General features: G+C 40.3%; 5 protein-coding genes across 11 annotated transcripts; 3 read left to right on the top strand and 2 right to left on the bottom strand.

The window, feature by feature from the left end:
• Positions 1 to 65,919: 65,919 nt before the first annotated feature.
• PSMD14 (proteasome 26S subunit, non-ATPase 14) lies at positions 65,920 to 125,113 on the top strand. Of its 2 annotated transcripts, none has more exons than XM_060777806.2 (12): positions 65,920 to 66,112; positions 71,505 to 71,596; positions 74,732 to 74,784; positions 90,803 to 90,874; positions 94,317 to 94,436; positions 98,200 to 98,270; positions 99,206 to 99,356; positions 113,941 to 114,048; positions 117,989 to 118,063; positions 121,108 to 121,233; positions 122,173 to 122,235; positions 124,762 to 125,113. In XM_060777806.2, the coding sequence occupies exons 3-12, from the start codon at positions 74,737 to 74,739 to the stop codon at positions 124,858 to 124,860; spliced, it is 933 nt and encodes a 310-aa protein (XP_060633789.1). In that variant the 5' UTR covers positions 65,920 to 66,112; positions 71,505 to 71,596; positions 74,732 to 74,736; the 3' UTR covers positions 124,861 to 125,113. The 2 variants fall into 2 exon arrangements, with proteins under 2 accessions (XP_060633789.1, XP_060633781.1); XM_060777798.2 differs by having other exon boundaries at positions 65,923 to 66,157.
• Positions 125,114 to 142,777: 17,664 nt separating this feature from the next.
• Positions 142,778 to 164,386, top strand: TBR1 (T-box brain transcription factor 1). Its single transcript, XM_060777819.2, is given in 9 exon segments — positions 142,778 to 143,760; positions 146,402 to 146,437; positions 146,439 to 146,554; positions 148,932 to 149,041; positions 149,043 to 149,054; positions 149,362 to 149,520; positions 152,835 to 152,896; positions 162,282 to 163,007; positions 163,092 to 164,386. Coding segments are annotated over 9 exon segments (2,475 nt in total). The 3' UTR covers positions 163,363 to 164,386.
• A 71,532-nt stretch (positions 164,387 to 235,918) lies between these two features.
• Positions 235,919 to 435,552, top strand: SLC4A10 (solute carrier family 4 member 10). 6 transcript variants are annotated; one of them, XM_060777851.2, is made up of 28 exons: positions 235,920 to 236,242; positions 276,286 to 276,372; positions 317,455 to 317,536; positions 327,276 to 327,422; positions 347,605 to 347,743; positions 349,469 to 349,629; positions 363,719 to 363,907; positions 369,007 to 369,095; positions 371,450 to 371,545; positions 378,596 to 378,753; positions 380,018 to 380,105; positions 380,580 to 380,726; positions 383,765 to 383,865; positions 386,665 to 386,839; positions 387,062 to 387,195; positions 388,616 to 388,861; positions 401,431 to 401,536; positions 408,259 to 408,420; positions 409,323 to 409,436; positions 410,166 to 410,327; positions 415,563 to 415,814; positions 417,840 to 417,908; positions 419,401 to 419,574; positions 420,231 to 420,353; positions 424,440 to 424,507; positions 424,946 to 425,059; positions 426,842 to 426,879; positions 431,920 to 435,552. In XM_060777851.2, exons 1-27 carry the CDS (start codon positions 236,195 to 236,197, stop codon positions 426,852 to 426,854), a joined length of 3,444 nt encoding a protein of 1,147 aa, XP_060633834.2. In that variant the 5' UTR covers positions 235,920 to 236,194; the 3' UTR covers positions 426,855 to 426,879; positions 431,920 to 435,552. The 6 variants fall into 6 exon arrangements, with proteins under 6 accessions (XP_060633860.2, XP_060633852.2, XP_060633834.2 ...); XM_060777832.2 differs by lacking the exon at positions 426,842 to 426,879; XM_060777840.2 differs by lacking the exon at positions 426,842 to 426,879 and having other exon boundaries at positions 235,921 to 236,242; positions 369,010 to 369,095.
• Positions 435,553 to 436,640: 1,088 nt separating this feature from the next.
• On the bottom strand, positions 436,641 to 508,368 carry DPP4 (dipeptidyl peptidase 4). Its single transcript, XM_067472079.1, has 26 exons — positions 508,025 to 508,368; positions 499,700 to 499,787; positions 490,480 to 490,569; positions 489,555 to 489,646; positions 489,353 to 489,427; positions 487,916 to 487,968; positions 487,746 to 487,818; positions 486,042 to 486,162; positions 485,144 to 485,304; positions 483,466 to 483,563; positions 479,849 to 479,984; positions 479,666 to 479,710; positions 475,153 to 475,257; positions 475,006 to 475,073; positions 473,096 to 473,149; positions 470,034 to 470,155; positions 468,588 to 468,632; positions 466,823 to 466,921; positions 462,107 to 462,176; positions 459,121 to 459,315; positions 458,647 to 458,701; positions 456,011 to 456,110; positions 452,932 to 452,996; positions 441,702 to 441,774; positions 441,135 to 441,208; positions 436,641 to 439,612 (listed from the first exon to the last, which is right to left on the bottom strand). Exons 1-26 carry the CDS (start codon positions 508,028 to 508,030, stop codon positions 439,514 to 439,516), a joined length of 2,262 nt encoding a protein of 753 aa, XP_067328180.1. The 5' UTR covers positions 508,031 to 508,368; the 3' UTR covers positions 436,641 to 439,513.
• Positions 508,369 to 540,670: 32,302 nt separating this feature from the next.
• On the bottom strand, positions 540,671 to 564,320 carry GCG (glucagon). The gene is made up of 7 exons (XM_060777891.2): positions 564,203 to 564,320; positions 556,767 to 556,867; positions 556,212 to 556,373; positions 551,218 to 551,271; positions 547,165 to 547,302; positions 543,650 to 543,793; positions 540,671 to 541,183 (listed from the first exon to the last, which is right to left on the bottom strand). Exons 2-7 carry the CDS (start codon positions 556,856 to 556,858, stop codon positions 541,159 to 541,161), a joined length of 615 nt encoding a protein of 204 aa, XP_060633874.2. The 5' UTR covers positions 556,859 to 556,867; positions 564,203 to 564,320; the 3' UTR covers positions 540,671 to 541,158.
• Positions 564,321 to 570,658: the final 6,338 nt, after the last annotated feature.

Raw genomic sequence — 570,658 nt, 5'->3', positions numbered from 1 at the left:
AGATACACCTCAATGTGGGGGTAGAAAAGTGTGTGTTGCTGCTTCACTTCAAGAAGCAAAAGTTGAACCAGATCTGGTTATAGCATTGTGCAGAAATCTTAACTGCTGCTACACACCTGAGGAGTGAAGGTGGCATTTATGTGGCAGGTCCCATTTGTGCATTTCTGGAAACCAAAGCTTTGTCAGGAGAGGCATGAACACAGTCTAGGTTCTGTGCTAGATCCCTCGCTTTCTTGGTAGGTTACTTTTAACACAGTTGAACAAACTGCTTCTGAGGATTCCTTGCATTAAAAAGCCCATGGGGCAACTATAAAGTGACTTGAAGGCACAGAGGCACACATGTCCATGTAAAACAGGATGCAATGGTTACCACCTCTGATGCAGGGAAGGGTGCTAGGGCACCACAACGCTCCTTGGCAACTTCCAGGCCTATCTATCTATCTATCTATCTATCTATCTATCTATCTATCTATCTATGTTATATTTCTGAGAAGGAGATGAACAATCTACTGGCAGAGAAGTCTTTATATAAGTCTCCTCGGTGGAAGCACAGGCAGAAGGAAGGCCTGACATTCCCACTTTGCTCTAGAAAAGAGGTACTCCTCTCACCTCTATACTGTCCAATTGGAGCCCCTGTGGTGCAATGGGTTAAACCCTTGTGCCGGCAGGACTGGTGAGTGATAGGTCAGTGGTTCAAATCCAAGGAGAGTGGGTTGAGCTCCCTCTGTCAACTCCAGCTCCCCATGTGGGAGCTTCCCACAGAATGGTATCACATCAAACATCCAGGCATCCTCTGGGTAATGTCCTTGCAGACAGCCAATAGACACCTCCAAGGTCATGTGGCCAGAATGACTGCATGGAGCGCTGTTATCTACCTGCTGGAGCAGTACCTATTGATCTACTCACATTTGCATGTTTTCAGATTGCTTGGTTGGCAGAAGCTGGGGCTAACAGCGGAAGCTCATGCCGCTCCCCAGATTCGAGCCTGTGACCTTTGGTCACAAGCTCAACAGCTCAGCGGTTTAACCCACAGCACCAAGTTCCCTTTGCATGCCTGTCTCAAGAAGGGGTGCTGTCTTGGTGATCCTGCATGCCACTATCTCCTCCCCCCTTCAATACTTAGCAGTGTAATCTCTTCAGGGAAGATTAATTTCCTCTTTAATGGTATTCTTATTGCCCTGGCAAGGCCATGTGGCCTGTCTCCATTTTTCTGGGTTTCTCTTCCTTTGTTCTCCGAGAGTGAGGAGGCATCTTGCCATTCTCCAGGCAAGATGTAGTAGATATGACTATTTTGTTATTTTTCCTTTTCCTTAGAAAATAGCTCAGTGAAACTAGTTAGCTCCAAGAACCTTTTTTTGTCCAGAATGGATTTCTTTTTTACTTTAATAAACATTATTTTTAGAACCTATGAAGTTGTGGCTCTGCAATCCTGTTCTATCCTACTGAGTGGAAACGAATTCTTGCTCTCCACAGGTAAGCTTCTGCTGGTTATGATCTGTGGTTATGGTTTTTGTGGAATCACCCCCGAGTGAAGGTTATTTTTGAGCATAACAGCTCTTGATTCCCAACAGTAAGTCTTTGAGGCACCACCTCTTTGGAGCAGAGCAGGCTGAAAACAGTACAAAACTACAGCTCTTCTGATTCCTTAAGATTGAATCCTAGAGTTGGAAGAGACCTCATGGGCCATCCAGTCCAACCCCCTGCCAAGAAGCAGGAAAATTGCATTCAAAGCACCCTGACAGATGGCCTTCCAGCCTCTGTTTAAAAGCTTCCAAAGAATGAGCCTCCACCACACTCTGGGGCAGAGAGTTCCACTACTGAACGGCTCTCACAGTTAGGAATTTCTTCCTAATGTTCAGATGGAACATTTCTTGTAGTTTGAAGCCATTGTTCCTCGTCCTAGTCTCCAGGGCAGCAGAAAACAAGCTTGCTCCCTCCTCCCTATGACTTCCTCTCACATATTTATACTATGATAGTTGAGCCATTAGGGCATTAATTGGAGAATGTGGATACACCCTCAACTGAATGGTGGATAGGAATTATTTTTAAAAGTAGGGGAAGAGAGCAGAACTTGGAGATATTGTGTGTGTGTGTGAGAGAGAGAGAGAGAGAGAGAAAGAAGGCCGGGATGACACTTTTCCTGCCTCAGGTATAACGGGGTGCGTTCCTTCTAGTGTAGATGTGCCCTTTCTGCGTGGAGGCAGGCAAGCAGGCAGCTGCGCGCGAGGGAGGGAATTCCTTTTTTTCCCTCCGCGCGCGCGCCATTCCTCGCGCGCACCTCCACCTTTTCCCTCCTCCCTCTCTCTCGCCTCTTCCCTCACCAGCTGCTTGTCGCTCCCGTAATTAGCCTGTCGCCGCTCGTTAGAGGAGCGAGGGAAAGGCTCTTGTGACAAGATTCCGCTAGTTCGTGGCGGGGGGGGGGGGGGGAGGATTGGGGGGTGCGATGTTCGGAAGGGAATTTAAGCCCATTAATTGGAGGTCTCAGCTCTGTCCTTTTCTGGAGGTTCCCTCGGCGGTCTGTTTATTGCCACGCGCAGCTAGAGCAGCCTTCCCTCCGCTTCTTCTTCTTTTCTCCCCCTAGCCCGCCAAGGAGATCTAGATGAGATTCAATCAGGCACTTGGCATTTGCTAAGGGCGGAGGGGAGTCTCTCCTGATGAAGTATGCCCCACCTGGCCCCAAAGGAAACACAAAGCCGGGGCTCGAGATTAGAGCTCCAGGACATTGTAAGCATTGTTGAGGAGAAGGAGGACGAAGAAGAAGAGGTGAGGAAGGAAAAAAGAAAGAAGGGGAGGAAGAAAGGGGAGTGGGAAGAGGTAGAAGGAGAAGAAGACGAAGGAAAGGAAGAAGAAAAGGAGAGGAGGAAGAAAGGGAAGAGGAAGGAGAAGGCGGAGCAGAGGAGAAGGAAAAGAGGAAGAAGATGAAAGGGAGGAAGAAGAAGGAGAAGAGGAAGGAAAAGTGAGAAGAAGAAGAGAAGGGGAGTGGGAAGAGGAGGAGGAAGGAGAAGAAAATAAGGAGAACAGGAAGAGGGGGAGAAGAAGAGAGGAAGGAGAAGAAGAGGAGAAGGGAGAACGGATGAAAAAGTAGAGAAGGAAGGGGAGCAGGGAGAAGAGGAAAAAATAGAGGAGAGGGAGAAGGGGAGGAAGAAAGAGGCGTGGGAAGAGGCTGAGGAAGGAGGAAGAGAGGGAGGAGGAGGAAAAAGAAGAGAAAGGGAGCAAGGAGAAGGAAAGAAATAGAAGAGAGGGGAAAGGGGAAGAAGAAAGAGGAGTGGGAAGAGGCGGAGGAAAGAGGAGGAGGAGGAGGAAGAGAGAAAGGAGGAGGAAAAAGGAGGATGAAAAAGAAGAGAAGGAAAGGAAGCAGGGAGAAGAGGAGGAAGGAAATAGAGGGAGAAGGGGAGGAAGAAAGAGGAGTGGGAAGAGGAGGAAGGAAAGGAAGAAAGAGAGGAAGGATAACCAGAAGTGGAGATAAAGAGGAGAGGAAGAGGAGAAGAGGACGAAGGAAAGGAAGAAGAGGGGAGGAGGAAGAAGGAGAAGAAGAGCAGGAGGAGGAGGGAGGAGAAAGAAGAAAAAGTGCGGGAGTGGGGAGGGTGCGTCTACACTGTAGACTCGAAGCAGATAGTACCACTTGACCCGTTGTCCAGGCCCTTGAGCCTCCTCTGTTCAAATACCAAAGCCCCCCCCCCCCCCTATGATGCCATAACCCAGAGCCTCAACCGTTCAAGCGGTGTCAAGCTGCCCTTCATTCCCCAGTGTAGACGCACCCCCCCCCCCCCCCAAGAGAGAGCTATGGCCTTTTGCCTTGGGTTCTCCGCCTTGCTCGGCACACTTTTGGGGAAGCACGTGCACTGGCTTTCTTCTGCGACTCGTTCCAGGTTCCCTGGGCGGCGAGAAGAGAGGAGACTCGGCTCCAAATGGCAAATGGCCTTGCATTTATTACAGGGGGGAGAGACAAACCCCGAAAAGGGGGAGAGGAGGAGGAAGAAGAAGAGAAAGGGAAGGAGAGAGAAGGGGGGGGGGGAAGCAGCAGGCTGATTACGAGGTGTCAAAACTGCCAGGAGCAAGAAGGTGATAGCAATCAGGGGTGAGAAGAGTGCGGCATTCGTGCGGGGCAGCTAATTATCCGTCTCATTTGAGGCAGCCGCCGCCGCCGCGCTCGTCCGCCTGGCGAACGGTGACAGATTGGCGCGGAGGAGAAGGGAGGTGTGGAGGAGACAATGGGCCCCGCGGATGGAGAGCGAGAGAGAGAGAGAGAGAGAGAGAGAGAGCAAGGCTGCTGCTGCTGCATGCTAATCAGGCCCGCGCGCGCCTCCTTCGCCAAACTCCAAGGGCTTCTTGCTTGCTGCACGCGGGGCTTTTGCAGGCTTGGACGCGCGCGCGCACTACCTCCCTTCCATCCTTCCTTCCTTCCTTCCTTCCCTCTCTCCCTCGCCTTGAGCCACGCTATCCCAGCCCTAATTAAAGCGGAGGGGCTTTCTGGGGCTTGGGTGCGCTTCCACACTCCAATTAGGACGGCTTTCAACCGGCTGCCGCTCCCTCTCTAGCCTAGGCCCTGCTGGCTTTCTCTTTCCCTGGGCATCAAAGCAACCCCAAACTCCTGCGCCTTGAAAAGGAGGCCGAGAGCATCAGGTTGCGGTCCCAGCCAAGGAAGAAGAAGAAGACAAGCCAAACCTTGCCTTTGGCTCCAAACTGGACTCGCTTCCGCCCAAATAAGCGTTTCTTCAACCAGCCAGAATTGCTTCGATGGCAACTCAGGTGGAAGATGCCACTCTCCCTTGCATTGCTTTCTCACCCATAAATTACCATAAATTATTCCCATCCCGCTTTCTTTCCAGCTAGCTGCCGCTCCTCAAAAAGGCTTAAGTCAATGTCCCGGTTTGAAAAGTGATCAAGCTGTAATGAAACAGCCTAAACGAGGAACCAGATCCCCTCTAATCTTGGAAGCAAAGCACTGCCAGCTCTTGTTAGTACTGGGTTGGGAAATAGCCAACGGTATCAGGTGCTATAATGTGTATTTCAGATGACGGCACTGACAGAAGCATCACAGGGCCCTTCCAGACTACATCCCAGGATGTGATTCCAGGTTTTCTGCTTTAAACTGGATTGTATGAGTCCACACTGCCAGATAATCCGGGATAAACAGAAAACCAGGGACCAGATCGGGGATAAAGTCTAGAAGGGCCCTGTGATGCTTCTGTCAGTGCTTTCATCTGAAATATACATAGCACCTGATACCCGTTGACTATTTCCCAGTCAAGTACTAACAAGAGCCGGCCCTGCTTAGCTTCCAAGATCAGAGGGGGATCTAGGTCCTTTTAGACTATTTCATTTATACCCCGCTACCATCTCCCCAAAGGGGACTCGGAGCGGGTTACATGTGGCCAAGCCCAACAGATACATTACAGCAACATAAAATGTAAACAACAAAATAACATCACAATCAAGTAAATAAACCAATCAAGTAAAATAAACAGTACAAAATAACATAATGGAAAATAAAACACGTTTCATTACATCTTGATCCCTTATAATCTGTTCAATCAGGTAATGTCGATTATGTGCTTTGATAATCTGGATTATATGATCATGTAGAAGGGGCCTGAATACTATTCCTTACTTCGGAAATTCATGTTGTCGCCATATATCCATAGGCGAGTGGAAGCACATACACACAAAATCATAACTTATACCCTCAAAATATTCACGTTTCTGCTTACATCGTTTCAAAACCCCAGTAATCGTTTAAGGGAGACCAGTTAATATGCGATTTCTAAAAATTTCCATGATAGGGTTGACAGCTTGTATTACTTTTGGGGATGGTGTTGTAGGAGTCAACATGTAGCAGAGCAGGGTCTCTGTCCCACGTGACTCTCTGGAAGTTGAAGTATGACACGTTTCTGCCCGATTTTTCCCTGAGGAAAGAGCTTGTTGCAAAGCCTTTTGCCCATCAAGAGAGACCTCTCCCCTCCATAGCAGCTGACTCATTTTCAGAAGCAGGGCTTCTTTGTGGACCTACAGGCTTTGCTCATCACTGAACATCACTGTTGGTCTTTGGGGAGAAGCTGACTGCCACCATCACCCATTTGTAAGGAATGCCTTCTGGCTAATGAGAAAAGTGTCTTTGGGTGCATCTACAACTGTAGAATGGATACAGTTTGACACCACTTTCACCGCCATGGCTCAATGCTATGGAATCAAAGAGCTGTCAAGTTGTATTTCTTCTACAGTGCAGATGCATCCTTTGCCTGCCAATGAATCACCCAGCCTAATCTAGCTGAGTATGAAATTTGACCTTAAAGGTCAGAAGGTGCAATATGTTCTTCTGGACCCCAAGACTGTTGGAAATAGCAAACTTCTCAAGCCTGCACTAGTTGTTTCTTATGTATGTAATTGCTTACTGCATTGTATGTTTGGTTTTCAATTTTACCTAACTTCTTTGTTGTGGGAGAGGCTGCAAACCATGTGATCAGAACTAGACATGTTCAGGACTCAAGACTCCACTTTAGACTTCAGTCTAATAGATAGAACCCATTAGACTCTTAGAGAACTCATCTGTATGCTTTTAGAAACAGCTTAGAATGCAGTGAGATGTATGCTTAAGGACTCCATTGGACTATGGACTATATAAGGAAGATGCCCTGTGTTACCTACACAGAGACACTACTTAAAATCCTATTGTAACTGGATTCATAAGCAAAGTGCCTATATGCTGTATACATGGAGTTTTGTGAGTAAACCAACTCTATCACTTTTTAAAAAGACTTTTTATTTTGTCTCTTGAGAGCATGATTTAAAGGCAAATATATTTTAAGGGAGAGTAGATGTTTGGGGCAACTTCAAAAAACACTTCTGAAACTCTGCTGAATATATGTGATTTTGTGCATTGCCATGTCTTTGTCCCTACCAGTTCAAAGACATACTTAGGTACATCAGTTTAAAAGCTGAGAGATCTAGTTGACTTTCATGAATGCTGGTGAACATCCTTTTTCAAAAGGTTGTGACTTCTAACAAGGTCATGCCTTTCCAGTGACCAGTGAGTTTCCAAAAAGGTTATGAATCCAAATTATGGAGATTCACATTTTCCAAAAAAGACTCCAAACAGTACCCTACAATTGTTAGGGACACCTTATAAAACACACCCATCATTTAAATATGCACATGATCCCAGGGTCAAGTTTCTGTCCTCCTGGTGAATGGCAAAAATGCCCTCAAACAAAGCAATACCAAATGAAGCCAGAAATCTATTCCTGGGTTTAAAAATAATATGGAGATTTTAAAAATCTGAACAGTACAATTAGCTCAGCAACCTACAGCTTTTCCTGAAAGTCTTTAGAAATACAATTCCTCCTCCCTTTTCCCCCTTTTCCTGTCACCAGAAAAGAGCAGTTTAGGGATTTTTGATGGAGTCCAGGGCCCAACAGGGTCACTTGTGGGCCAGGACCACATTTAGTTCACATTAATATATAATAGAATAAAATCTCTGTCCTTGAATAAGTAAAAAAGTAAGTACCTGTAACCAAGAGCAAGGCTATTATTATTATTATTATTATTGTGTTTATTTATATTCCACTTTTTCTTTCCATATGGAGACTCAAAGCAGCTAACATTAAAAGCATTACAATACAATTTATACACATATTAAAACAGTATTAAACGTCATCAGTGTTAAAAAAATAGATTAAATCCATACCTGATGTGATCTTAAAGACCTTCCCCTTTAAAACCCTGCCTGGATAAAAAGTCATCACAAAGGTTGCTGAAAATAAAGGAAACTTACTTGGGTGACGAATAATATCCCAAAGTAGCCTGATGAAGGTAAAACATGCTCAGTGACCTTGGAATGCAGATTAAGTAGGAATGAAATGGTTTTGCAGGAAGGTATGGGAGACTGAGGCCCCTTCCACACAGCTGTATAAAATCCCACACTATCTGCTTTGAACTGAATTATATGGCAGTTCAAAGCAGATATTGTGGATTATCTGCTTTGATGTTCTGAGTTATATGGAGATTCCATCTGAACATGAGGAAGAACTTCCTAACTGTGAGAGCCGTTCAGCAGTGGAACTCTGCCCCGGAGTGTGGTGGAGGCTCCTTCTTTGGAAGCTTTTAAACAGAGGCTGGATGGCCATCTGTCAGGGGTGCTTTGAATACAATATTCCTGCTTCTTGGCAGGGGGTTGGACTGGATGGCCCATGAGGTCTCTTCCAACTCTATGATTCTATGGCTGTGTGGAAAGGCCCTGAAACCCCTTCTACACAGCCATATAATCCAGACGATCAAAGCAGATGATCCACATTCTCTGCTTTGAACTCGATTACTGGCATCCAGTTCAAAGCAAATAATCTGGGGGCTCGGGTGGACTTGAAAAAGAACTATCACAGGTGTCATGAAAGGGCATCAGTTTGGTAGAGAGTTGATTAATTACTGGTTCTATTTTTCCTAGCAGAGAAATAGAGGGCTTGTGTTTGTGTTTTAAAGGTCCAAATAACTTGAGAGTTCTTGGACCTTGCGACTTGATGCATTTCATCAGGGTCTTTCTATGTCTGAGGTCCCTTCTACACTGCATCTAAAATCCAGATACTCTGCTTTGAACTGGATTCTATGGCAGTGTAGACGCATCTAATCCAGTTCAAAGCAGATAATCCGGATGTTCTATGGCAGTGTGGAAAGGGCCTCAGAATCAAGCCCTATTGACTTGAGTGCCCCTTCTTCGCAGACAGAGAAGCAATCCTAGTTCCCTGTAAGTTCCCAATGCACCTCCCTTTAGAAAAGTGGTTCGAGATCCAGCTCTGCCCCCCCCCCCCCTTGGGATGGCTGCTTTGGGAATAGTGGCGTGCTCAGTCAATGCACTTCCTCCCCAACAGCCACCCCCCCCCCCCGCCTCCTTCCCGGCGCACTCCTTCTCTGTGGGAGGAGGAGGAGGCAGGGGAATGAGCGCCGGCTTGTTTACTCTCCAATCCTTCTCAGCTTCCCTTCCATCCTGCCCCTAAAGATTTTGATTACTATACACTTCTCTTTAACATTAAAAATATTATTTGTTGCAGATTTTACACACGCGGCGCGGTTGTTGTTATTTTTTTCCCTGCGCGACATATTGGTGCGGGCTGGAGAAGGAAGAAAGGAAGGAAGGAAAGGAGAGAGGGAGGGAGGAAGGAAGGAGGCACAGAGGCGTGTTCCTTGGAGCTCCCTCGGGGGAAGGCGGAAAGGGAACGGGGGGGGGGGGTTGGCGAGACCCGGACCACCCGTGGGCACAGGGCAAGCCGTGGCCCAGGACACATCCTTCCCCACTAAGACCCGGGTCCCTTCATTGCCGTGGAGGGTTTCCTTCCTCCCCAGAGCCATTTCCTTTTGTCGCCCCTGGCCCTGCCTTTGCTTCCACCACTTGATGCTTCTACTTCCGGAAAGCTGGCTTCCCACAGCCAGAGGACAGGGAATAGGGTCCCTCCTTCATTCCTCCCTGCCATGGATGAATTCTGGCGTGGAGTATTTGCAGGAGAAGTGTTTTTTAATGAGACTCCACAAGCTTTGAATGATCATCTGAGACCCCTTCCAGACAGCTGAATAAAGCCCCATATTATCTGCTTTGAACTGGGCTATATGGCAGTGTGGACTCAGATCAACCAGTTCAAAGCAGATATTGTGGGATTTTCTGCCTTGATATTATGGGATATAGGGCTGTGTGAAAGGGCCCTGGAATATATGGCAGTGTGGACTCAGATCACCCAGCTGGAAGTAGATATTCTGGGTTATATGCCTGTGTGGAAGAAGCCTGAAAAGACATCCAAAAAGAGCTCCAATCTCTCTTAAGCAGCAGAGCTTATTTCAAATGCTAGAACCACTGGGTTGAGAAGATGGCTATTAAAAAAGACCCTCTGTTAACCAGCATCCATGACTGATAGGTGCCAGATAAATGTAGTTTCTGGTTGCTTGAGAGTTACTGTTAAAAATAGGCCTAACACCTATCCTAAACCACCCATGCATTGACTTGATATTAATGTTGAAATGCAGTCAGCGAAGGCAAATAGACAAACACAATAACCGAGGGCCCTTCCACGTAGCCCTATAACCCAGAATATCAAGGCAGATAACCCGCAATATCTGCTTTGAACTGGGACCCTTCCGCACCGCTGTATAAAAACCCACATGATCTGCTTTGAACTGGAGTGTATGGCAGTGTGGATACATATGACTGTGTGGAAGGGCCCTGGGTGATCTGAATCCACACTCAGATAATGTGGGATTTCCTGCCATGATATTCTGGGATATAGGGCTGTGTGGAAGGGACCTGGGTGATCTGAGTCCACACTGCCATATAAGCCAGTTCAAAGCAGAAAATGTGGCTCATCTGCTTTGATAAACTGGAATATATGGCACGCAGTGTAGAAGGGGCCTTAAGGGAAATTCCAGAAACAAAGGGCAACACAGAGAAGGGACGCGCCTGTTTGGGGATCGGGGAGAGCGAGTTGTCCTTTCTGGGGATGATGGTCGGTGTAGCTCGGGAGGGGCAAGCCTGGGCGGTCTTCTCGGCCACTTTCTGGAGCGGATCGATCTCGGCGCAGCCATTGACTTTGTGTCGCCTCGGGAGGGAAAGGTGACTCGCTCCTCGCGCCCTGGTGAAGCTCCCTGAACAGATGGCCGGGCCTTGGTTGCCGCCGCCTCCTCCTCTTTTTGCTCACTCTTTCCCCCTTTTCGCTTCTTTCTCAAACGGTTTGATGGGTAATTCAGCCGAGGACGATGCTTCTCCTGGAGATGGAGAAACCTTTGGAGCGGTTTACATTGACTGGAGCAGAGGAATGTGCGCTTCAATACTAAGGGCCCTTCCACATAGCCCTATAATCCAGAACATCAAGGCAGAACATCCCACATTTAGGATTATAGGGGTGTGTAGAAGGGCCCTGGGTTATCTGAGTCCACACTCAGATAATGTGGGATTTTCCGCCTTGATATTCCGAGACATAGGGTTGTTTGGAAGGGCCCTTTGAAGGCAAACTGGTGCTGCTGGATGGAGAATGTCTCCGGGTATTTTGTTCCTACCGAGCTGGCCGGGCAGGGAAGGTTCCCAAGGGCTCTTTGCTTTCTGTGCCGGGAACTGGACAAAACCCCGTTCTCGAATGAGCCATCCAATCGGGTGAATCCGAAAGCATGGCCAAAGGGCAGAAAGGCACTACGAGGGAGCAGAGTCTGCAGTTTCCCGCCTGACAGGACTTTCAGTGCTCTGGGTCCTGGGAGTGGTCGCTTGACGAGGCGCCAGAGCAGGCTTTGGCAAAGAACGCTCAAGACCACGTCAAATTGCAACTCCGCAGGACTCTTTTTCCTGATTCTCTAGCGTTGGGCCATGGCAGCTGAAGGGAGGGCAAACTGCATTCACTCTACAGTGTAGATGCACCCTTGGAAGGCATGTAGCGGGGGGGGGGGGGGGGGGGGGGGCTTGGGGGCTTCAGCCCCCCCCCCCCCCCCCGAAATTCTGCTATGTTTATTCATATCATGATCTGATCACCATACTCAATATATCCCATATGCATGGGGGTTTTGGGGTAATGATACAAAAGGTTTGCTAGGGTAGACCCTCTTTCACTCAGACTCAGCCCCCCCCCCCCCCCCCCCCGAAACAAAATCCTGGCTAATAAGTGTAAAGCATATTTACTGAGGAAAGAATACAATTCAATTTGACTTTGCTCGGAAATTATTATTATTATCACACACACGACAAGATTAGTACACAGTAAAGAAGATCGCTATGCTGGCTTTTGTATTGGATCACATGTAGACACCTCCCAAGTATCTAGGACTGTATGATGTGTCAGCGAATAATGCATGCAGATCCGAGTACGGTGGCCTTTTGCAGCTGACAGGTGGTAATTTTGTCAGTGCCAAATGTTTTTAAGTGCAGGCCAAGGTCTTTATGCACTACATCCGGTGTGCCTATCATCACTGGGAGTCCTTCCACACAGTCTTACATCCCAGAATATCAAGGCAGAAAATCCCACATTATCTGAGTATGGACTCAGATTCTCTGAATGTTTCAATGGACTCAGATAACCCAGTGATATTGTGGGATTTTCTGCCTTGATATTCTGGAATATAGGACTGTGTGGAAGGGCCTTTGGGACCACCTTGACTGGCTTGAGCCATTATTACTATTAATATACTATATTATACTATATATTGTATAAGTATATATAATATATTATATAATTAAATAATATTATATAACCGCCCTGAGTCACCTGCGAGCTGAGAGGGGCGGCATATAAATAAATAAATAAATAAATAAAATTATATAAGTAATTATATTATATATTATATAATTAAGTAATATACTATTATATAATATAATTTGTATAATCTATAATTATAATATCTATTATATAATATAATTAAATAACAGAATTATTATAGAATATTATTATAATATATTATAATTATTAGTATTATTATATATTATTATGTTATATTAATGATAATGTAAAAAACAAACAAGCTGAGAGGGGCGGCATATAAATAAATAAATAAATAAATAAATAAAATTATAAAAGTAATTATATTATATATTATATAATTAAGTAATATACTATTATATAATATAATTTGTATAATCTATAATTATAATATCTATTATATAATATAATTAAATAACAGAATTATTATAGAATATTATTATAATATATTATAATTATTAGTATTATTATATATTATTATGTTATATTAATGATAATGTAAAAAACAAACAAGCTGAGAGGGGCGGCATATAAATAAATAAATAAATAAATAAATAAAATTATAAAAGTAATTATATTATATATTATATAATTAAGTAATATACTATTATATAATATAATTTGTATAATCTATAATTATAATATCTATTATATAATATAATTAAATAACAGAATTATTATAGAATATTATTATAATATATTATAATTATTAGTATTATTATATATTATTATGTTATATTAATGATAATGTAAAAAACAAACCAAGAAAACAACTCAAGCAGAAAGACATCCCTGGTCCCTTCTGCACTGCCATAGAATCCAGATTATCAAAGCAGATAACCCAAATGATCTGCTTTGAACTGGATTATGTGAGTCCACACTGCCATATAATCCAGTTCAAAGCAGACATTCTGGATGTTATATGGCAGTGTAGAAGGGGCCCTAGTCTAAAGCGTGGGTTGATGATAGCCATCCTATTCCATAGGCAACTCGAGTGAATGGCTCTTCATTTTTCCCACTTGGATGGACCGGCCTTGAGAGTGGGGGGAGGCTTGGGCTGGGTCGTGCAAGCATCTTCTCACCAAGCGCCCTCTGTTTCTGAGCCCAGGAGAGGGCTTTGAGAAACACGGGGGTGGGGGGTGGGGGGAGAGAGATCACGGCTTTGCAGGAAGGGGAGCCCAGTCAGCCTGGTCTGTGACCTTCCCGGCGTTGGTGCTTGTTGCTCCTTTGCTCAGGTATGTCTCTTTTCGCGTGGGCAACGACGCCCTCTTTGCTCTCTTAGCAACGTCGCGAAAGTGGACCGCTTGATCGTAATTCAATTTTCTGCCTTTAAAGAGATCCCTTCTTCTCCCTCCCCGGTGATCCTGCCTTTCAAAGCACAGAGAGCATCTTGGTTGGGAGAGGAGAGGAAGCTCCCTGATCTTACACCCAGTTCTGGAAAGCCCCAAAAAGAGCTGGATCTACACTGCCCTATCTCCCAGGAGTTGATCCCAGATTATCTGCTTTGGGCTGGATAATATGAGTCTACACTGCCAGGGATAAGCAGATAATCTGGGATCAACTCCCGGGAGATAGGGCATAGTTCGTGGCAGCTACAAAGTTTCTGAAATATAACAACTAGTTTCTGAGTAATTATCGCACAGTTAAGCAGGACTAACGCTTTCAAACCAGGAACAGATTTTTCTCTCTCCAAATTTTGTTACATAAGGTTGTGTTTAAAAACAAATATAGGAAGAAAACAAAGGAGACAAATATTTTAACTAATTGTAAGTAGATGGACCCAGTTTTGGGGTGACACCTCTTCTCTGGATGATTTTGCTTGGCATTTCTGCTCACATCTTCATTTTTTCTTGCTGGTGGGAAGACTTAATTTTTAATATTTTCAGTAAGTGGAGAGCCAATATGGTGTACTGGTTTCAGCACTGGACTATGACTCTGGACTGTGCTCAACCTTGGAAACCTACTGTGACTTTGGACAAGTCACACTCCCTCAGCCTCAGAAAAAGTTAAGGTCAAACCTCTTTTGAACATATTTGAGTATTCCTCACCTAAGAAGAGCCTAACACAATTCTTGGTGTTATCACAAATTGATAGGTCGATAAACACATAGGGGATTATACTGCAAATTGGGACCTCTTCATACATTTTATTTTAAATATTTTATATGTCACCCTATTTTGCCCCAGTCACCTATCCTCAGATGGATACACTCAAATGACTGTGGGATGGGGCACCTGGTCAGGGAGATTGAATCCTATAGACCACTGTGACCTCATCTTCCCGTTCTCTAGATCTTGGTTGGTGCTGCATGGAATAGCCTGGTAGACATTGCTGGGTGAGATCAACTCCCCAGCTCATCCAACCAGGTCTCCATTACGCAAGCTAGGCCTGCACACACATCCAGAATAAAATCCTGGATCATGTTTTTCTCTTTACAGACCTTGCATTCAACAGCACCACCCCTAACCTGGAGGGACTGCCATCTTGGGTGCACAAGTTTACCATGTCAGGAGACTGTTTTAGAGCTTCAAGCACTCTCTCTCTTTCCCAAGGCCGAATTAATTTAGGTCTCCCTTTCATGTATCTCCCCCTCCACTGAATTACTACTATAGCCCCACCCCAAATCAGGGGAACTCCACCCTCCCACTTTTTGTGAATGAATGGGTTGCCAGAGGACTGCAGACCAACAAACATTATCCCTCTGTTAAAAACATTCTTGAAAACTACATACCTGTCTTCTGACCTATGAAGACCCTCAGGAGAAACTAACACAGGCTTTTTGGAAATTTTTGTTTGTTCGTTTTTTATTATTAGGAGCATTTCTATCCCATCCTTCTCACTTTCGAAGAGGGACTTAGGATGGCTACCAACCAGGCATGTAGGGGGGGGGGGCTTCAGCCCCCCCCCCCCCAAATTCTCATGGTGGTTTGCGAAAGGGCCTTACTGGTGCATTATTTAAACTGTTACGTTTATTCATATCATGATCTGATCACCATACTCAAAATATCCAATATGCATGGGGGTATTGGGGTAACAATACAAAAGGTTTGTTAGGGCAGACCCTCTTTCATTCAGACTCAGCCCCCCCCCAAACTAACTCAGCCCCCCTGAATCAAAATCCTGGCTACGGGCCTGCTACCAACAGACACCATTGGGTGCCAAACAATAAAACAAGCATAATATACAATTAACCTACCTTAAAAACAATTATAGATACATTAAAACAGTTCGCCGTTTCCAGTTGTCTTCCAAATCAATCCACTGCTGTCAGATAAAAAGTCCATTAAAACCATTTATTCTGCGAACGCTTGATCCTATAACCAGGGTTTGAGCTTCTTCTGGAAGGTCATGAAGGAGGGGGCAGATCTTATCTCATTAGGGTGGGAGTTCCACAGTCAAAGGGCCACCACCAAGAAGGCCCTGACTCTCGTTCCCCCCAAGCATGACTGCAATGGCAGTGGGACCAAGAGCAGGGCCTCTCCAGACAATCTTAAGGTGGTTTGCTGAGTTTGGCTGCGTTTCACTGCTGAGTGGGGATTGGGACCATGATCTCCAGAATTGTAGTACAATCAATCAAAATTTTATTTGTATCCCACCCCCTCTCCCCATGGGGACTCATGAAATAATAAACAAAGCAAATGGGCAATATATACAATCAATCATACAATAAATGATCATAAAGTCAGTAAAGCACAATTACATAAACCCCATTAAAACAACAAAACAAGGTTAAAAACAATACTCAAACCATTGTACCACACTGGCTAGATAGAAGGAAAACTGTTAGAATGGCTTATACAAGTTTCTGTTTGCATGTATCTTGTTGACATTTCAGTAGGAGCCAGCATGAGTTGGTCAAGAACAAATGCTATCAATCTAACCTTATATCTTTTTTTAAAATGCTAGTTTAATAGATAGTGGGAATGTTGTGGATTCCATTTTTTCTGAATTTCAGCAAATTGTGACAAATCCCTCTTTGATATTTTGATTAGCAAAGTGACGAAATATGGACTAGAGTGAAACACCATCAGATGGATCCATAATTGGTTGGAATACCATGTTAGAAAAATTGTCATTGGTGATCATGCTTCAAATTGGAAGGAGGACTCAAGTGGAGTGATGTAGGGTCCTGTCCTGGAACCAATATTTTTTAAATCAATAATTAGATGATGGGCTGGAGGAAATCCTTTTCAGATTTGCAGGTGATGTAAAACTGAAAGAGATATCACACATAAGAACAGGATTCCAATACTCCCTCTTCTTTATGACATCCTTCCACATATCTATACATAGTTTGCTGACTAATTTTCTGCAAAACACAGCCTTCTGTTTCAGAACTGGAAGTCCCAGGGATTTTTGGAGAGTGGGATTGTCTCTCTGGTTCTCCAAAACTCACTATTCCCCATTTCCATTCCATTGGCCTATTACTTAGTCCAACTAGAGATGACCCATTGAATCAAGAATTGAAAGGTGAGCTGACACAAGCAGGCAGGACTCCAATCTCTACTTGGCCATGAAAACCCCTGGATGACCCTGAACAAATCACACACTTTCAGATCTAGAAAACTCTGGAATAAGTGTGTCTTAGGATCTCCAAAAGTAAAAAAAGAAAACCCACTTGAAGGCACACAATTGATTGAATGAATGGAAACAACCTCAGGATTCAGGCCATAGTTGCCAAGTGAAAAACGGAAGATAAACCAATTCTCAGTATGGTACACTCTGTGCTTTATAAGGAGAAGACATGAATCAACCTTCCTCATCTTTTCATATAATCTCCAAGGTCTAAGGAGTTTCAGGAATCTTTTACTTTCAAGATTATAATGACAGATGAGGAACTCTCTGCGCATGTACCTAAAAGAATATTCTACAGTATAAGCCAGGATTTAGACTGCAATAACTATACATTGGATTAAGATTGATTGAACTCAATGCGTTTTAGTTTTTTGGAGGCTGTACACAGGAGAGTGCACTGTTACTTGCAAATCATGCAGACACAATCCAATAACCTTAAATGGAATAGATTTGTACAATGGGAAGAAGTGAGAATGGGATGAGTTAAGACAAACACAAGGGGTGGCCATTTACAGGCTTTCCTTCATGTTTGGAGATTTGATTGTGCATGGGTTTCATATACAATGCTTTCTCTAGGAATCTCTAAGTCCTCTAGTGTGATTCTGTGGTCAGCTTCTAGAGTACCTACAGATTTCTAGAAAGAACACCTTTCTTGGTATTCTTAGGTCTTCCAATGCATTTCTATAGGTCTGCTCCCAGCAGAAGTAGACCATAGAGTCCTGCTGGAAGACCTATACATTATTAGACAAATATTCTCTCTGGCAAAATAAATAAATGAATAAAATAGCAATGTCTTTATTTGTTGTTTTTCAACTTCACTGGGACCTAATCCCTGCAAATGTGGAGGCTGACTATTTAATCCTGGTAGAAACAACACAACAGGAAAGGCAGGAGAGCAATCTTCCCCTACACTTACCTTATTTCACTTGCTCTTTTCTCAATTCTGACTGAGAATGCATCTCCAAGTAGAATTAATATGACTTGAAGCCACTAACTGTCATGAATCAATGTTGTAAAAACATATGAACTGTAGTTTTACAAAACCATTAGCCTTCTCTGCCAAAGAGTGCTGGTACCTTACCAAACTACCACCCCAAGGATTCCACAGGATTAATCCTTGGAAGTTAAAATGATTCTAAACTGCATTAATTTAACAGTGTAAATAGACCCCAGGAATCCCCCATGAAAAGTGGACCAGAATGCCAAGCTGGGGAGACTCAGCCCCAAGCCAGATTGGCTTGGCTGCCTGGGTTTCTATGGGACAGCTCCCTCCCCATTTGTTGCATTGTTTGTATTAATGCTTGCACTAAATCTTGTTCTGTTTGTTTTGTCTCTTGGGAGCCAATAAAGCTGTGAAGTTTTTCTTTACACCAAATGCAGCTCTACAGGCGATCAATCAATGGGTAGTTTTTGGATAATCTGTGAGAGTGAGAAATCTAATAATGCAAGCAACTAAAAAAAAGGGAGGGGGCAGTCTATTTTCTTTTAGCTTAGCTGAGCCAGGACTGGAAACATATATTTAAAGAGTGTGTTGCACACTTTATATGTGACTGCTCCTATTTACAGATGGAGATATTTGGAAATATGTTGAAAAATATGGAAATATAAATGATCAGGACCTATTTGTGTGCATGTGTGTGTTTGTAAGAGGAAGAGAGAGATAATAATTTTTGCCTTGATTTGAAGGCAAGAAAACAACAACAACAACCTGAAACACCAGTGAGCCAACTATCTATAAGGTCAGAGTATCACATTCAGGTAGAGATTTGGTCTTCAGGGGCCCAGTTCTCTATTATAAACGAATATAATCCAGTTCAATGCAGATAATCTGGATTTTATATGGCAGTGTAGCCTGAGAACAAATGTTTGTGAGAAAGCAGCATGGACCTTTAAAAAAAGGAAAATATCTCCATTATTCTCAGGGGGACTTATAACACAAACCTGTCTTCAGTCAAATTCATGATTCTTCCAATGAGACTTCCAAAGAATGAATACACACACACACATACATAGTAGATAGAAAGATTGATTGTGTGTGTGTGTGTGTAGGCCGCAACTTTAGTTCCAGATTCTGGAGCAATATGGGTTTTAAGTTTAATTCTATTGTAATGTTTACAGTCTTTAGGTTTTAAATTGAATACTATATTGTTTTTACAGTGCTTCAGTCTAGTCAAGAGAGAGAGAAAAAAGTGTGTGTATGTATATATGTATATATATGCCATGCCAGGAGGTATTGTGTGGTGTTTTATGCATTTTAAATGGGTTTTAATGGTTTAATAATTCATTTTTAGATCGTTTAAGGTTTAATTCTCTTTTAACGTTATAGCCTGTAGGGTATAAATTGTACATTATTTTACTACTGTTTCTCTTTAAGAGAAAAAAGCAGTATATAAAAATGTCATAATAATAATAATCATTTTTAGGTTTAATTCTATGTTAATGTTTACAGTCTGTAGGTTTTAAACTGCATATTGTATTGCTTTCTTTGTTGTTCACAGCTTTGAGTCTCTTTAAGATTAAAAAGCAGTATATAAATAATGATATCAACAATAATAATAGATTGGATTCCTATTTTATTTAGGATTGAAAAATGGAGCTATGAAAATCAATGGGGCTTCCAAAGATGTAAATGGGTCTACTTCCTTTTTTCGTTATTGTTTTTTGTTATGGTTTATTTTGTTTATCTGTGTTATATTACTCAGTTTATTTGTTATGTATATCAGACAATGAATGGTTGTCATTTTTGTTGTAAGCTATGGGACGGGATACAAATAAAGTTTTTATTATTGTTGTTGTTGTGGTTGTTGTTGTTATTATATACCTAGGACTAAGGGTGCATCTACACTGCAAAATTAATGCAGTCTGACACCACTTTAATTGCCATGGTTTAATGCTTTGGAATAATCAGGGTTGAAGTTTCACAAGGTTTTTTGTTTTTTTCTGCCAAAAAGTCTGGACCTTTACCGAATTACAGCTCCCATGATTCCATAAAATTGAGCCATGGCAGTTAAAGTGATGTCAAACTGCATTAATTCTACAGTATATTATACAGCATCAGCACTTTTAATTCTGTACCCTTTACTCTGGCCCGGCCCAGTTTTATTGTGTTTTGGTGTATTGTTGATTGCTTGTTGTTTTGCTGTTTAATATTGCTTTAATTGTTTTTAATTTGCTTTAGGTTGTATTGTTATGTTGTGTTTGAGGCCTTGGCCTTTGTAAGCTGCATCGAGTCCTTCGGGAGATGCTAGTGGGGTACAAATAAAGTTAATAATATATGTGCACTCTGACTGAGGGCCGCAGTAATGCAACAGGTTAAACCATTGAACTATTGAATCTACTGACATAAAGGTTGGTAGTTCGAAGCCACAAGTCAGGGTGAGCTCCTGCTGTTAGACCTAGCTTCTGGCAACCTAGCAGCTAAAACATGCAAATGTGAATATATCAATAGGTACCGCTTTAGTGGGAAGGTAATAAAGGCGCCCATGCAGCCATGCTGGCAGCATGACCAGTAGGTATCTACAGACAACAGGCTCCTTGGCTTGGAAATTGAACAAGACCACCTCCCCATGGCCAGAGTTGAGCACTGCCTCCAGAAAGCCGGAGATGAAAGAGGAAGCCTATACCTTTGTTTTGTGTATTTGTATGTCATTGTTATTCCATTATATTAAAGGCATTGAATGTTTGCCTATCTGTGTATGTTGTAATCCTCTCTGTTTACAGGTAAAAGCAATTAAGGGTGGAGGCATGCAAGGGATAGGTTACAGCTGGGTGTTACTTGGAGCTGATCTTTGGGAGAAAAGTATTCTGTCATGATGCCAGGGCTCTGCTGGTATTCAGGCAGAGGTGAATCAAACAAACACCCAGTTTGTATCGAACAGTTTAATTTAACCAGCACTTACTTTCTGGCTGTTTTAATAGTCCAAAATATAAAACATAAAGATAGCACTCGGCCACAGAATGTAAAACAAACACTGATAACAAATGCTACACTGCAGTCAAAGGGTCCAGTCCAGTGGTCAAATGCTGAGAGTTCAATGAGCAAACTCCAGGGATCAAGAGTATATATCGTAGTCAAAACCCGGTCCAAAGATTCAAGGTTCCAAGAGTTCAGGGGACAGGTCAGGATACCGAAAAATCCAACAGACCTGGGGGGGGGGGGAACCCAGCAGCATCCACCACCAAAATACAACAGTTACTTTTCTCCCAAACATCAATCCCAAGGTTAGCTCCTTAAATCCAGTAACACCCAGCTGCAACCTATCCCCTGCATGCCTCCACCCTTAATTGCTTTTACCTGTAAACTGTTACTTACAAACTACTCAGCCCTTTAGAACTAAGACTTACATTGACCCTTCCATCATCAACTGCTAGGTCTGCCACCACGAACCACCATCAGCCAGGAAATTGGAAACTGCAATACTGTCCCTGCTGTACAAGAGGTCCAGGAACTGCTGAGGGAAATCCTTACAGTCTCCAGACAGTGTGGGGGAGCCAGGTACTTTATAGCCCTTATTTTTTTGTGGCCCTGTGTGAGGGCCAGTTTATTTATTATATACTGACAACTACTGTACACATTATATAATAAATGTTAAAAAAATGTTCAACAATAAATGTGAATTCTTCTTTATGGAAAAAAATACAACATCCCCTGAAAATAAATCCTAACACATTTTTGGGAGCAAAAAGTTAATATAAGACACTGTCTTATTTTTGGGGAAACAGGGTATGGATAGGGTTGGACTTTTAAAAGAGTCCAACCCACCGGTCAATCCGCCCTTCTTTTTGCAATTGCTTTGCAGTCAGAAACCCAAACTGCTTGGCTCCAAACTGTTAAAATTACACTATGTTTTTTAAATTATTATTAACGTAATCACACAAACAAACTTAAGTCTCAGACCCCCGCCCCTCTCCAGAGATGACAAACTGAAAATCCCCACCAATTACTTAATCAATGAAGCGTCTAACACTTCCCCACCGCCTTGTTAATAAATTTAATTTGAGGGAGACTTCTTCATAAAGGAGGGGAGGGGAAACTCATCCCTATCTCTAAACAGCTCAATCCTCCTTCATTTCTCCCAGATGCCTATGGACTCCTCGGAATTAGGTGTTAAATAGACAAAAATGACCTAAACCGCCTTTAAAAGCACAGCATGACCATGTAATCCTTTCCTCCTTTCCTCCCCCCTCCTGCCTGATTTTTTTTTTAAATGATGAAACTTCTTTCCAAGTAGCTATCACCCAGATTTAGTGTGAAAAGTAGTGTAATTGTAATTCACGCCATCAGGGTCTATGGCTGATAGACTATCAGCTGTTCAGTAGTGAGGGGAGGCAGGCCGCCTTCTTCTCTCTCTCTCTCCCTTTCTCCTTTTCTCTCTCTCTCTCTTTTCTTCCCTCCAAAGAGGAAAAGCTGCCAAATGCTCCACGATACCTCCAGCAAGCTAATCGGATGCCAAAACAGCAGCTGCACACATATGCAAATTGGCAATTAATAATATAACATTCTGGAAGGGGCGGGGGAGAGAAAGAGAGGCACAGAGAGAGGAGACACACAGAGAGAAATTATTATTATTTCCTTAAAAGAGGAGGAAGAAGAGAGGTTTCACCTGAATATATCATTGCCAGTGGGGATGGAGTGATGAAAAAGGTGGTGGGGAATTAATGGGCCCCTGGAGTTTTTCCAGCTTTTTGGATGCATCTACACTGCAGAATGAATGCAATCTGATGTCACTTTAACTCTCGTGGCTCAATGTTTCAGATTCATGGGAGATGTTGTTTTACAAAACCTTTTCTGCCAAAGAGAGTTGGTGCATCACCAAACTACTTCTCCTATGATTCCTTAGCATTAAGCCACAGCAGCTAAAGTGTGGTCAAACTGCATCAGTTATACAGTATGGATGCAGTCTTAGGCTCTTTCTACACCAGTGTTTCTGAACCTGGGGGTCGGGAGCTCCTGGGGGATCGTGAGGGGTCGCCAAAGATAATCTGAAAACACATATTTCTGATGGTCTTAGAAATCCCTTTGACAGAGAAGGCTGAAGGTCTCTCCGTCTGTCCTTCTCTTCCTTTTTGGAAACAGATGGGGAAACCTCGCACCAAAACTCATCCTCTTGCAGTGATTGGCTGGCCCTCAGCTGGCCTCTCAGCCAAGGGGAGGGTTGTTTCTGAGACTCCAAGCGGGGAGGGGAGAGTAGGCGTGCTCAGAGCATGGCAGCATTGGTGGGGTTCAAGGGGTTCTTTGATTGAAGGTGAACTATAAATCCTACACCTACAACTCTAAAATGTCAAGGTCTATTTTCCCCAAGTTCCACCAGTGTTCACATTTGGCCATATTGAGTATTCGTGCCAAGTTGGGTCCAGACCCATCATTGTTTGAGTTCACAGTGCTCTCTGGATATAGGTTAACTACAACTCCAAAACTCAAGGTCAATCCCTGCCAAACCCTTCCAGTATTTTCTGTTAGTCATGGAAGTTCTGTGCTCCAAGTTTGACAAATTCCATCATTGTTGGAGTTCTGAATGCTTTTTGATTGTAGGTTAACTATAAATCCCAGCAACTACAACTCCCAAATGACAAAATCAGTCCCCCAACCCCACCAGCATTCATATTTGGATGTATCAAGTATTTGTGCCAAATTTGGTCCAGTGAATGAAAATACATCCTGCATATCAGATTTTTTACATTAGAATTCATAACAGTAGGAGAATTACAGTTATAAAGTACCAACGAAAATAATTTTATGGTTGTGGGTCTCCACAACATGAGGAACTGTATTAAGGAGTCATGGCATTAGAAAGGTTGAGAAATACTGTTCCAAGAATATAATCTGGAATTTAAATGGCTGTATAGAAGGGGCATAAGTCTTGAGAAATAAGTCCGCAGGAGGAGTTATAGAATTTCTTTTGACAAGGAAAGGTCCCTGCATTTATATATGTATATATTTCATTTAATATAATAATAATAATAATAATAATAATAATTATTATTATTATTATTATTATTATTTTATCCCCTGCCACCATCGCCCAAAAGGGACTCAGGGCGACTTACAAAAACATGTAGTAGTGCTGCAGAACATACGAAGTATAGTAAGTCCCCCAGGCAGGAAGAAGCCAGTTTTTGAAGCTGCTTATGAAAATGTTTAGAGTGGGTGGGCTTCCTGTCATTATCTTAGTTGGATTCTACCATTCTATTTTTTTTGTTATGATATTGGTCGGTAAGTTGAGTGAAGAACAGTTGCAATAAAAATGAACACTAAATACATCATATCTGGAAGGCATTTGTATTTCCAGACCGTGCTGCCTCCCCACCTTCCCTATGCAACTAAGGAAAACAGCATAAAAATGTAGTCCATGTACCACAAACCAAGATATGTACTGAAAAATCACATTTGAGTCTAGGCTCAAAAATCTGCAGCTCGGGTTGTTAACTTGCACAAGAATACAAAATTAAATTGACATCTCTAGCAAGAAGAGCCATTTTTGCTTTACTGATCTTATGTACCTTACTACTTCATATTTGTTTGACTGTTAATATGAATGCTGTAAAATTTATTGCCAACTGTGTGGTAAACACTACACAGAATGTATTGTCGAAGGCTTTCATGGCCGGAATCACTGGGTTATTATAAGTTTTTTGGGCTATATGGCCATGTTCTAGAAATATTCTCTCCTGACATTTCGCCTGCATCTATGGCAGGTATCCTCAGAGGTAGTGAGGCAGGCATCTCACAACCTCTGAGGATGCCTGCCACAGATGCAGGTGAAATGTCAGGAGAGAATGCTTCTAGAATATGGCCATATAGCCTGTTAAACCTACAACAACCCACTAAACAGAACCTCAAAACATTGTATGTAGAACTATAAACGAGAGTTTCCATTTCCTCAGATTTAAAGTATAATCGTACATTAAAGTTTATATTTTGAGAGTATATATATTATTTAAAACTCAGAGGAACTGGTTGAAGAATGGAGGCATGATTTTAAGAGATTTAAGCCATGCCTCTCTGTACTGTAATTTAAAGATTGGGTAGAGAAATTGTGTCAACAATATTGTTCAGGAATGTGCCTGCTACTTCTACAATATTCTGTTTTTTGCAGAAATTTCATCAAGTAAGTGTATGGAAGAGAGCAATTGCTACATCCTAATTTATTAAGTTGGCATCCGTTTGCTGCCTACTAACTCTCTTGAAAGTAAAATATGTTTTATGAACATGAATTTGAAATTGCACATCATGTGGATTAATCATGTTCTTTACCTTTGTTTAGATTGCCTTTGTTGCCCCAAGAATGGGAGTGGGCAGATTGGCTTATCTTTTCCAAATACTAAATTCATTTTTAGTGTTTTGACCATGCACATTTTTGCAATACTACTAGAGAACTACAGCGCAGGGCTAGGCAAATAGTACTTGACAATCTCCTAACCATTATATGTTGGGCTGGTTTTACACTCATTATATAATACAGCTTGAACTGAATTATGTGGTCAGTGTAGAAACAGCCTTGTCATTCTTGCATGGATATTGAAATGCAGACAAAAATGCACGGTCAGCTTTAATGACAGTAGCATCCTTCTTCCACTGCTAGGCAATTGGTCTGTATTTGTCTTGGTGGCATGTCTCCTCCTAGACTGCTCCTCTAGAGATGTGGAAGTGAAATCTGGTGCTAGTAAATGGCAAGTTGGAATCTCAGTAGAAGTGGAAATTGTGAGAAAGAATAGTGAGACATATAATAGGAGATACATCATCCCTCAGCTATCACAAAGTAGGGGCAGCGTCTCATCAAGATCCAAGAAAGCAAGGGTTAAAGTTAACGTTTTCTGAGTATTCTTTAACAACAGCTACTGGCCTGATGAATATCATCTGTGAAGACAGAAACCCAGGCCATTAGCTTTAGACACAGTAGAATCTCATGTTACACATGCACCACCATTAAGTCAGTCCCCTGAACCACTGAGCTGCTGAACTTGCTGACTGAAAGGTTGGTGGTTTGAATCTAGGGAGCAGAGTGAGCTCCCACTGCTAGGCCCAGCTTCTGCCAACTTAGGTAATTTTATACACAAAAAAATAATTTCTGCCAACCTGAAGGTAATTTTATACACAAAAAATAATTTTGTGCACAAAGCATAGTTTGTGCACATTGAATCATCAGAAAGCAAAGGTGACAAACTGCATTAATTCTATAATGTAGATGCACTATCTGATTATTATGGAATCTAAGTATCTTTCATTGTGAGAACATCTTGCCTGAATCCTGGACAAGTCTAAGTCAGATTCCCACAATATCCTGGATATTGACAGGAAATATTGCCCATCCCTTTTCTAACAAAACCTCAAAGCATTCTTAAGTTAACTATTTTTAACACACACACCTGGGTTGTGGGAACTCTGTATACTATTTAAAGATTGAATTCCACCCAGAATTTCATAACGGCTTTCCTGTTCATTCCAATTCATTTGTGAGTGAGTGAATGGAATATGGAACAACATAAGGCACATTCATCTCAATTTTCACTCATTTTGAATAAAAAATAGAGCGAAAGAAAAGAGTATGAGTTGTAGTCCTTTTGAAATTTTCATTTGTTCTCAGTCACCTTCTGAAATGAAATTGGATCTGATGTTTATGAACATTTCTGGCAGTTGCTCTCTCTCTCTCTTTTCATGGAATGCCTTGGACATTACATATACTCAGGATAATCTATGGAGGAAAAATGACAGCCAGCAAAGTTGGACACAGAGTTAATAGAAATTAATAGAAAAAAGATATTGTTGAAGGCTTTCATAGCTGGAATCACTGGGTTGCTGTAGGTTTTTCAAGCTGTATGGCCATGTTCTAGTAGCATTCCCTCCTGACATTTTGCCTGCATCTGTGGCAAGCATCCTTACAACCTCTGAGGATGCTTGCCACAGATGCAGGTGAAATGTCAGGAGAGAATGCTTCTAGAACATGGCCATACAGCCCGAAAAACCTACAACAACAACAACAAAAACAGGTATCAGAAATAAAAAATAATGATACATTATTTAAGATATAATGAATAGTGATAGAAGTGATTGAATTAATGGCTAAAAAACAAGCAAGGGTGTCAAATTAAAATGAAAAGGATCATAGAGTGGAAAGAACTGTACATTCTGGACATCCGAGCTTTTAATATTGTGACACCTAATAGCTTCCACGTAGAAGTAGGGAGTGAGTATTCTTTGTTCTAGTTTAGATGCCTAAGGAATATTTGCCAAAGTCAATCAGAAGCAATGCTAGCTCAGAATTTTACCATTTTTCTCCTTTAGTTTTTGAAGACTGCTTTCCCACCTATCTGATGATATATTAAGTCTTAGAATCTAGAAGCATTGCCAATAGCAGTAGCACAGGGCCATTCACCTTTTTCTCAAACCAATTTTTCAATTTTGTGAAACATCACTGGCTAGTGATCACATTCCACACATGCATTACTGTGCAACTGAGTTATGAATCCACAGATGTTGACACCTGTTTCACTACAATGATGCCAAAATTACAGGGAAGGAATTGCCTGATGCTCTTTTTGCCCATTTAGATGTGTAAGAACTTCATTTGGATTCTTAGAAGTGATAGACGTTTCCTTTAAATCACTTGGGTTCCACTCCCCCTCCCCATATATTCCTTTCTTCCTTTTTCTTTACTCACTGGAGACCTACAGTGAGGAAGAAAGAAGCTAACACTACTCTGATTTCTGCAAATAGTTTCTGGCACCATAACTATGGCACTAATATTTCTAGTTAATCCATGCAGAATTCATATAAATAAAGAAGACAGCCCTTCTTCTGGGGATATGTCTACATTGCACTGTTGAACTAAAGCAGTTTGACACCACAATAACTACATTTGTGCAATTCCTACGGTATCGTTTTTATTCATGTATGTCCTACCTTTTTCTCAATAATGAGGTTCAAGTCAGGTAACAACTTATTTTAAAAATATAGATTAGATCCATACAGAAACATCAATAAAAGTAAACATACAAATTAAAAAATCAACTGACAAAAGTTAAAATATTAAACATTTAAAACATTAAATTTTATTTTAAAAACACATACAAATCTTGAAAACAACACCGCATTGCATTAAAAGCCCCCTTCAATCAATTTCTAAAAGCCTTGCACCATAAAAAAAACTTTAATGTGCTGATGGAAGTGTTATTGAGCCACACTGACCCCTTAAAGATGTATAGTTTACCAAGGGCTCAGAAATAAATATATATATCCTTTTTCAAAAGACTGTCTGGACTTGAGCAAGTTCAAAGCATAAGAAGATTGAGACTGAACCAGCAGCAGCTGTAAGCTCCTAAACTCTATCGTATCTAACCCTATTATATCTACTTCATGATTTTGTGTAACTTGTATCTTTCAACAGTGTATCTATTTCATACACACACACACATACAGACACACAGTCCTTCTTAGAAATGTATCAAAATGTAATTTAGAAACAGCCACCCTTCTTTGACCCTGTTCAGATAATCTCCTGGGAATGGAAAAAGTTGGGCAAATCCCTCTGGCTATTTCCCAAGCCAGATAGTCATCAGATTCATTGTGTGTATGCAAGGATAGGTGAATTTCTTTGCCTGTCAGATAAGATTTCTCTGCATGTTTATGCTGGTACATTTGGAAGCAAATGTAGCATCTTTTTTGGCTGAATCATAATAAACTTCTGTTGCTGGTGTTCAACCTGGTGAATTGGTTTCTCTGTCCTGGCCTATCTGGTTTAGCATATACTCACCAGGAATGGACTCTCTAGCCATGGTCCTAGCTAAATCACTACAAAAGAGAGCAAGGACCACCAGAATGATTCCTTATTGGGAAGGAATCCCAAAGCCTAAGAACAGTCACTGAAAAATCCAACTCCCTTGTCCCTTCCCAATGAGCTTTGCAGAGTGGGGAAAAGAGAAGGGGCTCTGTAGAGGATCTTAGTGCCTACAGGCTGAGAGAGTGCGGTATACAAATAAAGTAAATAAATATACAAATAAAGTAAATAAATAGTCTGGAAATAATTTGTATGGATATTTATAACCAGCATTTTGAATTATGTCTGGAAATAGACTGACAGATTTTGCTATAAGCAAACTGTGTGTTCCTTGTAGACCAGAGTTTCTCAAACTTTTTCAGCCATGGAGCCCTTTTTGAAGCAAAAGTTTCAAGTGGAGAACTAATAAATATTTATATATTATATTATATATAATGTATATATATCAGGCATGGGCAAACTTTCTGACCAACATAAACTTAACAGTATTTTAGTGGAAGATCCCAAGGGAAACCCAATCCAACCCCCTTTTGCCATGTAGGAAAAACACAATCAAAGCACCTCCAAGAGATGGCCACCCAGCCTTTGAAATAACAACAACAGGGCCATCCAGTTCAACTCCCTTCTGCCATTCAAGAAAAGCACAAAGCATCCCTTGAGCAGTGGGAGGCAAATAGGGTTTTAGAAGCAAGGAAAAGGGGCTTTTGGCGGCAAGGGAGGCAAAGAAAAACACTGATGAGAGTTGTAATCCAACTATATCTGGAAAGTCACACATTTTTTAAACCTGCTGAAGACCCAAGTTTGTGAATCAATTAAGCCAACTTCAGTATCAACGAAGGAGGGAAATGAAATGTGGAAATCCAAAGGGAGACAAACACAATAACCAGAAAACCATAACAGAAAAAGTTTCATCAGCAAACTAGCTATAAGAAGATCAGCTCAAAATGGAAACATAACATTCTATGACGACAATTTCAGTCTGTGTAATTGCTACCAGAAAGGACAAAAATACATTCAATTTAACTATAGCTTTACATAATTAGAAAGCTCTTTCTAGCCCAGCTTTATCAACTGCATGCGGTCTTTTTAAAGAGTCTGTTTAAATTTTTGCATCTTCAGAAGCGACATAATATACTAAACAGGAAAAAGGAAATAAAGATAGAAAGTGAAATATAAAGATTAGGGAAAGCAAACTGAAATTTCTTTTTCTACAATATTTTAAACATTTTAACAGAAAGAAAAGCCACAATGCTTATATGTATATAAACAAACCTGGACAACAGTTACATACCAAACAAGCCAACATACATCTCTATTCTAATTACATATAACTCTAAAACTACCAACATATACAAAAGCTTCCCTTTTGTCGGTTTCTCTATAATTTAGCATTTTTATTCTACTTTATATCCAACAGGTTGTTTTCTTCTGCGTGTTTTAATATTAACAAATGAATATCCCAATATGGTATATCTTTAAACCTTTACAAAAAGTCTTTCCCTTTCTAGTGTCCAGTGACTTATCCTTCAACAGCATTGTAACTTGTCAATTTCTATTAGTTTCTACATCTTCACAAACTGAAATGTCAAGGTAAGTGAAATATCATCAAGCTTAAAAATTACTTTTAAGAATGATAGTAGTGACACCCAGGACTGGCCAAAGGTAGATCAGTTTGGAGCTTTTCAGTCGTAATTTTTTCCCATATTAGTTGGGGTTTTTTTTAAAAGTAACCACTGTTATGTACTTCTAACATCTAAAATGTAACTAAGTCCATTGCTTGTTGCATTGCTTATAATTTCTAATTTCATCTGATTGCTTTTTTTAAAATCTTAAGAAAATGGCATATTACTACTCCTACTAATAATAATAAGTAATATTAAAACTTTATTTTTAACCCACATTCAATGCCGTGCACTATAACAAAGATAGCATAAAACATAAACAGGCAAGCGGTTAAAAACAAACCATTAAAATAAACCAGATAAATTAACTTAGGCTAAAACATGTGGTCAGTCGACCTATAAATGACACAACAGGCTGATAAAATCTGTATAGAAAAATATAGATACAAATATACCGATAAAACATGGTTCGCCAATAAGTTAAAGTAATATTGTCAGTATCACCATTGCCAGTCAAGATAAAAGTATAAGAAGGTCATCATCTTCCTCACCAAAACCCAATGTACAAAAGAATATTTTTAATTGCTTTTTGGAGGAGAGGAGTGATGGGGCTGTGTCATGTATCATGTCCTGCAGTTAATAGTGGTTGGTGGTGGCAGACCTAACAGTTGGTGACGGAAGGGTTAATGTAAGTCTTAGTTATAAAGGGCTGAGTAATTTGTAAGTAACAGTTTACAGATAAAAGCAATTAATGGTGGAGGCATGCAAGGGATAGGTTGCAGCTGGGTGTTAGTGGATTTAAGAAGCTAACCTTGGGACTGATATTTGGGAGAAAAGTATTTGTTTTATCTTGGTGGTAGATGCTGTTGGTTTTCCCCAGGTTTCTGGATTTTTGGTCTCCTGAACCCTTTGAACCCTAGAACCTTGAATCTTTGGACCGGCTTTTGACTATCGTATACACTCTTGATCCCTGGACTTTGCTCACTAAACTCTTGGGATTTGACCACTGGACTGGACCCTTTGGGTATGGTATGGTGTAGTGTTTGTTATCAGTTTTTGTTTTACATTCTGTGGCTGATTGCCTTATGCTTTATGTTTTATATTTTAGACTATTAAAACAACCATAAAGTAAGTGCTGGTTTAATTAAACTGTTTGATACAAACTGGGTGTTAGTTTGATTCACCTCTTCCTGAATACTGGCAGAGCCCTGGCATCGTAACAGGCTGTTCTGACTTCCAAAAGTAGGGAGTTCCAAAGGGAGGAAGCAATCACGGAGAAGACCCATGATCTAATGCTTGAAAAATCCTGCCAAAACGCCATTCAATCATTCTTTAAAAGTAACTTTTAAACAATTCCAAGAAAATATTATTTGTTACATCAGATAAAATGCATATGCTTCCATTTGTTTCTTTTGAAATATGCCTTTGTTTATCTCCTCATTTCAAAAATGGAGGTAAAACTACATTGTCACTTGTTATTTCAGAGCCTGGACAGGATGGTGCTCTGAGCCCCACTGCTCAGTTGTAGGTGTCTTGAAGTGTCATGGTCTTTATTGTTTTGGCCCCAGTTAGCTTGGGAAAAATGCCCTATCATGAAGAAGCAAAGACCTAGTTTCCACTCTGATTCTAATACAGCTATTGTTTGTGTCTGAACAGAAAATAAAAAGCATGAAAAACTATTCCTTGAAAATAATTTCCTAAATTTTATTACAATTATTTCATTCAAGATTATGCCATCTTCATTCTATTGTACCTTACCCAACTGCAGCAGCTGAACATACTGAACAATTCACCTGAGCGTATCTCCATTCTTTTTCCTACAAAATGCCCAGACTCCCAAAGGTGAAGTACTTAAAGATCAGCTGATATCCTGGTCACCTAATTTGTTTTCCTTTGCTTCTTTTCCATGACCACCTCTAAGTCTTTGCCCCACTAAGAAGACCCATCTTTTCTTTAGATTTCTGCACACACACACACACACACCCAAATGTTCTACACTTGATGTACTCAGATGCACAATGTGCTAGCCTAATTTCCTCCCTTTTTCTTTATGGTGGACAATGACTTCAGCCAACCAGACTAATTTGGCAAACTAAGTTGACTTTTCTCCCCAGCTGCCTCTAGATTGTGGGATGACTTGCTGAAAGAGATTCAATGTGCTGTTTGGGTTCAAAGCAACATTAAAAGCTAATCATTTCCATCAAATCTATCCATATGATTCATTATCACTTCCAGACTATGAAGTTTTAATATTTATGGGTATTACATGTTCTCTTAAATGGATGCTACATGTTTTTAACTGGCTTATGAGGTGTTTATTTCATTAACATGTTGTATTTTAACCTGTTATTGTTCCCTGCCTCAATCCATGGGAAGAGGTGGGCAAGAAAATAATAATAATAATAATAATAATAATAATAATAATTATCCATATTATCAGGACACTTCTTTCACACCCAGTCTCCAAGTTTTCATGACATCTAGCAATTCAATGAAACAGGGGAGTTTACAAGCTGACAGTTTTTGTTTACCTTCAAATTTGTCATCTATTTTATTCTTGCAATTTTTGGCAAGTCAGGCAAATCACAGATTTTTCACTGAATATGTGCTTTAGTTTAACACCTCATTAATATCTCTGCAATCATAACAAGTGTGCTAAAGTGGCATCCATACAGAACATTTGTCTTTGGTATTACAGTACAGAAAATTGTATTTTCTCCCACTTTGTTTCACTGTACATCATATTGTTTGAAGTCATTCCACTACTCTCTTATGCAGAGCTGGGTAATGTCCACAGTAAAGTTATCATTGCAGGTAAAAAGTACGCAATTAAATCACACTGAGAACAAAATCTTTGCAAATGTTGTAGATGTCAGCCCATTATAAAATATTAATTATTCACTCTTCCTGGGCATGTGGAAATCGGTCACATGGATAAGTTCTACCTGTGTGTTTTTGCTGGGAGATCAACTGCCTGCTTTTTCAAGGCAAGGATACCCTTACTTACAACTTCAAGAGCATATTAACACTGGGGGAATGCATATTCAAGCCACTAGCATCAAAACAGTTCCCCAAGAGATCGAGTAATCTTTGTCTGTGCATTGTTTGTTTATATAATTACATATAACAAGTATATTATTTCTGTGTGATATATTTAACTCATGCATTGTAGCTCATTACTTCTTTGATTTTGAATGATGTTTCTTGCAAGTGGATTAATCTAACATCTTCTGATAATTTCATGACTGAAGCAGTATAGTCTTATTAATAAACAAAGAAAACTATTTATTCGGGGAGTTTTTCACAGACATTTGATTAATATCATATTATGTGCAGCTCTCCATTTTGGGGATCAAATTATTTATACTTAATTTATTCACAATGGTATGAGCTCAGTGTGAATCTCCTCTAAGATTGGAACAGCTTTCTGCAGATATATTTTGTAGGTTTGTTGTCACTAATTAACCTGTGAAGCTTCTCCAATATAACATTTCCAAAGGAGAGACATTTGTAGAAAAATCTCAGGCATTACTGCTTGAGGACTCACCCGTACATTGTGGAATACTGAATGTTCACTGCCACCATCTTTAATACCAGCCTTCTTTTTCAGGGATTTATGCCAAGCAATTGTTATGCTCCTTGAGTTTCAAAAGTGGGGTATCATGTACAACAAGGGCACTGTGTTGTTTTTCTGGAAATCATTGGGAACTTAGTTGAGTATTGAACTGAATAATAGCCAAAAAAGTTAAGATCTAACTCAGAAACTTGGGAAAGTTACTTTATACAACTTTCAAATTTTCCCAGTTAATATGGTGTTCCCAATATGTAGTTTCCCCAAGCTTTGGTCAAACTTATTTTTATTTATTTATTTAAAGTTCTTCATGCCCAACCTAATCTTGATTCAATATTGTAAGTAATGTTCCCTTTGATTGCCTTAGAAGATTAATTAATGGCATCTTAATAGGAAACCATTCTAACTAGGCCTTGTTGAATCATAACAGATGATTGTTTCCCATTTGGAAGAGAGAGAGACAGAGAGAGAAATAACAGTTATTACATAAGCAGTATCACGCAGCCTGAAAAAAGCAAGGAATTTCTGAACCCATCATTGACCTTTCACTTCCAACCTTCCCAGCCGCCATATTAGTGTGCTCCCACCAAAATACCAGCTTGTGTTTACAGTCTGATTTCTCCTGATGGTGAATGGGCGCGTACTCACGAGCACTCGCTCTATGTGCACTCAATGAGATCATGATCTGGAGAGCTGAAAACGTAAACACAAGCTGGTATTATGGCGTAACTAGTGGTTTGTGGAGCTTTGTTTGAATATTTAAAAATGGGCATACTGGGCAGAACAAAAGGAAGCAAAAGCTGTGCTGCTACGCAGAGGAAACTTGGAAAGCTCTTGATACTCCTTCACAATTTAAGTCTGGATCTGGGGGAGGGGGAGAAGAGATGACTTGGAGGAGCCCCTCCTCCCGCACTTCTGCTGTTGATTGTGTCGACAGCACCATTTTCTTCTCAAATCCATAGCTATAATTAAGAACTTGTATTTAGTTTTAATATTCTCAAAACTATTGTTTGCATCAGAAGTGTACAACTTTCAAGTATGAACTCAAGAGCTCCAAGCCTGGTCAGTCTCAATCTAAAGGTGACATTGGCATGGCAGCTGCATCAAGTGACTATGTATGCTTTCTTAATCTCATCTCTGGTGCAATAAATTAGAGAGTGTATGCTGGTACCCTAGTTTAAAGTTGTGAAGTAATGGTTTTCATGGACCAAGGATCTGGACTTGGACTTTTTGGCATCAGAGGATGATCCTTGAGAATGAGGGCTTCCTGTACCTAGACCATATCAAGAAGCAGCCAGAAAAAGGGATTTCCATGGATGAAAACTAGGAAGAAAAGGCACTTTCTGCTCCTGGAGAGTGCTTTAATGTCTGACATTTAAGGTAAATCTAAGTGAGTGTCAAGTAGGAGTTAAATTATTGGAGCACAACTAGGAGAATTCAAGTACAAATCCTCATGAAATTCACAGGGTGATCATGATATCACAAATTTAACTGGATAAGAAATGAAATAATGTAAGTTACCTTGAGCACTTTGGAAGAAAAGCAGGATGTAATTGACTGTAAAATATAGTTAATTAACTTATTGTGGTTATGTTGTAACTGTTTTCTTTTCATCTTTTGAAGTCTTGAAGTGGTCACCTCATAAACTGAATGTGGCCCTTTAAGAAAGCAGGATTTAAAAAACCCAACTCCCCGTAAGATTACTTCATTTCTAGACTCAAGTCCAGCATTTGGACTCTCAAGCTTACTTGCTCTTTGGCTTATGTCTTGCCTTGAGCTTTTGTCCAGTTGCCATAGTCACATTGATATAACTGTGCACCTAATGTTTTACTATAATCTCTAAGGCTTTGCAATTGGCATGGAAAATACAATACTCTTCAGATATTATTGGGGTGTAATTCCTCAAATCCTTAGCTAGCATAGCCAATGATGACCTAAAACAGAAGTTGTAGTTTCACAGAATCTAGAACAGTGGCTTCCAAACATTAATCCTCCAGATATTGTGAACTTCAACTCCAACTCCTAGAATCCCTGACTGTTGGCCAAGTTGACTGGGGCTTCTAGGAGCTGAAGTTCAAAACACCCAAGGGACCTCAAATCCCTAGCCAGTATAGCCAATGATGAAGGAAAACAGAAGTTGTAGTTCCACATACTCTAGAACAGTGGCTTCAATTCTCCAAATATTGTGGACTTTGATTCCAACTCCTAGAATTCCTGATTGTTGGCCAAGTTGACTGAGGGTTCTAGGTGCTGAAGTTCAAAACACTTGAGGGATCAAACTTTGGGAACCACTCACCTAAAATGACAACCTTGTAGTTGGCATTACCACCACATTACCTCTTCATCATCACTGAGCTATAGCTCCTTAGTGGTCTTTGTCACCAGTTGCAAAGTGACCAATATAAAACTCCAGAGAAAAGCCAAGAAAAGAATTCAATGCTTTTAATCAGGAAGAGTAAGCGGATTGACTTTTCTTTTCAAACTCTAGAGTACAGTACATAGAGCTCTTTACAGGTGAATATTTCTTATTAGGCAGTTAATTAAGAGTTAACTAACATTAGCTTCTTAAATGACACTTTCTACAGCATTCCATGACAATTAATGAGGTGGGAGGGAAATGTGATTGGATGCAAAGTAAGATAATCCTACATAAGTTCTGTTAAAAGCAATGGAGCAAATGAGTTATTGCTAGCAAGATCAATTGATATGAGTGAAAACCAAATGTAACCAATATACAATACAATCTTATGAAAATCTACTTGGAAATTCAACTAGGTTCAATTAGATTTAGTCCCATGTAAGTACTTATAGGATGAGATCATCAGTTGGAATCCAATTATATCAGCTAAAAGTGGAGCTGAAGAAAATTGAAACATAAAGAACAGTCACATTGGACCAAAGCAAATGCCTATGACACTCTTCTGTTCACACAGTGCTGATCTGCTTTGTGTAAATGCCTGTACTGTTATTTACTAAGAGTATATCTTAAGAACTTCTCGGCCTCCCAGGCTTCCAAAGCAATGCAAAATAAAAAATAAAACCAATCTTTAAGAACAGAAAAATTGTAAATGTTCAAAGGCCAATTTCAAAAGCAACATTCTTGAAAAATAAAAAATAAAAGTCCATTTTAAAACAAGTTTAAAAAACTAAAATTTTGTGTTCCGTGTTGGGAGAATGACAGGGAAATCATTACAATAGTAATAACTTTATTCTTATATTCCACCACCATCTCCCCAAAGGGACTTGGGGCGGCTTATCAACAGCACAAGGTGCCTAACAACAAAAATAAAATGAGACACACTATAAAATACAAAAAAAACCACACATATGCATATAAAAACATCAACTCAAACTCAATAGAACTGAGGTCGTCCCAGTGGCGGTAAGCTGCTGTAAACATGACCAAGTTGTAAACAATAAGAATGGAATAAATACAAGCTGCAACAATGGAGAGAGGGCATAGGATAAAGTGCAAGGATGCAGGAGTACTGAGCAGAACAACTAGGGACTAAGCATTCTCAAAAGCTTGTTTGAAGTCCCCACAAATCTTTGGTTCTGGACCAAGGTAGTTAAACAGCTTTGAAATTCATTTATTAGAGTGAACATCTAACTAGAAAAAAAAAAAGAAGACTGGCAAAAGGAAAATATTTTCCTAGCTGATATGTTAAAATTGGGTAACTGAACTAAGAGAATAATTGTGTTCAGTTTCCACTAGATTGATCAGTTTTTTTGAACTCTCTAATTTATTTCGGCTCCGGTATTTAGTTTTATAATGAATCACTGATTCAATCACTCTCTAGATTGTGTTCATAGCAGTTCCAACACAATACAGAATTCTTGTTAATAACAAGAAAAATAACAACAATAACAATTATTTTATGTTGCAATTGAACTGCTGTAAAAAAAAAGATTTAAATACAATTATTTAAACCAAGGGGGGGAAAGACACTCTTGTGCATGTGTTATTTTCAATATGTACAGCTTCCAGAATGGCATTACTTTTATGCCTACAAAGAAGACAGAATGAGTTTCAGTCCCCATATATTCTCTTTACATTGACTTGCATAGGAGAAACAGAAAAGACAATTTGAGCTCATTTCAGGGGGCTTTGTTTGGTTGCTTGGTTTCTCCCAGCAGCAAGTATAATACTGTTATAGAAATCTGTAGCCCCATATAGTGCAGCCCCATATAGTAATGGTACAGAATTTCCAGACTGGTTTGCTTGCTTTGAGAGGTGTATCCATGCAATGGGATAAAGCTTATTAGTAGCGATGCCACATCCGTGGACTCTGAAGCTGGAGAAAGTGATGGAGGAGATGACTGCGTTGAAAATGAAGACAAAAGCTGCTTGGCAGTACACTGAATACAAAGTCTGTGACCTGCTCTCCCATTGGGCTGGTTTTCCCAGTTTTTTGTAACCATTGACAAAAGACAAGTGTGTAGACGGTATGTACTCTTTCCTGTTTTCTTTGTGCATTCCCCCTCCCACCACACACTTTTCACAGCACAATGTGTTGGTGTTTTGTTTTTTTCCCCTACATTATTTATGACACGTTCAATTGCTTCTTACAGGCTGCACAAGTGTAGCTGCCATGATAAGGTAGAGAACATCTTGCTTCTTTGTAATACATTATTCTATGTACAAACCCTTACAAAGACAGCTTGTGAGCATTTCACAAATTATAATAATGGAACCACCTACATGTATAGCAGTGCTGACAGATTTGGATCATCTTATTTTCACCTGCAGCAAGTTCACACTCAGCTGAAATCTAAATTATACAATGAACAGCTCTGCTCGAGGAATATGCATGCCTTGATCTTCCACTAAAATTCTGAGAATACAGGCATGCTGCTCTGCACAAATGTTGAACCTCAACAGCTTAATGAAAATGCTTCTAATGAAGATGTATTTCAAAGAGCACACAAACTGCTTGGAAAGGAGTCAGGTTAGCATGTAATAAAGAGGAGTGATGACACATTGCAGACTCAACTAGTCTGCAGGCGGAATCTTTTTGCATCACATGGATTGGATATTGCTTGCAATGAATATACAGCAATCAGAAGAACCTCAAGCAATTCTGGGCCCACAACTGGTAGATTCAGGGTGGCATTCCAATCCATAACTCTCAGGAACCAAAAATGTAACCCTACTCATAAATAGAAGAAAGAGGATCATTATTGTGTGTGTGCGCGTGTGTAGTTTGTTTCCAAAATGTACCAAATCCAGGAATTGAAAAGACACGCATTTGTGTGTGTGTGTGTGTTTATTTATTTCAAACATGTACCAAATCCAGGAATTGAAAAAAAATGCATTATTTTCCTATTAAATGCAATTTTCCAATTTGAAAAATTTTGATAGATTTTTGACAGTTTTGATCTGTACATAATATTCCACTCCTAGCCAACAATGTGCTGCCATCTATAGCACATTTTTCATTTTTTAATATGGTACCTTTTGGAAACAAACTCCACATATATTATATATTATATATTAGCCTTGGACCTTGATCAGTTAGACCGAAAGTAATTTGTAATATTCGGTGGCCCGTTTTGTGTAATCTCCCAAAAACAGGGCAGTGAGAAGAGAATTGAAAAGCTGGGCAAAATGGATCAAGGGAGCTGGATTTATAGGCTACTAGAGAGGATGGAGTTAAGTCTGTATTATACTTGAGGCAGGGGTCTCCCACTGGGCTCCTGGAGAAGATCCTGCAGCATCTTTTCTCCCTCACAGGCAGTGAAGTGTCCCATATCTTTTGGGAAAGTTCTCTAGGCTCCTCCTCCAGTGAGAGGCCTGCTGGGAACTCATTATCCCAGCAACACTTGCATGGGGTGAGAATTGCAAAGTCTCCGAGTTCCTCTTGGAGCATGATGGGAGTTGAAAATTTTCTCTCTCACCTTTTCTCAGCCAATTAAAAGCCTGGTTGTGTCCATGCTGTGATTGGCTAAGAATGGACACAACCAGCAACTACAATTCCCAGAATCCTCTCTTGCGGCTTGCCTTTTTAAAAAAGTTATGGTAAAAACTTAAAATAATTCTTAAAAATTAGTAGATTGGTGAATTGTTTTGAAATTTGGCAGGCCTGCAATTGTAAATGGGGTCTAAAATTGAGGTAGGTTTCATGTAGATAGGCCTTAAAATGATTGAGGGTTGAGCTTTTAAAATTTTCCATTGTAGCCAATGGGCCAAATCTTTGCTGAATGAAAATGGCAATACTCCTCCCAATTCAAGTAACTTCCCGGTAAACAAAATGAGGAGTCAGCCAACAATGGGCCCTGAAATGTCATGCCTTTTGGTCAAATTACACAAGCCTATTACATATATAAACCTGAAGGTAAATATTTATCTAGTTTGCCATTGTGTTTCCCATTGCTGTTCTAGAAACAAAACATAGTTCATATGAACAGGTACAGAAGTGGGTTTTTCCAAGAGATTCATGGTCAAAACCCATGGTTTTAATGCAACCATTCCTGCCCTTGTGTTGATACCAAGTTAATCAAATGGATGTTTATTATTTTTGTGGCTTGGTGTTTATATGTGTTTTAATTGCTTATATATTTAAATTGTTTATATTTTAATGAGATGTGTTTTATTGTTTACCTGCGTGGCATTGAATTTTTTCCAGATTTGTAAGCCGCCTTGAGTCTCCTTCAGGGTTGAGAAAGGCGAGGTAGAAATGTAGTAAATAAATAAATAATAAATAAACGTGGGATCTTATTCAGCTGTGTGGGAGAGGCCTGGGATGCATTCTTAATCAGCTACTTTCAGGGAAAGTGTGATCCCACGTATTTATTTGATGGATTTATAACCTACCTCTTTCCTGGGATAGGATCCAGGGAGGCTTCCAGATGTTTAAAACAGAATTAAAACATAATTACAATTAACAGAAGAATAATGTAATGTTTAGGAAAACAGGATCCTTCTTTTTAATACCTCATGTTATTTGTCCAGTGTTTTATACCTTGATCTGTAACACCTTTCCAAGGTCTTTCTTGCCATCACCATCTTGCCATCAATTCTTCTCTTGGTAATACTACATATCATACTTGGGGACCTTAGACATACGCTTCTGTGTTCTTCCCCAAGAGAGGATCCCTTCTCACTACAAATGCATAATCCAAGAAGAACAAAACCACACCATTGTTATTTTCCCAGCACAACAAAAGAAGTGATAAGCTCTATTTTCTTTTATTTGCAGAAGTAATACTGCCTAGGTCACTGAGATATGAGCAGTCTTGTCTAATTTGGAAGAAATAGTGGAAATATTCACAGCCAGTCTACTCCTGAGCAGAATAAAAAAGTGTGAAGAAAATATGCAAAATATTCATGAGAAGGAAATAATAGGGCAGAGTTGAAATAAGTGATAAATTCAAATGAAAAGGTCTAAACATTATTTTACATGATGTCTAGGTAAAAAGTCTAGGCAAATATGCTACATGCAAGCAGTATTCAAGGTTTCGCAGACAACAAAAGGAATTTGCAGCTGAAAGATTGAAACACCTTTCTTCTTCCCTTTACATTCCACCCACCAGCTTCTCTCTAATAAGACTTGGGTACCTTGAAGCCCCTTTTGCACACAATACCATCACCAAACAAGGTGGCCCCTAGAGCGAGCTGCAGCACATGGCATGCCGTTTGGGCGCCATAGCTCCATGCATATCTCCAATGAATCACGCCATCATCGCGCCATCCTAAGTCATGGTGTTGGGCCCATGTTGAGCTCATGGGAAGCCACTTTAACTTTGCAGAAGGTGTTTGGCTAGTGGCTTTTTGTACAGGTAGTTAGATGCTGAAAATACACCGAAGCAACATAGTGTTTGCATATGTTTTTGTAAAACATGGTTGCAGTAAGAGAACATAGAAGACTTACCTATGAATCCAAAAGCATGACATTTATTTTGGGAAGTGTGTGCAGTCATGTAATGAACTTTGTAGCCACTGTCCCATCCATTGCTCCAGAACTTCAGCAAATGCCAGGCCTCTGATATAGATTTGCAGAAATCTGTTTGATATTCCTCATTTTAAAGATCTCAGGCAAACTGTATTTTATTAACAATACGTCCAAAGCATGATGATACATATTTTCAAGCCTTATCTATATTGACCTATTAATCTGGGCCCAGTATGGAGCGTTATGCCCACTGAGCCGAATCCTCTGCAACATGACTGTGGTGTCCAGGTGGTTTAGCTGGGTCAAGTCTGCATAGGACCCACTGCACCACCTCCTTGTCAACCATGTTCCCACCACCATTCCTCATCAACCATAAAGCTGGACTATAAGATAGGAAAATTTGAGACTGAGGGGAAAAAATAGAGAACAGGATAGTCCATTTGAGAAGATGATTAGGAAATGTTTAACAGAGGAGAAGAAGGTGGCAGGAGATCTGTATGAACAAATCTTAATGGTAAAAGAAGAAATAATAGAGAAAATTTTCCAAAAATGGAGAATTAACATGAAAATTGAGCAGGAAATAAGTAATATAGCAAAAGAAAAGTACAATGTTCTAAACTGGCTCTCCTTATCCATGGATTCTGTATCCAAGGATTCAACCACACATGCCTTGAAAAATCCAAAAAGCAAACCTTGATTTTGCCCTTTTTAAGGAGAGGCATCATTTTACTACATCCTCATCAATCACAGAGCTTCCCTGAAGTGCCTGGCCATCTTGGTTGTATCTGCTGAGCTTATAATGGGACTTCCTTGTGATTAGCAGGTGGGTTAAAGTGAATGCCTTCATTTTCCTGATTGTGTGGGTGCCCCATTCTGACCTCAGAATGGACAGGTGCTGACAGACCTCTCGCCAGTAAGGAGCAGTGGTGATAACACAGGGATGACCCATTCCCTTTCATGTGCTATCAGTGCAGAGAAAGGGGATGGTGGCAATGTGCTTGTAGACAATGGAGCAGCTCAAACTAGACTCCATCCAGCTGTCTAGACATAAAAAAATTCTCAAAATTTCCTGACTTTACTTAGATCAGAATAAAGTTGGGTTAAGGGATAAAAATCCAGGATACTTACCAGAAGTCCCTGTGCCTTGTAATGACTGCTATTGCTGGGTTTGGGGTATGGCCTCAGCTGAAAATGTGGCAAGTGTCTTGACAAAGAGATGATAATTATAATCTAATCAACTTTGTGAATACAGGCAGTCCCCAAGTTACAAACAAGATAGGTTCTGTATGTTTGTTCTTAAGATGAATTTACATGCAAGTCAGTACATTTTTAAGTGTATATCCAGCCAAAAATATGTATTTTTAGCTATGAATAGCATAGGGAAGGGAAAGCACCCTTGTTGTGTTTGTTTTGTTTTGTTGCCTCAGGAGATTTCACCTCCTTGTGATAATTGGATTTTGAAAAAAAAATGCTTGTTGTGGAAATAAGGATTGGAAAGAACGTTTCAGTTGGGACACCTTTTTCCCATGATAACTCTTTCAGGAGTAAATTTCTGTTCCAAGGGGTAGCTTTCTCTCACTTCCTGTTGTCTCACTCTTGTTCTTAACTATGAGTCATTAGTAAGTTGGATGTTTATAACTCAAGGACTGCCTGTTTTTGGAACATTACCACACACTTTCAGATATCCCACATTGTTCCTGTGATGCGGAATAGCAGCAATTTACCAGGTGATTTTGAACATCTGCTAGCGTGGTGCAACTGTAGTCTCTTGCCTGTGCAGAACTGCATTTCTGGGTGAGTAGTGTAATTTCAAACTCCTGCTGTGCCACTTCCCTTTCTTATAATGATTATTTTTACTTTGTGCAGGCAAATTGTTGACGTGCCGGATGAAAAAATACTTTCATTTATATTTACAGTGAGGGGAGCATGAAGGATGTTGCCATAGAACTGTCCAGCCTCACCACACAAGTTAAGTCCCAAGATCCTGGCATGATCAACAACTATTTCACTCAGGTTGGTGTCATGCAGCATGTCCTAGATCTTATATAGAGTTTACATTCTATGACACCATTGTACTGATATACAGTCTATATCGATTCCGTAAACTTTTTGAGGAAGATCCTTGAAGGTATTCCTCAAAATGAGGAAATAATTTCCTCAAATTGTTCACCAGCTTGTTCGGCAAGAAGTTTGCCATGCAAATAGCTTTTTTGAGAAGTAATTCTTCTTGTTTATCTATTGTACCAAAATGAATGACATTAAATCACTAGCTAGTTGGGTTTTTGGGGGGGGGGGGGGGAAGAGAGATTTTCACCTTAAACCTTACTGCTGCATGAAACTCATGCAATTAATGGTATTTTATTAAAATGACACAGATGGTGTACTTAATGTTCATTTGCATACTGTTACTTATTGCTACCATTGCTGCAAAAATCTTTGTTCTGCTGTTACTGGAAATAAAGTGAATCTGACTTCTTAGAATAGCCCTTAATTTTTTCAGCTTTGAAAGTAACCATTTTAACATTTTTCAGAGGGATAGATATATAGGCTGGTTGCAGGAAGAACAACTGAATTTGGTGGCATTGTAGGCACATTTATTGTTATGTGAGACAATGCTTAAGCCAGTGTGTAAGTACTAGAGACACAGCATGTTGCTGTTGTTGGTTATTGTTTTAGAAATGTCTTGTGCGCAAGCTGTGCCCATACCTTGGGAAGACTGACTTGGCCACGGTAGTCCACGCTCTAGTTACATCCTGTATAGACTACTGCAATTCAAGATCATCTGCGAAGGCCCTATTATCGATCCCTCCTTCCTCGCAAGCGCATCTGGCGAGGACGAGCGATAGGGCCTTCTCAGTGGTGGCCCCTCTGCTGTGGAACTCCCTCCCTAAAGATATTAGATCGCGCCCCTCCCTCCTGGCCTTCCGAAAAAGAGTAAAAACTTGGCTTTTTGAACAAGCGTTTGGAAGTGTAGTGGAATAGGTAATTATGAAATAGGAAGAAGGAACATGGAATGGCTGGACGATGCTGCTGGATAATGATTTTAACATAGGTGATTATATGTTTTTAAATGGTTTACATATGCTTTTTTAATGTTGAGTTGAATGTTTTTAACTGCATTTTAATGAATGTATGGCACTAAAATTGCTATTTCTGTGAGCCGCTTTGAGTCACCGCAAAGCTGAGAAAGGCGGGCTACAAATGCCATAAATAAATAAATTAAATAAATAAATATCCCAATCTACCACCTTCCTCAGAGTCCAAGTCCCATCACTCTTTGCTGTGTTTGCTAATTGCAGTGCAACACAACTAGATGAACCAGTTTTACAACAGGAAACATTTTTGTAATTAGAAATCCTTTGTCATGTACTGGAGGTGCTTTCACGCTGACACTATAACCCTTCTAGAAATTGGTTTGGAGGGAATCAGTTTCACTGTGTGGGTGATCAGATTGCCATGCCTCAAACTGGCTTGAGGCCAGGAAGGTGATTACGTTTATCATAGAACCTGGCCTCAAACCACTTTGCCTGTCTGAAATCAGGTCGACCCCCCTCTCTTCTATCCTTGAGGAAGAAACTTAAATCTTGGTTATGGGACCAGGCATTTGAGCAGCAGATGCAGCAATAATAATTGGAAATGACTTATGTGATTGACAATGGGCAGACCTCTGATTATGACTCTGAATTTGAGTTTGTTTTATTTTAAACGTATGTTTTAATTTTGCTGTTTTTAACTAATGTCTAGTCTGATTTTATTATTACTGTTGTTGGTATCTAATGAGTGCCGGTTGTGAGCCACCCTGAGTCCCTCCTTGGGGGTGAGAAGGAGAGGATATAAATGTCAGAAATAATGATGATGATGATGATGATGATGATGATGATGATGATGATGATGTTTCACATCTGCAAACACTGCCAACCACTACTTCACCACAACGTCAAATGATGGTTTGCTTCAATGAAGGAGATGTCCTGAATGCAACGGTCATGTTAGCTCACAGAATGCCACTGCTTTTCTTTAGCATTATTCATACACTTGAGCATGTGAGTCACTGAAGATCAAGTAATCAACTTACAGCAAATCAAGTAATGTACAAATCGAGATATATTAATCACATGACGGCAGATCTACTGGTGACACGTAAACTGGCTCTGAAGAGTAATTTAGCCTTACATAATTGCTGAATAATATGTAGAAAACTAGAGCATTTACAAAGTGCAATAAGAATTAATAGCACAAAAATGTATTCTGTAATACTGAGCAGATTAAAGTATTTAAGAACCCAAATAAATTCTATCTATATGTTATTAGATTACTTGTAAAGAGTGTTTGTAGAGAATAATTTGGAGGTGGCAATTAACTTGAAATTTGAATAGTCTCTTGGGAAAAAAAATGTGTGCCTTGGCAACAACAGTACAATAGCTATCAATCAAAATATATTTACTTAATTGACAAACTGTTTGCAACCCACTTTTTAGTCCAATAATATTTGTTATTTTCAAAAACAATCTTTATTTGTATATAAACCATATAAAGGTAAATGTTTTCCCCTGACATTAATTTCAGTTGTGTCCAACTCTGGGGGTTGGTACTCATCTCCATTTCTAACCCAAAGACCTGGCATTTTCTGTAGACACCTCCAAGGTCATGTGGCCAGCATGAATGCATGGAGCGCCGTTACCTTACCTCTGGAGTGGTACCTACTGATCTACTCACATTTGCATGTTTTTAAACTGCTAGATTGGCAAAAGTTGGGGCTGACAGTGGGAGCTCACGTTGCTCCCCAGATTCAAACCTGCACTCATTCGGTCAACAAGTTCAGCAGCCACTGCACCATAGGGGGGCTCCTTAGATAACACTACAAAAAACATAAACTAACAGTATACTACAAACTCCCTGAATATCACAAATAACTACTGTAATTGTCCTCACCTTCTCCCACATTCATACAAAAGACCTTCAAAATTGACCTCCCACCTTCCAATCCAAAGGCATGATAATTAAATTTCAAAAAAGCTTCTCTATACAATTTAACTAAAATTGTATTTTCTGATCTGAAGTCCAAAAAATACTTCAACCATCAAATCCTGCACGCGCAATTATGCCCAGATAAAGCATCTTCAAAAATGTTGATGTTAGCAGAATTTTTTAAAAAAACTAATTAAGAACTGATTTTTTTAAAAAAATAATCAACACATCAACAACAGGAAAAACGAACAAAAGAAAGCAACAGAAATCAGCATTCCAAAACTTGTATGTTTTGAAAAATAAAGCAATCTTTTTTCTGATCTCAAGCCTGGAAAGGGTTGTTTTAGGGAATGTCATATAAGGGTGCTTCCAAACAGGACTCAAACCTATGCCGAAGCAGGTTTAAGTTAATGGTGGTCCAGTAAGTTTTTGATTAATTTTAAGGCTTTTGGGGGGTAGGGGAGGTGGTGGGTGCCCTCTCAGTTATTTGGGCTCATGGAGCCTAAAAATCTGAGAGGACTGTGGGAACCGACCCCAGGCACTACCTGGGAGTCAATCCCTACAGGCCCCATACCTCATTAGACCCGTGCCTTTCAGGAATACCCGGGTCTAATGGGGTATTTAAGTAATTCAGGACAAAGCAGGGTTAACCTCTTTTGTCCCAGATTTATTCCTTTTTACTAAAGGCATGGTTCGGTCACCTCCAGTAAAAGCCTGACAGGTCCCACATTTTGGAGCCTGTCTGGAAGTGCCCCAAAAGGCTGGTCTTAGATTTCCAACACTGTCATCTCAAGTGGTCAGGGAAAGGGATGCTTTGACTGGAAGAGCACCCCCTCTTTAACATTATGGTTTCAAGCTCTCTGATCTGAAAGTGGTTACCATGATTTGGGATTTCTGGTGTAGCCTTGAGGTGAGACTAGATCTAACAAAGCATCATGAATCCCTTTGTGGTATAAGAATTATAGGCAGTAAATGGCTTGAGAATAAGACAAATTCTTTACCTTTGTTCTTAAATTGAAATTGTATGCAAGTCAGAACAGGTACATTTTAAGTGTAACTCAAGTCATTTTGATTTAGTTTTGGAGAGCATAGTGAAGGGTTAAGACCCCTGTAACGTTTCTTTTATTTTCTGTGCCCCTGTTCAGAAGATTTCACCTCACTTTCTGTCCCTGTGACAGTTGGATTTTGAATTTTTTGAGTTGTCATGGAAACAAGGATTGGTGATAAAACTTCAGTGGAGACACCTTTTCCCCCATGATAACTCTTACAGGAGTGAATTTTGCTTCCCAGAAGTATATTTTTCTCACTTCCTGTTGTCTCACCCTCATTTTTAATTAGGAATCATAGAATCATAAAGTTGGAAGAAACCATATAGTCCATCTAATCCAACCCACTGCTGTGCAGGAAAAACACAATCAAAACACCAAATTTGTAATAAGTAGGATATTTGCAACTCATGGACTGCCTGTATTAAGTGCAGAGAGATGGTAAAAATGTGTAACAGTAGTAGTAGTTGTAATAATAATAATAATAATAATAATAATAATAATAATAATAATAACTTTATTTTTATACCCTGCCTCCATCTCCCTGAAGGGATTCAGGGCAGTTTACATAGGGGCAAGTCCAGGATTACAATAAACAGACATAGTAAAAACAATCAATAACACCAAATAATAAAAGCATTCAAATCAATTAACATCATAAAAACAATACCCTGGCTGGCCAATTTGAAACTGGGTTCGGGCTCAGAGTAAGTGCAATGATTCCTTGGAAGAGCCGAGGGAAAGTGCAATTGTTAGAGGGCTGGGTTGCCAGGATAATGCCCTTGGCCATTAAAACGTCATAAGTACAGGAAGGGGGGCAACTAAAGTGCCAGAGCTTAGATAAGGTAGGGATACTTCTCAAGTAAATCATCTAGTCAAAGGCATAACAGAACAACCAAGTTTTTAATTCCTTGTGGAAAATGGAGTGAGTGGGGGCCTATCTGATCTCCCTAGAGAGGGAGTTCCAGAGCCGAGGGGCCACCACAGAGAAGATTCTCTCCCTTGTCCCCACTAATTACGCTTGAGATGGCGGTGGAAGCGAGAGGAGAGCCTCTCCTAGAGGACCTTAGAGTATGTGCTGGTTCATAGAGGAAGATGTGATTCCGAAGACAGGCAGGTCCCGAACTGTTTAGGGCTTTGTAGGTGATCACTTGCACTTTGTATCGGGACCAGAAACTTATTGGCAGCCAATGGAGCTGTTTGAACAGGGGGTTGACTGCTCCCTGTAACTAGCTCCCGTTAGTAATCTGTCTGCAGATCTTTGGACCAGCTAGTAGGCTAGAGAAATCCTCTTGGTTTTGATTTTGGTTTCTTTGGGAGGTAGTCACTACCATGCAGAACTAATGTAGTATTGCGGTTTGAGTGTTGGGCTGGGACTCTGGAATACCAGGGTTTGGATCCCTGCTCAGCAAGAAAACTCACCTTGGAGAACCACACACTCCCAGTGAAAGGGTGAACAGAACTTAGAAGTGTTTAAGTGCTGAAATGCAAATCTAAAGAGAGGCTTGTCCCTCTCCTCTGGCCTGCAGAAGACCAAAAGCTAAGAGGAGATAATGTATCTGGGAGACACAAGATGCTCTATTGCCAAGTACGCCTAGGGAGTACTCAGGGTGGGTTAACACCCAAAATGCTTATCTGTAACAATAATGTGTGTGTTTAAGTAGTTTGTAGAAGGTTAGCAGTTAGAGACACTGAAGTGGCAAAATATGAGAAAAACATGTTTTTGAATGGTTAAGAGAGGTGTGTGCCTATGACACAACGAAAAGACATGTATATAAGGTGACTGAAAGATCCAAATGGGAGAGACAGCTTTTTTGAAGACACTGGTCTGTCTTGGCTGTTTCTCCCTGTGTGGCCACACTTGAAATAAAGATTTTTGCTTCACCTACAGAGACTGCTTGCTTTCTGTCACCAGCCTTGGGGTGCCTAACTAAAAGGGGTTCCCTTCACCAGGAAGGGAGGGGACCTCCGCACATTAACATTGAGAAATGGTAAATCTGTATGCATCCAGTTTTTATAAGGTCTGGATGCATACTCTATATCAGGCATGTGGAAAAAAATTGAATGGGGGCTGGGGCACACCTGGGTGGGCAGGGTGGGCTGGGGGAGAAGACTGACAGTTGCCGTGGTTGGTATTCCTGGTTTGTGGCAAATTAATTCCAGGTTGCCCAGAACGTTGTCTGAACAGCCCCCTTTTTATTGAGAAAGTTTTCGCAATAAAGGGGCTGTCTAGATCCGCCCTTGGAGAGCATAAGAAAAGATATCTGAACAATACCTTGGCTTCCCAAGTGAAGTATTTGTAAGCCACGGTTGCTCATTGTTTCTATGTTATTTCCAATGCCATATGCAAGCATTGCTTTAATTTGATTGTCATTCAAAATGCAATTACCTTTGTCTAATTAGTCTGTATGCCATCTAACAATTCAGACTTGCATCACTTAGATTTATTTTGTAGCTGCAACACTGTTTGTATTTCAGACACATGGTTTGGAAACGCACACCAGAAGCTTTCTTCCCTGTTCCAAATTGTTCTTAGAACCTTTGAGCACATCTTCCTATTCATTCTCAGTTATATATTAGTAGCTAACAAACAATAAACGAAAGAACCATTGCATATGACAGTGTGAAGGATTTCAACTATTCCACTTCCCATTCTATTCTCTCGTTTTATGCAACTTCGCCTCCAGCCTGGCAAGATTCTAAAGGCTTGATTTGATTTCCTCTTGATTCACTTCTCACACCATATAAAATGTGATATACATGAATACAGTCCTCGTTTTCATTTTCTATAACCAATAGTACAGCTGAAGGGGAAAGAAAGTCAAATGTAAATGCGGCTGTTGTTGTAGGCCCATGTTTTTTCCTTAATCGGACTCAGTTGAGCACCTCCCAGCTTACCTTTAGCCATTGCTCTTTCCAATCATTGTTTAAAATTAAAATAAAAGCACTTCTAGACGTGCATATAACACACCCCCCCCCCCCCCAACCACTGAATGATTTGTATGGAGTTAAGGTGAAGGATTTATTTCTGAGACAGATGGCAGGGCTCTACAATGAAATGTCTCTTTTTTGAGAATTATGCATCACCCACAGATGCTTAATTCCTAATGCAGTCTGAAAAATCATCTGAAACTTTAAAATATTTTATGGCTCTCACATCCTGTTTTAGAGATTTTCAAAGACACAACCACATTAGTGTGCCTCAGCATTAAAGATAGGCAGTCAATATTCTTTGATTTAAAAAGATATGTGTGGCATAATGTAAAATAAACCACATGTAATTCACATCTGATCAGCTCACACACTGCCTTGCCAGAGAAAGAAAATATGCCACGCAGGTAAACAGTAAAGAACAAGTAGTTTACACTTCATAGTTTGGAACAACATATGTAAAATGTGATCATTTTCATCAACTTACATAAAGTCCTTTTATGAGAGGTTTAAAATTGTCTTTCTTTGTCCATGTGGACAAAATCCTTCAGCAGCTCATGAAGCAAGAGCACACTCCAAACTCTGTCTCTCTCTGCTTCTCCCTTCTTCTCTCTCTGTGCACCTGTATAACTCAAGCCTGAACAAAAATGTAACAGTATCCAAAAGTCCTAGGCTCAGCCTGCTCCCCAGGCATCGCCAGACCAATCAGTTTCATGCATCTTATTTTCCAGTTGGCACACACACACTCACTGATTCCTTGCATGATCCAACAATACATACATTGATACTGTAGAGTTTTGAAACTAACTGAGAAAAATAAATGTCTAGCATAAGTTTTATTTGACTCCAGCTGACTAAGTGGACTGGCTCCCACATGTGCTTATACTGGAAATATAGATGGTCTCAAAGAGCTTATATATCTTCAGTGAGTAAGAAATATTAATTTCAGGTTGTCTGTCTCTTATCCCAAATGTTTGATAGGAAAATTGTCTTAGATTTCACATTTATTTATTTATTTATTTATTTTGCATTTTGGAATATTTGCACATGCAATATCTTGGAGGCGAGACCCAAACTCTAAAAATAAAATCAATGTATTGTTCACATAGTCTTACATAGCCTGAAAGTAATTGTATATACATTATTTTAACATTAATTGTGTGCATTACTTTTCTTTCTATTAATGGGATAAATTGCAGTCATTTTGTGGCACATATATTATTAAAGCTACACAACAATTGTATACTAAAAGGGCCACATATATTTTAGACAGCTTCCAGTTGTCATTTATGACAAGGGTCTCTCTTTCTGGAGACTTATCTTGCTGTGATCCAGTCGGTCATGGCAAAGAGATGACTTGCTTGATTAGACCATTGCCAAATGAGGCTCTAGAAAGATTGTCCCGCATAATAAATGATGATTTGGAAGTGTTTAACAACATATGGTCTCTTTTGCTTGACATATATGATTAAGAATATATATATTTTCCATCAAAATATAAAATACCATCTGTCATAAGTAACAACTTGGATATGCAATTAATTCACTGTACTTCCTAATGTAAATATTTCTCTTGTTTCCTCTCTTTTCTTGTTCTGAATATGTATTTATTTTATGATATTCCAATATATTCATCATTTATAAGAAGACTATGCTGTCACTTTTTCATCCTTAAGAGTAGCAGTGGAAGTCTGTTTCTACTTTGTGTCTTCACAATTCTGTGTAGTTCAGCTGACATCTATGGGAAATCCAGCATTTCACTTGAATATGTTTTTTACAGCATACACTCAGAAAAGGAAATTGCATGTCCCTTCAGATGCTGTTGGTGCACAAATTCCAATGGTGCTAAGCAGCATAGCCATTAGTGAATTCTAGTTCAACCATATCTACAAAACTGCATGATTTGTCACTATGTATGTTGTAATGGTGCTGTGTTGGATCTTACAAACCAGGGACTTGTGCTCATGAAAAAGGCTTTCTTACCTCATCTATTTTGGGTGTAGCTCCTCCACCTTCAAACAGTTGTTTCAGGAGATCAGTTGGCCATACTGAATAGCCAGTGACCAGGGTGGTTGGTGGATTGTTTGGAAGTAGCAATGAAGATCTGCATAGTTAAAGCAATGGTATTCCCCATAGTAGCCTATGGATGTGAGAGCTGGACCACAAGAAAGGCTGGGTGAAGGAAGATAGACGCTTTTGAACTGTGGTGCTGGAGGGAAGTTCTGAGAGTGCCTTGGACCGCAACAAGATCCAACTTGTCCATACTCCAAGAAATAAAGCCCTACTGCTCACTGGAGGGAAGGATCTTAGAGGCAAAGATGAAGTAATTTGGCCACATAATGAGAAGACAGGAAAGCTTGGAGAAGACAATGATGCTGTGGAAAATGGAAGGAAAAAGGAAGAGGGGCTACCAAGGGCAAGGTGGTTGGATGGTATCCTTGAAGTGACTGGCTTGACTTTGAAGGAACCGGGAGGTGGCCATGACCAACAAGGAGCTCTGGCATGGGCTGGTCCATGAGGTCACGAAGAGCCGGAAGCGACTGAACGAATAAACAACAAACCTGTGATTGTGAAAACAGATGTGTCCAGGACTCTGACAGGTTACATTGCATGCTGAATGATGGTGCCTGGCTCTGAAAAACAATTAATTGGCTTAATTCCACCTTCCCAGGAGGTAGCGTTTCGGGCAGCAACTCTCATCTCCCATACTAATAACCACGCAGGCTGGGAAAGTTAGGAGATAATGTGTAACACCATCAGAAAATACAAGGTTTCAGAAAGTTCCTTTGCGGGACTCTCTTTCAATCTGGTCTAACATGTATCAGAATTATATTCTTCTGTTCCTTTTCGCAAATAACTTTGCAGAGTTGAGACAGCTGGCTGTGGCCCTCCAGGTGATCTTTGACCTAAAACTTTCTAACCTGCATGATCAATGGTGAGGGATTATTGGGACTGCACACCAAAATATCTGGAGTACCACATCTATTCACCCTTGTATTATACCATAGAATTGCCCATTGTGTTGACTACACTAGCAATAAACAACCTCTGTCACTCTCCAGATATCTGGACTACAATTCTCACAGTTAAGCTTGGGATTTAAAGAGTCTTAAGCCTTAACTTTCTGGACAGCCCCAGTTTACCAAGCCCTGAATAAATCCCATTCAGCGTGGCTTTCAGTGTCATAGTTAAATATATCTTTGAAATATACTGTATATATGAGATACAGTGAAGGCAGTTAATATGTGTTAAAATTGTGCAACAACCTGCAGGGTAAGGACAGTGCATTTTAATGGTTATTTCTGCAGGAGTGAAGTATTCACTTGAAAGTCAAATGTACTTTGGGCACACACATATCTGCTGTTATCTCTTTTGTTTGTTAGTAGTGCAAATCAGTATATGAAATTCTTTTCTCCGAAATGAAGGTTGAAAAAAGCTGAATGCATATCTATCTATATATCTCTATCTATCTACCTACCTACCTATCTATCTATATCTTGGATTATCCTCTGACTTTCTCCCCCCCCCCTTTTTTTTTTTTTTTGTTCATTTTCTGGAACTGGTTTATGTGTATTTTCCTGTTGACAGTTGGCACCATTCTTGCCAAAAATAAAATAAAATAAAATAAAGAAAATCTGTATTAAGAATTATGGTGGAAATAAGAGAAGAAAACATGACACATAAAAATATGTTGCCTACATCAGAAGCTCTTTAAAAGACTCCAAGGAGATTACTTCACCATGGTCTAATAGTGTGTTAAGCATGGTATAATTGTTCTTGTAGAAAGCTAGAACACGCTGGCGTAGCCCTTCTTCCCATTGCACAATCCCCCAATAGCCCTCTCTAAATACAGATTGGGCTATCTGTTTAAATGACTTTTGGTAGACCACTCCTTCCAATTGTGCATTGTCTTACGCAGGCCATGCTGCTTTCTTCTTTTTACTGGCAGAGGTGCACAATTTTGAGATTTGAGTTGTTATCGCAAGAGTCTGACATTTTGTGTTTTCATTGTGCATCATTTCACAGTTCCAGGTTGTCAAGTAAGCATAAATCCATATCTCCCATTGTAATACACATGGATAAAATAATAAATTTGGATATTGCAATTCACAGTCTTATATACATTGGTTTATCCTGCCAGGACATGGTGCAATTATGATCAGTGCTAAGTCTTGTTTGTATGAAGGTTCCTATTAGTGACAGTATTTGTTAATTTGAAGTGCACCACATTGCAATTAGAGGTGTGTGTCCTCATTCATAAGGCTATCCAAGTAAAATCAATGTTGTTAGCACATGTATGAACAAGTTCCTCTGGGGGGAAAGGGCAGGGTATAAATAAAGTATTATTATTATTATTATTATTATTATTATTATTATTATTAGAACCACAAAGCAGAAATGTTTCAAAAAATATCCTGACAGTATATCCACCATAAAAAGAATGCTTATGCAATAAGGAGAATTTGCAATAGTGCCAGGAACAAGTTGTGAAATTGCAGTTACCTTGAACCAAATAAATAAATAGGAAGCATATGAGGAGAAAGGAGGACGTAATGGCTAAGTAGCCAGAGATCCTCTCTGTCCGCTCTCTAGAAGTTAAATGGCCATGGTTTGGGGACAGGGAAGCAGAAGAGAGAAAACTGGTGCTCACAAAACCATGTGGGTTCTCGCAATCTCACTGTAGCATTGCTAGTGACTTATCACAACACTTCCAATATTGAAACAAAGAGCTTTAAGGAGACTATTCATGGGTTTCTCCAGTACATTAAAAGGTATGGCCAAGCAACAGGGGAAAATTAGAATGCCATTGCTGTGAAAAGATGTCATATGATAAGCAGCATTTCTCAGCCACCAATACATACCGCAGGTAATCATGTCCCAAGACAACAGTGTCTCATGTGGAGATCAGAGCATGCTCAATTTGTTCCAATATGGTAGCATGGCAGCAGGTATGTTAAGAAGAGGCCAATATATGATTCTATGGGACCATTATTTCAGCTATAAGAGGAAAAGATACAAACTATTGAAAAACACCCTCAAGTCTTGATATAACCCTATTTCTAAAAATAGTAGCTAAAAGAGACATCCTTTCCCTCTTTGTCATGCTTGAATATAAGAAAAACCAGATGGATGGCATGAATAAACAGAACAATGCAGAGCTGGAGACCACCCTCTGCCGGAAAGTAGTGGAGATTTCCAAGCCATGATGGTGTGGTTATGTCCTCATTCTAAAACCAGAATAGAATACAGATCGTCCCCAAGTTACAAACATTCAACTTACAAATAACTCATAGTTAAGAACGGGGGTGAAGCAACAGGAAGTTAAAGGAATCTACCCCTTGGAATGAAAATTATCTCCTGAAAGAGTTTTCATGGGGAAAAGGCGCCTCTACTGAAGCTTTATCACTAATCCTTGTTTCTACAACAAGCCAATTTTTTCAAATCCAATTAGAACAGGGACGGAAAGTGAGGTGAAATCTTCTGAATAGGAGGGGCAAAGACAACCAAAACAAACACCTCAGGGGTGTTAACCCCTTCTCTGTGATATTGTGTGTGTGTGTGTGACTGGAGTTACACTTCAAAATATACCTGTTCTGACTTTCAAGCAAATTCAGCTTAAGAACAAACCTACAGAACTCATCTTGTTTGTAACTTGAGGACTGCCTGTATATGGACAGCTAGTTTCAATTGCATGTGACACCTGGCACAAAATAATGAACATGTCACAAGCAACTTTAGGTAATAATAAAAGTGTACCTGAACAAGACCTCATAGATGGAATAACAAGAAAAATGTTGAAAACATGACAATGAGAACAAAGGTGTGAAATTCACTTTTAAAGCAAAACTCAACTGGGTTCAATTAATCAACAAGGGACTGTAAAACTCAACTTCATATACTGTGCTGGTTTCCACTGGCACTCAAAATAAGTTAAGGATTAACCTTAAGAAACCAAAACAAGAGATGCCAAAGGTGTTCATGTACACAGGCTATTGAAAAATGAACATTGAGAGATACAGAAAGGAGCTTGATTTCCTCACACAGAACAAGTTATCCAAAAAAGTCACTATGTAAGATGACTCATCCCTGCCATTACCTCCACCTAAACATCCTAAAGGTACCAGGTTCTATCTAATCTTGGAAGTTGCTGCTGCTGGTGATGTTATATCAGGATTGATACCTAAAGAGAGTCACAATTCAAAAACAATAGGATTGAAAATACACGGAACGTAAAGCAGGGTCAGCCCTTGTTAGTAGTATCTAGCTTGGAGACAACCAACAAATACCAGGTGGTGTGGATTTTGCCAGTTCTTTCATGAGAGAGAACTGGCAAAACCACTCTGAATATTCATTGCATAAAAAATCAACTGAAATGAATTCTGCTGTGATAAGCTGGTAGACAATTTGAGGGCACATACACACATATTACTAGCATGAGACAAACACACAATCAAGGTCCCTATATTGCTACATAACCCCCTCTCAGACAATCTATGGGCACTTCACACAGCTAAAGGTTAATACCCTAAGAATGTAAAAAATGATGTCCTGGGTCAGATCAAAGTTCCCTTTGTTCCAGAACTCTGTATCCAATAGAAACTAGCTGGATGACTCACAAGCAGGGCACCGTAGTCATAGAGCCATCTGTGATAATCCTGGCCTGTTTGACATGGCTACCGCCAAAGCTTCATTTTGGGAGACTGCCAGGAAAGCTAGTATGTCTTATTTGATATATGTATGGGTTGCCTGTTGCCTAGACAACTAAACCTATTTCTCTGTCCTTTCCATTCTGCTTAGATAATGACCAACTATTTCCTTTAACTACCAATAAATCTTCTATGGAACTTGTTGGACTAGAATAAGGAGGTGTCAATCACAATTTAGGGAGGATTCTCTGTGTAAATGCAAATCAGTTTGATGAAAGTGTTGTTAGTCAGTTCTGGTACATAATACCACCTACTATTTGTTCACATCTTGCTGATTCAGGTAGTATAACTGATATTTAAAAATAGTTCCTTCAAGATTCTTACCTTTTGTTCTTCCCACAACCTAATGCATATAAACTGTGGAATTGCTCCAGGTTTGTTTGTGGAATAGCATATCCTTCAACATTTCGTTTCACATTTCTGGCCAAGGAACATCACAATGTGGTCACGATGGTGAAAAGTATTCACAAAGAAGAATACACAAGTAGCAGAAGCTATAAGAGTTTGCTTTTACCTGAATCTCCTAGAAAAGGCAAGTGTTTGCCCTCCTTTTTCCCCATTCTACTTAATTAATTGAGTGCAGGGCTCTACCTGCTAAAATTAGACCACTGAAGGAGAGTAAAAGATAAAGGGTCTTCTCGTACTCAACACTTGACCATTTCATGAAATATGCTAAAAAAAAGGACTTCTGGTGTAGCCAAATTAAGGTGACTGGACCCATAGAACAATTTCCCAAGATGGTCTCCTTCGTAATAGTCCTGATGCTGGAGTGCCAACTTGATATTAAGACACAGCAGGTTAGCAGTACTGTCTAAAATCTTTGGCTGCACCTTTTGGTTGGGGTGGGACTTGTCTTTGATTCAGTTGCTCATGTCCCCGATATCACTTAAGAGAAGCTGCTGGTGGAAATTCAGAAGCAGTTCTTGCTGTCAAGTTAAAGTACTGCGTAGGTGTGAACTGAGCGTTAAAATGTCAGGAAGATACTGGCATTTAACACAGTTAAATAGAAAAGTAAAACAAAATAAAACATTATTATCAAAACCGAGGAGTCTGTGGCCCTTCAAATGTTACTGCAGCCCATTCTCACCAGATCTAGATTGAAATGGAAATGATGGGACTTGGAATCTGACAGCACCTGGAGTAGGGGCCTAGGACACTTCACACAGCAGCAGGTGATCTAATATCCTAGGAAATCGAGGGGGCTGCATTAGACAATTGGGGAGGGGAGGTGCGGGCACACTTCCCCACTGTCCCTGCTCTAACAAAAAACACATTCTGGCAATGTTTTGAGCTCTTCCTAGGCCAATGGAGACATATTAGGAAGTGGGACAAATTCATTTGACATTAGGAAGTGGGACAAATTCATTTCCCATATCAAAAATGGCCTCTTCTGGTCCTAAATTAGCTCAGCAGGAGAGGGAGGATGTAGTGAATTCCCTGCCTGTTAGGCTAGAAAAAGCCTAGAAAAGTAGGCCCAGGAAGTTTGGTAGCCATTTTGGAAAGGGTGCCTGGGGCATCCATTTTAAATCTCATTTCCTGAAGGGGGTGTGCTTAGGAACTTGGAGGGAAATGAGAAGAGTTAGTGATTGGCTGGGAGAGAGTGGGCGGAGCTTAACTTCGAAAAGAAAAAAAATCACTTTAAGGGGGCGTTTTAAAGCCCTGTCACTGGAGATTGAATCTGGGTGTCAAAGGAGAAGGAGTTTAGAGTGGAAAAGAGATTAGTGAGAGAGGCCTAAAGTGGTCAGTTAGTTAGCAGAGATAGCTAGTGAGAAGATTACAGCTATTAGGGAAGATAGTTGGGGAGTGGAGAAACAGATCCCAAAGGAAAAGGACTGTCTGTGTGGAGTTTGGGATTACTTTCAGAGAAGAAATCCTGTCAGTAATTTCTGGAGGAGGAAGAAAGGAGTGTTATTTGTAACTAAATTTGAATTGCTTAAAGAAACCACACACTTTTATGACAATCTTTCAAACCAACTAAGCTTAATGCCTATTTTGTTCCGGTTCTCTTAAATAAACATAATTGTTTTACTGTTCACAACATCTGCCTCACGTGTGCCTCTATGGGTAAAGATCTAAAGCAGATAACTGTGGTAATCTGAAGACTAATGGTGGCAGCATATATCTTAATGAAATAATCTCTTCAGTGTTACTTCAGTACACAGGCCTTAGTGCAAATCCAGCACATTCTAGCTAAAGATACCTCAAGGAAGCCAAAGGCTTTACACTGCTTTTAAGTTTGGTGGGTGCCAGAGTTCTTTCAAAAGGTTTTCCGGCCAGAAGAAAGTTCCAGCTCCGTTACAGCTTTTGCTTTTTGCTTTTTATTTAGAGAAGCCTCAATCCATTAAAACTGGTGTTCAGCGTTTTGGGGATTTATACACCCTAATTAAGCCTTCAACCCATTATAGAGGACAATGTGAAGATAATATTCCTTGTGTCCCTAAAGGGCCTCTAGGGGTAAATATTTGGGGGGCAGGGGAGAAATGCAATACTATCCCTAATCTTTCCACATTGTTTTTTCAATGTGGTACCAAATTTTCTTTTTAAAAGAAATGATACTTTGGAGCACACCTACTTCGTTAGCTAAGGCATGCCTGTCTCACGCTGAATAATTGTTCCATCTATTAACTCCTATAGTCATTTAAATGCCATTTGAGAACCAGGATGGATACAGACAGTCATGGTGATACCCACATAGAGTCTTTCCTGGGTCTAAACTCAGTTCTCCCCTCCCCTAATTTCCATTCACTCGTCAGGTGGTTCAGCATTGTTACACTGGGAAATGAATCACCTCTCCTCCCATGAAGATGACACACAACCAACACAGTCCTACCAATGCTTACTCCAAAAAAAACAATTCAGTGATATAGTGTCACTTACTCCCACAGGGATTCTAGACTGATAGTGGCTTACTTCTATTGAAGACTAACCCAAAACAGTTTGATGCCTGCAGCAGAGCATCAAATGATCCACATTCTCATCCATCTGGGTCAAATTGCATAGTATCCAAAGGCAGACAAGTTGTTCTGGTACGTGGGACATAAAACCCCATAGCCACCTCTCCCACTCCCTGGCAGTTAAGAGAGCGAAAGGGGCAGGGAGATAGCTAACAGTGCTTCTCTTTTATGACATGCAAAATCTGATGGCCCTTTTAACAGAACATGAATATCAGAGGTAATTAATTCTATCTGTTTAGATGGAATCATGCAGGCTCTGTTAACATGACAAGTAAATCCTTCACTTCAGGTAGCTTTCATGACATGATTCAGTGAATTCTAAATTCAGCTCCGCAACACAACGAAAAGCATAACCTTGTTATTGTTTATATGGATGCTTGCAGTATTTATATGGATCCTTACAGTGAAATGAAATGGAGATGAGCTGAGAAGGCCTAATTATCCAAGGGCTTCCCCCTCACTTTTGAGTTCACTTTGGCCTCTGATTAAATCTGTGAACATGAAAACAAATTAGAGATGGAAGCTAGTTAAGGTGTTGATAACTTGGGAAAATGGATCACATAAACAAGTCTTATATTTTGGGCTAGGCACCAAAGCTGTAGGAGGAAAGATGCCTATTGATTACATAAAATGCACAAGGCAGTACTGTACTGTGAAATAAACATTGTGGAAATAGATGTGGAAGGAACAAGACGCAGACTTTTAAATAAGAAAACCATCAAGAAAAAAGTACATTTCTAAAGTCACATTTAATTCTGTTTTTCTTCATGATGAAAAGGTGCCTGCTAATGACCCAAAGCACATTTGATTGTGATACACTTGGATTTAAAAAGTCACCATATATACACACTAGATTAAACCAAAATTACAGCTGATGAAATGCCATCTTAAAATCTGCATCTTTGATTTATAAATTGCTCTGTATGTGGGTGTAAGGGGAGAGTTTGTCCACCTCACCAAAAAAAAAAAAACCCACATCTTTTGCCTTTCTCCATCTGGCTATGCTTTTAGACCTGGAAGACCCTTTCATTATCTTAGGGCGCTTCCAACAGCCCATTATCCCAGGAGCATTTGCGAATGTTACTGGGCCCCTATCCACACACACCCTAGAAAGTACTTTCTGGGAGAACACCCGGACACTCTAATACCCTCTCCAAAAGCAGTGTAAAAAAACAAAATAACTTACCCAGCCTCCTTTTGAAAGCTGCTGGAGCTCTCCTGGCACATCATTTGTATGCACCAGGAGAGCTCCGGCAACCCTCTAATGGAGGCCAGGTAAGTTCTTTTGTTTTTTTTACACTGCTTTTGGGATCTTTTGGGGAGGAGGTTGATATTCTCACAGTTTTCCGGGCTAATTTAGCTTGGAAAACTGTGGGAATACTGTCTGGATTGCAGTCCAGACACCGGAAGCACTGGGTTTATCCTGCACATTCCAAGGTGTAGAATAAACCCACTAACAAATTAATTTGCTACAAACCAGAGTTTTCCTGGTTTGTAGTAAATTAATGTGGGTTTGTCCGAGATGTCATCTTTTTATTGTAGTAACTCCCACATTAAAGGGGCTGTCTGGATGCACCCTTAGATCCATTTCATTGTCTTACTACTTCAGTAGTGAAAGTATAAAAGTATCTAAGTTAATGATGTCAGATAGGGACTTCTCTGTCACACTGACAACTCCAAAATGCCTTTATCCAAGAGGTATGCCTGACACTAATTTTACTAACATTTTAGTGCCAGCCAACCAGTCTGTTTAATTGGGCATTTCTAAATGGTTAGTGAGTATGAATAGGACGCATTATTCTGTAGTGAATTTATGTCTACTTCGAGGGCTTGTTCAAGAGATCATTAACCCTTGGGGATTGCTGGTCAGCTCCATGTTGATTATGCTGTGGTGGACACCAGGGTTCCACCTTATCCCCCATGCTGTTCAATATCGACATGAAACCACTGGGAGAGGTCCTAAGGTGTATTGAGTGGGAAGCCATCAGTAATAATTTTTGTAAAAAATAATCTTTATTAGGGGGTTGTGAAGGGGGGGGGGGATACATTGTTCATGAAATTTACTTAGCATATAATAAAATCAAAGAAAGAACAAGAGTGCACACATAAAACAACAAAAAAGAAAAGAAAAACATTAAATTTACCAAAAAAAAAAGAAGAAAAAAAGAAAGATATGTGTTGAGATGGAAGATTATATTGTATCATCTTCCCATTAACCCCTGGTGTCTATCTATCTTTCTCCTTTTGTGATGAGACTTCTTTCTCGTAGCCTTGTGATTAAGGTAACATCAGGAATCTTGATGTCACTCAGCAGTTTTTCTGCTTGCTTTTGCTTTGTGTATGTGCTGGACCAGAAATAGGCTGGATTTAGACTTGAAACTGAATCCTGATTAAACAGAGGTCCTGTGGAATGATGGTTCTTATGTCTGGAAATTGGATAAACAGCCTGTCCTGGATGGGGTCACATTCCTCCTGAAGGAGAAATAACATAGCTTTGGAGTGCTCTTAGATCCATCCATGTCACTGGAGGTCCAAGTGGACTCCATGGCTCAAAATACTAGGTGTAGTTTGACTGGTGCACTAGCCATGGCCTTTTCTGAAAAGATAACCTAGCCACAGTAGGCCATGCACTGGTAACATCTCAATCAGACTAGTATTATGTTCTCTACATGGGACTGTATTTGAAGAAGACTCGAAAGCTGCAACTAATTCAAAATGCAATGTCTCGACTGTTGCAGGATATCCACACACACATAGAACCACACACACTACCTTTATTGGCATACAACAGCAAAATCATTGCACAGGTATATACAACAAGAGGAAGTCACAGACAAAAGGGATATCATATAGTCAGGATGTAATGCCAGTTTTCAAAAGAACTGTGCTGCCTTCCAAGAGGTTTCCAGTCTCGACTCAAGATGCTAATGATGACATGTAAAGACCTAAAGGGCTCGAGACATCAATATCTGAGGGAGTGTTATCGAGCAATTTAGGCCAGTTAGCGGATAGTGAGATCCAGAATGCAAAAACGGAGTCTGTGCCTGGCGAGGCTTAAAGCTTAAAACTAAAACTCAAATTTCTCAATCAAAGAAGTCTCACCAGTTGAAGCAGAAGCTATAGAGGCCATTTCTTTGATCCAGCCAAAAAGGATGACAGCAGCGGTAAGCTGCTCAAAGAAGCTGACATACTTGTACAAATAAAACATGCATTTTTATACAGTAAATCCTTTGTTTTCCCTGCACCTGCCCTGGAAAGGCCATCTTCATGCTAATTGATGGAGCCAGTGCTGACGTCATGGCTAGCTGGGAGGATTCCCCCTGTGGGGCGGGACTGTGGCACCCAGCAGCCAATCAGAAGACCTTCCCTGCTTCCATTGCAGATTTGTAGCCCTCTAGTGGCTGGCAGGGCAAGATGGTCATGGGGAACAAAGGAAAATATGAATTTGTAAGTGGGCAATAGTGTCTCAACCTCGACACTAACGAAGGGGGGCCATCAGGTCCCTGGGAGTTATTGTCTTTCAAAGTGTCCAGTGAGTGACCCATCAAGTGGGCCTGGCACCCATGTCACCTGTGTCCATTGTTGATCGAGTCAGAATATTGTCCAGAATGATAGGATTAAGTGATCCATTCCTGAAAAAGGGGAAATGGCATTGAGGGAGAGCCATGGCAGAGCTTCCCAACTTCAGGGTAGATGCCATATGATATTGAGTCCTTTTTGTCCTGGTAGCCACACAAAAGAAGGTTGGCCCAATTCAGGGTATGGTTATCCTTTTGTGTAGCTAGTTCATGCTGACAGAAGATGATGGGTGCATGAGTCCTTTGTTTAAGTGAAGACCAGGAAGACGCAAGAGGAATCCATGTCATTTATTGCCAGTGAAAGGTCACAAGGGTCTTCGTGGTGACTCCATGGCTCCAAAAAGTATTTTGCTATTGTTTATTCATTCAGTCACTTCCAACTCTTCATGACCTCATGGAACAGCCCACACCAGAGCTCCCTGTTGGCCATTGCCACCCCCAGCTCCATCAAGGTCAAGCCAGTCACTTCAAGGATACCATCCATCCATCTTTCCTTTGGTCGGCCCCTCTTCCTTTTTCCTTCCATTTTCCCCAGCATCATTATCTTCTCCAAGCTTTCCTGTCTGCTCATTATGTGGCCAAAGTACTTCCTCTTTGCCTCTAATATCCTTTATTTTCAGGAAATAAAACCTGGCTTTATTTCCTGGAGCACTCCCTAGTTCGTCTGGGGTTCCACCTGTCGCCATTGCTGATCAGCCACAGTTGTGGCAGGAAAGACTATGATAATTTCAGTACTATGATAATTTCAATGCTGTCACTAACAATATGAAAATGATACTGAGACTAAACAGGTATAATAACTATTTTTAACTAGTTGATTCCAATGTTGCCATGATAATGCTGTTAATGTATTTATTAATATGCAGTGTAATCCACTGCAAAATCATTCTTGCTATGAAATACATGTTATACTCACACACTTATTTGGGAATCAGTTCTATTTAAGTTCCTGAAATTTACTTTTAAATTAACCTTTACACAGGCTTCTAGGTGAAGTACTTTAAATCTGGAAAGAGATACAGGTTTAGCAGCCCTTATCCAGGATTCTGAAAACCAAAATATTTCAAAATGGTCCCTGAGACAGTGACACCTTTGCTTTTTGATGGCTCAATGTACCTATACTTTGTTTCATGCACACAATTATTTAAAATGTTGTTTATAGAATCACCTTCAGGTTATGTATATAAGCTGTATATGAAACATAAAAGAATTTTGTGTTCAGACATTAGTCATGTCTTCAAGATAACTCATAGGCAAGTATTCCAAAAAACACCAAAAAATTCACCGGCTCTATTACATGTGCAGTTCCTCATTCACTCAATGGAAACAGCAGCTTAGTACACAAGTCTGTTTGTATTCTTGGAACTGCTCCATTCATTGACATGAATAGGAAATCCCTTGTTTGGCAGGTGAGCTTTGTGTGTAGCCTCCTGCAAAGGACTGCTATATCAAGATCATTATCACCATGAAGCACTGGAATCTTGTAATAGTATTGTGGGAATTACAAATTGTCTCTTCGGTGCAAGGAATTATTGGCTCAGTTCCCAGTCAATCCAATCCATACAGAGCGGACACCAAACACGGCATTTTGTTCTGAACAAAATGCCGTGTTTGGTGTCCGCTCTGTATGGATTGGATTGACTGGGAACTGAGCCAATAATTCCTTGCACCGAAGAGACAATTTGTGGGTCTGTAGATAGTTTGTATGTTGTGTGTCCTCATCAGCTTCCCTATGCAGTCAGTAGTTTCCTTGATGCATGGCAAAAACACTTTTCCTCTGGGTGGATGCACCCTCTGTTTAGAGTCCCCTCAAGAACTAGAAACTCTCAAAACTTTGGAAAGTGGGACCTGCCCACCCTTTCCGCGGCAGCCAATCAGATTCCCGATTCAATCGCTGGTCTTAAGCAGTAGAAGCCAGAGGACAAACGCCCCGCCCCTTTGGAACGAATCGCATCAGAGAGGTGTAGTGGGCGTGGCTACGGAGCTCAGCGTTCGCCGCTCAGCCTTGATGTTGCGGCTCCACTAAAGGAGACAGAGTGGGCGGGAAGTTCCGTCGCTATGGCTACGAGCTCGGGTCGCTATTAGTTGCTCCTGAGAGAGCGGAAGTGGGGTGAGGCCGCCGCGAACGTCGCGCCTTGACCCCGGAAGCGTATGTGAGAGGCCTGGGATGTTGCCCCAGGTTTGAATAACACGAGCTGATTCATCGCGGCCCGGCTGAGCGGAAGGCGGCACCGAGGGACGGAGAGAAAGAGTCGAGGCAGGATTCCGGGCTCCGAGAAAGGGTAGGCCTCGACTCCTGGAGAGGGAGAAGCGGAGGCAGAGACAAGGTAAAGGCTAGCCGTGTTTACTGGAGAGTAAACCCAGCCGAACCCACAATAGAGTTATTATATGTTGGAAGCGGCTGGAAAGAAGCAGCAGCAGCAATAAACTGCATTGGATACGGGGGCCACTTCCACAGAGCTGAATAAAATCCCACATTATCTTTGAACTGGAATATATGGCAGTGTGGACACAGATAACCCACTTCAAAGCAGATATTGTGGGATTTTCTGTGTGGAAGAGCCCTGGGTTAGGGAGTTGAGGGGAAGGTATCCTTGTGTTTTCTTCCATTCCTTGCTACTGTCAGAGGATCCCAGATTAGAATGGTTCCTGGTGTTCTGAGGCCATTCAAATCCAGCATAGGGTGAACATCACAAATTAGTCTTTCTGAGGCTTGCTCCCATTTTCTAGCAACCAGGCCTGTAGCCAGGAGAAATTTAAAAAACCTAGTTTACTCATTAATTGGTTAACCAGTTAAAATTCATGAGAAAAACCAGTTTTCTATCTGAAACATTTGGGGGGGGGGGTTGAATCCTAACCCCCCTCTAGCTACAGGCCCGCTAGTAACTGTAACAAGATTGTTGCCATCCATGTTTTTAACACAACTTCTTTATTCGTTATTCATGTTTATATCCTGTCATTTCTTCATTGAGTTCAAGGGAAAATACATGTATTTACTTCTTCCTATTTTATCTTCCTGTGAGATAGGCTAGACCAACCACTTCATCACACTAGAGAGAAAATCCACTTTAAATCTACTTTCTGTCTCCTGCAGAATTCTGGGGTTTGTAGTTTAGTGAGGCTGTTAAAGGCTTCTCCCTAAACTACAACCCCCAGAATTCTGCAGGAGGCAGAAACTGGATTGTTTTGTGTGACAAGACCCCTGCTTCTTGACAGGGGGTTGGCCCATGAGGTCTCTTCCAACTCTATAATTTTATGATTCTAAAAGGGAGACTGGGTCAGGGTTGCCCAGTTTCTTGAGTCAGTGGGAAATAAACCTAGTCTCCCTAGTCTCAGTCCACTACTTTAATCACTGCTCCATACTGGTTCTATGAGGACCCTTCCGCACAGCCATATATTCCAGAATATCAAGGCAGAAAATCCCACAATATCTGCTTTGAACTGAGTTATCTGAGTCTACACTACCATATATTCCAGTTCAAAACAGATACTGTGAGATTTTATTCAGCTGTGTGGAAGGAGCCTAAGTTTACCTCATAGTGTACTATGTGCACTTGTACTAGTTGTTTCCCTAGAATGATTCTTGTAGCAAGCCATTTAAGAAATACGTTGATTTGCAGACTTGGAAATCAGACTTCATTCTAGATCTCTTAGATGCTGAATTCTTCCTTACTTCATTGACAGTGATGAGGCTCACTGTTCATGAGAGATTTGGAAATACAATTTCCCTGGAATCATAAAATAATTGAGTTGAACGAGACCACATAGACCATCTAGTCAAACCCTGTGCCATGCAGGAAAAACAAAAACTATCCCTGACAGATGTTCATCCAGCCTCTGTTTAACGTTTCCGAGGAAGGAGCATCCACCACACTCTGAGGAATAGAGTTCCACTGCAGAACAGCTCATACGGTCAGGAAGTTCTTCCTAATGTTCAAGTGGAATCTTCTTTTCTGTAATTGGAGCCAATTTCTCATAGTTCTAATTTCAAGGTCAGCAGAAAAAAAGTCTGCTTCTTCTTCTTTATGACACCCTTTGCCATATTTATACATGGCTATCATGTATCCTCTCAACCTTCTCTTCTGCAGGCTAAACCTACCCAGTTTTTTAAGACATTCCTTGTAGGGCATGGTCTCCAGACTTTTAATCCTTTTAATCGTCCTCCTCTGGACATCTTCCTGCTTGTCAATATCTCTTTTAAACTGTGATGCCCAGAATGGGACACACTATTCCAGGTGAGGTCTAACCAAAGCAGAATATAAAGGCACCATGACTTCCCATGATCTAGACACTAGACTCCTTTTGATGCAGCCCAAAATCCCATTGTCTTTTTAAGCTGCTGCATCACACTGTTGCTCATGAAGACTCCAAGATCTTTATCACATGGACTATTGTTGAGCCAGGCATCACCCATTTTGTATCTTTGCATTTCATTTTTTTATGCCTAAGTATAGTATTTTACATTTATCCTTGCTGAAATTCATGTTGTTAGTTTTAGCCCAGCTCTCTAATCTGTTAAGGTAATTTTGAATTTTGTTCGTGTCCTCTGGAGTATTAGTTATCCCTCCTAATTTGGTGCCATCTGCAAACTTGTTGATCATGCCCTCTAAACCTTCATCCAAGTCATTAATAAAGATGTTGAACAGTACTGGACCCAGGACTGAACCCTGCAGCAGTCCACTAGTGACTTTTTTTCCAGGAAGAAGAGGAACCATTGTTGAGCACCCTTTGGATTCAATTGCTTAACCAATTACAGATCCACTTTATAGTAGTATTTCCTAGCCCACATTTTTCTAGTTTGCTTGCAAGAAGGTCATGGGAAACTTTGTTGAAGGCCTTACTGAAATCAAGATAGTTTACATCCACAGCATTCCCTGCATCTACCAAACACGTAACCCTATCGAAAAAAGAGATAAGATTAGTCTGGCATAAGTTGTTTTTGAGTCCCAGCTTGCAGCCTTAAGTCAAGAGTTATGGAAATTCTGGGGATACAGTACCCTTGGTGGGCTACCTGAGCATTATCTCATAATCTTTATCTCCACTGCCCTAAAACTGTCTGTCATTGTACTTGTTTCATCCATTAAACCAGTGCTACTCAATGTGCTTTTCCGTGAGCCACTGGCTGCCAATTGGTGGAGAGCTACCATGAAAGAAAGAAAACGTTGTACTCGATGGGCTCCAAGAAGATATCTGTCTTGCTTGGCCTCTCCATGAGATAGCTTAAAGAGTACTTCAGTAGGGAAAGTGTTCCCACTCTTCTGTAATTTATTCCATAAAAGAAACGGTTGCTATTTTGCCCAAGATCTAGTTCATGTTAATTTGGACCTTTAAAATTCAAACAAAAAACAAGCCTGATAGTTGTTTTTAAATTGGCAGAGTTCAAGTAGTCCAAATTATACAAAAATACTTCATGGGATTTTAAAAACACATTTAATTTTTATGTAATACTCCTCCATTTTTAGTGAATTCTCATAGATGTATATGTATGGATGCATATGTCTTTTTTGCCAATTCTCTTGTTGCTGCTGTTGCTGTTTTCATCACCAGATACACAATTTGTTGTCTTCCAGAGGTTTTGAATTGCAGTTCAGATCAGCCCCAGCTACTGTGGTCAAATCATGATGACCACAGCAAGTATCAATCTTTGCTTTAAAACTGCATTTTGCCTATTGGTTATTAGAATCATTGATGTCCCTTGGGGTGAGAAAAGCGGTATACAAATACTGTAAATAAATACATGTTCTTTGTTTGCTTATGGTCTGATTTTCTCCAAAGTTTAGGGTGAGAGAAAAGGCACACATTTCCCACTCCCAAATGCATAATAAAAATTCCAAAAGGACTTTGTATTTGTATTTGCAGTCTAATTACAACATCTTTTTGCTTAACTTTTACTCAAAATAAATAACAGGCATGCTAAAAGGGTTAAGAGAGAACAGAAAATGGGAACATTTGAAACATAAAAGAAGTGTACAAAGTTTAAAAATAGCTTATTTGTATGGTAGGTATTTGTATAGTGTGTTTAAGTGTTCCTAAACATATATTTACTGTAATGGCTCCATGTTTATCAGGAACTAAGCCTCTCATATGATCTGAAACTGGTAAAAACCAGAGAGTGAGAATTCCATGTGAGCTTGGTGCTGAAGTTACAGTAATCATTATGTGGAAGTTTGCAGTTTGTTAAAATCTATTAATAGAAGATGTTAACAAAATCAATAACAGTATGTTTATCTTGCTTTAGTTACATCTCATATCAACTTAAAATTCTGAATGTTTTTGCATGGGAAATGGCATTAAAATGACACTTCATTATGCATAAATATTTGCACATGAAAATGTTGTGATAATGGAAGATGTTATTGCATTGGTCGAGAGATTCTGGTGTACTTGTTCATTATCTATTTTGGTGGCTTAGATTTTGTAGTGTTTAATTATTGTAAATAGGTAATAAAGGCTATATACTCTGTTGTTTCTTGGGACACTACACATTTAAAAATGGTTGACATTCCAGCTATTACAATAAGGTTCTCATGGCTCTTAGTTTCAACACTTCATTAGTCATGTGCTCATATCAATGCATATGTGTCTCTGCTCTTCCAGGCTTGTATGTAAAGCTAGTCCCCTACTTTGGCTCTCTATCTTTTCTGACCATTGTTAAGACACCATCAAATCCACACGTTTTGCATTTCTTTTTCAAAGTCCATGTTACTCCCCTACATTTTGGTATATATCTTTTTCTAAAGAAGCTTTACTCCAAGCATCTCATGAAGTCAGTGAAAGCTTGTATTAGAAATTCCTTTTTTCCCTTTTGGTTTCAATGGTTCTGCAGGGTTAATTTATCCTTTTATAGGAGATGAACATTGGCAGCTATTGATATTTTTTACTATTGTCTAATCCTGTTTAAGTGGAAAACTCTGTCTTAATTCACCACGTTGAATCAGATTGGATGTTTATCAGCTGTAATATGGCAATCTGAGATGGGAATAAGTTAATTTGAATCTTTAGCATATCTCTGGAGACCTCCAAGGTATAATAATTGCTTTTATTGTTATTAGCACTCACATGTTTACACACTCCTTATTTTTCTTCACATGCATGCAGAACACAAAAAAGCCGGCCACCCCTAATTCCATGAAACTGATATTAATATTAAAAATTATAATAGTGCAATTTATTAAACTAAAAGTCCAATAAACCTTCAATCCTTAAATCTCATTTGATCTAATGTTATAACAAGAATAGAATCACAAAGACGTTAATAGTTTCCCTACTTGTGCAGCTGATTGTTCTTTTTATCTAACCCAGAGAGGATCCTTAATCAGGTGACAAATTGGATCTAGGGTTATTTTGGACTCATGAATGGAACTTGTAAACTATGATGTAAGTCCCATTGTTTCTGTGAGTCTACTCCAATACTAACTACATTTGGATCCATCCCATTATAGCTTTTGTTTTAAAGGCGAGTATTATTTCCTTTTGCTGATATGAAGGTTTTGGGGGCAATCACTTCTATGTTGCATAAATGTTATTGCTTTCATACTATAGCCATTTGTCTGTTACATTCAGAAATCCTTTGTATCTGCAAGACTTGGGGTAGAAGTACCTAAAGCAATGGGAATGTACCTAAAGGAAAGGGGATGCTTTTGTATACTAATAGTTGGTCTTCCTTCTATTCAGATAGGAATTGGGTTCACCTTCATCAACGCTACAAATCGAGCAGAGATCAAAACAAAGTTGGTGTTAAGAACTGAACATTAAATAAATATAAGGTAAAGTAATACAGTTAAAAACTAATATTTTAGAGTCTAAGCCATAGATATTACAACATTATTGCATCGATTGTCTAGGAATATAATTCTTTGCCCCAGGATATTGAGAGAACGAGTAGTGCATTTAACATCACTGGTTCTTCTGTCAAAGTGGGATTGTTGATTAAGCATTAAGGATAGAATCTAGCTGATGCACTATGCCATTATTCTGGCATTGGTGGCAGTAGTGGCAGGAAGAAAATGGCTGTGGAAATAGCAGATGTTCCTGAAGTCAGACAATGGAGAAATAGGTTGCTTGGAGCAGGAATGTTTCATTAGACTTCCTTGTCACTGCTGTGCCACTCTGGAAAAGGTGCAGAAGTTAGAGTAGTGTACAAAAGGGTGCAGGATTAATGCTAGTGATTGGTCTATTAGTGAAGTGATGGTTGGAACTCCAATACCTCATAGAGAGTTTTTGCTCCTGCAACGTATTTTCCCTTCCACATTCAATCTCTTGTGTGTTACAAATGGTTCCCAACCCCCAGGAGACATTTTTTTAGGTAATAGGAGGTATAGTACACAGAGGAAAATAATCCCATCCTCTTCCATTAATTATAGCTATTTCATCAGTGGGAGGGATTAATTGAACATCCATTGTAAGAGGTGTTGACTAATATGCTTGACACAAAATACAATCTAGAAAAGATTTTAGGTTTGTTCAAAATATTGCTTGGACCACGTAGGTGTGTGTATGTATATCTATGTTTTATTTACTTTTTGTCATATTCAAAGAATGATCCCTTACATGACTATTTAAAAATGTGTTGTTCAATAATCATATTGCAAGTGGAACTGGCAAAGGAAAAAGAAATAAAACTTCCTGTGATGTGTGAGCCTATATATATTAACATGATTTATTTTTAAATTAGCAACAAACCAAAATTAGAAATCAAAAATATGTCTTTTGTGATTGGTATATAATGATAATAACAATAATAATATTTTTGTGTTTCAAATGATAATATACTAGGGGACTCCTGGCGGATTCAAACATACAACGGCAAAAACATTCAATGCCTACGTAAAAAAAACTGACATAAAATCCCACAAAAAGTCACATATGAAAATAACATTAAATCCTAACATCAAATTAAAGTCTAACATCAGTAAATTAAACTTAACATCAATAAATTAAACTATTTGTAGTCAGACAAAATTATATAATAACATAAACCCTAAACAAAACATATAAAATACACAAAAACAAAAATTAGACATAGAATTGAAGTTTAAAATTCATCATTAAAATTCTCTGGGTAGGTGTGCCAGGAGAGATAGGTCTTTATCTGTGTCTTGAATTCCGATAGCTGTCAAAGCTCTACCGGCTGGTCATTCCACAGTTGTGGGCGACCAGTGAAAAGGTGCTGTGGGTTGAGCAGGCTGGAGCAGACACCCCCAAAGGACCTCAGTGTTTGGGGTTGATTGTATGGAAGAAGACAATCCTGTACACAACTCTGCATTTTGCAGCACTGATTTCACCCCGGATCTAAACTCAGCTTTTCAGGTTGCAACTTTGGTGTGCTGGTGCTTTGTGTGCAGATGAGTGAGATGAAAGGGTATTCCAAAAAGTACTGTATTCCAGTGCACAAAATACTTAAATCTCCAAGCATTTTAGATATCCACCTGTAGGAGATAACACACACATACATATATATATATATATATATACATACCCTAAATAGTCATGTATAAGTCTAGAAGGTTTAGTAAAAAATCAGCCCAGAAATTCTGCCTCAACTTACCCATGGGTTAATGTGAATGCTATATTCTAACTTGTACCAAAAAAAATCTACTTCTCTGAATAAAGTGGTGAAAGACAAGAACCTAGTCTGTCCCAGAAGAGCCTAAAAGAAGTACCAGCCCTCTCTGTTCTACCGCAACTTTGATTCTGATCTTTTTGAATGCCAGAACAGTGCTTGCTGGCCTTCTGAGTTGGCATTGGTGCTTTCCCCTTTCTGTAGAATGACACTATCCATGGGTCCTATAAAAATCCATAATCTTGGCCCCCAAACCTGCCCTCACATTATACATGAAGTCTGCTTTATACGTGAGCCTATATGATACACACACACACTGCCAACAGTTTCTCTTGGCAGTCCACTTTACTCTCCCGTCTCAACCAAAGATGTGCCAAGACACCTCCCCATCCTCACCTGTGACAATACTCGGTGCCTGACCAATGAACCTGAGTACATGAGCATTGATGGCACTCAGTAGTGGGAGAGTTGATCTTCCTGTATCCAGCTTTGCCTCAGAATAGTTAATCAATGTTCTCACCACTTTAAGGTCTAGTATTTGAGGTGATGAGAATTTCCGAACTAGTAGTTACATGCTGCATAGGAATACGTTGTGGCTGCAACAGTCTAACAAAGGGTGGAATGCTTGTGGCACCGGCTCATTCTGTAGCACTCCATATTTAACAAGACTGGAAATGTGTGGAACAAGTGTACAGCCCCTGGTACGTTAACTAAAGCCATTTCATGTTTACTTTACAGCATTCTTTTGGTGTAATGAGTTCATTAAAAAAAGCTTTTGATGCTAATTCAGAAAATATTCATACAGCATCTTTCATATGCAGTTTTGATGCAAACTGACAAGCTGTAAGTTAATTAGCACAGAACCTACTAATGAGGATGCTAAAAATCTTCACTTTTGAGTTTTCATATTGATGTCCTCTGGATATACTGAAGGAAACTCTGATATACTGGTAGGGAGGTGTTGGGTTGTTTTTCTATTAGCTTGGTATGCCGATGCTTTTTCAGGTAAGGTGTCAGAAGAGGAACAAAATATTTGGGGGGGGGGGGGGGTTTACAATTTTTTAAAAAATGAATATTGCAAGAAAAACTTGTCTTTTCCCCCTTTCAAAACTGAGGCTAACCCAATCCCAGTTCACTTAAAATGCGGTTGCTAATTAGTATGGAAGACAGCTTCTTGGATTAATATGTGGTGTTAATTAATAGGAAGTCTGATGTTGTGTTGTAATTACTACCAATATTTTTGACATAATGAGTGACTGAAGGTGAATTATATGGAGCACAATTTACCAAACACATTAGAACCTAGGTATGCCATCTCTTTTTTGTTTCTTTCCTTTAGAAATTATGGATAGACTTCTGCGACTTGGAGGAGGCATGCCTGGTCTGGGACAGGTTAGTATCTAGCTTTTGGTGCATTTTTAAAAGATTTAAATAAATTTGCAAGTCTTCTCTCCCTCCCTACATATATTTCTAGTTAAAAGTTACTCTCAGTTCCACTCTCAGTGTATTGAACTTGTGACCATGCTTGGCCCTCTGGTGCATAGGAGTCATCTGCTTCCAATGGAAATTTTAGTGATTGGGCAGAATATTCAATAGGTTAGAAAATTTACATTTTGCTGCCTTACCATTTTATTCAAACTTACCTAGTGTTACCGTAAAGATTTAATACTTTTTGGGGGGTAATGAGATGTTTCATAAGCAAACCATACTTCATCATGTACATTAATATAAATTATCAAACCTGCTTTCATGTTGTTTCACTGTCCAAACAGAATTTGAGAATATGCAATGTACGATGAAGCAAGATATTTTTATTTGGAATTTAGGATCGTAGTTTGCTCAGAGCAGATGATTTGTCAAACTTTATTCAAGCATGCAGTGGAAAGCACAAATCATTTGCAAGTTAAATCTCCCTGGACTGATCAGCAGTGATGGTCTACATCTTATTCATATAAGCACCACATCTATGTGAGTGCATCTCATAACACATTTCGCTTGGTCACCACAATGAATGTGCAAGAATATGAAAGAATTCTCAAAATTCTTGATAAAATATCCCAGTGGCTGCTCAGTTTTCTTTTTCTGTCTATTCCAGTGGTTCTCGGCCTGTAGGTCCCCAAATGTTTTGGCCTTCAACTCCCAGAAAGCCTAACAGCCCGTAAACTGGTTGGGATTTCTGGAAGTTGTAGACCAAAACACCTGGGGACCCACAGTTGAGAACCACTGGTCTAGTCCCTTCCACCTAGTGAAAAGTCTCTTCTTTCCACTTGCACAAAATACCACACCTTGTTCCACTGTCTAGTCAAATAAGGCCTTCCTCTCCTTCATCAGTGGTCTATAACTCTGTATAAACAATATTTTGGGGTTCTGAGATTTAACTAATCCCTGACTGTCTCTGCCATTTAATTTATTTCTAAAGATTCCCATGCTGGCTTATCCAGGTGCTTTTTACATTAATGCTGTAACATTAATGTAAAAGAAGAAACAAATTCCAAAGAAATATAAAGCCAAAGTCCATTTTGGCCCTAAAAGGAAAGCAACATCAGCATCAATCATACCTCTCTTCCGAAGGTGCTTCAGCATCAGGGGACTGTCACAAAAAAGCACACAATAGTGCCGCAAAGAATGCACTTTCATGAATGTACAGCTTATTTCTCTCATTGATGTATGTCAACAAAAAGCTTCTGAAATTGTTTATGTACAAGTTGGGGAATATGGAAGAGAAGCCTTTTTCTAGTCCTGATTGGATACCCAAGCCAGGTACTTAATTATTCTTTGACTTGGATGTCACCCAGGTTTTATGTTGCCGCCACATATTTTAACTACTGTCATGCTAATGTTAAGTGTAAAGTTCTTTGGGAGCCCACTGTTATTTTTCTTCCTCAACCAGAATTTTTGTATAAAGCTTTTATGTACTGTATGCTTTTTTGTCTTAGATGCCAGAATGAATAACATAAGAGTAGAGTGACTTTTCCCATGACAGTACCTATAACTTTGGCTTAGCATTATAGCTACATTTGCCCTTAGCATTTCTTTCTCAATCCTTTTCCATTCATAGTTTTAAATGAGCTTGAAAAACAAGCTACTTGGTGAGAAAATTAGGGCCTTTTTTAGAGTTACAGTGTTCCATCTCTGTCACAAGAGTCATCAGAGGGCATGACCCATGTTTGATTTTGTGGGTGTTTATGCTTTTATCTTTTAAAGTTTTGATTGTGTGTGTGTTTGGGGGGGGGGGGGCAGGGTCTGTTCTGGTAATGCAGTTCCTGATGAAGATGGCAACCGATCTGCCAAATCACCAGGATTTGAGTATGGACAGTAAAATTAGCACAAACTTTCACTGAATTTTAATGCTTGACGGGTTCATGTAAGATTTGAGAGTGGGCTGTCTTATTTTTGGGATCTGTCTAATTTTTTCCCAGGTAGGCAAGGGAAAGGAAAGGTGTTGTAAATGTGTTTTAATTAGGAAATGGAACACTGATGAGATAGAGGTTTTAATACCAATGGAAGCTATACATTTGAGCCACTCAAGGTTTCTGATAATCAGAATTTACAGTCGATAGTTGCCAATTTCCTATACATAAACTTTTGATTTAAGGATTTGGAGAAAATGTCTTCTTCTTTCCCAGATTCACTATATCAGACATCTTTCTGGGATCATGGGTACAGCACTGGGTGCAATCCATAGTACTTGGTTAGCCATTAGCCCTATGTAGGCAATAAGGATACTAAACATATAAGGGCCCCGCTTTACCGGCCTTCATTTATCTTTCAAATTTCAACATGTGACACACAGTATTATAAAGTAGGGACCACCTATGTACATGGAGATGTTCCATGTTTATTTGAACGCTGGCAGAAGAAGCACACTCTTATGTAGCATGTTTCTATTTTGAAAATATGTGTAACATTATAGAAAGCATCCAGTATATGCAAACTTACAGGGCTAGGTATAAATTGATCCGTACTGTAGCAGTGATATCCCAGACAAATTGGGAGATAAGTGTTTTGGTTTCATTACAGAGAAATTGAAGACTTTTCTTAGACAACGAAGTATACAACCTTGAGGCAGGGACTGAATTTTTGGGTAGAATCTAGCAGTGCAATGTGGCTTTTGTTTGAGCAGATGTCTCAATTAATAGAAAAGTGGTTTTCATTTTCTCCCAAATGTATTTATTTAGTATATTTATATACCGTCTTTCTCATTCCTGCCTACATACATATAATAAATAAAATCACAATAACTAAACACTGACACATAACTATAGATGAAAATTATTAAAACCATTACACATAGGCATAAACAATATGTAAACACTAAGACAAAGCATTAAAAACATCCAAATATAAATGTTAAAATCACATGATCCAAATTTCCATCTACCTTCTCCCAATATGTTCTAGACAATTAAGGTGTACTCCAGAACAGGGTGGAAAATTGCCACATGGCTTGGGTGTGCAAAGGAAAGTGCAGATCAGAAGTAAATCCTCCACTTAATGGAAGTTTCTACTAGATAAGAAGTCACTCTGAGCCGAATAGCACTTCCACACTGCAAATCCTATTAAAACTGTTATAGTAACTTGTGAAAATCTGCTTCTTCCAATTCTATTACATATGCCTACACCTGGATCCAACTTAGACAGTTTTAGAAAGTAATTTTACCAGTGGGACACTTTATAGGTATGGAATTTTATCCAAACTGATGTTGTTCAAATATCTTTTGTTATTATTTAAACTATGTCACGAACTGCTGTTTTTATTTTCCTGAATTTAGGATCCAGCTATCTATCATGAAGTCTTGTTTGGGGGGAAAAAAATCTTGATCCTTCATAAACAGAAAGTATGCAGTTATGATCTAGCACCTCTAGTTGCTTATAGGTTGAACAAATGTTCAATTTTATAGTTGGGGAAATGCTGTGCATGCTTTGTAGTTTGGTGTTACTTTTATTAAGAAAACACACATCACTTAAACATTCAGACCTCAAAACCTTTACACTATATAAAGAAACAGTCATGAGCAGATACAATGTAAAATGCATGTGAATCTGTTCTGACTGTTAGATGGGCTTTGAGGCAGCTCAGACATCTCATTGAGAGATAAAAAACAAAGCAGTGCAATGCACTTTCATATGGCTTATTCAGGCAGTCCTAACCATAGGTCGGAGCAGTAGGTTTTTATGGTTTCACATCTCACAAATGCCTTTATTTCAAGCATGCATTTGAGAACGTATTTATTCATTTTATTTTTAAGAATGTGTAGTGATAGCAGTAGTTGTAACCAACCTAAAGTTAGGCTGTGACACATGAAGTGACTTCAAGCTCCCCTCCAACTTGTTAAAGACTTGAGGGACTGTAGATTAATAAGAATGACTTGGAGGACTAGAAGCTCATAAGAGTCAAGCTCTGTCTGACTTACTCTCTTTTCTTTCCTTTGTGCCTGAAAGAAAGGTTAATTTTTCTGGGGCAAAACATAGCTTGCCATTACATCTAAAACTGCCAACCATGATTTCTTCACATGACAAAATCTTTAGTGGTGGGATAACTGCCACCTGACTGTGACCATTGTCTGATGTCTTGGATGAAAACTAATGCCACTCAGATTGTATATGAACAATCTAAGAGAGGGTAAAACTGAATAAATGAAAGGTTAAAACACATATCTTTCAAACGGCTTGTTATGATGCACTCTCACACAATTGTCACTGTTATTGTCTGCCTTCAAGTTGTTTCCGACTTTGCCAACTCTAAGATGGCCTTAAAGGACTTTTCTTAGGGAGATTAGTTCAGAGGGAGTTTTTGAGGCAGAGAAAGTGTGGCCTGCTCATTGTTTACATGTCTGGGCAGGGATTTGAAGCCTGGTCTCCGATAGTGTAAGTCCAACACTCAAGCCACTACACAACGCTGTTTCTCACACAGCATAAACATTCTTCACTTACAAAGCAGTTCGGAGACATAGCTATATAATTCCAGTGGGTTGACTAAGGATTTGGGAATTACAAATATAATTCATTAATTCAAGTTAAATGTTCTTGTTCCATTTCCTTTTCTGAATTTTGAAATGTCATTTCTGGAGCACAATAGCATTGACAGCTGGTGACATGATGATGTGTGTGGGTGGGTAAATAACCCAGAGTAACACTGTATACAGCCCTCAAAAAGAGTAACTGAAACGCCAGCTAAGCCTGTCCTTGAATACAGAACACAGTCTCCTGCCATATTTGCTTATTACAACTTTGGCGAGATCCTTTCAACCAATGTCTGGAGGAAATAGTTGTTAAGGTAGACCACTTTTTTTAAAAAAGGAAGCGGTGAAGGGGAGGGGTGACCTGTCTCTTAGCCGTGTTAGCACTTCAGCTGGAAATAAAGAGGCAAGAATTGCAAATAGCTATTTTGTTTGAATAATAGGCTTGCCAATTAGCCATCAAGTGCTTCCATCTGTGAAATTGTTGATCAGATGGGTTAGCTGGGAAACTTCCAGATTAGGGCATTGTATGTGGCACTTGAAAACTGTCACTCTGAAAGAGGTTTCAAGTACAGCACTGCCTGATTCTGGAGAAGGTCTTTCCTTTATTTATTTTTATTTTTAGAATTCATTGATAAAACCTGAAGCACTTAAAAGACCTGCTGCTGATCGAAAAATCATGCCGAACGTGCTGATCTAATTTATGTAGAGGTTAAACTTGACAGTCTAGTTTTCTTTGGGTGTCTTACAATTACAGATTGAAAAACGGAATGCTAATATTTTCATGCATTTGTGGGTCAAGGCAAGATTCAGTAGGCCTTCTTTTCTCATCAGGAACTTCCTTCCTGACATGGTGGATGACGGGTTTATATTTAGTAAAGCACTTTGGGTTTTTAAAGGAATTTTAGGTATTTTTTTAAAACTATAAGCTGTTCCAGAGATTGCTAATGTAATGGAGAAAAATAAATACCGGTACCTTAATAAATACCCAAAATGTTCCACTATTCTTATCCATGCAGATATGACTATGCTAATTCTGATTTAATTCAGTACGACATCTCCCTGATTTAGTGGAATTTTTTTGAGTAAGTGTGCATGAGTGGGCTTCTGGGGATAAATGGAGAGAGAGAAAAGCATTACTGAGAGTTTTGTGGAAGTATGTTTGCCCCAATAGGCCTTTATAAAAGCCAAAAGATACAGAAGGCAAAGCTTTCAGCAGCCGCTGTTGACAAACTGGGAGCTCTGCTTTCCTACCTGGCTTTTGGTATTGATCATCAGCAAATTTGGGGGCTGGGAAGGCATTGGCCTTTCTGGAACTAATGGGTGACCACATCTCTTCAGAAAATAACTTCATATTCCATCAGTGGATCAAGTCCTTGGGAGATCTGTCTTTCTGCCAAGGTAGGCAAGTTAGGTCTTCCCAGGTGTTTTTGAATGTCACCTCCATAACCTTTCACTACTGGTGGTACTGGCTATGGCTAATTGGAGTTGTGGGCCAGAAAAACATCTAGAGAACCACAATAAACCCCTCCTGCTTTAGAGTACTCCTATGTTGGAGTAGGAAGATGTGTTTCCCATGCTTTATTACTTCTACCCCTAAATTTTACAGAAGATAGCAAATTAGCAAATTATTACAGGAGGTGAGGGGAAAAGAATATCACAATGCCTTCTCATTTTAAATCTGACATTTTAAATCTTTCCCTGTAGTAGTAACTAGAATAGCACCCCCTATATGGTGCAGTGGCATCTATCACAATTCATCTAGCACCCCATCAGATACACAAACATAGTTTGTCAGAAAAGGAACGGCCCCTTTTCACTTTCAGAACTTTAATTGTCCTTTTTCTTGGACATCTTCTCCCTGTGTGACTTATGCACCTTGACTTGGAAGGACACTGTTGTCAACCACAGTCAAGCAAAAGAGCATAAGGGGGTAAAAGGCCCTTGTTGAACTGTACCATTCCATTCATTTTTTCCAATATGAACAGTCCCACAGAATGCCTATGAGAAACCCCATCATACTCTAGTTTCTGTCAATGTAAGTTAGATAGTTCAGCATTATGAGCTTTCCATATGGTTTCTTGCATGTACTTGCCACACTCCATTCTCACCTTAGAATTATAGAGTTAGAAGAGACCTCATGGGCCAACCTCCTGCCAAGAAGCAGGGAAATCGCATTCAAAGCACCCCTTCCATCCAACCTCTGCTTAAAAGCCTCAAAGGAAGGAGCCTCCACCACACTGGAGTTTCACTGCTGAACACTCACTGCCCTGGAGTTTCACTGCTGAACAGCTCTCACAGGGAGGGAGTTCTTCCTTGTGTTCAGGTGGAATCTCCTTTCCTGTAGTTTGAAGCCATTGTTTCCTAGTCTCCAAGGCAGCAGAAAACAAGCCTGCTCCCTATGACTGCCTCTCACATATTTATACATGGCCGTCATCATGTCTCCTCTCAGCCGTCTCTTCTGAAGGCCAAACATGCCCAGCTCTTTGAACCACTCCTCATTCGGTTTGTTCTCTAGACTCTTGACCCTTTGAGTCGCTCTCCTCTGGACACCCATCCAGCTTGTCAACATCTCCCTTCAATTGCGGTGCCCAAGATTGGACGCAGTATTCCAGGTGTGGTCTGACCAAGGCAGAATAAAGGGGTAGCATGTCTTCCCTGGATCTAGACACTATACTCCTGTTTATGCAGGCCAAAATCCTATTGGCTTTTTAGCTGCTGCATCACATTATTGGCTCATGTTTAACTTGTTGCCCACAAGGACTCCCAAGATCTTTTTCACATGTACTTCTGTTGAGCCATGCGTTCCTCATTCTGTACCTTTGCATTTCATTTTTTTCTGCCTAAGTGGAGTATCTTCCATTTGTCCCTGGTGAACTTCATTTTGTTAGTTTGAGCCCATCTCTCTAATCTGTTTAGGTCATTTTGAATTCTGCTCCTGTCTTCTGGAGTATTGGCTTATCCCTCCCAATTTGGTGTCATCTTCAAACTTGATCATGTCTTCTAACCCTTCATCTAAGTCATTAATAAAAATAGTTTCCAGTTGGTTTCTTGCATGTACTTGCCACTCTCTTTTCTCACCTTGTGTCTATCTTTACTTGATTGGGCTGAATTGATTTACTATTTATCCCTTCATAGGCTACTTTACTCCTCCATTCTGTCCAGACCATTTTGAGGTTACATTTAACAAGAGGTAAAGGGGAACTGAGTTAAGTGCTTGGAAAGAAGCACTACAGACTTCCAGTTTACATATGAGTCATACAGCCTGACCTGTTTATTTCATTAATAGTGTAAGTAGAAACAGCAGTGGCAGTAAAAAGGGACTTGAATTGTCATTTTATAGACCTATCCTAGAGAATTGGCAGGGTAGTGGTTACATTGAATGCTAAAAATGATGGGGATTCACCTTACCTATATTTTGGCTTAGCCAACATTTATTTAAACTTTAAATCCTCCTTCAGACAGATGAAGGACCGAATATGTCTCTCCCATTTGGATGGAGATATAATAGAATGTGGTTTGAGTTCCCACCTCTCATCCCTCAAGCATTGTACTGTGCAGAGAAGATGCCCTTTGTCTGATCCCAGTGTTTTATCTGCATTAAATGTCATTGAAGATCCCAGTAACGCTGGCATTGCTCTCTGAAGTGAAAATCATTTTTAAAAATTCCATAGTATAAAACTGATCTAAATGATTAAGGATATGAGTATCATTTTGTTTTGGGGAAAAAAGCAATTAAATCCGACATATGTGGCCTCGGAAACAGTTTTTTGTAGGGTTTTTTTTTTGTGCCAAAAACATTCAGTCAGTTTTTAGTGATGTCATGCTAATTAGGGAATCCCATCCTCCTTTAGCCTGTTTAAACCTTTTATTTGTATACTTTTGTTTTCTTTTGCACTTTTTCTCATCAAAGTGAGTGGTCTTCCATCAGTTTTCATAGCTTACTAGCTGTCCCTTGCCATGCGTTGCTGTAGCCCAGTCTGTGTATATGTGTTTTTTGTGTGAATATATTTGTGTATATATGTGTGTTTGTGTGTGTGTGTGTGTGTGTGTGTATAGGGTTTTTTGCTTTTTAAGTCTCTTCTGTGCTTTTATGAGTGATGGTCCCTTGTTGGCCTAATAGGTGTGTTGTGTCCAAATTTGGTGTCAATTTGTCCAGTGGTTTTTGAGTTATGTTAATCCCACAAATAAACATGACATTTTTATTTATATAGATTGCTTTATATAGGCTTTTAGAGGTGCTGAAATCTGATGTTTCAAAGCAGAAGACATACATAACCATCATTCTGAGGCATATTCTTTGCTCAAATGTTCTTAAAGCAGTACAACTGTGTTTGTTGCTAGTATAACTGCTTATGAAAAATCTTCTCTAATATATTAGAAAATGATATTCTACAGTACCTTGATCTAGAGAAGCAAGATATTTGATTTTCTGCTTTTCAGTTGTGCTTACTGACCAGGTGTTTATGGTCAATGGACTTCTTAGCACATCCCCTTTGAAATGTTTTGGAAAGTAAATGTCATTCTTAGGCATATCTGCCACCAACCTCTCTAGATAGCATGAGACACTTCTCTGGGGGCAAGGGAAGGCTTTTAACTGTTTTCTTCAAGTCAAACAGTGGAACTACTTTGCATTTTTAGTGTTCAGTTCAGTGTAGAGTAAATGGTTCATATTTGAAAACCCTTGAAGCATTATCCCTTTAGATTTCTTTGATAGATAAAATGTCTGAGTGCCCTGTATCAGCACGAAGTTGTCATCTTTTTGGTATATTTTTAATGTTTCCTATTGGGAAAGGAAAAAAATTGAAATTTCTAAACAGATAAAGATTATTTTTTGGAAATACATTAGCTTATTTTTCCCTGAAACTTATGAGAAGGTATTTGTTGAAAAGTGTATCTGAAACTATTCTACCCATTTGTGCCATATGTAGGAAATGGTTCCAAGAGTAACAGTACATTCTATTATTTGAAATGGCTTGACTGAACAAAATCATTTTCAAAACTCCTTTTTATGCTAATCTTTTAGCCTACCTTTCTGCCCCTTGAGCTAGATGAGCTGTACATGCTTATAGAGTTAGAAGAGACTTCAGCCCCTTCTACATGGCCATATAAAATCCAGATTACCTGCTTCGAACAGGATTATATGGCAGTGTAGACTCACATAATCCAGTTCAAAATGGAGCCCCCGGTGGTGCAATGGGTGGAACCCTTGTGCCGGCAGAACTGCTGACTGAAAGGTCGGCAGTTCAAATCCGGGGAGCAGGGTGAAAGCTCCTGTCTAACAGCTCCAGCTTCCCATGTGGGGACTTGAGAGAAGCCTCCCACACGATGGTAAATCATCCAGGCGTCCCCTGGGCAATGTCCTTGCAGACAGCTAATTCTCTCACACCAGAAGCAACTTGCAGTTTCTCAAGATGTTCCTTCAAAGTGGATCATCTGGATCATCTGCTTTGATAATCTGAATTATATCACAGTGTAGAAGGGTCTTCCAAGGGCCATCCAGTCCAGCCACATTCTGCCATGCAGGAATACGCAGAACACTCTTTATAGATGGCATTCAACCTCTATTTAAACATCTCCAGATAAGAAAAGTCCACCATATTCCCAAGCAGCATATTCTACTGTTGCACAGCTCTGACCATCAAGACATTCTGCCTAAGTATTAGGAAGGATCTCTTTTCCTGTGATTTTAATCTGTTTCTTGAGTCCTAGCCTTTAGAGCAGAAAACAAGCTTGCCCAATATGACATCCTTTCAAAAATTAAAAGTCACTCCTCAACCTTCTCTTCTCCAAGCTAAACACACACAACTCCTTAAGCTGCTCTTCTTAAGGCTTGACTTCCAAACCTTTGATCCTTCCTGAATTGTGGTGTGTAGAACTGTACACAGTATTATTCCAGGTGAGTTCTGACCAAAACAGAGCTAGCTGAGTCACTTCTCTCCCCACTCCCAATTTAAAAGTTGCCCCTCAGCCTTCTTTTCTCCAACCTAAACATAGATAGCTCCTTAAGCTGCTCTTTGTAAGGCTTGACTTCCATACCTTTGATCATTTTGGTTGCCCTTCTCTGGACACATTCCAGCTTGTCCATATCCTTCCCGAATTGCAGTGTGCACACCTGGACATGGTACTATTCCAGGTGAGATCTGACCAAAACAGAGCTAGGTGAATCACTTCTCTCCCCACTCCCAATGTATTCTTGGAGCAGTTCTGTAACCTAGATTAAGCTGAACGATTATAATAATTCTAAACGGAAAGGAAATTTGACTCTTTTTCCCCCTTGTCCCCACACTAGTGTTAAGATTCATTCTTAGTTTTAAACACAACCAAAATTCCCCCTGCCTTGCTGTTGCTAATAGACAGAGGTGGCCCTAGATAATTTTCAATGGTAAGCAAACAGTATTTTGGCACCTCTACCAACCAATCACTGATATATATTTTCTGTTCGTCGTGGGAGTTCTGTGTGCCATATTTGGTTCAATTCCATCATTGGTAGAGTTCTGAATGCTCTTTGATTGTAGGTGAACTATACATCCCAGTAACTACAACTCGCATATGTCAAGGTCTATTTTCCCCCAAGAGCGCCTCAAGAGCGCCCCTGGGCAAAATCAACTATACTGCAAATGCTTACTTTGCGTAATGGGTTGAGCCGCCCCTGCTAATAGATATAGTTACCCACAGATTAAGACATTTGTACTGTTCTGCTTTATATCAGCTACTTATGGGATCTGACCCAAATCTGCAGTTGGATGTTAATCACCATTTATCTTTGTTTGGGAAAGCTGCTTGTTGCCTTCTTTTCCCATACAAGTAGACAAACCACAATGTCTCTTGAAATATATTATTCGTCCTTAGTTGTAAATCTGCATATGAGAAGTGTGTGTTAACCCTTAGGTGCTCTTACAGTGATTTGTAGTACACAATAACATAATGTATACATAACACAATGGTTCTTTAAAGAGGCGGGTGGTTTTTCCCTACCCTCTGAAATAACACGCGCTCTCAATTGTCTATAGGTGTAACAGCTGAAAATCTGCACTCCAAGAGTTAAGTCAGCATGAAAGAATTCATTTCCACTTTAATGACCTAGCCTTGCTGGGTTAGGACGATGGGGAACATGCTTCTGACTTGCACTCCTATTGCCAATTAACACCTCCTATAACAGGTTGTCTCAGCTAGTCATTGAAGCAGAGGCAGTAGAAATAGTTTACATGCATCTTGTTTTTCACACTACTTGTTTAATACTCACAGAATTAAGTATTAAAAGGTTCCTTTTTTTACTTTGATGGTTAAGAATAAACATGACAGTGTTGGATAGTTGTACATTTGCTTGTGCCTGTTTTGTTGTGTTTATATTTTAAAGGGTTTGATTGTAAAAATAAAGGTTAGAGATGGTAGCAGATCTAATCCTTGGTCCTTGGATGCAAGAGTTTTAAGGGCAGAGATTTCCTTCATAATGACAGTAGCATCCAAAATAGCCTCAGATTTTTAATGGTTTTCAGAACTTTAAAAAAAAAAACTTTTAAAGGCCTAAGATGGTGCTGGAGATAATATCCAGACATAGCTGACAAATGTTTCTTTATAGTTTAGGTGTTTTTATTTGTTAGAGGGTTTTTTTTTTCAGTTGCTTACGATTATATCACGTTATCAAGAAATCTATGGTCCACATGAAGGGCAGTGTTGTAAAATGACACATTGATTCATGGTTAATCAGCAGGTATTCTAATAACATAATAAAACTGGCTAAATAATTGATACCAGTTCACACTAAAGGAAAGGTGGAGTAATATACCTAAAAGTGTTAACAAATTTGCTAAAAGGCCTGAGTAGGTAACACTTTGAGGTGTTAGTTTTATGCTGTTATAATGGCAAATGCCTTTTTTAACACTTAGTCAACAAGGGCTGCCCAAGGAAAAGTCACAGCTTTTATAGCTGAATCATATTTGAATGCTCCTAAAGAAAAGCAGCATCTCGTTTTAACCTCATTTGATTGATTGGCCACTCGATTGCCTGATCTCTTTTCTTTTAGAGCCCTTGAAACATTTTTGCATCACTAAATGAAGATAAAAGAAATGCGTTTTGATTATGCATGCCTACCTTAAATCCAACATTGACTAGAAAGTGATGGCTTAAAAGAAATGATTGATGTGGCTTATGGCTGATACGATTGCCCTGAAGGCAGGTCAGTTCACTGACTAACACTTGGTAGACAGTTTAGTCAGAAAGAAGCATCTGTTTCGTCTCTTAAAAATATAATCAGGATTGATTTCTACAGCCTAACCCCCCCCCCCCTTTTTTGTGTGTGTGTGTGTGTGCATTAGGTAGAAAATAACTTCTTACTGTGTTTGTTTGCTTCTTCCTGGCTTTTTATGGCTGATTTTACTTTTAAGGGAAGGATCAAATGTATATGGGTTTGGTTCACTTCCATTCCATGGTGGTGATATTAGCACATTGAGTCTCAGGGGAATATGATACATCTGGTATATCAGGGAGAGGTATATTTATTTTTTGTCACCTTGTAGGTTACTGGTTAAAATAGAAAATGATTGGCAGATGAGGTTTGATATATAACCTTACAACTCAGCATTCAGCCTCTCTGCGCCTTCATTAACTTTGCTGAGGGGTAAATGCAAGTGAGGGAGGGAGGCTCACAAGACCTTCTAACAGTTTTGGATTAGAGATACATATATAATTTGCAGACATGGAGGGGAGAATGCAAAGTAATTGACCAAAATATCCATTTCCATTTGCCAAATGTGTTCCTTGGGCATTGTTCTTGAGGGCATTTTGAAGAATCGGCTTCAGTGTATGTGATTTTGTCTAGGTTTGTAATATGTGAATTTTCTTTGTTTACTTTGTCATTCACTTTTCTGCTTCAGACTTCAAGTGCTTAGGTATCAGTGGAGTTACATCTTTGCTGTAGTTCTGAAACTACTTTCTCTTTTGTAGTTTTCATGGATGTTGTTAAGATTACTTGCACAGATCTGTTCTAATTATATTCACATGTGTAATAGAACATATTTCCAAAATTAATATGGAAATATATTCTTCTGGTTGTATAGCATTTGGGAGTGTTCTCACTAAGCACAACAGAGAGAATTGATTATTTAGTTGGTTCATTGCTAATTTGAATATTGGAAAGTAGAGCTTAGAATAAACTAGTTAAATACACTCTGTGGTATAAAGTACCTCAGGGAAGTTTTGTTTAGCATTTTTAATAATCTAGAAGAGGGAATAGTGTGTGCTTGCATATTAACAATTTGCTGCTAAATTAAGAGATACTGTGAACACCAGTGAGGGCAAAGCGATAATGTGTAAAGACCTAGAAGGTAGGAAGTGTCATTCTTCCTTAAGTGTGTGTGTGTGCGTGTGTGCGCGTGTGTATTGAATACCTCAGAGGCATTTTTCAGGAGGTTCAGCAATGATGCACTCGTCTGGGGTGGCAGGTCCTGACTGATCTTGGAAGCTAAACAGAGTCAGCCCTGGTTTGTACTTGGGTGGGAGACCATCAACAAATACCAGGTGCTGTAGGTTATATTTCAGAGGAAGGAACTGGCAAGCCATCTCTGAGTACTCCTTACCCTGTGAAATTCATAGCGGTCACCATAAGTCAACAAGCAACAAACAGAGTCCTGACCATGTACAAGTATTGAAGTCGGTTCTAGCAGTAGCATAAAGCATAAATTGGAAGAATCATTCAAAATAGTTAGTAAAACTGTGGGGCTTTCTAAGGAGCTTGGAGAAATAACTCTTGCTGTTTTCCCTTAATGGAGGGAGTTTTCTAATGGACACGAAAAGTCCCCTGTCTTAAGAGCTTTCTCTATTGACTAAAATGTCACAATTTTCTTTTCTCATTGCTCTTACCCTCTTAATGTTGTACTAAAAATAGGTTCCATCCTCATCGAGGATGTTGTGCCAAATCTTTTTCTACTGTAGGCCATGTCTTCTTATTCCCTTCATTTGTTTCCCTTACATTTCTGGAAAGGATCGTAATGGCACTGGCCACTATACATTGCCTGACGAATGCCAGTTTCCCCACAGCTCCTTGAGACCTACATATGGTGGCAATGATTTCATAGTGTCTGACAAGAAGCGTCTCTTCATAGAAATATTCAAAGCCATGGATGTTAATTGAACATTAATACTCAGAACTTCAATAGAGGAGTGTCTGCTGAACTAAAATGTTTATGATCCTATGGGTTATCATTCTTATTAAGGAACACTCTGAATAACCATTATTAGAATATTTTAAAATTTCTGTTTACAAACATTGAGGTTCAAGGGATTCCTAATGTATATATTATGCTTTACTGCTTCATAGTTGTGAAATCTACTTTAAATGTATATGAGAGAAGCAGGATGCAGCTACTTTAAAAAAATGCTTTGTCGTTAAATGATCAGAATATCGTGGCTCTTCTCTTTGGAATTAAATTAGATTTGCATAGCATTTTTAGGGAAAGATTTTGCTACCACTGTTGCCAACGGCAGGAAGTGCCTTGCTTCCCAGGAAGGGCATAATTTTTACTCTCATATGTTATAGTTGGCATTTGTACTTGAGCGATACACAGTCTTGGCCTCTGTCGTCATTCACACCTGGGACAATTGTGCTAATTTTTTATTAGCTACTCATGAAGCAAAGAGCAGAGTATTTTGTTCACAGCTTCCCTGCCTAGGGATTGGAGGTCCATTTTTCTCTCGCTGCACCAGTGGGTCTGCAAAGTGCTTCTGTAGCCTTTCTCTTCAAGTCTTCTTTAGCTGAAAACTGATGCAGCAAAGGGAAATTGTGTTTGTGCCGGTGCCAGTTAATCATGCTAACCCAGCAGCACTTATATTCACACCACTGTAAGAAACATGTAGTTAATTTGTAGGTAGCACGTGTGTGTTTGTGCACACTGAACACACTGTTTTGTGTGTATATATGTGTTTTGTTTTGTTACTACTCTTGATTGGATGCTGAAATACCCAAGCATTGGAAAACTAGTTTATGTAGAGAAGTACTTGCACTTGTAATGATGGAAATCGTTGTGACTTCATTTATATGGTGTGATAAAACATTGGCAACATTTATTGGTTTTGTAATCCCTATAGCAGTCCAATAAAGAAGGTGAGATGCTCAGGCCGGGGGGGGGGGGGGTCTCACTGAGGGCGTCACAGTGAGTTTAAGATGGGCAAAGTTTGAATAGGGACATATGAGTTGTATACATCTGTATGTACAGCATACAAACACCATGCATCTTTTACATAAGTACAGTAGTTTCTTGCCACTCAGGTGCTACCTCTGATCATTTGGGAACTACTTAGAGAAGAGTATGATATAAGAAATATGAGATGAGAGATCCTGAGTCACTATTCAATTAAAAATGCTGTATTTTCATCCTAAAATAAAGTATATTTAGTGTTTAAAATAACATGCGAAAATAGGAGACATAGTGTTTTGTTACCTCTTTTCCCAGGGACCTCCTACTGATGCTCCTGCAGTGGACACTGCTGAACAGGTTTACATCTCTTCTCTTGCGCTTTTGAAGGTAAGTGTATTTTATTTGAATGACACTGCAGAGAGCATTGCTGATAACAATAATGGGGGACCTTCAGATGTTTTAGACTACATGTCCAGCAATTCTTTGTGGCTGGATATTGTGAGAGTTGTCCACATCTGCCTGAGGCAAAGCATAAAACTCTGCATTGGGCATATAGGATTAGGAGGGAAGGTTCTTCAGTTCTTGGTATCAGAGGATGAAACACCTCTGTCATCTTCATATTAATTATGCTGTTCTTTTTTCCATTCTCATCCTGCTTTTCCATTCTTTCCCTCTATTTTAATTTGTCTCCATATTTAAGAGGTCTTGGAGAGGTAGCAGTGAATAGTGGTATCAAGTAACATTTACTCCCGCCTCTGCAGGTGGGAGCCCTGACAATTCGGTCGCGCGCTGTGAAGCATTTGCTCGGTTCTTCGCAGACAAAGTCGCCTTGATCCGTTCTGGGCTGGACGCCGCGTTAGATGCAGACTCTGTGGATGTAACGAGAGCACCTGCTTGTCCTATTTTGTTGGATTCTTTTCAGTTTGTGAAACCCGAGGATGTGGACAAGATACTTGGAGGAATGAGGCCCACCACGTCCATCCTAGACCCCTGCCCATCCTGGCTTCTGAGAGAGGCCAGAGGGGGATTGGCCGAGTGGGTAACAGTGGTGGTGAATGCCTCCCTTCGGGAAGGCAAGATTCCAGCGAGCCTAAAACAGGCTATTATAAAGCCGCTGTTGAAGAAGCCATCACTGGACCCCACTAAATTGGACAACTTTCGGCCTGTTTCCAATCTCCCCTTTTTGGGCAAAGTCATGGAAAGCGTGGTGGCCTCACAACTCCAGGTATTCTTGAGAGACACGGATTATCTGGATCCGGCACAGTCTGGTTTCAGACCGGGGCATGGTACCGAGACTGTCTTGGTCGCCTTAGTGGATGATCTGCGCCGGGAGCTAGACAGGGGGAGTGTGTCCCTGTTGGTGCTCCTGGACCTCTCAGCGGCCTTCGATACCGTCGACCACGGTATCCTTCTGCTGCGCCTTGCGGAAATGGGTCTTGGAGGCATTGCTTTGCGGTGGCTCCGGTCATTTCTGGAGGGTCGCACCCAGAAGGTGTCATTGGGGGACTCCTGTTCCGCACCACAACCTTTGACTTGTGGGGTGCCACAGGGTTCCATACTGTCCCCCATGCTGTTTAACATCTACATGAAGCCGCTGGGTGAGATCATCCGGAGTTTCGGGGTGCGGTGTCATCTGTACGCAGATGATGTCCAACTCTGTCACTCCTTCCCACCTGCTACTAAGGAGGCTGTCGAGGTCCTGAACCGGTGCCTGGCCGCTGTAACGGTCTGGATGAGGGCGAACAAACTGAAACTAAATCCAGACAAGACAGAGGTACTCCTGGTCAGTCGCAAGGCTGAACGGGATATAGGGTTACAGCCTGTGCTGGATGGGGTCGCACTCCCCTTGAAGGCGCAGGTTCGCAGCCTGGGTGTGACCCTGGACTCATCGTTGAGCCTGGATCCCCAGGTTTCAGCGGTGACCAGGGGAGCATTTGCACAGCTTAGGCTCGTGCGCCAGCTGCGCCCGTATCTCGGGAAGTCTGACTTGGCCACGGTGGTACACGCTCTTGTCACATCCCGCCTGGATTACTGCAACGCTCTCTACGTGGGGCTGCCCTTGAAGACGGCCCGGAAGCTTCAGCTGGTCCAGCGTGCGGCAGCCATGTTACTAACTGGAGCGGGTAGCAGGGAGCACACAACGCCCTTGTTGTCCCAGCTCCACTGGCTGCCGATTTGCTACCGGACCCAATTCAAGGTGCTGGTCTTGGCCTACAAAGCCCTAAACGGTTCCGGCCCAAAATACCTTTCTGACCGCATCTTGGCCTACGAGCCGACGAGGACCTTGAGATCGTCTGGGGAGGCCCTTCTCTCGATCCCGCCTGCATCACAGGCACGGCTGGCGGGGACGAGGGAGAGGGCCTTCTCGGTGGTGGCCCCCCGGCTGTGGAACACTCTCCCGGCACACATCAGACAGGCGCCCTCCCTCATGTCCTTTCGAAAAAGCCTTAAGACCTGGCTGTTCGAGAGGGCATTTAATTAAGTGCTAAGCAACAACATTACGATAATGAGAACTGGAATGGTATAAGGAAAATGAGACTGGCTATGATTCTACTAAGAGATGAAGCGGATTTTTATGTAGTTTGTATTTGTTGTATAGTCATATGTTGTTGATACTGGCCTCTGTAACTGTCTTTTTATGTGTACTGTACACCGCCATGAGTCGCCCGTAAGGGCTGAGAATGGCGGTCAATAAGTGCATCTAATAAATAATAAATAAATAAATTTACACTGAATTATTTTCAGGTTGAGTTTTCTCAAGCAAATTTTTCTTCCTGCTACCTTCCCAGTGTGAAAGTAGAAGTGACCTATCTGGACGCTGTGATAGCTGTACTTCCTTTTTCACTTTTCTTTTTCAGCAACCCTATCCTGTTTTCCTAATTTTTTTCTGTCTCAGTTCCTCCTACTATTCAGTTTTGCTTCCCCCACTCACCAAACCACCATTTACAAACATTGTGAGTGTCCAAGTTTGCTAATACCTCTCTTAGGTTGTACAGTATTGAGTACATAAGTACTGGAAGACATGAATCATTATTGGAAGGACTGTTACACTACTGTTTTTAACACATCACGCATATCTCTTCTTTTTAATGGTATCACTAAGATTCTGGCTACCCAAATTTCAACAACTGTTTACCATCCCATTTCCTTAAGCAGTCAGGCTTTTGAATTACTTTGAGTCTGGGTGGCAGGAATGGAGAATCTTTATGGGCGGGAGAGGTAGAGTCTTGTGATTTCTTATTAACCTGAGGGAAATCTGGAAACTTGTGTTTTCCCTGTAGTGTGTATTTCTGTCTGCATGATGAACAGGCCTTCTTTGTCCTTGGAGGGGCAGCTCCAGGTTCCTGTCATATTTTGCATCTCTTCATGTCTTGCTTCATGTCCCAATTGGAATTATTTTCTATGTGTGAAGCACACCCCTTTTTGATATTGCTGATTAACTGTTATGAATCCAGGTAGCACACGGGAAAGGTGCATCTCCAGACACCGGTTAAGGGTACATGTTCTTCATTCACTGTACTTTTTCTTTATTTTGCCTTGAATTGCTGAGTGGAGATAACATTAGAGATTCCTCCAGCATTAGAAAAGGGACAGGGGCTGGACTTGAGAGGCTCGCAGACCTCTTTGGGCTAAATTGGGCCTGTAGGCCAGAGGTTTACCGTATCTTGTGTAAGAAACTATAATGTATTTAGCAAATGTGCAGGGAAGCCAGATCTGTTTGTCTTCAAAAAATGCAACTATGCATAACACATTACAATTCTAAATGTGTGAAGGTGTAATAGAAAAAAGTAAATTCCAGGGTATTTCATTAAAATCTAATATTTCCCAGATGCTGAAGCATGGTCGAGCTGGTGTCCCTATGGAAGTTATGGGGCTGATGCTTGGAGAATTTGTTGACGACTATACTGTCAGAGTGATTGATGTGTTTGCTATGCCACAGTCAGGAACGGTGAGTACTCTTTAGTGAGTAAATGTGTGGTGTCATACCAGATAAGTGTGTGTCAATGTTGTTGTTCCCCCACATACATAATAGTTGTGAAATAGATGCTGATGGCTGGAATGCAAATATCCAGGTCCAAAAAAATGTGATGTTCCATGTAATATTTTCTAATTACGTGTTTGGAACTTAACTATACAGCTTGTAAGCCTGTTGTAAATATTAGTGACCATAAGATCAAACTTATACTATATTTTATCAATAATTAGACTTCTAAACATCTATTCAGAATTTGTTGAGTAAACCTTGTTGTAGACATTCCTATTAGAAAATTATTTTTAATTTAAATAATTATTTATGTTGTGTGACTTCAAGTCTGTTTCAGCATATGACACCTTATTATTAGTTTTTCTTGGCAAGATTTCTTCAGAGGAGATTTTCATTGCCTTCCTCAAAGCCTGAGAGAGTGTAACTTATCCATGGCCTCTGAGTGTGTTCATGTAGCTGAACAGGTTTTGAATCCTGTTATTTTGAAGTTGTAATCAAACATTCAGACCACACCACCACATTGGACAGAATTGCTGCTTGAGTGCATCAGTTCTGTTGAGACAGGATTTGGGACTCTGAATTAGAAGTCTTCTGAAGACTTGTACATTACAAGATGTATACCAAATCCATGTTATTCTGCATCCATCATCAGAATGGTTGTACATCACCTCTTGCATCAGAGACAATATTCCATCTCAATTGCTGGGGAACATGAGACAGAGAGCGCATTTACACTTGTGCCTGCTGGCAGGTTTCCCATTTTAAAAACTGGTTGGCCGCTGTGTGAATAAAATACTAGATTAGGCAGACCTTCAGCATAATCTGGCACAACTGTGCCTACATTTCTATGCTACACTTTAGGATAATGGTGCCATGGCTTTGAAGAATAAAAAGCTGGATGTAGTTATTATTTTTATATTTGTGCTTGTTTGCTTGATTTGAAAATATAAATGGGAAGGCAGTAAAATCATGTGAGTACAGCCGTAAGATGATAAAAAAGGTATAAAAAAACCCTAAGATTAGTCTGAGGAAATGAAAATGTCTTCTCCTGACATTGAAATGATCTCAGTGTTGCTGCCAGGTGAACTTCTTTATGAAGAGGAGCCCTAACATAAACAAAATATTTTTCTCTTCAGTTACTCTTGTGACAGCAAGACTCAAAAACAGCCTAGAGTAAGATTTGGGCATTTTCAAACATGACAGCAGGGAAATTTTAGATATGTCCGAAAGCTTTTATGTTCTTTACAGCCAGTCTGGATTTTAGCTGCATTTTGCGCAAACTGAAGTTTTTTGAGAAGTCTTCAAAGACAATCTCAGGCGCAGTACACTGCAGTAATTGAGAGCTTATGAAGCCATAGAAAATTGTTCCTGACCTCTGTTTTTTAGAGGTGTGCAATTTGGCCAAAAGGCATGCCATTTTGGGGTTCATTGTCGGCTAACCCCTCATTCTGCTTACCAGGAAGTTAAATCGGGAGGGGTGTTGCCATTTTCATTTGGCAAAAATTAGGCCAATGGGAAACTTTAAAGGTTCACTCCTCGATCATTTTAAAGTCTGCCTGCATGAAACCTATCTTAGTTTTAGACCCCATTTACAACTACATACCTGCTAAGTTTCAAAAGAATTTACCAATCTACTGATTTTTTAGAATTACTTTATGTTTTTACCATAACATTTTTTTAAAAAATAGGACAAACTGCAAGAGAGGGTTCTGAGAATTGTAGTTGCCAGTTGTGTCCATTCTTAGCCAATCAGAGCATTGACACAACTGGCTTTTTATTGACTGAAACAGAGAGAGAAAAACTTCAATTCCCATCATGCTCAGAGACTTTATCAGTGCCCGCTCCATGCAAGTGCTGCTGGGAAAGCGATTTCCCAGCAGGACCCTCTCTAGAGGAGGAGCCTAGGAAACTCTTCAAAAAGAAATGGATAGATGCTGCTGCTGCCAGGGGAGGGAAAAAAATCAATAATTCCATCTTTTCCAGGAGTCCCATGGCAGGCTCTGCCTCAGGTATATTGCAGACTTAACTCTCTCATCTCCAGTAACTGATAAAATCTAGCTCTCTTAATCCGTTTTGCTGGGCTTTACGGCTCCCTCCTCCCCATTCTGTTTTCGGAAATTATATGAAACGGACCACTGAATATTGCAAATAATTTTCATTCAAACAGATTTGGGCCCAGGCCTACTATTTCTTTAGAAGAAGCTGTTGTTAAATAAATTTAAGAGATAACAGAAATTGTTTTCTGTGATTGTCTCCAGTGACAAAGATGTATCTGTCAGAACTCCCAAACTGAAAATTGATCCTTTAAATGAGGGGTGTGAGAGAGAGAGAGGGGTAGAGAGAGAAATGTAATTCCAGCATTCCTCCCCATTGGGTATGTTTCCTTCAAAATGGATAGAAATGTTTCCTCTTTCAGAGAAGTCCTTTCTGTATACAATTCATCATTTTCCTTTTCTTCTTAGATCTTATTAGCACAACAAAGCAGTGCTAAAAAATGTAGTCAGTTACATTACCAGTTTCTTTGTTGGCGTGAAAGCATAATCAAATTAAATTTGTCTAGTGAATCATGACCCAAAAATGTAAATCTCTATACTTTTAAGAGGATCTGATAACTTTCACTGTTAAGTACAAGCCAAAAATAAGTCAGAGAAGTTTCCTTTGTATTTGCCCTGAGGTGAAAAATGACCTAGGCAGTTTGAAGAGCTCCATAAGAGAGTATCTCAAGGTTGCAGGATGATGGAGGTGCATTGTTTCTTCGTCACTATCAGTGTTACAGAATAGGCTTGTTAATGAATTCTCACTTATATCCTGTCAGATGTCATGTATTCATTGCTGTTCCAAAACAGTAGGGTAAACTTTACTTCATCCACTTAGCAAATGCCAGCACTTATTTCAGGAAGGAGAAGTCTTTGACTGGTATTATTATCAGAACCATCATTTGATAGTGTAGGATGTGGAGGAGAAAAAATGTGAGTCTATGTTGGTCTCTTCTGTGTTGTGAGATACACTAGAACAGGCATGGGCAAACTTGGGCCCTCCTCCAGGTGTTTTGGACTTCAGCTACCACAATTCCTAGCAGCCTACTGGGCTGTTAGGAATTGTGGGAGTTGAAATCCAAAACATCTGGAGGGCCCTAGAACCTCAAGGTCTTGAGTAGTCTTGTTAATTTATATCATAATCAGACTTAGATGTAAATTCATTGAACTATTTTTCTTGCTAACATTTGCATTGCTGATTATAGAAGATGTCTAATCACCACATATACATTTGAAACTGAGATGGGAGTATACCAAAGGCATGAAAACTCAACAGAACAATGTATTGACTTCCAATTGTGGATGGGCGACATGCCCCAAGCTTCTGACACCAGAATACATGCACTAAGAGATATTTCTGCTGTTTGCTTTATTTAAAATATTCACATTTATGACATTTTATAAACCTGTATAATTAACTTATGTCATAAATGAAATCAGATTGGCTAGTCAGTATGACACAGAAACTGTTGGCCTAGACCCAGACTAAGTTCGCCATATTATGGCTGTACTGAAATCAGGCTGAAGTTTAGTTATGATGAATGAGTTCATAGGGACTAATATGTTTGTATTCATATCATTATGTCTGTTTTTTTTTTAAAAAAAGTGATTGTGAAAAGTTTGTTAATTAACTATATGTTCTAGGTAATCTATGTCTATAACTGTTATTGTCAATCTATCTCCAAATGTAGGGGGTCAGTGTAGAAGCAGTCGATCCTGTTTTTCAAGCTAAAATGTTGGATATGCTAAAGCAAACTGGAAGGTAAGGAACTTTTTGCCTTTTTAAAAAGCTAGTAGTGTACATGCAAACCCTAGTTTCCTGTTCGATTGTCTTCTGGTATCAAAGCTAAAGTGATTTTTTTCTGTCTTGTGCAACTAAGGCAACTTGATGCATAAGTCCAACAATGGGGTTTTATTTAACCCATTAACCCAATAGAGTGCTTCCGACTGAGTACTTTCAGGTTCTAATTGTTTTTGAGGAAGTGGGACTCCTTCATTCCATGACAATTTATGTACATATGTACTAATATAGAACAAAAGAGACTATTTCCATGCTAGCTCCCCAGCCATAATGCCCCTTTACACCACACTAAAGGTTTCCTGATGAACAGTCATGGAAATATTTAAGCAAATTTTGTGGCTGTGCTTGGGTTCTCTCAACAGTTGTCATCTGCTTGCTCAGATTTTTGTACCACAGCAAAAACTACAAAATTAATGTTAGCAAAAGATTCAACAGCTGAGCAGAACAGTGCAAATTGCTTTTTGACCAAGTTCCTAGCCCCACTGCTGCGGTTTAATTGATATTTAATCTTTTCCCGTCGCTTCTTCCTGTCGTCCATGTCTGAAATGGACATTCTGCCGTGAAAAACCAACTTTGGGCGCCAGTGAGTTAGAACAGTTATTTACTGAAGTGCTGAAAGGGTAAAAACTGAATCGGAAGGTGTGGTAACAGGGTGAAAAGCTGAGAACCTGACCTACTGATGTTAATATTCATCCCTTAATGATAGCACTCCTTCAGCACATTTTCATGTTTTGACCATAATTTGGTGAGCATTAATTCATGGCTTCGGTTGGGGCTTTTCCCCCCTCTCACCTACATGTTTTCTTGCAATACTGAAAATGGTCTTGCTCCATTGTCACTGTTCGTATTTTATGTTGCAAGTGGTCTTGAATCTCTGGATGACTTCTTTGTTTTAGACCTGAGATGGTTGTTGGCTGGTATCACAGTCATCCTGGCTTTGGCTGTTGGTTGTCTGGTGTGGATATCAACACACAACAGAGTTTTGAAGCCCTGTCAGAAAGAGCTGTAGCTGTAGTAGTGGATCCCATCCAGAGCGTAAAAGGAAAGGTATGTTGTTCATTTCTATTAAAATTGTGTGTGCCCAACATATCTGTTTCAGTGAGTTTTGAATTAATCTCCTGTGTAACCCTTTTGGCTTATCCTGTATGGGAAATTTTAGAAATTGTACTGCCATGTCAACATTTCTCTAGGTGAAAATTGTGGGGAATGCATGTTTCTTGCTTCTGTCTCTCAAGAAAGGATTTGAAGGATACATAGTGTGGCTACATAACTGCTTTCTCTGTTCTGTCCTCTTGATCTTGGAGAATTATTTATTGTTTGTTTTTCTTTTTTACAAAAAAATTAAATACTGTTCCTACAATTTATATTAGAAGCAAGGTCCATTTAAGTGTTGTGCAACTTGTCTCTAAATCAGCATTTAATGATCCAATTTCTATGTCCAGTGACCAAAGCTTCCTATTCTTTGGATACACTTTAGGGTGGTGACTCTTACTAAACTTGAAACGATAATGTTAGCACTTTATTTTAAGTATGTCTATAATGTGTCCCATTTGCAAAGATCCTAAAGCAGTTCACAATAACACCGTTGAGGGAAAACCCCATTTTAGGCTAGATTTAGTCCTTTCTTGAATAGGACTCACATTCTTACTTTATTGAAATAGAATATGACACTTTATATATATTCCAAGTGTTTCCGAATAAAAAACTTCCCCGAAAGACTTTGCAACCATTCACGTTTTAGGGTAAAGTTTGCAGATGAATGATTATGTGAAATCATTATGAAAAGAGATTAACTTGCAAAGCATATTGGGTTATAGTTTGTCCTTTGTTGAAATCTCTTTTGTTCTTGTTTGGTTCTTTTTTTTATTTCTTCCTAGCCCCATATGCCATTTTCCTATTTCCTGCCTCATGACAGCAGGGTGCAGCTCTATTATCACCTTCACAGAGCTGTCTGCAAATGTGAGAGGCAATTCGATTTTGCTCAGCCACAGGGAGAGTGGATTAGAAAAACTACAGAACATACAGAAATTGGCTAGGTGGTTACTGGTTTAAAATACTGCTGAGGTGTTTTGTTTGAGCATGCTCTTCTATTGTATTATAGAATTGTCATTAAATTAATAATATGTATGGCATTTTATAAATATTTGTAGTATTTAAGTTTCTTTCTGTGTCAGTGGTTCCATGATGCTTAAACGAATAACCGACTACAGTTGCTGTGGTTCTCAAACAGTGAAATGGTAGCTTGTATGAGTATAATAATAGTAACATACATTCAGATTTATTATTAATTTTCATTTTAAAGGCCAAGAATATTTCCACATATACTGTCAATTTAACAACAACAAAAATGCATGAAAAGGAAGAAACCTCAACAAGTCTTGGTGTAAAATGCTGCTTTGACCTGTCTAGATCTGCTATAATACCTGCTTTCAGAGATAGTGGGAACCATTGTCTTCGGATGCAAAGTTTATCTGATGTTTGTTTCCATACTTGTTTGCAGAATTTCCCCTCTGATACAAAGCACGATAACTATTGCATGATTTCAGAATTTTTAGGGCTTCATCTCGGTGTTGCTATTGTTTCAGCCCGTTCAATCTATTGCTTTCGGCAGTACACAACATTAATCATGTGGAAAGAGCTACTTGGTCTTGTTCACCACAGGTTTAATTGGCACCTTTTGGAATGAGTGGAAGAATGGGAAGTTTCTTACTATTAATACATGCTGAGGAGCCCCTGGGCATTGTGAATCCCTACATTCTTATGGAGTTGAAGCTAGATATGATCCAACCACTGTGTAGTCTCTAAACCGCATGTGCAGCTGTTTCCTATGGTTTCCTATGGTCATGGATCTGTCTAATAAAGTCCTGTCTCTTAGTTATACCTGCAAACCACCTACCTGGCATTTATAATAGGATGTGGGTAGATGAGGAGTTTGGACTTGTTGATAACAGATTATGTTTTCCTACTTTTCTAGAATTCAGATTTTTTTTTCTAAAATTGTTAAGTTAAAAGCAAGAACTTCAATGCAACAATAGGTATTTTCCTATGATAATATTAGTACTTTCCTCCCAAGGTGTGATTTATTTACTGCTCTGAATTTTGCCTTTTGAAAGGCATACAATACTTAGGAATCTGTTGCAGTGGTCATTTGGACAAGTACATAGGATTGTATGGTACATATATTACTGAGCAGAACATGGTGAGCATATATGGGGACTGCACTCTGCTGGAATAGTGTGAGATGCTGATAGGAGAAATCTAATGCTCTGGGGCCTAATTTGCAGGACACAGTTCCAACGAACAAACGGGTGTAGGTGGAAAGGTAGCAGATCAGTTAGCAGATGGGTGATCTTGCTTCAAACTCCCTCTGGCAGGAATGTGGCACCAGATGTTTTAGGTAACAGCTCCCTTACCATTGCTCATGTTGGCTAAAGTTGATGGCCATTGCAGGCCAAAACAACTGACTAGCCAAATATTACTCCATCTTGTCCTAGGAATTCCCTTGATACATCAGAGAAGTGTCTCAAATATGCAATCTTCCCAAATGCTAAAGTGCTGCATTAAAGAAAAAAAAAAGATTGGTACAGCAGTCCCCAAGTTACGAACAAGATGGGTTCTGTAGGTTTGTTCTTAAGTTGAATTTATATGTAAGCCAAAACAGGGACTTTTTAAAAGTATAACTCCAACCAAATATGTATATATTTGGATAGCATAGGTAAGTATTAACACCCATGTATTGTTTGCTTTGCTATCTGTGTCCCTGGTCAGAAGATTTCCCCTCACTTTCTGTCCCTGTGATAATTAGATTTTGAAAAATTTGGATTGCTGTGAAACCAAGGATTGGAGAGAAAACTTCAGTCGAGACACATTTTTTCATAATAACTTTTTCAGGAGTGAATTTCTCTTCCAAGGGGTAGATTTCTCATTTCCTGTTGTTTCACCCCTGTTCTTAGCTACGAATCAATCATAAATTGAATGTTTGTAACTCAGGGACTACCTGTAGTCTGTTTTTTTGGCACACATATACGCACTTACTTTTTTTAAGTAGGTGAACCAGATCAGTTACATGAGAAAACATACATCCTGATTGTCATTTTCCATGAACAACTTGAACTAGATCAAAATGGGTATGGACATGAACTTGACTACTTTATCGAGTACAGTGGACTAGAAAATAACTTTACTACTGAAACCAGCTTAATGGGGTAGAATCCAGTACAAATCCTCTTTGCCTATCACCATTTCTCCTCTTGAGTCTGGGGCCCTCAGATGTTTTGGATTGTAACTTCCATGAACCTCAGCCAATATGGCAGGTAATCAGGAATGATGGGAGGTTGAAGTTGAAACATATGAAGAGGGTCACAATAGGCAAGGTTGCTCTGTAGTGATGGATATCATTGTTCCACACTGTTGTGAGTCTGCCTTCCAAGCAATGGCGAACAGAAATAATTTACTAGAAGTAAGCAATCTGCCAGATAATAACTGTACCTGCCAGAGCTGTAACATGGTGACAAAGTGATGCAATGGGTGTAAAGCCCCATACAGGGGTGCTTGTCACAGGATTGGTCGCCCCATTAACCTCAGTTTGCCTGATCATTTTCTGTATATTCGGCAGCCGGGGGCTCTGACTTTTGCTCTTACTTTCGAACTGAACTTCAGTTCTTGGTTTGCACAAAAGTCCCTTATGTGGAGGGAGAGAATTTGATAAATGGAGGAGAGATTATGCTTTGTGTTTGCTACCTGTAATTACAACATGGTCTCTACAAGTTTACTGTGCTTTTTTTATTCTTTGGATGATACTGACTGGAAACCATGAAATAACCCACCTGCTAGAAGCAATTTATAGTGCAATCCTATGTATCTCTGGATATGTAGAAATGTATTGAATTGAGTTCTCTGGAATGTATTCCTACTCAAACATTTATAGAATTGCAATCTGTGTTGCTTCAAGCTACTGTCACGCAGGAAGAGCTGCAGATGCTTTTGTCTCAATGCTGGCTTCATGCTACAGTTTCCCACTTTGACTTGGTTTTTTGTTTTAACTTAAAACTTTCTTTTTATTCAGAAGTGCCCCCAAGACAGCTTGAGATGTAAAATAAGTTAAGGGCCTCATGTCCATTAAAGGTAAAGGTTTTCCCCTGACATTAAGTTCAGCCGTATCCGACTCCGGGGTAGTAGTGCTCAATTTTTAAGCTAAAGAACCAGTGTTGTCCATAGACAACTCCAAGGTCATGTGGCCGGCATGACTGCATGGAGCGCCATTGCCTTCCCACTGGAGCGGTACCTACTGATCTACTCACATTTGCATGTTTTGGAACTTTTAGATTGGCAGAAGCTGGGGCTAACAGTGAGAGCTCACCCTGCTCCCTGGATTCAAACTGGCGACCTTTCGGTCAGCAAGTTCAGCAGCTCAGGTATTTAACGCACTGCGGCACCGGGGGCTCCATTCAAACAGAATTACAATTCCAACAAAACCTTAAACATTATTAAGATAGCTTGTATCTCCGTGCCCAAACACAGACCACAGGTATGAATGCTTTCGTTTTAAATTTTCTTTAATGTAGTCTCTGATGGAGACTGATTTTTAAAAAAATGGGTAGATAGCACATATATAAAGAGGAAAGATACACAGTCCCTCTAAGTTTGTGCTTAACCCAGGACATGGCAGTTAGTATCTTAAAGATACCCTTTCCTTCTCCATATCTACGCTTTCTGAAATCATACTTACAACATTATCAAGTTCCAGTCACAAGCAGTCTTACTGGCTGTTACCTAAACATCGGAGTCACTTGCTATAATCTACTACATGGGTATCTTTCAGAAATGTCTGAGCATTTTATGTGTGGTTTCTGGTCATGAGAATATCCTTTGTATTGCCCAGCAAAATATTACTTATATCAGAGCTTCTCATAGGGCCGTAATTACTTATATGGAGAGGCAATAGAAACATTGGATAAGATGTGTGTGGGGGTGAGTGAGTGTGCCAAAATGTGAAACCAGAGCTGCAGTCTGCTACATATTATCCTTCCTGAAAGCACCATGAGCAATTGCTTTCACTCTCTATCACCTAACATTGGCCTCTTCAACCTGTGGCCCTCCAGATGTTTTGGACTTCAGCTCCCAGAATTCCTGATCATTGAACAAGCCATTTGAAGAGGCCTGATCCTATATAGTGTTGAAGGCCCAGTCTTCTCCTCAAGTATCTTCCCTTCCATCATCCTTACCATTCTTCTCAACAGTTTCTCTTCTGCCTCCTATTGTATACTTCTTCCCTTTTGTCCTCAGATCCCAAGAACTGGATATCTTTTCAATTTTCATCCACTTTGAGTATTGGGAGAATGTAGATATAAATGACTAAATCATTATCAAAAATTATCTGTTCCTTAGCTCACATTGCTTTCTTTAAATTTGATATGTTCTTTCTTTCCTTCATAATCTGGATTGCTTGTGGTAGGAATGGAGAGTTAAAAGAATAGAAGAATACTTGGCCTATAGGCTTTTTCAAAAATGCAGTGCCTTTTATGGTTAGATAGAAATCCAATCACTTTTCTATATGTAAATTGCTTCACAGTTTTAGAAGTGTATATGCAAAGTGTTAGACTATATACATCGAATGCTGTACTTTCTTAAGTATCTTGTTCTTAAGCAGCCTTTCTTTGAACTGGCTTATTTGGGTAAGCAGAGAGAGCTTAATGAAACAGTTAAGATACATGTTAACCAGATCAAGTTAATTTTCTGCATTATTGCAGGCTGTGTGACTGACACTTTTAGATCTTTGATAATGCAGGAAGATGACTTTGGCACAGATCTCTGCCTGCTTTGAAATGCAACTTCAGTTCTGTCAAGTTGACAACTTGGAGCTGAAACCTAACTCATAGCTTTCTCTTTTTGATAGCTGCAGAACTTCAACTAGATTGATTCAAACCACATTCATACCACTACAAACTCACTCCTGCAAAATAGATTACCAAATACTTCAGTCCTGTAGTATTAGAACATTAGGTGCTTTGTCATTTAAACCAGTTTTATGGGTTGCATGTGGACTATTTATATTAGATGCATGCATGATAGAGATAGTATCTGATTTGATTATGCAGCCACTTCTTTCTGAACATCTTTTCTCTTTACGAAACAAATCCTAATCACATAAATAAGGGACCCTAAAGCTATCTTTTAGAAATATTGTTTCCAAAGTACTTCTCTTATCATCACATTTATTATGAATTACAGTGGGCAATTTTTTCTACTTTTAATTTTGCTGTCTATAACTCCATCTTCAACCATGTAGATTATGCCCATATGCAGCTGAAATTTTATACTTTAATTCATGCATCTGATGACATGAGCTTAATGTTCATAAAAATCTGTCAGGTACCACAGCCCTCCGTTTTGCTGCTATTTATCATCCTACCAAAAAAACCTTTACACAGTGTGATACTAGTTCACATTATATGGAAGGACAAAAATAATATAGATGCTGCAAAAAGACTTGTGTTATAAACTTGATAAGCAGCACTGAAGTAATAAATTGTGGCAAGTTCTTGGTGGGATGGGCATACCAAGCCACCTTGTCTCTCTCCTGAGGAATCTGTACAAGGACCAAGTAGCAACAGTAAGAACTGACCACGGAACAACAGACTGGTTCAAGATTGGGAAAGGCGTATGGCAAGGCTGCATACTCTCACCCAACCTTTTTAACTTGTATGCAGAACACATCATGCGATGTGCGGGGCTTGATGAATGCAAAGCTGGGGTGAAAATTGCTGGAAGAAACATTAACAACCTCAGATATGCAGATGACACCACTCTGATGGCCGAAAGCGAGGAGGGGCTGAGGAACCTTCTAATCAAGGTGAAAGAAGAAAGCACAAAAGCTGGGTTGCAGCTAAACATAAAAAAAAACAAGATTATGGCAACAAGAATGATTGACAACTGGGAAATAGAGGGAGAAAACGTGGAGGCCGTGACAGAGTTTGTATTTCTAGGCGCAAAGATTACTGCAGATGCAGACTGCGGCCAGGAAATCAGAAGACGCTTACTTCTTGGGAGGAGAGCAATGTCCAGTCTCGATAAAATAATAAAGAGTAGAGACATCAGACTGGCAACAAAGATCCGCCTAGTCAAAGCCATGGTATTCCCTATAGTAACCTACGGATGTGAGAGCTGGACCTTAGGGAAGGCTGAGCAAAGGAAGATCGATGCTTTTGAGCTGTGGTGCTGGAGGAAAGTGCTGAGAGTGCCTTGGACTGCGAGAAGATCCAACCAGTCCATCCTCCAGGAAATAAAGCCCGACTGCTCACTGGAGGGAAAGATACTAGAGACAAAGTTGAAGTACTTTGGCCAAATCATGAGGAGACAGCAAAGCCTAGAGAAGACAATGATGCTGGGGAAAGTGGAAGGCAAAAGGAAGAGGGGCCGACCAAGGACAAGATGGATGGATGGCATCCTTGAAGTGACTGGACTGACCTTGAAGGAGCTGGGGGTGGTGACGGCCGACAGGGAGCTCTGGCGTGGACTGATCCATGAGGTCACGAAGAGTCGGAGACGACTGAACGAATGAACAACAACAACATCGCATAATGTTTCAAAGTTCCATATAGAAATAAATCTGTTAAGAAATAATTTTTTATTGTTGCCTTATATTTTATTGATATTTCATATGTTATATATGTGCTTAACTGCAGTTGATTTTATTCTGTTTTTGATATGTTGGAAGCCACTTTGGATCCCTTTTTTGGGAGAAAAGTGGGATATAAATAAAGATTTATTTTTATTATTTCATCGAAATTGCTAGTTTCACAAATGTGTGTGATAAGTGACTGATGGAGTCATGATATGCAAATAAAATATTTGCATGTTATGCAAAACTAAACATTAAGTAGGTCCAGATGTAATTGACAGCCATCATTGTGTCTTATTGTGGAGAAGTACATGTTCAGGTACACATGATTTGATGGTTCTCATTTGGATCCTTCTATATAAGCAAGAATGTCTGAGCAAACTATAGATCTCTTTGCTGGGTCTTGTGCATTGACACCTGTTTCTCCCACAGACGCTAGAATTAGAAATGATACTTGTGAATAATAAGCCTTGAAACCCAGCTTATGAGTGAACCAGGGCAGTAGCTCAATTCATCCAACTGAATCATGAATAAGTGACACAAAATCTTCTCACCTCCTTCCTTATTGTATACGTTCTCAATTTTCTGTGTACTGTAGGGCATAATTTACTGGGATGACTGAATCATCACATTTAGGAAAGCGAGAGTCAGAAAGCATAGCAGTTGGGTTTCTCCTCCTTTTGCAAAGACACTTACTTAATTGGTCTACTATTTTGGATATCATAGTGAGCTATGGTTAGAAAGCTGGGATGTCGGATTACGGTTGGTGCTAAAATGGGTAACGGAGAGAAAAACGGTATGAGTAGAGAAGAGAAAAGGGGATGAAGAACTGCATGATCATCTAAATTGAGACAGTGTGTATTTCCCAAATTGGCTGTGAAATTCAACTTGTGCTTTGCTTCCAGCTTTCATACAATATTGCTGTCTTGGTTAGCATTGATATGTATATACTACTTGCACATTTGTGGATTTTATTCCGTTTTGAACTAGAAGTTATAAAAGGGATGCTTGATTCAGCATATGGAATCCTTACGTGTCGTTCACTATTTCCTTTAATAATATTCGATTATGCTATTTAGAAACAGCAGTAGTGTTTGGTTATTAAACTGCAAAGGTTATTCCAGTTTATTTTCCTCCTCTAAACCAAGAAGTTCCAAGTACACTTTTTGTTTAAAAGTATTAATTTTTCAAAGCCTTTTACCATAGTGGATGTAGAATAATCCATCTATCTTCATTAAGGCATATAGCCTTGAAACTTGTGGTTTTTCCTACTTGTAGGGTTACAGATGCATGCCTTCGCTTGTCAAGATAAATGTATTATTCTGTAGCTGTCTTCCCTCCTAGGGTGGTTATTCAGGTTGCATCGTGGACCTGACCAAAGCAAGCAAATCCTCCAAGGATGAAAAAAATAAATGTACATACTCCGAGGAATCTCTTTTCCAGAGCTAAAATTGACATTTTTATAAATAATTTCCATGTAGCAGACCTCAAGCTCACAATCACAGCAATTCAGTGATATGCATTTGGCATGAGTCAGTTTCGTTTCTTAGTGCTTTTCATTGGAAATGGCATAAAAAGTACAGTTTGTCTGAATTTTTTATGCTGTGGGCTTACAAGGGACCAAAAATGTTCTTCAGTGGTGGTTGTCAGAGTGTGCATGGCAGCATAAATAACGAAGTGGTCATAAACCTCAGCTGCACTTCGAGGGTCATGTGTTCCACTTAATTTTTAAAGAATCTAGAAGCCAACTAAGCAGTTGATAACAGGTCAGTTGCAGGTGATAAAAGAGACTTTAGATGGGACATTACTTCTCCTTCTACACCTGGCATAGCTGTATTATATCCTTTGCATAGCATTTCTTGTGCCTGGGTTTGTTTTTTTCATAAACATATGGCATGAACAATAGCTGGATGCTTGAATTCCAAATCAACATGATGCATTTCTTAAAGATAGGTTCCATATGTCAAAAGCACTTTGTTTTTATTGGGGGGGGGGGGGAGTTGCTGTGAAAGTATTGATGATAGATCCATCCTCACTTCTGAGTAACAGAGCTGAATTAACTGATTTCAGCATCATCTTTTATATACTAGAATGTGCTTTCCCCTGTGTTACATCATGTGTAGATGCTGAGAAAGTAGAAGTCCTGAATGATATCGACCTATATAAAAGGCATAGCCTTCCTATATTAAATACAATATGGTATTGTATTTAAACACACACATTAGTAGAGAATAAGACTGATTGAGGATAATAGTTGAAAATATGGGATCTGATTGTTTTTCATTTAATATGTTTTCTAAAGAAAACACCACATCATATATATAATATGTATATATGTATGTATATCTGTGTGTATATCTGTGTGTGTATATATGTATGTGTGTGTGTGTGTATATATATATATATATATATGGATTCAGTTTTTATTTTCCATTGACAGCTTCCGAATATTGGACATCTATTTCCAAGCACTGCAATTATTAAAGCATCTATTATTGTGAATTCCTTGCATCCCATAAACTAATTATATATGCAAGGTCACAATAAATATACATTTTCAGAAAAGGATATGGTTATATAACTGTGTCTTCTGCTTGACTGTTGTATCACAGTTTGTTGATCTGGAGTATAATGTGTACAATTCACAAATTTGTCTGATAACAGAAAGCGGTGTGTGATTGTGTTTATTTTACTAACCAGTATATTCACAGCAATCACTTCCAAATATCTCTGCAGTAAAGATGTGTTAATTACAAAACAGACAAGGTCTTCTATTATATTAAAGCTACTAACAAGAAGACAGCAGGAATCACACATGTAAATAGCATCATCAACCCCTATTTTAGTCCTCTGTTTTGATCTGTGAGTTGCGCATAGACCAAAGGTGCTATTAAAGACTCACTGTATGAAATCGGCAGCATTATATGAACAAAATTTATTCAACAAGAAAACAGACCTTTAACATGAATTTAACAAGCCGGAGAAATTATAAACTATCATATGCTGCAGATTCATGCAGTGATAATAAACAAAAAAAGAAAAGTAAGAGGTTTCCTTAAGCTAGCCAAACCGCTAATGGTTTTGTTATAAACTGTCTGGTGCTGAAGTGACCTCTCCAGAGTCTCAAGGCGCTTGCACTAGGCAGAATTAAACCGTCCAGTTGGTGAAAAGCATGGTATAGTGTGGTATAGTGTGTCATTTAAAAAGCCACCTTAATCGGTATACTTTAAACAATCCACACACAACCACCCTGTTGTGTTACACCTCTTCGCTGGGAGAGGAAAGGCAGCAAGAAGCCTTTGGGCTGTTTTTTTACTTCATTTGCAAATCAACATAATCAGAGCAAGTGGAGAGGTCTAAAAGCACTCAACTATTTGTGGAAATGGGTATAACATTTTTTTCTCTTGAGTTGATTCTTTTGAGAGCAGTCCTCTGCAAAGTTTCTCCCACTAAATCAAAGGTTTTCTGCATTTCTTTCTCCGCATCACACAGGGCTTCAAAGTATCCAAATCTGAGAAGGACTTAAACTCGTACATATAACCAAGAGCTCACCAGGGCTTTCTCCTCAAATCTTATCATAGCATAATTAACACCTCCTTCATCCATTGCTCATTAGTACACTGGACATTAATGAGCCTATTTATTTTGATACGCTTCTCTAAAGAAGGAACTCGTTTGTTCTTGCTGAGCACAAAAAAAGCAATTATAAGATTGCACAGAAATCAAAATGTAGAGTGTGTTGCTGCATTTATGCTTTTTATTGCATCCCAGATCTAATTTTAGGCTGCAGGTTGTTGAGCATGTTAGTTTTTCTTAAGACAGTTGCTATAGTGATCACAGTGAATTCCTTTAATCTTGGTGTAGTTAAAATATTCTTTTCCTTATTTGATGTAACAATGCTAAGAAGAAGCAAAATGTCATTGGAGTCATATTTTTGTCCATTGGTTTATGTAAAAAGTTAGGATTTCTTAAATTATAACAGAGTGCAGTTATGGGTTTCATAAGTCTTGGGAACCTGTTGCAGTCCAGAAGCATCAAAGCCAGGATAGTTTTCTCCTCCAGAGATCTATCTGAGTAGTGGTTGAAAACACAGTGAAATAAGCAAGTCCACTAGTACTGATGTTCAAAGGGGTGAAACTTATTCCTTTATTCCAGACAAGTCCAAATAGGCCAGTTATTTGAAACTTGGATACAGCAATACTGTGTGTATTTGTGAATTTTCAACAGCAACCCACTAGATGACTGAAGGCGTTGTATCATAAAGATCACCAAAACATGACCTTGTAAAAAATGGGCCATGACAGTCATAGAAAAGTTGCAAACCCTGACGCTTGGCCATGGTTGATTTAGGCTGTTTTCGCATGATAGGAAGCTACTGTGAAAAGCGCATACAGCGCTTAACTTTGAGTAGAAGCAATTTTGTAATAAAACGCAGTTTCAGTCTTGGATGGGTTCCATCTTTCCTAATGGAGCCGTCCGCTAGAATCCTTTCTACGAGTGTTAAGTGTTAGTGTTCTAAATCATGAAGCACCTTGTGAATCTGATAGACCGCGAGGCAATTGTCTTTCTCTCTCAAAGTCAGTTCTTTATTTGTGGCATTTCCTATCGAGCAAACCTCTAGAGGACCACAGTGTTGAATGTTTTGCTTTGTTTTTGCTAACTTTTTATTTATGCCCCCCTCCTTGCTGTTGTTGGGCATTTGCAGGTGTTCATAAACGAGAACATCTGGTCCAAATACTGCTTCAAGAGTTTCAGAAGTAAATAGGAACCAGTGTTATATAGAAATACTAGATTTAAATTGATAAAAGTAAACACTGGGATACTATGCTTCCTTGGCTACTCTTTTCACATTGTTGCCCATGATGTACCAAGAAAAATCCAACAGCATACTATACTGTGGTTATGCTTAAGTGGGGAAGAGAAAATTGAGAGGCAACAGAAGAGTCATGCTTAAGTAGTTAAGGAGACATCATATGGAAGATGGAGTGAGCTTGTTTGGTGCTCCAAAGAATGGGATTTGAACCAATGGAATTACAAAAAAAGGAATTCTGACTAAGCATTAGGAACTTCTTGGTGACCGTGGGACAGACTACCATGGAAGGTGAAAGATTCTCTTTTGTTGGAGACTTTAAAGAGTGGTTAGATGGTCCACTTCTGTCAGGGATGCCTTAGCTGAACTAGCAGAAAGGTTGACCAGGAGCCCCTAGTTCAGTAGTTACCAAACTTTGGTCCTCCATATATTTGAACTTGAGCTCTCAGAATTCCTTCTTGTTGGTCAAGTTGGCTAGGACTTATAGGAGCTTACATCCAAAATACCTTGAGGACCAAAGTTTGGGAGCCATTGGACTAGATAGCCCTTGGGGTCTTGTTTTATGATTTTGGAGAATTATTTGCAGAGCAGTTCACCCAGACGTGAAAATGAATTCAGGGGTAAAAAATGAAATCCCAGTTTTTTATAGCAAGGAGATGCATGGCTGGTATGTGTGCAATTCCGGCTGAGAATGATATGGGCATAAATAGCATCTCTCCCGATGCATCTGATCTGTTGAATCAGAACATGTATATGGTGACTATCATGCCTTGAGAAAATCCATGTGTTATTTGTAGTTGCGTTCAGTTTACTTATGATTGTGTCCTGAATAGAAAGAATAATTTGGTTAGCGTACTCTGCTATCATGTGAAGAATATTTGAGCCTATAAAGTTTACCAGCAATTGAATATCATTGAAGAATAGAGACAAAATTATTCTGTATTTGAGAAGCTGAATTGAGGTCAAGCATTCTTTTTGCTTTGCTGGCCTCTGGATTTCTTCTGAGTCTCACATAGTTTAATCCTTGAAAGCCTAGTTGGAGTTTCTAACTCTGTCTCATTGATCTTCTTTACTTTTTCATTGTGCTTCATTTGCCTCTTGGGAGTTTGGTTTTCCTTTTCAGAGTGTACAAAATACTTTACTTGTTTTTATAAACTTACCAACCTGATGGTCACTGTTGTCAATATTTTACCATAGCTTGTATGGGGAACTGAGAGATAGTGGCTTACCTGAGAACTTGTAGTGCAGAAATATGGAGTACCCATTCTCTCTTTAAAAGAAAAGGAAAAGGGAAAGAGATATATTATAAGAAAACTAATCTAAAGAGATATGTTATAATAAAACTCATCTGAAAGATTTAAAGACTAACCTAAGAAATGTGTATAGCAGTATAATCTTTACCACTGATGTACATTTTGCAATATGTGTTTTCTAACCATAATCCCTTAGATAAAATAGACACAAAGATTTTATGTCCACAGATTGACTTCTTTAGGTATTAACAAGAATGGGTGACAAACTTCTCTAAGTTTGGACTGTATTGTCACTGCAGTAAGTGACCTTGATTTTCTGTTGTTGTTGCTCCGTTTCCTTTTTGCTCCGTTCTGCTCAAAGCCATGGCACTGACAAGGTCGTCATAATCCATCCGACAGTTTATAGCCTCTTCCCTACTTGCGGGGAGTAAAAAGCATCTGACTAGAAGGGAATACATGGGGCAAGTTCCTTGCTGACTATAATTTTGTTGTCATTTCATGTATTCCAGTGGTATAATTGATGTGACAGGACTGGGCTTTAAACATAGTCCCTTAGCTTGTGCTCACTTTCAGTTTTAGCCTCCCTGTCATTCAATTTGACTAGGTAAGATATAGGTGACAAACATATTTTTAAAGTTACATAGCATGTGTGTGTGTGTATATGTAAACTTAGCCATGAGGAGTGAAGAAAAGAGTGTATAAAACTTAATTTATTTTTGCTCACTTCTTTGAAAATGTAGTAACTGGTGTTGCCATACAATATGAATTTCAGTTGTTGTGCTGATGACAGAGACAGCAGGCGGTTTTTCTTTATTAATATTATAATTAAATAATTTCCTGGAAAAAGGCCAAAACCAGATGTGAGTTGATCGTGACTTCTCCACTGTTACTTGGTGTAATCACTTGCATTTTCTATGAAGAATTGACTTTGGCATCTTGTTTTTACAGGTTGTTATCGATGCCTTCAGATTGATCAATGCTAATATGATGGTCTTGGGACATGAACCAAGACAAACAACTTCAAATCTGGGTCACTTAAACAAGCCATCTATTCAGGTAAATTCAGTGCTTGGTAGTGTATTCATTTTGAGATACATTGCTTTTTTGCATCCATTCTCTTGCGTGCAGACACACTTTTTTTCTTTTTTCTTTTCTTTTTTTTTTTTTTTTTGGCTATATGATAATAGTGTCCCTTATTGAAATGAAGGGATTCTGACTCAAGAATGCCATAGACTCATGCTGTAAGACCTAGAATTGCCCAGAGAGGACACAGTTTGTGGGGCTTGGATAAATGAAATCACATACACCGGCCCATTGATATTGGGGGGGGGGGGGGGGGGTTGTCATAAAATAGTGGTAAAAAAAAACAATGGAACATTTAAAAACCTGATAAAATATTGAATCTTCCTGAGGAAATCAAGTAAATGCTTCCAGAATTGTTAGAGGTTTCATGTGATATGCAGATGTTGATAATGAACATATTTATCTTTTATCATTGTTGTGCCTCTGTTGCAATATGTCATTATTATCACATGCCGATCTTCTTCCCATAAATGATTTCAGATCATGTTGATTGACAGAAAGTCATATACACCAGTGTATTTGGCTTTAAAAAAATTTCTGGGCTTTCTCACTTTTGGTGTCAGTTTTTGTTATGATTACGATATCATAGAGGTAATTCCTGCACATGTCTATGGAAAGTAGACATTAAATTAAGTACACCCTCTTCTTAATTTTTTGCATTTGCTTTCTTAGTTCCCCTATCTTTAGCACTGCAACCTTAACATGAGAAACTGGGTAGCCTCTAATATTTCCTTGTCTCCTGAGGATTTTCAATATATTAGGTTGCAGGTTGTGTTCCAACGCATGTTCGTTTGATTATGGATAGGAAGTAAACTGTGACTGGAATTGAAGGGAAAACCCATGATGCCTCATAATCTTCTGTCGTTTACAATTCTCAGACCAATTGAACCCATAAATTAAACCCAAACGTACATGTTACTTATTGTATTGGCAGTACATACTTTAATGGCACCTTGCCTAGTCCTTAGACACATTCACAAAAAAGGGAAGGAAAGTGTAGAATATGATTTCTGTTCCTTCCAAAATAAATACTTTGCCAGAGCTTTCAGGAATGGATTGGAGCCATAAGGCTGGAGTCCCAGTTATGACTTGAAATTTGACAGGATTTCGGAAGGAAGAACTGTCCATCTTGTTAAACGTTGAAACTATTCTTCTTGTTCCAAAGTAAAGATTATATAAAATCACAGGCACTGTAATATCATAGAGCAGTGGCTCCCAACCTGTGGTCCATGGGCTGCAAGAATGAAAATATGGTCTGTGACTTCACCGTTACTACATTATTGCCTCGAAACCACCTGGCAATGAGAGCGACTGGTCTCACAAAACCCTGTTATAGTGTCGAGGCAACGGGGATGTCAGGAGGGGAGAGGCCGACTACTCAAGAAATATTACAACTATTACATCAGCTCTAGATTATTAAATATGGTTTTCTGTGAGCGAGCAGATGGTGACTACTGGGTGGCATATATTCTGTATAAAAAGCTAGAGCTGATGTGGTCTAGCCAGTGCAGAATCAGCACCCCAAACAACCAAACCGAATCTAAAGTTGACCAAAAACTGATTCATGGTCCTTTTGGTACTAATGTTGGAGAGTTGTCACTTGTCAGAGTGGTCTCTGGTCAAAAAAATATTGGGAACCACTGTCATAGAGGAATTATGAGCTAGCCCTGTACAGTACTCTCTTTCATTAGCCCTTCTATAGATGGATGTCTGATTTCATCCTGTCTGCAGTCTGTACTCAACAGGTTTCTGTTAATCCAAGATTTGAACCCAGGTTTGAATTGCTTAACAATTCCCAACAAAAAATAAGTCAGGTTAATCTTAACTGTAGTTAGTATTGGTACTGACCTATTTGTTCACCGTAGTGAAGTCAGAAGTGGGAGAACAATCCTGTAATAGCAGTGGAATTACCCATACATTGGAGATGGCTGTCTCTGGTCAGGATTCAATTGTTTTTAGTCCTTTTACATACATAAGCAGCACCTGTATCACTTTAATGTATGGAAAAGGAAAGGGGAATACAAATCAACCAACTGCTTTTCTCCACCTGTTAAGATCTGATACCAAACCTCATTCAGTGTCTGGTTCTGTAGGTGAAAAGCTTGCAGACAAAGCTGCTGTGTTGACATCTTCACTCGAATCTAACATCACTTTTTATATTCCAGTTCTCCATTATTAGATTTAGGGGTAAACAGCATCTTGCTTCTTAAATGAGCATTCCCTTATGGATGATTAATGTTTTGCCATGCACTAATGATAATACTGTCCAAAATATTATTTTCTTTTTTAAAAGTTTAGAAGGCCCAGATAGTTACCCCCAAGAAGCCAAATGATTTCTCTGAAGATTAATTACAGGGGTGCTAATAGCAATGTATGCTGAAAACATGGCATTTCTATTTGAAAACAGCATCATATCTCTTGAGTTATAATCACAATCTCTACCTGGAAATTTCCTATAGGCATAGCTTAAACTCTCAGTCTTAAAAATATGTGATGCTACCCTAGCTGATTGTTCACAGATTTCATTAACAACAGCTTTAAAAAGTATCTTGCAGCAAAAGAATTTTGATTTAATAGGGTTGAAGCAGATTACTCTTGAATTAGTACAAGCTGCAAAAAATAATGAGTTTGGAACAACCTACTAATGTTTTTGATTGGGTGCAGGCAAGCCTGTGCTTGTATGTTTCTAGAGGATATATTAGTGGATCGTATAATGACTTCCCATGGAAACCCCGTAGTGTCAGTCTGCTTCATTATTGTCTTTTCCCCAAAAAAGTTAAGCAGCACTTTTCTCTCAGACTAGACATTAACAGCAAAGTACAAGCAAAGCCAGCTTCCAAGCTGATGTGTATTCCAAACACATTTCCTTAACATTACCATGAATTAAAGTACTGTTTGTGATTCCCTAGAAACAAATATTTTGGTCCATTGGCAGCAAAGTGCCAGAGCCTACAGCTGAGTGCATTGAGTGTCGAATAAGAGGTGCTTGGCACTAAGCCCTGCCAGGGCCTACATCCGAGCGCCCAAAATCAGCTCACCAAATTGTTATCATTCCCACCTACCTTTCATTTCACCAATTTTTCCGAACAGGAGGGGGGTGTACAATTTTGTGCCATCTGAATGAACGGTACAAAACGGAAACATGAAAGAAAACAATGTGACAAATACAGGGCCCATGACTAGCACATAGCAAATAAATACTCTACCATCCAAAACCTAACAACCCCCAGAGGAGATCACATGTGTATTGACATGCATGGTGTTTCATTGTTTCCTAGCTAAAAGCAGTTGTACACACATACTTAATTTTAATTTATTCTTAAGATTTCTCAGAGTCAGTCATATCTAAGTGCCTCTCGTAAACATGATTGCATTATGTTTGGTTGGTGAAAACTTTTTATCGGGGGGGGGGGGGTTGCATGCTTGTACCAAAATTGAAATTCTCTGCTGTTTTAAAGCAAAATTACTTTTTACAAAAATGAATGCTATACTACACAATTTTACAAAATTTTACTTTTAGTGTATTGTACCTTTATCCCACTGTCTGCTGCTACTGTATTGATGTTGCACTCTCAAAAAGCACATTTGAAGTCGCAGCAGTACAAGCAAGATACGGAACCTAAGGACATTGGTGCAGTATTTCTTAAGCTTTAGATATAGAATACCATATGCTATAAAATATAGAATATGCAACAGAATATGCTATCTTTATTAACAGATTTCTAAAGCAACTTTCAAAATTTACATTTCCTTACAAGACAATGTTCAAATCTCACCGTCTTTAAAAAAAAAATTCAAAGTAACGCACACTCCAGACCCGGTATTTCTAGACTTCAATCTGTTTCTTCCATGTCCTTGACAGAACTGATCAGGTGGATTATTTTATTTATTCCTTTTATATGTTTTTCCCTAGGCTTTAATTCATGGACTGAATAGACATTACTATTCTATTACTATCAACTACAGGAAGAATGAACTAGAACAGAAGGCAAGTTTTGTTTTTGTTTTTACTTAGGGCTTTCTCATTAACTCTCGGGTATTGGGTTTTTTTATTCACAGCATAAAAAATAGATCAGACTGATTGTTGGCATGCTGAAATATTTTGATCTGAATTCTAATTTCTCACATTTTTCATTGTCATCCCCTCATATCATATATTCTGTGCATTACCACAGCAAATGAACCTTTATTTGAACTCGGGGAGGGGGGGGGGGATCCTACATTTTTTCCAGAAGGCATCTGCAAACATAAGTAACAAATGCTAAAAACAAGTTGGTGAAAACCAGTCTGTCTTATTTGAACAGTTTAGGAACATCTTTGTTTAAATTATGATAAAGACATGCCTATTCTATTTTTGAAGCCACATATTTCTGAAAGCAGTTCTGTTACAATAAACTTGATAATTTTCTTGTCTTTATTTTTAAAAGCCTGCAGTTCACGTCCTTATATAATTTTGTTTGTGTCAGAAGCAACTTGAGAAACTGCAAGTCGCTTCTGGTGGGAGAGAATTGACTGTCTGCAGGGATGTTGCCCAGGGGAAGCCCGGATGTTTTATCATCCTGCGGGAGGCTTCTCTCTTGTCCCAGTATGAACTGAGAGAAGGGAGCTTCCCCCATCTCGTGGATTCGAACCCCGACCTTCGAGTCAGCAGTTCAGCCGGCACAAGGGTTTAATCCATTGCGCCACCGGAGCTCCAATTTATATAGTTCAAACATGCATACAAAGTTACTGTTGTTAAAAAAATCATTGAAGGAACCCTTCAACTACAGCTAAGCATATAGACCCAAGGTAATGCTATATGGATAGATAGTATGCTTGAAGTGACTGGTGTGACTCTGAAGGAGCTGGGCTTGGTGACGGCCAACAGGGAGCTATGGCATGGGCTGGTCCATGAGGTCATGAAGAGTTGGAGGCGACTGAACAAATAAACAACAACAACAATACTATAGCAAATATTTAAGAGTTCACCTTCTTAAAACAGGTAGGGTTTGCAAGTCACTGGATGAGTTATACAGGAAAACTATGTTGTAACATCAGGGCCACCACTTGAAACCACAGTGTGCCAACAACTCTTAAGGGTGGAAGTCATAGACCGATGCAGCCCATCAAGTGTCATAGATTTCAGGACAAACCTTAATGCTGTCTAGGTGCAAACAGATTACGTATGCAATTGCCACAACATAAATTGGCCATATTGAAGCTTTCCAGTGACCATTAAGTAGCCAAAGAGTGACATTCTGCATCTGGAATACATTGTGGGAAGATATGGGAAAAGACAGTCTCTTCTTCCTGACAGGTGCCAGAGGATTTTTTTTCCTAAAGCCTTTGAGACCTATTGTATTCATCCAAATCCAAACATGTGCATGATTTTAATCATCCTTAAAATGTTTTAACTGGTTTCAGGCTGTATCTTTTAGTTTGTCAAAATGTTAATAAGTTTGTTTACATTATTTTTGTTGTTTTGGACTGTTCAAGCTGATTTCTGTCTTTGTTACCCTGAGATATAGGACAGGATATAAATATTATTAAAACATCAACAACAAAGAACCCCCAAGGACAACTGCATTGTAAATGACACTGCTGTAATTTGTCCTCAGATACAAACAATAGCATCTAGAGCAGTGGTTCCCAACCTGTGAGTCCCTAGGTTTGGCCTATAACTCCCAGAAACACCAGCCAATTTACCAGCTATTAGGATTTCTGGGAGTTGGAAGGCCAAAACACCTGGGGACCCACAGGTTGAGAACCACTGATGTAGAGCAACAATTTTTTGAGCCGCAGACCTTTTTCAGTATCAGCAGAGCAGCCCTTGAAGAAAGAATGTGAAAGAACATTCAAGCAAAATGTTGAATAAAATTAATTTTATTCTGGAATATAAATAAAGTTATTTATTTATTTATTGTAAATTATTTCCTTCACATAAACAGAATATAAAAACAATTTAATAATAAACAATGTGACACTTATTCTTGTTTTTTTCTAGTAAAAATGCAAAATACATAGATATAGACCTTTATTTTGATGGTTTTTTTGGTTTCTACAACCATGAGACCACATTAATTTTTCTTTTTAAAAAAGTACTTGATCAGATCTTTAGAGATTTATTTGACACAATGGACTTAAGTTCCACCATTAATTTATACAGCAAACCATTTTTGTCTCATCAGACAATTTCCAATGATTGGATCATTAGATTTTGGAGTAGTGAAACAGAAAAGTTATCTGTAGTAGCTCCATATAATTTGGAGTTAATGAACAGTTTATACCAGTGGTTCTGTGGCCTCACCATTACTACACTGTTGCAACAAGAGTGACTGGTCTCGCAAAACCCTCTTATAATGCGGAGGCAACTGAGATGTCGGGAGCGGAGAGGCTGACTACCCACAAAAGGTAGACTGCTGCTTCTCCTCTCTCCCTCCCTTCCCCTGAGCAGAGCCATTCCATGTGGCGCCTGGAAGCGGGGCTGCCTTGGTGTCTTCATTTTTAGGCCTGTTCCTGGGGTTATTTGGGGTGCTGATTCAGTAAATTGAATTGGATAGACCACATCAGCTCTTGATTGTTAAATATGGTTTTCTGAGGGCAAGCAGATGGTAACTACTGGATGGCGTATGTTCTGTATCAGAAACTAGAGCTGATGCAGTCTATCCAATGCAGTTTTCTGAATCAACACCCCAAACAACCAAAACAAATCTAAAGTTGACCAAAAACTTATTCGTAAAAGTTTTGGTCCTAATATTGGAGTGTGGTGCCTCATCAAAGTGGTCCGTAATTATGTGGTCGCTGATCAAAAAAATGTTGGGAACCACCGATTTATACCAACTAATATTTTCCTGTCATCACAAATCTCAATAGATACAAAATATATCTGATTTCTCATCTGTCCTACTAATCTTGTACAATTCAACTCCTATTATATAAAGGAGTTATATGGGCCACAAGTCGTAACTATGTGCTTACAACTACATCAAACTTTTCCCCAATCACCAGTCTACATTTGGTTGGGTCAGCTCTTTTGATTTTATTTCTTTGCAGATGTTACTCAATTTACATAAGAAAAGTTGGATGGAAGGATTAACCCTTCAAGATTACAGCGAACACTGCAAGCTCAATGAAACTGTGGTGAAGGAAATGCTAGAATTAGCAAAGAATTATAACAAGGTACTACATGAACTATTTGCTGGAGCATTTTGTATAAGTGTTGCCCACACAATCAGAATGTGCCCAAAATTTATATTATCCTCTTCCAGTCTTGATTGAGATGTCCAGCCCGTATAATATAGTGGGATCGCTTTCCATCTTTTGGCACACAAAAGAGAATGGAAGGTTACCCAACATACTGATTAAAATGAAATATTTTGATATTCATTTGTTCAAGAAGGGGCTAGCCGTCCTAGTACTGAAAAAATAAATCAGCCATGTGAACATTTCCATTACGGAGAATGCAGTGGAGAAGCATTGAGCCAGTAAAACAATAGAAAGGGGTTCCAAGTCTAGAACAGAGAAAGGGCTTCTTACTCATCTCCCAAGAAACCTTCCTTTCTTCCTCCCACAGTTTCTTCCTCTGTCAAAATATAAGCCTTTCAACGCCTATAGATTATGGCTCGCATCCAGTTGTAGTTCCAAGTAATCATTTCACGGTTCTTCAAACCAAGAAATCAGAAAACAAAGAAAGATAGAATATTTCAAACAGAATGAGAAATGAAAAAATACAAATCTTTGTGATTAATGATACAAGGTAATACAGGAAAATTTCTGGCTTGAAAACTTTGAGGCATCTAGTGTCATTATTCAAACCTGAAATAGCTCAGATCAGAGAGGAACAGGAGGTAATAGTCCCAACTGAAGTAGTAGGCTCATTGAATGAATGGGTATTTGGTAACTCAGCAGCTAGGTAAGTAATTCCCTTGATACGTACAGCTTTGTGTAATTGCTGAATCACTGAAGTTAGCTTGCTTGCTAATTGTATATGTAGTCCTTGAAACAACGCTATAGTTTTTTCTCTCAGTTTTACAAAATTACACCTTCTTTAAAAGAAATACATAGGCTGCTGAATTAATAAGATCTCAGATGCTAAGATTTTCTGCATTTTTTTCACAGGCTGTTGAGGAAGAAGATAAGATGACACCTGAACAGCTGGCAATAAAAAATGTTGGCAAGCAGGTGAGGTGTAATGAATTATAGTGACGTGAAGTAACATGCTTTGTGTGTCTTGTTTAGTCACATGCTGGTGGTTTTTCTTTCTCCTTACCCCTCCTTATAAATAGTGCATTTATTTCCAATGAAACAAATTATTTCAAGCCTTCAGTGTCAGCAGTGGACATAAAATTGTCATTATGCATCTGCCGCTGTTTTTGTTCGCTACATGCTCAGTATATCTGATATCCCAGCTTTAAATAATGTAGGTTTTACTTTGTATTCCTGCACGCAAGTGGAGACTCCAACAGAACAAGATATTGATACCTAATTTTGCCATCCACAATATTGAAGCTTTATTAGCATTTGGAAGTATGTGCAGACCACAATCCAGTAAATTGGGATCGTTTCTATAACAGTCATGATCTTGGCCCGGAGCCAGAGAATTGTGGAACTAGTTCCAGGTGCCCAGCAGAGCGTAGGATATTTGTTATTTAAATAGCAGGCCTCTGTGCCAAAAAGCATGCTTGATGGGACACTCAGCCTGCTTCCGTTTACTTAAAAGTAAGGTTATGAGGTTGGAATCCAAAGAATTTCCCAACAACCCTTACATCTATGATGAAAGCACTGAAGCTCGTCTTTCACTATAACACCAATTACCACATTTCTTCTTGCTCTGGTCCCTGTGTTTCCATGTACTAGGTCACCTTGGAAGTAGCAACTTGTATATTGTCGTGGAAGGGATAAGAGATTGAGCTATAAATCAGGAAATTTGCTATCCAAAATACTAAATTCCACGATTCTCTCCAGTCCCAAACATAGACATGAGTTTCATTGAACATGGCACTGCTTCTTGTGGGTCCTTTTACCTCGTCGGGGTCACACAAAAAATGGCAACAGCAGAATGCCACCTATTTACAAATCTGTGAGCAACAATGTCTAATAAATACAGTGGAATCTGCAGAAAATGCTTCAGCTGTACTTAATAAAAAGGAAAGTCTGTTGAGCAACCCTTGGAAATGCTGATTTGTTTTCAGTAAACATTTGATTTTTATACCTATTGTATATACCTGGGGTCAGATAAAATATTTTCAGTGGGAAAGAGGTTGAAAGTAAAGTTAAAGAAGCCCTGGAATATGGTGTGCATCTAGAAGTGCCTGTTAACTGAGTATACCACATCAGCTCTAGATTATTAAATATGGTTTTCTGTGGGCAAGCAGATTGCAAGTAGTGGATGGCATATGTTCTGTATCAGAAACTAGACTTATGTGGTATATCCAATGTAATTTTCTGAATCAGCACTCCAAATAACCAAACCAGATCTAAAGTTGACCAAAAACTGATTCATAACCCTTTTGGTACTAACGTTGGAGAGTGGTCCCTGGTCACTGGTGAACCACTAGCTTAGAGGGATAGGTTCAGAGCTGAGGAGTACTCTTGTTCTGGCTGTGTAATTTTCCTAAACATTCAGTTTCCTTTCTTGACAAGTTTGCATCAGAAAATAAAATTTAGCTTGTCAGTAAGCTTCCTTCCTTGGTCAGTACAGTATACTGATTAAGTGACCCAGAGGTGGAGTGAGATCAATGCTAGTTCATTATCCCTATATATCTTTTATTTGCAAACTGGAACTTTTCTAAAAAGAGCATTTTTACATTGCTTCAGGGTTTTTTTCTATTTCAGTATGTTTTCCTAACTGTGTTTTATAGCTTGTTTTCATTATTTAATTGGAAAGCACTTTTGTTTTGAGTGAGGATATCGTAAAATAACATGGGATGAAGTCCCAGTTCCATTGGAAGCAAATGGCAACGCTCCCATTGATTTCAATAGAGCCCAGATTTCATTAATGAAATTAATGAGAAAAAGGCAGTGCAATAGTATTATTGAATTAGATATTAATTTTAAAGGCACTGCATGCCCAAATAATTAAAACTATTGGTTTTATATAGGGCAGTGTGTGTTGATACATCACTTTGAACACTTTGTATAATGTTGATAGGATGTTGTTGAATTTCTGTGCAGTTCTGAGCTCAAACACAATCTTGAAGTAAGTCCCACTGAGTGTACAAGGCTTACGCCCAAAGATAAGGGAGTATATGATTATTATGGTTGCAATCTGATAAGGAGGACCAAGGGTGAAAAGCCCTTCACACCAATCAACTCAGCAATTGGGAAAAGGGGGCTCAGTTCCATAGTTCTGTAGTAACTCAGCTGATTGGCAGGTAAACATGGATGAAGCTACAGGAAAAGTTAAACAATGTTTGCAGCTCTTCCTCACCAACCAACTGAGCTGAATAGAAGTGTAGGAGAAAGGAGAAGATAAATCCTCTCTTTACCTCCCTTGTGATTTAATACCTCCGCAAAAGTCAAAACCACAAATGTGGAGGAGTGGCAGTATAAAGGAGCTTCCTATGTTTTCAAATACTTGCATGAGAGAGCCTGGGCATGTAGTTACTCATGAATAGCATACATGCTGCCATCAAATGGAAACTGAATTGTTTGCAAATGTGATGTTCTCTTAATGTCTATTAATAACCTTTTCCACTTATATTTTAGGACCCCAAACGCCATTTAGAAGAACACGTGGATGTCCTGATGACTTCTAACATTGTCCAGTGTTTAGCAGCCATGTTGGATACTGTTGTGTTTAAATAATGACTTACTCATAAGTGCTGTTTTTTGCCTGTAATCATCTGTTGTTTAAAGCTCTGAAAGTAAGATATATTTGGATGTCAGAGACATCTGGCATCATTTACAGTCTAAGAGCACCACTCTTGACACCTTTTTCTCTCTGCTGTGCAATTAGATTGGAGGGTTTTTATGTCATGGTCTTTATTCCTGAGCAATTCACGGACTGAATTATAAAATGTGTTGTGTTTTCATTTTAATATTTCAAAGATAATTGGTATCTGTTGTTGTTACGTATTTCTTTTAACTCTGGTAACCTGTGTAGCGTATGTTGGTGTTCATGGATTGGGAAAGGACTGTTGACAATGCTGTACAAACCTTAATTGTATATATGTATTAGAGTTGGATAGGTTCATTCAGAAAAGCCTGAAAGTCAGAAGAAAACATACAAATTTGGACTTCCAATGCAGTTTTGAACCATGCAGGAAAGGTGAGGGGAAAATCCGAATTGGAACCACTTACATTTTTTTTCAGAAATATTATATAATGTTCAGATGTTCTCCCAAGGTTATTTTAATTTTCACAACCATTAAGCAACTTTGGTAAAGCCCCAAAACTTCTAAAATCTCATGCTTTCCACCAGCGATGCAAGGAAGGATGATGAGGTGGGCGTAGCTAATCACAGCCATCTTTAACTGTAGTTTGTGAAGGCCAGGCCCCCAATGGTAGAGATTGCAAAAGGCCCTGCTATTAAATTACATTTCCCACACTGCCCAGCTGGTCATTAGCCAAAATGGCTGAAGGACCCAAAAATAGCTGTCTGTAGCAGTCTTCATCTAATTATAAAATAAACTGATTGAATCTGCAAAGGTGTCTAAAGAAGGCAGCAAAGCAATAAACAACTTTTGCAAAGCCAAGAAAACATAAACTGCTTAAAAACCAATCATTTTACTTTTGCATGATTGCCATGAACAAGGCACTGGGGTAGCCAGCCACAGCCAGCTAACCCTTTACAGGCAGTAAGTAATGATAAAATAAAATGATTGATTGCATCTGCAAAAAGGAATAAACGGATAGATGTGTCTTGAGGGTCCCCTCCAACTTAGTAGAGGAAGCAAATGGATGTCAGGAGAGTTTGGATGGTGCCTTTCTGCCCAGAAGAAGGGGGTCAGTCTAGATGTCCCACCAATTTAACACAGTTTGTGCCACACAAACAAAGTTTCTGGAGTAGAACAACTACTTTCAAAGTAAAGACCACCCAGTGAAATAGGAAATAACACTTTCAAATCAAGAACAGATTTTATTTATTATTAAAAAAATTATAAAAACTTTGAAAATTCGCCAAAAATCCATTGATAGGTCAAAGGTTATGAAATTTGGTGAGCTAACAGTGATCCATGTGTTCAACCATTATCACAAGTTACATCAGTATTGGTCTAAAAATGAGGGAAGGAGAATCCCCTGAAGTTTCCCCAGTGCCGGTACTGTTTTTTTCCTACTGTGCATGCGTGTCCACATTAACGAATTGATTCGGAAGTTTCGGATATTTTGATGTTTTTTTTAAGTGTCTTTAGAATCGAACCACCAGTGCCCCCTACACCCAAAACGAGTTATTTTAATTGGTTGTCATAGAATACATCAATACCTTTAATAATCTTATATTCCATCCTCAATTCATTACATCAACCAAAGTATATATATATCTTATATACTTTTTTCCCCCACCTCTGTACCCCCCCCCCTTTCCGAGCCACTTCAATTTGCATTCTCTTTCCAAAATACCATTTCTTCTTGTGGAAGTAATTTCCCGTCTACTTCTTTTAAGCCATTCTCAATAAATTTTCCCCAAACTTTATCAAAATCATTTTCCTTCCATACCCCTTTCCTGACTCTTAACCTACATGTCAATTTATCATTTATTGCTATTTTCCATAATTCTTTATACCATTCTTCAATTGATATGTTTATTTTACCTTTCCAATTCTTCGCTATCAGTAATCTTGCTGCAGTTAACATGTTATCTATTGCATCTTTCTCTGTTTTTTTTTCAATTTCTTAACATTATATAGTGACAACAGTGCAATACTTGAACTTTTCCCTATCTTCATATCCATTATAGCTTCTATCTCTCCAAATACCTTCCCCCAAAATTCATTTACATATTTACATTGCCACCACATATGTACCCACCTCCTGGCAACCTCTCCAACAATTTTTTGTGGAATTCCTATTAATATTTGCAATCTTTACTGGTGTTAAGTACCATTTCCAAACCAATTTGTAATAATTTTCTTTAACACGTATCGATAAGTTCTTTAAATATCTTTAATCCCATAATTGTACCCAATCCGCTTCTTTTATTCAAATCCTTAGGTCTTCCTCCCATATCTCTCTTAACGTTTTGTCCTTTATTTATTTTTCCCCCTTAATATCAATTATTATCTTATACAATAATAAATAAGGAGGATTTGGAATGGTTGGAGGAAGATTCAGAAGAAGTAGAGGACAAAATTTGGAATATATATATTTTTAAGGATATAAAAAGGAAAGAAATTAAGAGAATAAAAAAACCCAATGTTGAGAAATGTGATAGGAATTTGGAATAGATACAAAGAAATATTATTATCAGAAAGTTCAACACTAACACCAATAATAATGGATAAAAATTTCCCCACATTTTTAAAAATATATTAGATAAAAAATTAAGAGAGAAGAATATAGATAGAATTGGAGATTGGATAAAAGCAAACATGAGGAAGGAAACTATATTGAGAGAATTTAGAGATATTAAACTCTCATGGTTCCATTGTATAAGATAATAATTGATATTAAGGGGGCAAAACGAGTTTTGAACCAATGTTTTTATCAACCAAGCCTAATATGTATACATACATACATATGTTTAAAAAAACTGAAGAAACATAAGGAAGTGATTTTGGCAAAGACTTCCTCTGTTAAAAGTGTTCATCACTCAGTTTCTCCCTCCCTCTCTTTCTCATATGTATGTATATGTCTTCACCAGGGCTAAATCAAAGTCCCTTTTTAAATACCAGGGATCAGCCTAGTATGTCAGAACCCTCCCAAAAGTGTGTAATCACTTCTTAACATTGAATATGAGGTTTCCTTGCTTTTAGGATGACAGTTTTTGCAGGTCAAAGGAATTGCGACTTCTGGGCAGGTTTGAGCCTGTCCCTTCCGCCTATAACCACTGGACAGTGTTGCTCGCATAATGACCATTTATACATTTCTGTAAGAAGAAATGGACACAAGATAGAGCTGGAGATTTACTGCATAAAGCAGCTTGGGTAACATCTTCCACCATGTACCGGCTCAAAACCTCGATAGTTGAAAGTGATGGCAGTTTGTCATTAGTTTGATGTGGTATCAAAACATCAGAGCAATAGTTTTAGGCAAAGGACAGGAGATTGCTATTGCGAGCAAACCAGTGCTCGTTTATGGAATGAATGCTGGAGCAGGGAGTAGATACTGCAAGGAATCATACCGAATTATTAGAACCTCAGTCAACATCTGATCTTCATAAAATGATGCAGTAGATTCTCGCTTATCCAACATAAGGCCAGCAGAACATTGGATAAACGAAAATGTTGGATAATAAGGAGGGATTAAGGAAATGCCTTTTTAACATCAAATTACATTATGATTTTACAAATTAAGCACCAAAACATCATGTTTTACAACAAATCGACAGAAAAAGCAGTTATACACGGTAACGAATTTAGCACCAAAGCATCACAATGTATTGAAACAGCTGTCAATCCAGGCAGGAGGCAGACTACGTTGGATAATACAGAACGTTTGGATGATCAAAGGTTGGATAAGTGAGACTCTACTATAATTTAACCATGAAGCTGGGTCAAGTTCCAGATTGAGTGCATTTACATTGCAGAGAGGGTTTCTATATATTCCACAGCTACATGGGATTCAGTGTCGCTGGAACTTCATTTTTTGTTTGCCTTTCCGTAAGAAAAACCAAAACACCCTTCCTTGTGCTTAGGGCTGAGAAAAGTCTTCAAAGTATTTTGGAAATACCTGTCACAATCTAAAAATGCACAGAAGAGAATTAAAGTATGGCCCAATAACCCATCGTAAAATACAGAAATCCTTTGTCAACATATTCTGGAAATAAATGTTTCAAATGTATACAGAGAAATCCAGTTTCAAACATACCATGAAGAGATACTCTTCTTATTTACCATAAATCTTCATGTTTTTTAAAGCCTGGATTTATTTTTTAAACAACTTAATATAATAAAGGGGGCCCCCGGTGGCAGCAGGTTAAACTTGCTGACTGAAAGGTTGACAATTCAAATCCAGGGAGCAGGATGAGCTCCCGCTGTTAGACCCAGCTTCTGCCAGCATAGCAGTTCAAAAAGCATGCAAATGTGAGTAGATCAATAGGTATTGCTTCTGCGGGAAGGTAACGGCACTCCGTGCAGTCATGCTGGCCACGTGATTTTGGAGGTGTCTATGGACAACTCCGGCTCTTCGGCTTAGAAATGGAGATGAGCATCACCCCCCAGAATTGGACTCAACTAGATTTAATGTCAATGGAAACCTTTACCTAATGTAATAAAGCAACTCCATCCTGCCTTCTAATGCTACCATGAACTATTATTAAAGAACCATCAAAGCATGTTTGAGCTTCATGTTCATACTATGCTGCAAAGGCAGATACTTCCCCATTTGCCTAGCATATCTGGGTCTATTTAATACTTGGATTAGATGCCATCTGGGGGTCATCTTTTGTTCAGAAAGAAAACAGCCAGGATATAAAAGCTTAATTGTTAAATCCAACTAGAATAGGCTCATTGAATCAAGGGTCTTAACTTAAGTTTATTTAACAAATTGCCATTGGAGTCACTGGACCTATTCCAGTTGGAGTTAACAGTTTCATTTAAGATGAAATGAAATTGAAAACATTTTCAGCATATACATTGAAGTGGCTTTCAACCAAAAGGTGACAGGCCACATTTTTGCTTCAAGGTTGGTCTGACTTCCTTCTTTGAATCTAGCACATTCGTGCAAAATTCAGTAGCCTGCACATGATCTAGTCCAGGAATGAACAAAGAGTGACTCTTGGCTGCAGCTCCCATCAACTCCAGCTAACATAGCTGATGGTGGGACCTGTGGTCCAAACTATGGATTTTGTACACTCCAATCTGGCCCAAGTAACTGCTCAAAACTGGTTCTGTAATTTGGTCTGCTGAAAGTTATAGCCCCACACAACTGGAGGAATCTAGAGTGCATTCATGAACTCTGACATTCAGAAGGAAATGTGATGCTCTTCATGTATTTTGGAGATAATCTTCTCTGAAAGACTGCTATATGGAAGAGGGAGCTGACATATTTTCTGCGATTTTAGAACCAATAGAACCAGGGTGAGCTCATTACAAAGTTAAACCACTGAGCTAATGATTCATTACAAAGTCATTAGACTTTGTAATGAATCAGACTTAGGAAAAAATTGGGGGAAAAACTTGGTAATAGCTGTTTCATGGTGAAACCCAGGCTATAAGGTCACTTATTAAGAAAGCTGTGGCTGCATTTTGCAATACAGAACTTGTTTCGAGCAGGTAGTTGGATCAGATTAAAAGGTAAAGGCAAAGGTTTCCCCTTGACATTAAGTCTATTCGTGTCCGACTCTGGAGAGTGGTGCTCATCTCCATTTCTAAACTGAAGAGCCAGTGTTGTGACACCTCCAAGATCATGTGACCAGCATGACTGTATGGAGTGCCATTACCTTCCCGCTAAAGCAGTACCTATTGATCTACTCACATTTGCATGTTTTGGAATTGCTAGGTTGGCAGAAGCTGGGGCTAACAGCAGGAGCTCACCCTGCTCCCTAGATTTGACCTTTTGGTCAGCAAGTTCAACAGCTCAGTGGTTTAACCCGCTGCCCTGGATCAGATTGGAATGTGCAGAATCCATGGATTGGAGCACATCACCTATGCTAGCGGATGAGAGTGGCAGTCAAGAGTCACTCTGTTCATTCCTGGATCAGATGATGTGCAGGATACTTCCTATCTCTGATCCGTGAATATATTAGGTATACTGCTGCTCTAAAAATTATGTCATGGTAAGTATTGCCAAGTTGTCTTTTACAGTAGCTCATAAGAGCAGAACAGATTACAGCTATTACTGCAGAAAATTAATCAAAACACTCCTCCTTTATGACTGTTCTGTGCTCATTAAATCATGAAAGATTACAACTGTGATGGGGGTTGTCATCAGGAAGAGAAAATTGGAATTGAAGACATAGGTCGGAGATTCTAGCCTTGAATATGAGGATCCAAACACTCGTGTGCCTCATTGTCCCAGAATATTGTTGACATAATACATGTTTATATTCAAAAGGACAGTGAGTGATCTATCCTTAACATACTTCCCATCTTTCTTAAATTGCTATTTAACACAGACAGCAAGCAACATGCGAATCAGATGTGAAGCAAATCCAGATGCCAACTGTATTCCATACTGTATCCCATATCTACTCTAGCAACACTAACGCTGAACTATGCCTTTAAGTTGTTTCAGATTTGTGGTGTCAGTTACTTTTGCAATATTTGTTCAAAGGAATGTTACCACTACCTTCCTCAAAGCTGAGAGAGAGTGACTAGCCTAGGGTTAGCCTAGAGTCATCCAATGAGTTTCCATGGCTGTGAGAAGATTTAAACTGGTCTTTCAGTATCTTAATCCAAATTTCAAGATAATACCCTACAATGGCTCTTGACAACACTGTTAGAATGCATGTTGATGTCATTGACATGCACTTGCTCATATTCCAAAATGAAATATGCCACTAATTGTCATGTTCTGTATATGATAAACACACCATGCTCCACATGGCTGTGAGGAAATGGAAGCATGTGAGCAGCCACAAATACCTTTTGAATATGCTTTGCTGCTCTCCTGTACATTCTTAGAAGACTCAATTTTTTAATGGTAAACAAGGAATAAACACAATTGCAAGTGGCATCAGTATTGCACCCTCTGTGTGAAAAATTGCTGGAAAATGCAACCAGAAGTTGTATCACATCACTTCCTGTTTTGGTGCAGCAGTGTAATGCAACCACAATAACTGGGTTGAAATGATAACACTCATGCACCCAGCACAGTTGGTCTATGTACAAATATAAATGGACAAGCATCTGATATACAATCTTACTTAAAACATATATATCTTGTGTTATTTAAGTCATTGGTATAATAATATCTCATTGTGGATGTTGTGTGCCTTCAAGTCATTTCTGACTTGTGACAAACCTAAAATGAACCTTTTCATAGTTTCTTGGCAACTTTTTTTTTAAACCAGAGAGTGTTTGCCATTGCCTTCTGAACGTGAGAGAATACAGCTTGCCCAAGGTCACCCAGAGGCATTTCATGGTTGATGAAGAATTCAGACCTTGATTTCCAGATTCATAATTCAACATTCAAACACTACACCCACTATATGTGTTATAATCTATATTGCATGTTGTATTTACAGTTCTCACCTTACACATAAGTTCCGAATATTGAATACCTTCTTGATATAAAGGGCCGCTTCCTCCACTTTCTTTTGGCTCTTTTGACCAAGGTTTATTCCTTACTTACTACATTCCAATAATGAGTCTCATCTTGTTTCCCATATCCCTTATATTGGTTTCTAGATCTTAAAATCCATGGACATTACAGTCTATAAGTTACCCACTATATTTACCCATAAATTACTGGGGCTTCATCTCCATTCTGTGACTGCCTCAAATGGCGTTATGTGTGTTGTCACCTGCACTCTCCTGTTGCTATCTTGCCTTTCAGATTATGTCATTTTGCTAATTGGAAAGATTTCAGTGTTTGCCTAATAAGAAAGTCACAATAACCAAAACCATAAGGACTTTATCACACTAGGCTGATAAAATGCAATTGCAGCAGGACAAAAGCACATTTGGATGCAGCTTTCTGCATAAACTCATGTCTGTCCTGTAGTTGCATTGCACTTGAATCACGACCGGGTCATCTCTTTTCAGTACTGGAAAACCCACCAATAAATCCAGAACTGCTGTTCTTCCTTCACTCTTTCTTGTGCAAGAATATCCTTCCACCCCAGTCCCAATATGGTTTTCAGAGCAAGGTGAGGTATAGATAAGATGATGATGATGATAATGTTCATTTAGACATTTCTATCCCACGTTTGGAGCCCCCGGTGCCACAGTGGGTTAAACCACTGAGCTGCTGAACTTGCTGATTGAAAGATCACAAGTTTGAATCCAGGGAGCGGTGTGACATTCCGCTGTTAGCCCCAGCTCCTGCCAACCTAGCAGTTCGAAAACATGCAAATGTGAGTAGATCAATAGGTCCCGCTCCAGTGGGAAGTTAATAGCACTCCATGCAGTCATGTCAGCCACACAACCTTGGAGATGTCTACGGACAACACTGGCTCTTGGGCTTAGAAAAGAAGATGAGCACCAATCCCCAGAGTTGGACACGACTGGACTTAATGTCAGGGGAAAACCTTTACCTTTACCTATCCCACCTTTCAACCCAAGGGTCCAACAACAATTTGAGAATCCCTTGCCCTCAAGCTCTCAATCTAAAAATACATGAAATACAAGGAAGTAGTGACAGTGTGGGAAAGGATAAAGTTGAGCAAGTGCTGGCTGCTCTTCTCTCCCTAAAAGGCCAATGGCAGTTGTGATGGAGGGAGGACCTTCTTTTTGTTGCTAGAATCAAGACACAATGGTGCTGTTTCTCTCCCTGGAAATCCAGAACAATTACAGCTTTCAAGCAACAGTAGAAGGAAAGGAAACCGACTTAGAATTATTTACATCTCACTAAATTATGCCAAAGTGATTTTTCCCCCTCAAAAAATTCTGATCTTGTTGTGGCATTTGTATATGCATCCCTAAGTGCCATCTCTTTTCACTGTGTAACACATTGAAATGTGTTTCCGAACAGATGACAATGACTTTGCATGTGAGTTAGGCATACATAAATTCCTTGGAAATCAATGAGAGCAAGGCTACAATTCTAAATGCTCTTATAACAGCTTACAAGGAACAGTAGAAGGAAGACTCATTGAAATAAATTATATTCATTTGTTTACTTAAAGACAAACTTTTGCCTTATAGATGTTTTGGACTTCACCTTCCAGAATTCTTGGTTGTTAACTAAGATGGATGGGGCTTCTGAGAGCTGAAGTCAAAAACATCTAGAAATATTAAGTTTAGAAAACATTGATTTAAAGCAGTGATTCCCAGCCTTTTTTGACCAGGGACCACTTTGACCAGGGACCACTCTTCAACATTAATACCAGAAGGGTTACGAATCAGTTTTTGGTCTACTTTAGATACGGTTTGGTTATTTGGGGTGCTGATTCTGAAAACTCCATATCAGCTGTAGTTTCTTATACAGAACATATGACATCCAGTAGTTGCCATCTGCTCACCCACAGAAAACCATGTTTAATAAGCCTCAGCATTATAAGAGGGTTTCGTGAGACCAGTCACTCTCATTGCAATGGTGTAGTTATGGTGAGCCACAGACCATATTTTAGTTCTTGCAGACCACTGGTGGTCCAAGGACCACAGGCTGGGAACTACTAATTTAAAGGATGTTTAAATCAATCCAGATGTAGGCTGTCTTTCAACAGAGTTTCAATTCGTTTGGAGATTTAATGGCCCAGTTCAAAGAAACAACACACCAAATGAGGACTTTATGCATGAAATGTAGTATTCCAGCCTTGTCAGAATATTTCATATGAGGTTTTGCCTCTTGAACAAGAAGTTAGCTTTTACTAAAGTTGACATTTTCATTACCCCGCCAACTGTTGATGTCTAGAAGAGTGAGTCCCCAAATCAACAGAGTACTGTCAACAGAGTACTTTTTATTGTGTGAATTTGTTGTACCATTTCATTTTGTTATTGTAATTATTTTATTATTGTTATTATTATTTTCATTGTATTTTTTGTACTTTGTATTTTACTGTGTTGTATTGTATTTTAGAAGAGCCTGGCCTCATGTTAGCCGCCCCAAGTCCCCATTGGGGAGATGATGGTGGGGTATAAATTATTATTATTATTATTATTATTATTATTATTATTATTATTACTGGGTGATGTTTTAAACCAAATCCATTTGTCCTGGAGTTTCTTGGATTGATGCATCTTTTAAATAGGTCTCTCAAGAGGAAGGGATATAAAGATGAAAATAGACATAGGAAGCAGAACAAAAAATACAGTGACCTTCACAACCTTAAATTTGCTAATGGTGGAGGTCACAATCACGTGCACATTTCCATGGAGCTCAATGGAGTTTAGTTTTGAGGAGGAATGTCTCTAGTTACACTGTTACAATACTGCATCACCTTAAAGCCACGGACCTCTATTGTGCCATAAGCATTTGCCAAAATAACTAACAGAACCATTTCTTAGAGTGACCTTAAGATCTTCATGCTGGGGTTTCCCACTGAAATGTTTTGTCACTGTTCCTACAAAAGAACAGCTTTAGGATAGTTTGCTAGGTTACCCAAAACACCTCTGTAAAAGCAGGAATTTCCCATCCTGGTTAGAATCTTTCATAGAATCATAGAGTTGGAAGAGACCTCGTGAGCCAACCAGTCCAACCCCCTGCCAAGAAGAAAGAAAATCACCTTCAAAGCACCCCCCCAACAGATGGCCATCCAGCTTCTGTTTAAAAGTCTCCAAAGAAGGTGCCTCCACCATAGTCCAAGGCAGAGAGTTCCACTGCTGAACCACTGGTGATACAGTGGGTTAAACCACTGAGCTGCTGAACTTGCTGACCAAAAGGTTGGTGGTACAAATCTGGGGAGCGGATAGGCCCATCTGTTAGCCCCAGCTTCTGCCAACCTAGCAGTTCAAAAACATGCAAATGTGAGTAAATCAATAGGTACTGCTCCAGTTGGAAGGTAACGGCTCTCCATGCAGTCATGCTGGCCACAGGACCTTGGAGGCATCTATGGACAAAGCTGGCTCTTCAGCTTAGAAATGGAGATGGGCATCAACCCCCAGAGTCAGACATGACTAGACTTAGTCAGGGAAAAGCTTTCCCTTTCTACCAAGGGAAACTAGACCTCTCCATTGTAAAGTACCCTGATTCCCATCTGCCCAAGCCAATCTGGACAATGCTGAGAAAAATTGGAGGTGGCCTAAAATTTCTGGAAGGTGACAGGTTACGGAGGGCTGACTCTAACCCAAGAAGACTACTTATAGAGAGACTGGTTCTGATGCTGTCAAATGAACATATACAGAATAAGACTCCTCTTAAAACACTAGTGTGGATTCTTTAAAAAAAAACTCATAGGAATCTTAAAAGCCAATGTTTCTGTAATTTCTGGGATGATGTAGTTTATTTTTAATAATAGTGGTAATAAAATGTGTGTATCAAAACTCACGGACAAGGTGTGGGGAGCTGGAGGTTGCTGCGTAAACCTTTATGTGTCTTTTTTAAATTGAAAGGTCAATTAATGAGGAGGGAAAGGACTACCTTATGTTTCTCTTGTGGTGGCTTTCAGATTGAAAGGTGGCACTCACAGGGCCAGTGGTTCCCAAATGTTGATCTTCCAGGCCAGAGTTTCTCAAACTGTGCTCCTCCAGATGTTTTGGACTTCAGGTCCCACAATTCCTAGCAACTGGTAAGCCGGCTGGGATTTTTGGTAGCTGAAGTCCAAAACACCTGGAGGACCACAGTTGGAGAACACACTGCTCCATGTTAGGTGTGGCTTGTTAGTTCCTGGGGGAATCCTTTGTTGAGAGGTGATTAGCTGTCCTTCATTGTTTCTTGTCTGGAGTTCCCCTGTGTTCAAGTGTTGTTTTACTGTTATAATTTTAGAATTTTTAAAATACTGGTAGCCAGATTTTGTTCATTTTCATGGTTTCTCCCTTTTTGTTGAAATTGTCCACATGCTTGTTGATTTCAATGGCTTCTCTGTGTAGTCTGACATGGTGGTTGTTAGCGTGGTCCCACATTTCTGTGTTCTCAAATAATATGCTGTCTCCAGGCTGGTTGGTCAGGTGCTCTGCTATAGCTGACTTTTCTGGTTGAATTAGTCTGCAGTGCCTTTCATGTTCCTTGATTCGTGTTTGGGCAATGCTGCGTTTGGTGGTCCCTATGTATATTTGTCCACAGCTGCATGGTATATGGTAGACTCCTGCAGAGGTGAGAGGATCCCTCTTGTCCTTTGTTGAACGTAGCATTTGTTGGATTTTCTTGGTGGGTTTGTAGATTGTTTGTATGTTGTGTTTCCTCATCAGCTTTCCTATGCGGTCAGTCAGTACCTATTGATGTATGGCAAGAACACTTTTCCTCTGGGTGGATCTTTGTCTTGACTCTTGGCCTGTTCTGGGTCTTGCAGCTCTTCTGATGTCTGTGGTGGAGTATCCATTGGCCTGGAGAGCCCAGTTTAGGTGATTCAGTTCCTCTATGTTAGCTCTTTTTTGAAAAACAACACAGTCAGTGGAAATATTCACACCTAGCCCAACTGACAAAAGTCCTTTGTCCCACCCTGGTCATTCCACAGATATATAAACCCTTTTTCCCAGTTCCAACAGACCTCACCTCTGAGGATGCTTGCCATAGATGCAAGCGAAACATCAGGAGAAATGCCTCTAGAACATGGCCATATAGCCCGAAAAAAACCCACAAGGACTTAGTGATTCCAGCCATGAAAGCCTTCGACAATACATTGAACACAGCCTTTCTTGACCTTTCCATTGGAATTAAAACCCTTCAAAGTGAGTGTAGTGTTCGGTGTGCTGCGGTCAAGAAGGCGCCACAAAATCCAGGGAATTCCTTGGAGCAGCCTTCCTGTTGTGGCAGGAGAGCTCTGTCTCCATGTGAGAAGGCGGCTTTCAAAAGGGAGAAGGATCTCTCTCTCTCTCTCTCTCTCTCTTTCTCTCTCTCCCCTCCCTCCCCCCCTTTCTCTCTGATCATCTCCCCCGCATTCCTGGGCGGAGATGAAATATTTATTTACCCACCAACCCGTAAACATGCAAGCAAGAGGCATTAAGGCACTTCGGCTTATGATTATTTCAAGGGGATCATACTTTGGAGTGTCTGGGGCGGGAGGAAGCCACGCGTGTTTGTTTCCCCGGCCCCTTCCCGCCTGGCCCAGCTCTTTCCCCCACAGACAGACAGACAGACAGATAGGTCTAGATCTAGGAACAAAAACAAACCCAGGCTACCTAGAGGTCTCTGTGTGCGGATAGGTAGATAGGAGCAATGTATATGTGTATATTGGTAGTTAGGGTTTGTGAGGCTGTATATAGCTATGTGTATGTATGTATGTATGTATGTATGTAGTGGCCTGAGTTGTGTGTGTGTGTCTGTGTTAACCTAGGTTTGGTACTCTGGGGTTGCTTTTGTTTATGGATATAGATATAGATAGGAGCAATGTTTATATGTATATTGGTAGTTGGGGTTTGTGTCTGTATGTGTGTGTATGTATATAGCAGCCTGAGTGATAGATAGATAGATAGATAGATAGATAGATAGATAGATAGATAGATAGATAGATAGGGTGTGTATGTGTGTGTTTGTGTGTGTGTGTTAACCTGGGTTTGGTAGCCTGGGTTTGTTTTTGTTTATGGATATAGATAGGAGCCATATATATATAATATATACTGGTAATTATGAGTGTGTATATAGCTATGTATATGTATGTATGTATATAGTAGCTTGAGTGATATATGTGTGCTGTGTGTGTTAACCTGGGTTTGGTAGCCTGGGTTTGTTTTTGTTTATGGATATAGATATAGATTGGATTCATATATATATATATGTATATTAGTAGTTGTGAGTGTGTATATATATGTATGGATATACTATCTTGAGTTATATATATATATGATGTGTGTGTGTTATCCTGGGTTTGATATCCTGGGTTTCTTTTTGTTTATGGATATAGATATAGATAGGAGCTATGTATATATGTATATTGGTAGTTGTGAGTCTGTATATAGCTATGTATGTATGTATGTATGTATATATGTGCTTGAGTTATATATGTGTGTTGTGTGTCTTTGTGTTTTGAGTTTGGTAGCCTGAGTTTGTTTTTGTTTATGATATAGATATAGATAGGAGCTATGTATATCTATGAACATTGAAAGTTGGGGTTTGTGTTTCTGTATATAGCTTATGTATGTGTATGCATGTATAGTAGCCTGAGTTTTGTGTGCGTGTGGGTTAACCTGGGTTTGCTAGGCTCGGTTTGTTTTTGTTGATATAAAAACACACATACACATACATACATACATACATACATACATACATATACATGCACTATGTATGCTTATATGTATATTGACAGTCGGTTTTGTGTCTGTGAGTAAGTATGTTATAGCTTGAGATTTTATTGGGAGTATAACATATGTATATGCATTTGTAAGAGTGTATATATTATATTGTATCTTATATACGTAATATAATATGAGTTGTCTGTGTATAATATATTATATACACATATGTATATGTATATGCGTGTGTGTGTGTGTGTTTGTGTGTGTTATCATGCATTTGGTAGCCTAGTTTGTTTTTATTCATCTATATAATAAACCCAAAACAACCCCAGGCTACCAACACACACACACACACACACACATATATATGTGTGTGTGTGTGTGTGTGTATATATCCACACCAACATTTATAAAAAGAGCACGCAGAGATATGTGTGTGTGTGTATATGTGTGTATTTATATATATTGTTGGCCTGGGGCTGTTTGGGGACGGGGAAAATTATCGAAGGAGAGAAGAATTGAAGCAGCTCTGTTATTTTAAAATTTCCTCTTTCCAAGTGACCCCCCCCCCCTCCACACTGCCCTTGTATCCCAGAATCTGATCCAGAGTATCTGCTTATCCCAGATTATCTGGCAGTGGAGACTCATATAATCCAGTTTAAAGCAGATAATCCGGGATCAGATCCCGGGCTATAGGGCATTGCAGAAGGGGTCTGAAACAGCCGGTGGGAAAGGTGGCATACCCTTGTGGTATATTGTATTCGTGGTAATGGGGTGGGGGTTGCTTGGTCTGCCCAAAGGCTTCCTTTGAAAGCAATTGGAGAAGCTCTGGATCACCTCTGGAATGTACCCCATCCACAGAGCCGGATGAATGCAGTTTGACACCATTTTAACTGCCCAGGGGGAAGGCTAGGGCATCCTGGGAGTTGTAGTGTTACAAGATTTCAAAATATGGTGGTGACTCACTAAACTGCAAATCTCAGGATGCTATTCCATAGTTCAAGGGGTTCAACTGCCTTGCAGGCATTCATTGATCCACCCATTCCTTCATAAGCAGGTGCGCCCTCGGGGGGGGGGGGGCAGCCTGGAGTGGATCCTGGAATCCAAAGGCTCTCTTTGACTCAACACGGTTCAAGAGAGAGAAAGCAGCGCCAGAGGATCTTTTGGACAGACCTTCCCTTCCTTCCAACCCTAAAGTCTCATAGACTCCCAAGCCTGTTTAGGAAACGCAAACACAAGCTCTCTCTCTCTCTCTCTTGACATTTTCCCTCAAATTACATTAAGTCTAGATTTCTGGGATCCAAACGCTCTCTTTGATTTCCAGTTCAGCACGGATCGAGAGAGAGCAAAAAAAAAAAAAAAGAGAGAGAGAGAGAGAATATCCAGGGGACCTTTTGGATTTCTTTCCTCCCTTCTGATCCTTCCCTCCATTCCTTTCTTTCTTCCTTCTCTTCCTTCCCTCCTTCCCTTCTTTTCCTTCTCTCTCTTCCTTCCTTCCTTCCTGTTCTTTCCCCCCTCTATTCCTTCCTTTCCTTCACTTCCCTCCTTTCCTTCTCTTCCTTCCTTCTCTTCCCTTCCTCCCTTTCCTTCCCCCTCTCTCTTCCTTCCCTCTATTCCTTCCTTCCTTTTCTTTTTCCCTCTTCCTGCCTTCTTTCGCTTCCTTCCTTCTTTTCCTTCTCTCTCTTCCTTCCTTCTCTTCCCTTCCTCCCTTCCCTTCCTTTCTTCCTTTCCTCTATTCCTTCCTTCTCTTTTTCCCTTTTCCTTCCTTCTTTCGCTTCCCTCCTTCTTTTCCTTCTCACTCTTCCTTCCTTCTCTCTCTTCCTTCCTTCTCTTCCCTTCCTTCCTTCCTTCTTTCCCTCCTTCCCTTCTTTTCCTTCTTTCTCTTCCTTCCTTCCCTCTATTCCTTCCTTCCCTTCCTCCCTTCTCTTCCTTCCTTCCCTCTCTTTTTCCCCTTTATTCCTTCCTTCTCTTCCCTCCCTCCCTTCTTTTCCTTCTCTTCCTTCCCTCCAACTATGCCTTTCTTCTCTTCCCTCCCTCCTTTCTCTTCCTTCTCTCTCTCCCCTCCTTCCTTCCCTTCCTTCCTTCCCTTCCTTCCTTCTCTTCCCCTCTTCCCCCCAATACCACGAGGCCGAGGTTCCCCCTGTGAGGCTGGCAGGGCTCCCTGCTTCCACTGGCCTCGGCGGTGGCGACCGGGAGCCAGGTGATTATCCTCATTAACGTCCCCCTAATTAAATTACTCTCTGCGGCCAGCGAATGGCAGGAGGGGCTGCCTGCGCGGGGCGAGGAACCAACAAGGAAAGAAAGGGGGGAAAAAAGAGAAGGAAGGAATTAGAGAAAGAGAAGAAGAAAGAGCAGTTAAAGAAGGCGGAGAGAGACAGAAAAAAGGAGGGAGGTAGAGAAACGGAGGAAGAAAGAGAGAGAAAAGAGAAAGGAAAGGGGAGGAGGGAAAGCAAAAGAGACTGGGGGAGGAGGAAGAGGGAAAGAGAGAAAGAGAAAGGGATTGAGAAAGAGAAAGGAGAGGGGGGAGGGAAAGAGGAAGAGAGAAAGAGATTGAGAGGGAAAAGAGAAAGGAGGAGGGGAGAGCAGGAGACCGAGGGAGGAGGAAGAAGGAAAGAGAAGAAGGAAGAAAGAGAGAGGGATTAAGAGAGATGAGAGAAAGGGGAGGAGGGAGGCAGAGGGAAAGAGAGGAAGACAGGAGATTGAGAGAGAAAAGAGAAAAGGGAGGGGGAGGGATAGGGAAAGAGAGGAAGAGAGAAAGAGAAAGAAAGGGGGATTGAGAGAGAAGAAAGAAAGGAAAGGAGAAGGGAGGGGGAAAGAAAGGACGAGAGGAAGAGGAAGAAAAAGGGATTGAGAGAGAAGAGAGAAAGGGTAGGGGGGAAAGAGGAAGGGAGGAGGAAGAGGGAAAGAGAGGAAGGGAGAAAGGGAATAAGAGAGAAAGGAGAGGAGGAGGGATAGGGAAAGAGGGAGGAGGGAGGAGGAAAGAAAGGGAGAAAAAGAAAAAGGGATTGAGAAAGAAGAGAGAGGGAGAGAGGGAAACTGGAAGGAAAAGGGAAAGAGGAAGGGAGAAAGAGAAAGGGATTGAGAGAGAAGAGAGAAAAGCGAGGGAGGGGGAAAGAGGAAGGGAGAAAGAGAAAGAAAAGGGATTGAGAGAGAAGAGAGAAAGGAGAGAGAGAGGGAAGGAGGAAGGGAGGAGGAAGAGGGAAAGAGAGGGAGGGAGAAGGAGAAAGAAAAAGGGAGTGAGAGAGAAGAGAGAAAGGGGAGGGAGAGGGGAGGAGGAAGGGAGAAAAGGAATGAGAGAGAAGAGAGAAAGGAGAGGAGGAGGGAGAGGGAAAGAGAGGAAGGGAGGAAGCGAAAGAGAGGAAGAGGAAAAAGTGGGAAGAAGACGGGAGAGAGGAAAAGAGGAGGGAGGGAGCACGGGATGCGTGGCTTCACTTTGGGACCAGTTTGGCGGGGAAGCTGGGCTTTCCTTTCCACTCCTTGTCATGCTCACTCGAGGGTGAGGAAGAAGAGTAAGGGCCGGTGGCCTTGACCAGAGAAACCCCATCCAAAAAAGCAGCAACACCCTCCCTCCCCGCAACCTTTCCAAACCCCAAACAAACAGGCACACACCCAGGAGGAGGAGGGGGAAGGGGAGAGGGAGGAGGGGGTGCCTCTCTCTCTTCCTTTCCCTCCCTTCCTCCCTCTTTTTGGCCATGCAGCTGGAGCATTGTCTGTCGCCTCCGTCGGGGATGCTCTGCAAGCGCTTCCTCCAACTGAGCGCGGCGGCGTCGTCGTCGTACCCAGAGCTGGCTGTGCACGAGGCTCCTCTTCCTCCCCCTCCTCCTCCTCCTCTTCCTCCTCTTCCTCCTCCCTCCTCTGACAACCTGGAGCGGGGCTCACCTCTGCGGAAGCTCGCCAGGGGGCCGGCGATGACGCAGCCGCCGCCGCCGCCGCATCAGGCCGAGGCGGACAATTTCGATGACTCCAAAGACCCGCCAGGGGACGCCCAGCAGCAACCACAGCATCCTCCTCCTCCTCCTCTCCTTCCTCCTCCTCCTCCTCCATCTCAGCAGCAGCAGCAGCAGCAGCAAGCACAACAGCACCAGCCGCGCGCCTTGGACAGCCAGGACCCGCTCCAGCTCCGTCCCGCCTTCGATGGAGCCACGGCGGAGCGCTACTTGCTCTCCTCGCCGGTGGCTCGCGGTGGTGGCAGCGGCGGCAGCGGCAGCTCCTCCTCCTCTTCCTCTTCTTCCTCCTCTTCTTCCTCCTCCTCCTCCTCTTCCAGCCTTCCTCCGCCACCTCCTCCTCCTCCGTGCGCCGCGATGTTTCCCTACCCGGGGCAGCACAACCCCGCGGCTGCTGCCTTCTCCCTGGCCAGCCCCGGGCGCTACATGGCGCACCACCCGGCGCTCAGCAACGGCGCCTACAACAGCCTCCTGGCCAACCCGGCGGCAGCGGCGGCAGCGGCAGCGGGCGCTCCGCAGGGCTACCCATCGGCGGGATACCCCTACCCGCAGCAGTACGGACCCTCCAGCTACCAGGGCTCGCCTTTCTACCAGTTCCCCTCCGCCGCCGCCGCCGCCGCTGCTCAAGGCGGGCTGGTGCCGGGCAAGGCGCAGGTCTACCTCTGCAACCGCCCGCTCTGGCTCAAGTTCCACCGGCACCAGACCGAGATGATCATTACCAAGCAAGGCAGGTAAGGCACCGGCCCCAGGCAGCAGCAGCAGCCTCCCCTCTCCCTCCGCTCTTCCTGGACGGCGCCCCACTTCCCCTTCTTTCCCTCTTCCCCTTCTTCTTCTTCCCCTTTGATTCCTCTCTGCCGTTTCCATCACGCAACCCGTCGAGGAAGAATGATTTCCTCCCCACCTTTTGGTATATTTTTCTATAGTCTTTGCTTCGCCCCGCCGCCGCTTTGCTTTTGAGCGGAGACTTTCGTGTTTGAAGATACAGACTTCCGCGGGGATGCTTTTTTTCTTCTTCCCGAGATGCTTGTTGAGAGGACTCCTTCTGCTCATCATAACAACAACAACCACAAGAAGAAGAATAGCAACAACTAGAACAATAGCAACCACAATAATAATGTATTTTCCTGCATGGCAGAGGGTTGGGCGGCATGGCCCTTCCAACTTTATGATTCAACAACAACAACAACCACAACAACCACAACAACAACAAATGAATTTTCCTGCATGGCAGAAGGTTGGGTTGCATGGCCCTTCAACTTTATGATTCAATAATAATAATAATAATAATAATAATAATAATAATAATAATAATAATCTACAGCCAGCAGAGTGTCTGCTGTGGACTCATCTTGTTGTGTTTCAAACAACAACAACAACAATAACAGCAACCGCAGTAATGAATTTTTCCTGCATGGCAAAGGGTTGGACTGCATAGCCCTTGTGGCTCTTCCAACTTTGTGATTCAATAATAATAATAATAATAATAATAATAATAATAATAATAACAGCAACCGCAATAATGATTTTTTTCTTGTATGGCAAAGGATTGGACTGGCATAGCCCTTGTGGTGTCTTCCAACTTTGTGATTCAATAATAATATAATAATAATAATAATAATAATACATTACACAATCTAACGCTTGGGAGTGTTCGACTTGTGATTTTGTGATACGAATCCAGCATATATATCTCGTTTGCTGTGCCATACTGTGTTTTTGTGTCAGTAAAATAATAATAATAATAATAATAATAATAATAATAGACTCTGGCACAAGCCAGTCAATGTGATCCCAGTGGTGATAGGTACATTGGCTGCAGTGCCTAAAGACCTTGGCCTGCACTTAAGCACAAATCGGCGCTGACAAAAATTGCCATCTATCAGCTGCAAAAGGCCACCTACTCGGATCTGCACGCATTATTCACGGAGACATCACACAATCTTAGACACTTGGGAAGTGTCCGACGTGTGATCCAATACAACAGCCAGCATAGAGATCTTGTTTGCGGAGTCCTAATCTTGTTGTGTGCAAATAACAATAATAATAATGCATCACACAGTCCTAAACACTTGGGAAGTGTTCGACTTTCGGTTTTGTGATACGAAATCCAGCATATATGTCTCGTTTGCTGTGTCGTACTGTGTTTTTGTGTCAGTAAAATAATAATAATAATAATAATAATAATAATAATAATAATAATGACGACTTTGGCACAAGCAGTCAACGTGGTCCCCAGTGGTGATCGGTACACTGGGTGCAGTGCCTAAAGACCTTGGCCTGCACTTAAACACAATCGGCGCTGACAAAATTGCCATCTGCCACCTGCAGAGGCCACCTTACTGGGATCTGCACATACATCACACAGTCCGAGACACTTGGGAAGTGTCCGACGTGTGATCCAGTACAACAGCCAGCATAGTGATCTTGTTTGCTATGTACTCGTCTTGTTGTGTTTCAAATAATAATAATAATAATAATAATAATAATAGCAACAACAATAATAGCAACAATAATGTATTTCTCTGCATGGCAGAGGATTGGACTGCGTAGCCCTTGTAGTCTCTTCTAACTTTATGATTCAATAGTAACAATTGTTATTATAATTATAATAACAAGGACAACATTAACAATAATATATATTGTCAAAGTCTTTCATGGCCAAAATCATTGGATTGTTGTGAGTTTCTAACAGACCTCACAACCTCTGAGGATGCCTGTCATAGATGCAGGCGAAACGTCAGGAGAGAATGCTTCTGGAACATGGCCATACAGCTCGAAACGCTACAGCAAGCCAGTGATTCCGGCCATGAAAGCCTTCGGCTACACATATTATTGTTATTATTAATATTAATATTTTCTGTCAGCATTAGGTTTACCAGACTTTAGTGCGACCATTAGATTGTCCAATTAGTGCGACCATTATCATAGTCCTTAGCTATTCTATCAGTAGATTAGCCAGCCTTCGGGCTCCTAGCCCAACTCGGCCTCCCAGTTAGTCCCCGCTTCCTAGGGATCCTGATCGAAGGGGACCGGCGCCCAAAAGAGACAGACTGATCGGCGGCACGTTAGTCCTTCTCCCCGGAGGAACTTCAGGTGCCCAAAGGCGGCTCCTGTTTGGCTCCTGATTGCCACTTTCCCTCATGCTGCTAGCCCGGCTGAAACTCAGCCGAGGGCAACAAAAGGCGGGCAGAGGGGGCTCCAAAACGCCCTTTTTGGCGACGCTGAATGCACTCGATCCACCAGAGAAGCGCAAAGGATCTCCAGGAAAGGGAAATATTGTTGTTGTTATTATTGTTATATTTGGAACCGCTCCCTTTCTTCATTTAATCCCCCTCCCCGTTTCTCTCTCTCTCTCTCTCTCTCTGGAAACAGGCGCATGTTCCCTTTCTTGAGCTTCAACATTTCGGCCTGGACCCACGGCCCACTAAAACATATTCGTGGACGTCATCCTGGCCGACCCCAACCACTGGCGCTTCCAAGGCGGCAAATGGGTCCCTTGCGGCAAAGCCGACACCAACGTCCAAGGCAAGCGAGGCAAGCCCGGCCTCCCTCGGCTATTCTTCTCCTTTTCGGGATTTGCAAAAAAGAAAAGCTAATTAACACATTTCCCCTCCGGCCCCCCTCCCTTTCCACACGCGCCCCACACCCTGCGCCCGAGTGCGAAGGCTTAATTGGGAGACACTCGGCGGACGGGAAAGGGGAAAGAGGGAAGAGGGAGGGAGGAAAGAAGGAAAGGAAGAAAGGAAGGAAGGAAGGAAGGAAGGAAGGAAGGAAGGAAGGAAGGAAGGAAGGAAGGAAGGAAGGAAGGAAGGAAGGAAGGAAAAGAGGGGGAAGCTGCCAGAAAAAGATGCCGACAGGGACACAGAGCACGGGGGTTGTTTGTATTGTTTTCCAGACTTCCTTTCCCCCGCTTCTGGCTCCTTTTGTTGGTTTGTTTGCTATTCCAATGGTTCCAAATTCGAGAGATGGCTAGAGAGGTTAGTTAAGTATATAGATAGGCAGACAGAGGGGTTAATAGATAGGTAGATAGGTAGGACGGGTAGATAGAAAGGCAGAGAGATAAAGTTATTAATAGACATAGACATGGATTAATGGATGGATAGATAGAAAGATTAGATAGATAGATGGATGGAAGGATGGATGGATGGATGGGTAGGTAGAAAGGTAGATAGGTAGATAGGTAGGTAGGTAGGTAGGTAGCTAGGTAGGTAGATAGATAGATAGATAGATAGATAGAAACGATAGATAGACAAGACAGGTAGATGGGAAGGCAGAGTGATAAAATTATGACTAGACAGAAGATGGATTAATTGATAGATAAATAGAATGATTAAATAGAACGATAATGGATAGATAGAACGATAGATAGATAGATGGATAGATAGATAGATATACGACAGGCAGATAGATAGACAGATAGATAGATAAATAGATAGATACGACAGGTAGATAGGAAGGCAGAGTGATAAAATTATGGACTAGACATAGACAGATGGATTAATTGATAATAAATAGAAATATTAAATAGAACGATAGATAGATAGATAGATAGATAGATAGATAGATAGATAGATAGATAGACAGATAGATAGATAAGACAGGTAGATAGAAGGCGGGGTGATAAAATTATGAATAGACATTAACAGATGGATTAATTGATAGATACAAAGAAATATTAGATAGATAGAACGGTAGATGGATGGATGGATAGAACGATAGATAGATAAGACAGGTAGATAGGAAGGCGGTGTGATAAAAGTATGAATAGACATAGACAGATGGATTAATGGATAGATAGATAGATAGATAAGACAGGTAGATGGGGAAGGCAAGAGTGACAGAATGAGGAAAAGACCGATAGAGCGATGGAAATGATAAGTAGATATATTGATAGGAAAGCAGAGTGACAGAGTGAGGAATAGACATAGAGCGATGAAATGATGAATGGAGAGATCTACATACACACTGATAGGAAGGTCGAGTGATAGGTAGATGGGTAAATCGGAAAGTACATCTGTCAAAAGAAAAATGCCAGATAGATAAGTAGATAGAATGATTGCGAAGGGAGGAGAGATGAGTGCTAGAAAGAGAGGCCTGGGATTGTTCTCCAAACGTGTGTGCTGGTGGGTGTCAATATTGGCAAGCACGGACGCTGACCGCCAGCAGTATTTCTCAACACAAGCGAGAAAACACCGCTGGGTTGCGTTGAAACCGGATCTGCCTCGTCCTCCGCATCCGAGCGGAGTTGCAGGCCGAGGGCAATCCCGCAAGCAGGGCTCGCTTAGTTTACTCCAGACTGATTGTATCTCAGGGACACAGGCGCCTTGGGGCTCAGATCTTGAGGTCGCTATGGGTATCCATCCAAGCGGAATTATTGATTTATTATTATTATTATTATTATTATTATATTCATTATTATTATTATTCGTGGGGGGGGGGTGTGAACCTACTGCCTCAATGGTGGAGGGGGAGTGCGCTGGAAGGTAATGTGATATGGATAGATAGATTTTTTTCGTTTCAGGGCGACTTGAAACACTGCAAGTCGCTTCTGGTGTGAGAGAATTGGGCCGTCTGCAAGGACGTTGCCCAGGGACGCCCGGATGTTTTGATGTTTTGCCATCCTTGTGGGAGGCTTCTCTTATGTCCCCGCATGGGAGCTGGAGCTGACAGAGGGAGCTCACCCGCGCTTTCCCTGAATTGGAACCTCCGACCTGTCGGGTCTTCAGTCCTGCCGACACAAGGGTTTAATTGATAGAGAGATGATTTTGCAGAAGTTCTCCCTGCAGGATTAGGAAGGGGCTTCTGGGTGGGTTGGTTTGCTGGCTCTTTGATATTCTGTATTCTTCGTGGTTCCCCTTGAGACTCTCTCCCCCGTGCCTGTCTCGGCCTGTCTTCCCTTCAGGCAACCGGGTCTACATGCACCCCGACTCCCCCAACACGGGCGCCCACTGGATGCGCCAGGAGATCTCCTTCGGAAGCTGAAGCCTGACCAACAACAAAGGCGCCTCCAACACACAACGGCCAGGTCAGTGGAGGCCTCCTTCCCCAGAGTCAGGGGGACCCGAGAGGAAACCCTTTCCCTCCCAGACCCTGCCCTTCTTCCACGCGGGCCCCAATCCGGCCTCTCTCTTTCTCTCTCTCTAAAATAAACAAAGATGGGGAAGGGGCTCCATTCTAGCCCTGGCTGCCAAGGGGGAGCCCTCCTTCCCTCTCCCCCGAGCGGAGAGCGCTCTCTTTCTTTCCAAGAAGCAGGCCGCCTCCCATCTCTTTCTTCTCCTCCTTGTCTGTCTCCCTTCCCCGCTCGGCTTCTGCTCCTACTCCCGGTGTGTCAGATGGTGGTCCTGCAGTCGCTCCACAAATACCAGCCTCGCCTCCACGTGGTGGAAGTCAACGAGGACGGCACGGAGGACAGCAGCCAGCCCGGCCGCGTCCAGACCTTCACCTTCCCCGAGACGCAGTTCATCGCCGTCACTGCCTACCAGAACACCGATGTAAACAAGGGGAAGGGGGAGAGAGAGGAGCGGGGACGGGGGGCGGGGGGGACATGCTTTGGAGGGCGACGGAGCCAGGAACAAAGCGGGCCCGGGGCTAGGAAAGCACGGGGGCTCCTGATATTTCACCCCACTTGCTTCCTCCCCACTTTTCTTTCTTTGAATTGTTCCCAGATTAGGTAGATGAACTGATAGAGCTATAGATGAATGGATGATAGGTGGATGGATAGGTAGGTTATTTATGGGATGGACAGATGGGCTGGGAGATAGAAAGATGGTTGGATGGGGTAGGTGGGAGTTAAGGACTGATGACTTAACTCTGGATAATTTAAAATAATTGGTAATGAGGAGGCCTGCTATAGATGCAGGCGAAGGTCAGGAGAGAATGCTTCTGGAACATGGCCATACTGCCCGAAAAACTCACAGCAACCCAGTGATTCCGCCCATGAAACCCTTCGACAACAAATTGGTAATGTAGGTAGGTAGGTGCATGGATAGATGATACATTAGATAGATCAATAAAAGGTAAAGTTTCCCTTGACATTTAGTAAAGTCGACTTTGGGATTGGTGCTCATCTAAATTTCTAAGCCTGCGTTATCTGTAGACACCTCCAAGGTCATGTGGCCTGCATGACTGCATGGAGCACCCTTACCTCCCCGCAGAAGCGGTACCTATTGATCTACTCACATTTGCATGTTTTCGAACTGCTAGGTTGGCAGAAGTTGGGCCTAACAGCAGGAGCTCACCCCGCTCCCCCAGTCTATATGTATAGATTTTAAATAGTATTGAAATATATTTATTTCCTATCGAAGCATTGCATTAATTAGTATAAAACTGATAAAAATAGAAGGAGCGCAGGCGGCTAAATATCCTTTGACCAAAAACTGGCAACAGCAATGGCACTGTCTGTAGCCTCCAACAACTCTTCCTCTGTACATGAGGCAGGGCACAGTGGACAAGCATACAGATGCGGAGTTGTCTGTTCTGCTCCACAAGGTGTGGGATTCTTTTAGGTATTTGAATGCTTTTAGTGTAAGCAGCCTTAACTCTCCTTGTGGAGAGAAAAAGAGAGGTATGAAAAAGCGGGGTATAAATAAACATAACAACAACAACAACAACTTGGGAAGTGTGGGCGTGTGAGCGAATACAAAAGCCAGCATAGTGATCTTGCTGTGAACTAATCTTGTGTATCTAATAATAATAATAATAATAATAATAATAATAATAGATGCACAGAGGGGCAAGAGGGATATGTTGATAGGTAGATGGATGGGATAGTTGGATAGGTAGGCAAGTAAAAGGATGGACAGGTGCATGGATAGACAAGTGGCAGAGAAATAGATGAATGGGGGGATAGGTGGATAGCTAGATTAATAGATTGAGGCATGGACAGTTAACGATAGAGAGAGAGAGAGATGGATGGATGGATGGATGGATGGATAGATTAGATTATTATTTTATGGTTCTGTTTACTCTTTATCTCACTTTCCTCTCCTAAAGGAGAGATGGATGGATAGATAGCTTATGGATGGAGAGAAAGAGAAATAGAGAGTGATGGATATTATTATTATCATTATTATTATTATACCCCACTTTATTCTCTTAAAGGAGAGACGAATGCCTAAGTAGGTTAAGTAGATGGATTGGACAGAGAGAGAGAGATGATAGGTGGATGATGGATCGGTAGATGGGTTGATGGATTGATGTCAAATGGGAGAGATCCTGTCTTAAGGTGTGTGTGTGTTCAACATTGGCAAGCAAAAGGCTGTGGAGAGGACGGAGGGATTTCTCCTTGGTCCCAACACAGTGGCCTATAAACCTCCCCAAACCCTGCCTCTGAGCAAGGCGACGATGGAGAGCTGAATAGTTAACATGTCTCCTGTATCTCATTGTTATTTTTATTTATTTGTATCCCGCCTTCCTCGCAGGATAGAGATTCATGAGGGCTCCCCAATAGTAATGGCTGTTTTTTAAATCGTTGAAAGATTGGCCTGAATCCTATGGCCAGTCCCAGCCCAGAGTAAACCTCATGAAACTCTGGGAAATCCAACGAATCCTAGTAGGAATGGCATACACACAGGATTCAGGGACTGAGTCTCCTTTTCTCTAGTTCTTGGTGGAGGGACTCATGGCAGAAGAAGCCTTCCCTTCCAGTCTTTCCGGCTGGCTGGGTTGGGTGCGTATTTCCGCAGTTGCGTAAATCCAAACGCAGGGCGCGGGGGTTCTCAGGACTTTGTAGTTGTACACTTTACTCGGGAGTAAGGCCTATTTCATTCAGTATACCGGGGCCTCTGAGTAGGGACGGTGGGGAATGGCTCCCTTGGATTGATTGTGATAGCCCCCCCCCCCCCCCCAAACTGGGCTTTCGGTTCCTGACAGAAGTTTTTGAAATGGTTTCCATGCCATTCGGGGTTGGTAACGCTCGGGCCTGAGAAATCAGTTCTGGTGGTTTTGGCGGGAACTCGGTGTCACTTCAGATTGAGGATTGGGACCCGGGACGGGCGTCGAGATCGATTCGTCTCAACTAAATACATCGACACTGTCGAATTAATGCAGTTTGACCCCACTTTCACAGCTCGATGCAACGGAATCCAGGGATTTGCAGTTTGGTGAGACACAGGCAGAGAGGGCTAAAGACTATGTGTTGTCCCAAGGCTTACATGGCCGGAATCACTGTGAGATTTCCAGGCTGAGATAATGCTTCTGGAACATGGCCATTCAGCCCGAAAAAACTCACAGCAACCAAGGCTAAAGGCCTTGCAAACGGACAACTCTCCCAGTGACATAGCATCGCGCGAAAGTGGTATCAAAGTGCATTAATTCGAACAGTATAGATGCACAAAATGTGTCCCCAGGATAGCGCCTGAAACGTTTTGCAGCGAAAACAGAGTTTGGATGGGATCTAGAGTTGCTTTTGCAAAAAGGAGCTGAAAGCAACGCTTTTAAAATGTAGTACCCAAAGTTTAAATAGCAAAATTTGTAAATAGACCTAAAGGTAGACATAAGGTGGAAACGACTGCGGGGCCCAGGCGAATGGGCCATGCGTAAACACCACAAAACCCATCATCCACAAAAGAGCGACCAAGAAATAAACCTCTCAGGCTTGGGGGAAGATTTCTAACCCTTTCCCGGTTCCTCTTACTATTCATTCCCCGCAGAAAAGGGCGACTGAGAGGGATGTCTGCGTCCCTTCAATGCTCTTCTTTGGCTCCCTTCCTGGCCATTATTTGCTCCTTTCCCGAAGCAGGACGTCTGTTTGCCCTCCATCGGAAGCTCCGCATTTGAGACCCTTTTCCTTTCCTTCTTTTACCAGATCACTCAGCTCAAGATAGATCACAACCCCTTCGCCAAAGGCTTCCGAGACAACTATGACACGTAAGTGGCGCAGGACACGCCGGTCCTTTTGCTCTTTCTCTTGGTCTCGGGAAAGGTCTCGAGGGGGAGGGAGGGAGGGAAGGAAGGAAGATGTAGGATTCCCGAGGAAAAAGTGATTCACCCCTGGGGGGAACCACCCCCTCCCCTCCAAATGTGGCCAGGCGTGTTTTCCACCTTTTTCTTACTTGACGCAGAGCGTGGGGTTTGCTCGGTTAGGTGTCTGGGAGGGTGGATTTAAAATACTGGGATGTGATGGGTGAAAAGAGTGCTTTGGTTCTTCCTGCCTGGCAGAATGGGGTTGGACTGGATGGCCCTCCAGCAGCTACTTCACCACACTAGAGAATGAATCCACTTTAAATGCGGTTTCTGCCTCCTGCAGAATTATGGAGGAGCTTTTGACAGTTTCACTAAACGACAAACCCCAGAATTCTGCAGGAGGCAGAAACCGCATTTAAAGTGGATTCATTCTCTAGTGTGGTGAAGTAGCTGCAGGAGAGCCATCCAGTCCAACCCCATTCTGCCAGGCAGGAAGAACCAAAGCACTCTTTTCACCCATCCCATCCCATCCCAGTATTTTCAACTCTATGATTCTATACTGAAAACATTTCCGGGTTTTTTTTTGGGGGGGGGGGGGATAGGCGAGGAAAATCTGATTAGTTCACCATCCTATCCTAACGCAGTTTTCTATCCACAACAACCCTGTGAGGTAGGCTAGGCAAGGAGAAGAGGGGGGCATAGAAGTCAAGTTCTTTTCTTCTACCTTAGGCCGGATCTACACTGCCCTGTATTCAAGGATATGATGACAGATTATCTGCTTTGAACAGGATTATTTAAATCTACACTGGGATAAACAGATAATCTTATATTATATATGATAAATAATCAAATAATATGGGAGAAGCAGATAAACATGCCCACTCGGAATTCTTATCCTGACTTGAGGCAAATGGGTTTGCTTTGCAGTACTGTATTCGAATTCACCTTGAAGACCAGCCTAGTTTGGTGGCTGAATGCTCTGGAGTCCAGAGTTTCAGCCCCCACCTTGGAAATCCCATCTCTCAGCCTCAGAAGAAGGTGAAAGTACCCCCCCCCCCCACACACACACACTGAACACGTGTGCCTAAAACGCCCCTCGGTAATGTCTCTGTAAATCGGAAGCGACTTGAAGGCACACGCTCACCCAATGGCCACCTCAGAGGTGTCTGCGGCTGTTTTCTTTCGGTGGGAGGGGTCCCATGGTAATGGGAATATTAACCTCAGAGGAAACACATTGGGGGGTCCTGTTTTGACACGTGTAAGCAGCCTCCTCGCTTGAAAAGGAGTTTAGAATTGAGCCCCTTTGCCTGCCCAGCAAACATGGCTAATAGTCATGAACATGTCAGTCATGTCAATCTCCTTTAAATTAAGCGAGCGGTACACAGATAAATAAGCAACCCACCATCGGCCAATAATAATAATAATAATAATCATGTTGAGGCCTCAGTTCTCTTCATTATATTATTCTTATTATTATCATTTGATACATAACAAGATTAGTACACAGCAAACAAGATCACTATGCTGGCTGTTGTATTTAATAGGACACTTCCCAAGGGTCTAGGAATTATTATTATTATTATTATTATTAAAACCAAAATAATTCTTTGTACTTTGCTCCCGAAAATTCCTGATCATCCTCAGCCATTGGAGAGTGGACTGAAAGTGAGTTGAGAGTTACCTAATGGAGGCATTTTCAATTCTCACTTTAAACCCATTGGATTGCACGATCCAATACCACACAATAGATTCAATAGGTCAGTTCTGCACTGAGAATCAAATAATAATAATAATAGGCAAAGGTAAAGGTTTTCCCCTGACATTAAGTCCAGTCGTGTCCGATTCTTGGGGTCGGTGCTCACCTCAATTTCTAAGCCGAGGAGCCAGCGTTGTCAGTAGACACCTCCAAGGTCATGTGACCAGCATGACTTCATGGAGCGCTGTTAAAATAATAATAATAATAATAATAATAATGCGAAATTCAGCATATATATCTCATTTGCTGTGTCATACTGTGTTTTTGTGTCAGTATAATAATAATAATAATAATAATAATAATAATTTCTTTATAACCCGCCCTATCTCCCCTAACTCCCCCCCCCCCCCCCCAAATCTATAATGTAAACCCGATTGAAAACCACGTTTTCAAAGTATGGTCAAAACAGCAATAAATAAATAAAGCAAAAAGAACTGCCTGTATTTTTTATTTTTATTCCTTGCTTGCCCAGAAGTCTTTGTCAGGCCCTAAAGCTCTCTGGGTAATTCAAGCCTTTCTTATTCTCACAAGAGCAAAAGATCGCTCTTTAGGAGGCTCAGTCTGCATTTCTTGACCGGTGCTAACTTCAGGTCTTGACAACGTCAAACAGTTTCACATTGGCATTGGGCAAAGCAGTCCTGGGTTGCCTCTGCACGGTGGAATAAATACAGTTTCATCACCCCCCCCCCCTCCCCAATTGGGTCTATGCTATGGAATCCTGGGAGCTGTCCTTTCAGCAGAGTGAAAACTCACAGGGTTCCCTAGCATTGAAACATGGTGGCTGAAGTGGAGTCAAACTGCTCTCATCCTGCACTGTAGACCTTTGCCATATTGTCGAAGGCTTTCATGGCTGGAATCACTGGGTTGTTGTGAGTTTTCCGGGCTGTCTGGCCCTGTTCCAGAAGCATTCTCTCCTGAAATTTCATCTGCATCTATGGCAGGCATCTCCAGAGGTTGTGAGGTCTGTTGGAAACTAGGAAAATGTGAATGCTGGGTGAAACTGCTGGGCCATTAAATGCTAATCAAGGTGGCCAATTGAAACATTCACACCTACCTCGAACAGATAAGAGTTCTTTCTCCCACCCTGGATATTACTCCACAGATATATAAACCCAATTTTTCTAGTTTGTCGCAGACCTCACAACCTCTGAGGATTTTTTTTTTGGTCGTGTCAGGAGCGACTTGAGAGACTGCAAGTCGCTTCTGGTGTGAGAGAGTTGGCCGTCTGCAAGGACATTGCCCAGGAGACGCCCAGATGATTTGATGTTTTTATCATCCTTGTGGAAGGCTTCTCTCATGTCCCCGCATGAGGAGCTGGAGCAAATAGAAGGAGCTCAGGCAAAACATCAGGAGAGAATGCTTCTAGAATATGGCCATACAGCTCGGAAAACTCACAACAACCTATTCACCATATTCATTTACTAAAAGCTGCCCCTTCGAATTGAAAAATCAGGACCCAGGAAGATGAGAGAGCCCGCTTAGTGTAGTAGTGCTTTGAGAGCCGGAGTACAATCTTGGAGGCACGGGAAGCCACTGGGGAACTTGGAACAAGTCACACTCTCTCGGATTCAGAAAAACATTGGGAATATCGCCTTAGTTTCCCTTGATCAGAAATTAAAAGGCAGAGAAAGGGAGAGATGGGCTCAGTTGAAGGTTGAAACACCGAAAGAAGTCCCACTAGCTGCCATGGCTCAATGCTTTGGAGCTCTGAGAGTTGTGGTTTGGGGAGGTACCAGCCTTCTTTGACAGAGAAGAGGGAAAACCTTGCAAAACTACAGCTCTCGTGATTCCATAGCATCGAGCCATGGCAGTTAGAGTACCGTCAATCTATATTCCTTCTATGCACCTTGCATTGTCCTGGAATAATAATAATAATAAACAACTTTCTTTATACCCCGCCACCATCTCCCCAAGGGGATTCGGGGCCTCTTACGTGAGGCCAAGCCCAACAATACAGCAATGCAAATAAACAACATATAACGACATTAAAATATAAAAATAAAATACAAGAAACAATATAAATAAGTACAAACAATGTCAATTCACAATAATTTAAACCCAGAAAAAAATCACAGTGGTCAGGGCCAGTAGCAAGGATTAAAAGTTTAAAACACTGGGTGAGGAAGGCAATGTAATGCATCTGGGCAGGGGATCAGAGGGACCAAAGTAGGGTTTAATTGCACTAGTAGGTAGAAAATAAAGTGCTTCCCAGGGCATTTTATGAAGGATTTGGCCAGGTCAGGGGTTATAATTCAGTTAATAATTCCTTGGAGGCACACTGGAACAGCCAAGTTTTCAAGCTCTTCCTAAAGATTGCCAAGATGGGGGTTTGCCTAATTTCTCTGGGGAGCGAATTCTAGAGCAGAGGGGCCACAACAGAGAAGGCCCTGTCCCCCATCCCCACAAGTCGCAGCTTGTTACAAGTCTATGGCTGAAATCCCAGCACTGGTCCACTGGAATTGCATTAATCTGCATTATATGGGTCTACTCTGACCATATAATATAGGTCACACTGTCAGCCAGCCATGGAAGCAAATGGATTCACTTCAATGTTCACTTCTTGGGAGCTCACCAGTTGATTCCGGGCGTCTCTTTCTAGCCTTTGTGGGACTAGTAGCTAAAGTCGCTTAAATAAATACAGCAACCAATTGTTAGCAAATGCAGCCGGATTAAAAAGGACCGTGTAGTCTGTGCTGTTCTCCATCCCGCTCATTACAAAGCCCGCTTCCAAGGCTTGGTTGTGGCTCCATATTTCAATCCCACCAATGGAAACAATCCCGAGTTTAGGCTCCAGGCCCCACCTACGCTGACCATTTAATGCAGTTTCAAACCGGTATTGATCAAAGTAGTTTCCCCATGCAGATGATTATATGGGAGATCCTGGACCCAGTTTAAGGCCCGGATAGACCATAGGGCACTGGTGCGCATTATGGGTTTTCTTTCTGGGAGTTTGTTGTCTGGCCGCAGCAGTCTGAAGCCAGCTTCGACCTGCGTTAAATGGTCAGTATAGATGGGGCCAAGGAGAAAGGCAGAATGAATCTGGGGAGATTTCCCCAAAACGACTGCATCGCTTCAGAAGCACCTTTCCTCATTCTGACTGGGGCTCCCCTTAAGCTGGCTTCCTTCTCCTCCAGAGGAAGTCTTTCAGAGCCGAAAACAACCCTAACCACAGGGAGAGTTTCCATCTCGTTTTTCTTCTTCTTGAAAGGGAAGGCTTAGGAGGGGAAAGACATTCAAGAAGTATTTGAAAAGACAACTATTGGGACGTGTGACTTTAGTGAACCTGACATAATCCAATCTTTCCTTGTCTGGGTTAGTTATCAAGCAGACGAGGACTCAGTTGATTGGCTTCTGGGCTCCAAGCCAGGCAGCGACCCTCTTCCCCTCTGGATCTCCAGGTGCGCTGCCTTGTCTGAAGCTCTAGGCTTCGCTTCCTATTTCAACCGGGTCCCGGGCTTAGGGTGAAACGGGAGGGGGAGGCGGGGGAGGCAGGAATGCCGGATTTCCCTGGGAGGAGGAGGAGGATTTTCACTATTTAGGATCCCTTGGAGGAGGATTGTTATTGTTGTCGCTATTGTTATTATTATTATTATTTTAAGTCTGTTGTATCTCCTTAACCAGGAGACAGATGTACACTTTGCCTGCACGGCTTTCTCTGCAGACTCAATTCCCTATGTTTCTGTGGGTAGCTGCTAGATCAAAACGTCAACAAACATTAACCAAATGCTGGCAAAGACGATGCTGGTGTTTAAGAGCAGGGGTGGTCCTGGGATATTGTGGTCGCTTTTCGTTCAGAAAGGGATAGCTTTCCCCGCTTTGCGTTGATCCATAACACGGAGGGTGCTTTGAATCGGTTCCCTTTGCCCTGTATTCTTTCCTTCCTGTACCCGTGGTTTTTGGAAACTGTTTTTCGTGACTTCCTCTCTCACGCAAATGCATTGCAGCCCAAAGGCACGTAGACTTGGGGCCCGTTCGCACAAGAGAATTAAGTGAACGAAGGTGGGATTGGTTGTGCTCAATGGGCTTCACTCCCTCAGGGCCCCTGCTTACGCCTTTAGCGAAAGTCAAACGACCTTCTACAGCAGTGGTTCTCAACCCTTGGGTCCCCAGGTGTTTTGGCCTACAACTCCCAGAAATCCCAGCCAGTTTACCAGTTGTTAGGATTTCTCGGAGTTGAAGGCCAAAACATCTGGGGACTCACAGGTTGAGAACCACTGCTGTAGAAGGTCGTTTGACTCCACTTCATCGGCTATGCAATTATGGGAATTGTAGCTTGGTGAAGCACCAACAGTCCTTGGCAGGGAAGACTAAAAGCCCTGTAAAGCTACACCTCTCAGGATTGCACAGCAGTGAGCCGTAGCAGTTCAAGTGGTGTCAAGCTGCATTGATTCTGGATGTAGAGGGACCCGTGGCGAAGTGATTTTAGTGTTGGACTGTGGCTCTGGAGACCAGAGTTTGAATCCCTGCCACTGGATAGCCTCCAGCGAGTCACACTCTCTCAGCCTCCGAGGAAAGCAATGGCAACCCCCTTCTGAACCAATCTTGCCAAGAAAACGCTGCGGTAGGAGGAGAAACACCCTAACATATCACGGCAAGATTTCTTTAAGTTTGCTCATGCCTTCCTCTGAGGTTGAGAGAGTGTGACTAGCCCAAGGTCAGACAGTGGCTTTCCAGGGCTGAGTGGGGATTCAGCCCCTTTTCCGGTGTCATACAACTGGTGGCTCTCAGTTGTGTAGAAGAGGGATTTTTAGTGGGTATTGGGGAGCTTATGGCTCTCCCAATGAGATGTTGCTTCTATACAACAACAGAAGGGACTGGAGTCCTGTTGTTATGTCACCTGGCAATCTGATCCCTCTTTGGGATTATAAGGTTCTGTCCTGTTCCCTCCACATATTTGTACACACTAAAGCCATCATTCAAAGCTGGCTTTAGTGTGTTGCAAGCAATTCCTGAGGCAGTCCAGCCCAATTTACATTATCCTCAATGTTCCCATGAAGACCCTCCCAGCACATCCAAATTATTCTTTACAGGAAGTGTGTACAGATATGTGGAGGGAACAGGACAGAACCTTATTAGATTTTTCCATTGCATTGTTTCACTTTGCTACTTTGGGTTACATCTCCACTGGAGAATGAATGCAGTCCAACACCATTTGAACTGCCATGGCTCAATGCTATGGGATCCTGGGTTTTGTAGTTTGGTGAGGGACCTGCACTCTTGGCAAGAGGAGGCTAAAGACCATGAAAAATGCAGCTTCCAGGATAGCAGTGGGCCATGGCAGTTAAATTCTACAGTGTAGACCAGGCATGGGCAAACTTCAGCCCTCCAGGTGTTTTGGATTCAACTCCTGTTGAAGTCCAAATCCTGAACTTCTATGCTTACTGTTAGGAATTGTAGGCGTTGAAGTCCAAAACACCTGTAGGGCCGAAGTCTGCCCATCCCTGGTGTAGAAGCACCCTCAGACTAGGCTCAAGGCAGGCCTTTTAGATGAGATTGGACCTCAACTCCCTCATGAAAGGCATACAGGCTTGCCTTGACCCAGCAGTTGTATTTCCTCCTCAAGATGAAGGCACTGTGAGGAAGGCTGGGCAGAGGCTGCTAGGCCGCCAAGGACTAGGCTTCTGTTGTGCTTTTCTGTGCACCAGATAAGGAGGCAGCCATAATGTTTATGGTCAGTGTAGATGGGCCCTTTTTCTGTCAGATGCCACCATTCAAATTGCACTACCTGGTCCCACTGCTAGGCAGGCTGAGCGGAGGTACCTAGGCCTCTCATAGTGCTTTTCTGAATGACAGAAAGCAAGGCAGCTATAATATTTACGGTCAGAGTAGATGGGCCATTTTCCTGTCAGATGCCATCATTCGATGCTGGCTTCCAACTGCATTACATGGTCTCATTGCGAGGCAGGCTGGGCCAAGAAGAGTAGGTCTCCCATAGCAACTACTAGGCTTTACTGTGCAGCAGATAAAGTGGCAGCCATAATATTTATGGTCAGTGTAGATGGGCCCCTTTCCTGTCAGTGGTTCCACTGCAAGGCAGGCTGGGCTGAGGCAACTAGGACTCTCATAGCAAGGTGACTGACTAGGTGTCTCTCATGCTTTACTGTGCACCAGATGGGCCCTTTTCCTGTCAGTGTATATGGGCCCTTTTCCTGTCAGTGGTCCCACTGCGAGGCAGGCTGGGTTAAAGTGACTAGGCCTAAGATCTTCTGGGTGGTCAGCCAGTCACAGGCACGTTTGGCAGGGATGAGAGACAGGACCTTCTCAGTTATTGCCCCCCCCCCCTTTATGGAACTCCCTTCCTGGCAATATTACATCAGCCCCCGCCCTCCTGTCCTTCAGAAGGAAGGTCAAGACCTGGCTGTGGGACCAAGCCTTTGGGGCAGTGCAATGAAGCAACTTTTAATGTGGATGTGTAATTTTAATATTTGTATATATTTATGGTTTTATGTCCCGGCATTGAATATTTGCCATATATATATGTGCCTAGCAGTGGGACCAGGTAGTGCAATTTGAATGGTGGCATCTGACAGAAAAAGGGCCCATCTATACTGCTACCCCTCTATTCTGCTTTGGTTAGACCACATCTGGAATATTGTGTCCAATTCTGGGCACCACAATTCAAGAGAGATATTGACAAGCTGGAATGTGTCCAGAGGAGGGCAACTAAAATGATCAAGGGTCTGGAGAACAAGCCCTATGAGGAGCGGCTTAGGGAACTGGGCATGTTTAGCCTGAAGTAGAGAAGGCTGAGAGGAGATATGATAGAAGTGTATAAATATGTGAGAGGAAGCCACAGGGAGGAGGGAGCAAGCTTGTTTTCTGCTTCCTTGGAGACTAGGACGCGGAACAATGGCTTCAAACTACAAGAGAGGAGATTCCATCTGAACATTAGGAAGAACTTCCTGACTGTGAGAGCCGTTCAGCAGTGGAACTCTCTGCCCCGGAGTGTGGTGGAGGCTCCTTCTTTGGAAGCTTTTAAGCAGAGGCTGGATGGCCATTTGTCAGGGGTGATTTGAATGCAATATTCCTGCTTCTTGGCAGGGGGTTGGACTGGATGGCCCATGAGGTCTCTTCCAACTCTTTGATTCTATGATATGCTGTGCTCTGCCCTGAGTCCCTTGCGGTGTGAGAAGGGCAGAATCTAAATGTTTTAAATAAATAAACAGGGCCTCTCATAGGCTTCTGCTGTTCTTTACTGTGTGCCAGATAAACTGGCCGCCATAATATTTATGGTCAGTGTTGATGGGCCCTTTCCCTGTCAGTGGTCCCACTGCGAGGCAGGCTGACCCAAGGCGACTAGGCCTCTCATAGCAAGGCGACTAGGCTTCTGTTGTGCTTTACTGTGCGTCAGATAAGGTGGCTGCCATAATATTTATGGTGAGTGTAGATGGGCCCTTTCCCTGTCTGATGCCGTTATTCGAAGCTGACTTCGAACTGCATGGCATGGTCGCACTGCGAGGCAGGCTGGGCCGGGGCGAGTAGGCCTCCCATAGCAACGCCTGCCTGCCTGCCTGCCTCGCGCGCGGCCAGCTTTTTCCGCCGTGCTTCCTGTGCGCTGCGTCTCACGGCGCTGTCCTGTTTCCCTCCCGGCAGGATCTACACGGGCTGCGACATGGACCGCCTGACGCCGTCCCCGGGGGACTCTCCGCGCTCGCAGATGGTGCCGGGGGCGCGCTACGCCATGGCAGCAGCGGCGGCGGCGGGCTCCTTCCTCCAGGACCAGTTCGTCAGCAACTATGCCAAGTCCCGCGGCTTCCACCACCACCATCACCACCACCACCACCACTCCGGCGGAGGGGCGGCAGGAGGAGGCGGCGGCGGAGGAGGCGGCGGCGTGGCGGGGGGAGTAGGCGGAGGCGGCGGAGGGCCGGTCCCGGATCGCGGCGTGCCCCACCCCAACGGGCTGCTCTCCCCGCAGCAGGCCGAGGAGCCCAACGCGCCCTCTCCGCAGCGCTGGTTCGTCACGCCCGCCAACAACCGCCTGGACTTCGCCTCGGCCGCCGCCTCGGCCTACGACCCGGCGGGCGAGCTGGCGGGCAACGCGGCCACCTTGCTGTCCTACGCGGCGGCCGGCGTGAAGGCGCTCCCCCTGCAGGCGGCCGGCTGCACGGCGCGCCCGCTCGGCTACTACCCGGACCCTTCGGGCTGGGGCGCGCGCAGCCCCCCGCAGTACTGCGCCAAGTCGCTCTCGTGCTGGCCCAACGCCTCCTCGGGAGGGACCACCGGCGGCGGCGGCGCCCGCTTGGGGGGGAACCTCTACCTGCCCGGCGGAGGGGGCGAGGAGGTGGAGAGCCTGGCGCCCCCGGAGCGCTCCCCCTTGGTCGCGCCCGCCCCGCCTCCCCCGCCCCCGCCGCCCCCTCCGGCCCCGCCCTCCTCCTCCTCTTCCTCGTCCTCCGCCTCCGGGCCCCCGCCCCCAGAGGACTCCAAGCCCCCCAAGGACTTGTCCGACTCCAGCTGGATCGAGACGCCCTCCTCCATCAAGTCCATCGACTCCACCGACTCTGGGATTTACGAGCAGGCTAAGCGCCGGCGGCTCTCCCCCGCGGGCACCCCGGCCTCCGAGAGCTCCTCGCCGCTCAAGAGCGAGCCGGCCTTGGCCGCCCCCCGGGACTGCGACAAGGCCGCCTCCTGCGCCAAGGACATCGGCTACTACGGCTTCTACGCCCACAGCTAGAGGGTCAGGGGGCGGGGCGATGCGCCGGCCACGCCCCCTCCCACTTTCCCCGCCCTCTTTCCCCTCACCTCTCCACGCCCCCTCCCTTCCCTCTCTTTCGGGCGAGTGCCCCTTCTCTCCTCTACGCACGCGCAATCCCGCTCTCTTCTCTTCTCTCTTTCTGTCTTCTGCGCACGCGCGCAGGAAAAGAGCGCCAAAGCCGCCCTGAAACGCATTTCCTTGTGGAAGGGATGGCGCCACTGAACAATCCAGCCGCTGCCCACCTGTTCCTCCAATGTTCTTTCACTTTAATGCACTGATTCCCAACCTTTGGACCTTCGGGTGTTTTGGACTTCAACTCCCAGAAATCCCAGAAATCCTGGAGGACCAAAGCTTGGGAACCAGTGCTTTACTGGAATGCGGTTTAGCCATGGCTCAAAAGTATAGGATCAAGGGAGTTGGCTGTGGTGAAAGGAGGCACCAGCATTCTTTGGCAGCCATTCAAGACTTTGTCAAGCTACAACTCCCATTTTCCCATACCACTGAGCTATGCCAGTTAAAATGGTCCCAAGCTGCATTCATTTCTTCAGTGTACAGCCAGCCTGGTGGCCCTATCTATGTAATCCTCTTCAGCGCTATCTCAGTTGGTCGCTAGATCCAAATTAACTGCTTTGCCTGAGGCCTAATGAGTGAAAGAATTAACACAATTTGGCACCACTTTGGTCAGGTCTAAATGCGGATCAAGTGCATGGAACTTGTTTTATATGGCAGTGTAGATTTATATATCCCAGTTCAATGCAGTGTATGCATTGATAATGCAGTTTAATGTGGCAGTGTGGCTGGGGCCTTTGACTGAGGTGGTTCAATGCTGTGGAATCCTGGGATTTGTAGTTGTACAAGGTTTTCAGCCTCCTCTGCCAAAGGGTGTCGGTGCCTCACCAAACTCCAGCTCCCAGGACTCCACAGCATTGAGCCAAAGCTATTAAATCAGACATGGGCAAACTTTGGCCCTCCAGGTGTTTTGGACTTCAACTCCCACAATTCCTAGTAGGAATTGTGGGAGTTGAAGTCCAAAACACCCGGAGGGCCAAAGTTTGCCCATGCCTGCATGAAATGGTGTCAAACTGCATTAATCCTACAGTGTAGTCCATACACCCAGAGAATACTCCCTTTCCATTCTTGTAGGGAAAAATAGGAAAGGAGTGGCATAGCCATGCTTTCTTCCAAGGGGTGAGGCAGGCCTCCAGCAGCGACAGGCAGGGCATTTTGCTGCCTGAGATGTGAGGAAGGGGCTCCATCCAGTGCTGGGAGGGTCCTTTGCCCCTTATCAGCAGCTCTCCCTAAAAAGCAATGGATAGGCAGCTAAATAGCTCAGCATCTCCTGCTTTTTCCCTTCACCATCAGTCACCAACGCTCTGCTCCCTTTGGCCCAGAGAGGCCAATGCACCCCTGTCGTGGAAGCTGTGCTTTCCCTTGAGGCAACCTTTTCCTTTCCTCTCTTGGTTCGGAAGCGAGCCTCGCAGCCTTCAGCGGACTGACTCCCAGGTAAGCCAGTGTGAACGGGGAAGGAGCTTTGGTCAGGATTCCTGCTCTGCGGCAGCACCTGCATTGTGGAGTGAACGCAGTTTGACCCCACTTGGCCCAATGAGAGGGAAGCCTGGGCTTTGTGGTCTGGGAAGAGTGAAAGTGCCACACCAGGGAGCCCCCGGTGCCGCAATGAGTTAAACCCTTATGCCGGCAGGACTGAAGACCGACAGGTCACAGGTTCGAATCCAGGGAGAGCGCGGGTGAGCTACCTCTGTCAGCTCCAGCTCCCCATGCGGGCACATGAGAGAAGCCTCTCACAGGGAGAATAATACATCAAAAATCCAGGTGTCCCTCTGGGCAACGTCCTTGCAGACGGCCAATTCTCTCACGCCAGAAGCGACTTGCAGTTTCCCAAGTCGCTCCTGACACGACCAACACATTCTATATAAATAAAACTGTAATGTTCGTTTGTGGGATTAACACAACTCAAAAGCCACTGGACGAATTGACACCAAATTTAGACACAAGACACCTATCAGGCCAACGAGTGACCATCACTCATAAAACACTGAAAAACACAGCAGAAGGGACTCAAAAAGCCAAAAAATACATTACAATGCATGCGCAAAACCACATATACACACAAACACACAAATATACACATATACACAAATATATACACACACATATGCACAGCAACGCGTGGCAGGGGACGGCTAGTAAAATAATAAAATCAAACGACACCCTCCGGGATTCCCTAGCATTGAGCCATGGTAGTTCAAGTGGGGCCAAACTGCATCATTCCCCCAGTGAAAGAGGCACGGATCCTTTCCCCATGAGGCCCCTCTCCTCATTTCTTCCTGTCTTTGAAATAACCCTTAGTTTATTGGTGGATTGAATTTATCCCGGCACTGAATACAAGGCGGCTGTGGCCTCCTCAGCACCGCCATCTACACTGCATATAATCATGACTCTATGGATTATCTGAGTCTACAGAATGCAGTTCAATCTGCGTGATAATGGCGGTGTAGATGGGGCCTGTATTCTCACTCTGGAAGGAGATTTAGCCGATTGAGGAAAGGATTTCCAGGGAATGGAGATGCAGCGACTCAGGCCCCTTCTACTCTGCTTTATATCCCAGGATCCGACCCCAGATTATTTGGCAGTGGAGGCCCATATAACCCAGTTCAAAATAGATAATCTAGGATCAGATCCTGGACTATAGGGCAGTGTAGATCCAGTCTCACTGTCGCCAATGGGATTTCTTTCAGGGAAGACAAGTGGACAAGTGTACTGTATAGCAACAGCTTGCTCCATTTGGATGCCAATGTCCTGATTTTACAAGTATTTGGATCACAGTTGTGTGTGTATAATCCAAGCGGAATCCGGATCCATGGCTTCTTTGAATCGTATTCAGTCTGATGCCTTTGGGTCCCTTCAAGTCCGGTTGATTTCAATGTGAGTTGAACAAACTGGAGGTTTTATGCGTGGAATTTCCCATGGAGTTTCTTTTAGTGTGGTAAAGGTGCTTGAACGGCCCAAAGGCAATGGGACCTGCCTGATCTTGGAAACTAAGCAGGGTCAGCCCTGGATAGGACTTGGATGGGACACCATTAGTGGATGACCGGATGCCACAAGGGCAAAACCACCTCTGAGTGTCCCTTGCCATTAAATTGACCGTGAAAGGCTCCACTGAGATCAATAAGTCTTAACGCCAGTGTGGGGGCTTTACATTTGACATCCCAGGGGCATTTCAGAGCTGGTTTCCTCAGGCATAAATCCCTCCTTGCTCCAAAGCTAGTTTTATACTGGACTTCTAAACAGGACTGTGGGGTCTCTCGCCTCTAACGCTGGAGCTTTATCCAGATTCTGCAGGTCTTTCTATGGAAAAACCCATTCATTTCCCATTTGGTTGATTTTGAGCCCTTCCACACAGCCCTATATCCCAGAATATCAAGGCAGAAAATCCCACATTATCTGAGTGTGGACTCAGATAATCCATTTCAAAGCAGATATTGTGGGATTTCCTGCCTTGGTATTCTGGGATATAGGGCTTTTTGTCCTTGTCAGGAATGTCATAGGTTTTTTCTTCTACACTGCCATATAAAAACCAGGTTATCTGCTTTGAACTGGATTATATGGCAGTGTAGACTCATTTAAACCAGTTCAAAACAGATAATGTGGACTATCTCCTTTTGATAATCTGGATTATTTGGCAGTATAGAAGGGGCTTTAGGAAAGGAATATTTAGAAGTGGTTTTTACCGGTTCCTTCCTTGGAAATATATTCCACAGTCCTTGGCATTCTCCCATCCAGTTAGCAACCAGGGCTAGCCCTGCTTAGCTTCCAATATTAGTCTCTAGTAGCTAATCCGGAAAGCCGCTAAATAATAGTACAACAATGAAATATTTCCACTTGTTTCACTGAGGGCAGCCACTAATCATCATCAGGTGCCTAAATAAATCCAACCTAGTGCAATAAAACATGTCCACTTGTTTCAAGGAGGGCCCCCTTTAACAACAATGGCAACAACAAAAATATTTCTTCCCTGTCTCTTCTCAAGGGTTAAAATATATAGATGAAAAGTAAGCCCGTTAAAAGACGTGGAGCTAAGAGTAAAACACACCAGAAGCATACATCCTAATGGCCTGTCAATTGCAATAAATAGCTTAACATTGACTGTCGGAAAAGACAGGTCTTTACTTCTGCTTTATGTGTTGAGAGCCATCCCTGACAGATAGATACAGTCCATGCTGACAATTCTGATCCAAGAATTGGCTTGGTAGCCAACTATCAACTCTAGTCCCTGTGGAAATGAAATGCCTTTCTCAGCAAGTTTATATACTGATATTCTCCCCACCGACTTCTGTTGCCCTCTCCCCCAATCTCTCCAGTTTTGGGGCCGAGTGTGTGCTGGGAAGGAAGACCAGGAGGGCGATTCCTCCAAGGCTGCAGGCTGGGGCGTCCTGAGCTGGGAGGAAAGGCGGCTGGCTGGAAAAGGGCAGCCAGGGGGGGTCTGGGTGGGCAGGCTCCTCCCCCACTTCTCTTTTTCTCTCTCTTTCTCCCCCCCCAACTTTTCTCTCTTCCTCCCCTTTCTCCCCCCCCTCCCCAATGATTTCTATCGCTGTAAATCTTTGTAATGAAGACGCTGCAACCGGTAATAGACGACCGACTTGTTGGTACCCATAGTGTAGTCCAGTGGAGATGACTTCGTGAGCTGTACAATTCTTTCTTTTTTTAAAATTGAAATTGCATTCCGTTTGGATTTTTTAAAGTTTATATTTTTAATGCATAACTAAATGACACGAAAACAGCCTTTCTGGGGGATAGACTAGGCAATGTCAGTTAAGAGTGAGCTGCCCTTCCTTCTTCCCTTCCCTTCTTTCTTTCCTCTCTCTCTCTCTCTCTCTCTCCCTCTCTCTCCTTTTTTGTCTTTCCTTCTCTCAATCTTCTCTTTCTCTCTCTTCCCGTCCTTCAGTTCTTCTCTCTCTCTCCTTCCTACCGTCTTTCTCTCTCTCTCTTTCCTTTCTTAGTTCTCTTCTTTCTTTCGTTTTTTCCTTCCTCTTTTTCTTTCTCTCTCTCTCCCTTTCTACTCTCCTTCTTTATTTCCTTCTTTCATTTTCCCCCTTCCCCCTTTCCTCTTCTTCTCTTTTCCTTCTTTCCTTTCTTCCTTCACTCTTCTCTCTCTTTCTTTCCTTTCCCTTTCCCGTCTTTTCCTCCTTTTTCTTTCTTCTTTATTTTCTTCCTTTTTCTTCCAATCCTTCCTTTTCTCCCTTTTTCCCTCTTTCTCTTTTGTTTCTTTCCCCCTTTCCTCCTTTTTCTTCTTTGTTTCCTTCCCCCCTTCCCTACTTCTGTCTCTCTTCCCTTCCTTTCCTTTCAGTTCCTTTCCCCTCCTTTTCTTTTTCTTCCTCTCTTCCTCCCTCCCTCCCTCCCTCCCTTCCTTCCTTCCTTCCTTCCTTCCTTCCTTTTCTCTCTCTTCCTTTTCTTTCCTTTTCTTATCCTTCTCTGATATCTCTCCTTTCTCCCTCCTTTTCCTTCCTTTTTTCTGTCTCTTCATTTTTTCATTAACCTTTCTTTCCCCCCTCCCTTTTCCTTCCTTCCTTTTTCTTCCTCTCTCTTACTTTCCTTTTTTCGCCTTCTCTTCTCTCATTCTCCTTTCCCCTCCCCCTGTTTTTTCCTTCCTTCTTCCCTTCCCTTCCCTTCCCTTCCCTTCCCTTCCCTTCCCTTCCCTTCCCTTCCCTTCCCTTCCCTTCCCTTCCCCTTGTCTCTCTTTGCTTTCCCCTCCCTCCCTTTCCTTTTCTTCCTTCCTTTTTCTTCCTCTCTCTTCCTTTCCTTTCCTTCCCCTTCTCCTCTCTCTCTCCCCTTTCCCCTCCGTCCCTTTTCCTCCCACCTTTCCTCCTTTCCTTTCCCCCTCTTCTTCTTTCCTTCCCCTTCAAGGCACTGCACCTGGTCCCTTCTTCCCTCTCCCCTTCCTCCTTGATGTAGAGTAGCGAGTCTTCGGGTTTTGTGTAGGAAATCGATATGATCAACCCATTTTGTGATATCGGGGGTGGGACAAGGGCGTGGGGATAATTTGGAAAGCCAACCGACCCGTGAAATCTGCCTCAGAGGAGAGTGACTCATTCCGGACTCCGGTCGAGAGGGAGGCCCTTCCCCCCAAAAGAGAAGAAGACACCCAGGGCAGGGGTGGGTGTTCATCGCGTGTATCATTTGGGGCTCTTCTGTGAACGATTGTCGTGATTTTGTTTTTTTTTTTTAAAGAAAACGAAACCAACTACACACACAAAAACCTGCCGTTTTGTTCTGGGTTCCTGTTTTTGTCTGTGCACCTGAACTAAGGGGTTTCTTTCGACGAGCTGCCAAGGCCACTCGCGGGGGGAAAGGTTGGGGATTTTTCGCCCGTTTGTATTGTCCTGTGTATACAACAAGCATCAAATAAAACCTGGCAAAACGTCTCGCGGGAGGTTTTTGGGGCGCTTTGGGGAGATGTTTTTTTCTTCTTCCAATTACTGAACATCCCAAGTGGAAAGGAGTTCGGAAGCAAAGCTTTACCCTGGCTTTTGAACGATGTCCAGTCATTCTCAAGGTGTCCGCTAGGGGGCTCTGATGCGAATACGTAGAGTGTTATTTCTCCATCCATGTCTTGCTTTCAAGGGAAAGGTGTGCTTGATATAACACCTAAACACCTTATATGAAGTAGCTACAACTCCCACGAAGGCACTAGACTCCACCTGCTCTTGGAGACTAAGGGTCCTTCCAGATAGGCCCTATATTCCAGGATCGGATCCCAGGTTTTCTGCTTTAAACTGTATTATATGCGTCCACACTGCCAGATAATCTGGGATAAACAGAAAAGCTGGGATCAGATCCTGGGATTATAAGACCTGTCTGAAAGGGCCCCAAGGCCCCTTCTACACAGCCATATAATCCAGATCCACATTATCTGCTTTTTACTGGATTATATGAGTCTCATATAATCCATATATTATATGGATTATATGAGTCTACGTGGCACAGTGGGTTAAAGCACTGAGCTGCTGAGCTTGTTGATCGAAAGGTCGCAGGTTCGATTCCGGGGAGCGGCGTGAGCTTCCGCTGTCAGCCCTAGCTTCTGCCAACCTAGCAGTTCGAAAACATGCAAATGTGAGTAGATCAATAGGTACCGCTCTGGCGGGAAGGTAACAGTGCTCCATGCAGTCATGCCGGCCACATGACCTTGGAGGTGTCTACGGACAACGCTGGCTCTTCGGCTTAGAAATGGAGATGAGCACCACACCCCAGAGTTAGACATGACTGGACTTAATGTCAGGGGACTACCTTTACCTTTACCTTTTATGAGTCTACACTGCCATATAATCCAGATTATATTTTATTTGAACTGGATTATATGGCAGTGTAGAACATATAATCAATTTCAAATAAAATATAATCTGGATTATATACGCAGTGTAGAAGGGGCCTAAGAGTGCACCTACAGTATTTGACACCATTTTAGCTGCCATGGCTCAATGCTAGGGGATATGGGAGTTGTAGTTTGAATGTGGCAGCATTCTTTGGCAGAGAAGGGTAAAGACCTTGTACATGTCCCATGATTCCATAGCATTGAGCCATGGCAGTTAGAGAGGTGTCACACTGCTTGATTTCCAGAGTGTAGACAAACACTTGTTAATACTTGATAGGAAATTGGTTCAGGCTTTATCAAGGGTTGTGGGCTATATTTTTGAGGCAGGCCAAGGAGTCTTCCTTTCTTTAAAACATTATGAAAATCAAATAGACACAGGCAATTTGAAGGCACATGGGTTATAATAGGGTTTTAACCGGCACAGCAATTAAGGAAGTCTGATACTGTTTATTGCTGACCCCATATTTTTAAATCTGTCTGTTACAGGAAATTGTTTTCTTGAGGGCATAAACACACAGCCTTGTCATATACACTTATGGATTGAGAGAAAACAGCTCTCAATTGTTGCCTTTATCTATGCTGTTATTATCAATACTTGTTTGACCCAAACTCTCTGAGTCAATTAGACTACAGTTTTGTAATATGAACAATCTTGAATTCATTGCATTTTTATCCCTGAGTAAACAAGCGATTATGTTGTTACTCTTTTTCAGACAATTCTCAAGAAGTGGGACAACCAGGCCAACATAGCATTTTTAGGCTCCTTCTATAACCCCTTTTACACTATATATTCCAGACTGTCAAAGCAGATGATCCAAATCATCTCCTTTGAACTAGATTATATGAGTATATACTGCAATATAATCCAGTTCAAAGAAGATAATCTGGATTTTATATGGCAGTGTAGAAGGGGCCTATACTGTCATATAAAATCCTGATTATTTTATTTGAACCAGATTATATGGCAGTGTAGACATAGGCCCCTAGTACACTGCCATATAATACAGATTATCAAAACAGATAATCCACATCTGCTTTGAAGTGGACTATATTATACTGCCATATAATCCAGTTCAGATCAGATAATTTGGATTTTATATGGCAGTGTAGATGGGTCCTAAACACTTAAAATATTCTATATACTATAGCTAATTCAGAATACAAAAAATCATAGATCATAAAATTATTTCAAAATGAAACAAAACCTACTTGTTGTTCATTCGTTCAGTCATTTCCAACTCTTCATGACCTCATGGACCAGTCCATGCCAGAGCTCCCTGTCAGCCGTCACCACCCCCAGCTCCTTCAGGGTCAATCCAGTCAAGGATGCCATCCATTCATCTTGCCCTTGGTTGGCCCCTCTTCTTTTTTCCTTCCATTTCCCCCAGCGTCATTGTCTTCTCTAAGCGTCATTGTCTTCTCAGCGTCATTGTCTTCTCTAAGTTTTCCTTTCTTCTCATGATGTGGCCAAAGTACTTCATCTTGGCCTCTACTATCCTTCCCTCCAATGAGCAGTCAGGCTTTATTTCCTGAAGTATGGACTGGTTGGATCTTCTCGCGGTCCAAGGCACTCTCAGCACTTTCCTCCAACACACAATTCAAAAGCATCTATCTTCCTTCACTCAGCCTTCCCTAAGGTCCAGCTCTCACATCCGTAGGTCACTATGTGGAATACCATTGCTTTAACTATGCAGATCTTTGTTAACAAAATTTATAGTAAGATGTAAAATAATGCTTATTTTAGTGGACTTCTACTTTATGTTAATTTGAAAAAACTTTTTAAATTACAAAATCTTTTATTGTGGAAGCCTCTTTTGGTATAACTGCATCATTTACACTCAATCCAGTAAGGGAAAATTTATGTGGTGTCCCATATTTTACTTTATGGTTAAACCAGCTCTAATTGCGGGAGGAAAAAAACCCACAGAAAGCCTCTTGCAGATCTTCTTAGAGATAACAGGAATCTGTTCAGAGATGGCATTCCTGCTGTGCCTAAACACCCTTAGTCAAACACTGTTTACATTTTCAGCACAAGAGCAAGACTGCTGGTGGGGAATGGCTGGAAGAGAGACTTCAGCATAACAGAAAGCATGGCTAGGCAAAGAAAGGAAGCCGAATGAGTTTGTCACTTGACAGCCACTTCATTTGTTGGGGAAGATGAGACGAGTTTTTTATGAGTACATATCTGTAAAGGTATATTGATATCAGATAATAGCTCGCTTGATGCTCATTTTCTCTTTTATTGATGCGGAGCAACCATTAGCTTTTACGGAAGTGGACCAGCAGTAGAAACCTATACGAATGTATTCAGGACTTACTCCCAAGTAATTTAGGATTCATACCTAAATGGCTATCAGACCAAGCTTGAGCATGTTTGTCCTGCTGCTATGAGTGTGACTTCCTTCTATGTGAGTGTACCAAGGGCTACATTTTTAAACTTTTGACTGATGGTGACCCCATGAAGAGAGTCACCGTATCTTCAGGGCTTGCAGACTCAGAGCTCTGGCTTCTCTGGTGGAATCTATCCATCTGTAATGTGGTCTTCCTCTTTTCCTACTGCACTCACCTTTCCAAATATTAGTGTTTTTTCTAGTGGGCCATGTCGTCTCATACTAAAGTATGAAGCCTTTAGTCATTTTGCCTTCTAGGGAGAGTTCAGTCCTGTTTTGTTCCAGGACTCAGTGGTCTTTATTCTTTGTTTACTCACCAGAAAAATCTTATTCTTGAGCATGTTCCATTCAGCTCACAAATATTTTAAGTCACTGAGTGTGCATATGTGTGTATGTGAGAGTTGATTTTCTTTAGATTTTATTATGAAGAACCGGCCTATGACTTTCAGAGAACAGGGTTCAAATCCTTGCTCTGCTATGAAACCCCACTGGCCTTGATGGTTCCCTTGGCCTAAGGGAAAGACAAACCTCCTCTGAAGAAATTCATGCCCAATTCCATCACCATAAGAGTCATGCAGCCTTGGAGATGGAATTTCTGAGGCAAAACACCAGTTTTGCTTGCAGTTCTTTGTTCCCCGACTGGGCAAGTCTGGCTGGCTGGTGACTGTGTCTCTGACCAGGATTCAAATGGCTGCTCAGCTATAGAGCCTTGGCCAAGTTGCTCTCTCTCAGCCTCAGAGAAAAACCTTGTGATGTGTTGGCCATTGCCATAGCTCAGAAATGTCTGGAAGACACACAACAACAACAACACTGACAACAACAACAGCAGCAGTATTTCTGACTTATTATTATTATATTTATTAATACCCCGCTCATCTCTTCCAAAGGAGACTCATTAGCATACAATTTAAAATATACAAATATGTTGACCCCAAGGCAGTTTAAGGTTACTCTTAGGTGAGAATCAAAATCTAAGGCTAGATCTTCACTGACTATATAATGAGTTTGAACTACATTGTATAGTACAGGCACGGGCAAACTTTGGCCCTCCGGGTGTTTTGGACTTCAACTCCCACAATTCCTAACAGCCTCAGGCCCCTTCCACTTAAGCGGCTGAGGGGGAAAGCGAAGGGGCCTGAGACTATTAGGAATTGTGGGAGTTGAAGTCCAAAACACCTGTAGGGCTGAAGCTTGCCCATGCCTGGTATAGTCAGTCTAGAATCTTATAACACAGTTCAATGCACTTCAAACTTTACACTGAAACCAGCTCTTCTTTTCCCTAGCTCTTCCTTGGCTTGTGTGATTTCTCCCTATAGCAAAGCCTCTGGATCCAGGACCAGATTTCTTGGGGAAAGGAAGCCTTAATGTGTGGTCTAATGTATGGATGTATTCAGAATTGGTTGGGTGTTTATCTTTGTAGTGTGACAACATATCACAGCAAAAAACTTCCATTGACATATTAGCATATCTGTGATCAATGCTGTGGTGCTGTGGATATAGACTTCTTCAGGAGTAAGGGGACACCTACACTGTAGAATGAATGCATTTTGACATCACATTAACTGCCATGGCTCAATGTTATGGAATTGTGGGATTTGTAGTTTTATAAGGTCTTTTGCCTTCTCTGTCAGAGTGCTGGGGTCTCACCAAACTAGAACTGCCAGGATTCCATAGCATCCAGCCATGGCAGTGAAAGTGGTATCAGACACCATGAATTCAATAGTGTAGAAGTCTCACAGTGGGGGTGGCCTTTGAGTAGGCTGGATAACAAATGGACATGAGTTTGAGGGCTTTCAACTTTGACTGGAAGGATTGTGGATGTGTTTCTCCAATGGCAGGCAGTTGAACAATCCTGAAAAGAGGAACGCCTTGCCATTGCAGGCTGTGAGAAATCAATGTCATGCTGCATAGGCAACAAGCATTTGGGAGAGATGCAAACCCTTCTTCCTGTCCAAAGATGGTGGATATGCAATAAAATATGATTGGCACTTGTGAAGACCATGAACAGAAGGGTCATGCTACCTTCAGAGGCGACAGGCTTTTCATGAGTCCCAAATGCTGAGTAACAGTTGGGTCAGCGTGGAGCCCTGGATTTGAACCTGGGATGAGTGCAACCTCAGAGATTTCAGCTCAAAAAGGAATCACATGAAAACCAGATGGACTTACTGATAAATGAAGTGGGTCCAGGATTTAACCCATAGTCCTCAGTCATGCTCTGAAGACCAATTTATAGTCAGCCGTCCAAATTCACAGGAACACCATGTAAGTGAAAAACCCCACATTAAAAATTTGCTTTTTTAAATCTGAGACAACACTTTTCTAGCAATTGCAGGTCTTCTATCATGACTCTATGGTCAACTTCCACTGGAAGCTGACCCTAGAATTGCATTGGAGGACCTAGAGATTCCTAGAGAGATATTCTCTCTAGAAATCTCTAGTTCAGTCCTCTTCAACTTGAGGCCCTAACCAACTTGTTCAATGGTCAGGACTTCTGGGAGTTGGAGGCCCAAACAGGTGGAGGGACAGAGACTGAAGAAGCCTGCACTAGGTCCTCCAGCATGACTGGAGGAAATGAACCACACAGCCACACTGGAGAACCTAGAGATTTTTAGAGAGGACATTTTAATCCAATCCATGAATAATTAAATCAAAAGTCAAAACTACAGATGTGGAGAGACAACTGTATAACCATTTATTGGACTTGGATCTTTCAAACGGTCTCGTAGATGTTTCAAAACAATGATAATTCACAGAATCATCAACACAGAGAGATAAAATAATCCTTATGGGCTATCTAGTCAAACTTGCTCCTCCATGCAAGATTTCTAGCTAAAGCACCCCAGCAGGAAGCTGTCCAGACTCTTTTTGAAGGCATCTTCCGGTTCCGGCTATGGCGGTCTGCAGCAGGACGCTGAGCTGCGCCAAATAAAGAAATCAATCCGGGGGAATCCAGACGACCCTCACCCCCACGGCCACCCTCAAACTGAGGAGAGAGAGATCGAACAACACGGGCCCTGCAGAGGCCCGATTAACCTGGGGGAGCCGAGGAGCCAAGGAAAAGGAGCCGGGAAGGCGGAGGAAGACAAGGAGCGCCGCCATTCCAACGCGGCCATCCTAACGCGGCCGGTTCCCTTCCCTCCCCTATTAAGACCTCAAGCACCCAAATCCTCACCTGGTGAGTGGGGAGACTCCATTCGGGGGATTGTGGGGAGTAGGGCCCGGCTGAGCTACCGCTGGGGCCGCCGAAGAGGCTCCGCCGCCATTGCGGCCTTGATACTGGGGCTTCTGCCGAAGCTTGCTGGCGAAACGCCGGGGAAAGAGGTGGAGCGCTGGGGCCGCCTCCATCTGCAGTCTGCAGGAGCGCTCCCTCTTTACAACCGAGCCTCCCGCCGGAGCTGCCCGCCTTCTGCGGCTCCATCGCCAGCTGACTGGACCTCGCTGCCTTGCGGCCTCGCGGCCTTGTGCTGCTGCTCCCTGCCGGGGAGCTGTTTGCTGTGCCTTGGGACGGCTCCGGACTGCTGCCCGTCCCTTGCTCCACCTGGGAAGTGAGTTAGCGGAGTGCTGGGGAGAGGCGGGCCTGGGCTGACGGCCGCGCGAGTTGGGGCCTTCACAAGCCTGTGGTCCCGGCGTGCCTACTGCCGCATTGCCAGGCTGCACCCCTGCTGCCGCGCTGCCACGCTGCCGCGCCTGGGCCTGCAAAGGGAGGCGAGCAGCGATTTTCCGTCTGGCGCCGGCGCGGCCTGGCCTGGCCTGGTGCGCTTCTCAGTCTACCCCGCGGCCGCCCTCTGCCTGCTGCCGCGCTGCCGCACCTGGGCTCACAAGAGGAAGTGAGCCACGATCCGTCCATCGGGCGCCGGCGCGGCCTGAGCCTGGTGCACTGCTCAGCCTGCCCGTGGCCGTCTCCGGTGGGCATCCGCCGCCCAAGGCTTGACATCTACCGGGATCCCTCGGCGTCTCATCGCCGCTGAGGCCCGCCTCCACCGTCGCCGCCATTTTCACCAGGCCGCGGCCACTACCTTCGCTGGGCCGCTGTGGGGCTGCGGAGCTGCGGCCTCCTCTGCTGATGTGTCATCGCCACCTGGGATTAAACTAACGCAGTCCTCCGCAGGGCCGAGCGGCCGCTATCACCACCAGCTTGTAGCTGGGCTGCGGACTACGGAGGGTCTGGCTGTCCCGGTGCGGACCCCAGAGCAGACATTTTGTGCTGACCTTTTTGTGTAGACCTGATATTGTGTTGGCCTCCTCTGTGCAGTTCTCTGTGTAACCTTTTGTGTAGACCGCTGTGTAGACCGTTATGCTAGCCCTTGTAGACCTTTAGGCTGGCCTTTCTGTGTAGTACAGAGTGTGTAGTTCTGTAGCTGACCAACTGTGCTGCCTTTGCCGAGTTACCATCTTCGGAAGCCCCCCATCCGCTCCATTCCAACCGTCCTGAGACTCCATCTGGGTCATAATTTACCAACCGTCTAAGTCCTATTGGGGTCATAGCAATTTTAGTTAATTACCACCATTATTGCATACGGGTAGTCATATAATTATCAACTAGCACTGTCCGGTAGTCCTGCTGTCATTGCTATCATTGTAATAAGAACGATTTAGAACACCCAGGCGCCTGCTATTTGCTGCTAGATTGCATCAGCACTTTCACCCCTTCCCTATCCCTCTGTGCCGCACTTTTACCGTTAAGTAGAGCACTTTAGATCTAGCACTCATCAATGTGTGTCGAATGTTGAATGTGTGTTGCTGCTAAGAGATTTACGATCATTCTTGATTATTGACGGACCATTCCCGAAATTCTTGCACTTTAAGAACTTAAGAACTTCAAGAATTGGCACTTTAAGACCTGCACTTTAAGAACTGGCTATATCGATACCACCATCCGAATCGCCGCTACCCATGTGGCCCCCTGCCCCCCTTTGGATACTGTTTACGCTGCTCTGGTGTGGTGGAGGGGGCGGAAGAAGAGGTGGCCCGGAGCCTGGGATTGAGAGTGTGGTGGGGAGGGGGGAGGAGGGGGAGAGGGGATGCTGGCAAGAACTAATAAGGTTAACAAGCATAGGAGAAAATACTCTTATGGCTCATAACTGCGGCATGGAGGGGGGGAGAGGGGCCCCCATAGAGGTCGTGGTGGGAAGGAGGAGATGCGGGAGAAGGAGACCACGAATTCGGCCTAATTCGGACCGCTTTCCCTAATTAACTATTCCCAATAGGTCTCCTAAGGGAATTTGGTGTAACCAGGTGAGCGGGCCCTCTGGCTTGAAGGTGGTGTTGTTGAACGCCAGGTCTGTCAACGGAAAAACAACTTGGATTCAGGACTTAATCCTGGAGGAGCGGGCAGATCTGGCGTGCATCACGGAGACCTGGCTGGATGAAGCGGGGGGCGTAAATCTCTCCCAGCTTTGTCCTCCAGGTTTCTCCGTGCAACACCAACCTAGAGCCGGAGGACGGGGAGGCGGGGTCGCAGTGGTCTACAGGGATTCCATCCATCTAACCAGGAGCCCCATCCCGCAGACCACAAATTTCGAATGCGTCCACCTGAGGGTGGGTGACCGGGACAGAATAGGGATTCTGCTAGTGTACCGTCCACCTCGCTGCACTACAGTCTCCCTACCTGAGCTAGCGGGGGTGGTCTCGAGCCTGGCTGTGGAGTCCCAACGGCTCCTTGTGCTGGGGGACTTCAACATCCATGCCGAGGCAACCCTCACAGGTGCGGCTCAGGACTTCATGTCTGCCATGGCAACCATGGGGCTGTCCCAACAAATAACTGGCCCCACCCACTGTGCTGGACACACATTGGACTTGGTTTTCTGTCAGGGATGGGAGCAGGGTGGCGGTGTGGAGGAGTTGTCCATCTCTCCGTTGCCATGGACCGACCACTTCCTGATTAGATTTAGGCTCACTGCGCCCCCTACCCTCCGCAAGGGTGGAGGACCCATTAAGATGGTCCGCCCCAGGAGGCTTATGGATCCGGACGGATTCCTGATGGCTCTTGGGGAGTTTCCCGCCACCGCGGTAGGTGATAATGTCGAGGCCTTGGTCGCTCTCTGGAATGGGGAGATGACCAGGGCTATTGACAAGATCGCTCCGGAACGTCCCCTCTCAAGTAACCGAGCTAAACCAGCTCCTTGGTTCACTGAGGAGCTGGCAGCGATGAAGCGAAGGAAGAGGGTTCTAGAGAGCGTGTGGCGATCGGACCCAAACGAGTCAAACTGAACACGGTTTGTGTCCTTTTTGAGGGCATATGCCGCGGCAATAAAAGCCGCAAAGAAAACTTTCTTTGCGGCCACTATTGCGTCTGCAAAAAACCGTCCGGCGGAGTTGTTCCGGGTTGTCAGAGGTCTTTTAACTCCTCCCACGGGTGGGAGCCCTGACAACTCGGCAGCGCGCTGTGAAGCATTTGCTCGGTTCTTTGCAGACAAAGTCGCTTTGATCCGCTCTGAGCTGGACGCCACATTAGATGCAGTCTCCGTGGATGTGACACAAGCACCTGCTTGTCAGTTTTTGTTGGATTCTTTTCAGTTTGTGAAACCCGAGGATGTGGACAAGATACTTGGAGGAATGAGGCCCACCACGTCCATCCTAGACCCCTGCCCATCCTGGCTTCTTAAGGAGGCCAGAGGGGGATTGGCCCAGTGGGTAACGGTGGTGGTTAATGCCTCCCTTCGGGAGGGCAAGATTCCAGCGAGCCTAAAACAGGCTATTATAAAGCCGCTGTTGAAGAAACCATCACTTGACCCCACTAAATTGGACAACTTTCGGCCTGTTTCCAATCTCCCCTTTTTGGGCAAAGTCATGGAAAGCGTGGTGGCCTCACAACTCCAGGTATTCTTGGGAGACACGGATTATCTGGATCCGGCACAGTCTGGTTTCAGACCGGGACATGGTACCGAGACGGTCTTGGTCGCCTTAGTGGATGATCTGCGCCGGGAGCTAGACAGGGGGAGTGTGTCCCTGTTGGTGCTCCTGGACCTCTCAGCGGCCTTCGATACCGTCGACCACGGTATTCTTCTGGGGCGCCTTGCAGGGATGGGCCTTGGGGGCACTGCTCTGCAGTGGCTCCGGTCATTCCTGGAGGGTCGTACTCAGAAGGTGTTATTGGGGGACTCCTGTTCAACGCCGCAGCCGTTGACCTGTGGCGTTCCTCAGGGTTCCATCTTGTCCCCCTTGTTGTTTAACATCTACATGAAGCCGCTGGGTGAGATCATCCGGAGTTTCGGGGTGCGGTGTCACCTGTACGCAGATGACGTCCAACTCTGTCACTCCTTCCCACCTGCTACTAAGGAGGCCGTCGAAGTCCTGAACCGGTGCCTGGCCGCTGTAATGGTCTGGATGAGGGCGAACAAACTGAAATTAAATCCAGACAAGACAGAGGTACTCCTGGTCAGTCGCAAGGCCGAACAGGGTATAGGGTTACAGCCTGTGCTGGACGGGGTCGCACTCCCCTTGAAGGCGCAGGTTCGCAGCTTGGGTGTGACCCTGGACTCATCGCTGAGCCTGGAGCCCCAGGTTTCAGCGGTGACCAGGGGAGCATTTGCACAGCTCAGGCTCGTGCGCCAGCTGCGCCCGTATCTTGGGAAGTCTGACTTGGCCACGGTGGTACACGCTTTGGTCACATCCCGCCTCGACTACTGCAACGCTCTCTACGTGGGGCTGCCCTTGAAGACGGCCCGGAAGCTTCAGCTAGTCCAGCGCGCGGCAGCCATGTTGTTAACGGGAGCTGGACGCAGAGAGCACACAACGCCTCTGCTGTCCCAACTCCACTGGCTGCCGATCTGCTACCGGGCCCAATTTAAGGTGCTGGTGCTATCCTACAAAGCCCTAAACGGTTCCGGCCCAAAATACCTTGCAAACCGCATCTCGGCCTACGAGCCCACGAGGGCCTTGAGATCATCCGGGGAGGCCCTTCTCTCGGTCCCGCCCGCCTCACAGGCACGTCTGGCGGGGACGAGGGAGCGGGCCTTCTCGGTGGTGGCCCCCCGGCTGTGGAACACTCTCCCTGCTGAAGTTAGACAGGCGCCCTCCTTGATGGCCTTCCGTAGGGGCCTAAAAACATGGCTCTTCGAGCAGGCCTTCAACTAAGTATAGTTAATTGACACTGGAATGAAATAGGACTACGAATTTGGCTATGACCCCAGGACCTGACGAAGCGGATTTTTAGTATAAGTATATGTTGTGTTGTATTTGTCTGGTTGGTATGTCTAGACTCACTGTACACTGTCTTCTTTGTTGTTGTTCACCGCCCCGAGTCGCCTCCGGGCTGAGAGGGGCGGTCAATAAATGCAATAAATAAATAATAAATAAATAAATAAATAAATAAATCTGGAGAAGGAGACTTCTCCTTAGGTACTTGATTCCATTACCAAATTCCTCTCACTCTCAAGAAATTCCTTCTAATGTTCAATCAAAATCTTATGATGAACATATCATGAGATGATGTGACTCATTTGGGTAGGATTTCAATAGCTCCCATTTTGAACCCAGGCAGGTTTAAATCCAGAGTTAGTCTTGTCTCTTGTCCCTTCAAGACTTGTTAGTCTTGAAAACAGCAGGAATTAAGTAAGTTGTGACTAACAGGTGCCATTCCTTTCAATGGATCTATTCTAGGACTAACGTTCGATTTAGTCTACAGACTCTTCCATGTAAAAGTACAAGGCCTTACACTGCCAGTAAGAGAATAAACAGAGGGGGAGGGAGCCCAGGATTTGTGTGACCCTTACTTCACACACTGAGAAAGTCAGCATACTTCTGCTTCAGAAATGTGTTTGGGTGAGAGGAGAGAGTAACACTGTCAACGTGATTCTTTTTGGAAGAGAAAGAAGGGGGAGATCCCTACCAAGTACCAGGGCTCAAAACTATACTTCTGTGTCTTCTTTCTAAAGTAAGTCCAAAACAAGAAAAAAAAATCTTCATTGTGGACAGCTTGTAGATGTAAGCAGTCAACAGGATTGAAAGCTTGTTTTAATATACACTTCCAAAACACCACTGAGCCCACACAGTGCAATGTAGCCAAGCAGAATTCTTTTTTAAAATGGGGCATCAGATATTGATTTCTACATAGTACAGCTATATCTGATATAATACGATCTCCATACCCACAGGACAGGTGGGTACCCACTATTTTGTTTATCTACTTCCAATAAAATATAGCCTTCTAGGATTTTTTTTAGATTTTCCCATGTGACTATGGCATCCTTGCACCAGAAGTCTTTCATTTCAATAGGATTCTTTGTTATCTATGTTTGTACGTCCAGGAATAAGGGGCTCATATTGTACTTCCATTGCACTCTCTCAGGTGCATTCAGTAAGAAAGTCAAAGAGGCTGCCATTGGTACTCATTTCCCATTCTAACTTTCAGCTTTTACTTATGAAGCCATCAACTGTTTTTTCCTCTGCATTCCTTTTCATTCTCATGGTGGAAGGTACTGGCTACCTCATAGTAAATTCCTAATTTCTTAATTTTTTAAAAAGGCAATTGTTATTAATCCCATGTGCGCAAGTTACATTGACTTTGATTTGAATTAATTTATGCACAAATAACTGTGAGCTGCATTTTGGCCCGAAATGGATCTTGAGGTTTTCAACCCCTCCCCCCTTTTTTGATGTGGTTGATGACATTTGAAAAGGCTGTGTAATGAAGCTGATATTAGCTGTTTCTTTTAAAGTTAATCACATGACATTTAAATATGTTGAAATTTTCTCATTAATAAAGGCAGGGGGTGGGGAATAGCTGCTTTTGTGAGTCCCGTGTCTTACTTTGAGTCTCAGACTGAAGGAGACAGCAGATTAAGAACCAAGGAATGATGATCTCAAATTGGTGAAAGAGGTTTGAGGGCAAGAATCCACCCAAATTCAGCTATGAACCCCTCAAATCAGCCCTAGCAAGTAGAACTAATTTTGATGAATGCTGGTAGTTTTTATTCAGTAATAATATAAAGAAAGTTACAGCTCAGAATGAGCTGAGATAAGACAAGGAAGTAGCAACAAAAAGGGTTTTGTTCCATGCACATTCAAGGCAAGAGAATGTCCCTGGAGACAGTGGGCCTGATGGATAGTCAAATGCTAACAGGTCACAACCAATAGGCAGGAATCTTCAATACTTATTTTGCTTCATTTCTATCCCAAAATGAGAACTGTGCATTTTCATGTGGTAGCAGGGAAGTTGGGAAGGGATCTGGATTGCAATCAAGATTGACAGGGAAATGGTTAGGCATCTCCTCAATAACCCAAAAGAGTTCAAAACTACAGAGGTGGATGAACCACATCTCAGAGCATTAAGGGAACATGCTGATGTACTGCCATCATTTTTGAGAAATCTTGGAGAACATTTGAAATGCTAGAGAATCAGAGAAGGTCAAACATTGATGAACTACAAACCATTCAGCCTGTCCTCAATAGCAGGAAGTATCGGAATGAATTATGCATGAGTTTGTCTGTAAGTATCTTGATAGCAATGCAGTGATCAGTAGGAACAAGCATGGATTTGTTCTTGACAAATCACTGCATTGCCATCAAGATACTTGCCAAACTAATCTTATATATGTTTTTGATGAGGTTACTAGTTTAATAGATGGTGGGGATACTGTGGATGTCATTTCTCCGGATTTCAGCAAAACTTTTGATAAGGTCCCCCACAATATTTTGATTAGCAACTTGATTAAATAGAGAATAGATGGGGACACAGTCAGATATATCCGTAATTGGTTGAAAACCCATGCTCAGAGAGTCATCATCAATGACTGCATTTCAAATTGGAAAGATGTTTCTGAGTGGAATGCCTCAGGGTTCTGTCACAGGGCCATTACTCCTCGTTATTTTTATCAATGACTTAGATGATGGGGTGGAGAGATTCCTTATCAAGCTTGACACAAAACACATCGGAAGACAGGAACAGATTTCAAAAGGACCTAAATAAACTAGAAAATTGGGCAGAAATTAATAAAATGAAATTCAATAGAGTCAATGAAAAATTCTACATGTAAACCAAATGCACAAGTTTAGGATGGGGGATAGATGGCTCAGTATTACTATTATTAAAAAAGAGCTTGGGATTATTAGTGATCATAAACTGAACCCAAGTCAGCACTTTGTTACTGCAGCAAATAAGGTGAATGCTATTTTAGCTAGCAGTAACGGAAGCATTGTTTCCAATTTGAGGGAAGTAAAACTGTTGCTATAGTCTGTGCTGGTCATCTGAAATATTGTGTTCATTTCTGGATGCCTTATCTTAAGAAAGATATAGACAAGTTGGAGCAGGTTCAGAGATGTGTAATAATGATCAAAAGAGGGAAGGAGAACAAAAGCTATCAAGAGAACTTGAAGGAGCTGGTCATGTTCAGCCTTGTGAAGAGAAGACAACGGGGTGATATTGCCGATGTCTTTAAATATTTCAAGGACTGCCATAGAGGGGGAAGGCAGCCCTCTTCTATGCTACTTGAGAGGGGAAAATGGTTCTAATAGTTTTAAGTAATTGAAGACTAGATTAGAATGGCTTGAGAGAGTAGTTCAGCAATGAAACCAAGTGCCTAAAGAGGTGGTGAAGCCTCTATCTCTAGGTGTCTTCAAAAAGGCTGGACAGCTACCTATTGGGGATGCTCTAGCTGGGGATCCTGCACTGAAATTGGAGTTGGACTCTTTGGCTCATGAGGTCTCATCCAGTTCTATGATTCTATAAATCTATTAGTTATGGTTCAACAACATCTGGAGAGAGATACACTCTTCACCCTTGCTGTTCCTCTTTTATAATGCTATGGATTCCCTTATGGAAGAGCTGAGCAGAGTAGAAGCCAGAGGGCTGTGGTATGTGGCTCTCCAAAACTTGTTGTTATGGCCCCTAACTGTCCTTATTTGGCAAAAACAAAAAAGGGGATCAGGAATGTAAGGACTGCTTGTCCAGGAACTCTGTAGGAAAGGCAGTGATTTGCTTTTCAAATAGGTTTGTCTTCGCTTTTCTGTTAGCATCACCTGTCCTGGAGTGTACTCCTTCCTCCCACAGTCTTGCGGATTTTCTTTACAAAATGGGGAAAATGGTACTGACTTTTCTCAGTGAGCCATTTTGTCAGAGGCAAATGACCCGATGGTGCCCTCCACAACTCCATTCCGTGTACAGTAATCAAATGGCCCTGTAGGATTAACACTGCCAATGGGCAACATCTTGTATTTTCATCCCAAGCACAATAGGGTGGGACAGGAGAGGCTATGTAGCATGCTCCAAGAGGGGGGAATCAGGAGAAAAGGCACAGAGAGACCTTTCCTGTACTTTACTTACTTACATAGGCGATCCCTCGATGGACGAGTAGGATAGTCTTCCAGGATCAGTATTCTTGTGGATCTGTAGGTGGCTGTGGAGTCTTATTCTTGACGTGCATCTTCTCCCACAGTGAGGGCATTGGTTTCCAGGTGGAAGGTGGTCTCGGTCGGGGTTGGCTTGACGCGCCTTCCTCCTGGCACGTTTCTCTCTTTCACCCTTCATTTGTGCCTCTTCAAATTCTGCAGCACTTCTGGTCACAGCTGACCTCCAGCTTCACCTTTCCTGTATCCACTGCATGAATAGTGTGACCTCATGGTAGACCCAGTCCTGACCCTTCTTGTATCTAGTTTGGTGTAAGATATGCCATCATCATACAGTTTTTTTCACTATGCAAGTGGATTTTGGAAAGAGGAGGCCGCCTACGCTCCCCCCCCCCCCCCCCCCCGCCATGCTCTATGTTATGATGTAGAGGTATATTACTGTTGCTTTTTGTTGTGGTAAAGATAGCTATGCTAGTCTATAATAGGATCCTGTGACACCATAAAGATGAAGGAAAATATTGTGGCATAAATGTTTGCAGATAAGAGCCTACTACCAACAGATTCCTGAATTAGCTTCTTCGCTACATCAGAAGAGATCTATACATTAAGCACACACTCACACACACACAGCACCCTCCTGAAATTTTCCTTGTTCCTTGATTCCTGGCTTATTGCATATAAAGCTTGTGCTTTACCATACAACTATAGTCCCACTTCCAGCCATTTTGCATTTGTGACTCAATGAATGAGGTGGAAGAGGAATTTATTGGGCTAAAAAAAAAGATTCTCATTGAAAAACATTGGCCCATCTAAACTGACCATATAATGCAGTTTCAAACTGCATTACATGGCAGTGTAGATGGGGTCATTATCACTTGATTTCTAAAAGGATTGTGCACATTTCTTCCTTCACATGTTTCTTATGAAAATTTTGTGCCCCCCAAAGAAAAGAAATTCGATAATTTACAAATGTGTTGGTTTAAAATAAAGCTTAGAACATAAACCCTCATTTCAAACCAATGGGGTTTTTTTGGCAATTGGCATTGCAGTTATGGTTTTTCTGCCGGCCCCCTCCCCACTTGCAATCTTGATCAGGAGAACAGAGATGTCAAGGATTAAACTACCTGGTTGCAGTCTAATTCTCCTGTGTTTATTTTTGAACTTAATGAGCTGAGTATCAGTGGGGAAGAAACATTATCAACCTTAGATATGCAGATGATACCACCTTGATGGCTGAAAGTGAGGAGGAGCTGAAGAGCCTTATAACAAAGTTGAAATAAGAAAGTGCAAAAGCTGGGTTGCAGTTAAACATAAAAAAATAAGATTATGTCAACCAGACTGATTGATAACTGGCAAACAGAGGGAGAAAACATGGAGGCAGTGACAGACTTTATATTTCTAGTTGCGAAGATTACTGCAGACACAGACTGCAGCCAGGAAATCAGAAGACATTATTTCTTGGGAGGAGAGCAATGACCAATCTCAATAAAATAGTGAAGAGTGGAGACATCACACTGGCAATGAAGATCCACATAGTTAAAGCAATGGTATTCCCCATAGTAACCTATGGATGTGAGAGCTGGACCATAAGGAAAGCTGAGTGAAGGAAGATTGATGCTATTGAACTGTGGTGCTGGAGGAAAATTCTGAGAGTGCCTTGGACCACGAGAAGATACAACCAGTCCATTCTTCAGGAAATAAAGCCCAACTGCTCACTGGAGGGAAGGATATTAGAGACAAAGATGAAGTACTTTGGCCACATCATTAGAAGACAGGAAAGCTTGGAGAAGGCAATGATGCTGGGGAAAATGGAAGGAAAAAGGAAGAAGGGCAAGATAGATAGAAGGTATCCTTGAAGTGACTAGCTTGACTTTGTAGTAGATGGGGATGGTGAAGGCCAACATGGGGCTCTGGAGTGGGCTGGTTCATGAGGTCTTTTCCTACAGTATAAAGGTGTTTGCTACAATTACCACCTGTAAAGACAGATTAAGAGAGTTTATCAGCAGTTTTTCCACAAAAGGCTTCCTTTTGTGGAAAAAACCACGTATATATTTAGATCAAATTTCTAAGGGTGCCTGCAAATGTGTCTATGGTTGTACCCCAGCTTTTGAGATCCCAGTAGCTGAATTGTCCACATAGCAAAATACAGGATACACATACGTTTTCCTCTATAGCAGTGGTTCTCAACCTGTGGGTCCCCAGGTGTTTTGGCCTACAACTCCCAGAAATCCCAGCCAGTTTACCAGCTGTTAGGATTTCTAGGAGTTGAAGGCCAAAACATCTGGGGACCTACAGGTTGAGAACCACTGCTTTATAACATGTTTTCCTGATGTGAACTGGTAAAAGCACCTAGAATTCAAATTCTAATACAGCTTATTTTTGAAATGTCATGTCTGATCCGCTATTTGAAATTTTCTTTTGTTTTGCCTCATCCTAAGTAATACATGACATGGACTGGGAAGAATGAAGATCAACTGGTCACTGTCATGCAGTCAAAGGAGGCAGAATCTTTCCTTGGATGTCCTTAACCTTCACCAAGTTTTCATCCTCTGGATGGGCCATATTATAATTTCCATCACCCCACTAGATGGGGATGATGGAGTTGTGGTCCAAACCATCTGAATAGTACTGGTTTAGGAGAGGTTCTATAAGCATTCCTATATGCTTTCCTGATGCATTATGTTATATACTTAACTGTCACCAGGATGGATAAAGGTGCCCTACAACAGTCATATTCAACATTTGGTTCTTCACATGTTTATGAACTTCCAGAAGCTCAATTCAGCATGGCCAGTAGTCATGTTTTGGGGAAGTTGAGGTCTAAACCATCTGGAGCTGTGGTTCTCAACCTGTGGGTCTCCAGGTGTTGTGGCCCAGAAATCCCAGCCAGTTTACCAGCTGTTATGATTTTTGGAAGTTGAAGGCCAAAACATCCGGGGACCCACAGGTTGAGAACCACTGATCTAGAGCACTAACGGTTGAGAACCAATGTTATATATGCTAAGGCTGAGAACTGGAGAGCTTGATTGACAGTTATAAGATGCTTTTGAATTTTCTGACTCAAGACCAAAAATATGTGAGACCAATTCTATACATTTGTTGTCCCGATTTCATACATACCCACTTGATTCCTCATCCCTCGCTCTGTAATGCTGCCAAATGTCTTTTATCACTGACAACCAAACCTTCCCCATAGTCCACAAAATATCATTTGAACATAAAGCATGCTTTTTGTTCCACAATCTGACAGCCCCAGAAACCTCAATCCAATTTAAGAAAATCCATTTGTGTGTCCTTGATTTATTTTCTTTTAAAGTGGGGCTTGGAGCTGCAGTAGGGGGAAAGTGTTAAGTTGCTAAGAATTATTTTTAAAACCTCAACGCCTTTATTTTTTTAAAAGGAAAAAATCCTACATATTTACTTTAAAATGCTAATAAACTATTAAATGAACAAGTAACACAATATGCAGCAATTTTTACACCATCCCTCTAGTGCCTAAAAATTGAAGGATAAAGTTGGTGTATACTTGATAACAATTTACATGTTTGTTTTACCATCTGGTAAATGTGTAAATGATATTTTGGGAAGCACATTTCAAATTCACTTTAACAACTTATCCTCGACAATATGCATCCTATCTTATGTATTGACTGGTAGGTGGGGTTTTTTTGGAACTGCAAAGGGGATAGATATCTTGCAACATGAATGCAGTATGGGGGAAGGGAAGACCACTATTGTGAGATTGATCTATCCAGGATGAGTGCATGGTTAAGCCGGCATTTCATTCAAGATGGATGGTTTTTCTGTGTTGAGAATCTTTCATTTAACTGTAGCAGTTTGGAGTATTATTGCTTTTCTATGTGTTACAGCTCAGCAGTGAACACATAAAGTTTCTGGTCGATATCTGATGGGATTTCCAAGATGCAAACAATGCATCAGACATGGGATGCATCCAAACTGTAGAATGAATGGAGTTTGATACCACTTGAACTGCCACAACTCAGTGTTATGGAGTCATGGGAGTTGTAGCCTTTCCTTCCAAATAGCCAAACTACAAATCTCATAGCACTGAGTCATGGCAGTTACAGTGGTGTTAAACTGCATTCATTCAATAATATAAATACACTCACAGTTACAGGTGGTCCAATCCTTTCCAAAGGCATTGAATCATACATCCATCATGTCTACCTATGGGAAGGCCCTTATTGGATGTGTTAGAGAAAGTCTCAAGTGAATAGTCTACATTATGTACTTTAAGAACATTTCAACCCTTGGCCCCTGACCTCCCTTTCTCACCCTCTTCATTTTTCAAGTTTGCTGGTTTCAGCGGAGGAGATTGCAAGCATTTTCATGCATGTTACAAACTAGGAATCTGACTAAACCTTTCCCCCTTCACACCTGTTTCTCGTCCTTTCTTGGCTGGAGACAATTGACTGTGGTAAAAAGGCAACTTGTCCTCCAACCTCAGCCGCATGTAGTGCACAGACCTCCACATTGGTTGCCATCTGGCTGTTTGGCAAAGGGAGCAAGAGTGAGCCTTTCCAATGTGGGCTTGAAACTAACATTTCTCTGTTGTATGCTAGTCCCTCCCTAGTGAACCAACCCAGCTTCACCTAAGTTAAAAGCTCCCGAATCTCACCTTCAGTTCACTTCTCTCTCTTCCACTCAATATTTTCTTTTGAAATATTTATTCTCCCTCTCTATCCTGGTATTCATTCATTCATTCTGCACCAGAAATCATAAACACCTTTGTCTCTCTGACTTTGCTGCTAACGCACTTCGTTCTTTCCCTCTTTCTCTCTCTCATTGGTCTCTTCCTCCAGCCTAACCTTCCTTCAGTCTTTCTGTTGCTTAACTCGGCTCCATACCTTTCCCAGGGAACATAATCAGCAGGAGCTGAATTGTCCACATAGCAAAATATAGAACACATATAATGGTGATAGTTTTTCCATTCTAGCTGAAAGATGCAAAATGCATTACAATGTTCTTCTAAGCACATTGGCTTCTTTATTAAGCAAAGATATTAAACATCATAGAAGAGAAGGAAAATAATGATAGAGTTACAAGCCTGCATCAGATGTTTCTCTCTTGGATTGCCAGTCTAGTTCCCATCATATAGCCAGCCAGACTTGACTATTGCAGTACATATTTGCCTACTATTTGTTTGTCATTCAAATCTCATGGTGGACCACGGAAGAGTTTACCAGTGTGCATGCACACACACGCACACATATACATAGACTTTATTTCTCATTATCGCAGAGATACTTTGTGGACAGAAGATTGAGATTTCTTTGACAATGTTATCATACCAGGGCTTTAAAGCGGGCAGTCCCGCATTTCTGCTGCCTGCAGAATTCTGGGAAATGTAGTTTAGGGCAAGGCCCTTTGAATTATTAGCTACAGAGGTCCTTGCCTTCCCAAACTACATTTCCCAGAATTCGGTAAGCAGCAGAAATGCGAGGTTGCCCATTTTAAAACCCTGGTGTGGTAACAGTATGAGGATTTTGCATGTAGTGTAGAAATGCACAGACCAGGGGTTCTCAAACTAAGGCCTGGGGGCCGGATACAGCCCTCCAAGGTCATTTACCCGGCCCTTGATCAGGGTCAGCCTAAGTCTGAAGTGACTTGAAAGCATACAACAACAACAATAACCCGATCTCATCAGTCAAAAGCAGGCCCACACTTCCCATTGAAATACTAATAAGTCTATATTTGTTAAAATTGTTCTTCATTTTAATTATTGTATTGTTTTAAAGTGTTTTTTGCACTACAAATAAAATATGTGCAGTGTACATAGGAATCATTCATGTTTTTTTTCAAATTATAATCCGGCCCTCCAACAGTTTAACGGAGTGTGACCTGGCCCTCAGATGAATAAATTTGTGAACCCCTGGCACAGACTATGCCCCAAATATTTTTGATGCCCTCACAGTTTCCTTTTCTAAAACCCCTTTAATATCTTTAAGCTGCAGAAAGTACATATATTCAACAAATATAGCTTTACCACTAAGGGGAATTCTACCAATTTAGAATACTGCTTCAGGCATGACAAATTGTTCAGCTGTGGCTATCCTTGGAGCTGTTATCTGCATAATTGTTCACCATGATCAGGCTGGGTTGACATGGTATCTGGAAAGAATTATGCAATGCAACATTTCCAGACAATACAAAAGCAATGTATGACTAGAGATTTAAATAATCATACAACTTCCTGAATAGCTAACAATAAATGTATACTTAGATTTAACAATCCATTAGTAATCCATGCAAACATCTTTTTTTAAAATAACACTTAAAACAGAAGCAAATCCAAAAAGCATCAAAAATAAGATTTTTCCAAAATTAGTCATTATCTCTGCTATAACTCTTAAATTTCAGCTTTGTATTTGATACCCATTCACACAAGTTTGTTGTTAATTCGTTCAGTCATTTCCAACTCTTCGTGACTTCATGGACCAGCCCACGCCAGAGCTCCCTGTCAGCCATCACCACCCCCAGCTCCTTCAAGGTTAATCCAGTCACTTCAAGGATCCCATCCATCCATCTTGCCCTTGGCTGGCCCCTCTTCCCTTTTCCTTTAATTTTCCCCAGCATAATTGTCTTCTCTAAGCTTTCCTTTCTTCTCATAATGTGGCCAAAATACTTCATCTTTGACTCTAATATCCTTCCCTCCAATAAGCAGTCGGGCTTTATTTCCTGAAGTATGGACTGGTTGGATCTTCTCGCAGTCCAAGGCACTCTCAGAACTTTCCTCCAACACCACAATTCAAAAGCATCTATCTTCCTTCGCTTAGCCTTCCTTAAGGTTTAGCTGTCACATGCGTAGGTGACTATGTGGAATACCATTGCTTTAACTATGCGGATCTCCATTGCCAGTGTGATGTCTCTACTCTTTACTATTTTATTTTATTTTCACACAATTACAACATTGATATTCCACTTTAGCAGCCATGGTTCAGTACTATAGAATCTAGGAATCTGAAGTTTAGAAAGGGATATTTAAAAGTCCCAGACAGTGTTCTAGTGACACACTACATTACTAACTCCAGGATTCGAACATATGCTGGAGTGGTTTTTTAAAATTAAAGATTTTTTGCCTCAAAACAGTTTGCGTGGAAGCTCAGTGGAGCTGTATTAGGGCCAGGAGAATCTCAGACTCTTTGACAAAAACCTTGGAGAGTTTGAAAGGGGTGTAGTTATGGGGGTGGTAAGCAAAATTAGGGCTTTGCCCCTCCAGTAGGAATTCTTCTCAGGCGATGAATTTATCCTTAATTTACCATATTTCTATCCATGCTACATTGAAAAACTTCAGCTGAGCATTTAGATATGTAGTGATTAGGGTTTCACAGAAAAGGAGTGGACAATATGACCCAGGGGATGTGAACACAGCGAATCGGGTTGGAATGATTTTCAGCATCTTACATTCTTTAATCATAGGAATGTGGGGACTGAAAGAAATCATTGGAGAGGGACAGAATGTATATGTGGGGCAATGCCAACTTTCTACTGCTTTTCTGGCTATACTCCCAAATATGGTTGAGAACATTGTTTTCCTATAATTTTATTCAAACTTTTGACAATACTGGAAAATATTTATTCCTAAATGTATGTGTGTGCATTTGTATATGTATGTATAATAGTGTTTTAATAGTGAATGTAATGTTTTAAAATGTTTTAATGTGTATTACTTTTAATTTAAATGTTTATTTTAATTGTTTGTTGTTTTTAAGGCATTGAATAGTTGCCTATATGGTAAGCCGCCTTGAGTCCCCTTTGGGTTGAGAAGGGTGGGGTATAAATATAGCAAATAAATAAATATGCATACACACACACACATACACATTTGAAAAAATATATATTTTCAGTATGAAATGCTGAATATCCCAGCATGAAGTGAACCTTCTCCATTTCCTCTCCTGTGTTCTTTAGATCCATTTCCTGGCTAAATCTTAGCACTGAACTAATCACGGAGTAGAACAGCAGTATTAGCTTTAACAATTACAAGTTGAGTGTACTTTGATTATTCTTATTCAGCGAATACAGTGGAACTCTCTCCCAAAAGGGATCAAGATGGCCATATCCCTGCTGTTCTTCCACAGGCAGGTCAAGTCATTTTTCTGCCAGCAGGCATTTGGGGAAGGATAAGGGGCAGGTTTTGGAGAAGTGTGGGTGGGATTGGGGTGTGGGAGAGAGATTTAAAAGCTATATTTATTGTAGTTTAATCTGTTTTTACCACACTGTTACTCTTTAATTGTTTTTTAAACTTTTGTATTGTGCTTTTAAAGCTGGACTAAGTGTGGGATTGTTAGCATCCTTGAATCTCCATGGAGAGAAAGGTGGGGTATAAATAAAGTTAATAATAATAATAATAATAATAATAATAAATAGTTCTAGCCCCAAAATAATAACAAATATTTGCCAAATAATACACACATTTTAATATCATTAAGGTACATCCAATTAAATCCTCCTGTTGATAGACTCAGAAAAACCTTGGCAGCTAGAGCTGCTGATACAGAATCAATGCTATGGAAATAAAAGGAAAAATAGGAAAGAAAAGGAAAACAAGCACAGTTACCAATTGTTAAGGCCATTTAGTGGCGCTTATACCAAAAAGGTCTCAGCAGGGAAGAATGGATGCAAGTGTTCCCTTCTTCTCTTGTGTGAATGGTTCACCTTATAGGATATCTGTTGGAATGATAAGAGGTGAAAGTCTGATGATGAGGATATGCCTTGATGAAGTGGAACTTCCAGCATTTCAGGACCTCATCCCAAATGCCTATGGATTCACGACACATCATGATGAATCCATGGGGTCCAACAGGAGCTGTGAAGAACCTGTTGCTTCACGTCCTGCATTGCCCACCCTTCCTTGATCCCCAGCTTTGCCCCCATTGCTTCTAAAGTAACATAGGAAACTCTCTTCTTTCAGCATGGAGCCCAGCCAGAAGTACACATGCATCGTGTAATGGGCTCCGTGCTGAAAGGGGAGAACAAGCGGTATACAACAGGCAAAGTAGCCCATCTGATGAGGTCGCAAGTCTGCAGTATGACCACTGTGTCCACAGGATGTGTATCTGTGGTTTCATTTATCTGACCAAAATATCCGCACTAGGCATTTTCTAAGTCTTCCAGTGTAACTCTATAGTAGTCTTGGGCTGGAAACCCTTCATTTTAATATGGTTCACTATTATCCACAGTTCTGCATATCCACATGAAGTCCAGAAAAGTATCCTCTGCTGATATGAGGATTTTACTGCACTACTCTTATTCTTATATTTTACTTGGCTGAAGTTAGGTATTGGTGACAGTATAGCACTGCTGTGCTACATTTAAGTCCCTTTATTCGCAAGCATATTAAATATTAAATATTTTCATGTCACACGCTACACTAGCAGCAAACAACAAATTTGCTAATTGTTTGCTATACAAGCAGCAAACAACAAATTTCCTAGTTTCCAACAGACCTCACATCTTCTGAGTATGCTTGCCATAGATGCAGGTGAAATGTCAGGAGAGAATGCTTCTAGAACATGGCCATACAGCCCAAAAAAACTACAACAACCCAGTGATTCCAGCCATGGAAGCCTTCGACAATACATTAAACAAAAAATTGTTTTCCAACAACGATCATTCATACAATCTATGCTTAAAGGCTATCTTTAAGCAGATTTTGAATACAGAACCAAATTATTAATGTTCATTTGGTGCAATTGGTCCAGGCTCCTCAGTGCTGAAGTAAAGGGAAGAACAAAAATAATTCCTTGCCAACCCTTCTTTCCCAATTCCTTCCTGAATTCTCTGATATTATTGTTATTGTCAGTGTTTCATGTGTTAACTTCAATAATTGTGTAAAATTTCATGGGATAAATCTACATTGCATCAGTTTTAAGCAGGACTTAAAATAGATTCACAGATGAAGATTTTTGTATTGCTATCTATTGTATAGTTAATTTTCCTTCCCCTGCCCATAGAATAACTCATACATGTTTATAAAGGGGGGCTGTTTTCATAACTTCTCCAAAAGCCCAACCATATTACGTAATCCACTTAGGACCTCATCGCACTAGCGAATGCATCCACTTTAAATCCGGTTTCTGCCTCCTGCAGAATTCTGGGGTTTGTAGTTTAGGGAGGAGCCTTTATCAGCCTCACTAAACTACAAACCCCAGAATTCTGCAGGAGGCAGAAACCGAATTTAAATTGGATTAAATCTCTAGTAAGCCTACTGTGATACTAAATTGCATTCAATCAAACCAATTCCAGCTCCTTGATCTATTTGTGCAGTCATCCATTTTTTTATAGAATCATAAATGTACACTCACTCTAATTAGTAGTAACAGAAGTAGCATTATTTCTCCGCCCCCTGAACACATAGATTCATAGGCCCTTCCATTTATTTAACCATCTTCCAGTTAGCTGGCATTTCCCCAGTTCCTTCTGAGCTTTCAGATATGTTAATTAAAGCTCCCCTTTACTTTATTCATTCAGCTTGTTGGGTTGTAATTTTTGTTGTTGTTGGCTGGGTGCCTTGGCATAATTCAGATATTCTAATTGCTTATCTTATGTGGGCTCATCAAAAATCCCTTTAGCTTCTTCTATGTGTTTGCAGTGGGACCAGCTATGGTAGCACTAGCTGCAAGACATCCATTCTGGACCCCCCCCCCCCCCACGAGCAAATTGTGACCTTTAAAGAATTACTAATGATCTCTTCCATGTAGGAAATTTCCAATGGTCCAATAATATCATTTCTTTAAATCATCTTTCCATCATGGAAGACTTTGCTGTGAGTTTTCTGGGCTGTATGGCTATGATGAAGAAGCATTCTCTCCTGATGTTTCGCCCACATCTATGGTAGGAATCCTGAGAGTTTGTGAGGTTTGTTGGAAACTAGGCAAGTGAGATTTATATACCTGTGGAATGTCCAGGGCGGGAGAAAGAACTCTTGTCTGCTTGAGGCAAGTGTGAGTATTACAATTGGCCACCTTGATTAGCATTTAATGGCCTTGTAGCTTCAAAGCCAGGCTGATTTCTGCCTGGGAGGATCCTTTGTTGGGAGGCGTTAACTGGAAACATTCGCACATGCTTCAAGCAGACAAGAGTTCTTTCTCCCACCCTGGACATTCCACAGATATGTATAAACCCCACTTGCCTAGTTGCCAACAAACCTCACAAGCTCTGAGGATGCCTGCCATAGATGTGGGTGAAATGTCAGGAAAGAATGCTTCTGGAACATGGCCATACAGCTTGGAAAACTCACAGCAACTCAGTGATTCCTGCCATCAATAACACATGGAAGACTTTGTTCTGTAGGTCATAATCGAGGTATCTCATTTCTGTTATTAACGGTTGTTAACATGAATTAACACTAGAAGGTTTCCTATACCTTGGTTGAGATATTACTCAGAATGGAGATTGCAATCAGAAGACGACTAGGATTTGGAAAGGAAGCTATGAAAGAACTAGAATAAGCATGACGTGTCATGATTAAGTTAAGCTTGTTCATGACAGCAGACCTCTCATTTCTGTGTATGGATGTGAAAGCTGGACATTAAAGAAAGCTGCTAGGAGGAAAATCAACTCATCTGAAATATAATGCTGGAAAAGAATTTTGTGGATGCCGTGAACTGCTAAAAAGACAAATAAATGGCCCTTAGAGCAAATCAAATCTCAATTCTCCCTAGAGGCCAAGATGAATAAACCAATTCTATTATACTTTGACCACATCATGAAAAGATATGATTCACTAGAAAATATAATGATGTAGAAGGCAGTAGGAAAAAGAAAGACCTTTTTTCAGTTATATCAGCTCAATCAAGAAAGCCATGGCCCTGAGTCTGTTAGACCTAGCTGGTGATAAGGGGTTGGTGATAGGGGACGTGGAAGTCTCTCATTCACAGAGTCACCCTAAATTGAAGTTGGCTTCAACTTAGGAATTACTGTAAGTTGATGGCAAAGAAATCAGGCTGTATAGGTTGTGCCAACCTTACCCCCCAAAAAAAGCAAATCTACAAAAACTTAAAAGAAAAAATGAGGCAGCATGCCAGGAATTAATGTAAAGATAATTCCAAGCATACTGAGAATCACAGCGAAAGACAGAAGCTGCAACCTATTGACAAGAGGATTTTCTCGAGGTGGCAACCCTACCCTTCCTTGCATGGAACGAAGTACTACTAAGCTCAAGTAGTAGGCATGTGTAGGATTGGGCCAGGAGAGGCCACAGGCAATGGCAAGGACCCAGCACTACTGCAAATGCACAGTTTCCAGGGATGAAAGATGGCTAATTAGCGTGGGAGGCAGAAGGGTTACAGAGAGCATTCGGTGCAAGGATGACATGGTAGAGTGGGAAGCTAACAGTCGGGGGCAGATGGTAAAGTGACGTGACCTTCTGGAAAAGAGAGCCTTAAAATAAATGAGAACAAATCCATTTCCTGGAGGAAAAACAATTAAAACAACAGTGATGCCTGATTGCCTCCCCCATTGTGCATCTAATATCATAGTAATATAATGCTTGTTTTGCAGCAGCTGTAGGACTGGGTTTGGAAGATAGGCCATCAGAAAGTGTGCTTCTTGTGTCATTAAAGGATACCTAAGGTAAGGCAAGAACTTTATTTTGGACCACAACTCCCAGAATCCCCCAATTGTAGGCCAGAAATAGCTTCAAGCCATTATTATTATTATTATTATTATTATTATTATCTGACACAAAAACACAGTATGTCACAGCAAATGAGATATATATGCTGGATTTCGTATCACAAAATCACAAGTCGAACACTTCCCAAGCATCTAGGACTGTGTGATGTATTATTATTATTATTATTATTATTATTATTATTATTAGAAACACAACAAGATGAGTCCACAGCAGACACTCTGCTGGCTGTTGTGTTGGATCACACGTCGGACACTTTCCAAGTGTCTAGGACTGTGTGATGTATCAGCGAATAATGTGTGCAGATCCCAGTAAGGTGGTCTTCTGCAGCTGGCAGATGGTAATTTTGTCAATGCTGATTGTGTTTAAGTGCAGGCAAAGGTATTGGCAAAGGCACTGCACCCAGTGTGCCGATCACTACTGGGACTACCTTTACTGACTTGTGCCAGAGTCTTTGCAGTTCAATCTTTAAATCCTCATATCGTGTCAGCTTTTCCAGTTGTTTCTCTTCAATCCTGCTATCACCTGGGATTGCAACATCGACAATCCATACTTTGTTTTTTAACACGATCGTGAGGTCAGGAGTATTATGCTCCAAAACTCTGTCAGTCTGAATTCAGAAGTCCCAGAGTAGCTTGACGTGTTCATTCACTGTAACTTTTTCCAGCTTGTGATCCCACCAGTTCTTTGTTGCAAGCAGGTGGTATTTGTGGCACAGGTGAGCAACGGTGTTATGTCTCTGCTTGTAGTCTGTCTGTGCAATCTTCTTGCAGCAGCTGAGGATGTGATCTATTGTTTCCTCTGCTTCCTTGCAGAGTCTACATTTGGGATCTGTCATTGACTTTTCAATTCTGGCTTGGATGGCATTTGTTCTAATGGCTTGTTCTTAGGCTGCAAAAATCAGGCCCTCCGTCTCCTTTTTCAAAGTTCCATTTGTGAGCCACATCCATGTTTTTTCTTTGTCAATTTGTCTCTCAATTTTCCCCAGGAGCTTCTTTCACCAGTTTTTCTCCTCCCCCTCCTCCTCCTCCTCCTCCTCCTCCTCCTCTCCTTCTCCCTCTCCCTCTCCTTCTTATTTTATATTATTATTATTATTTTACTGACACAAACACAGTATGTCACAGCAAACGAGATATATATGCTGGATTTCGTATCACAAAATCACACGTCGAACACTTCCTAAGCATCTAGGACTGTGTGATTTTTTTTCATATATTTTTTATTAAATACATTTTCTCTTTACTTGTACATAAAATCAAGGGGTAGGGTGATGATGGCCAATCTATACATAGCCATTCGAAAGGGGGAAAGGGTAGGGGGGGGGGAAGGGGGAAGTGGGGAGAGGGGAGTGTGCAGGGGTGTGTGAATGGGGTGGGGATTCTGTCGGCTTCCAATCTTCTTCTCCAATTATCCTCTGTTCTTCTGTTTCCTTATGTCTGTAGAAGATCTTCCACTCAACTTCTATTGTCATCTTGATGTCTGTAGAAGATCTTCCACTCCACTTCGACTGTGTGATTATTATTATTATTATTATTATTATTATTATTATTATTATTACTATTATTAAGTGCAGGATCATGTTGCAATGCTTTGGTCTCAACAGTTAATCCCAGAGGGCTCTTTCTCCCCATAGGTCTATACCTGCTCAGTTGCAGCAGCTTTTAGACAGAGGAAAAGATTGTGAGAGGTGCCATTACAGATCTCCCATAATGGGCTTCACTTGGCCTTGAGACTTAGGTTGTACTTTTGTGTCTGAATTAAAATGGAACCTGTGACAATACGGGCCATAACAAGATTGGCATTCAGCATATTTCATGTGGGAGTCAACCTGGCCATGAGGAATGGTAACCCCTATTTCACACAAAGACAATCTTCACGAAGCACTGAATGCATAACAATTTTATTGGCTTTTTATTGTGAGGGGTGGTGGTGGGGAATAATACTTTCTTTCATTGACTTTGATATCGCATCACACCATGGTGGGTACAATTCAAAAGCAGGTAATCTCTATGAGGTGGGATGGGTGTTTTGAGCTATAAGTGGCCCTTGACTGGTTCTGGTGTGGCCCATGGACAACATTGTTGTGCCTCTCTTAGCATAATTACGAGAGCAGTTTTGCTCAGGATGGCTAGAGAAGTGGAACCCTTGGATAACCTAGTTTAGAATGTGTTAAGATCATTTTTTCTCCACCTAAAGCAGTGAAGAAATGGGCCACTGGAAAATTGGAAGCACATTCATCTTCACCCTTAACAATCCTGATATTGCAATAATGATGGAAGGGAGGTTACATTTCTTCAGCTCTCTTCACTGTGTGAAAGGAGTGGGTACATACAAGCAGTCTCCAAGTTATGAACAAAATAGGTTCTGTGGGTTTGTGCTTAAGTTGAATTTGTTTATGTTGGAACAGGTACATTTTTAAGTGTAACTCCAGCCAAATATATATATTTTAGCTTCGAATAACATAGGGAAGGATTAACACAGATAGTTTGTTTTGCTATCTGTGTCTCTGTTCAGAAGATTTTTCCTCACTTTCTGTCCCTGTGATAACTGGATTTTGAAAAATTTGGCTTGTTGTGGAAACAAGGATTTGTGATAAAGCTTCAGTGGAGACGCCCTTTCCCCTTGAAAACTTCCAGGAGTTAATCTCCCTTTCGAGGGGTAGATTTCTCTCCCTGTTGTCTCAACCCCATTCTTAATTGTGAGTTGTTTGTAAGTCTGATGTTTGTAACTCGGGGACTACCTGTATATGTGTGCATGGGTACAAAATGCCGACACACATGTATCTGGAAAACTGGTCCTTCCAGTGGCTGCTGATGGTTATCATATCAATGGGATGAGAAGGCCAGGCTAGTTTTTAGGTGGAACTTTAAAGAAGCTGTCCAATGAACTGAACCTATTTTGGAGGTAGGATTCAATGCTCTGATGAGTTCTTAAAGTTCAGACTAAAACCTGGAGTAAATTCAATACACCATTGAGACTGGAGTCTCTTGAAGCCACCGAGCCCTCATATTTCCATCAATATCTTGAATAGTCTCCACTAACTGTTTGTAAATGTGTATAATTGTTAACCTATATTGTATGAACATTTTGCCAATTTTTATCTCTTTGTTGTGGGAGGGCCTTCAGATACAGGACTCCATTTTGTATTCATTTTGCATCAGACTTCAGTGGAGTTGCATGCAGTTGCACTAGGGTAGCGGTGCATGAGAATGCCCCTTTGATTGTGGATTCATTTCATAAGGCTGCAATTCATAACAAGGGTTGTATTGCACAATCAATGAGCAACTTGAAATGTGGAGATTTACACAGGGCTACGTGATGTAGGATCTTAGCCATTGACCTCCTGAAGATGGCTAGGTGTGATATAGTTCTCTAGAGGATTGAGTTTAGTGAAACCTTCTTCTGAATAATCATTTCACCCATAACTGACATTTCTGTAATTAATAAGAAGATGGTAGATTATGTCACACATAGAATATTTTGTTTTATGAAGGGTCCATTTCAGATCTGCTGCTTTAAGACAGACCCCCCCCCCCCCCCCCGCAAATAACAACAACACCTTTTTAGAACTTCCTTGTGGTACAAGCATTTCCATATCAGTGGAGTGCTGGGCAGAGTTGATGATCCTTTACCTGGATGCAGTGCACCTTCACCTTCAAGGACTATACATTAACCAACATTAACCCTACCAGTGGTTCCCAACCTTTTTTTTAAAACCAGGGACCACTTTGACCAGGGACCACTCTCCAACATTAGTACCAAAAGGGTTACAAACCAACTTTAGATTCACTTTGGTTATTCGGGGTGCTAATTCAGAAAATTGCATTGGATAGATCATATAAGCTCTAGTTTCTGATACAGAACATAAGCCATCCAGTAGTCGCCATCTGTTCGCCCACAGAAAACCATATTTCATAATCTAAAGCTGATGTGGTAGCAATAATCTTTTGCGGGTAGTCAGCCGCTCCCCTCCCAACATCCCTGTTCCCTTGGCACTATAAGAGAGTTTTGTGAGACAAGTCGTTCTTGCTGCATTGTGGTTTCGAGACAACGGTGTAGTAATAGTGAGGTCATGGATCATATTTTCATTCTTGAAGACCACTGGTGGTCCACAGACCACAGGTTGGGAACCACTGTATCAGAGTGAGGCAATTGTCTCAGGTTATAGTGACTAGGTGATGTGGAGGCTGCAGCATTAACACCCTTAGTAAGCCTGTAGCCCTTCAAAATGTGGCAAATACTTCCTCGTTATTGATGTTGAAGTAAGATTCCACTGGCTACCTAGATTGTTTATGTGGAATTGGAGATGGCAGAAGCATCTCTTGAGCCAGCCTTGGCTGGAGATTTATGCCAGATTACCAGTGACCTTTGCTGAACTACACATGACAGGGCCAGGGCTTAAACCTATGCCTTTTGCATACTTGTAGAGCATGTGCTCTATGGTACTTTAGGTTACTGGCATGCTACTTTACTGGCATAAGTTAAGTTACATTAGTCACCATGCTGGCTGGGGATTCGGAAGTTGTAGTCCAAAAAATAACCTTCTCGAGCTTTAAATGTACCGCCAGTTCCTTACCCAACAGAGAAAAATAAATACAGCAGAATTTGCAAACACTGCACAGCTATACCATGGTGAGACTCTAATTTTTGAATGTGCTATAGCTGGCATTGATTAACACTCCCCCAGCCTTCCTTTTTGCCTGGGAATTTCAAATTGTTACATTTTTCCTGGCTGAATACTTACTCCTCTCCATCTTGTATTGTTAGCGCCTTGTGTTGTTTTAAATTGTAATTCTCAGGGTCTGTCCAAGCACCTGTCAACAGTTCAGACTTCACACTCTGAATTAGATATTTTTGAAGGAAATGGGGAGGAAGAATAAGGTCCACCAGCTGTGCCCATTCCACTGGTCAACAGACAGCCTTGACAAAATACCCAGCCTTCAGTTTCAAAGCACTGTGAAATCTGTTTCTTTCTGGATAGAGGTGCAGTTCCTATAAACAAATATACTAAACTTTGTCAATCAACATGAAATATTAATGGACAACAACCAAATCTTCCCTTCAGCCAAGATGTAATATATTCTTAATATGAGTTAGAATTGCAACACAATATTCTGTTCAAGTCATCTGTTGACTTATGGTGACTCAATGAATTTTCATAGTGTTTTCTTAGACAAAGAACACTCAGATGTGGTTTTGGCTGTTCCTTCCTCTGAGGCTTCTTCTACACTGCCATATAATCCAGATTTTCAAAGCAAATAATCCACATTTTCTGCTTTTAGTTGGATTATATGAGTTTACACTGCCATACAACCCACTTCAAAGCAGATAATTTGGATTTTATATGACAGTGTAAAACTACAGTCTGAAATACAGCCCACAGCACCTGGTATTCATTGAGTGTCTCCCATCTAGGTAGTAACCAGGGCTGACCCAGTTTAGGGCCCTTCCACACAGCCATGTAACTCAGAATATCAAGGCAGAAAATCCCACAATATCTGCTTTGAACTGGGATATCTGAATGCACACTGCCATATATTCCAATTCAAAGCAGAAAATGTGGGATTTTATTAAACTGTGTGGAAGAGGCCTAAGATTCCATGATCGGACAGAAACGGGTGCCTTTAGGGTATTTAGGCCACTTCCACCCAGAATTAAATCTCATTTCCCCCCCAGGACAGGTTCCTTTCAGATAATAGTGAACATTGACAGGAGCTGTTTGAAGACCTCGCTGGAAGATCGACTCAAGCCAGCAGTTAATAATAGTCCACACAAAGTCAATATGGTACATAACTAGAGTGAAAAAGGGGAAGCAACCTATTTTTCCCTGGAACTTTAAAAATGGAATGGATTATTTCATAGTTAATTGAACTACCAAATATAGTTTTAAAACAGTAACAGAAACAGTATGGAGAAGACTCCTTCTACCTATTCTTCATCCACACACATTCTTATAAAGCACAGTAGCCTGCCCCCTGGTGGATTAAGATATCTTTATTTTTTATTTTTTTACTCCAAAACTTTGCTAGCGTCCTAGTAATATGCCACAGTAGAACACTTACTTAGGCCCCTTCGACACAGCATATAAAATCCCACATTATCTGCTTTGAACTTGGTTACATGGCAGTGTGGACTCAGATGAAGGAAATAGGTGGATCATGGACAAAGCATCTCCATACTATTCCACTTCAGAATTCCTGATGAATACAGAGCCACACTGGACTAAATTCAAGGTAGATCTAGTCTAATATTCTGTTCCTTCAGAGACCAACCAGTTGCCTATGAGAAGTACACCTATAGGGAAGAAGGGTAGCTCAACTTTCCACCTTGTGTTCTCCAGCATCCTCCTCTGGTATTAGAAATGAGATTAGTGACTAGAAGCCATTAATAGTCTTCTCTTCCACAAATTTGTCTCTTTGAAAAGTTCTTCAGGATGGTGAGCAACTCCTTCTGTGTCTGGAGTAACGTCAATTCCAGACAATTTCACCCTATGTCTGGAAGCTCTGTCAAACTGGCTACGTGCTAGCAGACTGAAGGTGAACCCGGCGAAGACTGAGATTCTCTGGCATGGCCGCCCGGCAGGTCTGACTCCTCCATTACCCACCTTTGATGGTGCCGCCCTATCTCCATCGACCACTGTTAAGAGCTTAGGTGTCATCCTGGATTCACAGCTGACAATGGAAGCTCAGGTCGCTGCTGCCAGCAAACAGGCCTTTTTCCATCTACGACAAGCGAGGCAACTGGCACCCTACCTATCTGACGAGGCTCTGGCAACTGTCATCCATGCCACGGTAACGTCTAGGCTGGACTATTGCAACTCCCTGTATGTGGGCCTTCCGATGTCTATGACCCGAAAGCTTCGTATTGTTCAGAATGCAGCAGCCAGGTTACTCACAAGAACGCCCATGAAATGCCATATAACACCAGTGCTGCAACATTTACATTGGCTTCCAGCTGAGTACCGTGGCCTGTATAAGATGCTAGTTCTGACCTTTAAAACTCTTTACAGCCAGGGTCCATCGTACCTTAGGGACCGCCTCTCCTTCTCTCATCATTGGAGATTGCAACGACCAGCCCAACGTGACTTACTCCATATACCGGGTCCTAGAGAAGTGCACTTGGAAAGGACCAGATGCAGGGCTTTTTCTGTTTCTGTCCCTGCCTTGTGGAATTCCTTGCCGCCCTACATGAGAGCCATGCGTGACTTAGGGCCTTTTACTCTTGCACTTAAGACCTGGCTTTTTACTAGAGCATTCGATCTCTGTTAATTTTTAATTTTTGTATGTATGTATGTATTTTATCTTTTATAATTTAGCTGTAAATCGCCTAGAGCATTCTCGGATGGAGGGCGATTAATAAGTTATTAAATGATGATGATGATGATGATGATGATGATGATGATGATGATCTTATGGCTATCATTGCTATCATTACTATCATAGCAATCATCATCATCACCACCATTGTCATCTCTTCCCACTTTTCCCTATGGATCGTGGGAGTAGTGTGGTAGTCACTGCTGCATGTGTTCTCCTGATACAGTTCTTTTAATATCTGGGCCCTTCCACACAGCCCAATATCCCAGAATATCAAGGCAGATGATCCCACAATATCTGCTTTGAATTAGGTTATCTGAGTCCACACTGTCATATATTCCAGTTCAAAGCCAATATTGTGGGATTTTCTGCCTTGACATTCTAGGATATAGGGATGTGTGGAAGGGCCCTCTATCTTGTCAAGTCATGATACAATAAACTAATGTCAGAAGGGCCCACACTACTACAAGAAGTCACATAATAGGTTTACCTCTTATTAGAGGAAATTACATATCTGGAGAGACAGAGAAGCTGGATCTACACTGCCCTTTATCCCAGGATCTGATTCCAGATTATCTGCTTTGAACTGGATTATATGAATCTCTTTCTAAAATGGGATAAGCAGATAATCTGGGACCAGATCCTGGGATATAGTGTAGAAGGGGCCAGAGAGATATACCTATCTCTGCCTATCAGCCCGCCAGGACCCTAAGATCTTCTGGGGAGGCCCTGCTCTCTATCCTGCCTGCTTCACAGGTGCGGCTGGTGGGGACGAGAGACAGGGCCTTTTCTGTGGTGGCCCCCCGGCTGTGGAACGCCCTTCCTATGGAGGTAAGATCAGCCCCCTTGCTAATGGTGTTCCGAAGAAGATTAAAAACTTGGATGTTTGAACGGGCATTCGGTTAAACAGTGCAATGAATGTGATGATTACAGGAATGGAAATTTGGATGACGGATTGGATCACGACTCCAGTTATGAGATGTATTGTGTTGTCTATGGTTGTTCAATATTGTATATTATGCTTTTATGGTTTTAAATTGTACATCGTTGATTGTTTTTTATCCTTGTTGTAAACCACGTTGAGTCGCCTGTTGGGCTGAGAAACTGCGGTATACAAGTAAAGTAAAGTAAATAATAAATAAATATAGGATCTGCTACCATGGGCTGTACAGCAAAGAAAGAGAGTACACGCATATACATTTATGAAGTCACCAGGAAGTGTTAACTACTTGCCTCTGCCTCTCTTGCCTCCAGGAAGGGAGGCACATAGTCACTTGCATGACAGCAGGTCCACATTTCCACACTTCTAAAAATATATAGACATTTCTAGAACTCCTTCTTCCCAAGAAGTCTAAGGATGGCAGTGACTTTTAGGGATACCTCTCTCAGGGCCCTTCTACACAGCTCTGTATCCCAGAGTATCAAGGCAGAAACCCCCGCAATATCTGAGTTATCTGAGTCCACACTCAGATAATGTGGGATTTTCTGCCATGATATTCTGGGATATAGGGCTGTGTGGAAGAGTCCTCATGACTGCAGAATAGGACCCAAGAAGTTCTCCTCTTACCTGGACCTTTTTTTTCCCTAGCTGGCACCTTCCTGCTATGTGGGACTACAATACCTATCATTCTCATCTGGAAGTGCTTCAACTTCTACTTCCCCAGAAGTGATGGACTTCTAGTGGAAAGAATGGGAAAAATGTATAAGAATGGGAGAATGCCTGTGTTTATTTATTTATTTTATTTATTTGGTATGCTTGTATACCGCTAATATCTCAGCCTGTGCGGCGACTCATTGCGGTTTACAACATGTTAAAATATACAATGTTAAAATATACAATTCGCTAAGCATATAAAACTAAAATTTTAAGAATACATACAAAAAACAAAAAACATACGCAGTATTGGGCCACCAATACAGATCGGGACATCTCATAGTTAAAATCATCATCCAATCCGTTGTCTTGATTGCTAATCCATGGTCAGATAAAACATTACGACGAAGGTCAATTGAAGACTTGCTCAAACATCCAGGTTTTTAGTTTTTTCCTAAATGCCTGTTTATGCCTGTTATGTCCATCTTCACGTATGTATGAGTAGTCCAGGCACTCGCCTGCTATTTCCCTCTCATGATCAGTTCTAAAAGTTTTTAAAAGTTTATTGAACTTGAAGGCTTTGAGCTCCTCTTCACCATTACGTAGAGGCCATGAAAGGACCATGGCGACAGCTCACCTTGGGAGTGAGGTTCTGGGTTGTTGTTTTTGCTCTCTTGTGAGAACTGTGCCTCTCCACCCAAAAGCTACTCCTGTCAACCCTTCCAACTGGATACAGATTTTCCTTTGTTTGAATTAACACCGACCCTTGGTGACCTGAGTGAGCTGAAACAGTTGCCAGTGCATATTAATAGCAGTCAAATTCATTCAGTGCTAGTAAAGAGCCTCATGCGTGAATTTAAGTCCAGTTGGCAAGGTAAGCTAGAATCTGAAATGTTGTTGGCTCTGCTGCAGCTGTCATTCCGTGCCAATCCGCTCCATCCGATAGTAAGCAGGTGGCTCACGCATACTGTTTTTACTACATATCATTTTAATTTTGCAAAGTCTCGCTGAAATAAATAGGGCATTTGTGCTATTCATCACAGGGCATTTTTCCCCAAAAGGAAATGCAAGGACCACATTTGAATGTGCAGAAATATTGCTTCCTATGTAGAATATAGCAGCTGGTGAACCTGTTTATTCCCTTTGGCTGCAGTTGCATGCTACCCTAAAATATAACTAATTAACTTGTATTAATTAGGAAGGGGGTTCACACAAATGTGCTCAAAGAGAAATACAAGTCGAAGCTTGCCTTCCTTAAACCTCTCATTTAATTGCCTATTGGAGGGCTCTTGTTTCTTTTTATGAAAGCATAAAGTATTCCAAGGCTATATACATCTGTGCTTTTCTAAATTCTGGTGTCTTGCGAATATTGGAGGAGAAACATTGATTAGAAATGTTCGGTGCATAGAATAGCAGTATATGAGGTGTTGTATCATTAAATGCTGGTGTTTTAATATTCCATAATGTGTCAGAACAAAGAAGCACAAGAACAGAGAGTAGGAGCCTTGAAACTGCCCATGAAGAGTTCACCTCTTGGTAACAAACTATGAAAAATGCAGATATCCAAGTCACCAGACTTATCTGAGCTCATTTCTCTTCTTAAATTATATTTACACACAGAAACTATATGAATCTTAGGAGCTCCCGGTGGTGCAGTGGGTTAATCTGCTGAGCTGCTGAACTTGTTGGCTGTTCAAATCTGGGGAGTGGGGTGAGCTCCCACTGTTAGGCCCGGCTTCTGACAATCTAGCAGTTCAAAAACATGCAAATGTTAGTAGATCAATAGGTACCGCTTTGGCAAGAAGGCAACAGTGCTCCACGCAGTCAGGCTGGCCACATGACCTTGGAGGTGTGGACTATGCCGGCTCTTCGGCTTAGAAATAAAGATAAGCACCACCTCCCAGAGTTGGACACAACTAGACTTAACGCCAAGGGGAAACCTTTATCTTTACTATATGAATCTGAACCTGCTTTTGTTTTATTTGATGGTGACGCATTTCTCTTTTTTGGTGATAGAAATTCCATTTTCTATGTCACAGCAAGATTGATCTTCATAAGGAGTGCTGAGGGGTGGATCGTTTGAGATCCTTTTTAGACAGCAAAACACAATGAGTATACTTCTTTCTCACTGTGTTCACAACTAACATAGGAAGGAATGCTCTGGGATGGGATTTTTTCTTGCTTTTTTGCCATCAATTCTTTGAACTGAGAGACATGCACAGGAATTGTGGGAAGAGGCAAATCACTGGTCCTGTCTATGTGGATCCTTCATGGGCTACTTGGTGGTTTTAAAAGGAAATTAGACAGATTTGTGAAGGATTAGGAAACCATTGACTAAGCTTTGTCATAATGGCTTATGTTTTTTCCAGAATCAAGAGGCAGTAAATCTCTTGATCTTAGTTTTTGAAAAACATAGGTGTGAAGATTCAGGAATGTGATCTAATGCTTCCAGATTTTAAAAAGATATCTTTGTGGCCTCTGTAGGAAAGTAATTCTGGATCAAATAAATCTAGCAATTCTTTCTTGTGTTCTTATATTGCAGAATGAGGCCTTTGCTAAAAGTTGTGAATCTAACTTGTAATGTTTGCTACTACAACCTTTGCAAAACGACACCACGAGAAACTGAAGCATGGGAGCATAAATGTTACCTTGCTCTTTGTTTCAATAACTTATATTTGCATTTTGGTTGCCTGCTGGCGTTTCTCAAAATTGCTTGCCTCCATGCACACACTTATAGAATACATTGATTCTACCATCATTACAGACTTATCCTATGAAATTTCAGTCAGGCAGTTGTAATTCTTTGCAAGGGTTACATGGCTATATGTATCAGTCACACTATGAATTTCCCCCATCACACCCCAAATGTGAGCATTGACATCACTTTGGCTAAGGTGTTTTCAATATTGCTCCTTGTTGTCCAGATGCAGAACAGATCTAAATTGTGCAAGAACCTGGTTGACCTCCAATAGAAGGATTTCCCCCCCTAAGCCCTGAGCTCAATTGGAAAAAGGTAAACAACTAAACACACTTTATTGTGGACAAGTGTGACAAAACTATACCAAAACAAATAGAAACATCCTTGTAATTAAGACTGGGGTAGTGGAAATGAATAGAATTTCACTAAATGGCCTCTGAAGTAGTTTGGATTAGCTCTTTGCATCCTAACAAACTGCCCACTTGCTATAGCATTTCTGGGACAGGGGTGGGAATTTTAGGATCCTAAACCACATGTAGTCCTTTGACAGATCTAGAGTAACCATTGTAACCATTACTAGCCACCCCAAGACACCACCCCAATCATCTCGGCCTACAAAACACAATTTTTGGCCATTCCACAATTTAGAAATGCTATTTTGATTGTGGGGTACATGAAAGGGCACAAATTGTTGCAGTGTAGCCTTTTGTGTTCTGGATTAGGCCCACTAGATTCAGTGAAACCAAGGCTGTGCTATTTTTTCCAGTATAGAGTTTGGTGCCTGATTTTTTAATGTCTGCTTCTTCTCTCAGGGTCGATCTATCTGCCTATTTATCTTGTAGACTTCAAATAATTGTCACTCTCCATCTTATAAAAGCCTTGAGGACCGTAATTCTGTCAAAAGTGAGAAGATAGCGTGGGACACTGACAGAACATAACTTCTTCTCTATGTCTATTGAAATACAAAGGCAGTGAGCGGAGAAAGGGAAATTCCTTCTTGCTCTCTGAGAATGCATGAGAACATGCTAGAAAGACCTGAATGATGACTATGTAAGAGATTTGATCTCTATCCAGGCATTTAATACTCTCAAGGGCATGAGAGATGCATAAAACAACCCTGACCCCTCGTATCTTCAGGTGTAAGCAGTAAGCAGTGAGTAGAGGGCTGAAGCTTTGTCACAAAAATATCATTGTAGATTTGATCAGTGTGAATTTAATATGATGTGTGGGAATGAATGGAAGGTGTATGGATGGAGTTAATAATTTTGGAGACACCAATATAATATAAAGGCCTGCAATGACTAACTATCTGCTTGCTGGACTGTGATTAAAACCTGCTAATAAGAACTGAAAAGCAAACTCTGATAAGAAGTTGGACAGTGATAACAGAAATGTTTACAATGTTAAGAAAGAAGTCAATATAAGATCAACACCAATCAAAAAGATCAACATCAGGCCAGGAATCTGAGATGGAACCAGGATGGAAGACGTCTATCATTCATTTACAACTTTGGGACTACATCAGCAGAATATTCCTATAAAAGACTCAGTCTAATAATGCTCAAAGTGTGACAGACCGCTGGTCCACCCACTATGCTCTGTTCCATGGGAAGGAGAGAGATAATGTATCTATGGATAGTGGCAGATTTGCACAGGAGCAGTCTGGTCACTTTGGGGATTCTTTCTCAAGGGAAGAGGAAGAAGTGCGCTTTTGGAGTCTTGGATTTTGTGCAGGGAGTCAGGTTCTGCTGTATGGAAAACAGAGATCTGATCCTTGGCATTGTTCTTAGGAAAGATGTTTTGGCATTTTGAAGTTATGGTGTTATGGAAGTTATGGAACTATGCATTGGCAGGCTGCAGGAAAGCAGGGTCTGGTCTAACAGGTGATTCTCCAAGGAGGGAGAAAAATGATATGGTAATATTTGAATGCCTGAGGATGAATGCGTGTACATATGGAGTGAATGTTGAGTGAAAACGTAATTCCCCTTTGTTTGTTTGTTAGGCATGTAATTGTGAATCCAATGTAGTTGCATAGAATCTGTGTGTCTAAATCTTTTTCTGTGATTTGATATACCCTCTCACACTGGAAATTGCAATAAAAAGAACCAATGCTTCAAAGTTATTGAAAAGTCATTCATAATAGCTTCAGTTGACCAAATATAGTTACAGTCACACTTCTTTAAACTGGGAGTTTAAAGAAGTTTGAAGAGTTTGAAGAATCAAGCAGGGTTGGCTCACATATTCCCATGCTTACAATCAATGCATCTGAAAGGGCAAGCTTGCTCATTGTAGATAACTTGTGGACTTCCTGAAGTTGTTGGACCATACTGCTTATTGTTGCACCCCTAACCATGGAACGTATCACATTGGGATATAATCCATTTATATCAGTATAGATTTTGTTTTTTTAAAGGTTTAATGCATACTGTATTCAGACAAGATGCATACTCTCCCCGACACACCCAATTATTATGATTATTACAATTTGAAAATACTGCACATTGACTCCTCACAAATTGGTTCATCCCAATCCATTCTAATGCCTCCCTAAGTCATTTTCCCCTCCAAATATTGCAGTGACATAGCCTGGAAGTCTCTAACTACTGTTCTAGTGTGATTTTAGCTGATGACATGTATAGTAATTTCCTGATATAAACAGTGCCTCAGCAACATGTAAAATCATCATAATAATAAAAAACGCAATCAGAATTTTATGTGCAATTACTCTGTGCAATGTTTTGCAGACAGATTCCAATGGATTACTGACAGAATTGAGCAAACATCATGTGATAAGATCCCATCACAGACAATGGTGAAGCATCATGGGAGTTGCAGCCTAGCAATATCTGGAAGGCCACAAGTTGACTACTCTTGGGTTAAATCCAAGATTCTATCCATATGTATGATTCTGATTCGGGATCAGTTACCAGCATAATCTAATCCACGTTCATTCCAAAGAAAGTTCCATTGTTCTCGATGAAATTCATTCCCATGGACAATTTAGATAGGATTTTAAGTATAGTTAGTTATGAAGAACTATGCATGCAGAATGTAAAGAAATTACCTTGCAGTTCTGCTTGGTGGCCACAGAATGGCACTGCAACCTTGTCACTGAAACCAAGCCATCATAAGATGTAATTTTCGGAAGGCTTCAATTTGCATGGTGTAATGGTTTGCACATTGAACTATGACTCTGGGCACCAGGATTTGAAGTCCCACTCAGTCATGGAAATCTTGTTAAGAAACCCCTTAGTGTGGTTTTAAAGTGAAAATGACTTTTTTGTTTGTTTGTGTTAACTGTCAAGATCAAAGGAGGAATATGATATAACATATTGAAATTTGTTGCTGTTGTTCCTGCACGCCTGTTGTTTTTAACTTATGGAAACTCCAAGGCAATCCTATGACAAGTTTTTCTTGGCAGGATTCACACAGAAGGGATTTGTCGTCTTTTGAGGCCAAGAGAGTGTGACTTGCCCAAAAATCACTCAGTAGGTTTCCATGGCCAACTGTGGATTGAAATCCTAGTCTTCCAGAGTCATAGTTCCACTTTAAGACTACTACGCTATATTGTCTCTCGTCCTTCTGACTTACTTCTTCCTTCAATCAACATGAGATTGATTGAAATGACAAATGTTAGCAGTAATAGTAGTAATCTGAATTGTAATTTAAAGTTCATTTGCATAAAATGTAGCAATTATTGCAACTACACTTTAAGGTAGATTTGTACTATTGTGCCCATTTTGCAAGAACTGAACAAGGGAGAAAATTATGTGGTAAGTGTAACGTTCTATCATATTTATTTATTTACTTACTTATTTACAGTATTTCTACCCCATTCTATCTTACTGCACAGGGGACTCAGAACAGCTTCCAGTCTTCGCAAATATTCAATGCACATTGTGCATAAAGCATAAAACACACAACACATTACACTTTAAAATAAATAAAACACATAAATGCAATTAAAAACTGTTAAAAACATAGTATCTCATCCCATTATTGATTCCGTCGACGTACATTGCGCGTTAATACTATTCCCTGAATGCCTGGTTCCGCAGCCAGGTTTTGACTTTCCTCCTGAAAACCAGGAGGGATGAGGCTGCTCTAATGTTGCTGGGGAGTGAGTTCCACAGCCGATGGGCCACCACAGAGAAGGCCCTGTCCCTCGCCTCCTCCAGTTGCATCTGCAAAGGAGGCAGGACCTCCCAAGCACCTTCAAACCGGTCCTTTGGCATCAAAAGGAAGACTCTGTGCCTTCAACATAGGCCATTGGACTGGGGGTTGTGTTTATAGCCCCCAGGCACGACGGCACACCGGCTACATGACCTTGGAGGTGGAAGTTTTTTATTTCACCAAACAACTAACCTCAGGATTCTATAGCACTGAGTCATGACAGTTATAACGTTGTCAAACTGCATTCACTACAGTGTAGATGCACCCTCAAACCCAGTCTCCCGAGAGCGTGGACATTGTTCTCTGTTAATTCTAAATTAGCCCACTCTCAATAGCAGGATAAAGGCAGAAGGCGGCATTTATGGCCAGATTTCTCCTTTGGGATACAGCTTCATTCATTTCTGAGTAAACTTTTGTTCTTGCAGCAGGTCAAATGATATTAATAGCCTGTCCAATTACCATAGCCAAACACATTCTGAGTGTCCTAGATTCACATACCGGTCTGAATTGGTTACATATCTAATGTTCACTGCTAATGGTTATTAATTTCCTATAAAAGGATACAACCGCAATGTCCATGCTGTGCTTACTAGGTTTCTCTTCTGCCTCCGAAGTAACCGGCTGAGAAAACTGATTAAGGGGCCATCACTCCCTCCAAAGACTGCTGGAAACACCTGGGGCTGATTTCCCTTCGCTCACTGAAATAAAACAAAATGGCTTCCTGTGGAATTAGATATACAAATGAGAGGTTTTGGCCTGCAGAGACATCATAAAAATACCACTTAAATTAACATTTGTTCTCACATGGAAGCCTGCAGGTGCTACTGCCATGGCTTAGAGCAGTGTCTTTGTTAAGCAACAATAAGGATTTACAGGAGGTTCTCGGTTTTTGGAGAGTTAGGGTCATGGAACCCATATGAAAGCGGAAAAAATGACTTAAAGAAAAACACTTTTAAAGGTCTTTCAGTGTCACTCCCTGGGGTTTAAACAGACTAGAAAAGTAATCTCCCCTGCCTGAGCATTAGAAGTAATGTACAGTTTATCTGCCAGAGATCTGCCTGGGATCATTGGGGCCATGATTAGCACGCTGTGTTAAACCTCCAGCTGCAGAAAATCTTGCCAACCAGAAGGTTGGCAGTTCATGCTGTGGGTTAGGGTGAGCTCCCATTGTCAGCTCTAGCTTCTGCTGATCTAGCAATTCAAAAACAGCAATATAAATAGATAAGTAGGTACCACTTTGATGGGGAGGTAAAATATGCCCCTGAAGACATCGACAATTCAATCAGGATGGCATCAATGGACTTCAGGGGCATATTTTACCTCGTCGACATGGAAAAGTGGAATAATAGCACCTCCCCATGGCTGGGTCGAGTACAGCCTCCAGATGTCGGAAATGAAAAAGAGGGAAGCCTTGCTTTTGTCTATATACTGTCTGTCTTTGATGTTAATTGTATAACTGCATTGGATGTTTGCCATAAATGTATTCTGTAATCCGCTCTGAGTCTCCTTGTGGAGATAGAATGGAATATAAATAAGTATATTATATTATTATCACTTACAGGAGAAAGCACCATGAGATATCCACACCCGAACTGCTTATTGAATTATTGTGGGAAAGGGAGTCATTAATAGATTATTTCCAGCATGAAAAGAGCCAACATTTTCAATTACTTTGCATCGTCTTGATACCTGGAGAGCAATGATATCATGCAATAAGACTGAAGCAAAAGCAGAAGTAATGTAATGCACCACTAAGACACTATAACAGCATTGTGTGATAACATCCTTCATTTCCATTTATTACATTTCCATTCATTGCAATTTCATTATGCCCTTGGGATTTTGTTTAAACACACGCTTCTCACAGGTAGCTAGCTATGTTACCAATAACTTATTTTTTTCCAGAGGGAAGATGGAAACCTTGGGTTTCTAAGGAGGTGGATGAGGTGTATGTTTTTATGATCTTCTGGGGTAAGATGCACAATGCAAGTTGATGAGACTAATTGAGTAAACTGTGGATGATGTTTATGTGCTCAGCTTCCCAGTGTGTTCATTGTTGACTCCTGGAATATCTTGCTTATTTATTGCCATGTGAAGCTGGAAGGCACCAATGTGATTTTAAATGCCTGACAACCTCTTCAGTTGATTCACAGGGGAGACACACGTTGGTGAGGTTGTGTTGGTGATATGATGGTTAATTGCGACTTCCCTTCTATAAATAAATTATCAGGAGCGCTTTGTTAGTTTGCACTCACCTTGAGCACTGTGTCAGTGAGCTGTTAATGGTATCGCTGTGAATAGAAGTGCCATGTCAAAAGGTATCAAGCAATGATTACAGCTTTCTGGGGACAAGTCTTTTAAGAGCAAGGCACAGTTTTCCACTTCTCTGCCACCAGGCTTCGAAGATTATGTGTATATCCTTTTTTTAAAAAAAAATCCACAGAGCTTATTGTTAATTATTGCTTTAAAACTGTTTGTTATATTTATTTTAAAAATAGCAAAAATATTTGTTGAATAGAGCTCTGGTTAGTATTCTTTAACTTTAGCACCAGTAGTTGTATTAGCTATTTTGTCTTCATTTATACTGGAATCCATTTTGAATCTCATTTTGGGAGAAAGATATATAAATAGCAAGATGTAAGTCACAAATACATTTCCAAAATTCACACATTATTTTAAATATTTAAACTGGCCTGTTAAGTTGCTTAATGTGTTTAATATATTTTAGAATGCATGATTTTTTTCTGTTTGAGTTACAATCTGAATAATTTGGAATTATTTAAATTTATTTTACTTGTATATTTCCGGAGACCCCATGATGTAGGGCAAGATATAATCAACCGATCAATGAGCTTTGTTGTTGGAGGAGGGGCAACCTACTGCTGAATTTTTAAACATGGATTTTAATGGGCTGTTGCTTTGCTGATCTGTTTTTAAGCTGATCCGTGTGTTTTGTCTGGTTATCAATTTTACATAATTGTTTTATTTTGTGTTTTTAAAGCATTGTTTATTGGACTATGTGGATAAATCCTGGTAGTATGGAAAGAAGAATATATAAACTTTTATTAATGATATAGTAAACGGAAATGCAAGGGATAAATTACAACATAATGTTCTGCAATAATAATGAATGACTAAACAAAGTTTTAAAGCTAAGGGAAGGGTGAAAAAATCCATATTGTGGTTTTTATGGCAGGAAATTTGTCTATAAACAACTCTTAATTAACACAGTGGAGTGTATGTCTAAGTGGAGATCATTGCTTGGGCATATTATGAAACATACAGAAAAAGTAGTCGGCCCTTCACATTTGTGGGTTTAACTTTTGCGGGTTTGATTGTTCATGGCTTTCATTAATATATTTCCTTCATGAATCCCTTAGTCCTCAATGGCAATTGTATTGTTCACTTCAGGCAGAAGCTAACAATGGAGTCACCTTGGAGAATCTAAAGATTATGTAGGAATTTCCAGGTCCTCCAGGGTGATTCTATGATCGCGAATTCCAGGACAGTTTTCTCAGGTTTTCCCACTTTTACGGGGAGTCCTGGCTCTCAACCCACTGTATGCAATTGTTACATTAAGGTGAGTATCTCAGCATGTGTGCCGGTGAGATGATTCTGTAATAGTGCGCAACAAGGGTTAGCATAGCAATGGAATTGTTATGAAAAAGATACTAAAAGAAATAAATGAATACATCTCATGGTTCCAATACAGACAAATGAGAGAACATTATACTATGGACAAGAAAAGAGGATTTTTGGAAATGGAAATCCTGTGGGCCAAGCTAATGCAATCACAAAATAAAACCATTACCAAAATCTACAAGAAATTATTAGAATGGTCAAAAGAAAAAGAACCAGTCAAAGAGTGGATGGTGAACTGGGCATTGAATGTAGGACAGGCTATTGAATTGAGCTAATGGGAAAAAATTGGAACTCCAAACTAAAATATACTTTTTAGTTGATACGAATTACAGGAAAACGGGTACAAAATGCAATACCAATGATACATCACTCTGGATAAAAATGGCAATGATACAGGCTGTTTGGAAGATACCCTGGAGTTTTCAGGAATCTAGAATGTTCTTGGACTTTGTGGCAGTCTGAACAGATGGACTGGGTCCATTTCAGCTCAATACCCTGTCCAGGTGGGCACTGCAGCCATCATTATTTTCCTGACTCAGGAGGGGGGGGGGGTTGATCTACCCTCTCTTTGCTGGTTGCATGGCCACCCGGTTGTGACGGGTAACAGTCAGATGCTTGAGTAAGCTCCATATCCAGCAGGGAACACCAGTGGTGATATGGAGAATAAGGTGCCATCCCGGCTGGATCTCTTGGACACCAGCCAGAGATTTAGCAGGTACATGCTAGATCTGAGGCTGCTTTAGGGCAGAAATACAGCAATCTGCTCAGTGTAGACATGGCCATGGTCTGTCGTGTGACCTGTTGATTTCTTTTTCATCCAAACACCACACAAATGAACAAGAATAGTAAGTTTATTAAGAAAAGAGTATCTAATATGAAAACAATTTCAAAATACACCCAGCTAGATTTTCAGAAGCTTAACAAAAAACAATGACCAATTCTGAATAGGAATTCCAAAAATAACTGTAATCTAACTGTTGTAGCACTTAAATTAGAATTATATCCAAAAGCTTGAAAGCATGAACATGCTCATAATCCAAAGGCTTGATATTTGAACTTCATGATAATCCCAAAGGCTTGAAACTTGAAACAGAATTTGCAATCCAAGCAGGAGGCATGGAACTTAAACAGGAAAGCAAGATACAGACCCAAAAACAGAACTCCTAACTCCTAAAGCTCCCAAGCTCCTAAAGCTCCCAAGATATGAAAATCCAACATTGATCTCACCACCAAACATTGATTCCAATTCCTTAAGAATACTCCTTCTTGCCTGTGACATCACTCTTTCTCACAACTGTGTTCCTTTTTTATCTTTTAGTCTCTGGGAACACCAGATTTGTCTCTGTTTTGCACTATTCCTTCTGATATGTAAACGCCGGGTTATCTGTAACCCTCCTGTCGCCTCCACATTCCTTTCAGTGCCAACCCCTTGTCGATTCCCATGAGAATCACTGCCTGTTTCCCTGACAACAGATGTAACCAAAACATTCCCATCATCTCAAAAAACGCTTTCGCTTTCCCCCCAGAGAAACACCAGGCTCAATCAGAATATCCTCATCTTCAGAGGCTTCTCAGGTCTCAACATTACCATCCAATGTGTTAACATCGGAAAACTGGGAAGCAGGAAGAGAGGAGAGAAACTGGAAGCATTTTATAAACAGCTGAAAAAGTGGGATGATGGAGGATTAATTAGGACTGTCAAACTGGGACAGGGAGATGGTATGGACCTTTTCTTTTGCACTGCCACAAAATTGCAATGCCACATTGTGTCAATAGTTTTGAATCTGGTCATGATCTTTCAGTAGTAGGCACTGGCAAACAGGGAAAGTGGGGATGACAAAAGAGAGTGTGTGTTGTCCATCTCGTATCTGGAGCTTCACATATAGTGCTTACAGTTTAGCCTTAACCACACATGTGTTTACTTTCCCTTGGTTTTTCCATTCCCAATCCTCTTATTATGTAGATTGGATGACCAATTCAGACAAAAAGGGAATTATGATTCAACCTACTTTTGTAAACCCTGCAGTACAAGATGAACTGCAGCCTTGAAATGTGCTAGAATATTTATTGTCTTATTATCTTTTAAGCTTTGGGCTTTGACTGGATTTTGAGTCCATACAGATATTTGTAAACAATAAGCTCATTTTAACAGCTCCCTGAGCAGCTTCACAGTCTTTCCCAACCTGGTGGTCTTCAAATGTTTTTGGACTTCAGTTTCCATTAGTCCAAATTAGCATGTCTTACGGTAAGGAATAATGAGATCCATAGGCTTCTTAAACTTTTTCCAGTTGCAACCTCTTTCCTCCCAAGAGTTTTTTTAACATGACCCCAGGCCCACAGATATATAAAAGAGGTATACAAATCAAACAATTGCTGATATTAAATCAGCATTTGCAAAGCTTGCTAAAGAGGCAGATTTATTTTTGTGAAGTACAGCTGAAGCATTTTCTGCAAAGTCCACTGTAAATACGGCATGTTATTGCTCACATCAGGGGTCCTCAAACTAAGGCCCGGGGTTCAGATATGGCCCTCCAAGGTCATTTACCTGGCCCTTACTCAGGGTCAACCTAAGTCTAAAACAACTTGAAAGCACACAACACAACAACAACAACGACAACAATCCTATCTCATCAGCCAAAAGCAAGCCCACACTTCCCATTGAAATACAAATACGTTTATATTTGTTAAAATTGTTCTTCATTTTAATTATTGTGTGTATCTGTGTGTCAGCATTGGACTGGTCGCTACCGTTCAGCTTCTTCCTTGCCAGTTTGGTTACTCTGCTTGAAAGATCGACTCCTGTTTCTCACATTTCTCAACAATCATATGGAGAAAGAGTCCTCTACATATATGCCTGCTGCAACATTTTTACAAACTGGTAGAATGATGCATATGTATATTATCTAGATTAAGCTGTGGAGAATGATGAAAAGAGAGGAGTCTGTGATGTAGAGTGGTACAGAAAGACCATGTGAAGAATGCAGAGAAGGAAGGTAACCCAAAGACAGAGAAAAGGATAACAGCCACAAGTCTGCACAGCAAAGACCTGCAGAGCTGAGAAAGGCAACATGTCAGATGAAAGAACCCTACATCACTGGCTGCAATCTTTCTGTTTGTATGTGAAGCTCTTGCTCCTGTAAATGATCCTGTTAAAATGCCATACAACTGGAGTTTGCATGGTCAGGCTCTTGAACATTCTTGCTTTTCTGGGTCTTAATCCCCACCCCCAAACCCTGGTCCCTCTACATTTGTCTGGAATGAAGGCAGGCTTGCTCTAATTAAATTGTGAAAGGATTACCTACTTGCATTTTCAATCTTCCTTAGAGAATAAAAGAATTGAGGACTTAACCTCCAAATAAGCTATGCTTAGGGTAAATGAAAACACACTGTGTGATCCAATGTTCTGCTCTAGCTAAAAACAAAATGCTGCTTGGGATCACAGGAATCATCAAGGCAGTCCTGTGCTGTCACAAGAAAATGCGGGTTCCTTAGCCATTCACATGAGGTATTATTTTTCCACTTAGCCCCAGGACCAGAGTAAATTGAAGAATATGGAGAAAGTAAAGGAACCAGTGGTTTGGACAGTGGACTAAGACTCTGGAGACAAAGTTTGGAATCCTCACTTGACCATGAAACCCAGTGACAGTAAGTGACCTTGGGCAAGTCACATGCTTTCAGCCTCAGAAGAAGGCAATGACAAGGCTCTTCTGAAGAAATATTGCCAAGAAAAGCCTGTGACAGCCTTTGTCACCATAGGTTGGAAATGCCATGAAAGCACAAAACTACAGTCATCATATGCTATCACTGGTGGCCAAGTATGATTGTCTTTCAAGTGTAGAGTCTTGGTGCTGGGTCTACAAATCACTGTAGAGACCCATTCTGGATCCACATGGTTTTTTGCAGTGAGGACATACATTTCCAGATGGAAGGCAGTCCCAACAAGGGTTTGCTTGATGTACCTTCCTCTTGGCACATCTTTCCCTTTCACCCTCTATACATGCTTCCTCAAAATCCACAGCACTGTTGGTAACAGCTGACCTCCTGTTAGAGCACTCGAGAGCTAGGGCTTCCCAGTTCCCAGTGTATATGCCACATTTTGAAGGTTAGCTTAAAGCCTATCTTTAATCCTCTTTTGCTGTCAGCCAACATTCTGTTTTCTGTTTTTGAGCTGAGAGTAGAATAACTGCTGGGCATGCAATGTGTTCAGTCCAGTGAAGTTGGTGGCAGAGAATCATTGCTTCAATGCCGGTGATCTTTGGGTTTTTTTTTCATAATGCTGATGTTTGTCCACCTGCTTTCCCAAGAGATTTGCAAGATTTTTCAGTGGCAACGCTGATGGAATATTACCAGAAGTTGAAAGAGATGTTTGTAGATGGTCCATATTTCATAGGTGTACAACAGAGTTGGAAGGACAATATCAACCATGTTGGTATGCTTATCGATGTCCCAATCGTCAAACATTCTCTGCTTCACTTGAAAAAATGCTGCACTCACATAACTCAGATGGTTTTTGTATTTCAGTATCAATGTAGACTTTTGTGAAAAGGTGGCTGCCTAGGTAGCAGAGATGATCAACATTTTCTAGTGTTGTGCCATTAAGCTTTATTTCTGGCATTGCAAAGGGATTTGTTGGTGCCTGCCGGTCTCCAACAGTTTGAGGGATTATGACCTTGCCCTCTGTTTACAAAGTTTGAGGACCCCTGACTTAGATGAAGGGTTAGAATCACGATTATCAAGTTTGCAGACGATACCAAAATTAGGAGGGATAGCCAATACTCCAGAAGACAGGAGCAGAATTCAAAACGATCTTAACAGACTAGAGAGATGGGCTAAAACTAATAGAATGAAGTTCAACAGGAACAGATGTAAGATACTTCACTTAGGCAGGAAAAATGAAATGCAAAGATACAGAATGGGGGATGCCTGGCTCAAGGGCAGTACGTGTGAAAAAGATCTTGGAGTCCTTGTGGACAACAAGTTAAATATGAGCCAAAATTGTCATGTGGCAGCTAAAAAAGCCAATGGGATTTTGGCCTGAATAAATAGGAGTCTATTCCCTAGATCCAGGGAAGTCATACTACCCCTCTATTCTGCCTTGGTCAGACCACACCTCAAATACTGTGTTCAATTCTGGGCCCTGCAATTGAAGGGAGATGTTTACAAGCTAGAATGTGTCCAGAGGAGGGCAACTAAAATGATCAAGGATCTGAGGAGCAAGCCCTATGGCAAATTTATCAGAGCATCCAATTTTTAGGAGGATGGTCCAGAGAGCATTGCAATTCACTGTGCCAAAGGCCTTTGCAAGGTCGAGGAATGCCATGTGCAGTGGCTGATTTTGTTCCCTGCATTTTTCTTGGAGCTGTCGTGCAGTGAAGATCATATCCATTCTGGCATTCAGAGAGGAGAGTGGTATCCTTGAAGTCTGCTGGGATCTTCTCAATAAGCTTGTGGAGTTGTTTTGTCAGCTCAGGTCCACTCTTTTAAAATAATTCATTGGATTTGTAATTTTTTGGTTGGTAGATAGTTTTACTGACTCCTTCCAAGGTAGGTAGTGATGCAAACTCACTCCTGGTTTGTTGTTGTGGGATTTGCAAGAGGACATCTTCGACTATGTTGGAACTGCAGCTAATGAGGTTATGGTAGTGCTCTTGCCAATGCAGTGCAATGGATCTTTTGTCCTTCAGAAGTTTAGTTCCATCTGATGAGCTTAGAGGGTGTATACCATGATTTCTTGGGCCAAATGTTTAAAGAATCCCTGTTACTTCTTGAGTCTTTTTTGTTCACCAAATGTTCTTAAGTTCTCTGATCCTTCTTTGGCCCTCAGGTTTTGCACTGGCATAGTTGCTTTTCTTAGTAGCACAGTTAATGTATCTTTGCCATACTTGAAAGGCTTTCCTTTTCTTATTGATTAAGTGCTAGATCTCTCTATCATTCTCATGAAAGCAGTCTTGATGTTTCATAGTTTGCTATCCAATGGTTTTTCCTCAAGCTGTAATGATGGAGGTCTTCAGCTTATTTCAGTATTTTTCAACATTTTGAGGTTATTGAAGAAGAGCTAGTTTAGAAGGTTCTTGGAGAGCTTGGATGCTCATTTTACACCTTATCTTTCTTGCTAAGAGTCTATGTTTAAGAGCGATCTCGATGACCATGGTAGATTGAATTAGTTAGTGGTCTGTCCATGAGTCATTAGCACATCATGGCTCTTGTGAGAAGTACATCATAGTGGTTTCTGACACGTATAATTACATAGTCTAAGAGGATCAATGCTTTGACCGGGGGTGATTCCATGATGTCTTAAGCTTATTTTTTGGTGGAAGTGTGTGTTGGTGATTACAAGGTTGTGTTTGCACATTTGGTGAGCAGTAAGATGCCATCTCAGTTGCTGTTTCCAACTCTGTCTTTCCGTATAGTTTCTGGCCACAGGTCGAAATCTTGCCCAGCTCTTGTATTAAAATTACCCAGGAGAATTATTTCATCTTCCTTAGGTATCTCAGAAAGAATGGTATCCAGCTCACAGTAGAATTTTTCTTTGATGTCTTCATCAGCATCTAGTGTTGGTGTGTAGGTACTATGATAGTTGCTGGCTGGTTTTTGGCAAGGCTAATTCAGAGAGTTGAGAGTTGTTCATTAATGTTTTGCCAGGTCATTCGTGATCGCAAAGCTGATTCTGTGTATTCATCCTTTTCGTTCAGGCAGTCCTTTCCAAAAGAAGGTGTAGCCTCCTTTGTTTTTTGTGTGGAATGCAGACCTCATCACCACACAGTCTTCACAGAGAGAGTTTCTGATCCAGTGGCATGGTTAATCTAATGACCGGTGGCCTCTCATCTGCTGCAGCCTTCATCCACCATCACAGTCGCTGTAACATGTATCGTGTTATTATCTGCTTACTCTGCCATTGAGGTATTCTGGATTGTGCTTGGTCTGATTCCTCCATTGTGACCCTGCCGACTTAGAAGATCCCTCTAGGAGCATTTGACTTCAAAGGCTTCACTCACAGGTTCACTGGAACACACAAGCCTCCTCACCATGACAAGATGACAATCCGTTGAAGGGGACAACAATGGTAATAACATATTATTATAGTGAAATCTAAAACATACAGCTCAAGTAAAGAAAACGAGAAGACACAGATGGAAGCTTGGCCATTCTGTGCCTCCTCTCTCAGAATTTTAAACAGTTTTTGCTTTTCAGATTAGTGAGAGTCCCCAAATTGTGCGTATATTTTATTTGACTTGCTCACAAGCTGTCAGGGAGTCTGTTTCAGTCGTTCTTTGTACTTCATATATGCAGTATTGTAAGCATTAGCTACATTACACTGTACAAAAGTATTTTCCTTATTTCAATTTACAGATTTTCAATTAATTTCTCAGTTAAAATATGGACCTGTGTTCTTTTTTATGAATAGTGAAAAAAACTAGTTAAAGAGATTTTTTTAAAAAAAAGTACAGCTAAGGATAACTAAGTCAGAACACTAATCTGTATGGAGCTTTCAAGAATAGTGTGTCACTGTCAATAGTTAGATGTCATGTAAAGAGTTAAAGGATATTTTCTTTTGCAACTTACTTCAAAGGTTATATGCTGGTACATATAAGAGTTTATGTCAGCACATGTCATCAATAGGATTTTGGCTAAAGTGTGTATTAACAAAATATTTCCAAAAATAGCTGAGTCCTAATCTACTGCCACTCACACAAAGAGTGCAAGTCCCTCTAACGTTGCTTAAAGCTTCCTGTGTATCAGCCTTTTAAAATTATGCTAAGCCTTTGAGATCATGACTTCCTCTGTCAGGAAGCAAAGGAATTTTTCTGATGTAGAAGTGGACATTTATTATGAAAATATCAGGTTCAGGTTTCTTATAGTTTCAGGGACTAGACTATATGGATTCTGTCAAAACAAGCATTTATTGGCAGTTATAAGCTTCATTTGAATGCAGAAGAATTGAATGGTGATCCATGCTTCCCCCCCTTTACTGCAGAGGTAGTTTTAATTGTAAAAATCTGTTTAGTTGTGTGCAGACTTAGTTCAAGTGTAACATACACAGAATGCTATTTGATGCTTTATGAGAAATATACTAACATGTATATTTCCATCAGAATAACCGGTAGTAAAAATACATTCAAAGAACATTACTAAGATAGGATAACATGTGAGCAACAGCTCGTTCTACACTGGACACAGGCAAAGCAAACAATGTGGATTTTTTATGCAGTTGAAAACCGATTTTTGGTACTATATTCATATTTCCTATGCAATTTCATCTGAAAAAACAGACAGTAAGTAGACTCAGGGTGGTTTATATTTTGCAATTTTTTATTTTAATAAAAAGGGATTGTTCACAGAAAAAAATATTTAGAACAATATACAGGAATGGCAGAGATTGGGTATTTCACAACACCAGACAGAAGAATCAGTATCTGGCATATGACTGTTCTCTGTAGGTTCCCTTTACTGTCCTTGCTGGTGGCGCCTTGGTCTTGAATCGGTCCATTCTTCTTGTCTGTAAGAATCATATGTCTCGTCACCCAGGCCGTGGGTGTAATCGTAGTAATTGGTCCCACTCTGTGCAAAAGTGTTATAGCAGTTATAATAGGAATTGTAACTCTGTTCATCATACGAAGTGCCATATCCATTGTCATATTCATATTCTCCATATGTATTTTGTGGTGGAGGTGGTGGGAGAGGTTGATAGCCTGCAGATGGAGGAACTCCTCTTGCTCTGTATGTCAGAAGACCACAATCATGAGATGTGGGACCTCTGCCGGGTGCTATGCCTCTGGGTGCTATTTTTATGTATCAGGGGCCACTTGAGAAACTGCAAGTTGCTTCTGGTGTGAGAGAATTGGCCGTCTGCAAGGATGTTGCCCAGAGGATGCTTGGATGTTTTGATGTTTTACCATCCTTGTAAGAGGCCTCTCTCATGTCCCTGCATGGGGAACTGGAGCTGGAGCTGACAGAGGGAGCTCATCTGTGCTCTTCCCAGATTTGAACCTCCTACCTGTCGGTCTTCAGTCCTTCTGGCTCAAGGGTTTAACCCACTGCACCACTGGGGGCTCCCTGAGTGCTGGTGTTCCTCTTGGAATGCCAGTGGGTGGAGGTGGTACACCTCCATGAGAAACCTTTCTAAGGACCTATGATGCAGTAATAAAAACCGCACAGAAATCTTTCTTGCGGCCAATATTGCATCCACAAAGAACCGTCTGGCTGAGCTGTTCCGAGTTCTCAGAGGGCTGTTAAATACGCCTCAGAGTGAGATCCCTGACAACTCGGCAGCTCGCTGTGAAGCATTTCCTCAGTTCTTTGCGGACAAAGTCGCTCTGATCTGTTCTGACTTCGACGCCACGTTAACAGCAGTCTCTGGGGATATAACATGAGCACCTGCTTGTCCGGTTTTGATGGATTCATTTCAATTGGTTCAGCTCGAGGATGTGGGCAGGATCCTTGGAGAGGTGAGACCAACCACATGCATCCTAGACCCCTATCCATCGTGGCTGTTAAAATAAGCCAGAGGGGGATTGGCAGAGTGGGTTAAGGTGGTGGTTAATGTCTCCCTGCGGGAGGGCAAGATTCCAGGCAGCCTAAAACAGGCTGTTATAAAACCGCTGTTGAAAAAAACCATCACTGGATCCCACTCAATTAGTCAACTATCGGCCAGTATCCAATCTCCCTTACTTGGGAAAAGTCATGAAATGTATGGTGGCTTCACAGCTCCAGGGATTCCTGGTAGACACCGATTATCTAGATCCGGCACAGTCTGGCTTTAGGCCGGGTCATGGAACTGAAACAGCTTTATTTATTTATTTATTTATTTATTTATTTATTTATTATTTACAGTATTTATATACCGCTTTTCTTACCCCTAGGGGTACTCAGAGCAGTTTTGGCCTTGGTAGATGATCTACGCCAGGAGCTGGACAGGGGAAGTGTGTCTGTGTTAGTTCTGCTAGATCTCTCAGCGGCCTTCGATACAGTTGACATGGTATCCTTCTGGGACGCCTCACAGAGATGGGCCTTGGAGGTACTGCTTTGCAGTGGCTCCGGTCCTTCCTGGACAGACAGTCCCAGAAGGTGTTATTGGGTGACACCTGTTCGACTCCACAACCATTATTTTGTGGAGTTCCTCAGGGCTCAGTATTGTCCCTAATGTTGTTTAACATTTACATGAAGCCGCTGGGGGAGATCATCCGGAGCTTCGGAGTAAGATGTTATCTGTACGCAGATGATGTCCAAATCTGTCACTCCTTCCCACCTGTCACTAAGGAGGCTGTCCAGACATTGAACTGGAGCTTGGCTGCTGTGTTGGACTGGACGAGGGCTAACAAACTAAAACTGAATCCAAACAAGACAGAGGTCCTCCTGGTCAGTCGAAAGGCCGAACAGGGCATAGGGTTGCAGCCTGTGCTGGATGGGGTTACACTCCCCCTGAAGGCACAGGTTCGCAGTTTGGGAGTGATCCTGGACTCATCGCAGAACCTGGAACCCCAGGTCTCGGCGGTGGCCAAGTGAGCTTTTGCACAGTTAAAACTTTTGCGCAGTTAAAACTTTTTATAATGGCATTAGAGATTTTACTGAAAAATCTAAAGGAAGATCGAAATATTAAGGGGGTTAAAATTGGTAAACAAGAATTTAAGGCCAGAGCCTACGCCGATGACATAATAGGGATAATAGAAAATCCACGTGAAAATATTAAAAACTGGCTAAATATGATTGAACAGTTCGGAAAATTGGCAGGTTTCAAATTAAATAAACAAAAAACCATTATTTTAACAAAGAATATGACAAAAGAAAAGCAAGAAGAGTTGAAGGACATCTCGGGCCTCGCAACAGTCAGCAAAATGAAATATTTGGGCATTTGGATTACATCAAAAAATGCGCAACTCCTCACAAACAATTATGAAAGACTCTGGAAGGAGATTCAAAGAGATTTAGAGAGGTGGAAATATCTAAACCTTTCCCTCCTGGGTAGAATTGCTTTGATTAAAATGTCAGTCCTTCCGAAGTTATTATACCTTTTCCAAAACATACCAATAATTAGGAATGTGAAGAAATTCAATGACTGGACAAAGGATCTCATGAAATTTGTTTGGAAAGGTAAAAAACCAAGAATAAAATATCAATTTCTGACAGACAAAAAAACAAGAGGTGGGTTTGGGTTTCCCAATTTCAAACTTTATCATGAAGCAAATGCCCTAATCTGGTTAAAAGACTGGATAGCCTTAAAAAGAGAAAACCTTCTTACTTTAGAAGGCCATGACCTACGCGTAGGCTGGCATGCTTATATTTGGTATGGAAGAGAACAGAAGGAAAGAAACTTTGGGAATCATTTTATCTGGTCCTCACTAATCAGAATTTGGGACAGATACAAAAAATATTTTTACTCTAAAACTCCTCTTTGGATCTCCCCTATGGAAGCTAAACAAAGAAGATTACTGGGCTGGACAACTTGGCCCACATATAAAGAATTGTTTAAAAATGGTTCAACGACATTAAAATCTCAAGGAGAAATAAATCAGAGTTTTCCCAAAATTACATGGCTACACTGTTTGCAAATAAAGGAACAATATACTCAAGACCTAAAACAAGGGTTTCAGGTTAAAGAGGTTTTCTGGGACAAATTTCTAAAGACTGATACGAAATGCATAACTAAACTATATGAAAAACTATTAGAATGGTCAACGGAGACTGAATTAATAAAAGGATGCATGGTAAAATGGGCTGAAAATTTTAAAAGACCAATAGCAATGTGCGATTGAGAAATTATGTGGAAGAAAAAACTTAAGTACACCTATGCAAAGGATTTAAAGGAAAATTGGATGAAAATGTTTCATAGGTGGTACATGACCCCAGTGAAATTAAACTGTATGTACAAAAATCTATCGAAAAATTGTTGGAAGTGTGATGAACATGAAGGGACTTTCTTTCACTTATGGTGGAGCTGTAGAGAAACTCAAAAATACTGGAAAAATATACATGAAGAAATGCAAAAAGTATTTAAAAAGAATTTCCCAAGAAAAGCTGAATACTATTTGTTGGGAATTGTAGATGATGATATTAAATTGGATCCTAATGAGGATATTTTGTTTACATATTTGACAACGGCTGCCAGAATTGTCTTCGCCAAAATGTGGAAACAGAAAGAAATACCAGGAAAACTCCACTGTACAGATAAAATAAATGAAATAAAAGATATGGACATATTAACTTTTTTATTAAAGAGGAACACAGGTAATATAATTAAAGAGACAAATTGGTCAACTGTGGAAGAGTACATGGAAACAATACATAAATCTATATAAAGAACATGAGGATACTTAGATGATATGATAGGGAATTTATTCAGATACAAAATGAAAGACATTGGCCAAGCTGAATCAGAAGGGAGTCTTCTCCCCCCCCCTTTTTTTTGCTGAACCTTTTTTTTTAGCTCCGATTTTTGATTTTTGACTTTTTTGATTTTTGATTTTTTTTCTCCTCCTCTTTTTTCACGGGTGTTTGGGTTGGGGTATTTTCTTACTTTTCTATCTTCTTATATTATTCCCCCACTTTCGCTGTATTATACAAAACCTAATAAAAATTTAAAAAAAACTTTTGTGCTAGCTGCACAAGTTCACCTTCACCTTGGAAAGTCTGAACTAGCCACGGTAGTCCAAGCTCTGGTTACATCCTGAATAGATTATTGCAACACACTCTACGTGGGGTTGCCTTTGAAGACTGTTCAGAAACTCCAACTAGTCCAATGGGCGGCAGCCAGATTACTCACTGGAGTGCCATACAGGGAGCATACCACCCCCCTGTTGATGTCATTCTAGCTCTTTAATGCAAATGTATGCCACTTGCAATCAGTCACTTGCAATATTTATAATTGTTATTTGCCATCAAGTCAGCTTTTTACTCATGGTGACCTATGAATAAGCTAGAGAGAGAAGGAAGGAAGGAAGGAAGGAAGGAAGTGGGATAAAAGAAAAGTCTAGGCAGCACAGTGGTTTCAACATTGGACTACCACTTCGGAGGCCAGGTTAAGAATTCCCGCTCAGCCATGAAAAGAACCTATTGACCCCGGGCAAGTCACACACTCTCAGTCCCCAAACTCCCTGCGATAAGTTTGCCTTAGGGTTGCCACAAGTCAAAAATGTCACGAAGGCACACAACAATAACAAAGCCTGAAAATATCAATCTATAGTTAAGGAACTACAGTTTGTTTGTAGGTGATCAAATACTTATTTTCCACTATAATTTGTAAATAAATTCGATAAAAACCAGACAATGTGATTTTCTGGATGTGTTTTCTCATGTTGTCTCTCATAGTTGAGGTCTACCTATGATGTCAATTACAGGCCTCTTTCATCTTTTTATATAGAGCTGTAACTGCACTTTAACTACCACAACAACTTCCTATGGAATCCTGGGATTTACAGTTCAGGAAAGGGCATTTAGAATTCTCATTCTCAGTCCTCTAGAGCTTTTGCCAAAATTGTAAATGCCAAGAGTCCAGATGCTACAGCCATGACTGTTAAAGTGGAATCGTAATGCTATAACTACGTAATATGAAACGGCTGATAGTCACTTATCCGATAGTACATTTATCGCCTTCCAAGAGTACACTAATCACCACATGACTGAAACAGAAGAAACATTGCTGGTAGAAGTTTTATATCCCCATGAAGGCAATCCATGCATTCAATTGTACATCATCATAGTGTGACCAACCAAGTCATGCATTTTGCAGGTATAGTGAATGCAACATTTATTTCAGTTCATGCTTCATTGCTCTGTGCATTCAGAGGTAAGCCCTTTTTCAGTTGAATAGGATTAGCTTTTTAAGAAACTATTTTTAGGACTCCAACCTTAGAATTTTCCTGATAGCCCATTTCATTTGTATATCACCATTATTTACATACATAGGGGGACATGTGCCTGAATGCATTTTGCATTCAAATAAAGGCTGTATAGTTGTATATTTATGCAACACAAAGCACCCATTTTATTGCAAACATGTACCAATTTTTGGAGCCCCTGGTGGTGCAGCAGGTTAAACCGCTGAGCTGCTGAACTTGCTGACCAAAAGGTCAGTGGTTCAAATCCGGGGAGCGGGGTGAGCTCCTATTGTTAGCTTCTGCCAATCTAGCAGTTCAAAAACATACAAATGTGAGTAGATCAATAGGTACCACTTCTGCAGGAAGGTAACAGTGCTCCATGCAGTTGTGCTAGCCATATGACCTTGGAGCATCTACGGACAATGCTTAGAGATGGAGATGAGCACCACCCCCCAGAGTTGGACACAACTAGACTTAATCAGGGGAAGCTTGCTTCCTACCTGGAGGAATCCTTTGTTGGGAGGTGTTACCTAGTCCTGATTGTTTCATGTCAGGAATTTGCATTTTTTTTAGTTGCTCTTTATTTACTGTCCTGATTTTAGAGTTTTTCATACTAGTAGCCATATTTTGTCCACCACCCAACAAAGGATTCCCCCAGTCAGCAACAAGCCAGGCTTTGAAGCTGCAAAGCCATTCAGTGCTAATCAAGGTGGCCAATTACAACATTCACACTTGCCTCAAGTAGACAAGAGTTCTTTCTCCCACCCCGGACATTCCACAAATATATAAACCCCAATTGCCTAGTTTCCAACATCTCACCACCTCTGAGGATGCCTGCCATAGATGTGGGTGAAGCGTCAGGAGAGAATCCTTCTGGAACATGGCTATAATAGTAATAAATAATAATAAACTTTATTTATACCCCGCCACCATCTCCCCTATGGGGACTCGAGGCCAAGCCCATACAACAAATTACAATAAAATAAGATACAGGTTACAATAAAATAAACAACATTGCAGAAAAATACAGAACATATGACTACAATAAACAAAATACAAAAAAGAAAAAAAGAAAAAAAAGAGAAGCAGTAAACCAAACATAATGATAGTGAGCGAGCCGCATGTACATAAAATTATTTAAAAACTCAGGGTGAGCTAAAGCCTGGAAAACTCACAGCAACCCAGTATTTAATTCTAATTCTGATGGTTTTACCAGTCAATCCCTCTGCAATGCCGGAAATACAGCTTAATGGTGTAACATTAGAAAATGTTGACCATTTCCACTACCTAGGCAGCTACCACTCCACAAAAGTCAACATTGACACTGAAATGCAACACCACCTGAGATCTGCAAGTGCAACATTCTTCTGAATGAAGCAGAGAGTGTTTGAGGACCGGGACATCCGTAGGGAGACCATGGTGCTTGTTTATAAAGCCATTGTCCTCCCAACCCTGCTATATTCCTGTGAAACGTGGACTTTCTACAGAGGTCACATGCAACTTCTGGAATGATTCCATCAGTGTTGCCTCCAAAAAAATCCTGCAAATCTCTTGGGAAAACAAGCAGTCAAATGACAGTGTGCTGGAAGGAGCCAAGACCACCAGCATTGAAGCAATGCTCTTATGCCATCAACTCCTCTGGACTGACTACATTGTCCAAATGCCCGATCATTGTCTCCCAAAGCAGTTACTACACTCCCAATGCAAGAATGGGAAATGTAATGTTGGTGGACAGGAAAAAAAGATTTAAAGACGGGCTTAAAGCCAACCTTAAAAACTGTGGTATAGACACCGAGAACTGGGAAGCCCTAGCCCTTGAGCGCGCTGATTGGAAGTCAGCTGTGATCAGAAGTGCTGCAGAATTCGAAGAGGCATGAATGGAGGATGAAAGGGGGAAATGTGCCAAACCAGCTCTGGAAACCGATGACCTCACTGTGGGGGAACATGCAGATCAAGAATAGGAATCCACAGTTACCTATGGACACACCACCAAGACACCACATCTGGAAGACCATCACCCTCAAGCTATGAGGGATTGCCTAAGTAAGGAAGTAAGTCAAGATACTAAGCATGGAGGTCCAAAACACAGAACAGGAACCTGGCAAAACTTGAAACATGAAACTAGAAATGCACTAGGGTAATAAGATGGTCATAAAACTCCAGCATTGCCCAGACGGATCTAAAATCCTTTTCCCGTCTCATATAAAGCTTTTCCTGTCTCATGAAATGAAAGCAAAACATTCTGTTTATCTTTACAACCAGATGAGGATTTCTTTTCTCTCTTTTCTAATAAACGAGCTGACCTTTGGGAGCTTTCTCTTAGTTTACAAAGGTCTTGCCTTCTAATTTCTATCTCATTAACCTCTGCACCTGACTATTCATCCTCAAAGGACAGTTCCCCAGAGAAAGGTTGCTGTGGGCCTCTTTCAGGAATTTGACCTTCAGAATCTACAGGAGAAGCACTGTGTTCATTAGAAACCTGGGGCCTCTCAGGAAGGCCAGAACCAGGCATTTCAACAAGGCCAGAACTTGAAAGCTCACGAAAATCATCATTCCCACCAGGCCCGTAGCCCGGGGGGGGGGGGGGGGGGCTTGAGGGGCTTCAGCCTCCCCGAAATTCTCAGGGAGGTCCGCGAGAAGACCTTACTGGTACATGATTTAAACTGTTATGTTTATTCATATAATGATCAGATCACCATACTCAATATATCCCATATGCATGTGGGTATTGGAATAATTATACAAAAGGTTTGCTAGGGTAGATCCAGAATCCCCCCCACCCCCAAATCAAACTCAGCCCCCCCCCCCAAATCAAAATCCTGGCTACGGGCCTGATCCCCACTGACACCAGACACAGAGCCAGGAAAACCATTATCCGCATTGACACCAGACACCATCACAGGCTGAACTACAGAAGGGACCCACAGATTGAGAGCCACTGGTTTTGGGCTTTATAGGCTAAATGAGCACTTTGAATTGTGCTCATTAGCAAACTGGGAGCCAGCAGAGATGACGCAACGGGGGTGGGGGGTGGGGGGGTTGTATGTTCCTGTTACGCCACTCTGGTGAGCAATCTGGCTGCTGCCCGTTGGACCATTTGGAGCTTCTGAACAGTTTTCAAAGGCAACCCCACATTGAGTGCAATGTGTGTCACCAAGGCTCCTTCTACACTGCTGGAAGAAGCAAAGACCACCAGCATTGAAGTGATGGTCCTCTGCCATCAACTCTGCTGGACAGGCCACATTGTCTGAATGCCCGATCACCGTCTCCCAAAGCAGTTGCTCTACTTCGAACTCAAGAATGGAAAACAAAATGTTGGAGGACAGGAAAAGAGATTTAAAGTTGGGCTCAAACCTTAAAAACTGTGGCATAAACACTGAGAATTTGGAAGTCCTGGCCCTTGAGCACTCTAGCTGGAGGTCAGCTGTGACCAGCAGTGCTGCAGAATTTGAAGAGGAATGAATGGAGGGCGAAAGAGAGAAACGTGCCAAGAGGAAGGCACATCAAGCCAACCCAGACCAGGACCACCTGGAAACCGATGCCCTCTCTGTGGGAGAATATGCAGGTCGAGAATAGGGCTCCACAGTCACCTATGTTAGGACAGGTAAACTGGGCTGGAGCTGTTTAGGGCTTTATAGGCCAAAGCCAGCACTTTGAATTATGCCCAGTAGCAAACTGGCAGCCAGTGGAGCTAGCATAACATGGGAGTTGTGTGCTCCCTGTATGCTGCCCAGGTCCATAGCCAGGATTTCATTTTGGGGGGGGGGGGCTGAATTTTTTTCAGGGTTTTTTTTGGGGGGGGGGGGCTGAGTTTGGGGGGGGGCTGAGTCTGAGTGAAAGAGGGTCTAGCCTAGCAAACCTTTTGTATCATTACCCGAATACCCCCATGCATATGGGATATATTGAGTATGGTGATCAGATCATGATATGAATAAACATAACAGTTTAAATAATGCACCAGTAAGGCCTTTTCGTGAACCACCATGATGCTGCCCCAGTTATTAACCTGGCTACCTCTTGTTGGACTATTTCAGTGCTTCTCAGCCTTGGGTCCCCAGATGTTTTTGACCTACAACTCCCAGAAATCCTAGCCAATTTACCAGCTGTTAGGATTTCTGGGAATTGTAGGCCAAAAACATCTGGGGACCCTAGGTTGAGAACCACTGGACTATTTGGAGCTTCCAAGCAGTCTTCAAAGGCAATCCCATGTAGAGTGTGTTGCAGTAGTCTATCCTGGATGTACAGAGAGTGTATAAGTAAGTATTATCCAGAGGACCCAAGCAGATAATCCACCCTGGCAGTGTAGAAATGTTTGGAAGTTTCCAGCCTGAAATGTTTGGGATGGTGGGCTTCAAAGCTCATGAGCAACACTTTGGGAATGAATGGGAAGCCCATCCCTCGTGTGATTGTGGGTCTTCCTCCTCCACGACTGGGAAGGGGGTTCCAGGCTGAGCTCCCAGAGGGGGTGCCCCATCCCGAGTGGCGCCCCCCTCCTTTCCTCAAGGTAGAGGGCTTTGCCAGGAGGCTCCTCCTCCTCTTGCTCCTCTCCTTCCTCCTGCGCCACCAGGACTACTGCGGGAGGCAGGCAGGCAGGCAAGGCAAGGCAAGGCAAGGCGACCGGCTGCCTCTTTTGGCCACTGCTTCGAAGGGGGGCTTTCTCTCCCCGCAAAAGCCGGGGGCGGCCCCGAGGTAGGGAGGGAAGGAAGGCAGGCAGGAGCCGCGCAAAGCCATGTGACTCGCGTGGAGCCCGGCCGCGCGGTCCTGCCTCCTGCTTCAGAGCCACCTGATCCGAATACTAATAGGCAGCAGCGCCGGGGAGTGCGGCCAGGCGCCAAGGCAGGGAAAGGGACCGCGAAGATGGAGATCAAGGACCAAGGCGCGCAGATGGAGCCTCTCCTGGCCACGGTGAGAGGGGTGGGGAAGGGCCCCTTGGTCGAGGCTGGGCTGGGAGGGCAGGCGTGCAGATAGTGGAGTGGCCTCCTCTCCGTCTCCATGGGGAGACCACGCACTCGGGCATCTCCCCGCACTGCATTCAAAACCAGGCACCCAGGCTCATCGGGGTTCAGGATGTGCGCAGCGTGGCGCCTGCAAAGGACACGGCGGAATATGGGGGGGGGGGGGGGGGGGAGGGGGAGGGGGGAAGCCAGACCCAAGGGAAGGGGAGGCTTCGAAGGAAGGAAGGGAGGGAGGCAGGGCGGGCGGGGGTCGCGCCTTCCTGGCTTGCAGAGAGAAGGCAGGGATGCAGGAGCCACTGCCTGGAGGAAGCTGCGGCAGGTCCTTCTCTCTGCCTCTCTTGGAGATGTCCGGATGTGGCACCACGTCTCCCCCTCTTCCTACCTCCTTCCCTATTGGTGCCTATGGTGGTCCCCAGCCTCCACACATGTCGCACTGGGGGAATCTTGTTGCCGCATGCTGGGGATTTCTCTGCTTTCTCATAGAGGGCTTTGGTTTCCATGCACAGAGAAGGGAGGGGAGGGGGTTTGACGCTGGGCTTCTCTCTCCCATACCCAGGTAAAGGGAAAGGTTTTCCCCTGACATTAAGTGCAGTCGTGTCCGACTCTGATGGTTGGTGCTCATCTCCATTCCTAAACTGAAGTGCCAGCGTTGTCCATAGACACCTCCAAGGTCATGTGGCCGGCATGACTGCATGGAGCACCGTTACCTTTCCACTGTTTCCTTAGAATCATAGAGTTGGAAGAGACCTCATGGGCCATCCAGTCCAACCCCCTGCCAAGAAGCAGGAATATTGCATTCAAAACACCCCCGACAGATGGCCATCCAGCCTCTGTTTAAAAACTTCCAAAGAAGGAGCCTCCACCACACTCCGTGGCAGAGAGTTCCACTGCTGAACAGCTCTCACACTCAGGAAGTTCTTCCTAATGTTCAGATGGAATCTCCTTTCTTGTAGTTTGAAGCCATTGTTCCGCATCCTAGTTTCCAGGGCAGCAGAAAACAAGCTCCTCCCTATGGCTTCCCCTCACATACTTATACATGGCTATCATGTCTCCTCTCAGCCTGCTCTTCTTCAGGCTAAACATGCCCACCTCTTTAAGCCGCACCTCATAGGGCTTGTTCTCCAGACCCTTGATCATTTTAGTTGCCCTCCTCTGGACACATTCCAGCTTGTCAATATCTCTCTTCAATTGTGGTGCCCAGAATTGGATACAATATTCCAGGTGTGGTCTTACCAAGGCAGAATAGAGAGGTAGCATGACTTCCCTGGATTTTTTATCTCACATTTGCATGTTTTCAAACTGCTAGGTTGGCAGAAGCTGGGGCTAACAGCAGGAGCTCATCCCACTCCCCAGATTCGAACCTGTGACCTTTTGGTTAGCAAGTTCAGCAGCTCAGCAGTTTAAACCACTGCCACACCAGGAGCTCCCTCCCATACCCAACTAAGGGCTTTCTGGTTTGTGTGGGGGCTGTGCTCTCCCGCATGAGTAATAGTGTGGGCTGGCTCTTGTCATCTTCTCTCTCTCTTATTGTTATTTCCAACCTATGGCAAATCTAGAGGTTTCCTACCCAGCCTTCTTCTAAGGCTGAGAGTGTGTGACTTGCCCAAGGTCACCCAATGGGTTTCCATGCCCAAGTGAGGATGCAAACCCTGTTCTCCAGAGTTTTAGTCCAAGGCTCAAAGCCACTACATCACAATAGCTCCCTGCACCATGATAGCACTCTCTCTTACAGGCATGCAAACCAGAGCCTGGGATTCACTCCTGCTCCTCTGGACTCTTTTTGCCATCTGCCACAGGCATGGGCAAACCGGTAGGCTGTTAGGAATTGTGGGAGTTGAAGTCCAAAACACCTGGAGGACCAAAGCTTGCCCATGCCTGATCGACAAGCTTCCTAGTGGAGAGTTCTCCTCCTTCCCATAGGCCAGTGTTTCCCAACCTTCCTAATGCCACATCCCCTTAATGCAGTTCCTCAGGTTGTGTTGACTCACAACCATAAAATTATTTTTGTTGCTACTTCATAACTGTAATTGTGCTACTGTTATGAATCTTAATGTAAATACCTGATATGCAGGCTATATTTTCATTCACTGGACCAAATTTGGCATAAATACCCAATACATCCAAATTTGAATACTGGTGGGTTTGGGGGAGAGAGATTGATTTTGTCATTTGGGAGTTGTAGTTGCTGGGATTTATAGTTCACCTAAAATCAAGGAACATTCTGAACTCCACCAACGATGGAATTGAACCAAACTTGGCACACAGAACTCCCAGGACTGACAGAAAATACTGGCAGGGTTTGGTGGACATTGACCTTTAGTTTGGCGTTGTAGTTCACCTACATCCAGAGAGCACTGTGGACTCAAACAATGATGGATCTGGACCAAACTTGGCATGAATACTCAATATGCCCAAAGGTGAACACTGGTGATGTTTGGGGAAAATAGACCTTGACATTTGGGAGTTGTGGTTGCTGGGATTTATAGTTCACCTACAATGAAAGAGCATTCTGAACTCCACCAACAATAGAATTGGGCCAAACTTCCTACAGGGACCCCACCCCCATGACCAACAGAAAATACTGTGTTTTCTGATGGTCTTTGGCAACCCCTCTGACAGTCCCTCCCCCAGGGGTCCCGATCCCCAGGTTGAGAAACACTGCCACAGACACATAGCATTGAACGTCCCTATGCTTTGGTTGTGGTGATTATCTTTCCCCACATAAACACATGGAGATGGGCATACTGCGGCAGATTCTCACTCAAACATAAGATGCTTACCTGTATGTAAAGGCTGTCCACTGGTCTTTCCTCAGCCAGCCACAGATACAGGTCAAACGTCAGGAGAAAATGCTGTGATAACAAGGCCATGCAGCCCAGATATCACACAACACTCCAGTTTTTCCACTTTATTTCCTCGAAAATTCCCTTCCCTCCCTCCTTCCTTCCTTCCTTCCTTCCTTCCTTCCTTCCTTCCTTCCTTCCTTCCTTCCTTCAAGAGACTGTGTTAACTAGACTTCTATGTAGAGGTTCTGTGTACACACAAACTATTAGGAACACACACACACTACTCTCGAGTATTTCTAACACATGGTGATATTGTCCAAATGAGAATGGGAGGGATGTGTTGTTCTCATCTGTCCTTTTGAAAAGAGAGCCTAGAGAAGAACGCAGTAGTTCGTTGAACTTTTGTAGAACTTTGAACTGATGTTTGCCCGCTATTATACAGGCTCAACTGCATCTGCACACTGAAAAAAATCAAAAGGGCTTCGGCTTCATCAGTGTCCTTCTTTTCTAACTACTGAGAAATCAAGATGGTTTATCTCATCCCTTTTGCGCAGCATGACATATAAATCACTCTATTTTTTAAAATGGAGATTGAGTTTACTGGAGAAAAAAATCCAGTAGGATGGAACAGTGGCAGTTTAAAGATCTTTGCCATGTTGACCATGGCATCCTTTCAGGTTGTTGTGGACTACGCAATTCCCATAATCCCTGATCACGGGTTATACTGGCTGGAGATGTGGGGAGTTGTAATTTGTGCAACTTGAAGACTACCAAGTTGGGGAAATTTGGTTTAGAGTCTCCAAAATTTCAAGTTATGGCAAGGGTTGCATTGGATGGTACAGTTTGGTGAAAGATCAGTCGGTCACTGGTTTGAATCCAGGAAGTGGGGTGAGCTCCTGCTGTTAGCCCCAGCTTCTGCCATACTAGCAGTTCGAAAACATGCAAATGTGAGAAGATCAATAGATGCTGCTCCAGTGAGAACGTAACAGTGCTCCATGCAGTCATGCTGGCCACATGACCTTGAAAGTGTCTACGGACAATGCCAGCTCTTTGGCTTAGAAATGGAGATGAGGTAGAAGAAAGGGGTGATGGTATGTGAGAATATGAGTGTATATGTAAGCCTAAATGCCCTACAGGAACCAGATCCTGTCTGATCCTGGAAGCTAAGCAGGGTCAATCCTGGTTATTACTTGGGTGGGAGACCACCAATGAATACCGAGTACTGTAGGTTGCAGTTTAAAGGAATTCGCAAAATCACTTCAGAATATTTATTGCCTGGGAAAACCTTACACAATTCATGGAATCACAATGAGTCCACAGGCAACTTCCTCTCACATAAACATAAACATATGTGAGAGGAAGGCAATTGTGCTTATTGTGAATGTAAAGTGCTGCTTTATGGCATACTATATGTATGTGTGACAGGAAGATAAGAGACAGAGAGGGACCTTCCAGACAGGCCCTATATCCCAGGATCTGATCACAGGTTTTCTGCTTTAAACTGGATTATCTGGGATAAAAAGAAAACCTGGGATCAGATCTTGGGATATAGGGCCTATATTAATCAAGTTATCTTTGCTTCTGTTCCCTACCTGTAAGGTTCACGTATTTCCTACCTGCTTGATCATCATTTGATTTCATAAGTCAAATTGTGACCAGTTGTAGCCTGTGATTTGGCTCACTGTCTTATTCAAGGTGATCTCGTCTGCCTTTTGAGATCTGTGAGAATTTTATAGCCTTTAATGATAATTTGATAAGAGATGACTGCATTCAACAGTTGCAAGACATACTGTCTTGGCTTCATGTCTCTGCTCCTTCCTTGGGGTAGTAGAGCAATAATAATGAGATATTACATTGTGTGCCCTAGTAAACTTCTTTGACCCATTGTATACATATGGAAAATAAAGACATAGGTAATGTGGATATTTTAACATAGTTATCTACCTACCAGTGCTCAAGGATTACCGAGAGAGGTGTTTTTCAAACGCTAAAACTTTGAATACTTGTGTTCTAGAGTGTTAGTGAAGCTAATTTTTATCCCGTTTCTTCCAAGAGTTCACACAATTCATTTAATTCTCTTTTTTAAAAAACTTAACAAACCAACAATTCAACATCCCTGGCTAAAATGGCAGAGTTAAAGCATTTATAAATTAAAGTACCCAAAAGCAAGAAAGTTATCAATTAATTAATGTCATGGCATTTCATGCTTATGTGGTATGGAGGTTCACATGCACTACACATACTGTACAGTTGTGTTTGTTTATCTGCAATATTCATGCCAAACACCCACATGTCATTTTGATCTGGGGGCAGAGGAAGATTAGAAAGAAATGACTGGAGACATATATAGGCCTTTGCAACAGGTTCCTTGCTTTTGGGTCTTTAAAAACACTAAATTAATTATAACATTAGAATTGAATTTAATTTGCTAGTGAAACATTGTATGGGCACAGGGAAACTGTACAATTTTTTTCGTGTCAGGAGCGTCTCAAGAAACTGCAAGTTGCTTCTGGTGTGAGAGAATTGGCAGTCCTCAAGGATGTTGCCCAGGGGACGCCCGGATGTTTTACTAGCCTGTGGGAGGGTTCTCTCATGTCCCCGCATGTGAAGCTGGAGCTGACAGATGGGAGCTCACTCCATCTCACAGATTCAAACTGCCAACCTTCAGTTCCGCAGTCCTGCTGGCTCAAGGATTTAGCCCATTGCACCACTTTGTCTCCAACTGTACAATGTGTTTGCTGTCTATGTGGTGCAGAAATTAAGGTGGTGGATCTCTTAACATTCCCATGCTTGTGAGTTAATCTGCAAATCCCTTAACTGTCCTCTTGAGCTAAAACTTTAATTCTTAAAAAATCCTAGAAGAACTGGGTTTTGAATTCCTATTTTCTTAAGACATGGTGAATGAATGTGTGGTTTTTCAGAAATTGCTGAACTACTTCTCCCATCATTCTTGACTACTGGCCACCTTGCCGAGACTGATTAGAATTGCAATGGAGCCACACATCTCCCAGCCTTAGTTTAAAACTAGGGTCAGAAGATTGAGGTAAAGGATTCTGTGGACCACTCTTCATGGCCACAAAGTCAGGCATAGGAAAAGAGGAAGACCGTATCTTTCCTCCACACCACTTTCAGCCAAGAAGGTTCAGGCAAAAAGCTTCACGAGGCATTGCTCTTTACCCCAGTGTGAACCAAAACATGTCAAGCAAGGGGCTCCAAAAGACACTTCATTCCACTGCAGTGAAGAAGACAACTGAAACACTCTGTAAGTCACTCTACCCTACCACAGCGTGAGCTACAAAGTAAATTCACAGTACTGTATATTATACTCATGTGCAAATCAATCTCATACATTAGTTGAGGGGAGGTACTGGGAACAAAACTTTTGATATGACTCGTGGCTAATTCAAGGGTGGTTCTGCAGAGAAGAGAAGGCACTAATCCCAGCTCAGGAGGCCACGTGCCATTTCCTCACCCAAATGTTATTTCTTTCTTTCTCATATTTATATCCTGCCCTTCTTGCTCCAAAGGGGACTCAGAGCTGTTCACATATAAGACCCAATTTGATGCCTTATATGTGTATAATGGAGACCTGGTTGGATGAGGCTGAATGGGCGAATCTCTCCCAGCTTTGTCCGCTAGGCTACTCCATGCAGCACCAAGCTAGATCCAGAGAGTGGGGAGGTGGGGTCGCAGTGGTCTATTGGGATTTCATGTCCTTGACCAGATGACCTATCTCATAGTCAACCTCATTTGAATGCGTCCACCTGAGAGTAGGACACCGGGACAGAATAGTGATTCTTCTAGTGTACCAACAACCTTGCTTCTCTACAGTTTCCCTGCCTGAGCTAGCTGGGGTAATCTTGAGCCTGGTGTTGGAGTCCCAGCGGCTCATAGTGCTGGGGGAGACATTGAAGTAGAGACAGTTGATGGGATGGGTCGTTCTTTTAGGCTCTTTGGGGTCAGATTAAGTTTTTGCCTTTCCCCATGGTTTGTTGTTTGATAAGAGTTAAGGCCTAGTAATCACATTGACCTGTAGAAAAGTCAACCCAGTTATTTTGGGTTGCTTTTCTAAAATTAAAATTTCTAGATTTATACATGAGTATATAGGGTGGGGTCCTGGAGAAACTTTGGATGGTGGGAAAGTGGTCAAAATACACATTTTCTTGTGATTGCTCTCTTGGGAGAAAACCACTATACAAAAAAGTGTTTGAGTACCTGTCTATCAATACATGTTCAATGCAGAATGCATCCCCTCATATTTATCAACTGTGGAATGTATCTCTGAATGGTCAGAGGTGAACAGTGTTGATTCCAACACTTTCGTGTATTACTGCAAGTGACATGTGAGATTTGTGGACATTTCCTGTCAACTAATGATTCCATGGCAACTCTTTCAAATGAATGTGATTTTAATTGCCTGCGGTTTATCTTGGAAATGAGGTTTGTAGGGTTGAGTAGACACAGTGCTTAGATCTAGACGTTTGCTTCTCCCTTGTTCCAGTGGTATCCAAATTAAATTTGGCAGAGACGGAAGAGCTTTCGAAAGTCCTTGAGGGAAGGCAAACAAAGAAAGGAAAGCCATGTAGGACCATAAAATAAATTCTGAAACCATTCTAAAACCCATAGTTGGGCAGTACCTTTTATTAGGGTGAGTCCATCTGGGTGTTAATTATAGCAAATGGTAGACAAAAGAGAGAAGCAGTTTATTGATGTTGTAGCCACCAAGTCCCAAGTTCACCACAGTATCAAGATGGAACATAGAGCCCTTCCACACAGTCCTATATCCCAGAATGTCAAGGCAGAAAATCCCACATTATCTGACTGTGGACTCAAATAACCCAGTTCAAAGCAGACTCTGCAATTGGAGATTTTGTCCCACCAGCCTGTTGTCTCACAGCAATCATATTTAAGCGAATGGAACATACTGCTATGGAAACAATCATGTTCACACCTTCTCTCCAATAGTGTTGTGGTGCCTTTTCAGCAATGCATGTTTCTGCAATCTATCTGCCACATTGCTTCAGTTGGTCCTGGCTTCTTATCCATGGTTACCTCGTGTAGCACATTTATGTTGTTTAATTTTTCTTATTTCTATATGCAATTGTTCAATCTCAACACTTTTTGTGAATGGAGGGGATTGCTGTAATTATATAATTGTGACCCACCATGATAGCACAATTATGCAATTATGGTAAAACAAATCTAAAAGTAATAAAATGAAATTTGAGAAACAGTGTAAAAACTATGTTGTTTTTGTACTCCTCTTTATGGGACTTTGTCCGAAGTGAAGTGAATTCCCTCTAGAGAAGGAATAGGAGAACCATATGTGTTCTCACCACATGACTGCTGGGACAGTAGAATTGCAGTGGAATGAAACAATTTTACCACAAGGAGGAGGCAAAAGAATCGTCAGGATCAAGGCAGCATTGTTGTACCAACCTTTAACATTTTTATTAACGATCAGCCATAACCACCACTCACAAAGAGCTATATATACGTTGATGACCTTGATTTAACAACACTAGCAAAAGACTTTGAAATAGTTGAAAACCAACTTTCTAATGCCCTGAAAGATCTCTCCAACTACTTCAAAGAGAACCACCTCAAGGCCTAACCCTGCCAAGACAAAAGTGTGTGCTTTCCATCTATGCAATTATGAAGGAAACAGGAAACTGAAGGTTACCTGGGAAGACCAAGAGCTTGAACACTGTTCCCAACCTAAATATCTTGGTGTCACCTCAGATCGAACATGAACATTCAGGAAACACTGTGTGAACACCAAGCACAAAATAGCTGCATGCAATAATATCCTGCAGAAACTTACTAATAGCACATCTGGTGAAGACCCAAAATTAATAAGAACATCAGCCTTGGCTTTATCTTACTCAACTGATGAGTATGCATGCTCCATCTGGCATAAATCTGCCCATGCCAAGCAGGTGAATATAGCACTGAATGAGACATGTAGAATAAACACAGGGTGTCTTAAACCTACACCTTTTGATAGACTCTATAAGTTAGCTGGCATTGCCCCCCCCCCCCGATGTGTGACAGGAAGTTGCTGCCAGTTTACGAGAGAAATAAGGTTGAACACTGTGAAAGCCACCCATTGTATGGCTATTAGCCTCCTCCCAGTAGACTCAAATCAAGGAAAAGTTTCATGAGAACCACCACTCCTCTAAATGTTTCTCCAGTATCTTTGTGGGCAGCAAAATCAGGCAATCCCAACTGGGTGGCCCCCCACGAGGGTGTTCCTCCAGGGGCAACCAAGAATGGGCAGCTTGGAGGAATCCTAGGAAGTCCAGGACCTCCATGAACTATACATGAACTCCAGGAGGCCTTTCTGCAGGTGGGTGCAGAAATGGAGCCAGCCACCTATCTGTCTGCTATTGCATGGATGTGGGGAGTGTGCTCACCCAGAAAATAAGATAGGAGGGTCTGTGAAAGAGTCATAGCAGATGGATACACTGAATTCCTCCATCTCAAGAGAGAATGGAAGGAAAAAGTTCAAAAGGGGGCAAGTAGGATGTTTTGGTTGGAGAATTCCTAGTTGTAACTCTTTTTAGGGGGCAAAAAGTGGGCAAGATTCAGCTGGAGTTAATCATTCATATGGGAAGAAGTGATGCTCACATCAGGGTAGTGTCCTGATAGGAATATAGGAATGTATCCTTATTGATGGAGTGCTCTGAATCATATGCATTGAGAAAGAAGAAGGCTGATTGGAAATAACACCTTATTTTAAACCTTTTCTGTAATGCTATATGCCTTCAGTTTGACTTTGACCTATGGCAATCCTATCCCAAAGTTTTCTTGGCAAGGTTTATTCAGAGGTGGTTTGACATTGCCTTCCTATAAGGATGAGAGTGTGACTTGCCCAAGGCCACCCAGTGGGCTTCTATGGAAAAATAAGGATTTTAATGCTTGTCTCCCAAGTCTAAGTCCAACAAGCAAACCACTACACTACACTACACTAGTTATCACAGCAGCATCTGTATCCTTGGCAAGATTTATTAACTGCATGTTTGCCATCCTCTGAATCTGGGAGATTCTCACTTTCCCAAAGTCCCCCAGTGGGTTTCTGTGAATGAGTAGGGATAGTGCTAATTCAATGCTCCAAACACCACATTAGATCTCATTTCTCTTATTAGTGGAACAATGTAAGATTGATCTACTAATTTTTTTGTCTCTCCAGTATTATTATCTGAGCTCAGATAATGACCAAGGTCTAATAATTATTTTTAATGTAGCACAACAATGTACTATTAGATTATTGTGGATTGCACAATGGCATAAATGATTGTGGAAGAGGGGCAAGGTGGTTACTCAGCTGTTGCAGAAGTCGCAATTAAAACCCTAAGTTAGCAGATCAAACCTGGGGGCTTGTTTACACCATCAAAATAACCCAACTGTAATTCATATCATTCAGCCCCGATTCACCTTGTTAATGCCATTTCTACCTGTCATATAGTGCACTGAAATAGTTTGCCTTCCACAACCCAGTTCAAATCAGCATTGTTTATTTAGGAGTAAGACATTTACTTGTGAGTAAGCCAGTAAAGTATTACTCACAAGTAAATTTCTTACTCCCAAAGTAAGCCAGTAAAGTATTACTCCTTCATCTTGGTTAGGCCATTGCTGGGCAGAGACTGTGGTATTCAGAGAAAGGTAATGGGATATGTAATGTTAGCATGCTAACAAGTGACACTAGGCATTAAAATGGTAATTTATTTCTAGTCAGGAGTGAGTTGCGAAACTGCAAAGTTGCTTCTGGTGTGAGATAATTGGCTGTCTGCAGGGACGTTGCCCAGGGGACGCCCAGATGTTTTATGTTTTACCATCCTTGTGGGAGACTTCTCTCAGGTTCCCCCATGGGGAGCTGGAGCTGACAGAGGAAGTTCAATCCACTCTCCCCAGATTCAGACCGCTGACCTATTGGTCAGTACACCTGCTGGCACAAGGGTTTAACCCATTGCACCACCGGGGGCTTTCCATCCCAAAAATCTGCCCCAGCCCCCACTCTCTTGAAGCCTCCCTGAACCAGAGTATACACATATAGGAAAACATAGGAACAAAATGAATTTGGGGGTGTTGTGTGATTTCTGGGCTGTATGGCCATGTTCTAGCAGCATTTTCTCCTGATGTTTTACCTGCATCTGTGGCTGGCATCTTCAGAGGAATGAATATTTCTGGAAACTGCAGAGCAAGGTGTTTAGGTTTCCCACTTTAAAATAGATGCTTTCACTGTTAAAGGGGTTGTAAGTTCTGTGTCAGGAGCAAGGCAGCTATAGGGTGGGTACAGTTTATTATCCTTGTAGACAGGCTCTAGGAGGCTAATCATTGCTTTTGTGTACAAACAACAAACATCAGTAAGCAGAAAACAGACATAAAATTGGTAGCTGTGCCGGAATAAGAGAGGCAAGTGCATTCTTCAGCGAGACAAGAGATTATCTTATTTTGACATTGAGTAGTGAAAGTATTCATCTCCAGTGGACACATAACACAACCCAGTTCATGGTAGAATTGTTTCAACTCCTGATTTGTTCTATTCTTTTTTCCATCGTTATCCTGAAATATTACTCCTTCCCTCTGTTCTGAACTGCTTCTCAGAGCTTGTAAGCACCATGCAACATCTGCTGGAGTTCTGATAAAGTTAGTTATGGCAGAACCTTATCTACACTTTCTTCCAAAGTTCTCTTTCTCCTTTTTCGCCTTGAGAAAGAACCTGACAACTCTGCATCTAGGGTGCAGATTGGTTTTAGATCAATTATTCGTGAGGATTTGTTGTGGGACAACATCAACCAAAATTGACCTTCTTTCCTTCTTTCAGTGTGATTTTGACTGACCAGGCTAAATTTCACAATTTTAAAGCCTGGCACTAAAAAACTGAAAGGTTTACAGGTCAATTTATATTAAGATTACGATATAAAATGGTTGTTGGAACTGAAATCAATTAAAAGAAGTGAGTAGGGGGAATTAATAGAATTCCAGAGTTAGAAGTAGCTCAATGGGTCATCAGGTCCAATACTTTGCTTAAAGGTACTCTGCTACTCTATCCAACTGCTTTTTGAAGATGTCAAGAGAGGAATACTCTACCACCTCTCTAGACCATTGGTTGTGTTCCCAAACTGCACTCACACAAGTAGCTCTTCTAATGTTCAATTGATATCTACCTTCCAGTCCTAGACCTAGTCCTTCCTTCTGTGACTACAGAGAACAAATCCACATCCTTCTTTTGTGTCAGCCCTTTAGCTATTTAAAGACTGCCATCATGTCACCCCTCAGTCTTTTGTTCACCAGGCTGAACATGCCCAACTCCATCATTTATTCTCTATATGCCTTATCATCCCTACTGCCTTTCTCTGAAATTAGTTCAACTTGCCTTTATCCTTCCTAAAATAAAATATATAATTTTGTATTTGTCTGTGTTGAATTTCATTTTATTAATTTCACTTCACTATGTATTGGCCATCCCCACTAGGGCCCTTCCAGACAGGCCCTATATCCCAGAATCTGGTCCCAGGTTTTCTGTTTTAAATTGGATTATATGGGGTTTTCCAGGCTGTATGGCCATGTTCCAGAAACATTCTCTCCTGAGGTTTTTTTTTTTGCCCACATCTATGGCAGGCATCCTCAGAGGTTGTGAGGTCTGTTGGAAATTAGGCAAGTGAATGTGGAGTGTCCAGGGTGGGAGAAAGAACCGTAGTGTATCTGAGGCAGATATGAATGTTGCACACACACACATATACACACACACACACTTTATTATGATCCATTTTAACAGCTGTTAAATAGGTATCATAACATACAGGAGTTAACAGATCACTCAACAGATTCCACAGGAACCATTAAGATGTAGGTAGGTTGCAAATAGACATTTTTGACCTGTGTGCATTGCATTTGTTGGAGAGGAATTTAAAAGTTCATTTTCAGAGCTACGAAACCAACATGTTTCCCCTCATCCTCATCATCTTATACAAGATTGATCTCCCTTGTTTTTAAAAATAACTTATTGTCTTGCCCTGCATTTCCCTGATATACTATATATTGTCTGTCCCCCAAATAATGAGAATGATTTTTTTTTGTGTGCAGCACAGAAGAGCCAGGAAAGGAAAGCGGGATTGAAGCAGGTGTAGGGGGAAAGCCAGGTCTATAGTTTGACATTCCTCAGTTGAGTCCACACCTTTGTAGCAGGAGGTACGCTAGCAAAGTGTGTTGTAGTTTTTGTGTCTTGCCAGGGGCGAAAATGCAGAGGGGCCTGGAGCAGCATCCTTCAACTTCAAGAACTCAATGCGGCTGTTCGTGTGAAGGCTGTTCTGAATGCTTCCCCACCCACCATACAGCCCTGACTTGACTTCCTGTTTCCATGGTAAATTCCATGGGGGTGTACTGTATTGAATAGGCAGAAACTGATCAGGATTTGCCATCTGCAAGAAATATTCAGAAGTAAGCATTACATAGACTTTAATTTAAAATGTAAATACCTTTTTTTGTTGTGTAAGTCTTTTGTTTCTCTAGTTTTGGGCAACAGGGTATCAGCCTCCCCTGTCCCAGTATGAAAAGCTACACCAAATTTCTTGCTATGATATGATTTTTCTCTCATTTCCTTTGTTACCATTACACCCCACAGTACCTTCAAGAAACTCAGACTTTCTCCCTTCCTGTTTTATCAACTTCATCTTTACAATAATCCAGGTTTTAGCCAACTTTCAAGTCCATTGTCTTTCCAAGGCAGTTCATAGCAAAAGAGTTGAGCTAGTTCAGGCCAAAGGCCAATATAGTTCAGTATCCTGTTCCTTACAGAAACCAAGCAAAAGTAGATCTACATTTTATAGTTATGTTTGTTTGATAATACTGCTTCAACAGCTATGACTTCCTTCCATGGGATGGATTTGTAGTTTGATGAGATACTTGGACTTGTCTTGTAGGACGGTTCTGTGCCTATTCTGAAAACAGCATTAGAACTATGTAGAAATAGAGAACGCTTCAGTCTGTCACCAAAATCCATATCCCAGGTTCCCAGAAGATGGAACCATGGCAATTGAAATTATATTGAGTACCTGTCATTGTGTTGGGTAGATGCAGTCCAGATTATTCTGTGAAACTGATGATAAAACCCTCTGTTGCTTTTGTTCAGCAGCAATTGGAATTCAGTGGCTTCAGAACGGGACGATTATATACAGTTCTTATGATGACAAGGGGCCTTCAATAATCCTACCCTCTATGAATTCATCCATACCTCTTTTAAAGCCACCCAAGCTCTCACCAAAGGCTGTAAAACCTGAGTTAATTTTGTTTTATCATTATTTTTTGCCAATCATTTTTGTCAGATGCCCCCAAGTTCTAAACTTATGAGACAGAGGAAGCTTTCATTCCTTTATCTTTCTTCATCTCATCAATCTTATCGCGTGCTGCTGATAGGTCTGAAGTAGGATTGGATCAAGTTCATCACATTCAGAATGAGTGCCTGCAAAAATAATGGGCAATGCCACAAGATTCACCAAGAGAAACAGCAGACGTCAGTTAAATCATATGAAATTTCAGAAGGGAAGTCAAATGTAAACATAATTACATTTTTCTTGGAATACTTTTCACATTTATTACTTATCTAGTATATCTTGGTATAATTTAAGTTTCTTTTCCCAGTAATCTGATTCACCTTCCATAACTTTCTGCATAGTTATTTTGAAAGTTGGCCTGGTGTCATGAGGACAAAGCACATTCTGTTTTCATTATGGGTGGTGGAGGAGTTGATTTATAACTAAGGGCCCTTCCAGACAGGCCCTATATCCCAGGATCTGATCCCAGGTTTTCAACTTTAAACCGGATTATATGAGTCTGCACTGCCAGATAATCTGGGATAAACAGAAAACCTGGGGTCAGATCCTGGGATATAGGGCCCTAAGAGTCCTTCCACACAGCCATATAACCCAGAATATCAAGGCAGATAATCCACAATATCTTCTTTGAACTGGGTTATCTTGAGTCCACACTGCCATATAATCCAGTTCAATGTAGATTTTATACTGCTGTTGGAAGGGGCCTAAGTAGCCAATAAAGAGTATTCGTGAGGGACTACAAGGAGAAAAGTCTAGTGTTCATGAGGTATGTCAATATTGTGGTTGAGGTGACTGTTGCTGGTAAAGTTGCAAGTTAAATGCCTTATTGAATGTTCTGGCTCAGTATCTCTTAAGCTTATTGGCAATTAGATTTTAGGAAGTTGGCCTACCATTGTAAAAGATGCAGTTGTGTTCACCTGCTGTGCTAGTACCTTGTTTTTTGTTCATATTTTTGGGTGAAACCCAAGAGAGGGGGAAGAAATACGGTACATTTACTGATGTAATAGTGGGCAGATGAAGCTATGATACGGATGTTTGGACAGGCCAGGCAAGGGAAAGATGATTGAAATATATCCTCTGCTTTGCTCCTTCTCAGCCCGCTCTCTTCTCTATTGTTACTGAGTGCAAGTTAGTTCCACAATAAATACAAAAACTATGTATGACTTGGTTATGGATAACAAGTCTGACTTTGTGTATGTTCCTGAGACCTCTATGGATGATATGAATGTGGTGGACCTACCCCAGAATTGTCCACCTTGCTATTAAAGCATATTGCAGAGTTGTGGTAAGGAAGTCGCCATTGTTCTTAAGGATTTAATTTCCCTCAAAGGAAACCCATCTGCCCAGGAACTGTTTTGAGGGGTTGTCACTTGTGTTAGGTTAAAGAGACAGAACAGTTTGCTTCCCTGAGGTGTCTCTGGCTGAACTAACAAGATGGTCTTTGACTTGGTACTGAAGAACCTCTGGGCAGTAATTTTGAGAGCCTCCAACATCCATGCTGAGACTGCCTTAACAGAGATTACTTGAAGAGCACCTTTAACTGCTCACCAGTAGAAACAACCCATTGAGGATATGGAAGAGGAGCGTCTCCTCACTTTGTGACAGCCAGGTTGTGGAACGACCTTTTCAGTGTGGAATGTCCTTCTCATTTTGGCATCAAGATAAAACTTGGTTTTTCATAAAAGCCTTTGGGTCCTAATGACCTCACCTAGTATGCATATATTTGTGATCTAAATTTGTTAGCCTCACCTTTCTGCAGTAGTTTAATATGGTTTTTGTTTTAATTATTGCTTTTTAAAATTGCCCAGCTGATTTTATTGCAGGTTGTCCAGAAATATTATATAGGTCAAAATACTGTAGGAGGTAGTGGTGGTAGTGGTTGGATATACTATTTATAATGTTTATGGGTTTTTAATTATTTTGTAATCCACCTCGAGCCACATATAGAGGTGGGTAAGAAATAATAATAATAATAATAATAATAATAATAATAATAATGGGTTTGCAAATGTAATTGTAATGCATTGTAATTGTTGCACAATGAATCTTGGCCCAATCCCACCAGTTGAGGGGCAGCTGCTGCCATCGATGGCTCCTTTCCCCTGCTGTTTGCAAAGCAGCTAACCACTGTTCCTATTTCTTCTTGTGAATAATCTCTAGGTGTGTCACACAGGAGTGGGGTTCTTGTAGTTTCCTTTGAGCTAGAGACTGCTTGTGCAAGGGGATGGTGGGATCAAACAGACCCCTGTCATTCACAGTGACTGCTATCCAAAAAGTAGAGATTGGGGGGCTTTCACAGTCTTACATAACTCTCAAACTAGTGTACACAAAGCAGTTATAAAAGTGTAATTCTAGGTTGCAAATTTGAAACTGCTCAACAAAATTTTGTCCAATAAGAATAACAGTCAGATTTTCCAACTTGCCCAAAACCTTGTCAATTCTGACATATTAGGATGTCTAAGTCAAAATTGGGCAGGAAATTTCATTTCAGATGGGCATTTTTGCTAATATCTACATTTAAAAGTCAAATGAAAACTTGCTCAATAAGGGCCTTATGTTAAGTATTACTAAAATGTTAGGGAATCTTTCAATACAAAAGTGGCAAAATAGGATATGGTCCAGAGATTGTGGAACAATTAGTGTTGAAGGTTACAATCAACATATATACAACATATAATATTCAAAAGACAGTTTATATTTGTGATGGTGATTGACAGTAAACTGGGTAGGAAAGAGGGGTAGGTAGGGATCGAGGGAGAAAAAATTATGATAGAAAATTTAAAAAGCCACAACATTATGTTACAGTTAGTGTTGTATAAATGCCAAGAAAACAATGTGATAGGTTTGCCTTAGGGCCCTTTCAGACTGGCCCTATATTCCAGGATCAGATCCCAGGTTTTCTGCTTTAAACTGGGTTATATGAGTCCACACTGCTAGATAATCTGGGATAAACAGAAAAACTAGGATCAGATCATGGGATATAGGGCATGTCTGGTAGGGCCCTTAGATTGGTCATAAGTAGGAAACAACAATAATAACTGTTTGTTTCACTATCCAAATAAGTTTATTGTTTACATGTAGAACCTCCATCTTGCTAACCTTCATGCATCCCAAAACTGTCTCCACAGACTTATTCAAGATTTCCCTTGTCTCCCAGGTATTACTAATTGGAAAAGAGAGATTTATCATTAGCATACAAATGAAACTTCTGGAAGATTTCTCCCAGCAGCTAACTATAGATATATTTCCAGTCATTGCAGGCTCTCTTTTTATGCAATCTTTCTTTACTCTTGAGAGCTTGGCTGTTCAGGAGATCCACTGCAGTCAACATTTCCCTTGATGTGACATAAATATTCTACTAGAGACTCTGGAAACATTCTTCCCAGAACTGCAGTTCCTGGCAGCATTTCTTTCAATGCTTCATAAAACAACCATTTTCACAGCTATGACTGTATAGAGACAGTTGCGGCATTCAGACAGAAAGCCAGGCAGTGAAATGAGGCTGCCTTACACCAAGCAAAGGACTGGCCCATCTAGCTTAGACTTTGCTGAAAAAAGACAGCTCTCCAAGGAGAGATTTTCATCAATTCTGCTTGGGAATCCAATGGACAGCAAATTCCTATGTGCGTATTATTGTCTTTCCCAAATTATTCATTATTATTGGATGATATTCAGCATGGGACTTGCATCTATGTAAGTAGATGTACATCTTCAAAATGACCATTGCCCCATGAGTCCTGTTGAGTAATGAATGCCAATGCACATAGGGACAGTAGTTAGGGACTGCGGTGCACATTGATAGAGCACAATGTGCAGCTGGATATACACCTTCGTAACTCACAAGGAGGATTCTTTAGTACATATACTATATAGCTATGTATTCGTAAACTTATACAGCATTGACTGCAACATACTGTTGTGACTTTCTATCATGTTTTTTCTCCCTCTATCCCAATGTACCCCTCTTTTCTATCCAGTTCATAAAGACATAGATTATCACTGTCAATCACTACCTTACATATAGATTGTATTTTGAATAGTTCAGAGGAGGGATTGTCTTTGTTTTCCTCTGACGTTGGGAGATACTGAATTGCCCAAGGTAACCCAGTAGATTTCCATAACTAACCAGGGATCAGACCCTTGCCCCCAGAGTCGTAAGGTTCACCTACACTGTAGAATTAATGTAATCCGTTTTCAAACTGCATTGATTTTACAGTGTAATCCAGCACTTAAACCATGATAACACACTGCCTCTCAATGGAAAGATAGTGCAATCAAAGATCAGATGAGCATCTTGGAGTTCTCCTATTCTTGGTGTTAGTAGTGGCTGGGCAAGCTGATTCATCAGTTATGCTCCTGAAGGGGAAAAAACAGAATTTTCACAGTTATTTTTGTCTTAATTACATCAAAACTAGACTACTGCAGTGTGGAAACTTCAACTAATATTGAATATAACTCGTGTGGGGCAGGTTGCTTGGCTGTACTGGCAGCCAGTATCATGTCCTCCAATATTTCACAGATAAAACCAGGACCTGTGTGATCAAATAATATCAGAGTGTGAAAAGTTCATAGAGTGGAAGAGACCGTCCAGTCCAACCAGAGGCAGCCCTAGGTAATTTTCAATGGTAAGCAAACAGTATTTTGGCCCCTCACCCCAACCAATCACTGATATATATTTTCTGTTCATCGTGGGAGTTATGTGTTCCATATTTGGTTCAATTCCATCATTGATGGAGTTCAGAATGCTCTTTGATTGTAGGTGAACTATACATCCCAGTAACTACAACTCGCATATGTCAAGGTCTATTTTCCCCCAAGAGCGCCTCAAGAGTGCCCCTGGGCAAAACCAACTATACTGCAAATGCTTACTTTGGATAATGGTTTGAGCCGCCCCTGACTCCAACCTCCTGACAAAACATTTTCAGTTATTAATAAGGAAGAACAAACATTATTGTTGAGGCTGCAGAGGTTTGCTTTTGCCTGAGCCTAATGAGGAAAGCAAGTCTTCATCCTCTTTTTTCCCTGTTGTCTTTTCCCCTTCAGTTGAGTTATTTATTCATTTATTTATTCATGATATCAGGAGAGAACCAAGGGTATAGTTGTAATGCGTTTAAACCCCCCCCCCCCCCACAAAGTTTTAAATTTTGGCATTACACTAATTGACCAGTAGCTGGCCATTTGGAGTGCCTCTTGGGTTGCTCTAAGAAGGTCCTCCATTGTGCATGTGGTAGGGTTCAGACTGCATTGTAATAGGTGGTCTGTGTTTTGCTCTTCTCCACACTTGCTTGTTGTGGGCTCCACTTTGTGGCCCCATTTCTTAAGGTTGGCTCTGCATCCCATGGTGCCAGAGCACACTCTGTTCAGCGCCTTCCAAGTTGCCCAGTCTTCTATGTACCCATGGGGGAGTCTCTCATTTGCCATGGATTGAGGTTCCAGGTTTTATCCTGCCACTTTTGGATGTTGAGTGCAAGTTACTTTTTCATTTTAAATTTGGTTTGCTGCAATTGAAATAAGCAGCAGACAAAGGGGGAAAATGGGAGGAGGCAAAAGAGATTGGGACATTTTAAAAGTACTGTAGCTGAAAAAGTAGGATGACAGGGAATGCATCCTTGTCAAATCAGGACACTTGGATGTGATGCAGTACAATTTCAGGGACAATTCAAAGTGTTGGTTATATCAGGACAATAATATATAAAGAATGGGCTATTTACTTACAAGCCTGCCTAGTCCTTTAAGGACAGTTTCTGGGAACCTGCTCATTGGGCTCAACAGTAAATTTCATCAGGCTTGTGGGTAGATGGATAGTGTTAGCTCCTTTACTGTAGAATTCCATTATAAATTTATGCAGCATTATCAGCGAGTATTTTGAACAGGTTTTAAAGAGTTGGTTATTTATTAGTTTCTTTGATACATTTGAAAATGGCCCAGGCAGTTAAATGGAGAAGAATTTTGAAAGTGTTTTGGCTTTTTGTATATTCTTGTTGGTTTGTACATGATAAAAATGGTAGGCATTATTATTATTTATTTTGCATGTGGCTTATCTGCTTTATACTGATTTTAGTACATATACCAGCTTGGGACGGCTGTATGGCTGTCAAGATAATAAGAAGCCACCCAGAATATCTGTAAAAGGGAAAGAGCAATGGGATGGATCTCCACGGTTTAACTCAGAGATTGTTCCACGTAGTTGACATTTGCAAAAGGTTCTTCTGGAAATGCATTTCAGCAGCCAAATGATCATGCAAACCAGGGGAAAATGGTATGTTGAATGTTCTGCTGGAAGGCTGAGCCAACTTGTTTCCTTTAACATTTACTCCTTGAAGTCTCATGAAAAGATTCTTTGTTTATACAGGAAAAATATCCTGCTGGGACATTTAGAAATGGATTCGGTTTGTTTAGTTGTCATTCTAAATTCTGCAGTATCTGCTTGTTTGAAATGGTATCACAAGTCTGGGAGAATGCTTTGGATAAATAATATTCACAGGAAGAGGTTGGGTGAGGAGAAAACCCAAAGGAAGCAGCCTAGTGTCTGCTTCGTGTATGCCCTGTGTGCTGTGCAGTGGTGAAATAATAAGAAATGCATGAGTTCTTCCTCACACATCTTTCTGTCTTATGGTTTCTTTCTGTTTTGCTTCATACCAGCAGTCTGTTAATAGAATCTCCAACAAGGCTGACACTGCACTCTTTAGCAGAAGGAGGAGCAGAACTGTCAAGAAGACAGAAATATTACAAATATTAAAAAATTCAAAGCTCTCATACTATAAGAAAATGGAATTTGTTGTCCTCTTTGCACTTTTAGATAACACTTCTGAGCAGAATGGTTTCAAACATGACAACTACAAGCAAATTGTGAAAGAGAGAAGTCACTGTGATGATGGTGCATCCCATAGTGATAAGATACTTGCTCCTTTTTCCAGTTATCCCAACTAACATCAAGTCAGAGCTCTGAACCAAGGAAGGAGGGTCCTTGGTCTCAAGTCCTTTTCGAGACAAAATTACCCAGGAAAATTGTCTGTCTGTCTATTTATTTATTACATTTGTACCCCGTCCTTCTCACCTGGGGGGGTGGGGGTGGAAAGACACTCATTTTAGTGCTAACCACAGTCATAGACACATTTAAAACAGATTATTAAAATACATTGCATTAAAAACATTTGATTAAAATCATGCTAGTTTAAAAATCATTGTCTGGGACAGTTCATTGTCATGCATATCACATTGAGTCTTATCCCAATTTCTGAAGCTACTGTTCAAATGCTTGATCCCACAACCAGGTCTTTAGTTTCTTTCTAAAAGATAGGAGGAAGGGGGCCAGTCTGATGTCACTGGGAAGGGAGTTCCACAACTGAGGGGCAACCACAGACAAGACCCTGTCTCTCCCCATCGGTTTGCGATGGTAGTGGAATCGAGAGCAGTGCCCCTCTAGCTGATCTTAAACTTTGTGATGGTTCATAATGGGAGATACGTTTGGACCGGGCCGGGCCAGGACCATAATCTGGGCCGGGACCATACAGGGCTTTAAAGATTAAAACCAGCACTTTAAATTGTGCTCGAAAGCTGACTGGGAGCCTCCATACCCCCAAAGGGTATATTCCTGAGCTTGCAACAGAAGCAGGAAACCACGGATAATAGTGCACCCGATTGAAAAGAATGATATATACCAGTGTTATTTTATAATCTTGCTTGAGGATTTAGAAAAAATCTTGACTGTTGTCCTCTCTATGGCTCTATGGTAACCTCCAGCAGAAACATAGCATATAATTGTCTGAAGGACATAGAAGATCCTTAGAGATGGCATATTTTGTTGGATGTGGAAACCACAAGTACCAGTTCCACAGTTACTTCCACAGGGGTCGTATTTTAGCCAAAAAAGAAAAGAAAAGAGGAATCTAGTCCAAAATCATAGAAAGTTGAAATACATGAATGAGTTCTGCTTCACTTGACAGGGGGCACTGGCAGCCAAATACTGAGTGACTACAAGTATATCAGTCCTGTGATGGGGTCTCATAGCTCAGTTGTGCCAAAGAAATCTGCACTGAGATATTTCTACTGATGGAACTTAGAAAGGAAGAATGTGTAAAAGTAACACTAACCCAGAAGGCAGGATTCATCATCATTCAAGCAAAGGATGCATAGCACAAGGTGCCTTGTAGATCTTCAAGTTCATTGTTTCCCACACAGATGCCATGGCAATTGTGGATATTTCCTATGGTACCCACCAAGGTTTCCTTACCTCCTGTGTTTCATTTTAGGGGATTTAAACATATTTTGTGGTGCCTAAACAGCCTCCCTGTCTTTCAGCCACTTATCACCTTCATTTTTGTCCCCCATGGTGCTTTTTAGGCCCATGTGGGCTAACAGATAGCTTTAGGGACTAGAAAGGAGGAGGTGGCTGCAAGCACTGGGTTTCAAGACGGAATGTAAAAAAACAAATGGGAACTATGGAAAAGAAAGAAAAGGAGGTGCTCATCTCTGTGTATCTGTTATGTACGTACACCAAAACCTCTTAAAATGTGGGTCAGGATCCCAAACCAGAAATGAACAGTGGGGGTGGGGGTCACAAAAGCCCCGTCCTTGTGCAGGATAGAGGAGAAGCTGCATCTATCAAAAGAGGAGAAGAAGCCGAAGCCATGCTGTTGAGGGAAGGCAAAGCGGTCTAGCAAGGCAGTCAGCCATGTGGATGGGTGAGAGAGAAAGAAAGCAGCCTGACAATGGAGTAATAGGAGGTGGTGGAGGTGGAGGAGAAGGAGTAGTAGTAGGAGGAAGGTGGCATTAGTCGAGGAAAGGCTATGCATGGGCTAAAGGGAAAAAGATGGGAACCCTTGCCAACCTCTCCAGGAATTTGCTACACTTCCTTCTCCTCAAACATATCCTCTTGCTTGAAGGAAATCTGAGTTTTTGGGTTATTTTAAGGCTTGTACCTTAATCTTCTAGTAGAGCAGTGGTTCTCAGGTGTTGTGGCTTAGAACTTGGCTTGGAATAGGGTGGGACCTCTGTATGGATTCAATCATCCAAGCTTTTAAAATATTAACACACGCACATATATACATATATATCTAAAAAGCAAACCTTGGCTTTCACATTTTATATAAGAGGCACCATTTTAATATATCATGGCTTATCACAGAGGGTTCTGGAACCAAAACCCACAGAGGGTCCTGGAACCAAAATCCCAAAAGATACTGAAGTCCCACTGGATTTTACTTACCGACTTTGATTTTTATGTACTTGGTATCTAAGCATGCTCTATCATTATTGCTGTGGTACTCTGTATCCACAAATTCAACCAATGATATTTTTTAAAAATTGATTTGTATATGTATTTTGTCTACCTATACCCAGGCCCGGGTTACATAAAAATTTATTGGGCAAAAGGGAGTGACAAGTTGAAAAAGTTTAAGAAGCCCTGATCTACACTAATGCTACTGCCGTGGAATAGTGGGTTGGTGTGATATATTTAGTAGTTTCTACAAGATGTTCCTCATAGCAGTGAAGTTTTTGCATTCTGCACTAGCAGCAGCATGTAAGTCTTCAAGAGCAGCCTTGTCTGGAGAGGTTTCCCATCTTCTGACTGGGAGGTTCCCAGTATTTGAATAGAAATAGAAATAACCAGGTTGCCAGGTTATATCTGTGGTCTGCAGTATCTATATTCTTTCCATGTCACTTCTCTCTCTGATACTAGATTTTCTGTTTGAAGAATTAAAGCTTGGAAACATTGCCTACCTCATACCTCAATCCTATGTAGCCCATCCTGGACTCCTCATCTTTTGGAATATAGCTATTGTTATCCCTAATCATTGATAATTCTGCCTGAAGGCAATGGAAGTTATAGTCCAAAAAACCTGGATGGCACCAAATATGAGTACGCAGCTCTATCTGAGAATGGATACATTATGGAACAGGCTTGAGAGATGGTTTTCCCATTTATTGTATTCTGAGAAAACCCAGCCAACTCTGGGTAGAACAGTACCTTTTGCCATCCTGTAATATTTCTGTTGGATCACAATGTTTTACATCTGTTCCACAAACTTTTAAAAATTGGACTGCTCTCTTTATTGTTCTTCTAAACATTAAATAATTTCCACATATCAGATGCTAAATAGGGAATACAAAGGATGTATAATCAGCTAAAGTCATGAAACGGCCAGTTCTGTACCCTTGCAAAGCTTGCATGTTTGAAAAGCTCTTCAAATGAATGTTACTGTCTTGAGAGTTTGTGCAGTGCTCTGAAAATGAAGATTACGCTGAACATTCAGTTCAGTTCTAGTAAGAGTGTATGTTCCCTGCTGGCTCTGTTTATTCTGGAATTGTCCTATTGAGTTTGACGTTAAAAAGAATAACTCATCAATTCTCAAGTGCTATCAGGTTATAACAAAGACAATGATGGAAGGGAGGGAGATGCCAAATCATGATTGAAATTCAAATGTTATCAAAATCTTTTTGCAATGTATCCCTCCAAGTTATTTTTGTGACCTTTTACTTTAAATTATTGTTATATAAATCTTCCTGTTTTACTTAAAAATGTTCAGGGAGTTACACTGAATTTTTGGGTGGTCAATATTTGTCTTAAAACTTTGGATTTTATTTGATTTTTGAAATGTGTTGGCTATAGTTCAGTACTGATGAATTGCTTTAGGTTATGTTTTGTTCTGCCTGCTCATTGCTATTTGTGTGGATGGAAAGATATGATGCTTTGTAATAAAACATTTCCATGCTCTCTTCCAAATGTATCATATCTATCCAGTGAGGGCACGTTTACACTGGCCCCTAAACTAAGAGCCAGATCCACCCATCTGAACCGGCTGTGATGCCACATTGGACTCTAGCCTATCCATCCAGGCTGCTGGACCATCACCTCATCTGCGCAACCAATCATCTCCTTCAACCTCCCCTTACTGGTTGCAGTCTCTAGTTCTAACACAGTGGTTCTCAACCTGTGGGTCCCCAGATGTATTGGCCTTCAACTCTCAGAAATCCCAACAGCTGGTAAACTGGCTGGGATTCTGGGAGTTGTAGGCCAAAACACCTGGGGACCCACAGGTTGAGAACCACTGCTCTAACACCAGAGATGTGATTACAAAGGCCAGTTGCTGGCATGGAACTGCTTGGCTGGCTGGGAGTGGTGGCAGCAAGTCACATGGGGGCTACCCATCCATTTCCTCTGTGCTGTTCAATGGAGGAAAAGGGCAATGGTGTGGTGTCTATCTGGACAGTGGATTGGGTCAAATTGGACTCAAATATACCTTGCCATTTTTTGTAATAAATGGCATTAACGAGTCTAACTAGGCTTCTCAGTGCCAAAAACCGTTTTATGAATACATTTAAGCTGAAGGATTTTGTGATGGAAGTCTTCTGGCAGATCTTTTTGTCACAATTTATGACCAGAAATTGCAATGTACATTTGCCCAAATCTGCCTCTCAATTCAACTTATTAGTATAGTTACAGCTTCTTTAGCTGATTTCATGTAGTAAGTATTCTGACAAAAGTTAGCATTTTATACAGTCCCTTTTTGTCTTCTGTTCATCTCAGGTCTCATCTACACTGCCATATAATGCAGTTTGAAACTGCATAGTATAGTCAGTGTAGATTCATATAATGCAATTTAGTGCAGTTAAATTGCATTATATGAGCCTACACTGACCACATAATGCAGCTTTTTTTAAAAAAAGAAATGAAACCACACCTATATTTTGTTTCCTGGTTTGTAGCGAATTAATTTGATAGTGCATTTACTCCACGCTTTCTTGGAAGGTGTGGGTTAAATGCACTATTTCTGGGCCTGGACTGCAGAATACTGCTTTCCAGACAGTATCCCCACAGTTTACAGGGCTAAATAAGACCCCTGAGAAAACTAAGAAACACTTATGTGGTCTCCATTAGAAGTCCCGGTGAGTGGGGAGCGGGGAGGAGGGAGTAAAATCACCTCCCTTCGCTCTCCTGGTGTGTCATTTCTACGTGCAGTGAGTATGGACAGGCCCCCAGAAACGTGGGTGCTTCTGGGACAAGGGCCTGTCTGGATCTGGCCTGAATGGCCATTCATCAGGGTTGTAATGAAAATCTGCCTGTTTCCATACAAGTAAGTTGCTGAGCTCTTGACTATGACTTTTCTATTATTTACCATGAGACTGGGCAAAGCAAATGCATATTTTTGTTATGCCTTATAGAACATTAAAACAGTTAAGAGCAGACTATGCTTATTCTCCATAGTTTCACATTTCACTGATGGCTTGCAACATAGGGAGACCTATCTGACATAATGTATCATTGGGTTTCTGTGAGTTTTCCGGGCATTCTCTCCTGGAACATGGCCTTACAGCCCGGAAAACTCACAGCAACCCAATGATTCCGGCCATGAAAGCCTTCAACAATATATAATGTATCATTCTTTATAAGTGACAGTTTGTTTATTCCAGTGAGTAACATAAGTAAAAATATCTGATGTAGAACAAAAAAGAAGGGTTTTGAACAGAAGAAGGGAAGAACAGGTGTTGGGGAGATGCTATTTAATGTGTATAATATCCAGATCTTGTTAAATTAAAATGTATTTATTGCAGTGGTATTACTGCTTGGTAAAACCAAATGCTGTAGAATGCTTTTCAGAGGAAGATAATGACAAACTATCTCTTTGCCTAAGAAAACTCATGTGGTTGCCATAAGTCAACAGGTGATTTGAAGATACACACATAATCAAATATATTAATTAAAACACGTAAATCTCTCTCCCCCCCCCCCCCCCCGCAAGATTTCATTGCACAACCCATAAAGTACGTCTAAGGACATCATGCAGGTACAGTGTCAGTTGCTGGCTTCCATAATGTGACATTGAAAATACTTTGGCGGCCCTTCCACACAGCGCTATATCCCAGAATATCAAGGCAGAAAATCCCACATTATCTGAGTGTGGACTCACATAACCCTGTTCAAAGCAGATATTGTGGGATTTTCTGGCTTGATATTTTGGGATATAGGGCTGTGTGGAGGGCCCCTGGGTTTTAGGCCAACTTTATAGGGATTGTCCAAGATATGGAGCCTATTTTGGGTAGAGCCCAGTCCTTAGACACTTTCTTTAAAGCCATGATTCTTAACCTGTGGGTCCCCAGGTGTTTTGGCTACAACTCCCAGAAATCCCAGCCAGTTTACCAGCTGTTAGGATTTCTGGGAGTTGAAGGCAAAAACATCTGGGTATCCACAGGTTGAGAACCACTGGTTTAAAGTATACACTAAAATCTGGAGTAGCTTCACTACAACATTGACTTGGGAGCTATCAGTATCGTCTCTTTTGGGCTGCCCTTTAATGGTTCAATGCCTTGGATGTGACAAATAGGCCTGCAAACTTTTCATTAAACAACTCCCTTCCCCCAAACATGTACTCCACAAAAGGACTTCCTGCCTTTGTAGTTCTCCTTCCCTTTATGACCTGGAAGATGCTGTTCCCTCCTTTCTCTCTCAGTGCTCTTCCCCAGACACACTACTGGCAATCTGACAGCTCACCAACAAACCTCCCACAACCGTCTGTCAAGGCCTAACCATCGTTTGGGAATTGCTCAGCTAACCCATCCTGCTATAAACCTTTATTAATAGGCTTGATGCCTCTGCCAATAAAATGATGAATTCATTAGTTCTACACTGAGCACATTTCAATGTGAACAAATATGCCATATGGTCGTATTAGATGGTAGATGTTGGGAACACTTCTGGAGACTGGCTTGTTCTACTTTTTAAGAAGACTTCCTCTTGTTTCTTGCTTTCCTCAGCTGTTCATGAAGAAACTTATGGGATAATATGAAAGTAAATTAATTGGTTGTGCAAGGCAGAGAGCTGACAATAAGAGACCTGTGGAATTCTGTCGCTGTCTGTACAGCCACTTGACCCTCCACTATTCCTCACACGTGGGACCATGTTCCAGAGAAAGGAGGGGAAAGAAGTATTTAACTTAGAAGACTCTTTGTGGGCTGCATCATCAGTGCAGTTTGCCATCGTTTTAACTCAGTGGTTCTCAACCTTTGGGTCCCCAGATGTTTTGGCCTTCAACTCTCAGAAATCCTAACAACTGGTAAACTGGCTGGGATTTCTGGCAGTTGTAGGCCAAAATACCTGGGGACCTACAGGTTGAGAACCACTGCTTTAACGGCCATGATCCAGTGCTGTGAAATCATTGGGCTTGTAGTTTTACAAGGTATTAAGCTTCTTTGCCAAAGAGTGTTGATGCCTCACCAAACTACAACAGCCATGACTTCATAGCATTGTTAAACTACATTAATTCTACAATATAGATGAACCCTGGATTGTAATAAAGGATTAATAATAAAGACAAGGAAGTTCAGCTGAGCCTTCTTGAATTTAATTACATACAGCTGCCCAGGGGATGCCCGAATGTGGGAGGCTTCTCTCATGTCCCTGCAAGGTAGAGCTGAAAGACAGGAGCTCACCCTATCCTGCAGATTCGAATGGGCAACCTTCAGGTCAGCAACCCAACCTTCAGGTCAGCAGTCTAGCCGGCACATTGCGCCACCCCGACTCTTAGAATCTCACTAATCTGAGCTTTATAAATATAAAACAAAGGGGAAATGTTCACATTATCTCTCTCTCTCATCTTTAAAAAGTTCCCAGCTAGCACCACACTGCATTCAAATAGCACTGTTCATATAATAATCAACTCACACTGGCATCAGGCAGCATCTTTCTCTTTTCTGTGTCCCCCAGTGACCATAATTAAAACTGAACTTGTCCCCTCATCACCATATGTACAAGTCTTGCATTCCTGTGGCTATTCTCATACACAATCTGCCTATAAAGGTCTGTGCTAAGTACTTCAATCCATGCATCTAAGGAAGTAGACCATCTATGGAAGTATTCTGTAGATACTTATGCCACCAACTTTTTTTGTTTGAGTTAGTCTCTAAGGTGCTACAAAGATTCCTTTGCATACTGATATTCCAAATTAATATGGCTAGGTCTTTGAATTACAAGGCTCTGTGGCAGCCCCATCTGTGAATCAAAGCTGTTCCTCGGTTGATGGAATGACTATAGAGGATCTAATCCACTTCTTGTCCGCATTAAAAACTCTACTGAGATTCTCTTGACTCTGAGGACTTAACACTTGCAGGGAGGAGAACAAAATGTAATGACTGGATCTCCATGTTAATAGGCAGACATAAATTAGTGTTGGATTGGATGAGGGCTTCAGTGCCAGCTCTGAACACTGGAACAAGGAAAGCCACACTTGTGACAGAAGGGAAGAGAAGACTGAGGAGAGATAATTATCTTTTATCTGGAGTGTTTTTCCTACCCAGAACTTCAGACTTTGTTTTCAAGCTAAAAGCAAGCTAAAGGTTATGCTTTTGATTTTTAAAAATAAATTGCTGCATTATTATGCTAATAGGAGTTAATATCCCCCCAGCAAAGAAATCTGAAACCTTTCCTGAAAAATATGACTCTTCCATAATATCAACACATATTCACCTGTATGGGCCTAGCCCATGTTCTTGTAACTGTAGTTACAAATTATGGTTTTAATTCTGTGGGTAGTTTAATTTAATTTTAATTGTAACTTTGTGTATGTTGTAGCTAGCCATGGTTTTGCTTGTATTTCTTGTATTCTCAAAGCCAATTTGAGTTCAGTTCTTAGGAAGAATGTATGATATAAATAAAACGATTAATTCATGGATTGATTATTTACTCTGTTTTTTTTCCTGCTTTCTTTTTTCTCCTTCTTTGTTTTAGTATTTTAAAAAATTCCAAAGAGAGAAAGAGAAAGGAAGGAAGAAAAACAGGCCTGACTGGAATCCTGTTGGGGAGATGGGAATGCATCAGCATTGTAGTGCTACCCAATGGATCCCAGACTCCCCAATCCCCATTTTCTGGGAAGTAGCCATTATGATCAATAGGGTGGGGGACATTTCCTTCTTGATTAGGAAGCAGGCAGCTGATATTCCCACCCACTCCCTCCTGTGAATGATCTCCGGTACAGCAGTCCCAGTTACAATTCCCACTTGCATCAGAGGCTAGTCATGCAAAGGAGTAGGTTGGACCACTAGCAATCTGCTTTCCAATTGACAAGGAAACAGACTCCTGTTGATTTCAGTGGCTACTTCCCAGTAAGTAAAAATTGGAGGACTTTCACATTCCATAAGCTAGAGTTCAGATAGGGATTTTGAATATGAAACAGTAACAAGTGCATAACTCTATGGGTACACATTTATACCCAACAGGATTCCATCTGGGGTCTTCAGTCTTATTTCAATCAGGCTATGGAAGTGGAATGAGAAATGTAGGTGTTGTAAAAAAATAGTTGTGACCTTAGTAGCAACGTTTTCCTAATATTTATCAGGATTTTCTGAGAACAAGACAAAATTAGAACAGAGATATAGAACTTTACATGAGCCAACAATGTGATGCGGCAGCAAAAAAAGCCAATGGGATTTTGGCCTGCATCAATAGGAGGATAGTGTCTAGATCCAGGGAAGTCATGCTACCCTCTATTCTGCCTTGATCAGACCACATCTGGAATACTGTGTCCAATTCTGGGCACCACAACTGAAGAGAGATGTTGACAAGCTGGAATGTGAACAGAGGAGGGCAACTAAAATGACCAAAGGTCTGGAGAACAAGCCCTATGAGGAGCGACTTAAAGAGCTGGGCATGTTTAGCCTGAAGAAGAGAAGACTTAGAGGAGACATGATAGCCATGTATAAGTATGTGAGAGGAAGTCATAGGGATGAGGGAGCAGGCTTGTTTTCTGTTGCCCTGGCGACTAGGATGCGGAACAATGGCTTCAAACTACAAGAAAGGAGATTCCATCTGAACATTAGGAAGAACTTCCTGACTGTGAGAGCCATTCAGTAGTGGAACTCTCTGCCCCGGAGTGTGGTGGAGACTCCTTTGGATGCTTTTAAACAGAGGCTGGATGGCCATCTGTCAGGGGTGCTTTGAATGCAACTTTCCTGCTTCTTGGCAGGGGGTTGGACTGGATGACCCATGAGGTCTCTTCTAAGTTATTCTAAGTGTCCTGGCTTTCTCAAATAGTGATTGATTGATCTGCCTCATGCTGAATTTTTAACCCTGAAGACGTGACCTTTGGCCCTCATACTATGGAGAATGTATTTCCAGACTTCATGTGGATGTGCAAAACCATGGATAGTAGCAAACACTTTTGAAATGAAAGCACAACAGAGGACCTAGAAATTGCCCAGAGAGGACATATTGGTCGGCTATGGCTGAATGAAACTGGATGCTGGAGTCAAGCAATAATGCTCTGTCTTCTGGTTGATTTGAAAAACAGTGTGAAAAAAGGGCTGGAAGGGCTACTGCTAAATACAGTATTACCCACTTTCCCAACCAATCTTCAATGGTACAATGCAGTGCAACAGTACAAGTCCTCCAGATTTTGGCTTTTAAAAAAATCCTTAGAAATTATTAATTAATTTAACACAAGCAATATTTCTACATTTCATTGGTGTCTGTAGCGGGTAGGGCAGGGTAGATTACCTTAATTGCAAACCTACCCTGTTATAGGATTACTAGTGATGTTTAATATTGCTGCCACCAAATATAGATTACTCCAACCGGCTACCTCTTTATATGTGTGGTTTGAATGTGAGGCACACGGAGACCTTTGTTTGGTTCAAATAGAGAATGGTGTGTATTTATTTATTTAGAACAGGCACAGAAAGCTTAGTGGTTGCAGGTTACTTGTTCAATGCTTAATGGTTACAGAAGTAATTCGGAGCTTGAATTGCAGGTTCCAGTCAAACCTTCAAAACTGAAAAAACTTTTAGTCTTTCACTGAACAGTTCCTTAATTACAAACAGCCCGACCACCAGGGTCTGTTTAAAAAATAGTTCTTCCTCGAGCTATCTATATAAATAAAAATGTAATGTTCGTTTGTGGGACATAACTCAAAAACCACTGGACGAATTGCCATCAAATTTGGCCACACGATACCTACTAACCCAAGGAATGACCATCACTCAAAAATTAATTTTGTCATTTGGGAGTTGTAGTTGCTGGGATTTATAGTTAACCTACAATCAAAGGGCATTCTGAACTCCACCAATGATGGAATTGAACCAGTCTTGGCACACAGAACTCCAATGACAATGAAAATACTGGAAGGGTTTAGTGTGCATTGACCTTGAGTTTGGGAGTTGTGGTTAACCTACAACCAGAGAGCACTGTGGACTCAAACAATGATTGATCTGGACCAACCTTGGCACAAATATGAACACAGATGGAGTTTGGGGGAAATAGTCCTTGGCATTTGGGAGTTGGAGCTACTGGGATTTATAGTTCACCTACAATCAAAGAGCATTCTGAACCTTACCAACGAGAGAATTGGGGCAAACTTCCTTCAAAGAACCCCCAAGACCAACAGTAAATACTTAAGGCTCCATCCCCTCTTGGCTCTGTGTTCACGAAATGGCTGCCTGTTTGCTCCACCCCTTCGACTCTGAGCAAAGAAAATGGCTGCCTGGCCTTTTAAAAAATACCCAATCTTTTATACCAGCCCTGCACAGAAGGCCAATATGTTACAGTCTCCAACTCTTATCATCTTTAGCTAATTTAGGATGGATCTACACTGCCCTGTATCACAGGATCTGGCCCCAGATTATCTGCTTTGAATTGGATTATATGAGTCTCCATTGCCATATAATCTGGGATAAACAGATAATCTGGGATCAAATCCTGGGATACAGGGCAGTGTAGAAGGGGTCTCAGACTCTTGTGAGAGATAATGGGAGTTCCAATCCAGCAACACAGTTCCCTATCCCTTGTGTAACAACTCAAACTCCCAAGGAAGCTTCAGGAGAATAAATATTATTCCAGGCATACGCAGCTGCAGCCAAAGGGTAGGGAAGATGTCTTTTCTGAGGAGAAATAGTGATGGAAACAGCCTAGCAACACCAAGCAGCTGGCACAGCTCATAGGAAGGTTCTTGGCAACAAAAGAGAAAGTCTCATACTTTTGCATGCTTTTTTTTTGGTGCAGTGGCACATTGTATATTTATGTTTTTGGTTGTAGGCACCATGGTGTGCCGGTTGTTAGCCGTCCTGAGTCCTTCTGCGGAGGTCAAGATAGGACAGGATACAAATGTCTGAAATATTAATAATAAAATAATAAATAAAATAACTAAGATCTATCATGGAAGGATTCAGAAAGACAGTCACTAGTTGCCTGGAAGGTGTGAAGCTTTACTTTGTGTAACACCAACATTGTGGATGTATGAAGGAATGGGATTCTAGAGACCCTGTGTACTATCGCAGATTACAGGGGCTCACCGGTGGCATTGTGGGCAGAGTGAATTTGTTCTAGGACTCAGGGAGATCTAGATTCAACTCTTCACTCAGCCATAAGATTCGCTGGGAGAGCTTGGGATAATCATTCTTGGAGTGGCTGCTCCAGACTGGAATTCCCTCTCTAGAGAGACCAGGGCTGGATCTACACAGCCCTATATCACAGGATATGATCCCAGATTGTCTGCTTATCCCAAATTATCTGGCACTGTAGACTCATATAATCCTGTTCAAAGCATATAATTGGAGTGCCTGGTGGCACAGTGGGTTAAAGCGCTGAACTGCTGAGCTTGTTGACCGAGAGGTCGCAGGTTCGAATTTGGGGAGCCACATGAGCTTCCACTGTGAGCCCCAGCTTCTGCCAACCTAGCAGTCTGAAAACATGCAAATGTGAATAGATCAATAGATACCGCTCTGGTAGGAAGGTAACAGCACACCATGCAGTCATGCCGGTCACATGACCTTGGAGGTGTCTATGGGCAATGCCAGCTCTTCGGCTTAGAAATGGAGATGAGCACCAGCTCCCAGTGTTGGACACAACTGGACTTTATGTCAGGGGAAAACCTTTACCTTTTTCTAATGCACTTTGAAGCTGCATCATATGGTCAGTGTAGACTCATATAATGTAGCTTAATTGTATTGATCTACATCATATGAGTCTACACTGATCATATAATGCAGTTTCAAACTGTAGTGTAGATGGAGCCTCAGATTGAAACTTATAACGAGCTCTGTGTTTTCTGGCTCGTGGGCTATCCTGACTACTTATTGGGATATGGTAAGTAACATCTGATCCCTAACTACCCTGAAGGCAGCAGATTTTATCTGAATTTGGAAACTAAGCAGGATGGGGAATTCACCAAAAACACCTGGGGATCCACAGGTTGAGAACCACTGCTTTTGGCCAAGACAGTCATCAAGGTCACTCAAGGGGTTTCCATGGCTGAGTGGCAATTTGAACCCTGGTTTCCAGAATACTAGTTCAACACTCAAAACACTAAACCAGATTAGATCTCAGCTTGGTAGGGAGAATATCCTCTTGTGTTGTAAGGCTTGCCTAGCTTGGGTACCAGCAAGTGGCAGCTAGAAACAACTTTCCCTTGGTGTTACTTAGACTTGGCCCCAGTCCAAGCCATTTCTCTGTTCCAAAGAAAACAGTTTATAAGAAACTTCAACTTCAGGGTTGGATCAGTGGCTTGGAACGTGGGGTAGATTTGCAATGGCATTGCCCTACCCTGATACAGTCAAGCCTGTGTGTAAAAATGTCAAACGCAGGACCCTTTGTTGAGCAGGAAAAAAGGCAAAAGAAGGACCAATCTGAAATAAAGCATCTTTTTTACTGGACAGTCGCTAGCAGTTTATTACCTGGCTAGCTATTATTTCAAGTAGAAAAGTTTGTACATGTAAAGCATTGAACCCAGGAAAGGAGTGTATTATTTATTTATTTCAAACATTTGTACCCCATCTTTCTCAGCCCCCGAGGGAGGACTCAGGGTGGCTTACAACGGCAATAATTCGATTCCAACACATACAAAAACACAACATGACATAACACAGTAGATAAAAGCAGTAGGTTCAAATCCACTTAAAACATTATTATCAACCATACTGCCATATCTGAGTCTGATTCAGCGACCAACGCTGCAGTCCAAAGCCTGTCCATAATCCGTTCTAAAACATTGTGATTGCTGTCAAGCCTATTACCCAAATGCCTGGTCCCCAAACCATGTTTTGAGCTTCTTCCTAAAGGAAAGGAGGGATGGAGCTGACCTAATTTCGCTGGGGAGCGTGTTCCACAGGAGGGGAGCCACCACTGAGAAGACCCTGTTTCTCATCCCTGCCAAATGCATTTGTAAAGAAGGCGGGATTGAGAGCAGGGCCTCCACGGACGATCATAAACTCTGAGGCAGGATGTAGAGGGAGATACATTCAGACAAGCAAGCTAGGCTGGTGGAGCTGCACTGGGTCCTGGATTTTGCCCTTGCACCGCCCCCCGCCCCCCAAGCAGCTAAGCAAAACACTTCCAGTCTATTTTTGCAATACTTTGATCATTTTAAACCCAGATGTTTAATTTTGGGAGAGGAGTCCAGGCATTTGGGGATCTGTGAAAAAAAAAAGAGTTGGGGCCCTCAAGCAGCAGGAGTTACTCTTTAAGAAAAAGAACAAACCTAAGATTCCCAGAACAAGTTTATGTTCTCTGTGTGTGTATCTGTGAGTGTTCCCTTGGGGGAAATCCTTTCAGCTTAATAGCCAAGGCTTATAATGGGTCAGTGAAGATTCTGCAAAGCCTCCCAAGAGGCCTACATTTACAAAGAAGTGCAATTGCAGCAATGTTTTGCTGTGTAGTGGGATACCTTTCTAGCATTTATCCATTTCAAGCAATCACTTGATGAACATCCTTTCACATGAGCATGGTAATAAATGTTTAACCCTGGTGTTTCTTTTTAGAATTTAATCGAAGCCCCTGGAATGCTATGAGATGTTAAATGCTATTGTGATTAATATCATTTATATCATTTACTATATATATATATAATATATATATAATATATGTCGCTAACTGTGGCCCCATCTATACTGCCATATAGTGTACCTTGAGGGAACCCCCGGTGGCGCAGTGGGTTAAACTGCTGAGCTGCTGAACTTGCTAACCGAAAGGTCGCCGGTTCGAATCCGGGGAGCGGCGTGAGCTCCTACTGTTAGCCTCAGCTTCTGACAACCTAGCAGTTTGAAAACATGCAAATGTGAATAGATCAATAGGTACTGCTCCAGCGGGAAGGTAACAGCGCTCCATGCAGTCATGCCGGCCACATAACCTTGGAGGTGTCTATGGACAATGCCAGCTCTTCGACTTAGAAATGGAGATGAGCACCAGCCCCCAGAGTGAGACACAGCTGGACTTAATGTCAGGGGAAAACCTTTACCTTTATCTAATGCACTTTGAAGCTGCATCATATGGTCAGTGTAGACTCATATAATGCAGTTTAATTGTATACATCATATGAGTCTACACTGATAATAAAATGCAGTTTCAAACTATAGTGTATATGGAGCCTCAGACTGAAACTTATAAAGAGCTCTGTGTTTTCTGGCTCATAGGCCATCTTGACTACTTATTGGAATGTGATAAGTAACAACTGATCCCTAACTACTCTGAAGACAGCAGATCTTATCTGATTTGGAAACTAAGCAGGATGGAGAATTCACCAAGAACTACTGTATGATATATTTCAGAAGTAAAATGCACAGATTCCTGATACATAGAGAGTAACTTGATACAGTTATAGATGCATTTTTTTAAAAAAAAAACTTCCCAATTTTTAAATGTCATGGATATATATATATATATATATTCATATATATTCAAGTATAAGTTTAGAAATATAGTTAAAAAACTCAACCTCAAAAAACTGGGTCAAAATTTCCACAGGTCAGTGTGGCTATTGCACCTCTGCTCTTGCAAAAAAAAGGAATCCTCCCCATCTGTGAACAGAGTGGCAAAATGTGAGAGCTTAGTACATTCCGGAAAAGACTAAAAGAAGAACCAATCCCCTCTAGTCTTTCTGCCATGGCACTACTTTGGTACTTGTTTTAATGGGTTGGGAAACGGCCATGGAGTCTAGCTCCTAAGGAGGCATTGATGCCTTCCTCTCTCCATGGAATAACCTTCAACTTATCCATACATCATATCAAATCCATAATTTTGCCCCCAAACCTTACTTCGATATATACATGTGTATAGCATTTGCAATTACTTTTTAAAGATATATGAATGTGAAGCATTGCTGCCCTCAGATACAAAACACACTTGCCTCTTATCCACCTCATGTCTGCTTTAGCACCCACAGCAGAAAACACGACAGTAGCACAAGAAGCATGTGGTATTTCCAGATATAGGAAGGAACTATTTAGTTAACATCAACTAAACTGGAAAATTTTCTAACAGAAAGCTGCAATTTAATTACATTTCACTTTAACCTAATTGACTTTGCGCAGGAATTTTAAGATTAACTTAATTCCGGAATTACGTTATAAATTAATAAAATGACAGGCAGTGCTAAAGAGCCAACAGTTGTCACATTTCCCAGTTGGTTCATTATCCAATATCTAGTTCTGTTGGGATTTTTTGAAAAACAATTATTGCTTGTCAGGGTTGGGAATTACAGTGTTTAGGTCACAGGATCCAAACTCCATATTTTAATTCATGATTTGTGTGTGTATGATAGTTTAGTGAAATCTAAGATTTAAAATTTTAAACCAACAAGTGGGCAGAGACAATTTAGACAAAACAATGATTTTCTTTGCTTCTAGATAATTCTACTAAATAGAGATTTTTTTTCACCTTTTCAAAGGGCTCTGAAGCTTTCAACTGCTGGATGTTTACTAGGGATCTGCAAGAGGCCTAGTAAAGGAGCCAAAGGATTTGAGACTGTAAGGGAGAGAGAAAGGGAAAATAAGAGTTTTTGTTAGGTGGATGAGAATTTTTTTTCCAAAAATTCATGCAGCTGCTGGTTTTTTTCCAGTCTCAAACAGGCACAAAAATGGGAATAGATGGAAATTTTAGGTGGTAGTTTAGTTTTTATGGGGGAAACCACCAAGAAGCCTGTAGGCTTTATTTTAAAGGAAAGAGCTGGTAAGCTCTTTGACATAGAAAACTTTATGAATTTTATGAGGCTGCCATAAATCCACAGACATTCTTTTTTAAAAATAGAGTAACAAGTTTTGTATGAAAGGAATACTGTGTTTGTAGTATACTTTGATTTTAGTGTGGAGCCCCCAGTGGCGCAATGGGTTAAACCCTTGTGCCGGTTTATACTGCTAACCGAGAGGTTAGTGGTTTGAATCCGGGGAGCGGAGTGAGCTCCCATCTGTTAGCTTTGGCTCCCCGTGCAGTGACACAAGAGAAGCCTCCCACAGGATGGTAAAACATCGAACATCAAACATCTGGGCAACATCCTTGCAGACAGCCAATTCTCTCACACCAGAAACGACTTGTAGTTTCTCAAGTTGCTCCTCACACACACACACAAGTAGGGCCTTCAGCAAGTTCCCACATGATATTGTTGCAGATAAGCTAGCAAAATGTTTCCCAGACAATGCTACTGTTAGATGAATTTATCATTGGCTGACTGACCAAATCCAAAGATGCTCACCAGTGGCTCACCTTCATCATAGAGAAAACAGTGCTTGTAAGACCTAATTGGGAGTGGACCCATGGAGGCATATAGATATGTGTATAAATTCACTTCTGAATTATGTTGGTCTATATGCAAAGCTCCTCTGTTATCATAAGGCTGAACCCCCCCCCCCCCCCAAGAATTGCTCAAATGCCAGTGTATCCTACAGTCACACAACACTCTTTGCTCAATGCTGAAATCACAATTTCTTGTTGATGGAAGTCAGTGCAAGGTCCGTGTCACAAACAGAAGGTGTGCATTTGTTTTAACAATCAAATGCAAGAGTCACACTCCCTTCTGCACATCTTAGAATTTACTACTTTTTTGGTGTCTCATGTGTTGTATACTAGTTTTGCTGGTGATGAAAAAGGTAACTTTCAAATAGGTGATTAGACTCATTTCTGATTGGTGGAACCACAGGGGTAATATCCACACATTCCCCAAACATATTCCACAAGGGTTAGACAATTCTGGATTTTTAAAATTAAAATTATGATTTTCTGGCATGGTAATAAGTGGATTTCCACATAAAACTAAATCATGACTTAATGTTATGAAAATAAGTTAGAGAAAGCTGGAATCAAATATACTCCTGCCAGAAGCTTTCACCTCCATTTTAGTTGAACCCCTGAAACTAGATAAACCAGGTAACCTTTACTGTGATTTATTAAAACTACAGTTTCTTCCAGTGTTTTGGAGTAATCTTGAGAACTGTTCTAAAAGGTAAAAAAAGTAATAAAAACAACTGTCATGAAACAATCATTTCATGATATCAGATTATTTCAACTGGTTGTAATCACAACCACAATTTTGAGTTCAGATATATGGCTAAAATGAGGTTAACTTAAAACATTCTTATCCTGAAAGAGGAAACGGTTGGGAAGAGTTTGGAAATGTAAAGCTGTGATTTAGTGTCACTGGACGTGGTGAATGGAGGCTTCCGTGCCAGTGGAGCAGTGAACCTTCTGTTTGCTTAATTGAGTTATCCATAAAATAGAAACTATTTTGGAGGCTAGGTTCAGCACTTTGGATAGCTCCTGTAAAATTCAGTCTTAAGCTTGGAGCTGATTCATTACTGTGTGGAAGCCACAAACCACCACAATTTTGTATCCAAATATAGTATTTCTTCTGTTATCTGTGCCCACAGAGAAATGCGGCATAGACACAAATTTGTGTCTGAGTAGTGTCCACATCCTGGAAAAGACATTCAAGATGGAACAGTCCTGATTATTCTGTAAAGCTGAAATAGTCACACAGTGCTGTTGTTCATTTTCCATCTTGTGATATGTTTTGCCAACCACCCAGAATATAAAGTATTGTGTGTGAACTTGATAGCGCTTGCATATGATATTGTCAGCTACCTAAGCAAAATGTTAAAATGACACCCCTCCCTCTATCCAGGAACGCAGAGAAGAAGATTGGAGGCAGGAAAGTGACACCTCCCCTGGAATCAGCTTCCCAAACTCGACATCTTCATGTCAACTCATGGTAAGAATGACCCTGAGAATATTTATATTGTATGATTAAACATCTGGTCTTTCAGGTCATGCCACACCCAGTAGAATGAACTCGCCTCCATTGCAGCTCATGGTCAACCCAAAAAGAGAAGAAAATAAGAAATCCATTCATGGATTAAAAGTATTTTCAAGTGGGCTTATCAGTTTTTCCAAATCTGAGTCATTTTACATTGGATGTGTGACAATGTTTGGGTTGAATAATTGTTATTTCTATCATTGTTGTCGTCATCCTTCTTTTTTACCTCAAGATTAAGACCCAAAGTGCACCACAACTTTAAAAAACAATAGAATTAAAACATAGATAAGGTAATTATTAAAATAGAATTAAACTACAATTATTAAAACAATTCTGTTAACATACAATTAAAATGCTATTAAAACAGTTCCACTAAAACAGTGCAGTATCCCCTAGCCTGTTCTTTAGGAAACTGTTGAACTAAAAAGACTTTAGCCTGCCACTGGGAGGAATATATTTATTTATTAATCTTTGCAAGACCAGGTCCTTTAAGACATTTTGCAATTTGAAAATAGTAAAATTTAGCATCATGTTATAAACGTACTTTAAACATGTGTTCCATGCTTTAATTACCTCACATTTAGATTACCATAATACATTTTATCTGAGGCTGCCTTTGGAAAGTGTTTGAAAACTATATTAGTACAAATTTTCACAAACTGTAAACTGGGATTTGCTTCATACATAGTTTCTGGTCTGGAACCAGTTGCATTAGCTGTTGGTTCAAGATGTTGGATTTCTTTTATAAATACCTAAAAGACAAAGTTACATGGTAGGCTATCTTCTCCTGTATGAGGTTGCCCCTGACCATCATTACTGGCCCTCTCACATGTCCTGTCTCTAAGAACAGCTACTTGTGATGGGACCTGTTTGGCAGCAGCTTATGAGTGATTGTGGAGCTCTCTTGTAGAAGAAATCAGGTTTTATCCAATGCTAGGAAGTTTCAGATTGGAAAAAATTCTACTGTATCATCAGGCTACTAGTTTATAAAATTGTTATGGCAATATAAGTTTTGCTTGTACTTTTGTGGAATTTTCACACACAAATATCTAATGTGAAAAAATAGTGAAAAGATATGCAAAACTCATCTTTTTCTCTCAGTTGGGTGAAAGCACTCAATTGTTTATGCTCACATGGAAGAGTGAAATAACCAAACATGTACATCCCTAGCATTATTTATTTGTTTGTTTACAGCATTTTCATTGTGCTCTTTTCAGCCCGAAGGCAACTCAGGGCGGCGCACAGCTTGGCAACAATTAGATGCCACAACATACATGCTTACATATTAAATAAAAACATTTAAAATCACATAATAAAAATCCATATAAAACCAATTAAAACTATATACTCCATGTCTTCCAGTTAAACTCCTTATCCATTGGCATTGTCTAAGCTGTTCCGTGTTCATTATTTCATCATACTGTGTTTAACTAATTATACTGTGTTTCCAAAAGTTTGCTCAAAGAGCCAGGTTTTTACTCTTTTCTGAAAGGTCAGGAGGGAGGGGGTTGATCTAATATCCCTGGGAAGGGAGTTCCACAGCCGAGGGGTCACCACTGAGAAGGCCCTGTCTCTCGACCTCACCAAGAACACCTGCGAGGAAGGTGGAATCAAGAGCAAGGCCTCCCCAGATGATCTTAAATTCCTGGATGGTTCATAAAGAGCGATACATTCAGACAGATAAGCTGGAGCAGAACAGCTTAGGGCTTCATAGGCTAAAGCCAGCACTTTGAATTGTGTTTGTTAGCAAACTGGGAGCCAATGGAGCTGGTGCAATAGAGGAGTTGTATGCTCCATGAGTGTTGCTCCAGTTAGTAACCTGACTGCTGCCTGCTGGACCATTTGAAGCTTCCGAACAGTCTTCAAAGGCAACCCCACATGGAGTGTGTTGCAGTAGTTTATACGGGATGTGACCAGAGCGTGGACTACCATGGCCAACTCAGACCTCCCAAGGTACGGGCACAGCTGGCGCACAAGCTTTAACTGTGCAAATGCTCCCCTGGTCACCACCGAAACCAGGGGTGGATCTTCTGAAAGGATGATTTTGCCAGTTACTAAAACATAATGAAAAATTTTAAATTTTTTCAAGCTAGTTAGTCAAAGTGGCTTTAGTATTTGTTTTCATTCAAACATGGCATTTTAAAACAGATTTCTGAGCTTTTGTGCTTTCAGATTCTGATGATTGTGAATTTCAGCCTCTTTCCCCTTTCCAATTGTTGAAAAATAGTCTTCGGTTTGCTAGAGATGTGACAGCAGTGACAGGCAAGACACATGCCCATATAAGCACCTCATACTTCCATCTCTAAAGAGATTGGCTGTGTAAGTTGGTGTATGTGCAGGTAGAGTTAGCAGTCATGCTGTGTTTGAATTGGTGTTTCAGTGGACTGACTCACATCCTCTTGCAGTGAGAGAGATGGCAATGCGGCCTTCTCCATCACTGTATTGTGACATGGATGGATGTGTCATCTTCCCAGATCCTTGCTACTGATGACTCCCATGAAAACAACAGCAATTGCCAGTTTGGGTCTTTTTGTGACTCATAGGTAATGACTCACCAACAGTGTTGTCTTTAGCCATTGCTCTGGCTTATATTCAGCATCATTAGCTCATCTGAGCCTAGACTGCATATATTCCACTGTGGAAGGAGATGCTCCTGAGCTGTAGACTATGGACATGGTTTTACATTGAGTTCCAGATGGGCCACTAGGCTTTCCTGGGAGACTATGAGGTTTAATATTAGCATGATTACTTCTATCTGATAGAACAGTGATTGTAACAATAGTGAACCAGATGCCCTTGCCTTATTTATTCAGTGAGAAGTAGGAGAAAGAGGTGAGTGGCGAGGACCCTGCTTGTTGAGGAAGCACAACTGATGCACACCTGTGTCTGTGATGCAGTGCTTTATATCAATTAGCTCTTATGGCCTGCATAGGCCTGAATTAGTATTATGGGAGCAACGGAACTGAGCCAAAATGGGAAGCAGTTTTCACAGCTCATTTATAAATTCTAGGGTGCAGTTCACTGTGTTACTGGTTTTTAATCTTTAGATGTTATAGAGCCTTTTTTGAGCTTGAGAGGTACAACTGGCAATTTTGTTGTTTTATGCCTTCAAGTTGTTTCCAACTTTCTGTGACTATAAGGTGGTCTATCTTGGGTTTATCTGGGACTGAGAGTATGTGACTTGTCCGGGTCATCTAGTGGGTTTCCATGGCCAAGTGGGGAATTGAATTTTGGTCTCCAGAGTTGTAATCCAGCACTCAAACCATTAGATCAGTGGTTCTCAACCTGTGGGTCCCAGCCAGTTTACCAGCTGTTAGGATTTCTGGGAGTTGAAGGCCAAAACATCTGGGTACTCACAGGTTGAGAACCACTACATTAGATTATGTTGGGATTAGCTGGGATCAAATATAGCAAATGCCCACAGATATATGCTTTGTGTCCTACTTACTATACACATTGGACAGGGTTGTTGTGGAAGTTAATTTTTCTTCCCTGTCAACTGAAATCTAGCAATCACTGCTGTGTATGTGTTTGTGTGCATAAATACATATGTATGCATATGTAGGTTTTAGCTTCTTCCCTTGCTATCATTGTGAACAATGTTGCTTTTAGTGTTAAAGTCCCTGCATACTTGCTAAAGATTGCTATCTCTGGGTATGGGTTTTTGCCACTAGTTTGAACTCCCTTGCTGTCCTGGGGCCAGTAATAACAATGTTGGAACAATGAGAGTAGGAAACAAGGAAAATTGAGTTGGGGTCACATCTGGAACAATCAAGAACTGTATATGACCACTAAGCTGTGCTCCTCTCCAGTAGAATATTGCATAGAGAAAGCAAAGCTGTATTCCAGAGTGAGTGAGGCAAATTACATAACCCTTTGCACAGACATAGATATGAGCGTTGCTGCAGAAGGGCCTATATTATAGCACTGTGAGAAATCTTATGCACATTCTTCTTGTGTGGGCCATTTCCCTTCCACTTGCAGTTTTTTTGGATCCAACAAGTAAAGTAGTGGTAGGCAAAATATAGCCTTCCACTCAGAGGCGGCCCTAGGTAATTTTTAATGGTAAGCAAACAGTATTTTGGCGCCCCCCCCCCCCAAAACCAATCACTATCTATCTATCTATCTATCTATTAGGCCTGGGTAACAACGCAAAAATTTGTTTCTAAAATCGTTTTGAAATTGGGGTTTTTTTTTGTTTCGATATTTAAAATAATTACAAAATTTTCAAAAAAAAAAGTTCGGTATTTACGAAATTTCGTAAATATTTACAAAACATTTTGTAAAGATGGTACCCTTTTTTTTCAATATTTTTTCAATATTTTTTCAATATTTTTTCAATATTTTTTAAATTTAATTATTAATTTAGTAGAATAGGGAGGAGAAATTAAAATTATTATTAAGGAGGGAAGGCAGGCACTCACTCTGGCGGGCCCTCTAATCAAGGTGGTCAGTTGAAACATTCACACCTCGCTCCAGCAGACAAGAGTCCTTTGTCCCACCCTGGTCATTATTCCACATAAATATATAAACCCTTTTTCCTACTTCCAACAGACCTCACTAGTAGAGGATGCTTGCCATAGATGCAGGCAAAACGTCAGGAGAGAATGCCTCGCTCGCCCCTCTCGCTCGCCGCTCGCTCGCCCCTCTCGCTCGCCGCTCGCTCGCCCCTCTCGCTCGCCGCTCGCTCGCCCCTCTCGCTCGCCCCTCGCGCTCGCCGGTCGCTCGCCCCTCTCGCTCGCCATAGATGCAGGCGAAAAGTCAGGAGAAAATGCCTCTAGGCCATGGCCATATGGCCTGAAAAAACCTACAACAACCCAATCAGGGACATCTGTAATCACCTCTCAACAAAAGATTGCTCCAGGCACTGCCAGGCCATGAAATGCTAATCAAGGTGGTCAGTTGAAACATTCACACCTCGCTCCAGCAGACAAGAGTCCTTTGTCCCACCCTGGTCATTATTCCACATAAATATAAACCCTTATAAATATAGACTTCACTACCTCTGAGGATGCTGCTTGCCATAGATGCAGGCAAAACGTCAGGAGAGAATGCCTCGCTCGGCCCTCTCGCTCGCCATAGATGCAGGCGAAAAGTCAGGAGAAAATGCCTCTAGGCCATGGCCATATGGCCTGAAAAAACCTACAACAACCCAATCAGGGACATCTAATCACCTCTCAACAAAAGATTGCTCCAGGCACTGCCAGGCCATGAAATGCTAATCAAGGTGGTCAGTTGAAACATTCACACCTCGCTCCAGCAGACAAGAGTCCTTTGTCCCACCCTGGTCATTATTCCACATAAATATAAACCCTTATAAATATAGACTTCACTACCTCTGAGGATGCTGCCTGCCATAGATGCAGGCAAAACGTCAGGAGAGAATGCCTCGCTCGCCCCTCTCGCTCGCCATAGATGCAGGCGAAAAGTCAGGAGAAAATGCCTCTAGGCCATGGCCATATGGCCTGAAAAAACCTACAACAACCCAATCAGGGACATCTAATCACCTCTCAACAAAAGATTGCTCCAGGCACTGCCAGACCATCAAATGCTAATCAAGGTGGTCAGTTGAAACATTCACACCTCGCTCCAGCAGACAAGAGTCCTTTGTCCCACCCTGGTCATTATTCCACATAAATATATAAACCCTTATAAATATAGACTTCACTACCTCTGAGGATGCTGCCTGCCATAGATGCAGGCAAAACGTCAGGAGAGAATGCCTCGCTCGCCCCTCTCGCTCGCCATAGATGCAGGCGAAAAGTCAGGAGAAAATGCCTCTAGGCCATGGCCATATGGCCTGAAAAAACCTACAACAACCCAATCAGGGACATCTAATCACCTCTCAACAAAAGATTGCTCCAGGCACTGCCAGACCATCAAATGCTAATCAAGGTGGTCAGTTGAAACATTCACACCTCGCTCCAGCAGACAAGAGTCCTTTGTCCCACCCTGGTCATTATTCCACATAAATATATAAACCCTTATAAATATAGACTTCACTACCTCTGAGGATGCTGCTTGCCATAGATGCAGGCAAAACGTCAGGAGAGAATGCCTCGCTCGGCCCTCTCGCTCGCCATAGATGCAGGCGAAAAGTCAGGAGAAAATGCCTCTAGGCCATGGCCATATGGCCTGAAAAAACCTACAACAACCCAATCAGGGACATCTAATCACCTCTCAACAAAAGATTGCTCCAGGCACTGCCAGACCATCAAATGCTAATCAAGGTGGTCAGTTGAAACATTCACACCTCGCTCCAGCAGACAAGAGTCCTTTGTCCCACCCTGGTCATTATTCCACATAAATATATAAACCCTTATAAATATAGACTTCACTACCTCTGAGGATGCTGCCTGCCATAGATGCAGGCAAAACGTCAGGAGAGAATGCCTCGCTCGCCCCTCTCGCTCGCCATAGATGCAGGCGAAAAGTCAGGAGAAAATGCCTCTAGGCCATGGCCATATGGCCTGAAAAAACCTACAACAACCCAATCAGGGACATCTAATCACCTCTCAACAAAAGATTGCTCCAGGCACTGCCAGACCATCAAATGCTAATCAAGGTGGTCAGTTGAAACATTCACACCTCGCTCCAGCAGACAAGAGTCCTTTGTCCCACCCTGGTCATTATTCCACATAAATATATAAACCCTTATAAATATAGACTTCACTACCTCTGAGGATGCTGCTTGCCATAGATGCAGGCAAAACGTCAGGAGAGAATGCCTCGCTCGGCCCTCTCGCTCGCCATAGATGCAGGCGAAAAGTCAGGAGAAAATGCCTCTAGGCCATGGCCATATGGCCTGAAAAAACCTACAACAACCCAATCAGGGACATCTGTAATCACCTCTCAACAGAAGATTGCTCCAGGCACTGCCAGGCCATGAAATGCTAATCAAGGTGGTCAGTTGAAACATTCACACCTCGCTCCAGCAGACAAGAGTCCTTTGTCCCACCCTGGTCATTATTCCACATAAATATAAACCCTTATAAATATAGACTTCACTACCTCTGAGGATGCTGCCTGCCATAGATGCAGGCAAAACGTCAGGAGAGAATGCCTCGCTCGCCCCTCTCGCTCGCCATAGATGCAGGCGAAAAGTCAGGAGAAAATGCCTCTAGGCCATGGCCATATGGCCTGAAAAAACCTACAACAACCCAATCAGGGACATCTGTAATCACCTCTCAACAGAAGATTGCTCCAGGCACTGCCAGGCCATGAAATGCTAATCAAGGTGGTCAGTTGAAACATTCACACCTCGCTCCAGCAGACAAGAGTCCTTTGTCCCACCCTGGTCATTATTCCACATAAATATAAACCCTTATAAATATAGACTTCACTACCTCTGAGGATGCTGCCTGCCATAGATGCAGGCAAAACGTCAGGAGAGAATGCCTCGCTCGCCCCTCTCGCTCGCCATAGATGCAGGCGAAAAGTCAGGAGAAAATGCCTCTAGGCCATGGCCATATGGCCTGAAAAAACCTACAACAACCCAATCAGGGACATCTGTAATCACCTCTCAACAGAAGATTGCTCCAGGCACTGCCAGACCATCAAATGCTAATCAAGGTGGTCAGTTGAAACATTCACACCTCGCTCCAGCAGACAAGAGTCCTTTGTCCCACCCTGGTCATTATTCCACATAAATATAAACCCTTATAAATATAGACTTCACTACCTCTGAGGATGCTGCTTGCCATAGATGCAGGCAAAACGTCAGGAGAGAATGCCTCGCTCGCCCCTCGCCCAAAATCTGGCTACCAGTACCCTCTAAAATAACCCTCTAAAATCAGAACAATAAATAAAGAGCAACACTAAAAAAGGGGGGGAATTCCTGACATGCAGCAATCAGGGCCAGTTAACTGCTCCCAACAAAGGATTCCTGGGCAGCAACTAGCTCGGCTTCGAAGCTGCAAGGCCATTAAATACTCATCAAGATGACCAATTGCAACATTCACACTTACCTCAAGCAGACATGAGTTCTTTTTCCCACCCTGGACATTCCACAGATATACAAACCCCACTTGCCTAGTTACAAACAGACCTCACAGCCTCTTGAGGATGCCTGCCATAGATGTGGGTGAAACATCAGGTGAGAATGCTTCACCAAGCACCAAAGAGCATTCTGAACTCCACCAATAATAGAACTGAACCAAATTTGGCATACAGGACTTTCATGACTAACAGAAAATACTGGAGAGGGGGTTGGGAAAAATAGACCCTGACATTTGGGAATTGCAGTTTACCAAGCACCAAAGAACATTCTGAGCTCCACCAACAATAGAATTGAACCAAGCTTGGCATATAGGGCTTCCATGACCAAATACTAGAGGGGTTTGGGGGAGGCATGTACAAAAGATGACATTTGCAGTACCTTTTGACCAGGCCTCCTTGCTGCCCTGAGAGGGGTCCAGGCTCAGCTGCAGCAGGGAAGGAAAGGGAAAGCGAAAGAAAGAGCCTGGCTGGCTGGCTGGCTGCCTCCCTCCTGGCAGCACGTGGAGGGAGGGAGGGAGGACTTCCCTCTCGCCTAGTGGGCGGGGCCTGCGCTTCTCCATTAGAAGAAGGCTGTGGAGGGCGCATGGGGCCTGCAGGAGGAGGCGTGGCCTAAGGACAGAACAGCGCCCCCTGGCAAAAAAAGTATTCCGCCACCGCTTACTTCGAGTAATGGACGGGCCGCCCCTGCTTCCACTTGATGTTGGGCTTCAAAACTCATCAATCCTCACTGCTGGATCTACTGCCTAGAGCTGCTTGGAGTTGTGATCCAATAATGCTTGGTTGGCCACACTAGGCTCACTTTTGCAATCAATGTTTTATTAATTCTTGCACTATAATCTCCATTTGCTTTGTCAAATGTGGCATATTTTGTAGGAACATTTTGTGCTGAAATAGCTAGGTGAAATACCAACTAAATTTAAAACCAAGCTGGCTAGCTTTTCATCTTCCAGAGGGATACAGCATATCTTTCATCAGATTTTTTATCTCTAATTTCTGTTATTAAAGTGGTTGCTTCAAATCTAATGGCATAACTGTACATTTGGCCCTCTATACCCATGTATTCGGCATCCATGGTTTCAACCACCTGTAATTTTTTTAAAATTAAAAAAATCAACTTGTTTTGCCATTTATGAGGGACACAATTTGACTATACCATTGTATATAATGGGGCTTAAATGTCCATTGATTTGGGTCTCAATAGAGAGTCCTGGAACCAAGACCTAGTATTTAGATGCTTTCTCCTACCACAAATTGACATATTGATAAATTGACAAAATTATGTCAATTCCAAAGCATCAGTACCTCTGGAGAACTTGAAAGCTCATGTTTCTAATTACCATATGTTATCCAAAAGCGTTGATGAACTTTCTGAGCTCTTGGCATAGAAACAGTTGGCAAGGTTTTTATTCTTCCCTATTATACATGCAGGTCTTCATCCTCCTTTACCCTTCTGAAAGGTACAGGAACCATGGGAAAGCACTCCATTAAAAACCAAAGCACAAACATCTATTTTTCTTCTTACTGCCATTTTCATATTCTGCATGACAGCTCTTCAGATGTGTGAAGACTTCTATTATGCTTTGCTTTAATCTTCACTTTGCCAGCCTAAACATGCCCAGTACTTTCAACTTGATTTCCCATCCTTCTTTAGCATTTGTCATTATCCACAAAAATCTCTTTAGGTTTAGCAAAGGCAAGTGTTCTGAGTAGAATAAATGCAGTCTATCAGTTACTCAGATAATGAATTTTCCTCTTATTTGTTTCTGGCTTCCCAATGGCTCACAAAGTAACACTTAATAATACATTTCTCTTGAAATTCATTTTTACTAATCATTTCTTCTGAAAGAAAGTACTTCAGAAGCCATGCAGTTTCACAAGTTCCAAAATGCGAAACCCAACTCCACAAAACAGAATAGATAGTCAGCCCTCTTCATCAATGGATTCTGTATCCATGGATCAAACCACCATCTATGACTTGAAAATACCAAAAAAAACAACAAAAGCAACCCTTAATTTTGCCATTTTATATGAGGGGCATCCGTTTACTACACCACTGATTATGACAGGACTTGTGTATCCACAGATTTTGGTATCCACAGATTCCAAAGATTCATTGTAGTTTTATCTAGTACATGTGCACCTTCCCAAGATTTGAGATTTTATGTTTTTCCCTTCATTTCAAATTACCTAGTTTTCATGTCAATTTTTAAAAAATGGCTAAATACTTATATTTAATTACGTAATATCTTAGCTTGCATCAACATTTTAAAATATTATAATCAGACTTATGGTTCAGTGTGATGTGGTAGTGGTTGTAGAGTATTGGTAGGGATGTGAGAAAGGATGCGATCATACATGCACTTTCCTTGGAGCATGCCTCTTTGAACTCAATAGAAATGTACAGGATTGTGTTGTTGCTTTCTGCCTTAAGTCAAATGGCAACTCTACACAGACACTGTGATGGAAGTGAATTGAAACAAACCTGTTTTTCTGTACAGCACCCACACAAACACCCCAGGAAACAGGTTGGGGCTGAGACAGTGACCATCGTATTCACTGATTAAGGATTGGAACTGAATCTAGGAAGTGAGTATCCACAACTAGACAGTTGGCAGAAAATGCAAGGCTACTTTCTTAACCGGTTTACTGGATGCACTGATGTACATATCCATGTTCATTCAGGATCATTTTGGTTTCCAGCCCTGCATGGGATACTCTGATTAGCTGAAGCACTTTATGTGGCTTTTCCTGTACTTTCTGATGAGTTTTTAGTGCACAGCTTCTATCTTGATGTGCTCTGCAGCACACATTGGGTGTGTATATTTTGTGGACAACCTGCCCTCAAGCTGGCTTTGAATTTCATTACAGTATCTATGTAGAAGCACTCTAAAACATATTGGGATCTGTGGAGTCAATATCACATTCAGAGCCAATACTCTGGTCTTTCTTTTTAAAAATCAGAGTGTGAATATTATAAAAACGTCTTTCTTCCATTAAATATATATATAGCTTCCTCCCTGGGAATTGCCAAGAATAGTTGAATTGTCTGTCTGATGCACGTGCCTTTGGAATTTTAAATTTTAGATCATTTTCTGTGGATGAAACTGTTGAAAACTGTGGGAAAATTCTGAAGTCGTTGCTTTGAGGATCTGTACCTTTAATCTCTTTGACCCAAATATAAATCTGAGAGCACTCAGTTCATTGTGATTACAACTTAAAATAGCATTGTGTGATTTATACTACAATATTGTGAGATGTAATTGGGTGGCACTTGCGTCTTGTTAATAAATTATTCACAGCTCTTCAAAAGAGAGCAATAAAATGCTGCGATGAAGTAAAATATGTGGCATGAACTGAAATTCCGATATGTGATTGTTTTGTTTGCTTTGTCCTGTCATAATACTGGCATGTTTACAAGCTCCGTTGATTTCTGGGTTACTACCAGGGAACAGTGCAAAAAAAAAAATGCAATGAGGATACAGCTTTTTGAAAATGTGCACAGTGTGCCGATAAATCTCTCTTTTTTGTACATGTAATGTATAAGTATGTATGTATACATACACACACAAACATACATATTTAGTAGATCTACCTTGCTTGATTGTTGCAGTAGCTGTTCCAGAGAACCTTAAATATATATCTGCTTTGCAATTCTTTATTATCTCTTTCTGATAATCTTCTTTTGCCTTGTATTGTGGAGCATTCTGTTCAGAATAGCAGCGTTGTCTGTTCAGAAGTGGTCGTGCGAGCAAAATTGGATAACCTGGATATGTCATTTTGCCTGGCAGTGTGTGTGTGTGTGTGTGTGCATTTATGCATGCGCCTATGCATCCCTCTCTCTCTCTCTCTCTCTCTCTGTCTGTCTTTGCTTTTTCTCTCTGTGTTTCTGTTTCTTGCTGTGTTGCATAATGGCTGTTTTCACCTTTAATTGTCCAGAGATTAAGCAACGACATCATTATCATCCATAATGGCAACCCAAGGGTTTATAATATCGCCAGCGAGGAGCTGAAGGATGTGGCTTGCTCTGTTTGGATGATGTGGGATTGCCTTAAGCAGAAAGCTTAGTGTTTTCGGATAGCCTTAGCAGCATCACTGATGTAGCTCTGCCAGTCCGTTTCACTAGTAGAGGAGAGTAACGGCATAAAGGGAGTGAGAGAAATATATTGAAGAGCTGGTATTTTGAAAGAAGCACGCTCATCTCTTACCAATGGAGAGACCTGATGTTATATTTGCTGGCCCAGAAGATGCCTGAGGGATAGATAGCCAAGTGTGATGCTTTGTTACAAGGCAGGGGATGCTCTCTGGGAATAAAAAGGTCATGCATCTTGGAGTCGGTGAGCCATTCCAGTCTCTAAGTCACCAGGTACGGCCTTGTGGTTTATGTTGCTTTTTCCAACCATAGTTTAATTTAGTATTTCCAGTATTGCCTGTAGCTGGTTCAGTCTAAAACAGGAGCACGCATTTATTTTTAGATGTTAATGCACAATTGCAATGACTTGTCTAAAATGCAAGAAAGGCTGTGTGTTTGAGATATCAAAAAGGATGGCATTTTTTAAAAGTGAGGAACTATTCTAAATATTTTGAAAAGGTATTTGAAAAGAGAGAGCAAGTCTGTTTTATATATGTCCATGTCCAGTAAAGCATATGTGTTAGCAGCATAGCACAACATATGGTACATATGTGACATAGGACAGTAGATGGAACAATGACTAACATGGGTTTTGTATTTACCGGCATCTTAGATTACCTTTGCAAAGTTCATTCACATAGTAGCACGTTAAACAGGGCTGAACATAACTTCAATGAAAGCACACTGTGAGCCATCTGTTTTATGAAAAAGGACTAAAAACAGCTGGTTGCATTCAGTGATAGGACAAAGTCATTTGGCAGAACCTTGACCCCTTTCTTATTTTAGAGCCATAGCCTGAGAACGTTTTGTTTTGTTTTGTTTTAGCAAGGGCTTGTCTTGTTCTTGGAGAGAGAACTACGATTCTCCTACCTTTTAGGGAGAATTGTACAAACAAATGGCTGGACAGAAAGGAGTGATTTTGAAAATATTGAAAAAGGTTGCCCTTTTGAGGGGAGGTCGAGTTGTGCATATAAGCAGATTACTATAATGTTCTTTATTCTTTTACCTGTAATCTTCCAGAGTCCCATTGTTATCCTAGGTTGTGCTACTGAAACAAAGTTTCTGAAATGGAAGGCAGCCGGGTCTGCATTTTATGTAACCTTTAAACCACCACTGTGTCAATAGCAGACTATTTCTGTGTGCTGCTCGGGGTGGAAAAAAAGAAATTGGAAGCACTATAATCAGCTTAAGCACTTGCATTGCAAATGGCGCTGAATTGCCAAAGGAAGGGGCTGTCGTTTGTGCATCATGCGTAACGTGTAAGGAGATTATATCTGAAAGTAGGCACAAATGTGTATGCTCTGGCAACAGTTTTGTATATCAACTTATCGGCTTCTGTCTTGTTTGCTGGACATTTCCATGGTAACCGATTAGGACAGGTTTTAAAGTGGAGAATAATATTGTGAACAACATTACTTATATTCATATAGGCTTCCATGTACAGCTGATGCTCAGTTTGCATAGCTAATGTTCAGATAGGTCTCGGAGGTGAACCCAGAAGGCCAAAGGTTTTTGAAAGCTCATCTATATTTATAATTCAGAAGGAGAGCTGTGTTGAGAAAGCACATTTCCTGGAACTGAAAATTAAAATGTGGATGTATATTGCTTCCTCAGCTACTTTTGTGGTCTGAAGCTATGGCTCACTTAGGAATCTGGTTTATTTTCAAGTCAATCATTTTTAATTAGAAATATATATTAAAGCAATATTTGGCTTGCTGCTGGTAACTATAATTGATATGTTTCCTAGAGCACTTATCCAGCTTATTTTTTGATTAACAGTAGGGGTGACAGACACATGCTTAATCTTGATTAGTTTTTAGAAGGGTTTCAGTGTTACTTTTCCAGTTGCTACAAAACCACATTTAATCTTTCTAGAATTGAATTTTGGAGAATTTTAATGCAAGGAGTACATTCTGTTTCTTGGCACCAAACTAGAATTCCTGTGAGTTCAGGTATACTAGTGTTTTATCAGGCTAGCTATGCTACCTCTTACCAAAATAAGGAGCATATCATTCTCTTATGACTCATAAAATCTTGTGTAGATCTGTCCTGGAGTTATTCTCAGGCCTTGGGAATAATATAAGCTTTTTAGCAATTGTTGTGAAAATGCATGTCTTTTTACTTACTTTACCCCCATCCCTGGCTGCCCATGTTGTCTGGCCCTAGTTGCCTTTCTTATCCTTAGTGACATCATCAAACATGATTTGATTATCTGTGTGGTGTAATGACATCACTACATCAACTGCATGATCCCTGATTGGTTTGGATTGGCCATTCAATGAATCTAGGAAGACAAGAATGTCATTGGGTACATCTGTACTGTAGAAATAATGCAGTGTGACACCACTTTTGCCATGGCTCAATATTATGGGAAAATGCTGCTGTAGTTTTACAAAGTCTTGAGACTTCTCTGCCAAGAGCTAGTGCCTCACCAAACTACATCTCCCAGGATCCCATAGCTCTGAGCCATGGCAATTAAAGTGGTGTCACACTGCATTAATTCTGCACTCATTGAATCTACAATAACACAGAACATGTTTGCAGAAGAACATACATTCACAAATGAGTAGTTTCTCAAGATCACTCCTCCCACTTTTCATCTGAGAAGTGAAAGAGGAAAAATTCCACCTCAGGTTTGATCCATTCAGATATGATCTTCTTAACACATCAAACATGGCAATCAGTTGTGTGCTTTTGTGTTTATACATTCCATTTTTGCTTTTCCACTCCATCTCTGACTAAGCAGAAAACTAAAGCTAGTTATTAATTAGCTTAAACTTGTTGTAGAATTCTGTTTTGAGAGCAAATCTTGGCTTTGCACAAACCATAGTTTCCCTAATTCAACCAATTGAGGGCAAATTAAAATTTCCTTGTCTATGGGAGGCAGATATTGCATATTAAGGGGGAAATATGAGTGCTGTGCTATGGGATGATCAAATAGAATACTTATCTGGATATATCAGCATTTGATAATTTAGCCCTACAGTCCTTAGATATGAAGCTTATGAACATTTCTTCAGTTCTGATACATGTAGATATCAGTGCTGGTAGATATGATGATAACCAACCTGAATCCCTTCAGGGAGATAGGGTGGGATATAAATGCAGTTTTAAAAATTATTATTATTATTATTATTATTATTATTATTATTATTTTCTGCTATTACTGTTGGCCAGTGTTTCTCACATTCTTCTCCTTCAGGTGTTTTGGACATCAGCTCCCAGAAATCCCAGCCAGTTTACCAGCTGTCAGGAATTGTGGGAGCTGAAGTTTAAAGCATCTGAAGAAGAAGAGTTTGAGAAATATTGCAGTTGGCTATGGAAAATATTGGAATGAGTTTACAGTGGGAGGAAATGGGATAGTGTTACAGCTTTAACATTAACACAGAGATTAACATTAATGTTGACAAAAGTCAAGAGTTTTGGACCTTTTGTCCAGGCATCAGATTAAGGAAACCTCTGGAAAGTAGTTTCCCTAAATGTATTTATGTAGAAGATAGCTTGCTTTATAGTTAATTTGATTTATAATGGAGAGATTGGTTTTGACAGGAAATGACAATAGAACAGTGACTACAAGTTTATTTGCAGATAATAAAAAGTCCCTGTTCTCAATCTAGTGTTACCACTTAGAGAGAAGGTTTCAAAACACTGAATACTGTTCAATAAAGTATTGAGGAAGAAGATAATAAATCTACTGCCTATGATGAGTTGGGCTTGAAGATGAGCAGTATATAGAATTTACTTTTGTTTTGTTTTAAGCTTTGTAATTTACAGAAAAACTGAAGGAACTGCTGGTTGACTACAGAGGTGAACTGTGAGACCCAATTAAACTAGAGGCACTGAATCAATGTGATTTACATACATTTTGCTTTACCAAATTTATATTGATTCACTAGCTATGTTCTCATTAAGGCTAACCATTTGGTTTAAACTTCTATCTTTCTGTTATAAAGTCTACACATGGGGGATAGGGCTCTTGGACAAGATGCAATCAGAAGCAGAGTTTTGAAAAATATTTTTGCCATTGGCGAATGGGTTCTTTTGGGCATTGTTATCCAAAGAAGTAACATTTCCAAATTGGTCTCAGTAGATATAATCAGGCACTGGCAACTTCCAGTCAGTGGGACAGTGAAACTCTTCTGGCTTTTAGTCTAAACTTTAAAGGAGCTATCTTTTTTTTCATGTGAGGAGTGACTTGAGAAACTGCAAGTTGCTTCTGTTGTGAGAGAATTGGCAGTCTGCAAGGACGTTGTCCAGGGGATGGCCAGATGTTTTACCCTCCCGTGGGAAGCTTCTCTCATGTCCCTGCATGGGAAGCCGGGGCTTCCCGGATTCGAACCTCTAACCTTTCTGTCATTAGTTCAACTGGCACAAGGGTTTAACCCATTGCGCCACCTGGGGCTCCTGAAGTGCTACATCTGTTTGAAGAATAGGTTTAAATACTTTGGATAGATCCTTTAAAGGTTAGATTACAACTGGGGCTGGATTCCCTGTCCAATGATATAGGAGCAACCATCTACCATGCATTGCTTCTGTATCTATTCATTGGTTTACCTCCATGCAAGCATGGACACTGATCACTAATAGGCTGCCGTTCCTTCGCTTTGCTCTTCTTGTTGCTTGCACTCTTAGAGAGAGAGAGATTTGAAGATTTCTCAGCAGTGAGGAAATCCAGTGCTGGAGGAGCTATGCTGGAGAGAGGGTGCCTTTAACAATCCGTTCCAATTTTTCCCAGTATAATGCAGCCATCTGGGTAGTGACTGATTTGCATTGGGACCTTTTTGAAGCAATGGGATTTTGGGGGATCTCCATGAGGTAATATGAAAATTAAACTGTTAAAGTATAATTCAATATGCGGTTGTGATTCTGTATTACAACAGTCAGAGTTGACGGTTGTGATACAGAATCATAACTCAAATTTGGAAGGAATGAAACTGGAATGGTCGAAAAATGACATACAAAACATTCACATCTGTCACCTGCCATATGTTGCTCATGTTAATGTTTGGTTGGCACACCTGAAAAACAGTTGGGAAAGGTTTGGAAAGGAGAAACCAAATGATAAAATTCCCCTGTGAGAACTGCAGAAACAGTTCTCCCTCTTCCTTTCAGTAATCACAACCCTTGTCAACATACCTGGGCTTAGAGAACTGGGTTTCTAGGTAAGAAGTAGCAACTTGATTTCTCACTCTTTTCTGCATAGGTCATCTCTACAAAACACCATGGAGCAGACAGGGGTTTTTTTTTACAACTAGTTTTTGGTCGTGTCAGGAGCATCCTGTTGTGAGAGAATTGGCCGTCTGCAAGGACGTTGCCCAGGGGACGCCCGGATGATTTTTGATGTTTTATCATCCTTATGGGAGGCTTCTCTCATGTCCCTGCATGAGGAGCTGAAGCTGATAGAGGGAGCTCATCCGCCTCTCCCCGGATTTGAACCTGTGACCTGTCGGTCTTCAGTCCTGCTGGCACAGGGGTTTAACCCACTGCGCCACCGGGGGCTCCTTTACAACTAGTGAAACACAATGATACTGTAATTGTTCAAATCAGCATGTGTGTCCCTTCTCCCCACTTGCATCCTGCTGGATGAAACCATCCCACCAATAGTTATATGCTCAGTAGTTTCTAATGGTGCCCCCAGTGGTGCAGTGGGTTAAACCCTTGTGCCGGCAGGACTGAAAACCGACAGGTCACAGCTTCAAATCCGGGGAGAGGCATATGAGCTCCCTCTATCAGCTCCAGCTCCTCATGCGGGGACATGATAGAAGCCTCCCACAAGGATGATAAAAACATCAAATCATCTGGGCGTCCCTTGGGCAACGTCCTTGCAGACAGTCAATTCTCTCATACCAGAAGCAACTTGCAATTTCTCAAGTCACTCCTGACACGAAAAAAAAAAGTAGTTTCTAATTTTTCTCTTTCTTATAGCTTTACTGCCATTATAAGTGAGGGATTTAAGTTGCATATTGCATAATAAAAAACTGAAACCATAAACAGTGGTTGCTCCTTGAAGACTTTTGTATTTAACTGGATAGATGTCTTGATTGTAGAGATCTTTTTGTTGTTATTGCTGAATTTTGTTCAACAACATTCGATATTTATGATACAAGAGAAAGCATGATGCTTTCTGCTATCATTGGTCTTAACAGTGAAGTGATTAAGGTAATGGTTTCTTTTTTGAAAAAGCAGGTTTAACTCTAATGGCCATTAGGTACATTCCAAAATCTACATGAGGTTGGTATCTAATTAAGTGAAACCAAAAGGATATACAATTTGTGCAAGCTTTCAACAAATGAAGGATCAAGACAAAAACAGAACCTGAACATTAGGAAGAACTTCCTAACTGTGAGAGCTGTTCAGCAGTGGAACTCTCTGCCCCAGAGTATGGTGGAGGTTCCTTGTTTGGAGACTCTTAAGCAGAGGCTGGATGACCATCTGTTGGGGATGCTTTGAATGCAATTTTCCTGCTTCTTGGTAGGGACTGGATGGCCCTCAGTGTCTCTTCCAACTCTATGATTCTTTGAAAAAGAATGACTCCCCTACTGCTTGAATCATTCTTCCCACTGTCATCTTTGTTTCTTCATCTTGCTCCAAATCAAAAGCATTGTGATCCAACTCGCAGCCGTGGAAGCAGCCTTCAGAATATGTCATGGCAGGCTGAATCACAGGGTTATTGGATCAAGCCAACAGGCATAAATTAATATCTCTACATCCAGTGCAGAATTTGGAAAAGTAAAAGGGTTGCAAATGACCAACTTATAATTCTGTGTGTTGTGGGTTGATTCCTTTCCTTTTGCTGTCTACTATTTTTTAGATGAAAAACCTGTTTGTTTTGAAAAAAACCTGGTCTATCTAAAATGTCTGTTGAAAGTGATTTTGCAGATCATTAGATATGGTTACTCACTACACCTCTTAATCATTACAGTAATGATCTTTCTTGACTTTAGGTGGGATATAAATATTTTAAATACTTATTTTGAATTTTCCTGTTTCCCTGGAAGTAACCACCACTAACTAACTATGTATGTCATCTGTCACTGATTACTTCTAGAGTCTGACTCAATGTTTTGTTGAAATGCGGAATATGCTGCTCCATATGAAGTGTGCTTGTGTGGGTGCTGGGAATGGAAAAAGAGAAAGGTTATGAGAGACATTTTGAACAGAATCATTAGTGAAAAAAGCTGCCAACTGAAGCCAGAAAGTTGGTACAAAAGAGGTGAAGCTCTCAAGAAATGATGCTAACATCATTCTCCTATGCCATTTGGGATGTATCTCATATAGATGTATATATCATTTAATTCTGTGGGACTTCCAGGTAATATTTATCTATTAGATTGGGATTCTGCCCTTATTCATAGGAGCCCAGGACATCCAGCAATCTATGTAATAACATAGGTTACCTGCAATTCGAAGGCCCCTTCCACACAGCTGAATAATCTGCTTTGAACTGGGATATATGGCAGTGTGGACTCAGATAACCCAATTCAAAGTAGATATTGTGGGATTTTGTGCCTTGATATTTTGGGTTATATGGCTGTGTGGAAGGGCTTTTAGTTTAAACTTGAGTACGGCTGTTGAATCAATTATCTTACAATTGGTTGGTTTACAACAGGCATCAAATGGTTGCCGGTTGTACGCTACCCTGTTGTACGCTACCTTGGGGTGAATAGGATGGGATACAATTATTATTATTATTATTAATAATAATAATTACAGTAGTTATATTCCACCCTTCTCACCCCGCAGGGGACTCAGGGTGGATTACAATGTACACATATATGGCAAACATTCAATGCCAAAGACACACAACAGATATAGACAGACAGTCAGAGGGTATTTAACTTTTCTGGCCACCAGGGGAGCTGCCGCTTTCATTATCCATCTGCGACACTGATGAAGTACTTCTGCAGTCCCCGCATGCTTTGCTGGAATGCTTTGCTGGAGTCTTTTTTATGGCCTCGTAAATTAGTTAAATTGGCGTCCCCACACATAGGTAGTTGTCACATTGCCAGGGCTCTACCTTATTTAGGTAGAGATTAACCAAACTCGTAGTTTTATCAAACAGTTTAATTAAAACAGCATTTACTTGCTGGCTGTTTTAATAGGCCAAAATAGAAAACACAAAGATAGCACTCAGCTACAGAATAAACTAAGACTGATAGCAAAAATAACTTCATAGTCAAAAAGGTCCAGTCCAGTGGTCAAACGCCGAGAGTTCAATAACAGAGTCCAGGGATCAAGAGTCTATACCATAGTCAAAAGCCAGTCCAAAGGTTCGAGGTTCCAGGGTTCCAGTATTACAGGAGACAGGTCAGGATACTCTTTGAATAAATTTTATTAAGTTTTATTGGATACAGCGAAAGAGGGGGAATATTGTCAAGAAGATAGTAAAGTAGGAAATTGATAGTGAAAGGAGACTAAATACAAATGAACGATTAGAAAAATATGTGCAAGAGAAAAAAGAAAATACCCAAAAATACCAGAAAAATCCAAAAATATGAGAAAAAACAAAAAACAAACAAAAAAACACAAAAAGGACTTCCTTCTGATTCTGTCCGTATACGTTCTATTTAGTGTCTAATATTATATTTTCTTCTTTCCAGTTTGTTGTTACCTCAGTTCCATTAAATAATTTTGTACCCACTTCCAATATACTTGTCTATTATTGACCAGTTTGTCTGTCTAATTGGGTTACCAGTATTTTTTTTTGAGTAAAAAAGTTAGTTTGTCCATGTCTTTAATTTTGTTTATCTTCTTTATCCACTCAAATTTGTCTGGTACTTCTTTCTGCTTCCAAAGTTTTGCAAAAACCATCCTGGCAGCTGTTGTGAGGTACATAAATAAAATATCTTCGTTGGGGTCGAGAGTTATTTCCATGTCTGTAATTCCGAGAAGGTAGTATTCTGCTTTTCTCGGAAATTTTTTATTAAAAATTAGCTGCATTTCTTTGTGAATGTATTTCCAATACTTCTGGGTGACTGGGCATGTCCACCATAAATGAAAAAAACTACCATCCTGTTCTGCGCATTTCCAGCAGGCTTTCGATGTTCCATTGTACATGTGGTGCAATTTGACAGGGGTCATGTACCACCTATGGAACATTTTCCACCAGTTCTCTTTTAGGTCCATTGCGTAGGAGTATTTAAGCTTTTTGTTCCACATTATTTCCCAGTCGCATAATGCTATGGGTTTTTTAAAGTTCTCGGCCCATTTAATCATACAATTTTTTATTGCTTCTGTCTCCGTTGACCATTCAAGTAGCTTATCGTATAATTTTGTTATGCATTTCGTTTCCGTTTCCATAAACTTATCCCAGAACACTTCTTTTATTTGAAAACCTTGCCTTTTATCGAGATTATATTGTTCTTTTATTTGTAAGTAATTCAACCAGGAGATTTTAGGAAAGGTTTGTTTTAATTCTTCGTGTGGCTTCAATTCCATTGAGCCCTTCCTCAGAAGGTCCTTATATGTCGGCCAGGTTGTCCAGCCCAGCAGCCTTCTCTGTTTAGCCTCCGTAGAGGAAATCCAAAGCGGTGTGCTTGAATATAAGTATTTTTTATATCTGTCCCAGGTTCTGATGAGAGAAGAACGGACAAAGTGATTACCAAAATTCCTTTCCTTTTGCTCTCTTTCATACCAAATGTATGCGTGCCACCCCACCCGAAGGTCGTGGCCTTCCAAAGTTAACAGATTTTCTTTTTTCAGTGCGGCCCAGTCTTTTGTCCATATCAACGCACACGCATCATGGTATAGCCTGAGATCAGGAAGACCCAGGCCTCCTCTATTTTTTTTATCTATTAATACTTGGTAATTAATTCTTGACTTTTTCCCCTTCCAAATAAATTTTAGTAGGTCTTTTGTCCAGTTTTTAAATGTCTTAATATTCCTAATTATAGGTAGATTTTGGAACAAATACAATAGCTTGGGGAGGACTGACATCTTGATTAATGCAATTCTTCCCATGAGTGAGAGGTTGAAATGTTTCCATCTCTCCAAGTCTTTTTTGATGTCTTTCCATAATTTTTCGTAGTTATTGGACAGGAGCTGACCATTTTTAGGAGTTATCCAGATGCCTAAATATTTAATTTTATTAACAATTTGGAGGCCCGTAATTCTTTTCAGTTCTTCTTGTTTTTCTTTGGCCATATTCTTAGTTAAAATGGTGGTTTTATGTTTATTTAATTTGAAGCCTGCCAGTCTTCCGAATTCCTCTATAGTAATGAGCCATTTTTTAATATTTTCACATGGTTCCTCAATTATTCCACTTATGTCATCCGCATAAGCTCTGGCCTTGTATTCCTGTCTTCCTATTTTGACTCCTTTTTCAGGATACTGAAAATCCAACAGACCTGGGGGAAAAACCAGCAACATCCACCATCAAAATGCAACAGATACTTTTCTCCCAAAAATCAGTCTCAAGGTTAGCTCCTTGAATCCAGTAACACCCAGCTGCAACCCATCTCCTGCACACCTCCATCTCTAATTGCTTTCACCTATTAACTCCCACTTACAGATTACCAAACCCCCTAGAACTAATACATTAACCCTTCAATCACCAATGATCAACTGCAGAACATATGACAGTAGTACCTAATTTTCCTACTTGACAGATGCAACTGTCTTTTGGGTTGCAAAGGTCAACAACAAGCTGCACAGTTGGTCGGAAGCTCACTCCGACCTGGGCTGGCTTCGAACTCATGACCTTTTGGTCAGAAGTGATCTTAATGCAGCGGACACTCAGCCAGCTGCACCACAGTCCCGGAGCTAAATAAATAAATAAATATTGAGTTCTCATTCATTCAGTGATTCTATTTTAGCGGCAAGTAATAACAGGATTTAGACTACAGTTCTAAACTCACAAATTAGATTGAAAAATAAGAGAAACAAGAATGAAACTCACCAGCAGTATAAATCAATGCTCTGAAGACCCTTAAAAAGGTTCAAGTAGAAGCATGAATGACAATCATGAGGGGTCAACTGAACCTGTACTATCCCTTTCCCCTGAAAATAATACCTATCCTGAAAATAAACCATAGCATGATTTCTTAGGATTTTGAGGATGCTTGAAATATAAGCCTACTTAAAAAATAAGCCCTGGTCACAGTTAATAAAAATGTTAATTTGGAAAAATAAGACACCCACTAAGGGCCTTTCCACAGTCCTATATCCTAGAATATCAAGGCAGAAAATCCCACAATATCTGCTTTGAACTGAATTATCTGAGTCCACACTCAGGTAATGTGGGATTTTCTGCCTTGATATTTTGGGATATTGGACTGTGTGGAAGGGCCCTTAAAATAAGCCCAACACATCTTCTGGAGCATCAGTTAACATAAGACCCTGTCTTATTTTCCGGGAAACAGGATAGCATGAAAGCCTTTAGGATTACACCTCTTTAAAATGCTTTCTGCTTTCACTATGTCTTGCAGATCCCTTTCTGCTACTTGCACCTGTATCTGCCTTGATCTTCATCTATACAAGAGGTTGCCATCCAGATGGTATTGAGTAGCAGAACATTCCTCAGCTAAAGCTGTGGAGAGCTGCAGTTCAATGCTGTCATAGAGTTGCATACATGATAGGAAATGTTTATCACTTTGCAACAGATGAAATTGAAGTATTTGTTCATGTTCAACTTTGTCTGCAGAACCCCTGGACAGGACTTATCTCTGAATCCTTTGTGTGGCTCCTCTTTCAGATTGCATCTTGGGACTCTTATATTTTCATTGGGTCCTGTATCTGGCAAATCGTTCACTCACTTGAATGTCAAACTCAGTTCCATTTCATCAGTCCAGCTATAGTAATATGTTATTGACATTCACATCAGCAGTTCTTTTTTTTTTTTAAGACAAAATGAAGATTCAATAAAGAACCCTTGGCAGCAGCAGCAATTTACTATGTAAATGGAGTTTGGAAAGCATGCATTTGCAATTCTTGTTTTCTATGCATAAAGAGAGAAAATAGGAAATCACAAAGAGCAGACATGTTGGCCATAAGAAAAAACTCAGGGCCCTTCCACACAACCATATAACCCAGAATATCGAGGCAGAAAATCGCACTATATCTGCTTTGAATTGGAATAAATGACAGTGTGGACTCAGATAACCCAGTTCAAAGCAGATATTTGGGATTTTCTGCCTTGATATTCTGGGTTATATGGCTGTGTGGAAGGGCCCCCAGAGTCAGGATAATCTTCTGTTTGGAGAACTCTCTTTCCATTGGACATGTTTACATTGCGACCAGGTGTTTCTCTATACTGTGAAGTTTTTGGCCATGCTTTAACTGTCATGGCTTCATTTTATGAAAACTTGAGACTTATCATTTTGAGAGGGATTTTGCATTTTCTGCCTGAGGGGCTTTAGTGGATGAAGTACTGGAAAATTATTTTTTATATCATTAACATAAATATTTTATATATATCCAATGAAACATAGAGTGAAAACCCCTTAAGACTACAACATTTTTAGACAACAGTGAAAGCAGAAAAATCTAACATAACTGATACGGGGATAGACAAGTGACTTTCAACTTCCCAACTGGGGGTAATAATTATCAAATACAACTACTTCCATTGAATAATTATCTTAATAACAGAACATCCTAGCATTCTTCAAGTCCTAATTACTGCCAGCCTTTTCCAATATTGTTTCAAGTAAGCAATCACTAAGTCCCAATCTTTTTTAAAAAGACAATGATTTATGAGTTGCTGTGAGTTTTCCGGCCTGTATGGCCATGTTCCAGAAGCATTCTCACCTGATGCTTCACCCACATCTATGGCAGGCATTCTCAGAGATTGGGAGGTCTGTTGAAATTAGGCAAGTGTGGTTTATATATTTGTGGAATAATGTCCAGGGTGGTAGAAAGAACTCTTGTCTGTTGGAGGCAAGTGTGAATGCTGCAATTGGCAAACTTGATTAGCATTGAATGACCTTGCAGCTTCAAAGCCTGCCTGCTTCCTGCCTGAGGGAATCCTTTGTCAGGAGGTGATTAGCTGGCCCTGATTGTTTCCTGTCTGGAATTCCCCTATTTTTGAGTGTTGCTCTTCATTTACTGTCCTGATTCCAGAGCGGTTTTTTTAAATACTGGTTGCCAGATTTTGTTCATTTTCATGGTTGAAAATGTCCACATGCTTGTGGATTTCAGTGGCTTTTCTGTGCAGTCTGACATGGTGGTTGTTAGAGTGGTCCAGCATTTCTGTGTTCTCAAATAATATGCTGTGTCCAGATTGGTTCATCAAGTGCTCTGCTATGGCTGACTCATGTTTAATCAAAACCACCAGTTTGTCCATCTTTGCTAAATTGGAAAGTTTTTATCAAGCAGACATCTTGTAATGGAACAGTTTGCCATTTCTGGTAGTACAGTAGTCTAGTGGCCATGATCATGTATTAGATGACTCTCCCACATGTGTTCTCAATCTGTTCTTCCATCATCCCCAGCAAGAAAACTTGAGGTGTCAGTTGAAAGTTATATTCTCTAAACATTGCCCTAGAAATATCTAAGTACTGTACTGCAATAAAGTTGATAGACCCTAGGGTTCCACGGGATGGTGATAAATGTGAGTGTCTAGTGGCAAACTCCAAGCTTTCATGCCAGACAGCCCAGGTTCTAGGAAAGAGATAGCTTGCAATTAATCTGGAGACAATTGAGTCAGGATGTAGCAGATGCTTTAATAGGCTACACACCAATTCAGCCTATTTCACAGTGGCTTCCTTAGAAATAGGAATGATGCTTCTTTCTGAATTTCAATCAGGAGAGATAGGGTTCAGATTATGGTTGTTATGAGAAAGCCTTGGGCAAATTGTTGCCTCTCATCCCTAGTTATACATTATTAAAGGGAACGATATAGATCTCTTCCCAACGGTGTTATGATAAGAACAGAGCAAAACACCTTTTCAAGTGAAAGTGTTATGTGGATAATGCTTAGAAGTCAAGGCTAGGACAACACTCATCACTTGTGAAAAATCTAGTGCAGAAACGTCACGATTTTTGAACTAGAATAAGCTGCACAAAGTTGCATTCTCCTTTTATAGTCAGAGCATTTTAATTTGAAATTAAGATAGCCTGGAGTGCATGACTCATACCAGTTTATTTTTAAACTGTAGCTTGTTCTACAGGCACTGAGATTCCCTCCAGTATATGAACTTGTGCATGGAGAAATTGAGAAAAAAAAGCCCCAAACAGTTCTTGGGTAAGAGCCTAAATTTATTTCCCTGGGAGTAATGTCCAGTTCATATTAGGCCTTATGTCCATGTAAGGCAAGCATTAATACGAGTGTGTTACACTTATGTCATTGCAATGGACAAAGAGATAAATAAGCTAGTTGTGACTAGCTGAGTTTTCTGAAAATAGGATATAAAATTTTAAAAAAAAAACCTTTTGGAAAAACTAGTGGTTGCTTCTGTCATTTTCCAGTTTCGCTATCTTTAAAACCTAAGTTCATTTTTAAAGTATTTGTCATTCTAGGTGTTTTTGGTGGTGCTAGTTTCATTTTATGTGCACACACACACACACACAAAGAGACATGTATTGAACACTATCCAGTTTTCGAGCCTTAAATAAAATATGAAAGCCAATGCATGTAAGAGATCATCCTGGAAATATGGCATTCTGGTCCAACTATTTGTTTTTCTCTAAGGACGTTATTTGTGACAGTTCACACATGCAATATTTACTTGGCTCACTTAGTTGATATCTTCTAAATGTACTGAACATCCTAGTACCTCAATGTGTGCAACTCCGTATTGGGACAGTAGATGTGCTATGAGTTTAACCCCAAATGTTAGGAGACTCTGGTGGTACAATGGGTTAAACGCTTGTGAACCGGCAGGACTGCTGACTGAAAGGTTGGCATTTCGAATCCAGAGGGTGGGGAGAGCTCCCATCTGTTAGCTCCAGCTTCTCATGCAGGGACATGAGAGAAGCCTCCCACAAGGATGGTAAAACATCCAGGCATCCTCTGGGCAACGTCCTTGCAGACAGCCAATTCTCTCACACCAGAAGGGACTTGTGGTTTCTCAAGTTGCTTCTGACACAACCCTCCTACAAATGTTAAAGGAGCCATCCAGAGTGCTGAACCCTTTCACCAAATCAGTTCAATACCATAGTTAATTGTAATAAAGTTTGCTTCTGGAATAAAGACTGGTAGATCCTCTGCTTCCAATGTCTTGGCCAGTTGTAGAAAGCAAATATGATCAGTAATATTTAGTAGTCGGAAAAGTGGGTGGGTTTGTTATCTTCCTTGGCTTCCAATTACTTGTTTATAATCACTGCAAATATTGGTATAAATCAAGGATTGGCTGTTGAGGACCTTCAGATATTTTTGAACTTGAATTCCTGCAACCCTGCAATGGTTTCTGTTCTGGCATGGACTTATAAGAACAATAGGTCATAAGCATATGGAGAGCAACAGATGGGATGTAAATGGTGGTTCTTTCTGAATTGTAACAAGAAGAGGATGGCCAGCAAAAAAAAAAATATCTCTGATTTCAAAGCAAAAATTGTTACAGCTTGCAGTTCATGGTCTTAGGAAAGATCAAAGGGTTAGGTTAAAGTGGATTGTCCCATCATGAAAAAGATAGGATCTAGAAATGAATCGGTAATCAATTTATTGTTAGAGATACCTTCAATATTTAAAATATAAATTCAGCACTTCCCTCCCTACAGCTATGCCTTTTTCTCGTTTGTCAATTAGGAAAATAGAGAGACAATATCCTTCCTAGCTTGGAGTGCCAAATTTTAACTTTACTCTTCAGTACTTTTTTAAAAAAAATATATTGACATAGTTGCATGTTATGTATGAATAGCAATGTGCAGTCATGATTGTAGCTGGGGCTGCAGCTAATTTTCCATTGCATAAAAATGGCAGTTTTATTCTGAGAACTTGATAAAGAGAGCATGTTATGGATTCAGGACAACTATTTTGGAATGAAAGCCTGACTAAAATTATTGAGAATGAAGCCTGGGGTTGTGCCAGAATATATCACCAAGAGGGAATAATCTTCATGGTGACCTTTCCATCTAATTGAACAAATCTGTGTCTTAGTGTTATTGATGCTGGTGGGTCTTTACCTGTGGTGGCTCCTGAGAGGTTCTTGGTGTCTGAGCAAACTGCCTCCTAGCAGGATCAGGTCATTGAGCCAGCACTTTTCTCTCGGGGATTTCATGCTGTTGTGTCCTGCTTTGTGTCAGCTTGCATCAGGGAGAAGGCTGGCTGGGTAGTCAAGCCTCTGCTTACTGGCAGAGCCAGCACAAAAAAGAATGATGCCAACAGGCAGTTCCTCCTTTCTGTGAGTCATTTTGGAAGCCAATGAAATGAAGGACTGTGCCTTTTGTTGGAGAGAAGAAGAGAGACATTGTTTCTTCCTCTTTTTTGTTTACCTGTCTGCCAGTTGCCAGTTGTAAAATCTGGAGTTATTGTTTTCCTAGGAGATAAAGTGCTATTGATGATGAGGCTGAAGTAAAGGGAGGAAACAGGGAGCAAAGGGAAGAAAAAGGAGGCATGAGTGTGTGCTTGTGTGGATGCTGTTATGCCATTGTAGAAAAGGGACATACAAGCAGAGATTGATTTATTCCATAACCAGCTCCTGCAGTGGTAGCTGGTGGCGTCAATATCAATATGAACTTAAAAGGAGTTATCCAGGGTGCTGAACCTTTTTTCAGGTTATAGCAGATTAATCAATACACTGATCTGGAGCTGTCAGTGATCACTACTTCAAGTCCCATTCAGCAAGTCTTTATAACTCTGCCAACAGGCCCCCAGGTTGCAAATGCTTCTGCTGATACATAGAATAGGAATGGCACTAAGTATTTGATCCTGACTAAGTGTGCTGTTCTGGCTTGTATTACTCAAATGCAGTTAGATGAAACTGGGGAGAGCAATTTTAACTGTTTATTTTTAATAAAATTAATATTTATTTTTATTTTAATGTTTGTATATTTTTGAGTTTCAAATTGTATTGAACTGACTGTATTTTAAGCCACTTTGAGACTCATTTGTAGAGAAAAATGTGATATAAGTAAACATAACAACAACTCCTGTATTTGCTTTCTCTGTGGTGGAAGAGATGGAGGGAAAGAGAACCAAGTATGAGACCAAGTATGTGTGTGTTTGCCTCTCTTCATCCCCAGCTTTAAAAAGCAGAAAAGGGAACCAGTCATGTGTGTAAGGGTAAGAGATCATCATTTTACAACAAGGCATTGTTCTGTTATGCTTCAAAACTTTTTAAATTAGTTGAGTTATAAAGAACATGGGATTCTTTGTCACAACAGCTTTATTGGCCAATAGTCTCTTCTTGGGCACAATTCGAACCTGTAAAACCATATGTACTGTAATTTGGAATATTTGACTATGTTATGTGGAGGATTGCCATATTTCTTTTATTGTAAAGTGCCATCAGTTGTAATTTTAGTGCCACCACTAACAAAAATACATAAGGCACACCTGCGATTCTAAGATGCATGCCATTTTTAGAGATATTTATATAGGAATAATGTGCTGGTTTTGACCTACAAAACCCTATACGGTTCTGGCCCAGTGTATCTGTCCGAACGGATCTCCCTCTACATCCCACCCCAGAGTCTAAGATCTTCTGAGGAGGCCCTGCTCTCGACCCCACCTCTATCACAAGTGAGATTGGCGGGGACGAGGAGCAGGGCCTTCTCGGTGGTGGCCCCCCGTCTGTGGAATTCACTCCCTGGGGAAATTAGATCTGTAACATCGCTCCTTTCCTTTAGGAAAAAACTAAAGACATGGATCTGGGACCAGGCATTCAGACAAGCGGGCAGATAAAGAAAGAACTTTGACGATGATTAGGAAATTATTAATGAATTAGATCTATGGAAATCCGAAAGACGAAACGCTGATCATGAGAATAGTTTTTATATGATGTGTTATGTACTGGTTGTTTGATTGTTTTAATTGTGATAACTGCTTTTAACTATGGTTTTGTATATTATGTGTAATTTGTATAGGCATCGAATTGTGCCTTTTCTGTAAGCTGCCCTGAGTCCTCCTTCGGGGGTTGAGAAGGGCGAGGTAAAAGTACCCTAAATAAATAAATAAATAAATAAATAAATAATGTGTGTCTTTAATTGAAGAAATACAGTACTTCCTACCATTTTGGTTGCCCAAGTTTCAAGTTCTGCAAGGAGGTCCTTGTCTCAGGTCAGCTCCCCTTGAACATACATTTGGTAGGGATGCAATAGCCCTGGACCTTTATGCTGGTCTGGGGTGTTCTACCAAAGGACAAGACCAGGATGGTCCCTTTTCTGTTGTTTTACTGGAAGGCAAATTCAAAGAAGACTTTGACATTTGAAATAGTTCACAACTACTGAATTTGTCTCTTTCTATTGATGCCTTTTCAGTTATAGGTTACATTATACACACACACACATACACACACACAGAGTCCCTGAGTTACAAACATCCAACTAACAAACACCTTGAGTCGCCTTCAAGCTGAGAAAGGCAGGATAGAAATATCGCAAATAAATAAATAAGGGGGGGGGGAGTGAGGCAACAGGAAGTGAGATAAACTTACCCCTAGGAAGGGGAACTCACTCGTGAAAGAGTTATCATGGGAAGAAAGCGGTGTCTCCACTGAAGCTTTATCACCAATACTTGTTTCCAAAACACGCCAAACTTTTCAAAATCCAATTATCCCAGGTAGAGGAATGTGAGGTGAAATTTTCTGAACAGGAGCAAAGACAGCAAAACAAATGGTCCAAGGGTGTTATCCTTTACCTATGCTAGCCAGAGCTAATACATGTATACATTTTTGGAGTTAAACTTAAAAATGTACATGTTCCAACTTACATGCAAATTAAACTTAAGAACAAACCTACATAACCTTTTCTGGAGACTGCCTGTATGTGTGTGTGCATCTCAACTTTACTGGTTGTATACTTTGGTTGGTATTTTTTGTTTTGCTGGAAAAGTGAGGCATTACATGAATAAGTGGAAAAAGAATGAAAGCTGTAACTCTAGAAAAGCCAAACTATCCCTGAATTTGGCAAGTTCCTCTGTGTGGGCAAAGAATGCTGACTCATATAGAGGAGGAAAACCTGCTGGTGTCCCAGCAATCTTCCCTGTTTCCTCCTTCTAATGCCTATGGAAGATTATTCATGATGAGACAGAGAACTCAAAAATAAACAACAGAAGGAGAAAGCTGGCTTATGAGGATGACTTTCAGCCTCTTCAGTTTTCTTTGCTTTGAAAGATGATGCTTTCAACTTTTTTTTGAAGAGGCAGATCTGCAATGCTGTCTGTATGGTAAGCGTAATATGGAGCCCAGCTCATTCCTTCACTTATTTGAACAAAACTTTTTGATAAGTTTGGCAAGGATCACAGCCTTTCATGTATTTATTATCAAGATGATGACAATGGCAAGCATAGAAAGAAATACTTACTTTGAATGAATTTAAATACTTGTTTCTTCTTTATAATAACACAAACGAAAACTTACATATAAAATATTAGCTGTAATATGGGAGAATGATCCTTTCAGTAAAAATGGACACAATTGAGTAAAACAGTAATCAAATTATATCATTAAAACTGTAGCAACCAGAGATGGTTAGCAGCTCCATTAGTTTGAATAAATGAATCTATAGTAGATTTACTCAATAGCTGCAGCAATTATGGAAGCTGTCCAAGGTGCTGAACCACACAGCCAAATTAGGTTCAGCACCTTGGAGAGCTCCTGAAAAACAGAGCCAACATGGATTCATCACCTGAGCCACTGACAAACCTGTATATAGTAACAGAACACTAATGACATATTATTAGAATAATATGTATGTACATGCTGGGATTTAACATTCTTAAGAGGCTGCTTAAAAATGGGGGTGGGGTGGGGATCCAGAGGAGTTTCCCAAAGCCTGGAATGCTCCATGCTTACAATGTAGGCCACAAGAGATAGAATACAACTTTATAATACAAAAAAATATGGCCTTCAAAATGTGGAGAAGCAGAGGAGATAAACAAGGATACATAACATACAGTGAAAAATAGTGCATTTATACTTGTATAGCAATATAATTTGCTATTCTCCAGGCTAGAAAATCTGCTTCAGAGATGGGTTTGGAATAGAACTTATAAACTGTGCATGGTCATACTCTGAGGATTTTGTTTTTCCTTGAAGGAAAAAAACATAGACTTCATGCAGAGCCTTGGTTTTTAATAAAAGCTCCAGAGGGTTTCCAAAGATTAGTTTTGACTGGAGTAATAGGATTTACTCTCTTTTAACAATTCAGCTAACATTGAAGAAAATAAATAAAATGTGAAATCCCAGCTCACTTTTGATTGTCAAATATTCAGTAAACAAAGCCAGAAAATAAAAATTCTGTAACAGTATGTAAAAAAATGGAAAAAAAATCTGTTACTGGTTTGAAAGTGTTGTTTTCTGCTTAATTGTGTGGTACTCACTTTGAAAGTGTACTGCAGAAACTTTGTTTTTGTGGCTGCCTCAAACTATATTGAATTGTTTGAGACTCTCTGAGATATTAATTGAAAACAGCAAAATGTGCTGTAGGATGTCCCACAAAAACAAAGTTTTTGCATATTTTTATGATAGAACCAAATAGTAAAATCATGTTATACAGTGTAATGTTGCTTGTATGGGTTTTTGCACAGACATATCAACATGTCAGTATGTGATGGAGTTAAAGCATGCAAAAATGTAACAGACTATAAAATATATAGATTTAATGCTAACATTATATGTGATATGCCTGTAAATAGGTTGGGGTAGTTTTCCCCTTCGATGCAGATGTCTGGCTACGGCTGGCTAATAACCCGCATGTACTCCTCAAATACCCACCTGTATCCTCAGGAAACACAGATCTGGAACTTGAGCAGCAGGCCCATCACATAGGCTATGTATAGCTTCTTCTCCGGTGGCAGTCCACCTGGCTGGGCCCAGGCCCAGGCCCCTCTCAAGCCCACCACCAGCAAGGGCAAAGCCAGCTCCGGCCTCCTCCTTGTCCTTCTCCTCCTCCTCCTTTTTCCCTCCTCCTCCTGCACCCCCTCCATGGAAACTTGCCAACACTTAAAAAAAATAGTAGTTTCTATTTCTTTACATGTCCTGAGAGCATATATGGCCCATGTTACTAAAGAACTGTAACTACTATTACTATTTTAGGATAGATGACAGAAATCACAAGAGTTGTAGTTTGGTGAGACTACAACTCTTTGGAAGAGAAGGCTAAAGACCTTGTAAAACAAGAGTTCCAGTGATTCCATACCATGAACCATGACAGTTAAAGTGATATAAAACTGCATTAATTCTGTAGTGTAGGTGCATCCTGAGCTTCAGTGGATGGGAGTGGTCTCTGTTGCCAAGAAATCCTGGGCTGCACATGCATGTAGAAATGTTAGTTTCGCTCACAATTTCAGGTGGAAAGGATTGGAAAGAAGTAGGGTACCATTGTGCATACAATGCATTAATTTTTTTGTAAGGGAGATTTTTTTAAAAAGCCAGGCGAATTGTGGCTCCTTTCCTACCATATATTTTTTCAAGTTTCTGCCCTTGGAATGTGTTTGCCTTCTCATATAGCCATCCTGATTTACCAGCAGAGAAAAGTGTTGTTTAAATACAATGCAGCCTTAGTGCTTATTAGATACCAAGGCCCAGTAACCATGGAAACAACACTGAATGGGAATAAGATTTCGAACAAGATTGCTTACCCATGTGAACCAAACATTATTAGGGTTCTATAACCAAGTCATATTTGAATTTCATCAAGTTGAAACACAGTACTAGCCCTGTATTCATGAGGGATATATTCTTGGACTGCACATGGATAGATGAAACTGCAGATAGCAGTGAACCCCATTGAAAGAAAGGACTTCTGACACATGAATACAATAAAGGCCCCATTTACACTGACCACTTGTTGCAGTTTGAAGCTTTAAACTGCAATGGCCACATTAAACTCCCGCAAAAGTGAGCAAAATAAAGCTTTAGTGTGCATCACTGCTCTGTGGCTTGTATCATCACCACCCAGGCCTCAAATAGATTCCATGATTTCTTATGTACTCATCTGTACCACAAAAGCACTTTCTTAAATACCAGCTTGAAATAGTCAGTATAGATGGGTCCAGAGTTACATTGGAGAAGCTAGGAAATTCCTAGAGAAGACATGTTGTGAACGACATAGACAAATGAAACCTTGGATCCCAGTCTGGCAAATACAGGGGCTGGACTGTATCCCAGCATGGATGTCCCTCCTGCTAAAATGTTCATCCACTGAGAAAAGCTAGTCTTGAAATTGATAGGAGAACCATATACATTCTCCACTGTAGTTATGAAAATCTATATAGAGCTGATGGGATAGAGTGGTGATAACATCAGAGTGCAACCTGGAAGATTTAGGTCCAAGTTTCCACTGAGTTATGAAACCCTCAGATGAATTTAAGCCAGTCTCTTTCAATGTAACTAAGTCCTCTCAATGTAACTAATAAGTAAATAATAGATAATGAAATGTTTGGGGAATACAATAGAGTCTCGCTTATCCAACATAAACGGGCTGGCAGAACGTTGGATAAGTGAAAATGTTGGATAATAAGGAGGGATTAAGGAAAATCCTACTAAACGTCAAATTACGTTATGATTTTACAAATTAAGCACCAAAACATCACGTTTTACAACAAATTGACAGAAACAGCAGTTCAATACATGGTAACATTATGTAGTAATTATTTAAGAATTTAGCACCAAAACATCTCAATGGACGTTCAATGAGTAAAGGTTGAATAAGCAAGACTCTACGGTAGGAAGTAGCCAAATGATGACATTCACATTTTGGCAACTTCTCAACAGAGTTGTGTTTGAAAGTTTGCTTTGAATAATAATAATATATTATAATAATATATGGCTCCCCTCCCCCAATCTCACGTTTTCAGACTGGAAGCACCTAATCTGAAGAATTTCTGAGGGTTGGAGCTAAGAGCTCAGGGAAGGTTAGTTGTGGATTATGTCAAGTTGGCAGCTGGAGAGATGCTTCCATGTCCTGGCACAACTGGTTGTCTCAGCCACACAAACACAATGATTGGAGAGTCCTGCAGATATAACTTCCCCACGCTCTTATCTGTAGAGCTTCAGAAACCCTTGAATTGCAGGCATGGTAGGGCTGAAAAGGGATCATATTCTGCTTAATGCAAATCACAAGCATTGCAAGATTATAAGTCTGGTTTAGAGTCTCGCAACAACCAAACAAGTTATTGGTCATCAGATTTGATTTTATTTTGATTTGGTTACAGCTTTTCATTCCAGGCTATTCTAATTTTGCAGAAGTCCAACATTTTTAGTATTTTTGTTTTGGCTGTTTCAATGCATGGCTGGTTATAAAAACAACTCACTGACTCTTTCGGAAAGAAACCTGGTGACAGTTTGATACAATATAGTCTAGGCTGACACAAAATCAATCCAGTGCAATTGATTGTACATTAACCACGCATCTGTTCAGCCAGTGCCGAAGGTATCCCCTGGAACAGAGCCATGGCTTATCAGAGAATTAGACCATTTTATTCATTTGTAGCATTTATGCTTTGGGTTGATTCAAAGTATCAACCCTCCCTTTATTTCTTGGGCTTATTTTGTACCATCAAATTTATAACATTTGTTTATTACTTTTGATTTAATGGAGAGGAAGGGCCATCTCTTTTCAAGTAGCAAATTAACTGTACATTTGCAGTATTAAATATATGTGTAATTAAAATTCACAGGCACATCAGTCTCCAAAAGCTAAAGTTGATTAGCATACATTTTAACATTGTTGCAGGGGACAGTATTTGGATGTTTTTTTTAGGTTTTTCTCTCAAAAGAAAGGGAGGGAGGGAGGGTAGAGCTGTCCCCATGCATGTGCCATGCAGCCCCGGGACAGATATAAATCTGGAATGAAAACTAATTGCTTTCTACTTAGTTGCACATCCTGTCCTGTGTGTGTGTGGTACAGGGCTGACCAAAAGGAGCACATCCGTCTTTTCACTTCAAAACAGAAAGCTGTCGCAGTTGGGTTCCAATTAAAAATAAAATTATTTTTAAATAATGTGTTGGAAAAATTGGACTTAATTGCCTTTAAAAAAACCCAACCTGCCCCCCCCCCCCAAACTTGTTATGATGGATGGTGAGTGTTAGGTAGATAACATTCAGGATGCTTTCTTGAGCAGCCATGTGTTGAAGGCACTAACACATTCAAACGGATATGGATAATATGCAGGAAGTGAGAATAACCATGGCACCAAAAGTATAAATAAATTTTAGCCACCTTAAATCAGTTTTGAAGTACTGTCTTTCAGATGGTGGAGTTGAACAAGGCAGCCATCAGAGATTTATTTTGTCCCAGCAACTATGACACACTGTTAAGCACCATCTCTAAAAAATACGCCTTTCTTCCTATGTTTTTATGTCTCCTTAAGTCCAAATAACATGTTGATCCTTCTTTGACCAACATCTACTTTTTATCAATGTCAAGGTGAACGTTAACAAAAGTGTAGAGAATAACTAATGCCTTGAAACTAGATGTGCAAGCAGCAATTGTATTCAGTTAGTACTTCATAATATAGTTTCTGGAAATGTTCTATAAGCAGTAGAATTGATGTTTTTTATTGTTAACATTGTGTTAATCTTTAAACATGCAGAGCTAAATCCAGTTGCTAGTCCCAGATAAACTCACTGACCCAGTTGTTTCCTACTAAGTCAGCAATTAAATAAACTCTATTGATTCAGTAGGATTTCTATACCAAGGATTAGTTTTATTGGCCTTAGATCATAGTAAACTCAATGGAAAGGTTGGGGTTATCAGAACAGGAACAGTTCATAACCCTACAGTTCTTATTCTTAGAAGTAGGATAGTGAATGCCCATACTGAACATGCAAGTTATTTATGCTAGACAGGCAGTCCCTGAGTTACAAACATCCAACTTACATATGACTCCTAGGTGCAAACAGGGTGAGACAACAGGAACTGAGAGGAAATTTATCTATGAAGGGAAATTCACTCCAGGAAGAGTTATCATGGGGAAAAGGTGTCTCCACAGAAGTTTTTTCGCCAATTTTTGCTTCCACAACAATCCAAATTTTTTAAAATCCAATTGTTACAAGGACAGAAAGCGAGCTGAAATCTTCTAAACAGAGGCACAGATAGAAAAAAAAACAAAAAACAAAAAACACCACCAGAGTGTTAACCCTTCCCTATGCTATCGTAATGTTTAAAACTGTTTACAAATTAAACCCAGGAACAAACCTACAGAACCTACAGGGACTGCCTGTACTTCTGATTCCTATTAGACTCTCAGTGGTGGTCGATCTTTTATCCAAAATGCTTGGGATCAGAAGTATTTTGGATTTTAGATATCTTTGGATTTTGGGATACTACAATATTTGCATATGTGTACATAATGAGAAATCTTCCAAGTCCAAACACAAAATTCCATTTATGTTTCATATATGTTTTCTACACATATCTTGAAGGTAATTTATACACAGATTTTTAAAATAATTTTGCACATCAAACAAAGTTTGTGTATATTGAACCACCAGAAAGCAAAGAGGCCCCTCTCTCAGCCATCCATGTGAATAAGTGAGAATTTTGGAGTATTTCAGAATTCCAGATAAGGGATGCTGAGCCTGTATTTAACATTTAACAGCATTTTGGATGTAAGAATACATGGCATATCTCATTGAAGTTGTTCATTCCATGGCTTTGTTTCCTTCATGAGATTATTTTGTTCCTTTTCTTAACTCTCCCCCTCACTCTATTTAGCTATACTTTATTGTCTCATAAAGGTTTTCATCCCACTGAGGTATAATTTTATTAGAAAATAAAAATGCAGCCCACCCTTTTCTCTCTGTGTAGAGATCCTTATTTTCCACCTGGGCATGCTAGAAACCTTCACTTCTTTCTGCTACATTATCCTTAGCAAGGCATGCATGGAAATGAATATGAAAACCACCCATTGACTATCTAAAATAGAGGCCTATTGACTTCCAGTCTATAACAATATCCACTGACCTTATTCCATGCTTGTATTTGGACACATGAAAAGAAAAGAATAGGAAAACCAATTCGTTTGCTTTGCTGTTAATTTGCTGTGCCAAATTAGATGTTAATTGAGAATGCGTAACAACCATTGACCAGTATTTTTCACTTTGCACCTCCCCTGAACATCTTATACAAGAAGCAGGTCATATGACAGCATTATATTCTGCATTTACTCATCCTTTCTGTGCTTCATTGTCAGCATCCTGCATAATACAGGAAGTACTAAAAGATTGCTTTCGCTAGATATTACCATGGAGACATAGATGGTTGGTAGAAATGGAGAATCCATTTTAAATATAACTCACAATAGAAAAATGGACTTTAGTTTTGAGTTAATTGAAACAGTTATTCAAATGCAAAATGCTGGTGTGCCTTCTGTGGATGTCTATTAGAATAACTAAGTTATGTACTTGCAATTTGTTTGATTTTAGTTGATTTTTGAAATTATTTAGGTTACATAAATAATACATATAAATATTATATGTATTATTATATATAAATTATATGTATTATATAAACTATATAAATATGATTCCAACTTTATATAGTTAATCCTCTTTCCTCTATAGAAAAACTACTACTTTTCCCATAGGTCAAATCCTAGTAATTGTCAGTCATTCCTTTTTCTTATCTCACAGAGAGTCCATAAATGGTTTCCAATCTTTTAAAAAAGAGTATGTTTTATTTCTGACAAGCTTGGGTATCTGGGTTATTTGAAGAAGTCATTTTTTTATTTTACAAAATGAATAAGATTATGAATAAACTACATCTGACATCATACCAGGGTAACCCCGAAAAACTCCATTAGTACTTAAAGTTTGTTATGATGGGCAAGTTTGCTCTAGATGCATCATTGGTGGGGTTCAGTTTGCTTTCTGGCTGTATAATAAACTACAACTCCTACTATGGTGAGTCCAGTAGGTTGAATTAGTCATGGGGGTTCTGTGTGCCAAATTTGGTCCAGGTCCATCATTGGTGGAGGTCACAGTTTATTTGATTGTGGGTGAACGACAACTCCCAGAAAGAAAGGCCAGTTCCAGTCCCCCCCCCCCCCCCCACACACAAACCCCTCCAGTTATCAAGTTTTGGCATATCAGGTATGTGTGCCAAGTTTGGTCTAGATCGATTTGTGTTTGGGTTCACAGTGTTCTCTGGGTGTGGGTGAACTATAACTCCCCCAAATCAAGGTGACTTTTCCCCAAAGACCTCCAGTATTTTTTGCTGATCATGAGGGCTCTGTGCACCAAGTTTGGTCCAATGCTATATTTGGTGGAGTTCAGAGTGCTCATTGATTGCCTTGTTCCTCATGTATCACACATTGGTAAAATGTCCTTTCACATTGCCCATATTTCAAACAGACATTTTAGACAGTTTATCTGAGCTCATAGATTATAAATCATTTTGTAAACACTCTCTTTAAGATGATAACATACATTTTCCTCCATTCATTCATTGGTACAATCTTTCACTAACAAAATTTATACATTCTACCTATCAAACCAAAATTGTTCCAAACCAAAATTCTTCTTACATCTTTCAAATCTTTAAACATCTGTAAATAAGAAAACCACTGAAAACTGTAGTCTTTAGCAATCAGAATTACAATCACCTCACTACCGCTGAGGATGCTTGCCATAGATGCAGGCAAAACGTCAGGAGAGAATGCCTCTAGACCATGGCCATATAGCCCGAAAAAACGTACAACAACCCAGTGATTCCGGCCATGAAAGCCTTCTACAATACATAGAAGTACATCTCTTTTCTTCTTATGCATTAGAGTCTCGCTTATCCTACATAAACGTGCTGGCAGAATGTTGGGTAAGCAAAATGTTGGATAATAAGGAGGGATTAAGGAAAAACCTATTAAATGTCAAATTATGTTATGATTTTATAAATTAAGTACCAAAATATCATGCTTTACACCAAATTGACAGAAAAAGCAGTTCAACACACAGTAACGTTATGTAGTAATTACTGTATGTATGAATTTAGCACCAAAACATTGCAATGTATTGAAACAGCTGTGAATCCGGGTGAGAGGCAGTCTGTGTTGGATAATACAAAATGTTGGATGAGCAAAGGTTGGATAAGTGAGACTCTACTGTATTCTCTTTCACATTTCTTCAGCAAATCCTGATAGGTTAGCCATTCTTTATTGCTTGCCACAGTAAGATGCTTTGTTTGCTGCACTGCAGACTTAATTCTATTCAGGTACTTGGAGCGAAATAAAATGGAAAGGTTGATCACCATTTCCCCAAAATTAGAGGCCTGAAGTGAAATCGCTGGACTTAATTTTATCTCATTAAAATGTATACAACTGGGACAGAGGAGCACAGATTTCGTTCTCTCCAACCCCTAAACCCAATAGTTGCACATTCTGTTCCAAAACGTATGGTGGACAGCAATCACCGTTCTGAATGTTCACAGTACTGTTTTGACATTGCTTCTGATTCATTCAAAATTTGGATTGCAAGTAGAAACTCATAAATGAGCTTTCAAATGAATTTCAGCCATGGTCTATAATTAAACCTCATATTTATCTCATGGAAATGGTGGGGCCATTTGAGTCAATGTGGTGGAGTGGTTTGTTGGTTCTGACTCCAGTGACCAGAATTTGAATCCCCACTCAGCCATGGAAACCTACTGGGTGACATTGGGCAAGTCACACTCTTAGCTTCAGAGGAAAGCAAAGGCTAACTTCCTCGAAGAAGTCTTGACAAGAAAAACTCATAGAAGGTTTGCTTTAGAGTTGTCTTAAGTCAGAAATAATGTGAGGAAACAATGATGTTGCAGACCTCTGACTATTTGGCTTTCATGCTTAGTGATGGCAGCACAATAAAAATCTGACACATGTAATTGCTTTTATTCTGCAGAGAAATGATGAAGAAGCAGTGGTGGACAGAGGAGGAACACGCTCTATTCTCAAAACACATTTTGAAAAGGAAGACTTAGAAGGTGAGCACTTATAGTTTCTAATGTATTGCAATTTCAGTTTGAAAGCATTGATTCAAGCCATTAAAAATCTTCAAAAAATATATGCAAGGCAATTTCGACTTGCTGAAAATAATATTCCAGCTATCAAATATCATCCCTGATCCTACATGAGATCCTGAATGAAAATGCATTAATAGTCATTGTTAGACAATTGATTAATTAAGAATAATTTAAGGACTGTTAAAATATGGGGAATAAAAAGTGCAGTGGTTATTTCCTAAACCAATCAAAGTCTTCACCCTGTGATCAAACCTTTTAAATGGTGTATTTCTGAAAAAGGAATTGAATAAATAACACTATGTAACAAAATTTGAAAAAAATCTGTTCCTGGTTTGAAAGTGTTATTTCCTGTTTAATTGTTCGGTACTTACTTTAAAAGTAGTTGTTATATTCCAAACTGTGTTGAATTGGTTGAGACTCAGTGAGCTATTCATTGAAAAACTATAGCAAACTGAACAGCAGGATGTCCCGCAAAAACAAAGTTTTTAATAAACCTTTTCCATGTTTTTGTGATAGAACCAATTAGGAAATATGTATAAGCCAGAAACAAAATTGTGTTACATATGAGTGTAATATTGCAAGTGGTCACTCTTTGGTTTAGTGAAAACCTCCCATCTGTTAACCATGCTCAGAAGTTTGGGAGCAAGGACAGGAGAGGACTCGGTTGGTATTTCTAGATAGCACAGCCTCATCTCAAGCCCTATACTGCATCTAGAAACCATCTTCCCTCTTTCCAAAAAAATGTTCTGGTCCAGCCTTGTTGTTTTTCTTCTCATGTGTCCAAAATGAAGGAAGCGTGCTTCCTCGTGATTATTTGTTTCCCTCTCCCCAACTGGAAGGAAAGAGCTGTATCTCTTTCTTTTTCATCTCAACTTGTAAGAAAGTGTAGACTGAACTCTACCACCAAGAAATAGTGTTTGCCATTCTTTGTTGGTGGCCTCCCCAGCAATTCTCCTCCTTTGGAAAAGTTGTGGTGCATAGTTCATTCAGTGGAGTCATTGCGATCCTGATTAATTTATTGCTTTTGCTGTATGTGTGTGTGATTATATTTCCATGTCCTGCTATTGCTTTATTATATCCACTGCAAATCTGGGGGCACCAGGTTGGAAAAGCTGGGTGTATTTAACCATTTCATTGATTAAAAGTAACTTGGAAAAGAAAAGTCCCATATGATAGGTGCCAGTTCAATGATTTGAAACAATTTTCACATCATGCCAGGAGAGGCTGACATTTTGCCAAGTTCCTACCTAAAAACAAAAACTTTTTTGTGTCTTCCCTACAGCAGCTTTATGTTTGTTAGACTTCCATGGGCAGCTTTTAGTCTAAATACTGGGATGCTGGCAGGCATGTAGCCGGGGGGTGGGAGTGGGTGCGTGGGTGGGTGGGTTAGGGGTTCAACCCCCCCCCCCCAAATTTTTCAGGTTAAAAAAAAACCCTGGTTTCCTCATGAATTTTAACTGGTTAACCAAATCCCCATGCTAAGTCTATGAGATGCAAAAAGTAGAAGTATTAGAAGAAGAGAATGTATTGTCTAAAAGAAGAAGTTTCATATATTCATACCCATTGCAATATTTTATCTCTTGCAGTCCCTCCAGAACTGCAAGCGCTATCTCAAGCAAATATTGACAATTTATTCACACTGTCATTACTTGCAGCAATAGCCAACGTAGCGAAGCAACCAAGTTGGTGGGGGGGGGGGGAGGATGTTGAATGCTCTCATTAAGGAGGCCAGACTTGGTGGAGGTGGTTGAAAGGGGCTGAGCTGCAGGCTAGTGAAGGCTGCTCTGCCCCCTGATGTGCTCTTTGCTTCAGTGTGAGTGAGGAGGTAGGTTTCAACCCCCCCAGAAATTGTCAAAAACCCCCCTGGAAAATTTTTTCTGGCTATGGCCTTGGATGCTGGTGTTTTGTGACAGTTGATGCATTGTAGAATCTGTATGGAATCTATGAAAGAATAATGCCACAGATTAAAAGGGACATCATCATTTATTATAGACTAAAGGTTTTTGGTCTTTCTTGTATAGTGATTCCTTTGGCAGATGTATTTGGGGTTGTTCCAAACTACACAATTATAGCACTCTGATTCCAGCGGAATCCTCCAAAATCCTGGTATTTGCACTTTTGGAAAGGACATTCAGATTTCTCAGCTGCAGATCCTAGGATTCCACAGGATGCAGTCATAACAAAGCCCCAATTCTGTGATTCTCTTGACTCCTTTTTCTACTACACCAAAGTTTGCTTTTTAGAAAGGGGTGTGGAAACCCATATCACTGGATAATCATTTCTCCTGGAAATAGAATGTAATAAAATATATTAAATTAAATACAGAAGTGGAATAGGAGCTACAGTGACCTGTTTTAAGATATGGTCTCATAAAATAACACATGCCAGATATCAAATAAGGATTGGGCATATTTTGTATTGCATGCATCACTTGCTAATATTTGCAGGCAATGGTCAGTTGCTAATTTTTAAATTGCCTAAATGATGTTTTTGAATGATCTAAGATTTACCTGATAGGTCCAAATGGGCATTAGATAAAACAGGAGCTCAAAAGAGAAAATTGAGTGTGAGTTTTGCCACCATTTCAGTAGGCTTTAGATAGCATCTGTTTTCTTTATTTTAAAGACTGCACTGTCTAATTGAGTATATAGCTTTTCCTTCATTATCTGCCTATATATGAATAACTATGTAATTGTTATAATTGTGTATTGGGATTGCTTATTAGTTATTAATGGAGAATGTGTTAAATCAATTGTCATTGTTGTATGGAACTATTGCTGTTTTTATTGTCTTTACTGTTTGTGAACCGCTGTGAGTCGCCCTCGGGCTTGAGATACAGCGGTATATAAGCAAAGTAAATAAATAAATAAATAAATAAATATGTAGTTGTCAAAACAAGCCAAAAGAGTCAGTTCCCACCTCATCCAATTCTCACACTTTCCAAAAGGAAGTTGGAGTCAATGCTTCCCATTGCTGGACATTGCCAAGTGGTGGCCTTTGGACTTTTCATGTCTATGGAGATGGTGTGTACAGAGCATATCTAATTTTGGTGAGACCGTGGTCAATCTGTTTTATAACCCTTTATATTGTGTAACCTATAATGTATGAATATGGTTTGATTCATTGGCAAAACATTGTGGATTGCTATGGAATTAGAACAACATGCCACTCTTTGAAAAGTCAAGATCTGTTAGCAGCAATTGGTTTGAAAGCTTTTTGTCACATTCAAACACATTCACAAATGACCTTCCCTTCATGGAAAATGATGCATTGTATTTTGAATGGAGACCGCTCATCACTTCTCAAGCACAGAAGTGGAATGCTCCAGCACAGCAGCATGCAAATTGCCATTTGTTGTACTTGGATGTCTTTGAATTGAAAAATAGGTATGATGAAATGTAATGAAGTGCTAGTGAGATAGAATTAATAATACTGGAATATTATTCATATATTAGTATATGGATTGCTGCTGGTCATCCCCTCCTTTTCCTTCTCCTCCTGTTTTTCAGTAAAAAAAGAGATTTAAATTCCCAATTAAATTATGTATGTATGTATGTATTTATTTACTATAAATAAATTAGTGGTGTGACCACTGTCATTTGTCATACCTTGCTGACATAGCAGCAAAGGGTGAATAATAATAATAATAATAATAATAATAATAATAATAATATATTTTATTCTTTCCTACCTCCCCAAGGGGACTCAGGGTGGATTCCAGCATACACAAACACAAAGGCAAACATTCAATGCCTAGAAACAACAAAACACAGAAAAAGCTAAAGGCTTCCCCTTCCAGCTCTGAGGTGTGGTGCTCTTCTCCGGCTCAGGGAGGTTGTGCTCATTTCCATGTCTAAGTCGAAGAGCCTGCATTGTCCATAGACACCTCCTAGGTCATGTGGCCGGTATGACTGCATATTGCGTTGTTTAGCTTCTTGCCAAGGTAGTACCATTTAATCTACTCGCATTTGCATGTTTTCAAACTGCTAGATTGGCAGAAGCTGGGGCTAACAGAGGAAGCCTGCCCCACCCCTTGGATTTGAGCTGCCAACCTTTTGGTCAGCTAGTTCAGCAAATCAGTACTTTAATTTGTAGTGAACACATCTGGGAGACCATTTTTAAAGGAAATTGTGTATTTTTGCTGCTATAAAGAGAAGTAACCATGAAATGAAACATCAGAGAGAACAGAGAGATAGAATGCACTAATAATGTGTTAGGAAACCAAGCAAGCTTATGCATAAGTTGTTTTATTGGTGGCCCGACTCTGAGGAGAAACATGAAAGGATGTGGAATCTGAGTACCTGTAGTTGCCAAAAAGTAACTGTTGTTAATCTATGCATGTATCTAAAATTGTTCTTGGTAAACAAACAGCAGTCTGTATATGAAAACACATGGCAAATGCAGATTGTACTTACACAGTAGTATAATAATTACGGGATCAAAATTTATTTTGTTTTTGGCTAACCCTTTACATAAAGTCAGTATTATTTTATTAATGGAACCTAAATTTCAACGTTATCTTTAATCATGAGCTCAGTGAATCTTAAGTACTATCACTCATTTACAGAAAATTTGTTATGCCAACATAGATCTACTGCTACTGCATTGGCTGCTAATTTACATTTAGATATATGTGTCAAATTATCTCCTTCAATGCACATAGCTTTCATTTTTTATTTTCCATTGCAGCTTTGATTTAAACTTTGTTTTCAAAGTTTAAATCAAACTCATTGGACAATATGCCTTTCTGCTTAACAAGTGTAATCCTGTACCTTCAAATCAACTCCTGTCCTAGGGTTTTCCAGGACGCCTATGAATGTGGCCCAACACAAAATTGTAAACTTACTGAATACATTATAAGATTTTTGTATCTTCATTGTGTGGTTCTTGAGTGCAAACCTGGTAGATAACAACAGAATGAAATGTGCTTTCAGAAGCTTGTGAAGCTTCTTCTTAAAAGCAATTTGTTTCCTGATATTTTTAGTAGCCAATTGTTTGTTCCAATGGACTCAGTGGTCCTCAAATAAAATTCAGCTTGACTCAAGAGGTACAAGTTGATTTAAGTAATATCATTTAAAAAAGCATTTTGTTGTTTTTAATTATTTTTAAATGTTAGGTTTATTATTACTGTTTTCCATTGATTAAAAAAACCTCTCAAAGTGATTAAAGGGAATGGAATTAAAAAAAACTTGAAACAGTCTTATTCAAATGCCTCTGGAAATATTATTAAAACAGTTTTCGAAATCAAGAAAAAAGTACCGATGAAATTCCTTACATCCACTTGCACATGTACAACTACTCAAACTGAACAACGAGAAATAGCACTGAGTGTGATCAAGAAGGTGCAACAGAGCCCCCAAATTCCAAAATTCAATAGGCTGGAATCCTGTAGCATGCTACAATGTAATGGGATTGTGAAGGATCATCCCATAGTCTCTCTGAAAGTGGTTCTGCAGATAACACAGTCTCCTACTTACAACAGTTTGCTCAAGGAAATTGATAATACAAAAGCTACATTATCTTTGGAATAGTTCACATTAAGACGGTAAACTTCTGCCTGAGACTATAGTCAAGCATTCACATGATTTAAGAGATGACCATTAAAAACAATCCTGCCCATAGAAAGCTATGTTAGGGAGACATGCAGTTTTCAATGTAGTTTGATGATTTCTTTCTCTTTAATATGCTTGTGCACTTGTTCATATGAGCGGCTAGCTGTAGTATGAAAATGACCTAGACAAGGTTTATTACCTTACTGCAAATGATGCCTCATTCTCCTTGGCTGTTCTTCAGCTCTTATTTTATCTTTTCATGAGTAGTGATCACATGTTACAATCCTCTAATTTCCCCTGTTTTATCTCAAATTATTGGTTTCCGAGCTGTAATTACCATTCAGTGATCCAGTTTGAATAGTTGTTCACAGATGTTCTGCCTTCCCTGCTTTCTTCATTCTTCTTCAGCAAGTGGTTGCCTAGTTTTAGAGTCTTTTGGCTTTTTTCAGGTCTCACATTTTTATTTAGAATTCCGCTAAGTGTGATCTTGTTAAAGCCATTTTGCCTTGACTACAGTCAGTTTTAATCCTAATATTACTATTTGCATTTCCTTTGTCCTGTTTTCATGTAGTAGAATAAAGGAGAAAACAATAGATTCTATAAAGGTTCGATGTACCACAGTTCAGATACCTTTTCAGCTTTCAAGTTGAGTAGCTGACCTCAAACAAATAATGATCTCTTATCTAAAAGCTGAGGGCCTCCTAGTGGCACAGCGGGTTAAACTGCTGAGCTGCTGAACTTGCTGACCAAAAGGTTGGCGGTTCGAATCCGGGAAGAGGGATGAGATCCTGCTGTTAGCGCCAGCTTCTGCCAACTTAGCAATTTGAAAACATGTAAATGTTACTAGATCAATAGGTACTACTTCTGCAGGAAGGTAACAGTGCACCATGCAGTCATACCAGCCACATGACCTTGGAGGCATCAATGGACAATGCCGGTTCTTCGGCTTAGAAATGGAGATGAGCACCAGCCCTCGGATTCAGACACAACTAGACTTAATATCAGGGAAAACCTTTACCTTTACCTATCTAAAAGCAGCCTATGTAAAAGTTCGTCCACCTCTTGTTCTGTAATGCAAATTTCTAAAAAGCAAGTCTTGATTTCTGGTATTAAGCATAAGGCACAAACTAAATTATTAATTAAAAGAATACTCTGATTCTGGAAGCAGTTGGAGAATAAAGCTGCCCGCCCACCTGTAAATGTATTTTATTAGCACAAGTAATAGCAACTATTATTTAATCCAGTACAGTGTGTTTTAAAAAGCTGTTCCCTTAATAGCTATCTCCTTCTCCATATTTTAAGCTAGAAATTATGCTGGGGGTTTCTACTTCTGCTTGGATTTGGGTGGAATCCTCAGGAAAATGGATAATTGCTTTTGGACTGGAGTTTCTCCTTTTTTTCAAGCAAACCACAACAGACTTTCCTATTTTACATTTTGAGTATCAATATCAGTAAGGAAGGGTCCCCTGGTGGCGCAGCAGGTTAAACCGCTGAGCTGCTGAACTTGCTGGCTGAAAGGTTGGTGGTTTGAATCTGGGGAGTGAGATGAGCTCCCGCTGTTGACCCAGCTTTTACCAGCCTAGCAGTATCGCTTCTGCAGGAAGGTAACGTCACTCCATGCACCTCCGACTTAATGCCAAGGGAAACCTTTACCTTTACTAAGGATGAGGAAGGAATGGTATTGAGCCAACTGGAGTATCCACATCTTGGTGGACTTTTGCTCTTCAGGGGCAACATCTGAATCTGGTTTCAAAACCCTGATGACAATGCAAGGGCATTATTAAAACTTAAAACAAACCTTATTTTTTCCACATTCATCATTCGGTTCAATACTATGAGGAGCAGGGAGTAATGGTTAAGAGGAAGAGAAAAGAAACCAGGGCTTTAATAGCTTGCCAGGCGCTTGTTTATTTCTGTTTTTAGAGAGAAATCCTGTCAGCCCCAAATTTCTTTGATGTTTTGTGACAAATGATGCCTTGCTGTTTCCAACTGTTACCAGAGTCTCCGTGGGATTAGAGGTCACATGAGGCTTCAGCTTAATGTGCTTGACCTTTCTTCTCTCTCCTATTCCTCCCATGTGTGATTCTGTATGTGTAGTGAATGGGTGATGCTGATATGTCTGATTCTAGCAGAGCAATAATATATCCTCAATTCATTGTGGCTATGCCCTTATATTGGGAGAAAGGCAGGATAAAAATAAATATTCTAAGAAAATAAAGCTGGGATTGCAATTGGACAAGTCAATTTGTTAGTTAATCCTTAAATGAAAGATGCCTTTTACAAAATATTACTTTTGTCATAACACTAGTTGTATTGCTGACATAAACTACTTATACAGTTGTGTCCAATAAATACTCATGTGAACTAGTTACCTTGTTTTACCCTGTAACATACTTGCCTATGCTGATTAGGATACATTTTAGGCCCCTTCCACACAGTTCTTATATCCCAGGATCTGATTCCAGGTTATCTGGTTTGAAATGGGTTATATGAGGCCGCACTGCCAGAAAACTTGGGATAAGCAGATATTTATTTACCTTATTTATACCCCACGGGACTCAAGGAGACTTACATATATAGGCAACAATTCGATGCCATGTAAAACATACCTGTATAATAAAATAAACATATACATTAAAACAATCACTAAAACATATCAAACTTTAAAAACACCTGTTAACATCATCTTATCCAAAATCATAATCCATGGTCATTCCAAAATTGTCATTGCACTCCTCCATAATTCTCTGGTGGGTTACTAACTGAATGCTTGATCCCACATCCACATCTTTAGCCTTTTTCTGAAAGCCAGGAGGAGGCTGATCTAACTTCATTAGGGAGGGAGTTCTATAGCTGAGGGGCCACTGAGAAGGCCCTGTTTCTCGTATCCACCAATTGCACTTGCGAAAGGGGTGGAGAGCAGGGCTTCCACAGATTATCTTAACCTCGTAGCTGGCTCATAGAGGGAGATACATTTGGACAGGTAAGCTGAGTCGGAACTGTTTATAGGCTAAAGCCAGCACTTTGAATTGTGCTTGGCAGCAGACTGGAAGATATTCTGGGATCAGTTCCTGGGATATAGGGACTGTGTGGAAGGGCCGTTAATGGTCCAGGCAGGAACTTGACCCATGTCAGGGAATGTCAAGGGCATTAACAAAAGGTGTCCTGTAGTCCAAAGAGGGTGTCCCTTCTCCTGTGGTGAGTGATGCTTCTCCACCTTTTGAAATATGACCCCTAGTATAAACATCAACATCCAACATCAGGAGAGCATCCTATATCTTACTTGTTGTATATCATTGAGAAACAATGAAAGCAGCATTGGAAACTCCTAACTGCATTGTTTTACATGCTTCATTACTCCTGTGGGTATTCAAGTTACCCTAGACCAATGGTTCTCAATCTTTGGATCCCCAAATGTATTGGCCTTCAATTTCCAGAAATCTAACAGCTAGTAAACCAGCTGGGATTTCTGGAAGATGTAGGTCAAAACATCTGGGGACTTACAGGTTGAGAACCACTGCCCTAGACTGATGTGGGGAACCTTTGGCTCATAGGTTTTTGGAGTTTAGCTACTCAAGCCCACCTAATATGAGCAACAATAAGGGAAGTTCTAGCTCAAAACATCGGGTGAGTCAACATTTTCCTACCCTGCCCTAAAACATTTAACTTAGGGTCAGGCATGTAGCCGGGGGGGGGGGGGGGGGGCTTGAGGGGCTTCAGCCCCCCCCCCCCCCCCCCGAAATTCTCATGCTGGTTCGCGAAAAGGCCTCACTGGTGCATTATTTAAACTGTTATGTTTATTCATATCATGATCTGATCACCATACTCAATATATCCCATATGCATGGGGGTATTGGGGTAATGATACAAAAGGTTTGCTAGGCTAGACCCTCTTTCACTCAGACTCAGCCCCCCCGAAACCCCCCTGAAAATGTTTTAGCCCCCCCCCCCCCCGAAACGAAATCCTGGCTACGGGCCTGCTTAGGATAGTTTTCATTCTCTTTCAGAATCTAATTCCAAGTGTCAATTCTCTACTATTTTTTTAAAGGACTTACATCCATACAGAAGTAATATTTTGGTTTTACTCCAGTAGTAATATATGTGATTTTCAGATATATATTTCATTTTACCTTCTCTCTGCTCCCTAGGCCACAGGACTTTGTTCATTGGTGTTCATGTGCCGTTGGGAGGGAGGAAAAGCCATCGACGCCACAGACACCGTGGACACAAACACCGAAAGAGAGACAGAGAACGAGATTCAGAACTAGAAGACGGCAGGGAGTCTCCCTCATTTGGTAAGGTTTGTTTCAAACCTGTATATAATATTCTACAATGTTTCTATATTGACATATCAAGAGAATATTAGAGACTGAACAATTATCCATCAGGTACTTTGGTTCCAGGAAGCTATTCACTTTGTGAGCATCTTGTGCATCCAGTAGCAGTATGGGATTAAGGACTATTTAAAATGTACAGATATGATCCCTAAAGGAGAATGTAAGCAGGTCAGTTTAGCTTGGCGTCTCTGTTTTTTAAACCACACTTTGTTTCCCAGGATATATCTATACTAATCAGTTACATCAGTTTGACTTTAGTGGTTGTGGCTGCTAGAGGACCCTAACTCTGTGTTTTAGGGAAATGTGCACATAAAATGCTCTTTAGCAGAGAAATATAGCTTCTAATAAAACTATACATCCCAGAATTCTCTAGGATACAGCCATGCCAGTTAAAATGGTATCCAAGTGCTATAAAGGTATACTGTTGATGTTAATAAGAACTTCGATCAATATTTCTTTGCAATATGGGAGAGATTTGGGGGGAGGTTAACCCTCTCATTTATGTGTTATGCAGATCCAGTAAAAAGCAAGAGGGTCTCAATAATCAAATATGCTGCAAATGTGCAGTCAAATTTAAGTTGTGAATTTGAATCTGCCTTTTATTAGTGGATTTTAACTTGCATTTTAACTCTGTATATCTTGCTGTATGTATTTTAATAGTGTTTTATCTCTTGGTTTTATGACATTATACCCCACCTCGAGTCACAGAGAGAGGTGGAGTACAAAAATACAATATATATATAGTATTTTTGTATATATAAGTGCTGCTATATATAATGTCATAAGTTTTGTGGCAGCACAGATGTGTTAATTGTGTTTGTGCACACAACTGAATGAGACAATGAATGTACTTGCAAAGCACAGCTAGATCTTGTCTAGGCTAAACTGAGCTCCATGCAGCTGCCTGCCTTGCAACAAGGAGCAGTAGGTATTGTTCTGCACAACAGCGTAGATTATGCTCATCAACTGTCATTATTATAGGACTTGACAGTGGCTGGTCTGAGAGTCTTATAAAGTTGGTGCTCCTGTTCTGTACCTATGCAGAGGCCTTTATGGGGCTGTGCTGCTACTAAAATCTATAATTAGGGTATTATGCCCCAGGCTTCTGAGAAAATGCCACTTAGTGAGAGGCACGCATGGAGTGGACATTTTCTCCGTCTCCTCTCTCTTGTCACAGCATGCTTGGTGTAATGTGATATTTTGGTGAACTCTGACTCATGTTCTTCTAGGGAGCTATTCTTGGGTGCATACAAGAGTATCTTTTTAAAATAAATGTCTCTTTGCTTTGTGTTTAGCCTATCAACTCTCTTGAAGTTGTGTCCTTTGTTTGCAGCATGGTTTACTTGACAGATACTTTTCCTGTTTTCTTCAGGTTTAGACTCAATCCAATTGTTGTTCTTTTTGTGCCTTCAAGTGGTTTCCAATGTATAGTGATCCTACAGCATTTTCTTAATAAGATTTGTTCAGAGAGGATATGCCATTGCCCGAGTCTCAATGTGACTTGCTCAGTGGGTTTCCATTACTTAGCGGAGATTTGAACCCAGACTCCAACGCCCCTTCCACATAGCTGAATAAAATTCCACATTTTCTGCTTTGAACTGGAATATATGGCTGTGTGGACTCAGATGACCCAGTTCAAAGCAGATATTGTGGGATTTTCAACCTTAATATTCTGGGTTATATGGCCGTGTGGAAGGGCCCCTAGAGTTCTTGTTCAGTACTGAAACCATTATACCACACTGGATCTTAATCCAGATATTAGTCCCAACTAAAATAGATCCACCTGATAATAGCCCTCGGTGGCGTAGTGGGTTAAACCCTTGTGCCGGCAGGACTGAAGACCGACAGGTCGCAGGTTCGAATCCAGGGAGAGCGCGGATTAGCTCCGTCTATCAGCTTCAGCTCCTCATGCGGGGACATGAGAGAAGCCTCCCACAAGGACGGTAACACATCAAAACATCTGGGCATCCCTTGGGCAATATCCTTGCAGACCATCAATTCTCTCAGACCAGAAGCAACTTGCAGTTTCTCAAGTCGCTCCTGACATGACAAAAAAAAAAACCAAACAAACCCTGATAACTACTTTATACTTATAGAAATGATGCGATTCATAAATGCAGAGGAGGGGCTACCCCATGGTGTTTTGGCTACCAGCCTTCTGGGAATGACCTCAGCCACTGAATGGTCCTTTAGATATTTTGCTTCTAAGCTGAAATTCCTTGTGGGTTTCCTTCTAGAAAGTCTCTTCTGGCTTGAGTAATAGTATAACTTGCTATTCTCAGGCAAAAGGTATATATAGGATGAAAATACTTTCAAACTTATCATAAGCAGAGAACCTATAATGAAAACACTGGTAGGAGGCCTTATCGCACCACACTGCAGTACAAAAGAATATTTTAGGTTCTCAGAAAAATGCAAATGCCAGTATAATTTTGGGTTCCGCAGTAGTCATTACAGAGCCTTTTATTTTAAATTGGATTTAAAATTATATGTGTTGAGAGTGTGGAAGCAAGATGTTATGAAGGCTACAGCTTTAGAAAAAGTCTTGAAATCTTGAAACTGAAATATATTCAAAAATAAAGTAGAGGAAATAAATCTTTAAAATATATATAACTTCAGGAAGATTAAGAATGGGCTGTAAAAGATGGATACCAATTGACTTTACTTAGTCTGTTTTGGACAAATTACCATTAACCCAAAATCCTAAGGCAGAAGCAGAAGAAACACATTCCCTCACATATATCAAATCACCAAAAAGCAGGTGCAGCTAATCCATTTTACCTGTTGCTAATTTAAAGTATCTTATCTATTCTATTGAAACAGACAATTACAGAAACAAATTATAAAGCACTAGAGAATAAATAATGAGAATAATAGATAGGCATGTTTTTTTAACAGCTTTTTAGCAGATATAACAGTGGGGAGTTTTTGTTCTGTGTTTTTTTAAAAAAAAAGATTAAATTGTATTTTTAAATATTGCGTTATCAAAATGAAGTAGAAGCAAACAGCAATCTAAAAGGCATAGAGAATAACTCTACTGCAATGGCAAGCAGTGAAATTACAAATAACAGTCTAATGGCATGATGGCTTCCTTTCTGCCTCTTTTGAAGAGATGGTCTGTAAACAGTGGTCTCCAAAATTGGTTCTGCCAATATTTTGGACCTTAATTCCTGTAAGTCACAGCCAGTGTGGCCAATAGCAAGGAATCCTGGAAGTTGAACTACAAAATGCCTAGAAGGCCTACATTTGAGAATTAAAGCTTTGAAAGGCTACAATAGCATACATTTCTCCTGCTGGAGACACAAAGAAGGCCTCGTTGTTTTTTGCAAAGGCAGTCTGGTTGGGGCTTGAGGAAGGCTGTCCTAGCAAACGGGAGAATGAGTGAGATATAACTGCAATTAATAATAAATACAGCTAGGATTTAGCATTGTGTGTGAGCCAGGTTCTTGGTTGGAAACCTATTTATTTGCTATGCTACATTATTTTGCTGCAGAAATGACTATCTCTCTTGGGTGTTTACAGTGTTAGCCACAGTGGCGCAATGGGTTAAACCCTTGTGCCAGCTGAACTGCTGACCTGAAAGTCGGCAGTTCAAATCCACGCAATGGAGTAAGCTCCCGTCTGTCAGCCTTAGCTTCCTATGCGGTGACATGAGAGAAGACTCACAGGATGGTAAAACAACGTCCTTGCAGGTGGCCAATTCTCTCAGACCAGAAGCAACTTGCAGTTTCTCAAGTCACTCCTGACACAATAAAAAAGTGTTAGGACAGTTGGATCTGTAGCCACTGATTCTGCATCCATAGATTCCACTATCCATAGCTTGAAAATAATACCCTCCAAAATTCCAAAAAGGTCAAACTTTGATTTTGCCACTTAGTGAATAGGACTTGATCATCCAGGTAGGCTGTCAAGGGCCCATTGTATGCTTGTTGTGTTTCCATAAAAATGATCTTGTAAAAATGACTAAATCAATCTTTTGTATCTTTTGTTTTTCATATGCCCTTTCAAAATATATTTTTATTCCCATTGTAATAGTCAGTGATTTGCCAACCCCCCTCTTTTGTGCTTCATAGCTCTGTTCATGGTATTTTTCATTTTACTTTATAGATACTGGTACAAAAGCTTTCTTCTTGACAGTGGTAATTCTTGGAAATGCTTCTTGCCTGCCATCCTTCATAATAAATCTTTTTCTGTTAAGCAGAAATGCATTCAGAGGAGCAGAGGAGAAAATGAACAGTCTGTCCCTGCATACTGATTTGGTCATGAGTCAGAACCCAAGATTAATTTTATACCTGGCAAATTTTCTATCCTGAGCCATTGTTTGTTCATAGGATCACATACCGTGTTTCTTACAAAGATTGTCAATTTGTTGATGGCTTTCTGAATCACTGACTTTCTCTTGAATCTATTTGTGAACCTGTGTACATGAGCACTGAATCACTGGATTGTCAACAACACAAAATTGTCATAGGACACCATCTGTGTAGCAACTGATCCTCTAAAAGTTGTGTTATTGATTTTGTTTGCATTCTAGCCCTAGATACAGGAGTTACTCACCCAGATGTACAGGCAACATGGCTTCCATAGGATCACGTAGTTCAGTGGTTTGAGTCCTCAGGTGTTTTGGCCTACAACTCCCAGAAATCCCAGCCAGCTGGTAAACTGGCTGGGGTTTCTGGGAGTTGTAGGCCAAAACACCTGAGGACCCAAACTTGAGAATCACTGATCTAGTGTTTAGTCCGATCTCTGATGTGAACTTCTGAATCTGGGAGAGAACTTTGGGAACCTATAACCATGCTTCTTGTCCATGTTAGTAATGCACAAAAAGTAAGTTCCTTTAACAGAGAACTTGGAAAAATATACTCTTTAAAATCCCAGCTCCCAGAATTTTTCCACCAGTGAAACTATGGTCAAGCTGGTTGGGAACTGTGGGAGCCATAGTACAAAAAAAGTAACATTCAGTGCTGTGTATGGGTGTGATATGGAATGTACCTGCACTGGAGAATGAATCCAGTTTGATTCTAGTTTAACTGCCATGGTTCATTGCTATGGAGTTCTAGGATTTGTAATTTGGCAAGACACCAGCACTCTTTGGCAGAGAAAACTCAAGACCTTGTAAAAGTACAGCTCCCACCATTCCATAGCATTGAGGCATGGCAGATCAAGTGGTGTCAAACTGCATCAATTCTGGATTGTTGTAGGTTTTTCGGGCTGTATGGCCATGTTCTAGAAGCATTTTCTCCTGACGTTTTGCCTGCATCTATGGCAGGCATCCTCAGAGATGCAAGTAAAACGTCAGGAGAGAACGCTTTTGGAACATGGCCATACGCCCAAAAAACCTACAACAACCCAGTGATTCCGGCCATGAAAACCTTCAACAATACATTGCATCAATTTGATCATGTAGATGTACCCATGGAAACAGAATTGACAGCGAACACACTGATTGCTCAGAACTAGAACCATTCTTCATGGTATACTCAATATATGTAAAATCATTACAGTCCAACCCCTGTATCCACCTGAGATATATTTCTGGAATTCACATAGATATGTGAAATCACAGATTAAATAGAGTCACACTGGAGGACCTGAGAAATGCTTTTAAAGAGAACATATTTTGTTGAATATGGGTGAATGATAACACTGGTTATTGGTACTGTGGATACAGAGGTCATACTGTATATGCTCCTCTATTCATACAGCATTTGTATATTTTCTATTGTGGAAGTGATTTCCTTATAGGAATGTTGGCCTCTGTGAATCATTTCTGATTCATCCTTTTATTTCAGCAAAGTTAAATTATACAGCTACATAAGCAAACAGTTGATTACCCTGCCAATATCAAGCAAAGTGAAGAAACTAAAATAGGAATTTTATGGTTTATCCTAGTCCAAAAAATTGACCCAAAGTTAACATTTTGGGACTATGTAGAATCAGACTGTTATCACAAGGGCTAGTTGAAAATCAGAAAGCATTTTGTGTCAGTGGAATGGGGTGGGAGAAGAAACAACTGAAAATTAACTATACTGTCTTGTTCCTGATCAGAAGTAACTTCCATTGAGTTCAAAGGGTTTACTCCAGGTACATGTGTGTAAAGATGAAAGAAACAAATTAGTGTAGTCTTGCTTATCCAACCTTCGCTCATCCAATGTTCTGTATTATCCAACGCAGTCTGCCTCACACCTGGATCCACAGCTGTTGTGATGTTTTGTTGCTAAATTTGTAAATACAGTAATTACTACATAACTTTACCCTGTATTAAACTGCTTTTTCTGTCGACTTGCTGTAAAACACGTTTTAGTGCTTAATTTGGAAAATCATAAGGTAATTTGATGTTTAAAAGGCTTTTCCTTAAACCCTCCTTATTATCCAACATTTTTGCTTATCCAATGTTCTGCTGGCCTGTTTTTGTTGTATAAGTGAGACTCTACTGTATTTAGTTCACAGAGCCATTTTTTTCTCAGCTACTAGATCAGTTACGCCAGGTTTCATCTAATCACAATTTCTCACTAACTACAGTTTCCATTGGCATTTTTATTTGTAAAGTAAGCCAAAAGCCAAAGAGTTATACTCCTTTACTTCTTGGCCAATAGAGCTTTCTCTAGTGTTTTTAGAGGACAGAATATGTTAACACTGTTACAGATTATATCTAGAAAGGCCTGGTTTTTAGATGTACACTGATGGAAGCAGATCACTTTCCAGCATTGGTTATTTTGGCATAATTTAGCTCTTTAGTTATACTCCAAATTTACTTAATTTACTTAATCCTCTTTAATGCCACTTAATGTTAAGCTTCCCTTTCATAATCAAACCTACGTCACTTGGAAGCTTGGGTATTGTCCAGTATTAATTGTGAGAAGTGTGCCTTGAAGCATTTGGGGCTGTAAAAATAATTCTGAGCCTATCAACTGTATTGTAGATTATGATCTGCATATACAAGCAGGCAGACCTTCATTCATATCAGGATTAAAGGAAATGCAAAGCTATTTTTTGTTAGGATTGGACCACAGAGTGCCAAAGATTAGCAGTAAGGCTGTGCTGCTCAAAGTGGTAGCCTGTGGACTTGTTCTGGTCAACAAGCCATCAGTTGCAGGTCCAGGAAACAAGGAAACCAATGGGGACAAATATTGTACCATTCCCCGCCACATTCTCCAGGGTGGGGAATCAATTTTTGGTCTCCCACACAGATAGCCTGAAAGAAACACTATGAAAGGTTTCAAGTTCAATTTCCGGTTTTTCTAGGTAAGGTTGGGAAAGGGTCTAAAATCCTGGAGAGACACAACTAATTGATGTGTGGCCATCACTTAGCCAGAGATTTGACATAGTGTAAATAGTTTCCTGTGTTCCTGCCTTTCTTACATTTACAACTGGAGTTTATAATATTGACAGCCAAGAAGCAAGAAACAGTGGTCATATGGTAGCTATGAATTAATAACCTTGAGTAAGGTGCTTGTCACATATTTGTGTAATAGTAGCCCCTAGTTTAAGGGCTCTGTGGGGACCATGAAAGTCCCTAGTCTCCACTTACTGGGTAGTAGCTACTGTGATCAATGGGAGTCTGTTCCCTTGTTCATTGGAAAACAGATAGCTGTCCTTCCCACCCCATCCTGCATGAGTGATCCCAGTGTAAATTCAAATTGTAACAGGGACACTATTTCTGCCTGTTGCAAGGAGGATCGATCATTGCAGGAGATGGAAACAGCAGGCAGCTGCCTCCTGAGCAACAGGGAACAAATTCCTGTAGATCACAGCAGCTGCCCCTGATAAGTAAGGATTGTAGGAAGGGGTTCGGGCTTGAATTTTCTGACTCGATGACTCCTGTATAGGGAAGGAACATGCAGGATTCCAGCCATTCCCTTCAAATGTAGCCACCTGACAAAAATGGCTGGGACAACAACAGTCTCAGCAAGACTGAAAGTCTAGGGATTACGCCTTATCAATAATGGTTGAGGGAGCTGGATATAACTTAGAGAAAAGGCTAAGAGAGGACATGATAGCCATATTTAAATATTTGAAAGGATGTCACACTGAGGAGGGGGCAAGCTTGTTTTTTTGCTGCTCTGGAAACAGGGACATGGAGCAATGGATTCAAACTTAAGGAAAAGAGATCCCACCTAAAATGTTAGGAAGAACTTCTTGATGGTAAGAGCTATTTGGTAGTGGAATATGCTGCTGCCTGAGAGTGTGGTAGAGTCTTCTTCTCTGGAGACTTTTAGGTGGAGCCTGGATGGCCATCTGTTGGGAGTGCTTTGATTGTGTGTTTCTCCACGGCAGAAGGTTGGACTGCATGGGCCTTATTGTCTCTTCCAACTCAATGATTATATATATATATATATATATATATATATATATATATATATATATCTCAATCTAGCCTATACTCTGCATTGAATGAATACCTTTCAAACCAAAATATGAAGGATTTGTTGTATTAGTTGCAATTTTTTATGTTTTACAAAAGAGAGGTCTGCCTGCTGCTCAAAATAAAACCACCCCTGAATAAGCCATTTCTTGCTCATTATTGTTGCATATATCCTTCATCAATATCCTTCATCTACAAACAGTGAACATGGAGCACTCAATTGATTTTTAAATAATTTCCTTGGATGTAGGCTGATTGGATTTTATTGTTTTAATTATATTTGTGCACCAGTCTCATGTTCACAAGGACAAAGAGTGGTTTAAAATGTTTTGACAGATTAAAAATGTTTTGACAAGAATAAACCGAGTACTAACAGTTGGCCATTATTATTGACAGAAATGAATTATTAATGTATCCTATGGAATTTGGTATTTGGAACAGAGTTTAGATAGTTTTGAATTTTGAATTTAATATAAAAAAAGTCTATTATTTATTTTGGTGAAGAAACTTTAAAAAGTGGGAATAAAAATAGTGGAAGACAATGTGCACTTGTGCAAGTTAAAAAATCAGAGCAGATGGAAAGAATATTTGGCACTCATTTATTGAACAGTGTAAATAGGTAGTAAGCATGTTGCAAGCAATCATAGCATTTGTTACGGTGCTCCAACTCAGACTAGACTTGCCAACACACTTTTGAATGCATATCACAATCCTCACCCATTCCCTCGAAAAGCATTCAATCAAAACAAGAAGCAAACATGGTGAAATTGGTTTATTTGTCCTAGCACTGGATTTCCCCCTAAGGCAGCTCTTAATTATAGGGAGGGCTGTTGACAGGGGATGGCAAAGACAAAGGAGGGATGTGAAGTATAATGATAATAAAACAAAAGAACAATAAAATGTTGTGTTGTTGAAGGCTTTCATGACCGGAATCACTGGGTTGCTGTGAGTTTTCTGGATTGTATGGCCATGTTCCAAAAGTATTCTGCAACATGGTTATACAGCCCAGAAAACTCACAGGGACCCACTAATAAAACTTCATTTGTATTTGTATCCTGTCCTATCTCCCCAATGGGGACCCAGGATGGTTAACAGCATACACGGCAAATATTCAATGCCTTAAAGTGCAACCAACAAATAAATAAAATTACCATAAATTAAATATTAATACAATAAACATTGACATCAAACAATTATAAAGCATTGCAACAAATTAAATACCAGTAGGATTTGGTCATCCCTTTAATATCATTGCAGCAATTTCTAACTGGATTTGTTGAATTCTTCAATGTCTTTGAACAGTAAGTTTTAGTAATTTGCATTTTCTGTTCTGAAATTATCCATTGACTTCCAACAGATTTCCACCCCCACCAATATTGTGTTTCTATTGTCAAATTGTAATATATTCTTAACCTTTATATAATCAATTGTAACTTATGGTCAAACTAGATTGAACACTGTTCATATAGGTGAACAATTTTGTTGTGTTGTTTCCAATCTATGGCAACCCTAAGGCAAATGCATCATGGGATTTTCTTGGGAGGATTTGTTCAGAGAGTTGTTGCGCTTGTCTTTCTCTGAGACTGAGAGAGAGTAACTTGCCTCAGGTCACTCAGCAGGTTTCCATGGCTGAGCAGGGAGTTGAAATTTTGGTCTTTCAGACTTGTAGTCCAAAGCTCATACCATTACGTCACACTGCAGGTCAGGAGAAAGTTTTTTAAAATTTTTTTCCTGTAGTGTATCTATGTGAATTCTTTAGTGTAGTCACACGACACAACTGTAACACTGTGATATATCTGAAGAATCCTGGAAATTGCAATTTGATGGGGTAGTTTGATTTTTGTCTGAGTGCCAAAAAGCCTCAGTATAGTTCAGGGTGAAATGTGTTAGAGCAGTCCAAAAGAAATACAACTCTCAGGGTTAAGTAGCATGAAGCCGTGACAATTAGTGGTATCAAGGTGCTATAACACCTGTTTTGTGTGTATGACATCTTGGCCAATTTGCTGCTCACCTGCTACTGCTGTAGGAAAACAGCTGCTTGTCAATCAACCAAATGAATGTTTTTACCACAACAGTTTGAAATAAAGAATAAATATATTTTGGAAATTCAACCATGTTTACAAAAAGCACTCATCAGACAGTGATCAGTTTCACACTTCCTTAATTTTCACACTGCCATATATACCACAGAGTGATCCTACATCAACCAAGAGAAGAAGTTGTTATTATTTTTAATGAATTTAGGAAATACAAGTTTTGAAGTAATTCTGCATTTCAGTGTGTGTGAGCAGCTAGGCTGGTTCTGATCCCATGGTCCAGCACCACATGCCTGCTTTTCCCACATTTTGTGGCTTGAAGGAAAGGGAATTATTTACCTTTGTCATTTTTTTGTTGCTGGGGAGCTCCTGACTGTCACTTATCCCTTCCTTTTCCCCTCTCCTCTCCAAATTGCACAAGCATTGGCAAATGTGCTGAGCAGTGGACAGGAGCTCTTTGGCACTTGGTAGCTAATACTATAGCAACAAAAAAGAGAAGGTAATGGTGGCAGTCTGGTGGGGCTGAACCCAGTTTGATTTGACTGAACAGTGAGGACTCCACTTTGGTCACTGATGCTGTTCAGGAGCAGAGTGGTGTAAATACTGTGGTGTAATCTGGGGCTGGTTCAAAGCAACAATGATTCAGACCAATCCCAGACTTTGTACCCAATGTAGATGGGTCCTCAGTCAAACTTTGAAGCATCAAATTCTACTATCCAACACCTTGTACCCTCAGGCAACTTTTATTAATGTTTAGATAGACTCTCCTTTCCTGTAGTTTGAATCTGTTGCTGGAACATCAGAAGACAAGCTTGCTCCCTCCTGCATATGACATCTTCAATATAACAATATGATTTATTATCAATCAACCTAAGTTGATTAGGTACCATTTTAAAGCATCTAACTTGATTTTGGGAGACTGTAGAATAGTTCTGACTAGTAGGCCTTTTTCTTTATGCCTTTCCCTTGTGCAATCTGTCAGACTTCTATTTGAAATGCTGGATAAGCATGAGGTCTTTCTAGATACACTGCCCAGATAAAGTGCACGAAGCAGTCCAAGCCCTGCTCAGTTCCCAGTTGGCTATTCCTAACCTCTATCTCTTGCTGGTATGTGGAATGTATTGTTTGGTTTCCATTTCTGGTGCTTTTTCAGTGGGTGTCTTTATAGTGTAATGTGTTTTGGAAAGGGGCAGAACTCCAGCTGATTCAGATCATCTCTGACTAGAGTCCTTTAAAAATTATTCATGTGTGGACTATTGAGAACTGTGGGCTTACAGATGTTCTTGAACTGCAGCTCACAGCAATTTGAGACTGTTATAGCCAATGGTAAGGAAAGCTGGTAATTGCAATCTAGCAACCTCTGAAGGGCTTCATGACTCCCTTCCCTAGTCTAGATTCAGTCTAGGACTTGACCCAGTGTAGACCTAGGAAGAAGAATTTTTGAGGATGTAGATTGTTCAACTACAGTTTTTTAAAAAACTGTGTAAGTTGTTATAGACCTTTAATCAGACAATTCCCCATAATTGAAAAAAAAAAGATAATCAATCACATGGACTGCCCCAAGACATTTGTTGCCTGAAACTGTGCAGCTAATGACACTCCTGGTCAGAATATCTGTGGTATCCCAAACTATTCAATTACCTCTACGATTTCCTTGGAGAAAAAACCCCATAAATAATAAATAAATAAAGAATTGACTACTCTTTTATTACATCCAGATGTTCTTGGGTTGCAGCCCACAGCAACCCTGAAAGGGATGCTTCACTTTGCCTAACCCCACTGGTTATGTAGGGATTACTTAATCTCAGCCATAACCTTCTTTATTGTAATAAACAATGGTGTTTGGTTTCAATTACAGGTTGGAGGTTACAGTTGTGTTATGTATTAAAGAAGGAAAATACATCCCCACCTTTTCTGGTATTTAAGTTATAAGATTCAACTTTTCTTTCTTTTTAAAAAAATATTTTTATTGATTTTTTAAAAGTAAAATTAAACTCCAATAAACTGGAGTGTGAGGCAAGTTTAAAAAGAAAAAAAAGGAAAAAAGTTACAATGAAAGTGTGGGAGCAAATTATTTAAGAACAGTAGGAAAAATAAGCATCAACTTTTCTGAAAGGCCATTATTATGCCATTTTGGTTCCCTATTCTAAGACCAGTGGAACAACTTTTGCAAAGATCTTGCCATGATCAGAGAAAAGTGGTCATGTAAAGATTCTTGCTTGAGCATAGTTATTTAAATCTGGACATTTGCTGAAATTCAGGGTTCAGATTACTTGCAAACATTTGTGGATGCAGTGATGTTACCAATTTCTGTGTATCAATGAAAGTCATGATATGAAACAAAAGTGTTTTAATCAACCAAAAGAAATGGTATCACACAGTAGCAAAGATAGCTAAATGATTCTCTGTGTGATGCTTTTAATATGACTTTTAATATGAATTGTAAGGAACAATTATGTCTCTCCTGATAAGTTTAGCACCATGGTCAGCTCTTTTGCAGTCTAGAATAATGGCCAAAACTACTGAAGTAGAAGCCACCAAACACCTTTGCTAGGATGAGGAAATAAAGATTAGTAGATGCTTGTTTTTGGTTCAGTGTGAGAAATAAAGACACACTTCTTTAAAATGCTAAGAACAGGAAAAATATGAATTATGCAACCCTCTTTGGAGCCTTGGCAGCTGATGATAATAGTTTTGAAATATAAATTTTTATCAGAGAGTTGGCAACTGAAATCATTCTGTTTTTGCCTTTTATGATATAAGAAGAGGAAATGAACTCATGTTTTGAAATATTCATTTTGAAAGGTTCTGCAGACCCTGGACACAGCTGTTTGTTGTAAATTGTATGCAGTCAAACTAAACTATATTGCTCCATATTGTGTACTTGTTGAGTTTTTTTTATAATATCTTTAATACTGAAGAAACTCATTTAAATATCACAGTAAACCTTGAAACTATGGGGACTTTGGTTGATTGAATGGACTAACCCTCTATGGCTTATTTTGCCACTTGGCTCCAAGTTGGAATGACTGGACAGCTTGCTTGTGCTTGTTAAGTCAAGGTTTCCATGGTTTCTTGGCTGATCATGATGACTGAACTTGGCCAATTATTTTTGTGCATTTTATTCATGGACACATTTACTGGTGCAGTAACTTTTATTTTTCAATACAGGTTTGGTATCTTTTATTCAAAAATGCTTATAACCAGAAGTGTTCAGATTTTTTTAAAAAAACAAACCTGTATTTGCATTAACTTAATGACACATCTTGAAAATGAGACCCAAGTCTGAACACAAAATGCATGTTAAGTTTGTATATATCTTAAACACATAGCTTGAAGGTAATTTTATAGAATATTTTAGATTTCTGGAGAAGAGATGCTCAGTATGTACTATGGAAATTGCCCATAATAGAAATCCTTGCTTACGTAACCATATATGTATGGTTACATACACACACATAACTAGGTTAAAGCACTTCAAAGACAGAAATGTATTTGGCAGAAAGGTTTAGGTTTTACAACATGCTTATGTTGATGTAACACATTCCTATTTCATAGAATCATAGAGTTGGAAGAGACCTCCTGGGCCATCTAGTCCAACCCATTCTTCCAAGAAGCAGGAAAATTGCACTCAAACACCCCTGATAGCTGGACATCCAGCCTCTGGTCAAAAGCCTCCAAAGAAGGAGCTTCCACCACACTTTGGGACAGAGAGTTCCACTGCTGAGCAGCTCTCACAGTCAGGAAGTTCTTCCTCAGGTTCAGGTGGGATCTCCTGAACATTAGGAAGTTCTCCTAAGGATTATTCCACTACACTGGATTTTATTTTATTTTATTTAAAGAGGGCAGGATGTTTAAAATTATTAATATGCTGGTTGTTCTTAGTTTGCTTCTTTCCAAATTCCTCATTTGACATTATCTGTGCAAATTGAAGTAGGCTGTAGGTAGATCCAATTTCAGTTTGCACACTTTATTTAAACATGACTCAGAAACGTCATTCCTTCAATCTGAATTAAGATTTTTTAAAAAAAATATTTTCTCACAAAAGTTAATTAATGTACTAGTGTCATATTGTTCATTGTCATCAATGCTTCTTTCTGAATAGCTACCACTTGGATTTTAAATAGATTTAAGCTGTCATACAATCGTCAGTCTCCTTTTTCCTCATTTCATTTTGACGGCATTGTTTATTTTCCCTACAGCCACATGTGTTTATACCTGGCAGCAGAAGATATGACCGCATGCCTCTAGTGAAATAGATTTTAATTCCTGAAAGCTTATGCCGTAATGCATTTGTTAATTTTTAAAAGATGCCCCAAGACTTTTGTTTTTAGTCCTTGAAAGCCTATGATGTAAAATTTACTATTTTTTTAAGGTGCCGCAAGACTTTTATTTTTAGGTTTTGCTGCATGGCTACCCCTGCAGAAATTGACCTAAACTGAGGACAGGCATGATGATTATGTCACGGCATCACCCATACATACAAATCACGACTGTTCCTCTGCCCTTTCTCTCTCTTCTCTATGCATCTTAACAAAAAAGTGGAAAGGTTGAGATCTCCATTTATATCTACTGTTCTTTGAATCTAGGGCCATCTCTGGTCATGTCTGATGCAGCACTTCCCTGGACAGATTATGGGGCAGATTTAATTATTTACAAACATTTGAAATCAATGTAAAAAAATGTTTATTTATGAATGATACGTACCCGACATAATCTGTAGTTTCTGTTACAGTTGTGTCTTGGAAGTCAATGCTTCTATCAAGAAATCTATCTTTGTCAATAGGGGTTTCCTCTGTCTGTGGACTTCATTCTTCCCTAAATATTATGAGGACACTTGACATGTGGACACCAGACAGTGTGGGCTGAGTGAGATGTCTTGTCTGTTGTTAGATGGGGTGTTATTGCTTCCCGAAACAGTGCTAAGAGCATCATATTAACAATAATTCTCTGAGGCACTGCAGACTGCTGCTATCTATTAAGTTCACTTTACTCCTTTAATGACATCATAGCCTCTATGTGCATTCAAGGAAGATTTTCACAGCAGTAGGGTAGAGTAACTGGAACTGCAGCCATCATCCTACAAATCCCAGCAATTGTGAACTTGTGAACTTAAGGAGACTCTATGAATTTGATACCATTTTCTTAGGCAAGGAATCCTCAGAGATGCTTTTGCCAGCTCCTTTAAAATACAGCCCGCAGCACCTGGTATTCATTGGTGGCCCCCATTCAAGTACTAATTTGGGAAGGTCCTGCTTAGCTTTCACAATAAGAAATCTTATTGTCTGGAGCACTATCCAAATTCCTAAAAGCATTTTGAGGACTGCTTGAATTTATTCTTGGGCTCAGCAGTACCAAGCACAACACAACCTTTCTTTTATTAGAATGCCATTTGTTTACTTAGTGGTTTAGAACACTAAGTTTTGTAAGATTTGTTCATATTCTGTGCAGTCTCTGATTTAATGGGAACCCCATTTAGTTGTCTTCTTCCTGTAATGTTCACTTATTCCACCCAGTGGAATAAATCCAGTTTATTCCATCTGGTTTCCACTCTTCTTTATACACTGAGTAAGATGGGAAGTAGCCCTTTATTCAGGTCCTTATCATGCCTGAAATTATTTGTTCCTCTTCCCTCCCCATCTCTTCTCCCTTCTGTGTTGCCTTATCTAGAGTACAACTCTAAGAACAAGGACTATTGAATTGATTAGTTGTAAGTGACTCTGGGACCTTTCTGACTAAATGAATGCGGCAAAAATGTTTTTAAATTTAATAGATTAAATAAAATATTGTCATTATATTGTTGAAGTATAAAGTCTATTCTTTATCGGGGTTTTTGCAGTTTGTCACTGAAATTTGCCATCATTTGTTACTCAGGCACAGTTTTGCTGCTGTCTCTCTCCTCCTCCTACTCTGTACAGACTGTTCCGGTGAGGCTCTAGTTGGATATGGAGCAGATTTTTATTTGTACTCAGATATTATAATGTTATTTCATTTTAAAAACCAAAGCACTTGAAATTAAGAGTTTGTTACTTTTTAAATAAAAAAATAAAGCAAATGTACACTTTGGATAGTCACTCCAAATGGTAACATGTATTCACTGGAAACGTCAACACCTGCTTATTCATAAAGTGTTGCCAACATAGTTGGCACTTTCCAGAATAGTAAGAACAGAAGTCAGCCTCTGCCCAAGGTCTTCACAGTCTAGAAACAGCTTCTTGGGTAAGCAAGAGAGGAAATTGAATGGAATAGATGCATAAAGATACAGAAGATGAATCCATGTTATATTTATTCAGATCCAAATATATAGTAGCCCCTGGTGGCGCAGTGGGTTAAACCGCTGAGCTGCTGAACTTGCTAACCAAAAGGTCACAGGTTCGAATCTGGGGAGTGGCGTGAGCTCCTGCTGTTAGCCCCAGCTTCTGCCAATCTAGCAGTTCGAAAACATGCAAATGTGAGTAGATTAATAGGAATGGTGGGAAGGTAGCGGCGTTCCATGCAGTCATTCTGGCCACATGACCTTGGAGGTGTCTATGGACACCACTGGTTCTTCAACTTAGAAATGGAAATGAGTACAAACCCTCAGAGTCGGACATGACTGGACTTAATATCAAGGGAAAACCTTTGCCTAAATATATAGGCTTGGTTTCAGTAGAAATGAGGCTTAACTTAAACCAGGAGTGGGAATCAGGTGGCCCTCCAGCTGTTGTTGGGTGGCAACTTTTTTCAGTGTTAACCAACATAGCAGATGGTCGGGAAGGCTGAGTGTTGCAGTTCAACAACATCTGGAATCCTGGATCTGCTCTCCTTTCTAAACAGTGATGAAATGTTGGAGGTGCTTAGCAAAGATATGTATGCAATCAGTTGATAGTGGAGATGTAAAGAATGTTCACAGCTTTTATTATTTTCAGCAAGAAAGAATATTTCAACACATTGAGATGCTCTATACCAGGCATGGGCAAACTTTCTAACTTGGGGGGGGGGGCACATGATGGGCCAGAGTGGGGTGGGCAGGCCAGGAGGGAGGGGGTTCTCCTCAACTCCCTTCCCTGCCCTTTCCTCTCTTTCCTCTTCTCTTTCAGAGGCAGAAAGTGAAGGAAAGACAGGAAACGTTTGGATCCCAATAGGGTTGGTCTTGGTCAGGATGAGATGGTGGACGGAAGAGAAAAAGTGTATCCATTAGACCCCATATTGCCTACTTCTGATATATAATCCTAGAATCCTAGTGCTGGAAGAAACCCCCAAAGGTCATCCAGTTTCTCTGTGGAAAAGCCTCCAGAGAAGGAGACTCAACCATACTCCCAGACAGCCAATTCCACTCTCCAACAGCTCTTACTCTCAGGATGTCCTTCCTAATCTTTTCAGTCGAATCTCTTTTCCTGCCATTTGAAACCATTTCTTCCTTGTGCCCTGGTCTCCAGAGTAGCAGAAAGTCAGTTTTCTACTTCCTCCTCAGTGGGAAACCTTTTAAAATCTTGAAACATAGCTCTACCCTTTGTACCTTCTCTTCTCCCAGCTAAACATCCCAGGAAGAAAGGAGGAAGAAAACATCCCAGGAAGAAAGGAGGAAGGAAAAAGAGAAGAAAGGAAGATAAGGGTGGAAGGAAGGATGGAAGGGAATTGAGGGAAGGGAGGGAGGGAGGAAAGAGAGAAGGAAAGACAAAAGGAAAAAAACGAAGGAAGGAGAAAGGGAGAGAGGGAAGGAGGAAGGAAATAAACAGAGAAGGAAGAAAGGACAAAAGGGTTGAAGGGAAGGAGGAAGGGAGGGAGAAAGAGGGAGTTAAGGGAGGAGGGAAAGAAGGATAGGATGGTGAGAGAGAGGAGGACCTGAGAAAAGAGCCCAAGGGGCCACATCCGGCCCCCGGGCCTGGGTTTGCCCATACCTGCTCTATACAGTAAGTGGTTGCCTGATGTGAGATTTTTCACTTATTGTCAAAGGATTCTATGCAATAAAACATTGGTCCACCAATTCCTCAGTTACATATTTCATGTGCTACCTCTGCCCCCAAGATGTACTTTACTAGAGGTGAGCTGCACCAAGAGAAGGAAATCTGTTCTGCTGGCAATTGGTATGCAGAAGGATGTTTCCATCCCACTCTTGCCAGAAACATGGCTGCAATAAGGCATTGTAATATAAGTCTTCTTTCTTATTTCCAAAGCCTCACTGACTGGTGGGAATTGATGGAGCTCATGTAAGGGCTGGGGACAAATTGCAATAAAAGACAGCTAACAACATCTTAACCCCATTAGCAACAGAAAAATAACAGGACTTGAGATCCAGGCTATTCCTGTCCTATGTGAAACCAACCCCATTCTTTTTACATTCCATTAAAAGTCTCTGTTCTGTTCTATTTGGGGGAAAAATAGATGTTGAATAGATGACTTTACCAATTTTAGAGAAAATGAAAGAGTTTATTTATTTACCATATTTATACCCCACCCTTCTCAACCCAAAGGGGACTCAAAGCAGCTTTACAAGTAGGCAACAATTCGATGCTGCACAAATACATTCAAATAAAATAAACAATACATTAAAAATCAAGAAGTTAAAAACATTAAACATTAAAACCAACCATTAAAACCACATAGTCCAAAAACATTTGGATAGAGTTTTACTTTTGTTGGAGGTAGAAACTTCAAAGACTTATTCTCAGTCCCATTAGCTCCCTCATGTTAGCATCTCTAGACCCCACATGGCAAAGAGCAGCCGTGTCCTCTTCAACACACCATAATTGACAACATCTGAGACACATCGTAGGCCCATGACACTTTTCTTCTCCTGTATGATCTCAAATATCTTTACCTGATGAGGAAGCCAGTAAAGCTTCAAAAGCTCTCATGATGCATTTTGTGTTTTTAGTTGGCCAATAAAATTATCACTTTTGTGAATGTTGGATTTTGTTTCAGTATAGCTTGCCAACCATTATTTTTGGTACAAATCCCAATAGTCTTTGATTTAGATCAGCCCCAGAGTATTTGTGCAAAATGTTGTATTTTTGCATGAAATGATATTGTTGTGAAAACAAACGCTTCTTGTGTGAAATATTCCTGAAATTTGGAAAAAACCAGAAAACATGAAAAGAAAAAAAATGCAGTGGCAAGCATTTTGAAATACATCATTTTCACATACACAGAATAAGCAAAAACATGCCTCTCTCTTTGATGCACATTTATTCGGTTTTTTTCAAGGAAGTTGCCGAAGCATCAATGGCCTCAGACTACAAATGGCGTGATTTTAATACTGAGTGTAATTTTAATTTTTTTAACTTTAAATATGCATTAATTTTATTTCACTGGATTTTAAGCTTAATGTTGTATGTGTTTAAGGCATTGAATAATTGCCGTATGTAAGCTGCCTTGGTTCCCTCTTGGGGTAGAGAAAGCCGGGGTATAAATAAGGTATATAAATAAATAAATCTGTGGCAAAATGATGTGTACTGTTTTGGTAACTCAAGCATTGATGCATGACTGAGTTGACAAAATGTGATTATTTTACCTACATGCTATGGTTTCTTGCTTTAAAAGTTCATTATAAGGATAACAAAGGGCCAGATAGTCTTATGACATATTCTTCTGTGACACAAAAGACCGTAGGTCCAGCCAATAACCCTGACTTTCAAGTGCTTTATACATTTCTGTGCAAGTAATACTTCCTATTGAATCCCTGTTTGGACTCCTTAGCTGTTTCAATAAGCTTTTGATGTTTTGATGTTACTCCCTTTCTCCTTTCTCTTTTTTCTAGACACCCCTTCACAAAGGGTACAGTTTATTTTGGGAACAGAAGACGATGACGAGGAACACATTCCCCATGACCTGTTCACAGAACTGGATGAACTTTGCTGGCGTGAAGGAGAGGATGCCGAATGGAGGGAGACAGCCAGGTGAATGCCTGTTTTCAGGAAGTTCTCTGCTCAGCATCCAAAAACATGGTGCGACCTTTCAAAGACACAAGGAAGCCTCCCTCCTCAAATGGCCATTTAGATTTCAACCAAGGGTGCATTTAAATCCACCTCCTAGCTAGTTTTGCTTCCCGTGACATCACTCTACAAAGCCAGATGTTGCCACAGCTGGATTTTATATTTTGTAGGTCAGAGCATGTTTATAGGGGAGGAAATTAATGGAAATGGCAATGAATAAAAGCATTAACATGAAAGATCTTTAGCTAGATTTCTCTCTCTCGCTCCTTTCTTTTATCCGATGAAAATTGATGAACATATTTTAAATTCATTTCTGGAGAAAAACAGATTGAACCAAAAATGAATAAACATTGGATTTAAACACTTACCCAGATGAATAGTAAAGTTAGAAATGGAGGTATGCTGCTCACAAGTATTTTATTGAACTTACTTTTCCCCCGATTAGAAAATATAATATAGTGAATGACTACTATTTACTGTAATGAGGTAGAAGAGGCATTACATAATGCTTTTTGCAACACTAATCCTGAAGTAATAGGCTTTTAGGGTAAATCCTAAATCTAACAAAGTTCCAGTAAAGCAGGCATTGATCTGCTGATAACTCCTGGGAATGTGAAGGGTGGCATTCCTTACCCTCAGCTAATATCGTCTCAGAATGCTGTTCTCTTTGGTTGCCTATGGTAGAGCATTATTTTACAGACTAACCTACCTCACAAAGTTGTAGTGCATTGAAATTCTCATTCTTAATATTTTTGGAGCAATGCATCCAGGTCTCCATTGTATTTAGCATGTTGGTCATAGTAGATATGTTTCATAAGAGACTACCCTTACTATGAGTGGTATTCTATTTGGAATAAAAAATAGTTCAAAGAATACATAATTACTTTATCGTTAATCCTCCATAGCCAAGAATTCTGCATCCACAGATTCAACAATCCAGGTTTTGAAAAATATTCACACACACACAAATCTAAAAAAGTAAACCTTAATTATACTATTTTATATAATGGACACCATTTTACAACACCACTGCATTTAACAGGACTTGAGTATCCACAGACTTTGTCTTCCACGCATGTGTGGGTGTGTGTCTGGAACCACGCCTTAGGGCAGTGGTTCTCAACCTGGGGTCCCCAGATGTTTTTAGCCTACAACTCCCAGAAATCCCAGCCAGTTTACCAGCTGTTAGGATTTCTGGGAGTTGTAGGCCAAAAACATCTGGGGACCCCAGGTTGAGAACCACTGCCTTAGGGGCTACCATGGACTCACTATACTCTGTTAAATGCAGTTGTAGAGTATTATCTATCAATTTGCTTCTCAGCTTTCTGACTAAGTTCAAATGTAGAACTGTAGATTCAAGTCACTTCTAAGGCATCAATCTTGTTTACCCTTTTCCAGCTTCCTATAACTCACAGCTCTTTGGGGAGGCAATTGGAACCAATATAATCAACAAATAGCAACAAATAAAATAATATATGCCTTCTGCAATCTTAGTTCAAAGTGGAGAAGACCCATTGAATCAGTGCTATTTAATTGAGTATTAAGTTACCATTAAGCAGTTGATTCATTGGGTTTATTCCAGCGCAGTTTCATGGGAATTATATAGTGTTGTTTTCTTGTAATGTTCAGCAGCCCTTGCCGGTGTAGCTCCCCAAAGAAAATAGCTGAGTAAACTTTTTCTTTTCTCAGGTGGCTGAAGTTTGAAGAAGATGTTGAAGATGGGGGAGAGAGGTGGAGTAAGCCATATGTTGCCACTTTGTCGCTTCACAGTTTGTTTGAAGTGAGAAGTTGTATCCTCAATGGCACAGTGTTACTAGACATGAGGGCAAATTCTTTAGAAGAAATTGCAGGTAAGCAAGAGTATCACACAATCAAATATAAATGGTAGTATTTCTTCATACCATCCTTCTAAATAAATAGAACCACCTCAACTTGTAACAGAAGTAGCATTTTTTTTTTAAAAAAAACATATGCTATATATAGCATGACACTGGTGTTGATATTTCCAAGATTATTATGAAGGCACGAAGGATTATGAGTTGTGGAAACGAACTTTGAAGGTGAAGACATTTATGCTTTGGGTGTGATTCTTGTTGAAAGGAAGGTGCTGGTTACCAGAAGGCGAGTATAGAAGTTGTAAATCAGGAAGCTGTTGAAAAAAAGTGCATTTGTAGAGTATTTGAAATACAGGGGGATGTTCCTGAACTTACTGGGGAAACTGAAAACCATAGACAATATGGAACCTTGTTGAAATGAACAACTTTTGCTGGAAGTTACCCCAAAGAATCTAGGAAATTTCTAGAGAGGTATCCTCTCTAGGAATTTGCTAGGTCTTGGTGGAAGCATACCATAGAATCACCTGGCGGACCTAAAAATTCCTAAAGCAGACATATTTTGTCAGCTGTGAATAGATTAAACAGTAGTCACTAGTCCTGTTGGTATCCTGTGTCTTCCTGTTTGTCCCCTCAGAGCCCAGGGTGGAGACAGTTGGAGTGCAGGAAGAGACTTTCATCTGCTTTTGGGCCTGGGCATAATGGAGCAGTGCACTCCTCTTCTTCTCCCTCTTTGAGGCCAGGACAGTGGCAGTTGGGATGGAAGGCGGGCTTTTCATTTGCTTCTGGGCTAAAGGATGATGGAGATATGCCTGTTTCTTCTTCCCATTTGTCCACCCCCCTGTTAAATTAAGTTTGTCCAAATTACTCAGTGCAACAAGTACATATTTTGACATTTATTTTATGAACACCAGATTTTTGAGCCCTTCTTCAAACTTCTCAGATTTAAGTGTAATTTGTCATGTGGCAGCTATTTGAGATGCAAAATGTCTTTGGGAGTAGAGACAGTTGCAAGGGCCTATCTGGATCTCACCTGCCATAGCCATGTTCTAGATACATTCTGGTTCATTTGCGGAGTCTGCTTCATTCTCTATACACCATACACATGCATTTGGAAGTCCATCCCTGTTGAACTCCATGGAACCTCCAGTCTTGCTTCACAGTATTGTATCACTATATATATATATATATATATATATATATATATATATAAACATAGCTCCATAATGGGCAGAGGGAGATGTTTGGACTGTTCTAGAGAAATAAGTGATAGTAGTTATTGGACAGTTTCAGAATCAAGAGTTTGGAAATGTTACTTTTTTGGAATTAAGCTCCCAGAAAACCCTAGCCAGGATGTGAAGAGTTTTGGGAATTGTATCAAAAACAGAAATAAGTTTGTTTTCTCTCATCATTTTTTGCCTTTCTTGGGTCTTGTGATTGCTGAATCATCTAGGAATCTACAGCACGTAAATCAGGACTTTGAGTATTGAATCTAGGAATCTGCAGCATGTAAATTAGGATGTTTAGTATTGTCTTCAGAGATCTTTTATCAGCAGGAACCAGTCAGACCACATCTAGACTTTGCCCCCTCTAGACAGCTTCTGGACAGCTGTCACTCAGTATCAGCCAAATAAGAGTGATGTGTTTTCCTTAACTTTATAAAACATTATTCATTCTGGAGTCCCTATTCCCCAAAAGTGTGTGAGGGCTACAATTATTGTTATTATTTTTAAGGGTTCATGATCTGTTCATGGTGTCCTTTGGTTGTTCAAAACAAAGTTACCCGTTTTTTATTCTGACAGCCTTATTTCACTGCAGGGTTTTTTTGCAGCTTCCACTTATTAGAAATTGTGTTTATTGTGTTTTAATGTATTTTAACAATATGGATTTCACAACTATAACATTTCTTTCTACCGAGGTGTGTAATAAACATACAACTTAAGTTCCTATTTATGTAAATCTATATGACTCCAAAAAGAATGTTCTTTCTAGACGCTTTCTACATCTTCCAAGGTGATTCTTTGGTATGCATCTGCTGGAAGCTACCATTGAGTCACAATGGAGGATGTAGAAAATGCCTAGAAAAGATGTCCACTCTAGGCATTTCCTAGGTCCTCCAGTGTGATTCATTTGAATATTGTTTGTTATTTTTCATGATTTCGTGTATTCACAGCAAGTCTAGGAACATAACATCCACCGATATGGAGTTCATACTGTAGATATATCTATTATTTGTGTAAATCACTTGTCTGTGTGCTGGTTACAGATTAAACTATTATTATGTGCTCTGCATGGTGACTTGGAAATTGGTATGGAATAGAATGACAACTGCTGTGGGATAGTTGTTAGGCCAGAAGAAGACATTGTAATAGCTTTGAACCAGTGATACAGACCTGGACCCTTTCATGCTATACAACTATGTGGTTATGGCATTAGAATTTCACTTCAGCTGCTATGTTGAAATCCAGTGGGATCCTGGAGTTGCCAGCTGAGGCTGATATCCTAGGAAGCCTCACCAAAAAAGCTCCTCTGGTGCCTCTGAGCAAACGGCAAACTCCAGAAATCTGTTGTATGCAGTCATGACAGTTAAAGAGGAATCATACTGCCATAACCATGTAGTGTGAAAAGGCCCATGAGATATTTTGATTAGCAAGAATGAAGGCAGTCATTGCCAATCTTCTCTATAGTGTTATCGTTTTAGTGTATGTGATGCCAAAGTGCTCACCTCGGCAGCCTACATAATAAAACTAGACTTTATTTTGGTTACAATCTCCCCAGTAACAACAGCTGGGGAGATATTTTTGTAGCATCAATTTATTATTGAACACTATATCCCTGTTGTATTGTTGGGCATTTTGGAGAACCTGTATGCAAAGAATGTTTAGCTTTAGAGAACTGCTGTTCTTGGAGTAATGGATGGAAATTAGATGGAAATGACTCAGGATGTCTTGCAGACTTTGAGATAAAGTGCTGGGAAAACTCGAGTAGGAGGTATTGTACTGTTTGGGTACAAGTTGTGCCTCTCTCTTTCCCCTTTGCATGAAATTTCATTTCAGTCCAGCCACTTCCATAAGCAAGACAGAGCCAGGCTGTATGGAAATGATTTTACAAATATATATATATGTATTTCATAATTGGAAGCCAGATATGTATTTCATGCATAGATGTTATTGGATTATGCAACTGATATACTACTATGCTTTTGCCCCTTTGTCCCCATGTTTCTTTCATCATTTATTTCTTCTTTCTGTGACTCATTTTTCATTTCACCCCCCCCCCCCAATGTTTCAGCTTAAAATACAAACCTGGTTTACTCATGAATTTTCACTGCTTAACCAAATCCTCATGCTAAGCCTTGATATTTTTTTTCAAACTATCATTATCTGCCTTTCCACTGATTTAGATTGCAATAGCAGCAATAGCTGACATAGTGGAAGCAACCAATTTTTGATATCACAGATGTTTGATCAAGATTTTTGATGTGAAGATGATATATTGCACCCAAACTGACATTCAAATCAAACTCCCCAGGTTAAACTCCATAAAAAACTTAAGTTTAAACACAGTTTATGATGTCTCCAGGTATATAACGACTATGATAAGTTGCGCTTGCTTTAAACATTTATACTTTAATTTCTCCTAAACTATAAAATATTTTTGAATAACTAGGCATCAGATTAAAGATATTTCTGTGTAGTTTCTAAAAATGTAATAATATGAGTGCATCATTGATCTTGATTTTTAGATATTCTAATTTAACTTGAGAATGCATGTATACAAAATCTTTCAAAATACTGTGTCTCTGATTTTAATCAACATTTTTTGTAAAATTTGAACACAATTATACATTTTATTATGTAGTTTCATTTGTTTTTACTGCATGTAAGTCTCTTTAATTGTTTTTGATATATTATTAAAAAAACACCTGAAAGTAGTTACATCACTGCTCTCTTGCTCTTCTCCCTTTCAGAGCTCTCTCTGAACCTCTCTCCACCTTCTTCCTCCCCATGAAGGCATGAAAGCAGATATAGGTCATTCAAAACACAGCTATCTTATTATGCAATTGTCTGCTAGCTTGAATTGCAGTTCTGAGACTTAAAGCCCTGTTAATTACTGTTAGTGTTTCTTTTAACCCACTTGTCTCCAGAAGATACCTAAATGTCTATCAAAGCAAATGAATATTTTTGAGTTCATGGCAAAAAGGAATAAGCCAAATATTGATGATCAAGAAGGCAGTAGTTTAAGAATTCACAGTGGGAAACATCTTGATGCAACCCGTCATCATTATAAAGGAAATAAGAAGAAAGCAGAAGAAAACAGAAAGAAACTTCTGCCAGTTGTGGAAACTATTGTTCTTTGTGGTCAAAAAGAACTAGCTTTAAGAGAAAGCAATTATTCATGACCTGTGAAGAACCTTTGCACAGTGATGGTAATTTCACAGCCTTGGTGAGATCTCGTGCCAGATCAGGATACACTGATCTGAAAAGACATGTTAAAACTGCAGCTATGAATGCCCAGTATACTAGTCCTTAAATACAGAATGAACTAATGGACATGTGTGGTGACACAATTGTAAAAAAAAATGTGTTGTAAGATGCAATGCATCACAGCATTTCTCTGTTCTGGCAGATTAAATTTTGAATGTGAGTACCTCAGAACAGTTATTGCTCTCCATAAGGTATGTTGATGTTGAAACTGCAAGAATAAGAGAAGATTTTATAGGCTTTGTGAAGATAAGTGATATGACAGGTGGAGAACTTGTAGCCATTATTTTGAAAACACTGGAAAATGGGCTGAACTTGCAGTATTTGTGTGGATAGGATTATGATTGAGGTACTAATATGAGTGGTCATATTAGTGGTGCACAGGCAATTATATTGCAGAAGTATCCAGTGGCTATCTACATCCACTGCAATGTTCACTCACTAAATCTAGCCTTAGCAAAGACTTGCAGCATTCCACCTGTCAGAAACTTTCAAGGAACAATATCATCTTTGTGTAATTTCTTTAGAGCATCATTCATCAGACTGGATCTGTTGAAGAAAAATATAAAATACTGTTTCTCTTAATCAAGAGCAAACAACCTGTTGCCATTTTGTGAAACCCATTGGGTTAAGCTATTTGATGTAGTTTTACAATGTGTTGAACTGTACAGTATGGTCATGAGAACACTTGAAGAACTAAAAGAGAGCCCTCTATACAACAGTGAGGTTTCTTCCCAAGCTGGACACCTTCTTTTAGCTGTTCTGAATACTGAATTTGTAGAAACGATGCACATCCTAAGAAAGCTTCTATCATCATCCCTTTAGCTTAACAAAACATTGCAAAGACATTACATTTTCTGCAGTCTGCAACATGTTGACAGTCTCTTAGAAAAAGCCAGGAAGATGCACTCAGAATCTGTGAAAGAATTTCAGAAGATCTTTGACATGGCAAGATTGGTGGTGGCGTCTTTGGGTGCAGAAGCTAGGATTCCTTGAATCCGTTCAAGGCAGACTTGTAAAAGCAACATCCAGACAACCACCAGTACCAATGGAATATTATAGTCTAAATATGTACACAGGGAAGTAGTTGAGGAACTGCAAGTGTTCCTCCCTATTAGTTGTGGCCATTTAAAGTTCAACTTGAACAAGTGCACAGAACTTTACAATGAATGTCTTCAAGATATTGACACATTGATAGAAGAATTTGACCTGTGGTGTAGAAAATGGAAAAAGATTACACCTGCAGAGAAAGCATCAAATGCACTGGAAGCATATTTTGTCTGTGATAGACAGGTATTTTTTACGAATGTGAAGAAACTTCTTCAGATTTCTACAACATTTCCAATGTCAACAGCTACAAATGAAAGGCTGTTTTCAACTTTTAAATGTTTGAAAACATATATAAGAAGCACAATTGGGCAAGAAAAACTGGCTAGACTTGCACTCTTGAGTGTCCACTGAAGTTTATCAATGAAGCCTGATTTCTGTCAAAGTGTATTGATACAGTTTTCAAGTGTTTCCAACAGGTATTCTTTTGTAACCACTAAATTACCAATGAAGAATCATTTTAGGTTTTTTAGATTGAAACTTTGAAGCTAAAATAGAAATTTGATTTAAGTCTATTTAAAAATATAGAATGAGTAATAGAATTATGTGTTATGGACCTAATCTTAATGATTTGCTAAAAAAATTGTCCCCCCCCCCCCCATTTTTTTTCTGGTCATGGGTCTGATTTCTGTGATTAATGAAATTAAGTTGGTAGATCTTGGAGCTCAAGTTATTAACTCAAAAAAAATGCCCTGCAAATCTCATATCTTTCCATTCCTGATTTTCCTCTTTTAGTGCTGAGGAAACAATAATAATACAAGGGACCTCATCTCAATATGCCCCCCCCCCCCCAGTAACATTTTGGAGGCTAGAGGAAAGCTGTGGAACAACTCTTGTGAGCTGCACATCCACCCTCCTCTTTGCTAGGGAAAGGGAAGGGTGGAGAAATAGCTATGAAGCATGCTGCACCCCATCGCTCCCCCCATCAGATGGGTGAAGCATGAAAATAACACTATAAAGAGAGAATATTGCAGTAAACTTACCTATATCATTGGTGTTGCCCAAGATGTAGAAATGTCTGCCAATACAGGATGCCACAGACATGGCAAAAGGGGGCAAAAGGAGGCATGACCAGCCATGCAAAATGCCTTTTTTAAAACCTGTCTGATGAGGTCCAAGGTGATTATCCTTGATCCAAAATGCTTGGCTATTTTGAATTCAGGAATTTTTTTTGGATTTTGGAATATCTGCATTTGCATGTATGTACATAATGAAATATTATGGATTTGGGATCAAATCTAAACACAAAATCCATTTGCTTCTTGTACACCTTATATACATAACCTGAAGGTAATTTTGTACACAATAGCCTTAATCATTTTGTACATGAGAAGACATTTGTGTGCATTGAATCGTCTTAGAGCAAAGGTGTTGCTCAATTGTCCAGCCATCCAACTGGACAATTTCAAAGTATTTTGGATTTCAGAATTCTGGTTAAGGGATAAGCTAGCATAGTACTGAGTAGAGTGAGTATGAGAGAGCACACAATATTTTCTGCTTACCTGCTGATGTAACTTATAACCTGTACTTTTCATAGATGGTTTTAGCAGGAATACCAGACCTTTGCTAACCTTATTAACTTATTTTGTCAACAAGTTAACTGAGAGGTCACATACATGGTCATTTCAGAACAGGAAGCTTGGAAAAGAACCAAATCCATTCTTTTTCATTCGCCACGAATATGATTAATGCACCAGATTATTGAAGCTTTTTGTAAGCACCATTTGGCAGCCAGGATTAAGAATGGCTAGATCTTTGTCCCTGCCCAGTTAGATGCTATCTAGAAAATTGTTTTGGAAATATTTTATTCTCATCAGTTCTGAGAAGTCGTAAACATTTGCAGTTTGAGGTCATCAGTCTGTTTCTATGGATAGATTACCAGTTTGCATAGTTTCTTTAACTGGCCCAGATTGTGGAATTAATTGCCACCTGTTGGATTCAGTGTCTGAGTTTGAAATAGCAATAAAGACCAGTTTCTTCTCATAGGTTTAATCCGCAAATTGTTAAACTGTGAATATTAAAAGTTGTCTCCATTGTTTTAATAGGTATCAGTTTTGAATATTCTTTAAGTGTTATATATAATGGTGTTATATATTTAATCTAGGCAGAGATTGATAAAACTTTAATTTTCAATAAATAATTATACAAGTTAAACCTCAAGAATTCTGAAATCCAAAACACTCCAAAATTGTCCATATAGGTGGCTGAGATAGGAGCACTTTTGCTTTCTGATGGTTCAGTGTCCACAAACTTTATTTCATGCACAAAATTATTGAAACTATCCTGTATAAAATTACCATCAGTCTATGTTTATGAATGGAGCCCCCGGTGACGCAGTGGGTTAAAGCACTGAGCTGCTGAGCTTGTTGATCGAAAGGTCGCAGGTTCGATTCCGGGGAGCAGCGTGAGCTTCCGCTATCAACCCTAGCTTCTGCCAACCTAGCAGTTCGAAAACATGCAAATGTGAGTAGATCAATAGGTACCGCTCCGGCAGGAAGGTAACGGCGCTCCATGCAGTCATGCCGGCCACATGACCTTGGTGGTGTCTACGGACAACGCTGGCTCTTTGGCTTAGAAATGGAGATGAGCACCACACCCCAGAGTCAGACATGACTGGACTTAATGTCAGGGGACTACCTTTACCTTTACTATGTTTATGAAACACACATGAATTTCATGTTTAGGCTTGGGTCCCATCTCCAACATAACCATTGTGTATGTTTATGCAAATATAGATTTTTCAAAATCTATTTTTTTTCCCTAAATCCAAGACATTTCCAGTCCCATGCATACATTTTGGATAAGGGGAACATACCTTTTATTATTATTTCCAAAGTACTAAAAAGGGAATAATTAATGAGTAGGATGATAAGTGTCGTGCAGAATATTCTTTGAGCTAATAACTTGAACTCCAAGGTCTGCCAACTTAGTTCCCATCAATCAGAGTAATGGTTCAGGAGGAGTAAAATGGAGACTCAGAAGATTGCAAACTGGAAGCAGTAAATTGCTTGCTGCATAGTATATGTATCTCATATTAAGTTGGCCCACACATGAAAGTATCAATCTATTTCTAAATGGCTACATTTCATGAATTTTAACTACCTGATTTAGAAAACGAAAGAAAGTTCTAATTTTGGCTGTTATAAAGCAACCAAAGTCAACAGCCCTTGTGACCTAGTGCAAATCTTTCATATATTAGTAGACTCTGATCTTGTTTTCTGCCCATCTCTGGCACAATGCCCAGCACATTGCTAGTCTCTCTCAGCAGCATGTGGTGCTTTTGTGGAAGTGTATGTATGACTAAAAAGAAAGATTTCACTGAAACCAGTTAATGCAGAGCTTTTACAGAGCAGAGGTTGCCTAGGAGCATATGTACCATAAGAGGAAATATATATGAGAGACAGAGACTTTGAAGACATTACAATGGCAGAGATTCAATTTTTTTTTTAAAAAAAATGCCCTGAAGACTTCCCACAGAGAAGAGAAATATTTCTGATGCAAACTGTGCTGGTTTTTAACCGTACCTTTTATGTAACTGTTCACTTATCTGGATTTTCCTCCCACCAGACAGTACCACAAGCAAGAGTGAAAAACAAAAACAGGCTCTACAGATGCAAAAGACATTTTGATTCAATGACATCCAAATACTCTGCTTTGTCCTCTGTTGTGTATCTCTACATTTTCTACTGCATCATGGAGGAATTAATGGGAGGCCATGGCCCCAAGTGGGCAGTTAGGTTTAATAACCAACCACACACCCTGGAAAAAAAGGGGAAAAAAGATGTGTCTTTGAGTGTATGCATAATGCAAACTGAAAATCACATCCAGCTCTCATGCACTTAGAATAAGGATGGGGATGTGTGTTCTACAGGTGCTGATGGTCTATAACATCCACCACATTTTGCCATAGTCTGTGCTGACTAAGGATAATAGGAATTGCTGCTCAACAACATTGGGGATGAAATGGGGACCCAAACTATCCAGTTCTGCTTTATGATAAAATTGTGTTACTGTGTCACTTAAGCTCTTTCAATTTTTGCTGCAAACTACCCGGCTAGAATGCATTTTTGAAGGCTTTCATGGCCGGAATCACTGGGTTGTTGTAGGTTTTTCAGGCTGTATGGCCATTTTCTAGAAACATTCTCTCCTGATCTTTCGCCTGCATCTGTGGCAGGCATCCTCATACCTGGTTAGAACTGCAGTGCTGATGCTGATTTGCAATATACCTCTGTCAACCAGAAGTTGGGAAGAAATAGGAAGGTAGTAGGCTTAATGCCTTGCTTACAAACTTACAAGATCTTGAAAAGTATATGATGGAAATCAGAATGCAGTGCCAGATATGGACCTTTGGTTGTCTTCTGCACAGATTGGACTTTAGAATGCAAGAGCTGGATTTGCTAGACGATTACAAGACCTTATCCCACACAATAGCTTACTAAGTGTTTCTGGGAAGCCCATTAGATTCCTGTGTCTTCAAAGCAGTGTTAGATGGCATCTCAGTAAAGCAATATGGGGGAAGTGTACAGCCTGTCTCCGTTCACCCACTTTGCTTGTTCATAGCACAAAAGATATCCACATATCTTTAGATCGACACTCAGGCTGCATTGTTCAACTGCCTTGCTGTAATGTAGCTTCATCACCTAAGTACCAGTATCCATATACTAGATATGGATTGTATTCATATGGAGATAATCTACTCACCAAGGCTTATTTGGAAACTGGAATCCTATGACTTCTACAAATACTACTACATGTAGGATCTTCTGCTTGATCACTGATGGAGTGTAGGACTCCCTCAATTCTCCTCTGTTTCTTTAGTCATGTTGAGAACCTTTATATGATCAACACACAAAATGAGCTTCTTTGATATCCTTTTATGACCAATTGGTTGATGCTGTTATTATTGGTTTTAGTGTTGTGTAGCCCCAGGTTGTTCCAACTGATGGTAACCCTAAACAGACAAGGTGTTCATAGGGATTTCCCATTGTTTGTCTCTGAAGCTAAGAGAGTGTGACTTGCCCAAGGTCACTCAGTACTTTTCCATGCCCACCCCAGTTTCTCAAGATTCTGGTGCAGCACTCAAGTCATCAAACCACACTGGCACTGTCAACATAATTAACACAGAAACGATGCTTCTTCATCTAAGTTTAATGTTTTTTTAAATGGAAAAATCTGTTCCTTTAATCCTGACAGTTATCAAAACCTTGACTCATCCTGCCTGCTCTGATATATATGTGTGTTTTTTTTCTTTCATGGTTGAGCTTGCTGGGTGATGTGGGATGGTTAGGAGAAAAAGATCGTGAGCTACCTGAATATTCTGAACAAAAGAGCTCCATGACTCACACAAAGGTAGTGAGAGCTATTCTGTGTGACACACTTCTCCTTGGAAAATATATTGACTTTCTGATTCAGTTGCTGTTGTTTTAAATTAATTTGGGGAGATTTAACATCATTTCTTTTTTTAAAAAACAGTCTAGAAACTGCAAATGCAAGTCTAATCCTGTGTTTTAGAAGCTTCCATTCTCAGCCTTCTCTCTTCCGTCCCAGTCTCGGGATTCTATACTATTTCCTCTTCATCTTTTACACAAAGTCTAAGGGTTGGTTATTCCATTAGATGTAGAGAGGAATCTGTCTCAGGAAGCAGATTTTGAGCATCAGAAAAGAGCAACACTTTCTTAAATATGTAGCTGAAACTTTAGAAATACAACAGGAAGAAAGGAAAGTATTCAGGGGCTAAAATGACCATTGCTGTAGGGTACAATGCACCTTGTCTTTGGGAGTAGGTTTGGGAAGGTTTCCTATTTGCTGCAGTGTCTCAGATCTCTTGGATTGGCACTTCCATGCTATGTAAGAGAGCAGTTCCAAAAAATGAATCTGTCCATTATTTCTCTGGATTTAATGTGTTCATTGCCAGTTTAGGAGGCACTTCTAATTTTCAAGTGATTTGAGGGGAAAGCAGATTTCAGGAGATTCTACAGGTGGCAGCCATGGGATTTAAAGTGGATCCACACCTCATACCTACTCTTTAAATGTAGTGTGATAATGCACTCAGATGCGGATCTGGATTCAAAACTAATGAAAAAAAAATAGCAGTGGTCTTTCTTAATTCCCTATAAATCCAATAAACAATTTTCTGTTTTGAGCCTTTAGCAACTCTGTCTTGCACAGTTCAAATCAACATCTTTCTATTTTCTGCTTTGGCATTTATACTGCAAATGACCAAACTGCCCAGTGTACACTTTACATTTGAATGGCAAATGAAACACTTTGGAAAAAGTATTGCTTGAAATAGTTTCTCATCTCCATACCTGATATGGGCTTCATTGGAGAAGCCAGGTCTGAATCAAAGAGTTGCAAAGCATGAATAAAGCTTAGGGTCCTTCCACACTGACCCATATCCCAGGATCTGATTCCAGATTATCTGTTTATCCCAGATTATCTGGCAGTAGGGACTCATATATTACAGTTTAAAGTGGATAATCTGGGATCGGATCCTGGGATAAAGCGCAGTGTGGAAGGGCCCTTTGTCTTTCTTTTGCCCTTCTTTTTTCTCTGAGACATCTTCATCTGCTTTCCTTTAAAGAAGGAAGAAAATGCACCAAAAGTTGATGTATAGGTGCATATGTGTGTATGTGTGTGTATGTGCACATGACCAGAGAGAAAAAGATTAAAGGACCACTTCTCACCCACAACTGTTCTGCTTCAAATCTGCTCTTTATTCTATTTTGCATCTGTATGAGGAGTAAAGACTGTATTGTTTCATTTTCAAAACAAATATACCCTTCCAAATATTAATTTGTACACTCCATTTAGGCAGTAGGTGACAGACTACCTTGTTATCATGAAGATCCTTTCTGTGCAGATTTTTGAATAATGACTCTCAGAATCCCACTGTCAATGGGACCAATGGTTTTGGGAGTTCAGTTTGCTGATTAATTCTAACTAATTTTATTTGGGCGTAATTTTTCTGGCAGTGCTTAAATGCAATTTTCATCACATGTTAGTCATGTACATTGCCTTTTATCAGATTGTATAAATATGTAAGCCTGAATGTGTGGGACATATCTACAGTATAAGAACTCTCTTGTGCCTTGCAAGTGACAGTCTTTTTATACGGAGTGTTTTGTTGATATACGACAGGTTTTTCTCTTGGTTCATAAGAACACATTACATGGGACTAGTACTTGTGGTTTCACGTACCTGCAACTGATAAAACATATGCTCCCTCAAGGAATTTTCTAGGTTCCCCAGGGTGATTCTGTGAGATTATTTGGTGGGAATCATTCCTTTCAATAGGATTCAATATTATTCAGAGTTTCCTGTTTCCATGGTAAGTTCAGGAACATATCTCCTATGAACAAACAGGTTATTGTGTATAAAAACTATAAACTGTAAGAACATTTAGGGTTGCATACAGAGATATGTGTATGATATCTCTACAAAGGTAGGCTTTTGAAGTGAGATGTTGGAATTGTATTGTGTACGTAAGTGATATGCTATTTGAAACTACGTTTTAACTATGTATTAAGGACGTCTTATGGTTTTTAGTAACGTGTTATTGATTATTATATTTCACTCCATTTTAATATTTGTTATTATGTTTAGGATTCATCTTTCCAAAGCTACTGTTAGCAGCCCTAAATTCCATTTGGGGAGAAAAGGGGAATATGAATTCTCCTGATAGATAGATTTGAATTAGTGGTTGAGTTGAGAGATTCTTATTTCATTTGGGAACTTTAGACTTATTGTATGTTAAATATAGTATGTCAGTTTGCCATGCCTTCAATTATACTTGTATAGAAACCCATACAACAGCATTTAAGCTGTGGATGGAATCCTAACAGGACATTTAAAATTACTGTGTTTGTGGCTAATTTATTTTTCACTGGGCCATGACATTTCCAGCCCCGAGGTTAGCTGCTATGTGATATGTGACGCATATGAACTGGTTGACATTTTCTGGCCTACAGCCTAATTTGTCAGATACACAAACAAATCAGGAGGTTGTCTTAAGGCAGTGGTTTCCAACATTGAATCCTCAAATGTTAGACTGCAATTTCCACATGCCACAGCCAATTTGACCAATTGACAGGAATTTCTTGAGCCATAGCCTAACAAGAAATGTGGGGATCACTGGTATGCTTCAATAAGCTATAGTCTTTATTCAACAGATTGTGTCTTTGCTATTTGCCTGAAAAATATTTGCACTGTAGGTAAAAGATGCAGTAAGCTCTCCACATTGAACAATTACAGGGATAAATATGGTGCCTATCACTGTCACATGGTGGTGGTGCCAGAAGGAATTGCCAGTCATCTACATCAGGTAGTTTGAGAATCACTATTCTAAATTAACATCACATTTACCAATTAATTGATGAAATAACTAATGGATCATACATTTTCTCAGATTGAGAATTCATGTAATGAAATCTTAATATTATTATTTTGTCGCTAATTATTATTTTGGCAAGACCAGCGTATTGTGCGAATGAGACTTTCATGTTTTATCCTTTCAGACATGATCCTTGATCAACAAATAAGCTCAGGACAGCTCAGTGAAGATGTCCGACAGAGAGTACATGAGGCTTTGCTCAGGCAGCACCATCATCAGAATCAGAAGAAGCTGAGCAATAGGATCCCAATTGTTCGATCTTTTGCTGATATTGGCAAGAAGCAGTCGGAACCACATTCCATGGACAAAAATGGTAAAGTGTCAAGTTACCTTCGCCTCAATTACTAGTCATATCTTGCAAACTATGTCAAATCTAACATATGAGATTATACCCCTACCTTCAAAACAGCACAAAAGGTAGCTGGCATCCCAGTCTTAAATGACATTATGTCACTATCCTTGCAGAGTATTAAAATGCTTTGTAGTGTACCAGAAAGCATTCATCTTAATTATCCCACTGAGATCATAGGGAGAAAAGTTGTGATCCCTTCATTTTGAGAAGTTACAGCTATGATATGTGGACATGGGACTTATTTGGCAGTAGACCTGGACTGATGGGATGGGGGTCTTGGCGTGATAAGAGTGGGAAGCTTTTTTGCCCTCCAAATATTTTGGACTTTAGTCCACAGAAACCTTAGCCATAATTAATTATAAGAGTTATAGTCCCAAATATCTGGAAGACCAAGTGTTTCTTACCCCTGGGGAATAAAAAGCAAGATTATCAGAAGACAATGCAAGCACTTTTTTTTTTGCAGATGTTCAGGGCTGTGAGTTAGCTTATTGGATTTCTTCACTTTTAACGGTTTTTCTATTGCTTTCAGAAGTATGAATAAATTGGATGTATTTATGTGCATTGATGTTACATTACCCTCATAGGATCTTAATTTTTTTCAGTTATAAATCACTTTTTGTGTTTGAACTGAAGAGAAGGAATATATTAAAGGAAGTAAAATTAATATATTGTGAATTGCTGTGAGGCTTCCAGGCTGTATGGCCATGTTCCAGAAACATTCTCTCCTGACATTTCAGCCACATCTGTGGCAGGCATCTTCAGAGGTTGTGGTCCATTGGAAACTAGGCAAGTGAGGTTTATATATATTTGGAATGTCAAGGGTAGGAGAAAGACCTCTTGTCTGCTTGAGGCAAGTGTGAGGGTTACAATTAGCTACCTTGATTAGCATTTAATCGCCTTGCAGCTTCAAAGGTTGGCTGCTTCCTTCCTGGAGTTTTCTTAGCAGGGTTAGTTCAGAGGAGGCTTGCTTTTGTCTTCCTTGGAGGCTGAGAAGGTGTGATTTGCCCAAAGTCAAATAGTGGGTTTCCGTGGTAAAGTGAGGATTCAGATCCTGGTCTCTGGAGTCGTGATCCAAATCTCAAATCTGCTTGTCATTATATAATAAGACAATGACAAGTTGAAACCAGTGAGCATATTCTAGGTAATTGTGTTAAATGTCCTAAGTTGTGGTCTTCAGGCTTCTTAAAGCCTTATGAAGCTGAACATGTACCTCTTTTTATCAGTGAGAATTGCACTTGAGAAATTGCATTTTATCTTAGTTTCAAAAGCTACAACAAGCTCTTGTTAGAATCATAATAAATGTTAGTTGGCTTTAATGCAATTCCATATTGTAATGAGTTTAATGTCCAGATTTTCATTAGAGAAGAGCAAATATTTCCATTGTCAGAATGAAGACATTTGTATGTACTTCCCAGGGAATTATCTGGGAGTTCACGAGAAGATCAGATACATGGAAGAGATGCTGCAGGTTATAGTCTTGCTGGGGCAGTCCTATGAGCTGTTTGGGTGGCATACAAAGCAATGCAAAGTAATTATCATGGCTATTCAGATGGCATCAAATATGGCCATCTGAATGTGGTGCTTCTGGGATGAGTCTTCCTTAAAAGAGAAAACATTCTGTTCAGATAAATGATTTTTCTGAAATGGTCAGTTCTCATCTCACTATACTTCTTAAAGATTACTTGACTGAAATATTTTTATGCAGATTGAGCATCTCTTATCCAGAATTCTGAAATCCTAGATATTCCAGAATCCAAAATTGTCCATATGGCTGCTGAGATAGTGACACCACCACCTTCTAATGAGTTAATGTACACAAACTTTATTTCGTTATTAGTTTTGTGTTTAGAGTTTGTTCCCTTCTCCAAGGCATCTTGTTATATATTTGTAAGCAAATACAGGTATTCCAAAATTTGAGACATCTGAAATCCAAAACATGCCTGGTCACAAACATTTTGGATAAGGGATACCCAACCATTATTGAGTTATGAAACCTTGTTTGGACTTTACGACTTCAGATTGTAGAGAGATGGTTTGAATCATTATGTCTGTCCATAGAAAATAATGTAAAGAAAATTACATATCAGGGCGAAGGACTCTAGCTTTGCTCTTGACATAGTAGTTTTCTCTATGCAGAGGATCATGTGACCTGCTACAGGAGTCCGTACAGTTGAGCCACAGGCTTACGGTGTTGATGAGAATCTATAAGGATTAAAAACAATCAGAAGCACATTCTTTCCTAAATTAGTGTAAAACCATAGTGAGTATTTCCCTTCAAGGCATGAGATGCCTTCTCAGCAGTGGCATGGCCAGTATTACATCTTCTATGAAATGCCAAATGAAGCATAACAGCACTCCCATCTCTGTTCATGTTTTATCACCTCTGAGAACTTCTCTTATTCAGCCTTCATTCATTTACTTGTAAATGACTGGGAGTACACGCAGACTACTTTTCTTTCTAAGTGAACGGTGAGACCCATGCTATTTTCTTTAAATAAGTGACTTATATATATCATTGAAATAATATTTGTTGTGGTAGACCAATTGTTGTAACACAGCAATAGAGACACGGTCTACAATAACTACTGCTAGGCTGTCAAATATGTGAATTAGCAGAATGCTTTTGAGCATGTTCAGAGATCCATTTAGAAGCCATGACCTATTAAGAATAAACACCAAGCCTTTCTGGTCATGATGTGTGATGGAAATTCTGACAAGTTTCTTAGAATTTTCACCTGTTTGAGTTTAATTTATGTAGTTATGTATAACCAGGGCAAAATATACCCTTTGTCCTTTGATATTCATGTTCTTCATTCCTGGAACATATAAGGCTCCTTCGGACTGCAGGATCTGACAATCTTTGCAAGATCTGACAAAGTTGGGGCTTCTTTTCTCTCTGTGAAGTGAGCCATACCTGTTGACCCTTTTTGTTTTTGATGTTCAGCCATCCTTTATAGTTTTACTGCTTCTGTACATAAGAAATGTGATCAACCCACAATCTTGAAATAAAGGTCATGTGACTCTTGATCATTCCCATCTCATGGCAAACCTTTCCTTCTCCTTATGTTCTTGTGTCCATGAGTAAACTGTGTACATAATCTAATCTCTACTGTTGTGCCAGACACATCTTCATATTCCTTTATTTTGCTCTGTCTTTGTTGTTATCTGTCTCTAACAGGCTCATCTCATCTCTGTACCTCTCTCATCTCCTAACCTTTTGGGTTCTCTATGCTCCTTGAAAGTCCAGAGGTAGTGTACTACAAACCTATCTTGCATGACCTTTAGGCCAATTCAAATGTTCATTCATATCTTCACATCAGTTTCTTCCAACATGGCAATTTTCATTAGTAACCTGGTCAATCACTTTCAACAAAATTTCAAAATGTCATACATGGGCTCTTTCCTCACATGTAGGCAGACACATTCATCTACTTAAAGTTTTACCACATTTCTGCTCTGAATAGAGATGTCATAGTTGTGTTGGGCTGATTTCCTTTGTGACTTAAAATACATGCAAGATGGGCATCCCTTATCCAGAATTCCAGAAACTGAAATACTTCCAAAATCCAAAATAGTCCACATGGGTGGCTGAGATAGTACCACCTTTGCTATTATTAAAAATATTGTGCATTAAATCACCTTCAGGCTACGTGTACAAGGTGTATATGAAACATGAATGTAGTGTTTAGACTTGTCTCCCATCTCCAAAATATTGCATTATATATGTATTTCAAAATCCCCCCCCCCCAAATCCAAAACACTTCTGTTCCCAGATGTTTTGGATAAGGGATACTCAACCTGTATTTGAAAGGAATAGTTTTAGTTTAAATAAATGCCAGGCTGGTTCATCTAGTTTAATACTCCACAGAATTGTGTGGATTTTTTGCTCTTTTTAATATTGTGACTTTCCCCACAGACCCCTGGGGTTGGTGTTTTATTGAATGTACAAGTGACCCCTGGGGTTATTTCCAGGCCTTCCATGGATACTTAAATCAATGGGTGCTCAAGTCTCATCATATACAATGGTTTAGTAAAATGATACCCCTTATATAAAATAGCAAAATCAGGGTTTTCTTTTGGACTTGTTTTTATATTTCAAGTTGTGGATGGTAGAATCTGTGGATATAAATCTCCCCCCACCTGTCCATGTAGATCTTCTGCTCGGTGGTAAAGCATGGCAATTGAACAAGTGTCAATCCTTAACACACTAAATGGGAAGTAAATTCTATTTGATGAAATGAGATTCTCTCCTCCATAGAGTTGAAACATATATAAGTATTCCTTTTAATAGTCATCAGCTGAATTTCCTTGGAAAGCACATTTTCTGCAGCAGTACTTAACCACCTTTAAGTTCATGGTGGCAATGTAAACACAAGTTGAGTTCTGCAGTCTGATGAAACAGTAAACAACTTTTTCAAACTATATTATGTAGTCTTTACAGGTCCACTCAGGCTGTGTTCTCAGTACTCATTGGATTCTTTCACTTGCTTTTAAGCTCCCACCCATAGATGATTTCAGTAGTAATAATACATTGATCTGCCCTAAAAGCAAAGGTTTAATAATTTGCCCAGGGAACATAATATGATTTTATAATAATAATAATAATAATAATAATAATAATCTTTATTTATACCCTGCCACCATCTCCCCCAACGGGGGCTCGAAGTGGCTTACATGGTGCCAAGCCCGAACAACAAATTACAATACAAAAAAATTACAAAATTACAGTAAAATAAAGAACATAAAATTAAAGTGTAGAACATCAAAGCATATAAACACTATACATAGAACATAAGAACCAAATATAAGGATAAAGAGCGGGCAGCATGTACATAAAAATGATTTAAAAACAACCGGGTGAGATAAAGGGGTAAAACTAATTGTAAGGAGGACTCATGGAGAGACAGGGTAATATTTTTTATTTATGCTTTGCTTTTGATTACATGTTTCATGTGGATAGAATATGAAATATGTCTGGTTTAAAATACATCTTCTATCAAATGTTTTCATTGCAACAATACAGAGAATTGTTAGTATTCTGTAATAACCATTTTTTCCAGCAGGTCAGCTTGTTTCTCCACAGTCAGCACCAAACATTGAAACCAAAAATGATGTGAGCAGAGAAAACAGCACTGTTGACTTCAGCAAGGTATTTTTTTTAACTAATTGTATGAATATTTGGGTGGCAAAATATACTTTTGGTTATGTAATGAAATGCATGCATCATTTCACTGTTATGAGTTGTTACTGCTCACTACCTCATACTACATATAGTTCACCTACAATAAAGGGCTGAGGGGAGGGGGTTACATTAAATGTTTAAAAGTAAAAAGTTGGTTCATTTCATTCCATATCACTGTGAACACATCATAAAACTTTAGAAGAGAGTGTAAAAATAGTTAGCTTCTGAGTTAGAGTTTTTGAGGGCTAGTCAGTGATATCAGAATACTCTCAAGCAATTTCGTTCTCTGAAAATGGGACATGGGAATGAAAAGTGACATGTGTCTAGGAAAGAATAGAACTTGGACATCTTTCCACAATTTCCCCTTTTCCGCAGGTGTTGTTGAAGCCACAAAATAAGAATTACAAGTCCTTCAGATGTGCTTGAAAGATAGCTTCTAGAATTTCTTGTCCCGACTATGAAGACTGTTGAAAGCTATGGTCTAACACCATCTAGAGGGGTATACCTATTATAAATGATTAAAAGAGACTGGTGCCTTTCCAGGAACTAAAGATCTAGATAGCCTCATTAAACCCTAGAATTCAGTAGTTTCTTTGGACAAGGATCCAACAAGTAGCCTGAGCACAAAGCCCTTCTCTTATATACGCACTGGTGTTAGAAACATTTGTGAGTGCTCATCTTTACAGGAGAAGACAAAAGAAATACCAGTTTGGAGAAAAAACTCAGTGCTGGCTAGACATACAAAGGTGAAACATCATCCCACAATATAGTTTCTTAGGAGGTCTCCAGGAATAAAGCTCCCTGAGCCCAGATGAAGTCTACCTTCTATCCAAGAGCATTTTAATCTCTGTTCAGGTACAGACTGAAGTTGAGAAAATAGGCTGGATCCCTTTGAAAAAAGGTTATGGCAGTGGGGAGATTGGGATAACCAGCCCCAAAGAGGTCAGCCTCCTAGTCTAGTTTGTGTAGAAGGAATATGAAGACATCTATGCTTAGTTTCCAGCTCCAGCAACGCATGGTGCTATCCAAGGTGCTTACTATGCTATCTTGGTTCCTCCAGTCTTGGAAAATTTGCCCAACAACACAATACAATAAATGAAATCAAAACACAAACAACAACATAATAAAATTACATAAAACATAGGAATACAACAAACAATATAAAAGTGCAATAAAATAATTCATAAGACAGTAACAGTGAGCAGGCTGCATGTACAGAATAAAATACTAAAGCTAAAAACACGGGGTAAGATACAGATGGAACAGATTATTTGTGAGGGAGAAACCACTGACTATCATGAAGAGACACTGCTAGTCCACATAAATAGTGATGGGCTCAATAGACCAGATGTCTTTCTTCATATAAGACAGCTCCCTATATTCCTAACTCTCAAAAAGGTCACAGTACTTTCCTGAGATTAATATCTATCCTCACTGTAGTTAGGGCTAGTTAGGCAAAGTTGACTTCATCATGTTTATATTCTATCTCCCTTCCCATTCTTTAGATAGCCTTTTTCCCAAGCTATTTTGAATCATCCTGATGAATTTTTAGATGAAAAGTCTTTCAGTAAATTCAATCTCCATTCCCAATGTTTAGTCCTAGATGAGCTCAATGACCCATGTTACATTTACAGAGGCAGAAATAGCTTGTGAAATGTGAAAGAGTGATCTGATGGTCTTATAATTCAAATAGCCCTAATTCATGGCACTTCGTTGGGGCAGGGTCATTGCCTTTAGGGACAATAGACTATATCTGTTTTTTTATCCTGAAAGTGCTATGTATAAGCCTTCAAATTTATTTATTTTGTGTTTGCCCAAAAACTAATTGACAGCGAAATAACATTAAGAACAGATTTTTGACCATGTTCTGAATCCCAGCATTTGTGCCATGCTATAATAATTAATTGCTCATTGCAAAGGCATATAACAGCATGGCAGAGAAATTAATTGAAGAAAAGGGTGGCAGTTTAGCATTTGACTTACTGAGTATATCTGCAATTTATTGCAGAATATCCTTGGAATGAAAATTCTCCAAGGGGTGCTGCTAAAGCAAGTTTGCACTAGATGCAGGTTTGATAGTAATGGCAGTTGACCTCAGCTGAGCCTGGTTGGGTCAAAGGTATGAGCAGGGATATTTTTAACCAGAATTCTCTTCTAAGGGAATTGATGCAAGCAGTGCTTTGAATCCGTGGTTGAATGTGACATCCAGTCAGTGAGTGTAACTGAGCCCGAACTAGTTATATGCTTGCTCCATCTGGTGCCAGACAGAATATGAGAAGCAGCATTTTGTACCAGCTGAAGTCTGTTAATTGTGCGTGCAGGGACTAGGAGACCAACAAAAAGGGCATAACAATAGTCTATTTGGGATGAAACAAAGACATGAAAAAGGACATCCGCATCAAGAGGAGAGAGGAGAGGTGAGGACCTAATCTATCTTTCTACAGTGATTGCAAGCAGGGTCTATTTTGAAATGTCAGCACAAGTTGAAAACCATGTTCTCTAGCTATAGCAGGGAAAGTCTTCAGAGCAACCTTCCTTGAGTGGGTTAGACTACCTGCTAATATCCCTTGGGGTTAAATCATCTGGACATTACCAGTTGGAGGAAGTCTGCTCCAGATGTATGTACACATGTTTTACATTAAAGAAATAGCCTCACAAGCCTTCGTGTATTTTTAAGGATGCCACCAAACATTTCAAGCACATGCAAAAAAAGAAAAGGGAAATAACTCAGAGTAAAATGACACATAAAAACACCCTGGAGAAATACACATAAAGTTAATGTAATTTTGCATAATTTTGCTTTACCATTCGATTCTATAAAATAGAAGTCCCATTGAATTGAAAGGGGATTATTGCAGGTAAGTGGGTATAAAACTACACACTTAAGGAAACTAACCAATAGCAATCCAAACAGCAGAGTCCTATACAATTTCTGCAAGATGTTCAGATATATTTAAAGTCTGACAAATCTTATCTGTTGGGAATGAAACAGACATTCAAGCAGAGCATTGCTTTATTTTCTATTCAAGGATGCTGCCAAACGTTGTCCAAATCTTTGCTTGCATCCTCAGTTGTACACATGTGCATTGCAAATTTTGGGCTAAAGTTCATGAGACAATATACTGTGATACTAGGATGCATCTACACCAGGTATGGACAAACCTTCTAACTTGGGGGCCACATGCTAGCACTCCCTGCTAAGAGGACTGGCTGCCCAGTGATAGAAGGAAGGAAAGAAGGGAAGGAGGAAGGAAAGAGAGAAGGAAGGAAGGGTGGAAGGGAAGGATGGAAGGAGAAAGAAGGAGAGAAGGAGAGAGGGAGAAAGGGAGGGAGGTAAGGAGGAAGGAAAGAGAGAAGGGAGGAAGGAAAGGATGGAAGGAAGGGAAGGATGAAGAAAAGAGAGAAAGAAGGAAGGATGAAAGGGTGGAAGGAAATGGAGGAAGGGAGAAAGAGGGAGGAAGGAAAGTAAGGGAGGGAGGAAAGAGAGAAGGAAGGAAGAAAAAAGGAGAAAGAGGAAGGTAAGAGGGATGAAAGGGTGAAAGGGAAGGAATGATGGAAGGAGAAAGAGGGAGGTAAGGGAGGGAGGGAAAGAGGAAGGTGAGAAGGAAGGAAAGATATAAGGGAGGGAAATAAGAATAAAATGGTGGAAAGGTGGGTGGGTGGAAGGAAGGAAGAGAAGGAAGAAGGATAGAGAGAAGGAAGGACAAAAGGGTGGAAGGGAATGGAGGGAGGGAGAAAGGGAGGGAAGGCAGAAGGAAGAAAGGAGAAAGAGGGAAGGAGGGAGGAAAGAGGGAAGGAAGGAAGGGTAAAAGGGAAGGAAGGACGGAGAGAGAAAGAGGGAAGTGAGGAAGGAAGGGAGGGAAGGAGGAAGGAAAGAGAGAAGGAAGGAAGGATATGATGATGAGAGAGAGGAGAGTCTGAGAAAAGAGCCCAAGAAGCCTCATCTGGTCCCCGGGCTTGGGTTTGCTCATACCTGATCTACACTGCACTTTGACACCATTTCAATTGCCATGCCTCAATTTTATGGAATTGCAGTTTGGTGGTGTAGTTTGGGGATACACCTGCACTATTTGGCAGAGGAGCACTGAACCATAGGACTGAGTAACATGGCAGTGTTAAAGTTTATAATTCTGCAGTGTAGATGTACCCACAGCTTCAAGACTCCACCAAGCTATAAAACTGAGCTTGTTGGGCCAGTCGTTCTTTCAGCTTAACGTATTTTACAGTGTGTTCATGAGGATGAAATGGAAGAATTCGGGAAGAAGGTACACAGCCTACTCAAAATCTTTGGTAGAGAAGCAAATAAGTGGGTGTATATAAATAAGTAAATAAATCCTTGCAAACAATTGAAGGATGATTTGCAGATGTATTTGTTGGGAGGGGAGACCAGCTTCTTTCTGATCCAAAGTTCTTAGTTGGCATAACAAAAGAATAGTACAAAGTGACCTAAAAGATAATGATAGATCTTTTATGTTGTGGTTTTAAGATTCCTATACTGTGTTGACTGCCTTGATTTTCCATTCGACTACATCTTGGATGTCAATCAGTGACTATCCATACAGAAATCACCCATCACAATAAATAATACAAGTGCCTACTTTTACAATAGTGTATATGTTTCATTATCTCCCTCCACTTTTGTTTGCCTCTGACTAAGAACTGAACTGGACATTCTTTTGATCAGTGAAAAAAACAGTGGGAAAGAGAACAACATATTTTTTACACATTCACACAGACCACATTCACACATCATCATCATCAACAACAACACAGTGAAATTTTCTTTTTAAAAAATTCTGACATGACTTCCTTTTTGCCACAGTGTATGAGGCCTCAATTACAGTCTTTCAATCAAAAGTCACTCCAAATCCTTTCCAAACATGTACATATGCTATCCTCCATCTGTGGTGTAGCCTTCCTCAAAAGTACTGTTATATTTCAAGTGATCAGTGATAATTCCTTGGTATTGGATCAATATGTAACTAAAAATTATTTTCCCATAAGGAATATGGAAATGAGATGGCAAAACAGCCAAAAGAGGCTTTGTTTGGGCTGAATTTTTGGAGATGTTAAAAGTTTTTGAAAGAGATTTCATGACACAGACAACTCCATTATGCTTAAATTCTGTCTACGTGCCAGAGCCATTTGCAAGAAAACCACTTCATAAACACTGTTGAAGACATAGCACACTGCTTCTGACAGATGGCTCTGAGATAGACATTAAAATGGTCACTTTAACAGTTTATATTGGATTTGGTCACTGTTTTTGTGTTTAGAGTGGAAATAGGAAAGCAAATGGGAAAAAGTACCGAAGATTGAAATTCTCAGACTAGGAAGCTGTGATATCAATTTGAACATGTTTTGTGAATCACTTTATTTCCCTCTTCATAACATTTAGTAAAGTATTATGGGAAGAATGCAAATAAAATATGTTTATGAGCGCCAGACCGTTAACTGGTGCCATTTTGAAATGAATGGAACACACCAGAGACAAAGCTTGTAAATGTTTTTAACTGTTGTGTTTCCAGGCTTACTTTAGAGTTGCATTCTTCTGGAATGTAAATGATGCTGGTGAATTGTTCTGCAGGATGGCTGCAGGTTTGGTTTTTATTAGACCCAATTTTCTAGTGGAAGTGTCAGGTTTGACTCGAGTTTTGTTACAACCATGGTGGTATCTGTTCCAGAATATAGGTCAAATGTGTACAGCTTGATCTTCAAAGGCCCCCTTAACAGCTTGGCTGTTTGCCTTGGAACTGAGAGAAAGGCAGTGTATAAATGAATGAATAAATGAATAAATATAGGAAAGAAGGAGAGAAAGAGAGAAAGAAAGAAAGAAAGATTATGCAATGGTCTTGTGATAGATCAACAGACCTATATTCCTCCCAGAAATATTCCATTAGAACATGATTAGAAATTAAGTGACTCTCCAAAGCAGTGTATAAATTCATAGAATCATAGAATCAAAGAGTTGGAAAAGACCTCATGAGCCATCCAGTCCAACCCCCTGCCAAGAAGCAGGAATATTGCATTCAAATCACCCCTGACAGATGGCCATCCAGCCTCTGTTTAAAAGCTTACAAAGAAGGAGCCTCCACCACACTCTGGGACAGAGAGTTCCACTGCTGAACAGCTCTCACAATCAGGAAGTTCTTCCTCATGTTCAGATGGAATCTCCTTTCTTGTAGTTTGAAGCCATTGTTTCGCGTCCTAGTCTCCAGGGAAGCAGAAAACAAGCTTGCTCCCTCTTCCCTGTGGCTTCCTCTCACATATTTATACATAGCTATCATATCTCCTCTCAGCCTTCTCTTCTTCAGGCTAAACATGCCCAGCTCCTTAAGCCACCTCTCATAGGGCTTGTTCTCCAGACCCTTGATCATTTTAGTCGCCCTCCTCTGGACACATTCCAGCTTGTCAATATCTCTCTTCAAATGTGGCGCCCAGAATTGGACACAATATTCCAGGTGTGGTCTAACCAAAGCAGAATAGAGGGGTAGCATTACTTCCCTAGATCTAGACACTATGCTCCTATTGATGCAGGCCAAAATCCCATTGGCTTTTTTTGCCGTCACATCACATTGTTGGCTCATGTTTAACTTGTTGTCCATGAGGACTCCAAGATCTTTTTCACACCTACTGCTCTCGAGCTAGGCATCATCCCCCATTCTGTATCTTTGCATTTCGTTTTTTCTGCCTAAGTGGAGTATCTTGCATTTGTCACTGTTGAACTTCATTTTGTTAGTTTTGGCCCATCTCTCTAATCTGTCAAGATCGTTTTGAATCCTGCTCCTGTCCTCTGGAATATTGGCTATCCCTCCCAATTTTGTGTCATCTGCAAACTTGATGATCATGCCTTCTAGCCCTTCATCTAAGTCATTAATAAAGATTTTGAACAGGACCGGGCCCAGGATGGAACCCTGCGGCACTCCAGTTGTCACAATTCAAGAAAGAAAGAAAGATTATTGAATGGTTTGGTGACTTCTCAACAGAACTATATTCCTCCTAGAAATATTTCATTAGAACAAGATTTATAACTAAATTACTCTTCAGATGCTGTTGAAGTGTTGGTCCTAGCACTCCTCACTACTAACTTGCTAGCTAAGGCTGATGGGAGTTGCAGTTCAACAACACCTAGAGGATGATACAATGTCCACCCCTTCTTTGTTGCTTTAAGGACACAGCTTTAAATAACTATTGATTGCTAGGAAACCAAAATATCAAGCAAGCACTTGGAGTCTTTGTATGACATTGTGGATTTTTGAAAAAGGAGGAAGACAGGAAAAAATAAATCCATTGCTATACTATGTTATAATATGAATTCATATTCTTATAATAGGATTAATCTATAATATTCTTTTTGTATTTGCTAGAGTAGTACACCAGCATAGAAATCCCCTTCAATGAGTAAATTTTACCTTCTTTCATTTTTTTTTCTTAGTTTAAAAGTCAGGCTTCCACAGCAGCTATAGTGACTATGTGGAATTTGAATGGTGGTGAGAGTGAATCAGCCAGATGGAAGGTATCAGGTTGGAAAAGGCTGTGCTCAGTGTCAGCTGGCAGTTCCATGCTAGTTGTGATATATATCTACTCTGGGCTTTGGACAGAATTGAAAAGGAACTTGAATACCTCCTTTAAATTTCAGACCAAAACTTGGAACAGATTCCTCATCCCATTGATATAGAAGGGTGTCCATGCCCACTGTACAATTTTTTTAAATTGTGTCAGAAGTGAATTGAGAATATACTGCAAGTTGCTTCTGGTGTGAGAGAATTGGCCATTTGCAAAGATGTTGCCCAGGGGATGCCCAAATGTGTTACCATCCTGTAGGAGGCTTCTCTCATGTCCTCACATGGGAAGCTGGGGCTGACAGATGGGAGCTCACTCCCGTCTCGCGGATTCGAACCACCGACCTTCAGGTCTTCAGGTCAGCAGTTCAGCCAGCACAAAGGTTTAACCCATTGCACCACCGCAGCTCCATATTTGGTATTCCCCTTAATAGCTGCACGTTTGGAATTATCCCTATTTATTCTCCTTTCTTTTCTTTTTTTTACAAAGCTCCTTTTTAAAAAGAAATATTATTCTGCTCAGTAATTACAAAGTTGTTTCCCACTCACTGTTCTGGATCAAGAGGTGTTCTTATGACATTTGAGTTCTCAGTTCAATCACTCCCCAAAATGTGTTTATTACTGTTCACCTCCATAACTGGAAAATCCTTCATAGGTTTCATAGATTGCTACTCATGATGCTTTGAGTGAAAGGTAATATCAGCCTGACAGTTTCCAGTCCTCACAAAGACATGTGGTCAGTATCATTTATCAATGCAGACAGCTTGGAAAAGTCACCTTAGTTTCTCTGGATACTGTGGTCATAATTCTTTAGAACAAAACATTGTGTGTGTCTGCCTTCAAGTTGCCTGTTGACTTGTAGTGACCCCATTAGGGTATTTTTAAGGGAAGGAATACTCAAGAGATAGTTTTGCCCGTTTGTTCCTGTAAAATATACCCTAAAGCACTAATGCTTGGTAAAGTGAGAGGCAGTAGGAGAAGAGGAAGGCCACATTACAGGTGGAGAGACTCAGTCAAGGACACCACAGTCTTGAGTTTGCAAGAGCTAAACAGGACTGTTAATAACAGTGTTTTGGAGGTCTCCCATGCATTGAGTTACCATATGTTGAAGCTGATTTGATGGCATTTAACAGTTGTCAGCACACATCTTAACCCTTTTAATTATTAAAAATTATTCTAATTGCTTTACATGAAACTTATATATAATGGCCATGATCCAATGTAGAGTTGGCTCATATCACTGATAAAATCTGAGTCATAATAAGAATTTGTACCTTCCTGAGGCAAGTTTCTTCTATCTTACCTCACCTAGTCCTTTACAGTTGCTTTTGCTGCTGTACCAGTTGTGGCTGTGCTTCATTTTCCTGGCCTTCATGCCTCCCATTGCTGTGCTTTAAAGAGTTTTAAACCATTAAGGTTTACATTTTAAATGCGAACATTTAAACTTGATTGCTTTAAAATTTAAACAGTACTTGCCGCAGGCAGCATCATGAAACGTAAAGAGCTTTTTCACAATACTCATAGTACCAAGCAGCCTTTAAGAAAGCACCAATGCCTTTAAGATATAGAAAATCCTTTGTTTTTTCTTGCACTGCATTTCATGACTTAAACAAAAACATGTTCATTAAAAAGTGCCTGTTTCAGATGGCTAATGACTTATTTGATCCATTGTTGGATGTTCTAAACCTGCAATTACATTTTAATTGACTGAACTTTACAATTAATTTATGAGCGCTTGTATGGTTACTGATAAATATTTGTGCTTATCTGAGTTATTCTGTGGTCAATGATCCATGCTGTAAAAATATTAAGTCAAAAAAGTAACATTTACATCTGTTAGGTTACCTTTCTTTTTCCCATGTGAGGTTTTTCCCTGTGTGATTTTCTTTTTCTTTAAATGATCAGGTTGATATGCATTTCATGAAAAAGATCCCTCCTGGAGCTGAGGCTTCAAACATTTTGGTCGGTGAGCTTGAATTCCTGGAACGTGCAGTAGTGGCTTTTGTTAGGTTGTCTCCTGCCGTACTGCTTTCGGGACTGGCAGAGGTTCCAATCCCGACAAGGTAATTTGTAGCCCAGGCTAAGAAAGAAATGAAAGGTGCCAATGTTGATTCCAATTCTGCGCTCAAATGAAAAAGGAGAAGGTTTGGAGCTTCAATAGGAGATATATCAAATTTGTGATAGTGTAGTTTATCATTTGTGGGCACCAACTTACCATTTTATTGGACAATGTATTACCTTTGCTGCTACAGAGGCTGAAAGGATTTGTGGCCATTGGGGCAAAATTTCCCTGATTTACTGCTTCACACAAAAAGTCTTCACAATGGGAGATAAGATTTAAAGCACACTCTACAAGATGATCTCTACGTATGTGTCCCCACTGCACATTTGTCACATTTTGTGGTTCTGGCCTACAGAGTCCCAGGATTTACAGTTTGGTTAAGGATTTAGGAATTCCCTGCCAGAGGGCTCTAATCCTGTTATTCGGAGAGGCCCATTAGAGTTATCTAACAGATAAATCCCAGTACCCTACCAAACTATAAATCCCAAGATTGCCTAGGAAGAAATTGTGGAATTTAAAGTGCCATCAAAGGGCTATAACAAGTCCATTTTTCAAGTCGCTCCTGACATGAAAAAAAAAGGTCAGTGTGAATACCTTCCAAATGTGCATAAAAGGTTTCAGTACTTGTATTGTCCCAAAACTTGGTTTGTGAGGCTTGGGTGTGGTGTCTTCTCTTTTCTTGATTTCTCTTTGTAATAAAGCTGGGAGCAAAGCTCAGGCTGATATTCTTCCTTCCCTGCTTTTGCCCCAAATGTGCAAAGGTTAAGAGCCAGACCAGAAGCTCTCATGGCTATTTTGATGTTCCTTTCACTAGAAAAAAGGCATTCATTCATATGAGGGCAGTCTTTATGTTGTCCCACAAAGTGAAAAGGGCGGGTGCATTGACATTTTTAAAAAATCTAGTCCCTGCTTGTTGCATTACTTTGGAATTGAACCTTTATTAACTCCCCGAAATGACTTCTCCCTGGTATGAATTGTCCCTCCTTCTCTTTCCCACCCTTAAATGAGAACAGCAGAACTTGACTGTTTCCAGTTGTGGGAGGATGTAAAATGTGAAGACAAAACTATAGATCAGACATGGTCATTTTGAAAAAATAAATAATGTAGCCATTTTAAGAAAAACATATTTTATTGAAGGTCCCCAAGTTTTAAAATAACAATGTAAAATAAATCATCATTTCTTGCAGATTGATTGATTGGTTCAAGTGCTAGAGTTCTTTGAAATAAATGTCCTCTGAATAGTTTTGTTTTCTCTTCATTTGTAGATTTTTATTCATTCTCCTGGGACCTCTAGGAAAAGGCCAACAGTACCATGAGATTGGCAGGTCAATTGGAACATTAATGACAGATGAGGTATTTATCGGTTAACGGTAGTTGGTTCAGATTGATTCAACGCATCTTGTGTTAAGATTTATTTTAACCTCCTGGTGTAGTTGAAAAGCTTACACTTTAAATAGCACATGGTGTGTTTTGTTTAAATCAAAACTTGAGACCATTTGAAAGGTAAAAAGCAAACACAAACCAAAGAGAACTTCCTTATACTTAATCACATTTTCCACAATGGGTTACACTGAAATCTTGCAGTGAAATAGGTTGTTTGCTTCATTGAAAACCAACCAACCATTTGTTTATGAATTTCTTTTATGCTTTCACCTTTTAAAACAGTGTTCTCAACGTTTAGTCTTCTAGATATTTCATAGCTTCATTTTCCTCAATCCTTGACTTTTGGTACTGTTTGCTGGGGCTTCTGGGAGCCGGAATCCAAAGGATCAGCCAAAGGTTGAAAACTGCTACAATATCTGATGGATTTTATGTTTTCTCTCATAGGTGTTTCATGATGTTGCATACAAAGCTAAAGATCGGAATGACTTGCTTGCTGGAATCGATGAGTTTCTTGATCAGGTGACTGTTCTTCCTCCTGGAGAGTGGGACCCAGCAATTCGTATAGAACCTCCCAAAAACATTCCTTCCCAGGTGTGTGTAAAATTCACATTACTCAATTATAGGTGGATCTACTTAAATGGCAATGATTTAAAACTACAGAATTGTTTATTAACTTGTAGTAATAGTGGCAGACAACTTTTCTACTTGTTGCCCATGTTTTGTGAAAAATTGTTCTCTTGTCTACATTTTGTGAAAAATGTTAATCCTGCACAAACAGTTAATCAGAATTGTAGTTCACAGAATGGACAGTTCCATAATCTTTCCAGTTGTTATATGATAGCAATGAAAGTTTATACTTGGAAAATCAAAGTGATTTGGTTCCAATAGTGATTTCCCATTGAACCTGTCTTGATAACCCTTTTGAATTCATTCTCATCCCAACCATCCTGAGTCTCCACAAGGCGATAGGGTGGGATACAAATAAAGTTATTGTTATTGTTATTATTATTATTATTGTTATTATTATTATTATTATTATTATTATTATGTATAGCAGAGAATGTGCAAAATGATGGTTGACAATGTTAGAGGCAGTGACAATCCAACAACGTATAAAATAATGTAGAATCTCTCTTATCCAAGGTGCCATATGTAACATGGCTCTTTTGATATTGTTTTCTGACTTCAAAAATATGAACATAACCATGGGGATATGTCCCCAGCTGGACTGTGGTTACCTGAAACCATGGATATGACTGTTGTCATTAAATGTCACTTGGTGTTATATGGTCTCTAAAATACATACCTATTACAAGTCTGTCTGTGGCATTTTGCTGCAGCTTCAAAACATTTTCAAGGGCAGTCCCACTCAGAGCACATTATAGTAGTCTAATTGGAAATAAATCATGAACCACTATGACTAGTTCTATCTTCTCCAAGAAAACAGCAGCTAGCACACCAACAGAATTAGAGCAAAGATGCTCCTAGCCACTACATCAAACTCACATTCCAGAACAAGAACTGGATTTAAGAGCTTTGTTTCTCTGAAAGCCCAAGCCACCAACCTGATATTTCAGAGAGAATGCAACCCCATCCAGAAATGGCTGTGATCTCAATCCCAGATTGGTTTTTCTACTGAACAGCAGCTTTTCCATCTTTTCTAAATTAAGCCTGAATCTATTCACTTGCATTAAGGCATGTATAGCCTCCAGATAGCAGTTCAGGAGAGATACAGCTCGATATCATCAGCATACTGGTCAAACCTAACCTTAAGGCTCTGGATGACCTTTTTCTGTGGCTTTATGTAGATGCTGAAAAGCGTTGAGGACAGCATTGTAGAATTCCATGGGCAAATGGCCAAAAGACTGAACAACAGTTCCTCAGTACAACCCCCTGGAATTATTGAGCCAAGAGAAAACAGAACAATTGCAAGGCAATACCCCTAAGTTCCATATCATTCAAACAACCCAAAAGGATACTATGGTTGATGTTATCTAATGGCACAGGAAGGTCCAAGAGCACAAACAGGGACATATTCTCCCTCTCTAGTTTCTGGTGTAAGTTATCCACCAAGATGACCGAGGCTGTTTATGTCCCATGACTAGAACTTGGGATGGATTGGAATGGATCCAGACAATATGTTCCATCCAAGAAAGCCTGGAATTGAGTTGCCACCATTCACTATAAGGCCTTACTTAGAAAGGGGATATTAGAGATGGACCAATAATTACCTAGAGATGTGAGGCCCAATGAAGATTTTATCAATAAAGATCTTATGGTTGCTTCTTTTAGAGATGTTGGAGCATAGCCTTCTTTCAAAGAAGCATTTGCAACCTCTGCCACCCAGTTGGTCTGTCCTCTTCTGTAGCTTTAATTAATCAGGATGAGTTTAACACAGACGTGGACAAACTTCTGGCTTCCAGCTGTTTTGGACTTTAACTCCCACAATTCCAAACAACCTACCAGCTGTCAGGAAATGTGGAAGTTGAAGTCCAAAACACCTGGAGGGCCGAAGTTTGTTCATGCCTGGTTTAAAAACAAGTGTTTGAACTCACCTGTCCAAGCAACTTGTCTATATCATGATGTTGAACAACCATAAAAAAATTGGCAAATACATACATTAGTTGCATCCTGAGACTATACCTTCAATATGGAGTCAATGTAGCAAGATACTTTAATAATAAGTTCAATGTGGCAAGATTTTTTTAAAAAACACACAATGTTTTTTCATTGGTAGCTCCATAGTCACTAAATCAACATGTCCAGTGGGTAATTACTACAGAAAAACAGTTCTATCAATAAACATAACCATATGGAGTTTGGAAAGGGTAGTTCATTGGACCATATCTCTCGGGATTCAGGGAGTTCTAGTCCAAAATAGTAATGTTTCCAAATATTGGTAACATGTGAAAGGGTCCTACTGCTTACTGCCTTGTGCGCAACCCCCAAACTCTGACTCAGTTCTAGCACAGCAGTTGCTATATGCTAGGAACCAATGAGGAGCTGTGGAGGATGAAAGCCATGACTCAGAGCGTGTGTGCACTTCCCACATAAACATCTGTGTTATTCTATGGAATTATGTGGTTTCTAGCATGGAATTCTCTGATTTAACAGCATGTCTTTCTATGGTAATGAATTCTAAGTCCCTCTACAAATTACAAATCCCAGGTTTATATATATAGGATGGGGCCATGGCAGTTATAGAGGGATGACACTGCTATGACTGTGTAGTACAGATACATTCTGCAATCCTTCTTTTAAAAATCTAGTTGCCACTTTTTCTAGCCAAGCTGCCAAGTGTTAACAAAGACTGGTGCCTTTCATGTGGCAGGGCTAGTGCTAAAGCTGAGAGGGGTGTTATTAATTGATAAGCAGGCTCCTCCTGTCCTTGCTGTTTTCAAGCTGCTCCTGTCAAATTGTGGATGGCCTATCCAGATGCCAACAGTCCTTACAGATTAAACACTCTGTTGTGTGATTTCTATCATTTGTGAAGAAAAACTGTAAAAGAGTTCTTGAAGCATGAACAACCTGCTAACTGACCTTAGCCGTTTCCTTTCCAGGCAGTGATTTGAAATGGGATGGAGGGAGGGAAGGAAAGCGCAGAAATAATATCTCTTTATTCTGTTTAGGAAAAGCGTAAGATTCCCAGTGTGCCGAATGGAACTGCTGCCCACGGAGACCCAGAGCCACTTGGAGGACACTCAGGGCCAGAATTGCAACGTACTGGAAAGTTAGTAACAAATAGGAATGGAGATTATGGTTGAGTGCTTGAACATCAGGGGAAAATGAGGAAGTGTCTGAAAAACCCCAACAAAAATAATCCTCATCAAGTCCTTTTCTCAGATTTAAGGACTACTTCCCCACCATAGACTCACATATTTTCCCCAAGCTGGGGTCACAGAAGACACTTAGCAGAACACAGATGATGAGGCTAGAGCTCCCCAATCCCCACTTGCCATTTTCCTCCATGCCAGGTTGGCGGGCAGTTAGATGAACAGTGAGAAGTCAGAAAATGATCATGGAAGGCTATATCCGCTGGTCCTCATTTGACTTCCTTATCATCCTCCCAATTCAAGAAGAATGGGGAGTCAGGAAGACATTGTGGACATCTTTAGCCTGTAGTCTGCAGCTCCCCAGGCTGCATGGGAATGTGCTGGAGGGGTGATCTCCTCCCCTGCTGCCAGAGGCTTTCTCCCCCCTGCAAGACTGCATTGAAAATTTGTGGCAATTAATATTTTAACACAGCACATACCCCATAACAACATAATAACAAACAAGTTTTCATATACAATATTTTGTGTTGCACATGATACAGATTATTTGATGATTGGAATTCATCTTATTATGCTTGTCTGAATTACTGCCTTTGCAGAGATGCACGGAAAGAGCTCTTTCTTGAAATGAAGTCTAACCCACCCATGACAAACAAGTGTGTTCAGAAATAATCTTCCACCACTGTAGTGGAAGACTTGCTCCTTCCATGTGCACGAGTGCTTGTGCCATATACAAACAAATCAGCACACTCATTATGGACCCTTGACACTTGATGCCAGCATGTAGCCAGGATTATACTAGTGTGAATTACAGCAGTAATGGAAAATATGAGCCTTTCTGGGTGTTGTTGGACTTCTAATCCCAGGATTATTGGCAAGGGCCTACGGAGGTTGGACTTTCAACAACATTTGCTTGTTCCCCACTCTGATGTATAGCTAGGCAGTTAGATGGCACATGACCAATGAGTGGCAAGATGGAGAATGGGGGGTGGAATGGAGTCTTATTCTTCCAGATGTATTGATATTTTTATCCAAACCAGGTGAAACCTTAGGGTCTTAGTGAAAAAAAACGATTCAAAGTGGGTCCTTCTGCTTGTCCTTGAATTATACATCTGCTTGTCCTTGAATTATACTGATCTGAAAAAGGCACCATCATGCCATTTATCTGTTACTTCTGTGGCAACATGGCCATTGCATGGGCTGGTTAAAATATTTTAAGATGGGTGACCACAAAATCTTTGTATCTAGATGTGACTGGTTTACAAGAATTTACTAAGGACCTCATCACACTAGAGAATGAATACACTTGAAATCCGGTTTCTGCCTCCTGCAGAATTCTCAGGTTTGTGGTTTAGGGAGGTTTCTTTAACAGCCCCACTAAACTACAAACCCCAGAATTCTGCAGGAGGCAGAAACTGTAATTAAAGTGGATTCATTCTCTAGTGTGATGAGGTCCTTAAACTGATTAGAGATCAACATACAAAGAAAACAATCCCACGCCCTTTCTGCTTTCTTTCTTTCATATTTTTTTAAGCCATGGTTTGTTTATAATCAACAAAAAAGGTAAAAGGAAAGGACATATATGTCCAAGGTTAATTTTCAAGCCATTGCACCTTCTTGCAGTGAAACAGCTACAAAGAAAGTCCATCAAGGCTATTACCAGTGTGCTGTCGCACGCTAGGCCTGTGCATAAGACTGTAGACAGGACATAAATTCTGTGTGCCCAACGGGACGCCAGGGCTGCCTCAGATTAAAGGCCCTTGGCTTTCCTTAAAACAGAGTCTTTAGATTGCTTAAAGGTTCAACAAAGTTCTTTATTGATGAAAACAAATAGGTACTTTAAAGCTTTCTTAACAGCCTATTGGCTCTCTCTCAATCTTGTCCACGGGGAACAGGCACTATCTTCATAACTGTATACTAACTAATGGGGAAATCCTTCTAATCTGGGCAGTCTGTACTTGCCTCTGTTGGCGTGGAGCCCCTGCACCCGGTACCAACTGCGTCTGGCTTCTGCGATCGACCCTTACCAAGCAGAGCTTTGTAGACTTCCAGGGGAAAAAGAATTCAGGTTTCCGTGATGGCTGGCTGAAGTGCTGATTCCCTCAGCAGAGGAGCTGTAATGCTGTATGATCCTCAGCCAAGCTGTAGGGCTGTATAACCCCGGCCAAGCTGTAGAAGACGAAGCTTTCTACAGGAGCTCTTGGTATTATGTCCTGCATGGAAAGCTGCTCTGTGTGGACTGATCCAAAAAGGCTCCTATTCCCTCCAAAAACCCCAAAGGGGGACGGGACCAGAGAACCTAACTATAATTGACAGGTGGCTTGCCTTATGATTGCAGCCAAAAGAAGCCACCTATCTGCAGAGTCCCTGAAACTTGGGACTATAACAAACATTAAATGCAAAGCAAACAAAATTGGAGCTCCTGGTACAGCTGTACCTGCACGACCAGAGAAGGGGACACCTCAAAGCAAATAGTATAATGTAAGGCCAGATTTTTTACATGGAACACATCTATTACATGGACTGCTGTAGAACTAATTAAAGGACAGGAAGGGACAGCAATGTATGAGGATGTTAGGATCATTTTCAGAAAGGGTTCATCTGCTTCATGTCCTTTAAAAATAAAAATTAATGCCAGTAGTTAAATTAAATGGTTATTTAAAATGTGCACATGATGGGAACAGTAAGTTTTATTCCATTGCAAAAGTAAGGGGCAAGTTTTGGTTAAAAGTCTTTCTCTTTTTTAATTCTTGTAGGCTTTTTGGGGGCTTAATTTTAGATATCAAGAGGAAAGCACCATTCTTTTTGAGTGACTTCACGGACGCATTCAGTTTGCAGTGTCTCGCATCATTTTTGTTTCTCTACTGTGCGTGTATGTCTCCTGTTATCACGTTTGGCGGTCTTCTGGGAGAAGCGACGGAAGGTCGTATAGTATGTGTTGTTCTTTAATCAGCATTCGTATTTTGCATATTTTGTATCATTTTGATAGATGATTGGCATTTTCTAAGCATGAATGATTCATTGAAAACAGGAAACACATTTGGAATGATCTATTTGTTAAAACAAAACAAATCCCCCTCCTCAAAGTTACAAGAGACCTTTTGCTAAGAAATGATTGCTCTAACTTTCTCATTATGCATTTTTCCCACTCAGAGTGCAATAGAATCTCTATTTGGTGCGTCTATGACTGGGATAGCCTACTCACTTTTTGGTGGGCAGCCACTTACCATCTTGGGCAGCACAGGACCAGTCCTGGTATTTGAAAAGATATTGTTTAAATTTTGCAAGTAAGTGACATGCTTGTTTGTTTTTAATGTGAGCTTTTCAGTATTTCTGTCTTGCTTATCTTTTAGCATAAAAATAACTCAAGTTTTAAAACAGGTCAATTTTGTATGATGTGCAGCATTCTAAATAATCTTTTATGTTTTCTTTTTGTTGTCTAAATTATACATACTTTTGCTTCTTTCTACTGTTACATAGGACCAGGAATTATTCAGTACATCATGTTTTTGGTGCTCTGGCTGGCCGCAAGGCACTGTCCCCATGTTTTCCCTAAATTCTTGTAAATTTTGAAGTTTATTCTATGAGCAGTTTTGTTTGATTTAAATGTCATGCTTCAAAATTTATCCTCCACTACCTTGGAGACCCTGCAATGCCCAGGCTACTTGAGAAAGGCATTTTTGGGGGAAAGTCTGGGAATATCTCTGGATGCAGGGTGAACTACAACTCCCATGTGGGCAGGTCATCCACCCCCAAACCTCTCAAGTGTGTAATGCCATAGGAATGGTAAGAAAGGGTTAAGTGAGAGGTAGTGGGTGGGATCATGCAAATTTGGAGAGTGAAAGGAATCCTATGATGTCAATTCTGGAGAAAAAACAGAACATCTAGGATGAAATGGTCCCTGAATGTAAACATTCCTTGGGTTGTTGGTGTTTGGGGAGGACATTGGCATGGGTTGGGCTACATATCCATGGTGCTCACCATAACCTGCAATGTCAGTTGAGGGAGTGCCTTTGGAGGCTTCTCAGCACTTGGAACTATAGCCTGTTTGTGGAAGTGGGAGGCTATCTACATTATTACTTTCATTGTGTGTATAGATTTCGGGAATCCTGGTGCTTTTGGTCAGAGTAAGATGAGGTCAATTTGCTTTGGCAGAGATTTTTTCTGGACAGATTGCGTCTACTTTGAAGGGGATATTCTTGAAGGCAGGAGAGTGCTGTTGGTACATGTAATTCTTAATTTGAATATATTCCCCTGAGTGTAATTAATTAATTTGGTAAATCCATGAACCTGTTTACAATGCAGTCTACGGCAGGTATAGGTGTGTGCAAGAAAGAAACAGCAGAGAAGGCATTAGCAGATCTGGTCAGTTTCTAAGCACCAAATACAACTTACAGCTTTATTACTGAAACAAAGTTTATGGCAGTGGTTCTCAACCTGTGGGTCTCCAGGTATTTTGATCTACAACTCTCAGAAATCCCACCCAGCTGTTAGGATTTCTGGGAGTTGAAGGGGGAAACATCTGGGAACCACTGGTTTATGGCATCCCTTTGATTATATATATCATATCCAGCTTTTTGTCTTGTTTTGCTTCCCTGAAACAGCTGTTCTTTTCCAAGTTTTTTGGTTTTGGATCCATGTATTTTTAGGAAATGATACTGAAGCATTTGACTATTGCATTATTTTCTTTCCTCCACATGTTTATAGAGATTATGGGCTATCTTACCTTTCTTTGAGAGCAAGTATTGGCTTATGGACGGCAATTCTGTGCCTCATTCTGGTTGCAACTGATGCAAGTTCCCTCGTCTGCTACATTACTCGGTTTACGGAAGAAGCTTTTGCATCCCTTATCTGCATCATTTTCATTTATGAGGCCTTAGAGAAACTCTTTCATCTCAGTGAGACATATCCAATCAACATGCATAATGATTTGCAGCTACTGACACAATACTCGTAAGTACAATGGCATTGGTTTGTTATGGTGGATTTCCCTTGTAAAGGACAATGTTTCTGCTGTAAGAAATGTCAGAGGAATGCCTAGTGGGAAGACAACTTTCATCTGTACATGCTGCACTGCCCATTCGTCTATCTGTAGTTACTACACAAATAACTAATGCCATCGAAATCAAAATATTATTGTATGATTGTGGTCTTAACAGCAAGCATTCACATATATTGGATTTGAATAAAGAACCAGAGCAGATGGAGTTTTTTTTTCTCTCACCCCCTTTCAGAAAACAATGTGTTTTATTTTTAGATCAATATTTTCTGACCAAAATTGCACTTTTATTTTCAAATACAGTGAGGCTGAGAGAGAAGAAGGTAAGCTGTAGAACCACATTGACTCACTTTGTGTGTAATATAAGGACAAAACCCAAGTTCTACTGGTTGAGACCAAAGGTCCATTTTCCCTAGTTCAGTATCATTTAGTTCACAATGGAAACTACTTAGGTCTCACCATTGATTTCAGTGGGACCTAAGATCAACTAACTTGACACTAGGCTTGAATCTAGACTAAAGGATGATCAGTGTTCAGTGAACTGTGCACCATAGTGCAGTTTTGATGGAATGGATAGGGCTGCAAGCTGAGATTGCTTTCAGATACTTTTGTTTTCTCCAATTCCAGAGCAAGTAGCAAGAGGCAATAAAGTGGTAAGATATCCACAAGATTTGTTATTCAAGGGTTAATAATAATGATGATGATAATAATACTTTATTTATATACCACCCTATCTCCCCAAGAGGACTCAGGGCAGTTTCCAACATAAGGCAAAACATTCAATTGCCAGAAAGGAAAACCATACAAACAAATTAAAATAAACATCATAAAAGATCAACATAGAATCCTGCTAAAACAAGCATAAAAACTTTAAAACCAGTTTCATCATAACTCCAAGCAGTGCCTAGTGGTGCAATGGGTTAAACCCTTGTGCTGGCAGGACTGAAGACCTACAGGTCGGAGGTTCAAATCTGGGAGAGTGTGGATGAGCTCCCTCTGTCAGGTCCAGCTCCCCATGTGGGGACATGAGGGAAGCCTCCCACAAAGATGGTAAAACATCAAACACTCATGAATCCCCTGGGCAACATCCTTGCAGATGGCCATTTCTCTCACACCAGAAGTGACTTGCAGTTTCTCAAGTTGCTCCTGACATGAAAAAGAAAATATAAAACTCCATCAGATGGGTTCGAATTACCAATGGCCAGAATTACAAAATGACTATGGCCAACTATGAAAGGGCTGGGCAAGGGCTAGTGCAGTTATCACATGGAAAAAGAGCAGTATACAACCATTCAAAATAAATAGTACTTTGAGATTAAATTGATAGGAAATGTAAGTGTTCAGGTGTGTGTGTGTTGTTTTATTGTTGAATACCCTGAAAGTCACAGCTGGATAAAGTGTGCTGATCTATCAAAAAGTATGTTTCTGTTGACTAACATAATGTAAAAACACAAGCATTCTCATGGGCAAAGATGAGAATCCATTCCAGCCGGAGGCACACAATGGTCAGCATCTCCTCTGCAACAGAGAAGGGTCAGAAAAACACTCTCCAGCAAAAAAAAATCCCTCTAGATATACAGTTTTGGTGAATGCTTTCAACTCAGATGAACTCTTGGCTCTCGGGGAGTTCTGTTTCCTGAAATAGCAGCAGAAGGAACGAGGTCGTCACCACCTCCACTTGTTCCCTGAGCAAATCAGAATAAGTTAGCCCAGCAAAGTCATTGTATTTGAATAGCTATGTGTAATTAATTCTAGAGAAAATATACATATTTGTGCACATGCAGTGTGGTCCATTTTCTATGATCATAAGAGAAAGGGAAAATCATGCACATGTCCTATTAGATTTTTATTGCCACTGCAATTATGCTTGTTTCAAATACATGAGGATGAAATTCTCACAGTCCAATTATAAGGAACCCAAGAAGGTTTCTTTATACCACCTCAGATAGACCATGCTATTTGCCACTCTCCAACATCTCATGCAAGGGTTTTGTCATCTCATGTTTTCTGAAAAAACCTCCCTGGAAATGCCGGGGCCTTTAAGAAGCAAATAATGTGCTTACTCTCTGCTGTGGTTGCATCCAAATAGCTTGTCTTACCTGTGCCTATTTTTATCTATGGTGGTCACTCCCTTGTACAAAACAACCCTTTTTTTGCATCTTAAGCAAAGCAGTGTCCAATTTTCAGACATTTCTAGTGCAGAATCAAAACCAGACAGAATGAAGGCTTTGAGCCTAAACAGTGAATTTTTAAATATGTTTTATTTCCCTTGTGGAAATTTGTTCTTGGTTCCACATCACAAACTCTTTGGAAGCTCTCCATAATTCTCAAAGTGGTGCTTTTAGTCGTGTGTGTATGTATGCATAATAGCTTGCATGTATGTAGTCTTCTGGAAAATTGCAACAATTTCTATAATTCTTGGAATGTATATATGCCAAAATTCAGCTTTATAATTATGTTATGGAAGCTTTCTTCATTGTCCAACTTCCAAAACCATACAAAGAGACAGAAATATATGAATGGGTGTATATCTGATGGCATATTATAATTTGATCATAACATTGCTATATATTTATTGAAATTAATAAATAGGCTTGCCTTGCTCCAAATCTTTGCCATTTTGTTCTTCTTTCTCCCACCCATCCCCTTTCGATCCCTTGTTTGGCTTCCACTAGCAGACTTTAGCCTGCAGAAGATCTACCACCTTCCTTGGTATGTTTGGTGAGAATGCACAAGTGGGCCTCTTCAGTGGCTACTCAAAGGATTTTGAACTTATTTCTAGGGAGGATAAGAAGAAGTTCTTTGCTGTTCTATCATTGTCTAGTGACAATCTTAGGCACTGACTTCCAAGACTTCTTATAGGCATGGGTGTGAAACTTGTGGCCCTCCAGCTGCTTGGGCCCCCAACTCTCTGAAACCCTAGCCAGCTTGTCTAATGATATTGACTTATGGGAACTGAAGTCCAAAACACCTGGAAGGTCACAAGCATTTGTAAGCCACATCTCAGTAGAAGGTGACATACAACTGAAATAGCAGCAGCAATAGCAACAATAATAAAATTAGGATTGGGTTGTTGTAGGTTTTTTCGGGCTGTCTGGCCATGGTCTAGAGGCATTGTCTCCTGACGTTTCGCCTGCACTTTGGCAAGCATCCTCAGAGGTAGTGAGACCTCTACAACAACCCAGTGATTCCGGCCATGAAAGCCTTCGACAAAATTAGGATTGTTCTGTAAACCATAAAGAACAGTGAATAATACGATACTCTATATGTTAACATCATAGACTGCATTTTCCAAAGAAAAGGAAGGCCTGGAGACTGAAATCAAAGATGAAATTATAATATAGTAGGGCCTCCATTTTTGTGGTGGTTATAGATGCAGAATCCCTTCAAAAGTGAGAGAAGAACTAAAGACATGAATGTTCCACTGTGCCTTTGATTAAATGGTTCCCCAGGAAATTTCAGCCCCCAACTATGACCTAAAATGTAGTTCCTGCATTTTTCTGCTGTTTCTTGCTCAGAGTTATAATGTTTCACCCTATATTGCCCTTCATCCCTAGTTTTGTCATCTGGCTTTATCCATTAGCCCTATCCTCGCAACTGATTGTATCAGCCCGCCTACCCGAGATGAGAAACTGTTACTATTTCAGGCCACTTGTTGTTGCTCATTGGTTTTTATATTGTGTTATATATCTGGTTGTTTTATATTGTTTTATGATGTTGTTATTGAATTTTAATGTGCTATTTTAATTATGTTGTTGGGCTTGTCCCCATGTAACTCACCCCGGATCTCTTTGGGGAGATGGAGGCGGGGTACAAAAATAAAGTTATTATATTATTATTATAAAACTGAAAATAAAAATGTGGAATTTTTCAAATCAAAAAGAATAATTCTTGAGGAATCTTTAGTCCTTCCACCATAATTCTATAATCAGCTTCTGCTGGAAGGTCTCTCATTAATCTGTTCTTTCTAGGAATCTCTAGATCTTCCAGCATGACTTATGGTCAATTTATTTATTTATTTTATTTATTTGCTTCACTTTTATACCGCATATTTCAGCCCTTGACAGGCGACTCAATGCGGTTTACAGTGTAATTAAAACACAGCAATACAACAACCGGGACAACAACGTCGCTCCACAACAATTAACATCAGACAGACAAATCAACAAACAACATATATAACGCCTCCGTTAAAGTCAGATCCATTTTCATAGCCATTGTGCCGTTCCTATGTTCAGTTACCGTCTTCCTTAGTTAGTTGCATTGCTTAGCCAAACGCTTGTTCGTAAAGCCAGGTCTTGACCATTCTCCGAAACGCCAGCAACGAAGGTGCCTGTCTGATGTCTGCTGGCAAGGCATTCCATAGCCGAGGGGCCACCACTGAGAAGGCCATTGTCAATTCCTAGAGAACATATTCAAGAAATTCATGAGTAATCAAATCCACAAAAGTTAAACCCAGAAATGTGCATAGCTGAACTGTAACTACAAAAATTGTTGTTTACACTAGCAAAGTTAATTGTAACTAGTGTCAATTTTTTTCTATAAGTTCCTGCTTTCTTTAGAGTTCACTTGATACTTCAGTCAGGCATTGCGTTTAATAAAAATTATTGGACTCCATTCAAAACTGTATAGATATGAAGTTAATGAACTAGATGACCTGCACATGGAATGAAGGAATAGATTTTTGATTATTCCCATGCCCACTGGGGTGCTCTGTTCTGAAGATTTAGGGGCCCCATCTGGACTTTCAATCATAGAGGACTGAAGGAAGGAGAAAAAAATCAGTGGAACTTATTGCATTGTTCCCATTCTACAGTAGAAGAATGTGCTGGATCCTAGTTCCCTCTGCCAAAGGAATGTGCCCTTTTGACTATGGATGGAAAATGATCTGGCCTAGTATTTTACACAGCGTCAGGGCCCTTCCACGCTGCCCTTTATCCCAGGATCTGATCTCAGATTATCTGCTTGAAACTGGAATATATGAGTCCCCACTGCCACATAACCTGGGATAAACAGATAATCTGGGATCAGATCCTGGGATAAAGGGACAGTGTGGAAGGGCCTTCATTGACTGTAGTTCCTAAAATCCAAAATACTCAAAACATTTCAGGCAAGCTTTCGAAGCTTCTTTGCCTTCTTTTTCAGCCAAAAGATGTTTTAAAAAATAATACAGAAGAAGACAAGAAAAGCGACAGTGTTGGAGCCTATTATCAGCATGATGTATGATTTTATATGATCATTTTGATGCTGGTGTTTAGCTGTAATCTGTTCTTTTAATATAACCTCGATGTTATATTTCCCCTTTCCTTCACTGCCTTTTATAAAATCTGAAGAACCCTATTGAAGTTGTCATTGTCCCTCGAGGTACTTATTTGGGGCAGAACTGTCCTAAAACAGAACTGCCACATTAGCCAATTAACTCCAGGAGTCCACCAGAATCTCCTACAAGGTGTGTGCCTTTCAGATGGTTTCCCCAGATGTTGTACATCACCTTACAATTTAAAATTATAATTGCCTTAGATTATGTAATTCCTCACTTGCTCCTGTGTGGAATTTATGCACAGAACATGGCAAATTTCTCTTGATCCCCATCTCCTGGCTGCTATTTCTAACTGTTTAGCACAAGGGGTTGCAATGTGGAGCCCTGAGGCTGCGTACCCTTCACTCGTTCAATTTCACAGTCTTCTTTTGTTCTGCATAGTAAAGGGTGAATTTCACTTTCCTGTTTTGACATTAAAACACCTCCTGCAATTTTTTTTAAAAACCCAAGTATTTTCTTCCACTTGCTTCTGTTTTTTGGGATGATTATGGGGTTGACAGCTATCTGTGGCAGCAAGTCCTCATATTTGCTGCAGTTGTCTACCTCTGAGGAGGAGACAAGTATTCCTTAAGTCTACCATAAATGATACATTGGCTTGGTCTATCAGTGTCTCCTGCTGCATTGAGGTGTTCAAGAAAGAGGTAACTTTTTGCACATTTTTGTCACTTTTCTCATAGGTTGACTTTCTGAAGAGAGCATCCTCACTCCCCCACACAATTCAGAAGGCTGTTTTTTTCCCTGTGTTGAGAAGGCTCCCTAATTTGGAACTCTGGAAATTGTAAGAAGGGTGATGTAGTTATTGCACACTCTTTCCTTTGGGTTTTCATTGTCAGTTGCCTTCAAGAGAGAGAGAAAGAGAGAGAGCACTCCAAATCACCCTATCATCAACTGCTCAGACTTAGGACAATCATGGCTTTCTTGATTGAGCCTATATATCTAAATGGAAGGCAATCTTTTTCTTTTCCTATTGCTCTCTACTTTATCATGGTCTTTTCTAGTGAGTCATATCTTCTTATGGTGTGGTTCAAGTACACATCATGAGTTTTGTCATCTTTGTAGTTAGCCTGTTTTAAATTCTAAAGCAGGCTTTAGAAACAATGAAATGAGGTATGAAGTAACGTTCATCTCGCATGTGACCACATCCTGCATGTAGCCATATGTTTCAGTTGTTGTCCGTGATAAGACTTGTAGTCCAACACGTCTGGGTGAGAATACTGTTAATGGCATGTGCTGACATATGCCCTATGCATGTGCATGCCTCTTTTGGACATATGACTAGGTTGTATTCTGTAGGCCCTTGTGCAACTTGCAAAACCTCCCTCTCCCACACAGCTATCAAGCTCTGGGGCTGCTGGTGGTGCTGCTTACTGGTGAGGAGGAGAGGAGGCAGTTCAGGCTAGGTACCTCCAAAGGGAAGGAACAGGAGAGTGTATCCCATCTGTAAGTGTACTCCCATTGTCTGCACCATCTGACTTGAGCTGTGATAGTTATTTATTGTGTGGCTCGCCTTTCTTCCCTTTCTATAGATAAGCAACAGCAGCAGACCCCTCCTCAGGCTTAACAGCTCCAGATGGACACTGTTTTATTAGCCTTTTAAACACCATAAAATACATACATGGGGGAACGGGTACTGAACTGTATGGGTAGATCATTATATTCTGCTGGCTTGAACTTGACCCTGGAGAAGAATTGTATAAGTTTTAAAGCCAGGGCTTTGCTGAAATTGCGCTTCTCTGTTGAACTTTATAAATGATCTTTTTATAATAGTTGCCTAAAGCAGTTAACTTTGTGTAGAACTTTACAAATGATCTTTCTGCAGTGGCTAATGGCTGCCCAAAGCAGTTTGCTCTTACAATAGAATATGTTAAAATGTGGTTTATATGCAAACCTTGTATTAACCAGTCTGTCTGAGCCTATGAGCTAATATTTTATTACAGCAGGCCTTTGATGTTTTGCGGTTTTTGTGGATGTGATTCTTCATGGAATTGAATTAAATGTTTCCTCTAGGAATTCCTAGGCCCTTAAGCATGACTCTGTGGTCAACTTCTGTCATATATTTGCACTGGAAAAGCTAGAATTTCCTAGATTGAATACTTCTCTAGGCATTTGTAGGTCCTCCAGTATGATTCTGTTGTCAACTTCCAGCATAAGTTGACTATAGCATTGTACTGAAAGACCTAGAGATTTCTAGAAAAGTAAAAAAAATGTGTTTTTAAATCATGTTTTCCCCATATTTATGGGTGTTCTTGCCCCTCACCCCAGCAAAAGTGGAGGGCTAACTACAGTTCTGCAAATAAATGAGTGCTTGCATAAACATAGACTGGAGATAAAAGAATTGGGGAATGCTGTAGCAGTTGTTTTGCTTACATAGGTCTACTTGCACAAGCTTTGATACAAGAAGAATATCATCGTGGCCCACGCATAAATTTCATGTGTTACAAACTATACATGAATAGGAGGGTAAGAAATGCAGCTTTGTGATGGATGATAGCAATAAAGATGAACAAGAAATATATATGCAGCATTCTTCTCATTTTCATTTGAGGTACTTCTCATATAGGAGAGAATGTTTTAGTATTTAGAAATGTTAGAATTTGACTTCTAACTCTGCTTGGTTTGGTAAACATTACAAAACATTTTAGGCAACTACAAAATGGGTACAGCATTCTCCAAAAGAATGATGTACCCATTTTGTAGTTGTCTACAATGTTACTTGTCCAATATTCTGCCAGACCATTTATGTTGGATAAGTGAGACTCTACTGTAAATGAACCCTGTTTTCTAGACTATCTCATTTTAGTGGACATTGACTTTCTTGTTATTATCTATTAAAGTGGTAGTCCTGGCAACTCCCCTTTATTTCTTACCATTCTGTCTCCTCTTTGTCCTGTATGAATATGCCTTCTCAAAACCAGGTCCTAAATAACTTTCAGTCTTGCTAGTTTCTGGTGTTAAAAGGAAATGTATCTCTGATTGGTGTGTAAAGTCCAGATATTAGTTCATTAGTTCATTTCTCACCTTTCTGGCTGAGCTATGTTGTTCCCCCAGAGTGGTGATTTTCTGTTTTGTGACATTAAAAAAAGTCTCTACCAGAAGTTACTCAATTATTAACAGATCATACTGAATAATTTTAAGCATTTTTGGCATGGTGATATGCATATTACAATCTGTCCATGACATACATTTAGAAGCATAATGTCCCACTCTCAGAGGTATTGAAGGTGCCAAGTTCATGTCATTCTGACATGTCGTTCAGGCTGAAGGCATCAATGTATTCTGTTGGCCAAGTTTGACAACTGAGTTTTTGTGAGAGCCCCCTGCTAGGATGGAAAGAAAAGAAAAGAGAAGTGCCTATAAGCAATGTGTGTTTACTGGATGGTGCTCAGTGGGTATCAAAATCAAGTGGGCTTTTTCCTCACCTAACTTTTAAAACTTGTAGATTGAAAATATACCATCCATTGAAATGCTACAAACTCTGTAACATTTCACAGGGGAAAAGTAGGACAGATGAGGCCAAATAACACCAGAATATGGTCGAGATGGCAAAATATATTTATGAATGAGCCATCTGGGAAGGGCAAGATCATGCCCCCTCCCGTAGTCTCTTCCTTGTTTTCCCAATGAGTCATGTCTTCTCATGATATGCCCAAAATACAGGAGTCTCAGTTTAATCATATTGGCTTCTAGGGAAAGTTTAAGCTTGATTTGTCCTGGACCCATATGTTTGTCTTTTTAGTAGTCCACTGTGTCCATAGAACAGACCCAATTTCAAATTATCTGATTTTCTTATCAGCTTTCTTCACTGTTCTGTTTTCACAGCCCTATGTAGAAATTGAAATATGATAGCATGGACAATCCTGACTTTGATATTCAAAGATATATCTTTATTTTAAGAATAATGTCTTCCAGCTCTTCCAAGTCCTAGTCTTCTTCTAGTTTCGATTACCGTAATACCGTTCTTATTCATTCTTGACCCAAGGCATAGGAAATATTTTACAATCTCAGCTGGGATTGCTGCAGTCAAAGTTGCCCAGAATCAGTCTAAAGAGGAACATCCTGATTGGGATCTAGCCTCTGTTTAGTCGTAAGGTGTTGTTTCTGTCATTGAATCCATAAATGACTCTCTTCTGGGGTGGTTAGGACTAGACTTCAGGTTAGAAGTCCAAGATCCTATAGGACCACTCCCTTTATCCTGCAATTAGTAGCCCAGTGGAGTTCATTCATGTTCAGACTGCTGACTGATAGCTAGGAGAAGGAAAACAGAAAACTTGAGGCAAGAAGAGAATGTAATGGAATACCTGGAAGCTGAACAACACTGAAGTATTTGCTGCAGGTCTCCCTTGTCTTCAACAATACCTTTGTTATTACCCTAAATACAAGTAATAGAATAAAAATTGAACATTTTTCAACACTGAGGCTACACATGCAGTCTCCTTCCCTCTCTCACTCTGCTTTTGTGTACATACCCACATGTGAATGTGTGCTTTATAGAGCTGGATTTGTGATAGCAAAGCTTTTTAGTTTTCTGATATTATTGCTTTCTGAAAAGCATTTAACTCATTTTCTAAAGCATGTGCATAATAATAGCACCCCTTCTTAATTGCGCTGAGAAATAACAACTCTCCTACAGTGGATTTTGAAGCTTTAATTTAAATTTCTCTTGGAACATTTGTACACCCACTTAGCATCTTCTGCAAATCCTACATTACATTATGTAGTTGGAAATAAGCATGGGGTTTTAGAAGCAGATTCAGAGCAGGTGAAAAAAAGCTGCAAAACAGTTGTAGCACTGCATTGTGTAGGAGCTTAAAGAGGATGGGTTTAGGATATAATAATAATAATAATAATAATAATAATAATAATAATAATAATCCAACGTGTGATCTGCTACAACGGCCAGCAGAGTGTTTGTTGTGGACTCATCTTGTTGTGTTTCTAATAATAATAATAATAATAATAATAATAATAATAATAATAATAGGAAAAACTCAGCCATTATCAAGACTTCAAAATTGAACTGTAGACTCTGGCATAAACCAGTAGAGGTGGTCCCAGTGGTAATCGGCACACTGGGTGCTGTGCCAAAAGCTCTCAGTTGGCATTTAGAAACAATAAACATTGACAAAATCACGATCTGTCAACTGCAAAAGGCCACCTTATTTGGATCTGCACACATCATTCAAAAATACATCACACAGTCCTAGATGCTTGGGAAGTGTTCAACTTGTGATTTTGTAATATCTATCTCACTTGCTGTGTCATACTGTGTATTTGTGCCAGTACAATATAATATAATATAATATTATATTATATAATATTATATAATATAGTAAAACTTTATTGATATACGATCCTATCTCTCCAAGAGGACTTGGCATTTTCTAACACAGGGGAAAACATAACTGGGCAAAATATCTCCATCCACTTTTGTCAGGTGGTTTGTGACTGGCAAAAATTGGGGAAAGTAGTCAGCACTTTCTAGTGGGAGAAGACAGATTCTGCCCATATTTAGGATTACAGGTAGTTTACCGTTCCAAATGAGGCAGCCAAGGATTTTTGTCCCATTTAAAAAAATGTGAAGGTATAAGCGTTTTGTTGCTAAAGCAGCTCAGTGCTGTCATTGTTAACATTAAAATTCCCAAATGTGAATAACAGTGGATCAGTCACTTCATTTCATAATGTAGTCCACTAGCTGCCAGCATCTGAAAATTGTAAAAATCTATCTTCAGTGATAAAAATAATTAAGGATTGCTGAGGTCTGTCCATCCAGGAAATGTTAAAAACAAAGTCTTCATTAAATATTTCAACCCATAGCAATTCATATAAATTGATCACATTCGTTTACTTTAAGAATGAGGTTTAAAAGTTGATTGTCCAATAAATTCATCAGCTGACTAAATATGGGAGGTGAGAGCTGGCCTCGGGGCTAAGCAGTGGTAGAAGTAGGGATCATACATTGGACATGTCATGGCGGCCACATTATTGGCCTGGCTTGAACATAAAGCTAAAAAGTTTAGTGTTGTATGCACATCTTTGTTTATTATTCATTTGTCTTCTTATGTGGTCACAAAGAGAAGGCCAGAAGAATTCACTTCCATTTTTAACCAGTTTGTTGTTATATCAGTATGGGGAACTGTGATTCTTTTAAAAAGAGGATCAGAATCAGTTAACACTAAACACTATTTGTCCCAAGCAACCAACTGTGGTACTGAAAATGAAGCAAATGCTTCCAGGCTCTTCATAACTTTGGGAGAGGAGAGAGGTTTAGTACACAATACTGGTTTTTTCTTCTTCCATAAAACAGAAAACTGTATTCATGTCATAGGATGCTCGATGGTTTTAGTTCAGGGATTTGTTTACATTAGAGGCATATATTCGGAAATTCAAACTAAGCAGAGGGAAAATATGATGTACAATGGTAACTAAGGGCCATATAAATAACAGTGAAAATTATTATATCCACTTCACAGAAGTCTTGACTATGTCTCATGACTTGCCAGGATTGCTGACTTTTTGCATCACACATTCTTATGAGCCACTCTAATACACTTAACTTCTAAGTCAAGGGGGGTTTCTTTGTCTATATGAGAATAAAACAGTGTGACTTGTCCAAGTTTAGTTAACTTTTGAAAACTCCCTCACACACTCTAGGGCAGTGGTTCTCAATCTGTGGGTTCCCAGGGGTTTTGGCCTACAAGTCCCAGAAATCCCAGCCAGTTTACCAGCTGTTAGGATTTCTGGTAGTTGAAGGTCAAAACATATGGGGACCGACAAGTTGAGAACCACTTCTCATGTTTTGAGCAACCAGATGATTTTTCAGGATGGATGTGGTCCTTTTCTGAATATTGTGTTCTGATAAATTCCAACACTTTCAAATTCCTGGGATTTACAACAGGCAAGGGAGGGCGTGAAAACATGGAGAAAGAGCTCCACACCCCCTACATAGTGTGGTGATATTTAAAATGTAAACTCTATAAAATTTGAGAAAATATCAGGGCATTTGAGTAGAATTCCAGTTGTCTGGAAAATGAGCTACTGAGAGCTGAAGAAAGATTCTTTAGCTTTTCTGGAAGATTTCTATCTTAAAGGTACATGGACACTCTCCAGGACTGAAGTTCTATACATTACTGGCTACACAATTCTTAAGTTTAAATATATCTATAGATTTGTATCTATATATGATTGGTTTGCTTTGCTTTCCAGATGCAGCTGTGTGGAGCCAAGCAACCCCAGCAATAATACTTTACAATTTTGGGCATCCAAAAACAAGACTTCAGATGACATAACTTGGGGAAACCTAACTTGGAAAGTAAGTGTACCATTGAACACACAGCATGGACAGACTCAATGAATGTTCAAACAAATGTATAATGAAGGCAGGGTGAAATAGTATTACATAGCCTTTTCTCTCTTAGGTATTTGTTTGAAGAGATATAGTGTTCAGGTATATTTGTGGGAAGTTTCCCCTCTATGAGTTAAATTCCTATATTCATAGAATTGTAAGATCTCAGAGTTGGAAGCAGCTAAAAGAGCCATCTAGTCCTATGCAGGAATATACTGCTAAAGCATTCCTGAAAGTCATGCATCCAAACTCTGTTAAAAGCCATGGTAGTTCAAGCAGAGTCAAACTGCACCCTTAGTAAGTCTTTTCAGTGAGTGTTCCCTGTGGGTGCATATTTTTAACAACAGCGATGTATGTGCCACTAGTCTTGGTGTTTTACCAAGGAGTATTACTGAGATTAAGCCTACATTCATGAAATAGCAGCAGATTTGACCTAAATTCCACCAGATGGTAAATCTGAAGCTACAGTGTGTAAAAAGCATATAAGCTCCACATTTTCAGTTGAATACTCTTCCAGATGTTCAGGCTATGAGGACAAATCAAAATTGTCAAATTGCTGAGTTGTCAAAATTATTGCAAACACCCTTCTATACATACAGTCCACTATTGTCAGCAGTATAGATTGTGACCAGGTAAGCAGAAAACTTATTGAGAACAGCAGCAGATTTACTTCAAAATACAATAGCCTACTTTATCATCATTCTCCAGTAAGGGTAACCAATATATCCTTGCTGCCCTCAAGGTTTTTGAGGCTAGGATTGGTTCTTTGTTATTGTATGGCTCCCCATTTGGATTTCTGCAATCAATAAATCATTTAATTCATCACATTCCAAGTTTCTCTGGAAACTAATGAGGCTCCCTAGATGTATACCTTATGCCATTCTATGCACAGAGACAGGTGAAAATGCTCTTGAAACCTTGGCATGTATGAGAGCTATAAAATTCTGGCTGCATATACATTTTCAAGCAGACCTCCATAGCAATATTCTCTCTCTGTTATCAGATCATTTTATTTCAGAGTGTTATGTTTTGCTTCTCAAAAAGATCGAAGCAATTGGCCTGTCTTTGGAAGCACTCTTAATGCTCATACAAGTGGAAATCTGCAAGTCATTCAAGAGCAGACGTTTGGATCTTGACTTCCATAATCTGAGTTGCCTAAGGGCTGAGAAGTGTGGTATACAAATATAGTAAATAAATAAATAGTAAATAAAATAATCTGACTCTTACAGCAAAGACAACTTGTTCCCCTACCACATCATTAATTCCATGTGAGAATGAAGTCATGGCAGCATATATTTGCATTTTGATTGATCCCATCCAGAGGAGAGCTTTGGCAAGATGTAATGTGTTGCTATCATCTCTTTTGGATGAAGATATAAAAACTGGAATGTTCCAAAAGGGTTTGTTCTTGTGATTTGGTCTCTGTTGAAATACTTCATCGTTCTTTGCATTCTTTGTTTGTTTGCCCCACATATGATAATATATGGATGAAATACAGGACTTAAATTTTTCACAGTGTTCTCAATGACAGGGGTGTTATAAAATTCCATATTTTCTGAACAACTCTGATGCATTCTTTTGTGAGACTGTTGCAAATTTTGTCCTTGAGATTAGTAACTTTTAAGTGTGTTTTCTTTTTATCTGTGACTTCCACTTGTTGTATATACCTCTGTTGTATGACAATTTTGTTGTTCAGAGGTTCTCTCTCTGTCTGTGTAATAGCCTACATTTTCATTGTTCGTTTCTTATTAACTTAGTATCTGTATGGAGTAATAATGTGCTTTATATTTACCAAACTGTGCTCATATTTAGCATCTGTAAACAGTAAAAGGCACTTTCTGTTAAATAATCTCAAATGACACTAAATGTATAACATGTCCCATAGACTTTTAGTTAACTGGAACTCAAGCAACTCGAACTATTCAGCAACTGGCAAACCATTTAGGAAATCATGCATTATGTTTTTAAAAATCTGTTTTTATAATATAGTTAGTTTTGCCTTTGTTTTAAGGCACAAAATGCGACCCCAAAACAGTCTGAAATATAACAGTTCAAGGCTACATTATGGCCAGACAGGGATGCTGTCAACCACTTTTGTGGCAGGACAGCAGCCTCACAGCCCAGCCATGCCGAAATCAGTTTGGCATGGCTGGGAATGGGGCCAGTGTCCATCCCCATCATGCCAGTTTCTCCCCAGAAGACATAAAACAGCAATGTACCTGATCGTTGGGCTGTTTCCTTTCTGGTTGCTGCCATGTGACTGACAAGGCAGCTTTGGAGAAGTGAGCCCTCTCTCTGTTCCTCCCTGGCTGCCATGCTGCCTCAGCGCATCTCAGATGTGTATACTGTTTAAATGTTTTTATTTCAGTCTTGAAATTTTCACAACCACAAATGATTTTGACTAAAAACTGACATCAATATATTTTCAGTTTCCAGAAAAAGAAATGAAGCATAGTTTTTGAAATATAACAAATTTCAAGGGGACTCCTTTGACTTTACCTCATGAGTTTCAAAATAATTTACTTCAGCAAAAATTTCAACCATTCTATCAAAATTTCACTGCAAATAAAATTTGAAGGTATTCCTGTCCTATAAAGAGCCAATGTCAGTGATGAATGTAGTGGTAGATCCCATTTTTGCAAGTGGACTGCTTGCATAATCAAAACTATCTATTACCCTTTTATTTAAGCTTTACCACCCACCATCCGGTCTGCTCCTGGGGAATCCTATATTTGTGTGTGTGTGTATTTATGTAACCTTTAAAAACATTTGGTTGGCATTACTCAAACTTGTTCTCAGGGGGAGGAGGTCTGATACTGTCACTATGTTAGGACTGGGAAGCAGCACTTCTGCCTTTCCTGCCAGGCTTCAGTGTGAGACTCAAGAGATAAAAGACAAAGATCCATACATGCATCAGGGCCAGCGAAATGCTTCCCAATTTTTGCTGCTTTGTCCACCCCACCTACCCGCAATCTGCTGAAAAATGCAAGGGGCTGCCCATTCCTTTTTTAATGAGACTCTGGTTAATTGTTTTGTAAGGATTAATGGTGTGAACTAGAAATGGGAAACATGTTGCTTTCTGAGAGTTCTGTAATTCAACATCTATCACTGTTGTTGTGTGCCTGGGAGTCATTCCCAATCTATGGCAAATCTAAGGTGAACCTGTCACAGGGTTTTCTTGGCTATATTTACTTGAAAGATATTTTCTATTACCTTCCTCTGAGATTCAGGGAGTGCGACTTGGCCAAAGTAATTCAGTGGGTTTCATGGCCAAGCAAGACTTTGAACCCGGTTTTCAGAGTGATCCCTAACCAGCATAATTAATAATGAAGTGAGTCGGGAGAGTTGTAAACCAACATTATCTGGAAAGTCACAAGTTGCTTGCCCCAATGTAAACAAATTCTAGACAATCCAACCACAAATTCTGATTTATTCTTCTTCTTTTTTTGCTTGTTTTACAGATTAGAGCAGATTTTAAACCGTAATCCTTGGTTCATACATAGTGACAAGCTAAGAACTGGGGACAATGAAAGTAAACACTTGTTATAAATCCTCTTCCTTTCTGCACAGGAGGCTAAGCTAACTGCTGTTTTTATTGCATTGCAAACAATTACGTTTTTATCTGTGTATATAGATTTGCTATGTATGAAAATGGGCAGGATACAAATGAAGTCAACAATAATAGTGATAGCGTAGATATAGAAATACTTAGCAATTGAGGCATGCTGTCCAGCTGTCCCAGTTTGCAGGGATGATTCCAATAAATTGTAATCCTCCTTTTTTCAACTGATGTTAAAATGCCCCAGTTTCTCTCTTCTTCTTCCACTTTCCCTCTTTGCCCTTTACTTATTTCAATCGCTGCAAAAGGAATTCAAAATGCAAAAATAGTCCCATGTTTCTCTCTCAGCTAGATCTCTAGTCCTCTCTCATGCTATCCTGATAGTCAGGCACAATATAACCCAGGAGTCTTCCCACCAATTGTCTATTCAGCTGGAGGAAAATACAAAAAAAATGTCATTGGAGTACATTTTTCTAAGGACCAAGAATCGGTTTTCTGCAAACCTGTTCTCTTTTTGTCAGATATGGGAAAAAGGCCAACCCTCTGAACATTACACTGTATCCTGTAGATTTTGATATAGAAATAAATATCAAAGAAAACTATGTGAGTTGCATTTCTGTACATTTATGAGGGTGAGACTAGTATTTAGTCCACTGAATTGGGGTTTTTTAGGGAGCCCAATTGGATATATTAAGGAGAAAGACATGACCTACTCCAGAAAGCATGTAGAATTTCATGCATTCTCCTTTGGATCCATGCTCATATGTTTGTTCAGTCTTCATGACAGATTATGCCATGAATGGTACAATTAATTTTCTATTTAGTTGCAGTAGAAACAGTTTTGTGGAGTCTGTTGCCATCTTGTGGCAAAAGGAGTTGCTTTTCTGCATTGTAGTACCAGAGGATTCCTCTAATCCTTTTTTCTAGCCTGTTGCCTTATATATGTTCTAGGGCTGGGCGGTTTCGTTTCGTTAATTCGTAATTCGTTAATAATTCATTAATTTTTACAATTACAAAACGATAACGAACCATTCTGGAGCAATTATTTAAAAAAACGAATTTTCAAAAACGTTTTGTAAATGCTTCGTATTTTGATATTGTATTCGTTTCGTTATTGTTTTGAGGTCGTTTTGTTATTATTTCCGCATGTCTGGCCCAGTTTTATGGTTTAATTAGTGAAAAAAAATTATAATATCACACCAACAGTCAACAACAGAGGGAGAGGGAAGCTTCAGAAGGTTTTGGAGGTTTTTTAGCGTATTTCGCGGTCGCGTCCACCATTAACGAATCGATTCGTTATTGTTTCGGAAATCGATTCGTTAATTTTTTACCATTTACGAAATTTCGTAAATATTGAACTTTTTAAAAGGAAAAGTTTGTAATTATTTTAAATATCAAAACAAAAAAAACCCCCAAATACAAATCGATTTTAGAAACAAATTTTTCCGTTGTTACCCAGGCCTAATATGTTCTGGCTGGATACTTTGAAAGTTGCAGTTTGGGGCACCAGAGTGAAGTGGGCAACTCTAAAATCACATGTCCTGTGACATCATATTTGCTCATGATAGTCACACTCATGATCTAGAACTAATGACAAGTGATTTCAAATTTTAACTGAATTTCACCCAGTTTTATCTGTAAAAAACCTACAGTTTTTATTTAATTAAATATGTTGGTTCATATCAAACTTCCTAACCAGTTTCTGTTAAAAGTAGCAGTATGCTAAATTTAACCAAAATAAATTACAAAGAAAAGTAAAGCATATTTTGCCTGGGGAAAAAAGAGAAACAAAGGACCAAAAAGGCCAACCCTCTGAACAAATTTTGTTCAGAAAATGTTGTGATAGATTTACCTTAGGGTTGCCACAAGTTGGAAATGACTCGAATGCACACAGCAACAACAAAAGGACCAAATAATAATGAAAGGCTTTGACATAATAGAAATGCTGTTTAGGGGAAAAAAGACATGAGATATATGTATTGTGTAGTTGTTGAAGGTCCCTTATCATTTTTATTGTTACTGAGTCAGACCACCCTTATATGAAGGATCCATTGTTGGTGTTATGATCCAAGTATCTGTATTATAGAATGCCAGAATGCTCTTAAGTGGAAACTTACCTGTGATTATAAGTAGGTGCATTCAAAATGTTGAGATTTGGGGCCTTTCTTCAGACAGTGGGTTTTCATTTCATCCCTCACAGAAATCTTAGTTTGATTACGTTACAATTAGCCAGTAGGCCTTAAACCAGAAAATATGGTATAATGCCTGCTTTAATTAAATCGGGATGTAAATTGCTTGAAGAGAAAAGGCATGAAGAAGGTGAAAGAAAGGAGCATGTAAATTCATAGCTTCTTCTCATCTACTCATTACAAAGTACTTGAGGTCAATGGGGTGAGGTAGAGGTGAATTCAGTTATTGTTGACTTGGGCTTAATAACTGGTTCTATGTCTTGGGAATCCTCTTCTGAAGGAGATATAAACAAACAAACAATTTTATTATAGTCCATAGGCCCATCAATAATATCTCTGAAGAAGATATTAATTTTGTCCATTTTTAGTACTTTCAAACATGATGAACAGGAAGGCAAAATATTCCATATGAAATATTTTGACCATATTGTGTATTATGTAGCAGCAGATGTAAGCATTCTACCAAATGTGTAATCAACAGAAACCTATAACCAATTCTAGAGCTCTCACAAATACAACCTGTACATAGAATTATTTTCAAATGTAGGGCTTCATTTCGGTGTACACCTTAACAAATCTTACAAATATGTTTGTTTAAAATGTGGCCTTGAGGTCAGGATTCCAGTACAGTTCCCTTATCCTCATGGGATACATTCCTAGATTTCATGCGGATATACAAAACTGTGGATACTAATGAATCCTGTTGAACTTTGTTTCTGGCCCCATAATACCACAGGGTCACACTGGAGGACCTTGAGAATACCCAGAGAAAACATAGTTTGCTGGACATGGATAAATGAAACTGTGGATGCTAATCTCATGGATAAGGGGTAGTTTAAATGGAAGCCAGTCTGGTCAGAAGTGGTAATGGAATACAATACAATCTTCTTTATTTTTGATGAGCTGCAAAACATAAAACATGCCTTTACTTTCCATGTTAGGAATGTGAACATTGGCAAGGGACATTTGTAGGACGAGCCTGTGGACATCATGGTCCTTACGTCCCAGATGTTCTCTTCTGGTCAGTCATCTTATTCTTTTCTACAGTTACTCTGTCATCCACACTGAAGCAGTTCAAGACAAGCCGATATTTCCCAACCAAGGTAATGTGTCTTTTGAAAATGAAACAATTGCCACTTTGCTGCAATCACAGGCTGCAGTTCTGTCTCTATGGCTGTCAGTGACCAATAGATGCTATTAACATCAATCAGTTCCCATTTATAATGTTTTATGGTTCTTCCTTGTGTGTTTACTACCAGGTCTCAATGGCCAATTGATGCCATTAGCATCAATCAACTCCCATTTATAATGTTTTATGGCATTTCTTTATATGTTTACTACCAGTAATATGTTAATATAGGAGAATGGGGAGGAGAGCAAGTACTTTTCTTTTATTCTGCCTCCTTGTTGAAACTGGAAGAGGTGATCATTTAGAGCAAAACACATTAAGGAAAGTCATTGCAGTTCAATCTGAAATGTAAATATGACCAACAGACTGTAATAATCAGCTCCACAGAGAGACAGAGTTCAAACAGAGACACAAAATCAAACCCTTTACTTCACCAGAGCAGTTGGGTATGATGGTCATGCAGTACAGTGCAATTCATCTGGCTGAAACTGGAAAACAAAACATGTTTTCATACAATTATTATTAAAGCTGTGCACTGGGTAATTACAAAGGTTAATTGTTGCAACCATAATTCAGTTAAATTTTATTTTATTGGGGGGGGGGCAGCAATATTCAAGCTCATTGGATATATGTGATCCACTAAGGGGCAAGTGGAGGAAAGTAGCACTTTGTTTCTTCCCTTTTCCAAAATGGAGCTCCACGAGATTTCTTGGGCTCTTTAGAGTTGGGAGAAATGGAGCGCAGAGGTGGGATGTAATATCCTCTTGTAATTCTAGAAAAATGATTTACAAGAAAAAAATCTCCTTGCAGTGGGAGAATGTCTTTTTTATTGACTAGCAATTGCTGACACTGATGATCATCTCAATGTATCTTCAGGTGCGGTCTATAGTGAGTGACTTTGCTGTCTTTCTTACCATCCTGTGCATGGTCTTAGTTGACTATGCCCTTGGAATTCCATCACCAAAACTTCAGGTTCCAAATGAATTCAAGGTAATCTCTTGAATTTTAATTTTCACTAAAATTAAAAAGTGCCACAGTGACTGTGTTATAAATGACTTGTAAGTATTTATTTCAGAAATGTAATAAAATATGAATTTGAATGTATCTCCAGTATAATTTTTTTTTTAAAATTTAGACTAAGTTTCAAAAAAATCAAATACATGATTAAGATAACATAACTTTGTCCAAAAGTTATTTTTTGCTCCATTACCAATTTCCCCCTCATTAATTCCTTTTGCAATACTATCAGGATAATAATTGGGATGAGGAAGTTGTGGTCTTCAGGGAGGCTTTGACTTCAGACTGCATCCTGACATCCAGAATAACCGATGGGCAGAGGTCATGGAAACCAAATACCTAAACATTTAGAGAAGACCTACAGATTCCCCACTCTGGCCATTCTTGATTACAAACATCTCTATGGCTCTTGTTATCTACAAGTATGATTAGGATTGCAGTTTTAGCTACCATTGGAGTGATTTGATGTTTGCACTGATGGCTTCTTTATGTTATCACTATACTATCCTTCTGATATGCACAATGCTGTGTAAGACGAATATGCAGTGTTTTTAGTTATTTGTGTTGTGTGTTGTATTTCTATTTGTATTCCTTTTCAAAAGTGGAGGAGGAATGTTTGTTGAGCTCTGATCCTGAAAGACCTCTGCATATGCTTCATAAAAATGCAGTCTCGTAGACCTTAATTTGCTCTTCTCCTCTTAGCCTACCAGAGATGATCGTGGCTGGTTCGTCACTCCTGTGGGCCCCAATCCTTGGTGGACAGTGCTGGCGGCTCTAATTCCAGCACTTCTTTGTACTATTTTAATATTTATGGACCAGCAGATTACAGCAGTTATCATAAATAGGAAAGAACATAAACTAAAGGTAAGATTATTTTGATCTTTCTAAGTATTATTCTAGAATCTCAATCTACATGTTTTGAAAAATACTCGTTATCTTTGTAAAGGAATTACACATTTTACCCATTTTTTTTGCTATTTGTATTTGTGTGCGGGAGGCTATTTCACACTACAGAATTATAGATCTATGATTCCACTTTAACTCTCATGGTTCCATCCTAGAGAACTTGAAATCATCAGTTTTGATAGGAGCATTTAGGATTTTCAGTCAGAAAACTCCCACCTTGTTTTCTCAGGACTTTTAAGAATGCAACTGTGCACTTAAAGTGGAATACTATAACAGTGTAGTGTGAAAGAGGCCTTGGGTTTGGGCAGTTTGGTACATGCCAAGAAGCACTGACCTTTAAATAACAAGAATAGGGAAGCCTGTCTATGAACAAACCCCATGTACTTATTGAAGCAAAGGAAATGGAAATGCAAAGGCCGTTGAAGAACTGAGTAAATACTCTGTGTCATATGAAAGCCATAACCAATGGGAATTGCACAGTGAGGAATACTTCTTCAAAGAGCCACCAGCTTTCCTAAATATGTTGATGCTAACTGGACTTTCTCATTCATCATTTATGAAATGGTTGAACATTTTCCCTAGTCATAAAAGCTTTTCTACTTGGTTATCTGTAGATTATTTTGACATATCAAATAACCAAGCAGCTAATTTGTAATGGTGGTTGCAGTGTAGAATCTAGAGCTAGTGTTTGATCTGATACATGAAATGCATTGAATGCCCATGACGGCTCATGCCACTGTGAAAATGTTAAATCTTTTATTTGATGTTTGAAACCTGACTCACTCTTATCATGGAGAATGAAAAACTGTCATGTAATGCAGTTTGACCTGTATCATATGAGTCTATACTGACCATATATCAATAATAATAATAATACAGTTCAAACTGCATTATTTAGCAGTGTAGATCCAGCTTGAGTCATACAATGGGAATAGTTGATTCCAGTAGAACTGGGAGTGAATGATTTTCCCCACATTCTGCTGCAGCCCCCTCATGTGCTCCCAAAATCCTGGGAAACCCTCCAGAACTGGTTTTTGGATAGTATGAAAGCCTGGAATGGAAGGGACAGTGTTTGTGGGTGGGGGTGGGGGGTCTGTAGTAACTGCCAGCAGAAGATTGGATTTAGCTCAGTGTATTTTTCCATTCCGCAGATGGCAAAATAAAACAAGGTTCGCCACATTTCTGACAAAATAAAAGGTCTGAATGGGTGCACCATTCTATTTTTAAACAATTGCTTCTCTGCAGTACAGTGCAACCACTTTATGAATGCAGTTTCAGCCACCTCTCATCACACGCCACAGTTGCTTGGGGTCTCTCCATGTTTCTTTCCCCGAGTTTTTTCTTTCTGCCCTCTTTGTCCCTCAGGCTCCTTGTGTCAATCCATGGTGTTGCATGTGGTTAACTTGACAGATGTAGGGAATTGCTGCCAAACTTCAGTGTGTGTGGTGTTTTGATTCCTGCCTTTTCTCTTCCTTTCAACCATGGCATGTGGGAGTCAGATGGTCTTCCTGGCTGCCCTCTTGCTTTACTGCCTATCCATATTCATTTGTATTTCATTTTGTTTTTTTGCTGGGGTCTGATGGAGCATCGTCACCTGTTGACACACTTCATTTCCCTCCCATATGTCAGTTTCCTCAGGCTTCTGCCTGAGTGAGAGGCAAACTCAATATCACTTGCTGCTGAAATGGCATCTTTGCCCTTGTGAAACTTCTGTCCTTTTTGACTTTGGAAGACTGAGGAGACTTAAGTTGGAAAGAAGCACATAGGTTGCACATTTTCTTAGGAATATGAAACCTGGAAGGACCGTCTGCCTCAGATTCTTTACTTGTGATTTCTCATAACTTCCCCTCAGCTGCGACAGTGCAAATGAACAAGTGACTATAAAAGCTATTAAAATGGTCAGATCTTAGCTCCATATGATAGGAATCCATCAAGTGTTACACTAGCAAACTTTCATCTCTTCATACCTGGACTGAAGAGGTGCTTTAAGAAAGTTGAGAAGGCAGAAGTGTCTGGTGCTGGGCAGACATTATTTGATATACTGAATAGGTCTGAGTACAGCAGAGGTAGGAAATTTGTAGCTCTCAGATATTGTTTAACTCCAGTGCTTATCAGCCCCAACCAGCATAGCCAAGGATGATTAATTATTTTCCTAAAGCATCTGGAAGGCTACTGATTCCCATATTTGGAATATTCCTTTCTGGCTTTTGTCAATTTATGCAGTTTAGAACAGTTCAAACTGCATTACATGTGTCTACACTGACCATATAACACAGCTCAAACTTCATTACATGGCCACGTAGAGACAGCCTGAAAGTGATTTTTTGTGTATTATTTTATTTGTTTTGATATTATATACTACACTAGGAATTGAATCATGATAATGGGCTAGAATCCTGTTGAGAGCTTACATTATTGTAAGTTGACAACTATGGGAATTAGAACTAAGCAGTTGAGTAATCCCCATCTCCAGTAGAGGGCTATTATTACATTACTACTCGAACCAGCAAAGTGCCTAATACACATCATGCACAATGTAGTTTGTAATGTACATCATACTTTGATGTAGATTGTGTACCAATATGCATTGCACTATGGAGTGCATTATGCTCCAATGCACATTATGCAATATGAGCATTGCACATCAATGTAAGGTATTGAAAAGATCATTATGTCAGGGTGTAATGATTCTTACCTCCTAGGCCGAAAGAGAAGCCTGGAATGTCAGTAGGCGGGACTCTATTTTGGGAGTGGTAGCAAAGGAAGCAGACATCTTGGGAGTGTAAAAGGAGAAGAGGGGAGGAGCTGAAGCTCTCTTTTGATTGGTTAGGACAGATGGGAGGAGTTTAGCCCTGAGAGGGAAAAGTGTCAGCTTGAGAGAAAGAAGGGAGATTGATTTTTGGGCTTGAAGAAGGAGGAGTGATTTTGGGAGCAGAGGAAAAGAGAGGTATTTTTGAGAGCTTAGATTTTTTTTTCTGCCAGAGAGCATTTTGTGACAGGCAAGGTTGTATTATTGGCCAGGGAGGTCAAAGTAGTCGCCTGGGTGCTTGTGTGGGTTTTTACACAAGTGGTTTGTTCTCTGGGTTAGAATAGATTAGCTTATAGAGGACTCTGCTTAGAGTGTAGCTAATTGCTCTGGGGACAACCTGTTTAGGTTAGTCTGGGGAACTCACTGCTACTGTGTTATTGTAGAGTGAGGAGATTTACTCGTATCTAAGTCAAATAACCTGTTTAAAGTACCCACCAAGATTATTGTGCCTCAGTAACCATTCAAGCTTTTGTGCCTCATTAAAGAAGATGGTTCTTTGTTCAATATTATAAATAAACATTTTCTCTAGTTCAACTTAGAAGCCTTAGTAGTGATTCATTCCTATGAGAATATTTCAATCTGTTTTAACATCTGAACATCACAGTCAAAGCTGGGAGCTAAGGGAGAGCTGGTGGACAGGAAGAAGTTTACCTCAGGGAAATCAACTTTAATATCCTAAAGTAATTTAGGTGGTGGCAGCGAATCTACTAAAGTACATACACATTACCTCATGTGCATATAAATGCTCTGTGCCAAGAATCATATTCCATCATATTGGTGACCAGCAGGATTCTGATTCTGTTATACAGGGCTAGGTAGAACTAATTGGGGGAAGCATGTGATCAGAGTGTCAGGGGCAGGGAACACCGTAGGGTGGTAAATCCAGGTTTAAGTCTGAGCTCTAATGGGCTTATCTAAAATGCTGAACCTTGCCCCCCAAATAGGTCCAGCACCTTGGAAATCACCTTTAAAAACTGGATACAAGATTAGAGTAGATTCACCCTTGTACTGATGTAAGAAGCATCCATTCACCCCTAGGAAGCAGTATCTGTTCCCTTGTTAGCTCCCTTGTTAGTGCCCCCAGTGGCGCAGTGGGTTAAACTCCTGTGCCGGCAGGACTGAAGATTGACAGGTCGCAGGTTCAAATCAGGGGAGAGGCGGATGAACTCCCTCTATCAGCTCCAGCTACTCATGCGGGGACATGAGAGAAGCCTCCCACAAGGATGATAAAAACATCAGTTCATCCGGGTGTCCCCTGGGCAACGTCCTTGCAGACGGCCAATTCTCTCACACCAGAAGCGACTTGCAGTTTCTCAAGTCGCTCCTGACACGACAAAAAAAAACTCCCTTCAAACAACTCCCTTAATAATCTCTAAAATACAGAATGTTGATAAGACCTATGACTCAGCAAGCAGTATTCTCCCAGAAGAAGAGGGGAATCCTGTCATGTTGGGGAGCTCCAGTTGCTCACCTGGGAGTTTTTTCACTTACTTGTATCTTTAAAATGCAAGAAATTATGGATGAAAACCAGTCATTGAAGTGATGTATTGAAAGTATTGGTTATGGCTTAAATGGCATAGATACCATTTTCAGAGAGAGCCTTCTCAGTGGCTGCCCCAAGACTTTGTAACTTTCTCCGACAAGGAGTCAAAATGGCCAGTTGCTTACTGTGCCTCCATCAACAATTGAAGACTTTTTAATTATTTGGACCAGTTTTTAGAACTTAAGGCTTTAAAGAAAGGGTTGTAATATTAAACAGTGTAATTGATCATAGGAATACGGACTAACGGATGATGAGACTGGATTCTGATTTTACTGTTGAGGCACTAATGATTGTTATACTGATGTTTAATTGTTTATGTTACAATTGTTTTAACTGTCCTATACTTGTCTTATGATGTTTTGTATTGATGTTGTTAACCGCTTTGAGTCACCTGAGGGCTGAGAAGAGCAGTATATAAATAAAGTAAATAATAAATAAATACATAAATAAATTTGAAATTGTACTGTATAACTTAAAATCTTTTTAGAAAGTAAAATTGCTAATACTTTAATTTGGTTTAAGTGTTGACTTTTGTATATGTTTTAGCATAATCTTTAAAAAAAACTGTTAGCCACCTCAATACCTAGTCTTGTGGGAAAGGTTGAAAAATAATAATACCACCACTACCAACACCAGATGGAAGTGAGAGAGACGAGGCAATGTAACCTGAAATGCAGCCTTTGCCTAGTAGTTCATGTGCTTCCCACTCAATCCTGTGCATTGTTACACTTAACTGTCCATTAGGGATGCCTTTGCTCAAATGCTTACCCAGTCCAAAGCCAAGAGTCACCGTGTATCCTCAATGTTTTCCCTCTCCATGTCTCCTTTGTTCTTCTTACAGAAAGGCTGTGGCTATCACCTGGACTTGCTGATGGTGGCCCTCATGCTTGGCGTCTGCTCTCTCATGGGCCTGCCCTGGTTTGTTGCTGCCACTGTCCTCTCAATTTCTCATGTAAACAGCCTGAAGCTGGAGTCAGAATGTTCTGCTCCAGGAGAGCAGCCCAAATTCCTCGGCATACGCGAACAACGGGTTACTGGGCTCATGATATTTGTCCTCATGGGGTCGTCTGTTTTTTTGACCAGGGTTCTTAAGGTAAGTCTATGGTTTAGAAACCAAAGGAATAGTCAGTGAGTCTATTTGGTTTATAGGATTTTAGTTGTGAGCATAAGTTCCTGTTTTGTCATGAGTACATTTTTCTTTCTTCTTACACAAACAACTAAGTTTCTATCTTATTTCGACCAATGTAGATCATGTGGTTATTTTTTTCTTTCTCAGGTCCCTGGGCAATCACCACATTTTAGTTAGTTACTTAGTAGGCCTGGGTAACAACGGAAAAATTTGTTTCTAAAATCGATTTGTATTTGGGGTTTTTTTTTTGTTTCGATATTTAAAATAATTACAAAATTTTCCTTTTAAAAAGTTCGATATTTACGAAATTTCGTAAATGTGAAAAAAATTACAAAACATTAACGAATTGATTTCCGAAACAATAACGAATCGATTCGTTAATGGCGGACGCGACCGCGAAATACGCTAAAAAACCTCCAAAAACTTCTGAAGCTTCCCTCTCCCTCTGTTGTTGACTGTTGGTGTGATATTATAATTTTTTTTCACTAATTAAACAAAAAACTTGCCCCAGACATGCAGAAATAATAACAAAACGACCTCAGAACAATAACGAAACGAATACAATAACGAAATACGAAGCATTTACAAAACGTGTTTAAAAATTCGTTTTTTTAAAAAATTGCTCCAGAATGGTTCGTTATCGTTTTGTAATTGGAAAAATTAACGAATTATTAACAAATTACGAATTAACGAAACGAAACCGCTCAGCCCTATTACTTAGCTAAACAATCTCAGATAGCAAATCCTTTGCATAAGATTCTGAGTGACTCTTGCCCGTTTGAGCTTACAGTACTAGCCTGGAAGGTTAATAGTCTGACTTTTTAGAAGGCACTTCTATTCTTTCAGCATTAATAGACCAATTCAATCCTAGAAATGCAATAGACTGCATCCTCCTGCCAGATATAACTTGCTAGCATTTGATGGGCTGAACAAGTCCTGCAGATGACCCATATACATTTACATGGCTTTTGTGCTCATGTCAATGGATGATTTTATTTCCTTTGCCACATCCTTCTGCATTAAAGAAAAGGAGCCCAAAGGAGGGGGGAGTTGCATTACTCTAACCAGTGTTAACTTAGCTACTTTCACACAGATTGGACTTGTGTTTTTCTAACCAGCATGGACAGTGGTCAAGGATGGGGTAGCTTCAAGTACAATGAGAGCACAGTTAGGTTTCCTGACATTTCCGTTGAAGGAGGATATGCTTGTATCTTTCATAGGGTTTTCATGGGCAAGGAATACTCAGAAAAGGTTTTGTCATTTCCTTCCTAAAGCACCTAGTATTCATTGGTAGGCATCTATCCAAGTACTAACCTTAGTTTCCATGATCAGACAGGATCTGGTACCTTTGGAAAACATTTGGTGTCTGTCAATCAATGACTGCAAGTGGCATTGGCCCACACATATGTGGCCATATTGTTGTAGAGCCAGGATTTGAACAAACGTTCTTTGGACAGCAGTTTGCATTGGCCATGATAGTTCTTGAATTCGGTGAATTGCAATGAAACATGGTTGATGTCATGAGAGGCCTGAGGCTGAGCCAAGTTTAGCAGAGGGGCATAAATCCCACAGAATTTGAGAAAATGGGAATTTTTTTTTATTTTTTTGTTTAAGGTGTATGTTATCTTTTCTTGATGTCAGATCCAAGATATTTTACATCTTAAATTAAAATGAAGTATTGTTAAAATCAGATGATTTTGTTTTTTTAAAAAAAAATCAGTAAGCTGCCATATTAAAACGCTACCATTAGAAACATTATTAAGGCATTCAAAAAAGAAAATAAAAGTAGCTAGCTACATTAATACACCACCACTTCAGACTTACATGGATGAAATACAAAATGAAGAAATGATTACAGCCTATTGTATTTTCCTATATTCATCGTATGCATTCCTGTTAGTCTCTATGTTATGCCAAATGTGTATCTGCTACTATGTCTGTCCATGAATGGAGACCCAATTTGTTCTTTTTTCCTCCTTTTCTTTGCAGTTTATTCCCATGCCTGTGCTTTATGGTGTATTTCTGTATATGGGTGCCTCCTCTCTAAAAGGAATTCAGGTAAAGTGGTTTGTGTGGAATATTTCTTCCTGATGGTTCTTATGGCCCTTTTACCTCATTGTTTCTTGCAACTCTACATTGTGAAGTTTTAAGAGAAATTTTACACAGAAATTTGAATTACGGGAGAGCATTTTTCAGTTTAATTCTGTGGGTTACACTAGTCAGCACCAGAGATTTTGGTGGTTTTCTTCTCAGTGCAGGAGAAAACAAATATTTATCTGCAGCATTCTCCCCTTATTTGAACATCTTGAAGGGTTGGGAAAGAGTTATTCTGCACAGAAAAACAATTTTGTACATAAAAGACTGTTTTCTGCAAAGAAAAAAAGTTGTACGTGTGCTTGCACATAACCATCATAATAACTTGTGGTATGATTTGCAGGAAAATATATATAATGTGTTTTGACATAAAATAATAAATGAACTTCTTAGGGCACACTTTACTAAAATTTTGCCAATCAATCTTGTAAGATATTTTTAGCTCGATGGTTGGAATCGTGTTGTTGGACTACAGTGTTCAGCATTCCTCATCACTGTTTATAATTATTACGTCTCCTAGGACTTGTGGGGCTAAGTGATTCCTACCCCTGTTTTATAGTATGATGTTTACCTTTTTTAAAAAAATGTAGGAATATATTTAATTAGTTTAATAATTGAACTGAAACATAACTGCAGATCACATGTAAAGATGGATTAAATGCAGATCATTTTGTTTTCTCTCTTTATCCTTCTCTCAAAATTACTTTGTGGTCTGATGGTATAATCAAAACTGTTGCCTGGTTTAAAAGGTTATTTGCACTGGAACGATGAAATCATGGAAGTTTGTAGCTTTCTTAGAGATGTGACCCATTGCAGCCATTGAGCATAGACAGTCTTTTGTCTTTTCAATACAATTTTGAGGTGCTGAGTATTTGTCATTATAAAAGCAACAATGGATATCACACACTCTTGCATTGCGTTTCCTATCACTCTTCACCTTTGGCTATCCTTCCCAGAGCTGATTGGACTTGCAATTCCACAACATTTGGAAAGCTGCATAATTCCCGTCTTGTACGGGCCGGGGGGCGGGGGGGGGGGGTAGTCTGCAACCTACATACAGGTGGGATCCATGGAGTCCATCTCTATGGTCTGCTGTAGATCCCCTGTCACCTCTGTGATCTAACCCCAGTACTCTGTCAGGTACGTTTCCTATCAGAACCAATTCCTCAGATGAGCAAGGAGCATGGAGATGGTTTTCCTTGCAAAGGTCTCAGTTTTCCATATAATCAAGTATATGGGGAAAGAGTATGCATTAGAAGAGTTATCACTGTGTGCTTTCTTCTGGTCCAAAGTGTGGTTTGCTGATGTACACACACAACTAGGCACAGATACTGTGCTGCCAACCAAACATTTGACCATCAGTGTCATCAAGTTCACTGTCTCCACTCTAGATCTGTGACTCTGTTTCCATATCAACGCTGCAAAAATGTAATATATGCCTTCCCCCTTTGTCCAGCTTTTTGATAGAATCAAGTTATTCTGGATGCCTGCCAAACACCAGCCAGACTTTATCTATCTGAGGCATGTCCCTCTCAGAAAAGTTCATCTCTTCACAGTAATCCAGCTCTCATGCCTGGTTCTTCTGTGGGTTATCAAGGCTTCAAGAGCTGCCATTGTGTTCCCTATGATGGTATGGGTTTGCTTTCTCTATTTTATTTTATTTTATTTTATTTTATTTTAAACATTTATATTTTGCCCTTCTCACCCTGAAGGGGACTCGGGGCGGAGCACAACACATATATGGCAAGCATTCCATGCCGAGACATAAAATAACTATAAATATACACAATATGCAAATATTCCAGCAACTCTTGGTTTTACTGCTATTTTGCCTACAAGTATTATGAATTGTATGAGAACTTTCCCAGTACTAGACTCAAGTCACACTTGTTGTAATAGCCATGAAATCTAGATGTGATGTACAATTTAAGGATCAATTCCCTTTCTTACCCAGACATATCACCTCCCCCCCTCTCTTACTCTCTGTCTTCCTTCCTTCCTTCCATCCATCCATCCATCTATCCTTCCCTCTATCCATCTCTTCCTCCCTCACTTTTAGTAAACTGCCTTTATATTCAAAGTGCCCTACCATAATTTAAAATAGAAGTTAGCTAAAAGTTATATAAAACCAATTCACTATAGAATGAAATAGTTAAAAGCAGTACAAAATACAGTCATAATATTGTACATGAATGGCATACATTTGTCAAAACATTTACAGAAATAGGTCTGTGAGATTTGTAGATCTGATGAAAATATTTACTGTATTATGCTTGTTCCATCTAGGTCTTGGCACTGGTGTTTGTCAGAAAACTCATGGACTTATTTTTCAGTAAACGGGAACTAAGCTGGCTTGATGATTTGATGCCAGAGAGCAAGAAGAAAAAACTTGAAGATGCTGAAAAAGAGGTAAGTTTCCTTCTTTCCTTTGCAGAGTTGATGACCTGGGGTTTTTTTGAGATTGCCTCTTGAAATTGTACATCTGTGTAACAGATCTCAATGTTCATTTGACATGCACGCGCAATCTAGTGAGGGAGGTCTGCATCTTTTTAAGGGGTTAAAAATAGTTTAAAATATATTTCTCAAGTGTTGAGAAACTCTGGTGAAAACAATCATGAAAGAAGAGAGCCTTTGTAGCTAGGTGGTTATTCTGTGAAAAAAATCTGTATCGGGAACAGTATTTTCTGTGCTTAAAATAATACACAGAAATATTTTCTCTGCTGAAAATAATACATAAAATAATACACAAAAATATTATTTTCTGTACAGCTATTTCCTGTGCAGAAGATCCTGTAGTTGAGAGCTTGGGCATGTTTTTTGTGTGCAGAAAATGGCATGCTATGAATGCAGTAAACAACATTTTTCATGCTGAAATTATTTTTACACACAAATAATATTTTCTGGGCATGAAATACTGTTTCTTTTGCAGAAAATCCTTCAAAAATATCCACATATTAAACCCCAGTCTGGGAAATATATATTTTTGAAGACTTCTTCATAGCGAGAAACAACTTGCTGAAATTTCTTGTTATTTGCTTGTAGAAGTGAATTAACAAGAAATTGCATCCCTAACTTTGCATTGTTTTTTCCAGATGAATGGGGTGTTGAACTCCATTTGGAGTAAAGAGGGTTGGATTTTAGACTATGTTCCTATTGACTGATGCAATTGTGCCAATGTTAACACCCTAGCCAACAGGGGTAAAATGACCACAGATTCCCTGGCAAAGGAGAGGATGGCATAGGAACCCATTTATGTCCATAAATAGTGTTGTCTTGCTGGCTTAGTGTTGCCACTAAAATGTGCCTCATGCTTAAGTGATGGGAGTATCACCCTTGCATTAGACATGAGGGGACTGATTTTAGCTAGAAACTATTTAATCCATAAGAGACCCAGTTCTCCTTGGAGGCATGAAGATGCTATGATGTTGGTAACCTCTTGCACATATAAAAGGTTACTTTAGCACAGGGATTCTCAAACTTTTCTATTTCTAATTCCTTTTGGCATGATCCTGATCATATGCAAGTATATAAAATATCTATAAAAATCAAACATTTTACTGATAACACATCAGCATTTGCTAGGCTTGCTAAACAGACTGTATAGCTGAAACATTTTTTGCAGAGTCCACTGCAGGCACTGCAAGACAGATTCATGTAAATGCCTTCAGAAACCTTTTATGGTTGCCAGATTTTTCTAGGCCCCAACATTGAGCTAAAGGGCCCCACAGTTTAAAAAGTGGTGCTTGAGCAGACACCAGATCCAGCATTTCCTAGCCAGAGAAGTTAGTAGCCACACAAACTGGTTTTCCAGGCTCTTTTCCAGGCTCTTTCATAGAGGTCACATATTAATTACCTGCTTTCTATTTTCCATCTACTTTTTCCCCAAGGAAATTGTTGCAGTTACCATGTCCATGCCGAGCTAGATATGACTCCCTTGCTGATGTATGCTCTCACAGTGCAAAGGCTTTTTCATCCTTTGTGACTGTCACAAAAATCCTTGGTTTTTTAGTCTGTTTTTCTTCTCATGCATAATTTATGTGTTCGTCCATTCTTTCTAAATCTGAATGTGACAGAAAACTAAACTAGAAATATGCCTACTTTCCCATCTTGTTTTATTTTTCATTTCTGTTTTTTTAAAGATTTTTTTTAGCATTGCTTAATATCTTATGATATTATTAATCCAGCTCTTGGCATGATCAGAGATTTTTATGCATGCTTTCTATCTTGGTTTATTTGGTTGTTGTATGCCTTCAAGTTATTTCTGAATTACGGTAACCCTATGGAGAAGCTATCATTGGGTTTTCAGGGGTGGAGAGTGCATGTAATGTTTGTTGTTGAACCTTTGGTGGACAGACTCATAACTCAGCAGAGTTCAGTAACTTATACCACAGTGTGTGACTTGACTATCACGAGTCGGTTTCTACGATCAAGTGAGGAACTGAACTATGGTCTCCAGAGTCATAGTCCAATGCCGAAACCACTACACCATGCTGGCCCCTGGTTTATTTTAACCCAGTATGAAATCAGAAAGAACAAGAACAAAATCTGGGATTTTTCAAGAAGTCTGGATGTGCCCTAGTTTAATATATGTGTGAGACTGAATGACATCAGTGGGACATAATGTAAGGGCAACTTGTCCTGTTGAATTCAAGGAGACCTACATTTAGCTAGGAAGTTTATATTGAGCCTGGCACTTTGAAGACCTGATTTCACAGATACCAGATTCATGATAGTGTCAATAGTTATTTCCTGCCAGTGGCTGCCTGGAATGATTCTTGCTTCAGTGAGAAGGGCTTGTGAGACTATCCAAGACATGGGCAAACTTTGTCCCTCCAGATGTTTGGACTTCAACTCCCACAATTCCTAACAGTGTACCGACTGTTAGGAATTGTGGGCGTTAAAGTCCAAAACATCTGGAGGGACAAAGTTTGCCCATGTCTGGGCTATTATCCTCACACCTTGTCCTAGGAGCCTGAAAGGTGGTAGTGCTATGCCAAACAACAGTGTGGAAAGACCTCCATTGCATGAATTTTAATATACCTAATTGTTCACTTGGATTGATTTTTTAAATGTTTTAAACCATTAATTTGCAAATTAATAATGATTTAAATCATTCATTTGCAAATTGATAAAAAAAAACCCCTTTATAATAATTTTTCAAAGGCAGATGGCATACAGTGAGTGAAATGGGATTTATTTGTGACTGCATTAGGGATGCATATAGTTCAGAATTTTGTCCTTACAAGTGAAGAAGAACTTCAACAGTTTTCTTCCTACCGTGAATATTTCTGTCCAGTTTTTGCTCATCAGTCACACATCCAAAGGAAATGGGCAGGCAAATATACAGCATGAATGGATGTGAACAGTTCTGAGTGTCTCAATCCTCATAATGTTAGAAGTTGGGAAACTGAAGGAAGATTTCATTGGAGGCCAATGCCCTTATTTTGATTGTCCTGTTGCATAGTGACCTAAGTTCTTCTGAAGAAAGTGATGAAAATGAAGAAATGAAAAAGTATATTGCAAATGGACTTGTAAAAGTCCCATTGACATGAAGAGAGACTGTTCAAAAACATAGCTTTTGTACTATTTATTTATTTATTGCCTTTATGTACAGCTGTTCTCACCCCTTTGGGGATTCAAAGTGGTACATATCAAATAAATTGCAAAAATTAAATGCCTCATGTATAATACAAACAATATATTACACATCTAAAACAATAATATTTAACTATTAATTAAACCATTGAAAACTATAGAAACATCAAACATGAACATGAAACATTTTGATATTGCACCTATCCTGAGGTTGTCATCCATCTGCTATGATATTGTTGTCACTCACCAAATGCTTATTTGTTAACATAACCAATTTTTTTAGTTGTTTTCTAAAAACCCCAGGAGGTAGAGGGCTAATCTAATCTTGCTGGGGAGGGGCCACCACTGAGAAGGCCCGGTCTCTCATCCCCACCAATCGCATCTGTGACGGCCGTGGGACCGAGAGCAGGACCTTCCCAGCTGAACTTATTGCTCTAACTGGCTCATAAAGTGAGATGTGTTTGGATAGGTAAGCTAGACTGGAACCCTTTAGGCATCTATATGCTTAAGCCAGCATTTTGAATTGTGCTCGGTAGCAGATTGGGAACCAGCGGAGCTGATGCAATGCAGGGGGAGGGGGGTGTATGCTCCTGTACGCTACTCCAGTGAGCAATTTGGCTACAAAAATAAATCCTTACTTCTTTCCTGTTATGAAGATAACCTTCCTTTAAAGAATTACTCTTTAAATTTGGCTCTTGAATGCTTGATGCCTGCTACTTCAATAAAAAAGGAATGGCATGTTGTTTGTTTATATGTGTTTAGAAGCCTACAGTGAACAATTTGAGGACAGAGTAGTGGAAGAATGATGCCCTTGGGGTTTTTAAAATTTTGGCTTCTTTCCATTGCAGAAATAACTTCAAACAAGAACAAGTTTGCTCACCTTTCTTGCTTTTATCCTAGGAGGAGCAAAGTATGTTGGCATTGGAAGAGGAAGGCACAGTGCAGTTACCACTCGAGGGGACCTACAGGTAAAATATAGATTGACCCTGATATTTCAAATTTCAAATGACTGCCACACATGTCCTTGGCATGCCATGGCTTAAAAAGTGAGATATATTTGGGATTTGACAGTCTCAGACTATTCCAGCCAGTGCTCCAAGAAGATAATGTTTCTAATCTCTGGGGATTACTGATACAGTGTCATTGTGTTTCTGTCTCCCAACTTTCCAAAAATAAATTTGCTACTTGAACTATTGATTGTATTAAGTCCAAGGGTTTCTCCTCTCATTACACAGAAAATGGTGTCTTCTACACACAAACAAGGTGTGTTCAATATGGTTTTTCTTACACAAAATAAAGGACGATTGCAAACCTTGGTCTTAACATCTTTGGACTTAATTATTTCAATCCATGTTTGTTGTCCACCCTAATTGGTTATATTTCTTGGCTTTCTTATTTTATTCTAGAGATGACCCATCTGTAATAAATATTTCTGATGAAATGTCAAAAACAACTGTGTGGAAGTCAATGTTGATAACAGAGAATACCAAGGATAAGGAGTCCAGCTTTCCTTCTAAAAGGTTTTTAAACTTTCTTCTGCTTATACTACATTCTTTAATGAAAGCTGCCAGCAAAGCTTTTGCTTTAGTAGGCAAAAGATGCCAATTCACTAGTTCAAGTTTAGTATCCAAGCACAGGTTATCAGAACCTTATAAATATGTCCAACCCATTCTGATTCAAACTTAATGGCATTAAAGCATATCAGCCTCATTTTGTCAAAGGGAAGTGTGAGTACAATTGTTTTTCTCACAAATGCATAGAGTCAGTTGTTGCATCAGTAGAATCTCTAGAAATGTCAGGCCTGTGAATGTATCTTGTAAGCTCACATACATCAGTATTTTCTTCCATTGCTTCCATCCATGTCAATGCTAGGTCGGAAAATAGCAAGGAGAATTGTGGGCAGTAGAGGAAAGTTATGCTGCACAATTCTGGAATAAAACCGAATGGTTGTGGTGTGCATTCCCATCTTGTTGCAAGGGTCCTTTTCGAAGTTTCTGCTTCTTTGACTTTCCTTTGTTTGTGGTGCTGTAAACAGGAGGAAACTGAAGCAGGCTCAAAACTCAAAGACATTGCTTTTTTAAAGGCGATCACAACTATCATAATGCCTTAGCCATAATGACCACTGCTGACTGGTGCAATCTGGGAGCATCTAGACCAAACAATAATGTTTTCAAATTCTATATACATTTATTATCCATTGGTCCCCTCCATCCCCCAAAACCCTGTATACAGCAGCTGCCACAGTTTTGGGGAATTGTGCTTTTTTTAAAAAAAAATCACCCCTGCTATGTTCTCCATGTTGATCTTCTACTTCATTGTTTCTCAAACTCTGCTCCTCCAGCTGTTTTGGACTTCAGCTCCCAGAAATCCCAACTAGCTTCCCAACTGTTAGGAATTGTGGAAGCTGAAGTCCAAAACATCTGGAGGAGCACAATCTGAGAACTACTTCTCTAGGTTTTTTTTTTTTTGAACTAACAAGAGTCATCATAGGAATTTGGATTAAGAATCAGTAGAGTCTCAGCAGGCCCGTAGCCAGGATTTCGTTTCGGGAGGGGGGGGGCTAATTTTTTTCAGGGGGTGGGGTTTTTGGGGGGCTGAGTTTCGGGGGGGGGGCTGAGTCTGAGTGTAAGAGGGTCTAGCCTAGCAAACCTTTTGTATCATTACCCCAATACCCCCATGCATATGGGATATATTGAGTATGGTGATCAGATCATGATATGAATAAACATAACAGTTTAAATAATGCACCAGTAAGGCCTTTTCGCGAACCACCATGAGAATTTGGGGGGGGGGGGGGCTGAAGCCCCTCAAGGCCCCCCCCCCCCCGGCTACATGCCTGAGTCTCAGAGTGACTGCTCATGCCCATCATTGGTAGAAATCTCGATATGGAAGCAACTGCAGTAGCTTGATGGGATACAAATACATCCTTATCTCCTTTTCCCTCCCCACCATCTCTAAAAAAAAAAAAACTGCAGAAGGAGAACTGTATACTTCTCAGGCAATATCCTCCAGTCTGCCCTTTCTCCTTTCTTTATGCTCTGTTTACTTCTAGGGCTCCATCTACACTGACATATAATGTTTGCAGCTGCATTATATGGTCAGTGTAGACTTATATAATTCAGTTCTAGGTTTGTGTCAACTGTAAAGGAAGATACCTACTTTTCTTGGCACATCTATAAGTATTATCTTTCATCAAGCCTATATACAATCGTATTTAAGTGTTTTTCCCTCCAGATGCCCTTCATTTTGAATTAACATGATTTACTACTTAATTGTTCTACTATTCACATTTTTACCCTAAGCTCCCCTTCCTAATCTCTCTCGAAGCTGATTCCCAAAGGTAAGACTCTCCTCCCAGACCTCTCCCTTGTTTGCTTCTGATTGGTGTCTTTTGGAAAACCTAGCTGACTTAACTCTGTATAAATTCTGGGGAGACAAAATGTACAAGAATGGCATGGAAAACACATTGGGAGTATTGTTTGGTTATGTGTGCATTGGTTCTTCCATGATCACTAAACAGGCATTCTCATCTACCCAATGTTGTCATTCACCCAAAATATAAATTATAATATTCTCTGAAATATCCAATGCACTGAGAAAATGTGCAGGCTTTTGTCATACTAATCTGAATTCAATGACCTAACTGAATAAAGGGACTTCTTGTCTCCTGACATTTTGTCCCCCCAAAATGGCATGTTGCTTTTGCAGTGTTTTTCCTCTCCCCGAGCAGCATAAACAAGATGATCAGCTCAGGATCGAGAAACACAGTCCCAGTTCTCACCTGCAGTTCAGGAGTGTGTGCGTGTGTTTGCATGTGGGTGTGATTAAATTGCTGTCCCAAGTGCAAAGGGTTTACAACATCATCATAAAACTTGTACAAGTTGAGGATCTTTTATCCAGAATTTCAAAACCTGAAATCCAGAACTGAGAGTATAGCAACATGTTTATTTTCTTATGGTTCAGTGTACACAAACTTTGTTTCATGGACAAAAATATTTAAGATGTTGTGTATAAAATTACTGTCAGGCTATGTGTATAAATTATATATATGAAACATAAATTAATTGTGTGTTTTGACCTGGTCTCATCCCTATGATATCTCATTATGCCCCTATGTTCAAATCTGAACAAAATCTGAAGCTTTTATGGTCCCAAGCACTTCTGATAAGGGATACTCAACCTGAACATGCGATATATATATATCTACAGTATACAGGGCCCCATAGATTCGTGTTTAGCAGTCACCCTCGTGTTGCTACACCTCCATGATAAATAGAATCACTGTGTCCTATACCAACATTATAGGTTGACATCATAGTCTCTTGAATGGAAGATAGCATCTTCTAATACATGTTCAATCAAGTATGGCTAGACCCTTAGTTCCCTGCTATAGCTAGTATTGGATGGGGATGCATTCCTCGCAATCTAGCAGCCTCCATGTTGGGAAAGACTGGTATTTGCTGGGATTAGCTATTTATTTATTTTAATTATTTACCCTATTTATACCCCTCCTTTCTCAACCCTTAAGGTGACTCAAGGAGGCTTTATATATAGGCAACTATTCCTGCAGGGCAAGTGGTTCATATAATTGTAAGCAAAAGGAGTAGCCCTGTGTTATTCCTTCTATTACTTCAGCACTATTCCGCAACTTAATTCTTCAGCCAGAACAATGTTTCAAAGATCTGTTTGGTAGATTCCTGATAGTTTCCTTGTTCAGTAACCATTTGGTTCCTTAACTTTTAAAAACAAATGGCTTCAGTTGTGATCCTGATACACAGAGTAATCACTGGTGGTGACACTTCAGACAGTGCAACAAGGTTTAAATGGCCATAGATGCCATTTTAAACACCATAAAGTCTCTTTGTTGAGCAATTAAGCTGCCCTACTGACTCCTGGTGGCTTGGAAGCTTTCTGGGCAGTTTTCTCTGATGCTAAAGCTAACTCCTGTTCAGTTCTCCTATTGCTTCTTCACATAGCTCAAAAAAGTTCCTTACAATGGACCAGCTAAGCAGCACAGTGGAGTAAATCTTGTGGAAGATCTCAGCCTTTGTGTTTAACATTTTGGAGGAGCACAGCATGGGCTTAGTAACATCAACAATAAAGAGGGCTTCCTAGGTTGGGATATGCAGCTGAACTTGAACCAAATACGTTGAGCAGAGGAGGAAGAATCACTGCTGAGAGCGCCATCTTCCCCTTTCAGATTGAGGAAAGGAGATGCTCTATAAGAACCTTGAAAATATAACAGCAAATGTGCTGTCTATTCATGTTATGTAAGCCTGTGCATTAAGAGTGCAGCAACAGTTGTTGTAACCTTAACTATCTGAAAGTACCTGCAGGCTAGTGACAGATAAAAGCAAGGATGGTGGCTGGGCAACATCATCCATTAGATGATGGCCTCACGGTTAGATGGTGCATTAGAATGAAGGGAGAGAAAGGCCAATTTTTGTTTCCATATTCCTTTGCTGCCTCTGGCAGAAAATTAAACAGAAGCTCATTCCTGATGGTTGTTGCGGTTGCAAAATGATGGCAGTTCCATGTGCTCTTAACAGAAGACTGTGAGAATTTTACAACATCACTGCACATTGGTGGATTCTAGATGGAATAACATAATGGACTGGATTCCAGCTTAGCCATCCTCTCAGTAGACCCACTAAAATGAATCGGACTTCAATTAATTGTAATCATTTCTTGGATTTATTCCCATCTTTCTATCAAAAATAGGTCTCAAGACAGCCCACAATCAAACTGAATGTGTACTGTAATTGAAACATAACATGGAGCTCAGATAGTTAGATGAAAACAAAAATAAAAGCATACATATAACAAAAAGAAAACATAGTGATTCAAATAAAATTAACCTCTTAGCCATCAATATGTTGCCAAATACTGCCTACTGGTAGAACAACCACACGGGAGGAGCCACAGTGGTCTCCCTTGAATGGGGAACTTCAAAACATTTAGGTGGGCCTACTCTTAAGTATAATTGAATCCAACAAATTTCATACACATTCAAGACTAGATATTCTTTCTGGAGAAAATCAAACCAAAGAATAACAGCAAAACCTGAACTTGTCGAAAAGCATTAAAATATTTATTACCCACTTTTTGCAGCCAGCCATGAAATAAACAAGAGCAAGACCATACACAAGAGATTGGGTTCAAAGGGCCATTATATATATATATATATATATATATATATATATATATATATATATAAAATTTAAACCCTGAGAGATGTAAAGATGTGGGATCAACCTAGTATGGGAGCAATTGAGTCCAGTGGTGTCACCGAGACTTCATCCTCAGTTTCTAATAGACCTGAGCTTGAGAAGAAATCTAAAGCTGGGCTGCTCCCCACCTTGTGCACAAATGAAAGTTCAACCAGGAATCTCCCCACCTCTGAAATCACATTACTTAAACTGAGAACTCATCCCTCAGGTCAACCCCAAGGGGAGCTTCCTTTTCTACTTCCTCGCCTCCAAATTACATCTCATAAAGAAGCAATTCCAGAACCTGCCCTTCAGCAAATGGGTGCCATAGCTACTTATTGAATTCCACCTTATTTACTTCCATTATTTGCCACAGATAAGCAGCTAGTATCAGCTTAGCCCCTATCAGGCTGGCTCAAAGGGTACTATCCCTTATAAATCTCACGAATATTAGCTTCTGATAAATTAACTCCTTGTTTGCCCTTCTCTGGGCTCAGTCAATAAACTCAGGGTGTCTTTCCCTGATGGGGTAAAATAGCAGGTCACATGGTGTGAATCCTGGCTCAGTTGTCTTGTATAATCTCTAGAGCAGTGGTTCTCAACCTGGGGTCCCCAGATGTTTTAGGCCTTTAATTCCCAGAAATCCTAACAGCTGGTAAACTGGCTGGGATTTCTGGGAAATGTAGGCCAAAAACATCTGGGGACCCCAGGTTGAGAACTACTGCTCTAGAGCATGAGTGGCCTGAATATTGAAACATTTGCCTTTTACCAACCCTAGGTCTTATCCGCAAGTGAATGACCAGGAGATATGTGGCAGACACCCATGGTGTTGTCCAAGCAACAGTGGCAACAGGCCATGCCAATGAAGCCCCTTCTTCCCAAGCCATTCAACAACAGCCAGATCATTCATTCCCATATGGGATACGAAATGGCAAGTGCAGGGCTGGCAAGCCAGCAAATAGAGTTATTATTTATTAGGAGCATTTCTATCCGTCCTTCTCCACCTCCGAAGAGGGATTCAGGACGACTACCAACAGGCACTATTCAGTGCTGCACAATAAATAACATAGCAAAAATACCCATAGCATACATTAAAAATGTTATAAATATACATTAAAAACAGTTCGCCATTTCAAGTCATCATCCAATCACTCTGTTGCCGTCTGCTAAAAATGTAATCTTACCAATAAAATAGACTATTCTGCAAACACTTGATCCCACAACCAGATTTGAGCTTCTTCTGGAATGTCATGAGGGAGGGGACAGATCTGATCTCATGAGGAAGGGACTTCCACAGCTGAGGGGCTACCACTGAGAAAGCCCTGTCTCTCATTCCCACCAACCACAACTGCGACGGCAGTGGGACCGAGAGCAGGGCCTCTCCAGATGATCTTAAGGTCCTTAGAAGTTCGCAGAGGGAGATACGTTCGGCCAGGTAAACTGGGCCAGAATCGTTTAGGGTTTTATAGGTCAATCCAAATTAAATGTATTATATGTAATCCAGATTAAAAGACAAATAAGGAGGAGAGCTCAGGGGGGATAAGAGCCTTGGTGTCCATCATTAACCACTGCTTGATTTTCATCAGGAGGGAAACCAGGTTTCTCTTGCACACAAACATATGTAAAAGGGAGGAGAAAGGAGCTCCCTCACCCACAATGTTTTACCATGAACTTGTGTGACAAAGGCAGGAATTGACTAAGCCTGTGAGTTGACTAATGCTTTGGATAGCTAGGGGAGAAGGTACATAACCACTTGACTGTTCAGCTTCTTGTTTGTGCAACTGAAAATGCCAGCATTAAACTATGTGACCAGTTGTTGTTTGTAAAGCAAATGGTTACCATTTAAACCTTTGCAGTGATATTATTTTAATTTTTTTGCTTGCATGCTTGCGGATTTATATCAATTAATTTCTCATTTCATTGTAATTCAAAAATGATGTTCTTTGCCTTCCTCTTTACTGTTGAGTCGACTGATGTTTTTCATAACTGTGCATTACATTCATGCGTACTATCCAACAGTGGCATTTCTGCTCTGAAGCATGAAAAGCTGAGGCAAATGATGTTGTGTGTCAAATGGCTCCCCCTCCTTGAAAACAAAAACAAAACTGTATGGGTTTGGCTTGGCAGTTTTAAGACTTCTTTCTTCTTTTTCTTTTTTTTCTCTCTCATAGCACTGAAGGCCGAAAAGAGAAGAAAGGTGACTCAGGGAAAGGTGTGGACCGCGAGACTTGTCTATGACAGGCTCTTCAGTTTGTTTTGTTTTTTATATAAGCGAATGTGAGGAGCGCCACAAACGTAACTGTACCCAGTATGATCAATTCATTGTGCGTACAACCTGTCCTTCCTCCCACAGTAGCACTGGTAATGTAAGTAGTGCAATATGTGTCTCGGTTCACTGTCTTGTTTATCCACTGGCCATACTCCATGCCAGAATTGACCATCGCCAGTGAAGGGATCCTGCGCTTTTCTTGCTGGAGTGCAAGACCCTTTGAACCTGTGTCCGTTCAAGAAATGAGCAATGTGTCTGTTCAAACTTCTCTTGCAGTAGGTTTGGACTGTACTTTTCCTACTTTGCCTGTGCAACGTATGGTCCTAGCTTTCTCCATCTCCGAAAGCAAACTTGAAATAGCACCCCATTCTTTTTTCTAGCGTAGCTTTCAGCCAGCTATTTCAAGAGACCCAAAGTAACAATGAACTGCTAGTTTTAGAGCTATTTTTGAAACAAGGAGCATCTCAATCCTGCAAAGCATAAGAGTAACTCCCACCCCTCATCATTAAAATCATGGCTTTTATGTATGTACGTATGTATGGAAGGATGTGTGTATGGAAGTATGTGTGTGAGACTAATTGGATCAGACCCTATATTTGTGCAATTTTCCTTGATTTAATACTGGATATTTAATATTTAAATTTATATGTAACTGGAAAAAATAAAGTAATATAATATATAAAGATATGTAGGCTATAGTAAAACATTCTCTCATCTTGTTTGGAAGAAAAGCCACATCCGCCGATGTGCAATATTCATACAATATTTGTTGTGAAAGCAAGCTGTTATTGCAATATCTTGTACTGTACTTAATGTTGCAGTGGTGAGTTTTAACAGCTGCATTGTGGTGGTAAAACAATCCACATTTTTCTAGCTTTCCAGCTTCAAGTCCTTTACAGGCAAGTGCAGTAAGGCTACTTTCCTTCCTCCCAGGGCTGATCCGTGAGCCCACAGATGCTTCAAACCTTTGAATACTCTCCTTACATTCCTTTATGATGTTCTGCACTTATATGGTTATGGATAGGTACTGATTTGATCCAGGTATAAATTCTATGTCTATTTTTGCTAGAGTGCTTATTTCATTATTTTATCAGATGTTTGCTATTTTTTTACAAAATGCATTGTATGCATTTGCAATTGGTCAATAAACTCTGGATACCATCTGGCCAAAGTTAAGCAGTTTGAGACACAATGGATTTTGGAGGAAGTCATTTGGGCATGTGCTTATCTCCGATATCCGTGGGACCAAAATAGGTTTTAGATCATGCCTTGATTGTATTCCCCAATGGAGCTTGAAATCATAATTTCACCAAAATGAATGGGAAATGTGAAACAAATTTCAGTAGGCCAAGTTATTACCATAATGCTCCAGTTTTGCAGACCTTTTTGGCAGTTGAATTGGAATTTTAGTGTGAAAGGCAAGCATTTCCACAGAGGTTTGAATTCAGACTTTTTTGTATATGCCATATAGACTGTGTTGTCTTGCTAAGAGTTTAACAGTAGCTAAACTATGGTTTTGAATATCAGAACATTGTGAACTCTGCTCCAGAGAGGACTTTCCCTCTATTTGTTTTCCTACAGGCAACAGAGAAAGTTTTTGAGGAAATTTATTAGAACTCTTTTTCTCTCCTTCCATTATCCAAGTTTGACAGAAATTAGGCAGAAAGCACCAACCACCACCTATCGTGAAAGGGTTGTACACCAACCACCACCTATAGTGAAAGGGTTGTATACCAGCCACCACCTATAGTGAAAGGGTTGTACTTTGCTGGGTAGATCTAGCCATAGTGTTTCTCCCCGTGACCCTCTTATACATTTGCTTGGAACATGTTCAAGTAACGAAGATGTGCAGAATATGACGGAATTTGTATGGAAGGGAACAAAATAGCTGGATCTTCACAAAAATTGACAATTGGTCATCCCTTGGAAGGTAGAAGTCTAGTGCTTTGTTGTGCACACTTTTGGGGAGGAGGGGTTGTATTTAAAATAAGAGACAGTACTGAATATTTTAAAAATTGCTTTATGTTTTTTAATTGTTTTGGGGGAAAACGTTTATTAGTTTTTGTTTTGTCGTTTTTCTTTTTAAATCAGATTTTGGAACAGCATTTAGAATAGCAAGGAACTGATATTGTTTCAGTGTCCAAGGCTTTGACCCCAGCTTGTGATTTTCAGATTTCCTCAGCTTAGTGGAATAACCCTTAGCCAATTTCACAGCACTCATAGCAAATAGGGTAACTTTATTGGCCAAGATGGCTGGGGCTTCTGAGAACTGAAGTCCAAGACATTTGGAGAGCCAAAGTTTAGGGGCTTCTGTGCGAGATCAGTGGGGTATGGTCACCTCCCTATTCATAATAAAGGCAGTAGAGGTTCTGGCAGTTCTCCATTGAAATCAGTGGTGCACATCAGATTTGAAGCAGAGCTGTTCTATCCTTTATAACGTTGGCACATCCAAGCATTTGGTATGTGTAGACATGCAGAGATTTTGCGGGGGGGGGAGGCCATTCATGCCCTACAGACCTTGCACATAATCCTCCTTTAACAATGATTTCCAACCTTTGGTCCTCTAGCTGTTTCTTTTAACTTGGAAACTCTTTAAGCACATCTGATCCAAGGTGGACCCATGAGATGCTTCAGTTACTTTTGGTCTCTTACTTGCTCATCTTCAGACTGTCGATACCTGGACCTCCTGATAGTTGGCAAGCAAGAGACCAAAGTACCCAATGATTACAGCCAACGTGGACATAGTCACAAAAAAAAATCCCAGGTGCCATCAGCCAGGAGTCAATGCCATGTTGCAGCTCTAACAGGTCCAGATTAGCTCCGTATTCTATATGCCTTCTTACTCTAAACATAACATCCCACCAAGTGTTCTTGTGCCAAAAAGTAGACTAAAACAAGTGGTGGTGATGAAAAGCAAGTGCTTCTAGGGTTCCTTTTTGATCCACAGAAGTTTCTCTTAGAACATTCTTGGTATCGTCCATATTTTTCAAATATGATTCAACTAATGTATTTATTAAAAGAAATAAAAATGCAGAATATAAATGTATGTATAAATTTAGATTAAAATGCCACTCATTTAACACTGAAATTTTTGTTACTGTGTACTTGAAGATCTATTGTAACATTCCAGTTGTTTGAAGGCGGCCATAGCGTAACAATGCAGGGCATATTTGGGCCTGGAAAGAGATTGCTGTTGTATGAAATATGTTGCTGATGTTCTATATCAAAACAAACAAAAAATTTAAAAATCTTGCTTATCTAGCTTTCTGGATCTTATGAAATCAATGTATTGAATGGCACCCTGCATTATTTCTTTTCAATATTTTTGAGTTGTTTTAAATGCTGTTTTCTCTTTGAATTCCAATGCTACTCCAGTGTTAATCTCAAGATTTTGAAATCACCAAAAAGAGAGCTTAAACTGCAAATAACTAGCATTATATTTACTTTTAATTTCATATTTCTTTGTCACAAATTGCTGAATTTCTTGGATGTAATTTATTACAAAGGTTTAAATAAAGTGTACATGTGAATAGAATTCTGTGTTTTTCACATCTTTAAGAGATGTTAAGTGGAAATAAAATATTTATCCTAACTGTTCTTCATGTTTATATCTACAGCACCTCTGGCCTGGTTTGTCTATTCTGCAAGTAGAGTTTAGTTTATCTGATATTGTGTCATCAGGCCATGAGTGTGTTAGTCCTGTTATTAAGCTCAGTTCAGCAGCCAACTCAAGCAGGTGAATACAGATGTCATGATAGGGCAGGTATACTGATGAGTATTTAATTTGTTTTTGACTGAAACCATGTTGGTTAGTCCCAGTTAGAGTAGACTAACTGAAACAATTGTTGAGTAATAAATCAACATCTAAGTTAAAACAGCCTACTTTAAGATACCGTATATACTTGAGTATAAGCCAACCTGAATATAAGCTGAGGCATCTAATTTTACCACAAAAAACTGGGAAAACGTAGTGACTCGAGTATAAGCCAAGGGTGGGAAATGCGGCAGCTACTGGTAAATTTCAAAATAAAAATAGATACCAATAAAATTATGTTAATTGAAGCATCAGTAGGTTAAATGTTTTTGAATATTTACATAAAACTGCAATTTAAGATAAGGCATCCTACTCTGATTAAATCATTATTCTAATCTTCTTCAATGTAAATGTGCTTACATATCCTTCCAATAATAATAGAGTAAAATAATAAATGTAATCAAAATAATAGAGTAAAATAATAGAAATGTAATAATAGAATAAAATAGCACATGTAATAATAATAGAGAAAAATAACAAATGCATTAATAATAGAGAAAAATGATACATGTAATAATAATAGAGTAAAATAATAAATGTAATAGTAGTAATAAATAGAGTAAAATAATAAATGTAATAACAATACATAGAGAAAAATAATAAATTTAATAATAGGGCAAAACAATAAATATAATAAAATAATAATAACAGAGTAAAACAATAAATAACCTTAACTCGAGTAGAAGCTGACTCAAGGGGGACTTTTTCAGTCAAAAACTGGGGGGGGGGGGGTTTGCTGAAAAACTCAGTTTATACTCAAGTATACACGGTAAGTAGATTTTTAGAAAACAAACCACATAAGACACAAATTCTGGTATCACAAATACAGCTTTATTACAATTTGTTTTAAACAGTGACATTTTCAGGACATCATAATTTGCGAATCACATAGGCATTGCCCTTTGAATACAATGGAATTTAGATTCAAAGCCTGTGGTGGCAAAGTGCTGGGAATGTACAAAGCTAAGCAAAGGGAAAGGGGGCCCAAATCTCAAGATTTCGATTAGTGTATTATAAGGCACATTGGTAACGAAGTAGTATAACATTTCATAATTGGGTACTTCAATACACATTTTAACTGCATAAATAGAAAAGCGAGACACCATAAACTCCTGAGCTATATCAATATAACAAGAGTCGCAGGTGTCACATTCTTTGATTGCTTTCTCTTTGTGATGCACCAGCAGAATGCATATGTTGTACAAAAAAGAGAAAAACAGGGTGTTTATTTAAAGCAAAAGATGAGCTTTGATGCATACCCAAGTTAATCCATATTCCAGGTTTGTTTTGCTGCTTAGAAAAGAGAGCAATCTGCAAAGAGTGGCCAAAATCCTGTTTGCACGAGTGCAAGTTCTTTTATGGCAAAGGTGGAAGGAAGCATCCACAAGGCCAGCCAAAGGCTCCCAGGGCCAGCCCTATCCACTCCCTGCTTACCACAAGAACCATCCAGTAGTCCTTGCACATGTGGAACTGAAAAAAGGAATTTTTTACTTTTGTCTAATGGGATGCATGTGATAAGTGCTACTTTTCCTCCCCCAAATTTGCTGGAGGGCTCTTGGACACACAACCCATCAATGGCTGGTGGGCCTCCCCTAACTATAGGGAAATGCTAGTTCCAAATAATTCAATTTTAAGAAAAGACTAAACGATTTTATTTAGCATAAGGTTTCTGGAATTGCAGCCCTCTTCAAGTTTCAGATTCACAAGAGGCCTAAGATACACAAAGTATTCATGGTTCCATTTTAGTGGTTTGTTCCTTTGTAAAAACAATGGTCAGAGCCCAAGTGCAAGGTTCACATTAAATATCTGTTCTCAGTCCTCAAAGTGTTCTGCCATCACCAAGCTCTGGATCTGGCTTCATTCACTAGTGAAGACATGGGCAAAAACACATAAATTGTTCCACTGATCTGACTGCAGGATACCAAGTACGTAATTTCAACCTGGATATATAGCATTATTTTCTTTCTATAATGAATGGTAGTTCATACACAGAAACCATCATATGCTAGTAAAGGTAAAGATTTCCCCTTGACATTAAGTCTAGATGTGCCTGATTCTAGGGGGTGGCGCTCATCTCCATTTCTAAGTTGAAGAGCCGGTGTTGTCTGTAGACATGTGGCCAGCATGACTGCATAGAGTGGCATTATCTTCCCATAGAAGCGGTGCCTATTAATCTCACATTTACGTGTTTTCGAACTGCTAGGTTTGCAGAAGCCAAGCCTAACAGTGGGAGCTAACCCCACTCCCCAGATTCGAAATGCCGACCTTTCAGTCAGCAAGTTAAGCAGCTCAACGGTTTAACCTGCTACATCACCAAGGGGCCTCTATCAGATGCTACTCATTCTAAAATATATTTTATACCTTTTCTACAATTGTTTTTTACAAGTGTTGCCAACTTTTATAAAGAAGTATAGACTAGTCTACTGGGTTTTTTTTTTAAATTATGGGTCCCAACCAAAAATGGGATCTTCTTCCCTCAATGTGGCGGGTCACAGAAATTTAGCAACAGAAAAGGTTGTCTGAATGCCACCCATTTACACAAATCTGTTAGCAACAATGTGAAGCATTGACGGTTGACTTTGCAGAAAATGTTTAGCTGTAATCCCCAAAATGAAAAATCAACCTGTTTAACAAGTCTTGCAAATACTAATTTATTATGCACAAATGTTTATTTTTTATTCATATTTTATATACTTGTATATCTGAGGTCATGTCAAAAATTCTCGGGTGAAAGGGGTTGTGAGTGGGAAAAGTGTAAGAAGCACTGCCCTAGAAATTGATGTTGCTGCTAGATTTTTAGGAAATTTTACAGCATATAATTTTAGAATTCCCATCTTTAAATTTTAAAACATGAAGAGTAACTTACTGGGAGGAGTGAGAAAAAGGAAAAGGCCAAACAGCAGTGCTCCCATCATCCAACTTCCCTTTGTCCCAGTGGTTTATTAATTTATTTGTTTTTAATTGTGATTTTAATTATATACTTTCCCTTTTCCCAGTGATTTTTCATTTTTTAATTACAAGTAACATTAATTACAGGTCTCGCAGATCACATCTTGCTCTGTCCTTACATGAGAGCGGATGACATTTGCCAATTTTGATTGTCATGCACAAGCCTCTCTTGGAGGGCTACAGCAGAAGGTATTTTAAGCAGGTATTTTCACTCTCAACCTCTCCCATGTAAAAGCTGAATCCTATCTGCTTAAATTATCACATTTATGCTAAAATTTTACTCTGCATGTAAATGAAGCTGCACTTCGAGTACTTCCCCCTAACTTGTAACAAAGAACATGTAAGCTCAAGTCACATTTTGTTTCAGAACAGCAACATTTACATATTGGCAAAATAAAATGGAATAAATAGGAATGCTGCAATCCTATAGTTCACACACACATGACTGCTTTATTGTCTTGTCCAGAAGGAAAATTACTGGTCAACGCCGTCTATAACAAAGGTGCAAATTACTTTTCCATAGAGAAGACAATGGAGTCGGTCTTCCATGCATGAGAAAGTACTGCAGATCTTTGGTTTTGTGTTCCCTGGATACAAGGGTTGCAAAAAGAACAAAAATACGAATTTTCTTCATTCAAGTATTTTTAGCAATCAATGATACTGTCTCAGCTGAATGAAGCATGAGACCATTAACTAGGATAGCGTTCATAATTTGCTTGAGATGCAAAAGGTGTTATGATAATGCAAAACACTGCTTGATAAAATGGCTCATATGGGTGTAGATATGATTGTGAGCATGGCCTCCAATCCCATGATCTTTGTCCGTATACCACTGGAGAAGAAGAAGAAGAAAAAGAAATTAAGGCATCAGAAGCAGCGTATGTAATGGCAGTTAAAAAAGAATAACACTGTAAGTACAATCAGGGATTTAAAATATTTTTTCAAGCCATTGAAATATATTATTGTTATATTTTAATAATGTATTATATAATAATAATAATAATAATAATAGTAATAATTGTGTTAAAAAACAAAGTATGGATTGTCAATGTTGCAATTCCAGGTGACAACAGGATTGAAGAGAAACAACTGGAAAAGCTGACACGATATGAGGATTTAAAGATCGAACTGCAAAGGCTCTGGCACAAGCCAGTCAAGGTGGTCCCAGTGGTGATCGGCACACTGGGTGCAGTGCCTAAAGACCTTGGCCTGCACTTAAACACAATTGGCGCTGACAAAATTACCATTTGCCAGCTGCAGGTCACCTTACTGGTATCTGCACGCATTATTCACCGATACGTCACACAGTCCTAGACACTTGGGAAGTGTCCAACGTGTGATCCAATACAACGGCCAGCAGAGTGATCTTGTTTGCTGTGGACTCATCTTGTTGTGTTTCAAATAATAATAATAATAACTACTACTAATACTATTACTTTATTTTTGTACCCCGTATTCATCTCCCCGAAGGGGCTTGGGGCAGCTTTCATATGACACAAGGTGCCAAAAAAACAACTCATAAAATAAACACACAGTACAATGCAAAAAAGTAAAACCAACAGCACATAAAGCAACAATTTAAAACTCAGAACAGTGCCCAATAACCTATGGTGACAACTGCCGTAAGACATGGCTGAACTCTAAACAAGACAAGGGAATGGGATAGTGCAAATTGTAGGTAAGGAACAAGGGCATGGGATGAAAGTGTGGGGAAGGGGTCATTAATTATGGACTGTTTTGATCCCTTCCTTAACTGCCATGTAAACGAAGCTGCACTTTCTATGCACGATGCTATGGGGAAAGTTTCCTGTCTAGCTAACAGGATTATAATAAGGATAGAGGGTGGGGTGAGATGTATGTGCAACAGCATTTTCAGTTCACAGGAGAATATACAGTACATCAATGTGACTACTAAATAAATAGTTCTCCGGCATCCTTTTTTCCTGGGCTAGATTGTATATCATAAACGTAAGACTAACTATTTTCATCCACTTTTGACTTTGATGTTTAGATTAGGGGAAAGGTCATAGTTCAGCAGCAGAGCCACCTGCTTTACATGGCCAAAGGCTCATTTTTTCTCTGCCAAGGGCTAAAGTACAGGTTTCCTGCACATAAACAACTGCAGGTACTGAGACTGAATATAATTCCTTAGTTCCTTGATCAAACTTTCTTGTTGGGAGAAATCATATGCAGAAACATCTGCTGTTCCCATATTTTTCATCTTCTCCTGGCTGAGGAAGGTGATTTATTACATAGATGTTTCTTAGAGACAGTTTTATTCTCTCATGTCTATTTCTTCATTCAGAATGAAAATGGCATCACAAGCAAATTGCATATGGACACTTAACACATACCATTGCTTGGAAATCCACCTCTGCATCAACCAGTGCTTTTGAGATCTGGGCCCCTTGCTGGAAGTGAACATTATCTGGAAATATAAAAGAAACAGAAAAATGCCACTCATTTAATGCATATTATCATCTGGGTAAGGTGAAAAATCTACTAGGGGTGAGATGGTGGGGTGGCGAGAGGAGAGAAAACTGAACATCTGAGCCAGGAAGCCACTGTTCAACACCTTTGTTGACGTTGTATGGATTTGACTAATTTCTGACAAGAAGTTTTTTTGGCATGATTTCTTCAGAGGAAGTTTGCCTTTGCCTTGCTTTGAAGCCGAGAGTGTGTGACTTGCTCAAGGCCACACAGTAGGTTTCCATGGCTGATCAGGGATTTAATCCTGGTCTCCCAGAGTACTAGTCCCACACTCCACACTGATTCAGCCCACTTTAAAAGCTAACAAAGATGCAGCAATGAGCAATGTTGTGCTCAGTGGTGTGTCATTGTTTCCCTTTTGTGCTTCCCCTTTGCCAGTAGCAGAGTGATTACCTTATATTACATACGATGTCTAGTTAGGAGTGCCTTACCATCTGCTGTTCCATGGATGAGTAGATATTCAACTTCTCGGAAATATTGTGCTTTAGCCATGACTGTGGAATTCTATTTTTTAAGAATGTAAAAAAACAAAAACAAAAACCAACAACAATAATTAGTTCCGGTTCTAGTCTGGAATATTAGTGAATATTAGCCAGTATATACAAAAAAAAATAAAAATAAATGAAAGGCTCTACCATGAAAGAGGCTAGTTTAGAACTATTCTTCCTATACTATAGTAAAGGTAAAGGTTTTTCCTTGACTAGTCTAGTCATGCCCGACTCTGGGGGTTGGCGCTCATCTCCATTTCTATGCTGAAGAGTCGGCAATTTAGTTCAGAAGACCCAGGTGCAATGTTTACTGTAATTCTATTTATCTGAAGAAACATGTATTCTCCAGAAGCATTTTGCAGCAGCAATCTTCAATTAAAGTATCTTGCAGAAATAGCTCTTTTGATAGCACTATTTCCTATTACCCTTTGATCAACCTAAGCAGAATGGCTGCTGAAAGGCTTAGACAGAAATAACCTATGCTGCCTTCAAATATAGTCATCTCATTATTTCCCCACACTGGTCTTTTTGCCTTCTCTGTCTTTTATATAGACAGGGAAACTTTATTCATCTGAATATCTTGAAAATTATTGATTTTTTGTGTGTGGAAGCAAATGGCTGGATACATACTACTACTATTAAACATATTGAAATATCACAAAATCTGGACATAGGTACCAGCAAAACTACCCCATTGTATTAAAAAGGAATGTATGTAACTATTTCAATACTTTGCCAAAGTTTTGCCAGGTCCACACATCCGGAATTAACACAGTTTCTTCCAACCTTTGTCCTTTCTTTGGTCAACAGAACTATCTGAACAGTACCACAATATCCATAATATAGAATTATAGAATTGGGAGGGATCCCAAAGGCCATCTAGTCCAAATCCCTGCCATACAGGAACACAGGATCAAAGTACAGCAACAGATGGCTATCGAGCCTCTGCTTGTGGTTCAGTCACTTGAATGTTCCTTAGGCAATTTCAAAAGAAGAAAATATTCCAAACTAACCATATTGCCATATATACCCTATATACTTATGAATAAGTCTAGAAATTGTAGTCAAAAACTTAACTCCAAAAACCTGGGTCAACTTATCAATGTGCACATGATACAAAAAAGGAGCCATCCTCTTCTCTGAACTGAGTGTCTATTAGTCTATCCTGGGAAAACCTAAATGAAACGCTGAGCCCATCTATACACTTGTTTTTAGTTTTGATACAGCTTCTGGTCTTTTTTAATACCTGGGTGGGGAAAGGGTAACAAGAGTGGTTTGTTGGCCCTATGAGGAGGCATTGTTGTTTTTTCTCCTTAATGCAGAATGACCCTCATTTTATCCACAGATTATATTAAGTTCCATAATTTTGATTCAAAATATGCTCTCAACTTATATATGAGGCCAGCTTTATGAGTATATAAGGTGGGTTAATTTTCAGAATTAGACATTTCATAATACTAATAGAATACAAACTGGGGCCAGAAGCAAACACTTGAATGCCTTTGGCACATTCTCTCCATGTCTTCTGATGTTATTCTGATCAGCCTCAAAAACCCAAGTGTTTCAAATCAGTTGGTTGAGTACATGCTAGAAATAGAAGTCCTTTGTGGAGTCCTGTGTTCAGCTTCTGAAGGCGGTGTATGTGTGCAGGTCCATATTTCCTCTTGGTAGCAAGAAGACCTGGGCAAATTTTGAACTGTATTTTCCTAGATTTTTAGATCCCCTGGTATTCTTCTTCCAGATTCACCAATGCAGACTAGTAAATATTAACATAGCTTTGTGTGCAGTGTGCTGTATTCTAGAACATCTCAGGGCCCTTTCAGACAGGGCCCAAAATACAGTCCCTGTCAGACTTTTGCCTGAGGTGTTCAAATGATGACTTGGGTAAGATTAAATTAAATTAACTGCACACAAAGCTATGTTTTGTCCTGAATTAATTAGATACCCCATTAGACCCGTGTCTTCCTGAAAGGCAATGCGGTATTTGGGTCTTTGAGAACTGACTACCAGATAGTCCTGGGACTACATGGGTGCCAGTTCCCACACCCATCTCGCTTCTTCAGGCTTCCAAAAGCCCAAAGAAGCGAGGAGGATGCCCTCTTCCCAAAGCCCCCCCCCCCCCAGCCATTAAAATAAAAACTTACCTGGCCACCTTTAGGCCTCTCAAAATGATGTGCCAGGAGGCGGGGGAGAGAGAAAGTCACTCCTGCACCTCCACCTCCTGGCAGGTCATTTCTACACATCAGGAGGCCTCTAGACAGGCCTAATGGCAGCCCGGTAAGTTTTTCTCTATTTTTAAGGCTTTGGGTGGGGTGGGCCAGGACCATCCCAAAAGTTTTTGGGATGGCATGGAGGTGGACACTCAGGAAAGCCCAGTTCTTTTGGGCACCCATGGGGACAGCAATGCGGACAGTGTAACCTCCAATAATAAACTGCTATCTAGAAGCACCCTCAATCCCAAAAAAAGATAAAATAAAATAAATGACTTTCCAAGAATGAAAGAACAACCAAAAACAAAACAACTCTAAGAAGATGTTATTCATTAAGCGAAATCTCCTGAACTTAGTACAGTGTTTAAGGGGTGAACTCGGCCACTATCAGTCTACCGTTTCAAATAAGGAACAATGTTCCACATTTCTGCCCAAGAGTTACGTAAACAATGCAATGAAATAGGCCTCTGGGATCTTTCTGCAGACAAGCAAGTCTCTCTGCATGACTATTTTGTTTTCATGGAGTCCAACTGGAGAAATTATCAGCTGCCCCCTGCTCCTCTTTAGCTCTAAGGCCAGTGCAAGGAGAACTGGCATTGTAAAAAGATCAAGCAGCAGTCAACATTTCATCAGCACTCAACAAACAAGTTAACGTTTGGCTGGGATCTGAAGGTCTCTCTCCTTTTGGCATATTTCTTGGATAATAGAACAAATGTCATATCAGTACAAGATGGCATATTTACAAAAAATGTACCCTGTTTTGCATAACCTAATGATGCAGCAGTTCTTGAGGACTGAACATTTCAAATCTGCTAGGAGAAGACTGCCAAATGTATGACTGCTTCAAATACTTGCCAACAGCATATCAAACTCAAGAGAGAACTGCAAAACAACCTCTTTCACAAGTTTAACAGTCACCCCTGGTGCATGCTCTCCTGGCAGCCCATGACAAATAGTATCTGCATCATCATCCCATTCCCGCTTAGAGAGCTCCCCTTTCAGTCTTTTCCTTTTCCTTTTTCCTTTGCACTTGTCAGCCCAGTTTCTATCCAGCCTGCTCTTGCACTTCTCAAGGTGGTATGCTGTTTCACATCTCATCTCCTGGAGTCTTGTCCTGCTCTAGCCTCCATTGTAGAAACCAAACAGGGAGGTGTTCATGTGCATGTGAGCAGACTTTCTAGTTAATCCTGGCTTTCTTCACTATGCTACACCTGCCTCCTCCTTCTCTTTTATAATAGGCTTACAACTCTGTAGGATAAAATGAGAGATAACACTGAGATCATGCAGAAGCCGTGCTGGGCAAAGAGAAGTGCAAACTATCAGGCCTTGAATTAGTAGAAGTCTGCAGCTTTCGACTTCCAAAGACATTAGCTATCCTTTAGTATAGTATGTTTTTGGCATGCGAAAGGTGATCACCCAGGTTGGTTCACACACATTTGTCTGAGGAATACCCCATGGAAGTGATAAGTCAGGTATGCGAAGGGAAGAGTACCATCGGCAGAATTTTCTCACATCATTTCAGAATACATTTATTTCCAATGGAAGTTCACACAACTATTAAGCATCATGTATTTGTTAATTGGAGCCCTGGTGGTTCAGCTGGACAAATTACTGAGCTGCTGAACTTGCTGACTGGAAGGTTGGTGGTTCAAATTTGGGGAGCGGGGTGAGTTCCTGCTGTTAGCCCCAGCTTCTGTCAACGTAGCAGTTTGAAAACTTGCAAATGTGAGTAGATCAATAGGTACCGCTTCTGTGGGAAAGTAACTGCACTCCATGCAGTCATACCAGCCACATGACCTTGGAGGGTCTATGGACAATGCCGGCTCTCCAGCTTAGAAATAGAGATAAGCACCAACCTCCAGAGTTGGACACAACTAGACTTAATGCCAAGAGGAAACCCTTACCTTTGCTTATGTGTTAATTAAATGATGTGCATGCTTGTATGAATCAGGCCCCAGAGTCTCCCATGTATCTCAGTGCGTTTAATTAAGGACAGGGCATCAAGTTCCACCACTGTGCATGGTGAGCCACTGCATATGAACATTTTGCTCTGTGCCAACCTGTGAGCCACAAACACTCACTCTGAACTAGGTTAGTGATGGTAACTGTGAAAACTGTAGAGTCTTAATTTTCTTAGGGAAAACAGCAAAGTCATATTAGGAGTTGACCTCTCTAGCTTCACCAGTGATAGATTCATAAACTGTACTGTCTATGCAACTTCACACGAAATGGTCTTTAACAATCATGGGTCAAGCAATAAATCTCTCAAGCAGAATTTATTTAATCCAGCTCAGCGTGGAACCACTATTAAATCTGTTTTAGGCTGGATCTATACGGCCATATATCCCAGGATATGAACCTAGATTATCTGCTTTGAACTGGATTATAGGAGTCTACACTGCTAGATAATCTGGGATAAGATGAAAATCTGGGATCAGATCCTGGGATTACTTAGTAAGTAATTTACAGAACACATTGGTCAGATTGAGCACATCCATACCTGACTAAAGCTAGAGTTTGCCAAGCACTCACATTGCTTCCTCAGCAAGATTTTAATGTACCTGTTTCCATTTTATACCAGAAGGAAAAGTCCAAGAAATACCAAGTCATGAAGGCAGCAGTGAGAGCAATGGTCATTACTCAAACCCTGTGTGTTTATTTTATGTATTGAATACTGTCCTCATATAAAACTGAAATGTTATCACATTTTTGTTCTCCCTTTGAATTTTTATTCATATTTCTAAACACTTCTACGTGAAGTAATTTTATGCTGTGAGTTAGATTATGTTCCCTCTGAACATGTGACAATGAATGTTACCAGCAGATGTAATACATCACTCTGCCGCACATTTCCCAAGTTCATGAAGGCTCCAAGTAAACAGGTGTTACTACCAGTCTGAACAGGTTTTCAGCATTTAGAAACGACCAAACTTTTGTCTGGGTGTCATTCTTTGAGCTGATTTGCAATTACTTCAATGTCTTGATGCTTTTCAGAAGAATGTCTCTAATGAAGTACTGAAGCCATGCACAATTCAACATGAGTAGGATGAGAGCACCATCCTAATACAACATAGTTAATAGATAGCTTCAGAATGACTTTAAAGCCATTCTTTTCTCTTTTCTAACAAATATTTGCCTAAACTATGCATAAGATAATTTTCTAGCCAATACAATGCCATATAATCTGGATTATTAAATCAGATAATCCACATTATCTGCTTTGAACTGGACTATATGAGTTTGCACTGCCATATAATCCAATTCAAAGCAGATAATCTGGATTTTATATGGCAGTATAGATGGGGCCTAAAATTAATCTGTAGGACTGGATTCTCCATTTAATTGACTAAAAGAGGAAGGTATGACCCTTCTAAGGATCTCATCCTTACAAGGGTCATACCTTCCTCTTTCCTCCTTTGGGCCCGTCCAGACAGTACCTTTATCCCAGGATCTTCCACAGCAAACAAGAGGGTGGCCAGATACTGTTCCCTGTAAATGCGTAAGCAATCACTAAAAAAGGCAAAAAACCACGACATTTCCAGGTGCGGGAATATAATGGTTTTGACGTGAATATGCGGATCTTTTCATGTCTGTATGTCCCTGCATTCGGAAATCACAGGATTTTTTTCATCTGCGTTTGTTCCTGGATTTTAGATATTTGTTTCTGATTGGTTGGTTCCTAAAAAGAACGTGACACTTGAGTAGAAGGCAAAAAATTGTTTGTGTGCCAGAGACACATTTTCTCTGGCCAGGACAAAATTGTGCCCCTCTAGTCAATGTTGTACATCTTTTCAGAAGAAGAACAATCAGGAACTGCCATATATAACTCAGGAACAGCACCCTATTGTTTGATGACAAAAGTACACAACCAAATCTGTCTGGACAGATGGCCAGGCACGCAGGCTCTAAAAAGTGTCAATAATGACAAAGTTCTGTTCCTGGCTTGAAAGTGTGTTTTCCTGTTTGATTGATTATGCAGTGCTGACTTGAGCAGAAGTGGTCCTACCCCGTAAACTTTGTTTGTGTGGCGGATACTTCATAAAATGTGTCGGGGGCGCAGTTTCTCTGGCCAAGGCAAAGAACAGAACTTTTGCAATGATTCTTTGCATATCTGCATCTTGAGGGTTTTTTTTTTTAAAAAAACTGCCAAAGTTTCCAACAGAAATCCCACGGTAGCCATCTTGGGAGCCTCTAAATTTTGCAACAAAGCATCAAGTCTAGACAACAAAGGTAGAAATCCCGGGACCAACAGGTCTGTTTGAAGACCTCTTCTGAAGTCCCGGGATTTTTTTGTTTAAAACCCGTGATTTAGTGCTGTCTGGAGCGCCCTTTGTTAGAGTGAATTAGAAACATGGTGAACTTTTGTTCCAAAATAATCAGGTTTCTGGGTCTATCAAAAAGAGTGGAATCCATCCCTGACACAAATTCATATTCTCTCTCTCTCTCTCTCTCTCTCTCTATATATATATATATATATATATATAGGTAGACTAGCTGTGCCCTGCCACGCGTTGCTGTGGCCTATAGTAAAACTTATCAAAGTTGAGGTAGATATCTGGACTATTATGAAAGAGAGGTACCTACCTATTCCTTCCCCCTTTTCCTCCCCCTTTCTCTCCTTTCTTCCTTCTCTCCCTCTTTCTTTCTTTCCTTCTTTCACTACTTGGTTTCATCCTTCTCTCTTTCCTTCATTCCCTCCCCCTTTCTTCCTTTGCCTTTCTTCCCTCCCTGTTTGCTTCCTTCTTTCACTTTTTATTTCCTTTTATTTCACCACCATCATAACAATAACAATAATGCAATGCATTGCCTCTGGGACCTGACACCTCTCCCATTCCCCCTAAAAGGGTCTCATAGGAACAATAGCATCATCATAATAATAGAAATAACAACCTTTACCCGCCACGTGTTGCTGTGGCCAATCTTCCCTCTTTCTCTCCTTCTTTCCCTCCCTCCCTCCCTCCTTCCTCCCTTCCTTCCTTCCTTCCTTCCTTCCTTCCTTCCTTCCTTCCTTCCTTCCTTCTCCTCTTCTTTCTCTATCTCTTTCCTTCCTTCCCCCTTTTTCTTTCTCTTCTGCTGTCTCTCTTTTCTTTCCTTCCATCTTTCCTTTTCTTTCCTTTTCTTCTTCCTCTAACTTTCCTTCCTTCCCCCTTTTTCTTTACCTCCCTTTCTCTTTCTTCCTTCTTTCCTTCCTTCCTGTCTTTCCTAGATTTTGACAGGGCGGGAAGGGGCGGGGTGGGGTTTGGAGGTGGCCTGAAGTAAAAGGAGGTAAGATTGGGGCAGGGGAGTGATGGAGCGTGGGGTTGCGTGTGTGTGTGCGGCAGCGGGGGGAGTGATGGAGCGTGGGGTTGCGTGTGTGTGTGCGGCAGCGGGGGGAGTGATGGAGCGTGGGGTTGCGTGTGTGTGTGCGGCAGCGGGGGGAGTGATGGAGCCTGGGGTTGCGTGTGTGTGTGCGGCGGCGGGGGGAGTGGGGTTGCGTGTGTGTGCGGCGGTGGGGGGAGTGATGGAGCGTGGGGTTGCGTGTGTGTGTGCGGCGGCGGGGGGAGTGATGGAGTGTGGGGTTGCGTGTGTGTGTGCGGCAGGGTGTGTGTGTGGGAAGCGGCGCGGCGGGGCTTGGAGTGGGCATGGTTTCCGCAGAGGGAACGCTGGCCGGAAGGCCATGTGCGCGCGTGATGGAACTTGCGGCTGGGCGCCAATGCGCATGCTCAGTTGTTTTGCCGTTTTGTGAGTGTGTTGTGTTGTTTTTCATTTTGAGTAGATATGTTTGTACCTTGTGGGTTGTGTTATGGGCATGGGAATTTTGGTTAAGTTTCGTTGGGGTTTTTTTGAGTTTTGTTCTTTTGCCGTTTTGTGAGTGTGTTGCTGTGTTGTTTTTCATTTTGAGTAGATATGTTTGTACCTTGTGGGTTGTGTTATGGGCATGGGAATTTTAGTTAAGTTTCGTTGGGGGATTTTTGAGTTTTGTTGTTTTGCTGTTTTGTGAGTGTGTTGTTGTGTTGTTTTTCATTTTGAGTAGATATGTTTGTACCTTGTGGGTTGTGTTATGGGCACAGGGATTTTGGTTAAGTTTCGTTGGGGGATTTTTGAGTTTTGTTGTTTTGCCGTTTTGTGAGTGTGTTGTTGTGTTGTTTTTCATTTTGAGTAGATATGTTTGTACCTTGTGGGTTGTGTTATGGGCATGGGAATTTTGGTTAAGTTTCGTTGGGGGGGTTTTGAGTTTTGTTTCCTCGTTGGATGCCTCTAACAAATTTATATATATAGATAGATAGATAGATAGATAGATAGATAGATAGATAGATGATAGATAGATATATCAAGGGATGCATTTGTCTTTTTTCTTGACTCCTATTATCATAAAACAAACAGTGTTCACTTTTCCACATTTAGGGGATGCAATGCACTGCAACAGTTTGATCAGTATTTCTACACGCGTGCACACAGCCTGCTTGCAACCTCTCCAATTTAATCCTCTGAGTAACACATTGGAAACCTTTAGCTCTTTGGTACTGGCAGTTTCAACGTGGACACTGCCAGCAATGGAGGCTGAGCCAAGAAAATTCGACTCCTGGCACAAAGAGATTACACAGTCCTCTGGTGCCATCTGTGCTGTGAAGTTGCAGAGTGACATTGTGCACCCAGAGCACTAACATTTCAATCTGTAGCAAGTTAAGAGACTTCCATTTACATAAGTACCACCTCACAGATCTGCTACCACTCAGCCTGCCTTCACAGAACCCCAAGTTATTCAGCAACCAAAAATCCCAGTCAATAGCAATGAGGACTGGGTTCTGAGTATGAGAACAAGCCATCAGAATTGGGTGGATCAGTTCAGAAAGCTTAGAGGCAGGCCATGAATTACTGAAGCAGTTGACAGAAGAAGCCGAGAGAGCAAAATAATCAAAGCCTCATTTGCCTGTGTAGAGAACATTACCTCCTGAGAGGGCAACCAGAAAATCTCCTACAAAGGAATCTATGACAACTCAAGTTGAGCTCCCATGTGCATATCACCAAAATAATAGGCCCGTTCTTTGACTAAGTATGCATTTACAACTGTTCTATTCTGTACTAGTGCTTTGTAGTTTCCTGTTATAATTCTCATGTGCAAGTAATAAGAGGTCCAGGTGTGACGGGTAGCTTCTGTGTCATGGGTGAGAAATCCACTCTGGGTTACAGTTTGGTATTTAAAATTGTATCCAAGATTAATGTATTGTCGAAGGCTTTCATGGCTGGAATCACTAGGTTCTTGTGGGTTTTTTCGGGCTATAGGGCCATGTTCTAGAGGCATTTCTCCTGATGTTTTGCCTGCATCTATGGCAAGCATCCTCAGAGGTAGTGAGGTCTGTTGGAATTAGGGCAATGGGTTTATATATCTGTGGAATGGCTGGGGTGGGGCAAAGAGCTTTTCTCTGCTGGAGCTAGGTGTGAATGTTTCAACTGACCACCTTCATTAGCATTTGAAGGCCTGGCTGAGCCTGGGAAAATCCTTTGTTGAGAGGTGTTAAGATGTGCCTGATTGTTTCCTCTCTGCTGTATCCAAGATGATAAGTACTGTAAATATAATATGAACATTTCTAAAATCTATCTTTGAGTCTGGCCATGCCTCTACACATAGGAGCATTGGAAAATAAGGGCCAAAATCTGGTCAGGCTGCTACAATTAACATAGCCTACAGCTGTACATTTGTCTAGGGCAGTGGTTCTCAACCTGTGGACCACCAGTGGTCTCCAAGAACAAAAATATGGCCCATGGTCTCACCATTACTACACAATTGCCTCAAAACCATGTGGCAATGAGAGCGACTAGTACCAAGGCAAAGGGGATGTCAGGACGGGAGAGGCTGACAACCCAAGAAAGATTATTACTACCACATCAGCTATAGATTATTCAAATTGGTTTTCTGTGGTTGAGCAGATGGTGACTACTGGATGGCATATGTTCTGTATCAGAAACTAGGGCTGATGTGGTCTATCCAATGCAATTTTCTGAATCAGCACCCCAAACAAACTGAATATAAAGTTGATGTTACTGATTTGTAATAATAATAATAATAATAATAATAATAATAATAATAATAACTTTATTTTTATACCCCGCCCCCATCTCCCTGAAGGGACAAGTCCAAGAAATACAGATTAAAACAAGTACCAAAAAAATCAACACAACAACAAATAAAACATATAACAATCAGAAGCAAAACATCATAAAAACAGTATCATAGCTGAACAACAATAGATGCTGAGTTCAGAGTGCTCAGAAAATGTGCAATGGTTCCTAAACAGAGCCGAGGGAAAGTGCAAAATTTCAATAAAACCGGGATGGTAGGGTAATGACTCTAACCATTAAAATGTCAGGATTTTAATCCTTATGGTACATTAATCCCTGGTCAAAGTTGTCCCTGATTTTAAAAAATGTTGGGAACCACTGGTCTCGGGGCTATATAGGAATTGTAAAAGCTCTCCAAATTCCACTTAATAATAAATGATTGTGGGAATCAATGTGGGTCCATTCCCTTGTTAATAGGGAAGTGATTTCCTGATCTTTCAATCCCCTTTCACATGAATGATCTCCAACACAAGGCAGCTTTGTGACAGGAACCTTTTTCTACCTACTGTGCCAGAGATTGCATGTAATACAATCTATAGCACTTGTGGGCAGAAAACATAATTCATTCACTCAGAAATCATCTGGAATATATTAGCAATACCCATCCGACTATAATAAACATGTGCTCCCTATAAAACTACGTATTGTGATGCCTTCCAAAAACAAATAGGGGATGGTACTCTGTGAAAACAATGGAAATTACTCACAGCTCTACCTTCTCCCAGAGCAATTTTTATGAGGGCCATCAAGTATCGTAATGCAAGGAGGTAGCACTGCATGACCACAAGTCCTCTCGTACATTGATGGATTTTGCCCATAGTGTTTTGCATCTAGAAAACTTCATGTTAAAGATGCTCCCTTACCTCATAATTATGTAAGTTATCCTCTTTTGTGGGAAGACCCATGTAACGTTCAGTGTATATAGAATCTGAAAGAAGAGAAAGAAAGAATTTTTCCTAAAATTCTTAGAATATTTTAACCTAAATAATTGTTTTAATGACCAATTTTAAACTTCCACTCTATGTCTAACTTTTGTTTTGTGTATTTTAATATGTATTTTGTGGAAATATGTTCTAATATGTGTATTTTACAGAGTGTTTTAAAATGATTATGTGTTTTGATTATGTGTTTCAGAAATGTTGTAACCCACCTCGAACCATGAGGAGAGGCGAGTAAGAAATAAAATAATAATAATAACAACTAAAATATGCACAAAACCCGTTTGTGTGAGTTATTTGGACTAAGGCTTGAGCTACACTGCCCTATATCCCAGGATTATCTGTTTAACCAAGATTATCTAGCAGTGTAGACTTATGTAATCCAGTTCAAAGGAGATAATTTGGGATCGGATCCTGGGATGTAGCGCAGTGTAGATCCAGCCTAAACAATCTCGTCACATTGAGGTCCAATAAAGGTGGGGATACGCCATGCAACGTGTCAATTCCAGCAAGCAGCAGAGGAACCCATCACCCACATTGCCCACATCGTTCACTTACCCATCCCACAGGGAGAAGTCTTGCCACCTGCCCCCCCCCCCCGCACATGCTAGTCCCATTCTTCTCTATGAGAACATGGGAAGCCTCCTGTGCTTTCTAGGAAGCCTCCTAAGACACTTATAACACGCTAGAAAAACGAAACCCTGCCAGAAGTAGCTGTGCACTTTCTGATGGCATCTGGCAGGCTCCGTCCTCCCTATATGCTGCAAGCATCCTTGGAGGCTAAAAATACGAAATGTGATGAGGTCCTGCATGTATGAGCCCGTTGGGGAGGAAACAGAAGCAGGAATTTGCACTTAGTTCAGCCAGACTCCTCCTGCTCTCTAAAATAAGACTGTTTTTTAAAAAACCATTTGAAGATGAACCCACAATTTTAGAACATGAAATGAAAGCTACACTCAGAGCACTTGGGATAAATAAGTCACCAGGAACAGATGGCATATCAGAATTGCTGCTTCAAACTACAGAGGCAAAATCTACTGAAGTTCTAACTAAAAACTGTCAACAAATAGGGGAAACAAAAGAATGGTTACAGATTTGAAGTAGTCTATATACACCCCAATCCCCAAGAAAGGGGACACGAGGGATTGCAGAAACCACAGAACCACTGCATTAATTTCCTAAGTCATGCTCAAAGTTCTACAACAAAGCATTTCACCATATATGAAGCAAGAAATGCCAGGTATCTAAGCTAGATTCAGGGAAGTAAGAGCATAGAAGATCATATTGCAAACATACATTTGATAATGAAGTGCAAAAAAAAAAATAAGTGGAAAATTAGCCTGAGCTTTTTAGATCACAGCATAGCCATTGATTGTGTAGATCAGGGGTTCTCAAAGTGTGCTCTGCAGAGCCCTTGGGGCTCCATGGGTGATAGTGAGTGGCTCCATTGTGCCATGATGCTTCCCACCTCCTCCTTTTTCCTCCACCTGAGAAATGCAGGGAAATTAAAGTTTTGAGCTGCTGGAAACAACTACAGCAGTGGGGTCCTGAGGCCCAGACCCTTTCTCCTTCCTCCCTTATCCTTTCTTCCCAGACCCCCTCCCCCGGCTTCTTTGCTTTCAAAACTCTAATTCCCTCCCACAGCTCTGAGGGTGCTTTGATTGTGTTTTTCCTGCATGACAGAAGGGGGTTGGACTGGATAGCCCCTGGGGTTTCTGCTAATACTATTACTATTATTATTACAAAGGATGAATGGCCATCTGTTGGATGTGTTTTGATTGTGTTTTTACTGCCTGGCAGAAGAGGGTTGGACTGGATGGCCCCTGGGGTTTTCTGCTGAAATACTGTTAAGTTTATGTTGGTTAAAATTGTTCGTCATTTTAAGTATTGTATTGTATTGTTCCTTCTTTCTTCCCTTTTGTTTTCACACTTGTGTGAATTAGTTCACACAAACATTTTCCATCCATCTGCTAGTGGCCCAGACTCTATCTATCTATCTATCTATCTATCTATCTATTTTTCCACACACACATATACACTATACACTAACATATACATATATATCCACACATATACACACATACACGCATGTGCACACACACACATATACATTTCTTGTGGCTCCACAATAAACTTTTGCTTCAAAAACGGCTCTGTGGCTGAAAAAGTTTGAGAACCCCTGATGTAGATCATGACAAAAATATTGCGTCTGTGACAAAAATTTGTGTGTGTGCATTTTATGGTGCTTTCAAAATCTGCATCCAAAAAGACATAGGAAACAACTACAATATTGAAACATTTTTTCCCCTCAAAGTCCTGTGTAATTAACACCTTGCATTTCATGTCTTGCCTTTCACTTCCAGTTTTTAAAGAAGCAAGACATAAGAAGCAGGATCTTAATTTTTAGAACACACCTTTGGGAACTTTTTAGGACATCAAGCAAATCAATATGGAAATGTGTACACCCTTGTGAATATAGGAGAGGTGATCCGCAATGTGATTTAAATGACAAATCTTCCAGTCCAAGATTAAATTTGTGACCCCTCTCTTTTTAGAGCTCACTCTGAAGTAAAGGAAGTTTCTGTAGTTTCAGTGCTAATGAATTTTATGACATTCAGAAATGATCCCTCAACACTTTGGAACACATGGCACTTTTGAAGAATGCAAATGCAGACATTTGTATTATAGTAAAATTTCAAATATTAAGTAATTTTGTGCTTTTTAAAGGTTAAGCAGATTATTTTCTTTTTCCCATCCAAGTTCTTAGTAGAAAATATGATCCAGGGACACTGTGTAATGCCTCGCATGAGTTCATGAAGGCACCAAATGGCAATGTATTTTGGGAGGAGGATGAAATCAGTACATACATTGTAAACACTTGAAACACCTTTGCAATGCAAGGGAGATGTATGTGTGTGTATGTATGTGTGTGTGTGTGTTGAAGTATGGTTTGTAACACGTTGCAAAACAACTTTCAATTAAATATCTAGAAAGAATCACATACCATAATATTGCCACCGTGACACTGGAGCGACAGCTATTCCACACTTGAAATATCCACTTTGAGAGCCCAACACCATGGATGCCACATAGCCACCATATGACTAGGAGGAAAGACAATATCACAGTTCAAGAACTCTTGCTGTTCTCATTTTGTGAGGGTGTGGGCTCTTCCACACAGCCCTATATCCCAGAATATCAAGGCAGAAAATACCACAAAATCTGAGTGTGGACTCAGACAACCCTGTTCGAAGCATATATTGTGGGATTTTCTGCCTTGAAATTCTGGAATATAGGACGGCATGGAAGAGTCCTGTGTGAACAAATCATTCCTCAGATTCCCCAAAATTGCCTTTGTTTCGGCTTGCTTAGTAATAAGGTATTATAATACCTGTTCTGAATTACCTTTGTAATTTGCGAGTCATTGCAGTACACCTCATTTCCAAGCTATACATTAACACAGTCTGCATCCACACTGTAGAATTGATGCAGTTTCAAAGAATCATAAAGTTGGAAGAGACCACAATGGACATCCAGTTCAACGATAGGATTAATGTAGTTTGACAATGCTTTAACAGCCATGGCTAAAAACTGGGATGTGTAGTTTGGTAAGGCAGCAGCACTCTTTGGCAGAGAAAGCCAAAGGCCTTGTAAAGCTACAACTCACATGATTCCATAGCATTGAGCCATGGCAATTTAAATGCTGTCAAACTGAAATAATTCTACAGTGCAGATAAAGGCTCAGTTCCAGGAATCCATGTGGTTCCTCCTTCCTACATCCATATCACCCCAGTTTTCAGGACATTACTATTGATGGGAGGACTATAGTTTGGTATCCTCTTCTTAAGAGTTTCTGGTATCGGCCATTACCACCATAGTTCAGCGGGCAGCAATGTTATGATCATTCAGACATCATGAAAAAGACCTTCTCTATGATCAAAGGCAATGATGGCAAGCCTTTTGTTAATTGAAAAATACAAATCTTGCCCCAGACTGAATGACAAAGTATATTGTATTTATTTTCAGGATGCAGATAGTGCTTTCAGACAATTACTTTGTGCCAGAAAGTTAACTTTGGGATCAGTGAAGTGTCTGGAGCAGTGATGTCAGGAAGGCATTGTGCTAGAAGGAACATCTGTCAGTATCAGCATGACAACTGAAATGGAGTAGAAACTAAAACTCCAGCCATAGCTTTACAGCAGGGGTGTTGGAAACTAAGGGCTACCTTACTCCCTTCAGGAGACCTTTGAGGGCCACCAGACTCTAGAAGACCCATTCCTGCAGTGCTTGTACCCACGTCAAGACAGCCATTTAGGGGCCACTGACACAGCCATATAATCCAGAATATCAAGGCAGATAATCCACAATATCTGCTTTGACCTGGGTTATCTGAGTCCACACTGCCATGTATATATTCCAGTTCAAAGCAGATAATGTGGGATTTTATTCAGCTGTGTGGAAGAGGCTTAGCAACCATGAGAGCATACAGTGTTTCCTCCACTGCCAAATAGTTTAAATGTACAGGTAGAATTTCTTTCTGCCACAACTGTGGAGCTTGCTTCCATTAAGGTATCAAATCTATCTGAACAGATTTTACAGGAATAAAAAAATGTGCTGAGGATATTCATTCTTTTGCTAGAAAATGCCATTGTGATTTGATACATTTTGAGAGTTTTGATTTGTGCACTATATTCTACTCCTAGCCAACAATGTGCTGCTACCTATAACTCATTTTTGAGGGGATTTGGTACCTTTTCAAAATGATTTCCACAATTGCCCTGCTACCTAAGAGGTTTAAAGCTCTTGGTTATAGCCATGATTTTAGGCCTCATTTAGATTCTCCACCCCAGTGACATCAATCTCCAAGTTATGTTTAATCAGATATAAGCCTCCCTATGTTTAATTCCAGGTTGCGTTCACACTACACAATTACACTACTTTGATTCCACTTTCCTGTGGAATCCTGGAATTGGCAGTGGAGGGCAGGACCTTAAAATCCTTACCAGAGAGTTCCCCTGATGCCTCTGACCAAACTACAATTCCCAGAATTCCACAGGAGACAGCTACAGCAGATAAAGTGGAATCATAGTGCCATCACTGCATATTGTGAAAGGGCCCCCAATGAAGTAGGTAGTACACCCAGTAGAAGGGGAATGGTCTCTCATTCAGAGGCCATATTTCCTTATGGGTTGCTCTCAAGAATGGAAAGATGCCAAACACTTGTTCCCAAACTTTTTCCACAATCTCTCCAATTTCCACCCCTTGATATCATAGCAATCTATCTATACACAGTAAAGCACAAAACAATTGCGCAACTGTGAGAGAGTGCTGGAGAAAAAAATAGATATAAGATGCAACAGTGAGGTGTCCTTGTCCAGCTTCCTCTGTTGCCGAGCAGAAAACTGATTCTTATCTCTCACCATTGAGATAAGAGAAGTTTCTGCACAGTGCAAATGAAAAGCTGCCCTTCTTTCCTTTGTGATGAAAAAGAAGGGAAAGTTGGGGAGGGAATACCAGTAGAGCTAGAATTTCCCCATTTTGCCTCTCTCTAATTGGAGCAAAGGTATTTTTTTCATTGATATTGTAAACTTTAATCACTTTAGTTTGCTACTACAAAGGCAGTTAATGGTTAATACTTACCCAGCCCCAGATGGCTATTCTTTTCTCATCAACAAAGCTCATTTTAGAAAATTGCCTAAGAAAAAACACGGAAAATATAGTTAGTTTTCTGTTCACATAGCCCCCACCCCAGCAATCTTTTACATACACCTACTCTGTGGGCCCTTCCAGACAAGCCCTACATCCCAGGATCTGATCCCAGGTTTTCTGCTTTAAACTGGATTATATGAGTTTGCACTGCCAGATAATCTGGATTAAACAGAAAACCGGGATCAGATCCTGGGATATGGGGCCTGTCTGGAAGGGCCCTGTGCTTCCTGGAGGACAGGTGTGACTAAAAATGTTATCTGTGGCACAATTTCCCAAGGAAAATATTTTTTCTAGCCATCTTTATTTTTTATGTGTCATTTGCTACAAAATAAGAAACAGAGTCATCGGTCACATTTGAATACTAGTATACAAGGAAGAAGGGGATTATTGCAATACTTCACATACTGGGCTGCCAAAATCTGATCTTGAACTTCGTAGGTGCCCAGTCTTCGATATATTGCATGTAGGATTTTGTCTCCTTGATAGCCACTTCCTCTGCCATCAAAGCTAGCAACAATAATATCTTCTGAGCTCGCCAGGTATGTAGCCCAATTGATCTTAAAGGTAGCATCTGCTTTCTGACTGCAGGGCCCTGCATACCTGTGGAGAGAATCTCAGGTGATTTCATGCATTGTACTATATATTTTCTAAACCAATCTGGCTGATAAAATAGGCAAATGCAGCTGGAAGAGAGAAGTTCAAGAACCCCATTTAGTTTTCCATAAGCACTGTTATCACTGTGGTTTGCATTCACTTTCAATACATGGCATGATCCAGATATGAAAGGATTTTAAATGTTTTTTTTTCAATGGATTTTTAATTTTCTAATATAATTTTAATAACTACCATAGTTAAGGTTTTTGTAATTTTTGTTGTGTGGCTTCAATAATAATAATAATAATAATAATAATAATAATAATAATAATACTTTATTTATACCCTGCCACCATCTCCCATAGAGACTCAAGCCATTTCCAACCTAATGTGAGCCTATCACAAGAATTTCTTGGCAAGTTTTGTTTTGTTTTGTTTTTTTATTTCGTGTCAGGAGCAACTTGAGAAACTGTAAGTTGCTTCTGGTGTGAGAGTATTGGCTGCCTGAGCATTGCTCAGGAGACACCCAGATGTTTTGATGTTTTACCATTCTTGTGGGAGGCTTCTCTCATGTCCCCACATGGGGAGCTGGAGCTGACAGAGGGAGCTCATCCACACAGAAAATTAATAATTTGAGAATGATAACATCAAAAGGTTGTGTTGGTGGTTTTTTTTTTTAAATGCAGTCAGGCACCTATCAGCAGTACTATTGCACCGGTTCGGTCGTCTCCCACCTCCTTCATCTGTAAAACTTAACTGGCAGTTTTCAACGATAATGGAAAGAGCACCAATATGTGTTAGATGGTTCCTATATTGTATTTCCAAAAGTACAACACCCAGAATCAAAATTGAGCACAGAACTAATAAAGACTGGAACTGGGGGCCAATTAGTTCTCTATCTCAAACTATAGACACCACAAGGCCAAACTGACCAGAGGTAGGAGTATTACCAAGAGGACAAAAGTGGTGTTGAGTGCAGACAGTAATACTAGTCAGGAGCAGCATTCACAGGAGGAGAGGGGCAGATAGCAGCCTTACACCAAAAATGCCAGACTTTTTCTCACAGAAGTTTTGTGCCAACAGGTTAGTGGTAGAGTTCATACCATTATTATTATTATTATTATTATTATTATTATTATCTCTGTAACCTCAGCTCATCCCAACTGGCTGTTGAGTCAACACAACAGATTCTCATAACTATAATTTGAAGACTGCTCCATCCATCACTGCCCACAAATTTCAAACATTATTATATTTCAAAGTTTTGGGGATTATGTTTGACATTGTGTTGTAGTCTTGAATATTTTAATTGCATGGGTTGCCAGCATTGTATTCTGGGTAATTTGTTTTGAATTTTATTGTATAGTTTTGTTATTTGTTATTGCTCCTTCTGTCCATATATGTATGTGTATGTGTACACACCTATATTTTAGATTATATGGTCATTGTTTTTGCTTGTTTTATTGTAATAACACATAACCATTAAAAAGTCATGGTTATAATTCTGTGGAAATTCTCCAGGAAACTTCTCCTTGATAAAATAAAGTCTCCATAGAAGAAGCCTTCTTCCTTTTGTTGCAGTGGAACTGAGACACTTCCAGATTTTCTTTTGTGCCCCATACCATTTTTATTCCTCTGTTACTGAAAAGCACTGTCTTCTAAATATCATTTAGAATACCATTTATTTCCCCCATATGTTGTCCTAAAAGTTACCTAACTTCGAGTGAGTTAATAACCCAAATCAGGAATAACTTTTGATGTTCAAATTTCTAATAATATATTTGCCCTTTACTTCCCATTGCAATTTGAAGCTAAAAATATAAATCCAGTAATAATTATGTCACTGCATTAGGCTTAAAATTACAAATTAACATGAGCACAAAAATCAAAACAATTGCTACTATGGATGACCTATTACTATGTATGACAGGCAATTTCTAGTCAATATGGAATATCTGCTTCCTATTTAATATGAAACACAAATTTCTACAATTTGTAGTAAGAAGAAGCTGGGTAATTAATGCAAATACATTAATATGTGCAGAGGAGTGTGAAGGAGGAAAGGATCCAGGAGCATATGTTCAGGGTCCAGTGAATATGTCTTGTTACATTTCCGAATAGCTTTTGCAAAATAAGAAGGAACACTGCCATTGTGTATTTGCTAATTGTGCAAGATGTAAGACTTATATTTTCTAATCCACATTCCTTTTCTTTTACCAGTAATATATGGCCATTGTGTTCTAAGTTAGTTGTTTCCATGACATATAACAGCCTTCATCGAGAGATCATCTATTGATGTCAGTAAGAGTGTTTCAATTGATTTTAATAAGCTCTGGACTGGTCTCAAGAGACTGAACTAACCAGCTGTTTTCAGATGAATCCTGACTCCTTGCCCTCTAAGCTAATGAGCATCTCCTCATTACCCTTGTTTCCTAATGACAGTAGTGAATGCAAGAGGAAATCAACACCTTCTGGGAAAGTCACATTTAAGAACACAATTGAGGTTATTCCTTATTGTTCTTTGTTGTTGACCAAGTTTGTATACAATGCTCCCACAGTCCTTACACTGCTTTCCCCGCACATGAAATTTGATGGTTATATTGCAAATATAAACTCCACATTGGCTGGAATTAACTACTCTTAGCTACAAAATAACATTAATGCAAACTGTTTGATGAAGATTTAATCAAAATACAAATAAAAATGTTTTATACATATAAAGAACATCAAGCACTTAATTAATTAATTAATTAATAATTTAATAAAGAATCAAGAATGGCCAAGTTGTCTGACTTACACATCAATGAGCAGGGGGTACTTCTTTGATTCAGCAAAATTGGGAGGCAAGATCATTTGATACCAGAAATCTGAAAGCAAATACAAACATGTATTGTTGACCCAACCAAATAACTAGCACATGAAAAGTATTAATATGTTTTACTTGTGGACAATCCTGAGTTGATTCAGAGAGTCTACATTGACAAGAAAAAGTGAACTCATCTCAAATCTTCCTCAAAATGGTGGCTTCCAGCAAGACTATCCTGAGTTTTCTGTGTTTAGTCCAATTTTGCCCTGCTTTAGGCAAAGTCAGGGGTACTTTGGAGTTTCCTAGAAGCTCTAGAGCAGTGGTTCTCAACCTGGTAGTTCCCAGGTGTTTTGGGCTACAACTCCCAGAAATCCCAGCCAGTTTACCAGCTGTTAGGATTTCTGGGAGTTGAAGGCCAACATATCTAGGGACCCACAGGTTGAGAACCACTGCTCTAGAGTATTCTAGGGCTTCAAGGCAGCCCAGACATCTGGATAGGTTGGACATCAGATGGACACCAAGCAATCATCCTTTTCCTGAGCTGATCGGGACATGGGAAGGGGATGGTTCATCTGCATGTCACTACTGCTACTCCCTGCCATCCATGGAGATCCATGCAAGTGTCTGGCTATCATGATTGCATCTGCCAATGTCAGAATGGGACACCTATGTGACCAGCAGTAAAGAGGGCATCAATCTACCCCCTTCTTAATGATTATGCAGGTGTCCTTTTATGACATCACAGGCAACTGGTGATAGGGAGGCATCCTCATGGAGCTGCATGGCTGGTGGGGAATGGTGGTGATGTCCCAACAAAGCTGATGTGATTCCAGCCTGAATGCTACAGTGCCACAATGGGTTTAGTTGGGTTCTTCTGGTCATCATCACAATTGCTCCAGAACCCGTTCAGAGCATATCATTCTGGATTGGCCTCAGCTTAAACCAACCAGTCCATAATGTGAGGTAAACATGTTTAAATTGGTTATACCCTGTGTTTAGGAGAAATTAGGGACACTCCGGGGTTTATATGGATAGCTGGAGTGGCTCTAATTAAAACAAATCCCCTGTCCATGCAGGTGTTCCTTTGGATGGGGGTCATGCCACCCTTCTGTCACCGTGGCAGCTTGTCATGGTGCTCTGGAGAGCTCCAGGCCATCACCAGGTGTCATTGCTGACATCAGCAAAGAAGCCCATGCAACCAGTTAAAATAAGAGGGTTTGTCCCCATCCCCACTCCTTCTTATGCCCCACCGCCATCTCCCAAAATGGACTCAGGGCAGCTTACAGGCATTTTTTTTAATCATATCAGGAGCGGCTTGAGAAACTGCAAGTCGCTTCTGGTGTGAGAGAATTGGCCGTCTGCAAGGACGTTGCCCAGGGGATGCCTGGATGATTTGATGTTTTTATCATCCTTGTGGGAGGCTTCTCTCATGTCCCATGTCCCCGCATGAGGAGCTGGAGCTGATAGAGGGAGCTCATCCGCCTCTCCCCGGATTAGAACCTTACGACCTGTCGGTCTTCAGTCCTGCCGGCACAAGGGTTTAACCCACTGCGCCACCGGGGGCTCCTTTACAAGGCACTGCAAGTGCAGCATATAACATAAATGTACATGAGTATAAAAACAATATCACACAAAAATTATAAAGGCAACCTCTATCAACACATCAAATAAATAAAAACACAGCTTAAAACGCAGATCATATGTAGTTAAAAGTAGCTGCCTCCAATTCACAACTAAAGTGCCAAAGTGTCAAAAAATCTAGCCACCCCCAGGGCCAGGCTGGAATATTGCTACTGCAGACCAGCTTTGGATTAAGTGGCTCTTGTAGATGAGCCCTTAGAAAGCCCCAGCTGCCACTGGAGGGAGATACATGCCAAAGTCACACCCAATGAATTTTGGCATCAAGGTGCAACACAGATCAGTTCAGCTAATCTTAAAGTTTTACTGTCTTGTAGAAATCAAGCATGACTACTCTGCTGCTCACTGCATTTATTCAGGATATGCCTGTTTCGAGGGGGGGAAAGGAATGCTTGCAACTGCAGAATGAACAGGTGAACTATGTGTGGGTGCTGCAGATAGGTGTCATGTGCAGACTAGCAGAACATGATGGGAAGTGTTGATCAGAGAGAAGTAATGAGAAAAATCATGAATGGGAGTGCAGCACAAGAATCAGCCCCAAGAGATGTTTATTTAGCAGTATGTCAAGAAGCCTATTTCAGATTTCAGTGGAGGTGGTGGGGCATACTGTCAGCAAGATTAAATACATATAATGAAGATGAAATGGGAGGCTTGGTACTTTCCAAGAATGAAGGATAGTTACTTTCACATGTATCTGTAATGAGAAAAACCACAAATGGAAATACATTTGGCTCTCCACATTTGCAGCTTTGATCATTCATGGCTTTGATTAAAATGTTTTCTCTAGGAATCTCCAGATCCTCCAGTGTGACTCTATGGTAAAATTCCTCCACTGGAAGACTTAGACCAGTGGTTCTCAATCTGTGGGTGCCCAGATGTTTTTGCTTTCAACTCCCAGAAATCCTAACAGATGGTAATCTGGCTGGGATTTCTGGGAGTTGTAACCCTAAACACCTGGGGACCCATAGGTTGAGAACCACTTAACTAGACATTTCTAGAGATAATACCCTCAGTATAATTCTGTGGTCATTGTATGTGGTTGCGCTTGTACTGAAGGACCTTGAAATTTCTGGACAGATGTTCACTGGTGAAAAAAGTAAACAGCAATCCTATTATTTAGTTTTTAACTTTCACAGGGGTCCTGTTTTCCTAACCCCAGCAAATGTGGAGAAATGAAAACTAACATGAGAATAAGCCTGCAAGGTATCATTGCTATTATATTTGAAAAGTAATTTGATGGATTTCTGTTTACTTTTCCATTGCTTTCACTTCTTTTGAGGGCATTACTTAAGATTAGTGAATAACACAGGCCTTGGAAAATATATGTCAAAATGCCTCTAAAATGCATGAAACATATCTTAAAGTACTGCTTTTAAAAGTAACTGGTAAGTGTAACTCATTAGACCAGCAAAGTGTTTGTCTCCAATTACTACATTATTTTTGGAAACTTATTTAGACCTTTGTATCCAAAAAGGACAACTCTTGTACAAGTGTCTGTAGCTTGTGACTTCCTAGGATTGAGAGACAAGTGTATTGGGCAAATAGGTTTAAATGTGCAGCCCTGCATAATAAACAAAGGCATCTGTCTTACCTATTAACTCCTCCTGGGAGAGGAAAAGCAGTAAGAGAAAGAAAGATGGAGATGATCATATAAAAAGAAGAGGATCTTTACATTTCCATTTTCTCCCTTTTAGATTACATACTTTGACATAATAAAAGCATTACTTCAGAAAAAAGCACAAATATAAAGAAGGATATGGGGGTGGGAGTGGGAAGTACAAGGATATGTAATCAGTGCTGTTGATAGGCAAGAAGCTGGAATTTCAGAAAAGCAAGTTAGAACACATTAGAAGAAATTCCTTCAGAATTTGTTGAGTCTGAGTCTTGGCTTGTACGTGTTTTCTAGGAAGCAAACCAGTCTGAATTCAATGGATTTTCCACTGTAACAAGTGGTTACACCATTTGAAACTTATCACAGGAATATTTTGCCAGTACTGGCTGGAACTCCTTCTGTTTTGCAATGGTCCAGGTTCATAAACAGTGTGGCAGCTGTGTAAAGTGAAGGGGAGGACCAGTAGAGACAGAGCATCTGCTAATTACTTGCATTAATCAAGCAAGCAGTAAATTGCATCTGTGACAGAAATCCACTCATTCATCGATCCCAAAACTACATGAAGGACTTTCAGAAATCTCTGTACTTTTATGAAAATCAGGGCTTGACATCTGCATACAGTTTGTGTGGAATGATAATAAAAATAATAAACTTTATTTATACCCCGCCCCATGTCCCCAAAGGGACTCGGAAAGGGTAACAAAACAAAGAAATATCAATTTAGGACACAGAGTTCAAAGCAGTTACGACTCTTTTGCACTTTGCCAGTTCTGCTGACCTTACTGGGCCTTCATATGTAGTGCAGGTTGAATATCCCTTATCTGAAATGCTTGGGACCATTAGTAGCTTGAATTTTGTTTCTCTCTCTCCATATTTTGTAATACTTGTATTTGAATTTACAATGCACATTGAGATATCCAAGTCTATGCAAAAACAAATCACATATTTCATATAAACCTTATACACATGGCTTGAAGGTAATTTTATAAACATTTTAATTCTATTGTGCGTGAAAGCAAGTTTGTGTACATCGAACAAACAGAAAGCAAAGGTTTCACTATCTCAACCATGGAGAATTTTGGATTTCAGACTATTTTGGATTTCAGAATTCCAGATTAGGGATGTTCAATCTCTCACAGAAACTTGGTGCACACATCATTTGTTTGAATTACTCATGGTTGGCAATTTACTCATAGCTCACTCTCTTGATTACTGAGTGTAAGACGACAACTTGAAGGATCATTGCACCTTTCATGTTGCACACTACCTGATGAAATGGCACCTCACCATCGCCTTGAAAGCAGTGTCAAGCATTACATTAAAGCAAGTCTTTTACAATAACTTCAACCATTACAACTCCAGAAGAACATTTGGAACATGTATATTTTCCTTGGAAACAAGTTTAACAATTTTAATCTTCATTTTATGTAAAAATTATGTTTTGCTTGTGAACTTACTTTCCCCATGCAGTGAAATCTTTTTTAGTATTTTGGAGGGCATCTGGATATCCTTCAGAACATTTTCAAAGTCAATATTGTTTTCCAGAACCTTTATAACTACAAAAAAGAAAAGAAAAAAAGAAATACACAAGGGAGTTGAAGTAAACCTGTATTCAAATAATTAACTTTAAAGTACAGCAGGGCATTCGTATCCATAGGGGTTTGATTCCAGGACCACCTGGGGACACCAAAATCTGTGAATGTTCAGGTCCTGTTACAGACAATAGTGTAGTAAAATGGTGTCCCTTATGTAAAATGGAGAAACCAAGCTTTGTTTTTTGGGATTTTTGTTAATTGGTGGGTTTTGGAATATTTTCAAGCTGTGGATGCAAAATCCATGGATACAGAGGGCCAACTATATAAACCTAAACACAAAATTTTACACCCCCAAAAGTGAGCACAAGTCTATAACTTAATTTCATATTAACACAAGCAGAGCAAATGTTAATTGTAAATCCAATGCTTCATTTAGATGATGATATTTTGACCTAATCAATAAATAAAGCAAAAGGCATGGGAGAAGGGAAATGAATATACTAGATCTCATTCACAGGCACCCATGGTGGTGCTGCTGTCAAATCACTTGGGATTTTCATAGTCAATCATCACCAAAGAGAAGGAAGACAACCCATTAGGTAGAAAAGGTTCACACATGATTACCCAGAAGGATAAAAAATGGGGAAAATAGCTTGAATATCAATACTACAAATGTATAAGTAGTAATTACATAAGTCAAGAGAGCCTCAGAAAAAGAACAGGGATCTGTGAAGAGGTGTGACATGTTTGAAAACACTTTGGCCTCCATTGAACCACCCAATATCTCTGACGCACACACTTCCCTGTTTTGTATTTGTTTTAAAATAAATCACATTGAAAATGAAATGCCACAGTTCTACAAATATTCATGACCATTCAGCCACTAGAGATTGAAAAGATATTCTTTTGGACAATCTTCAGAATTCCTTATACTGGTTTTATATTTCTTGGAGCTGTAGTCCAAAAATGTGGGTTTTTCAAGCTCTGAACCTTACCCACAATTCCAATAATATTTATCATATTTATAAAATGGTTTCCACAGGCATTTTTTAAATAATTTCCAGAAGACCTACACTGCCATATAATCCAGATTATCAAAGTGGATAATCCACATTATCTGCTTTGAAGTGGATTATATGAGTCTACACTGCCATATAATCCAGTTCAAAGCAGATAACCTGGGTTTATATGGCAACGTAGAAGGGGTCTGCGAAAACCCCCAAATGCTATTGCTTTTCTCTCTCTCTATCAGCTATGCTTTATGCTTGTAGACTAGGGGTCAACTGCTTATTATCTTTCACTGAACTAGCTGTCCATTCGTTCTCCTAGAGACTACTATTATGGATAGAGATGTGTACAATCAGGGGTCCAATCATGTTGTGCACAGAGTCTGGGTATGTGTGAAGCCATGTGGACTGATATATGAAGGACTCACATATAAGCATCACAAACTAATGCTATGGGTAAAGAAGTTAAAAACTCTAAACCAGGAATGAACAATGTGTGACCCTCAAGATGTTGTTAGAATTGACTTCCCATAATCCCTAGCCATAACCGATTGTAACGATGTAGACAGCCTGTGGGCTTCTAGGCTTTGTTGTATTTCAAATTGCATTGCAAACAGTTAAAGCCCACAAATAACTATGTACTCACAAACTTCTAAAGGAGGACAATAAAGTAAAAATACCTTGATCTGAACTGTTAAGCAAGGTGAAATAGGGTAGACCAGGACCTGTTACAAACAAAATGTTAAAATACGTGATTTATTCATTTTGAATAAAGGCATGCAAGAAAAAACTCTCATCTAATTATAGTTGAACTCATGGTCAGTAACTCAGACAAGGATTTAGTCTGAGAGAAAAGAAATGCAAAGAAAGGAAAGCTTTTTTTTTTTTTTGAGGCTTTATCTGCTTAACGTTTCAATGCTATGGCCTCCTAAACTAAACTATAGCCACCTAAACAGCCAAATGAAGATCTCAATCCTTCTCCTGCTTTTCTAAACTGCCAGATGGACAGCCTGAAGTCTGACCTTTTGCAGAAGAAACAACAGCCTTTCCATGAACAGCCTTTCTGCGCACCCACTGCCTTTTATGACACAAATAAAAAGCTTGAAAAAGATGCTCAAAGGAGAAACCTAAGGAGAATGCTCTGCAAATGAATGAATGAATATGTGGACACAATTGAGAACAAACTATAGCCACCTAAACAGCCAATGAAGATCTGGTCAAATGAACATAAATGATCATTGTGCCCCTGATGGTGCAATGGGTTAAACTCTTGTGCCAGTAGGACTGCTGACCGAAAGGTTGGCAGTTTGAATCTGTGGAGCGGGGTGAGCTCCCATCTGTCAACTCCAGCTTCCCATGCGGGGACATGAGAGAAGCTTCCCACAAGGATGGTAAAACATCTGGGTGTCCCCTGGGCAACGTCCTTGCAGATGGCCAATTCTCTCACATCAGAAGTGACTTGCAGTTTCTCAAGTCGCTCCTGACATGAAAAAAAAAAGATTGTCAATGGAACTGTATGTTTCAGTGTTTTTCTTCCAGTGCTTTGAGGAGAATACAAAGTCCAGAATTGTTGGATGGGTGCCTACAGCTATGTATATGCAAGAAATATTATATCCATGTTCATTAATGCTGCCCAAAGTTGAATTAAATTAAAACCAATTAAGTTTTTGCTAGTCATGATGCAGAAAACCCCATTAAGCACATGAAGAGGCTTGGGCCCATTCTCATAAAACCATTCACCCATTGAGCTTCTCTTGTCTGTATAATGCCTCATACCCTGTGAGAAACTGGAGAGTATTTAAGACAGCAATAGGAAATGAGTGGTCCTCCAGTTGCTGGAATGCAATTCCCACAATCCATAACCATACTGGCAGTGCAACAACACCTGGAGGACCATAAGCTGTCCATCGCTGGGATCTAAAATTTGAACCAGAGAAATGATAACCTCAGGCTGAGACCAAATAAGTACAGTAACTGACAAATGCATAGGCTATGGAGCCCTCTTCAGACATAAAAGGGAATAAGGATATGCAACAGTACTCTCAATGAGTATGAGCAAAACCTATATTTATTAAAATCCCTAATATCAAGAAATATTTACCTCAAACAGAAATGGCTGTACTCACCATTGCAATTCAGCTTATAGTATCTTGCATTTCTGCTAAAATATGCTGAATAATATTGACACCTTTCTTTGTTTAGAAGACAGCTAATGCATTTTTTTGGGTAGCCGCTTTTTAACTCTACTCTGCACAGATGAGAAAAAGACAAAATAATATTTATTGTCAAAGGCTTTCATGGCCAGAATCACTGGGTTGTTGTAGGTTTTTTCGGGCTATATGGCCATGTTCTACAACAGCCCAAATTAACATTTCATTAATCTCTAAACCAGGCATCCTCAAACTGTGGTCCTCCAGCTGTTTGGGCTTCAACTCCCAGAATTCCTGGCAATTGAACAAGCTCATTAGGGCTTCTGGGAGTTGGAGGCCCAAACAGCTGGAGGGCCGCGGTTTGAGGGTGCCTGCTCTAAGCCAATCACAGCTCTATTAAGACTTCAATAGAGTTCAAACCAGTTTTGATTGGTTGTTACTGGATATCAAACAATTCCACTAGTGCAAACATGTCTTCCATACTGTCTTGTTTTTCAATGAACAAGGATTTGGGCGGGAGAAAATATTTCACTATAATGTCTTCTAAGCATTTCCATGGGAATCATCCACTCACCATTTGTATTTATGCATGTTTTCCTTTCTATGGGAACTCTGTTATATTGGGTTGCTGTGAGTTTTCCAGGCTGTATGGCCAAGTTCCAGAAGCATTCTCTCCTGACTTTTCACCCACATCTATGGCAGGCATTCTCAGAGGTTGTGAGGTCTGTTGGAAACTGGGCAAGTGGGGTTTATATATCTGTCCAGGGTGGGAGAAAGAACTCTTGTCTGGTTGAGGCAGGTGTGGATGCTGCAATTGATCACCTTGATCAACATTGATTGGCCTTGCAGCTTCAAAGTCTGGCTGCTTTTTAAAAATACAGGTAGCCAGATTTTGTTCATTTTCATGGTTTCCTCCTTTCTGTTGAAATTGTCCACATGCTTGTGGATTCCAATGGCTTCTCTGTGTAGCCTGACATGGTGGTTGTTAAGAGTGGTCCAGCATTTTTGTGTTCTCAAATAATATGCTGTGTCCAGGTTGGTTCATCAGGTGTTCTTCTATGGCTGACTTCTCTGATTGAATTAGCCAACGAAATCCATAAGCTTGTGGACAATTTCAACAGAAAGGAGGAAAACACAACAATGAACAAAAGCTGGCTACCAGTGTTAAAAACCTCTAAAATCAGGACACTAAATAAAAAGCAACACTCAAAAACAGGGGAATTCCTGACAGGAAACAATCAGGGCCAGCTAGCACCTCTCAACAAAGGATTCCCCCCAGGCAAGAAACAGCTAGGCTTTGAAGCTGCAAGACCATTCAGTGCTAAACAAGCTGGCCAATTGCAACAGTCACACTTGCCTCCAACCAGACAAGAGTTCTTTCTCCCACCCTGGACATTCCACAGATATATAAACCCCACTTGCCCAGTTTCCAACAGACCTCACAACCTCAGAGGATGCCTGCCATAGATGTGGGTGAAATGTCAGGAGAGAATGCTTCTAGAACATGGCCATACAGCCCAGAAAAATCAAAGCAACCAGTGATTCCAGCCATGAAAGCCTTTGACAACACTTTGCTATATTGTTTCCCTCTTGATACTCAGATACTCCTAGAATTCCCCAGCTTTTGTGGATACCGGACAGATATTTACGTTGTTTCTACGGTATGTCTTATGTACCAGAAAATTACACTTTCTGCTTGTTTAATGGTAGCATTATAAATCTTAAGAGCAGTACAGTAACCCAACTTTCTGTCAAATATTTTCAGTCTGTGTGCATTAAGTAACTATGCACCCTGTTGATAGTCCTTCATTCTAAGCCACAATATTTTAACTAACCTATCATTAAAGTTTCACATGGTTTGATCAGTGCCTTCACACACATAAAGCCATGCAATTTTCCACTGTGCAAAAGCTTCAGAATTTGGGACCACTGATATGGATAGACTCAAAGAAGAAATCTGCTCACCTACCAACAAAACAAGGCCATATTCAAAGCCCCCAGTGGCGCAGTGGGTTAAACCCCTGTGCCGGCAGGACTGAAGACCAACAGGTCGCAGGTTCAAATCCAGGGAGAGCACGGATGAACTCCCTCTATCAACTCCAGCTCCTCATGAGGGGACATGAGAGAAGCCTCCCACAAGGATGATAAAACATCAAAACATCCAGGCGTCCCCTGGGCAACGTCCTTGCAGACAGCCAATTCTCTCACACCAGAAGTGTCTTGCAATTTCTCAAGTCACTCCTCACATGACAAAAAATATATATTCAAAGGTGCCTTTCCACAAAAAGCAGTCTTTCCCATGAATAGGTGGGTTTAGGAGACTTAGCGTGAGATCTCAGAAAGTGGAAATGAAACCATGCTGCCATTAAAGCAAGGTACTCTATAGTCTCTTGGACAAGATTTCAAAAGATATGCTTGAATTAAGGCCATGTTGCATAAAGTCTTCTTGCCTGATAGTTTGCTAAATGTTTTGTTTCGGAGGCATCAACAGCAGAATTTCTTCTGTTGAGGATTTCTGAATCCAACAAATGGGCGTACATCCTACTGTTTCTTCAAAACTACAGCAGATTCATTCAAATCATGGAATTTACCAATGTACTGAGAATTGGTATTCCACAATGAATCCAATGAACTGATTTTAGTTGCAATTCATAGGATTCAGGACACAACAAGACCAAAGGATCACTAAATAATACCCAATTCTAAGCACATTTCAGCTGTGGTGATAACAGTGTGCTGTGGAGCTCTTAGGATCTGTTGTTTTGTTCTGTAAACAAAATAAAAGATCTCACAACCTCTGAGGATGCTTGCCATAGAAGCAGGTGAAATGTCAGGAGGGAATGCTTCTAGAACATGGCCATATAGCCCGAAAAACTTACAACAACCCAGTGATTCCAGCTATGAAAGCCTTTGACAATACATCGAATAAAATTTCAAAACATTTTAACTATTTAAAATCATAATAACTGACATGATACCTTACCAACCCCCCCCCCCCCCCCCCGAGCATTGCAAAGCTATGATTGAAAACAACTTACTTATAAAGATTTCTCCCTCCTGGCATATTTCCAAATTCGTTGCTGATGAAGTATCTGTGAAGCAAACAGAAAGGTTATTTATGAGATCTGAAGAAATTCTAACAAAAATTGCCCACTGTCACATACAAGACAAGTCAGAAGTACTCCTGGTCAGTTGGAAGGCAGATCAGGGTGTGGGTTACAACCTGTGTTGCATGGGGTCACAATCCCCCTGAAAACACAGGTCTGCAGTCTGGGAGTGATCCTGGACTCATCGCTGATCCTGGAGACCCAGATGTTGGCAGTGGCCAGGAGTGCCTTCGCACAATTAAAAATTGTATGTCAGCTGTGCCCATACCTTGAGATGTCAGATCTGGCCATTGTAGCCCACGCCTTAGTTCACACCCTGCTTAGACTACTGCAATGCTTTCTACATGGGGCTTCCTTTGAAGATAGTTTGGAAGCTTCAACTGGTTCAGAGACTGGCAGCCAGATTACTAACTGGAGCCCCGTACAGGGAGAGATCCACTCCCATGTTACAGAAGCTCCACTGGCTGGCGGTCTGCTTCCAGGCTAAATACAAAGTGCTGGTCATTAAAGCCCTAACTGACTCATGTCCAGGCTACTTGACCGACTGCATCTCCTCTTACAAACCAGCTCGGGCACTGCGGTCAGTGGAGGAGACCCTACCCTTGGTCCCACTCCCATCTCAAGTACGGCTGGTGGGAACGAGAGAGAGGGTCTTTTCCATGGTCACCCTCCACATCTGGAACTCCCTCCCTAAAGAAATAAAGCTACCCTCCTCCCTCCTCTCCTCCAAAAAACAACTGTTCACTAGCATATGGAAAGGAGGAGGATCAGACAATGACACTACTACCAGACCTCTGGATGCGATCTATTATTGTATCCAGGCTCTGTTAGTCCTTGTTAGCCCAGTTACCATCACTGGCCACACAACCAACTCACATAACTTTGTGGGTTTTTTGTAAATCTATCTGTTTTATGTTCAGATCCTATGTCATTATATAATTTTTGTTTGATTTCATTTTGTTTAATTTATTGATGTTAAGTACTAATGTTTTCATATGTGGGGGTTTTCTGGGATTATTATGTCAGTACTTGTTTGTTTTATGGAGACGCTGAATGTTTGACTTTGTATATTGGAATCCGCCCTGAGTCCCCCTGGGGAGATAGGGTGGGATATAAATAAGGTTTAATTTAGATTTATTATTTCAGAGGTAAAATTATTGAAATATATAAGCAGATACAAGACAAAAGGGAAGATTCTAAAACCAGTTACTATGGATTTCTGTTTGTATGTATGTGCCTTCAAGTCATGTATTAACTTATGGTAACGTCATGAATTTCACAAGGAATTAAAGCAGTTTGATACTTTAACTACTATAGCTCAATGCTATGGAATCCTGGGATTTGTAGTTTGGTGGGGCATCGGACATCCTTGGCAGAAATGGCTAAAGACCTTGCAAAACTACAACTCCCATTGCTCTATGGCACTGAGCTAGATGTACCCCAAGTCTCACATGAGAAGGAATTTCACAACCTGAAAGCAGCTACCAAGGAGGATCCCTCCCATGTCCTCATAGGACCCAGCAAAACATAAAGTACAAAACCAATTACCTAAACACATATTGCTGTGAAAGTCAAATATGAAATTATAGCTTTTTGAAATGCAAACAAAATGGTTGTGATTTCTAAACAGAGAGTTGATGAACTATGACATTTACATTATAAGCTATATTGGGTCTCAAAAAAATAAAAAGACAGGATAATTATTTTATTATTTATTTGTTTATTTACTTACTTACTTCACTTGCATACTGACATTCATTCAGCAATTAAACAGAAATTATTGAAGCTACCTCCTCTTACTGTAATGCGCTAAACATTGACACCGTTTGACAGAAACTCACATGAAATTGTTTGTTAGTGCAGCTATGCTGATCACTTCCCATGTTCCATTTGTAACCGGTGTCACCTTCTAAAATTTAAAATAAAGGTAGATTAAAATATGATGATTTAAGCACCATGATATAAGATGTAACATCTATGTCACTTACCCCTGTGCTGTCAATGTGGTGGATATGTTTGTATCCTTTTGTGTCACTGATGATTTTGTAATAGCTAATCGTGTCAGCTGTGAAGTAAGGTTCAGATGGCTGAGACTGGAAAAAATGTTCATAAATCCTTTTAATATGTCATTTCATATGTTGATAATACTTAATTCAAGAATCTTAAGAAATGCAGGCACTATAATGCTTCTATGGTTCAGGGTGAAAATACTGCACCCCCAGAACCTACTATTGCCAGAAAGGGATTTAAAATTTCCAAATAGAACAAAAACATGACAAGTTAATTATAGATGCACTACTTCACTTACATGAATTCTATCATCTGCAACTAATTGCAACTGGCCACAGAACTAGATAGCCAGTTGTTCCCAATTTCATAATAGCCAGGGTCCTTTTTTAATGTAATGATCCAGAAGTATCCTAGCCGTTACCTTTGCCTTTGAGGCCCCTTCTACACTGCCATATAAAATCTAGATTATCTGCTTTGAACTGGATTATACGGCAATATCTCCCCTTTCACTTTCCCTATTTGAAATAAGGAATGTTATGTGGAAAATGAGGATTTATTGAACAAATGTTTTCTTCTACTCATATTACATGAGTTTGTTCAGAAATATTACAAAGCTGTTTGAAACAATAATTTCAAAGCAGTTTGCAACAATAATAAAATATACAATAGATTTAGGGATTTATTGTAAAATTCTCTCATGCTTCTAATGCAGTGGGATAACTAAGGCTGGATCTACACTGCCCTTTATCCCAAGATCCAATCTCAGATTATCTGCTTTGAACTGGATTATATGATTCTACACTGAAAGATAATCTGGGATCAGATCTCGGGATATAGAGCAGTGTAGATCCAGTCTAAGGCTGGATCTACACTGTCATATAATCCAGATTATATTCTAGTTGACACAATAGGTGCGTTACACTTGCCTTCTTCTGAAGACTCCTGTATTTCACTTTTGGTGCTGCCTACTGTTAGTTTTGGCTCTGGTTCCTGTTTGATTTTTCCAATGGGTCAATAAACCTTTACGTTTGAAAAAATATTCCTGACCCTTGTACTAAAGAATAATGATATGGTGTGTTGACAAAACTGTTGCTGGTTGGCCAGTCATAGAGTATACTAATTATTAAGGGTGGGGTGGGGGGAGAGAGAATAATATTGGCCCTTTATTGTTACTTTATAGTGCATCCACACTTCCGTTCTCCCCCCTTTCCCTTTGCATAACTATTCACAACGTACACAGTCTGCTCATCATGTTGCTAACTGAGACTTTATGGTGTAGAAGCAAAATGTGTTAGCTGTAAGGTCTTTCCCTTCCTGAACAAGCTTGACAGCAGGTGGGATCATCTCCCATTTGTGTAGTGTAGATTTTTATCCCTCCTGTGCTGTTTCCTTCTTCGATTGGTATATGTTTTTGAAAGCCTTCCTCAGGAAAAGAAAAATGCAAAAGAACATGGCTTGCAAGGGAACAGTGAACCATTTTTCTATATATTTTCTTTTTTAAAAAATAGTACAACACAGCTATATTGTTCTGTTTTCTCCAGTAACAGAATATGGACATGTAAGAGTCGCAAACCTGGCAACTCAACTACCTCTCTTAGTAGAACAGTAATGTCCAGACTGTTAAAGTTTTGTTGTTTTAGTTATGACTTGAATAAATATCTCAACAGGATTTTATCTCTAGCCATTCCAGATGGATGGGCAAGGATTTAGGACCGGGACTTACACAACTCTATTAATGTCAGCCCAGACAAAGGACCTATTATATTCGGTCATATATATTCACAGCGGTCATAAATACTCTTACAAGTGTAGGGATTCCACCCCACACTGCCCAAGTCTCAAGTCCTTAATGAGGAACAGTCTAGTTAGTTTAGTATAGACTATAGGTTTTCGTTCCCTGAATGACAGCTGGAAATGTATCATTTTCTTCTCTTTTCTCTCTTTCGGCTCTCTTTCTGATTGGTTGTTTAAAATGGATACTTTTCTTCTTCAAGCTTTTTTGAATCTGCCTTCTGCCTTCTTACGCTTTTAGTATGGAGAGTGTGCGGTGTGTGCTTTGAGATCTCTCTCTGCTTGTGTGTCAAGAGAGATGTACTGCTTGGTGTTTTTCCCCTCTCTTGAAATGGGTGTTAGAGTAGCTATTCTGTCTTCCAGGAGCTTGGTTTGCATTGCCCCTTAGTTGCATAAAATAGCATCCCTGAAAGTTAAACATTAACTGAGTCTGGAAGCCAGCCTGCAAGCCTCTTGCTGTAATTGGTTTAAAAAGGTATCCTTTTGGTCTAGAGACCGCCCATTTTCCTGGGGATGAGATCTCCATTTTGGAGAAGCTCTCCTGCCTTTTTTAGTATAGAAAAAGCCTCAGATGTGCTAGTGGCCAAGCTAGGCAGCTTGGACAGGCCATGGTGAGTACAGCTACCCTCTTGCCTTTGAAACTGGTGCTGAGCTCAGATAGAAAAAAGACCTGCTCTTTCTAAAGGATAGCAGCTCAGTGCTGGGGCAAGATTTCTCTGCCATTGGGAGAGGCTCCATTACTTCATCCCCAAACTAACCTTGAGCTCAGATAGGGGAAGACCTGCTCTTTCTAAAAGATAGCAGCTCAGGGTTAGGGTAAAAGATCCCAGGATTTTTCTAATGTTGGGGGAAAGTTAACTCAGCAGCTGAAGGAAAGGGGAAGGAAATAACATCTAAATGGTTTCACAAGTTGACTGTTTCTGTTTGTAACTTCATCAAGCTGTGCCAAGTCTGTCAAGAACTTTGAGAAATAAATGTTCTGTTTGATGTTCAAATCTGGACTGGCCTCAGTTGCTGGGAATTCTGAGCTTCTGAGTAAGGCACTCGCAGTTCACCCGGATAAAGAGAGAAGCACATCTTAGTTTTAACTTTATAGTGTCTGGGTGTGACGGCACAGTAGCTCAGACCCAGTTCTTTATTATTAAGAAATGAATCTATTCTTTACTATTGTGAATAAACCTTTTGTGACTTTTTAAGATTGGGCTCTGCATGTTTGCCTCCTAAGCTCTGAATTCTTTGCCGCCACAGCACACAGCACTTGACACTCTGTTTGCTAATGAACTGATGCTCAACATTTGTATCCTGTTTGTTTTTGGATGCTCTGCTGCTTTATTTTAGGATAGGCTTTCTTAACAAGACACACCCGATTTCATGATATTGGAAGCAAAGTGCCCTTCCACACAGTCATATAACCCAGAATATCAAGGCAGAAAATCCTACAATATCTGCTTAGAAATGAGCTATCTGAGTGCACACTGCCATATATCCCAGTTCAAAGCAGATAATGTGGGGTTTTATTCAGCTGTGTGGAAGGGGCCTAAGCAGGGTTAGCCTTGCTTAGTTTGGACTGGAATCCACTAACAAATATCTGGGGCTGTAGGCTATTTTCAGAGCAAGGAAAGGCCAAACCATCTCTGAATTCTTGCCTGGGAAAACCCAGTGAAGTTAATGGGGGAGTTCAAGGCACATAAATACACATAAACTTATACACAAACAAAGAACTGTTTTCAACTCTACTAATCTATGGATCACTACACTATGTAACACAATTTTTGTTCCTGGGTCCCCTTCCACATAGCTGAATAAAATACCACATTTTCTGCTTTGAACTGGAATATATGACAGTGTGGACTCAGATAACCCAGTTCAAAGCAGATATTGTGGGATTTTCTGCCTTGATATTCTGAAATACAGGACAATGTGGAAGGGCCCTGGGTTATCAATGGCATTTCCCAATTATTTCTATTATAAAAACATGGGAAAAGTGTATTAAACTGCAAAAACTTAGATGCTGCAAGACATTCTGCAGCACATTTTGCTATAGTTTTTCAATATCTCATTGAGTCTCAGGGCCCCTCCACACAGCCTTATAACGTAGAATGTCAAGGCAGAAAATCCCACATTATCTGAGTGTGGACTCAGATAACCCAATTCAAAACAGATATTGTGGGATTTTCTGACATGATATTCTGGGATATAGGGCTGTGTGGAAGGGCCCTCAATCAATTCAATGTAGTTTCTGACAGCCACAAAAAAACTAAGTTTCTGGAGTAGAACAATGACTTTCAAAGAAAGTCCCACACAGTTAAAGAAGAAACACTTTCAAATTTTGTTCTGGAGGCCCTTCCACACAGCCCTATAGCCTAGAATATCAAGGCAAAAATCCCACAATATCTGTTTTGAAATGGGTTATCTGAGTCCACACTCAGATAATGTGGGATTTTCTGCCTCGATATTCTGGGATATAGGGCTGTGTGGAAGGGCCCTAGGATGACAATTCACGTAGGAAGAAGGACATTTGGAGCTAAGTGCCTCCTTCTCTATTCTTACACTGGAAAATACCTCTTCAGAGTTACCCTCAGTAAAGGAAAGGCACCTATAGACTTAACTTTAGAGACATGGGCTGTGTAACATGTATATTTGAGCCTTGAGCAGACCTGGTCCAGAAAGGGAATTTATATATAAATGGAAAATACTCACTCTGCCTATCCAGCCAGTTTTACTTTCTTCTATACGCTGCTTATCCTGAAAGAGAAAAGGGAAAAAATAAAGTAAAAACGTATCCTGCATTGCTCTGCCTCCTGAGTCTAAAAGCCAATATGTACATAATTTCTTTTTTTTTTTCAAGTACTCCTTATCTAAAGTTGGCACTTTTTTGCATACCTGTGGGCATTGCCATGTTCCATTTTGTCTAGAGAAGTCACATATGTCAAGAACGGAAAAATTCTGAATTCTTCTGAGCCACTGAAGACAGATTCTCTCATTTGTCACCCATGTTACAACGCTCAAGTAGTGGTCCCTGGACATTAAAAAAAGGATTCTAAGCATACAATTGCGCACACATTCAAATCTTAACACTAAAAACCAGGGATTAGCATTTACATTCCTCTGAACACCTGATGTATTATACCATTTGCAATATCTGCTACATATTATTTGGTCTTTTGTAATGATATGGACATTATTAACCCCATGGAGTAATGAATTACAGATGCGGGTTTAAACCTTGATAACATATAAAAATTTGCTCTGTGGAATAGATAAACTAGTTTTCAGTCTAAAAACAGATGACTTTTTCAACTTCTTTCTTTACCTCTATAACAAAAATAAATGTCTTCAAATACTTCCAACTGTCTCTACATTTCCTTTATCCTTTTTTCTAGATCATGGATCTGGCTGTTGGAGGATATGTATCCCAGTTCGTTTTCATAATCAATTACATCTGAACGACATGTTTTGGGCTCTTATTGTGAGTTGCCACTCTTACCCAGGCAGATGGGACAGTTCAGTCCCTCAGAGTTGAGTTTTGCTACAGAATTCACAAAGAACTAGATCTACAAGATAGGCATTTTATGACATTGTCACCCCAAAAGTTGTAAGCAATGTCCTCAAGTTTCAGCCACCTGCTACGTGCATTTGTTGTTGCTGTTTTAACAGCAAAAAAACAGGTGGGACAAAATGGTCTGAACAAATCTACTGCATTTGCGTTCATTACAATTTTTTGCAAATAAGGAGGGCTGACAGCTACTCAAAACAAACGTTCCTCTTCATGTCGATGCTAAGAGCTTTTTGACAGAGGAACAGACTACCTCAGCAGGTGGTGGGCCCTCCTTGGTTGGAAGTTTTTAAACAGCGGTGGGATGGCCATCTGTCAGGGTGCTCCAACTATGGATTACTGACAGGGGCTTGGACTAGATGACCCTTGGGATTGCTTCCAATACTACAGCTTTATAGCTCTGTGGAAACCTGCACTTTTCTGGTTTGGGACATTTGGGTATTGTGACATTCCTGTGGTCACGAAGCCATTTATATTCCCCAATACATTGGGATCCGTACTGAAGTTAAGTGATACAGCAGATTAAATCACTTGAGGAGGGTTAAGTACAGGTTCATTCTTCCAAACACTGAATATCTGAATAATCCAAAATGAATAATCCAAAAGACAGAATATTTTTTTAAAAAGTATTAAAACTATCACTGAATGAAAAAGAAGAAGAAAGACAGAAAAGAATGATTTGGTGATTAATATGTTTTGTGTATGTAATTATGCAGGGCTGCTGTCACATTCATCCCTGTCACATGCTTTCTTTCCCATAATAAAATAATCCTTTGCTGGCACAGGAAAGCCAGAACACACAGAGCATAAAACTGTCTGCAAGGGCTTCCTCTTTTGGTTTTCAATAGAGAGAAACAGCTTTGCGTGAAAAGGGGGAAATGTGAAAAGCTGCTCCATTATATTTAAAATGAAAAGAAGACACTTACACCATTTGTGTATTGCTGGGTGCCTAGACCACTTTGGAATAAAGGAAATGCATTAAACCCTAGGGAATGTACTGTAAAATGAAACAAAATTGCTCAACATATTTGCTCTCAATCCTCATGTAAATATAAGCATGTGTGTGTTTTGAAATGCAGCAATAGATATTCCTGAATGCTCAGATTAAATGTATATTTAAGGAGGTGGGAACAGACCAAATGAAGGCATCGCTATAAGAAATTATTATTTATTTATTATTATTTATTTACAGTATTTCTATCCCGCCTTTCTCATCCCAAAGGGAACTCAAGGTGGCGTACAAATTGGCAACAATTTGATACCACAACATATAGAAATATCAATTAAAACATTTAACATAGCATAATAAAAATCCATATAAAACATTAAAACTATAATCATCAATGTCTTCCAGTTAATCTCATTCTCCATTAGCATCGTTTAAGCTGTTCAGTGTTTGCTCTTTCATAGCACCATGTTTATCTATTACACTGCATTTCCAAAAGTTTGTTTGAAGACCCATGTTTTTACTTTTTTCTGGAAAGTCAGGAGGGAGGGGGCCGATCTAATATCCCTAGGAAGGGAGTGCCACAGCCAAGGGGCCACACAGAAAAGGCCCTGACTCTCGTCCCCACCAAATGCGCCTGCAAGGAAGGCAGGATCGAGAGCGGGCCTCCTCACATGATCTTACGTTCCTATATGGTTCATAAGGAGGGATACATTCTGACAGGTAAGCTGGGCCAGAACTGTTTAGGGCTTTATAGGCTAAAGCTAGCACTTTGAATTATAGGTTGATAAAGTGAACTTCCCTATAATATTAATACATACATCAACATTTCAGCTTTGCTGTAGCATTAATATGGATCTTATTCTACTGGCCACAGTGGTCCACACTCTTGTTACATCCCGAAAAAATTACTGCAACACACTCTACGTAGGGTTGCCTTTGAAGACTGTTCGGAAACTTCAATTAGTCCAAAGGGCAGCGGCCAGATTACTCACTGGAGCGTCATACAGGGAAAATACCACCCCTCTATTATATCAGCTCCACTGGCTGCCGATCCAGTTCCGAGCACAATTCAAAGTGCTGGTTTTGATCTACAAAACCCTATACGGCTCCGGCCCAGCGTACCTGTCCGAACGCATCTCCTTCTACGTCCCGCCTCGGAGTTTAAGATCTTCTGGGGAGGCCCTGCTCTCAGCCCCACCTCTATCACAAGTGAGGTTGGTGAGGACGAGGAGCAGGGCCTTCTCGGTGGTAGCCCCTCGCCTGTGGAATTCGCTTCCCGGGGAAATTAGGTCATCGACATCCCTCCTCTCTTTTAGAAGGAAACTAAAAACATGGATATGGGACCAGGCCTTTGGGTAATCTGGCAGACAGACAAAGGACAATGATGACTAGAATTGGATAGGATTATGACAATGCGGAATGAACCTACGGATTTTGAGCTTGGCGAACGTTGATCACTAGATTGGTTTTTTAATTAGTTGTATTGTATAACTGGATTGTTTTAATTATTTTATCATTGTTGCTGCTATGTATTTTATCTTACTATGTGTATTCCTGGCATCGAATTGTGCCTTTTGTAAGCCACCCTGAGTCCCCCTTCGGGGGTTGAAAAGGGCGGGGTAGAAATGCTCAAAATAAATAAATAAATATTCTAGTATAGCACATATTGAGAAGAAGAGTCATATTACTTGATAACCAAGGGCCCTTCCACACAGCCTTATATCCCACAATATCAAGGAAGAAAATCCCAAAATATCTGAATTGAACTGGGTTATCTGAGTCACTTAGATAATGTGGGATTTTCTGCCTTGATATTCTGGGATATAGGGCTGTGTGGAAGGGCCCAAACTCTCTACCAGCAACTTTTTCCTATTTGTCATGAAATCCTATAAATACTTTTTTTAAAACAAAAAATCTGAATTCTAATATATCATTACACTCTTGTCCAGTTATATGAATCAATAAAAACAAAATGTACAAAATTTTTGGACATACCCAGATTTTATGCTTGGTGGTGCAACGATTTCAGTAGCATTGGAAAGAGGTTGGGTATTCACAATAAAGAGCCTTATGGTTGGATTTGTAGCACCTGCCTAGAGAAAAATACAACACTTCATACCACAATTTAGATTCTACATTGAGCATGTTTCCATTATAAAAGCACAATCAACTTGAAAGTAGTTTTAATTCTAAGACACCATCTGAAATATCAGAAACAAAATATGAAAGAAAAAGTTAAGTGCCGTCCAAGAGAGATTGTGCAACTTTGTTAAAAATTGCACAGGCCTTTTGAAAACATTCTGCAAAGCCAAAAGCAAATATTTAACTTGATGTAGAAAAGAAATACTATACTTTCCATGAGTTTGTGGAAGAAATAGATGCAGAATACATAATACTTTCCTCCTAATTTTCGCAAAGGATTCCAAACACACACATTTCCAAGTGTATTTGGTCACATTTGACCTCAGACAGTACGGAAAAGAATCAGGAAAATAACAAGAAAAGGGGGTTCGAAGGAGCAATTATGCTGCTTACTTTAATGCTTTCCTGCCTCTGAAGGGTATAGGGAGGGGAAAATATGTCTAAGGACGATACAGAAAAGTTGCAGAAGTGCCCATCTATAAAATTCATTAGTGTACATGTATGTGTAAATACACATCCTTATGCCTGTCCCAGTCCCATGAGAAGAAAGTGCCTGCTTAATTTTGGGAATCTTATTTCAACCCATTTAAGCATGGAAAAGACAAAGCCATATGGTGCTTCAGGCTTGACTTTTCCACTTGAAGAATTTGCATGCAGTCTGTTCAGTCCATAAGCTAGTGGTTCCCAACTTTTGGGCCACACACAGCCCAGTGGTGGGCCACGAGACCTAAAATCAAGTCCACAAGACATGTGGATAGTAACACAGCCCAACCAAAAAAAATTCTTGGTTTCATTTTTAGGTCTGTTCCCTGGGTTATTTGGGGTGCTGATTCAGAAAATTGCATTGGATAGACCACATCAGCCCTAGATTATTAAATATGGTTTTCTGTGGGTGAGCAGATAGCAACTACTGGGTGACATATGTCCTGTATCAGAAACTAGAGCTAAGGTGGTTTACCCAATGCCGTTTTATGAATCAGCACCCCAACTAACCAAACCCAAAGCTAAAGTTGACCAAAAACTGATTCGTAACCCTTTTGGGACTAATGTTGGAGAGTGGTCCCTGGCCAAGTGGTCCCTGGTCAAAAAAAGGTTGGGAACAACTGCTGTAAGGATATGACCATCCACCCTAAGTATATAAAGGAGCTCCACGTGAAAAGCTACTGTCACCTTCAGAAGAGGCAAGTAATGCGGAAAGACCAATTAATTCTGTATGATAAAAAGAACCGGTTAACAATTCATTTAGGAAGAATAAGACATTTTCCTTCTTTTCATCCCCATCAAAATGGATTGCAGCAAATCATTTCAGAAACTTTTAAAATTCCAAAGCTCTAATTTGCACTTTTGTTTCCTGTTTCTGTAGAGATAATATAATACTTCATTGCTGCCAGATGCTATTGACTTAAGTCACAGTAATCACAGCAAGCTGTTGAGGAGAGACAGACAATATTTTTGTTAGCAGCAACTGATTAAATGTGACTATTCTCCTAATCAAACTGCTCAACAATCATGTTTAATAAATAGCACAGACCTTAGGATATGGGATTCTAATGGTCTTTGGGTATTGCAGCGTATCTTCTGAATAAAATGAATACTCAATAACAGGAACCTTGGTATCATCCGTCTCTGCATATGCTAAAAAACTGCCATTTGGAGACCACCACAGAGCAGAATGAGTGCCAAACATTTCCTCTGAAAGAGATGCAAATGTGTTATTTTGAAGCAATAGTCGATAAGTTGGCTCCTGTCCTGAAACATTGTACTTATTAATCTGTATATCATTTCAAATGGAAGTTTAGCTGCTAATATTCAGAACACTTCCCCTAGCTTGTGTCTAATATAACAACTGAAGACTCCAAAATGCCCTTCTATGGAAATATTGTGTCACAGAAAGTCGGCTTCAATAATGAATAGCAAATTCTAACTCTGTAACTTATCATGATTTGGTATTAACTACTACCACCACCACCACCACCAGAACTATGGTTAACTAGATTTACCCCATGTTACCAACCAAGAAGTTTCTGCATATCATGTGGATGTCCAAGAGCTACATCTAGTTGGAATCAAAGTACTGGGCCAATGTATATAAGCTCTGGGAGAATGTAAGTTGCCCAAGGCCACCATGGAAGTTTCCATGGCTGAAATCAGACTCCGATCTCTCAGAGTCTGAGGGTGCACCTACACTGTGGAAATAATGTAGTTTGACATTACTTTAACTACCATGAGTACTGTAGCTTTAGAAGGTATTTTGTCTTTGTGCTAGGACCTCAACTACACCTCCCAGGATGACATAGCATTGAGTCATTTCAGTTAAAGTGGTGTCAAACTGCTTTAATTATACGGTGTAGATGGCACACTTGGCCAATCTTCAAACCACTACACCACATTGGCCCACAATAATATTGCTATTGTTATGCAATAATTACCTTCATACACCCAATCTGCTAATCCATTAAAGATTCTATTTTCTTCTCCATTGTGGGTGATTTGTATATCCGGATCATTTGGGGTTTGTCTGATGTAAATGTTGTTATTTAAAACATAAGCCTGTCAGAAACAGAGCAGAACAACAGATAATGATATTTTTGTAGGTACAGGTAAAGGTTTTCCCCTGATGTTAAGTTCAATCATGTCTGACTCTGGGGGTTGGTGCTCATCTCCATTTCTAAGCCAAAAAGCCAGCATTGTCCGTAGACACCTCCAAGTTCATGTGGCCAGTATGAGTGCATGGAGTGTCATTACCTTCCTGCCAAGGCAGTACCTATTGATCTACTCACATTTGCATGTTTTCGAACTGCTAGGTTGGCAGAAGCTGGGGCTGACTGCGGAAGCTCACACCACTCCCAGGATTCGAACCTGAAAACTTTTAGTCAACAAGTTTAGCAGCTCAGTGGTTTAACCCACTGTACCACTGGGGGCTGTAGCTCTTCAAAATTATTCCATTTTTCTTCTCAGTTGCTTTACAATTACTTTTATTTTACATATTTTACATATCAGTCTGATATGTATCAGTTTAATCCATTACCTCCGGTGGGACAATGGGTTGAACCTTGTGCCAGCAGGAATGCTGACCAACAGGTCAGGGGTTCGAATCCAGGGAGAGCGGGTTGAACTCCCTCTGTCAGCTCTAGTTCCCCATGCAAGGGACATGAGAGAAGCCTCTCACAAGGATAGTAAAATATCAAAATAAACTGACAACATCGTTGCAGATGTTCAATTCTTTCACAACAGAAGCGACTTGCAGTTTCTCAAGTTGCTCCTGACACGAAGAAAAAAAATCAGGCTGAAACTTGAGATCTTTTCTGTGGTGGATGGTGCTAAAGGTTCTTCCCAGCTATGAGTTACCCATGTTATCCTCATGCAGTTAATAAACAGCATTAGTGTTCAGTTTAAACCTACAAATGACCTATTTAGACAATTAAATGGATTTAGCAGTATTAAAAACTCTAGAATCAGGACAGTAAATAAAGAGCAACACTCAAAAAGCAGGGGAATTCCAGACAGGAAACAATCAGGGTCAGCTAACACCTCCCAACAAAGGATTCCCACAGGCAGGAAGTAGCCAGGCTTTGAAGCTGCAAGGTCATTCAATGCTAATCAAGGTGGCCAATTGCAACATTCACACTTGCCTCCAGCAGACAAGAGTTCTTTCTCCCACCTGGACATATATCAACCCCACTTGCCTTATTTCCAACAGACCTCACAACTTTTAAGGATGCCTGCCATAGATGTGGGTGAAACATCAGGAGAGAATGCTTCTGGAACAAGCTCAGTCTGGAAAACTCACAGAAAGCCAATTAAATTGATTGTTCTACCTTTTTCATATTTTTGTGCTCCTTCTTTCCTAGCTATTCCATTTCCTTTTTTATTTTGTTGTTAGCCTTTAGGGTTTTTTTATTCTTATTCAATATTCTGTGTTATTGAAGGCTATTTTGGAGATTCTCTCATTACTTTTTTAGCCATACAGATTTTGGTATACTTAAATTTTAGGATAACATCCCCTCTAACAATGTGTCTCTTGAATGTGACTGATCCAATTTTGGCTGCACACAAATAGGTACAGGGAGACCTGAAGATGTTCAAAAGAAGGGTGGTAAGTAGAGTGGATGGGCATTTCGCTTTTTACTAACCAATTTATGACCAACAGGTGACCAGGTTATGTACTGGATATTTGCAGGAAGTTGTGTGCCTGTTATTAGAGACCTGGGAGAAATGAAAACACAAATTAAAAAAAAAGACTCAAAGGAATGTAATCCATATCATCATTGTAACACTTTGATAAGTGAGCAATGTTACTGACCTGCGATCCAAATCATAGAGGTAATATGATGCTTTGTATGAGTGCCTCCACACCTGCAAAAAGAGCATTTCAATACAAGGGAGAAAAAGCAAAAATGAGCAAGAGGGTACATCAATCTGGCATTCAGTTTCCTCATCATACTCCAAGATCATTGTAGAATTGCTAACAAACCAGGAAACAAATATACTTCCAGGAAACAAGGAGCTGGAAGTATATTTGGCCAAAGACTCACGTGTAGTCAGAGCACTCTGAATATGTCTTTACTGCAATGAGAACATGTACTTGGGCATGACCAAGGTAACACATATCTCCTGATAGACTAGCTTACTTCAAGTGTAATGGTAAACTATAGTTGGTATAATTTAAAGGAGCCTTGTGGTCATGACTTCCTCTTCCTCAGAATGATATTGTATATCACGTACTCATATCACTCAACATTTTTACTATCTTTATAAATACCTCCCTCTCTCACTCACATATCTACACATAAATGAAAATATACACATTTCAAAATCCCAGCACAATATTGCTAAAATGCAATATATGATAAATTTCTCTCTCCTCTTATCTTGGTCGACAGTGTGTTTTCTTTTCCAGTCAAAAGGGAGGGAAAGGAGATATATTTCATGTCCTCCTTGTTTGTATAGTTCTCTTTCAAACCCACCCACTTTCCTGGTTTTGTGTGTGTGTATCTAAATGTATTAACTTTATATGTGATATATAGGACTTGCAAATATTGAAGGGGAAATGTACACACACACAGCTGTCTAAATAGATATATATGAATATAAATATATAGGGCTTGCAAATATTGCAGGAGGGAAATGTATATGCAGAGAGAGAAGATTTGAAAATGTTTCAGGGGAAATGAATATGTAAAATTATTATATATAATTATAGATCTATATCTAGCTCTGTATTGTTTATATAGGCATTGACTGTTTGCCTGTTACTATGCTGGAAGCCAGCCTGAGTCCCCATGGGGAGATAGGGTGGGATACAAATGAAATATTATTATTATTATTATTATTATTATTATTATGTTATTGTTGACACCATATTGTTTTTGTTGACCCTACTTTTCCACTTACAGAGCTAGTTTACTGTTTTTCTTTGAAATACGGTAAATATTCAAAAACATTTAACCTATTGATGCCTCAATTAATGTAATTTTATTGGTATCTATTTTTATTTTGAAATTTACCAGACATTGTATTTCTCACCCTCGGCTGATACTCGAGTCAATAAGTTTTCTTGGTTTTTTGTGGTGAAATTAGGTGCCTCAGCTTATATTTGGGTTGGCTTATACTCGAGCATATCCGGTAATTGGTCAAAGCATAGCAAAATAAAAAACTTTTTTCAGTTCTGACCAAAATCTGAACCTTTTACTAATACAAAACAGATTAATAGAAATAAATAAATTAAGTTCATCGATACCTTCTCATAGCTGTATCTTAAAAGAGCATATTTCTGGTCAGGTGACAAAATTACTTCAGAACTGTTATAACTGGCCTGTTGACATAGGAACAAAAGGGTTATGTTAGAAAATAAGATAACTATGGATGCATATATTGTAAGGAAAATGATCAGCTTACAACTTCTTGAGCGGCTGAAACATATAATATTCATAAAAACCTACTAATGTTCCGTTTGTTAAGACGGTGGTCTGTGATCCATTGTCAACATCAAAGAGAAGAACATTGCTCTGGTTGATGTGGATATATTGATGTCCTAAAAGAGAAAAAGGAAGATTGCCATTTGATAATGACAAACCAATTACCACAACCACCTAATAAGCATTTATTGCATTTGGTATCCTACAGTAAATAGACAATATGATATGTAGCTATTCAAAGGCTGTTAATAGTCCTTAGTTTCTAGGTGAAGATGCTTGGAGCTCTTATTTCTGAATGCATGGAATTTAGGATCTCAACGTGGAATTCATTAATTATGTACATTTAGAAATCAGGACTACAAAGCAACAGCAGGAAAAGCGAATTGTTGAGCTGGTTGACATATAAATTGTTGAGCTGGTCCCTATAAAATGGGCAGCAGAAGATATAGATATAGTCCTCTTCAGAAAGAGAGAATTTTGAGATTTTTGCAATGATGATACCAAGATGGATCATCATTGCAAGGCTTTCTTGAGAGAGCATGAAGCAAAATAAGAGACAACTGTCATAAAACCAACTTAATAAACTAAATCTTTTTGCATTCCCTGCAGCACTAGTGCTTCATTAGTCACTAATGTATGTCCTGAAAGATGGATGCCAGCCTAGGAATGCATGATAAGCATTGAGGAGCTTTGATTACCAAGGATCCCATGAGTGGTTTTTTCTAAGGGCACTTCCACACAGAATATCAAGGCAGATAATCCACAATATCTGCTTTGAAGTATGAATTACAGTATCTGAGTCCACACTGTCAGATAATCCAGTTCAATGTGGAATGTATATAGCTGTGTGGAAGGGGCCTTAGTGTGCATATGGCCACATTTTGCAATTAAATCTTCTGTATGTCAGGAAAGCAGTCCCAATACATTCCAGAAATAATATGTTGGTTACCTGAAATCCACTGCAAGTTGTATGATTTGTATTGAAACTGGTCACTCAAATAATCCTGTAGAGTAAATTTCCTGCGGGGATCAGGAGTATCTGTCAAGAAAAGGGAAAGGTAAGAATGCTATAGGATGTTATCCATCTAAAGCAATGGTTCCAAACCCTGCTCCTTTCTATATTTTGGATTTCATCTCCCAGCATCCTAGAACTTAGGCCAAGATGGATGAGGATTCTGGGAGTTGAAGTCCAAGACATGGAAGCCCAGAGTTTGGGAATCACTGCCCTAAAGTAGTCTGCCTAAAACATAATGCATGAACAAGGAAGAACGTATTATTTCAAGACATTGTTGATTACATCTGCTCTGGTGTAAAAGCAAACTCAGGCATTTTTATATTGGGAAAATTAAAAAGCAAACATAAGGATGTTAATTGTTTTTCAACTTAGCTTTTGTCTATGTTCTATGGACTTTTATTTTGTTACACCAGTCACACCTGGAGGTAATTAAAGAACATAACAGATTTTTTAAAATTATCATAATAACCATTAAGACCTAGGACTGAAAAAAATAAGATAAGTATTGAAAGTACCTTCCATCAAAGTCAATCAATACTTTCTTGCAGCTATTTATTTTCCCCAAATGCACCTGGTTTGTGCATTGTCTTCCATTGACCTTTAGCCCCTTTGACTTACTATTGTGTTTCTTATATTTCTACGGCCTTTTTTTATTTGTCAGTGTTTGGTCAATCCAGAACAATAGCCCCATTCTTCCAGGTGGCATTTTATCCAAATTGGAAAGTTCCCATCCTCTGTCACACCACTCCCTCTCAGACTTGGCCTCACTTTCTCCTACACACCTCTCATTTTCTCTCTCTCTCTGTGTGTGTTAATCTTGTACTTTGTGGTAGCAAAGGCTCTGTATCCACTCCCCCAGATTACATGGTTCATTCAATATGCTGCTTTCCTTATGATTCCAACATTTTGTGCAACACCTGCATCTCTTGAGAAGAAAACCTCTCTATACACATGTGGGATGGTGGGATAGAAAACATTTGGCAGATGACATGAATAGGGAAAAAAATGTAAACCTATAAATCAATGTAAAGCATAAGCAGCTTGGTTTCTTCCAGATGTTTTGGCCTACAATTAACATCTAGTCTTCCAGTTTTTAACTTCAAGAACCAACCCGTCAAGGTCACAGGTGCATGACAGAGGGCCCTTCCACACAGGCATATAACCCAGAGTATCAAGTCAGATAATCCACAATATGTGCTTTGCATTGAATTATCTGTGTCCATACTGTTATATAATCCAATTCAATGTGAATTTTATACAGCTGCATGGAAGAGGCTGAAGACACCAACTTGCAAAATGGGAAGTTGGATAGTCTGAAAGAAAAGTATTCTGAGAACTATTGTTGGTGGACTTGATATTGTGGGATATAGACTTGATATTGTGGAATATAGGGCCCTTCCACACAGCCCTATATCCCACAATATCAAGGCGGAAAATCCCACAATATCTGCCTTGAACTGGGTTATCTGAGTCCACACTCAGATAATGTGGGATTTTCTGCCTTGATATTCGGGGATATAGGGCTGTGTGGAAGGGCTCTTCATTGATGTTCTTGGGTGCAGACCTCCACATAACAGAACAGGGAGGGAGGACTGGAAGACCCACATATATCTGCAAGCTTTATCCTATTTGCATAGAAATAGGAAAATGCATTTTAGTGACTATTATTTATTTATTTATTTATTTATTTATTTAACTTGTATACCGCTACTCCCAATTTGGCTCGGAGTGGTTTACAGAAGCAGACTGAAACAATACAATTAGCTTTAAAAATAACTAGTGACTACTTCTTACACAGTAGCAACAATTTGCAGCGCTCAGAGCAGCATTACAAAAATAAATAAAACTACCAGCAGAAAGTGCTAACAGTTAAAAACAGAGTGAAGTGTACCAGATATAACCAATCTTAAAAGACCAATAAAAACCATGTACCCTAGCCCACTCCACCCTAGCAAACCTCTAGGTACAAAACATATGCTGTGAGAAATAAATGAAATAACAGTGGGTTGTTGATAGCCCAGCGCACCCACGCACGGAAACAAAAACCCAGATACATTTCTGCGTAAATATGGCCATTATCCTGTCGATATTTATTTAGGAGTAAATCCTATTTAATTCAATGGAGTTTACATCTGAATAAACATATACAGAGGCTCTTTGGTATCTGCTGGGTTTGGTTCCAGGAACCCCATGGTTATCAAAATCCATGGATGCTAAAGTCCCATTGTATACAATGCTGTACCAAAATAGTGATGCTTATTTAAAATGACAAAAACACATGTGCTGGAGAGAGCCTGGGGATCTGTGAAATAGGAATAGGTTATAACAGGGTATGTCTAAACATCAGCATAGCATTGCATTGCATGGCATGGCATACACAAAATTGGATTTTTGGATTTTCCCCCCAAATATTTTTGAGCTGTGGTTGGATGAATTCTTAAGCGTGGAAAGCCAACTGTACAGAATCATTTTGTTGATATACAGACATTGTATTATTTCAAATAGTCTCCATTAATAAATATTCTGTTTCCTTATGGAAACCGCTTTTTATATCTATGGCATTTACTTTCCTTGTGGTCAGAAGGCACACCTTGATCACTGACTCATGCAAAAACACAAGGGTGGGTTCCTTATCTCATGATGAATTCCACTCTAGCGTAGTTAGAGAAACCTATGCCTTTCATAACAAAAGTCCAAGGATCCAGTCCTAGCAGATCCAAACACGGATGTGAAAGACTGAAGAATCATTGCCAATGAGGATAGGCTCCAGTGGCCTAATTCAATGTAAAAAAACAAAACAAAAACCTTTCTGCTCTTGCACAAATTATAAGGTTGTATCTACACTGGGGAATTAATGCAGTTGGACACCACTTTAACTGCCTTGGTTCAATACTATAGAATTCTGAGTCCATATAATAATAATAATAATAATAATAATAATAATAATAATAATACCAAGAACAACAATAACAATAATAATAACCACAACAATTTTATTTTTATACCCTGCCTCCATCTCCCCAAAGGGACTCGACGCAGCTTTCATGGGGCCAAGCCCAATCAACAGAGTTAAAACACAGCATATTAGAATGCATAACATCAATTTAAAACAACATTAAACAACATTATAGCAAAATATAAAATAACCATCAAAACCAACAACAATAGCATAATTCAAGTCTCGATATGGGTGGGTGGATTGGTGAACAACAATTCAGAGGATAGGGCCAATGTGTAAAGTGCTTAAGTCATATAGCAGCGTTAAGGATAAGAAGGATCATTCTAATTTTGGATACAACAGTAGTAAAGTGCATGGGAAAATTGAGACCAATAATTCCCATGATACTCCATGAGGCATGGGCAAACCAGCCCTCCAGGTGTTTTGGACTTCAAGTTCCACAATTTCGGAATTGTGGGAGTTGAAGTCCAAAAAAATTGGCAGGCCGAAGTTTGCCCATGCCTGTTCTATATCATTGAGTCAACAGTAAAAGAGGCATCAAACTGCATTAATTCTACAATGTAGATGTGCCTTGCTACAAGCAGGGATTTCCCTTCCAGTTAGTTATAAAAATAGTATACATCAACTCTCAAGAATTTTGGAAACACTGGTTTGTACTCTAGTTATTAGAAGAGTTAAGTTGCACATTCTCCTAGTCTAATAGAATGATAGAGCATGTTGTTTCATGCAATTGCATTGCATTGACAGCATCTTTATTTTGTCAGTTTGTAAAGCACCACTGAAGCAATGACAGCACCTAGGTCACTTCGACATAGAAGACACTTTAACTATTAGATGGAACTGTGCCGCCTTTTATATTTTGTCCTCCTTAATGGATTTTCTGCAGTAATGGAAAATGATGCAGGTCGGATTAGAAGCAAAAGTTTATATCATATTCGAGGGGCCCATAAACTTCATTTAGATGCTCACAGAATGATAGCACATGGTGTTTTGTATGCATTTGCAGCATGTTGACGCTCCCTTTACCCTGTCTGCTTATAAAGCCCCACTGAAGCAATGACAGCATCTAGGTCACTTTGACATAGAAGACCCCTCACTTTAGCTGTTATAAGGAAGTGTGCAGCCTTAATGGATTTTATGCAGTAATGAAAAATTATGCCAGGTGGATTAGAAGCAAATATTTACAACATTTTAGGGCCCCCCATAAAAATCAATTAATGTGGCAGGGCAATAACTAACAGCTTCATTTGGAAACATGCACCGCTCCTTCTCAACTCAAGATGAGACAGAGACAATATTTATGGGAAATAATGTAAAAAAAACCAAAACCAAAAAGCAATCAGGAGGATTTGAAGCATCTTTGGACAATTTTAATAAGTATCTTTTCACACTACATTATTTTGAATACTGGTGCCTCATTAAGGAAAGGTTAAAATGCTGTCGTAATCTCCAGCAAGTCTTAAGCAGGATCAAAGTCCATTCTGATAATAGGGTCACATATTCAGGACAAATTTACAATCTTTTTTGAGAGTACTCAAATGTCTTACATTGCTTTCTAAAAAAATTACAGCAGAAACACTGTAGCAACTAAACCAAGCAAAACTATTCTCTCTCACACACATTCAATCTTCGGGAGAAAACAACAGAAACTTTTTCCTACAATCAAGGTAAAAAAAGTAAAAATGAAAGACTGAAAACTCAAACTCTCACAAATAGATACATAAGCTATTTGGCATTTCAAAGAAAAGACAAATATGAAAAGTAAAAAAAAATCAAGCAGAAAAAAAAACAAGCAGTAAGTCAAAGGAAAGAGAGTTTTGGGGTCTCCGATGAGAAGGCTCTCGCTTTTGTGCCTACTGACCTTATCATCATCATCATCATCATCCTGCTTTCTCTCTCTCAAGAGAGTCTCAAAGTGGCTAACACTACAATCATACAATGTGTGAATTAAAACCCAAAGCATTCTGAATGGTATGCACTCACTCAAGGAAGACGCTTGATTCTATGGGCAAAGGCAGGTCTTGCTACTACTCGTGCTACTACTATTATAGTTATTTCCCACTGTATCTATGAATTTTAAATCAATATCTTACATATTTTATTTATTTTAATGTGTGTGTTTTAATTTTATGTTTATGTATTTTAATCTCTGTGTTTTAATTATTTTTATGTTTTTACCTATTGTATTTAGGTAAAAAGTCTGGTAAGGAACCATTTTTATTATTACCCTATTTCTTTATTCTAAGATACACCCCGCCCCCGCCCCCCCACACACACACATAACAAAAATCTCTAAAAATGATGTGCATCTTAAGGCTCTTCCACACAGCTATATAACCCAGAATATCAAAGCACAAAATCCCATAATATCTGCTTTGAACTGGGATATCTAAGTCCACACTGCCATATATCCCAGTCCAAAGCAGATAATGTGGGATTTTATTCAGCCTGCTATATAAAAATATTTTGCTATATAAAAATTAAATCTATTAAAAACTGGATTAAGTAATTATATATAAAGCTTTGTTTTAAAGGCGTCTTTACAAAATTACACAACTAAGAGACCGGAATGCAAGCTACAAGTAACACAGTTATATACAAAATGTTTCTGTGGATAACAATAGTATAACAGAGCCACATTCCAGAATTAAAATGTGAGAATAAAGATATTCTGTAATGATAATTATGCTATATTTTATCACCATATAATGATAGTATTTTAAAAGTTCCTTTTAAAAATGTAGGGATATAAAGAGATTTTAATGAGTATTTCCTGTTTTATGCTACATTCTTCTTAACCACAAGAGTTTTTTAAAGTAAAAAAATAACATTAATGAATAATACAGGAGGTTATTGCACCATCAGGGGCTACTTTTTTTTTTTTTGTCATGTCAGGAGAGACTTGAGAAATTGCAAGTTGCTCTGGTGTGAGAGAATTGGCCGTCCGCAAGGACATTGCCCAGGGAACGCTTGGATGTTTTTGATGTTTTTATCATCCTTGTGGGAGGCTTCTCTCATGTCCCCACATGAGGAGCTGGAGCTGATAGAGGGAGCTCATCTGCCTCTCCCTGGATTCGAACCTGACCAGGGGCTACTAAACACTGTAATGAGTATGGATACCAAATTATCATTAACGGAATGTTGCAAGCAAATTGCTCTTATGAAGTATAATTGTAAGTACTGAGATTTTAAAACCATTCCACTGGTGTATTCAATGCTGTCCCCCAGACTTTTTTTTATGAAATCTATTTTATTCTGTACGTCTGTTAATGTGATACCTGCAGTCTAAAGAAGATTTGTCCACTGATCCAATAACCAAAAAGAAGAACAATCTACAGCATCTTAAGACCCAAGGCTCATACGAAAGAAAGCACAAGTAGTTATGAACAAGATGGGTTCTGTAAGTTTGTTCTTCAATTGAATTTGTACTGCTTGCACTTTCATTTGCTAAAACCCTTACTTAATTATACAAAGTCTTTGCTACAATGAGCTAATTAGTTCTTGGGATGCCTCTTTGCTAGTTAGACATAAAGTGCATTCTTAGGCCCCATTCACACTGCTATATAAAATTATCTGCTTTGATAATCTGTATTATATGATAGTGTAGACTCCCATAATCCAGTTCAAAGCAAATAATATGGATTATACGGCAGTGTAGATCCAATCTTAAGTAGATTCAGTCTTAAGCCCCTTCTACCATGCCATATAAAGCCAGATTATCAATCCACATTATCTGCTTTGAACTGTATATGAATCTACACTGCCATATAATTCAATTCAAGGCAAATAATCTGGATTTTATATAACAGTATAGAATAAATCAGCCTGGGAAGGTTAAGCTCAGGTTATGTGATGGTTTTACCATAGCTCTTCGTTTTGCCATTAATGATGCCTTTCCCTTCCCTTTGCCAAGAAGAAGGAAAGGGATTGTGAGGTTATTGCCTCAGGTGCCAGAATCACTTGGTTGATGGATATGGGGAGTGAGGGCGCCTCATTCCCTATATACATCAGGCAGTAAATTGTCTCAGGCTCTATATCAGGGGTCCTCAAACTAAGGCCCGGGGGCCGAATATGGCCCTCCAAGGTCATTTTCCCGGCCCTCGCTCAGGATCAACCTAAGTCTGAAATGACTTGAAAGCACACAACAACAACAACAATCCTATCTTATCAGCCAAAAGCAGGCCCACACTTCCCATTGAAATACTAATAAGTTTATATTTGATAAAATTGTTCTTCATTTTAATTATTGAATTATTTTAACTGATTTTTGCAGTACAAATGAGATATGTGCAGTGTGCATAGGAATTCATTCATGTTGTTTTTTTTTCAAATTATAATCCGGCCCTTCAACAGTTTGAGGGACTGTGACCCGGCCCTCTGTTTAAAAAGTTTGAGGACCCCTGCTCTATATGATCTCTTCCAATCGACAGTTCCTCTGCCAAATCCCATAGGGTCCTTTCCAACAGGGTGCATCTGCACTGCAGAATTAATGCAGTTTGACTCCACTTTAACTGCCTTGGCTGAATGCTATGTAATCATGGTAAATGTAATTTTACAAAATTTTGAGTCTTTTTTTGCCAAAGAGTGCAGGTGCCTCCCCAAACTACAATTCCCATGACAGTTGCAGTGGTGAAAAAAAACAAATATAACTTGTGCAATAGACTGCCCAAAAACATTTGGTTGTCTGCAACAGAGAAGCTAAAGACAGGACTGTCTGTGTGCCTGATATCCCAAACAGCTAATTACCTCTCCCAGTCCCTGGCAGTAAAAATACTATAATTACAAAATATACAACAAATGATTTACTGTCTTTTCATTACATCATATCACCTGACACAGTTGCTTCACTTTATCTAAACTTTCTTCCCGCCATCTGATTATGAGTGTGTCTACACTGTAGAATGAATGCAGTGTGACATCCATCACTTTAGCTGCCATGGCTCAATGATATGGATTCACAGAGATGTAGTTTGACAAAGTATTTAGCCTTCTCTGCCAAGGAGTGCTCTTCCCAAACTAAAACTCCAAGGATGCATAAGCACTGAACCATGGCAGTTAAAATAGTATCATTCTTCATTCATCCTACACTGCACCTGAACATAAAGGCAAAGGTTTCCCCCTGACATGAAGTCCAGTCATGTCCAACTCAGGGGATTGGTGCTCATCTCCATTTCTAAGCCAAAGAGCTGGCATTGTCCATAGACACCTCCAAGGCCATATGGCTGGCATGACTGCATGGAGCGCCAGAGGTGTATATCAGGTGTTTTGTTGAAGACTCTCATGGCCAGAATCACTGGGTTGCTGTGAGTTTTCCGGGCTGTATGGCCATGTTCCAGAAGCATTCTCTCCTGATGTTTCACCCATATCTATGGCAGGCATCCTCAGAGGTTGTGAGGTCTGGATGCCTGCCGTAGATGTGGGCAAAACATCAGGTGTTGTTTAGACATCAGAATGATTACACCTCTGAGTTATTTAGCAACATCACAAATCTTCTGAGAGCTGAAGTAGAACTTGAATGTTGGTGTTGAATTTAAGGTGATCAGGGTTCAAATCTCGGATCAGAAATGGAAAAAAAAAACAGTAGGTGTACCTGGACTCTCTCAGTCTTAGACTGGACCTACACTGTCATATAATCCAGTTTCTGAATCCAGATTATCTGCTTTGAACTGGATTATATGCATCCACACTGCCATATAATCCAGTTCAAAGCAGATAATCTGGATTCAGAAACTGTCTTATGTGGTAGTATAGATGGGGCCTTAGAGAAGGGAAAGGACATACTGTCTGTAAACAAGCCTGACCAAGAAAACTCCTTGATAGATAAACTGTAGGTTGTAATCATCCTGAAGGCATATAACATTAAGAAACCATCCAGTAACCACATTTCTATAATGCCAGAATGAGATAATGTTAAGTCTGCTTTTATCTAAGAGTAAAATTTCTGTTCCTGTGACAGAAAAGAGTGGGTACAATGAGAGTGCAATCATATCACTTAGTTACAGTTACTTTATTCTACTTTGACTGCCATGGGACTTGCAATTTAGGGCCAGAATCCTTTATTGTCTCAACAGAATACAAGCCTTGGGATTTCATATGACAGTTAAAGTGGAACATATAGAAATATCTACATTTGTATAGTGTAGATAGACCCAGGTTTCCCAAAAACTTAAGAGACGGTCAAAACCCCCAACTTACTTTGGTTTGTCAGCAAAACTACAGGAACAACTATGGCTGTAATGATAACGGCGACCACAAGGAACCCAAACAGATATTTCAGTGCTTTCTGGAAAGAAACGAAAGAAGAAACAAATTAGAAGCATGTAAGAAGATTGCAACTGCACTGCCGGATAAAAACAAAGAAATCCAGCAACTTATTTCCCATATTGACTAATCAGGTTCCTCAAATGCAGGAGGTGGAACCAGCATTTCCACTTCTGACATTGCTTTCCAGTAAATGAAACTCATGGACAGTATTCTGTCATCATAGCTAGGAGAGACAGGGAACTGAATAATCCAGAATGGTATGAAATCTAGGCAATGAATTTTCTGTGGAATTATGCGGTGTGTTGTTGAAAGAGTGATCTCTTTAGAAGGAAAATGGTTAACTTGTAAAGGCTTGTTAGCATTTGATAATGATTGATACAGTTTGAAGAAGAGAAGGTGGAAGGTTTCCCTATACAACCCTTTGCCTATTTGGATTTGTAAAAGTTAGACCTAAGTTTGAAAACCTATTCAGGGGATGACCATTTGATTGCAAAAGTTTCCACTTTGTTGTTAAAAAATGAAATGAAAGAAGAACAAGTGAAATTCTATAAAGGGTTGATGTGAGTTTTCTCTACTGTATAGCCATGTTCCAGAAGCATTTTCTCCTGACATTTAACCCACATCTTTGTGGGTGAGGTTGTGAGGTCTGTAGGAAACTAGGCAAGTGGGGTTTATATTTCTGTGGAATGTCAAGGGCAAGAGAAAGAACTCCTGTCTGCTTGAGGCAAGTGTGAATGTTGCAATTGGGCACCTTGATAAGCATTGAATGATCTTGCAGCTTCAAAGCCTAGCTACTTTCTGCCTGGGGGAATCCCTTATTGGGAGGTGTTAGCTGGACTTGATAGTTTCCTATCTGGAATTCCCCTGTTTTCTGAGTGTTGTTTTTTTTTTTATTTACTGTCCTAATTTTAGAGTTTTTAATACTCTTATTAAAAACAGCAACCCAGTGATTCCAGCACTGAAAGCCTTCGACAACACATTGTATACTATATAGTTAAATAGTTTCAAAATATAAGTACAAAAGTTCATCTGGAACAATGGGAGAGGATGTGGAGAAGGAACTTGAAGTTTACTTTGAGTAACAGTTGAAAATATCTATCTATATCTATAGATATATGAAGATGTATGGGTAGTACTTCCTACCAGACAGACTTTCTAAGGGAACTCTAGTAAAGGTTGGAAATGCAAGAAAATTGTTGGATGTTTTACCATATGCGTTAGTTTTGCAAATAGGCCCAGCTATACTGGATTCAAATACATCTGACACTGGAAATAATAGTTACAGTTAAAATCATAATGAAAACAGAATTTTATTTGTTGGGAATTCTGGATGATCAACTAGAAATAAAACATGGAAGATTACCACAGTATATGCTAACTACAGTGATAATCTTTTATGTGCAGATAGAAGGAACCAGTTGTCTCAACACGAGAAGAATGGCTGGCATAGTCTCCTAAAAGCACGTCCCACCTCTCATTTGGAACAGTGTTTCCATTTTTGAAAGTTTCATAATATTCCACCTATCTAATCAGGCTTTATGGAAGATTGATAAAGGGACCTCAGTGCTTTCCTCAGAATCAGGCATGAGAAATATGTGTGTCTCCATATACTGCTACACTGGAAATCCCATGAGTTGCAACCCAAAAAATATCTGGAGCTTCCCAGCTGTTCATTTATCGTATCAGAAGCAAAGCAAGGGTGCAGTTGTAATGTATTTAAAAAACACAAAGTTTAAAAAACTTGGCATTATATTAGATTTCCTTTGCTCCACTGCGCATGTGGCAGGGCTCAGTTTGCATTGTAGCAAGTGGTCTATAGTATGCTCTTCCCCACACTCGCATGTCATGGACTCCACTTTCCGTATTTATTTATTTATTGTATCAGGAGGGAACCAATGTATTTGAGAAAACACAAAGTTTGCAGACTTGGCATTCTATTAAATGTCCTTGGACCAGTAGCTGGCCACTTGGAGTGCCTCTGGTGTTGCTATAAGAAGGTCCTCCATTGTGCATGTAGCAGGGCTTAGGTTGCATTGTAATAGGTGGTCTGTGGTTTGCTCTTCTCCACACTCACATGTCATGGACTCCACTTTGTAATCCCATTTCTTAAGGTTGGCTCTGCATCTCGTGGTGCTAGAGCACAGTCTGTTCAGCGCCTTCCAAGTCGTCCAGTCTTCTGTGTGCCCAGGAGGGAGCTTCTCACCGAATCTCAGCCACTGATTGAGGTTAATAATAATATAATATACTTTGTTTATAACCTGCCCTCTCTTCGCAAAGGGACTCAGGGCGGTTTCCAAAATATAACAGAAATGGCAAACATTCAATGCCAGAAACAAATAAACAGCAATCAAGGCAAAACAAAAAATAAGCAACCTAAGATACACTAAATAAACATCATATAACACCAATTGAAACACAAGACATTAAAAGCATAATATAATATACCACATGAGTGGGCTGAGGTATATTCTAGGATTTAGCCTGCCACTTTTGGACTCTCGCTTGCTGAGGTGTTCCTGTAAGTATCTCTGTAGATCTTAAGGAAGCGATTTCTTGATTTAAGTCATTGGCATGTTGGCTGATATCCAAACAGAGGATGGGCAGGAGATGTCAATGCTTTGGTCCTTTCATTGCTGGCTGCTACTTCCCAGTGGATATCAGGTGGTGCAATACCAGCTAAATAGTATAATTTCTCCAGTGGTGTAGGGCATAGACATTCCGTATTTATTTATTGTATCAGGAGGGAACCAATGTATTTGAGAAAACACAAAGTTTGCAGACTTGGCATTCTATTAAATGTCCTTGGACCAGTAGCTGGCCACTTGGAGTGGCTCTGGTGTTGCTATAAGAAGGTCCTCCATTGTGCATGTAGCAGGGCTTAGGTTGCATTGTAATAGGTGGTCTGTGGTTTGCTCTTCTCCACACTCACATGTCATGGACTCCACTTTGTAATCCCATTTCTTAAGGTTGACTCTGCATCTCGTGGTGCTAGAGCACAGTCTGTTCAGCGCCTTCCAAGTCGTCCAGTCTTCTGTGTGCCCAGGAGGGAGTCTCTCATTTGGTATCAGCCATGGATTCAGGTGCTGGGTTTTAGCTGCTACTTCCCAGTAGATGTCAGGTGGCGCAATACCGGCTAGACCAGTGGTTCTCAACTTGGGGTCCCCTGATGTTTTGGGCCTTCAACTCCCAGAAACCCTAACAGCTGGTAAACTGGCTGGGATTTCTGGGAGTTGTAGGCCAAAAACATCTGGGGACCCCAGGTTGAAAACCACTGGGCTAGACAGTGTCATTTCTCCAGTGGTGTAGGGTGCAGACAGCCAATGATAATGCACCATGTCTCATTAAGAGCCACATCAACTGTTTTAGCATGGTGAGATGTGTTCCACACTGGGCATGCGTAATAATAATAATAATAATAATAATAATAATAATAATTTATTTATATACCACTCCATCTCCCCAAGGGGACTCAGAATGGTTCTCAGGTAACATCACAAAACATACAAAGCATGTACTCAACAATGGAGTAGCAATTCGCAATGGCAGATGTCTTCACTGTATCTGGTTGTGATCCCCAGGTTGTGACAGTCAGCTTCTTTATGATATTGTTTCTAGCGCCCACTTTTTGCTTGGTATTCAGGCAGTGCTTCTTGTAGATCAGAGCATGGTCCAGAGTGACTCCCAGGTATTTGGGTGTGCTGCAATGCTCCAGTGGGATTCCTTCCCTGGTAATCCTCAGAGCTCGAGATGCTTGTCTGTTCTTAAAATGAAATGCACATGTCTGTGTCTCAGATGGATTAGGAATCAACTTGTTTTTCCTGTAATAGGCTATAAGAGCACCTAAAGCTTCTATTCAACCATTTCAAAGTCACCAGAGGTGATTTTTTCCACCTCTCATCACATTGTGATTCTCATCAGCCAATTTAACCAATGCAACTCTTTCTGGGATTTGCAATTCAACATACCTGCAATTCAACATACAATTCAAATTGCCTGTCCCTGAACCAACCCAAAACCAGAACTCTCATCCAGAGTATTCCTTTTTCCTGCATTAAAGAGGTTTGGCCTACTGCAGTTTAATTTTTGTCTTCATGTTGAACAAATATACATGCTGCGACGGGAGCAAATATAGTCTTAGGACAGCTGTGATTTTATCCACATATGATTAATATAATAGGATTTAACACAAAAGTATTTTTTCCCAGTGGGTCAGCATGATGGGAGCTTTAGGACTTTCAATCTATTCTTGCAGCCAATCTGCAAGGGTTTTTCATCTGTTTGTGAGCTATTATCTGGGAACGGCCTCCACGCTGAGATAGAACTCACAGACCTTTGATCTGTCAGCTCTGTCCTTGATCTGATAATCCCTTATCAAGAGAGTGACAAGGCATTCTCCATCTGAGGTTTAAATTTCTTAGTACATAGTTCTCTGGTACGTCCATGCCTAAATGTTCTGTCTTTGTAGATACTGTCAGGTTTTGATATTAACATCACCATATTTTTTTACAATGATCTTTATTATTATTTCAGGGTACATCAATTAAAATTAAGATTGTCTATATAAAAACATAACTATAAGTGAGTGGGGAACAGTGTCTAAGGATAAGGGTTTATATACATATACATACTCATGTTTATGTGTGTGTGTATAGAGAGAGAAAAGGAGAAAAAGGGAAAAAAAGAAGAGAACAATTTGGCTTCCGGTCATCTTCGGTGTGGTTTATTTCTTTTTCTTCTTTCTTCTTCTTATACTTCTCTTCCCCTCCTTTCCATGCTACCTTTTATTATATCTGTATGTATATATCTTGTCTTTTCTCTTTCTCTTCTTATCTCTTTCATTTTCTTTTCTTTTTCTCCTCCTCCATATATTTCTGTAGTAGGCTCCAATGCAATTCTTTCTGTGCTCTTCCCTGCTGCTTCAACATTAATTGTGTCAATCTGTCCATATTTTTAATCTCCCAGATTTTAATCAACCATTGGTCTATAGTGGGGATTTCTTTCTGTCTCCATATTTTGGCGTATATGATCATCGCTGCTGTTGTCATAAAACTTAGAAGTTTTTTCTGTATTTTCTCCCAATCTTCTTTCTGTCATATCCAATAGTATGCTTCTGCTTTCATCTGGATTTTTATGTTCAATATTTTCTGCATCTCATAGTGTATTTTAGACCAATATTATTTCGCCTCCTTACATAACCACCACATGTGTTAAAAAGTCCCTTCTTGCTTACCACATTTCCAACATTTTGTGTTTATATTTGTATGGCTCTTTCACCATGATTTAACATTTTGTCATCCATCGGATGTCTTTACCTGTTTTTTTATTATTGTGAAACCTATATTTTATTTATTGTTTCTGTATTTGTAAACCACTGGGTGGGACACGGAACCCTTGGTATCATCTGAGGTTTATTCCCAATACCCCTTGTGGATACCAAAATCTGTGGATGCTCAAGTCCCATTATATACAATGGCACAGGGGATTTTTTTCATGTCAGAAGTAACTTGAGAAACTGCAAGTCACTTCTGGTGTTAGAGAATTGGCCGTCTGCAGGGACATTGCCCAGGGGGTGCCCGGATGTTTTACCATCCTGTGGGAAGCCTCTCTCATGTCATAGTGAAATGGTGCTCCTTATATAAAATGGCAAAAAACAAGAAAAGACTTTTGGATAAAAAAAAATATTTTAGAGCAGCAGTTAGTTGAATCCATGGATGCAGAATCTGCAGATACGGAGGGCTGGTTATATAATTATATTTTAAATACATAAAAATGATTCCGCCCATGCAGCAATCAGCCAGGCTTTGAAACAACAAGGCTATTAAATGTTAATCAAGATGGCCAATTGCAACATTCACACTGGCCTCAAGCGAACAACAGTTCTTTCTCCCACCCTGGACATTATTCCACAAATATATAAACCTTACTTGCCTAGTTTCCAACAGACCTCACAACCTCTGAGGATGCCTGCCATAGATGTAGTCAGAATGTCAGGAGAGAATGCTCCTGGGACATGGATATACAGCTTGGAAAACTCACAGCAATCTAATACATGAAAATGTTTGCCTAGATTTGTGGTTTTTCAGTGGCCTTAGGTGTATTTAACGCACTGAAAGATCTCACTGCATATCAGACTATAATGTGAATGAAACTTACATGGAGCACACTCACGTCCTTGTAATGCATTTACAATATGTTCCATACTTTTAAAAAAACAGGACACAAGAAGGAAGTAATAGATAGTTTTTAAAGGCTCATATAACAATAATCCAAATGCAGATGTGTCGAGTTTTAACACCAGCGCTTGTCAATAAGGCCTCTGCAATTTGTAGCCATGGTTTTAATTTTGTTTCCAAGCCTAGCCTGGGATTCAAGCCTAACAGCTCATGTGCTTAATTCCAGATGTGGAGACAAAGGCATCTTTCTATCTTAAGTGGTCAGGAGATGAACTCTGTGCACTCCCACAGAGGGACTTTGCGTGATTCCATCAATACTCAAACCACTACATCATGCTGGCTACAATATTGATTTTGGATACATTTGCACAATAGAAAAAGTGTGGTTTGGTATCACTTCAACTACTATGGTTCAATGCTATGGAATCTTGGGCTTTACTATTTGGTGAGGCATCAGCGCTATTTGACAGAGAAGGCTAAGGACTGTAAAACTCTCAGATTCCATACCTTGAGCCATTGCAATTAAAGGTCAGTCAAACTGCAATAATTATACAATGTAGCTGTGTTCTTATGATCAGCCACATTAGAACCCCAGATTCCCTCTGAACGAGCTCAAGGCAGTGGGCCTGGGTCTCCTCCTCTCTTCCTCCTCCTAAGAGCAACCCTGTGGGGCAGCTCAGGCTGAGAGAGAGTAGCTGGCCCAGGCCCAGACTGAAACAGACTCTCCTAAATGTCACTACCCTCGATGCCAGCCTGACTGGAAGTCTGAGCAATGGCATAAAGGAAGCTTGTCAGCTGGACAAACTACCTTCAGAAAGAAAGGGTGATTCCACACTGTCCAAATAATGTAGTTTTGACACCACTTCAAGTGCCATGGCTCAATGCGAGGGAGTCATGGGAGTTGAAAAATGGAGGGAATACCAAGAATGCATCCACACTGATGAATGTAAACGGACACCACTTTAATCACCAGGGCTCAAGGTATGGAAACCTGGAATCCTAATTTCTAGTCTTTAGTCTGATCGGTTGCCTCAAAGGGCAAGTCTCATGACTGCATGGCAATGAGCCAGGGCAGTTAAAGCAGTGTCAAACTGCATTAATTCTATAGTGTAAATGCATGGATGGATGGATGGAAGGAAGGAAGGAAAAAGAAAATGATGGGAGGAAAGAAGGAGGGAAGGAGGAAGAAGAATAGGGAGGAAGGGGGAAAGAGACTCGTGGAGGAGGAAAGGAGAGAGGGAGAGAAGGAAGGAAGAGGGGAGAAGAGAAGAGCAGGAAGAAGGGAAAGAGGATGAAAGAAAAGAGGGAGAAAAGAAGGAGAGGGAGAGGGAAAAGGGAAGGAAGGAAGAGGGAAGAAGAAAAAGGGAAGAAGGGAAAGAGGAAAGAAAAGAGGAATGTGGGAAGGGAGAAGAAGAAAAGGGAGAGAAAGAAGGGAAGGAAGAGGGAAGATGAGAATGGGAGGAAGAAGTAAAAGAGGAGTAAAGAAAAGAGGAAGAAAGAGGGAAGGAGGAAAGGGAGAGAAAAAGGGGAAGGAAGAGGGAAGAAGAGTAGGGAAGGAAGAAGGGAAAAGGAAGAAAGAAAAGAGGGAGAAGGAAGGAAGGAGGAAGGGGAGAAGCAAAAGGGAAGGAAGGAGGAAAGAGGGTTGGAGGGGGAGGGGAGGAGTGGAGGAAGGAAAAGGAAGAAACGAAGGAAGGAAGGGGGAAGGAGGAGGATGAGAAGGGGAGGAAAGAAGGGAAAGAGGAGAAAAGAGGGAGGGAAGAAGGAAAGGAAGAGGGGAAAGGGAAGGAAGGGGGTTGGAGGGAGGGAGGGAGATGAGGAAGGGAAAGGAAAGAGGGAGGAAAGGAGGAATAATTCAAGGGAGGGAGGAGAGGGTGTTAGAAGGCGCCTGCCTGGCTGCCTGCGAAGAAGAGAAGGCGCTTCTGCCGCGGCCGGGAGCCGAGAGGCGCTCCCAAAGCGCGCTCTCCCTCTCCCTCTCCCTGCTGCGTGCTCCCTGTCCCCTGAGCAGCGCCCCTCTGCCCTCCGCCCCGGCCCCAGGCAAGGCAAGGCAAGGCAAGGCGAGAGGGGCAGCCCGGGAGGGACTGACCTTCATCCTGGGGCTGGCCTCCTGTGCCCCGAAGTCCCCCTCCGGCAGCCGCACGAGTAGCGCGATGAGTTTAAACCCTAGCAAGGCGAGCGGGGCAAACTCCAGGAAAGCAGGAGGAGGAGGAGGAGGCGGGAAGGAGAGGCAAGAAGGAGGAGAGGGGCGGGCGGAGGGGGAGACTCCGGGAGTGGGGAGGGAGGCAGGCAGCAGCCCCGGGGTCAGGGAGCCAAGCCTTGGGCCCGTCGGGGCTGAAAAGGCAAGCGGGAGAGAAAGGGAGGCCAAAGGCGTGGGCCACGGGAGACAGACAAAAAGCGAGAGCCGTGGGCGGGCGGGCGCCACTCCGCCGGGGCAAGTGGAGGGAGGCGGCCAGGAAGCCAGGAATTGGCAAGAACTACGCCTGGTGAGGTTCAAGCTGCCGGGTGCCAAAGAAGTCCTCGCTCTGCTTGCACAGTGTGCTCAGGTGGTTCTGTTCCAGGGGCCCCAGCGGTACCACCGGGCCGCTCACCCAACAGTAATGACCCAAAGCCCGGCAGCCTGACTTTTGTGAACTGCCCCCAAAAGAGGGGAAAGGAATGACCTCGAGCCCTCAGGCGCTTCCCTTCCATTAGAAGGAGGCGGCCGGGAAGCCAGGAGTTGGCATTTCGTGGCTTGAAAGTGAATCCACCGCCTTTCTTTCTTTCTTTCTTTCTTTCTTTCTTTCTTCCCTTCCTTTCCCTTCCCTTCCTTCCATCCTACCATCTTTTTCTCCCTCCCTCCCTTCCTTTCCTTTCCTTCCCTTTCCTTCCCTTCCACCCTTCCATCTTTTTCTTTCCTTTCTTTTCCTTCCATCGTATCATCTTTCTTTCTTTCTTTTTCCTCCCTCCCTCCCTCCCTTCCTTCCTTCCCTCCTTCCCTTCCATCCTTCTTTTTTCCTTCCTCCCTCCCTCCCTTCCATCCTCCCATCTTTCTTTTTCCTTCCTTTCCTTTCCTTTCATCCTGTCATCTTTCTTCTTTCCTTCCTTCTTCCCATTCCTTCCCTTCCATCCTACCCTCTTTCCTTCCTTTTCCTTCTTTTCCTTTCCTTTCGTTTCCTCCTACCATCTTTCTTTCATAGAATCACAGAGTTGGAAGAGACCTCATGGGCCATCCAGCCCAACCCCATTCTGCCAGAAGCAGGAAAATTGCATTCAAAGCACCCCGACAGATGGCCACCCAGCCTCTGTTTAAAAGCCTCCAAAGAAGGAGCCTCCACCACACTCCGGGGCAGAGAGTTCCACTGCTGAACAGCTCTCACCATTAGGAAGTTCTTCCTCATGTTCAGGTGGAATTTCCTTTCTTGCAGTTAGAAGCCATTGTTGCATTACATCCTAGTCTCCAGGGCAGCAGAAAACAAGTCTGCTCCCTACTCCCTATGGCATTTCCTCACATATTTATACATGGCCTCTCGGCCTTCTCTTCTGCAGGCTACATGTCCAGCTCTCTCTCTCTCTTTCTCTCTCTCAGATGGCAAAAAGGAAGTATTCGAAGTTGATGATGCCTGGAGGACTGGGAAGAGCTGCCTGCAGCGGCTTCTTCATGTCCCTCTAAGCCTGCTCCAACCTCCAGCCACCCTCTCACAGGGTTCTGTAGCAAAGGCTCTTTCTTTCCAGGGGTTTACCATGGACTTCTTCTGAGGCCCCATCTGCCACGTTGACCCTTGAATTGTCAATCAAACTGGTTGTGAAACAAAGTGTTGCAGTGCAAGCGATTCCATAGGAAGCCCTGGAAGCAGGTTGGAGGCCCAAATGCTGGCCAGTAGCATTGCTAGGGTTGGTATCACTCAGTGCGGTAACACACTATCACCCCAAGGACTTTTTTCCTTATCAGACCACAATATCACAGCTAAAATAGCATGGACAAAATCGGTTACTGTGAAAACCCAGCAGCGGTGTATAGAATAGCGCAAGCTTGTAAGCACCTGCAGACATGATTCAAAACATTGTACTTGGGCTGCACTGAGATTGGGTCATAACGCCATGCTGGCCAGTGGTGTTGCTAATATTGGTGTCACCAGTCCAGTAGGTGCCACAGTGGTACAATGGGTTAAACTCTTATGCCAGCTGAACTGCTGACTTGATTTGAGAGAAGCCCCTCACAGGATGGTAAAACATCCAGGTGTCCCCTGGGCAACTTCCTTGCAGACGGCCACACCAGAAGCAACTTGCAGTTTCTCAAATCTCTTCTTGCACAAAAAACCCCAGTCTGGTGACACATTGTATCATCTTTATGGACCTCTTTCCTTACCAGACCACAATATCATACCTAAAACACCAGAAAATTTGATGAAATCAGCAACTGCCAAAAATCCAGAAAAATAATAGTTCAGGCTTCTAAGCCCTTGCAGAAAAAAAATATATGATCCAAACTGTCATTGTATTTGGGTAATAATGCCAACTCTGACCAGGGTGTATGTGCCCAATGAGCAAATTAGCATAGTCTCCGCTTTTTTAGGTATAGTGATACAGTGCATGCAAACTGGGTTTTTCTGGCTACAGAGATACGTATAAAAATAAATATATTTTGGTGGACATTGCACAAAGTCATTTTGGTGTCACGCCCTCTGATGGTGTTACTTGGTGTAGTTTGCACTCCCAGCATCCCCAATGATGCTACTGACACTGGCTACCTGATCATTGGTCCACATCTTCGTGTAAAACAACAAGAGCGACAACAACAATTCAACAGCAAGAACAGAATCAAAATCATGATTCTTCAAAAACCAAATTCTTGCTCTTTTAGTGGTGTTTGTTTCTATATACCTGCAAGCAAGAACACTATAGGATGCTGTGAGTTTTCCAGGCTGTATGGTCATATTACAGAAGCATTCTCTCCTGATGTTTCGCCCACATGTATGGTAGGCATCCTCAGAGGATGTGAGGTCTGTTGGAAACTAGGCAAGTGGGGTTTATATATCAAAGTGAATGTTGTAATTGACCACGTTGATTAGCATTGAATGGCCTTGCAGCTTCAAAGCCTGGCTGCTTCAGTACAGTAAATAAAGTGCAACATTAAAAAAACAGAGGAATTCCAGACAGGAAACAATCAGGGCCAGCTAACACCTCACAACAAAGGAACCCCCAGGCAGGAAGCAGCCAAGTTTTGAAGCTGCAAGACCATTAAATGCTAATCAAGGTGGCCAATTGCAACATTCACACTTGCCTCAGGCAGACAAGCGTTCTTTCTCCCACGCTGGACATTCCACAGGTATATAAACCTCACTTGCCTAATTTCCAACAGACTTCACAACCTCTGAGGATGCCTGCCATAGATGTGAGTGAAACCTCAGGAGAGAATGCTGCTGGAACATGGTCATACAGCCCACAAAACTCACAGCAACCCAGTGATTCTGGCCATGAAAGCCTTCGACAACACAAGAGCACCATATCTGATGAAATGTAGTACTCTTTTGTTAAAGGACTTTACTTTTGTTCCCCATTCCAAGTCTTTGGAAAAGTATTGGAATAAATCTTAGTATGCACATAGAAGCTCTGCTCATTCATCCTAAAGGCCTTGTGAGAGGGGCAGTTGCTGTTGTCGGAGGGGTGGAGAGGAGAGGCTTTGCGTATGCTGAGAAGTATTTTCCTGAAGCAGAATTTTAGCACATTGGAAACCAGTCATCCTTGGAGAACAGAAGGGACACATAAACATACGCACATACACAAAAACCACCTGTAGCATTTCTATATGCATCCACATCAGGCAGCACCTAAATTGGGCTGACCAACTGCAGTGTGAGCAAATTTTATGCCCTGGTATTTCCAAAATAACAACTAAGAGGGATTGTCAAATTTGCCAAAAATAACAAATAAGAGGGAAGAGGAATATAGAACAGCCAAAGTCTACTGGTTTTGAAAATCAATAGGATTTTTTAAAAACAAAATGGTTAGGCAATGCAAGGGGGTGTAATATATTTTGGAAGCGGATTGCGTCTCCTAGAGGGTTCCAAAAGTGAAGTTTCACACCCTTTTCTGGCCAGAGAAAGGGTGGCTTGGAGAAGATGTGTGTCACCTCCCCCCTCAAAAACAACTTTGGGGGTTGTTCATAACCCCACCCACCACTGAACTAGATGCTCCTAGGTATCTTCATAAACAGAATGTCTGTGGGAGGATGTGGTCGCAATGTAAATCACACACAACTTTTCAGAAAGGAAGTGCAGGGAGTTTCGTGGGTAGCTTACTTAGAGAAGAGCCCCGCTGATTTCCATAAAGCTTATTCTAAAGTGTCAATGTACAGGATTGATGCCTCAAGACACTGTGGTCATGGAACAATGAACAAAGAGTTAGAAGTGGGTTTTTTTTAATGTACCCCATTGCCTTTGGTGAATATAATGTAGTGTTGCTCCATTTATAATGATCCACAGAGTTGTTGCTATTACAAAAAAAAAAGTGTATTTAAGATGAAAGAACATAAAAAGATCAGACCCTCATTGGATTGACTCAGAAATCAGCTAAGCCATGTCTTCTAAGTTTTGGAAATAAACCAAGCAAAATTTGGCTAGCTATCTCTCCCTGCCAAGCCCTCTTCCATCGTAATCATCTCCCTCCTTTCTTAATTGACAAAAAAACTTTCCTTTAAACTCCATAATAAGACTGTTATGCTGGTGCCAGTGCTTCAGTAGTAGCAAGGTAATGGGAGAGGAAAGGGTGACAGGTCCCACCACCAGTGAATCTCACCATCGCTGGTGGCCTACAATGGGATTGTAGCAGGTCCTGTAGACAGCCAGCAAGCTGGCCTTCTCCATTGCCACCCTCATCTTTCAGAACTCTTTTCTTCCGGCCAATTTCTTTTCCTCCTTAAGACGCACCTCTCCCCAAGGCCTTCCCTGTCTGCACCAAAATGCATAGTTTACAAACTATTTATATTTTTTTGAGTTCATGATTGTAAACGTTTCAGCTGAGATCTGCATCTCACAGTGTATTTAAATGTATGTTTTTCTTCAGTTTCGCAATAGTTTTGAGTACAGTACAATCCACAAGATAAACTCTCCCAGGCACACACACACCATAGATAACTTCAGATAATAGTGAACTCTATTATTTTGACTATTCTTGGGCTGGAAGTATACCATTAAAAGTGATCTTTGCCTTCCGGACTTACTGAACTAGAGATACCTGCTACAAATTGTAAACCTGTGACACCGACGATGTCACCTTTCTTTTCCTGCATGGTGAAGAAGCCCATAAAGCAGCGTTTCTCAACCTGGGGGGTCAGGACCCCTGGGAGGGTGGTGAAGAGGATGTCAGAGGGGTCGTCAAAGACCATCAGAAAACACAGTATTTTCTGTTGGTCATGGGGGTTCTGTGTGGGAAGTTTGGCCCAATTCTATAACTGGTGGGTTTCTATAGGTGAACTATAAATCCCAGCAACTACAACTCCCAAATGTCATGGTCTATTTTCCCCAAATTCCACCAGTGTTCATATTTGGGCATATTGAGTATTTGTGCCTAATTTGGTCCAGTTCCAACATTTTGAGTCCACAGTGCTCTCTGGATGTAGGTGAACTACAACTCCAAAAATCAAGGTTAATGCCCACCAAACCCTTCCAGCATTTTCTGTTGGTTATGGGAGTTCTGTATGCTAGGTTTGGTTCAATTTCATCTTTGGTGGAGTTCAGAATGCTCTTTGATTGTAGGTCAACTATAAACCCCAGCAACTACAACTACCAAATGACAAAATCAATCCCCTCCCCCAACCCCACCACTATTCAAATTTTGCCATATCAGGCATTTGTGCCAAATTTGGTCCAGTGAATGAAAGTACATCCTGCATTACATCCTGCATATCAGATATTTACATTACGATTCACAACAGTAGTAAAATTACAGTTATGAAGTAGCAATGAAAATCATTTTATGGTTGTGGGTCACCTGTATTAAGGGGTTGCAGCATTAGGAAGATTGAGAAACACTCCACCAGAACTTCGAAACCATGCATGATATGTTCTGTGCATTTGGTTGGCTAATTAAAGTATCACTGTTTTATGGGTTTTATTTTATTTTGCTGCATATTCAACAAACTACCCTGAATATGTTTGACCAAAAAAAAAAATCAGTCGTAGTGATGGCCATGAGTTGGAATAATAATAATAATAATAATAATAATAATAATAATAACAACAACAACCACCACCCTTTATTTGTATACCACCCTATCTCCCCGAAGAGACTCGGGACAGTTTCCAACACGTAAGGCAGACATTCTATTGCCAGAAAGAAATCATACAATCACACCAAGATAAACATATTTGACAGTATAACACAATCTAATGAAACTTAACAGACAAAATAAACAACTAAAAACATAATAAAATACCAGAAAACCCTCACTAAAACACACTAAAAATAAAAAGATTAAAAACCCATTTCATTGTAGCTCCATCAGTAGAGGTTCAACAAAACCAATGGCCAGGGTTACAAATGGACGTGGCCAACTATAAAAGGACTGGGCAAGGGATAGTACCCCCCCCCTTCCCCGTCTGTGGAACTCGCTTCCCACTGAGGTAAGATCGGCTCCGTCCCTCCTGTCATTTAGGAAGAAATTGAAGTCGTGGTTCTGGGACCAAGCTTTTGGACAACAGACATAGATAGCAGTTTGGACATGGAATTGGATATGGAACTAACTGGAATAATGTTACAGCTATTAATACTGGGTTTTTTTACTGTTTTAATTAATGTTTTACTTGTTGTTTTAATTGTTATTATATTGCTGTGTTATATGTAGTGGCATCGAATTGCTGCCAAATGTAAGCCATCCTAAGTCCCCCTTCGGGGGTTGAGAAGGAATGGGATAGAAATACTGGGAATAAATAAATAAATAAATAAATAAATAAGCAAATCATAAGACTGGGGAAGTGGATGATATGCAGAACAGAGTGCTATCTCGCTGCTTGGGAACTGGGCCTGAGGACTAATCATTCTCGAAAACTTGCTGGAACATCCAGGTTTTCAAATCCCTGCAAAAGGAGGACATTGCAGGGGCCTGACTAATCTCCTTGGGGAGAGAGTTCCAAAGTTGTGGGGCTACCACCAAGAAGGCCCTCTCCCTCATCCCCACTAGCCGTGCTTGTGATGGTGGTGGAAGCAAGAAGAGGGCCTTCCCAGCAGATCTTAGAGTCCAAACCTGTTCATAGGGGAAGGTGTGATTCCAAAGATAGGCAGGGCCCAAACCATTTATGGCTTGGGCCTTGAATCTGCCCCTTGAATTGAGACCGGAAATAGGGGCACCATACGTTCCCTATAATTAGCTCCAGTTAAAAGTCTGGCTGCAGACCTTTGTACTAATTGCCATTTCCGGGCCATCTTCAAAGGCAGCCCCATGTAGAGTGCATTGCAATAATCCAATCTGGATGTGACGAAGGCATGGACCACCATGGCCAAGTCTGGCTTCTCAAGGTATGGTCGCAGCTGGCGCACAAGCTTTAACTGTGCAAAGGCCCTCCCGGCCAGCACAGACACCTGAGCATCAAGCTGAATATCTCTAAAAACAACTTTATGGAAGATAAGGCTATCCTTGGCTATAGTCATGATGGCTCTATGCTAATCTGCCCGTGTCACAGCCAGAACATCTCAATTGCTGGAGAACATGAGTGGGAGGGTGTTATTGCACTCCTGTTCTGCTTGTGGGCCTCCCAGAGGCATCAAATTGGCCCGTGTGGGAATACAACACTGGACCAGAGCCAGCAGGGTTCTTCTTAAATTAGCTGGGTCTTCATTTGTGATTCAAACAGATAGGGCTTTTGTTCTAACACCACGCACGTCAAGCATTTCTATTATGAGGAACTTTCCTACATTAAACTTCAGTCCTTTCAAACAAACGGAAACCAAAACTGTGGCCGTTTTTTTTGTTAGAAGTGAAAGTTTGGATTTCCCCTTTTGCTTGCATTTTATTTGAGTACATGTCAGAAGTCAGAATACATAACCAGAGAAGGAATTTGTAATCCATGAGATGTATGATTTGAATAAAGCACAGCCCTTGAAAAACCTCATGAAATATGACTGACCTTAGGGGAATGTGTTTGTCAATCAGTAATGCAAAAAGAAATGCAAAACATTAACCAAAATTTATAGAATAACTACAGAGCAATGCAATGTGTTTATCATCACATTAATTGATCCATGCATCCACTAACAGCTGAATTCTACACTGCAGAATTATAGTAGTTTGATACCACATTAATTCCCATGAGTCAGTACTATGGAATTCTGGGACTTATAAATTTGTGAAATGTTTACCTTTCTTTGGCATACAGCTCTAGTGTCACAACAGACAGCAAATTCCAGGATTCCATAGGATGGAGCTATAGCAATTAATGTAGTGCCAAACTACTAGAATTCTGCAGTGTAGATAGGAGAAGAGTGATCCTAACCAGTATAACATACTTTGCAATCTTCATTTGAGTGATAATAACGCACGGTGTGTGCAGAGAATAATATGGAGTAGCACTGTATTCAAGCCGGCTGTGCACATGGTAGAAGATTGCTAGAATTCCCCTTCAATCAGTTTTGCCATGCTTTTGGAAAACAATGATCTCACATGCCCCACAGCTGCTCTGTGCTTCCACTAAACTGTGTGAAGGGCGAGAGCATTACTCTCTGCATTCCTAAATGAGAACTATTTTTGTCAGTGGCCCCACGGAATTTTTTTTTTCAAGTCAACAAAACAAATGACCAACAATAATACTTTTGCCACAGAGTGTGCAAGTAGCTATTGCAATATAACATAATACAATGTTGTTATTGTTGTTGATATTGCAAACCAATATTAATATTTTGCCATGTTTATTTCTCCATGTGACTGTTAACAGTTTTTCCTAATTTTTCTACATGTAGGAAATGAATCTATGACAGAACTGCTATTATAAGAAATGCTCCCTACCTCAAAACTTGAAATGGCCTTGTTGTGAGCTCCATGGGAGTTGTGTTCCCACATATGCCGGCCACATTGTGACCCAGTGTGGTTAGTGGTTTCATTCCTGGAGCAGAACCCTTGGGTTACTTTGCCATTTAAATTCACTGGGTGATACTGGGAAGTCACATTCTTTGCGTCAGGAGGAGGACAATAGCAAACTCCATCTGAACAAAGCATGCCAAGAAAAGCCTGGGATAGATTTGTCATAGATTTGCATTTGTGATTGTCCCATCACAATTGCAAAGAACCTTTTAAAGGGAAAGCGGTGGGGGGAGTGGCACAGCAGGAGCGTGGAGTTACACTGCCTACCCAGAAGTGTGGCATTGCAATGCCAGTTATTATTCAATGTCGCCCCTCATAATGCCAGGGAAGCATTTGTTATCCTACATTGCAGGAATGCCAGTTCATGTCCAATAATGTTCATAATCAGTAGTGGAAGTTGCTATTCAATAATATTTGGAGGGCTGTAACTACTCACCCTCTATTTTAGGCAATGCCCAAATGTCCTAAAAGCACCAGATCCTATCGGATCTTGGAATCTATGCAGGTTAGTATTTGGATGGGAGACTTCCAAGCAATACATGGTACTGTAGGCTATATTTCAGAGGAAGGAATAAGCAACACCACCATCAAGTACTTCTTGGAAGCTAAGCAGGTTTTGTGTGTGTGTGTGTCAGGAGCAATTTGAGAAACTGCAAGTTGCTTCTGGTGTGAGAAAGTTGGCCATCTGCAAGGATGCTGCTCAGGGTAAAATTTGCATGTTTTACCATCCTGTGGGAGGCTTCTCTCATTTTCCAGCATGAGAAGCTGGAGCTAACAGTTGGGAGCTCACCCCACTCCCTGGATTCGAACCTCCATCCTGTCTGTCAGCAGTCCTGCTGCACAGGGGTTTAACTCATTGCGTCACCAGGGGATCCTAGCAAAGCAGGGTCAGCCCTAGTTAGGACCTAGATATGAGACTAGCAAGGGTCACAAAGTACTATGGCAATATTTCAGAAGAAGGAACTGACAAAACCACCTCTGAGAATTCCTTGCCTATGAAAATCATAGGGTTGCCAGAACTCAACAGTGAATTGAAGGCATATATATGTACACATATACAAATAGTATGGGGATAAGACTTTTTCTTTCAATGTTTTTCTTTTGCTTCAGGAACTGGCCTTCATCCTGAAGCACTGGCATGAAGGCAGCTGCTTTCCGGTTTAGAGCTGTATCACATATTATCACACATCCATGTAAATTATAAGTAGTGACAGGAAGCATTGTTAGTTGTTCAGTCACAATAAATCTTTCAGCAAGTTTGTACTTTCTTCATTCACCTCAGAGCCAATTATTTTCTTTTTCAGAAAATATGTTGGGACAAAGAGCAGGGATTTTGTTTTTTCCCATCTAAAGCTGAGAATGTACCCATTATGAGGGAAGACATGTGTGAAGGGGTGTTTTTTTGTTGCAATGCCCCAATGAGTAGGACGAAATCTGCACAAATAATTTCCTGTACCCTAAAAACTTGCAGAGCAAGCAAGCATACTTTTAAAAAGATAGGCACAAATGTTTGTTTCTGGTAAAGAAGTGTGAGTCCAAAATACTTGTGAAATCAGAATCTAATTATGAGACTAAGAAACGTTATGGAGCAGACTAGCATTAGGAATAGGGCTAGCCCAAGATATTATAATGCCTGAAGCAGCGTAGCAGGGGCATTCTGCACCCACTCAAGTCAAGTTACATAATTCTCCAAAGTAATTTATTTTGGCACACGAGGCAGAAAATCCCACACACAACTCTCCCTCCTTCTAACAGTAAAACAACACCACGTTAAGCTACTACTTGCTGTCCTTTTGTGACTTCAACTTGCAAATTTGGGATGTCACAAAAGGACAGCAAGTAGTAGTTTAATTTGTTGTTTGACTATTGGAAAGAGGGAAAGCTGTTTGTGGGATTTTCACAAATTTCATATGGAGAGTCTATAAAGACTTTTTATGTGCCATTGATTCTTCTTGGAGTACCCAGAGTACTATATACCCTATTTATGCAAATCTAATGCTTACCTTTTTTTGGCTAAATGACCTCAGCAAAATTAGGGTGTGCATTAGATTTGCTTAATACAGTAAAGTTGACATCTTTGGCAATAATCAACTTATATACCTCCAATGAATTCTGTCAGCTCTGGGAAATTGATGTTTCTGTTTAATGCTTTGTTCTATGTTGCTATGATTTATTTGATAGGTTATGTCTTATTTTAGTTGTAGATGTTAAGTTATAATTTGTTTATATATGTTGGGTTATTATTTTTTGCTATTTTGTGTATTGGTTGTCGTATTTAGGCATTGCATGTTTGTCTTTTTGTGACTGGAATCCACCCTGAGTCCCTTTGGGGAGATAGGGCAGAATATAAATAAAGTATTATTATTATTATTGACACAAAAGCACAATATGTCACAGCAAACGAGATCTATATGCTGGATTTCATATCACAAAATCACAAGTCGAACACTTCCCAAGCGCCTAGGACTGTGTGATGTATTTTCAAATGATGCACGCAGATCCAAGTAAGATGGCCTTTTGCAGTTGGCAGATCGTGATTTTGTCAATGTTTATTGTTTCCAAATGCCGGCTGAGACCTTTTGGCACAGCACCAGTGTGCCAATGACCACTGGGACTACCTGTACTGGTTTATGCCAGAGCCTTTGCAGTTCGATTCTGAGGGCTTGATAGCGCCTGAGTTTTTCCTGTTGTTTTTCCTCAATACGACTGTCACTCGGTATGGCGACATCAATAATGCAGACTTCTTTCTTTTCCACAATCGTGATGTCTGGTGTATTGTGTTCCAAAACTTTGTCAGTCTGGATTCAAAAGTCCCACAGTATTATTATTATTATTATTATTATTATTATTATTATTATTATTATCTTAGTGCTTAGCCAAAGCAAAAGGAGAAGCTGCTTCAGGAGCACCTGGAGCTCGTATTTGAGGGATGTCATTTCTAATTTAATTGCCATGGCTCAATGCAATTTTCATGATATCTGCCACCACAAACAAGGGGGAAAAGTCCTTGCATAATAATCTTAATTATCCACTGCCTTGTGTGGATGGTCTTTTAAAATCATTGAACAAGTCTTCTGGCTCTACTGTTTGCAATTATAGTGCAAATTACAGATAATACTCCAATATTTAGCCCCAGCTTCTGCCAATCTAGCAGTTCGAAAACATGCAAATGTGAGTAGAGCAATAGGTACCACTCCGGTGGGAAGGTAACAGCTCTCCATGCAGTCATGCCGGCAACATGACCTAGAAAGTGTCTGTGGACAACATTGGCTCTTCGGCTTAGAAATAGAGATGAGCACCACCCCCCAGTCAGACATGACTGGATTTAACATCAAGGGAATACCTTTACCTTTACCTTACTCCAATATTTATGGACGTAACATACTCTGATTATTGTTCTATTGTTATCTGTAAAGTTTGCACTCAAGAACCATGTAATTGAGTTACAAAAATATTTTTAAAACCCTTCATATTATTTTAAGTAAGTTTATGATGTTGTGTTGGACTGCTTTCATCGGTGTTATGGGCTTAATGTGGCCTGCAGCCCACAGGTTGGACAATTCTGCATTAGTCTGTTCTAATGAATGACACAGCCAGCAGCACAGAACCCTAGCTTTAATGTTAAAAACAGAGAAGACATATAGCCTCCAACTATCCTGATTTCGCAGGAATAGTCCCAATTAATCCCTTGTTGTCCCACTTTGTCAGCATCTTTTCAAAGGTTCTGGTTTCTTTCTCTCCTGCCATTTCCCCCCTTTGTTCTTAGTCCTTACTTTAGTTGCTGCAAATTGAGGTCCTATCCTTATGGGCAAAAAATCCAGGCTCAAGTTAGTCTCAGTGCTGTTGAAACACATGACATTCCTCTATTTCAAAAGCAATGCTCTTATTTTAGACTTCATTGCAATTTTTATAATTTAGTTTGCCCAAAAACAAAACCCCTGCAACATCTCCTAGTTTATATGTTATCATAATTAATGTGTGCCATCTTGACAATGGATTGTGTTACTGTATTCAAGTTTCCATATGTGAAATGTTGGAGGCTGTGCAGACACCACATGTAATTAGAGTAAGCAGTTACACTCTTTCCAGCCTCCCGAATGACAGCAACAAAATAAGAAAAAGAAGCCATGTGTTGTTTTTAAAGCTCAGAAAAGGTTTCATTTTGTTTGCTAATAATTTTGTTATAGAAAACTAGGACTCCAAAATTCGCAATCAAGAGAGTTTAACCAGGTAGCCACAGAAGGTCCCACTGCTGATGACCTTTTCCCCATATAGACAGTGGCACAGCCATTCCTAAGGGGGACATGAGGATAATCTCATCACTCCTCCAGGCAGTTGGCACAATCACCCAATTCCTGGCCAGCAATTAATCATTTCATCTAAATGAATCCTCGGGCAGCCTGAAAGGTCACTGTGTTACCAAGAGCTCTGTCTTTGTCTCTCCTTGGGAACCCATCAAGGTGTCGTGGCACCCATTCTTTCCTCAGCCGGGACCCTTCATGAAATCTCGGCTGACAGGATTGGAACCATTAAAACATTCCTTTACTTAAGCACCCAAAGAAGATGGACACAAAAAACTTCAACTTGAGCAATGACCGTTTATTAAATTTGCCACCAAATCAAGGAGCCCATCAGCTGCAGCACACTTCCACCAATCTGTGCATGGACCATAGCTCTCACCAGGCATGTAGCCGGGGGGGGGGGGGGGGGGCTCGGGGGACTTCAACCCCCCGAAATTCTCATGGTGGTTCGCGAAAAGGCCTTACTGGTGCATTATTTAAACTGTTATGTTTATTCATATCATGATCTGATCACCATACTCAATATATCCCATATGCATGGGGGTATTTGGGTAATGATACAAAAGGTTTGCTAGGCTAGACCCTCTTTCACTCAGACTCAGCCCCCCCCCCAAAAAAAACTCAGCCTCCTCCCGAAACCCCCCCCTGAAATTTTTTTAGCCCCCCCCCCCCTTGAAATGAAATCCTGGCTACGGGCCTGGCTCTCACCAGTCAGCATCTGAAGCAGCAAAAGCCCATTCTTTTAATTGCTGTCAAGTCACTATAAATGTCAATGCATGTATAAATTGCTTTATGTCTGATTTGGGAGTACTTCAATGTGGATGATTTGAGATGGTTTTAAACAGTGGGTTTTAATGTTGAAATAACTGATTTTAGTGTTTAAGTATGTTTATAGTTTATTTCATGTCATGGCATTGAATGTTTACCTTTTTCAGGGTGAGAAGGGTGGAATATAAATGTTTTAAATAAATAAATAAGTACTTTCCTCCCCAACATGGATCAGAGGTGAATAAACCTCTGATCCATACCTTCATCCTGTTCATGTCTGATTTGAAACTTTAGAATAGGCACGCCGGGACCCTGAACCTGCTGAAAACACAACCAAATAAAAGTGAACTCTGAAAGAACATTCTGTGTTTCATTTAACTTAAGGACATTTGTGCTTTTAATTAATTTTAAAAACATGTGCTCTTTAGGCATTTTCTAGATCCTTCTGCATAGTTCTTATTTGCACCAGACATTGTCCATTTCAATAGAGTTTGCTATTATAGCGATAGGGTTTGCTATTCCATTTAGACTGTGCATCTCATTATTCGGAGACCGTGCAACTCTGTCCTTCACAAGTAGCCTATCTTCTTAAGATCTCGCTACCTTCAGTTTTGAATTCCCTGCTAGACAAGTGTGATATCAAATCTGTTCTGTAAATGAACTTAAGAAATTTGATTTCTGCATGCTTAACAGGCAATTAGTTTACTCCACTTGCTTCATATCAGTGGCAACAATAACTCCATTCATTTCAGAGTTCCTTAAGACAAATGAGTCCTTTATATCAGAGTGCATCAAATATGGTCTCACTAGGGGTTATCAAAACTTATTCCTTGCCAGCATTGGCCAAAAAAATTAACAAACCTTTCTGGGGAACACATTATATTTTTATATCAGAGTGCATCGAATATGGTCTCACTGGGGGTTATCAAAACTTATTCCTTGCCAACATTGGTTAAAAAAAATTAACAAACCTTTCTGAGGTACACATTATATTTCCTCAGAGCAAGTGAAACATAGCCACATAATCACTGCTGCATTTATAAAATCCCACTAGGAATTAACTTTCTTTCCCATGTTTTAAGCAGCAAACATGTTTAGAAAGAGTAGTCATGTATACCTTTTGCTATTTTTCCATAATCTGCATTTGAAATCCCCTCCTAACCAGATCTGGGAGTATATTTTTATATTTCCAGTGAGATGTGTTCTTACAGATATTTGCCTGAATTGTGTTGTTGATTATTTCTATTTCAAGGACATTTTGTACCTTTTTGTAATTTTTAGCCTCCATATCTCAACAGTGTTACTAAAAACTGTATACGAACCATGCATTTTATTTTGATATATTACTTTTGGAGGTCATTGAAAATCTGGATATTTTTTAGTAATTTTTAATCATTAAAATAATTAAACCAACAATTTACTTTTACTTTATTTTTGAAAGCAACAGTTATTAAAGCAACCATTCATGTTAACAATTAATTTTATAAGACCATTTAATAATTTAATATTACTGGTTGAAGGGCCCCCAGGTGGTGCAGTGGGTTAAACCACTGAGCTGCTGAACTTGCTGACTGAAAAGTTGGTGGTTTGAATCTGGGGAGCGGGGTGAGCTCCAGCTGTTAGCCCTAGCTTCTACCAACCTCGCAGTTCAAAAACATGCAAATGTGAGTTGATCAATAGGTACCAGTTCTGCGGGAAGGTAACGGTGCTCCATGCAGTCATGCCAGCCATACGACCTTTGAGATGTCTATGGACAATGCCAGCCCTTCGGCTTAGAAACAGAGATTAGCACCAACCTCCAGAGTCGGTCATGACTAGAAATCAGGGGAAATCCTTACCTTTACTTATCACTGGTTGAAGGTTGTAAAACGATTAAGTAATAACATGTTGACAAATGTACACAAGTTGATATGTGTTTCCTTAGGTGCAAGACTCATTAAGTTCAATAGTGTTTACTCCAAAGGAAAGGGATATAGTGGCAACCTAACTAAAAAGGTGATAATGACTGTCTGAAAATACAAAGAATAAAAATGTACCTTCAAGGAAAAGGATGAAATGGATACTGAAATATATTAAACTGACAATAAGAATCTAGAAATGACTTTTTATTCTGGTTGAGTGTGATGTCATTTTGCGTTTGTTTATGTTGAAGTCATTCACTAATAAAAATAAATTAACAAAAAAATAAAAATCTAGAAGAAAAGAAAAGAAAAATACAACAGGGTTGGGGGGGGGGGTGTCTCTTTTTGAAGAATCTCTCCCATGGTTTCTGATCCAGCCTGCCTGCTTCTTTTGCTGTTTTCTGTAATGAATAAACTTCAAATGCTGTGCACAGAACTGAACTTTGCTTCGGAGGGAGAAAATTGTGGGATAATACTGAATGATGCTTTGCAGTCAGGGATGAAATATGCTCTGTAGACAGAAAAGCAGTTGAACTTTCTCCTAAGTAGGTATGCAATGAAATTGAGCTGTACTTTGCACATCTGGTGGGAAAAAAATGCTCAATTGGCAAGAAAGGAATTGCATTTTCCCCTGCCCACTTTATATTGGCTTTGCCTATTAGGTGCTTTCCTCTGTGTAACTTTTTAAACCATTTTATTGATGGAATAGTGCCCTCCAAACCTTTCACAGGATGAAATGTGATATTTAGGGCTGAAATAAGGGGGAAATTATTCTATGATAATGGTGATCTTCAGTTGGAGTATTTTTTTTTTAGTGCCATGAAATGAAACTCATGGCACTTTGAAGTTTGGGGAGAGTGTGTGTGTGTGTGTATATGTGTGTGTGCCATGTTTACTAGTTTGTGCCTGTGGTTGTTGTTGATGGAAAAAGTGAAGCTGACCAAACAGGTAGGACAGCAGCAATCAAACAAAGGTCCATTGTTTCATTCCATCCTGCTCGAGATTTCTGCAGGTTTGCAAAATGTAAGAGCCAAGAGGTCAAATTCTGGCCTCACTGACATCATTGATGGCAAAGCTCCCAGGTACTCCAAGGACTCTGGAGTATTCATTATGGATGCTTCAAACCTTTCCTGCAAAATCATCATTTTATATGCTGTCTTTTCTGTGGTGAATACTTTTAGGCATTTTGCAAGAAAATATGGGTGGATATATTTCTAAAACATTGGAAATCCTAAGCATATATTTGCTTGTTAATTTCCAAGTACTTGTGTGCTATTATCCTATGAGAATGGGATGGTACCTTGACTGGTAAAAACAATAAAACAGCTGCTGCAGCAAATGTCAGGAAAAGTAATACATTCGATTTCTTTAAAAGGGAAATCATGTAATACTTTTTATATGTATTCAAAACAACAGCTCAGCCTAAAAATAATTTAAATCAAAAAGCCTGCGTTAGCATCTTTGTTTTGACTAGGTACTCCAAAATAATATAATGAGTTGTTGTTATTTGCATCTCCAGGAGTCCCCCCCCCCCCCACAATACATCTAGGAAAAAATGACATCTAGGAAAAACGTCCCCTTTATAGGGCACCAGAAAAACTTGGAGAAGGGTCTCTGATGTCGAAAGAGAGGTATGTGTGTGTGGGTTCTGCATCCATGCCCATGTGTATAAACCCACCCACACTCGCACACTATGTGGGGTGTCTCTATAACTACCTCCTCCTTGGACCAAGGCAGCACTATAGGAAACCATGGGACTCCCTGGAGCTGCTGCCTATTATCTTCTGTTTCTCTTTGAGATCTTCAGAGCAGTCTGTTGGAGCATTTACAGAAATCTCCAGCTTATCTGATGGTTTCAGAACTGTCAGAAAATGGAATCGGTTGAAAAGTGGAAGCCAGGATTTTTTAGTTTGAAAATGCAAGATTAAACACTAGAATACTAGATGGTGCTGAGTTGATTGAAGAAAAAAATACCAGTGTGCCCCAAAGGAAGAGACCAAGGTTCAAAGATTGGACCAGGGTTGAAAAAGAATTGAAAAATGTTGCTGCCTATATCTAGCCTTATTCTGGACCAGAGGTCCCCAAGCTAAGGCCCGTGGGCCAAATGCGGCCCTCCAAGGTAATTTACCCGCTCTCCACCCTAAACTTTAGACTTAGGGTTGCCCTATGTCTGAAACAACTTGAAGGCACACAACAAGAATCCTAATTAACTTGACTATTTCAGCTAAAAGCAGGCCCATATTTCCCATTGAAATACTGCTATATGTTGATTCATTTTGAATATTGTATTTCTCTTTCATGCTTTTTTTCACTACAAATAAGATACGTGCAGGGGGCATATCTTGTTCATGTTTTTTTCAAACTATGTCCCCCAACAGTCTGAGGGACCATGAACTAGTCTTCTATTAAAAAAGTTGGAGGAGCCCTGCTCTAGATGTCTCTCATTGAACATTGTCCAGGCACAAATTCTTGGCTACAGGGTAGTTGTTTCTCCGGGCCAAGTACAGTGAGAGAATTGTCTGTCATATTTCCAATTTCTATGTTGGACAATGTAAAAATGATAGGAAGAAAATCAACTCATTTGAAATGTGATGTTGACAAATTCTATGAATACCATCAACTGATAAAAAGACATGTAAGTGATCCTGGAGCAAATCAATTCTGACCTCTTCCTAGAAGCCAAGATGACTAAACTGAAACTATCAAACTTTGAGCATATTATGAGAAGGCATGATTCGCTAGATAACACAATACTGCATTGAAGGGTAGAAGGAAAGAGGAAAAGAAGACCTCCACATTCCAGATTGATAAAATCAATCATGGAAGCCATATCCCTGAGTCTGCAAGACCTGAGCAGGGCTGTTGATGATAGGGTGACTTGGGGGTCTCCCATTCATAGGGTTGCCATAAGTTGAAGTTGACTTGACAGGAGTTAATAACAACTCTTGGATGGATGCTTGCCTGGTGCATTTACTACTTTACTGACACAGAAGTCACGAGCTGCCATTGCCTGGGAGATTGACAGAAGATGGGGGACATAGTGGAGGCAGTGGAGATTTTTGCTACTAAGATGGCCAAGATAGTACATGCCTTTCCATTTCAAGCAGATAAGACTTTTCATTAACAATTCTCCTGACAACCTTGAAAGTATGGCCAGTCTGATTAAAGATCTAGCATTCCTTCAGCTATGGGATTACTCTTAAGCCAGAAAGCACCATACACCGTCGCCATGTAAGCCACTTTGAGTTCCTTCGGGGAGATGGAGTTGGGATACAAAAATAAAGTAGTAATAGTAGTAGTAGTTATTATTATTATTATTATTATTACTACTACTACTACTACTATTTCACTGAGACAATATACGAAAGACACACTGACAAAACACTTTCATTGGCCTTGGTGTGTCTCCAAGTTGACATTGCACCAATAATGGTTTTCATATTAGGAATGTAATTTTGTGGCATGTTCTTGTGGCACCATTCTATAGATATTTACTCAAACATAAGCGTGGTTGCATCCAGTGGAACCAGCTTCCCATTGAAATGTACACAAAAAGTTGCTGCTTAAAATGGTTGTGATTTACAGCTTAGAACCGATTTGCATGAAAAAAAAGTCTAATGCAACAGGGGCAGAAGAGGAATCAGAGAGGCGAATCATAATGATGAAATTATGGATGATTAAACACCACGAACCATGCAGAGAATCAAAACCACCAAATTATAGATGACAATTCACCATGAATACAGATTTTATTTGCTCCCACTCTCATAATACTCGAACTTGGGACACCTACTGAAGGTTTTGGCAGTAAGTTTAGGACTGTCAAAGAAAGTATTTGATCACACTGCATAATTAGCGTATGGCACTCTTAAGATATTATAGCCATTAGCTTGGATGGCATTGTGGCTTTTTTGAAAAAAAATATTTATACAGTTTCATGGAGGATAATTGCTATTAAAGACCATGACAATGTTGATAGAACCTCCATATTCAAAAGCAACTTACCTCTGTGTTTCAGATGCTAAAGAACAGATTAAGCTTCCTATCATGCTGTGTTCTCTATGAGAACTTCCCAACATAAATTCTTTGTCTTAAACTGCAAGCCATTGCATATATTCAAGTATAAGGCTCATTGGGAATTTTCTTTCCTTCCTGGAATTCCAAACATTCTGAAGAACAGTCCAAGTACATAACTGAAACAGCTGGATATCTGCACTGAAAACTCAGTATTCACTAAATAGGTCTTTTTGACCAATTTGAACTAGCCCATGAATTAAACTGTCTTCTTTGTGTCATTTTTAAGCAATAGTTTCTAATTGAGCATTTTCAGATGTGAGTTCAATTTCACTTCCCCAAGGAAACTCCTCCAGTTGGTTTTTCATCTAATTTTAGATCAAATGCACCAGTGATTCATGTTCAACCAAGATTAATGCTTATTCCCTATTAATGCTCCTATTAACATCTGACTTCACATTTAAGTTAATTATCCTGGTTATCAACCCTAGTCCCAAGGATAAAACATTTACTTCCCACATTGGAGTTTCAGGATGGAACATTTGTTTGAGAGAGGAGAAGGAAGCATGGTCCAACCGTGGCAGAATAATAGAGCAAATGGCAGTGAGATGGCACTGGTTGCAGAGAGATGGGATTGGAAAAAAATGTTTTTAAATAGCTCATGCCGTTTAGCCAGCCTCTTCCTTTGTCTTTGACAGAGAGGTTGCCAGCCAGAGCAACCGGGGAAGAGTGGGAGAGTAGAATGCATACCAACTGTCCCAATCTGGCAGGAACAATCTCAGTTAACTCGATGAAATCTCATCTTTTTAATGTGTCACAATGTCTCTCCTCCTCCCATTTTCCTTCTTTGTTTTTGATTTACTTCCATTGTTGCAAAACGAATTAAAAATGCAAAATTTGTTTCCACTCAGTTAACCCAGCAGCAGGCAGGAGAGGAGAGAAAGGGGTAGTATCTTGCTCCTTCCAATAGGTTAATCCAAAAGCAAAATGCAGCAGCCTCTCCTAGCTTATTGTTTGTTAGGTTTATATACTGCCTTTCTTCCAGAATGGGTTTCAGAGCAATTTGCAATAGTTTAAAAAAAATATCATTAAAATATTTTACAAAAAGTTTAAAAACATGTAAAACATTTCCCAGTCTAAGATCAAAACATTAAAAAGCAGTATGCCATTTAAACAGGCACACAACACAGTTCCCTAATCAAAGATCCAAAAGCTTGCCTAAAAATGTCTTCACTGACCAGGCATTCCATGGAAGGGAGTTCCACAACCTGAAAGTAGCCACAAAGAAGGCGTTCTCTCAAGTTCTCACTGATCTTAATCTCTTGCTCACTTATATAAGGAGATATGATGTTTCGGATCATCTGTAGTCGCCAACCCCTGGCTTATCTGTTCCACCTTATTAACAATCTTTCCATCTTGGTGTTGCTTAGTTGCATGTGCCCAAGTATTCATCTGTGACATATTCGAGGGTATGTGAAAATGGCAAGACACCAATTGCAGCCTCTTCCAGTTGTGGTTGCACCATCTCTCAGGACCCTTCCACACAGCTGAATAAAATCCCACATTTTCTGCTTTGAAATGGAATATATGATAGTATGGACTCAGGTAACCCAGTTCAAAGCAGATATTGTGGGATTTTCTGCCTTGATATTTTGGGTTATATGTCTTTGTGGAAGGGCCCTTAGTCACATAGCCTTCAGAGGAAGGAAGGAGCATAAGATCTAAGCTGTACCTTAGATCTTATGTGCCATTAGATCTAAGGTACAGCTAGTGCCCAAGGTTTTATGTTTTTAATGGTTTTAATCACAGTTATATTCTATTTTTAGATATGTGCTGTATTTTTACATATACGTGAGGCGTTGAATATTACCATTTATTACATTGTAAACCGCTTTGTTTACAAAGTCCATACCCCAGGAAATAATGCCCTACTACTCACTGGAGGGAAGGATGTTAGAGGCAAAGATGAAGTACTTTGGCCACATCATGAGAAGACAGGAAAGCTTGGAGAAGACAATGATGCTGGGGGAAATGGAAGGAAAAAGGAAGAAGGGCTGACCAAGGGCAAGATGAATGGATGGTATCTTTGAAGTGACTGGCTTGCCCTTGAAGGAGCTAGGGGTGGCCATGGCTGACAGGGCTGTTGTGGGCTGGTCCATGAGGTCACAAAGAGTTGGAAGTGACTGAATGAATAAACAACAACAACAAAAAACACTTTGAGTCCCCTCAGGGGTGAGAAAAGTGGTATAGAAAATAAAATAAATAAATAGTGCTGATCAATTTGGGCCTGGCACCAGGCATGTAGCTGGGGGGGGGGGGCTTTGGGGGCTTCAGCCCCGCCCCCCCCCCCCCAAATTTTCATGGTGGTCCGCGAAAAGGCCTTACTGGTGCATTATTTAAACTGTTATGTTTATTCATATCATGATCTGATCACCATGCTCAATATATCTCATATGCATGGGGGTATTGGGGTAATGATACAAAAGGTTTGCTAGCGTAGACCCTCTTTCACTCAGACTCAGCCCCCCCCCCCCCGAATCAAACTCAGCCCCCCCCCCCCCGAATCAAAATCCTGGCTATGGACCTGCCTGGCACCATCAGAATTTGTGATCTGGCATTAGCAGCTGATGGATAGTTTTGCAGCCTGTGGTGCCATTGTTACCACTTCAGGATTTGGTGGAGTGAGCACAATAAGGGAGGAAGTTATACAGACTTCAGAATAGAATAACCCCCCGCCCCCCAAATCATTCTTCACCATTGCCTGTGGTGCATCTAAATGGAAGAATTAATTAGTACAGTTTGACATCACTTTAACTGGCATGGCTCAATGTTATGGAATCATGAAAACTGCAGTTTGGTGAGGCACCAGCCCTCTTTGGCAGAGAAGGTGAAAGACCTTGGAAATCTACAGTTCTCTGGATCCCATAGCAGTGAGCCATGGCAATTAAGTCTTTGTGGGTCAACAACAGCTGGAGGGTTGTTGCATTATGCATATCTCTACTCTATAGCCAAGTGTGGAAACTTGCTGAATGCTATCCTGTAATTAAGGACAATAGATTATAGTTGATTGTCATTTGCTGCCTTCACTCATTACAATTTGCTTTCAAGACAGGGAATGTGCATTAAAATCACTTACATGTTTTAAGTGATTTTAATTCTTTTCAAAATAAATTCTTCATCACGACCAACAGCTTTTTTTATTTTCCTTTTCTTCTGGGTGAGATAATATATTGTTATAGCATAGATGGATTTATTTTGTTTTATGTTTAGAAGAGTGTTGTGTTGATGATGTGAGGAAAATACAAACGCTGGAAATATTGTAGTTAGAAACAGAGACGTAAAGTAAGGGAAATTGTGTCCTCATGCATGAATTCAGTACTATATTATCAGCAGTGTTACATGAACTAATTGCATAAAGGGCATAATAGTTTCTTGTTTAATTCCTTTTGGCTTATATCAAAGGAAGTCTTCTAACTTTCTTAGTGTGTGTAAAAGTGCTGACATTCTCAGCCTTAACTTTTGCAATGTATAGGCTTGCAAATTGTTGTATTCATGGCAGAATAAACTAGACTGCAAGCTTCCGATTGCTCTCAGGGGAGATTCTTTTACAGCTGCTCCAGGAGGAGTCTAGTTATTGGCCTCCATCCTTCCCTAAATGTAGGGGAGGGGGAGAAGCAATAAAAGGCTGTTTGTTTAACTGGAAACATTTGGGTAAGAGTGGGGGGTGTAAAGTCCATATTGTAAGGTAGCCATTGGCAGAACAAGAAGGGTTTGTTTGGTATGGGGAAAGGGGAAAACTATGAAACATTTGACAAAGTGCTGTTTAGAGGGAAAACTTGTGTGAGATCAGCAAATGCTTCCCCAAGGAGGCAGCTCCGAGAGAGCTGATTGTCAAAAGACATTGCGTAGTGCCGTTCCTTCATTAATACATTATCTGTGATAAAAAAAAGAAAGACATAGGAGATATTGGGGAGAGTTAGAAAGGGAAGAGGACAAAGTCTTTAAGAGGCTGATGCCACCAAGTTCTGCAACCTCACAATAAAAGCTTTATGCTGCAACATCCTTATGGAGATGCTACACGGGAGACTGAAATGTTATTTTTATAAAATTAGGGAGGAGAAGGAAAGAAAAACAAAATGCAGCCGTAGATATTAGCATATGTTTTGGAACAACTCAGGTAAGATAGGTCATCTTCACTCTTTTCTGTGGAGCTCCAACAGAAGAGAGTTCAGGCTGCCTCTGCCTCCTGTTGAACTTTTGACAGGTTGTAAAAACTGTTGTTTTGCTATGCCTTTGGATTCCATTTCTGGTTCTCAAAATGCTTTTAAAAAAAAATAAAACAACGATTCTGTTCTATTTTTGTTTTATTCGGGGTTCAAATAACTCCAAGTATTTTGATTTGCAATGTGTACTTAGCAGTTACACATTGCACAATTATTAAAATGTGTATCTATTCCTATTAGGAACCAGTAACTTTGTATATTATACTTCCTTTTTTGTAGAACATTTTAAAAAGATTTTTTCCTTGATAGAGACTGGCTCATTTTAACCATTTATCAAAGAGAGAGAGAGAGAGAGAGAGAGGAAAAAGGAAAATATTGGGGGATTATATAGTGTGGAATAAAATAATTTACAATAACTTTTGTTAAGTAATGAGAAAAGAAATATTCTGCCTGCCTTTTGATAATTCAATCATTTTATTCCTTGACTTTTTTCTGTTCTACTTTGTAAAAATTAAAATTGAAATAGTGTATTCTTTTATGAACTGAAAGGTATCTCATAATTATACTGTAACATCCCATGTTCTCTCTGAAAGCCTTTCCTATTAAAATCATGTTTGCCACCACCAGCTATTTTTGGTGGTGAAAAAATAAAATAGATCATTTTTATCTAACAGAATTTTTCTTATGATAATTTTTAATATATGTATTTGTGTGTATGTGTGAATTTGAATTTTAGAAGTTCGATACAAACTGGCGTTGGATAACATTTGCATTTAAAAGACTGTTTGCAAGTGTTTAAAAATGTAAATGTATATTTGAGGTAATGAAAATTAGTATATTAGTATGCTTTGGAGTGCCTTTGTGAGCCATCCCGGGTCCCTTCAGGGAGATGGCGGTGGGATAGAAAATAATAATAATAATAATAATCATCATCATCATCATCATATCGGAAATATACGTTGTTTCCTAAGGTGACTCTATTACAGGGTTTTCTTGGCAAGATTTGTTCAGAGGGGCCTTGACATTCACACTGAGGACCCATCTACACTGCCGTATTATCCAGTTTCATGGCTGAAACGTGGTCTCCAAAGACTCCAGAACCATAGTCCTATGCTCCAACTATTATGCCACAATGACTCCTATACCTGAAACATACTGATTAGCATGGGTGCATCTGCACTAGAATTAATGCAGTTTGACAGCATTTAAATTGCCATGACTCAATACTATGGAATCCAGGGATTTGCAGTTTGGTGAGGCACCAGCACTCTTGGGCAGAAAGGGCTGTAAAGCTAGGATTCCAGAGCAGGATTCTATAGATTGAGTCATGCCAGTTCAAGGGGTATCAAACTGCATTAATACTATATCTAAAATTAATATATCTTAAATTAATAGTTTTTGTATCTGTTCTTCAAAGATATATTTATTTATAATGGTCCCCAAGTATACTTTCACCCTATAGAAACCAAAACTACTGCAGAGTGAATAGGTATTATCATTTTGTGTCAACAAGCATTGCATAAATGTTGTAAAGCAATGCTTTTGGGTTGGGAAGCTTAGCCGTCTACAAGAAACATTGCCCAGCTGTATTTACTCAGTCTTTGGGGAGGCTCTTTCCGTGTCCCCCAGAATGAATGGGTAGGATAGGAGTTAAAGGCTGGTGTCTTGTTAATGACATGCACACAGGTAAATGTCCCTTGTGAGCCACACTGTGACCAGGGACCACTTGACCAGGGACCACTCTCCAATGTTAGTACCAAAAGGGTTACGAATCAATTTTTGGTCAACTTTAGATTCGGTTTGGTTATTTGGGGTGCTGATTCAGAAAATTGCATTGGATAGACCACATCAGCTCTAGGTTCTGATACAGAACATATGCCATCATCAGCAACAGGGAAGGAGTGGCAGGTGGCATGGAAGGAGCAAAAATAAAATTAAAGAGAAAGGAGGCTTACAGACCAGATTTTTGTCCTCTCGGCCCACTGCTGGTCCACGGTCCACAGGTTAAGAACCACTGAGCTACTGAAAATGCATCTGCTCATAGCTCCAAGGGGAGGAAAACCATGAATTATGCCCATACATCTTCCCTGTTCAGTCTAGGGCTGACTCTGTATTGCAGAACTAATGCAGTTTGACACCACTTTAACTACCATGGCTTGGTGGTAGGCACCAGTTGTCTTTGGCCAAGAAGAATCTTTTAAAACTACAAGTCCCACAATTCCATAACATTGAGCCATGGCAGTTAAAGTAATGTCAAACTGCATTAAAACTGTAGTGTAGATGCACTATAAATCCCCCTTTTAGACAGCTATCCGGATGCACGAAGGAAATGGAACTGGACGGGCAGAGCTTTATCCTTCTTCAGTTCGATCTAGGGACTTGTCAAAAAAGGCATCAATCAAAGAGTCGTTAAGGAAGAACTTCTTCTTTCTCACCTCATCACCTACCGTATTTTTAACATCTTTATTTTAATCAGTCATGTCCAGAGCTGTGTTGGCCCAGTAGGCCAACACAAAAATAGCATTGTCTAAATGAGAAAACATTTTCTTCTAAAATATGAATACCAGTGGCCATCTCCCAGGTATAAGATTGTTTTCAGAAATCGGAAAGTTAGTAATAAGTAGAAATTACAGTTTGAAAGCAATATTACCTCTTGTGTTATTCCAGAGTCTTCATTTACCATACAGATTTCTCTTTTGCATCCACCAATTATTCCCATAATATATTTAGATGTGCTTAAATCCCTATATTAAATTTGCTATATACGGCCAGCTATAAAACTTTACATTTTGAGTAAAGCAACACTTTCTACAAATTTGTATAGAACTGCTCAAATCAATTTTAAAAATTTCTAAAACAGGTTGTTTGAAACAGCCAGAGAGCAGGTAGGGGAAGGTATATAAAAGTTTATGGTTTTGCTCTTTGTAGGATGCATCATATTAAGAATGTGATGGAATAGCTTAGATCACTGGGTTGCTGTGAGTTTTCTGGGCCGTATGGCCATGTTCCAGAAGCATTCTCTCCTGATGTTTCACCCACATCTATGGCAGGCATCTCAGAGGTTGTGAGGTCTGTTGGAAACTAGGCAAGTGGGATTTATGTATCTGTGAAATGTCCAGGGTGGGAGAAAGAACTCTTGTCTGTTGGAGGCAATTCTGAATGTTACAATTGGCCACCTTGATTATCTACTTTGAACTGGATTTAGACCCCTTCTACACTGCCCTGTATCCCAGGATCTGATCCCAGATTATCTGCTTATCCCAGATTGCAGTGTAAACTTGTATAATCCAGTTCAAAGCAGATAATCTGGGATCAGATGTTGGGATATAGGGCAGTGTAGATCCAGCCTCAAACAATCCAGTTCAAAGCAGATAATCTGGGATCAGGTTCTAGGTCATATGGCAGTGTACATTCAGCCTGTATATCCACTTTGCATTCTATATTTTAAAAACAATACTAAGGACCAAATTCATTTTTTATTCCCAACTTTGCTAGACCTACTGAATGAATGTGACTTGTGAAGTCTATACCTATCTTAGATGGTCATTGAGATGCTAACACAAAACTAAGGCTGGGCAGAGAATGGATGAAAATGCTGCTTGGATTTATTCTGTGAATTGATTCTGGTTCTATGGCTGAACAACATTCAAAATGTTATGTTCTGTGTTTATTTTTATGCTTTACATTCTGTTTTTATGTTTATGATGTTTTGTACAACAGTGAGCCTTTGGTATCCACAGAGGTTTGGTTCCAAAATCCCTTTGGATAGCAAAATCCATGGATGCTCAGATCCAATTATTTGCCATTTCTCCCTTATGTAAAAGGGCAAAATGAAGCTTTGCTTTTTGAAATTGGTTTGCTTGGAATATTTTCAAAGTGAGGATGGTGAAACCTGTGCAAAAAGAATCCACAGATCTGGAAGGCCAACAGTATGCGTGTTCAGAAGAATTGATCACCTCACAACCTGCCATAGATGTGGGCAAAATGTCAGGAGAGAATGCTTCTGGAATATGGCCATACAGCCAGAAAACTCATAGCAACCCACTTATGTTTAAATGTTTTAAATCTTTTTAAATAGTAATTTTTTAGCAGAAGGTTTGCCTTGAATGTTGTAAGCAGCCTTGGGGCCCTTGGAAAAGGAAGTAAAAGTAAAGGTAAAGGTTTCCCCTGAGATTGAGTCTAGTCGTGCCCAATTCTGGGGGGTGGCGCTCATCGCCATTTCTAAGCCAAAGAGCTGGTGTTGTCCATAGATACCTCCAAGGTCACGTGGCTAGCATGACTGTTACCTTCCCACCAAAGCGGTACCTATTGATCTACTCACATTTGCATGTTTTTGAACTGATAGGTTGGCAGAAGCTGGGCCTAACAGCAGGAGCTCACCCCACTCTCTGGATTCAAACTGCCAACCTTTTGGTCAGCAAGTTCAGCAGCTCAGCAGTTTAACCCATTGTGCCACCAGGGGGCCTAGGAAAAGATAAGGTGTGTATAAATTGAATAAATAAATTAAACAATGTGTGTGTGTGTGTGTGTGTGTGTATTTGTTTTAAAGGAAGATGCGATAGCTCTCCTGAATATCCAAAAGGCTCCTATGCAGATTTCTTTTCTATTGCTCCAGAATTGAGGACTGAAATTCATGTGTTGAAACTAATGAGTTCAAGTTACAACTAACTTAAGCTTGTTGGTTAAAGTGGAAGTACTCTATGAACAACTTACAACAGAATAGGGACCCATTTTAAAAATATGTTTTTTCTTATCTCATATAATGTTTATATATAATGTTAAAATTAGGATATGTACCTCTGTGAGAAGAAAGTAGTACTTTCGTTATCCAAATTCCCCCGTGACAAAGTCTTCAGAACAGACAACATTTTGGAAGTCTCTGTGTGCCTATGTGTCTGCTTTTCATGAGGAGGAAACCCTGTGGCTGTAAGCCAGACAGTTTGAAGGACCCCAGACTGTGACAAGTGCCACTTTCCCAAAAGTGTGAGCATGTTCTGCAGGTACATGTCTTGAATTTCCAGCTGATAATTTAAAATAACCTCTCATATTCTCTTGCTATTGATTGTCAAGCATGTATAATGTTTTGTACAAAGTACCAGAACTATATAGTGAGAGGGGAAGCCAATGCACAGGAGAATGTGAGATGCGATAGATGAAGATGTTTCCATACCTGGAACTTAAGCACATAAAGAAACATTCCCTTCAGCAACTAGTAGTCGCCTGAATATTGTAAACTGGAGGCACTTTGGATAGCTCCCCTCCCCCAAAGCTATGCATGTAAAACTAGGAACAGGTGGGATAAAGTTCTTTTTGACACAATCCCAAGAAATCAAAACCTTTCCATGTCCCACCGGAAGAAGTAAGAAGGGTGTTTTAATTCTCAAGGCAGTTTGGCAAGGATCCCAAGCAATCCTTAGGCAGGTGTACCTCCTGTTTTCACTTCAAACTGTAGGCACTTGCATTGTGTTGGACATCACTTCAGATTTCCTGGTTGTTGGGAGTGGATTTGTGTGGTTATAAAAGATAGACTGGGCTTTAAGGATGTACTGTCTCACATTTTTTTGAATTGATCACAGGTTCAAATCTTGGGAGTGGCGTGAGCTTCCGCTGTCGGCCCCAGCTTCTGCCAAACTAGCAGTTTGGAAACATGCAAATGTGAGTAGATCAACAGGTACCGCTTTGGCAGGAAGGTAACGGTGCTTCATGCAGTCATGCCAGCCACATGTCCTTGGAGGTGTCTATGGACAACGCCGGCTCTTCAGCTAAAAAATGGAGATGAGCACAAACACCCAGAGTCAGGCACGACTGGACTTAATGTCAGGGGAAAATCTTTACCTTTTTAAAAGATATAGCCCAGTATCGAGTGATGACTCCTCACTGGGCTTTAAGGGTGTACTGTCTCACATTTTTTGAATTGCATACCCTGGTTTAATTCATAAACTAGCCACCTATGTCAAAAGGTACCACTCAGATCTGCTCTAGACTATTATGATCTTGAAACAGGCAAAAAGAGTTTTGACAGGACACGTGTATGAGAATACACTGCACTATTTTGAATTAAAAACTGGGGTAGAATCAGAGAATCTTAGAATCATAAGCGTCAGAAGTTGCACTTATCCAGTTGAACCCCATTCTGCCATGCAGAAACGCACAATCAAAAAACTCCTGACAGATGGCCATGCAGTCTTTGTTTAAAAGTCTACAAAGGAGGAGACTCCATCACACTCCCAGGCAGCGTATTCCATTACCAAATAGTTATTGGAAGCCATTATTCAAAATTTTAATCACTTCTTGGTGGGTCACATGGGAAAGCTTAGCCATCCCATTTGTCATCGGGGCTCTTTTACAAAAGTATTGTGCATACTAAGAGCGGGCTTAATTTCAGCTTAACTTCTCTTTTGCATCAATAGATGATAGCATTCAGTGTGCATGCTGAATAGCCTTTTAATCCGTTTCACTTTAACTGGTCCAGTGTTTGTTTTGTGTTGGAGGGTGCACAATGCAAATAAGTATCTTAGACTTAAGATTGCCAGACTTTTAGTAGCTTCACTGCAATGTTTTTAGCCCCAAAAGAGCAAACAGGTAAAGCTTTGCATCATTATGTGTCTGGAATAATTTTGCTCTCATATCCTCCTGCTATGAGACATACAATTGGCAGCAAGTTAAATCAAATTAGCAACCCTAATATTTGAAAGTATTTGTTTAGTATTGATTTCTATTCTTCTTCTTAGTGAATGCCAACTTTTTTTGGGGGGGGGGGTGTCAAATTTGTTTATTCCTCTGGATTTCCTCGACTTTTATTTCTTTTCATGATGAGCATATACTGAGGCTATATTTATACAATTTTAGTTTTCGTTAAACGGTGGATTTATTTTGAGTTTGGCTTATTTTGGAAAAGGAAGTATGACTCAGGCCTATATGCTTTTCTTGAGTAAACGGTTGCAGATGTCAAGTTAGGAGTCGTTAATTTGCAACGATGTTATTTCCACAACCATTTAGGATGAGGAAATATACTAACACTTGCCCTGTAGTATCGTTTTGCAGCAAAACAATATGGTTACAATGAAGTACTTTTAATTTGCACTCATCTCAAAAGCAAGTCCAATTCTGTTGAAACCAATCAAATTTACAACATTTAGTTTAGGCTGGGTTGTGCTCTGACAATATTTATTTGCCCATCTAATCAGCATTATGCTATCAAAGCACTGTAAAGAAATGATGCCGTAGGGAACATTTACTCCTTTTTTATTCCTAGCATCTTCTGTTCTGGACAGAAAATCGTTCAATGAATTCAAATTGCAAAAGAAGAGCTTTCACCTAAACTTTCAGAAGAACTTCTTGAATGTAAGACCTTTTGCTAATAGAGTTTGTGTTAATACTCTGTCATAATAAAGCTTTCTGGCTTCTGCAAAGAAGAGAAAATGAATAGGAGAGAGTTCTGCAGTTATTTGTGATCATTTTGCATGAACATGCGCTTTCTTGATTTTTTTTTAATTAACTAGGGATGGATATATTTGAAATGTTGTCTAGAAATAAAAGTTCTTCAACTGAAATTGTATGAGAAATTAAAATGACCAAAACTCATTTTCAACCTTTTTATATGCTATTCCTCCTGTCCAAAATACCGATGAGATACTAGAAGTATAAAAGACAGAATCTTCCTCAGCTTGGAAATAATCTTTGAAGAGTAAATGATTTTAGTTGCAATTCTCAAGCCTGTACTCTAACTGAGGTGATTACCATTATAGCTGCAATGTTAAAATAAGTCTGATTTTCTATTTCTCAGAAGTAACTAAAATAGACAGTTCCTTCTTAAAATGCTAATACTTCGCAAGTGTGGTAGAATAAAAGCACTCGCTTTGCATCTATTTATCAAGAAAGAGCACAAACCAGAACTTGAATCCTGTGATCGTCTCCCACCTTCTGTAAATATAATAACTAAAAGTTAAAGTTTCAGTGCAAAAGTTAGCAGTGTTAGTCTTTGTTGTGCTAAAATAGTAATGCAATGTTATTATGCCCAATGATTAGGAAAAGGAATCAGATCGTTTGGGAGGCTAGTTACTGTCAGGGTTTTCTCATTAACACTTCTGTGCATTTCTTGAGATGAAACCTGACTACAGAAAATAGGACTGCTTTTTTGTGTATCAGGAGTGACTTGAGAAACTGCAAGTTGCTTCTGGTGTGAGAGAATTGGCCGTGTGCACAGATGTTGCCCAGGGGACGCCTGGATGTTTTGATGTTTTACCATCCTTGTGGGAGGCTTCTCTCATGCCCTCGCATGGGGAACTGGAGCTGACAGAGGGAGCTCATTCACACTCTCCCCGGATTCAAACCTCTGCCCGTAGTCTTCAGTCCTGCCGGCACAAGGGTTTAGCAAGGGAATGCTGAACCAGATCCACCCCTAGGCATATAATATTTTCATCCAAAAGGCACAGCAAGTTTGAATTTTCAGAAACTAGAAACTAGAAAAGAGGCTTGAATATATACATATTTTATTTAAGACTATCAACTGGTGTCTGGAAAGTGGATCCTTTTTATAACAAAGGTTTCAAGAGGGACATTTCCACACAATTTTGACTTGCCAGCATTGCGGTTGCTCTTGTTTTTGTGTTTGATTGTTGCATCCTTTCTATGCACACTTTCCCTTCATAGAAAAAAAGAATGGCATTGCTAAATGTAAACACAGTGGTTTAGGGCATTTGTTGAGATCTTCCTTAAATAAACAGAAAAATCTGAAAACCTACAGTCTTTACACCAACAAGCTCTTTAGCTGTGTCCAGCTGATGAAAGTATATTCACTATACAATCATTTTGTAGCAGGTTAAAATGGTGCAACTCATTTCCTGGCATGCCAAGCTGTGTGGCTTTAGGGTACAGAATGTGTAAGCCTGAAAAAAAATCTCTGGTGGCTGGTAGCAGATGTACTGAAGACCTGGACTGATAGGTAATATTTCTTCTGGAACTTATTGGTACTCTCCCACCAGATCCCTGGAAGCACAAAGAGGGGAAAGTTAATAACAGGGATATTATTCAGAACTTTGACAAAATTCATTTGAGATTATACAGTGCTTTTAAAATAAAACCTAGTTAATATTAGCCACGAGGAACAGGCAATCTGGTCCAATCTGTGTCAGGTTTCCAGAATAGAAGGTAACACTTTCCAATGGACACAGATATGAAGCCGATCCTAGCACATTTGGAAAAGAAAGCTGCCAGTCCAGGACATCAAACAGACTTATCCTAGACCACAAATCCCAGAGTTAATTCTGTAGGGTTACAGTTTACAAGTTTCTCTTCATAGGAACCATGTTTTAAAAGTTTTATAATATTTATATATTTTATCTGCATTATTGTTTATATATAGTATTGTTTCTATGTTGTTGAATTGTGGCATCGAATTATGCCAAATTATGTAAGTTGCCGTGAGACCCCTTCGGGGTGAGAAGAGCAAGATATAAATCTATAAATACATACATTTTCTTTCCTCCCTCTCCCTTTGTGTGCATTTGTGGATATGCAAACATAAATATATAGAATGGCACAGGTCATACACCTGAATGATTGCATCTATATAATTGCCCCTTTACATATTTTAATCTAAAAATATGGGTACATTCTAATCAAAGTTCGGTGTTACAAGGGTGGTGGTGGTTTTATATAACACCATTGATATGGTGGTCTTAGTCTTTGGACAGATGGGCCATTACCAGATCTAACTAGTCCATTGGATGTGGTTAGTTCTGTCTATGATGTTACCATCCTCTGTTACACCAGCCTCAGTGGTATTAGGCACTGGATTTGAATGGATGTATCGTGTTCAAGTCGAAATAGAATATGCAACTTAGGTATTTATTTGGACATAGTGATAGTGAGGTTTGTTTCCTGATAACTGTGTGTGGATTTTGAGTCTTTGATATGTTTAATTTTAAGTGAATTGAAATGAATCTCTGTGTGAACCTGCCCAGCATTGCTTCTAAGCAAATTCTATTTGTAATAGCTATGAAGGGGTGAATGTGTAATGAATTCTGGCCTCGAATTTCAATGAAATTTATTAGCATTTGATTCAGAATAGACAAAAGAATGCACTTCTTCAAACAACAAGCCATTCAATCATGAAAACGTACCTCTGCCATCAGGCATTTAGTGAACAATAACAGGCAAGGCTGATGGGGATGATGTGAGTGAGCTTTTGGACGGCTGTGAACTTTTAAATATATTTAATTGTGTTTTAATTTTCCACGGAACAAAATATATAACTGTTTTTTAACTGTGTTTATATTTTAATGCAGTTAGTCTGTTTTTAATTGTATTGTGCTATTAGCTGCCTCAAGGGATAAAAATGAATAAACAAATGAGGGATTTTTTTTGCCAGAAGAGATGGTGATGGTTTTAACAAATTCATGAAGGATGAGTTTGACAATGGGTATTAAACATGAATTCTGTACAAAACTCCAAGATTAAAGGCAGCATCCCTCTGAATTGTATTGCTGGGAGACAAAAGAAGGAAAGTATTGTTGTCTTAGCCTAGCTCAGGACTCTCAGAAGCATGCCTCCCTTGCTACCAATTAATGTAATTTGATGCTGTTGCTTGTTGCTTATGTTTTGGTTTTATTTTTGCTGTAATATGTTGGCCCCATGTAAGTCGCTCCGAGTCCCCATTGGGAAGATGGTGGCGGGGTATAAATAAAGATTATTATTATTATTATTATTATTATTATTATTATTATTATTAGGATGGTAAAGCTCCCTTATTTGTATTGTCTGAGGCTTTCACAGACAGAACCACTGGAGTTTTGTGTGGTTTCTGGGCTGTATAGCTATGTTCTAGCAGTGTTTTTTCCTGACATTTCACCTGCATCTGTGGCTGGCATCTTCAGAGGTGAAACGTAAGAAGAAAATGCTGCTCGAAGACGGTCATACAGCTTGGAAATCACACAACTCTGGATTTGTTACTCTATGCCAGGCATGCTCAAACTGCAGCCCTCCAGCTGTTTGGGTTTTCAAGTCCCAAAAACCCTAGCCAGCTTGTTCACTGGTCAGGAATTTTAGGAGTTGGAGGCCCAAACAGCTGGAGGGCAGCAATTTGAGGATGCCTGCTCTACATTTTAAATGAGCTATCCAAAGTGCTAGATACATTTGGGGAATATGGTTCAGAACCTTGGACAGCTCTTTTAAAATCCAGCATAAGATCAAAAATAGGGAAGTGGCTTGTATGAGCCCTAGAGATATAGAAAGGGGATAGTGACAGTGAACTTCCAGATATCACTGGATTGTAGCTTCTATCATTTCTCATGGTTGGCCATACTGGCCATGGTTACTGGAACTTCCCATCCAATAGCATCTGTGGGGCCACCGATTTGCAACCCTGTAAATACATTTTTACAATGTGGAAATCAACATCATCCCCCTACACTAGAATTTACAGCCAAAAATGGTTAACAAAAAATCTGGCACCTCTGGGTCACTTTTTGGCTAATCAGCCACTTCAAGAACTCTTGAGTAGCCATATCATCCAGGAGCTTGTTGTAATCACTGGTGAACGTGCCATCTGCATGTCTTCTGCCAACGTCTTCAGCTGCACCAGCTCCTTCCGCAAAACTTAAAGGAGAGAAACAGACAAATGACATCCTTCTAGAACAAAATAAAGCTTGCCTTTGTGCAATCTTTTATTTTTTACCAAAGTTCCCAATCCATAGAGGACTGTGTCTTATATCTCCTTAACAACCAACTTTCCACAAAATGGCTGGAAATTTTATCCCAAAAGCAATTCCTTACAAATATTTTTTTTTCAAAAGGGTATCATTTGGCACAATTCATCCAAAGCGAAATCTTTGCAATCTCCTATCGATGTCAACAGGAAATGAACCCCATGATTATCTCACCCATTTACAGAAATGGAATTTAAAAATGCTGACTGGATTCTGTTATCTGTGTGAACTCATCCCAGGAGTGTTTGCTACACATTGTTGTTAGTGAAGTCCCAAATTCAATCAGCAGATATTAATATATCTTATATAAAGCATACACATCTTTGTAATTCATAACAAAAATTGTGAGGCTTCCCGCTGATGAATTCAGGAAACATTTTGACTGTCAATTGGAGTAAACAGGTTACATACTGGATTTATGGTTGGGTAAATACACCAATGTGCTTCCCTAACACAAATAAGGTAAAGGTTTCTCTTGACATTAAGTCTAGTTGTGTCCCACTCTGAGGGGTGCTGCTCATCTCCATTTCTAAGCTAAAGAGCCAGCATTGTCCATAGGCACCTCCAAGGTTATGTGGCCAGCATGACTGCATAGAGTGGCATTACCTTCCCATCCAAGCAGTACCTATTGATCTACTCAGATTTGCATGTTTTCGAACTGCTAGGTTGGCAGAAGCTGGGCCTAACAGCGGGAGCTCACCCCACTCTCAGGATTCGAATCACCAACCTTTCGGTCAGCAACTTCAACAACTCAGCAGTTTAACCCACTGCACCATCAGGGGGCTCATCAACACCAACAGAGCTTTGTTAATGAACTTTTCAAAATATCAGTATTCCCGGGAGCTTTATTCTCAAAGAAGGATGAGGATATTTATGCTTATCATGATAGTGCTGCATTTCTATTTTCCCCCCCAATTGTTGCACAAGAATACCATATTGCTGCTCAGAAAGGCACAAGGCAGCTTTCTTATCTGATAAGAGGAATTAATATTTGACAAGATATCAGTATTCACTTTTCCTGAGGCAAATGTTCTGAAATCTTGTTAAGGTTAATTAAGGTCAGAAACTAAAGAGACAACATATCTCACTGAAGCCCGAATGCAATAGTTGGCAGGCAAATACACTATAAAAAAAGTATCACGCAAAACCCAATATCCTTCAGAGTTAAATGTACTCATAGCAAAGACCAACTGCTTCATTGAGCATTTCTTTTCACCTCTAAATTTAATACCTAAGGAAGCTTTGGGGCGGGATGGGAGAAGAGGAGGATGTAGAAATATCTTGCTGTAAGCAACATCAGATGGCACTGATAGTTTTGCTCAGAATCTACAACAGCCTGCTATCTTATTTCTCTATATCCATTTGATGATGTGCAAGCATACAAACATATGGAGAGAAATCCTGTTCCTGCTTTATGGCCGTGGGGTTCCTTTCAACAGGTACACAAATAGAAATGAAAGAGCAGTCACTTGCTGTGATCCCCATCAAACGTATGGCGTAGATTTGACTGGTAATAATAATATCAGAACAGACTGCATTTCATAGACCTGTTATGTTCTCTTGAAGCTATGGAAGCTTTCAAGGCTAGGTACACAAGACACATAGTAGCACAACGGCACCAGACTACCCATAGGCATATGAAAACAGAATGGTCTCTAGGCAGGAGTGGGTTTTGCGCAGAGAACTGGCGATGGCGAGGGTGCTTCACCCTTCCCTTTTTCACCTTCCCTCTTTTGAAGTATTCCCCCATGGGAAAGAAGTGGGGAAATGAATTAATATTCAAACTCTCATTGCTTCTTTACTAAAGAAAAATCCCTAATGTTGTATAAACAAAAGAGACCCGGTACATGAATGTGCATGTAAAATACAACCACCCTGAAACATGTCCCTTAGAAATGTACTAACAGGGTGCAAGGAAGAATGTATGCTCTTGAATGTCTGCTTTTTGTGGGCTCCAAAAACTGATATCCACCACTCCTAAAATGTGCTTCTTTGGTCATAATAAAAAGCCATGGTATCCCTGGGCCGATATCGTCACACTCCAACCAATGCTTTAGAAATCATCTAAGGGCTAACATATAGTATTGCCTATCTAGGGTTGTATAACAGGGCATCAGTCATGTCTTGGTTGGCTGCCTTTCTACATTCCAGCACACATTGTTGACTCTCAGATCTTATTTTATTATTATTACGGCAATCATAATCAATTCTGTAGAGTGCCAGTGACATACACAGTGCTTTTTACAGCAGGCAATATTAATTTCAAGCACGAAACCAAGAGAGAAGAAGGAACAAGAAATCCTGCTCAGGAGAGCTCACAGTCTAAAGGTATCAATAAGTACATATGGGACAAGGACGGTTGATGTCTCAACTGCCACACCATGCGGGCGAACACGTAGGGGCCTTGAAGATTGTTGTGAGTGGGCTTTATTAGGAGAGGAAATGAAGCAAAAAATATGCTGTTCCAAATGTACAGTTGCTTCGAAGGATGGATCAAAGTTAGCAGTGGGTAGAACAGACCAAGGAGCAAAAAGAAGGGGAGGTTGTCAAGAGAGTGGTGAGAACAGGATGTAGGTGGTTCCTGATGGAGTACAGGTTACTGATGGAGGTGTTGGCAGCCTAAAGTTATGGGATGCTTGGAGGCAGGGGAGGGGTAAATATTCAGCGTATTGCAGAAAGGAGAGTGGGAAGGCAGGAATAAAACTTTAAAAGGGGTGGAAGGATGATGACAGTGTGGTGATGAGTTTAGCAGCAACTTCTCCTCTTGGTGAGGAAGGAAGGAGAGGCTCGAGAAGGAGGAGTTTGTACAAAGTTTAGAAATAACAGCTCGAAAAAACTAAAGGAAAAGCAAAATGCCATAAACATCAGAAGCATGCGAATAAGGACTGTGGGCAAATAGGAAACAAGAGTGAGTTGGGATAATAATCCTGGTGATCCAGGAATGTCACAGTATGTCATATGGAATAGGGATGGGTGCAGAAGAAGTCAGATGGAAACTGAAAACATTGACCTTCAGAATACGAGACAAAATGACCTATTCAAATATGTAACTGCACAATGAATTTGCAAAGAGATACATTTTAATTAGCAGTTGGATCATTTCACACACCCATGATAATATCCTCAGTTACAAAATTGTGATGTGAAATACAGAGAGGGAAGACGGGGGAATAATATTAGAGTTTCACTATGCTTTGATTGATGATTGCCCCCCAAAAGCTAAGAAATGCTTAACAATAGTAGCAACAGATGGGTTCTTACTCTCTTCTCCCTCGTCCATTCACAAGCCAAGCAATGAACTCCTTGGCAGCTTGACCTTCCAAGTAAGAGCTGATATCACTGGTATAGGTGCCATCAGCATGTCTCTCGTACTCAGCATGACGCCTGGCAAGTCCGTTGCTGAAAGAAGGACACAGTGTTTGAGGACAGATTGTCTTCTTGTATTGTCTTCTTTCTGTCACTTTCCCCCCTAGTGTCCCTCCCTCTCTCCTTCCTTCATACCCTCCAAGAATCATCCAGCCAGCCTGGCTTCCTGGAGCTGTAGTCCAAAAGAGTTGTTTTTTCAAGCTCTGATATGGTCTAACATGGCCAAAGAATGGGACTTAGAGTGGGCCTATGCAGATTAGAAACGTGTGAGAGGCTGTTGTCACCAGGGCAAGGAGCAGGTTTAGGTCCTTATCACACTAGAGCTTAAAGAGTAAGCAAGAAGTATGCATCCCATTTGAAATCCTGTGGCTGCACCCTGCAAAATTCTGGGGCTTGTAGCTTAGTGAGACCCAGGACATCTCTGAGCAAGCATTTTAAAGACCTCTTCTCTTCTATCAAGTCTATGATGTCCCTGATTCCATTAATTCAGACCACCTTTTCCCTCAGGGATCAAATCTTTGGGAAGTGGGCAGGAAAGCTTAGATGAAGGAGCCCTCACTAGCAAGTATTCTAATATGGGCTGTCATAAATGGCCTGTGGTAAAGAAACCTGCCCATGATCACAGTGATAAGTATTTGGCCCTTTGTCCTTAAAAGGGGATGTTTACATGGGTATTTTTCAGATCATTATGCATGCAATAAAGGGATCCTGTGATTGATTTCCCAAGCACTGATTTGCAAATGGAGCCTTTCTGTTTAGATTCTCAGAAAGTGAATATAACGTATGAAGTGGCTTAAGAGCAATCTGATTCTTCAAGCTATCTCTGATTGCAGAAGCACCATAAGACAAGACTCTGTGTGTCACATGTTAAGGATAGCTAAAGGAAGTGCCCAAGTCCCCAATTCATGATGGTAATATTGTCATAGTACTCTCAGTACTGGTACAGATGAGTCAGTCTAGCACTGAGGCAGGCAATTGGCAGATGACTGAAGAGTCCTTCCATCCCTCAGTGTGCATCCCAATCAGATATGTTTGTTTTGCCAAATTTGTTTTACCCACAGTCATACATCACAAGGCAGAGCTGTTATGGAGCATTCAATATGACATTTGAGGAAGAATGAGTATCTGCGTACTGGTGCTCCATATTTACAGGGAAATAGCCACATGTTCTCTGATTCAGTGTGCTAAATTCCTTTGGTTGGGAACTAGCTTTGCTTCGAGCAGGCCTTCAACTGAGTGTATCTTGAAACGACACTGGAATGAACTAGGACGATGAATTTTGGCTATGACCCCAGGACTTGACGAAGCGGATTTTTAGTATAAGTATATGTTATGTTGTATTGTCTGGTTTGTATTGTCCTGATTTATTGTACACTGTCCTTTTCTGTTGTTGTTCACCGCCCCGAGTCGCCCTCGGGCTGAGAGGGGCGGTCAATAAATGCAAGAAATAAATAAATAAATAAATAAAGAACTGTATTTCCCATTATGGCCTCAATATGGTCTCCAGTCAAGTCTAAGATGTCCCCCATTCAGTTAATTCAGACCACTGTCTTAACTCAGTGATCAAACTTTTAGCTGGACTGTCTTTAGTGTGGACAACTTCGCCAAGGAGTCTTTTCACAAATTGATTATCTGAAGATAACGAGACTGTAAATCTATCAATTAAGTTTTCTGTGTAGTTATGTGTATTACAAAATACGATGCTTTTGTCTGTTTGGATAATCCTGTTGCATTACAGAGCTATAGTTCCACACATTTCCCATTTTTAAAAATATTTACAGTGAATAACTAAATTCATGTTTACCTACCTTTCTTAGGGACCCTTGCTTTCTCCTTGTTTGTGTACTGATTCAATTACATTGTATTTAATGGGGGGGGGGTTATGTGTTGTGTGTGTGAATTGTATGAAATATAAAATACGGTACATAAAGCAATATTTTTAAGTCCCCTCTCCTGACATGAATTCTGCTAAAGGCTTCTGGTGTAAATGCAAACCGAAAATCTCAAAGTCTATTCAGGGACTACTTCACACTTAGTGTGATTGTGGATACATATACAATATTTCACATCTAAAAGTAAAGAAGGAAATGAATGCACATGGCAAATACACACATGTATTTGCCATGGCTCCCTGTTGTATTTACTTATGTCAAGGAGCTGTGACGGGCTCTTGTTCCCTGCAAGGTGCACATGGTGTGCCATATATCCATTTTATATCGTTCCACTTATCATGAATTTGCTTCCACATAATGTGTGAAGTAGCCCATATGTCTGAGAGAACATTATCCAAAATGAAGGTGTGGATGGTTCTAATGACGCATGTGCCCACAATGCCAAGAGCATGGCTAGTTGTGATACCACATATGCAACTTGCCGCAAATTTACACTTGCCAAGTATCTTGACTTCATCTGCCCACACTTGGATTCAATTGATTAGAAAATTCTAATTTAAGCCAGCGTCCTAAGATCACTTTTTGGATGGAACTTTCCTCACAGTGAATGGGCCGTGTTTCCCCAAAAAGAAACTATCGAAGGGTATGTAGCTGCAGAAGCACATCAGTTCTCCAGGGGCAAGTCCTGCATGTACAAGAATCTGCAGTACAAGGACAGTGTTCTGTGGTAGAGCACATACTTCGCATGAAGGCAGTCTTAGGTTCACTCCCCATGATCTTCAAATAAGGGGATTGGGTGGTAAGATAAGGGAAGATATATCTGACTATACTCCTGGTATAGAAGAGGCAGGACTGAACTATGTGATATGTGCCCTTAACTCCAGGGATGGATAGTGAATCCACTCTTGGTTTAACGACTGTTCCACTTGCAGTATGTTGTACAGGACCTGAACGTCTGTTGGGAATAGGAACCACAACTTAGGTGGCTCCCATACAACTTAGGGCTACTGGAGGAAAAGTAGCTGTAAAGCTGAGACTGGATTTCCTACCATCATGGCAATATGGTAGATTTTCTAGATTTGAAGGACCTGAAGATGTACAGAATGCACTGGTAACCTCAAGATTGGACTTCTGCAACACACTTTACATTGGGCTACACTTGTACCAAGTTCAGAAGCTCCAACTGGTTCAAAGTACGGTAGCCAGATTGGTTATGGGAACATTTAGGAGTCAGCATATTACACCTGTCCTAAAGTCACTCCACTACCTGCAAATTAGTTTCCAAAGTACAAGGTGTTGGTTTTGACCTTTAAAGCTCTACATGGATTGGGTACAAGTTACCGACAGGATAGCCTTCTCTTGCACAATCCCCCCAGAACACATATGTCTTCTGTGGGGTGGCTACTCCAAACAGCCAGAACCTGTCTGGCCACTGTCACTCAGAGGACCTTTTCATTGCCCCAAGACTGTGGAATGACCTGCCGGAAAAGCTCCGACAGCTAAATGAGCGATCAGAATTTTAAAACCATCTAAAACCTATCTCTTCCAGCAGGCCTACCCAGCCAGTTGAAAGCATAAATTTTAAACTCATGTCCTGTATTTGGTTTCCGTCCTGTGTGACTAATGTGTATTTTATAGAAATGCTTGATATGTGTCTTTTATGGAACTGCATTTTAATAGGTATGAAATTTTTATAGTATTTGTGTGCTTTTTACTGTGCTGTGATTCACCTCGAACCATGGGGAAAGGCAGGTAAGAAATAATAATAATAATAATAATAATAATTATTATTATTATTATTATTATTATTATAAACTTACTGGACAGCCCTGGGTTGTTTCTCCATTGCCATCAGTTTTGAAAGTACCCCACAAAGGGTGAGCTCTTCCCAGCCTGACTTTTTCCTCCTGGCAGATCATCAGGTTGTCAAACCCAGACACACAACACATAGCAGTATTGGACACTAGTATATGTGGACCACCCCTTTTATGAATGCCAACCAGGCCAAACTGGGATATGTTTTGTTGTGGTGGTCAAGTTCATTCAATCAAAGTACCTTGAGAGTTGGTCCAGTAGGTTTTCTTTCTCTTTTTCTTCAAATCCTTGTTGTCTGCAGCAGAAATTCATAATATTATTAATTCTTAAAATGCTTGAATAGACAGAAATGCTCTTAATTAGTTCAAAACCATGGCATTCTAGCATGACATTTAAATGTGTAGGATAAGAATTACATGTGCACTGCATGCCTGCATATTAATCTCATAATGACTCTACAGCTGTTGAAAACAACAGATGTAAAGTTATTATGGGGTTAATATGCAGAATATATAAATATTATGGTCATTACTTATACCTAGATTACATCTGATTGATCAACTGATGTACTTAGTAGTTAGCAATGTTCAAGCTTGTTTTTGTCTTATGATTTCCAGATTAGAACAATTTGAAAGCAACAGGGTATTAAATGTTTGAAACACAATGGTTTAATTCTAATGGGGTTTAAAAGCAATTACTCTCTTTGGCTATAACGCCCGGTGTTCCTAGACCCATATGGCTAGTACAACAGACTAGGAGATTCTGAGATTATAGTCTAAAAAACTTTTCTCAGTGCCAATGACTCAGTTCATAAAATGATTCAAACTCTGAGCCAACAACCTATCCCATCTTGCAGTACATTTTGGTTACCATCCAAATATGAACAAAGCAGCCCTCCGGATCAGTTCTAACATATCTTTTGCCCAGAATTATTAAGGCAACATTGATCCTTCTTTCTTGGCTCAGGTTTAAGTTCTAAGCAGGCACATTTATCTAAAAGAATATTTCTTAAAATATGTTCATCCCAGTAGATACTATGGGAACATGGGATGGCATCCAAATAAAATAAATTCAAGTGGTTGGAAATTACAGTTGATTCTTTGTATCCATGGATTATGTATCCACAGTGTCAATCACCCAAGGCTAAAAAATATTCCCCTCTCAAAAAATTCAAAATGCAAACCTTGATTTTGCCACTTTATATAAGTACACAATTGCATTGTCCATAATATATCATGGGACTTGAACATCCATAGATTTTTGATATCCATCTGGATGGGGTGTCTTGTACCCAAGCCCAATGGATACCAAGGGTAAAGTCAAAGTTTCCAAGTCAAAGTCCTAATAGTAGCTTATTTCATTAATTGTTTGTAGTGGGCATGATCCTGCTTCTGCCAGATGTCAATGTAAAGGCCAGGTATAAAGGTTCCGAGTATCCCTGTCCACAACTAGAGCTGGGCTGATAGCATTCCAAGGCACAGTGATGTTATGCTGTGTCTGTTCTAGAATTGCAAGGCAAGGACTCATTCCCCTCTAACATCCAGACATTTAGCACTGGCACCCCACCCCATGTGTATAGTTTTCTCTTATATAGAGGATATGTAAATTCCATAGAGCCAAACCCAGAGGTCTAACCATTGGGTTATTCAAAATGAGTCCTTTCCAAGTACTCTGCTAATGAAAACAGAGTTGAGAGAAGTTTTTATTTAAAAGGCTGTAAGAAATTCGGTAAACCCAGCCAACAAGCCCAGTCAAAAGGACAGTCTCTCTCAAGAGCAATGCAACACTGACATGTTAGTTGCTTGGCTTGCATATTACATGTAAAAGCAGGACTATGCTCATGACTGAAGACACCTCTTTCTCCCCCAACTTCTGTCCATCAGATGGCGGAACCATACTGTATGGTGATAATGACAATGCAAAATGCCAAGGAAGTGAAACAACAACAGATATGATTGTGAAACAACAATGGATGGTGGGGTATTTGAAGACCAAATACTGACCTGTGAGACAGCAAAGTATCAAATTGCTTTGCTTGCATCAGAAATGGTGAATGGTACAAAGTGGTGAAGGACAAGAAATCAAGGTTAAAAATGAATGAATGAATGAATGGAAGAAATGGTACCTACCAGCCATGTCCATTTATTTCAGGATTTTCAAATTGTATGTCCATTTTACATCAACGCTTTTTAATCAGATATTATTCTGGCAAATCATGGAGAATTTATCTAAGAGTCCCTAATCATAAAATCACTAATAATGGAAAAATTATCTCAGAATACAGCTTTCCTGTCAGTGGAGAATAAATCTACAAGTATAAAAAGAGTTCTTGTAGTATAATATCCCAGTTCCTCCTGGGATTTAGTGATATCTGGAAGGGCTCTCAGTTAGTCTTTGAGCCATTACAAGTTTCCTTTGTATACTGATATTCCGGACTGACAAGGATTTGAAGTCTATCCCTCTGAAAAGCATATTTACAAGGGAATACTTGTTGTGATCTAGCAACCTCATCATATGGGGTAGTTTTGGGCGGCATGCACCTGTTCCTTGACAGGGCCCACTGGCTCCCATCCCACAATGTAAAATTACTTCTAGTGGGGCCCGATTGAAAAACTATCATGGAACTGGCATATACCACTGGTGCAACATGGGAGGCTTCCCATGTTGAATAGAAGTCAATGAAGGGAAGCTGGGTGGTAGATGCTCCCCTCCGTGGGATGAGGTAGGGAGGAAGCCAGGTGATCCAGGGCGTGGGGTGACAGGTTCCCCATGCCGGGCACTGCTATGATGTATGGCAATTCCAGCAGCAAGTCTGATGAGTCATGCTGTGAGATCACAGAGGGTGAGGTCGAGTAGTAGGGAGGATTTCCAAATTGGAGATGGTGGAATGGTTACCCATTAAGTCCTTTGTCAGCCTAGATATTGTCAAAGATGTGACCACTGACTCCAACATCAGTCCGTCCCCCCCCTTACACACTCTGTCCAAATAATAGGCTGCCTCTGACCAAAAAACAAAAACGAAAAACAAGCATATGTTGAAACACATTTTACAATACGGAAGCACCATTTCAGGAGCATTCCTACAGTCTGTACTTAAATCAGTGAATTTGAATGTTTCCAGAGAGACACCAGAGATTAGAAGTCCAAGAGTCCTTGTCAAAGTATATGGATGTCTTCGTAGATGAAAACCTCAGCAGACAAAACAATGCATGTAAGATTCACTGAAAGTAGGAAGTTTGGAAGCACTGCTCTATTATACTATGGGTGGGTTAATGGTGAAGCAATCTTTGCATCTACAACTTGTGCAAAAAACTTGGAGGAGGGAAAGCTAGCTGTATTTAATTTCTCTCTCTTCCACATGGGTAATCATGCTTTACATATCTAGCTGCAATAGCTAAAGAGTTGCAATTATTCCCCCAAGAGGAATGGGGCAAAGTCTATTCACGGATATAAAATGTCCATAGTTTAAAACCCTGGAACTGAATAAGTGACACTGAACTCTATTAAGATCTTACAGAGCTGCTATCAGATAAACAATATGCCAAATACTATTGGGCTAGATGGGCAAATTTTTGGGTGAAGTGTAAAAAACCTTTATTTGGGGAGCAGGGTGGAAAGGCCATAGCTTGGTATTAAGGTATAAGTCTCTATAGGCAAAAGAACCCATATTCAGTCCCTTTCTATGTCTAGACAGGGCAAAGGGGGGAAAAACTAATGTGAAATTGAGCACTTCTGTTAAGAGGCAAATTGAGATTTGTGGACTTGTATCAGTTGACAAACCATTGTTTGCTGGTCTGTGGCAATTTTCAATGGAACAAAAGAAAAATAAATGAATGTAATACCATTCTGTGTCATGTTGGGAGGTGAAAGACTGCCAGTTTCTCACATCAAGCCTAGGAGCACTTCCAGACAGCACCTAAATCCACGTTTTATAACCGAGTCAAAAATTTTGGGATCTGATAACAGGTCCACACACAAACCTGTCAGTCCTGGGAAATGGTCCCCCGTCATCCTCACATCGTTTTTGAAGCAGATTAAGATGGAGGGCGGATGACGGACATCAGGTGGAAGTTTTTTTTTTTTAATAAAATCCCTCAGTTATGCACTGGACCGTATATGCTCAGATTTACATGTGTGCATATGAAGTCCAGCACATAACTGAGGGATTAAAAAAAACTTCCATCGGATCTCTCTCTTCCCTCAGTTTTTAAGTTAACCTCTGTTTAAGATTATAATGTTTAAAATAGAGAGTTCTATTTGCTCTCCATTTGTGCTTTCCTTGAACCATTTATGTGTCTGTTTGATAACTGGATCAGTGGTTTTGGGCTTTTTAAAAGCACATGTGCACTGGAGGGAAGGAAAGCATGTGTTTTGCATGACTGCAGTGATATGCTGTCATGCAAATGAGTGCGTTTTTTTTAGGTGGAATTGGATTTTAAGTGCACATTCTTAACATGTGATTTTTAGCTTTTAACCTGATTCCTCCTGCACTTTGGCTAAATGTCATTGAGTCACCCCACCTGTTAACCCAATTACTTCCAGGTTTTACAACATATGTAGAAGGGCTGAAAGAAACACTGATATAGACTGCACTTGTTCTCTATCACTGCTTCTTAAACTGTAGGTTCCAATCCTTAGCTAGATGTTGGGGTTCCAAAAAACCTTTCTGTGTAGCAAAACATTCCAGTGAACAGATTTCATAGTCTTTCTTCAACTGATATGTCTTAGAGGAAAAAAAACTTGTGATCTGTACCTAGCAGTTATATATTGGGGTGATGAAAAATGGGAGAATGATGTTTCAGCTGATGATTTTGGAGGTGTCTCTGTGATATACAGAACATTTGCTAGAACTGTAATCTACAGAATAGATAAGATGTGAATGAGAAGGGATGGCTGGAGGTGTAGATGAACTGAACAATGGATGAATTAATGGTTATATGGATGTATAGTTAAATAAATGAATGGACATTTATTTACTATTACTGTTTCACCATGGCTTTATATCATAGACAGGGAATATGTAGCCATCCAAATGTGGTTGGAAAGAAATTTCCACCCAGTACTACTCAAGATAGTTAATGGTGAGGGATGGTGGGAGTTGAAGACCCACAATGTCTGGAAGGCGGCATATTCCCCATCCCTGGTTGATAGAAGATTGGGTATTCTCAAGTGAAAAATTCAGTTTTTAAATCCATGGGTGAAATTTATAATAGATGGGGCGTCTGTTTTGCTTACCCGCTCCTTTTAGTGTTCATTAACCACTGTACAAAATCTTGAGCTCGTCTTGTGTCCAAGTACTTGCTGTAATCGCTGGTGAAAGTACCTTGTGAGTGCCGTTTCACTTCGTTCAGCTGTCTAGAGTCATCTAATGGTTCAGCCTGGGAAGCTTTGAATGATCTATAAGTGTGGTTGTAACACATTAATTGCACTGAAGATTGCACATTTATAAGGTGCCGTACCAGTTCTCGGTCTCCTTGCATGATATATTTATTTTATCCCTTTTAAAGCTGCTGTTAGAGAAAGATCATTAGTTGCCCAATAAATGCTTGGTAATAGCAAACAATACATCCTGTTAAGAGAACAGCAACAACAAGCCAAATCCTTCTGATTGAATGAACAACATCATGCACTGCTGACGTATCCAATGGCCAATGGATGGGGAGAAAAAATAATCAGTGTTAGTATTTTAAAGGGAATTCCATCCAGCTTGCCTTCTATACACACACACACACACACACACACACAAAATCCACTCTTAAAAGCATGCCAGTTTGGTCTCAGGAGTATTACCTGGATTTCTCTTCTGTTTCTTGAAGGGGGCTTTGCCAGCTGCTTTGAACGATCATCAAAACCAACCCAGCCACAAAGTACACGCTTTTCATCTTTGTCACCTGTGGGAATTGGGGTGGAGGAGAAGAAACAACAGTCATTTCAACAGACTTTGACTTCACTTTGATACTAAGAGACTGAATTGGGACATGATCCAAATTCAGTTAGGGCTGACTCAAATGTTTTGCATCAAGGTGGAAGAAGCCCCACAACTTGTTCCATATGGCATATGAATTAATTTAGAACTATAACTTGAAAGAGAAACTAAGTGCCATTGAGTCCAACCCAATTGTGCCATAGAAGATTATGCAATCAAAGCACTCCTGACAGCTAGTCATCCAACCTCTGTTCAAAAACCTTCAGAGAAGCAGACACCACCGTGCTCTGAGGTAGCGTAGTCCACTGCTGAAGAGCTCCTGCTGTCAATATTTTTTTTCACAATGTTTAGGTGAAATCTCTTTTCCAGTAACACAGGAAGTTGTGTAGGAAGCTACACCAAAATTCCTGGCAGCTGTCTTGAGCAGAGTTTTCATCTCCACCTGGAGCTATTATTTTCTAGGGGGCGCATTGGTGCAGCAGGTTAAACCGTTAAACTGCAGAACTTGCTGACTGGAAGGTCGGTGGTTCAAATCCACAGGTTGGGGTGAGCTCCTGTTGCCAGCCCCAGCTTCTGCCAACCTATCAGTTTGAAAACATGCAAATGTGAGTAGATCAATAGTTGCTGCTTCAGCAGGAAAGTAACAGCGCTCCATACAGTCATGCCAGCCACATGACCTTGGAGGTGTCTATGGACAACACTGGCTCTTTGGCTTAGAAATGGAGATGACCCCCCCCCCCCCAGAGTCAGACTCAACTAGACTTAATGTCAAGGGGAAACCTTTACCTTTACTTATGGGTCTTTATTGGCTGTTTCAAATCAAACTACTCTCAAATAAATCTCAAATTTCCTCGAGAAAAATTATTTCTGGCCCCTTTCCTGCCTAAGTATGATGGAGATCGCATCCAAGTTCACATGAACAGACAAGACTGAGGAATGTGACCTGCTTCCTGATTGTGCCCTGTGATCAAAGTTTCTTTTTTATCCTATTGGCTTTACAGTACACCTACGAATCCAACATGGTATATTCTGAAGTGACTCTCTAGGCCTACTCTCCAACATTTGGGACGCATGGGACCAAGCAACGGAAGAACATGGTCAAGATGGCAAAAATTATTAATAAGGAAGGGCACACAAGCTTCGAAGGTTTGCAGCCAGAACCTTCCGGGAAAGTCAAGCCCCTTCTTCTGCTGAGTCAATTGAGTGCAAATTACTTTGCTCTTTCAGCTCAATTTGCAGCAATTGAAGTAAGCTGGGGGGAAAGGGAGAATAAAATAAGAAAAACTGGCAAAAGCAGTCATTCTATCATGACTAGATTAAGCTTGTCCATTGCGGTAGACTTTAGTTGTGACTAATGTTTGCTAGACTCTGCCAAATAATATGTTTCACAACTTCTTTTGTAAAAATAGAAAAGCTTTACTTTCACCAACATTTGTATTTGTCTCTTTCTTAGTCATCTGCCAACATTGTTCTATTTTCTCATGAACAATTGATTTTTTCCCCTGTGGGTTTCATCTATTCATTCAGCAGTGCTATGCTGCCCTCTAGCGTCACTTCCAAAGATAGCAATGTTCCCCTCTTACACAGGCCCCTTCTATCCACACTGCCATATTATAAAATTCAGATTATCCAATTTGAACTGGATTATATGGCAGTGTGGACTCATATAATCCAGTTTAAAGCAGATAATGTTTAAAAACCAATGAATGGCAGCCATAACTTAATAAATATGTCTTTCCCAGTTTCCCTTCTAACGACTTCATGCTTACTTGTTTACTTTTGTGGTAATGCTACACTTTTGTCTATCCACTGTGTTTTTCAGTGTTTTTATTATTGATGGTCACTCATTGGCCTGATACGTGTATTGTGTCCAAATTTGGTGTCAATTTGTCCAGTGGTTTTTGAGTTATGTTAATTTCACAAACAAACAAACAAACATTACATTTTATTTATTTAGATAGATAGATAGATAGATAGATAGATAGATAGATAGATAGATAGATAGATGGAAGGATAAATAGGATAGATGGATAGGTAGATAGATAGATAGATAGATAGATAGATAGATAGATAGATAGATAGTGATAGATAGATGGATATAGATAGATACAGATGATAGATAGATAGATAGATAGATAGATAGACAGACAGACAGACAGACAGACAGAAGGATAGACAGATAGGATAGACAGACACAGACAGATAGATAGGATAGATAGATAGATAGATAGATGGATGGATGGATATAGATAGATAGATAGATAGATAGATAGATAGATAGATAAGTATTAATCTTAAAACTTTCTGCCAATGGAATGGCCTCTGTGTGCAGAGTGAGGAAGGAATAGCTTTGCCAGGGTTTAGAAGGAAGGGCGAGATTCTGCCCTCTCTCCTCTGCTGAGTTAATTGAGTGCAAACCACTTTGGCACTTTGTATTCATTTCGCAACAGATGAAGTAAGCTGAGGACAGTAGATGGAAAGTGGGAGGCAGAAAGCAAAACTGGGATATTTTAAATTAGCTGAAAAATATGGATTAATTGGGAACATTCCTGCCAAATCATGACAGTTAGAGGATATGTATTTCAACCTGACCTGGAAGGTTAGAATACCCACCTAAGTAGATTTTTGAAGATGCAGGAAGGAGGAGAGGAAGCAAAAGGCTGTTTTAGCGACTTTTGCCCACGGATTACACTCAAGCCCTATCTACACCGTCCTATAATGCAGTTTGAAATGGCTGATGCTGTTTGAAATGGTACTACACGGTCAGTGTAGACTCATATAATGCTGTTCAACTTGAATGGCATTATATGAGTCTATACCAACCACCTAGATGTGGCCCCAGATCTCACTGTTCACAGTAGCTTCTTTCTGTTTCTAAAGCTGTCTCCGATCCAGGTAGGCTGGAGTTGCACATTTTCACATTTACTGAAGTCTAATGCACCACTGAATATAATGCGCATCTCAATTTTCAAAACCCTGAAACTAAAAAAGTATTTGTTGCCGAATGTAACGTGCAGCGGCAATATGTATCCTCTTTCGCATTTGGGTCCAAACGATCCTTCAACATCAAAGCTTCCAGCAACAGAAAGAAAAACCTTGGGTTGCATCTATGTTGTAGAATGAATCCATTTTAATTGCCTTGGTTCGATGTTATGGAATCATAAGGGCTGTAGTTTGACAAGGTCTTGAGCCTTCTCTGCCAAAGAATACTGATGCCTCGCCAATCTACAAATCCCAGATCCTATAGCATTGAGCCATGGGCATTTAATTAGTGATGGTGTTCCCTTGAATAGGAGCTCTAGGTGCAGCTCCAGAAGTAGCTTCCCCTTTTGCTTTGGATCTGCACTAAGATTTCCGTATGACCCTAATCTAATGTGCACTCTAATTTTGGCAAGGTAATTTAGCCAAGAAAGGTGAGCACTAGTTTCAAGTAAATAGGGTAGCTTAACCTTTACAACAGTCCTGCTTTCTTTACCTTCATAACAATTTTGACCACATTGTTGCAACGGCCATTGACATAGGGTCCATCTACCCTGCAGAATAAATGCCATTTGATACCACTTTCACTGCCATGGGATCATGGGAATTATAGTTTTACAAGGTCTTTAAACTTCTCTGCCAAAGAGTACTGGGGCCTTACCAAACTGCAACTCTCAGGACTTCATAGCACGGAGGCATAGCAGTTAAAGCCGTGGCAAACGGCATTAATTCTATAGTATAGTATAAATGCGCCCTTTGATTTACGGTATCACCATGAATAAGAGATCTCCAAGCCACCCTATTCTTACAGGTTCAGACTGGATCTAAACTGCAATATAATCCAGTTTCTGAATCCAGATTATCTGCTTTGGAATGGATCATATGACTCTACACTGCCATATATTCCAGTTCAAAGCAGATAATCTGGATTCAGAAACTGGATTATATGGAGGGCTCAGAGATGTGGTTTTCTTGATTGAATCTATCCATTTGCAACAGGGTCTTCCTCTTTTCCTACTGCCTTACGCCTTCCCAAGCATTATTGTCTTTTCTATTGACTCATGCCTTCTCATGCTATGGACGGTTTAGTCACCTTGACTTCTAGGGACAGTTTAGATATGATTTGCTCTAAGATCCAAGTATCTATGTGTCTATCTATCATTTATTTTATTATATAGTCTTAAAAATAACTGCAAAGAACCTAAAACTGACATCCTAAACACATTTATAGCAGGGCTTACATCTGAATACTGGTAAATGATTATTATATCAGTAGCATACACTAATAAAAAGACTAGTATATTAGTTTGCATTCTGGAGTCTAGGAAAACGTGCTGATATGCATTTGATACATATAATGATATCTAGAATTAAGCAACCACTGGAAATTACTATGGCAAAGAAAACCTTTAAAAGATCATAGTCTAGTTCCTATACTTTTCCAGATGTGTTTGATTATTCAACAGTAGTTTATCAGCTTTGAACTGGATTATATGAGTCTACACTGCCAGATAATCTGGGATAAGAAGATAATGTGGGTTCAGATCCAGGGATATAGGGCTCTGTAGATCTAGCCACAATTAATCTGCATTCTGAAGCTGGATTATATGGCAGTATAGATCCAGTCTCAGTCTCAAAGGTGCTACAATATCCCTTTACTTCTGAGGATGCATTACTACGATTGCCTTGCATCTAGATAAAAGTGCATTTCTGAACAGGGGCTGTTTTCTTTAACAGTCATATCAGGTAGAATAAGATTGTGAACTCAAGGGAAAAATTCCAAGCTCTGTTGTCCTGCATCTAATGCTGTCAAATTACCAATATAACACGAAAAAAGAATATGTGTTCATAATTGCCTGACTTCATTATTATATTTTATTTATCTGAAATATAGAATGAAAATAACCAACACTCTAAAGGTGAAATGGTAAAGGATCTTGTCTTGAATATAAGACAATTGTTAGGAGCAAATGGTCGGAGCAAGAATTACAAACCAAGGTCTGTCTATAATGCAGCACAGCCTGAAGACACATGGCTCTCTTGCTAAAAACAAGATGACCTTGGTCAGGACTTGGATGGGAAACTGCCTTGTATGCCATGTTAAGTGGAATTTAAATTCATTGCCTGGCTGGTTTTAGCTACCTGAACAATGTAACCCAGATGTTGGTTTGACTTTGATCAGGTAGACAAATACTTAAGCATCCACAAGCCCAGGCGTACTGCTGGGGATGCAGCATGTGTTCAAAATAATAAATAAAGCACTGAAATATGGATATGATTTCGGTTTTGTTTAATGCTTCCATCAGTTATAGGATTTGCATGCAATTCAACTGTGTTCATCGGTTACATGAACACAATTTTCCCCCTGACGTTTAATTCTGTTGTGTGCCTTCAAGTCATTTCCAACTTATAGCAACTCTATTACAGGGGTTTCTTGACATGATTTGTTTCCAGTGTGTGTGTGTGTTACTTTTGGTTTACTCTGAGACTGAGAGAATGTGGCTTGCTGAAGGTCACCCAGTGGTTTTCATGGCTGAGGGGAATTCAAGCCCTGATCTCCCAGTGTCTTAGTCCAATGCCCAAACCACTGCACCATACTCTCTCTCTTAAAAATGCATAAATTGGATATCTGTATCCAAGCGCTTATTTCCCAATGAATTCAAGATCAGTTTTTCCTCAATCTATGGCCCTCCAGATTTTGTTGAACTTTGGCTTCCAAATGTCTGAGCCAGCAATGTCATATGATCAGGAATTTTCAGTGTTGAGATCCCATAACAAAGCTTGAGAACCACTTTTCTAGAATACAGAATACAGAATAGAATACAGGTGCAGATCTTCCCCTACAACTTTTACTAACTGCAGAAGTAAAAAGGAGCAGCCCTATCTATGCCTGTATGGTTGCCTTTCTATGAATAATCTCATTTCCAAGTGCAAAAAAGGGTTGTTTGTTTGTTTGTTTGTTTTGTTCAGAACCAGTATGGGGAAACCAGAATGCTCCCTTTCCACTGATGCCACATATCTTATCCAAATCAGTGGCTACATTTGGAAAATGGGATGAAAATCCAATGCATCAGAGAACCGAGCCACAGCTCTCCTGCACTGGCCAGCCACCAACATCTGGTCAATAACTATCTGTCAAAATAGATTTGCATGGGTCATCTCTAATAAACTGCTAATGGTTCCAGAGCTAAGCATCCCAGGACAGTTCAAGAAAAATAAAGATACATATACAGATATTTGTTTTAAAGCCTGAGTAATAACTATGAACAGCGCTGTATAGCCACATTTATTTATTTATTTATTTATTTATTTATTTATTTATGACATTTATATGCTGCCCTTCTCACCCTGAAGGTTTATATATCCAAAGAGAGGCAGGATGTAAGTATTATTTTTGTCCACTTATGAGCATAGGAGTCTGCTTTATACTCATTCTATCTGAACCAATACTGGGCTTGTAAATGTGTTACCCACTCCCAAAATTGTCCAAATCATGCTAGTTGAAGGATTTTAGAAAGTATTGCCCATCTAAGATCTCATCCAAGCTCCAAATCAGTATTGGTTTTTGTGCCAGATAAAGGCATTCCCAATTTTCAGACCCCTATTTGGAGGTCCAGGATGTTTCAACCAGAGATCTTTTGCATTTCCGTTAATGTGCCAACTTGAGAATAAACACCACTGAATTAAATGGGAATTCATTATAAATAAACAAGTGTGCAATTAAATGATGTAGAGATCTCATCATGGAAATTAATGGCACTCAAAAGGATTTGACTTTGGCTAGACTGTTTCCTATTTTTGATTTGGATTGTATTAATAGTATTGTTGAAACTTTTTAAAAAGATACAGTTGTGTATTGAGGGTAAACCACTTTATTTGTTAAAGAAAGTATTTTCTTTTTAAAAAGCTATTCACATTGCATTGCTACTTTTCTCATTTTCATATTATTATTTTTTGTTCTATTTGATGCTTTACATGTATTGCAGCTTTCTGCAACATGGAAACCAATTTCCACTGTGCTTAATTGAAATAGATTTTAAACAATTTTGCATCATGATTCTGAAGACAATGCTTATTATAAGGGTGCACATATGTTTCTATCTGCCTGCCTGTCTTTCTATTTATGTAGACACAAAATATTCCAGGGCTGTAATACTATAACCATTTACTAGGACGTGAAGTCCTTTGAAACAAATGCGACTTACCATCCAGACAACATGCATAAAGTACACTATAAAGTAACCTGCGGAGGCAGCCAAAGTTTCCCAGAACTATCAAACAACAATGTTGCCATAGGTCAAAACAACAGATTGACTCTTACCTTTGGATACTTGGAGAGGATGTGGAGAAGCAGGGAAAGGAGGTCTTCCTAATTCTGTAGGACCTCTGGAAGTCTTGAGAATCTTCGAGTGACTGCCTAGTTGTCTTGCATAGCCTTATATATACTGTTCAGCTCCAGTAAGCACTTATGAGACTGCATCATTGCTGACAGTTGACTTACTCAGTTGGGGGGAAAAACACACACACACACACACACACATTCGCCAAACAAACATATTCTCTTGTTTGCCATTCTTTGCATTTGACCATTTTTTTACAAGTGACTTCACCCGTTTACTCTGTCTACTCTCTTGACATCAGTGTTGACATAGGCCATAACAGTGGTATTAAGGGAATAAGGTGTCATTGTCAAAAGACACATCTGTCATAATGATATGAGTTGCCCATTTCAGGAATCAACTATCTACGACAGCGGTTCTCAAACGTTTTGAGTCATGGAACCCTTCAGAAGACTTTCCCTCCACAGAACCCTAACTCTGTCTCTAATCACTGTGAACTCACAAAGTTCTTTATTCTTTCATCTACTTCTATTACCTGGGTGCAGGCCTGTAGCCAGGATTTTGATTGGGGAGGGGGGTGAGTTTGGTTTGCAAGAAGCCTCCATCTTCTTGCATACACTATCATAGCTGCTAAATAGTTGAGGAAAATATCCTTGTTAGCTGCTGTCTGGCTTATTGATCTCAATGTGATGAAGTCCCATAAGTCTAATTTTTGGAAGCCCATAGAATAGCAGTCTAAAGGAATTATATATATATGTGTGTGTGTGTGTGTGTCAGGAGCGACTTGAGAAACTGCAAGTTGCTTCTGGTGTGAAAGAATTGGCCATCTGCATGGACGTTTGCCCAGAGGATGCCAGGATGTTTTGATGTTTTACCATCCTTGTGGGAGGCTTCCCTCATGTCTCCACATGGGGAGCTGGGGCTGACAGAGGGAGCTCATTCATGCTGTCCCTGGATTCGAACCTGCAGCCTGTCAGTCTTCAGTCCTGCTGGCACAAGGGTTTAACCCACTGCGCCACTGGGGGCTCCATTTATAAATTGAGAATCACTTTCACTGTAAGACTTTTCACACCTGAGATCTACAACAAGGGACTTGGTATAATTTGCCACCATATTTGACACATCCTTAAAAAGAGGCAAAAAGCTCACTATTTTGATGCAATCCTGGGAACCACTCTGAGTCCCTCGGGGAGATGGAGCGGTATATAAATAAAGTTTTATTATTATTATTTATTAGGTCATGGTTAAGTCCAACTAATTGAGGGTTAATTCCTGGTATTATTATTATTTTTGTATTAAGATTGCAATGAACACACATAGGTAAGGCTTTTTTCTGTTGCTTAAATTGGTCTTTTGAATAGATGTGTATAGGAGAACTCTGTCTTCCAACATAGGGTCACTTTAGACCAATCTAGATCAGACCAGTCCAGAGATATGGAACTGTCCCTGTCAAGCAGGGCTTGACTAAATGTGACCTTTCAAATGTTGGTGGATATTCCTCATTGTTCCCTGAGTCAGCAACAGATGCTTGGACTTGCATTTCAGCACGTGGAAGACCACAATTTGCCCATCCTTGCTGTAAAAGGGCAGCATGAATTTTGAGCCAGATTCATGTTGTGTGCATCCAGGTGTTAGGATGGTAAATAAGTGTAGGAGTGATGACATCTGATCTGGACTTTTACTGAGATAACTTTGCTTACCTACACACCACCTGCTTTTATTCCACACTATGCTTCACTGCTCATCCATTTGATGGCAAATATGTTAAAACAGCAACTTGGGATGCTAATAACGGGATGGCGAGATAGAAAACACAATTGACATGCACTTCCTGTTCTTTACGCACATGTGTAAGGCCTAATGTTTAATGTTCGCATCTCTCCATGTGATCATAAGACAAACTGTCCATGGTTTGGGTGGTGTCATATATCTGCAAAAGCAGATATGAACAATGCATCTAAGACTAGATCTTTCGTATCTGTAAAGTCGCTGCTTAGACATTGCCAAAAAGAGACCATGGATTAGTAGCATATACACATAAGTGTGGAAATAATTCATATCATCCAAATGTAGGGGAGACTAACCTCTGGCTCTTGGACTTTACTTATTGCCAGATTGCCAGATTGCTGCTGGGTGTATTGTCATGGGTCATAAAAAGAAGTAGAAGGGAAAGGTTACCCATCCCTAAGTTACATAGAAATATATCTTGCCACCGAAGAGAAAACGGTTGGAATGTGAGCTGTATGTCTTCCTGCTCAATGGGTAGCTCAGGTTCATTGCTCTCTCTCTCTTATCTTGATTGAACTTGGATGATCCTTCAGTCATAAGGTGTACTCTTCAGAGATCATATCTTTCAGAACAGAGAAATATCCAATCAACTCCACCTTACCTCAGTTCAACTTGAATCTTTTCTCTTTCATTCACTTGATCACACAGCTTGGCTCAGGACAGGCGTATCTGCTTGTTTTTGCTGCTCCAGAGACTAAAATTACAGAGATTGAAATTCCAGGAAAAGAGATTGCACCTACACATTATCAAGAACTTCTTTAATGTAAGAACTATTTGACAGTGCAATGGGCGCCTTGGGGTGGGGTGCACTCTCCTTTTTGGAGGTCTTTAAACAAATAGACATTTTTCAGGAATGTTGTAATTGTGTAGTCAAATTGTAGAAGTCAAGATCCAAAAGTATGTTCTTTTTTTTGTGTCAGGAGCGACTTGAGACACTGCACATTGCTTCTGGTGTGAGAGAATCGTCCATCTGCAAGGACATTGGCCAGAGGACGCCGGGATGTTTTGATGTTTTACCATCCTTGTGGGAGGCTTCTCTCATGTCCCTACACGGGGAGCTGGAGCTGACAGAGGGAGCTCACCCATGCTCTCCCCAGATTCGAACTTGTGACCTGCCAGCACAAGGGTTTAACCCACTGTGCCACTGGGGGCTTTGACTAGCCTGCAAACTTTCACACTCATAAGCATTACAAGTGCTTCTAAAGACAAGCCAATTGCTTTGATCTTTCTGAGAACCAAAGCATATCACTCTGAAATAAACTTATCTGATAACAGAGAGGGAATATAGCTGTCAGAACTGACTAGAAAATGTATATTCAGCCAAAATTTTATGGCTCTCATCCATGCCAAAGTTTCAAGCAGTTTGGCCCATCTCAATGCACAGCACATTCGTTTCTGGAGAGTCTTGGAATCTAATGGATTAAATGATTTATTTATTGCTGAATTTCAAGTAGAGAAACCATACAATAACAGGCAAAACATCAATGTAATGTTTGCTGCATAGCAAAATCAAACATTACTTTTTTCTGAATATTTTTTGAGCTGTTTTGGTTGGATGAATCTGTGGATAAAAAGATGTGACTGTACAGAGTCATTCTGTTAATATGCAGGCATTGCATATTAAATCTCCTGTTTCGTTGTCGAGGCTGTCTTTTATATCTAGGATATTTCCATTACTTACAAGTGCATCTTTTTTTTCCCTGCAAACTTTTCTTGTAAGACTGTTGGCAGCAAAGATGTGGTTCTATCAGTTAGACAGCAGGTGGCATACTACGTGTAATCTTTCTCTTCCACATAGTTGTTCAGTTTCAGAAAGGGATAATACAGGTCGAATATCATTTATTCTAAATGTTTAGGATGAGAAATGTTCTGAATTTTTAAGATTTCGGAATACTTGCATATACATGAGATACCTTGGGGATGGGACTCAAGTCTAAACACCAAACTCATTGTTTCATATGCACCTTCTACCTCTATGGGTATATTACCCTGGAAGGTTTTTTGTGTGTATGTCAGGAGCAACTTGAGAAACAGCAAGTCGCTTCTGGTGTGAGAGAATTGGCCGTCTGCAAGAATGTTGGCCAGAGGATGCCCGGATGTTTGGATGTTTACCATCCTTGTGGGAGGCTTCTCTCGTGTCCTCACATGGGAAGCTGGCGCTGACAGAGGGAGCTCAACCCGCTCTCCCTGGATTCAAACCGCTGACCTGTCAGTCAGCAGTGCTGCCAGCACAAGGGTTTAACCCACTGCACCAATGGGGGCTACTCCTGAAGGTAATTTTATTTAATGCTTTCAATAATTTGTGCACGAAACATTAAACCATCATAAATCAAAGTTTTCATTATCATAGTCACCCGCATGGACAGTTTTGGAATATTTCAAATTTTGGAATTCCAGATAAGTCTTAAAACAGTTATTATGGATAATGACAGGTAGACACACACAGCACAGTAGGTCCAATCTAATACAAAAACCAGGAGAATTTCAGAACACCTTCAGGACAAATACATTTCTTGATACATTACATTTGTGGCCCACTTTGGTCCCATTTTCACTGACCATTTAATGAAGTTTAATGCTAGGTAGTGCACAAAAGTGAGTGAAAGAAAACCCTTAATGTGCGTCAGTGCTTTGTGCCATCACCATCTGGACCTTAAACTTGTTCCAGGATTTCCTATGTCATCATTTATATAGTGAAATGACTTTCTTCAAAATTGGTTTGAAACTGCATTAAATGGAAAGTGTAAATGGAGCTTTAGTCAGAAGTATGATGAAGTTTAATCTGGAATAAGTACCAGGAAGATGGCCAGAAACAAAGAAGGACACCATGGTGCTCTATAGTTTTTCATCACTTGTATGCTGAAGAAGAAAGCTTATCTCAGCCTTATGTGATACAAACAGCGTGGTAAAGCAATAGTTTCTCAGTTTCCTCATCCACCCCACTGGAAATTGTTGTCATCAAAGAGCAACCAGAAGGAAAGATATGTATGTTTTACTTCTAGAAATGATCTCTCTTTGACTTAAAACAAGCCATCTACCCCACTGCCATGCCTATTCGGGCCACTTTTATGACAATTGCCCAAAGGAGCAACAAAGGAAGGGGATCCGGGATATACTTATGGCACCTACAGATGAGGAATCATTTGAGGGTTTCTCTGGGGATGACGGGTCACAGAGTGGGGAAAACGGGGATGACACTGTGGATTGGACTAAGGTAAAGGAAGTGCAAGATGTTGTGCGGAGCCAACATCTAATGATACATTTATGGGATTCTCTGGAAGTGAAGACTGGCAATCAGGGAATACAACTGAGTCTTGGGGGATCTAAGTCTTCCCAGGAGATGGAGAAGATGGAGGGATGGACGTAGGACTTCATGTGAAGAGTTGGGAACGGCTGCAAGGGATGATCATGGGGCGGTGGTCAGTTCATCTTCTGATGATGATGTGGAATAAAAGTGGTTTCTGAAATGGGGAATCTTTGCAGAAGGCAAGGTGTTGGTATACGTTCGTGCATTGGGTACTGTCTGGAGTTGTCGCTGCATGTTTCGTATTCAGCATTGGGTATGGGATCTGCAAGTTGCTGCTCCTGTTCGTGTGTGCTTTCAACTCATATTGGATTCTCGTGAATGTGGATTTCCCCCTTCCTTGACCTTGGACCGGCTTGACTACGATGCTGCTTCTGTGGACTTTGGAACTTTGCTACTTCGGATTCTGCTTGCTACGACCCTGGACTTTGCTTGACTATGCTTTCTTCCCTGCGGCTTCTCTGTTTTGTTAACCATTTGCATGCTGTGCCTTTTTGTGTGACTTGGGAGTACTGCGTTTGATTCGGTTCTTTTTTCCAGATAATCCGGAATATACTTTGTTTTACTTTTTTGAACCAGGACTGGTTTTACCTTTGAGTTTTGACCAGAGGCATTGAGTTAAGTGTCTCTGAGTATTTTCCTTTGCTTTAATAAACTCTGTTTTGGAACTAACTCTGAGTCTGGCCCTTTAAGGCGTCTGTGATTCTGACACTGTGTGCCAGGACACTTTCCTGATTTCAGAGTGCAAAAGTAGTTAGCACTCAGGGCCCTTCCACACAGCCCTATACCCTAGAACAGGGGTCCTCAAACTTTTTGAAAAGAGGGCCAGGTCACTGTCCCTCAAACTGTTGGAGGGCTGGATTACAATTTGAGGAAAAAAAACATGAATGAATTTCTATGCACACTGCACATATCTTATTTGTAGTGCAAAAGACACTTTAAAAACAATACAATAATTAAAATGAAGAACAAGTTTAACAAACAAACTTATTAGTTTTTAATAAGAAGTGTGGGCCTACTTTTGACTGATGAGATAGGATTGTTGTTGTTATTGTTGTGTGCTTTCAAGTCATTTCAGACTTAGGTTCACCCTGAGCGAGGGCCAGGTAAATGACATTGGAGGGCTGCATCCGGCCCCTGGGCCTTAGTTTGAGGACCCTTGTGGACTCAAGGCCCATCCAGACAGGATGTTTATTGTGGGATCTACTGCAATAAAAGAGAGGTTGTCCAGACAGCATTCTGGACAGTTCCGAATTAATTCGCTACAAACCAGGAAAACCCTGGTTTGTAACTAATTAATTTGTTAGTGGATTTGTTCCGTGCCTTCTTGGAAGAGAGAATGTCT

Source organism: Anolis sagrei, chromosome 1, assembly GCF_037176765.1.
Source record: "Anolis sagrei isolate rAnoSag1 chromosome 1, rAnoSag1.mat, whole genome shotgun sequence".
Taxonomy (NCBI): Eukaryota; Metazoa; Chordata; class Lepidosauria; order Squamata; family Dactyloidae; genus Anolis; species Anolis sagrei.
The sequence above is the reverse complement of the archived record's forward strand: the minus strand, read 5'-3'. Positions and strand labels throughout refer to the sequence as shown.

Coding starts and splice junctions, on each gene's coding strand:
- GCG (XM_060777891.2), bottom strand. CDS start 556,858: ATGAAAAGCGTGTACTTTGTGGCTGGGTTGGTTTTGATGATCGTTCAA. Junction 543,794..547,164: donor AATGGACGAGGGAGAAGAGA/GTAAGAACCCAT, acceptor CTCTCCTTTAAG/TTTTGCGGAAGGAGCTGGTG. Junction 541,184..543,649: donor AGCCAAAAAGTGACCCAGAG/GTGCCAGATTTT, acceptor TTGTGCTTCCAG/GGATCTGGTGGGAGAGTACC.
- SLC4A10 (XM_060777832.2), top strand. CDS start 236,195: ATGGAGATCAAGGACCAAGGCGCGCAGATGGAGCCTCTCCTGGCCACG. Junction 371,546..378,595: donor ATCAAGAGGAGAGAGGAGAG/GTGAGGACCTAA, acceptor TTAAATGATCAG/GTTGATATGCATTTCATGAA. Junction 380,727..383,764: donor CCAAAAACATTCCTTCCCAG/GTGTGTGTAAAA, acceptor TATTCTGTTTAG/GAAAAGCGTAAGATTCCCAG.
- PSMD14 (XM_060777806.2), top strand. CDS start 74,737: ATGGATAGACTTCTGCGACTTGGAGGAGGCATGCCTGGTCTGGGACAG. Junction 90,875..94,316: donor CTTCTCTTGCGCTTTTGAAG/GTAAGTGTATTT, acceptor AATATTTCCCAG/ATGCTGAAGCATGGTCGAGC. Junction 118,064..121,107: donor AGAATGAACTAGAACAGAAG/GCAAGTTTTGTT, acceptor ATTTCTTTGCAG/ATGTTACTCAATTTACATAA.
- DPP4 (XM_067472079.1), bottom strand. Junction 458,702..459,120: donor GATCAGATTTTGGCAGCCCA/GTATGTGAAGTA, acceptor GTTTTTTCTTAG/GCAATTTTCTAAAATGAGCT. Junction 452,997..456,010: donor GTCACGGTGGCAATATTATG/GTATGTGATTCT, acceptor CTCTTCTTTCAG/ATTCTATATACACTGAACGT.